Source organism: Canis lupus, chromosome 17, assembly GCF_011100685.1.
Source record: "Canis lupus familiaris isolate Mischka breed German Shepherd chromosome 17, alternate assembly UU_Cfam_GSD_1.0, whole genome shotgun sequence".
NCBI lineage: Eukaryota > Metazoa > Chordata > Mammalia > Carnivora > Canidae > Canis > Canis lupus.
In genome coordinates this window covers 35,434,740-35,879,268 of record NC_049238.1, presented here as the reverse complement: position 1 = coordinate 35,879,268, position 444,529 = coordinate 35,434,740, and the positions used below count along the sequence as shown (strand labels likewise).

The window sequence follows — 444,529 nt, the reverse complement described above, 5'->3', positions numbered from 1 at the left end:
GCTCCAAGAATATCACATATACTTTAGAAGTCATTGCTATTTGGAAGAATGTTATTTATTGTCCATACATGTAATAGGTACCTACTTATTACCTACTTAAGTACCTATTGTGCCAGATAGTCTTTCCAGGCACTGGGGTATAGAGATTCCTAAGATATGCTCTCTGCCCTCAAGGAGTTAACAGTGATGAGGAAGAAAGAGGCGATAATCAGTATTTCCATTGCTTTATTATCTCACTGATCCTGCAACAGCTTGGTACATTGGTTATTGCCATTTTGTCATTTTACCAATAAGGAAACTGAGGCAGGGGGAGGTCAAGATATGCCTCGGATTTTCAGTGACAAAGCCAAGGCTTGACTGTAACATCAAACTCCTACACAGAAATTCCCAAACATGACTGGGAAATGGCCAAGGACCAGGCATCTAAACACAAGGAGGACCACTAATCTGAAATATAGATGCACTTAGGACAAGCTTGATGCTTTCTTTCTTTTTTTTTTTTTTTTAAGCCTGATGCTTTCTTATCCAGACAGAGCAGAATCAGACCAAGTGCCCACTGCCACCCACCCAAAGACTCTTAGATAAAAATGGTTATACCTACACTGACAAAGATACCAAAATAATTCAATGGGGGACAGGAAATTCTTTTCAATAGATGTTTCTAAAGCAACTAGATATCATATGGGGGAAAAGTAATTCTGATGCCTACCTCACACCACACACTAAAATTAACTCAAGATGGTAGATAAACCTAAGTGTAAAAACTAAAACTATATGCTTTTGAAGAAAACAGGGGAGAATGTCTTCGTGATGCTGGGGTGGGCAAAGACTTCTCAGGACACACAAAAAAGCAATAACCATGCAATTTTAAAAAGAGGTGAATGTGGGACGCCTCTGTGGCTCAGCAGTTGAGCATCTGCCTTTGGCTCAGGGCATGATCCTGGAGTCCTGGGATAGTGTCTCGCATCGGGGTCCCTGCATGGGGCCTGCTTCTCCCTCTATCTGTGTCTCTGCCTCTCTCTGTCTCTCATGAATAAATAAATAAAATCTTTTTTTAATAAATAAAATCTTTAAAAAAAAGAGGTAAATCTGATTCTATCGAAATTAAAACTTCAGTTTATTAAAAAGCATCATTACAAGAGAGAAAAGGCCTGCTTTTAGCTGGGAGAATCTCTTCACTACACATATAGCTGGCTGACGACTCAAATCCAGAATGTATAAAGAATTTCTTCACATTAACCACCGATGTTCCCTTAGCCGTGTTGATCTCAAGAAGACGGGGAGCTTAGGAATAAAGAATTTTGAAAAATTAAAACCAGTTCATAGGTTCATTTTTCTTTGCAAGTGGCAGCCAGGAGAAGAACCAGCAGGCTCTGTGGTTCTGGACTCCAGACTTGCCCTGATATTTTTTGCCAGGATTCTCCAGAGACACAGGACTAATAATGTGTATGTGTGTGTGTGTGTGTGTGTGTATGGTGTGAAAAAGACTTTTTTTTAAAAAGATTTTATTTATTCATGAGAGACACAGAGAGAGAGAGAGGCAGAGACACAGGCAGAGGGAGAAGCAGGCTCCATGCAGGGAGCTTAATGGGGGACTTGATCCCAGGACCCTAGGATCATGCCCCGAGCCAAAGGCAGACGTTCAACCAATGAGCAACCCAGGCATCCCATGAAGAGACTTATTTTTGAGGAACTGACTCACATGATTATGGAGGCTGGTAGGAGGGGTTGGCATCTCTTGGCTGGAGATCCAGGAAGAAGCAGGGCTGTAGTTCAACTCGGAAGGCAGTCAATCTGCTGGCAAAATTCCATCTTGCTCCAGGCAGGCCAGTCTTTTGTTCTATTCAGACCTTTAACTGATCAAATAGGTGCCAACTACATTATGAAGGGCAATCTGCTCTAGGTCCACCCATTAAAATGTAAATATTATCTTAAAAAGCACCTTTATAGAAACATCCAGAATAAAGTTTGGCCAGGTATCTAGGTGCTGTGGCCCAACCAAGTTGACACAAAACTAACCACTGCACCAAGCCTACACCTGAACTGTACCCACCTAGGGGAGACATGATCAAAGACTGAAGAATTCTCAGAGTCTGGATGGAGCTATGACAAACCGACAACATTTTTGTCAGGCAGCAGATGTCGGGAGTTGAGGCCGGTAAGTAGGAAAGATGCTTTTCAGCTTTGTGAGATGTGCTCCTGTCAGTGGAAGGCTGTGTGCCTCTGGTGGCTTGAGGGAAAGTTCGACTGATTCAGGTACATAAAATCAAGACAACGGGACAGCCTTGTGAGGTTTTCAGAAGAAGGAATATAAAAGCACAAGGGAGACAAAATTAGGTTTGCCTGATGGCCATTGTGTCTGAGTAGAAACTGGTGTATGAATGAAGACAGCATGTAACAAAGGCAGCCTACACAGGAGGAATCCAAGAATGTGTTAAGTGCTGGTCAGCCATAGATTGACCCAAACCAGGTGCTACTGGAGAAAAGCAAAAATTAGCATCATATAAGATTAAAAATGTCAAGGAAACTGCACAATGGTCTGTCTTTCCTCTCAGGATTATAAAGAGTTTTAGCAGAACACCAGCCAGAAATGGCAAAAGTGAGACAAACTGCAAAGAAAACTCAGGAAGCTCCCTGAAGAGGAAACTTCAGCATCTGATGCATGCTTGGTGAAGTGCCTGTTCCTGGACCTTCTGGTGGGCCCCTCATTTCCCCCCATCTGCACGTATGTACATAATGTAGATTAAATAAGTAAGAGCAGGAGTTGTTTGCCCAAATTCCATTATCTTACGTTGCATCTCAGAATTCTTGTTGGTTTTGTTGGAAATATAACTACTGTCATGATCTAAAAAGGGCACAAATCGTATTCTGTATCTGAAAATTGTTCTAATTAACTTTTGATCTTTTGCCCAGTTATAGACTTAATTTTTTTTTAGACTTAATTTTTAATGTCAGGTCTTGTTTAAACCGTATCTTATTTCCTCTCATCATAATACAAGAAATTTGTCTTTAGTTTTGATACCTAATTGCTTTGAGGATTTTTTTTTTGAGGATTTTTTTAACACCGAATATTTTTTTAAGGGGGGGGGGAGTGGGAGTGGGAGGAAGAGAATCTTTTTTTTTTTATTTTAAAGATTTTATTTATTTATTCATGAGAGACACAGAGAGGTAGAGACATAGGCAGAGGGAGAAGCAGGATCCCTGTGGGGAGCCTGATGTGAGACTCAATCTCAGGACCTCGGGATCAGGACTTGAGCCAAAGGCAGACTCTCAACCACTGAGCCACCCAGGTGCCCCAAGAAAGAGAATCTTAAGCAGACTCCATCCCCAGCACAGAGCCAGATGTGGGACTTGATGCAGGGTTTGATTTCACAACCCTGAGATCATGACCCTGAGATCATGAACTGAGCCTAAACTAAGAGACACTTAACCAACTCAGCCACACAGGTGCTCTGTAGTTTTGTTTTTTACCTTTTGTACCAATTATTTGAAAAATTATAGTTTCAATGCTGATAATCTGGAAGGGACAAAAGTATAAGTGCTAGCAATTTTCTTTCTCTCTCTTTTTTTTTTAAGATTTTATTTATTTATTCATGAGAGAGAGAGAGGCAGAGACACAGGCAGAGGGAGAAGCAGGCTCCATGCGGGAAGCCCGACGCGAGACTCGATCCCGGGTCTCCAGGATCAGGCCCTGGGCTGAAGGCAGGCGCCAAACCGCTCAGTCAGAGTTTCCCCCATGATCCCCGCTACCCAGTTTCATATTGCTGCCAGTAGAATAGTAATAAACCATGCCAGTTTATTTTGGCAAAAACTTTTTTTTTTTTTAATGTACAGGTACCTTACAAATGAGGATATCTAAATAGCAAATAAGCCCATGAAAATGTTCTCAATCCATTATTCATCAGGGAAATGTAAAACCACAAATGAAGTAACACTCACTCAAATGGCTAAAGTTAAGATGACACAATACCAAGTGTTGACAAAGATGTAGAACAAGAGGAATTCACATTGCTGGTTGTAATGCAAAATGGAACAGTAACATTGGAAATGTTTTTGCCATTTTCTAGTGAAATTAAGTATTCATCTTCTGAATCATGCAGCAACCCCACTCCTAGGTGTTTATTAAAGAGAAATGATTGCAAATGTCCACCAAAATGTTTATCGTTTTTTTTTTTGTGATAGCTAAAAACAATACACAACCTACATATCTATCCAAAGTCTACTGAGACACAATCCAGTTGGCTGCCAGACTGCAGAAAACTACTCAGTGTTGAAAAACAACAAACTACTAATCGTATGAACTTGGATGAATCTCAAAAATATGATATTGAGTAAAAAAAGCTGGACACAAAAAGTCTGAATACTGCATGATTCCATTTTTATGAAGTTCGAGAACTAGGACGATAGAAATCAGATAGTGGTCACCTTTGATGGTGGGGTGATGGAAATACTCCAGATCTTGATCTTGATCCTGGTAGTTGTGGAAGGGGGGAATACATAAATAAATTTGTGCATTTTACTGCATGTAATTTATATCTCAAGTTTAGTAAATGTAGAATGAAATTAGTGGGGGACAGGGAGATATGCTTTTTCTACTTTTGACTGTGTGTCAGAAGGCTCTCTGCTGGGGGGGTGGATTGAGGCTCTAGCAGCTTGGTGGTCCAGAGCTGGCCTAGAGCCAAAGTCAGGCAGGTCTTCTCTTCAGCCAAGGGAACAGGGCCTCTCTCCACTTGACAGAGCAGCCCAACCCCAGCAAGTGATGACAGGTTCTCTGTACAAGCGCTGTAAGGCTGCCCCTCCCTGTGGTGTGGCCACCTACTTGGCCAGCCTCTGCAGGTCTTAGAAATCATTGATAGCATTAACCAAAGCCCACAGGACTCTCCACGCTTGGCCACAGTGAGATGACAGCAGCGTGACCTCTCAGGGGAGAGGTAGGCTTGCTTTGAGATTCTGTGAATGGAACCAGAACCACCTGCCCCTGCAGGTCTCCCTGGGCAGAACCAGAACCAGGGGTTAGCAGCAATGGAGACAGTTCTTACTTATTGGGCCACACTGGGCTAGCTAGGCTTTAAACCTAGAGCTTTCTTTCTCACATGCTGGTGCTTTCCACCCTCAGGGTAAGTCAGGATTCTTATTCCAGGTAGCAGATAGCTGAGCAAGACAGGCAATGATTGACTCCCAGCTCTGCTGGAACCCCTGAGCTCTGGGTTTCTGGACAGTGCATGTGTGACACTCAGTCCAGACATGAAGGTAAAAAAGCTATAGCGGAAATCCCAAAGAAGGCAATTAAAATGTGTTAACCAAAACAGGAAACACTGGTGAGGTAAATGAGAGTGTATTTATCTTCAGCTGTGTGATTTTATCAATACTTTTATTGTTTGAAAACTCATATTTTATTTTACTTTATCATTTTTTATTTATTTTTTTATCATTTTTTAAGATAATGTAAGCACTATTTGTTTAAATTGTAAGAATCAACCTCTGAGCGATACTCAGAAGCCTCTTCTTTTACTGAGGTATAGCTGACATATAACACTATGTTAGTTTTAGGTGTATAACATAATGATTTGATATTTGTACACATTATGACATAAATGATCACAAGAATAAAATTTTGTAACTACAGTGTCACAAATTTCTTCCTTCCATCTTTCCTTTCTTTCTTTCTTTCGAGAGAGGGGAAGGGCAAAGTGAAAGGGGAAAGAGAATCTTAAGCAGGTTCCATGTCCAGCAGTGGAGCCTGATGCCAGGCTCAATCTCAGGACTCTAAGATCATGACCTCAGCAGAAATTAAGAGCTGGACACTGAACCAACTGAGCCACCCAGATGCATCAATTTTTTTTTTAAGATTTTATTTATTTATTTATTTATTTATTTATTTATTTATTCTACACAGAAAGAGAGAGAGCAGGGAGGGGTAGAGGTGGATGGAGAGGCAGAGAGAAAGGGAAGTAGAATCTGAAGCAGACTTCCACTGAATGGGGAGCCCAACGCGGGGCTCGATCCCAAGACCACCATGAGATCATGACCTGAGCCAAAACCAAAATTCAGATGCTTAACCAACTGAACCATGCAGGCGCCCACAAATTTTATTTTTCAAAGTTATTTTCAAAATAATGCCCAAACTTCACTTCTCACTTTTTCTAAATTCTTGTGTTCTTTCCTTAGGGGCATTTGGGGCAGGATGGAAACAAAGCACACATATTTTGTAACAACGTTGGAGCATCAGGTTGTTTGCTAGAGGCACTAAAGGATTTTTATGTATAAAAGAGATGTTGTTTCCTGAAGGAAAGAGATCATCAGGCCCTGGCACGGGTTTACTTGAAACGAAGTATGAAGGAATGAATATCCTTTGTCTTTGGTGACAAATCGATCTGCCACATTAGCAAACTCACAGCAGCAGGACCCAGTGTGACAGGTTGTCAAAGCTGGCCCCTTCTCCAGATCTAAGAGGATTTTTGTGCACATACTCGGTGCTTCCATGATGAACTGATGGAACATGAGGATTAGGAACTTGCAAAGAACAAGTATAGTAGCCAGTAATCACCATCATCGTGACCATCTTTTTTTTTTTTTTTTCAGTGCCAAGAAATGTGGGTACAAAATTAAAGGCTTTTGATTTAATTCCACCTGTCTCTTGTGGATAAAGTTTGTGTGTGTCTGTTTTCCATTCTGAGTGTCTTATTTCCTTCTTCTCGTTTATTTTCCAGGTTTTGTATTAGAGATGTATGAATTTTTTTTTTAAGATTTTGTTTACTTGAGAGAAAGCATGTACACACGAGGGAGGGGGCAAAGTGAGAGGGAGAAGCAGACTCCCCACTGAGCAGGGAGCCTTATGTGGGGCTTGATTCCAAGACCCTGAGATCATGACCTGAACCAAAGGCAGCGCATAATCGTCTAAGCCACCCAGGCATCCCTAGAGATGTGTGAATTCTTACAAGGTTTTTTTGTTTTTTAAAAAGCTAGCAAGAGACACTGAAAGACCTGAGAACCCCAGGAGAATATGCTACCATGATTTGAAGACCTAGCCTCTCAGGCACGCAGCCCACAGGGAGACCCACTTGCTCCCCTGACTACCCCAAGTACAGACATAAGAGTGACACCCCTCCTACTGGCTCTAATGATCAACCTCAGTTACTGAGAATATTTGCGATATCTTCCCATCCATATTTTCTCATTTCACTTTCTGGAAAGAAAGCATGACTGAGTATTCAGAACCAGACATCAGCACGGGAAGTCTACTTACGCTAGGAGAATCAGGAAACTCCAGCTTACACCCAGGCAGGAAAGACCTTGAACAGGCTAATCCTTGTGGCCCTGCAGAAGGACATCTTTCCCATCACTACACAGCTTTCATTGGCAGGGGTTGTGACTTTCCACTGTTTTGGGGGTGGTACACATGGTGGCCTTCCAGCGAGTGAGCATTGGACCACAGCAGGCCTGACATGGCACTCCTCGTTACACAGCCCTTGGGCAGTGGCCAGCTCACCTATCCTCATCCCCTCAGCTCTGCTGGCCTTCCATTTACACAGGAAGGGCGGCCAGTGCCAGAAAGAGAAGGGACTGGAGGTCCAGGGAGCTGGGTGGGGTGCAGGGGGCAGAAGGGATGGCAGGCAAGCAAGCCTTCACTGTATCACCTGTGCACAGGGCTATCAGAGAAGCCTCTGCTGTGCTAGGCTGCACCAATTAAAGGTGTGTATGGAAACTGCCCAAATGTCCAGCCCCTACTGTGAAGTGAGTCACACAATTGCCAGAGTACAGACAAACAGGAAAAAGCTCACTAGAAGACGACTTCCTCAGGGGTGGAGATTTGGGTTTGTTTTGTTCACTGCTGTCTCGCCAATGCCTAGAACACTGCCTGGCACAGAATGGGCGTCCAATACATAAATTCATCATTGGGTGCATGAATGAATGAAACTTGCTAGTAATCAAATAAATGTACATCACAGTAGTAAAGTGGCGTTATTTTCTGTATTAAGCTGCTAGAAAATAATGTGTGAAAAATACACAATACTGGTGAAATCTTATGAGGCCTGCCAAGCGTCTAGTATTAATAGCAAAATGTAGTCTTATAACTCTTGTGGAAAACAATCTGGTAATAGAGTCATTTATTATTTTATTTTATTTTTTAAATATTTTATTTATTTATTCATGAGAGACACACACACACAGAGAGAGAGAGAGAGGGAGGCAGAGACATAGGCAGAGGGAGAAGCAGGCTCCCTGCAGGAACCTGATGTGGGACTAGATCTCAGGACCCAGGATCAATGACCTAAGCCAAAAGCAGATGCTCAACCACTGAGCAACCCAGGTGCTCCTTAATAGAGTCATTTAAAAGTTCCTATTCAAAAATAAAATAAAATAAAATAAAAAATAAAAGTTCCTATTCAGTAATTCTAGTTCTATAATTTATGTGAAACAAATAAACCAAAGGAAAACAGTGCATTTGTAAAAGATTCCTTAAAATGTAGTTTATAATAGCAAAGAGATGGAGGCAATTGAGTAAGCTAACAATAGGGATGGTCAAATAATCTGTGGTTATTGAGGCTTGGATTGCAGTGTAGCAAAGTGGTAATTAAAAAAAGCAGGATGTGAAAGTGTCCATATACAATGAGTGCAACCATAAAATATATTTTGGGGAAAAGCCTGGAAGGATGGAAAGTTTATGGATTTTTTTCCCTCTCAATTTTGTCATTTTAACCAAAAAGAGCTTAACCAAATAAGACCTGTTTCCATTACACCATGCACCAGTAAGCTCATATATATATGGCAACTGGCCCAAGGTACTCACCCACTTTCACTGTTCCCGAGAGTGGTCCATCACTACCACACCCTCTCAGCTCAGGTGGGTCCCCAGTCTCTAGGTGTCATGCCACTGGACAGCAGAGCTGCACAGGTTTTAAGGCACAGTTTGCCATGGGGTCATTCATTGTTAAGTATTAAACAAGTGCTGCTGTGGGAACATTATTTAGTACTGTCTGATCACAGATTGGAGAAGGTTTGCCAGAAATAACCACTTTGGATCTTGGAAAAGCAGGCATCGAGTTACACTTTCTCATAGTGGTTAAATAAGCATTACAGTTGCTTTTTTATGGTAAAACCATGCGTGCATCAAGGCACATTTCCTTTCCTACTGCAGGAGGGCAGTATCCAGTTCATCTACGAGGGGTATCAGGTTATTAAAATCTAAGAAGGGGGTACATCCCGTGGAGAACCCCTGATAATTGCTGATCCAGCATGAGATGGTAGTTCTTAATCTCACTGCACACAGGAATCACTTGGAGAGCTTTAAACATCACTGATCCCTGGCTCCCTCTTCCAGGGATTCTGATTAAATTGGTTTGGTGAACAATACAGGGCATTGTAAATTTTAAAAGCTCACAACTCTAGACACAGGCAGGATTGAGATCCACTGCTTTATGGTATTATGGCTGGGATCTATACTGAACACATTTAGATTGAGTTCACAGATGGGTATATGCTCCACGCAAAGATGAGCAAGAATCTGTGTTATGCTTTGCAAAGTTTTGCTGTCCTGCTCTTAGCTTCACAGGAAGCAGAGCAAAGGGTCAGGAGGCCCAAGGGATTACGGCTCACTGAGACCAACAAGCTGGGTGCGAAGTGTCATTCTATCACCTGCTAGCTCTACAAACTTGGGCAAGTTGCTCGCCCCAATAGGCCTCCATTTCCCCATCTGAGAATGGGACGCTGTCACCATGCCAGCCTCACATGGTTAGCTATTCAGGCATGCGACGAGTCAGTGTGAGCAGATGTAGACACCTCAGGAAACAGGAATGCAGCTGTTCTCCGAGATCGTCTGGGCATGTGGAAGGGTACTGTCACCATTTGCATTCCAACAGAGCTGGGCCTACACTCCGACCACCTTTCCCGGATTAGATAGAGAGTCACATACCTGTGGCTTATCCATTAAGTGACTTAGAAACCTAGTGAATTAGTGGGTCTGTAATTTGCAGAATATAGAACATTGAGAAAATGAACATAGGGCAAATGTTGATACGAAACTCTTCGGAGATCTCCACTGTCAGAGTTAATGCAAGTATGCTTCGCAAGACTCACAGCCCATGCTCAGAAGAGAATCTGACCCGTTTAAGAGCAAACAGATAGCTTTCGAGGTGCAGAGGGGCAGAGTTGGTAAGACATCTGCCACCCGTCGGAGGAGAGAGCTCCAGACCCCTCCACACAATGTAGGGATATTGTCAGGGCGCCGGGAAGCTTGGCCTCAAGTATATTCCTGAATCTGCCTGTCTTACTGACGACTTCGATGTTCTTAAATCCTTCTGACATTGAAAAAAAAAAAAAAAAATCACGAACTGACACCGGGAAGCATGGAGCCAGGGCTGCAGTGAGCTTCTTGCTGTCCCTTGGGGCCCTGACATTCACCTCTCCAGGGAGTCATTCCAGGGCAAAGGAATCACTTGTCCTTTGGTCATTTAAACTGAAGAGTAAAGAGGTAAACATGTTGCATTTTAGGAAATGCAGGATGGTCGCTGGCCACATGGATGCTAACTTCTTCCTCTGTCCAAAACTGGGGGCGGGAGTGGGGAACCACACACCTTTTCATAGCTGATCAAATTAACCGGAGAAGCACATCCTTCTCTCTGGTTCGATCTGGCTTCGGCCATTAGAAGCGTGGCTGAAAGCACTAGAGAGGCTTCTGGCTTCCTGGGTCAGCCGTGGAAGTGGCTGTAGGTCAAGGCCATACTGAGGGGACTGTGGTGGCAGCCACACCTTACCTCGGCTTCCAGCCTCCCTGTCTTCACTGTGGCCAGGACACTGCCGGCAATCACTAGGTTGTGTTGGGCTCTGTCTTGTGTTTTAAAATGAAACAGCACAAAACAAAAAAATCTGTTTTTTTGAAAGTTTTATTTTAAAGTGTGTGCGTAGTAACCATAGAAACCTTCTTTTGCATTCACTAGTGTTTTGGAAAAAATCCCTCCCGTGTGTCTATCTGGCTTCTGTTGTCTCCATAGAATTGTGGGCTCCCAGAGGTAGAGATCCATGTCTTAGAAGGGAGTCTGAGAGAGGCCCCAGACTTGCCTATGCAGGTGAGGCCAAGGCTCTAGATTCATGATTCTGGGGAACTCACAGGAGGTAGCCAAAATGAAGACACCCCATCCCCCCAGCCTGCTTTGGAGGATGTCTCGTAAACTGAGGTTCTGGTGTAGTAACTCATTTCATCTTTGTCATAACACTCTGGTCTCTCTACCATCCTTAGCTCCATTCTACAGATATAGGAACTGAAGCACAAGGTGGCTGATAATTTGCCAAGGTGCCACAGCTACTAAAAGTGTGGGAACCAGGATGTTAACCCAGCTGTGGGGCCCATGGGGACAACCACTCTGCTAGGCTGTGCAGGGGGATCCCCAGGGCTTCCCAAGCCTGGCTGGCCCAGGGATCCCCAGGAGATCTGACACATAGATGTCCATCCCCTCCCCTCCACCTACACACACATCTGATGAATCAGGTTCTTAGGGGAATTTGAATTCCAGAAATCTGCATTTTAATTCTCTAAGTGATTCAATGTGATAGGACCACACGGAAAAACCAGATGATGCACCTGCCTGCTCTCACTTCTGGACACAGACAAGCTCCTGACATGCCCTGGGTATAAAGCAATTGTGGGCCGAGACACAGAGTCTAAAGGTTAGTATCTTCACTCCGTCTGTGGAGCTGGTTCTGAAAAGGAGCCCTCCAGCAGCTGGGTGTAAAGCCAGAGCTCCCCAACTTGACATCCTGGTCTCGAGGGACTTCACTCTTCCTTTCAACACACTTGTATTGAGCCTTTCCCACGGGGGCAAGCCAGCCAGCCTGGTCCCTGCTCAACATGTGGAGGAGGCAGCTCTCTGGCTATGTGAGGAGCTCCTTGGCCCTGAGCCCAGCACGTGGGACCAGGCTGAATAGCCACACTCACCGATGCGAGAGCACTTGGGACAAGTCCGTGACCCAGCCGAGCCTGGCTTCACCATGCACAGAGTGCAGATGATGGCAATAATGAGACCTGCCTAATTCACAAGGTGGGAGGGAGATCCCCTCATTTTTTCATCAACATTAGACACTCGCCATGTGCTGAGTGTTTTGTCAACATTCTTTCATTTCAGCCACTCAGTGGTCCTGAAGGCTAGAGATGATCATGCCCATTTTATGGAGAAGGAGGCTAAGGAGTAAATGCAGACCCGGTATCACACCTGAGTCTGCAGCCCGCAGAGCATCATCACCGTGCTGTTCCAGATGGAAGAGTAAAGATGAGGAACACACCAGTTACAGTCCTGGGACCCAAGGCAGGGACACAGGCCTTGAGGACTCTGGGTTCTAACACCCTGAGGCCTGGTGGGAGGGGGAAGTCAGTGCAGGGTGTGTATATTCCTCACTTTTAGTGGTCTTTGCCTTCAATGAATGAGGAAGAGAGAATAAAATGTTAAAAAGACTCTCCCCGCTTGCCACATGCATATGCACTGTTAGTATATGATCTGCATGTGATTTGATAATGGGGTCAAGAGGCTCCCTTGGCCACAGCCTCTGCCTGCCCATTATCTCCTCTGTTCCCCTTTCTCCCAAGGCTGGGGATACCCGCTAGGGCATGAGGCTGCTGACTTAGAGCCCCAGAGCTGCCTTGAACCCTTCTCCTCCTCTGCTCATAAGCTAAGGCCTTATCTCATCTGCCCAAACAGCAAAGCCCATTTGGGAGGGTTCTGGATGCTCTGGCAGGCCTGCTTTCTCCCTTTCCTAGTCTCCTCCTGTCTTGATCTCTCTTTTTTTTCCTTCCTTCCTTTTGCCCCGTCTCTCCTTGTGTCTATTTTTTTTTTTTTTTTTAGGATTTTATTTATTTATTCATGAGAGACACAGAGAGAGGCAGAAACACAGGCAGAAGGAGAAGCAGGCTCCCTGTGGGGAACCTGATGCAGGACTCAATCCCAGGACCCCGGGATCATGACCCGAGACAAAGGCAGACACTCACACTGAGCCACCCAGGTGTCCCTTGTGTCTATTTTGGAAGGAATTCTCAGAATACATACCCACATCCTCATTGTCTTGATTTCTCATCCCCACTGTCCTTTTCCCTGCATGCTTTTCATTAGGTTCTTAGCTGCCTGTGTCTTCGTCCCCTATGTCTGACATGGAGAGGAGAGGGGAGGACAGGTATATTAGAAAGACTAGGCCATGGGTGACCACTTGTTAAATGGAAGTGACAATGATGACCAACATGGGAGAAAAGAGGACTCAGTCTGAGGTGTCTGGGCCTCAGCTTCCTGCAAAGCTTGTCTGGCTGTGTGGGGCGGGGGTGGGGGGGGGCGGGGAATCTAAGCTTGACTGCTACCCTGGTTATATGGTCAGTGGGGAGGGAGCACCCCTGGCTGCAGGGGGAGGTCAAGACAATGTCCCTCTCTAGCTGCTTCTGCTCAAGAGATTGGAGTTGAGGGGTTAGGCTCATGTTTGTGTATTGGGGAGGGGGGGCGGACTTGCTAAATTATTTTCTGGATTTATCTGAAGACTTGTACAAAAAATACCAGCCTGGTTAATCCCTTATCAGCCCCAGGGCTGGAGGCCATGTAGAAGTCCCTCTCAGTGATTAGCATGAGGGCGTTATGGCCAAAGGGCCTGGACTGCTTGGTCTAGGCCTCTGCACCAATCCATACCCCTGACACACAACACACACACACACACATGCTGGGTGGTGTCCAGCTGCACAGGTCCCCAGTGCTGGTCTCACCTGATATCCCAATGAGGAACGACAACCCTTTTAGGGACAAGGGCATCTCTAAGAGGGACCAATCTCCACCAGGCCAAGAGCAGAACCTTCACAGTAGGCTCTTCCCTTTACAAACTCCACAGGGGACAAATCAGGATGAGCAAAGAGGTTCTCCTCAGCATGACAGAGTCCCAGTATTCCTTTGCTACAACCCGAGATGGCTCATTCTCCCCACCCTCTCTCGGCAGGACACCCAGGAAGGACACCCAGGAAGGCTCAGTGGTCCTCAGTGAAGGAGACAGCTTTTGCCAGGCCTTTGCCTTGAACCTAATCCAGGCCTCAGTGGCCACGGAATCATGGGAAGCCCGGCCTGGGGCTTGCAGAACCTTCCTGTGGCCAGGTGGTTGAATTAGCATGCTCCCCTTCAAGTGCAGGGCCAGGGAGAGCCACAGGTGTGGAGGAGGTGTGAGGGGGCCTGTGAGGGCAGGACACATCACTGATGAGAGGTGACTGGAGGGAGGGGTGAGTGTCCACAACGAGCCAGGATTTCACACAGTATCATCGATGATCACATTCCACAGCAGTGTAAACCGAAGCTAGGGGAGGCTACTCACCCAATCACACAATTGAGAAAGGATGGTATTGAACTTGTGTCTGACCCACTCATACTCATCCTTTGCACCATACAGGCCTGGCATGTGGCAGGCGCTTAATGCACACTGTTGGCAAATATGAAAGAATAAGCGTGAATAAATGAATGAAAGAACTGCCCAACTGCCGGTTCTTGAAGTGTGCCTTGAGGGATGACTGAGCTCTGCAGGGGCAGAGAGGGACAAGCAAGCCCTTCCAGGCTGGGCAGGGGAGATGAGCACGTGGAACTGTGCCAGGGTGGAGGAAGAGAGCTGGCCAGAGCCTCGAGTGGGAGATGCCTCATTGGGTCCTGGGATGCATCTTTCCCAGCTAACCTGGGTGTCTCCCAGGCTGTGGCTTCACTGTGTTCCCTGGGGAGGAAATGGGCCTGCACAAGGAGGATGCTTATGTTCATCTAGTTCCTTTCCCCTGCAAGTAAACCCCTGGCTACATGGCCAAGGGAGCTATGGAAGAAGCTAGAACAGGGTAAGGACTCCTTAGCCAAGTGTTTGGGGGCATCGAATTGTCAGTATTGTCCTCACCATTGGCACCACCTTCATCCCTGCCATCACCTCTGGCATTGTGGTCATCACACCACTACAGAGCTTGGTAGTGAAGACTTTGGCCGGGGAAGTTTGCTGGGTCACTATCCCAGTGCTGTTACGCACTAACCATATAAACTTGAGCACATTTTAAAATTTGCCTACGCTAGGGCGCCTGGGTGGCTAAGTCAGTTAAGCATCTGCCTATGGCTCAGGTCATGATCCCAGGGTCCTGGGATTGAGCCCTGAGTCGGGCTTCCGGCTCAGCAGGGAACCTGCTTCCCCTGTCCCACTCTCCCTGCTTGTGTTCTGTCAAATAAATAAAATCGTAAAAAAAAAAAAAATTTTGCCTATGCCTCATGTTCCTCATATATAAAATAAGATGATTTTAAAAGGTCATACATACGAAGTTCTCAGCATCCTGTCTGGAACATGGTGTCAGCATAAGTTAGCTACTGTTGTCACGTTATTATTTTTATCATAATGAGCCTTCCAAGCGGAGATGCTGTGGATCATTACCACAGCACCTGGTTTAAAGGGTGGGCATGTGACTGACTCCTCCCTACTTTTCAGATGAGAAAAAGGTAAGATCTAAGAAGCAAACACCCAGCTCTAGAGCCTGGGTAGTGAGTGGGTGGGAAGCCACGTTCCACCCCTTCCCATGTACCTCCCCATGTGCCTCTTTCATTCTTCTCCTCGGGCAGAGCCCCCAAGCATTCCCCCCGGGTGCAGACTCAACTGAAATATACTCCAAACTGTCCATTAAAACTCGCTGCCATTTTATGGTTTGCCCGTTTGCTCCCAAAGACCTAAAATCCAAGCTTATCAAATGAAAGTCACACTTAGCCATGCCATCCTGAGTGGTAAATTCCATCATTATCTGTGCCTTCCGGCCCCCACAAAGAACACTGAGTTCCTCAAGGAGCTGGTAACGTGCTCCAAAGATTGACCTCTGGCACCACTCACCCCTTCAGCCAAGGGCCCGGTCAGGCGAGAGCGGGGAGCCAGACAGGTAGGGAAGACCCCAGAGATCCCATCTGCCAGCTGGGCACCTTGGTTAAGTTTTTAATCTTTTCTGGGTGTTAATATCCTCATCTGCACAATGAACTTGATGATAGGAACCTCCTCACTGCCTTGTGACAGGAAGTAATCAAATGATAGGTTAGAGCACTTAACCCAGGGCCTGGCTTCTGAGAAGAGTTCAACAGACAGCAGCCAATAGAGAGAAGTTGTTGTCTTGTCGTCTGGAGGTTCAAACCGTACCTCTGCTGGACATGGCCTGGGTTCTAGGGAGACCAGGCAAGAGTCTCGGGATGGGTGGGAGTGGAGGTGGGGTGTGAGCACTAGTTGGGAAAGAAATGGCAGTCTGTGACAAACAGCACAGCTCACACAGAGGTCAGCTCCCCAGAATTTCTGGCCTCTTCCACCAGAGGCCAGAGAGTGAGAGTGACAGAGAGAGCAGAGCTTCTTTCGGCCCAATTGCCTCAGGCAGCAGAAACCTTCTTAGGGGAAAGGGAGATTCTTTGCTGGGTCTAGAAGTGGCCCTTGCTCCTCCTGCAGCTTTGGCCCAGGCTTAGGCTGGGCATTTGGGGAAGAGAATCTAAGGCAGGATACGGCCTCTGACCTTTGAACTTTATTTAGGATGGTGGCCATGAGGGTTGTTCACTATGTTTCCATTACTTCTGCTTCTGAGCACATTACAGGATCACTTTCTTCCCTCCACCTCTCCCTGCCTCCTGGGTCAGGTGTGGCCACGTGTGGGCTTTGGCCTATCAGATGGGAGAAGTGACAGGCAGCACTTCCACACGGATGCTCTGAAGCGCTGACACCGCACCCCCTTCCTCCCACCATAATGACCGTAGGCGGTAGAAGCTCCATTAGCCTGTGTCTTTGAATGGAGATGATGGGGAGCACGGCCTCCCATGAACCATGGGGAGCTTGCTCGTAGGAAATTTCATCCCCTTTGCAGGTTCATGCCCACCACGCAGTGTGAGGTCGCTGAGTGGTGGGGTTTATTTGTTACTGCAGTATGAGCAAGCTCATCCTGAGAAGCTAGTGAGACAAAGCCAGTGCATGGGAGCAAAGCTGAATCCTGAGATGACAGATGGTAGGGCCAGGCTAGAGTAACTAAAGGTGCTCAGAAAGGGCTGGATAGGGGCCTCTGGAGGGGGCTTGGGGCTGGATCTTGAAAGGCTTAGCAGGATCTGAAGGATCCTAAGGAATGGACCAGACATGCTGGAAGGAGCCCTGGAAGTGGCTGCAGGTGGAAGTGGGGAGCAGACTAATGGAACAGTGGGATTGCCAGGCAGTCTACAGGGCAGACGTGCAGATGGAGACCAAGAATTGAAAGCAAGGCAGCCAGCCCTGCTGTGTGACTGTCTCTAAAAGCTGTCAACAACTCTGTTGCAGACATGGAGTAGATGGGCGGGAGGGCTCATCCAGGGCTGGGGTTTTGCCAAGGGGCTATGACAAAAGAAAGAAAGGCAGAGTTGCTGAGGGAATTCACATTGTGGCATTTAGGACAAACCAAGCAGCAGAGGCTGGACAGGGAGGAAAGGAAAAGGCTGGAGGAGGCCCGGGGTAGGGTGTCGGGGCTCCGGGCATTCAAAGTTCTACTGAAACCAAGGAATGGGCAGCAGGGAGCTTGAGTTGCCGGGCTGGGAGGATGGGGAGAGGTGCTGGGAATCCAGATTTGAGGGCGAGAGGGATGAGGGGGCCCAGGTATGACTGTGGTAAGGGGTTCCCTGGCCCCCAGAGGAGGGAGGGGTATGGTGCTACATAGTCCAGTGGACTGGATGCAGATGTCACCAAGGATGATGACAGAAGCGGGGGAAGTGAAGGCTTTGCCAGGAATGGGTGCGGCCCTGCATTAGCTCAGAGCCAGGCAGGGCACCTGCACTTCCCACCACTGCCCAGATTCTGCCCCTTTCTAGATGAGTGATCTGAAGACTTATTCCCCCTCTCAGTGCTTTGGTATCACTTGCAAAAATGGGGATAATAATTCATCTGTGCCTCTTGCAGCTGCTACAAAGATTGAAGATCATTCAGACAAAGCACCTAAAACTGCCTGGCACATACCGATTGCCAGTAAGTGTCAAATATGACCCCTTATAGTAGGCTGAATTATAGCCCCCTCCTGCCCCCACGATAGGTTTACACTCTACACCCCACTGCCCCCCAAAACCTGTAAATGCGACCTTATTTGGGAAGAGGAGTTTTGCAGATGTAGTTAAGTCAAGGATCTGGAGATGACAGGATTCCGGATGAATCATGAAGGCCCTGGTCAGAGACAAAAAGAAGAGGAGAGACACACACTGGAGGAGGCGGCCACCTGAAGACAGGCAGGGATGCGGCCACAAGCCAACGGACGCCTGGAGCACCTGAAGCTGGAAGAGACAAGGAAGCCTTCTCCCCTGGAGCCTTAAGAGGGAGCCTTGAGTTTGGATATCTGGCCTCTAAAATTGAATGAGTACATTTCTGTTGCTTTGTGCCACCAAGTTTGTAGTTAAGTTGTCATGGCGGCCCTTGAAAATGAATATATATTCCTAATGTATCTGGGCCTCTATAAGCCTTACCTTTATTTTATTTTATTTTTTTTTAAGATTTTATTCATTTGTTCATGAGAGACACACACAGAGAGAGAGAGAGAGAGAGAGAGAGAGAGAGAGAGAGAGGCAGAGACATAGGCAGAGGGAGCAGAAGCAGCTCCATGCAGGGAGCCTGATGTGGGACTCGACCCGGGGACTCTCGGATCATGCCCTGACCCAAAGGCAGACGCTCAACCACTGAGCCACACAGGCGCCCCAAGCCTTACCTTTAGAGACTGACACGGGCATAAAGAAGAAAGAGCATGAGAATTTCAGATACAGTGAAGGTGACCAATAAATACCGGCAGTCCCCCACAATCTCCACCACCCTGGTATATGTACACCCGTGTGCACGTGTGCCCGTGGGTGCACACACACACATGCACACTCTGAGCGCATACACACACACAGGGACAAATGTCCGGAGCAGCCCCCCAGCCTCACACGTGGTGATGGCGGGATGGAGAGGGCGGGGTGTCATCAGACGCCTACAGTCCGCCGTGAGGACAATGGGACTGAGGAGCTTTCCTGTCCTCTGCTGAACACAGGCTGGCCCGGGGGCCACGCGGGTCTCAAGGAGCCCGGCCTCTCGGTGGGGACAGAGGCCAGCCTGCTGTGGAGCTTCCTGTCATTCGAGAGCTTTAATCAGAATGAAACTCCGGGACAAGGTGGGGAAGAGGCAGCCCCCAAGGGGAAGAGGAGGCGGCTCCAGGCTGTCTGATTAATCAACACAGGTCAGTGTGCCCTCAGTTTCAGACGCTGACCCCCTGGGAACCTGAGTCTGTGCCCGGCAGATTTGGGGTCACATTCCCCTCCCTCTCTGAGTCATGGGCAACGGGACTCCTCCTTTAACTAAACTCATACATACTGGGCAAGGCTGGCTTCCATTTTGGGTATTTTCAACTGAAAATTGTGCAGGCTTATGGAAAATAACTTTCAGTTACAGAAAACATGAAAAAGAAGGTTCTTGGCATTTGGGAACTCTGGTAAAGAATTCTGTCTCTCTGAAACTGGAGTTTTATTTGATGTTTCTTGGAAAGAAACCATTCGACTTACTTTATAGTCTTTCAGTTCTTCAAAGGGTTCAGAATCAGACACCCACAAAAGCATAAATAATCCAAAAAAATGTTGTACTCGATCTTGTGAATGCTATTTCCTTCCTCCTCATAAGGTATATTTATGAACTCCAAAAAGTAATTTCAGGGGAAAAAAATGCAATCTTAGTCCAGTTTTATAACAATGAAAGTGTTTTGTTCCTGCTTTGTGGATTATTTTTAAGGCAGTGTGGTATTATTTATACAAGTGACATACACGATTCCCTGAGGCCAAAGTCCTTCATCTGCCTTCTTGGGTGTTTATGCTTTTAGAAAAGGAGATTTGCAGTCCGGGAATGTGTTCAGTTAGTCCAAACAGGGCTCCTTCCCACTGTTTCAGACTCCAGGTGTTAGATTTTACCTGTGGGCCCTCCTTCCCTCCCCCTCCCTCCCCGCCTCCCCTCCCCCCTCCCTCAGTCCATGTGTAATCAATTGGTCACACTGGCCACACACTGGATTCTAGCTATGGGGAGAAGCAGGGGGGCAAGTGTGTCTTTTCCATCTCAGCCTGTCTGTCTGTCTGCCTGTCTGTCTTTCTGTCTAAACTTTCATGGCCTCACTAGGCAGGTCAGTCCCATGGGTTGGACCCCAGTAGACGCAACAGTGCTGTGACCCATGAGGGCGGCCAACAGCCCAGTCCCTTTGATGCTCTGAGAATAGCTCCCAGAGGCCTCTCCGCAGACGGCCATCAGATAAAAGGCGCAGTGCCCCAGGGCTGCCCCAGCCATCTGGTGGGCAAGTATTTTAAGCCTGATTTCTTCTAGGAGGAAGTTCTGAGAAACTTCTGCCCTGCTGCCCCACATCTGTGCATAGTAGAAGCCCACACGTGACTGGGTCCCACAGAGGGAAGCTCTCAGGGGCCTGGAGGGAGATGGGGGGAACCTCTCCCATTCCCACTCAATTTAGTACTCTCCCACTTTGTCCAAGGTGCTAGCTAGGGTAGCCACGCGTTTTCCCTGAAAAAAGAACTATATCCTTCCATAGATGTTCCTTGAGCACCCACTGTGTGCTGATGCAAGAATAGGGCCCAGACAGTTCCCAGGGAGCACAGAGCCCAGGGCTTGCCAATCATTGAACCACCAGAGATGAGGGCCTGAGTCCCAACCCACTGTCCTAAAGTACCTCCAAGTTGTTGTTTTTGTTTTTTTTTTTAATATTTTATTTATTTGAGAGAGAGAAAGAGAGCGTGAGAGAGAGAGACAGCACAAGTGAGGAGCAGGCCCCTTTGCTGAGCAGGAAGCCTGAGGTGGGGCTCAATCCCAGGACCCTGGGATCAGGATCATGACCTGAGCCCAAGGCAGATGCTTAACTGACTGAGCCACCCAGGTGCCCCAACCCCTCAAGTTCTAACACACCAGAGTGGGAGCCCCCAAAGCGTGTGCAAAGCCTCACCGTCCAGAGAACAGGACTGAGGGATGTGGCCTTGGGGAGGGCCACACTGGGAAGGGGCCATGTAAGCAGAGACCTGAAGCTGCAGAAGAAGCCAGCCCTGTGGGTATCAGGGAAGAGCACTGCGGAAAGAGGGGACAGCAAGACTGTGATGTAGGAGCGAGCATTCCTGGGGAGATTCTGGGAAACAGCCCATATTGTTGGGATTGATTTCTTCAAATGTCATTTTCTTATGATTACTAAGACTTCTTATGCTACCCACCGAGTTTAGACAGCGACCTAACTGCCCACGCTGCCAGCGTTTCGAGAGGCTGACTTCATCAAGGCATTACCAGGCCTTTGTCCCCCAGGGGACTTCATTTATCAGCACCCTGCCAGTGCCATGGCTCTGGGCAGCAGCTTTGAAGGGAAAGGGTTTGGAGGAAGCTTTGTGGCCCTGGGCCCGAGCAGGCGCAGTGTGGAAGGAGGAAGGGACCCCCATGAAATATAAGAGCACCCCCCGCCCCCAACCAAAGAACCATTTTGCCAAAGTTTGGACCTGCCTCTTAGGAAAGAAGTTTGTAATTTGAACTGGCCACTGTTCCCACAATTGTTTTTTAAAAGGCAAAAAGCGCAAATCATGGTCAAGTAGCCAAGAACAGACTTGGGCTTTCATGAAAGATAATGTACCACAGAATCCTAATCAGATGTTTCATTATCACCCATGCATCCCTGGGTCATGTGGCGAGTGCTTACTGGGCACCAGGCACTATGTTAGATCCTGCTGGATCAGAAGGATGCTGCCTTGACCCTTACAACCCAGAAAGCAGAGGGACCACTTTCAAATGGGATTATTAACACTCCTGGGCGGGGACCAGAGCATCAACCTGCAAGCCAACGGAAGTCCAGCCCCAGAGCTTGGTGACTGGGAGCCTGAGTCGGGCTGAGTCACTTGGGAGCTCTGCTGGCCCAAATCCTCACCAGGCCAGGTGGGTGGCAGGAGTCCTGCCCTGGGAAGGTCTTGGGGGAGTAAAGGCTGGGCCCAGAGGGGCTTACACAGAGGCAGTTTGTGGGTGGGCTGACCCAGCATCCTTGCACAGCATGGAGCAAGGGTAAGGTAAGCTTCCCCTGAAGAGCTTCTTTTCCAATAGGGGCAATGGGGGTTGGGAATCTCTTCCCCAGTATAAGTGACTGTGTGCCCCCTCTAAGTATCCATGCCTGAACGCGTGCTCTCGGGGCCTGTTGTGTGTCTTCCTTGCTTTTCAGGGGGCTGTGACACTGTCTCCCTGATTCTGGGATTCCCTCACATGCTGCACCCACTTGTGCTGTGAGGGCCAGGATCAAGCACTCTATAATACTCACTGCCATTCATTAGCTGTTCTACACGCTGATTCCACTCCACCTCTTCTTCTTCTTCTTTTTTAAAAATATTTTATTTATTCATGAGACGCACAGAGGCAGAGACACAGGCAGAGGGAGAAGCAGGCTCCCCTCCTCCTCCCCAGGACCCGGGCATCATCATGACCTGAGCCAAAGGCAGATGCTCAACCACTGAGGCACCCAAGCGCCCCTCCGCTCCACTTCTTACCCCATCCTCACCATACACATGCACACGCACCCACACAGCCCAGCCGGCGACCCCTTCTCCTGCCTGACCTTGCCAAGCACTTTGGATTTGTCTTACCTGATAACTGGCCTCTCCCCAGGCACGGTGCCCCACCCACACCTTGCGTTGGCCTTGGCCCTGGGAACCTCCAGCCCACTGTGTCTGTCCTCCCGCTCACCCTGGATTTGGCAGGAGGCATGAATGCCAGTGCCAGGGCAAACTGACAGAGGGAAATAGAAATGAGGATTGAACATTTTGCAAATACGACAAAAATGGAAACAAACAGAAGGTACCTCATTGAGTGCTGTCCTTCAGAACATTCTTCCCGCTGGTGAGGCACTTGATCCGTGATGCTGTCACAGGCCACACGGTTTCTGGAGTTATCCATGCAAGTCCTGAGGAAGCTGAGTCAGCAGCTCCCCAGTCCCCCACAGGCTAGAGTAAAGAATCCAACACTCGAATCCCACTGGAGTCGGGGAGAGGCGGACCCTGGCTGCACGTTACTTTGTCTCCAGGGTTGAGCCTCCGCACCCCCCACTTCCGGGGCAGTGTCTGGCCCATGCTCAACAGATGCTCCCCCAGAGGTCTTGAGGATGGTACGGGTCAGCCTGCGTTTCTCAAGATGAAGGACCCCATTTCCTCAGATTGTGTTTTTAAAAGTGTTTCATTAAAGTAAATGCCTAAATATTGACGCTGTGACCTTTCTTCAGTCGGCCAGTGGCTTGCAGTCCAAGTGGCTGGGATTCCTTTCCAAAAAACCCCCAAATTTTTCCCTTTAAAACGGATTGATCACACTTTGTTTCTGGATCAGCCCTGGCTTGAGTTGGCTGCTCAACAAAACAGAACTCTCCATGAGTCCTCCCCTCCCCCAGCTTCCCCCCACCTCTGTTTCCCCCACTCTTGCTCCTCTTCTCAGGAAGTGCTTCCCCCCCCTGCCTCCCAACTCTCTGTCCCTAGTCTCCCTTAGGACCTTCCAGTCCCCTTCTTTTCTGTTCCTCCACACTGGGAGATCCCGTCTCCCTTCCCTCCAGAGTGTCTCTCCCTCTTCCAGGTCCCCGCCCTCCTGGGAGGCCTCCTGTCCCTTGCATCTAACACTTCTCAGTACCACCACCTAGGCACCACAGAGGGATCTTGAATTTTTAACTTCATTTTGATATAAACTCGGGCTTATAAAGAGGTTGCAAAATGGTGTAAATAGTTCCCTTACAGCCCTCACCCAGATTCCCCAAATGTTAACATTTGGCCACATTTGCTTTATCCTTCCTCTTTGACCCCAAGATATAATACCCATATATGCACATTATGCTTTTCTGCATGTTCGAGTGTAGGTTGCAGACATGCGGTGCCCCTCCCCTCAATTACTTCATTGTGTCTCCTAAGAACAAGGACATCCTCTTAAACCACCCTACCTACTAGTTCAAAGATCAAAATCCAGGAAATTGACCTAGATTGTGTGTGCAGGGAGAGGGGCAGAGGGAGAGGATCTCCAGCAGACTCCCTGCTAAACAAGGACCCCAGACGCAGGGCTCCGTCCCAGGACCCTGAGATCATGACCTGAGCCAAAATCAAGAGTCAGATGCTCAGTCAGTTGAGCGCCCCCCCAATCATGTCCTTTATAAATGGAAATCCCAAATGACACATGACAGTCCATCACCATGTCTCTTCAGCCTCCCTTAGGCTAGAGTTCAGAAGAATCTTCCCCAAATTATTTATGCTAGCTTATGTTGCTTCTGCAATGAAAGCCCTCCACTGTCCTATAGAATTGGACGCAGCCCCACCTCTTGGGCCTGGCTCACTGTCACTCACTCACTCACTCACTCACTCACTCACTTACTCACTCATTTCTGGAAGCAGCATCACTGGCCTCCTTACCATGCTGGCCTTCATGTCTCTGGTCTCTCAGTCTGGAACTACTCTGAGCTTTTGGACAGCTGCTCCTTGCTCTAGCCACACCACCTGACCTGCTCTACCACACTCGGCCCTGTTTGTCTCCTCTACCTTTTATTGTCTGTCCATTTGTTCCTCTGTTTTTCTTCCGTCCCCCACCCCCACTGAGGATGATGAGCCCATGAGGGCCAGGGGCTCAGTAGTCTGGTTCTGGCTGAGTCCTGAGCACTTGGTAAAAGGTTGGGCCTGGTATGTAACAGATGTTCAATAAACATTTGGTGAATGAGGGAATGAGTGAATGAAGGAGTGCAAGCGTTTTCAGACTACTTGGATTAAAGACAATAAAATCCATTCATCTATACTCAAATGGGTTAGAGATTTTATAGAAGCTGAATGAAGAAGACAAAAATGTTTTTTCCTTAGATGGCTTTTCAAAATGTCAGCCAATGACCTAGGAAGCTTTGGCGCCACTGCTCTCCTCTTCTAATAGTCCAGACGTCAAGATGATAGAATGGATTTACTTTTTGAGAGAATGTGCCAGATTGTCTACATCCAGGGCTTTCCGTGACAGGCTTCTCAGCAGAAATAAGTGACACATACCGACGTGAAGGTCATGGCTGAGTAACGTGGGGAAGAGTTTCTGACCAAGCCACAGGCTGCCTGGAACCCACTCAAATTGCAATGGGGTCTCCCTTTCCTGTTAGAAGAGCCTTGAGAGGCCCCGAACGCACTTGGAAGACCCCAGCCAGGTCCCCAGCCTCTCCTCATGCCTCTGCAGAGACAGTTCCCAGCCTGGGGCCCACAGAGCAGGTGGACAGGTCAGGTGTGAGCCTGGGCCTTGGGCAGCCAGGACCAAACTGCTCCTGCTCACAACTGGACACGTTCTGCACCCTCCTTGGGGAGCAGACTCCTCAGTTCCAGACACGTCAGTCTTTTTTTTTTTTTTAATTTTTATTTATTTATGATAGTCACACACAGAGAGAGAGAGAGAGAGAGAGAGAGAGAGAGGCAGAAGGAGAGGGAGAAGCAGGCTCCATGCACCAGGAGCCCGACGTGGGATTCGATCCCGGGTCTCCAGGATTGCGCCCTGGGCCAAAGGCAGGAGCCAAACAGCTGCGCCACTCAGGGATCCCCAGACACATCAGTCTAAAGCGAGTTGTACACTTCACTGTATGTACCTGTACCCCTGTAATTTTTTTTTTTTTTTTTTTTAAAGAGGAAAGGAGACAATTGGGGCAGCTTTGGCTCTCTGAAAGAGCAGCAGCTTTTGGAGACAGCCTGCCTGAGCCCCCAGGGAACCCAGCCCTGACAGCTGCCATGCAGCTTTCACTGGAGCATGGGGTAGATGGGGAACCCGGATGACCTGAACCCCAAATTCCACCCTGGCCTGGCACCCAGGGGTAAGCACCAGAGGCAAGCAAAAGGAACATTTGTTACCCGCTGGGGCTCTGGGCTCAGACACAGTGCAGAGTCCCAGTGCTGTGTGGTGGATGAGGCAGGATGTTGAAGGCTGGGGAGGCTCTGGGCTCAGAGCAGCCACTTACATCAGGTCTGGGAAGAAAGGTTCAAGGGCCGGGTGTGAATGGGAGTGAGCAGATTCTGTTCGTAATGGATGCGCAACCGGCCCTCCCTGACTGACCTCACTCTACGCTCCTAGGAGGGAGACCACCTTTGTAGGGCCCATCACCCCAGCACCGGGAGGCCACTACCAAAATGGCCTTGCCTGGGAACAAACTCCTGGAAGCTGCAGTGCTGGCCTGAGCCGGGGCAGCAGGTTGTGGGAGGGGCCCACAGCTTCCTCAGACAGAGGTCACACCTTGCAGAGCCACGGGCAGCAGTCTGGAAGCTCAGACCACACCCAGGGCTCTTGAGACAACCCACATGTCAACAAAAGGCCATCAGGCAAGGTCACCAAGAGTTGCAGGAGGTCTGCCACAAGAAGCATAGGACTGGAGCCTCTAAGGGGTGCCACTGATTAAGCTGAAATGCCCTGGTGCCAGAGATGCAAGTGAGCAATGGGGCTCCCAGTGCCTGCCCCCTCCTGCCCCTTCAAGGTGCTCTGGACCAGGCCATAGTGGCACAAGCCTCCAAAATGCCTGGAACTGTTCTGAGGCAAGGCAGGCCTCCAGGGCATCCCATCTAAGGCAGACCTTGCCTGGCCTCAAGCCTCCTGCTCCTGCTTTGCCGGGACCTGAAAGGAAGAAGGGAGAACTCCTATGTGGTCTGGGAGAGCCACACTGTCTGGCTTCTCATCTTGGCCCTGCCACCGATGAGCTCGGTAGCCCTGGGCAAGTAGCTTAAATGCTTTGTGACTCAGTTTCCCTATCTGGACACATGGGTATAAGAAGGGCAGTTTCTTCAAAGGGCTGTTTGAGATGATGAGCTACTTTGACCAGGACCTCACACATATGTGCCCAGTTGTTATGGGTGTCATTACAGGGGGCTCAGGGTGGGAGGCGGGGAAGACATGGGTGGAGCTGTACATTCCTCCCCACACTTCTCCCAGCTCCTGAAACAGCTGGCTCCCTGGGATTCCACCACAGAATTTCATAGGGGTCTTTCTGCTTACTGTGAGACCAGGAGCAACAGAACTCCCTAGCATGTCCTAGTCTGAAGCATTTTTATATTTTCATTTGTACCTGGGATACAGTAGGGTCTTACTACATACTTGAATTGAATGAGAATGTTTTAGGAAAACTACTACCTAACTTACTAAAAGAAAAATGGGGTTGCATAAAGTCTCTGATGTCCTTCTCGGCCAGAAAGTCAACAATGGAACATGCCATCTTTAGGGTGTTATTTTAAGTGTCCAGGTTCCATCTTATTTATTTAGCAGATAAGGGATTATGGTAGAGCCAGCTCTCCCCAAATCTGCTTTAAGGAGACAAAGGAGAGTGGTTGTGACGATTTTTCCTTGCCGAGTCCCTTTTGCTAACATAGGTATTATATGGCAGCACATTCTAGAACTAGGGCCTGCAGCATTCTAATATATCTTCTTGGTCACGAATTCTTTTAAGGACTCAGCGCTTGTCTCAGGAAGCAGAGTGTTCAGGGAAGTAGATGTCATGGTAGAAATGAGGCAAGCTGGAGAATTTTTGCCTTGTCGTCTTCCATCTTCTCACAGACCCTATCTGGTCTTGCCTAGTGGAGAATTTTAACAATCAGCTTGTCACCTCTCACCTTCTGACTTTGTTTTCTTTAGAGAGAACTCCTTACCACCTTTTTATTCAGTGCTTTCTGACAGATAGGAATGAGTTAGTAACGGAGAGCCACTCTGGTTAACTCAGCTCCTGGAAAACTTACTGGAGGGGTGGGCACTGGGCTCACAGAACACACAGGGAGCTGGGGGATCAGGGACTGGTATGCTGGTTGCTGGGTGGCAGAGCATTGCCGCCAGGGAACGCCAACATGCCCTCCCAACAGCCTCGTTCTGCCTTGCTTGTTCCCGATTCAGAGTGTTGGATTGGCCAAGCTTAGGACATGGGTCTGCCCCCAGCTCTACCAGGGGTAGGAGAGAAAAGGAAATTGTGGTGCAGATGAGAGGATGGGGGTGGTGGTGGATGCTGGACAACCCTCTCCCTCCCACAAAGGAAAGCTAACAAGAAATGTGCAGGATAGGGATGCTTGAGTGGCTCAGCAGTTGAGCATCTGCCTTTGGCTCAGGGTGTGATCCCGGAGTCCCAGGATCGAGTCCCACATCAGGCTCCCTGCATGGAGCCTGCTTCTCTCTCTGCCTCTCTCTCCATCTCTCATGAATAAATAAATAAAATATTAAAAAAAAGAAGTGTGCAGGATATATGGAAGAAAAATCAAGTGTATTAAAAGCATCAAATAGCAAGTCTCATAGATGGATATAAACACTACCCACTTTGAAAAACATCTTGGAAAAATGACTGTGCTCCCCTAAATTAATGTCACCATCATCCCAAACAAGGTCCCCACAGAACTTTTCGAGAAGCTTAAAGTGGTTCTGAAAAGCATTTAAGACAAAACGTAGAATGGCCACAACCTTGAAAACTAAGGATAAGAAATTTAAAACATAAAAACTATAGTAATCAAAGGCGGTGGGGGGGTGGAGGGATCCACAAAATGGGTGTAGGGGACTTAAGAGGCACAAGCTTCCAGTTCTCAAATAGATAAAGTCACATGGATGAACAGTATAGCATAGGGAATACACTCATGGTGCGGTGACTTTGTTTTTATTTTATTTTATTTTTATTTTTTATTTTTATTTTTTTTATTTATCTATTTATGATAGTCACACACACACACACACACACACAGAGAGAGAGAGAGAGAGAGAGAGAGAGAGGCAGAGACACAGGCAGAGGGAGAAGCAGGCTCCATGCACCGGGAGCCCGACATGGGATTCGATCCCGGGTCTCCAGGATCGCGCCCCGGGCCAAAGGCAGGCACCAAACCGCTGCGCCACCCGGGGATCCCGGTGTGGTGACTTTGTATGGTGACAGATGGTGGCCATACTTACTGCAGTGAGCATTTTGTAATGTTTATAATTTCGAACCACTCTTGTTGTACACCTTAAACTAGTATAATGTTGTGTCAACTATGCTTCAATTAAGAGAAACTATAGTAATCAGGATAATGTAGACTAAACAAAATCATCAATGGAAAAGAAAAGAATTGAGAAACAATCACTTACATGAGAATTGGTGGATGTCAAAAGCCATTTCAGGCTGGTGCAGAAAAGAGTCTTAGCTGTCTGGGGGTGGAAAATAAAGTGAAGGTCTTTTAAGATTTTAACTACAGAAGCTTAAGTAAGATGAAATCTGACTTCTAAAGTGGTAACAGATATATCAAGTGCATCACGGGCAGTAAAAAGACACATGATCGAATAAAACACTCACAAAAAGACATAAAGGATATTCACAGCAGCTTTATTCCTCCTAGCCCCAACCTGTAAGAGCTCAGTGTTCGTGAACAAGGCAATGGACCAAGTGTAGTCTGTTCATACAGAAGAATTAATACTTGGCTTAATAAAAAGGAAGTGACTGATTATAACTTGGGTCTCAAAAACATTAAACTGAGCGAAAAAGAAACCAGACACAAAAAACACCTGCATGACTGCAAACTATCCACAAAAACTAATTATGGTGGAAAAAATCTGTCCCAACCTCCAATAATACATTAAACTAACTCCTGGGGGCGGGATAGGAGGGACTGCCTGGGAAGGAGCATGAGAGAACTTTCTAGAATGATGGCAATGTTCCTCATCTTCATAGGGGTTTTGGGGACAGCTTTATCCTTGGCCAAAATGTAGCAGATGCACACTTAAGATGTGTTTTATTGTGTGTGAATTTTGTCACAAAAGCGAAAATTTATTAAAAAAAAAAAAAAAACTCTATGTAATATGTGTGCCGAATTTAGGGATGAGTACCGAGGACTATGGTTTACTCTGGAAGGCACCAAAAAGTAAGGTGGATTCATGGATGGATAGGTGACATTAAAAATAGCATAGCAAATTGCGAAAGGTAGAACCTAGGGGATGGGGTATTGGGGTTCTCTGTAGAATTCTTTCACCTTTTCCGTATATTTAAAGATCCTGATAATACAACGTGGGGGAAAAGTAGCAACAGACTAAAAGGAGAGACATTTCTGACATAAACGAGATTTTTTACTCCTGCTCTATAGAGCTAATCAACAGAAAAAACGAAAACCCCAATTGACCGTAAGCAAAGGCCTTGATCAATAAGGCAAATGCCAGCAATAGCTGAAAAGATCATCCTATTTGTCAACAGAAAAATCTGAATTCAACTAACACTACTCCTCTTCCCCCTCCAGGCTGATAGAACATGCGAACACTTGGCAGCAGTTTGAGGGGAAGCAGGCGTTCTCACGTGCTGCTCGTGGTTGTGAGTGGAGCCAGGTTGGCAGCCTCTCCGAGTCCACTGAAGCTGATGCCCCGCCTCCCGTACCAACAGCACGCAACCCTCCTGCTTCTGGCAAGGAGCAGCTGGGCAGCACCTGGCAGCACCGGGCAGCCCTGAAGATCCAGAAGCGCCAGATGCAGGACACCAGGCGATGAGCAGCGCACAGCTGTGCGCTTCGTTCATGCAGGTTAGAACGAAGTGGAGTCATGAGAGGGAGATCTAAGGCCTACTGCTAAGTCAGAATCCCGTACAAATTACAGCATTTATAGAAAAGGCAAAACCAATGTGGTGTAAGTAAACACAGAGCAACGAAAAGGATCTGGAAAAATTCAAACTTGTGTGTTGGTGAGGAAGTAGGATTGGAGATGGGAGTCAAAACAAGCTGGATTTGAAGTAAATTCGATCTGGAATAAATGGATACACACACATACCTATAGTTACAAGACCATGTATTGCTCGCCTAATTAAAATGAAAAGCATTATCAGATCATCAGTTTAAAACAAAGCTCAGCTAATCTTAAATTTTCCCAGGATTTATTTCAGAGCAAAGGTGGTGAATTATATAATCACGGATTTCGGACTTTATAGCCTATACCCTCCAAACAGAGCTTTTTAAATTTCTCTGTCATCCCTTAAATCAGTTCACGAACCCATCATGTGGCACAGCACCCCCAACACTCAGGGAACACTTAACAAGGCGGCTGTGACCAAGTTCACACAACAGGGCTCCAGACACTTGTGGACCATCGCCTGGCTCTGCAGACAAGTCCTCTCCACCAAACAGACTTCCCATCTTTTGGTTTTTTCTTCCAACTGGGAGACAGGATGGGATGGCAGGGAATCTGCCCTAATCACTAATCAGTGCAGAGCTGGCTCCAGTACCCCACCCTCCACCTCCCCTACCCCCCCAGGTGCTGAGTCATATCTGACTATGTGGGCAGAAAAGTGTGCAGAAGGTCTTGCCAGCCACTTCAAAACTTTTAAGAGTGGTTTGCTTTTAAGTATGCTACACAGAATTGTCTTCAAGCGAGAACTCACAAAGTCTACACACAGGTAATGCATTCTGTGACTGATAAAGGGCAGAGGTGTGGGTGTGTAGATATTCATGAACAGCCAGCTGTGTCTCCACTGCTCTGTGAAACAAACCAAACAGCTCACCAAAATTAGTTGAAAGTTTTATTTATATAAACTTCATTAGGAACATAAAAGATTAAGTTTCTTAAAAAAAATCTGCAGTTATTTACAGCAGTATTGCACAAGTAAAGTGGCAATTACCCTGTCAAAATTCATCAGTGCAAAACACAAGTAAGCCAGGGAAATCGCAATACAAATGCTACATACGCTGGGTCCTAGGAAACAAGTTAGTGACGGGTCAGTATACAGACAGATCAGTGCTATTTATAAATGTGTACCTGATGAGTTCTGATACAGTAACTAGTGGTCACAGAACCTAGACATACAACTTAGGGGAGCTTCTAAAGTCTGATTCCCAAATAAAAGTAGTCAAGTTACCTAGCTGGGAGCTTGAGGATGCTTCTTGAATACAATGCCATTTGGAGAACAGGAGTCACCTCAGCTGGTTTAGCGTCACGTGTGGTCACATCCCTGCACACATGTGAGTGGGGAGTGGACACACACAGGCACCAGGCTAAATCAGCAGGGATGATAGAACCATCTACGGACATGGGACCCACTAGGAAGTCTCTCTACAGCTTCCACATTTTCACATCCAGTATCGTGGGACCCCCAATCTCTCTCCAAGCCAAGAAAGAAGCAGAAGGAAGACCACCTGAAGCAGGCTGATCAAATGTAGGAACCACACGGTTCAGGGCTGGGGGGAAAGGTGTGGGGGGTGGGGGGGGCGGGGTCTGTACAATTACCATTAAGTCCACACCTCAAAGCACAGGACGGTGGTGGGTGGGGGATAATTCAACTACTCACCAGTTGCCATAAAAGGGATTAGTGACATGAAGTGGACCTGGCATCACTCTCGAGGCAGGAGCAACCTGTCTCACCTGTCCCTTCCTCTTGCCCTGAACTCCTGGCAGCACCTCCAGAAGGGGCCTGTTTTTAGTTTTCTGAACACTGAATGGCCAGGGATAAATTTTCAATAGAAAAAAATTTGTCCCAACCTCCAATAATACATTAAACTAATAATAGTAAAAGAGATATGGCCTGGCATTCATACAATTTGCTTCCATGAGAAGCTAGCTAGCGCTTTTGGAATAGAAAGTAACTGGCTATTTCTTGAAGAATTTTGTAGCTGGCCGTATTTACGGTCTCTCATTGGTGGCTAAACACAAACTTCATCATAAGGATAGCAAACCCCAAGAATCTAAATCCGCGTGACCAGAAAGACCAGGAGACAAGGCTGGAGGGCCAGCCTGGGAAGACCGTGTGGTTCAGTCACCACCTCAGGGTTAAAGCAACTAATGGTACAGCAGGGGGGTGGGGTGAGGAGCAGGGAGGTCAACACTTTTCAGAACGTAAGACGTTAAATAAGCAAGAAATAAATATACAACATTTCTACAAGTTACAGCATCATGAAACAGTAGGACACATTACACAGAAAAAAGAATCTACAATATTTACAGTCCTCAATTCTGAAAAAGTTTAGTAAAAACAGTGATCTTTACTCATTTATGCTGTACAAAATTTTACAAGAAAGGTAAAAGAAGCACAATTGCACACAGACATTTGGCTCAGTTGGTAAGTAAAATCCTAATCTAATAAATAGTCAAAATATATACAGTATCAAGAAGGGCAAACAGGAGAAAGCTGTTCTCTACGGTGTATGCTTTTTTTTAATCCAAGGGATGTCTGACCTGGTTCCTCTGAAACCCCAAAGAGAATTCTTCGTGAACTCATTTTGGGGCAGGAGTACAGGTAACTGGAAGAATTACTCATGGGATTCTTTATTATGTGTTTATTGCATTTCTGTGATAGGTCACAGGACACTTTCTACAAACCTCACGGGAGAAGAGGTGGTCAAGGCACAAAACCCGCATTCAGTTTCCAAAAAGGGATCTAGTCTTTTTTTTTTTTCCTATAAAAAGTAAAAGAAATAAAAAATAAAAAGTCAAAGGTCTACCATAGTAGGCACACCTTCTGCAGGGAGGCATCTTGATAAACAGATACGTACAGTACAGAGACGTCCAGTCATCTCTCTTAAGTCCTGGTGCAACATCCTGCTCCTTAATACTACAATTCATAGAATCTCTTATTTCCTCACAAGCTGCTTCCATGGCCAGCTTGGAGGCCACGAGGCCACCGAGCCGGAGGTAAACCTGCCTATGTGGCCAGCACACAGCCCTCGGGCACCGCTCCCAGGGAGCCGCAGTATCGAAGAAACAGAGTAAAGTGCTCCAGTCAGAGAGACTGGCACTGAGTACGGAGATCCTGGGGAGGGGTGGGAGTGGGGCACCCAGAACCAAATACGTCTTTGGTGTGTGTGTCCAGCAGGTCCACCACCGCCTTACAACCGTGTGGACTTTATGACCCTATAAAGGGGTTCAAGACACATCAAGAACACAAGCTGACACTCAACACAGCTTTAAAAATATTCAAGACCCCAAGAAGACTTGGGGGTGGTAAAAGAAAATTCTAAAAAAGGAAGAATATTTGGAATCAAATATCTCTACCTAAAGGAAAATGTGTATATGCTGTAGATATATATAGATATATATTTATATAGAATTATGAAGATACAAATGAAAGGACCCCCTTAATTTAATCACGTGGAAATACTGGTCCTCTATGAGCCAAAAGCAAAACAATAGTTGTTGGCACTGATTCGTTTGGAAAAAAAAAAAAAATCATGTTTTTCTTTTTAAAAGCTGTTTAATGATCTGAGGTTTCAAAATCTGTAAAGAGTTATAGGGTTCACGAAATGATCTCTACCTCTCCTCTTTCACCGCTTCCTGATCTTTTTCTTGGGTCTCTCCAAATTGTTTAATGCCTTTGAAATGACGGGCCAACTCATGGTGACTCCATTCGTTGCATCCCTCCTAGGCAGGTGTGGAGAAAACGAGCACCCCAACAGAGGTGGATACACAAAGGATGGTCCAACAAAACTCAACTGTCCCGAGTTACGGAATAAGCCAGAGAGACATGTCAGAAGGCTGAGAGGTCACTTCAGATTCGAGCTCCGATGCCCAATTTTTATGGATCTGCTAAAAGCAGAATTAAAGCCTTTATTTCAAAGTGGATTTAAGGGGAAGCAAATGTCAGGCATCAAAAGCCAGATGAACCTGGAGTTGGACAAAAAGCCTGGATGCCCAGGGAACCGCTGCCTAAAGCCCCGCCCACAGCGTACACCAATTCCCACGAGGGCGGGAGCTCCAACACTTGCAACCCAAGGAACTCAGCTCCAAGGGGGCACATTCACCATCTGTGGCCTAGTGCTGACAATGCATCTGTGACTATGGGAAAGTTTGCAACCAGAAAAGCCCACAGTGCCGAGGGGTACAGTACCTGTCTGTGCTAGTACTGCTACTCCTTCTCCCAGGACACTGGTGAATGAGGAGCCCATCAAAGGCGAAAACCAACACCAAGCACGTCCCAGTGAGTATACTACCAAAAGACAGACCAACTGGGCTGTGGTTGACACGGGCAGATCCTAATTCACGTTCTGACCCAGTTACCTTTTATCATGAGAATACACTGGACCAAATCTGTGCATCGGCGTCCGGACAGACTAGAGGAGCATCATAAGAGGAAGCAAAGAGGAATGCATAAAACAGAGCTTTAAAATTTTGCCACAGATGCAATCGAATTTAAGGAGGTAAATATTTACAATCCGGAGTGGCATATCAATACAGGCTGACCACAGACCCCCCCCCCCCGCCCCTTTAATCAGTTTCGTTTCATAAGAACTTTTTTGGTATTAATGATAAAAAAAAAAAAAAGCATGTCAAAGAGCCAATGGCAGGGAAGGGAGGGCGCCATCTCATATCTCTCCCGTTTAAAAATTCTGTACAGTAATCTCTAAAAATAAACTAAGGCAGCTTTATCAATTAGCTGGCTCAGTTTCCACTGCAGAGTTTACATAATCCTCTGAGAGTAGGCAATAGGTTCTTAAAATCTTAGTACAAAAATCATTCACAAGTTGGTTAAAAAGTTTCCATTTCCTTTTTGAAAAACCTGTTCTTACTAAAGAAGGTGGAAAAAAACCCACACCGTGTGTAAACACCATTCTTGCATAAAATCCTGCTCCAAAGAACCATGATTTTTACATTAAAAAAAAAAAAAAAAAAAAGAATCCTCCCTCATTTACATTCACAACAAACTTCCATTAGCAATTCTGCCGTGTGGTGAACAGAAAGGGCAAGTCCACATGCAGCGCGGTGTCCTCGGAACGCGTGGGCCGGCCTCCCTGCGCCCTCTGGGGCAAGAACCGCAGGCCGCGCGGCAATCAATGGCACCCCGACACCGGGCGCTGGGGCTCGTTGCTCTGAACAAGCGAAATGTCTGCACGCATCTGGCTCTGCAGGGAGCCCGTCGTCACTGCAATCTCCACACCAGGCGGACGATGTAACGTAACAGTCGTAAGATAATCATTTGGGGGTGGGCTTCGGCTGCTTGGTAATTATTCAAAAAGACCTGAAACAACAATAGGAAAGCTCCTTAGTTTCTCAGTCCTCGCTGTTCTTGGGCGGGAGATGCCTATAATTAAGTGAACAGCCCATCCCACTGTAACAGCTATGGAGGAGGGTACCCCTTTAAGAGGGCTGTGCCCTCCGAGCACTGGTCCTCCCCTGGGCCTGCGAGGTGGGAGTCCCCCCCCACCTCCCCCCACGGAGGGAGTACACTACACCATGTGATGTGCTTCTTTAAAAAGCAACCAAAGAATGCTTGGAACCACCAAGAGAATCCCCAAATCTCTGTATGCCCCTTTAAAAACATGTATTCTTTTCTACAGGCGATGTCATCATTGGCCAGAACTACCTCGACTGGGAAACGCCATCAACCTGTGTGCAGGTGCTGAGAAAAGTCACTGGAGTTGGTGCCCTGGGGAGCGGGAGGGGTGGTGGTGGGGGCAGAAGGAGGTGAAGGAACTGTCTTCACTACCCAGGTTAATAATGTTCAAATATGTGGACTCCCGTAAGGGTGAATTTCTGGTAACTGCAGTCTACTTGAGAAACCAGTGATTTGGGGTAATTTGTCCTAAGAAGCTAAATCAAGCGGTGCACTGATGCGCCGCTGTGCCTCTGGCTGCTGGTGGGTGGCTCTGCTATATAAACACTGGTGGCACAGCTCTGTGTCCACGGTCACAGACACAGGGAGGTCAACCCCCAGCCTCCCAACCCTTGCAGGTAGCAAAGAGCAATTAAAAATCTAAAAAAAGGCCTCTTGGCCAGTGACCACCAGATGTTTATGACAAACTGAGAAACCGTTCAAGAAGGAAATTGCTAGATTAAAGGTCTCAGGGGTCCTCAGGTCTTCTGGACGGCCTGCCTTGGAGTTCTAATCTATTCTGCAGGTAAAGTGCAAGGTATACATTCAGAGCAGCGAAAGGCAGCAAGGGACACATCTGCCTCTGTGCCAGGAGCTACAACCGGTTTCACGATTCATGTCTATCCTGGTCGTTTCCTTCACGAGTCATCTACTCCTGAGACCAGCTCTCTGCTGTTTGGGGCTCTCCACGAGCCCTGGGCAGGTGAAACTTCCCACACACCACCGTGGAACTGCTGGCCACCAGCAGGGCTGGGAATCTGTGTCCCCTGTCACAGGCCAACATTGCCACAGACACCAGCTGCCAGCAAAGCCCCCGTTTGCGACTGTTTACACGAGCTCTCAAGCACTTGTCTGACAGAATGGGATTGTGATAAGGCCCGGGCATTTCCCGTTCTCCTTCCATAACCAGACTGGAGGAAATCAGCTTTCTGTAAGCGATTCCTGTACAGGCGCTCTGTAACCACAGTCTGTGATTTTTATCTGTTTTACACACAAGATTGCTTTGTTTTGATTTAACTTTCAAAATTACTTTGCTTTTTTCTGTGTGAGAATAATTTAGGGGAAGGTTAATTTTAGTTGAGCCTAATATTAATAGGTTGAAAGAGGCTTATTCAAAATAAAACCACGGCTTACTAAAATGAAGAAAGTGCATGCAGAGCTAAGCAATTACTTCAAGGTGGGAAATCGCCTGTCAGCCAGGTGTCACTGCCAGCCTCCGTGAGACCAGAGAATGGGGTCAAAAGGACACCAGCGAGGGGACAGGGTCACATCAGGGACAGATCCCCAACCGCTTACATTTAGCTAATTTTATATTCCAGAACTGGCAGCGCCTGAGAGAAATCCTCCAGCCACCCTCTGAGGATATTGGGTGAATGAGGGTGGCTGTGACAGTAGTAGGTCAGAGTCCCATCGTGATTTTAGAGTTCTGTTTTTGTATCTTCAAAGTGAAGGACATGGGGTGGTGGTGGTGGTGGTGGTGGTGTTTAAAGGAAGCCGGGCAAGGGGCAGGGGCAGGGTCCAGGCTGGAGATTTTGGCAAAAGAAACACCTGATCCTTGACAAGCAAGAAGATGCTACATATAACTCAGGAAGGACAGGCAGACACCTGCCCTCTTGGGAAGCATGCATAACAACATGACACACGCTTTTAAGCCAGCGAAAAACTGCTTTTGGACAACATTCAATGGAGGAAGCCATTACGACTAAATTCAAAGGCCACGCCAGTCCCAAAAACCCTTGACGGCTGGCACAGCTGGCTGAGGCTGGCGCAGCTCAGCGTGTACGGCCCATTGCGCAGCAGCTGGAGGATGGGCAGCTCCTGTTTCCTGCAGACTCGCTGCCCTCTAGCACCTGCAGCCCTACGAATGAGCTTGTTCAGGGGAGCACACAGTATCTGTCCAGTGAAACCAGCGTGGGGCAGGTGGCATGAGGGTGCCAGCAAGTGAGGTGGCCCAGCCAAGCCCCAGCGATCAGCTCTAAGCACACTGCCATCAGCACAACCAGCCCAAGATCTCAGACCTCTGGCCCCCAGGACTATGAATAAACACAGTTCTGTTGTTTAACACACTCCCCAGCCACCACCCTCCCACCCCGCCCCCACGGTACTTTGTTACAGCAGCCCTAGCGAACGAATACACCCTCTCAAGCTTAACGAACATTCTTGGTCCTTCCCCCTTTAGAAAAACAACACTTCTTAGATCAGAGTGGTGTAATGCTATTTTAATCTAACTCAGTAAAGTACTTTAGGAAGATACATTAATAGGATGCATTTGGGTAAAGGAGATTATTAAAAAAACTAAATATAAACAATTTTATACATTACAGTGAACTCTTTTGTGTGTGCACACATACACAGGCACACCACACAATCACAAATGCTTGAAAAGTGTAGGACCCCATCCTGTTGGGTCTTTTTATCACCGTGCTCTAGACCAGGAACTGTATTCTTTGGGGTAATTAACTTTTATGGCCATCCCATGTGTCTAGAAGAGGATTCCTTCAACCTTCAGCTTTGACCCTCCAGAAGCCAATTTTGACAGTCTATGATCCTATCTGGGCCAGGGGCTCCTGGAGCCCCCAACTCTGAAAGCCATGTCTGCATCCATTAGATCTGATAGGCAATACCTGTGTCATGAGCAATGAGAGCAGAACAGCAATGCACAGCCCAGCCTGAGGGTTACCCATGGGTGCTACCAACGGTGACAGCAGTCAGTAAGAAAGCCATTGTCACTGCCCTGCCTCTGGAATCAGGATTCAGGTCATTACTTTACAGGCAAAGGACACCTACACATTCCAGTAAAATGGGAGACCTGTGCCAGAGCAGCGTCAAGATGCTGAGGGTCCTTCCTGTAGCAAGAAAAATGCAACAGCATCTCTTTTTATGAAGCTTACACTCTGATGAGGAGGAGCTGTACAAATAAATAGGTAACAGGACAATAGCAATATACAGTAAATAAAATGGCAGAGAAAGCAGAGGGGTAAGTGGGACCCTGGGAGAGCCTGGGCGGGAAGGTGCAGAGCTGAGACAAGTTTCCCTGGTTGAGACTCAGGTACTCTTCTTGGAAGATCTGAAAAGTGTCCTTGGAGACAGTGTCAGGAACATTCAGCAAGGAATCCCCAAACAGTTCCTTTACATCCCCTTATATTCAGAGAACATGGGTTCAACCTGGGTGGCAGCTGGAGGTGGGGCTGTGCCAAGGGAATGCCCTTGAGCAGGGTCCAGGCAGACTTATTGGGGCCGACGGCATACAGGGCATACAATAGGGTGGGAGTTGGGGCACTCTGAGCCTCTGTGGCCCTGAAACACAGGACTCAGGCTGGGGGTGGGGCTGGGACTACTCTGTCTGTAGCAGCTGAAGAGAGAGGATGACTGGATATACAGTACCAGCTGCCCTGGTGGTGTCTGCACAAGGACCATCTTCAACTTACGCTCAAGACAACCAACGCAGTATCAGAATTTAATTACATTTTAAAGCAAAAATGATTAGGGCAAAACATCCTCTCTTGCCAGTCCAGGGAAGCAGGTATGCAAATACAAAAAAGAACCCAAACTCAGGATGCCTAGAGGACCAGTCAGAGTAACCACCACACACCTGTAGAGTGCAGCTCTGGACTCGTCTTCGCTCCCCCCGCAGGCCGATGTGAGCCCAGCTTCTAAAAAGCCCCCCCAAGATACATCAGGCCTTCAGACTTTGTGCGCCCTAGCCTGGGGTCCAGAGGAATCACTCACCGCCACCACTCAACAAAATGACATGCAGTCTTTGCAATAATGCTGTGGGCCAGTATAGCTCTCCTCCACATTTCACAGATGAGGTGATGGAACACACAAGCTCACCAATCCACGCTCCAAAGGCTGGGCCAAACGACTCAGCGAGTACAACACATATACATTCAACATTACTCAAGGGAGCTGACCCATAAACACACGTGCACGGTGTAAAAAAAACACAAAAGTTAAGAGAGATCAGAAATAACTTCAAGAAAGAGAGACTTAGAGGCTTATCCTGGGAAGCAGGGCTAAGATCTACTGTCAAAGAGCCACAGCTTGGCCAAGAATTTCCTGGCAGTCAAAGTAACAAGAGAAATGTGGAATGATGATCACCATTCTAGCAGAGAGCTCAATAGCAAATTCTAAGAGAGATGAACGAAAAAGCAAGGCATACCTATAGAACTCTTGAGACAGAGCAATTTTTAAACATGTTCAAAAACCCCTTCCTTATAAAATTTCAACACAGAATACCTAAAAGGTCCTAAACTTTTTTTCTCTCTTTTTAAAAGGCTGTACCTTTGAGTGATAACATATTAAAAGAGACTGAATTCTTGACTGTGAGACTCTGACAAACGGGGGAATGTCTGCTCCAGATCAGCAAGGAAGGATGTGTCACGTGAATGTCTGGATGGTGTCTGCTCCCCTAGGGGCTGATAAGGCATCTTTGGGACAGTGCTGCCATAATCAAAAGGTGACAGGGTGGGTGGGGGGCGGAGTATGGCCCCACTGATCATGATGGATGGAAGACCACCTCTGCCCATTCAGAACCTCCATCAATCTAAATAGTATTTTAATTTTTTAAAAGATTTTATTTATTCAAGAGAAACAGAGAGACAGAGAGGTAGAGACACAGGCAGAGGGAGAAGCAGGCTCCACACAGGGAGCCCGACGTGGGACTCGATTCCAGGTCTCCAGGATCATGCCCTGGGCCAAAGGCGGCAATAAACCACTGAGCTACCCAGGTTGCCCTCTAAATAGTTATTTTAAATGACAAGTGATGGAGTCAGAGATCAGAGAAGAAAGGGGACTGCCACGTGGACGACCTTTATGAAGATATGGGGTGGGGGTCTTTCCACTTTGCCCCAGATCTTAGAGAGCAGGTTTGATAGCCTACTGATTTCAGGTGTCAGGCTGCTGCAGTTGCAGGGCTGCCCGGAACACCAAATTCACTTTCTATTCATCACCACGGCAACGGGGGTATTTGCATAGCTTGTGCCTAGCGCTCTATGATGTCAACACAGCTGTGGAAAGGGTGCCGGGAGCCCCTCCCCCGGATGTGGTGCTCCCACTCAACCAGCAGGAGAGTGCGCTCCCACAGTACTCCCGGCTGCCACTGACCTGCTCTGGCAGTGCGGTCACAGAAAACTCCCATTTGCATGAATCCGACTCTCCATTTTTGATGCATCATTTCAAAGAAAGTGTTCTAGCTCAGGCTTTTTGTAGAATAAACAATCGCTTCGCAGGTTAACTTCCATTCAGGCCTGGGGTACATGGGTTTCTTCTAGCAGGGCAGCACATCCCTCAACCAGGTAGATCTCTAACTTATCGGCTCTCAGACCTCAGACCCCAGGCTGGCTGCTGTGAAGGACCCTCTACCCTGTGCCCCAACCATCACCCTGGAGTTGCCCTGTGGCCAACCACTGAGAAGCCAGGGATGGTTCCTACAGCTCATGTGAAGCTCTATCTAATTTCAGGAATTAGATAAAATGCAAGCGTCAGAGCAAGAATACACCACCCTGAAATGGCCCAGCCTCAGTAAAATGCTGATGAGATGTAATGCACTGTAACCACAACCCAAACCTCTCTGCTCTGGTTCAGCTGGGATAAGTCTAGCGAAGGATGGTGAGAGACATCAGGTCAAGCCTTGCCTCGCCTCATGTGCATCTTCATTTCCTCCTCAAGAGTTTAAAAAACCCCAGTCAGACCTCTGAAGTCCCCCTCTGGGCACCTGCACCTCTGAATGGTTATGTGTGAATGGCCTGGGTCCCCCTCCCTGCAAGGCAGCCATGCAGGTGTGCGCACCTGCCACAGACGGATGGAGCACTTGCCGCAGGCAGGGCGAATGAACACCGTCATGCCCAGCGCCATGCCCACCCAGCCATGTGAACACACCCCAGCGACCCAGTCTCGTCTCCTGTTTGTGTACACCCAGACAGACACAGCATGCATCAGTAAGGTCCAATTACAACTTGTGCCCCAGACAGAGAGTACTGAAAGGCGAACACAGTTAGTAGCATCTCTCTGAACTCTGAAGACCAACTGACACATTTCAGTTGTAGTTCAGAGAGACACCAGAACTGCTGGACAAGAGAGGACAGCAATTTTTAGCTCCATCCCTTAATATTTGTGTGACCTTCACCACATCCTTAGGAGATGGAGAGAAAATGGGGGCCCTAGAGGATATGAAGAATGGAGTCAGGATTCAAGGCCTCACTCCAAAGTTCTCACACTTTTCATGAGCCCTGCTTTCCTGTAAGGTCACGCTTTATCCCTAAGTCCTGTCAAACCTTTGCTCAGAAAACCTGCCATCAAAAAAGAAAGAAAGGAAAAAAAAAAAAAAAAAACCCTGCCATCCACAGTCACCATCACGATAATCTGAATCGCGTGCTGTCTCAAAGGTCCCAGGGAAAAACATGAAGGGCTGAAGCCATAGGAAGGGGGACTCTTCGATCATCTTTGATCGAAGGCTCCTGAAACCATAACACTGCACTACATCCTCCAACGGCAAGGAAAACGCTCACTGAACCTGCAAACTGTATCACAGATGAATGACGGGCACTAATTCATTTAAGCTACTCACAACTGTTACTCAGACAGTAACAGAAAGTGGATTATTTTATTAACTTCTATGTTCAATTAATGAGGGCCTCAAAATGTAGTCAGAGAACACACATCCCTGGGTTTATGTTCAGTTTATGCTTTTCCTTGTACCTTATCTACAGAATAATATCATAAATCTGAGAATAAGCACAGAGGATTCATGTCGTAAGAAGGACAGCAGAGGAAGATTTCAAAGTCGCATGTAGTATATGAGAATACTAATGGGTGACACTTCCATTAAACTCTGGTTTCCATCTAGACCAGTCTGCAAGCCACCTCTCTCGCTCTACTTGGTCTGCTTTAGTGCTATACTTCAATAGGCCTGCAGCTCGGTCTATTCATGCCCACACATGCCTGGGACATGGAAGTAGGCAGTGTCAACAAAAGACATACTGTTTTCTTAGGATCCAACAATTCTTAGGTTTTCATTCACTTCTTGGCCAATCTAGAGAGTCTGACGTAGCTTCACATGCTGCTCACTGCAGTCCACAGGCAGGACATCCCCAAGTCATTGTCAACCAAGAGCAGTCTTCCTGTGCACAGAGCAACCTAGGCTGGACCACCTGGCTGCAAGGCACAGGGGAGACAGACATGGGGTAGATGATGGGTCTAATTACCCCAAGAGCACAGGTTCTGATGTTCAGAAGGGTCTGGCCTGTGCTTGGACTTCACCCTTGGCCCATGGCTAAGAATCCAATCCAAGTGGGCACCATTGCCTTGAGAACGGATGGTAAGCACACTGTGCTCCATGCTGCACCACTCGGCTACATGTGAGCCACTCGCCCTCTTCATAAAGCTAGAGATCCAACTTCTCGGAGAAATCTTCTTCCCTATAAGCCCACGGACATCCATGTTCCCAGCATTCACTGTGAGCTGGGGCATGCGGAGCTGGAACAGTAAAGGGCACTATGCAGGTATAGGCATTTCAGCAACATATGCCTTCTAGGAGTTATACTACCTCCAAGGGCTCTTGGGTTTTGCCCTGTAATATGTTCTATGTGTGCCTGCACTACTTTAATGCTTAATGACAGGTAAAAATGCACCAGGGTGCTGACATTGGCCAGATCTCGGCCAATCTGAGGATCAAAATAAGCACTGAGAGTAATGGACAGTAACCTGTAGAATGAAACAGAGACCCGTGAATTTAGGTTGATGAAGGAGATGAACGTATAATGGGGAAAGGAAGTTCTTCTTTACAAACATTTTCCTTCCATGAGAGATAGAAATGTACTGACATTAGCATGGAAGATGTCACCTTTGACCAGAGTCAACATCGCCAGGAATGAGACAGGAGGACTACCCATGCCTCCCAAAGCTAAGGGTGAAAGATACAATGTTGCCCCTGCCGTATTCCTGCCCTAAAGCCAAAACTTGAATGTCACCATGAGGAGACATTGGACAAATCAAATTCAGGGAGAATCTAAAAGAACTGTCCTGACCCTTCAAAAATGTCAGGGTCACCAAGCCAGGGGAATGGCTCCAAATTAATGGCATTGAAGCAATAAGACAACTAAATTCAACATGTGATTCTAAACTGGACCCTGGGCCAGAAAACAACTTTTTTTTCCTCCTACTATCAAGGACATTTTTGGCACAACTGGTAAAGTTTGGATGGAGTCCACAGATTACGTAACAGTACTGTAACATTGCTAATTTCCTGATTTTGAGAATTACACTGTGGTTATGTAAGGGAAATATTCTTATTCTTAGGAAATACACATCGATGTACTTAAGAGGAAAAGAACACCACACCTGTCATTTATTCTTAAAGGGTTCAGAAAATAATACGTATGCAGGTATAAAGGGGGAGAACAGTAAAGCAAATGTGGCAATGTGGTCATAACAGTGGCAGAGATAAGAGGGTTCTTTGTACCATTCTGGCAACTTTTATAGGTAAGTCTGAAATGATTTCAAAACAGAAAGTTACAAAAATACACCAGACCTGGAGCAGTTGAACTTACCAGACCAGAGGGGGACATGGGTCACTCTGCCCTGGCAGGGTCGTTTGGGGGCAATTACATGGAGTCACAAAAGAAAAAGGGGGAACATGCACTGGAACTTTGCGCTCACCTGTGCCTCTCTCACCTCCTCCTTCAAGGATTCAGACTCCAACAGCTCCGTGTCATACGCTTCCCCACTGCCCTTAAGTGGACTGAACACATGACAACTACACGACACCTTCCTCTATTGCTCTAACTGAAAAAACGGGAAAATATCCTGTCAGGCTTCGAAAGGCTCATGGCAGTAAAAGACCAACACTTTAGAAAAGGTACTATAATAGTTTTAAGCAAATAAAGACACTAAATATTTAAAGTGCTAAAAATCCATTATAAAGCAACCATTATAAAGCAAGGTGGGGATGCACGCCACTCACCAAGAAGGAACTCCCCCCATGGAGACAGCAAGTGACATGAATGCATGACTTTCCACTATGGCCTCCCATTTCCTCCCCAGATTTCTATCCCCGGTATTCAACAACAGACCAACCAGTGACACTGCAGACTATGAATTATTTTTAACCAACAATAGTAAGACAGGTTGTCGGTAGTTTTGGGGGTCACTGTGTCACAATTTAGAGTCTGGTGTTCTGAATGGGCAATTAATAAAATCTGGAGAATGTATTTGCCTCCATTAGAGAAAAATCAGGTTATAAGCTAGAGTCTGCCCTTCCACCTCTCCCAACATCCCCAGCCTACTAGGAAAGCTAGAGTCCCTGAAATTATTAGTGACTGCATTTTCCCATTGGCTCATTATTTTTAAAGAGATGCAAAATAAGGTTTATATAACCAGAAAATAGTGTGATACTGCAATGAAATTAACTTACGTTTATTTTACCAGAAGCAGTGAGAACAAAGAGGTCGCATCTCATTTGAATAAATTAGATACGGTCATCACAAATATCCTCTTAAACATTACATTGAAGTAACACTGGGAGAAGACTAGGGGAAGAAGGATGTAATCCACTAGATGCTGTTTTCTCACCTCCCATGGACAGACAAGGTAATGAAAATAATCCCATAGTATGTGTCCCATTTGCATGTGACTAGAACCATCCACCTCCATGGCCTATGCTTTGCACCAACCACCATGCCACACTTGGCCCATGTCTTAATGCTGATCACACAGGCCACCAAGAAGGTGCATCAACCAGGTCCATCTGGACAGGCCCAAGGGGAAACCTTATAAAGTCACTGATACCTCATGTAAGTTTAAAGAGAAACATACACAATATCCTCACAAGACATCTAGCTCTGTGGCCGAGGCCCTGGTCTAATCCCTGAGAATGGAGCTATGTGGGCTCATGTTGGCATCCAGAGTTTCCGGGCTCTGAAGGCATGAGGGTCCACAGCTTCCTCTTTCTTGGGCAGCCCCATCCAGTTCTGGGCTAAGGACATCTATAAACACCTTCAAGATGGAGAAAGAGGCAGGCTCAGCATGCCTGTCAGTTTGCTGCTTAGGCTCACCCTGAGAGGCCACTCTGCCATCTTTTCCTGCTGAATGATGGACATGCCCCCCAGCCTCCCACCCCAGCATGAAGTCATCACGAATGCACTGGGGTCTTGCTTCCGACCAGTCTCTCCTGGTCCACTAAGACGGTCAAGTCCAGTCACACACAGGAACACTGAAATCTCTTCAGGGAAACCAAGGGAAAGGAGCTGAGGGTGGAGGGAGAGTAACTGTGGTGGCAAATTATGAAACAGTCAACTTTGCAAAAACAATTACCATTTCAGAGCCAGGCTGAGAAGGGATTTATACACCAGGAATGTCAGAGGTAGGATGTTAGATATTCTTGCCAGCTCAAGATGGCCACATGAGAAATTCCTAAACCTATTCATAGATGTTACAGTTCTCGTTTAATAACAGAATCACACTATAGCATATTTCCCATCAAATATACATGCATGCACATGTGTGCATACACACATGTGCGCGCACACACACACACATCCCCCATAGGAAGGTCTGAAGAGGATCCAATGTGAATTTTCAGAACATCCCTGGCTCCCTCACAGAGACCCTATACTAAAGGAATAAATGAAAGACCCTCTGCCAATGGGAAGATGTCTCCATGTGTTTCTAAAAAAAAGCCGAGAGGCATCGTATGGACAGTAAAACAAAAAGACTAAAGGCAATTAGCAGGTCTCATTCATTAACAGCGACAGCTAGCTAAAAGACAGACTAATGTTTAAAGCAGGACACTGCTGAGTGGAATAAGTCAATCGGAGAAGGACAAACATTATATGGTCTCATTCATTTGGGGAATATAAATAATAGTGAAAGGGAATAGAGAGGAAGGGAGAAGAAATGGGTAGGAAATATCAGAAAGGAAGACAGAACATGGAAGACTCCTAACTCTGGGAAATGAACTAGGGGTGGTGGAAGGGGAGGTGGGTGGGGGGTGGGGGTGACTGGGTGGCAGGCACTGAGGGGGGCACTTGACGGGATGAGCACTGGGTGTTATTCTCTATGTTGGCAAATTGAACACCAATAAAAAAATAAATTTATTATTAAAAAAAATAAAGCAGGACACTAATACTGGGGTATTCTAAGCATGACTTCTCCTTCCAGAAAAAAAAAAAAAGTGAAAAAAAATCTTAAAGAGATGCTTATATGAAGCTGTTAACATTCAGAAAAAAAAGGAGCCAGCAGACCAGTGACACAGTAAGAAAGAATGATAGTTACAATTATAGCTTTTTCTACAAAAGAAGATGTGTCTTCTTTTTGGATGAGTCAATAGAAAGATCCTCATACTTGATTGTTTGAAAAAGTGTAAAACAAGCCAAAATTACGTTCTATCACACATCTGCTGGTGCATCCTTTACAAGAAATACTCACATACGCTCGTAACAGCCCTGACTTCCAGAGTTCAACCCTATATATTTTGAGATGTTTTCCATGGGCAAAAGGTGTCCAAACGGTAATGTCTACTGCCCCAACAGGCAAAACCAACAAAATATACTGTGTCTACAGAAGACAAAGGGCAGTTTTTTCTTTTTAACCAATAGCACACCTCAAAATTTAAGTGGCAGTCAATTTGGCATATACAATTTTTATACCCCGGATCCCAGACTACCGGTTAATGGCCTCCTGAGAGAACTCAAGGACAGAGCATGGACTAATGGGCAATGGCTCTCCTGCTCTGACTCATCACCTGCCAAGCTCCAGGCTCACCATTACAGGACTATGCGGGCGTTGCCCCCTCTGGCTGAGCGAAAATGGAAGTTTTAATAGGTTTTTAACTTTGACCCCAACTGCCCAACAGGAACGCAGAAACCCTCTATACAGATTGAAAACTATGCTACTATTTATGTGGGAATATGTCAAGGCATGTCATTAACCCCTTTCTTAGCATGAATGCTTTACGGTCTTTGCTCACTGAAATCCCTCTGCAACCTTGTACTATATTCTACTTAATTACCATCATGTAAATTCATCCATAAAACGTTTTCAAATGGAAAATGGACAAGGAGAAACACTGGTAGGTCACATATAGGTAATACCTTGCATTTCCAGAATAAGTATGGAATTTTTACTAGTAACCTTAAAGAAAAAAAATTGTGGGGAGGGGGAGGGTGTGAGGAGAAGTAGTAAATAAAACATCATTACCCTCCTTGGGTAATATGCATTAAATTCGTCTCCAATACGCCGCAACTCTTGTGCAATCCATATCTCCGGGCGCATATCTGCAGGTACAGCCTGAGACTGCCTCATGGAAGCTGCAGCAGAACAAACAGAACAAAAATCATGTTGTTTTTCATAGATCATTTAGCATGTTCAAAAGTAAGTTTCTAGAAGCAAGCTCTTCTCACACATTCTTGTTCTGTTTTTGGAATCTCCCTAACTTCCAGGACTGTGCACTATATTATGGTGGCAGGGTCTGCTACCCCAATTTGCTTAGAAAGTAACAGATAAGAACAACTTACTTTTTCAAAACTGGAGACTCAGAATTGCAAAACTTAAAAATGTCCCAGCCGCTTAATTACATGCTTCCATTTCAAGAAGATAAATCAACACCAAAATGGTACAATAAAAATCACCAAAAAAATAAATAAATAAATAAATAAATAAATAAATAAAAATTCATACTTGAAACACACAGGAGAATATAAAAATTTAGGTTGTCAGTAAAATAACTGCTGATTTTAATACAAGGTAGAATTCCTAGGGAAATTTCAAACATCATATAGAAATAGGAGATGAGGTAGGTGGTTGTCCTATTTAAAGCTATAAAATGGGGACATCTGGGTGGCTCAGCAGTTGAGCATCTGCCTTCAGCTCAGGGTGTGATCCAGGGTCCTGGGATCGAGTCTCACATTGGGCTCCCTGCCGGGAAGCCTGCTTCTCTCTCTGCCTATGTCTCTGCCTCTCTCTCTGTGTCTCTCATGAATAAATACAAATCTTGAAAAAAAATAAAGCTGTAAAATGAGGGAAAATCTGAGAAACAGCATGCTACCTGAAAGATCGTTTCTTTCTTTCTTTTTTTTTTTTAAAGATTTTATTTATTTATCTCGGAACTCCAGGATCATGCCCTGAGCCAAAGGCAGATGCTCAATGGCTGAGCCACACAGGTGTCCCTGAAAGCTTGTTTCTATGGGGATAGGTACAGTGACAGTCTTCAGAAGTGCTACCACGTAGCCAAACGAAGGCATACTTTGTACGATTCATCTCAGTTATTCACGCAGCCAATAAGGGTGGATTCAAGTCTGCAAACCTCACATGGAAAGAAGAAATGCTTTGGGTGAAGGAGTAAAGGCATTTTTGAAAATAGAAAAAAGAGGGATGTTTGGTTTTTCATTGTCACTAGCATTCACGTCCAGTCCACTCATCCGTTTGTTGATGAAACCATTTAAAAGCCATGTGAATGGCCAAAAATGAAGCAAAAAAATGGGAGCTGTCAGAAGATCTCACTAGAGCCAGGAAGACAGCATCCTCCCCATTCAGGACAGAACGGTTCAGCATTGTGGGCTCATGAAAAGAAATGAGGTTCCTGGGCTTGTGATGTGTTAACTTTACTGTTCGAGTGGGCCACACTGCCCAATTAAACACACGTGTTATGTTCTGACCACGGCAAAATGTTTAAAAACCTACAATGATCAGATTTCACAATACCATACATATGGCTGTTTTGTATTTTTGTAGAAATACTTTGTAGGTGGGGTTTCTAAATTTTTATCATTATATGTAAAACTGATGTTGATTCATAGCTCTATGAAAGCACTTAAAAGTGCACTCTAAAAAAAGCCTAATAAACTGAGTTTTTACCAAGTCTTCTCAAAACTCTTTACTCCATCTTCTTTGCCCAACCCCCACCCAAATGAATCCAACAATAATCCCCCCCACAAAGAGTGAGTGCCCGAGAGAGGGTGGGCACTGAGAGTGTGGGTGTACGTGGATGCATGTATGTGTGTGTGCGCAAAGAACGCACATGGATCCTCTTCAGAATTATCTGTGCTCGGTGAGTAAGCCAAGAGAAGATTCCTAAAGGAAGACCTGAGGGGATAACATGAAGGCTGACCACAGAGAAACTTCTAGGATAAGCCAGGTATGTACCCTGAATATACCCATCAAATAAAAAAATTACTTTGGCTGTATCTTTGCCACACAAATATTTTTATCATTACTCTATAAAAGCCTATAAAAATTAAGTTTTAAATGGCTAAAACTGGCAGAACACAAATTTTCAGGGTAGATGTGATGCCAGGTGATGATGTAATAGTTCATTTCCTTCTCAGGAGTTTATAGCACTTTCAAGATTTAGTCTGTCAATACCAGCAATCATTACTATTCTTTTTATACTATCAGCAATCAGGTGGGTTTTTTCCCCCAACTTCAGAAGCATTAAAAAAGTCAACTCACCCTGAGAGAAAAGAAAGCTCTTTTCTTAGAATGCCTACTACACATCAGAGCCTGCAAGGTTTCGTGAGTTATTTCATGCCATCCTCCTAACTTGCCCTGCAGGGAGATGCCAGGTGACCAGCAGGACACCGTGTGGCCACTTCAGAGCTACCACCACATACCTCTTCTGGGCTTCAGAGCTCTACCTGTTTCTCATTATACAAGGCTCTCTTGAGAGTAAACTGCTTTCAGGGAAAGCCTCATTGGCTCAGTCGGTGGAGCATGTAACTTGATCTCGGGAATTGTGAGTTCACACCCCATGCTGTGTGTGTAGAATTTACTTAAAAAATAAAATAAATTAAAAAAAATGCATAATCTATTGGCTTTCAATTCTAGAGTCAGAAATGAAAATCATACCAATTGTCCAAAAAATGTGTGAAATACAGATTATGTGTCTTATAAAAATGGTAGACAAGTTAAAAACTGCAGGCAAGGTATCCAGTATTTAATCAATCAACATATTCACTAATATACCCAATGAATTTGAATGTCCATATGCTAGACACTCTTCTAGGAGATGATCTGGATATGGCAACCAAATAGGCCAAGCCTTGCTCCCGTGGAGTTTACATTCTTGTGGATTAAATTTCAACATTTAAATGGTAAATTTTTCTGGACATGACACTTTGATTTTATTTATTTATTCATGAGAGACACACAGAGAGAGGCAGAGACATAGGCAGAGGGAGAAGCAGGCTCCTGCAGGGAGCCCGATGTGGGACTCGATCCTGGGACTCCGGATCACGACCTGAGTGGAAGGCAGACGCTCAACCCCTGAGCCACCCAGGTGTCCCTGGACACGACATTTCTAAGTGAACTTTATACCTGTTGTAACATGAAACAAGAATAACTCCCCCAGTTAATTTCCCCCAAACCATAGATGAGGTCTACTGCATTCTATTTAACACCCTCACTTTACTTACTGTGTGTGTGGTTTAGAAGGTTCTTCCTGGCTTATGCTTGGGCTGGCAACCATCAAAGGAGCCAGTCTGTGTCAGAAGTCGGCTGATCATCAAACTAGCACCTAGTGAACATGTCAGCCTAGCCAGCAGCTAAGAAGAAAATATGGACTCTTGGTGGCCAAATCCAACTTGTTCATCTTAGAGATAAAGGCTCTGCTATATTTTGGAAAAGGAGGCAAAGGAAGTAAGTAGATGTTTCTTCTCTGGGAAAGAACAGTTCAGTCGCTTAAACAAACATATAGATCCAAATATATCCAAAAGGTGTGTGTGGCAGTGAGACAAAAAGGGTGGGAGAGCCTGTGGGAGGCCCAGGAGGCCGCCCACTCACAGGTTCCCTAGGCAACTCTGGAGATGCTGCACAGACCAGACCCCGAGAACACTGAGCAACAGGCAAGAAAGAGACCTTGGGGACGTCCTGGAATTTTAAGTAACCAAAGAGAACAGATTAGACCAGGCTAAGCATACACAAACTGATGAGAACAACAGATTAGAGATATCTAACTGTACGTAGGTATATATTTTTGTTTGCTGACTTAGAAAAATAACAATACAATATAACCAATAATAAAAATATAAATTAACTTTTGCCTAGGAGATGGATCTGCCTGGACTACTCTAACATAGCATATGTCACCATTTGGCTTTTGAAAAACTGGGGTTTTTTTTTGTTCTTGTTCCTTTAATCTATAAAGCTACAATACATGACCATCATTTATCCTGCAGTAAAACCTACCTAACATGTACACAAAATAGACAGTTATAAAGTAAGATCTAAAACAAAAATTCTATTTGGAATATTTTAAAAGATATCCTATTCCTATATTTTTAAACATATTTTTAATTTATTTATTAACAAGAGACACACAGAGAGAGGCAGAGACATAGGCAGAGGGAGAAGTAGGCTTCCCATGGGGAACCCGATGCAGGACTCAATTGCAGGACTCCAGGATTACAACCTGAGCCAAAGGCAGACAGACGCTCAACCACTGAGCCACTTGTGTACCCCCTATTCCTGTATTTTAAAAAGATAGTCTTAATCCCAGTCCACTGCATGTTTCAACATAAATTTCAAAGATGATTTCTGAAGTGATAAAAATATCTTCTTTTTTGGGGGTAGGAGACACTTTTCTTGACTTCACCACTAGTTTCATCTTAGTGACTCATATCTGGTCTCATGTCACAGGAGAAGCCACCAGAACAGAAAAATGGGTCTGGTTGACCCTAGAGAAACAGTCTGTCAGCCCCACGGTAGTGCTGGTCAAAGCTCAAATTAATTTGCTTAATTCTGTGCCACTGTCACCCAGAGAATGAACCACCAGAATGGTGAATCCACAGTATGGTCTTCCAAAGGTGTACCTGAAGCAGGTGGGGCTCAGAGTCAGGGAATATTCAACATACTGGTCTCCCCTTATCATTCTACCCAGATACTGATCCAACTACTCCCTTTATAACAATTTAGTCCACCTATCAAAAAGATAACTTACATTTACATTTATATTTCTGGCCTATCAATATCAAGCACACATATTTTACTTTCTAACCCATAATATATTCCACAACAATAAACATGGATATTGATCAATAAAATGTGCCTTTATTTGAAACAAAAACTCTTTATGTCTAGTCAGGAAGATAAAGATTTTAACTTATAAGGCAATGAACTTAAAGAATTCTTCAGAGGGAAAATGTTGGTGAGGCATTATTTTTTGTCCACAGAAAATGTAGTTTCTCCATTTAAGAATTCATTTCTCACTCGATAAGCTTGACACTAAGACTCTGGGGTGGGGTGGGGGGAGAATAAAACAGACAGTGATCTAAATGTAAAACCACTCCACGGCAGCAACCTAAAGCCCACGGAAGGCCAGCTCCAGTTCTGCAAGCACCAGACTCAGCTGGGGGAATCTGCTAGGTCCAGATTTTCTAACCAAAGCCATCAATTCTGTCAAAACTGTGAGATGATAAATGAAGTTTCATCGGAACTCTCAGAAACAATGTTTTTGAGATTCAGAATTTACTGATAACAGTATTTCCTATAGAAAAAAAAATACTGAGCTCTAATTAATTCACGTTTCCATACCACTGTGGGGGGAGGGGGGAACGGATGGAAAGGAGGACAATTTTAATGTCAAAGAACTTTGAGTTGTGAAAAGACCGTTCTGGTTCAGCTACAGAACATTTTCCAACCCATATGGTAATTTCAAATCTTAAGCTCAGCAATTGAAAAAATTAATGTCGTGGTTAAGTGGCTGATAGTGAAATCAGGCTGGGGCTTTCAGAAAGGGCTTTCTGTAGCACTGCCAACTAGGGTGGGAAAATGAAAAAAAAAAAAAAAGAGAGAGAGAGAGAAAGGTCGTCAATTCATAATGAACTCAATGTCAGCCAAACCAAACCTCATTTTTCTTGAACACCCAACTGCTTCCACCTCACTGTCACCAACAGCAGGTGTCAAAGAAACAGAGGTTCCATTACAATGCCACTGCCATTGTCTTTACACCCAGCTGTCCTGCTCTGTGAGGGTGCTGAGAAACACCACTGGGTGGGGCATGCATGTGTGCTGGGGGTACCATGTCCTACACATGAGCTCATGTGACTGTGCTCATTCTGAGCGACAGGATTGGTGCAGCTCTCACTTCCGAGGGGCGGCCACTGTTTTCGTTCCCTTGAATGTCCCTAGTGGAGTTTCAAGTGCAGAACCAGAAACCAAATTAAAATTCATGGAAATACGTCATACACTTCTGTTTTCAGATGTGCAGTAATCCACAAATACTTAGGCAGAATGAAGATTAGATTTTAAAACAGTCAGCATGAATTAAGCTTTGAATATGTATGCAACTCAGAGCTGAGAAAGGATTTCTCAGTCCTTGAACAGATATGGAATGTATGACTTTGAAGACACAATCATAATCATTTTTATTTTAAACACACAACAGAGAAAAAAAAACCACAACAGATCTTACTTGGACAAGTGTGCATTTTGCCCAGCACTTATCAGGAACTGTGGGGTCCCTTCCTCTCAACATCTTAGGGTCATCCATGTCTATTCCCCAAGGAGTCTAATTTAGCCAAAAACCATAAGGACCCTCTAAAAGACCATTTCTCTTCAGCTCTGAAACTAGTGCCAAATCAAAAAGAGATATTTCAGAAATGTTCAGAGGAAGCACTGCCTCTGCAGGTGGCCACTCATGAGCTCAATATTCATTTGGGGAAATAAAAATTCTAGGATGTCAATTCAAGCCAATAGTCTCCTTATTTAAGTGAGTATCTTCAGAAATATCTTCGAGTCAGTTATCCACAAGCTAACAAGAGGACAAAGGACATAGCCAGCTGGCCTGCTAAAGGTTCCTTAGGAAACCCACCTGAGTGATCAGGCTCCAGGGTTTCCAGAGCATCTGCTGCTCTCCTAAGTTCTACTGCAGAAAATGCTATCAGAATCACCTTCAGCAACTCCAGCGGTTCTTCGGAAATGAAGTAAGCCAGAACTCAATTTCACTGCTAGCACACACTCCCCCCTCCCCCAACCCCGGGTCTGTTTCTCCTATGCATTGTTTTATTTGTTGATAAATCTTTTATCAATTCCACTGAGCCCCTGGAGGATCATGAGAGTAATTAGAAATAAAACACAAGTGACCGTAGTATCGGTGCTCAGAAAGTTCCTCCATCTGTTTTCCCCTCATACTTGTCGGTGTTGAGCCTGGGCAGTCGCATGAATTCAAGACAGCACTTTACGCACAGCTGCTAGGAGACAGCACTACAAATAATAAAGTTCAGGAGAGGAAGCCACGGTTTTATACTTACTCCTTTTCAGTTGCGTGTTGCCTGTGCTTTTATGTGGCCTTGAGCAAGAAAGTCAAAACAAGCTGCTTTGATCCATTTCCAGGCTGACCATTTGGAAACTGCCAGTAAACCAAGGCTGTGAAGTTGGGTCGGAAGTCTGGAAAGCAGCGTGCATAATCTATGCCCTTCCACCATCATTCTTCCCACAATGAAATTCCAATCTAAGGCGTTAAGTCCAATGTGCTAAATACCTAATTCACCCATTTACGATTCAAGGTCAGAAGACCTGCTTACCCATTTCACCGGAGCCATCTCCCCCGCCCCACCCACCGATTTACATCTTTATGAGAAGCCAGTGACGTGCCCAGCACACCCACACCTGTGGTTAGGTTTCTGTCCAAGGGCATACTTGCTGGCTCTTAGCCATAGCAGGAAGTCCAGTATCATAGGCAGGTGGGAGACCCGGTACAGGGGCCATCTGAAATATGATGCTGGGTCTCCTGGCCTGTGGGCCCACTGCCTGGCATGGGTGGCATGCTGTTTTCCTAAAGCAGAGCAGTCCTCACCGAAGGGCATTAGAGGCTGCAAAGTTCTTTTTCATAGGGAACTGAAATGTCCCCCTGCCAACCCCCAACTCAATCTTGCTTCCATTCCCTGGGCCTATAAAGACAATCTATAATCCCTCTCGGTCATTACCCTTCTTATTTATTTTTTTCTTTTTCTCTTTTAAGTAGGCTCCATGCCTAGTGTGGAGCCCAACTCAGGCCCAAATTCATGATCCTGAGATCAAGATTTGAGCTGAAATCAAGAACTACATGCTTAACTGACTGAGCCACCCACGCACCCCTCACTTCTTTTTCATTAAGTAAGCTGCCACCACATGCTCCAAACCTGGTCCTGAACCAGTTCCTTCCATGTGCCCTTTACGATGAACAGTGGGAAGACCCACCATCACCATCCTAGTCCCCCACCCAGTGTGCTCCTGAAATGTGCTGCCCTGAATAGTGCTTGGCAGGGGTCTTTATTAGGTCTGACAGGATAGGATGCAGGACACAGGATACTACTTCTGCTTTTTGCTTTCCCTACACTGACCCTAGCTGCACCAAGACTCTGAGACAGCTGCAGCTCTATTTCTATAGTAAATTCCTTTTAGAGGATTAGAGGATTTGACTGGCAATCTTATTTTGAAAAACAATTAAAAATAACCCCAAAACTCTATGTATAGTCAAATGAAGAGCAACTCTGAGCTTGCTTTAAGACACAAACATAGACCCTAGGTACCTTCTACTGACAACACAGGAATTTCCTATCTAGACAGTTTATTTCACAATTTACTTCATCACAACTATAAAGAAAAAAGTGCTTTTTAGGGATTTTTAAAAAGTAAATACATAATTCTGTACATTAATTCACTTAAAACCATTCCTTAGGAATAAAGTGTTAAAAATTTTGAAGTTACTACCTTTCAGTAACTTGTATGCTATACCCAACCAAAAATCTGATCTTGGGGAAGAAATGAAAATTTAAACCACAAAAGTAAAAATTCCTGACTACAGAGTAAGCATGGCTTCTATGAAATTTAACACTGCCAGCAGGAAACAGGTGACAAAAATCTCTTCTAATTCACATCAGGGCTTTAGAATTATTGTATTTTATCTCAGTGATAGTGAAGACCAAGACCTGGAGCAAAAACAGAGTCCCAAGAAGCTACACCTTAAAATAGTTTTAATTTTACTTTTATTTTTATGAAGATTTGTATTTATTTGACACAGAGAAAGAAAGCGAGCATGAGGGGAGGAGGGGGCAGAGGCAGGGGGAGAAGCCGACTTCTTGCTGAGCAGGGAGCAAGACTTAGGACTTGATCCCAGGACACTGAGATCAGGACCTGAGCCAAAGACAGATGCTTAACTGAGTCACCCAGGCACCCTTTAAGCAGTATTTATTTATTTAATTTATTTATTCATGAGAGAGAGAGAGGGGCAGAGACACAAGCAGAGGGAGAAGCAGGCTCCATGCAGGGAGCTCGACATGGGACTCGATCCCAGGTCTCCAGGATCAGGCCCTGGGCTGAAGGCGGCGCTAAACCGCTGAGCCACCTGGGCTGCCCCTCTTAAGCAGTTTTTAAATCAAAACATGCAAAAGTCTATCAATTTTATTTCCACAGCTGGAATTTATAATGGCCATACACAAAGTGAGGCACTAACCTGTTAACATAGACATAGATGTAACATAGACAGTGGGGTAACACACCAGAAGTCTGGCACACATTGAAAGCTTCTCACTTAAAACAAATTCAGGAAAGGTAGCTTCCTCTTTTTACTGCACATCGTATGAAGAGAGAGACAAACTTGACACCTCAATTCCAGACACTCTTTTGTGTAATCACAAAGATGTAATCGCTGTGCTTAGACACTTAATGGTTTATCAATCTGTTCTTAAAACCTAAGTCTGTCACACTCTGAGTGCTGTGTGACTCCTCCCTAGAAAACTCACAAAGCTTGTGCATCCTGATTGAGCACAAGCCCATTTATGCTCAAAGTGTGTGTTCCACCTCTAAGGAACAGAGGTGAACACATGGCCCACAGCTTTTTGTAGGAAACACAATAATAAAAAGAAATGTTCTAAGAATTAAATGTTGCATATAAAATAAGGATACTGGAAGGCTCAAGCCAGTGGAAGACTGGAGTGGTATGGTGCATGGCCAATGAGAAACATGGGTCGAGCCTCAAGTTCCTTTATCCACTGACCAGCCTGTACTAATGTTCAAGATACTACATAACCTTTGCATAAGTCAGCAATAATAGAGGAGAATCCCAGGTCTTGCCTGTAGACTACACAAATGTTAGGTATGTAACCTAGGTGCCACACTCTTCCAGATGGAGGAAGCATGGAAACTAGGGTTACCACTGATGCAAATCCAAGTGTAAGTCGTATGAAATTCTGTGCCGAAAGACCATCAGGTCTGGTGGTTTTGAAGGTCTTTTATCTGTTTTGGTTCACACATTCTTCCTCCTCCACCCCAGTACTCATTACCCTCCAGGGTAGAATGGCTGCTCTGGCCCAACTCTGATGCCTATGTGTTCATAAACTGGGCAAAATGGTTTGGCTACCCCTGGACTTAGGAACTCTGTGCAATACAGATTCAACTGGGGTTGTTCTAATTTAGCACAAGCCCCACCCCTCCCCTCCAGCCCCACCCCTCCCGTCTTACCACTACTGAGTCTTACCATTACTGAATTGTTATCACACCTTTCTACATCAGGAAAGGACATTCGTGCTTAACCAGGTTGAGGTATGAGCCCAAAGAGCTATAATGGGTCAATGGAGGGATCAGGGCTGGACTGGGTCACCCTCCCTAACTCTCCACTCCCATCCTTCATGATATACTTCAGTAAAAAGGACTACCAAGAAAACAAAGCTGATGTATACAATCTGCCAGGCTTTCTTTACAGAGAAAACAGCTCTAAGCTTCAAATGAAGGGAAAATTCAAGTGAAAACAGAGGGATGAAGGAATACCTGGGTGGCTCAGTGACTGAGCCTGGGCCTTTGGCCCAGGGCATGATCCTGGTTTCCTGGGATTGAGTCCTACATCAGGTTCCCCATGGGGAGCCTGCTTTTCCCTCTACCTATCTCTCTGTCTCATGAATAAATTTAAAAAATCTTAAAAAAAAAAAAAAAAGGGAGCTGGATATTCATAAGTTACAATAAATACTGCTTGAGTTGTCATTAAATCTACAAATATTTGGGCTCCTGCCATTACGTACCAAACTATTTTCTTAAGTTGGTATGTGTTTTTGACCAGTTTGGTAGAAGTTATGCCCAGGTGTAAATAAGATTGAGGTCTAAATGCAAATATATGTTAAGTAGCATATATCCAGAATCCTTTCTAGACTACTTTGTGTTAAGAAATTCCTCAGGAGGAGCACATGGGTCTGGGTGGCTCAGTCAGTTGAGTGTCTGACTCTTGGTTTCTGCTAAGGTCATGATTTCAGGGTCATGAGATCAAGGGGCATATAGGGTCCCCACTCATTGGGAGTCTGCTTCAGGTTCTCTCTCTCCCCACGCTCTCTCAAATAAACAAGTCTTTTTCTTTTTTTTTTTAAAAGAATTTTATTTATTTATTCATGAGAGATACAGAGAAAGAGAGAGAGAAGCAGAGACACAGGCAGAGGCAGAAGCAGGCTCCATGAAGGGAGCCCGATGTGGGACTCGATCCCAGGACTCCAGGATCATGCCCTGGGCCAAAGGCAGGCACCAAACCGCTGAGCCACCCAGGGATCCCTAAACAAGTCTTTAAAAAAGAGAAATTCCTCAAGAGATGAAAAAACAAACAGAAAACCCCACAAGAAATCTATTAGTCTGTCTGCTAACACACTTATTTCATAGAAAAGTAACCCCCAATAAACTAAGGTTGACGAGCTCAACTCACCTAATATACTGTTCACAGACACACATTTGAAAGAAAAAAAGTAGGTCCTTTCTGCTGAAGGCAGCTTCTTTTACAAAGTCTCAAATTACTCATTAAATCTATTACTTGGTTATATCAAAATATTTCAGTAAATGGATTAGGAAAAATGCTCTGGTCCAGGAATGTGACATATCTGGGAAGGGGGAAGTGCCCAGAGCAACTCATATAGTAGAGAATCATCATGTTGAACCTGTTTCAATTTGAACACATATCCTTTGCAGACTGAAGTGATTGATTCTATGTTTTTAAAAAATTTTACTTTTTTTAAAAGATTTTATATATTTATTTTAGAGAGAGAGAGAGAGAACATGAGCAGAGGAAGAGGGAGAAGCAGATCCTCACTGAGCAGGGAGCCTGCTTCTCCTTCTGCCTGTATCTCGGTTTCTCTCTCTCTGTCTTTCATGAATAAATATATAAAATCTTAAAAACAAACATTTTCATTCCTAAAGAAGGTCAGCAAAGCCCAAATTAAAGCAACTCATCAGTACCAAAGGCCTGTGTTCGCACCTCCAACACCCCAGAGTTCTACTTCTGAAGAGGACATAAGGTCTCAGCTCTCAGGGCTGCAGACTCAATCTATGCAGTCAACTGGCCTGTGTCCTCTTCGAGTGTAGATGCTGGAGAGAAGGAGAGACACGCTCAGGCTGTAACTGGAGCACAGCTCCCAGCCTCACTCAGGCCTGTGGGCTGCAGAAGACCAGATTCAGGGACTGCTTCTCTCCACCATTGTCTGGCTGAGTGATAACTCTACTCATAAACCCCAGGGATCTGCTCCAGGGCAGACAACAGAGGAAATACAAAGTTGAATTTGGGTTTCCCAGAGGACTCTGGGGATCCCCCCAACTAACATTCTAGTAGTATTCTAGTACTCTAGTAGTATTCTAGTATTCTAGACTAGAAGGGGATATACAGGACTCTGGGGATACCAACTAGTATTCTAGTAGTATTCTAATAAATACTCAAAACCATCAAAGCATGGGCTCATACGAACGGAGTTTACACTCATCCACCACCAGGAAAACGCTGTTCTAACTGTTGGCATTGGTCACCTCATAGCAATGTGAAGAAAAAGTTCCCAAGAAGCATTCATGATTCATTCATTCAGAAATAAAACTTGAAATTTAACAGATGGCTAAATAAGCATAAATTCCGTCAAAGGAAAAAGAAAAAAAACTGTTTTAAAAAAATTTTTCATTGTACTCAATGAATATTTCTAATGTTAAACCAAAAAAGCAAAATATCTCATTTCAAAAAAGGTTGCTTAACATCTGGCTGCAGGAAAAAGTAGTTTAGCCTGTGTCTTATGTCTCAAGACCATTCTTTCTCCAAATACATATATTAAACTATAGTCAAGTTTCTGCCAAGTGCAATGGGCCATCGCCCACAGGTGTCCCCAACACAGGCTCACCTTAGACACAGTATGGTTTCCAGATGTCTCTCTATGGTCCAAAGGTTTGCCAATGAAGCCAAGCTTCTTTTCAGGGTGATGTGTGGGGTCATAGGCAGGTTAGGGGTGATTCAGACTTTCCCTCCCCATCCCCAGCAGGCCAGTTTCTAGAAAAAGATCTTTTTTGCTGGTTTGTTCTGGGACCTGGGAGACTTAGAATTATAGTGGCATTTCCAAATTAATTTACTTCCCTGTGAGTTTCCTATATTCCTGAAACAGCTTCTTTCCAGAGAAAGTAGGAGAACCTTCATTACTGTCACACTTCTGGACATGTCATGGCTACAACAGGGTATGGAGGAAGAAGAAAAATTTATAAATTAGCGATGGGGTTCCCATCAGATGCTTTCTATTGGTTTATGTGGAAGCTCCCACAACCCTCTAAGGTAAGCACTTTGGTCTTCATTTGATGGATGAGAAAACAAACTAAAATTAACAGGTCTGCCCAGGTCACTCAGTGGGTCTGAGGGAGCTGGCATTCCACTTAGATCCTGCCCCAGACCTATGCCCAGCCCTGCAGGACACACAGCAGCAGCAGTCCGCCAATGCCAAAACAACCTGTTAACCTCACTGGACAAAGATGTTTCACAAATCACTCACTCTGTTAAATAAAAAGCGAACCCCAGGTTTTTATTAAGGGGCTAATGTCCATCTACAAATACTTCTGGTGACGGGCCATGAGCTTGGCTTTCCAGATTTTTACTTACCAATGCCACAGGGCATGACACTTACTACTGAATCACACAAATAAGATGTACATGTCACAGTGACAAGCTCCTGGGCATGCCAAAAATATGAAGATTCAAATTAAAAGAAAAACTGACATGTGTTATATACTATATTTATTCTCTTATAAATGCTAGTGATGATTTTGGAAACGCAAAAAGGCACACAAATAAGACCACTTGAAACTTGAAAACAAAAATACTTGCTTTTAATGTTTTGAGCTATTTTCCATTTACACTTACAAACTTCTTGGATACCCATGTTTTTGCCTCCCATTAACTCATATGCTGAACCTAACCCCCAGTGTGATGGTATTAGGAGATGGGACCTTTAGGAGGTGGTCAGATCACCAGCATGGAGCCCTCATGAATGCAATCAGTGCCTTTGTAAGAGGTTTCTATCACGTGAGGATACAAGAGGGCCTTCCCCAGAACTGGGATATGCTTAGCATCCTAATCTCAGACTTCCAGCTTCCAGAAGTATGAGATGAAGGTTTCTTGGTTAAGCCACCCAATCTGTGGTATGTTTGCTATCTCAGCAAAAACAGACTTAGACATAGATGTCATCAATAATTTTGTAACCTTTTGTAACGGAACTTTACGCCAGCAGCATTTTCCATGCCATCATTTTTCTTAAAGTCATTAAGAAGACAGCACCACAGTCTGTCAAAAGGATGTGTAATAATTGAGATTTTCCCTGTACGGTTAGGACAGTCCATAATTTTTTTTGGCTGGGATAAATAATGCCTTGATCAACTGTCCGGTGCACATGTTTCTCCTAGCATTTCCAGCAGAATAAAGGAACGGCAGACAGTTCGTTGTGCCTCAGAGCAGGGTCTGAGGATGGGTGGGTGGCATGGTGCTTAGACCCAGAGCACAGCACAGGACCAAGCCCACAAGGTCTTACAGGACAGGCATTTGGTTTGTGTCAACAAGACCTCCACAGAGAAGGAAAGCCAACTTGGGTCACATGCCTCAGCACAGGTCCCAGCTGCAGACCAAGCAGAACCATCAGAGGACACTGACCAGATGAAAAAGAGGCTGAATGTTGTGTCACATAAGAAATATGCTGAGAGACTGAGGCTGCTCCCACAAAGGAGGAATGAAGACGAGTGAATTCTGGTGTGGGAGGTGGTGGTCCATGGGGAGCAACCCCCCAAACAGAGGCAGGGTGACCACAGACCAGGGGCATGAGGGCATCCGAGCACTGAGCAAATGCTCCAGTTCCCTGGTATAAAAGATCAGGAGGCAAGGTCTCAGACCACCTAGCATTCAGTTCTATGCACATCTTCAAATCTAAACCACAAATCAATGCATGATGGGATCTCTTTTTCTTTCTTAGTCCAATCATGTAGGACCACAGGGCTTACTTTCTCCAATAAGAAGTTCCCCTACAGCCCGTGGAATCTGACTGGAATCACCCCTATGGTTTCCAGGCAGGACATGTGAGCAAAGCAGGGTGGACATCCCACAGGCTCACCACCAGGGTCACATACAAGGCAGTTAGGACAAGAAACACTGCAATTATCACAGTAAAATTGTGAAAACAGTGGCTAAGAGTACTGCTAAATCTCTCCCCCAAAGTTAAAAGTCAATTATTATTCCAGAGTGTAAAATCAGAGAGTGAAAGAGGTGGTGGCTAAAATTCCAAGTAGTACTCTGCCATCAGAGCCAATCAACACTCATTATAAATATTTAGTTACAAGATACAGACTTCCAATCCCACCAAGGTGGGGTCAACCAAATCCCCCCAGGCCCCACCCTGTGTTACTAAAAATCCTAGAGAGAGCACAACAAACAAGATGCTGTTGAAAGGGGAAAGAAGAGGTGGGCTGTTTGGGGTCCCTTGGACTTGAGGAATGATGTGGCCGAGAGGTCCCTGGTTTCCTCATTACTTTCCATACATCCTGGGCAGGGTCCCACAGAATTCTCCAACGGTGGGTCTCCAACGTACGGAGAGAAAGAGCTCCCAGGAGAGCCTATTCTTCCCAGTAAAGCCGTGGGGAAAGGGTGGCCTCACAATGGAAAACCGTTTTGGCCGTACCTATTCTATAGACCCCAGCTATAGTTTCAGTATGGCCAGGCAAGGAGTTGATTTTCACCCATCCCCAGCTCGGGGGGCGGTTTCGGTGTTGTGGTTCTACCAGCAGGCTGTATAACCAGGCTAAGGGAGAACAGATCTGCCAGTCTTTCTCCTTGGCAGACGCAGGCAGGGCCAATCCTGCTGCCCTGCCAGAACAGTGCTGGACAAATCACGTGGGGAGCTCTCTCTCATCTTCTGCCCAGGGGTAGCAGATGATGCAGACTCCCCTTCAAAGGTAGCTTTGGTGGGGCCCGGCAGCAAACTGACCCTCCAATCCCTAACAAGCAGCAGGGAGGTGGTACAAAGGGAGATTAGCTGCCACTCCCCCCCACCCCCCAAGCACCAACAAGAAGCTGGGCCTCCACCCCCACCGAGCATCAATGAGCAATGAGACAGAACAAGTCAGAGCAAGTCAGCACACCACTTCCCCCACCCCTGGTTGGGGGAAGGCCCAGTGAGGAGCTGAGCCTGTATTCCCACCTGGCAGCAACAAGACCGAACGAGGTGGTAGGAAACAGGGCTAGTGGCCCATAGGTTTTTTCCTATCTAGCTTCGGGTGCCTGTGGGACCCAGTGGGTCACCAAGCCCCCACTCCCACCTGGCATCAAGGATAATGCCTGGGAACAACCATCCAGTATCATGAGAGGAACAGGGTGGTGGGAGGCAGGGCTGGTAGTCTATCCCTCACCCTTAGTCCAGTGTAAACAAGAAGCCAAGAGGAGCTGAGCTTTAGCCTCCACCCTACAGAAGCAAGACTGTGAGTCAGCCCTCCACCACTTCCCCCTTCCAGGTGTCAGCAGGGGCTATGGGGGAACCAAGCATACATCCCCCAAGAGAATTCAACAAAGCCATGTAATTTGGTGCTGCATTTTTGCTGGAAAGTATTAGCAAGGCTGAGGAGGGATCTGAATTTCTACCTCACCTGGAAGAAGAAAGCAAAAATTTTAGAACAGAAAAATGCAACTAAACAAAGAGGGGAAAAGAACCTCACTGGCTGGACTCAGTAATAGATTGGGGATGACAGATGACAGAACCCATGCACATGATGTGAGATCCACAGAATTTATTCAGTTCAAGCAGACAATACAGAATGAAAACTAAACAGTCTCAAGGACCACAACGAAAAGACATTCTTGTCATCAGAGTCCCAAAAGAAAGGAAAAAATACTCAAAGACATAATGGCTGAAAACTTCCTGAATCTGGCACAAAACATAAAACCACAGATTTAAGAAGTGGAATGAATCTCAAGAAGGAGAAACCCAAAGAAATTCAAAACACATCATAATTACCCTTCTGGAAACTAAAAACCAAAGAAAAAACGTTGGAAGGCACCAGGCAGAAATAACACAATACTTACAGAAGAACAACAGTTGAAAGATAGACTTCTCATCTGAAACGGTGAAAGCCAGATGTCTTTTAAGTTCAGGAAAATACAAAACAAACAAGCAAACAAACAGCTAACCAGCTGTGAATTCTAGATCCACTGAAAATATCCTTTTGGAATTAAGGGAAAAAACAAAGATTCTCAAACACAGGAACCAAACCAAGGCTTGTTGCTAGCAGGCCTATTATTTAGAAATGACTGAAGGAAGTCTTCTGAACACAAAGGAAATAGTAACAGAAGACTGAGAACCTCAGAAAGGAAAGACTATTGAAATGTAGAGAAGAGAGGAGGAAATATACTAGATCAGCCTATTTCTCATGAGCTTCTTAAATTACATTTGACGGATGAAGCACAAAATAGGACATCACTTTGTATATAGATGAAATGTTTAAGACAAATTGTATCTGAAATGTGGGGCAGGTGAAGAGACCTGAAGGGATGTAAGGTTGTTTACACTGCAGCCAAACCAAACAAAAAATGTTGATATCATCGATGTCAATAGATCATAACAAGCTACATTTGTATACTGTAATACTTAAGACAACCACTAAGGAAATTAAAAAAAAAATTTTTTTTATTTACTTATTCATGAGAGACACACAGAGAGGCAGAGACCAGAGACATAGGGCAAAAGGAGAAGCAGGCTCCTCGGAGGGAGCCCAATGCAGGACCCAATCCCTGAACCCCAGAATCATGACCTGAGCCAAAGGTAGATGCTCAGGGATCCCTGGGTGGCGCAGTGGTTTGGCGCCTGCCTTTGGCCCAGGGCGCGATCCTGGAGACCCGGGATCGAATCCCACGTCGGGCTCCCGGTGCGTGGAGCCTGCTTCTCCCTCTGCCTATGTCTCTGCCTCTCTCTCTCACTGTGTGCCTATCATAAATAAATAAAAATAAAAAAATAAATTTGTTTAAAAGTAAAATAAAATAAAATAAAATTTAAAAAACAAAACAAAACAAAACAAAAAAACAAAGGTAGACGCTCAGCTGCTGATCCACCCAGGCGGTCCAGGAAATTCTTCTTAAACAAAGAAACACAGAAACAGAAACACAGTAAAATGGCAGATTTAAGACAATTACCTTTAATGTAAATGATCTAAATACACCATTTAAAAAATTTGATGAGTGGGTAAAAGCAGTATTATTTGAAGATATGTTCTATACAAAAAAACTTACTTCAAATATATGTAGCTTGAAAGTAAATAAATGGAAAAAAATACACCATATAAAGATGTACCATTATTAGTATTTTTTACGAAAAGCAGAAGTGGCTATATTGGTTGGTATCACATAAAGTAGACTTTTTGGCAATGATAAAAGGATCAATCTAACAGGAAGACATTAAAAATTCAAAATGTGTGAACACCAAACAACTGTGCCTCAGAAATACATGAAGCAAAATCTGATAGATCTGAAAGGAGAAAGACAAACTATCCTTCTGGTTGGAGACTTCAACAGCATCTGTCTAAGCAACTGACAGAACTACCACAGAGAAAATCAGCAAAGATATAGGAGAGCTGGACAACACAATTTTTTAAAAATAAGATTTTCTTTATTTGAGATAGAGCTAGCAAGAGAGACAGAAAGAGGGAGAGAGAGCATGAGTGAGGGGAGAGGCTGAGGGAGAAGGAGAAGCAGGCTCTCCACTGAGCAGGGAGCCTGACGTGGGACTTGATCCTAGGACCCAGCGGACCATGACCTGAGCCAAAGGTAGATGCTTAACCAACTGAGCCACCCAGGTGTCCCTGGACAACACAATTAATCAATAAGATCTAATTGGCAAATATATTATGAACACTCCATCCAACAACAGCAGAATATAGATATTCTTCAAGCTCTTGTGGATCATTTACCAAATTTAATATAATTGAAAAAATAACACAGTTATTCTCTGACCATGATGAAATCAAACAAGAAAATGGTAACAGAAAGACCAGATAATTGCCATGCATTTAGAAATGAAACAACACACTTCTAAATGTTTTTGGGTCAGAGAAGCAATCTCAAAGGAAATAAAAACACATGAATGTCAATGAAAATGAAAACAGTCTCCCTAGACATATGGGATGCAGTTAAAGCAGTGGTGAGATTATGGCACTAGATGCTTCAATAGAAGAGAGGAAAGGTCTCAAAACATTCCTCCAAGTTCCCACCCCAAGAAACTAGAAAAGACAAAATAAACATAAAGCAAACCAAAGGAAAGAAATACTAAACAAAAAAACTGTAAATAGGAAAATAGAGAAAATGAAACAAAAAAGCTGATTTTAAAAAATAAAGCTGATAAACCTCCTGAAAGGATAAAAAAAAATAGGAAAACATAAACCACCAATATCTAGAATGAAATGGACTATCACAACAGATCCTGCACACACTTAAGATAATAAAGAACAACATAAATACTTTATGCACTCAATATTCAACAACTTAGAACCAATGGATCAATTCCTTGTAGTTGAAAATCATAAACTACTAAAATTCAACCAAGATGAAACAGACAACCTGAATAGTCCTACAAACACTAAAAAACTGAATTTGTAACTTAAACTCCTCCCCCGCTCCCCAAGAAAGAAACCTTCAGGTCTACGTGGTCTCATTAGAGAGTTCCACCAAACATTTTAAATAATTTTTTTTCCAAACATTTAAAGAATACCAACTTTACACAATCTCTTCTGGAAAAGGGAGGAGAAGGGAACATTTCCCAACCTCTGTTAAGGCCCTGATCAAAACCAGAACAGTTTAAAAAGAAAACAACAGATAAATAACTCTCATGAACTTAGGCACAAAGACCCTCAAGAAAATATTAGCAAATTCAATCCAACAATGTATGAAAAGAACTACACCCTGACCAAGTAGGGCTAGTCCCATGCTTGCAAGATAGAATAAATCAGTGTAGCTCACCATTATCAACAGATTCTAAAATAAGCAAACTCCTACATTCACATTAGTTGATGCAGAGTAAACATTTTATAACTATTTCATTCATGATAAATACTATCAGCAATCTAGGAATAGAGAAATTTCATTTTTTTTAAAAGAGCATCTACAAAACACCTACAGCTAATGTCAGACTCAATGATTAAAGACTGAAAGCATTCCCCCTAGAGGAATGAGGCAAGGAAGGCTGTCTGTTCTCACCTCTCATTCACCCAAAACTAGAAGTTCTAATCAGTGTAATAGGGCAAGAAAAAGAAAGAAAATGCACAGATTATTAGAAAGGAAGAAATAAAACTTCCTATTTACAGATAACATGTCTTCATTGGACTCCCAAGAAATTTACAAAAAATTTTCTCACTACTGAGTTCAGCAAGGCTCCAGAATATAAGAACAAACAAACATGAACTGTATTTCTACATATTAAAAATAAATGAGTTGAAAATAAATTTAAAAATAATACCATTACTAATTGTTCCCAAGTGAATGAAGTCCAACAAAACATCTACAAGATCTGTACACTGAAAATTATAAAACACCTACAAAACTAAATATTTGAAGACATACCTGTTTATGGAATGCAAGACAACACAATCAAGGTACAAGTTCTTGACCCAAACTGATCTGTAAGTTTAATACAATTCCTATGGAAACCCCAGCAGGGTTGTGGAAGACACAGACAAGCCCACTTTAAAAGAGAGATGAAAAGGCATAGGACCCAGGTTAAAACAATTTTGAAGAAAAAGAATAAAGTCTGAGGAATCACTGTGTCCATCCATTATTATGGTCCAATATGTAACCAGAGTAATGAAGGCAGCGTGGTCCTGGCAGAGGGACAGACATATAGTTCAAGAGAACACCGAAGAGAATCCAGAAATAGATCCACAAAAACATGCTGATTTTGAACAAAGGTGCAAAAGCAATTATAGTTGACCCTTGCACAACAGGTTCACTGAATTTTTTCAATAACCTTTTCTCTCCTCCAGCTTACTGTATGAATTCAGTGTACAATACACATAACATACAAAATGTGTGTCTGTCAACAGTTTGTCTTACTGGGAAGGCTTCTGGTCAACAGCAGGCTATTAGTAGTCTACCAGTAGTTAAGTTTTGAGGCAGTCACAAGTTATGCATGGATTTTCCGTGCATGGTGCCCCTCGCCACATGTTGTTCAAGAGCTAATGTAAGTGGAAAAAGGATGACAATTTCCATAAATGGTGCAAGAGCAACTGGGGATCTACAGTTGAAAGGACAGACTTTGATCTATACGTCATACCTTATAAACAAATTAACTCAACATGATGAATCACAAATCCAAATGTAAAATGTGAAACTATAAAACTCTGGGCAAAAACAAACGAGGCAAAAATCTTGGGGCTTAGGCTTGGCAAAGAGTACTTAACTGACACCAAAAACTTGAAACTGGTATCTGAAATTTACCAAAATTTAAAACTTTGCTCTACAGAAAGTATGAAAAGAGAAGCTACAAAATGGGAGAAAATGTTTGCAAATCACATATCTGACTTGAGTCTAGAATGCAAAAAAGCTCTCAAAAAGAGTGAAAGAGTAAAAAACCAAATCAATTGAAAAAATGAGCAAAACACAGAAGCAGTCACTTCCTGGAGGAGCGTATACATATGCAAAATGAGCACATGAAAATATATTCAACACCATTAGCCATGAGGGGCATGTAGATTAAAGCTACAATAAGGCATGTGTCAAAATGGCTAAAAAAAAATAGTGATGACACCAAATGCTGGCTAAGATTTAGAAAAACTGGACCCCTCCTACGTTGCTGATGGGAACATAACCATTGTGGCAAACAACAGTTTCTTAAAAAACTAAACTACCACATGATCCAACAACTGTACTTCTGGGAATGAAAATTCACATAAATGCAAAAACCTGTCCGGGAGTATTTACAGCAGCAGTTTGTTGTCGAGGTGTGGTGTCCTGGCCAGTCACCTGGTGAGGTGGCTTTACCAGGAAGCCTGTGCCCTCATTCAAATGGCAGCTCCCAGAAGACGTACCAGGGGATAACGTACAACCTGCAGCGTGGGCTGGCTAGCCCTCCAGTAAGTGCCTGGGGTGCCAGAACTTGTAAACAACCCGAATGTCTTTCCACGGGTCAATCAACGCTTCACGCTGGGGAATGCTACTCAGCAATAAAAACCAAGCAATTACTGATACGCGCAACATTGTGGGTGGATCTCTGTGGAATTATGCTGAGTGAAAAAGCCCATCTCAAAAGGTCACATATGACAGAAGTGTAGATATGTAGTACAGATCAGTGGGTTGTTGGGGGGTGGAAACAGAAGGGAGGTACAAAAAGGGCTCCTTGTAATGGAACTGTTCTGTATCTTGACTGTTAATGGTGATCACACAAATCTCCACATCTGATTAATTGCATAGGAGTAAATCACACTCACATGCACGCACAAAATGGAGTGCACGGGGAACTGGTGAAACGTGAATAAGGTAGCTAGCTTCTATCAATGTCACTTCCAGGTTGTGAACTGTACTATTATATAATATGTTGCCATTGGGGGAAACTAGGCAAAGGGCATATATGGTATCTGTATTATCAATTATTAAATTTTGTTTGGAATGAGTTAGAAAAAAAAAAAAACTTTCATTTTTCTCACTTTCTATCCCTACTCAGGACCTGTAAAGCAGGTTTGCTTCTCTTAGTTTCCAAATTAGTGACCCTGAGTCTAGAAGCCAGAAGTGGGTCTTCAGCAAAGAAGACTATCATCAGAAGCTCTAGGCAGCCTTGAGATGCCTGAAGAACTAAACCACCCCACCTTCAACTTTTTCAAAAAAGCTGGAGTTTTGAAAAAGTAAACCCAAACTGGTATTTATACTTGCCAGAAGAACACAGCTATCAACAAAGCTTATTTAAGATGCTTACAAGATCAGGCTAAGTACTTTCACTATAAAGTCAACAAAAGCAACCAAAGGAGTAAATTACATGGAAACGATGAGTGGGAAGAGTAAGGTCTGGCTGGCTAAAGTGCCCCTGAACATTTTAGCTCCTCCATCTGCAAAGCAACCTATCCAGATAAACAGAATGCCAGCCATGGATCTAATTTGCTACTTTTCTAGAAGAAACACTTTTAAAAAGTAAAAAGAAACAGGTAAAATGAATATAAAAAATATTTTATTTAATAGACAACAAGCATATAAAAAGATGCTCACTATCACTCATCCAGGAAACTAAAATCAAAACTACAACAAGCACTTCACACAGATTATTAAAAAAAAAAAAAGGAAAATGTTGGTGAGGATATAGAGAAATGAACCCCTGTACACGGCTGGTGGGAATATAAAATTGTGCAGCCACTATGGAAAACAGTATGAAGGTTCCTCAAAAAATTAAAAATACTGGATAGATAGTTCTTTTGGATAGATATCCAAAAGAACTGAAAGTGTGATTCTGAAGAGATGTTTGCATACTTCTGAAAGAACTGAAAGCATCATCTGTGAGATGTCTGCGCACTCATATTTAGGGTGACATTACTCAGAATATAGCCAAGAGATGGAAACAACCCAAATGTCCACTGATGGATGAATGAATTTAAAAAGTGTGTTACATAAATACAATGGATTATTATTCAGCTCTAAAAAGGAAGAGAAGGCTAATGATGATGAATAAGGATGAACCTTGAGGACACAATGCTAAGTGAAATAAACCAGTCACGTAAGATAGATACTTACACAAGCTATCTAGAACAGTCGAAATCATAGACACAGATACAATGTGCTAGTAGCTGGGAGGAGGGGAATTGCAGAGTGGATGTTTAATGGGTATAGTGCTTTAGTTCTATAAGAGGAGAAAGTTTTGGGAGTGGGATGCAAACTATGTGAATATACTTATTAACACTACTGAAATGTACACTTAGAAGTGGTTACGATGGTTAAGTTTTATGAGGTTTATGCAGGTTTTTTTTAACTACAATAAAAAAGTTTTTATTCAACCCAATATATTCAAAATATCTCCATATATCATTAATACGAAGATGAGTGTGATATTTTACTTTCTTCTTTACATACTAAGTCTTCACACTCTAGCGTGGATTGACACTAACAAGCACATCTCAAATTGCACTAGTTGCTTTGCAAGTGCTCAGTACTCACCTGTAGCTTCCCTACTGGGCCTGGGCTGAGCCAAACCTCATATGTCACCCCCACAAAACAAATCTTACAGTTAGATACAAATAGTTAAAAATATTTTTTTTTTTGGGGGGGGGGGTTGCTCAGGGTCTTTTTCTTGCTACCAGACTTTTTCTGAAATCTTATTTGTCCTCAGTTGGCTCTTATGAAAGACTGATGAGCAAGACTCAAAACTCTGAACATCTCCTGAGCATTTCCTTTGTCATGCCCTCATTAGGATTTCCAGGATGTCGTGCCTCTCCTCAGAGGGCTCACAATCTAAAAGGTGGGTCAGACAATTATCAGCTGCAAGAGGAGTATGCACAAGATGCGAAGGAAAATAAAGGACAACACAACTCCTACCTATAAACTCTGATGTTCGAGGGAACCAATGTTTAAGTCATTTGATGCATGAAGTTAATGAACTAGCTCTCACTCTGTTCATAATGTTCACTAGCACATTCTGACCTTTCTCAATTCTTACTTCCAACTGCAACACCTACACCTCCAAAGTATGAATTTGTGCAGAATTTAGCACACAATTTGTATTAAAAACACATTATGGCATAAGCACACACACACACCAGAGAAAGCACTCAGAAACCTAATACCTGTCAATGATTTTAACTAAAGTAATCAGTTAATCACTAAGAAAGAGAGCATTTGTCAAATTAATCAATCCACCCAGGGTATACAGAGACCAAGATTTGGTTGGTACAAGTGGGGGGGTGGGGAAGCTTTCCTTTTCATGGAAAAATATAATATTGTTTGAATGTACCCCAAAAATAGGGGACATGGAGGAAAATATGAAGACACTTCTAGTATTAACATCTACTTGATGTACATCCTAGACAAGAATTCACTTTCTCATTAGAACAAAGATACAAGGTCAGAACTGCAAGATCTACTGCTATCTACCCCAACTTGCTGAGCAGAAACTCTTATGAGTGAAGGAGTTCCTCTTTATAATCTCACATTTGTGGTGTCCCAGCTAAAACCAATCATAAAGACTTCTCCATGAAAAATGTATTTTGCAATAAATTACCAAAAGCTTCACTGAAGATCTTCATGGATATGGTTCAGTAAAAAACACTCTAAACATAATTAGAAACTAGAGAAAAGAACCCAAATGTATCAACTCGGCATATTTCAGGGGTCTTTAGGCATGGAACTGTTAGAAGAATGAGCAGGAAAGAAGTTAGAAACTACAGAGAGGGTCAATTTTATGCTTCAGTTTGATAAAACTCACATCTGACTAAGTCCTCTCCAGTTCCCCATTTGTCCCCCACCCCAACAAACAAATCTCCCCAGAACCTAATTCTGAAAACTTACCTTGGTGCACTAACCCAAACTCCTTATATCTTATCATTTAATCCTCTCCATTCAAGTCTCAGTTATCATGCCAATCTACTAGAATGTAGTTACTACTATAAAATTACACCTTGGGACCCATGACTCGACTTCACAGGTATAAACATAACTTTACTTAATAACTTAGATCGTGATCTCTGAAGAATTACATCTGTCATCTTGAGTAACGGTGCCTACCTTATAATAAGCTCGCTGAAAATAGTATGTCACTGTACATACTTAAAAAAACAAAACAAAACAAAAAACACACTATCTCACCCACTCTTCCTGATTAAGAGAAACTATTTTTGTGCATTAAGCCACCACCTGTAGAGGCAGATTTATAGGTCTGCAGGAAAAATTACAAGGCTTCCAAAGGATCCTTAAAATACACAGGTTTTCAAAAACACATACCATAAAGCCCCGTTCACTCAGAGTGAGCAAGAATGCTGTAGATTCATATACTCGGGAGAACTTTCATGGGCAAACATTTACAAGTACCAACTAGGAAGGTTCAAATGAATTCAGGATGGTCGTAATTATCAAAGCAATAGTAGCAATAAACTTCAAGCTCCTTTCCCTAAGGAGGGATCTTAACAAAGTCTATCTCAACTTTTAGCAGAAGATATCTAGCCAACATGCAGCTACTGGTGTCTTTACCATCTCTCTTTGCTACTTCCCAGGTATCCCCAACCAGATAAGCAACCAATTCTCTGAGGTTCTAACTATAACACAGGGACAGACCTGCAGCTCTCTGAAGGCCGAGACACAGAGCCCAATAGTATCTGCAAATTCAAGATTTGTCATTGTCTTCCAGGACTTGGTTTTAGTTAGACTTTGGCCAAAGTGTGATCTACGTTGTAAGAAAATCTATACTGGATCCTTAAGGAATAATACTGCCAACTTCTATCTCATCGGTGCAGGAAGGAAGGACTTATCTGTCCAAATGGTAAGCAAGATTCTGGTGAATCCTGACCAAGACATTTTCTATTAGTGGGAAAGAGTGATTTGAATCAATATATACTTACTCCCTTACTGAGGCTGCCAGAACTGAACATGCTCAAAGTCACATGCTGGGGGCTCAAGGGTCAAATCTAGCAAACAGATGTTTTTATTTGGCTTGCTCTAAATTGTCAATTGTCAATCTGCACTCCTGGGCTATTTTGCACTATACAATATAGGAAAACCTACCATTCTGAGACCACACGCCCACAGTCGGGGGCAGTTACGATCTCCAATCTGCCACAGTCCTTACCAGTTCAGTTTCCTCACTGATTGTACTGTCAGGTTTTTTTGGTTCAGACCCTAGAGCAGTCTTTAACCCCTGAAATAAAATCCCACAATCTCATCTTCTTAGTACTATATCCAAAACCTCTGAGCAAACAAAAAATCAGCTCAAAGAGAAATCGAGTGGAAAACAAACCATTTTTGTGATGCTATATTGGTACTGCCTTGATGAATTAGATCACTTTTTAAGTGTCATTTTTGAAAATGGGGAACTTGTCTCATCTTTCTTCATGTTTGGTTATGTCGTTAAGCTATTTGCTATATTTGACCGAGTCCCCTTCAAGCATAAGGTCATTAATAGTTAAGTCTTAGTGGTTAGAACAACACACACACACTTTAATGAAGGCAGGCGGCCAGGATCAATAGGTGATACTAGATACGTTTTATCACTGCCACAAAACTTGGTAACATGTATAAAAAAAAAATGTTGGTTTTGAGGTCTTATTTGACATCCCCATCAAAATATGGACTAAATCAATAAAAGGATTCTAAAAGAGAGTTTAATTTAAATGCCACACACAGCCTTTAGACAGATATTCAAGCAACCACACATTAACTACTCTTACCCAGGTATTGCTTACCCATTGCACTGAGATAATGGTTGAAGGCCTGGCAAGGAGGACTTGGGGTTTGTGTTGATTTGTCACAACTCATGGGTGCCGGGCTCCTGTCTGTGTCAAAAGAGAAATACCCACTGGAGGATCGAGACAGCAGGGAGGATCTTCTCACAAAGATGAAAAGCGGGGATCTGGTAGCAAAAGGGCCGGGGCTGGCTGGTGGGGCCAGCGGGCCCTGAGGGCTGCCTTGGGGGCAGCGGTCCCCTTCGCCTTCAGGATTACCTTGCTGTTCTGTCTGTAGAGAGGTAGGGGCCCCAGGCCTGAGCTGAGGAGGCCTCTCAGCAGGCTGCAATTGTCCACCTTCTCTGTCACACTCAGAACTTACATCTGAAGGTTGCTTTGCCATTTGGTCTTTTTTTCTGCAAATAAAGCAAAAACTAAGATTATCTTAAGCAAAATAATAATTACAACAAGTAAATTTAGCTAACTTTTGCGGATTCCTCCAAAGCTTTTAGAACAGCAAATACTTTAAGTTGTTGGTTCATACACTTCTCTGAGGATCTTCCAAATAAGAATAAAAACACACCTAAAATAACAAAGGTACCTCTATCTTTGCGGGGGGAGGGGAGGGGGTGGGACTAAACTTCCTGCCACCAAACAAAACACAATTACAAGGTCAATGTGAAACTGGTGCTGTCTCACACTCACACACTCATACACACACACATGTTTCAGAAGCCGCTTGTGTTAAGTGTATTCACATGCACTCTTTGCTCAGGGCCGACTTGAATAAGTCGGAAACTCCCAGCAGGCTCCGATTTCCCGGGATCAGATACCGCGCTGGAGCACAGGAGCGGGCGCAGATGCAGCGATTGCAGGCGGCTGGCCGCGTTCCCCACTCCGGCCCCATTGTTCTGCCGAAAGTGCTGAGGGCAGCAAGTCTGGGGAAGGTTTGGCAAGGGCCGGCAGTCGTAGTAAGTGCGTCACAATAGAGTTTGTAACTCGGAGCGCGGCTCGGCCGGGGCTCGGGCGCTCCCCGCCCGCGGTCCCTCCCGCTCCCCGCCCGCGCGCCCCTCCTCCCGCAGGGGGCAGCGCGCCGCGCGGAGCCCGACGCAACTTCTCCGGACGAACCCGCACAGTGGGGTGCACACCTCCAAGTGGGGGGCAGTGACCCCCGAAGCCGTCCCCGGGCGCCCCCTGCAAAGTGCCCAAGTAACTCCGCACACTAGGCTCCCCGGGCGCGCGGCCCCTGCGTCCCACCGACCCTGCCCTGTGGAGGTATTCGGGCCGAAACTCACGTCCGCCCCTTCCCTTCCGATCGTCGCGTCCGGGCCCGGGCCCCGCGGCGTCCCGCCCGCGTCCTTCGCCGACCCGGAGCCCCCTGACCGTCAGCACGAAGGGAGCGCGGGAGACAAAGCCCGGGACTCGCGTTCAGAGCCCCCGGGGCCGCGCAGAGCCCACCACCGGCCGCCCGCCCGCCGCCGCCGCGCTCCGCCGGGCAGCCCAGGGCTCCCCGCGCCGCGCCTCTGGCCCGCGCTGCCCCGGCCGCCGCCGCCGGGAACATCCTCCGCCTCCTCCCGCTCCTCCCCTCGCGCACTGCGCCCGCCGCCGCCGGCACCGCCGACCTCCCCGCGCCGCTGGCGCCGGGTGCCCGCGCTCCCAATTGGCCCGCGCGCGCTCGCTCCCCGCCGCAGCCAATAGCCGCCGCCCGCGGGGGCGGCGCCTACGGGCCAGGCCGCCAAAGGCGAGGCGATTGTTGACAAACTCGCCTCCGAAGGCTGCCCCGGCCCCGGCCCCGGCGGCCGCGGCGGGAGTCCCGGCGACCCGAGCTGCCCAGGTGCCCCCCAGCCCGCCCCGCCTGTGCCCGTCCGGGGGCCGCGCGAGCCTCCGGGTTCCCGCCGCGCCAGGCCGGTCACCTGGAGACAAAGCAGGAGCCTCGCGCTCTCCGCACCCGCAGAGCCGACCTCGGACCCCAGTCCTTGCCGCTGGCCGCCGACCCCCGCCCGGGCCGGCTGGCCGAAGACCCCAAAGGCCGCCCCTTCCCCTAGCCGGGGCACCCACCGTCCTCCACAAATTCCTCCCTCTTCTTCCCCGAGCGCGGCGCGTACGCTCCAAATCCAAGCCGCCGCCACTGGCCACGGGCACGCATGTCCGCGCGCACCCGTGAGCGCGGCAGACAACGAACACATCCACGCCCCGGTCTCCCGCGGCCGGCGGGTCTTCCGCCACGAGCTCGGACACCGAGTAACAGGCCCCCGAGGGCACCGCACCGCCCGGCGCACTGCGAGGGAGTGGGGGTGCCCCACGCACGGAGCAGGTCCTGCGGCCCGAGGCTCGCCCATCGCGTGGCGCCGGCGATCGGCGGCCCTCGGCCCCTCGCCGTCGGGATCGTGCGGCTGCTGGTGTCTGCGGCGCAGCCGCGGCCCGGGCAGGGCAGGGCGCCCCCAGGCACGTCCAGAAGAGCGCGAACGCTGCAGCCGCCCTGAAACCTCCGCCTCAACCGGTGCAAGGAAAAAGCCGAGGCTCGCCAGTGAAAGAACCGCCGCAGTTCCGCAAATCCTCCGCAACGGGCCCGAGCACGCGAGGACAGCCAAGCCGCCAGACCAGCTCCGACGGCGCGGCCGCTACCTGGGGAATGGGGGGTGGGGGGTGGGGAGGGAGTCTCGGGACAGGGCGGCGACACTTGCCGGCCGGCCGCGCAGCCTAGTACCCAGGAGCGGGGCCGCAGCTCCCGGGACAGCGCCGAGAGCGCGCGCTGCCTTTCCCCGCCGGCCCCGAGAAGCTTCTCCGCTCCCTGGCGCGCGGAATCCCCGGCCCGAGGCGCACTTCGGCCGAGCGCCCCGAGCTCTGCGCGCACGCCCCCTCCCCGACCTGGACCTGCGTGGGGGAGGGAGCCCGCCCCGCCGGACCGCTGCCTCCCGCCCGGCGACCAGAGTGCGACGGGGACCTGCAGCTGCCTGCACGTGCTCGGGAAGGGGGCGGGGGTGGCGCCCACCTGGCTCCGGCGCCTGTCTTCCGTCCTTACCCCGCCCGCTCCCGGGGGTTCGGAGGTATTTACCTTGCGTTTCTCAGTCCGAGAGTCAGAGTCAGACATTGGGGGGGACGAGGGCCAAGGAAAGGGCGCCAAAGGGGTGGCGGCGGGAGCGGGGCAAAGCGAGCAGCCCGTGGCGATGCTGGCCGCAGTGGGCTGGGGCGCGTAGGGCGACTGTGAGAATCCGGTGGCGGCGGCGGCGGCGGCGGCGACGCGGGACGGAGCCCTCTCGCAAGACCCAGACCTGGAGGCTGCGCGGAGCGAAGTGAAACCTGCACAGCCCTGCAGCTCCGCTCAGACTGGCGGCCCCGCGCCCTCAGCCAATCGCCGCGAGCTCCGCCCCCGCCAGGTCCCGCCCCGCCGCGCGGGCCCGACGCCCCGCCCCGCCCCGCCGCGCCGCAGCGGCTGGCGCGCTCAGGCTCCAACAGGTAAAGGCGGGGGTGGCCCGGACGGGTTCCCCTGCGCGCGCCGCCGGCCCGGCCCCCCGCCGGGCGTGTTTACTGGAGTGACTAAGGCTGCCTGAAGGCCTGAGCGCTCCGGTACCGCCCCCCGCCCCCCGCCCCCCACCCCCACCCCCACCCCTCCCCCGCCAGTGTACCCTGGCCTCGCCCGGATCCAGCGGGGCCAGTGCGTGCGCGTGGAACGGAGGGGGCGCTCCGGGCACACTGAACCGGGCCGGGCCGCTGCAGCCGGCGGAAAGCCTCAGGAGGCGCCGCTGAGCCCTCGATCGGCCGCGGGAATTTCTGAGCCGCTCTGGGGCAGGCGCGGGCACTGGGTTGATCCTCGAGAACGCGAGGGGCCGAGGTTGGGCAGAGGGTCTCTGGGTTCTCCTCTCTCCCAGAGTCCGGGGTACTGGGTGAGTCGAGGCCCCGACGTGCCGGGCTGCTCATCTTGCTCGCCCCAGCCTCACGCGGTAGTCTTAGGCGCCCTCCTTATGCCCCCTGGCAGGGGCACCTCGCTTTCTCCCGGGCCGGCCCTCCTACGGTTAAGGGGCAGAGCCCTTAGTGGGGAGAGTGGAGACCAGGGCAAAGAGCGGATCCCCAGAGGCGTCTGTTCCGCAGCCCCGGTGCGAGGCAGGAAGGCGCTGCGCGAAGAGCAGGTAAAAACAGGGAAATGAAAAAAACTCGACAAAAATCCTTTCAAGAAAAAAAACAGAAGAAGAAGAAGAAGAAAAAAAGTCCAGAGGGATCTCGGCCTTCAGGTGGGAGAGGGTGGTATCACTGCTGGGTCGGGATCCTAAGGATTGGTCCGGCTCTCAGAGACCCGCCCGGAGGCGCGCTGAGGCCAGTGAAGGCGAGCCTGGGGAGTGATGTGGGCACGAAGTACCCCCTACCACTTCTCCCTGCGCGCCCCCACCCCCTCTCTCCTGGGTGCCGACGGCCTCACTCCCACTCCGGGACGTACTCCTCTGGGTCCACACCCTCATCTGTTCTCCTAATGGGGGTCCTGAGTCCCCACCCTTACCTCCTCCTGCGCTCCCGGGGCTAGCGGACAGCCGCGGCCGGGGGGGGGGTGTAGGGGGGCAAGGGCGATGATGGGAGATGGAACATCCTGCCGCGGGGAGACCTGGTTAGTTAGATGGCATAAAGAAACCGAGTTTAAGGATCCCCTAACGTCCCCCCGCCCCGAACCAAGAAGGAAGGGACCTCAGTTCAGAGGAGTAGATCAGCGAGGCGTTGTCCCGCTGCTGGCCACCTCGCTCGGTGTCCTACGCTGCATAAGCAGGTCAGGAACGTCGAGAAGACTGCACAGCCCCTGGTTAAACTCTTCTCAGCGCGTCTCTGAAGAGTCCTGAGCCAAGCGCAGGTGGCCAGGGGTCGTCGGAGGGACTCAAGAACGCACGCCCGGTTCTGCCCCGGAATTTCGTTGCAGGAGGGAAAGGACAAGGGCGTGCACGCGGCGAAGTGGGCGCAGAGCCCAGATGTCCACCCTGACCGTGGTTTGGAGCTGCTGCCCTGGACCTCAGGTGGCGGCCGCCGGCGGACAAACTCTTAAGCCTCAGCCGCCCTGCGTATCGCCCCGGGGCGGGGAGGGGGGAGACAACAGAACTGCACCCGCTGGGAGCCAGAAACCCGCCCGGGTGCTCCGAGCTCTCCGTGGGGTTGGGCGATGCAGACAGGGACAGGAAAAGAACCACGCAGAAGAGAGCCCTTGTGGTTGTCATCTGGTCCTATCAGCTCCGCCGCCCCCGCGTCGTCTGCTTTAGCGACCCTGTGAACACTTTAAAAAACAAAGGCGACAGGGAAAGCAACCCGTTAAACACTCTTATTTTGGGGCGCATGGGAGAGGTCGGCTCGGAGTCTGCTCCTCCCGCAGCCCCGACCGTGCTGGGGAGATTTGGCGGACCTCCCCGCGCCGGGCGACCTCCAGCTCTGCCCGCCCTCTCCTACCCGGTCTGGAGGTCCTCTGGAAACTGGCCACGGTCCAGAGAAGGGACAGTGGGGGAGGGGCAGGTAGGTGGGCGTTAGGTCTCTGCTCCGGTCCTGGCTGTCCCCTCGCGGACACGAGCAGAGCTGTGCTCACGCCTGCCTCTGCCCCACGAGATGTGGAGAGGGAGTGACGAGGACGGCTGGGGCTGAGGAAGGAGCAAGAATCAAGTGGGGCAGGGGGGATCCGAGAGACGGGACAGGGAATCTGCAGCCCTTGCCCGGACTACAGGCTGCCAGTGTGGTCTCCCCTAGTTCCGAAATCACCTTATTGCGGTGTACTGCCCCAGCCCGTCCCCCCATCCTCGGCAAGCAGCTGCAGCGCCTTTCCATCCGTTAATGCCTTTATTAAACTTTGTATCTATGCTCCTCTAAAGAACAGATTACAATTTCACATGGTAAAAGTATTTTCCGCGCGTCGCCTTACGGTCCGGAAGCCGCCTGCCTGGGAGGATGAGCCGGAGTTTGCGCTCTGCCGAGAGCAAACCTCCGGGCGCTCACTCCGCTTTCCCGGTCCGTGCGTCTCCTCTAAGACCCCAAGAGGGTCTGATTCACTGGAAAAGCATCACTTGCTGAACTGAAACTTTGCCCACGAGTGTTTGACTTTTTTTTTTTTTTTTTTTTACGCAGCATCAATCCGTTTCCCAAAATCACTGTAAATCTGAGTCACCGCTGACAGCAGGAGACCTTTGGTGGCACCCGGGTGTAGGCGCGTTCGCAGAGGAGCCAGCGTCTAGGGACTGACACTGGGAGAGGTGACTGCCGCTCCGGCACGGTTATCTGATAAAGCCGCATGTTCCGGGGCTGCCGCTTGGTTTCCTGTCCCAACAGCCCAACGCGCACCTCTCAAGCCTTTGTGGGAACCCTGCTCTGCGACCCAAATCCCCGAGAGCCCCGAGAGCCGGGACCCAGCGCATGCCAGACCAGCCTTGGCCCTAGTTCCAGGCGTCATAAAAGCTAGTGTCGTGGCAGCTGCGAGCGAGCACCACCCTTCGCACCACGCCCGCTATAACTTGGCTTCCAGCTTGCGCCGCTGAGAGCGCGCCCCTTCTCCGGGCTCGGGTTGCAGCGGTGCAGGGTAGAAGGCCCAGGCGGCCTTCGCATTGGTGATGCCTGCGATTGGGGCGTGGAGGGAGGTGTCTGGAATGTTAAAGGCAGAGATCACCCTCAGGGCATCATCCTTCACCGAGTCGCACAGATCCAGCAACTGAAAAACACAACGCAAAGTGACAGGTCAGATGTTGGCTCATTTGCACCGTGGCGTGCGTAGGCTTTGCGCCCACTCCCCACCCACCCTACAGGTACAGGGGAAACTTGTTTCCCTTTGGATTTTCTGGGACCCAGGAGGGTAGAGGCCGTTGGTCATGAATAACCTTCACAATGCCTTATCATAGAAATTCCTAAACCTGTGCCACCTGTCTGGCGGAAGCCGGCTCCCTTCAAACAGGGTTGGGGGCAGGCTCCAAAAATTATATGGGAATCTCAAGACCAAGGTCTGAGAATTTATCACTGGTCCCCTTGTCTGCCCTGCCCACCCCACCGCTCCAGTCCCCATCATAGCCCTCCTCTCCACCTCTGGAGTGCCTGGGGTGCCACCCTCTGGCGTGCAGAGGCAACTGAACAGGAAGAGCATGAGACAGGTGAACTAGTGGAGACATGCCCCAGTTTTCCCCAGACTAGCACCTTTCTCACCCCTGCCTGGCAGCAGGCCATGGTTCCTGAAATGCGCGGGAGGTGGGACTGGGGATACTGACACCAAGCATTGGCATCTCTGCACCTTCCACCTGGCTGATGCAGGAAATCAACCTGCAGTTAAGGAGAACACCAAGGAACCCGGAAGATACCCTCATGTATTCTGGAAGGCATAGATAAGACATCTCAGCAGAAGGGAGGGGAAAACGGAAGCTAGTGATTTGGGGGGAGCTGCATTGGGTGTATTTTAATTTCATTGTCCATGGTTTAAGTGCCAGTGCATTTTTTTTTTTATTCTGGTGTGTGGGGGGAGGGGTGGTGGTAGTGGAAATAAAGCTATCAAAATAATAGATTTTTTTTTTCTAAAACTCAACAAGGAAGGACAAGGCAGAGGGACTGCTTTCCTTTCCCATAACCAGCTGCATACTTTACCCCTCCATTTTCAAGTTTTCAGCCAGCCATAAATTTCTTTCACTCACCAAATCACAGTTAGTCCCCAGTTTTCATGGTTCATTTTTATGGTTTGAAAAACATCACTTAACAACAGCCCCACCTTTGCTGCCCTCACAGTGGTGGTCATCACTAAGCTATACTAACACTTGTAAAGAGCACAGTTCCCTTAAAGGAGCCCCAAATGCCATTTTAGGTGTTTAGAGACAATGAGGGGAGGGGTCCCCAAAACAGAGGTTGGGGTAGGGTAAGGGAAATAGTCTAACAATACAACTTCCTTTAAATGTGCTCTATTACATCAGTCATTTCTAATGAAAACCTTCATTCTTTACACACTGGTTAAGCATCATAAAATCAGTAGTGAAAAGACTTTGATCATATTTGCAAGATGCACTGTGATGAACTTTCACTGACCAAGATTTCAAAGTTTGTAATTAATACTCTTGACAAATCCCTGACTAATCTGTCAACTCTTAAGGTCTTTAACCACATACTTCAAAACCATGAGATGGTGTATAAGTCCTTAAACCTTCTACATATTGTAATTTCATTATTCAAGATAACTTTCCCTTTAGGTTTGCATCATGAGACTCAACCAGTTTTTGTCATACATTCAACAATGGTGGAGATTCAATTATCTGAATGAGTGTTAAGTGGAAGAGAGTATGAGTTTGGTCTGTTCAAACACAGAACAAGTACTCAGAGACAGAAATTGCAGGAGGCAGATTTCTGTTCAACATTTTTACAACTTTAAAAATAAGAATAAAATAGATTTTTAAAAAGGATCCAATGGCTGGAGTCCTATCCTATGGTACAGATTTTGCTGGGCTTGGGAGGTTTAGTAATACACACTGTGGCCCCAGGCCTCCTCTATTAAGGAGATATTGAAGAATTTTTTTTTAAAGATTTTATATATTTATTCATGAGAGAGAGAGAGAGAGAGAGAGGCAGAGTCACAGGCAGAGGGAGAAGCAAGCTCCATGCAGGGAACCTGATGTGGGACTTGATCCCCGGTCTCTAGGATCAGGTCCTGGGCTGAAGGCGGCACTAAACCGCTGAGCCACCTGGGCTGCCGGATATCGAAAAATATTAAAGGCTTTTTATAAATACATCTTAATACAAAGTTAACTTAGGTAGTTACTATAACATTTATTATTATGTATACAATATATATTTTTTTATTATCAGGGAGCCCCATAGGACTAAGCAAAGTACAGGCATACCTCAGAGATACTGCAGGCTCAGTTCCAGACCATGGCTACGAAGCAAATATTGCAGTAAAGCAAGTCAAATGAATTTCTTGGATTCCCAGTGCATACAAAAATTATGTTTACACCATAGTGTAGTATGTTAAGTGTGCAATAGCATTATGTCTCAAAACAACATATATTGATTAAGAAATATTGTTGCTAAAAAATGCTAACCATCATCTGAGCTTCCAGCTAGTCATACTCACTGATCACAGATCACCATAACAAACATTATAATAATAAATAATAAAATAATAAAAAGCTTCAAATATTTCAAGAATTACCCAAATGTGACACAGAGACATAAAGTGAAAAAATGCTGTTGAAACAATGGCGTCGATAGATCTGCTTAGTACTGGGTTGTCACAAATCTTCAATTTGTAAAAACTGCACTATTTATGAAACACAATAAAACAAGGTATGCCTGTAGTATTAAAGTTTAGCTTTATTACCAAACATACACCCCCATAATACAAGCACAAAAATAGCACATGTTGTAACCTCCCCCTTGCTCCCCCACCCACACCCCATTCTGCCAGTATGTGACCCTACTGTGCTAGATGAAGCATCCCAAGCCCACCCATCTCAGTACAAAGAAAACTCACCAGCTTTTGAGGAAACACCAATGAATAGGTGCCCTTAAAAATAAAAGAGCATGAACAAAGTTGTAAATTCTTAAGAAAAATTTTCAAGGATAGACCTAAAGCATTGGCAGTATTGCTCTAAAATAATAAGAACATTGGATCCACTGAACTATCCAGGGAGTGAAATTTGAGAATAATTACTCGGAAGAAAGTGGAAGCATTCAACACTTGAGGGACAGTAGGTGGACAGGGTAACATATGGATTTTCAGGAGGAGATTTATAACATCAATTTGGCTTCCTACCCCCACCTAGTTGCAGTAGGTTCTCTCTTTTTCTTCCCCCTTTGAAAGTCTTAGCAATTTTCTTATTCCAGTTGGGAGACTAGGATGGTTTAGAATGGGCAGTATCTAAGCTTTATGGCACTCTGAACAAAAAAAAACCTGTTTTTTTCTCATGTTGGTATTAATTATAATACAGATGCTCCAGGTGTGAGGTGTCCAGTGAACTTGCCGCCACGCCCCAGCTATTCCTATGACCTTGTGCAGAAGTTTTTCTTGACTCTTCCCACATCTCCCACCTCTGTTCCCAGCACAGGGGACCTTCTGGTATTCTCTGTGTCATATCTTTTACCCCAACTTGAAATGTCCCTCAATTAGCCCTTTTCTTGCTTGGGCATTGTGATGAGTCTTTTTCTCCATCCCTTGAACCTGGGCTGCCTTGTGGCTTGTCTTGACCAATATAATGTAGAGAAAGTGACACTGTGTGAATTCCAGAGATTAGGTCTCAAGAAGCTTCGCAATGCCCACTCTTGCTTCCTAGGACCCTGAGATCACTTGCTGTGCAGGTCTAGCTCACTGGATGTTGCCCAGGGCCATGTGGAGAAGGTAACTAAAACAGGTATCTTCCTTTTAAAATTCAAATGCCATTCACTAGCAGTGGGGTGGGTCATCTTCAGCTATACTTCTACCCTCTTAATTATCTGAGGCCAAATTCTATAATTACACAATTAAAGCAGTTAACAGTGAGGTGTAACTCACTGATTGGCTTAACTGAAGGAGAATTTCAGTTGTAGAAACATAGTTTATAAAGCCAAATGACTGTTTAGTCAGTGAGGTATCTGAGAAAGAATTTTTTTTTTTTTTTTTTCTGAGAAAGAATTTGAATAGCAGGCTGGAAGTCCCACTGTAGACCACCACCCACTCTGCTTTCCTAATCTGGTTTAGAAAGCAAATCACCAGGACTTGCCTTGTAACCATCTGCCATGCCTTTATCATCTCTTCAAGGGGCTTTAGATTCCAACAAAAATACTCAGTAACATCAAAGTGTCAAGGATGGGGGGAAAAGGCAGAAAATATTTGCAACTGGGGATTCCAAGTCTTGTAAATGTTTAGGTTCTCCTGCACCATTAGAAGAGGGGAAACAGGGCAGCCTGGGTGGCTCAGTGGTTTAAGCGCCCAGGGCGTGATCCTGGAGTCCTGGGATTGAGTCCCATGTCAGGCTCCCTGCATGGAGCCTGCTTCTCCCTCCTCCTGTGTCTCTGCCTCCCTCCCTCTCTCTCTGTGTCTATCATGAATAAATAAATAACATCTTAAAAAAAAAGAAAAAGAAGAGGGGAAACAGATGGGGCCCAGCTAGACCTAACCAGAGTCATTTGGTGTGATGGAACGGACTGGCACATTTCTATCACTTTCTTTCATGGGACTGTAGCATTTCCCTGCTCCCAGAGATTTCTTAAACAAGGATGGCCAACAGGGGTTTGTCTCCAAGGCCTGGAGTCTGTCTACTTATAAAGTGTCGGTTAGAGGTCTGACCTCAGAATTGGTTGGGAGGATGGAATGAGGTAGTTATGTGAAGGCTACCCTGTAAGTTGCAAAAGGCAGCAAAAGAAAGTCGTTGATTCTTTATCGCCCAAATACCATCATTAGGGCCTTTAAAGGCTTCCAAGAAACTCATATTCACTAAGTTTCAATGTGCATCTGTCCCTTTACACAGAGACTTGGAGACTGAGTGTGACAGTATATGGAAATCTAGCCACACACATGGACACATGACTTGCCACATCTATCCAAATGGATTTCTCTTTTTATTCTAGGATGCCTATGGTGTTTCTTGTTCAAAATAGATTTAAAGAGATCCTTCTTAGAGAAGGTATACATCAACACATATGCCTTTCATCAGCTAGTAGGTGGGCTCCACTTGTGATGTGATGGCAGCCTGAAAATGACAAACTAGGGAATAGGTACAAAGATGTTTCTTATTGTATGATTTGGTCCCTTTTATAGGTCTGAAACCTTTTATAATGATTGTATAATGATTGTATATGTGTGCACATGTGTGTTCTGTAGCCCCCTGATTCAGACCCTCACCAAGTTCTTTAGAGTCTTACCTCACAAGATTACCTTACTTGAGTATTGTTTTGATCTGATAATTTTCTTCCAAAAAGCCCAGAATCACTTCCACTTACTTCTCAGGTTAAAGTAAAATTATTGATTGTGAACTTGAATCCTTTAACAGTATTTGATTTCTTCTGTTCCGACAACTAGTTTCCTTACCTACAGCCCAAGAACAGTCTGCCCCTTCACCATGGGCCAACCAAATTTATCTTGTTTTCCACCTGACGATCTTTATTATTAACTGAATCACCACATTTGCCATTCTTCTTTACTTGACACACTCTAACTTAATTAGGCCTCTTTCAAGCCTTCTGTTCTTGGATATAGATTACCTACCAAGTATAGCCTTCGTGAAATAGTTCCTGTGTTAGCTGAAAGAACATGGACATGTCATTTAACTTTGCTCCAAATCACATACCTCATAACTGGTACAACCAGGGTTTTAACCCAGAGCCTTCTGCTTTCACAGCCCCATCTACCTATTCTTCCTCCATCTTTCCCCCTTCCTCTAATGTTTCTATCCCTGGAGGGTACAAGGTGTTTCAATGAGGGAATGCTTCTATCCCTGTCCAAATTTTTGACCTCTGATGTTCTTCCTAAGTCAGAATTGATGTTCCATATGTGCTGAGTGTGGTCTGGCCAGCCACACTAGCTCACATTCCCCAAGAGGACTAGGCGCCATGGGCAGCCCTGGGGGCCTCTAGGATCTTGCCACTAGAGGGAGTCGCTGGGGATGTTGGCTTCAGGGCCAGCTGCCATGATGCAAAAGGGCCAGCCTGATGATCTGGATGCTCTTCCTGAGAAAGATAAGACTCCCAGTCTTCAGAAACTAAGCTTAGGCCAGTGAGGCTCAGGTACAAGGGTATTTGAGAAACAACAGATTTTCTGTCTTGCTCTGCAGGTTCTTCTTCAGGAAGTTGGATGAACTCTGCTGGACAAGTCTTCAGGCCTTCCCTCTTCCTCTGTCCATACCTTAAGTCACCAAACACAATTCAAATCCCTTCAGAAGAGCAACTTTTGACTGTCAAATAATGGTCAGTGAAAATTACCACAATCAAGGAATTCAATCTTCAGCTACTATAGACTTTCAAACTCACTGAATTCTCAGAGGCTGTGACCTTACTTCTTTCCCATTTGTTCACCTTTCCTAAAGAGTCACCAACCCCTGAAGACAAAGGGTCAGGATGGTAGGTCTGTATCAGGTAATCTGCCACCTTAGCTCCAAATGCTTGGCTAGTGGTAAAGATAAAGAAAAACATACTTGAAACACTCACATGGGGGCATAAAAGCACACGATGTGTTATGATTTGAGCTGTCTTGATTTACATAACCACTGGAAAGGGGAACTCTACTCTTGTACTGACCACTTGCATCTCAAGGCAGCCAGACCTTATTTGATTTGGCTTTCTGATCCCAAGAACATGTACATTTTCATGGCTTTCTCTACAACCAAGTTCCATTAGCAAGAAATGAAATTCTGTGGTTCTATTAAATAATCAGGACTCTAGCTTCATATTTTCTCTAAATCAATATAAATTATATTTTATTTGATTATTTCTTCAGCTAATAAAAATATTTAGTATAATCTGAAATGTCAGAATAGAAAAACTTGCCTTCCTTACCAACCAAAACCAAAACACCTCATTTTGCCTAACCAAAGAGTTCATTTTGAGGAGAGACAAATTAACCTCCAAAATGTCCTTCCTATTGCAATGTTTTTCAACCAGAGTGTGCACGATCCTATTATTTCCTAAATATTAATGACAATGCCTATTTCAGTAAAGGAGTAGGACTTGGAACCCTGGGGTTCTGACTTCCAAACCACGATACCTTTCTTATCATTAAAATGTAAGGATTAAGTGAGTTTGGCACAAAGTGAGTATTTACAAACATTATTATTATCATGTGTTCTTTAGTTAGTAAGAAGAACAATTTCTTTATAACTCTGGCATTTTCCATTATGAAGTCTGCTTAATCATCATTACCTAAAACACGGATGCTGAGACAGAGACATCAACTTTAACCACTTAATAAGAACTTCTGACATTTATTCATACTGGTACTGATTCATAAGAGGAAAAGTTTTAAAAGAAGAAAAGTACATCTAGCTTTCCCTTTAGAATACAGGAAACCATATAAAAGTATTGGCAATGGAATTAAAGTAACCACAATGCCGCTCTTGGTAGCATTTTCTACAAAGACATTTACATGAAACTAGAAAGAATATTAAATTAGGTGGTTATAAATAAAGCTTCACTATTAGGTTCACACCTTTTCATACAAAAGAATGCGGTTTTTTAATCAACTAATAGTTCAACCTTGTAAATCCAAACCTAAAGAAATGTGAGCATATTCAAGAGGGAATAATTTTCAGTCCAAAATTTTTTTCGAGAAGCAGAAGCCCCACAAACTGCCAGAACTAAATGTACAGTAAGAGTCTAAATTATTATGGAGAAATTCTGTGGCAGTCAGTTCTGGAATTTTGAATTTCATGGACCCAAAGAATTTCAAAAGTAATTTGGAAGGACTTCTAGTTAGGATGTAGAAAGATTTAAGAGAACTTTGCTCCCATAGTAACAACCAGAAGTTGAACTCAGTGAAGATTCAAAGATATCCCAGGCTGTAGTCTAATATCCTCCCAGGTCAACTGCTGACAGGACAAAGGCACTATGGGAGTGGGGGTGGAGCTTGGGCTAGGCACACTGACCTTAGTCTAATTAAAGCAGCTTCTGCTCAACTGGACTCTTGGCGGAATCTTAATAAAAGATACAGATTGAAACAAAGAAGTAAACTTTTTTATTCTTATATGTCATGATCGAGTACTTAGAAAATCTCAGGGAATCTACAAATAAAATACTTGAACTATATGGTGGGTTAGTGAGCTTATGTGTGTGTACTAAACATGGAACATACATATATAAAATTAATTGTGTGTGTACTAAACATGGAACATACATATAGAAAATTAATTGTGTATTATTTGCAATAGCTTTAAAAAATTAAAAAACACTTTGTGCTAAATGTAATGAAACGTTCAAGAACTCTATTACTGAAAATTACAAAACACTGCTAGAAGGAATTAAATAAATGAAGATATATACTATGTTCATGGATTATTAAAATATCAATTCTCCCCAAACTGATAGATTTAATGCAATCACAATCAAAATACCAGCGGCCCCTTTTTTCAACCTATGAAACTCACAAGCAAATTCTAAAATATGTATGGAAATACATAGTTTTCAGAATAATAAAAACAATTTTGAAAAGGGATAAAAGATCAGGAGGCCTTAAATTTTCTGGTATAAAATTTAATATAATAATCAAGATAGAATTAGCAAAATAGGAGACAAATACATTAGTGGAATAGGATAGAGAGCCCAGAAATAGACCCACACCTACATGGTCAAATTTCTTAATACAGAAATAAACTATTTCCATGGATAAAAGATGATCTGTTTAACAAATGATAACTATATAAATGAACCTCAACCCCTACCTCTTACTGTACTCAGAAATTTATTTGAGATAGGATATAGGTCGAAATGTAAAAGTAAAAACCACACAGCTTCTAGAAGAAAGCAAGAGAGAATATCTTTGCAACCTTGGGTTAGGCAAAGATTTCTTAGACAAGGCCCAAAGACACTAACAAAAAAATTTAAGTTGATAATTTTTTTCATCAAACTTTTAAAACCTTCAGCTTCTTGAAAGATGCTATTTAGAAAATGAAGGGGCACTTGGGTGGCTTAGTCAGTTAAGCATCTGCCTTTGGCTCAGGTCATGACCTTGGGGTCCTGGGATCAAGCCCCACCAGGCTCCCTTCTCAGTGGGGAGTCTGCTTCTCCCTCTCCTGCCCCACCCCCAACTCATGCTCTTGCTCTCTATTTCAAATAAATAAATAAAATCTTAAAAAAAAGAAAAGAAAAGGAAAGGAAAGAAAAGAAAAGGAAAGGAAAGGAAAGAAAAGAAAAGAAAAAAAAAAAAGAAAAGAAAGAAAAGAAAAGAAAAGAAAGAAAAGAAAAGAAAAGAAATGTATAGGCAACAGACTGGGTGGGGAAAATCCAAGTACCTGTATATAGGATGTATAAGTCTTATAACTCAATATTTAAAACACCAATAATAGTACACAATTTAAAAATGGGCAAAAGACTAAGACCTAGGAATAACCAGTAAGAAACTTGAAAGAATGCCCAACACCATTAAATATCAGGGAAATGAAAATTAATACACAATGGGATATTATTATGCACCCTCTAGAATAGATAAAATTTTAAAGGCTGAAAACACCAAATGTTGGTGAAGATAGAACAATGGGATCCTCATATATTGCAAGTGGAGATGTAAAATGATACAATTGGGGCATCTGGGTGGCTCAGTCAGTTAAGCATCTGACTCTTGATTTCAGCTCAGGTCTTGATCTCAGGGTTGGAGGTAAGCCCCATTATCAGGCTCCACACTCAGCATGGAGTCACCTTGAGATTCTTTCTCCCTCTGCCCCTCCCCCCACAAGTGCACACAAGCTCTTCTTTCCTAAAATAAATAAATAAATCTTTAAAAAATGATATGACCACTTTAAAAAAAAGATTTTATTTATTTATTTGAGAGAGAGAGCATGAGCGAGAGAGAGAGAGAGAGAGAGAGAACACAAGCAGGAGGAGGGGCAGAAGGAGAGCAGACTCCCCACTGAGCATAGAGCTCTGTGTGGGACTCTATCCCAGGACCCTGGGATCACAACCCAAGTTGAAGACAGACACTTAACTGACTGAGCCATCTAGGCGCCTAATACAACCACTTTTAGAGAACTGTTTATGGTAGTTTCTTAGGCAGTTAAATAAATGTCTACCATACCACCCATTAATCCTACTTCTAAGTATTTACCAAAAGAAATGAAAACATATGTCAAAAAAAAACCTTGTATAAAAATGATCCTGACAATTTTATTTATAGTAACCCTGGTCCATGATATCATAAATGTCCATCAACAGGAGAATAAATAATTTTTTAGCACAAACTTCTGTAATGCAAGAAAAAAATTAAAAGTCTTAAAGTCTTCAGTTATTTTTTTCTTCCCACAATGCATATAAATAAGACAATGTACTGCAATACCCATGGAATGATGCAACTGAGGTCTATTGGAAGTAACAAGGTCAATTCCTCAAGATTGATATAGCAGAGACCTAGAGAGATCAACATTTGGGAAGGAGAAGGGGTTGGGAGAGGTGACTACAATGAAATACCACTTAGGAAAAAAAAAAAAAAGGAAAGAATGAACTACTGAACATATCACAGACATCATAATGACCAAAAGTAGAGTCTATCTGTTTCCATTCCTCTGAAGCTCTAGAGTGGTGACAAAGTCAGAACCCCAGGGATGAAGGAGAGGGATCAAAAGAAACAGGGATGAGGGAAATTTCTTCAGTGATGGGGTATACAGTATAAAACCTACCATGGGAATTGCCAAAACTCACTCAACTCACCAAGATTTGTTTTCTTCAATGTATGTAAAGTAGACCTCAATTTTTTAAAAATTAAGAGAAAAGGAAAGGAAAAAGGCAATATGGGGAGAACCAACATGTAATTGAAACATTTTTGGGTGTGTGTCAAGTAAGGATATCAAAAAAATGGGCCATGATCACTTTTATTTAAATGGTAAAAAGCAGGAAGAACATAATAACATTTTTAATGAAAAGTTATTTTTCATTATGAAAAACTCAGTATCTTTTATTTTCCTCATTTTGCCAGATAGTTTAACTCTTTTCCTAGGGAAAATTCCTTGCTTGGGCTTATAGACATCAGGATTGTTTCTCAATCCAGCAAGGACTGGAAAGGATCCTCTAGATAAAATCAAGCATTGTCACTGGATGGAAGAGTTGCAAGCAGACTCCTCAACATGAGAACAGAAGGACTGGGGAGGGTTCAAGTGAAAAAGGACTCAACAAATGGAAGATCCAGGGAGACCACCAATCTGAGTTCAAATGAACCCAGGAAGCTCTCCAGAAAGCATTCTATCAGATACCATTTTTTCTTCTCAAAAATTAGTGAAAGCTCACTTCCAGGAGGATGGATACACCTTTCCCTATTCTCCCACTAAACACAATGGAAAACCCTGGACATTAGATATATAACAAACATAAGAAGACTCTGAAAGATGAGGAGAAGAAAACAGACTCTTTAGGGACACTGGCAGTTGGGGAATGACACAGTGGTGAATTCCCTGGGTTTTATTTTTACCTCATATATCCCATAGTCAGAGCTAAAGAATCTGGCAATCCAGGAACATGAACAGATGATCTCTCCAATCAAAATGGGCAGCCAAGCAAGACAGAATTTTAAACAATAACCACCCTCCTCCAGCCAAACACCACAGAAAACCCATGGTTCCACACCACCTGTGTCTCTCAGGGCTGACTAGTGAGTTTAGTCTTCCAGTCCTTTTACCAGGTTGTAAATGAAGTGTCTGCCATCATGTCAGTGGAGACCATATGGGGAACCTGGGCTTCCACCATTACCTGGCAGTAGAGATGCAGTCCTTCCCCTTCTGGATGGAGTGCTGCAGAGGAGGTCTAGTAAGAGGAAAGACCTAACCATCACATGGTGATAGCAAAGACACTACCAGTGTTAATGGACCCCACATGGGGAGCAGCAACGAAACTCTCCTACCCCTCACCATCAGGAAGGTATCAGTGGAGGCCGAATTGGCAACTTCTGTCTTCATTCACCAGGAACGAGTAGCATCTCTTGGATCAGCAAAGGTTGAATGGAGAATTGACTTCTGTCTCTATAGGGTAGTAATGAGGTGGTATGCTCCTTTTCCTTTCACTGGAGCATTGGATCAAAAACATAAGGCTTAAACAAAATCCAAAGTTTCATAATTTAATACCCCAAACGTTTAGGTTTCAATCAGAAATCAAACTGAAGAAAAATACAATCAATAGGTGCCAACACCGAGATGACCAAAATGCTAGAATTATCAAACAAAGATTTTAAAGCAGTCCTCATAAAAATGCTTCAACAAGCAGTTATGACTACACTTGAAACAAATGAAAAAAAAAAAGAAAATCTCAGCAAAGAAATAGGAAACATAAAAAAAAAAAAAAAAGAACTGTGAAGACTGAAAAATACAATAACCAACATAAAAGCTCAGTGGATAGCCTCAACAGCAGATTGTGGGAAACAGAGGAAAGAACTGGTAAATTGGAAAATAGAACAATAGAAATTACTAACTCTGAACAATGGAGAGAAAATAGACTGAAAAGAAAAAGAACAGGTTCAGGGACCTGTGTGATTATAACAAAAGATCTAACGAGTATCATCAGAGTTCTAGAAGGAGAAGGAAAAGAGGGCAGGATTAAAAAGAACTTGATGAAATGACCAAAAAACCCTATTTTGGTCAAAAAACACAAACCAACAAATTCAAAATGCTGAGCAAACTTCACCCAGGATAAACCCAAAGGAATCCACACATGGCACATCATAGATAAACTTTTGAAAACTAAAGACTCACCCCTCCAAAAAATCTTGAAAAGAGAGATAAACAGCACACTTTACTTATCAGAGAAAAAAGCAATTTGGATAAAAATGGATTTTCATTATAAACCATGGAAGCCAAAAATGCTTGCAGGTACTGAAAGAAAAGAACCCTCATCTCAGAATCCTATATATAGTAAAATACTGTCCCAATTTTCAGATGCCATGCTTGTCTATGTAGAAAGGTCCAAGGTGGGCACCTGTTGGTTAAGCATCCAACTCTTGGTTTCAGCTAAGGTCATGATCTTAAGATCATGACATCAAAACCCATGCTCAGCACAGAGTCTGCTTGAGATTCTCTTTCTGTCTCTTTCTGCCCCTCCCATTTGTGCTCTCTCCCTCTCTCAAATAAATAAATAAATCTTAAAATGAAGAAATTTGCAAGAACTCCTAGAATTAATAAGTGAATTAAGCAAGATTATAGGATATAAGATTAATATATAAAAAATCAATTGTGTTTCAGTATAATAGTGATGGACACCCTGTGGACACTTAAAATCAAATAATGCAATACCATTTACAAATACACCAAACTTATTCTAGATAAAGATTTTAAAGCAATTCAGTGGAGGAAAGGTAACCTTTCAATAAACTATTCCTGGAGCAATTGGACATTTTTTACCAAAAAAATGGATCTCAACCTCAGTCTTCTACCTTCTACTACCTTCATAGACTGAAATGTAAAGCGTAGAAGTAAAAAAAAAAAAAGAAAAAAAAAAAAAAAGAAAAAAAAACCACCTTTGGAAAAAGCCTATAGAATAAAGTTTCTAGGATCTAGGGATAGGTGAAAAGTTCTGAGACATGGCACCAAAAATACAAAAGGGAAACTGATAAACTAGATTTCACCAAAACTAAGAACGTCTATTCTGGGAAAAGGCCATGTTAATAAGATGGAAGGACAAGCCAACTGGAAATATTTACAAACTATGTATCTGAAAAAGGACCAGTATCTAGAATATATGAAGAACTCTAAAAACTCAACAGTTAAAAAAAATCTCAAACAACCTAATTAGAACATGGGCAAAAGAAAAGATGCCAGAGCAGACATTTCAACAAGGAGGATATACAAATGGCGCAAAAACACATGAAAAGAAGTCATCATCCATTAGGGAAATGCAATTTAAAACCACAATTAAATATTACTGCATACCTTTCAGAGCAGCTAAAATAGAAAATAGTGAACCACCAAATGCTGGTAAGGACATGAAGAAACTGAACCACTCCTATATCGCTGGTGGGAATGTTAAATGTTACAGGCACTTTGAAAAACATTTTTGCCAATTTCTTTTAAGAAAATCAACATGTACCCACCATTATTTGACCCAGCAAACTCAGTCTTGGGTATTTACTCTAGAGAAATTAAATGTAATTAATTTAAAAAATTAAATTAATTTCTAGAGAAATTAAAACCTGTATTCTCATCAAAACCTACACATGAATGTTTATAACAGCTTTATTCCTAATAGACTGGAAGAAAACCAGATATCTTTTAAAAAGTGAATGGCTTAACAAATTGTGCTGCATTCACTCCATGGAGTACTACTTTGCCAATAAAAAGAAACCACTGGCACATGCAACAACTTGGATAGATTTCTAGGAAATTATGCTGGGTGGAAAAATCCAGTCCCAAAACGTAGCATATTATGTGATCCCATTTACACAACATCTCAGAATGACAAAGTTATAGAACTGGAGAACAGATTAATGTTTGCTAAGGATTACAAGGGAGGCAAGGAAGGAAAGAGGGTGGGCCTATAAAATAGCCACAGGAGGAACCTCTGTAGTGATGAAAAAGCTCTGTGTATTTACTGTATCCATGTCAAAATCCTGGTGTGATATTATAATATGGTTCTGCAGCTGATACCATTGGGGGAAACTAGGTAAAAGGGCATTGGATCTCTTCATATTATTTCCTACGAGTGCATGTGGATCTAGGATTCTCTCAAAATAAAAATTACCCTCCCCCCACCATAGTCAGCATAAATTTCAGATTAAGTTTAATAAAATGTTTTACATAAGCATAAGGGAAGATTCTTTCTTCTTTTTATTCTTTTTGGTTGGAGCATAATGTACATGCAGAGATACAAGGAATGAGCATGTTCTAGCTTGCTAAATTATCACAAAATGAACATACTCATGTAATATTATCCAGATTGAGAAATAGCTCACCTGTATCTCAAAAGACCCTGCAAAAAAGTCATATACTTGAGTTGGGTATTTTTCTTACATTGTCTAAGCAATAGCCAGTTTGGTTACAGAATGAATGCCTGGTAGTTCTGTGATGTGAATGACCAGCTATCCAGGGAAGAGGGCATACAAAAGAGTCTTGGTTTCCTACAGACCTATGGGATCTCACAAGTGAGTCCTGTCCATTGTATGTGCTTTAAAATGGGGCCACCCTGACTTGCTGTCTTTGTACAGTTATTAAGTACCAAGTGCTTTAAGTTCCCCAGAAGTAGAGAAGGCCACAGTAGTATCTAGCCTTTAAAATCAAAGGGAAAAGGTGACAGCCTCAGAAAAAAGAAAAGCAACTACAAACACATTTTATTTTGTAAAAAAAATTCATTTCTAGCTGGAATATTAATTTCTACCAAAATGGATATAGTAAGGACCAATCCTGTTTTAAGTTCAGCAATTCATTTAAATTTTATTATTATGGAATCATATAAAACCCACCTTGTCCTCAACTGCAACAGGGTCTGCCCTAGTCTCCTTAGACAGCTAAATTCCATCTCCTGAAAGGTCTTTTTGATGTAACACAGCTACTCTTAGGAACAACTTCACCAGTGGGAAATCGTTGCTGTGCATCCTGAGGTAAGGTGATGAACCCAGAGACTTTTGTGGAGGATGCTCCAGTTACCAAGCATTACAAAGATCACCCCAAGGAACCTAGGATAATGCAGGGTCCAGAAAAACTCAGAGGCTGGAGCTCAGCAAAACAAATTCTCTTTCCTGTGATTCTAACATGTTATCCTTGAATGAAGGAAATGGAATGATCCCAGTGCATACTCCAAATACACAAAGCTTTACTTGTGGGGCAAAGCATGAGGTTGACCAGGTGGTTGCCATACAGAAACCAGGATGGCAGGAGTGGTGACCTCAGGGTCCCTGGCCAAACTGAAGAAATCTAAATCCCACTTATATTTTCTTAACCTTAGTTGAGTGGCTTGCACTCATAGGTTCAACAATATATTTTATGTGGCTGAAAAACAGACTTGGCCAGGGGTTAGAGGGAGGGGGAAGGGAAAAGAGATTTCCCACTTTCTTAGTGGCATTCTGTTGGTATTGCTATTTTTCTTCTCTGAGTTCTCTGGGTTTTGAAAAAGAAGGTGGACCAGGATGCATCCATATTCTAGTTGGTTCCTACTGTCTCCAGAAGGTGAACCAGAGGGTCCTACAGAAGTGAAAGGAAGTTAAAAATAGTTCTGGGGATGTTTTCAAATCTATTGAAGGCTTTAAAATTTGATTCAGTTGCATTCCCTGTATGACCACTCCATTGTACTATAATTTCATAATACCCCAGCTTTCTTTTTTTTTTTAATTTTATTTATTTATTCACGAGAGAGACAGACAGACAGAGAGGGGGTGCAGAGGCACAGGCAGAGGGAGAAGCAGGCTCCATGCAGGGAGCCCCATGTGGGACTCGATCCTGGGACCCTAGGATCATGCCTTGGGCTGAAGGCAGATGCTAAACTTCTGAGCCACCCAGGGATCCCCAGTACCCCAGCTTCTTGACCAAAGCCACCAAATAGGAGAGGTCCCCCTCCACCCTAATAGAATGGGTTCTTGGGGTTACACTCCACATTATCTTCTCCACTCAGCCTAAAGGACACAGCCAAATGTCACAACCTTGTCACTTGCTTATAGCCAAGTCAGATAGGCCTTACTGCATGGGTAGGACAGCGGCGGGTGAAGGAACCACAGATTCCTTCTCAAATTCTTACGAAGAAAAGCAAGAGTCTTTGTAGTAAATGAGGCCAAGCTTGAACTGAGAAACTCAACCTCCCTTTCCCGGTCCAAGTGTGTTTTTAACATCCTGTGCCTAAAAACCCAGTTCACGTTACATTTGACTCTGGCATCTGAGCATCTCTTAAGCTGCCTTGATCCACGTGGTTTGGCTAAAGGGAAGCAAAAGAATAGGAAATCTGAGTGCCCATTAGAAAGGGACCTTTAACAGAGGCAGCATGGAAAGCAGCCCTGCGGTAGCACTTGTAGGAAGTAAAGGGCATGTATTCTGTTTCTAAGCCTCACAGGTACAGGTCTGATGTACATGTTCTGGAATTTGAGATCTGAAGAGAAGGGACAACATCCCAATCCCATCTTTCCAGCTTGGAATTCCTCCCTAAATTTTCTTCCTGTTTTGTTTCTTCTACCTCAAGCCTTTTGACTTAGTTTATACTCTACATTTAGTTCAAAATACCAAATGAGTGTGATCCATCTTCTAAATTTGAAGGAGCCAAGTAGTGTCTTGGCTTTTGGGATCTGGTGTCTGCCACACTTCTGCACATTCTTACTCCAAGCCACTTTTCCTAAGACTAAATCAATGAGTCACTGAAATCAACATGGTACATCTAAACTACTTGAATGACCCATCAATCCACAGGCTTGAATGTTTTTCCCTCTTGATGATTCAACCATTTGATTGGCTAAACTGAAACTAAAACCCAAACCTTAGTGGTTGTTATAGACTTGAGCAGATACAGCCTAAGGGGTCATTTGCTATCAATAGACTCCCCAAGAGCAGTTCTCCCTCAGGGAGAGGAAGGATGGTTCCTCTCAATGCAGCACACCAAGGCTACTAGAGGCTGTGTCTGTTCCTATGTCCATTTGCTGGCAAAGGTATTGGAGGGGACTTGTCCTGGCGCATCTGGGCTTCACCCTAGCACATCTAGTGGACACTCCAAAATGAAAACAGTCTTAAAGGCATGGAAGAACGATTCAGGGGGGACACAGTGCCAGGCATCTGTTGCTCCAGCAGAAGCTGTGCAGTTAAGCAGAAACTGACAGGTTTCTCAATAGGACAGGACTCAAATAGGACATTAAGGCAATGTTTGGGTGTAATATGATCGAATATTGGGGCTGGAGGGGGGGTGTCAAGATTGCTTGGACATGGTCATGATCAGTATTTATTTTCTCTCTTCTTGAATGAATTTTTGATTTTTAACATTGTTACTCTTATAGGCAATCTCCCATAGCCTCTGGAAGGTGCAAAGAGTGGCCTTCCTTACCTCTGGGCTGGGTTATGTGGTCCTCCCTGACCTCCCTGCAGATCCTTTATAATATGCTTTCTCACGTGGTTCCATTATTTGGGTTTGGGGCAGGAAATAGAACCTGATTAAACATTTTGCTAAGTATTATTTTCACCACACTGAATAGGGTCTTTTTTGATCTGCAACCCACAGCTGGGCTGTGGTTCTCTCAACACACATAAACTTTAAAGCTTCCTCCTGTGTTGATTTCTTGGCGTGAGCTGACCACATGTCTACATACTTGCTTCTTCTTTATATGACACCAAGACTCACTGTTCCAGTGCTGGTGGGCACTGACAAAACAGGACAGTTGTGCCCAGGAGTTCAGGGAACAAATACTCCAAGGAGAAAAATGAGGCTACTCTATCTAATATGGAAATTTACTTTAAGGGCTGGCATAAAAAGTAGAGGACTTAAGGCCATTTGCAATAAAATACATAATTTTAAGAAGCTGATTTTTTTTTTTTTTTTTTTTTTTTTAGCAAAATGAAGTTAGTTTTAATGGCGACACACAATTATTAACCGTTAAGACTATTTTGAAAGGCTTGCCTTCTTAAGATGAGACTTGGCTGATTGTTACTCCCTAATGCTGATAATTACCTGAAGCAAAATAAATACAAACGTCTAGATTAATGAAGAATGAAGCAAGACTAATGGCCTGGGCACTACATTTTCCAAGAACAAAGTACACAATTGCCCAAGTGTTCTATGCATACCCTTGCAAAAGTACCTAATGAAAAGGGAAGGGAAATATTTTACTTAGGGGCCTTGTTACAATGGAGGCCTGGGGGCTCTGCCACAGGATGGTCTCTGAGCTACCTACTTTGAGGGGAAAAAGGTAGAGCTGACTCATCCTACAATTCAGGCCTGGGAACATGAGAACATCAAGGTACTAGAGTCCACAAGCCTCACATCTACCATGCCTTAAATCAGCAGCAAGTCAGCCTGAGACTTCCAATCCTAAAGTGGATTAACAGCTATTCACATTAAAGGGTGCTTGTGAGGATTACACAGGATAATGCATGTGGATGAGCTCTGTCAACAGCTAAATTCCAGTCCCCCCCCCCCCCCCCCCCAAAAAAAGGAGCTAGTTATCACACTATGAAGGGCTGGAGGGGATTGGCTTGAGTTTAAAAAGAAAACAAACCTCAGCCCAACCGCCTCTTCTGTGGGCTGCCTGTTGGACAACGGGGCACTTGTGCAGCCTTTGCAATATGTGGATGGATTTAACTCACTCTGGGACATCAGACAGGCCTCTGTGAAGCTTTTGAACTCAGATTTTTGTAGCACTCCATGCAGACAAGTGGGATGATGCTTAATCCACCTCCATTTGGGATTAGGAGTTCTGGTTTCTAAATTCAGCTAGAATCTTGGGCATGGGTACAGCCTGACCTTTTTCCCCCTCAGGATTGGATTGGGGTTATGGATTTGGGGGAAGAGGGAAGTGCTTTTCTCACCATACTATATCACAAGTACATGTCATCAACACAATTTATTATTAGTGATATTCACTCCACACACTTGGTTAAGGTAGGATCTTTACAGATTGCTCCACTGTAAAGTAACTTTTCCTTTCAATGCTCTGTTCTTTAAAATAAAAGAAAATCACTGAGTCCAACCCACACTCAAGGGAAGGGGGAAGAATCTACATACATTAGTAAGAAAGACTGGTCTCTTTTACCCCATGTATGTTTACATTTGTTTATGTTTATTGCTTAATCGTTTATTTATATCATTATGGACTTTTGTTTAATTCTTTTATAACTTTGGTTTACAATCCAATGCTATGTTATTTATTTTGTTGCTCAAATTATTCCAGCATTGGTCATTAGGAGCTCTTTTGGTTATCTCTTTCCAATTGAGCATAACCCAATTGTGGGGTATTTTGTTTTTGTTTCCATTTGAAGCACTTTCTCACTTTCTAGCACTGAAAGATGCTCCAGGCTCATCTTATGTATTCATTGCCCCTGTGCTAGAATCAACCATTTCTCCAAGGACTCTGCTTCCTTTTATTGGAAAATGGTATTAGAAACCAAGAATTGAACACTGGGTGTACTTGTTATTGATAGCTAATGCTGATTTTTATCCAAATAAAATAAATGAAAATGTTTAGAGTCAGAGAAATACAGGTTTTTACTAGCTGTGTTACTTTGGGCAAGTTACTTTGGGTTTCCATTTTCTCATCTATGTGTAAGGATAATGAAAATGATGTAAAGGGCTATTGTGGGGTCAAGTGGTAAAATATTGAAGGAACTTTCTGTTTCTGATACTAGAGAGCTAGATTCCCCCCCGCCCCAATTGTTCTGCTGAAAACAAGCAAAATTCTTAGAGAAAATATAGGAATCCTTTTCAAAGTACCAATGATCTGACAAAATAATAATGGCAAAAATTATGGGAAAGTAGGAACCAAAGGAAATAAACAAGAAAATTGCATTTACCCTGAAGGCATTTGCCATGTCCAGCAATTTTTATTTTTACTTTGACAGCCTTAGAGTGGCTGGGGTGGCAGTAGGGGTGATGATAGTCAAAACCAGGGCCAGCACTAGGCAAGAATTTTAATAGAGACCCTTGCTACAATAAGCTGGATGCCGAACAGTTATAACCTAAGGGAAGAGTGAAGGAATTACTCTTCTTCTTTGAATTATTTGAGTCTTATAGGAAGTCATAAGTCTTGAGTTTGGTTTAAATTGGGTCATAAAGAGAGACCTTCAGATGCCTTAAAAGGGGAAAAAGGTGACTTCAATTTGGCCTTCATATAAATCTCACAAATCATTTTTCAATAACAATGACCAGCACATATTAAAGATAACAATACACATAGCGAAAATTATAGACAAAGAAATAGCCTGGTAAAGTCTTAAGATATTGGGATTATTAGCTATAGACTATAAAATATGCTTCAATGCATAGAGAAATCAAAGACAAAATTGAATATATCTTTAGGGGATAATAAACTAAAAAGTCATATAGATGATATAAAACAGAAAACAAAAAAAAATATTTTTAAAGATGAAAATCCTAACAAACAGAATTAAAAATTTAGGGGATGAATTAACCAGCACATTAGATGCACCTAAAGAAAGAAAGAATCAGTAACTTTGAAGAGTTCTCATGTGAAAGCATCTAGATCAGTTTCAGTAATATCAATCGTCCCTGTCTCTGATCCACCCTTTCACAAGTCCACTCCTGTTAGGCACTGCAAATTGGCCCAGACATTTTAGAGAAAAGAAGCTACTAGTAACATTTCTGAAACCTCGAAATGCCCACAAAGGGGTGTGTCAGAAGTGGGAAGGGAAGTATCTGTGCTAGCTACACTACACTCTTCCCCCTGGGGATACTGGGAAAGCAGAGAGTAGGGGTGAGGTGCTCATGGCTGGTAGCACTGAGATTGGCAAAAGAAGGCCTTGAGAGGTCTTATAGATCTCAGCAACCCACATCTAGCCCCACAGATAGTTTGTTCCAAAATGTCTGGCGGCTCTCTGCTTATCTCCCAGGCTGCTATAAATAACTAGTAAATGAAAAGTGTGGAAAGTATGTTGTACTAATAGAGTGTAAAGCACTTCAATGTTGTATGTGAAAATTGGTTTCTTTTACTCAACATTCTTTTGATGTATTATTTATCTAATCTATATCACTGAAAACCTAATCATGTGGAGTTGAAATCTTCATGTAGCTTTTTTTAAATTAAAAGTATTCTTTTATCCTCTCCCAAAAGTGGATATTTTCTTTGTAGAAGATAGTCAATCTTCAAAGATAGCTGCCATTAATTTTTCCTTCCTTCTAGGTGCATGCTCCTCCACACAATGAGAGGTGAAGTCTTTTCTCTAGCCCAAATCTATACTGGCCTTGGGACTCCCCTGCACAAACAGAATGCAGCTGAAGTAACACTATGTTAGCAGTAGGCCAAGCCTTGACATGACTGGCATCTTCCACTTCCTCTCTGGAAGCCAGTCATCAAGTAAAACAGTCAGTTCTTCTGACACTACCGTGCTGTGAGGAAGCTCACATTGGGCCACAGCAAAGGAGACAACTGCCCATCAGCCTCCACATGATCCTGCTACCCCAGACAAGGTGACTACCATGAGAGTGAAGAAACCACCTTCACAGCCTCGGCAGACACCTCATATAGCAGGAGAACCATGCAGCTGAGCCCCATTCAGATGTAGCATCATGAGAAATAGTAACTGGTTGTTATAAGCCACTAGGTTTTGGGGTCATTTGTTACACAGCAACAGATAACTGAAACATCTTTACAGTTGCTTTTCTTCATGATCATTTTTCTTCCAAAAAGGAAAAAGATTCTCCAAGGTTATTCAGTGTCCACTGCAGCCCAGCTCCTGGAGATTTCTCCTGGCTTTCACTTGAGACATCAGCCAAACTGGTCTTCTTGTCATTTCTTTTTTTTTTTTTTTTAGAAAAATTTTTTTAAAGATTTATTTTTATTTATTTATGATAGACACACACACAGAGAGAGAGAGAGAGGCAGAGGGAGAAGCAGGCTCCATGCCGGGAGCCCGACGTGGGACTTGATCCCGGGACTCCAGGATCGCGCCCTGGGCCAAAGGCAGGCACGAAACCGCTGAGCCACCCAGGAATCCCCTTCTTGTCATTTCTTAACATGTCTGTCCTGAGTATTCCTATTTCTATGATTTTACTCACTTCACCAATCATGTCTGAAAGCCCAACTGCACACCCCCTCAATCATACCACTGCTTGGTTGTAATTATTCACTCTTGAAATCATACAGGAATGAGATCACTCCTTGGGTACTTGGGTGGCTCAGTGGTTGAGTGTCTGCCTTTGGCTCAGGTCATGATCCGGGAGTCCCGAGTTCGAGTCCCACATTGGGCTCTCCATGGGGAGCCTGCTTCTCACTCTGCCTATGTCTCTGCCTCTCTCTATGTGTGTCTCTCATGAATAAATAAATAAAATCTTTAAAAAAATTGCAAATAACATAAGGGAGCAGAGCCTTTCCAGTGAATAAGTCCAGAGTCCAGAGGACAGAGATCACTTAGGAGTCAATGCCATTTTTTTTCTTAAGATTTTATTTATTTATTCATGAGAGACACACAGAGAGAGGCAGAGAGAGAAGCAGGCTCCTTGAGGTAATCTTGATGCGGGACTCGATCCCAGGACCCTGTGATCATCCCCTGAGCCAAAGGCAGATGTTCAACCACTGAGCCAACCAGGCATCCCTGTTATTTGATTTTAAAGTCAGTTTTGTGTCCTCAAATATAATAAGCTCCTTTGAATGCAGACACTGAGCATAGACTTGTTTATGTTACAGCATCTAACGGAGGGTCTGAAAGAGAGGGTCTTCAGGAAATGTGTTTTATAGATGATTATGCACTTTTTTAAAAAAAGATTTTATTTATTTATTCATGAGAGACATGGAGGGAGAGAAGCAGAGGCAGAGGGAGAAGCAGGGTCCATGCAGGGAGTCTGATGTGGGACTCAATCCTGCCACCCCGGGATCACACCCTGAGCTGGAGGCACTCAACTGCTGAGCCACTCAGGTGCCCTAATTATGCTGTTTTATATATTTTTTTCTTTAAAGAAGCATTTTGGTGGTGATTCACTGGTTCTATCTTCATTTTCAGGTGCTCTGTAGCTATAACATTGAATTTCCATTACTACTCCTTACATAAAAATACCACAGGTCTTTTTTTCAGAATATGAAGAATAAGTTAATAGGTTTTGGTAAGAAGTAGGAAAATTAAAATCATTTAATACCTTTTTTTTTTTTTTGCCAAGACAAGGAAAATGCTTTTGATTCCCTTTTCTGCTTTTCATGTCAGAAAGTTCATGCACAGTGAATCATTTCCTTGTCACTTAAACTCTGAAGTGTAATATGATCATGGTAGGCAATGAAAACATGTACGTGAAGTCCCAGAGGCATAAAAATCCATGAGTGGAAACCGATAGAAGATTGACAGGATTGTTTTTTAAGAAAGCAAAGAGCTGACAGTTGATGCACAAAGGGTTTCTTCTGCACACCAGGGACCCTTACCTGACTCCTAATCCTCGTGCTGGCCATGGGAGTCAAATATTTATGTTCTAGATACCAGGCTCGCTCCTGGAACACCAGCTTGGTTGCATATAACAGACAAAACTAAGGTGTGGGGGAAGAGGGAGAAATGAACAAATAGTAATATATTAGAAAATAAAGAATCTAAGGAAGAGAAAGAGAAATAGCATAGTATTACATTTCATTAAATCCTAAAATTTAATGCTGTCTCAATATAAATGGTCACATATTGGATGTGCAGTATATGTTTTATTTTTTAAAACTGTTCTATAGAACATGTAAAGCATATATAAAAGTAGAAAGAATAGCCTAGTGAACTGCCATATGGCCATTCCCCCCAAACAAATATTAATTCATGACCAATCTTGCTTCATCTATAACCTCACCCAGTTCTCCTTAATCCCAGGTTATTTAGAAGCAAAATTCATATATAGTACATTTTAAAACATGAATGTAGTATTTTTATTTGCTTTCCTTCTCAATTAATGAAAGAATATTCCAATATTCTGAACATTCTGAACATCATCTTGATATTTTCTGATGAGCCTGGTGTCATTAAACTTTCATAAAAATAGCATTCCTTATTCACATTTGTTTCAATACATTTTTCCTATTATATTCCTGAAACCTATACACAGAACTCCTTCACAACATCAATCACATCAAGTAATGATGAGTTTTCCTGTATCAAGAAGCAACTTTTTAATTAACTATTCATTTTGTTTTTAATACTCAATCATTTTTAAATTATACAAAAACAGAGAGAGTAGTATAATGTACTTCTGTCTCCATCACCCAGCTTCCACAGCCATTAACTCATGACCAATCTTGTTTTATCTCTTCCCCTCTTTCTGCATTATTGTGAAGCAAAGCTTGGTCATACCATTTCATCCACAGCTTTTCACTGTGTATCTCTAAAAGATAATGACACTTTAGAAGTAAGATTAATAAAGTCCACTCAAGTGACAATAACAAAACCCTCTTATTCAGCGTCAAATGGTAGTGATCTGCGTGCCAGAAGACAATATGTGTTCTATGGCTCATGAGACTCAGAAATCACACTTTGAAGTCACATAGACTCTATAGGCTCTTCCTTCTTTTCCTGAGGTTCTGAGAATTCCTTGAACCAGCATCATTATGGAGAGCCTCAACTATTCAATCTTCCCAGAAAAGGTCACAGTATGGTTTAGTAGCTTGTCTATGAGAGATATTTAAGATTAATTATGGCTCTTTTATGACCCTGCCAATGTTCTGCTTGGCTAGTGTAAGTTCCCTTTGGCCCTTTTATATAACAGCAGTAAAAATGTTAATTGACCCTGCAGACATAGTGAAAGCAACTGAAAAATACTGTTATACATACATTCGTAACATAAATTCTTAAAAAAATAATAACTTGTATAGCTTACATGGCTAACCTGAATCGCAAGTCTCTAGGTGAACTTCATATCCACCACAAAAATACTTATTGAGGATTCCTAGGTATAGAAAGTTAATTCTCATCAGTCCTGGGTCTATAAACATATAAGGTCAGTGAAAAGAAATTCAGAGCCACAGAAATATAACTATTTTTTGAAATAATCTAACTCATCTTCTCATTCAATCCAGAATCCTGTGTCAGCCAAGGTACAGCCAAGAAACGGATGACATATTCACATTGGGATGATTCAAGGAGAGTTTAATGAATTTTTTCCCCCCTAAAGGTGTGGGTAAGTTGTAGGAGAGCCACAAGGGGATAGTGCAGTACCCCAGAGGGAGTATGTCTGGAACTGCTACCAGCTCTAGGTTTCAAGGGAGGAGGGCAGGGAGTGACTACTGGATCCTGGAAGAGAGAGCTGTATAGACAGAGATATCTTAAGAGGAATTATGACCTTCAGCTTAGGAACACAGAAATCCCAAGGTAACCCCAGAGGAAGGCAGGCAGAGGACGGGAATAGCTCGACCTCATTTTCCTCCTCTTTCCAATCTCTAACTAGGGCTTCTTATTTTCAGAAGCTAACTAGATCCAGAGGTCAAGGATTCTACTGAAGCAAGTTATGTAGGAGGTGGAGAAGGGTGGAGTGTAGAGGGGGAGAGACAAATAGAGGGTATCCGACACAAATCCCTTCTCTAACACCCCTGAAAGATGGTGATCCATCCAGCCTCTAGACTAGTCCTATCTGACTCAAGCCCAGGCCCACTTGGTCCCACAGAGTTCCTAACAAAGTCCTGATTGCTAACACCATTGTCAAGCTTTGTTCCAGACTGTTGGCTTTAACTAGTCTCACACTGTGCTTCCTGACTATGTCTGCTCCTCCCTTCTGTTGACTCCTGAGTTGTCCTCCTGTTGTCAGTTCATGGCTCTTGTATATCTGATGCTCAGGGACACTTTATTGGCTTTGAAATTCTGCTTTTCTCCTTGAACACAGTTCAGACTCTCCTTAAGCAACCTTCGTTGCCTGTCTGATAAACATGGGTCTTATTTCTCAGTGGCTACCAGAACACCACATTTAGGTCCAGATACCACCAGACCAGCCTCAGACCCTTAAACAGAACCTGAATGTCTTTCCTTTTGTGTTCCAGAGACAGGAGCTCAGTGCATTAAGAGGCATCTGGCTCTGGAAGGAGTCTCACTGTTGGAAGAGCCATGGCACACTGAGCCACTTCTCTCTGTAGAATATGAATTTATGGATTGTTAACTCTGTAGGAAACTGATCTGGTCCTGCTCATCTCTGTATGCTCAAGGTCTGGTAAAGGAGCTGACATGCTGCAAGAAACTGGCTGAAACTCCACTGCCTATAACTCATAGTTATTAACTCTGTAATTCTGGCTGCCTAAGGACAAAACAGGAATCGATGAAAGCATCCAGATAATAGCCCTTAACAAACTTAATGATCGGTTTCACATCTCTTCTTAGTCTTTCATTCTTCAAGATGATCAACTTCACAGATCCTTATCTTCCTGTTACCACTCCAGCCTTTGCGCCACCTTGGGCCTGGGGGCCTCTTCTAGATGCTAATTCTCTTAAGGTGTCTCACAGAAAAGTGAACAGAGTACCCAATGTTCTCTCATCACTATAGTGTCAGCAGCACCATCATTGTCCTGGATTGAGATTCTATACTTTTATGTGCAAGTTAAGACGGAGTTTGCTTTTATAACAGCCACATAACATTTTTTGGAAAAAATGAAAGCATATCATACATATTTGGTTCAACCTCAAATATTTGTTCAATTGACACTCCCAACTTAGTCTTTTCACCCATGAACTGTTTCAACCAACATGGGTATACATATATATACATTCTTAAAGAGATGATTTAAAATTAGTTCTTTTTATAAAAAATATTTTATTTATTTATGAGAGAAGACAAGCTCTTGCAGGGGGAGTAGTAGAGAGAGAGGGAGAAGCAGGCTCCCCGCTGAGCAGGGACCTCAACACAAGCTCAATCTCAGGACCCCAGAATCATGACCTGAGCTGAAGGCAGATGCTTAACCAACTGAGCCACTCAGGTGCCCTAAAATTTGTTCCTTTAAAAAAGCAAAATTCTTTGATTCCTTATTCTTTTCAAGTATCATCTTGTTGATATGACCTGTCTCAAGTCCCCAAAGTCTCTATGAATCTTGACTCAGTTACCTGACACACTTGTGTCATTTACAAATGTATCAAATCCCATCTATGTCTTTTTTTTTTTTTTTTTTTTTTTTTTTTTTTTTTTTTTTTTTTAAATTTTATTTATTTATGATAGTCACATAGAGAGAGAGAGAGAGGCAGAGACACAGGCAGAGGGAGAAGCAGGCTCCATGCACCGGGAGCCCGATGTGGGATTCGATCCCGGGTCTCCAGGATCGCGCCCTGGGCCAAAGGCAGGCGCCAAACCGCTGCGCCACCCAGGGATCCCCCCATCTATGTCTTTATGCAGTAGAACCCAGGTCTAAGTCTTCTGATTCAAGTTATCTGAGAATCTATTTAATGCAATGTTCTCTAACTCATATTTCTCTGGCTTGTCCATAAGGATATCCCGAGAGTCTGGCAAAGTGTTCACCAAAATCAAGATATACCAATTTCTTCAGATTTTCTCTTCTAGTAACCTGATTAAGAAAGGAAATGAGATTCGTTTAGCAATACTTAGCCATAGTAAACACAGAGAGGCTCCTAGTGACTGTCTCTTCTAATTATTCATAAGCTATCCTGAATAGTCTTTTCTAGAATTTTAACTTGGATTTATATCAATCTTAAATTCTATAGTTTCCCAGATCTACTTTTCCCCAATTAAAAAAAAATGTTCACATTTGCTCATTTCTAATTTTCTGACATCTCTCTCTTGTCCTTTTTGGTCTTCAAAACAACTATAAGATCTCTGCAAATTAAATACTTCTTTAAGGGACGCCTGGGTGGCTTAGCAGTTAAGTGTCTGCCTTTGGCACAGGGCGTGATCCCGGAGACCCAGGATCGAGTCCCATGTCAGGCTTCCTGCATGGAGCCTGCTTCTCCCTCTGCCTGTGTCTCTGCTTCTCTCTCTGTGTGCCTCTCATGAATAAATAAATGAAATCTTTAAAAAAACAAAACAAAACTATAAGTCCTTCCCAATTCAGACAGAAGATGAGAACATTATAGGGAATGAAAAGTTTTGCATTCTTTTCACCATCCCTTAGTACCAGAGCTTTCTTCCCCAAAACAGAAGCCTGTTTCTTCAAACTCCAAATATAGCTACAAATGGTCTTTTAAATCTTCATCAGATTATGTCAAGCCTCATGGTTATGCTGGAATTTAGCCATCCTGACATTTATTAAATATTATCCTTTTGTATTTATCCTTGGACAAGAATCTTCCTCCCATTACCTCTCCCCTCATTGCTTATATACGGCCATCTTGGACCTGTGCATCAAGGAGTACACCCTCGGCCTGTTTTTTTTTAAATGTGTCCCAAATCACAACTTTTTTCCTGTACCTACTATATTGTCAGGATAATATTCTGTAGCTGGCCAATAAAAACCCTAGACATCAAAGTTGGGTTACTCTGGTTAGCAAGACTTTGTGCATGGTTACATTGTTACATTGTTGGGAGAGTTAAGTGCTGTCTACAGGAACTCCAGAAAAAGAAAACAACTGGAAGCCTTGCTGGTTTTCTCCTGGACTATACCCTCTGTGCCTTCTCCCTCTGCTGATTTTAATCTGTATCCTTTTGTGATATATATGTCACAAAATAACATGGGTCCTGTGAATCCTTCTAGCAAATCATCAAACCTGAGGGTGATCTTGAAGACCCCTGTCACAGGCCCCATATGAAGACACAGTGGCTCAAAAAAGTTGAATTACAGAGCCAAGGTTAGAACTAAGGTTTTCAGGATTCAAATATATTTTTTATATCTTCCATAGCACTCCTCTACTTTACAGAATTAAAAAACCAAAACAGACTTTTTCAAAAAATAGAGGCTATAGATTCTATTCTTAGTAAGATGAAGTAAAAGACTCATCCCGTCTCTCCCACTGAATGTAGCCATAACTCCTGGACAGAGTGAATGGAAAAGCTATTTGAGAAATCTGAAAAATAAACCGTGGCCTAAAAACTGGGGAAGAGGACTAACATTCAAAGTACCACCAAACCAATGGTGGCTTTTATTTTTTTCCTAGCCCTCAAGCTGCTTGTTCCTGGAGGTTTATGTAGCAGGCTGGGATAATTAAATCCTAGATTTCTTGCTGGAGGATGAAAAAAGGTAGCTCCAGGGAACCAGAAAGTATCAAGAAGGTTATGGAGAAAAAGGACTTGGCAAAGTAACCTCATAAAGTTGCTTATAAACTGGGCTCAAGTCTCTAGTGTGCATATATGAATCTAATGTCAATTATTTTACATAATACTTTGAGAATCGAACTAGTAGTACATAAGTGAGAATGCAGGTGCCAGACTGGCACTGATGGTGTATATGTGGGATAGAACAGAAGAGGACTGCAAAGGCTATGAAGATGATACTGACACTAGAACCACAATGAACCACAGTGAACAACTAAGTGTGCTGGCTGCTAACACAAAAATATTAACATTCTCCATAGAGAATGGCAAATTATATGCAACATCTAGATAAGGAATAACAGCAATTCTACACAGCCTTTCCAAGAAAATAGAAGAGGAGAAAACCCTTCCCAACTCATTTTTATGAGGCCAGAATTACTGTGATACCAACATCAAAGACAGTACAGACAGATAAAGACAAATACTATACAATCTCACATATATATGTGGAATCAAAAAACAAAAAACAAACCAAGCTCATGAACACAGAGAACAGATTGATGGTTACCGGAGGTGGGGGCTACAGGGTGGTCAAAATGAGTGAACTGAGTCAAAAGGTACAAACTTCCAGTTATAAAACAAATCAGTCATGGGTATATAATGTACAGCTTGACAACTACATTAATAATACTGTAAAGTAAATTTGAAAGATGTTAAGGAATAGATCTTAAAATTTCTCATCACAGGAAAAAATTCTATTAACTATGAATTTTGAGAGATTTAAGTAAACTTAAGTAATCATTCTGCAATATATACAAATATCAAATCATTATATTGTACACCTGAAGCTAATATAATGTTGCATGTCAGTTATGCCTCAATACAAAATTAAAAGTAAAAGGACAAAGAGCCAAAAATGTGATAGAAAAATGAGAAAAAGACATAAACAGAAAATTTTAAAAAGTATTTCTTCAAATATATTAAAATTACTCAGGAAAATTTTGTAATACTTAACAAAACTATATATGTACTTAGCATTCATACACTAAAGATACACCTTCAATAATAAGAATACATATATATAGTTATTCAATGTCATTGTAGCATTATTTCTAATTGAAAAATATTGTAAACAAGTAAATACTTGTATATATGTAGAAAAGTGATTGGATAAAACATGGCACATCCAAACAATGGAGTACTACACAACTGGAAAAAGTAATTTTTAAAAAAGGATTTTATTTATTTATTCATGAGAGACACAGAGAAAGGCAGAGACATAGGCAAAAGGAGAAGCAGGCTCCCTGCAGGGAGCCCGACATGGGATTCGATCACAGGATGTCAGGATCGCAACCTGAGCCGAAGGCAGATGCTCAACCATTGAGCCACCAAGGTGTCCCACAACTGGAAAAGAGTTTAAGGAAGATCTGTGGACCAATATGGTGTGATGTGTAGGACATATTTTTAAATGAAAAAGACAAATTTACAGAAGAAACTATAATATATAAATGAAAAGATAGAAGAAAAAAATGATTCACTATAATTCATATTAATAACCTAAAATTTTTTTAAATCCTCATGATCATGTTGATTGAAGCAGAAAAAGAATTTTGACAAAATTCAATGTCCACTCAAAATAAAAATTTCTTAGGAAACTAGGAACAGAAGTGAACTTTCTTAACTTGATTAAGGATAGCTACACCATACACCACAGAGACACACATGCCAAAAAATCCCAAAACAACAACAAAAACAGCTAATATCTTACTTAATGGCAAAAAAACCCCCACCCCAATTCTTTTTTTTTTACATTTTTATAAATTTAAATTCAGTTTGCCAACATATAGTGTAACACCCAGTGCTCATCCCATCAAGGGCGCTCCTCAGTGTCTGTCACCCAGTTACCCCATTCCTTCACCCACCTCCACTTTGGCAACCCTTTGTTTCTCAATTAGGAGTCTCTTATGGTTTGTCTCCCTCTCTAATTTTTCCCACTCAGTTCCCCTCCTGTCCCTTTATAATCCCTTTCACTATTTCTTATATTCTCCATATGAGTGAAACCATATGATTGTCCTTCTCCAATTAACTTTCTTCACTCAACAGAATACCCTCCAGTTCCATCCACGTTGAAGCAAATGATGGGTATTTGTCTTTTCTGATGGCTGAGTAATATCCCATTGTATATTTATACCACATCTTCTTTATCCATTTATCTGTCAAAGGACATTGTGGCTCCTTCCACAGTTTGGCTGTTGTGGATATTGCTGCTACGAACACTGGGGTGCAGGTGTCTTGGCGTTTCACTACATCTGTATCTTTGGGGTAAATCCCCAGCAGTGCAATTGCTGGGTCATAGGGTAGCTCTATTTTTAACTCTTTGAGGAACCTCCACACTGTTTTCCAGAGTGGCTGTACCAGTTCACATTCCCACCAACAGTGCAAGAGGGCTGCCTTTTCTCCACATCCTCTCCAACATTTGTTGTTTCCTGTCTTGTTAACTTTCCCCATTCTCACTGGTGTGAGGTGGTATCTCATTGTGGTTTTGACTTGTATTTCCCTGATGGCAAGTGATGTGGAGCATTTTCTCATATGTCTGTTGGCCATGTGTATGTCTTCTTTGGAGAAATGTCTGTTCATGTCTTCTGCCCATTTCATGATTGGATTTTTTGTTTCTTAGGTGTTGAGTTTTATAAGTTCTTTATAGGTCTTGGATGCTAGCCCTTTATCTGATAGGTGATTTGCAAATATCTTCTCCCATTCTGTAGGTTGTCTTTTAGTTTTGTTGACTGTTTCTTTTGCTGTGCAGAAGCCTTTTATCTTGATAAAGTCCCAATAGTTCATTTTTGCTTTTGTTTCCCTTGCCTTCAAAGATGTATCTTGCAAGAGGTTGCTGTGGCCAAGTTCAAAAAGGGTGTTGCCTGTGTTCTTCTTTAGGATTTTGATGGATTCTTGTCCCACATTTAGATCTTTCAACCATTTTGAGTTTATCTTTGTGTATGGTGTAAAAGAATGGTCTAGTTTCATTCTTCTGTATGTGGCTGTCCAACTTTCCCAGCACCATTTATTGAATAAATTGTCCTTTTTCCAGTGGGTAGTCTTTCCTGTTTTGTTGAATATTAGTTGACCATAGAGTTGAGTGCTTATTTCTGGGTTCTCTATTCTGTTCTATTGATCTATGTGTCTGTTTTTGTGCCAGTACCATACTGTCTTGATGATCACAGGTTTGTAATACAACTTGAAATCCAGCATTGTGATGCCCCTAGCATTGGTTTTCTTTTTCAATATTCCTCTGGCTATTCAGGGTCTTTTCTGATTCCATACAAATCTTAAGATTATTTGTTCCAACCCTGTGAAGAAAGTCCATGGCATTTTGATAGGGATTGCATTTAATGTGTAAATTGCCCTGGGTAGCATAGACATTTTCACAGTATTTATTCTTCCAATCCATGAGCATGGAATGTTTTTCCATCTCTTTGCATCTTCCTCAATTTCTTTCAGAAGTGTTATGTAGTTTTTAGGGTACAGGTCCTTTACCTCTTTGGTTAGGTTTATTCCAGGTATCTTATGATTATGGGTGCAATTGTAAATGGGATGGATTCCTTAATTTCTCTTTCTTCAGTCTCATTGTTAGTGTATAAAAATGCCATTGATTTCTGTGCATTGATTTTGTATCCTGCAACACTGCTGAATTTCTGTATGAGTTCTAGCAATCTTGGGGTGGGGTCTTTTGGGTTTTCTATATATAGTATCATGTCATCTGTGAAGAGGGAGAGTTTGACTTCTTCTTTGCCAGTTTGAATGACTTTTATTTCTTTTTGTTGTATGATTGCCGAGGCTAGGACTTCTAGTACTATGTTGAATAGCAGTGGTGAGAGTGGGTGTCCTTGTCATGTTTCTGATCTTAGGGGAAAGGTACTCAGTTTCTCCCCATTGAGAATGATATTTGTTGTGGGCTTTTCATAAATGGCTTTTAAGGTATTGAGGACTGTTCCCTCTATTCCTACACTTTGAAGAGTTTTAATTAGGAATGGATGCTGTATTTTGTCAAACGCTTTCTTTGCATCTATTGAGAGGATCATATGGTTCTTGTTTTTTCTCTTGTTGATATGATCAATCACATTGATTGTTTTAGGAGTGTTGAACCATCCTTGCATCCCAATGATAAATCCCACTTGGTCATGGTGAATAATCCTTTTAATGTACTGTTGGATCCGATTGGCTAGTATCTTGGTGATAATTTTTGCATCAATGTTCATCAGGGATATTGGTCTATAATTCTCCTTTTTAGTGGAGTCTTTATCTAGTTGTGGGATCAAGCTGATGCTGGCCTCATAAAACAAGTTTGGAAGTATTCCTTCCCTTTCTATCCTTTGAAACAGCTTTAGTAGAATAGGTCTTATTTCTTTTTTAAATGTTTGATAGAATTCCCATGGGAAGCCATCTGGCCCTGGACTTTTGTGTCTTGAGAGGTTTTTTGATGACTATTTCAATTCCCTCGCTGGTTATTGGTGTGTTCAGGTTTTCTAATTGTTCCTGTTCCAATTTTGGTAATTTGTGGTTTTCCAGAAATGCATCCATTTCTTCTAGATTGCCTGATTTGGTGGCATATAGTTGCTCATAATACATTTTAAAATCATTTTTATTTCCTTGGTATTGGTTGTGATCTCTCCTCTTTCATTTGTGATTTTATTAATTTGAGTCTTTTCTCTTTTCTTTTTAATAATACTGGCTGGCGGTTTATCTATCTTATTAATTCTTTCAAAGAACCAGCTCCTGTTTTTGTTGATCTGTTCTGCAGTTTTTCTGGTCTCTATTTCATTGAGTTCTGCTCAAATCTTTATTAACTCTCTTCTACTACTTGGTATAGGTTTTATTTGCTGTTCTTTCTCCAGTTCCTTTAGGTGTGAGCCTACCTTGTGTATTTGAGTTTTTTCCAATTTTTTGAGGGATGATTGTATTGTGATGTATTTTCCTCTTAAGACTGCCTTTGCTGTATCCCAAAGATTTTAGCAGTTTTATTTTCATTTTCATTAGTTTCCATGAATCTTTTTAATTCTTCTCTAATTTCCTGGTTGACCCATTCATCTTTTAGTAGGATTCTCTTTAACCTCCATGTGTTTGAGTTTCTTCCAAATTTTTTCTTGTGATTGAGTTCTAGTTTCAAAGCATTATGGTCTGAAAAAGTGCAGGGGACAATCCCAATATTTTGGTATAAGGTGAGACCTGATTTGTGACCCAGTATGTGGTCTATTCTGGAGAAAGTTCCATATGCACTTGAGAAGTATGTGTATTCACTTGTGTTCAGATGGAATGTTCTGTATATATCTGTGAAATCTTTTTGGTCCAGTGTATCATTCAAGGCCCTTGTTTCTTTGGTGATGTTCTGCTTAGAATATCTGTCATTTACTGGGAGTGCCATATTGAAGTCTCCTACTATTAGTGTATTATTGCCTAAGTATCTCTTTACTGTGGTTATTAATTGATTGATACACTTGGTGGCTCCAACATTAGGAGCATAAATATTCATGATTGTTAGGTCTTCTTGTTGGATAGACCCTTTAAGTATGATATAGTGTCCCTCTTCATCTCTTACTACAGTCTTTGGTATAAACTCTAATTTATCTGATATGAGGATTACTACCCCAGCTTTCTTTTGAGGGCCATTTGAATGGTAAATGGTTCTCCACCCTGTCATTTTTAGACTGGAGGTGTTCTTAGGTCTAAAATGAGTCTCTTGTAGACAGCATATAGATGGATCTTGCCTTTTTATCCAGTCTGATACCCTGCGTCTTTTGAGGGGATCATTTAGCCCACTCATATTCAGAGTAACTATTGCCAGATATGAATTTAGTGTCATAGTATTACCTATACAATCCCTCTTTTTATGGATTGTTTCTTTGGGCTCCCCCTTTCTTTTACAGGGCCCCCCCTTAATATTTCTTGTAGAGGTGGTTTGGTGGTCACATATTCTTTCAGTTTCTGCCTATCCTGGAAGATCTTTATCTCTCCTTCTATTTTGAATGATAGCTTTGCTGGATAAAATATTCTTGGCTGCATGTTCTTCTCATTTAGGACCTTGTATATATCATGCCAGCCCTTTCTGGCCTGCCAGGTCTCTGTGGAGACATCTGCTGTTAATCCGATATTTCTCTCCATATAAGTTAAGAATCTCTTGTATCAAGCTGCTTTGAGACAAGAGATTTTCTCTCTATCTTTGAAATTTACAAGTTTCACTATTAAATGTCAAGGTGTTGACTTTTTAAAAATTTTTTTGGGGAGGTCCTCCTTATCTCTTGGATCTGAATGCCTGTTTCTTTCCCCAGATTAGGGATGTTTTCAGCTATGATTCATTCAAATATACTTTGTGGTCCTCTCTCTCTCTCAGCCTCTTCTGGAATCCCAATTAAACTTATATTCTTCCTTCTCAAGCTATCATTTATTTCCCTAAGCCTTTCCTTGTGGGCTCTTAATTGTTTTTCTCAGCTTCTTTCCTTTCCATCAACTTGTCTTCTATGTCACTCACTCTCTCTTCCACCTCATTAACCCTAGCAGTTAGAGCATCCAGTTTGGATTGCATCTTAGTTAAGCTATTTTTAATTTTAGTCTGATTAGATCTCAATTCTGTAGTAACAGTCTCTAGAGTCCTTTATGCTTTTTTCCAGAGCCACCAGAAACCTTATAATTGTACTTCTGAATTGAATTTCTGACATCATATTTAAATCCAGATTCTGTAACTCTGTGGCAGAGGGGGTTTTGTTTCTGATTCTTTCTTTTGTGGTAAATTCTTCCTTCTAGTCATTTTGTCCAATGCAGAGTGGCTGTATGAGTGAGCTGAGTCAAAAATAGCAAACATGACCTAAATGAAATACACCCTAGATCATTCTGAAGAGGTCAGAAACCAGAAAATAAAAGAAAAATAAGAACAGAACAAAATAAAATAAAAGGACCACTAAAGTGAGAAACAAATTTTAAAACAAAGTAGTAAAAATAAACCAAAAACCAAAAACAAAGAAGAAGGAAAAAAAAGAAAAGAAAAGAAAAGAAAAGAAAAGAAAAAGAGGGAGGGGGAATGGTCGTGGTAAGGAAGTGGTAGTAGAGAGGGAATATAGTCTCCCTGTGGGGACCTAGAGGGTGATCCTCTTGGCTCTGAGTGTATTTTGTTCTGTATGTTAGAAGATGCTCAATCCCAAATTTATATAAACCAGCAATATTTATATAAAGACCCAACATCAACCATAAAAACATAAACAAGATAAAAGTGGGGGGCAGAATAGGAAGGAAGAGGGGATATAAACTCACAGAATGAACCAACATAGTGTTCCACTTGTTTTTGAGTGTAGTTTGGTTGTGTGTTAGAAGGTACTAAATTCCACCATTATAAAACAAAATGAGACAGAAAAAAAAAACAAAACAAAATCCCATATCTCATATATCTACCAAAATTAAATTGAATACGTTGAAGGGAATCCAGAAATGAAAAATGTATCTAAGACATGTAATTGTAGAAATATGAAAGTCAAAAAGGAAAAAACTTAAAAATGAAGAGTTAGTGAAATATTGTAGTTAAGGTGGGAAAAGAGCAAACTATTGGAGACTTTTAGTCTGATATAAAAAGGAGTCATAATGAAAAAAATAAAAAATAAAAATAAAATAAAGGACCCTCTAGTTCTATATACTATTTTCCCTCAGTGTTGGAGCTTTCCAGTGCTGCTTGTTCAGTAAACTTGCTTTTTCCTTGTTCTTCCAGCAGTTCTTCTGGGTCTGCTGTGCTGATTCTCAGGTGTCTGTGCCTGAGCAGAGATGCTCCACCCCTTGTCAGGTGCTGGGCTCAGAATGAGCTGTTTATCCTGTGAGGTCTTTGTTCCCTAGAGGCCTCACCTCTCCCAGGTGTAAGGTGAAACAAAGAGAAAAAAAATGAAGAGAAAAAAAAATGACCGTGGCCAGATTTCCGTTGAGCTTCCCATGAGAAACTAACTGCAATCTCCCAGTCCACACTGACCTAGATGGTCCTGGGGGCAGGTGCAGGTGCACTGATCTGCACAGCTTGCTGGGCGCCTAGAGGCAGGAGAGTTCTCACTTTGTTGTGCCCTCCCCGCTTCTGCCTGTCTCAGGGGGGAATGGAGGATAGCCAGCTTTGTCCACTTTGGCGCCCTTGGATCCAGGGTGCTTCACTGCTGAACCCATGCTCCTGGGGACCCCCTCTCCCGAAGTGAATGAGACACAGTCACCTGGGTCCCTTGCCGGGCTCTATCTAGGGTAGGGGGAACTCCGGGGCCATCCTGTGTAACTGGCAGGCATCTCCCAAATGCCCCGGAGGACTGCGGTGCTCCAGTCCTTTACCGAGATTGGACCACGGTTTTTGGTGAATTTTCTCGAGGGTGCTCCAGTCTTATAGTGACTCTGGGAATCTTGGTGCTTCACTGCCCCTCCTGCAATTCTGCCCAATTTCCCTACTAAGCACTTATCCATCAGGGAAAACTCAGGAGTGGATTTTTAATGTTTTGCTTGTCCAAGGCTGGGCTTTCATGCCCCAGATGCTTTCACTGCTCTGTTTTAGCCCTGCTAGTTGCGGTTCCCCTCCCCCACTTCATTTTTAAATTTTTTTCATCTTCCTATTTTGTTAGAAGTGAACACCCCTCTCTCTGTAGCATTCCAGCTCTTCTCTCTTTACATCTCAGGTCGAATTTGTAGGTGTTCAGGATGTTTTGAAAGTTATCTAGGTAAGTTTGTGGGACCAGATGAGTTGAGGACCCCTACTTTACTGCCATCTTGCCAGTCTCCAAAAAAACCTAACTTCTTTTTGCCCAAGATCCATAACAAGGCACAGATGTCTGTTTTCATCACTCTTATTCACTGACACACTAGAAGTTTAGTACATGTAATAAGGCAAAACAAAAACAAAAAGCCTCAAAACCAAAAAAAAAAAACAAACAAAAAGGCAAACAAATTAGAAAAGAAAAACTACAAGTTGGAAAGGCAAAAATAAAACTGTCCCTGTTTGCTTGCAATCATAGAAAACCTGTAAGACAGGCGCCTGGGTGGCTCAGTTGGTTAAGCATCTGCTTTTAGCTTAGGTCATCATCTCAGGATCCTGGGATCAAGTCCCCAGTTGGGCTCCCTGCTCAGTAGAGAGTCTGCTTCTCCTTCTATCCCTCCACCTACTCATGTTCTCTCTCTCTCCCTCAAATAAATAAAACTTTAAAAAAAGAAACATTAAGAAATCTACAAAAAAAAAAAATCCAAAATCTCTAGAACTAATAGTGACCTTGCAAGATCACAGGATATAAGGTCAATACAAAAAATATCAATTGTACTTCTAGATATTAGCAATGTACTATTAGAAACCAAAATTTAGAATAATATACTCTTTGGCATGCCTGAGTGGCTCAGTTGGTTAAGTGTCTGACTTGATTTTGGCTCAGGTCATGATCTCAGGGTCTCAGGATCTCATGGGCTCCATGATCAGCAGAAAGCCTTCTAGAGTATTCTCTCCCTCTCCTTCTGTCCTCTTTCTCTCTTTCTCTCTCTCTCATTCTCTCACAAAGAAATACATCTTTTAAAAAAACCCAATATATCCCTTACAATAGCATGCACCACAATTAAATACTTAGGCATAAATCTGCAAAAACATACACGTTATCTTTATGCTACAAACTACAAATGCTTATGGAAGAAAATCAAGGAAGAACTAATAAAATAGATTAGAAGAGTCAAATAGTACATTTATCAATTCTCCCCAAATTAATTCATAGATTTAATGTAACTCTAATAAAAACCACAGATTTTTTTTGTAGATATAGACAAACTAATTCTAAAAATGTATATGAAAAGGCAAAGAAAGTAGAATGATTAAAACAACATGAAAAAGAAGAACCACTCTATTTGACTTTAAGCCTTATAAAGTTACAGTATTCAAGATAGCTTGGTATTGTCAAGGGATAGACACATAGATCAATGTAACAAAATAGAGAATCCAGAAATAGACCCATGCAAATATGCTTTCATCTTTGATAAAGATGTAAAGGAATTTAATGGAATAAAAAAAGTCTCTCAACAAATGGTGCAAAGATAATTGGGTTATCAATGGTCAAAAGATAAACAAATCTGAACTAAGCTTCACACCTGTTCACAAATAAGTTAAAAATGAATCATAGATCTAAATGTAAAATATAAAAATATAAAACTTTTATAAAAAAATACAGGAGACACTTTCCATGACCTGGGGTTAAACATTCTTTGTTAGATAAGACAACAAAAGCACAATCCATAAAAGAGTATTTGATAAAGTTGGGTTTCATCAAAACCAAAACCTTTTCCTTTGCAAAAGGCACTGTTAAGAGGATGAAAATGCATGCTACAGACTTGGAGAAAATATTTGCAAATCACATATCTAAAACAGAACTTGTATCCATAATTTATAAAGAACTCTCAAAACTCAACAGTAGGAAAATAAATTGTCCAGTTTATAAATGGGCAAAAGATTTGAACAGACTTTACTAAAGAGGATATACAGTTGGCAAAAAAAAGTATGTGAAAAAAATTTCAATATCATTAGCTATTAGAGAGATGGAAATTAAAACCATGATGATGAGTTCCTCCTGTATCCCTTTTGGAATGGCAAAAAAAAAAAAAAATACTGATAATATCATGTGCTGGTGAAGATACTGAACAATCAAATCTCTCATACACTAAGGATGTAAAGTTTCTTATAACATTAAACTGACATTTACCACATGACTCAATAAACTCACCCCTAGGTTTTTAACTTAGAGCAGTGGTTCTCAACTGTGGATGATTTGTGTCCTCCAGGCACATTTGGCAATGTGTATAGACATTCTGGTTGTCGTAACTTGGAGAACCCACAATGCACAGGGAAGTCCCCTACCACACAGAAATATTAGGCTCAAAATGTTATAGTAGTGCCAAATTTGAGAAACTGCCCTAGAGAAAGTAAATTTATGTTTACAAAATATAATAATCTGTATGTGAACATTTATGGCAGGCCTATTCACAATCATCAAAACTGGAAACAGCTCAGATAACCCTCACCGGGTAAAGGGATAAACAAACTGTGGTACATCCATACAATGGAAACTACTCAGCAATGAAGAGAAATAACTGTTGATGTGTGCAACAACTTGGTCGAATCTCAAAGATGATGTGCTGAATGAAGGAAGTCAATATCAAAAGATTACATATTGTATGATCCCATTTATATAACATTCTCAAAAGACAAAACTATAGTATGGACAATGTGCATTGGTTGGTAGGGGTTATCAGAAGAAGGAAAGGATGAATATAAAGCCATTCTATTAGGGATTTAGTATGGTCAAATTGTTTTGTATTCCTGATTGTGGCAGTGCTTCCTCAATTCTTCATATGTGTTAAACTGCATAGAGCTACACATCTTTAAACAAGGTCATTTTGCTATATTGAAATATATCATCTTCCTATATATATTTTTTAATAATAAATTTATTTTTTATTGGTGTTCAATTTACCAACATACAGAATAACACCCAGTGCTCATCCCGTCAAGTGCCCCCCTCAGTGTCCGTCACCCATTCACCCCCACCCCCCGCCCTCCTCCCCTTCCACCACCCCTAGTTCGTTTCCCAGAGTTAGGAGTCTTCATGTTCTGTCTCCCTTTCTGATATTTCCTACCCATTTCTTCTCCCTTCCCTTCTATTCCCTTTCACTATTATTTATATTCCCCAAATGAATGAGAACATACAATGTTTGTCCTTCTCCGATGGCGCCTGGGTGGCTCAGCCTATATTGAAATATATCATCTTCCTCTGTCCAGGCTCCTCCTTCTTCACTGTGGCGAACTCCAAGCTGAAACAGCTGTATTTTCTAAGGGTTCCCTGTATTGAAACCTTGTCTGAGTATCCCTCCTTGATTTCCTCTACTGAATGTTACCTCTTCTTCCCTTGGGTTCCCACGGAGGTGTGTTTTGCCCTCTGTTACACATTCTGCTTGTTGGCATAATCATTTGCCTTCGTGACTTTCTCTCTGACCACAAGGTGATCAGGAAGGCAGGAGCTGTGGTTCATGCGTCTTGGAATTTCTGCAGCACCCAGCACAACATCAGGGCTCGGTATGCATTTGTGGAACTGAAGAGTTCATAGTGCCTTGGTTCCCAGGAGCATAAGCCCACTGGGACCAAGAATAGAAAGAAGAAAGGTTGCCTGCAATTTATGACAAGTAGGCAGCCTATATCCATGGCCTGAGCTGCATAATAAGCAAGGAGATGAAGCAAAAGGACTAACTTGGACCTCTAGTGTCAGAGAAGATAAACAAAGCTTATTAATTCATGGTAATACCAGCATGATATCAGAACAGTTTCCCCCAGCAACAACCCAGTTCTCTCACTGTGATGAAGTGCTCTGCCTTCTGCCTCAGACTTTAGCCACTTGGGATCTGCATTATTGCCTTGTAAATTGATGGGCAGTGGCACCATCTCTTGGTGTAAGAAATTTCTGCCAGCATTAGCAAAAAGCATGGGCTTTGCAATTTCTAAGGGCATTCCCTGCAATAGGAAAGTGATTAAAAATTGGACCAGTCTGGAACAATGCCCATCTCTAATCCTTCTGGTGCACCTGCCTAGCCTCCTCCAAGCCATCAGCTCCAGGTGTGAGTTCATCAGCTTCCATAGGAGAGGAAGTCTTATTTATATTTAACTGGAAAAGCAGAGAGAGGCAACTTTAGTGTCTCTTTCTTTGGTCACCCATGGAAGTTGTTCAAGATCAGAGTATCTTTTCCTTCCAAACTGCCTGGAGATGTTAATTTAAATTTAAAAAAATCCAATCTGCTCAATATTTCTTGTGTCTTGTGTCTTAGATGCTCCCCCCCCCCCTTTTTTTTATGCTCCCCTTCTTAAAAAGGTGGCAGGCAGTGGCAGCTAAATCATTCTTGTAGTTCAAAGTGCTCTGGGAGAAGAGGGTTGAGGACGAAGGTGATCTTTTCTTTCTGAATTTTTGAATTTTTGGACACAGAGGAGACTGGGATGGCCTGTTCTTCACCACCACGTTCTGTGGCAGGGGAACAAGTTTTTATTCATGGGAGATGAGTATCACAGTAAAGTGATGGTGGGCCATGTGCTGTTGTCATGGTGGATCAAACACAGAGGGTGTGGTAGAAGGGAGGGATGAGCCACAGACAGCCAGACCCAAGGCACGTCCTATTTTATGCCTCATTAGAAAAGTCTAGACATAGCTATATCCTGGCCTCCTCAAACACTGGGAAACGAAGAGTGCAGAAAATCATCCGCAGGAAACAAAAGCTCGACAAGCTGAAAAGGAGACAGGCGAAAAGCTCTGGAGAAGGTAACCCTGAGACATCTCTTCAGCAGCATGCTGAATACCAGCACTTGGACACAGGGGATACCAGAGCTCTGATGCTTCTGAACCCTGAGGGTAGACTGATAAGAAAATGATTTTTCTTTTATTGGGAGCCCTTATAGCTGGCTGCAGTCTTCACACTATCTTGTGATTACCAGACTTTGGCAAATCCACTCTCTCTCTTGTGGTGTTGCAGTGCACTGGCCTTACCATATTCAGTGGAAGTGGGAAAATTCAGAAAACAAAGCTGTGCAGGCAGAGATGAGGCCTTTCCCTCTGGGGCTCCTTACACACTCCACTATTTAGACAGGCTCAGAAGTGTACCATACCCCTGCTTATGCAGACAGGTTAAGCAACTTGTAGAAAAGTACTTCAGCAATGCTCTTCTCTTCTGACTTATTTTAACCACAATAGATTTTAACTTCCTGCAACTCCCAATTCCTTATCTGCTCTTGGCTTTGCAACCATCACCACCAATCAGCTTCATAATTTTTTCATCTTGCAGAACTGGAACTCCGTACTGGTAAATAGCTCCTCCTTCTTGCCTCCCCATGGTCCCTGGCAACCACCATTCTACTTTCTCTACTGTCTCTACAATTTTGACTACTCTAGGTACCTCAGATAAGTGGACTCAGGCAATACATGGCCTTTTGTGCCTGGCTTATTTCAGCTAGCAAAGTATCTTCAAGTTTCATCCATGTGGCAGCATATGTCAGAATTTCCTTCCCTTTCTAACACTGAAAATATTCCATTGCGTGCATAGACCCCATTTTGTTTATCCATTCATCATGACAGTTAGGTTGCCTCCACCTTTTGGCTCTTGCAAATAGTGCTGCTATGAACATGAATGTATAGATAAACTGAGTGACTTTTTTCAATATTTTTGGGTGTATGCCCAGAAGTGGAATTGCTGGATCACACAGTAATCCCATTTTTAATTTTTAAAGATTTTGTTTATTTATTTCAGAGAGAAAGACAAACAGACAGACAGAGAACAAGCACAAGCAGGCAGAGGGAGAGGGAGAAGCAGACTCCCTGCTGAACAGGACTCCATCCCAGAATCCCAGGATCATGACCTGAGCTGAAGGCAGATGTTTAACAACTGAGCCACCCAGGTGCCTCTATTTTTAATTTTTTGAGGAATTGCCACACTGTTTACCATAATGATTGTATCATTTTACATTCCTACCAACAGTGTACTAGTGTTCCAGTTTCTCCATGTCCTTGCTAACACGCTTTATTTCATTTTTTCTTTTCAAATTTATGTGCGTAGAATTTTCTTAGTTATCTCCTTTTAATCATTTTGATATCTGCAGGGTGTCTACTGATACCATCTGTTTTGTTTATGATACTAGCAATTTCTGTTTTCTCCTTGGTAGTCTTGTTAGGAGATTATCAATTTTATTGCTCTTTTTAAAAGTCTAACTTTTTGCTTCATTATTTCTTCTTATTTTTTCTTGTTTTCAATTTAATTGATTCATGTTCTTGTCTTTATTATTTTCTTCCTTCTGGTTTCTTTGGGTTTCTTCGCTCTTCATTTTGTAGGCTATAAATTCTTCTCTTGGCAATGTTTTATCTGTGTTCCACAAATTCGATATATTGTGTTTTCATTTTCATCCAGATCAATGTATTCTTTTAGTTTCCTTTAAACCTTTAGACATTTCTGAGGTTTGCTTTTGCTCCACGTTATGGTCTATCTTGGTACATGTTCCATGGGCACTTGAAAATATAGTAATCTACTGTTGTTGGGTGGAGTGTCTTGTAACTGTCTACAAGATCCTGTTTGTCAAAGGTATTGAGGTTTTCTCTATGTTCCAATTTTCTGTATAATTGTTCTATCAACTGTTGAAAGAGGGGTGTTGAAATTAACTATAATTGTATATATTTTTTTAGTTTCAGTTCTATCAGTTTTTGCTTCACATATTTTGCAGCTGTGATATTTGCTACGTAAACAACAAACATTATATCTTTTTGGTGGATTGATCCTTTTGCCATTATGTCATGTCTCTATCTCTGATAACTCTTTTTGCTCTGATATCTACTTTAACAGATATTAATATAGGCTCTTTCACTTTCTTTGATTAATGTTAGCATGCTATATTTTTTTCTAGGTGCTGCTAAAACAACTAAAACAGGCTTATTTAGAGAGACACACCCCAAAATGGCATAGATAAATCAAAATAATATTCTAAAAAATGCTCAAGTAATACACAGTAAGGCAAGGAAAAGAAAACAGAAATGACAAATGGAGAAAACAAAGAGGAAGAAAAAAAATAAAATTGCAGTCTTAAGTCCTGTCATATTAATAATTATATTAAGTGTAAATTTTTTTTAAAAGATTTATTTATTTGTTTGAGAGAGAGAGCATTGAGCAGGGGGAGAGGCAGAGGAAGAGAGAGAAGCAGACTCCTCACTGGGCATGGAACACAATGAGGGCCCAACTTAGGGCTTGTTCTCATTACCCTGAGATCACGACCTGAGCCAAAATCAAGAGTCAGATGCTTAACCAACTGAGCCACCCCAGGGTCCCAAATGTAAATAGTTTAAATGTAACAATTAAAGACAGAGGCCAGCAGAGTGGATTAAAAACAGGAACCAACTATATGCTGTCTATGGAATCATATAGATAGAAAATAAAAGATTGGAAATATATAGAGAGAGAGAGAAAGAGAAAGAGAAGGAGGGAGAGAGAGTGAGGGAGGAAGAGATATAAAAAGAGATATCAGTCTCACAGTCTAGTGGTACAACAGTTTGAGTTAAGTGTTTATTTCTGTTTACCCTCCTCTGTTTACAATATAATTGTTTTAGATATTTTTTCTGTATGCATTTACCATCATATGAAACAGTGTTATTATTTTTGCCTCATTTGTTAAGCTTTTGAGAAAACTCAAAAGGAGAAAGTAGTTTGAATTCATAATTTTTGCTTACTGTATGAGTCCCAGTGGCTCAGTGGTTTAGCGCCGCCTACAGCCCGGGGCGTGATCCTGGACACCCAGGATCAAGTCCCACGTCAGGCTCCCTGCATTGAGCCTACTTCTCCCTCCGCCTGTGTCTCTGCCTCTCTCTCTGTGTGTCTCTCATGAATAAATAAATAAAATATTTTTTAAAAAAAGAATATCTTGATTTCCCCTTAATTTCTGAAGAATATTTTTACTGGATATAGGATTTTTGGGTTGATGGGTTTCCCCCCAAACACTTGAAAATGTGTTACTTCCTTCTGGCACCATGGTTTCTGATGAGAAATCTGCTGTCATTTGAATTGATTTTCCCCTATAGAAAGGTGTTATTTCCTTCTTATTACTTTCAAATTTTTTTGTCTTTAGTTTTCAGAATTTTAATTGTGATGTTTCTTGGTGTGGATTTCTTTGGGGCATGCTGTTTGTCATTTGGCTTCTTGAATGTGTAGGTTTCATGTCTTTTGCCAAATTTGGAAAATTTTTCAGACATTACTCCTTTGAGTACTTCTCTAGCCCTGTCATCTTTCTCCTCTCCTTCTGGGACTTCCATGACACAAATGTTAAATCATTTATAGTCCCAAAGGTGCCTGATGCTCTCTTCCCCCTCCTCTTCTTCCACCCCTTCCTCCTCCTCTTCCTCCTTCCTCTATGTTCACTCTGCTGTTTAAATTCACTTAATTAAAAAAATTTTTTTTAAAGATTTTTTTCCCAGTAATCTCTATACCCTATGTGGGGCTCAAACTTAACACCCCAAAACCAGGGGTCACATGCTCCACTGACTGAGCCAGCCAGGTGCCCCTAGATTCAATTAATTTCTATTGTTCTATCTTCCAGGTCAGTTAGTTTTTCCTCTGTCTCCTCTATCCTACTGTTGAGACCATCTATTGAGATATTTATTTCAGTTATTGTATTTTCCAGTTCTAATATTTCCTTTTGGTTGCTTATATTTTCTATTTCCTTGCTGAGACTTATTTGATCAGACACTATTGTTTTATTTATTTGAAGCATGTTTGTAATTACTTATTGAAACATTTTTATGATGTATTTTAAAATCTTTTTCAGATCATTTAAACATTACTATCATTTCAGTGAAATGTCTATTGATTGCCTTTTTTTTCCCATTCAGATTGAAATCCTCCTGGTTCTTGGTATTATAAGTGATTTTTTATTGAAACTTGACCATTTGGGATATTATATTATGAGACTCTGGATCTTATTTAAACATTGTTTTAGCTAACTTTCTGTGATATTGGCCCCTCAGAGGAAGAGAAGCATGCACTGCAGCCACTCTTAATAGCCAAGTAGAGGAGATGTTCCTCAATACTTCTGGGTAGAGGTAGGTAGCTCCCCAGTAGGTCTTCATTGATAACAACCATGGCTGGGAACATAGGAGTCCTTCATTTCTCTCTTTTTTTTTTTTTAAGATTTTATTTATTTATTCATGAGAGACACACAGAGAGAGAGAGGCAGAGATAAAGGCAGAGGGAGAAGCAGGCTCCATGCAGGGAGCCCGACGTGGGACTCTATCCCTGATCTTCAGGATCATGCCCTGGGCTGAAGGCGGTGCTAAACTGCTGAGCTACCGCTGCCCTGAGTCCCTCATTTCTACTTTCCACATGATCTCCATTGCCTCCACTGGTGTCATTACCACTGGGTGGTGGTGAAAGGCCTGAATTTCCATTTGGCTTTCTCTGAAACCACCATAGCACGAAGAGGGAGGGGTGATTTTTTACTACTAGATGAGGAAGGCTAGGCTCCCTATGTTTCCCAAAGACACTGCAGTGGGGTAAGGATGAGGTCTTCTTGCTGCCAAGTGGAGACGGAAACTACTTCCCTACTAGGCCTTGTCTCACATAATCCCATTGGTGAGGTTGCATTTCCTCTTTGTGACTTCATGAGCATGGAAATCTATGCTTCCCATAAGGATTTTCCCAGCATGGATGAAGGTAGTTCCATTGATTTTTCTGTAGTGTTTGGCTGGATTAGAGTAATTATTATCTACAAGTTTTCTGTCTTGCCAGGCTGGCCCTTTTCTGGGTCTTCAACTTTTGGCTAGAATAAGCTTTCTTGGAGGGGGGGTGTCTGTTCTGGTTAGCCCTTTCCAGGTTTCTAGCTTCTTCAGCTCCAAACATAGGATATACGAGGCATAGAGAAAACCCAGAGGGCTCCCACCACATCATTCCTGAGGCCCCTAGCTGTTCTGCTTTCAGTTTTCTTATGCTAGTTTTATAGCTAATGTCCAGTGTTTTTAGCTGAAATTACCAGAAAGAACAGGGATGAGTCTGTCTGCTCTGTCTTCCTGGAAGCAGAAGTCTACACATCTGCACACGTCACACAGTCAAAACTCTCACCCGATTTGAGAGTCTTTCACTTTTTTTTTTGAAGATTTTATTTATTTATTCGAGGGGGGCGGGGAGAGGCAGAGACACAGGCAGAGGGAGAAGCAGGGCCCATGCAGGGAACCTGACGTGGGACTCGATCCCGGGTCTCCATGATCACACCCTGGGCCTAAGGTGGCGCTAAACCACTGAGCCACCCAGGCTGCTCAGAGTCTTTCACTTTTAATAATAGGTTTGTTTACCTCATTTATACAACTGGTCCTAATCCTGACAGTGTCCTGACAGTGTCATGTTTTCTGTCAAAGCAGTTTCATAAATAACATATTCATCAAACCATTATCAATAGGCTATTCCTAGTTGCCCTTCCCATCAGGCAAGGGTTTCAAGAACATATCAAATTGTTTCATCCTGTCCTGTTTACAGTTTACAGTCCTGGAAGAGAAGAAGGTGGAAAGATATTCCTAAAGGTGGACACATTTCCTCTGAGGAACCTGAGAAGAAGCAGTAATTGGTTGGCTGGTGCCTTCATGCTGGCTATTTTCCTGGCATTTATTCCAAGACTAAGTTCCTTTCTCTTTTAGGAGTCGATCTAACCAATCTTGTTCTTTTTTCCTCATCTCCAAGTTGATATCCATGGTGTGTGTGCCCGTGTGTTTGAGTAGACTTAAGAACATCGTAAAATTAATGAAAACCAGAGTGGCTTAAATTTAGAAAGGGCAAGAGAGAGTTGAGAAGGGGCAGGGAACAGAAATCTTCAAGTCTCCTAACATTTCCAGCTTTCAGTCAGGGTGCACACATGGCCAGCTGCAGGCAGGGGAGCTGCCTAAGTGGAAGCGCTGAGCTTTGCCACCTTCCTCAGCCTGCTGTGGAAGGCATGACACCCACATAACTTTTTAGTGCTCATGTCCCCTTCACCGTGTGGTGGGAAATCTGTCATCCCCTGCGGCCACTCTGTAATTCCGTTAATGTACGGTAGCCTAGCTGGCATTCTTATCACTGAAACCGCCTGATGGAATTTCTCCATATTCTGGGTAAGTCACTCAAGAAAGGTCTCAGGACGCCTGGGTGGCTCAGTGGTTGAGTGTCTGCCTTTAGCCCAGGGCATGATCCTGGAGTCCTGGGATCGAGTCCCACATCGGGCTCCCTGCATGGAGCTTGTTTCTCCCTCTGCCTGTGTCTCTGCCTCTCTCTCTCTGTGTCTCTCATGAATAAATGGGTAAAATATTAAAAAAAAAAAAAAAAAAGAAAGAAAGAAAGAAAGGAAAAGTCTCCTAGGCACCTCAGTGTCTTGACCTCTTTATTCAAATGGTAAAATAATAGGTTTGGGTTGGGCCTTGTTCTCTCCTCTCACTTTAGGCCTCGAGGGCCAAATTTTGCTCTCATTTCCCACAGATGGCTTTTACCAAATCCTTCCACTTCTCTTATTTGTCTCAAGTGATTTCATCTTCTGCCCTCTCCTCCATCGTCTAGAACAAAATGAAATCTGTACCCCTCCCAGAGCTGTGCATGGAAGAAATGGAGGGCAGAGTGTTCAGGGAGAAATGCTCTTCTGTATGTCCTGAGCCAGACTTGTGGGGCCAGAAGTTCCCAGATGATTGAGTTCTCCATTCTGGGGGAGAGTCACCGCTTTTCTGAACACTGGGATGTCTGCTTTCCAGCTGCTGCTCCACTTAGATATTTATTTAGATGCTTGACAAAGAACTATCAAGGGGCAGAGCAGGTGTAATGTTCTCACCAACTGCTGCCATCCATTTGATGAATATGTTATTTTTGATCGTATGATCCTCTTAGATGATGATCAGGCACATGTACATGTAACACTCGCACCTGATGACATTAGTCTGGAAAAACATTGGTCCATTTCCCTTAATGGGAGAGCTTTGCATGACTGTGAGTGCTGAGCTTTGCCAAATTCGTCAGACTCTTAGATAGTAGAGCAGATCCTCTTATTAGCAGGACAGGGAATCCCTCCGTCTTTTTCTTCCTAATTTCCCAACACCCATCTCATGCTCTATCCTTGGCCCCTGGCCTTGGAGACCATGCTCTCAGAACTATTCTAGAGCACCTATTAGCTAGCTGAGGATGGCTCTGCTACATTCCCTCTCAGAGATGCCTCACTTTGACATTAACCTTTAGAAGTGAGGGAAATCTTCCAAGCTGAAGGAAGAAACGTTGAATGGTGTAATTCCAAGATAGCTATGGCACAATGAGAAAACACGCACAGCACAACAAGAATAGATGTTTCTGGACACCCCTCCCCTGGAGAGACAGCTGTCTGGGCCCAGAAAGAACAGAACTTTGGCAGCCAGAGCTCAAGGCATGCACCAGTGCACCTGAAACACTCTAAAAATGGAAAGCTCAGAACACAACTCACATTGACCCCAGTAAGCACAGTGGAACCCACACAGTTGGTTAAATTTAATTTCCTGCAGAACCATAGAAACTTAGCTCAAATGCCACCTCCTCTGAAGTCTTCTTGAAACCCATGTTGAGTTGGGCACATCAGCTGAGTGCTCTGTTAGCAACCTGGATTTCCTCCCTTTCAGTGCACCCCGACATGCTTGCTTTCTGGGGTGCACGAAGTACCCGTCAAACCTTATTAGTCAGGGAGCTACCTGAGGTTGAGTGTCAGGTCTTGTTGATATTAGCATCCCCAATCCCTGGCACAAAATAAGCACTCATAAATGTTTATGAAGAGGGATTGTGAGAGGTATCTGCAGTCACCAAAATCACCCTTCTGTTGACTGATGATGAAATCTGAGATTCTCTCATTAGGTATTTGTTCTTTTAAGTTAAAAAGTTAGTCCTATGCACCAAAGAGCCCTTCCCACAATTAAAGTGTCATGGGGTAGGATAATTGTTACTGAGATTGTAGGGGGTGGGTTTGAGATGAGCACTGCAGAATGTTGGGGCAGACTTGGAACTTGTGATGAGAGTACCAGGATTGAAGGGATGAAGGCATTCCAGGGCATCAATGGTACAGAGGTACAGGCATGAGAGAAAACCAGTTACTGCCCAAAGACTAGGTCTGAAACTTGATTCCTATATCAGTAGTAGTTCTGTTCCCTTATTAAATATAAGAAAAAATAGAAATACATATTTTCAGGAGAGCCAGGTACTAGAGAAACATTACCTGCCATACCATAGGCTCTTGTGGAACAAGGAACCTTAGAAACATTGGTAGCCACTTCTTTCCATGAGGCACTGGCTTGCAAGAAACAGAGATGGTGGCAGGAAAAGACAGGGGATATGGACTGAATGTCAACACTGCAGACCCCTGCCACTCGTCACCATCTGTGCTAAAGAATTCAAACAGGGATTGACTCTATTCACCCTGGACTGGGTTCAGAAATGCAGTCAAGCCCCATATGAGAACGCTTCTCCTTCTGTGTGGGAGGCCTGCTCCCATGACCAGCCCCAGATGACTGAGCGGTGGCTGTGGGCATGTGTGGTGCATACACAGGATATTTGCTCCTGCTCATTGCCCAGGGGCCAAGGCCTCTTTCAAAGGCAAGGGGCTGTGATAGGGTCTGTGGGTATTAAAAGGCCTCCTGCAGAAAGGAGGACATCATAGTCCTCCCTGCACTTGATGGGAGGTGCTTACAATTAACTCTTGGCTGCTAGGTCTGGTGCTTAAACTAGCTACCACCTACACATGTTGAGAAAAGGAAGAAAGAGCAGTTAGAATGCAGGAAAAAGGGAAAAACCCCACCTCGCCCACTTGACAGGCTCAAACTGCCACTGCCAGCCGCCTGTGAGGCAGGGACAGTCCCCTACAAACGCCTTTAGATACTGGGGTTGCTGTGGTGAGCACCCCATTAGAGCTGGAGTTGCTGAGGCCTTGCCTACCGTGCAAAAGCACAAAAAGAGGCCCTGCAAGGATGTGTTGGCCATTCCCAAAATGGAATGGCTCAGTGTCTGCCCCTTGGGCCAAGCAACACGGAGGGGAGTGGCTAGGGTAAGCACGGGACTATGGGAGAAGTGAAGCAGAAAGAATCTTCGTGACAATGACAATTTAAGGAACACTAGATAACCAGCCTGCTGGGTGTTTCTAAACCTTCTGAGAGGAGGTGAGTCAGTGGAGCGGTCATGTGGAAAATCCCCTTTCTCTTCAACGCACAGCCATTCCCGCGTTAAGGTAGACCCTCATCCCTACCAGGCTGGGATCCCATCAGGCTAGCAGAAAATGCATGTTTCTGGGAAGAAGCTGCATTTGTGTAAACTGGGAGGATTGACTGGTTGGGTCATGTTGTTCACTTGACAACTTCTGATTTCAAGAAGGACTCAAGTGGGTACAATTTGAGAGAACATCATTAGACAGAGAAAGGGCCTGATCTGGCCAGACCACAGTGGTGAGGGGAACATGTGGAAGAGAGGCTGGGCATGCCTCCTTCCATATCTGCCCATTTCACTTGTGCATTGTGGGGCAGCATTAATACTTGGCAGCTGTTAAGAAATGCTAAGGAAGCTTCTGGCAGCCCTCCAGCCAGCCCAGCATACCTCGGGTCAATGGAGCCTTTCTAGGGAATCATCTCGGCAAGTTTTCTTGACTTTAGCCTGGCAACTGTGCCCACCAACTCTGATGGGCTCCTGCACATGCCAGCTGGGCAGCCCACAGATACTACAGCTGCTCTGCTTGTGTCCTAGACCAACGTATCATCTGCCTTGCTATGGACAGTTCGCCCCCTCCCCACCAGCACTCCATGGAGGTTGGACTGGGGCATCATTGCTGCTGGCACAACAGCCCTGCCAAAGGTTTGCAATTAGGGGAGTCAAGATTCAAGATGTGCTATTTATTTCATGTGGGCAGCTCAGTTCTTGCTGCTGTTTTCTATAGTAGATGTGGTATGATATCGGGTCCCACCTACAGAAAGGGCTACTTTGAACTTCACGTGGCACCTCTAGCTGGAACCTTAGACAGAGAGGCTAGCCAGGCCTGCAGGGTGAGGAATGTTCCAGGCACTCGCTTAGCATCACTGGAGCGGAGAAGGCTTGTTCTACTGCCTTGCTCCAATTATAACCAATCAGCCAGAGCTTCTTCAAGGAGCTCAGTCTCCTGATCTGGGGGAGCAGCATTTACCGGGAAGCATCACTTTCCCCGGAACATCCTTCCTGCTTTTCCAAGGAAAGTGGGGAGGCATAGCAGGTGATTGCCTCAGGGAGCATTTGTCCCAGTGAGGATCTTCGCTGAGGCTGCTGTCTCCTACCCAAATTGGCAATGACTGCTGCCAGGTGTGTAAGAAACTCCCTGGAGGACAGAATGAGGAAGTGTGATCATTTATGTTTGATTTAGAAAATGAAGGTCCAAATGCAGATTGGCAGCAAGAGGTCTGTCTTCCTGCCAATTTCCATCACTGAAACCAGGGCACAATTTTAAGATGTGACAATTGAGGGGAAGTGAGGCAAGGAGCATCTGGACCAATTGTGAGAGTGAATCCTCATAGGCAAGTTTGATCCCTTCAGTTGAGGGAGGGATTTTGGACTTGATTAATAAATAGGCTAACCTAGTGCCCTGGTTTGCCTGGGACAGTCATGGTTTCTGCCAGCCACCCACGTTTAATTTTTGGTGCCCCCTTCACTTTCAGAAAAGTTCAGGTTCGGTTGATAAGTTTTATGACCACTCTATGCCAAAGGGGAGAGAGACTGTGAGAGAGGGCTGGAGATGAATCCAGAAGAGTGACAAGTAGGATGGGGGATTCTGAGAAAGTTAATTTTGCTGAGCCTCAAGGAAAGAGTAGAGGCAGTAGAGGTTGGCCCATTCTCAAACATGTTCAGAGCCACAGGTTTGCTGGCCATGTCCAGGCACAGATTTGCAGAGTGTGGATGCTGGAAGCATCTCTGGGGGTAACCTAATTCATTTCCTCTTTCACCACAAGATGACATGGGGCTAAAAGAGATAGCAGTGAACCTGCCCAAGGTCACACCTGGATCCCAGCATTGTGGGGACCAGGCTCCCCTGGGGGGTCAGGCCCAGGTGCTCTGTTCTGGAAGAGAGGGAAAGAGTGTCTCTGAAAGGTGCCACAGAGGATTAATAGCTGTACTGCCAACATATAGTATAACATCCAGTGCTCATCCCATCAAGTGCCCTCCTCAGTGCCCGTCACCCAGTTACCTATATGTTGGCAAGTTGAACTTCAATTAAAAAAAATAAATGGGAAAAAAGGACCCCCCCCCAAAAGTAGCTGTACTGCATTTGGTGTGGCTGCCCCAGAGCAGAGGGAGTCACAGGCTGTGCCTTGGACCTGAGGCTGAGGAGGGGATGGCAAAGAGGGTGAGGTTCAGACCTGCTGGGAACAAGTGGGGTGTGGGGTTGGAGCACAGGTCTGCAGCCACAAGAGAGTGGGGGATGGAGCTGAGGGGTAACCGGGTCTCCAGGGCAGTGACCACAAAGGACCAAAGACATTAATTGGCCAGTAGAACCAAGAACAGGTGAAGAAACAGGTAGGTATGGACATGAATGGGCTCAAATGAGTAATTTATAGAATTGAAATCTTTTTGGTTCAAGTTGCAGTGCAATTGTACAGAGAGGCAAACCCTATGGACAGCTGTCTTACCCCTTTGGCACATCTTTTCTCACCCCCTTAAGAGGGTTGCAGTGGTGCGAAAATCATAAGTCAGTAACTGTCTTGACCTCACCTTGGTAGATGAGGAAACTGAGTCATGGAGAAGCCAGATTCCTTCTTTCTCATGGTGCTCTCAGCAAATGGGGTGTGATTAATGACAAGCCACAAGAGCGATTCTATGAGACAAGCCACAAGAGTGACTTTGTGGTTTCACTGCAGTATGACCTCCCAGGCGGCTCTGCTGTGGCGGAGGGGTGAGGCAGTAGACTTTTCTGTGAATACACTCATCTGGTTGGAGGATGCCCAGCGTGATGCTCCCGAGACCTGGCTTTCTGGTCCCAGCTCTCTTGCCTGCTAATTAGCCATGTGATGGTAGAGACACTGCTCCTCTCTCTCCTTTACTTTTCTTCTTTGTCAGATGAAGGCTCTGGCTTCTGCCACTGCCAAAGTCTCAAGCCCTGACTGTGTTTTTCCAGAGATATCTGACCTTGGCTCAATCGGTATCTGACTTTGGCTTAGCTACATGTTCACCTCTTGCATCTTCTTTTTTTTTTTTTTAATTTTTATTTATTTATGATAGTCATACAGAGAGAGAGAGAGAGAGAGAGGCAGAGACACAGGCAGAGGGAGAAGCAGGCTCCATGCACTGGGAGCCCGATGTGGGATTCGATCCCGGGTCTCCAGGATCGCGCCCTGGGCCAAAGGCAGGCGCCAAACCGCTGCGCCACCCAGGGATCCCCACCTCTTGCATCTTCTTGTGGTCTTTGTGTAGAGCACACTCACAGGTCTGCATGGAATATTTGTCCCTAGGTCTCAGATATCTCTGTTGTCAGGATACAACAGCATCACATGCAAATATCATAAAAAAATAAAACAACAACCACCCAGTGTATCTGGTTCAGATCTATAGTTTTTGCCTCCAACAACTCTTCCCCCAATGAAGTTGAATTAAATATTGACGTTATTGCGGATCATCTTCAAAGTGAATAGCTCACCCTAGTAAACGTATACTGGATGATATATGGTTGTAATCAAAATGATCTCCTGTGACCCAGAGCAAGTTCTCCCACATAACATCTACAAAAAATCCTGCGCACCATTGTCACACCCACACAGTGCTCTCTGATATGTGACATTAGAAACCTCAATCTCCTGAAAAAAAATCATAAAATAGTTTCAGTTTATATGAACTGAGCACACGTTTTGTTCAGTGAAACTTCTTTGATGATGCCTGTTCAAACACTTATAAATATTGAGAAAACTCCCACAGGCATCATCCTCAGCTGCCACAGGACATTTTGCAGAAACTAACAGGGAAGACATAAGATACTAAATGTCACTGGAGATCATGCACATGCCGGGACACTTTAGGCTGCCTTAACCTTCCTCTGCCACCCGCAACTGCTGGTGTCTGAGCAAATGTTCCAGAGAAGCCAGGCTGGGGAAGTAGAAGAGTCAACAGGAAGGTGAGAAAGTGAGAGGAGACGCAGGATTTTGGTGGCATCTTTTTCCACCCTCTCGCTATGGATGTGAAGAAGCTCAGAGTGACTGGGGCATCCCAAGTCACTAGTACTACCAAGCCGCACACAGGAGTGCGTTCAGCACACAGAGGCACTGCGGAGAGGGAAAATGGGGGGGAGTGGAGGGACAGTAGAAGAATAAGAGAGAAGAGAGAAGGAGCAGATATCAGGAGAAAACACTGCACAGAGTAGGAAGGAAGAGCCCAAAGGCTCTGGGCCCTTGTCCCCTTGCATAGCGTCAGGGGGTAAAGAAGTGAGTGTCTGGGGCCCAAGAGCTGCTTCAAGGCCACAGAAATACAGCCCATACCTGGGAGGACAAGTCTTTGGAAATAAGTGTCAGGTCAGGGGATTGAGTGCTAACTGGAAAACCTCAAAACACTGAGAAAAGCTCACATGCCTGACTTTGTGCGGTTCAGAGTTGGTATATTACACCCGGGACTCTGGTGGAGCAGGTCTCCCAGACACATCCATTATTCCATATCAGTTCTTCTTTATTATAAAATTAACATCACTGAAAGCTCAGAAAAAAAAATAAGACAGACCAAAAATATCACACCTTAGGCAAATGAGTTGGAAATCCCTTATAGTGATGCCCTATTTTTTCCACCCATCTCTAAAGTCGGAGGACACCTGGTATGGTGTTTAGGTAAGAGATGCAGTTCCTGGACCACACAGTTTCCTGATGGTACAGAATTGAAGTGACGTCATGGAAATGCATATGTCTCAAGGTCACTCTAAGTATAGTTTCTAGGTGAAAACATGAGTCTTAGTCATTGGTGGAAAGGTATTTGTGTGCCTTTGTGACTTGCCGGTATCTACTGCTCTCTGCCTTCAAAGACAAAATTTTAATTCAATTCATGCAGGCTGCAGGCCAAGTTTTCCCACACTTTCGGCTCACCTAGATGTACAACCTAAATGTAGGTTATACCACACCTGTGCTCCTTTGTCATTCAAAAGGAAATAAAACAACTGTTACCCAGAAATGGTGAAGTTTTTCTTCCGCTCAAGGGCAAGGAATCTATGACATAAGATGCCCACTCCAGCGGTTAATCTGAACGGTCTCATTTGTGTAGTGTTCCCCATGGTGACGAAAGCGAGGATGTGGCAGGCACAGAACGTATGGAATCCTTTGTCTTAATTAGAAAGTACAGTGAGAGTCATGGAATTTGGCCAAGCCTCATAAATCTGCTAAAAGAATCAAGACTCTGTCAGATAAGCTTAAATAGAACCAACTGAGCCCTCTGGAGAATTAAATAGATTCCCTGCTAGTAGTTGACACCCACTCTCCTGTCACTTTGCTGCACTCCACGGACGGCGGGTGTGCTCATTAACCAGCAACCCTCCTACCCGCCGATGACAAGTTTATCCCCGCGGAGCACAGAACTCAGGGATGATAAATTTACTCCTGCTTGTAAAAATGAAACTCTCCTCAGGGCAATAAAAGTGCTGCAAGCCTTTAAGGAAATCAGTACTTTGTCTGATAACTTACCTTCATTAACAAAGCCTGGTCCTCTTGGTCAGGACAGCTCCTCACTGCCAGGGAGAACTGCTCTAAAGTCACTGGAAGGGAACAAACCGAAAAGGTGAATGACCTCCCTTCAGCTCCCAAGCTCCTCTGGTATGGAGAGGAACACTGCAGTTATAACGGACACAGGGGGCATGCCACCTGCCTTTCCCTGGTGATAGGATAGAGAGAGCTCCCTCTGTCCCCGGACTGGGTCGGGGCCAGCACACAGGGACTTCTGTACCGTTGTGAGCTGGGGTGACTAACATCAGAGCACAGGGCTATGACCATCAATAGAGCTTTATCCTCCTCCAGGAGGTCCTGGGTTCAGCCACCAATGATCAGCTGGTCCCCCAAGGACCACATCATATCCCTGTTTTGTATGATCTCCATTTAGAAAAGCACCTGCCTTTGTAAATTTGGCTATGGTAAATTTTCTGTCTGCCTTCTGTTGTGATTCCCATGGATTTAAGGCCTCTCATGGTGTGAACATGATAACGGCCCCCGGTGTTGACCCTCAGGCAAATCCCCCAAACTCCTCTCTATAAGGAGGAGCAACATAACAAGTCATGTTTTCCAGCTATTCTTGTCCAACAGAACGGCAGAGAGAAACTCAGGAAAGCTTGAAAAAAAAAAATCCAACAACTTTAAGGACCCATTTAAATTGGCCACAAGAGTTCTAGGAATATTAATTTTGATAATTTACACAAATTACATTCCCTTCTCTGTCACGGTGGCTGGGTTCCCATCAAGAGCCCACTTGTGTGGCCACCCCCTTTTTATTTTGGTCTAACTAAACACCAAACCACACGCTGCCTTCCCTGCACACTGTTTTGACTATGTTATTTCACTTTTTAAAATGCTCCCATGAGAAATATCAGAAAGGGAGACAGAACGTAAAGACTGCTAACTCTGGGAAACGAACTAGGGGTGGTAGAAGGGGAGGAGGGCGGGGGGTGGGAGTGAATGGGTGACGGGCACTGGGTGTTATTCTGTATGTTAGTAAATTGAACACCAATAAAAAATAAATTAAAAAATAAAATAAAATGCTCCCATGAGTCCCTACCACCCTCAGATTTAAATCTATTTCTTTTGACAGGCATTAAGGCTTTAACTTAGTCAACCATCTAGATGAGCCTATTATTTCTAGACTCAAAGCAGTGTTCACTCTTCTACCTGCCATAACCTTTCACCACCATCTGCTGGGTACCGTCCTACCACTTGCCTTTGAGCAGAGCAAAGCCCATCCCTCCCCTGGAACCTCGCAGGCCGGCCCATCCAACCATTCAAAGCCCCTGACCACCTCTGGGGCCAGCCCAACTTCCACAGAGCTCACAGAAGTACGCAGAGCTATACCCAGCCTCATGACTAGGGGACAGCCTGACTCCACTGTTCTGACTCCAAGGATGTCTGGATGTTATGTTTACAAATGCAGATATTTTGAAGATAATTGTATCATCAAGAGCGAATTTTCATGAAGAAAGCATTGTCTCGGTAATTATTTTGTGTTGTGTTCAATGTTACCTATAAAGCACAAACTTTTAGTTTTTAATCTATGACTAAGTTATTCTGTGCAGTTGTGACTGTTATCAGTTGTATCTTGTGCTGATGACTTTTTCCAAGTCTAAATTTTTGCTCTGATCCAGTCAAAATGTGCTCAGAACCAATAGAGGGAGTCAGTGTTGCCTGCTTTATATGCTCAACCAGTTTAGCCATATTCAACTGGCTAAAATGAATATTAATTACACAGAATCTTAAATTCTTTTTAAACAGTTAAAACATTTTAAGAGTTGAGAGTTGAAATATAATACTTTCCCTGTAAGAGGAGCTTAACAGAAACTCAGCTTGAGATAAGAGCTCAAGCGAGGCTGAGTTCATATGAATGCATTTGCTCACCCATTCAGAACTCACCAGCCCATGGAAGACCCTGGAAGCAACAACCCCACTCCCAGAACATGGTCATCAGCTCTGTTTTGGACTTTTGCTGTGGCATAGTTTGGTGTGACAAAATATTGAACTCTATTGTCTGAAGATGAGTAAAGAATACAAATTCTTAAGCATCTACAAATTTAGATGCTAGGTTTTCTTTAGACATTTCTGAAGGTAGCTATTTCACTTAGTAAAGGTTTATGCTGTGACTTGGAATCTTCCTGAGCACAGGCCATGGGAATCTAAATGCTTGCTACTTGCCTCCTTGGAGGGCTCCTAGATTCTTGCTCCCACCTCTCCTCCTCTGTAGTGACCCCAGAGACATATGTCCAGCTGCCTGTGGCTGGCCTCCACTGTGACACTTTTAGTTGTTCACAAGACGTGGCAACCAGCCAAGGCAGCTATTTCTTTGAACTGTGAACATACAATCCAAACCAGTTGACTTCCATGCCTAGTCAACCCTTCCCTAAATTTTCCCATTTTTGTGGAACTGTCTTCCACCAGCCAGTAGGCCCAGATCTCTGATTCTTCCTTCTGCCGCCGAGCCTGCCCTTCTTGCACAATGTCTCCCCAGTGCACCCCTTCTCACAGCGCGGGTGCCACTTTGACTCTGCATAATGCTTCTGCCTCATTCCCCAACATGGATGCCCCATCCCCCTCTCAGGCCCTGGGCCCACTGCTGCCACCACAGGAGAACTAGCACTGCCAGATCTCTGCACACACCTCCTTCTCTCTGCATCTCAGCTCCTCTTCTCTGGTGGAAAGCCCCCTTTGCCAGCTCCTTGCTATCATAAATCCATGGCTGGGTTCTTGGCCACATGATCTGCTCAGTCTTCTTTCCATCTGCTCAAACCCTACTCTTCTTCTGGGCCCAACTGGTCAAGGTGGAGTCAGATAGCTCTCACTTGAGGTCTTCACCTCCACTCCCAGCTGTGTCCTTTGACGAGCCACATGCTCTCCCTGGGCCTTAGATTCCTACAGTCACCTGTGGAGACCAGTGCCTGCCTCGTGGAAGTGGTGTGAGGATGAGTGGAGAGGCCATAGGCTATGTCACTGTGTCTAGCACAGCACTGGCTCCCCACTCTGCACCCTTGAGAAGCTTTCTCTTTCCCCATCACATGGATTTCTTCCCCATTTCATGCCTTGGTGGGACACATTACACTCTGGATTCTTCTCTTTTTTTAAACAAATTTTAAATTTCTTAAAAAAGATTTTATTTATTCATCACACACACACACAGAGAAAGAGAGAGAGAAAGACAGAGAGATAGACATAGGAAGAGGGAGAAGCAGGCTCCCCAAGGGGAGCCAGGGATCATGACCTGAGCCAAAGGCAGATGCTCAACCACAGAGCCACACAGGAGTCCCTGGGTTCTTTCCTTTAAATCATTTTTTGGCTTATAGGTGCACACACTGCCTTGTCTGAGGAATGAGCCTGTGTACTCCAGAGACAGACTTGTGTCTTTTCCCAAACTCTGGTCTATACATGTCATGTCCAACATGCCAAAGTCACCACCCAGTTTTGTGGAACTGGACTGGAGCGCCCTGTGGGAATACGGGGCCCACAGATGGAGTTTCCCCATAACTGGTTGGCTCGAGTTCACGAGGCAAGCGCCTCTCATCCCATCCACACAAGCAACAAAAGCCAACCCCGCCAACTGGGCACCAGCAGAAGCAGAGCACAGGGATTTCTCAGCTGTTTCCTCTTGCCTTAGATGTCAGTGTGACCTATGCTTTCATGCCAACAGTGGGCTCACCGCTCACCTCACCCCACTCTGATTTCTACCAAATTGCAAGAGAAGACAGAGGGTATAAACACTGCCAGCTCCTCTCTACCAGGCCTGGTGGCCTCTGTGCCTGGGCTGCCTAACTCATTGACAAGGACTGCTGAGAAGCACCAGAACAAGGTTCATGTTTCATTCCCCCTTCCACTCCCCTCCCCGATTTTTAAATAAGAAAAAAAAAAAAAAAAAAGAGGGACCTCTGGGTGGCTCAGTGGTTGAGCCTCTGCCTTCAGCTCAGGGTGTGATCCCGGTGTCCAGGGATTGAGTCTTGCATTGGGCTCCCTGTAGGAAGCCTGTTTCTCTTTCTGCCTGTGACTCTGCCTCTCTGTCTCTGTCTCTCATGAATTAAAAAAAAAAAAAAATAAATAAAGTCTTTTTTTAAAAAAAGAAAAAAAACCTCTAAAAATGAAAACATCTGTGGTATCTACCTTCCTCTACCCCTGCTGCTGATTCAACGGGCTGACTGCCTGATGAAAATAAGGCAGCCAGGAAAACACAAGGCTCGTGGCAGCAGCGCGAGTCTCCTTCAAGGACTCTGGGTGAAATGTTTTTGATTCTACATTGATTGTTTTAATGCCTCTTAAGGGTCCCCGGGGTGGTTCGTGTCAGCAGGGGGTTGCAAAGGCTTCCACCTGCCTGAGGACAGTTCTCTTGGTTCGATCCACCCACTCTGTGTGACAGAAAGATGGCCTGATGGTAGAGGGAGAACAACAGATTTTGAGATAACAAGTCGGCTTTGGGGTGGTGGGGGGAGCCTAGAAAAAAGTGACCGGGTTGAAGTAGGAAGATGGTAGTTTGGGAGAAAACACTTAGAGGCCAGCGTGAAATACAGATGTCTCCTCTTGTGGCTATGGGCCACCATGGGCTCAGATGTGCAGTACAACAGCCTCACCCCTGCTGCCATTTCTGAAAGGTAGACAGGATTTTTCAATGTGGGAGATCCCTAAAACAAGGAAATGGTTGTACCTAGAATATCTTTCATTATGACATGTTAATGCAAATAAGGGGGGAGAGTAAAACAAACCAAATGTACAAGAGCATTGAACTTGTGTTTCCCTTTGAATTACGGCTCTAAGGTTGAGGAACTAAGGCTAACTTAGCAGGCACAAGTGACCTTAATAGATAACACAGGGCGCTGTGTTGCTCAGGAATGCGGTCTCAGAATGTTCTTTCACCTTCTCTCACAAACCCTGTGACAGTGCCCTGGAGAACTGGGATCCTGCCCCAGGTGCCAAGCTTTAACTCTACCATTTGTCTGGCTTCAGCCTTCTCCATGGGGCAATGGGGGAGTACCCACCTGGAGTCTGCCCCTCACTTCTCCAGGTACCCAGGATCCTGGGGTTATAGCTTGAGTCTCTTCCCTGGGAATGGACTCCATCTGGTGTGTGTATCCCTAGACTCATGAGGGTAGCCAAGGGAAGCCATTGGCAGGGTGGGACACTGACCTTGTATGTCTAGACTAGATGATCCACATGGTGTGGGATGGATCTGGGGGTGGGAATAGTCAGGGATCTGCGATGGGGATTCTTCTCCCCATGCTGCTGAGTGCACAAAACTTCTGAGCCTGAGAACTGTAAATTGGAGTCTGGCCTTCTGGATGAATGAAGCTACATTTGTTCAGGCAGGAGGACAGAGTATATTTTCTTCAACACTTTGTCAGCTTGTTTTACACACTTCCCCTGGGCCCCACACATAGCAGCAGGGCAGACTTGTGATACGGAACAAGACCTGATGCTAAAATACAGGCTCACCCAAACCTCTTCAAAGCCAGGCCCTTCCATCTATCTCTGGAAAGAGGACATAGGTCCCAGCTGCGTCTCCCCTCTGGTAGGAGAAGGAGGCTTTCACCTTTCATACTTACAATGAAGATAAGGAAAACAGAAATAGGGAGGCAGACATCTGCCCCAAAACAGAAGTTTCCACCTGGAGGAATGTGACAGCCGAGCACCCTGGAGGCTGGCACTGTGCTCTGGAAGCAGTGCTCCCTTGCTAATGCTTCCCTGGCACCAGGGGCGGCTTGTCCCACATCTCCAGACCCTTGAGGGTCTGAAGGTCAGGTTCACATGGCACCTACACCCGAGGCTTCTGGTCCGGGGTCCTCCACTTACTCTGTGGCACAACATGGAGTATGCTGGTGGCTGTCCCTCAGCCCACTGCTCTCACCTGTGCGTGACAGCCTGCTGTCAGCTCATTTTGTAGAACTAGCACTCCAGGCTTCTAAAGTCCCCCACACACCTATTCATCAGAACATAACAGGGAAATGTTGAAAGGGAGAGAGAGACAGAGACAGAGACAAAAGGCCTTCAGATAAAACTTCAGGCCTTCAGGTTTTTTTGCAGAAAAAAACCTCTACTTTTGTTTTCAGAATCAACACGGAGGGTGAGCAGGGGATTTTAACTTCTTGTCAATTAGCAGTTTGGGCAGTTCTAGCCTCCTGCCCATTGAGATGTGGTAAAGGGTGTAGAGCTGGCCCACAGGGGACTTGCATGCTCGGCAAGGTGCCACGGCTCGCTGTCTGGTCCCCTAGCCTGGTCTTGGCTCAAGTGGCCCATTCCAGAGAGCAAACAGAACACGCCACATGCCACCCGCCCCCGGCTCCGTGCCCATGTCTGGGAGACGACAGGAGCTCACAGGGCCCAAGTTCTCTTCCGGGCAGACAAGTACTAGTTCTCTGTGACTAAGGCTCTGCCTGAGTACTAGGACCACAGCACCATCAGAGGGACAGCTTTTGGACAGAGAGGGGGACTTCTGCTTCTCTAACACAAATCCTCATTTCAGCCCCCTCTGTTACCTCCTCACTGAAGGTCTTCAGCCTCTTGCTTTCTGGCCACACCCCCATATTTTGTTCTTTACTCTCTGCTCCCACCCACTCTGGGTCTTTTTCCCCAGTATATCATGGCCAGGGAAGTGACCCTCAAGTGACCCTGGGTCTGAGGGTCACTCTCTGGCTGTCCCTTCATTTGCCTCCTACTGTCTACCCAGCAAAGGTCAAGTGCTGTAACACAGCATTCAGCACACCCCACGACCCTGTTCAGCCCACTTTTTCAAAACTCAGTTTTGTTTCCTGGCATTCTCCCCTTCTGGTAGAACAGGGGCCTTGCCATTCCCTGAACAAGGCCTTCACTTTGTCACCTTCACCTTTGTCCACACTGTAGCCTCCTCCCAGAATGCACTGCCATACTTCTAACATTAGGATCCTATTAATACTTCAAGACCCAGTACCGAGGGAACCTCTGGAAGCCATCTCAGAGTACTGTGATGTCTGCAAGCTCCCTGTACCTCTCATGGGCTCATCACATTCCACACGTATGAGGGCACATGTACTCATATCTTATTTTTCTCCTACACTGAGAAGGGTCATATATCATCCTAGCCCAAAGTCTTGCAAGCAGGAGGTCCTGAAAACTGTATAAGCAAATAAACTGCCAAGTATTTCCTGCCCACTCCTTTGAAATCTGTAGGAGCTGTGCCCGAAGAGGGGAGAGCATGGAGAGCATGGTGTAGCAGAGACTACATCTTTCTAGCAGGCAGCATGTCAGTTTGGCCAGGCGCTGGTTGGGGATGGCAGTAGGTCCTCCCTGCCATCTTGGAATCCTTAACCATAGTCTAAGCCATGGGAGTGACATGTGGATGACTGCTGCCAAGGGCTAAATGTGGGCACTTCCTGTAGGGAGCAGGGGCAGGCCGTGGGACAGGGCAAATCCTGTCTGCAGTGTCTAGGCCTTGGGAAGCAAGTGGCTCCCCTTTCTCCATGCCAGTGACATCACATGCCCATCTGATCTTCCTTCTCAGGGCTCTTCCCTGTCTGTGAAGCTGGTTATAAAAGAGAGCCAGCTGTGACCTCTGGCTCAGGTCTGGCACACAGTCACAAGAGGAAGCAGGCACACTTGTCACTGACTTCCCAGAGAGAGTCCTTTCAGCCTGGGCCAAACGTGACCATTCACTCAGCAAAAGATAAAAGCATAGCTCTAAGGAACCCCTCTCTCCGGAACTTGCAATCTTTCCATGGGTGGAGAGGCTGCCTACCCTCAGATAGATGGGGTACTCTCTTGCTAATTCAATGTGGCTCTCACCTCACCATGGCCAATGGGTGCTTACTAAGGTGTACACCAGTGGTGGCCACTATTTCCATATCTTCTCCCTGGCAGACAGCCTTCCCCATGGGACTGCCCCATCCACTGCAGATCCCTTATTGTAAAGATAACTCCAACCATGACACTCAGCTGGAGGTCACACTCAACCCCCTCACTGATCCACAAAGAGAATAGAAGTTGACAAGTTTTGGAAAAGCAAGAGCTGTGGACTCCAGATATAGCATTTCAATCAGGAAGATAATAGACATGATGGCTGTGAGCAATTGCCTGGGGTATGGCATCAACTCCAGTGTTCCATTTTGAGGGGTTTGTCTCTCAATTTAACATAATGCCATGCTCAGAACTTGGGTATCTCTATGTCCTCAGGCCTCTCTGCCATTCCCCATTGTAGGGTCTTACTCACAGGCCCCAGATTCCCCCCACACTGTACATGTCCAGGCTGGATTTGGTCCTATCTGCTCTAACTTGGTGCCAGACAGCCTAGCCCTCTCTGTACAATCCTTATGCTTCCTCCTACCTCACCCTTTGCCTCTCATCACTCTCAAGGTTCTGTAGATTATTTCCCTGTAACATCTCCAGAATGACTCCCCGGCCCCTACCAGTCCTGCCACCAATGCTTCTCAGTTTGTATCCTCATAGCTGTGTGCTGGACACCCTGGCCTGGCCTCCCTTGGTCACAATTCACCTCCAAATCACAGCTGCATACTCTTCCTACAGCCCCAATCTGGTCATGCCTTCCCCTGTTCCACATCTTTCCCAGAGCCCCACTGACTGTGGAGGTTGACAGTGAAACCTCCCAGACTAGGCCTATGAAGGCCCTGTGGGATCCCGACTCTTGTTGCCAAAGTGTACCCTGCACTGCAGACACACCAAATCACAAGTGCTCTCCCAAATCATCTATGAATTTCATGCTTCTCATTCTGCTCTTCCTTCTGCTTATAATGTCCTTTCCACCTTTGTAATATAGGTAAATCTTACCCATCCTTCAAAAGGCAAGGTCTCAAATGCTAACTGCCTTGCCAAGCACTTCATAGGGAGCCATGTGAACCCCATACTTAAGTATCTCCCAAGTTCTCCCAGAGCATCTGGTCTATGGAGACTGTCATTCCAGCTCTGACTAATGCTCCTTGAGAGCAGGGGCCATTCCCTACTGGATATTGCATCTCCAGAACTTAACATAGTTCCTGGGCCACGGTAGGCCTTCAACACATTGGATGAGGAGGGGTGAAAAAGGAGTGAAGGAAGAGGGCTCTACATCCATACTGTTTCTGAATGACAATGGAGTAGATGCTGGACTCAGGTAGGGCAGGACTAGATTTTAAATGCTTGTTCTTCATGGGACTGAGTTTGAGAGACAGAGCAAGGTTCCACTTTCATGGGACATCCCGCCATTTTGTCCCACAGTCTGAAGCAATACCTTCATCCTATTCCTTAGGAACACAGTCTTCATGTTCCTTGCAAGAATGACTAAAGCAAACCAAAGTCAAGTCCTCACAGCTTTAGCTGGTCCTGTGAAGCTGGGACTTGAGGCATCTCTGGTGCATAGATCAGAACCCGAGTGTCTCCTTAATCAACTGCTGACAGAAGCTTTTTGTGTCAATTATCAGAAAAATTCAACCATCTGTCCATAGCCCAGAATGGATTTGCATAAAATTTAATTTGTCTTAAACTTCTCAGGAATGAAGAACTATAAAATGTGCACAAGACAAGGAACTTTAATGTTATTGTATCCAGAAAGTGCATTACATAATAAGAAATAGCTATTTCTAACATTATAAAAAGTCATTTTTTCTTCCATGTTATGTTTTTGTGACTAGCTTACTTTCTGGTTCATGCACTTTGACCCTCGAGATCACAGCAAGAAGTGGTTAGACGCCATCTATCTCTACCACATGAACTTGTTATTCCACTCTTGGGCACAGAATACTTTTCACCTATAATTATAGAAATCTGGGGGGATTTCTTTATTTTCCAGGCTTCCAATTAAGAGAGATTTCCAAGTGCTTTTTCAGTGGAAAAAAAAAAAGTTACAATAAAAAGCTTCCTCCATCTCTACTTACCCTGATGTTAAATAAACTTTCCCTGGTGGGTTTTCAATGTCCACTTTGATAAGCAAATTAGGAATCCTACATGTCAGTAAAGGAAGGTGAATATTCTGATGAAAACCTTGCTGTTAGTTATCTTGTAATCACTTCCCTATCTAACACTCTAGGCCACTTTAAGTATATATTACAACTTGTTACTTGATTATATCTCAGGATCGAATGCTGCATTTTTTCCTCTTCAGTTCTCACATTTCTGAGTAAAAGCCATCATTTTCAAGTTAATAGGGCATTATGTTTTCTCTGCAAATAAAATCCCATAACTCTCAAGCAAAGAGAGAGGTAAATTCATTAAGAGGAGACACAGCACTATTTTTCCTCCTGACATTTGGGATCTACAATAGGTTAAAAATGATATTTTTATCTCTGGTGATTTATCAAACTCCAGATTCCATAAAAGATAAACAGATGCACTAAGAAAAGGATATATCATCTTAATGTTTCATTGTGACACTTTTGGTATCTGAAGAGCATGTATATTAAAGATCTCCCCTCCAAAAACTCAATAGTTCCTATGATTTATACAGTTATTTCTTGTTTTTAAAACACATTGAAGTGAGAACATGCCAAGAGACACCTTAAAAAAATGGTCACATTTGAAACATACAGATTATTTATAGACAAGAAAAAAAAAAAAAAAAAAAAACCCTGAGAGCTGAAAGAAAATCTGGTTGTCAACAGACAGTTGCTTTTTCTATGTTTTTTTCTGAGTTCATTTTGGTTTTTGTGTGGGTGGCTCATGTGAACTCAAAGGTTATTTGCTAAATGTTTTGTGAGATTAGAACATGTTGTCCTTTAAAATCTAAATTTAAATTTATGTTTGTTGCAAATATGTTTCACTTTAGAATATGGGATCATATTTTTAAAATAGAAAATCATACCTAGAACTGCTGTGATCAGACAAGGGTTCCTTGTGTGATGCTCCTATTTTTATTCACAGTTTAGAAGGTATTATTCTTAATCATATTCCTAGCAGGAAAACTCACAGTACAGAGTTCGGCAGTAAAAATGGTTTCTTTTTTACTTTTGTGTTGCTTTCACCTGCCAGTTTGGGTACTAATTAATCTTATTTTGAAACTACTTAGGTGCCAGAAGCTGTAAAGTCAGTGTGTACTGCATATCAGATCTTTGTAGTACAAATATAAAGTACATTTTTTAATTATAGGATGGGGAAAAAAGGAGACCCTCACCACCAGCACGTTTAAGGTGGGGAGGGCTTCTTTTTTGTGCCTCTTTAGCAATGCTGAGTAACCAGATTCAGATCCAAGCAGCATGTATGGGTCTCACAAGGTGGGCAGTCAGCTGGGATTTGAATCCTCCTTCTGCTGTGTGACACTGGGCAACTTACTTCATCTCTCTGTGCTTAGTTTCCTCAGATGGAAATTGGATAGACAGTGGGCCCCTTCCTCACTGCTTCAGTTGAGGGATTAATTAATATTCCCGCCACAACATTTTGCACAGGGCTGGAAACTGAGCCCTCCCTACATGTTAGCTGTCCTCATGATTATAGGACCCTAGTGCTTCCTCACATGATTTTTCATTTAATCCCCACAGAAAATCTGTGAGATAGAAAATATAAGATGCACTACTTGGAGACAAACTTGGTAAGAGTAGTGAAAAAGCAGTACAGGCCAACTTTAACATAGGAAAGTATGTGTTAAATAAATATACAAAGAAAAATCTCCAAACGTTCAAGAAGGCTGTGACTCCCAGCCTCTGGTGTTTATCTGTGGGAAGGAAAGCCCTTGGAGGGTTGGTGGTGGGAGGGTTTCCCTCAATATCTGATGCCTAGAAAGCTCTGACTGAGCAGTGCTTTAGGGTTAGCCAGCCTGAGGGCGAAGTCCTAGCTCCACAGCTTAGCTGGATGTGATCCTAGGCAATTGGTTTCTCCTCTGAGCCAGTTTCTCAATGGCCTCTGTCAGCATGTCTGGAGATGGAAGAAATGACAATGGCTCTGGTACAGGGGAAGGCTTCAACAGATGGAGGCTGCAGTGATCCTTATAGTCGGCCAAGATGCTGGCGCTCCAGGGATAAGTGACATTTTATTAGCATCTGGGTAAGGTACTGCAGCTAAATTCTGTTCATAATAGTCTTCTCCACAGAACAGATATTAGCCAAGAGTTAGATTTTGCTTTTTCCACGTGTCCCCTTCTTCCCAGTGCAACAGAATCCTCAGGTCATTTGTCATAAAACGATTTCATAAGTTGTCACCTCCTTCAAAGAAGGGTTAGCAGAGTCCTCTCAAGATGGCTTTCTTAGTGACACAGTCCCAAGGGGGTGATTCGGGGCCTCAGGGGCTCAGACTTCTAGCAAGGCCAGTGTGACAGCATTTCTTGGGTGAACAGTACTTGGGGTCTCTGGGTTGGGCTTATCCAAACTGCAGATTTACTTATGGGGCCATGTGGAGAAGGCAAGGATGGGTGGGTTGTAGGCGGGGGGCGGGGTGGAAAAACCCCAGCATTTTAATGACAGGAGCAACCTTTATGATGCTGAAGAACTCTTCTGTGGATTCACAGAAGCCTGGGAGCCACGCTTCATCTCCCCCAGCTTCCCAGACGGGAAAGGCTAGGAATGTGGTATGATGCTGGGCAGTCTGCATCGTAGAACTTTCTCTTCCTGTGTCCATTTGCTCATGAAACCAGTGCTGCATGCTCTGCCAAGGGTTGGCATACAGCAACGCTTCAAATTCAGTCGCATTTCTTCTTCTTTTCTTTTTTGTAAGAGCCACCATCTACATTAGCCCAAAGTAGCCCTATGCTCCTACTTAAAATGGTCTCCATTTCATTGGGTGCCTCCCTCAGCAAGAGCCTCCACTCTCATCTCTGTGCCTTGGAGCAATCTTGTGCCGGCTCAGGGAAGGCGAGGTCTCACTTCCTTTTCTCCAGGTTTGTTGCCACTGCCTGGCATTCCAGACAGCCCCTCTCTGCCATCCCAGACTTTGGGCTTTAGAGACCTGGCACCTCCTGCAGAGGAGGTCATGTGCTCTGAAGTGGGGGGGGGGCCCTCAACTCCACTGAAATTTTTGCTCTCAGGAGCTAATGGGTCTAATGTTCAGCCGTGTGATCTGGACAGAGGGAACAAAGCTGGAGATGGTCCTTCTCTTCCCCAGTGTTGGGGTTGCCAAGATGCTGATGCAAATTGTGCCTGCCCATTCTTGGCTCTCTAGATGCCCTCACCTGCTTCTACCACCTACATATTTAAGGGGTGTTAGATATAGAGGAAGGCCAGCATCGGGGGCAGCAGTACCCAAAGCTCCTCCCTCCCATCTCTGACCACCTGTCAGGGTGCACTAGGACTGCTTCTAAAGATCATCCTACTCAGAGGGTCCCTATGGGGAAAAAAAGGCACACAGGTTGTCCCAGCCAACACAATACCTGTGGTACCTCTCCTCCTTCCCCACCTGCCAGACCTCCATCTCCAGCAACAGTAGCAAAACACACTGGAGAATTCTGTATTTGAATAAGATGTGTTGATTTTCAACTTTGGTTCCACCCCAGGGGGGCAGGTTTGCTCTTCAAGTGCAGAGGATTTAGGGTGTTGGGGCACTTCTGTCGTTGAGTGTAAGGCGAGTGACAAGGACCTAAATTCACACGGATTCCTGGATGAAGTTATGGCATTTTATTTTTCTGAGCTGGAATAATGAAATGCACATTCAGTGAGGTGGTAAGTATATTCCCACAGTTCCCTGGAAGATGAATGCCAAAGCTAAAATGAAATCAAGGTGAATGTAGTTTGTTTAAAGACTAGCCCCATTAACAATGGTGACAAAAAGTGCTGATCCCACGAAGAATACTGGAACAAGCACTCGCGGATAAAATACCGAAATAATGCTTTAATAACACATATGATCACATTTTTATTAACAAAGGAAGTCTTGTTTGGAAACAAATCATCCCTGAGAGAAGTCTGAAGTTAACCCTCTGATAGACAGAAAGCCACACTATTTATATATTCTAATCATAATTACAATGTGCTCTTAATGAGAACATTCTAAATTATTAGTCATGTTAGTAAGAACCAGGAAAAGGACTTCTGTAGCATAATGAGAACACTTTACAGGCTTAGAGAAGGGAAAAACCAAGAGACAGTTCTGCATGGAGCTGGAGAGTGGTAGATGTAATTTATGTAATAAAAGTGCTTAGTTTCTCTTTTTTGTTTAGGAATCGGTACACCCTTAGGGGTTCAGACAGCACTGTGCTTCAGAACTGCTCTTTCTAGGGCAAGATAAAAATGTGTATCACAGAAAAATAACAATTTATCATTGTAATGGTTACATCCCACTTCAGAAACCACTAGAGACTGCTTAACATTTTTATTTCAAACATGGCTTTCCCAAGTCTTGAGGTGACAACGGATACTGATGCCAGGAGGCATTTTTTCCATTTGTTCCTAATAAAAATGGCTAGATTCTGAGTTCATTTTCATCTGGGGTGACGTTAAGGTCTGTGCTTTCGCGGACTGATCCTTCCCTTCTCTCCTTTGTGCTCTTTCTTTGAAAGTCTCCAAAGGCAACATCTGGACCGGGTCACCGAAGACAGATGGGCTCCTTCTACTTCTTCTCCCATCCCCTGGGGACCTCTGGCAGAGGCGCAGCACGCTATTTAAATGTAATGATATGCCGACTGCATTGTCCTTGCGCACTGAGCGCTGGCGCATTCCTACCATGAGAGCCCATCCTGTGTCTGTTCAGGTCTCCTCATTACGATGGCTTTCTCTATCTCCAAACATTCCTGGGATTTCTAGATGCTGTCATTGAACTAATTCTTATTATTTTTAATCTGTCACTTTATACAGGCAAAAAGTCTTCCTCTGACACCGAAGGGGGCCAATTTCCTGAAAATGATCACTTTTGCTACTGTGGTTATTAACCGATAAGAGGCAGGGAGTCAATTTAGATTTATTTTGTGCTGCAGCAATATTAAATTTTTGATGTTTCCTGCCAGTGTTAGACTTCCTAGTCTTACAAGTTAGACTGGAACCTAACTTGCCTAATTGTTCTCTTGTTTTCACTCTTAACAAACAAGGATCTAAATGTTCCACTTCAGTAATGGCAATGAAGGTTTTCATAGAGTAGTAATTAACAGTGGTAAAAAATGTTTATTGAACCCTAACTATGGATCCGGTGCTAAGATAAGGGCTTTTGAGTATATTCTCAATAGCCCCATGAGGTAAATATCACCTTATCTCCATTTTATAAATGAAGATGAGACTAAAGCTCAGAGAGGTTGATTAATTCACTCACAGTCACACAGCAGGGTAGAGGTAAATAAAGCCTCTGCATTCAGTTAACCTGACTCTGGAGCCCAAGTTCCCAACCCTCACGCTAAACTTAATTATGCTCTCAACAGATGGGATGAGTGGTTCAAGGTGTAATGGTCAGTGTTTCCAAGGCAAAGGCGTGAGTTCAGTGATTCTTTGATGGCCCCCTTTCGAATTTAATCCCATCTCTTAATGTTTAGAAGTGTTTCACCTGGGGTTCCACATGGTTCCTGTTCATGTCCTGGGAAGGGTAATATCTGCAGCCAGTCCACAGAGGAACAGAGGGAGGAGCCCATGCATCTCTGAGTGCAAAGCCATAAATGTCTATGCAGAGTAAAGAAGGTGGCCTGGGACGTAACTGCCATCAGTAAAGGTGCCTCGTGTGCTGCTCTATATCCCAAGTATGTTTTAGCCCCATCAACAAATCAGAAAAAATAACCCACCAACAGAGAAGTGGTTTCTATAAATTCCTTAGGGAGTGAAGCTGGTGCTGAGCACACCAGGACAGTCCAGGAAGCAGAAAACCTGTGGTCTCCAGGACCCAGCCTCGGTGGCAGGCAGGCCAGCACAGACACTCAGATGCTCCTCCAAGAGTTGTCCGGACAGCCCAACCTTCTGCAACATTATGACTGTAACTAAATTCCACATGGAGATTTCCCCACAGGACGGAGCCTGTATGGATGATTTAGCAAATTGGGGTTTCATTCGTAATGAATAAACTGGCATTCTGGTTTATAGAGCTGTCACCTTTGAGTTTGATTAAGGGGAGGCAATTCCCCTGAGCTTCATATGCTGTGGATGTGCAGACCAATGAAAATTTCTGGATGCACAGATGAGGGAACGAAATCCCATGCCCCAGTGACCTGTGGGGAGGGAATCTTTCGCTCTTCCTCTGCCCCTCTGAGACCCACTCTGTGATCCTCCTTTCACTCCCCGGGGAGAAGGGGCAAATCAATTCAAGTCTGGGGTGCTAATGAGGCTGTGGTTATAAAAGAATGTGGTCGCTGTGTAGAAAGGCTGCTCCTTGGGTGTGATGCCCTCAGACCCCATGAGGAACCTGTGCTCCTGGCACATTCACTCGCATATTCTTATTCCTGTCCATACTCTTGAGCAATGTGTCATGAGGCTCACCAGGTCCCAAGCACTGGACCGTGCCTTGAGGGAGAAGAGAGGCCAGGCTCAGTCTACTCACCCCAATATGGCTCTTGTCAGCTCTCAGGGAGGGGCCTGGGCAGCCCCACAGTGATAAATAACATGGCTCTCTGCTCTCTTGCTACTGCCTGGTTGGGGAAGGAGGGTGGTGGCCAGGCTGTGAGGTGGGGTGGGATGTAGGCACTTCAGGGTGGCTGGCTTGACTCCTAACAGAACCCCTCCAGGAATTCCACCCCATAAGATGGTGCCCTGAGGACACACCAGGATTGGAAGCTGGGCCCCAGAGCTATGATGGGACCAAATCTGACCCTGCCTTCCCAGGGCCAGCAGTAAACTTGGTGTGATGGAAAACCCCACATGGCAAACAAGCACAGCAAAAGCCTTTTTCTTTTAAGACAACCCCCCCACTCCCCGCCATGCAGTAAGAGTATACGATGAATGAACGAATGATTCTTGATGCTACACAAAATGTTCAAGGATAATTTGTCATGTCTTGATAGATCTTACTTTGTTTTCAAAGTTTCATTTTATTTTATGTGATTTGGGTTTGTTGAGGTCAAAATGGACACTCAGGCTTTTCTCAGTGTTGGCACTCCTGACATCTAGGCAGGATAACTCTGTGCTATGGGTGCTGTCCACAGCCTGTGGGGTGTTCAGCAGCATCCCTGGCCTCTATCTTCCAGCAATCTCTGCTGGGTTGTGCCAACAAACAATGTCTCCAAACATCATTAAATGTTCCCAGGAGGGTGCAATCACCTCTGGTTGAGAGCCACAGCTTTAAAAGGCTGAACCAGTTTCTCACTAATTCGAGGATTTGGTTTAAGCAGTTAGCTGCAGTACTTGATATTCTTCGGTCAGCGATCCTATTAAAACACCCTCCCTTTATCTGTGTGTGCACCCTCTGGTTTGTTTGCTTGGGAATGGCAGTTCCTATTGGGCAGAGGGCCTCTGCTGAGAGGGCCACCACTTGCCAGCTGGCTCTTAACAAGCCAGCGCTCTTGGCAGCTGTCGGGTAGTGTTAGATGCCCTTTTCCTGGAGTTTAGCATTGGGTTTTGTGGGTGTCATTTAGTCAGTGTCCTTGGTAAGTTGGGGGTTAAGTTATTTTGGGCCTCTACATTCAACACAGGGCTCTGACTGGTATGGGGACTGTCCTTCGTCTGCAGTCTTATTCCCAGATAACTTGCAGCCCTCCTAGCTGCCCAAGTACAAACATTCAATGAGAGCCAACTGACCTCTGTGAATGTGTGCCAGAGACAAGGAGGCAACATGATGAAGACACGAGTTCCAGGCACTGAAAAAGTCCTCTTTTTTGGTCATCACCTGTCAAATCGACAGAATAAAAATAACTACTGGTGATCTCCTCAGAGAAGAGAACTCAGAAGCAAGGCAGATGACAAATGTGCACATTTTTAGTACAACCGTAAGCCTGGGTATGTTGCAAGGCTGGCCTCTACGCCCCACAGAAGCTATTTGTTAGATGAAGAAATGCCGTAAATGTACTGAGTCCAGTTCACATGTTTATGGCGATTCCCCGCCCATATCAAACACGGCCACTGCCAGCTGCCAATTCTTGAGATGTAACAGGCATTCAGGAAACAATGTGAAGGGGAGAGTGCAGCGACAGATAAAGTGACACTGTGTTAATTGGGCCACTCACCGCCTGAAGATCTGTGAATACCAGAACTAACTCCATAACTCTAATCTGCAGCAAAACTAACCTGCCCTCACTCCCCTCGCCCTTCCATCGTAGGCAGGTACATCATCTTCAAGCTGTTTCTTAAATGCCTGCGAGGTCTTCAGAACTGGCTTCCGGCAGTGGCCACGTCTGATGTGCGTGAGGGGCTCACACCAGCACGCGCAGTTCGCTCACAGCAACGCCACGTTATCCATCCATCTGACGGGTCCCCTTAGCAGGTCTACTCTGTGTAAGATGGTCTTTCAATCACTCTAATGAAGGGAGTTGTTTTGCTGCATTTTTTTTTTTTTTTTTTTTTTTTTGTTAGTTGGCCAGAAGTGAGGCACTATATCTGGGAGAAGATAAGAATGAAGAAAATGCACAAAGAGAAAGACGCCAAATCACGAAGCTGGCAGTTAGTCATTTAGGTGGAGCTAAGGGCAGATTTTTATCTGACCAGAGAGAGTGTTAAATTTGTCACTTCTGACTTTTCTGCTTCTTCTTGCCTTTTTTGTTTTGTTTTGTTTTGTTTCAAAAACCTAACAGTTTGATATTTAAATTTTCAGCACTTTGGCCAAAGAAATAACACTCAGAAAGTTGGATTCTGTGCATCTGCTTCCCATTTGTTTTAAATTCACACACCGGGCTCTATGGTTGGAAAGTAACCTGCCTCCTGCAGCTCCATAGCTCCTGCAGAGCCTGGAGGACTGGCTTTGTCAAAGTCCTCCTACAACAGAGTGCTTTGTGTTGCAGTGGAAAAACAGCACTGCGGAAAGCCTCTACTCATGTATAATTTAGCATGATTACCTGGGGCAGCAGGCACAGTTTGGAGGACCATGTCACACATGTCTTGGAGTCCCCACCTAACTGGGGCATCTCATGACAGTCAAGGGAGAGGATGACATCTGTATTGCTCCCTGAATCAATATCCCTCTGTACTGGTATTGAAATGACAGCTGAAAAGGTGTGGGAGAGAATGCCATTCCCAAGGAACAGGCTATAGAACATCTTTGGCAGAGGTGAGGACAAGACCTGGCCAAACACTCCTGTCTCAAAGCTCTACCCACCACACTGTAGATGGAAACGCTGGGAAATCCATGCTGGAGCCTGGTGGACAGGCTCTCCTAAACATGTGTAGGCTGCCCTCCACAATTGTATGGGAAGGAGAGTGGAAGGGTAAGATATTGTACAGATGTGTCCAAACAGAACTGAGGGGACTCTTAAATTTTTAAAAAACTGAGCATATACAGTGGAGTCTTTTACTGGACAGATCTAGAGAGAACCAGCAACAGACAATTGGCTGGACAAGGTAGACCCTGTATGAGGATGGGACTTCAGATGAGAAAATGCTAGAGGACCCTTTACAAAACTTGCTATAACCCTCAAAAAGTATAAGACAGGGGATCCCTGGGTGGCTCAGTGGTTCAGCACCTGCCTTTGACCCAGGGCGTGATCCTGGAGTCCCGGGATCGAGTCCCACATCGGGCTCCCTGCATGGAGCCTGTTTCTCCCTCTGCCTGTGTCTCTGCCTCTCTCCACCCCCTCCCTCTCTGTGTGTGTGTGTGTGTGTCTATCATGAATAAATAAATAAAATCTTTTTTTTTTTCAAAAAGTATAAGACAAAAAAAAAAAAAAAGGCCATTTCAAGTTTTCAAGTTAAGGAGAAAGGTCCTTGAAGGCCTGCCAACCTGCTCCTAAGTGCTTTTCCTTATATGTCAGCATCACAGTGCTGCAGCAGAACCCACATGGGCAGGTTGTAAGTAACCTTATCCCCGCTGGCAACTGTCCCCTTGCACCCCACTCCAGATAGGAAGGCTGGCATGACTCACCCTCCAGTGAAGGATGGGACCCATGACTTGGAACATGTTGAGAGAAAGGCAGATGCCCAGGAAAGTGACAGACTGACTGAGAATTGGCAAGAAATAATAGACTGAAGTCAATTGGGAGCTGCACAGTGGTCCACACAGCCAGGTGGGGCAGCCCGGAACAGTGTGTGGGCTCACTATAAAGTGATCAAAACAAGCAGATCAGAAGGTCAAACTCTGGTTCAACCTTTAGGTGCAGACTCAATGTGAACTCTGGAGTGTCAATGCCCACAATTGTAACCCAGCTGATAATTGCCTATGCGATGTACAATATTTTTAAATGTTATTATTGCACCAACAATATCCAAAATCAAGTATCTAACTCTCTCTCCTTACAAAACCTTAATAGGAGGTTTTCGGAGATTCTGGATTTCTTTGAAATGGATGGCTGTTCTTTCCTTCAAGAAGTAAACCTGCTACTGAAAAGTTGTGTGACTTAGCCTTATGCAAACTAAAGCCTTCTTAAATGCACCAGACAACAGACACTGTTTTAAGCTCTTAATTGCATTTGCTCATTGAGTCTTCAGAAGCCCTTGAGGTAGGAATTGCTGATATCTTTTGATATCTTCATTTTGCAGGTGGAAAACTGACACAAGTTGAGGAATTTGCCCCAGGTTGCAGAGCTGGATTGGGACCAGGCGCCGAGGCTTCTGAGCCCATGTTTCTAACCACAGGCTACACTGCCTCCCAATGGACTAATGGGGAGTTGGTTCCCTGGCAACACCTGTCCCCCCCAAATGCAGTTTATAAAGATGCATTGTCACACACGGTCATGTGTAACCTGAACCATATTCCGCACTTAAAACCTCTAATGGAAATGAATGCTTATTTCCTAATAAATCATCACACAATTAAAACAGGGCTGAGACCATAAAGAAACCCATTAGCCTCCCTTTTGATGGATGCCCATGTCCATTCTCCCTTCTTTTCTAGAAATACTCCCAATAGCTTTGGGCAGCAATATATCCAATTAAAAATACTTATCTCCCTACAGAGGATCTACCAAAAAACCTCAGCTAACATCACACTTAATAGTAAAGACTGAGTGCTTTCCTCTCTATGATTGGGAGGATGAGGATGTTTGTCATCACTTCTACTTGTTGTTCTGAAGATTCCAGCCAGGACAATAAGGCAAGAAAAATAAATTAAAGGTGTGAGATTGGAAAGGAATAAGTAAAATTGGCTTCATCCAAAAAAACATATGATTTTCTATGTAAAAAATCCTAAGGAATGTATCACAAACCTACTAAACCTAATTAACAAATTAAGCAGCAAACTCACAGGATGCAAGATTTTGAAAAAAAAAATCGATTGAATTTCTATATTCTAGTAATAAACAATTTGGACCTGAAATAAAAATACCATTGTAATAGCATCAAAACTATGAAATACTCACAGATACATTGTACACAGCACACGCAATATCTGTACACAGAAAGGAAAAAACATCACAGAAAGAAATTGAAAAGGAGCACACAAATGAAGAGAGAGCTCTACTGTGCTCATGGGCCAGAAAACTCTACATTGCTAAGATGTCATTTCTCACATTGATCTATAGAGTAACACAATGCCAAGCAAAATCCCAGCAGACTTTTGTGTGTGTAGAACTTGACAAACTGATTGTAAATCTTATATGCAGATGCAGAGGACCTAGGATAATCAAAACCATTTTGAAAAAGAAACAAGTTGGAAGATTCACACTAACTTATTTCAAGACTTGGTATAAAGCTATAGTAAACACAATGGTATGGTATTGGAATAAGAATAGAAATATAGATGAATGGGGAAAAAAGAGAGTCCAGAAAAAGAGCCATGCATGCATGGCCAACTGATTTTCAACAAAGGTACCAATGTAATTGAATGGGGGGAAAAAGTCTTTTCAACAGCACTAGAACATCTGAACATCCACATACAAAAGCAAACAAATAAATAAATGAACCTCAACCCTTACTTCATACCACATTAAAAAGTTAACTTGAAGTGGATCACAAACTTAAATGTAAGAGCTAAATCTAAAATAAAATCCTAGAAGAAACCATGGGAGAACATCTTAATGACAATGAGATAGGCAAAGATTTTGTGAGATAAGACACAAAAAGGTTGAATTTCATCAAAATTAAAATTCTACTCTTTAAAGACATTGTTAAGGAAATGCAAAGACAATGGATTAGGAGAAAATATTTGAAAAATCGTGTATAGTAATAAGTATGTCTAGACAGAATTTACAAAGACAGCTTACAACTCAATAATAGTAAAAAAATAAAATCCACTTTAACAAATAGGCAAAAAGTTTGAACAGACACTTCACTGAAGAAGACAAATGAATGGCAAATAAACACATGAAATAGATTTGAGAAATGCTAATTAACACCACGATGAGAAACCACTACACATCCACTAGCATGGCTGAAATGAGTAAGACTGACAATATGAAATATTGGTGAGGATGTGGGGCGATTAGAACTCATTGTGGGTGGGAATGGTAAAATGGCAAAATGGTTCAGCCACTTTGGAGGGCAGTCTGGTGGTTTCTTATAAATAAACACATCATACCATAGAACCCAGCCATTCCACTCTTAGACATTTACACACGATAAATAAAAATATATGTCTATGCAAAGATTTGTATGAGAATGTTCATAGGAACTTCATTCATAATAGCTCAACGAGAATCAATCCTATATCCACCAATTGGATAAAGCAGTTATAGTACATCCAGGCAAAGGAAAACTCCTATGTAATAAAAAGGAACAAATTAATAATACAACCCAACAACTTGGATAGATCTCAAATGTAAAAGACGATATACTATGCTATTCCATTTATATTAAGTTATTTAAAAGGGCAATCCTATTTGAGAAGAAAAATCTGTGATTTCCAGGAGTCAGAGCAGGGGGAGGGTTTGACTGCAAAGGAGCATAAAGGAACTTTTTGGGGTGATGGAAATGTTCTATATCTAGACTGTGCTGGTGACTATAGGACTATATGCATTTTTCAAAACTCATTAATTCTACACTTAAAATTGGTCAATTTTAATATATATTGATTATATATACATAAAATAAAATTGATTTTAAAAAATGCTCACCTCTCCAGACTCCCTTACAGGTAGAGTTAGATGTGTAGCCCCCATGGCCAAGGAGCATTGGGAGAAATCTACCGGGTAGTGCTTCTATGAAAGCTATTGGGTTTCCCAATTTAAAAAAAAAAAATACAGTCTGAGCTAGCCTTTTCATCTTTGTCGTCCTATTTCTTTGCTTGGAACTTACCTAGCTTGTGAGCATAGGAACAGGTAAAGTCACACTAAGGAGTTACATTAAGGTTGCTGTAATACACGACCACAATCCTGGTGATGTAACACAACAGAAATGTATATTTTCACAGTTATACTTTCACAGTTCTAAAGGCTAGAAGTCAGAATCAAGGTGTCAGCAGGGCGATGCTCCTGCCACAGGCTTCTCTGCCTCTTTAGGGGTGTCCTCACAGAGTTAATGTCCAGGTCAGGAAGGGCCACTCCCCACCTGCTCAGCCTACATCCCTGCCTTCCTGTTGCTCCTCCTACCTGATATTCTGTTTTGTCTTTCAGGAGTGGGCTGGGGGTTTAGAGGGACATTTATATATTTTTCTGCCTTCTTATATTTCTTATGTTGTCCTTTGCTTTCTCTTTTCTTTTTTTTTTTTTTCAGGGGCAGGGAGGGGCAGATGGAGAGAGAGAATCTAAAGCAGACTCCACACCTACCACAGAGCCTGACACGGGGCTCGATCTCACCACCTGAGATTGTGACCTGAGCCAAAACCAAGAGTTGGATGCTCAACCGACTGAGCCATCCAGGTGCTCCTTTATGTCTTTATTTTTATTTTTATATCTTTCTTTTTTTAAAAAAGATTTTATTTATTCATGAGAATACACAGAGAGGAGACAGAGAGATAGAGGCAGAGACAGAGGCAGAGGGAGAAGCAGGCTCCATGCAGGGAGCCCGACGTGGGACTCAATCCTGGGTCTCCAGGATCAGGCCCTGGGCTGAAGGCAGGCGCTAAACCACTGAGCCACCCAGGCTGCCCATATCTTTCTTGTTAAAAATCTTTGTATAGTTCCCCCCTCTCTCTTTCTCTCTCGTTCTTCTTTCTGCCTCTGTTTCAAGCCTTACTCAACCACTTTCACCCTTTAATATTTTAAATTTTTCTGATGTTCCATATTTTCTATTTTTCTAGTGTTTTTATTTTTTTGGGCTTTTCCTGCCCTTTTACAGTTTTCCTTTCTGTTATTTGGTCTCCCTCGCTGCCCCTTCACCCCAGGAAAAAAAGATTGTTCTATCTTTTTTCCTGGGCTAAATGCACTGCTTCCCCTTTCTTACATGTTTGCACACCAAATTCATTCTCCCTTTTCTCTTTAGAACTTTTTCCCAGGTTTAACTTGGTTTCCTCTGATTGGCTTTGGGAAGGAGACCCCTCTCCACCCCACCCTAGCCATTCAAGAAGCTGAATTCTGCCTTCTCCAAAAGCGCCCAGCCTCTTCCTGCATCCATGGCCAGGTGTCGGTCAGTTCCCTACTAGTGCCTCACAGAAAGCAGGGTGTTGAGTCCGGCAGCCCACTGGCAGCTTTCTGAACTGGGAGTAGATTCTTTGCACCTGTCTTTTGAACCTGAGTTGCAATTCCAGGACAGCCAGAGAAACCTATCTTACTAACATCCTCCCACATCCTGGGTAGCAAAGACGTCACCCCACGTGGCCCTCATTGTTCACACAGGGGCTTTCCCTACAGACAGCTGCTCTCTTTCCCCAATGGTGCTGGGTTCAGGTTCTCAATAAACATACATTCGAAGACATATGTATATGCACGCGTGCACACACACCCCACAGCTCCTCTCTACCTTGAACTACATCCAGTCCCAGGACACACTCCCTCTCTTGCTTCATATATTTTCACATGTACTTCTCTCCATCTGCCCTCTGCCCTATCTGACTGCCTCCTCCTGACTCAGGAAGCCTCCTGATAGCACCTCCTCCTGTATGTGGTCTGGGCCCCCGCCAAGCAGCACATCCATCCATGGAAGCCCCTTCCTTCCCACGCTGTGGTGTAAGCGGGGCTCTGACCAGGGCAGGACTGCGACCAGCCCAGCACCCATCACAGTGGTCAGGGCCAATGACCACATCAGGGAGCCCCTTCACACAGATGGGTAGTCAGGGTAGATGTGGACATGGAGGGAGGGAATGGAAAAGAAACTAGATTCAGAGGGCAGAGAAATTGCAAGAATTCAATAGAGTGGGATCTATGCAAAAACAGGATACAAGGCTCCTGGTCAGCACCCTGCTGCTCTGCAGTTACGGTGTCTGTTGGGTTTTCTGGGGCCTGCCAGGGTCTTTGCAACCCCTTCTCTCACCTGCAATGTCCTCCAAGCTCTGGTCTTGGGCCTGGCAATATGAACAAACCCCAAAGAGACTCCAAAGATGGAGCACATTCTTAGTGAAGACCTGTTTTTGTCACACACACAAGAGTTCCAGGAGCAGGAGGCCACACATGTTTGATCTGACCTGTTGCTAAATCTTTTCACTGCTAAGGCTTAACTAAAATTGTCAGAACATGAAATCAATAGGGTCTTGGCAAAGAGCTCCCATAATTGAATATATTACTTCCTAATTTCTCCTCCTTTTTCCTTTTTGGGTTAAATTAAGAGTCTGCTTCTCATTACTTTACTTTTCAGAATAGAAAATGATTGTTGGATGATACCTTCTCTTTGGTCATTCAGCATGCATTTGAACTCTATGCTCCTGAAATCGATCTTGGTAATTTCCAACAACAGATACATAAATAAACAAACGTTTGATACCTTCTTCCTTTCTTAACCACTTCCTTATTTTAAAAGTTCCTTCTAACAGTTCTGGTGGATGGAGGAATAGAAGGGGGAAATCAGGGGGCCTTAAATAGATTTTACAGGCACCAAAGCATGCATTTGGAGTACGATCAGCTAGAAAGATCTTGTTTCAATAATATAATCTTCACATTTAGCCGAAGACTGTGTTATGGAACCTGACTTCCCTTAGTGACTGCTTAAAGCTGACAGAAGGCAGAACAATGTACATTTAATATGTGAAAGACATGAGGCTTCAAGATCTTTGTTTCCTGAATCTCTGCAGCAGCTCACCTGGTGCTTCACCTGTGAGACAGCTGCAGGAAGCATTCTCGGGGCTCCGAGTAGAAGACAAGGGGTACACAGAGCACACAGAAGGCCCACCTCATGGGGGATTTGGAGAGCACAGAACCCACTGCAGTTTGGAACTCCTTGGAGCTCCATGCTTCCTTCTCCAGTAACAGCATCTTATCCTCCTGGTGCACAAGCTGGAGCCCTGGGATGGGGTTTTCTTCCCCATCAACTATCCCAAGTTTCACTGACCACCCTTCATGCTCACTGTCACCACTCCACTGCTCAGGCTGTGTCTTATGTCTTCTGGGATGATGGGTACTGTGGCCTTCTAAAGGGTCACCCTCACAGCACTGACTCCAGAATGATCTTCCTGACACCAATGTGCTCAGGCACAGTCTCGTCACCTGCAGGGAGGGTAGAGGGTTCTCGGGCCTGCAAGCAGGGTACACAAGGATCATTGTAGTGAGGGCCTACTGGCCACCACAGTCACTCTCTGGCTAGCTTTTCTAGCCCAGGACCCAGGATGTAGATTGGCTTGAGGCTCAGCCTGAACATACCAGTTGCTCACTCACATCCCATACATTGCCTGGAAGGTCCTGACCACCTCTGCCTGGGGATGGTGTGATAGGGCAAGCTCTGTTGTTTACCATGCAAGACTCAGCTTAGGGACATTCCATTCTGTGGGCTACCCTTACCTACAGAATGTGGTAGCCCTCCCTCTGCTCCAGACCCCTCTCGGTGCACTTCCCCTTGACCCATACTCCTGCCACCACTCTTCTTCCCAGGCTGAGTCTGTGGAGGACAGCCATCACGCCTCTCATCTCTACGGCCCCAGACTCACAGAGTGATTGGTGTACCAGGTCACCAGGGAGCAACAACTTTTGAACGAAGGAACGAGGGGCACCTAGATGGCTAGGTAGTTGACCAACTGCCTCTGGCTCAGGTCATGATCCCGAAATCCTGGGATTGAGTCCCACATCAGGTTCCCTGCAGAGAGCCTGCTTATCCCTCTGCCTATGTCTCTGCCTGTCTCTGTGTGTCTCTCATGAATAAATTAAAAAATCTAAAAAAAAAAAATAAACAAGTAACTATTCAGTAAAAATAAAAATCTTCACAGGTCATCTCTCTTTTTCTCCAACTGTTTATTTAAATACATATCTGAAGTTCCAAGGAAGTGTTTTTATTTCACTGTCAGTAAGAAGCTTTTATTTTTAGCTAACCTTTTAGGATTCCTGAAACAGCACACTTTTCAGAATGTTGAGACAACATTTGGTGTTTGGGAGGGAGAGGGATTTAAGGTACTTGTGAGAAAGAGGTGAATTAACACTGGAAATTAACAACAACAAAACAGTGTGTTCCAACAGCCTGAGGTGCTGCCCAGCAAGAAAGGAAGGGCAATGGGTCACCAAGAGCTGCCACATGAAATTATAGGTCAATAACTGATGATCAAGCCAAGAAGCTGACACGTGGATGGGCTAGACTTAGCACTGCCTCAGTGGAGAGGCCAGACTGGGAGATGTTTTAGTTCTTTAAAGGACATATCTGACTGCTTCCTTTACATTCTTAGGATACCACATGAAATGGTGTCCTAATGTCACATACCACCTGTGTGCTTGGTCCCTAGTGCCTCAACCTGATGAAGGCCCTTATAGTCTGACAACTTTACCACTTCTTTTTTCTTGCAATTAAGTTGTTGGCTGTATGGCAAAGCACTGGGCCTTAGGCTACCATTCATCACAGTAGGAACTTAACAAATGTCCTTGATCCCAGATAACCATGAGGATCCACCTACTGGCCTTTTGGAAAGGCAGAATGAAATAGAATAATAGGTTCATTCCTATTTACCCCAATTCTATAGTCTCCAGCAGCACTGAGCTTCTGGATAAATCTACTTCTTAATCACAGAGAACCTCAAGAAACTGTTGTTCAAGCCCAAAACTAACATCGTACTCAACAGTGAAATGTTGAAAGTTTTAGGTCAGGAACAAGGCTAGTGCTAACTCTAATCATTTCTATTGAACATAATACTAGTAATCCTAACCAGAACAATTAGGCAAGAAAAAGAAATGAAAAGCATCTAAATTAGAAAACAAGAAGTAAAATTATCTCTATTTGCAGATATTATGATCTCATATATAGAAAATCCTAAAGACTCCACCAAAAAAACCCATTAGAATAATGAATTCAGTAAAATTGAAGGATACAAAATCAAAGTGTTACAGAAATCAGTTGTATTTCTATACACTAACAACATAATATCTGGGAAATAAATCATACAATCCCTTTTACAGTAGCATCAAATAAACAATAAAATACTCGGGAATAAATCTAACCAAAGAGGTGAAGGATCTGTACACCTAAAACTATATGACACTGATGAAAGAAATTGAAGACACAAATAAATGGAAAGAAGGTGATCTCATATATCCATGGATCAGAAGAATTAACATTGTTTACATGTCTATACTACCCAGAGCCATCTAGATTCAATGCAGTGCCTATGAACATTCTAATGGCATTTGCCCCAGAAAATAGAAAAAACAGTCCTAAAATTCATGTGGAACTACAAAGACCCTGAATAATCAGTGATACTGAGAAAGAAACTAAAGATAAGACATTTCCTGATTCCAAACAAAGCCATAGTAATCAAAACAGCATGGTACTGTTATAAAAAAGGACATATAGACCAATGAAACAGAATTAAGAGACTGGATAACGCCCCTCCCACCATCATATACAGTCAACTAATATTTGACCAGGAGCCAAGAATATTTGGTGGGAAAGGGATACTTTTTTCGGTAACTGGTGCTGGGAAAACTGGGTAACCACATGCAGAAGAATGATATCGGGCCCTTATCCTAGACTTCTCACAAAATTAATATGAAATGGATTAAAGAATCAAATATAAGACCTGAAAACATAAAACTACTAGAAGAAGACATAGGTAAAAAGCTCCTTGACATTAGTCTTGGTAATGATTTTTTGGATATGACACCAAAAACACAGGCAACAAAACCAAAAATAAACAAATAGAACTACATTAAATTAAAAGCTTCTGCACAGGAAAAAAAAAACCCACAACAACCAATAAAATGAACAGGCAGTCTATGGAATATTTGCAAACCATCTGTGTGATAAAGGGTTAATATCCAAAACATATAAGGAACACATACAACTTAATAGTAAAAATGTTTGGCTGCAACAAATAAAGCTGCTACCTATGTATATACAAAAAAAATAGTAAAAGAAAAAGAAAGAAGGAAAGAAGGAAAGAAGGAAAGAAGAAAGAAAGAAAGAAAGAAAGAAAGAAAGAAAGAAAGAAAGAAAGAAAGAAAGAAAGAAAGAAAGAAAGAAAGAAAGGAAGGAGAAAATTCTGTCTATTTAAAAATAAGCAGAGGACCTGAATAGACATTTTCCCAAAGAAGACATATCATACTGATGGGCAACAGACACATGAAAAGATATTCAGTATCACTAATCATCAAGGAAATGCAAATCAAAACTACAATGAGCTATCTCCTCACACCTGTCAGAATGGCTATTATCAAAAAGACAAAAGATAACAAGTGTTGGCAAGAAAAGGAAATCATCATGCATTGTTGGTGGGAATGTATATCAGTATAGCTACTATGGAAAACAGTATGGAGGGTTTTTAAAAAACTTAAAATCCAACTACTATATCATTCAGCAATCCCACTTCTGGAATGTATCTTAAAGAAATGAAATTGCTATCTTGAAGAGATCTCTGTACTCCTATGTTCACTGCAGTATTATTCATACTAACCAAGGTATAGAAGCAACCTAAGCATGTATCTATGGAAGAATGGACAAAGATGTGTATATCTAGACAACAGAATATTATTCAGTCATGAAAAAGAAGGAAATCCTGCCATTTGCAACAACATGGGTGAACCTTGTGGGTTAAGTAAAATAAGTCAGACATAGAAAGACAAATACTAGGGATGCCTGGGTGGCTCAGTCAGTTAAATGTCTGCCTTCAGTTCAGGTCATGATTCTGGGATCCTGGGATCAAACCCCACATCAGGCCCTCTGCTCGGTGTGAGTCTGCTTCTCCCTCTTCCTCTCCTGTGATCTCTCTTTCTCTTGATCACTCTCAAATAAATTTAAAAAATCTTTAAGAGAAAAAAAGATAAAAACTGTACAGACTTTATATGTGGACTATAGAAAAGCTGAATTCACAGAAACAGAGTAGATGGTGAATACCGGGGGTTAGGGTGAAGGAAATGGGTGACAATGGTCATAGGGTACCACCACTTTCAGTTATAAGATGAAAAAATTCTGGAGATCTAATATATAGCACAGTGACTATAGTTAACAATACTGTATTACATGCTGAAAAGTTGCTAAAGGACCGGATCTTAAATGTCTCATATCCCCTGCCCCTCACAAAAGTAATAATTTCATGATATATACGTATATCAAATCATCACATTATATATCTTAAACTTACACGATGTCACATAGAGCTAGAAAAAAACCAATATAGACAAAAGTGAAAAACTGCTGTTCAGTATTCAGCCACTTACACCATGTCAAATTCACTATTAATCAACGTGCCATACATTGGAAAAATACCATTTCTATGCTATGCTCTTCAAACATGAGCCTAGAGTTTGGCACATATCTGCATAGATCTGACTTCTCTGAACGCAAGTTCTCTGGGTCACGTGCCCAACTGTCCATGACTGGGCCTTCCACCTTAGCCAGCACCCTGCCTGTGTCTTGTGGCCCAGTCTCCCAGACATCAAGATCTCTGAATAGAAAGTTTAGAACTTTATGATGAATCTGCTTGCCTTCAGAGCCAGCTCTCGACAGCTCACCTTTTGCCAGACCCCTATGATCCTGGCCACTGGCCTAGATCAAAACCCATCATCTGTCACCATCCTCTCCAGATTCCATGCTGGTGGCTAGCCTGGGCACCTACCCCTGTGTTTTGGTATGACACTGAAAGGTGTCTAGCACAAAATGGACACTTGGTAATTGCCGTTGTCAGTAGCCATTTCTTCTTTCCCTCAATTAGTATACCAGGATTCAGCAGCTGAGGCCTCCTGTTAAACTACTAAGTTTCCAGCTTCATATATGAAAAGATGATGAAGTGCCTATAACATAAACAGTCTGTCTAAATGCTGTGAGGCACTATTTAAGTTATATCTTTAAATACTTTAATTGAGGTAGAAAATGCATACAGTCAGATGTACCACATGCATAAATCTTAAGTTTACAGCTTGATGATTTTTAACTTGTGTATACACCCATATAACCACCCGGACAAAGATACAGAAATTTCCCGTATCCCACTTTGTACTCCCTCCCAGTCAATACCATACTCTCCCACTCTGATCCCCATATCACCATCAACTAATTTTGCCCCTTATTAAATGAATATCATATGTATGGAGTCATATATTATGAACTCCTTCATGTCAGGCCTCTTTCACTAAACATAACATCTATAAATTCACTCATGCTGTCGCATGTTAACGATGGTTTATCTCTTTTTTACTGTTGAGTAAGATTCCATTGTATGAATATATCACAACTAGTTTATCCAGTTGTCGTGTTGATGAACATCTGGGTTGTTTCCAGTTTGGGGTTATTACTGATAAAGCTGCTGTAAACATTCTTGCATAAATCTTTTTGTGAGCATTCTTTCATCTCTCTTGGGTAAATACCTAGGGAGGGAATTGCTGGCCATAAGGTAGCAACTTGTGTTTTCTGTCACTGGGCTTTTTACACTACCAACAGCAATGCACTTTCTCTTTGTTCCACACTGTCACCAGGATCGAGTGTCATCAACCGGCTCTAGTTCAACCCATTTCAGTGGGTGCATCGTGGTATTTCACTGTGGTTTTAATTTCTATTTCCCTGATGACTAATATGGTTAAGCAAGGTTTCATGGGCTCATTACCATTCTTTTATCTTCTTTTGTGAAGTGTCTTTTCAAGTCTTCTGTGCAAATTTTTTTTTTTTGGATTGTGTCTTTTTATCATTGAGTTGTAGTTTTTCATATATCTTGGATAAAAGTTTTTTGTCACGTACATGTATTGCGAATAATTTCTCCAATGTTAAGATTTGCCTTTTGTTTTCTTACACATTTTTAATTTAAAATTTTTTTTTATTTATGATAGTCACAGAGAGAGAGAGAGAGAGAGAGAGAGAGGCAGAGACACAGGCAGAGGGAGAAGCAGGCTCCATGCAGGGAGCCCGACGTGGGATTCGATCCCAGGTCTCCAGGATCGCACCCTGGGCCAAAGGCAGGCGCTAAACCGCTGCGCAACCCAGAGATCCCCATATTTTTAATTTTGAAAAAAAGTTCAATCAATCAATATTTAATTTAATGGTCAGCCCTTCTTACCTCCTTTTCAAGAAATGTGGGTTTACTCCAATTCCACAGAAATATCCTCCTATGTTTTTCCCTTTTGCAAGTTTTAGAGTTTGCACTTCCACCTAGAGTCTATCAATCTCTAATTTTTGTGCCTTATATAGGGGGTAAGTCAAGGCTCATTTTTACCCCCATTTTTACTAGATATTTAGTTTCCTTTTAGATGTATAGTTTCCTGTACGATTTGTTCAAAAGATTACATTTTCGTCATTTAATTTTCTTTGTACCCTTGTCAAAATCAATGTCTGGACTCTCCAGTGTTTCATTGATCTGTTTGTTTATCCTGACACCAATCCCATACTGTCTGGATTACAGGAGCATTAGCAGAAACTTTGAAATCAGGTCATGCAAGGCCTCCACATTCTTCAACTTTCTGATAGTCGTTTTGGTTATTTTAGGCCATTTGTATTTCCCTATGAACTGTCACATCAGCTTGTGAATTTCTAGAAAAGTTCCTGTTGAATTTTTGTTTGACTGAAGTGGTGTTGAATCTATAGACCAATATGAGGAGCATGTACAGCATAGCAATACTGAATTTTTCCATGCAGAAAAATGATATACTTCATTTATTTAGGCTTTCTTTCATTACTTTTTGCAATGTTTCTAGTTTTCAAAATACAGGTCTTGCATTGCTTGAATTTTTATTGTTAAATGTATTCCTAAGAATTCATGTTTTTAAAATATCATATATTTCATTTTTACATTTTGTTTTCCAATTGTTCATTGATGGCATATAAAAATAAAATGTATTTTGCATATTAAGTTTCTATCCGGTAACTTCATATTGATTTATTAGTTCTTGTAGTATTTTGGGTTTTTCTCTCTTTTTTGGTAAATTCTCTCATATTTTCTATATAAACAATGATTTCATCTGCAAATTAAGACAGACTTATTTCTTCATTTACAAGCTTTATGTCATTTATTTCTTTTCCTTGTCTTGTTGCACAGCTAGAATATCTGATGTAATGTCAAATAGGAGTGGTAAAAGTGAACATTCTTGCCTTGTTCTCTATCTTAAGGAGGAAAATGTGCAATATTTCTCCATTAGCTATGATGCCAACTATAGGTTTACTATAAATATGCTCTTTCAAAAGAGGAAATCATTTTCTATTCCTAAGACTTTTTAAGCATGAATTTGTGTTGGATATTGCCACAATTCTTTTTTGCACTTATAATCATGTAATTTTTCACCTTTATTTTGTCAATATTGTAATTTTCATCGACAAACATATTGGAATGTTAAATCAACCTTACATTCCTGGAGTAAACACCACTTGCTTATGCATTTTCCTTTTTTATATATTGCTGGATTCAATCATTAATATTTTATTATACCCTTCTATCTATATTCATGAAGAATATTGATTTATAAAGGTTTTTTGTAATGTACTCATTAGTTCTTGGTATCATGAGTTATATGGTTTTTGAAAGAGTTTTGTGTAAGACTGGTACTTTTTTATCTTTAAATTCTGATAGGATTCAACAGAAGAACCATCTGGACCTGGAGCTCTCTTTGTGGAATGTTTCCATTACAAATTAAATTCATTTAATAGATATTTTTAGATCTTCCATTTTTTGCTTGCTTTTGAAAGTTGTATTTTTCCAGGAATTTGTTCTAAGTTCTTGAATTTATTTGCATAAAACTGTTCATAATATTCCCTTTTTTGTATTTTTAACATCTGTCTTGTATGTTGCAATGTCTTCTCTTTCATTCTTAATATTGTTAGTACTTTCTCTTTTTCTCTTGATCAGTCTTGCTAGGGATTAAGTGATTTTATCAACCATTTTAAAGAAGATACTTTCAGATTTCTTGATTTTGCTATATAGTTTGTTTTCTACTTTATTAATTTTTTCCTAATCTTTATTGTTACCTTTATTCTACTTATTTTGCTCTTCTTTTTCTAGCCTCTTAAGGTAGAAGCTTACCTCATTTACTTAGGATCTTTCTTCCTTCCTTTCTTTTTTTTTTTTTTTAAGATTTTATTTATTTATTTGACAGAGAGAGAGAGAGAGCAGGAGCAGAGGGGAGAGGGAGAAGCAGGCTCCCTGCCCAGCAGGGATCCCAATGTGGGGCTCAATCCCAGGACCCTGGGATAATGACCTGAGCTGAAAGTAGATGCTTAACCAACTGAGCCACCAGGTGCTTCTCTTTTCTACTTTCTAAGATACGCAATTCAAGTTATAAATTTCCCTGTAAGGATATTTCACTACACCCTACAAAATTTGATATGTTGTTTTTTCATTATCATTTGGTTTGAAATACTTTCCAATTCCCATTGTGATTCTTTTTTTTTTTGATTCACAGATCATTTAGAAATGTGTTGCTTAATATTCATGTATTTGCAAGATTTTCCAGATATCTTTTTGTTATTGCTCTCTAATTTAATTCTATTGTTGAAAGAAAAAACATGATCATTTCAATCTTTAAAAAAAATTATTGACTGAGCAGTGCCTAGGTTGCTCAGTAGGTTAAGCGACCAACTTTGGTTTGGCTCAGGTCATGATCTCAGGGTCTTGGCATTGGGCGGCATTGGGCTCCTCACTCAGTAGGGAATCTGCTTCCCTTCTCCCTTTTCCTCTTCCCTTCTCCCACTCACGCACTATCCCCTTCTCAAAAAAAAAAATAAATGTTTTTAAAAAATTATTGACTGAAATTACAGAGAATCGTCTATGGATAGCACTGTAGTCTCTGGGTCTAGTTTTCAATAAATGTCTATAAATTCTAAATAGGTCAAGTTGGGTGATAGCATTTTTCACATTTTTAGCTCTACAGAGTTTCTGTTCTTGTTCCATCAATTACTGGATTTGTCTATTCTCCTTTGAGTTCTGTCAATTTCTGCTTCAAGTATTTTATTTTCAAAAGATTTTATTTACTTATTGATTCATGAGAGATGCACATAGAGAGGCAGAGACATAAGCAGAGGGAGAAGTAGGCTCCCTGTGGAAGCCTGCTGCGGGACTTGATCCGAGAACCCCAGGATCACGACCTGAGCCAAAGGCAGATGCTCAATCACTGAGCCACCAGGCTTCTCTGCTTCAAGTATTTTAAATGCCTGTTATGGTGCATATCTATTTCAGGTTATTCTCTCTCTCTCTCTCTCTTTTTAGAGAAGAAGATAAAAGAGAGAGAGAGTGAGAGAGAATGTAAGCTAGGGGCAGGGTGTGGGGGGAGGAAGAAGGGAGAGATAGAGAATCTTAACCAAGCTCCACACCTAGGACAGAGCCTCACACAGGGCTCAATCTCACAGCCCTGAGATCATGACCTGAGCTGAAATCAAGAGTTGGACACTAGACCAACTGAGCCACCCAGGTGCCCCTGTCCTCTCTACTTGATGAAGTGACCTTTAAATTATCATGAAATGACCTTTATCATTAGTAATACTCTTTGTCTCAAAGTTTGCTTTATCTAATATTAATATAGGCTTTCTTATGTTCTAGTTGCAAACTATATCTTTTTCTTGTCTGTCTTTACCTTTACAGCATATTGATGGAGCTTGTTTAGTTTTAATACTCTGTGACTATTTTTGTCCTTTCTTTCTTTCTTTTCTAAAGATTTTATTTATTTATTTGAGACAGAGAAAGAGAGAGAGAGCATGCTCAAGTGGAGAGGAGGGGCACAGGGAGAGGGAAAAGCATACTCTGCTGATCAGGATGCTCAATGTGGGGCTCATTTCAGGACCCTGAAATCATGACCTGAGCTAAAGGTGGAAGCTTAACATACTGAGCCACTCAGGTGCCCCTAATGTTTGCCTTTAATTGGAATGTTCAGTCCATTTATGTGTAATATAATTATTATTATTTTTTGTAATATAATTATTGATAGTGTTGGGTATAAGTCTACTTGTAGACAATCTCCTTAGGTCTTTAATTTTTGTTCTTCCTTCCATGAATTCTTCTGGATTAACTAAAGAGTTTCCTTTTTCTCAGTCTATTTTATCTATTACAATATATATTCTTATAATACTCTGCCTTGAATTAATGACATTTCATGTATAGTATAAGAAGTTTATAATAATATAATTCCATGAACACTACATGCAATCTTTTGTGCTATTGTTGCCATATAAAAATATATGACATATATTATATACTTTATATATATATATATACGCATATATATATTATGTACTTTATATATATATATATGTACTTTATAAACAATTGTTTTTGCTTTAAACAGCCAGTTGAATTATAAAAAGTTTAAGATAAGAAGGAAAAGTGTCATTAATATTTACCTATACTGGAGCACCTGGGTGGCTCACTGGTCGAGCATCTGCCTTTAGCTCAGGGCATGATCCTGGGGTCCTGGAATTAAGTCCCAAATCAGGCTCCCCGCAGGCAGCCTGCTTCTCCTTCTGCCTGTGTCTCTGCCTCTCTGTGTCTCTCATGAATAAATAAATAAAAAATCTAAAAAAAAATTACCTATACCTAAAAAAAAAGATTTATTTGAGAGAGAAAGAGCACACAAACTGGGGGAGGGACAAAGAGAGAGGGAGAAATAGAATCTCAAGCAGGTTCCATGCTGATCATGGAGCCTGACACAGGGCTCCATCTCACAATCCTGAGATCATGATCTGAGCTAAAAGCAAGAGTCAGATGCTTAGCTGACTGAGACACTCAAGCATCCCCAACCTGTCTACTCTTTAATACATTCATTGTATGTTTTCAAAAACCTTTTCTTCTAATTTCAACATCTGGTTATTTTAGGAGTCTTTTTCTATTGACTGGTTTTTCTCCTGATTATGCATAACATGTTCCTATTTCTTCACAAGTCTGATAACATTTTATTTTATATTGGACTCTGTGAATAATACTCATTCTGGATACTGTTATCTTCTTCTAAAGAGCGTTGAGTTTTTTCCCAGTTAAATCACTAGCAGATAAACTTGAATTTGTGGAGGCTGTTTTATGCTTTGTCAAAAAGAATCTTGTTGGTTTTATCTTTAGTTTGTTTTAATTTTACCTTTGGTTCTTGGGTGAATCCTTTTTCTTGGGTCATAGTCATAGTCTTACACATAAGCTATGGCCCTTCTGGGGCTTCAACGGAAAGCCATTGTCTTTACCCTTCTAACTTGGCAGGCAGGATTCAAACTACAAATTCTGCTTCCTATGTAGTAGGCAACAGCTGAATTTTCTGCTCAGTTACTTAAGCCTTACAGATTAAAAATCCCTGGACCTCTTTGTCCATGCATGCATATTTCAGATAAAAGTTACTGATTTGAGTAATGTTCATACACACATTGTGAAGTTTCCCTCTCTGCTGTTCCCTCCTTTATTTTGGATTTTTCTCAAAGATTTTCAATCTTTCTGACAGTCCCAAACTCCATCTGCTGGACTCCTCATGACATTAAGATTGAGGTTTCCATGTGATAACTTCCTTTTAACCCAAATGCAGGGAAAGGCTTTCTGCCTGTTAAAATTCAGAGTCAATAAAAGCAAATACGATTACATTTATAACTACATAAAAATCAAAATTTTTTTTTTGCATGGCAAAAATCACCATGAACAAAGTCAAAAGAACAAGTGACAATCTGGGAGAAAAACTTTGCAATGTGACAAAGGGCTTAAGATCCTTAACATAGAAAGTATTCTTAAAAATGGAGGGACAAAGGCAGCCCCGGTGGCGCAGCAGTTTAGCGCCGCCTGCAGCCCGGGGTGTGATCCTGGGGACCCAGGATCGAGTCCCACATCAGGCTTCCTGCATGGAGCCTGCTTCTCCCTCTGCCTGTGTCTCTGCCTCTCTCTTCGCTCTCTCTGAATGAATAAATAAATAAATCTTTAAAAAAATGGAGGGACAAAATATCAAAAGCCCTATGGATAAATGGGGAAAATGATATAAGTAGACAATACATAAAACATATGTTAAAATGGTCTCTGCCCTGATGAAAAACTGCCCAGACTGACTCACAGTTAGACCAACACAGAGATACCATTTCTCATTCATCAAATTGGGAAGAAAACCCAGGACATGCTCTGTTGATAAGCCTGTGAAAAAACAAACATTTTGGTTGGGGGTGGGGTGGAGGTGGGATGCAAACTGGTACAATTCTTCTGAAGCAGAATTTAATAATATCTAACCACGTTACATATGCACTTACTTTGGATCCAGCAGTCAAATTTTGAGAAATCAGCCTTGAAGATACACATGAAGCAATACTAAAACATCTATGTATAAGGTTATTCACTGTAGCATTATTTTTAGTTGTAAAATATTGAGAGGAAGATTAAATGCCCATGTATTAGAGAGGGGTTAGGACATTACTAACCAATGTAGTAGGACAATTATTATGTATTATTCTGCTGCTATTAAAAAAATGAGATCAATCTCTATGAAGTGATACAGAGTAATTCCCAAGACAGACTACTATTAAGTGGGGGGAAAGTACAGAGGCGTATCTATGGCATGCTATCCTTCACGTAACAGAGAAAGCAATATAAGAATATGTACATGTTGAGAACCACCATCTTTCAGTAATTCGCCAAAATGACCAACACAAAGGGAAAGAGGAGAGGTACCCGCTATATGTTCTCTAGGCCTTTTAGAAAACATGGAGTTGGGGATCCCTGGGTGGCTCAGCAGTTTGGTGCCTGCCTTTGGCCCAGGGTGTGATCCTGGACACCCGGGATCAAGTCCCGCTTCGGGCTCCCGGCATGGAGCCTGCTTCCTCTATCTGCCTCTCTCTCTCTCTCTCTGTGTGTGTGTGTGTGTGTGTGTGTGTGTCTTTCATGAATAAATAAATAAAATCTTTAAAAAAAAAAGAAAAGAAAACATGGAGTTGTTCCTTTGGCCACATACATGCGAATCTATAAGAAAGGTGATATTGTGGACATCAAGGGAATGGGCGTTGTTCAAAAAGGAATGCCCCACAAATGTTACCATGGCAAAAGTGGAAGAGTCTACAATTTTACTCAGCATGCTGTTGGCATTGTTGTAAACAAACAAGTTAAGGGCAAGATTCTTGCCAAGAGAATTAATGTCCACACTAAGCATATTAAACACTCAAAGAGCCAAGATAGCTTCCTGAAGCATGTGAAGGAAAATGATCAGAAAAAGAAGGAAGCCAAAGAGGAAGGTACTTGGGTCCAACTGAAGTGCCAGCCTGCCCCACCCAGAGAAGCACACTTTGTGAGAACTAATGGAAAGGAGCCTGAACTGCTGGAACCCATTCCCTATGGATTCATGCCATGATAAATGTAAAGAAAATAAAAGACCTCAGGATTGTAAACGTGTTTCTCTTAACTGAGTAGGAGTGTGGTTGGTGTCCTTTCACTTATAAAAATATTTAAAGCAAACTTTGTGTTCTAACAAAAGAAGAAGAAGAAGAAGAAGAAGAAGAAGAAGAAGAAGAGAAGAAGAAGAAGAAGAAGAAGAAAAGAAGAAGAAGAAGAAGAAGAAGAAGAAGAAGAAGAAGAAGAAGAAGAAGAAGAAGAAGAAGAAGAAGAAGAAGAAGAAGAAGAAGAAGAAATACATATTCCTGCATATTAGGGTGACAGAAATAAAGGAAAGATAAGCCAAAAGTACATTTTTAAAAAATGACACCTATAGGAGGTGTGTAAAGGGGGGGGGGGGAAGAAAAAAGAGAAAGAAATAGAAATGGTGATAAGTATACCTTTCTAAAAGCCTTAAGTCCGGGCAGCCCAGGTGGCTCAGTGGTTTAGCGCTGCATTCAGCCTAGGGTGTGATCCTGGAGACCAGGGATCGAGTCCCATGTTGGGCTCCCTGCATGGAGCCTGCTTCTCCCTCTGCCTGTGTCTCTGCCTCTTTCTCTGTGTGTCTCTCATGAATAAATAAATAAAATCTTTTAAAAAAATAAATAAAAGCTCTAAGTCCTAGAAACTTAGGGCTGTTTTGCATAGCCAAACCCATGAATGGACAAAATTCAACCAGTATGTGGGGAGATTCCCAAAGTAGAAACAAACAGAAACAAATGAACTCATGTTACAAATAAATGACCTAATCTCACTAAAGGGTGTGGAAAAGGAAACAAAATAAAAGTAACTTTAAATATGCTATTTTAGATAGTATATAAGCTAAAAGAGGAATACTCTGTTCTAGTTAGTAAATGTGTTTCTCACAGAGGTTTGGTTAGCAATTCTGAAACTACTTACTATGTATACTAAGGCAGATCAAATAAGTAAACATATACTAGACAATGAAAGCCAAGTTTCTCACTTTCTTAGAGAAAGAAGTCACAAATAGGAAAGACAGAAGGTTAGAATGCACCTTATAATTTTGGACTGGAATCAGAGCTACTAGTATAAACTCCTGGTTTCTAATCTACACACATACAGGTCTATGTGATGAGAATGTGTGAGTTAGTAAACATACATTTATTTTCTCACTTAGAACAGCTAGAAGTAGTGATACCCCAGCAATAATTAGCACACCCAGCAACCAGATATTGGTTTTTAAACACCATTTTCCAATAAAAGGAAGTAGGGATTCTTGGGAAAACGATGGTAGGTCTGACAGGGAACACACAAGATACAATACATTTTGTGGTACTAGAAAATAAGGAAGTGCTTACCAAAAATAAATAAATAAATAAAATTTAAAAAAAGAAGAGAGACATATCAAAGGGACATAATGGGTAACCTGAAGGAGTTCTCAATGGCCAAAACTGTAACAATTTGAGCAAGAAAATAAATAATGATAGTATTGGATTGTAGCTCAAACACAGAATAAGTATCTGTGAGTCTACACTGATATAAATAATAATTAATTGAACAGTAGCAAGTGAAGAGACAGCTCTTGGTTCTAATTAACTATTGTAATTGAGATGAGGGAAATAGAAAATCCCCACGAGGCAAACACCATAGTATTCATTGTTTCCAGGAAGATTCATAAATGGATACTAAAAATAGTGTAATAAGAGTTTGAGAAAAATTGGATATTTGCAAAATCAAGTATCAGCCTAATCTTTGCTCTTGGTGACTGTGTTACCTTGAAGAAAGCACTAACCTTCTTTATCCTCAGGTTCCTATCTGTAAATGAGTGGGTTTGACTAGTTCATCCTGAGGGACCCTTCCAGCTCTCATACTCCAAAGGAAACTACTGCACCCCCTATGTAGTAATCAGGAATTCTATTTCCTTTCCCTTTCCTTTTTCTTCATTTCCCCTTCCTTCTTTCCTTTCTATTCCCTCTCTATAATAGGTTTCCGTAGGAAGAGAATTTAGGGTGCTCTCTATGAGGGAAAGGTGGAAAAAGTCAGAAGTGAGAGAAAAGAGAAAATATAACTGGGTTGCTACAGGGTGGAGAAGAAAGTGAGAGACAGGAAAACATTACAGGCCAGAAACACTACCTATGACCAGCAGCAACAAAAAGGAAAGTGCCAAGCTAAGGATTGGGAGCACTGTACACCTGGGAAGCAGGCACTGTCAGCCTCGGATCTTCCTGCCTGTCTACTCTTGGGTCCCTCCAGACCAGCATCTACCTCTTCCTCAGCCACCATGTATAGCTTACTGAGAAGTGCAGTCAGTTACCCTTTCTCCTTCTCTGGAGTCACAGAACTTTAAGCCTTATCTCTCACTGAGAAACGGGAACATGTTCCTTACTAATGGAATTTCAAGTACCAGTCAGCAAAGAGCGAGCCACACTTCTATAAAGGTGCCTTTGCATAGGCAGCATCCATACTCTAAAAGATACAAAGGCCCCTCCATCAGATTGCCCTGGTCTTCCGATCATCCCAACTCAACTTGACCACAGGAGTAAGACGATGCAACAATAGCAATGCAAAGTATGAACTCAGGAAATTTGGTTTCTAATCCTGTTTCCTATCTTTGATGATCTGTCTCTGGAACAAAGCTCTTGGCATTTCTGTGCCAGGAGATCTTTAGTAAAACATCTGCTATTCAGGCCACTGTATTGGTTTTTAAAAATGTAACAAACACTACCCAGCTGCTGTTACTCTGTTCCTTGTCTCCACCCTCAAACTCTCAGAGAAATACAAGCAAAGCAGCACCAGAGTTTTTCCTCTCTCTGGATTCGTCAACAATGGTATTTCCAAGACCCTCTCTGGATCTACCCACTACCTGGTGACCAAAGCCCTTGAAGACTCTGACTGATGGAAGATTATGACAGCCCTATCTCCAGCATGTGCCATGTGTGTGTCATCCAATAAGCTCTCATTTTTCATAGGCAAGAACTCAGAGAATATTTTAAACCCCAACCCGGTGACCTGAGCAAAGATGCTATCAGTCTAAAATTGTAACAAACAAAATTGCTGGCATCATTTGTTAGGAATACAGTCCTTACATAAGTATTCTGGCTTTATTATGTTTTAAAGATCTAAATTAAGAGCTTTAAAGACACACACACACACACACACACACACACACACACACACAATAGTCAGGTGGAACATTGACCACAACAATAAAAATTGTAGACAGCATTCTAGACAGAAAGCTCTAGAAAGTTACATCTCTGATAACCTTATTTCCAGCCTCCACCAGTTCTACTCCATCCAAATCTCAAATTCTGATAAGGAAAAATAACTTAGGGTAATTGTTTCCAACTTAGTTTACTGCCTCTGGATTTTGAGGATGATTCATAATGTTCATTTGCAAACCACTTCCCTTTTCCTTTCAACTCAGCCTTGCAGTGTGGTGTAGGGCACCATGAATCAGATTTTTAAAATCACTCTTTTCCAGGTGATTCTTATATACCCTGAAGGGTGGGGAATACTAGTGTGGTGGAAGTAGGTTGTGGGTGCTAAGAGATAGAACATGAATCATCCCCCACTTAACTAGGACTATCATCCCATCTGGATTCTCATCCCTTTGCTTGCCCAATTTTTGTTATGCATATTTGGAAAGAAATAGTCATTTGTTAAACATATTGATTACTGAGAGGGTCTGTCTATATTTTCCTCCATAGATTTTTCTCCATACAATGACAGAAGTCCTTAATAGAATATTCTCAAAGTGACAAGCCAGTGTTTATTGGCTTGTGCTTCCTTCCCACAATGGGAAAATAATGTAGCAGTCTTAATGAGCAAGATATGCAGCATGATTTTGGAAAATTAGAGAAGTGGGGCTTCAAGGGAAACTTTAGGGCTGGGTTCCCTCCATAGCCACCAGCACACTGAAGGAATTTTCTAGCCCCATTTTCAGTTTAATTCTGGGTGCATAAAAGAGGGGAAAGCATTACCAGAGATGATAGTACAATTCTACTCTTTTGCGAGGACTTCCCAGCTCTGAACGTGAACTACTAGTTCCTTAAACTTGTGTTCCAGGGTAGGAGGCCAATGGGCTGTAAAATGTGAGGAGAAGGGTTGGTCAAGTAATTCTAAAATAAAATGTGCAGTTGAAGAAAATTAAAGAGCATTACTGAAAAATTAAGAAGACAAACAGATTTTGAAGCCCCTTTAAGATTCTGAACCAAAACACCTGGTTATTTTTACAAGATGTTGGTATTCTAGATGAAATCACCTACCTTTGGACATTGTCCAAAGACTACTGTCCAGGCTCCATGAGTTCGATGTTCAAATTGAACATATCATTTTATTTCAACTCACACCGAATTAATATAGGTAGACATAAGCCAACATACAGCTAGCTGAATAAACAGCCTACTCAAAAATACAAACTAAGATATAGAAGTCAATATTCCTTCCTCTAAACTTGTAGGTTTTGTTATAATTTAGCACTGATTTCATTTTGCCTTGGGCTAAAACTAGTGGACTTACCCCCAAGGCAGAAGCATATCTTAATAATCTTTTTGGTCTTCCCATGACTAAGACCTAGAACACTGTTTTGCTTAATGAATATTTAAATTGACCATTAAAATGGTTATGTTAATGACAGTAACTAAGATAATTAACATGAGTGCAAAGTTTATCAGTTTTCAAAAATTCTTCTGTTTTTTTAAAAATATATTCTATCTTATTCCATCCTTGCAACAAGTTTATATTATGCCACTCTTATTACCTCAAATATATAAATATAGAAGCAGAGGCTCAGAAGCAGTAAAATACATTTGTTTAATTCTAAAACCCTTGTAATTTTTTTTTTTTTTTTTTTTTTTTTTGCGAGTGCAAAATACTTTATTCACCAATTTGCAGTGTAACAATTTGCACTTAGGAAAATAACAGCTCCCGCCAGGCCCGGAAGGGAGCTTCTTGAACCAAAAGTCTGTGGAAGTCGGTGCAGACAACGGTGGGCAGGCCAAATGGGGGGCTGCCAAGGGCACTGGGAAGGTCTGGGGGCCCAGGACCCCCACTGCGCACCAAGGGATGCAAGGATGCTGCCCCTTCAACCCGGACTCTCTCAAAGTGACAGGAACATATGTATTGAGCCTGCCCGTAGGCGACACACGGGAAACCTTCAGTGGCCTTTCCTGGATGACCCAGGGACTCGGGGAAATGGGGAGGCCTGCGCGAATTCCACGTTTTTACCGTTTCTGTACTCAGATTTAAAACACCAAGCAAACTACGTTCCCCAGCAGAACCTACAGTAATTATTTCCTAATGATTCTTATAAATATTTAAATCTTTTTTGCAGTCTCTTCAGACCTAACAAGAATGTGAATAATTTCACCATACCACATGCCTATTTTTTTTTTTTTTTAATGTTCGGAAAACACACTTGTATGAACAAAGGTTTTCTTTTCTCAAAATTAGAAAGTCAATACTTGTGGACAATTTGTTCTTTTGCAGAGAACAATTCTAAGCAAAAAAAAAAAAACAGTTCTGAAAATTTAGTGAGTACCAGAAAGCATCAAATATTATGCCAAAACAGAATAAAAAGTAGGTATTTTACAGTGAGTCCTATTTTTCTAATGTCAGTAAAATTAAAAAAAAAAAAAAAAAGAAGGAGATGACAGACTCTCAAATCCTGAAGATAAAAATGTTAGCAAGTTGGAGAAGTAATGTGTTAGAAAAATGAGTGTGGAGAAATGTGGGTCTGCGGAAGTACAATCTGGTTCGACATTTGTAGAGAACAATGTGGCAGTATGTAAAGTCTAAAAACTGCATGCTGTTAAGAATGTTCCTTGTGGTACTGTCTATAATAACTGAAAAACAAGAAGCGTTGGAATATTGCACAATCATACTCTTATCAACACTGAAAGAATGCCATCTTCTATTATTAAATGGAGATACTGATTAAAGAGATTATAATCTTTTTATATTTTGTTCCAAAAAATGTGTCTATCAATGCAAAAACTATTAAACACTTTTTGCTTTCAGATGCTATATTAGTTATCTATTGCTGTGCAACAAATTATCTCCAAAGTTAGCATCTTAAAGCAAATAACTTTTGTTATCTGACATGGTTTCTGAGGGTTTAAGAATCTGATCATGTCTTGATTGGGTGTTTCTGGCTCAGGCTCTCAAGTCAAGCTGTTGACTGCCCTAATCCCTGGCATCTCTGAAGGTTTGAAGAGGGCTGCAGGAGACATTGCTCATTTACATAGCTTTGGGCAAGACAGTTTAGTTCTTTGCCACATGGGATGCTCATGACATGGCTTCTCCCAGAGTGAGGGAGAGACAGAGAGAAACTAAGATGGAAGCCACAGTGTCTTTATAACGCAGTCTCAGAAAAGACTCACACCATTACTTCTGCTGCGTTCTATTGGTTACACAAACCAGCCCTGGTACAATGTATGAGGATGTGACTAGCAGGATGCAGGGATCCTTGAAGGCCATCTTGGATTCTATCACAGCCTCATCCCTTTCCATGGTCCACTGAAATCTCATCCCATTATAGCAGTGATTCAAATTCCAGAATCCCATCATCTCATTCTAGTCTGGGTGCAGATCAGGTTCCCCAGATGTCATTCCTTATGTGCAGTTCCTTTTGGATAGACAAGTTATCTATCCCCTTCATGGCCAATGTATAATCATGGGATAGGATTGGATAACCACTATACATATTCTTGCTCAAAAGGGAAGAAAATGGGAGGAATAAAGGGGTCAGTGATCCAAGAAATTCTGAAATCCAACTAAGCAAGTGTCAAATTTTTTTTAATTAAGGTTCAGTCCTACTTATGTCCAGGAGTTTTTATTCTCCATGGCCCTTGGCTTCACCCTCTGGGCTCGTGGTTCTACCCTCTGAGGCATCTTTCCATTATCATGAAATGTCCACATGTTTGTGACTGAGTAGTTTTCTTAGCCTGCTCCCAGCTTGTAGAAGCTTGATGGTTCAAGGCATTTTGTGCTATCCCTGTACTTTTCAGCAGAAACTAAAAAAATGTGACTGATATAATTCTCTTAGAAACTTTATACATCTTCTGTGGATCTTTTTGGGGGTCATCCCATTAGACAAAAAAAAAAAAAAAATCCACATCCACAAATCTCTTTGAGATAGGCCTTTGGAGTATGAAGAAGGCTAGGGTACAATGCCCTTAAGCATCCTAGAGGCCCTATGGTGTGATTGAAAAGATCTGTGAGGCATACTCTTAATCTCTTCAGAGGGCCTTTTGCCCTGCTGAAGACCCATCTTTGATCTTTCTCAGCTCTTAAAGGATTTTACTCATATCTTTAGGCCATGCATTCCTGAGAGTACTCTGGTATCTTTGCTCTGAAGCCATTTTCTATGATTCTTTTGGGGGTAGGATTATGTCTTCCAGAAAGATAGATTGAAACACCAATTCCCAGTATCTGTGAATGCTACCTTATTTGGAAACAGGGTCTTTGCGTGTATAATCAAGTTAAGATGAAGTCATATTGGAGTAGGGTGAGCCTTAGGCCAGAAGGACTGGTTTCCCTCATAGGAAGAAAAGACAACAGACACACAGACAAGACAGACACACAGACTGAAGAATGCCATGTGGTGACAGAAGCAGAGATTGGGGTGATGGGGAGACAAGCCAAGGAACACCAGTTGCCAAGAGCTACCACCGTGTACTTTGTTACAGCAGCCACAAGAAATGAAAATATTTACCACACAGAGAGCTTGGGAATGTTCAAAACCACAGCAAGTCTCCGTTCTTTTGTGTTCAACACTGTTTCCTTCAGCTTCTGTCTTTGACATTTTACTGTAGGCAGCCATAAGCAAGCAGGCACTGTCAACAATTTCAGTTGATGAGGTACATTTTTTACCTTCTCTGTAACTGCAGGCAACAGTGTTGCTGAAGTTCTGCCCCCACCTAGCCAGAATCTCCCTTCCCCTAGCTTCTAATAATACACCCTTTCCTGCAAGTCCTCACTCACAGCATTATCAAAGCCCAAAGGCTTCAACGAACAATTTCTTCAAGGTATTTTTTTTAAAGATTTTATTTATTTATTCATGAGAGGCACTCAGAGAGAGGCAGAGATACAGGCAGAGGGAGAAGCAGGCTCCCTGCAGGGAGCCCAATGCGGGACTTGGTCCTAGGACCCCGGGATCACGACCTGAGCCAAAGGTAGATGCTCAACCACTGAGCCACCCAGGCTTTAGGCTTCTACCAAAAGCCTTCTCAAAGCTCACTGCCTGACTCTGAGGCCACTCCCACATTTTGAGTTTTTGTTACATTATCATCTGGCTTGAGGTGCCCACCTCTGTGTTAGGTATCTATTGCTGTGTAACACATTGCCCCTAGATTTGACAGGTTAAAACAAACACTCATTCACACAGTTTCTGACAGTCAGGAATGCAGAAGTTGCTTAGCAGGACAGTTGTGGCTCAGCGTAGCAAGTCAGCAAGCTACCAGCTGCCCAGGTCTTGCCATCTCTGAAGCTCTGAGCCCAGCTTGAAGGGTACGCACACTTCCAGGCTCATTCCTGTGGTAGTTTGTGGGAGGCTTCAGTTCCTTGCCTCAGGGCCCTCTCTAGAGGGCATGCTCATGACAAGGTTTCCCACAGAGTGGGTAATCCAAGAGAGAGAGAAAGAGTGAGCAAGAGAGTGGCCGACATGGAAGTCATCATGTTTTTAAAATCATCTAATCTCAGAGGGAACATGTTATCGCTTCTGCTGTATTTCACACAGACCAATTCTGGTACAATATGGGAAAGGACTACACAGGGTTTGAATAGCACAAGGTGAAAATTCCTGAGGGCTATGTTGGAAGCTGGCTATCATGGAAATTTGTTATTTGGCACATGAAAGTTCACAGTTACGGTATCATCAGTTTGGCTGTGTATTTTTTCATACTTCTGAATTTTTTTAAAGATCAACATCACTATTATGAGATGAATCGTGTTTTCCCCAAGATTCATACTTGAAATCTCAATCTCCCAAACCTCAGATTGTAATCATATTTGGAGATTAAATCTTTAAAGAGGTGACTGGTATCCTTAGAAGAGGAAGAGACATCAGGCAGGCCATGCACAGAGGGAGAACCATGTGAAAAGTCATCAAGAGGGCAGCCATTTGTAAGCCATGGAGAAGACCTCAGAGGAAACCCCTGCTGACACCTTGGTCTTAGACTTCTCATCCCCAGAACTATGAGAAAATAAATTCCTATTGTTTAGCCAAGCAATCTGTGGTATTTTAGTACGGCAGCCCAAGCAGACTAATACACCAATCTTCTGAAAGATACCTGAAAATATCTTGCTATTGCCCAATCTGTATTTTTTAAAAATCATTTTTGTTCTGATGTAGATAACTACACATTAATATATATAATAAGTTTTTTTCTATATAAAGTGTAAATGATGAGATTTGTTTCTAAACTGAGAATCTATGTTTGCATTAGGAGAACTGAAACTTTCATTTTAAATCTAATGCTCTACATTTTAGAGGGGGAAGCTCGGGGGATTTATGTCTCTCACAATGGAACTGTATCAGAAGATGCTCTCCATGGCCTATTGTGGATTGAATTTTTTTTAATAGATTTATTTTTTATTGGTGTTCAATTTACCAACATACAGAATAACACCCAGTGCTCATCCCGTCAAGTGCCTTGAATTTAGGGATCATATTGTAACAGAAAAGTTGTTTTCAAGGGATTATCAGATTAGTGTAGTTGAAAAGCAAATTTTTAATCTTCTGGGGCCAGGGAGAGGGGACTTGTACTTAGCCAAATTAGCCAAGAGTCCAAGGAGATGTCACAACAAATAGGAAGCAGATTTTGAGAAGCAATCCTGGGGAAATTCTCAAACCAAAGAGCCTTCTCAAAACAGATCTCCAGGTATACCTGGGTGGCTCAGTGGTTGAGCATCTGCCTTTGGCTCAGGTTGTGATCCTGGGGTTCTGGGATCGAGTCCTGCATCACCCTCCCAACAGGGAGCCTGCTTCTCCCTCTGCCTATGTCTCTGCTTCTCTCTGAGTGTCTCTCATAAATAAATATATAAAATCTTTAAAAAACAAAACAAAACAAAACTCAGCCCTCCACCCTCATATGATGTAGGCATATATAAAGAAGCAGCACTGGAGAATCTTTGAGGCTACTAAGAACATACTCCCTGGTTTGTTCCTTGCTCTATCTCTGATTATACACACTTCTGGTAACTTACTTACCTTTGCTGTGTCTTCCCTAGTGATTTGGGTAACAGGCATCCTGAGTTTGGTGCTCATGTTAACTTTCAATGTAATGAAATGTATTTTAACCTAAGTTTCTTTAAGGATCAAGGTTAGAACAAAACAATGTCTTTTGCCTACTCTGCAATTAAAGTAAGAAATTGAAAATGTTTTTACTCTAGCTTTTATCTTTCCTTAAAATGTATTATAAACCCAATCTATTATAGAAACAATGAATCAAGTTTTTGGTGATTTTTTAAAGATTTTATTTATTTATTTGAGAGAGAAAGAGAGAGAGAGAGCATATAAGCAGGGATAGTGGCAGAGAGGGAGGGATTAGCAGACTTCTTACTGAGCAGGGATTCCCCACTTTGAACTCCATCCCAGGATCCCAGGATCATGACCTCAGCCAAAGGCAGGTGCTTAACCAACTGAGTCACTCAGGTACTCCAGAATCAAGTTTTTTATTTTTTTTTTTTATTTTTTTTTAAAATTTTTATTTGTTTTATGATAGTCACAGAGAGAGAGAGAGAGGCAGAGACACAGGAGGAGGGAGAAGCAGGCTCCATGCACCGGGAGCCCGACGTGGGATTCGATCCCAGGTCTCCAGGATCGCGCCCTGGGCCAAAGGCAGGCACCAAACCGCTGCGCCACCCAGGGATCCCCAGAATCAAGTTTTTTAAAACTCATGTTCCCCACCCCCCAAAAAAAATATTTTTAGATTCTGAACTTTTTAACCATTTAAAATTTTTATTAAAAGATTTATTTATTTGACAAAGAGAGAGAGCATGAGTAGGGGGAAGGGCAGAGGGAGAGGGAGAGAGAATCTCAAGTAGACTTCCTGCTGAGTGTGGAGCTCTATGATGGGCTGGATCTCACAACCGAGATCATGACCTGAGTTGAAATCAAGAGTTGGATGCTTAACTGACTGAGCCACCCAGGTGTCCATTTGAATTTTGAATCCACTGAATTTTGTAACCATTTTTTAAAAATACACACCTACTGGTTGGATTTAGGGGGACCATAAATCCTTTTATATCTTGACTTCCTTATGTTTGAATTATTAATTTTGATTTCTTAATGTCTTATATATTTTTTTTAAGATTTTATTTATTTATTTGAGAGACAGAGTGAGCAAGAAGGAGAAAAATCACACAAGCAGGGGCAGAGAGAGAGAGAGAGAGAGGGAGAAGCAGAGTCCCTGCTGAGCAGGGAGCCCAATGAGGGGCTTGATTCCAGGACTCTGAGATCATAACCTGAGCCAAAGGCAGACTCTTAACCAACTGTGCCATCCAAACGCTCCAAGTGTCTTATATTTTTGAATTCTGAATAATGTTTAAGAAAGGCCAAATGAGTAAAATTGCTTCTGAGTTTTTGTATCTGTACCCAGAATTAAATTTGGCTTGGAATAGTATGTTTTGATCATGAAGTTCCCTCTGTAGAGAAGGAAGGAGACATCACTCCATTCGGAATTGGTGAATAAAAGCAGGAGCTAATTTTTTCCCCTTTATTGGTAAACTATTATTTTCTGTCTGGGGGCTTATATGATAATCTCTTTATGCTAGATTTGCAGACTATGTCCAAGTATGGATATTTTTTCTATCAATAGTTTGATTTTTTTATGCTAAGGAAAATATTTTTCTATTATGTCTGTGATTATTATTTCTGCTCCTCTTTTTCCAGCATTTCCAGGAATTTGTTAAACACAGGTTGGATTTTTACTTATATTCACTCTTTGTCTCTCATCATCTCTTGCCATTGCATCTTTATCCTTTTCTTCCACAGTTTTGGAAAGCTAGTTCATAGACTACATTTTATCCATTGTTAATTCTGCTCACTAGTGCGTCTCTAGCATTTTTGCCTGTGATTACATCCTTTGCTTATTTCACCTGTTTCCATGTTTGACAAGGGCAGATAATTCAGGGTGACTAAAGCCACTCCGATGTGACCCTGGTGTCTGACAGGGTCACCTCATACTTATACCTGGAGGATGGACTGATTGGTACAACCCTGACCCAGCTTCCAGGTACTCAATCAGCCTGGCTATGTAGCACCAGGGTGGATCTTTGTGTGTGTGTGTGTGTGTGTGTGTGTGTGTGTGTGTGTGTATTTTTATTGGAGTTCAATTTGCCAACATATAGCATAACATCCAGTGCTCATCCCGTCAAGTGCCCCCCTCAGTGCCCGTCACCCAGTCACCTCATCACCCTGCCCACCTTCCCTTCCACTACTCCTTGCTCATTTCCCAGTTAGGAGTCTCTCATGTTCTGTTACCCTCTCTGATATTCCCCACTCATTTTCTCTCCTTTCCCCTTTAATCCCTTTCACTATTTTTTAAATTCCCCGAATGAATGAGATCATATAATGTCTGTTCTTCTCCAATTGACTTACTTCACTCAGCATAATACCCTCCAGTTCCATCCACATTGAAGCAAATGGTGGGTATTCGTCATTTCTAATGGCTGAGTAATATTCCATTGTATTCATAGACCACATCTTCTTTATCCATTCATCTTTCTTTTTTTAATTTAATTTAATTTAATTTATTTCTTATTTAAAAAAATTTTTTTTCCATTCATCTTTCGATGGACACCGAGGCTCCTTCTGCAGTTTGGCTCTTGTGGACATTGCTGCTATAAACATTGGGGTGCAGGAGACTTGGTGTTTCACTGCATCTGTATCTTTGGGGTAAATCCCCAGCAGTGCAATTACTGGGTCGTAGGGTAGCTCTATTTTTAACTCTTTGAGGAACCTCCACACAGTTCTCCAGAGTGGCTGTACCAGTTCACATTCCCACCAACAGTGCAAGAGGGTTCTCCTTTCTCCACATCCTCTCCAATATTTGTTGTTTCCTGTCTTGTTAATTTTCACCATTCTCACTGGTGTGAGGTGTTATCTTATCATGGTTTTGATTTGTATTTCACCAGGGTGGATCTTGACCACATTCTGCTCCCAGGGTTCTTCTGCCTCCAGAGAATTTCCTAAGAGAATACCCATCCTCATGTGCTATTCATCTTATTCCCTTCTACTCTCTCTGTGGTTATACTAGGAGGTGTGATCTTAGAATCATTATGAAAGAGAGGAGTTAAAGGAGGGGAGTTGCATGGGGCCCAATTCTGACCTCCTTGGAGCCTAATTCTCATGCAAAAGGGGAGCAGTGGTCTGTTTTCAGATTATAAGAGCCCTGAATCTGTGAGCTTAGGCACAGAATGGGATAAGTAAAACTTTCTCTCAGAGTCTTTTTGTTTACTGTGCTGGGATTAGAAGATGCAACATATTGCAGAGGTGGGGGGTGTTTGCCCAAACCAATCCCATTGGCACTTGGTGAACTTCCCTCTATATTTCTATCAATGCTAATATAAAGTTTTATATTTTACAGGGTGTAATGGGTGTTTTAATAGAAAAGAAAGTGCAAAAAAAATCTACTAAAAAAGAAAAAAGAAAAGAGAGTGCATCTCAGGCTAATTCGATGGTTATTTTTTATATATGCCTGATGTACCTTTTCCCCCCAGAGAACAATGTATTCATTGTATATAGAGACAATGATTTTCCAATTCCAATAAGTGCTAAAAAGTTCTCTACTTATCAACTCCCATGGCAGCCCAATGATGGCTTGTGGGCAGAACTCTAAAAGACAACACAAAAGGGTTAAACAGTAGCATTAGGGCCTCCAGAGCAGGCAGGGCTGTCATGTCATACAAATGCCCTGTAGGAACTCTAGCCCTTTCCAGAAGCTTTAATTACCCTGACTCATCCTCTACTACATTTAGCAGATAATCCACCAGCAAGAATATACCTTAAACACGTGTCAAAAAGAAAAAAAATGCAATATATCTTTACCTTATGATAAATTCTGGCCACCAAACTCCGCTGAAGAACCCTTTCACGAAAATTCACTGCTTTCAACAGAAAGGCGAGATTATCGACTATGTCCACATTAAATGCCAGGAAGCTGAAGGAAAAACACAGTGACCATTATTATTATTTTGTCCTCACCAAAGAATTCCATGGGAAAAAAACAGACAGGGTCTGTTCTGTCAAAAAAGAATTTTCTTCCAATAAAAAAGCAGTGTAAATACAATTCAGCCCCTCATATCTCTCACTTGTTGTATTCATGCTTCTTGCAGGATTTTTCTGATAAATGCTTGGCTTGAGTTGATCCAATGTGATTGTCCTTGTGGTATAAAGAAAATTTAGTTTCCTGCTTTTTTTCACTTACTATTGTATTATAGGTAGTTATTCAAGATTTTACATACTCTTTCTTCATTAAGAGCTATATAATTTCCATCCATTGGGTTTATAATAATTTTCTCAACCATTGTTAGGCATTTGTTATAATAATGATTACAAATGAGTATTAGCAACCAAATACATCAGTCGCAAAGTATTTGTCAATGAATAATATTTCTTAAATACATAATGTATCAGGATCTGTGCTAATTACTGCTGTGCATTATTCAACAATCTCAGTAATTCTAGGATGCAGATACCATAATAATTTAATGTATAGTTTGGGATACTGGGGCTCAGCAAGTTTCAGCAACCTGCTTAAGGTCACATGGGCAGAACATGCTCAGATAGGGTTTTGTCTTAGGGACCCCTGTATTTAAGGGAAGAGGAGCCCCAGAGCGCAGTGAGAGGGCTGTAGGCAAGTGCAGGGTAGAGTCTTCTACAGAGATAATGACTTTCTTCAGGGGTAGTAATCTTCATATTCCTGTCTGGCAATGAGGAAATTGAGGCACAGAAGAGTTAAGAGACTTAGACGCAAAGAGACTCAAAACACCCAAGTCTCCCTAAAAACCCCATTGGCTTTTCAATCTGTGGCTCTGCCTTTTGTGCTAATTTTGAATCCCTTCCTCCGCCCCCCATGAAACTTCTGTTTAGACAGACAGCAAAGGGGTTAATTCACACTTAGGGTTTCCCTACTTTTCTGCCATCTTGCCCCTCCCTCCCACTTAGGGTTTCCCATACCTTAACCACCCTTTGCCTTCCCCTCACCCCATATCCTTGGGAAGTAAGTTATCATAAGACTCAAATAACTGTGATTCTCATTAATTAAAATTAAACCCACAAGTAGTAGTTGCTATTGTTCAGTCAGATGCCACAAAGCAATTGATGCAGTGGTTTTGAGAATGCCAAGCACCGAATTAAAAATTGCCCTTCAAGAGGACAGGAAAGATGGGAAGTCATTTATATGTCAAGCACCAGGAAATTTAAATTATATCAGTATTTACTCTGAATCTGGTCTTTAGAAGGTTGAGCTTCTCTCCTAGTCTATTTAACAAAAAGTGTAAAGAACTGTCATATTGTATTGAAAAGTATGTTTCAGTCATTCCGGAGACTGTTACTAGGAAGCCTGGAGATTGTGAATTTTGTTATTAGATATTATCTTTTTTGGAATGTTAACTATAGAATACTGTGCACCTGAGGTTGGCAATTTCATGGGCTACACAAAGTGGATCTCATCCAGCCACTGTATCATGAATCACATGCCAAGCATGACCACATCATGTAGTTTTAGGAACTCACCCAGCATCGAAGACTGGGCAAACTCTCTTAAAAGTAGGAATATTGCTAATGGCAACCTCCTTGTATTTTACAAGATCAAAATGGACTCTAAATTCAAATGCATGTCATTAGTCATCAAGGAAATGTGAATGAAAACCACAGTGAGGTAGCATCATATATCCACTAGAATAACTAAAAGTAAATATACTGACATCATCAAATGTTGACAAGGATACAGAGCAACCAGAATTCTTATACTTGTTGATGACGTGTAGAATGGCAAAACCACTTTGGAAAAAGTTCTCATAGTTTCTCATAAAACTAAACAAATACATACCCTATGACCCAATAATTCCACCCTTACTATTCACCTTAGAGAAATAAAAACATATATTCATAAAAAACTTATATATGAATATTCACAGTAGAACTACTCAGAAGAGTGAAAAATTTAAAACATCTCAGGTATCTCTCCATCAACAAAATGGAAAGGAAATCCTAGTATATCCATAAAATAGAATACTACTCAGTAATAAAAAGGAAGACGCTAATATACATAGTAACATGAATGAATCTCAGAAAGCATTATGGCTTGTTAACAAGCCAACTACAAAAGAGCACATACTGTATGGTTCCACTTATATGAAATTCTAACACAGGAAAAACTAATCTGTGGTAAAATAGTATCAGATTAGTGACTGCATCTGGGTGGTCACAGGAACTGACTGAAAAGGGACATAAGAGAGCTTTCTGGAGTGATACTGATGACCTATAATTTAACAAGAGTTTTGATTATATAGGTGTATACATTTGTCAAAATTCAGTGAATGCACACTTAAGAGTTGTCTATTTCATTGTATGTAAATTCTACAAAAGAAGAAAAAAACTATAGCCAAATTTTGAACTCTAGTTAATGATGTTCATGCTGAAATACTTAGAGAAGTATGCTGATGTCTGCTGTTTATTTTGAAATGCATCAGAGAATAAATATGAATTGATAGGTGGGTTGAGGATTTGATACATGGATATATATGGGATGTAACAAGCACAGTAGCATGTTGATAGTAGAATCTAGATGGTGGATGAATAAATGTTCACTAAGATTTTTAAAAATTTTGCTTGATATGTGAAAGTGTTCATAATATAATATGGCAAAACATTCCAGTATAATGCAGAATCTTTCCTCAACTTCCACAATCTCCTAAAGATCCATGGGGTGATGAGAGCATCTAGAGCTCCAGTGGCAGCCCTGTGGAGAAGGTGAAGTGCCCTGTACACTGGGACCATGTTGGATGAAAAGGCTTTCCCTAATATACATAAAAATCAGAGCAAGGTTTTGAGACTTAAGTAGATAAACACAGACAGACTGAATCAGTAAAACCTGGATGTGTGGGAGAGAGATGTGTCCTGTTTTGGAGGTTAATAACTGAGACAAAAATAAATGGACTGGAACTTTCCAAATATTTACAATTGGAATGCTGCCTTTGGCACATCTAAAGTCTATCCCGGAAAATTTGCTAGGAATATAGATTTGCATATGGGTGAGGGTCTGTTTTGCTTTCAAAATGATGGAAACAAGCCCTGCTCTGCTATCTGGAAAAGAAATGAAAGGGCAGATGATTTGCTGCCAGTTTGGGAACAAGTTTCCTGAATGGATAGAACTGATACTGATGGGAATTGTACTGTTCTTTCAACTCCTTATATGTTGGAAAAATTTCAAACTAATAAATTGGGGGGAAAGCTAACAGGACTACGTAATGCCTATTTAGGGCTAGAAATATTAAAAGGATGCACTGATTTTGTCCAGTGTGCAAGGACAAATTGAGACACTATAACTAATAGAGACAAGTGAAACAGTCCTAGAGTATGGGAGCTGATGTTTTCATGCTTCAAGATACACTACAGTTTGGGGCACCAGGGTGGCTCAGTCGATTAAGCATCTGACTCTTGATTTCAGCTCAGGTTGTGATCTCAAGGTTGTAAGATTGAGCCCCATGACGGGCTCAGCACTGGGCATGGAGCCTGCTTAAGACTCTTTCTCTCCCTCTCCCTCTGCCCCTCACTGCCTCTTAAAAAAAAAAAAAAAAAAAAAAAAGAGAGACTACAATTTGAATAAACAGGAACCTGGGCAGGAAAAAAGAAAAGAAAAGAAAAGAAAAAAGGACAGACTACAGATTTCCTAATTTACTTCATGCCAACAGATATGAAAAGTCCCACACACTATTATTTATTTAGTGTTTCCTATGTTTTTAATCAAGATTGTAAGATGACATATTCTAATAAATACTGCCCTTGGAAATCAGTTCAACACATTTTGGTTACAATTTAAAAATTACACAAAATTTAAAAAGCCACAATAAACTCCTTAAAAATAGAATAAAGGAAACAACATATTTATGAGCATAAATCAATGAAGTAGAAAACAAAGGTACCATGGAGAGGATCAACAAAGAGGAAAGCTGATTATTTGAAAAAGCAAACAAAAAACCAGACAAACATCTGGTAATATTAAGCAATAATAAAGAAGAGAGAAAGCACGAAAAATAAATTTAGGAATGACAAGTGGGACCTAACTACAGATCTAGCAGAAGTTTAAAAGATAATCAGAGAACAGTATGAAAAACGTTATGCCAATAAATTCAAATCCAAATGGGTAAATTCCTAGAAAATATTATTTATGAAAACCAACACAAGAAGAGAAAACCTAAATGGTCTTAAGACAATTAACCTACAGTTGACCCCGGAACAGCATGGCCCTGACTCCTGTGCAATCAAAAATCTGTATATAACTTAGGACTTCCCCAAAACTTAACTACAAATAGCCTACTGTTGACTGGAAGCTTTACCAACAACGAAAACAGTCAACACATATTTTGTATGTTTACACACTATATACTGTATTCTTACAGTAGGGTAAGCTAAAGAACATGTTATTTTTTTATTTTTTTAAGAACATGTTATTAAGAAAATCATAAGGGAAAGAAAATACATTTATAGTATTGTACTCTATTTATCAAAGAAAGTACACATGTAAGTGGCCCTGTGCTGTTCAAACCCATGCTGTTCAAGGGTCAACTGTAAATGAATCAGTAGTTTAAATATTTCCCCAGGCCCAGATAGTTTTTAGATAACTCATCAAATTCTCCCACAAAATAAGAAGCTACTCCCAAAATAGCTTTATGAAACCAGTAAAACTTGATATAAATTCAAATCAGGGAACTACAAGAAAGGAAAACAGTAAGCTAATAAGTAAACAAAAACCCTAAAAACAACACTAGCAAGTCAAACTCAGGGAAATATAAAAATGACAATGCAGCATAACATAATTGAACATTTCTCAAGCGTGCAAGAGTAGCTTAACAGTAAAAGATTTATGAGGTGGAGCACTTGGGTGGCTCAGTGGTTGAGCGTCTGCCTTTGGCTCAAGTTGCGATCCCAGGGTCCTGGGATCCAGTCCCGCATCAGGCTCCCTGTGGGAAGCCTAATGCTCCCTCTCTTATGTCTTGCCTCTCTCTGTGTGTCTCATGAATAAATAAATAAAATCTTAAAAAAATATATTTATGAGGGTTATTTATCACATTAAGAAACTAAAGAAAAAATATTTCAGTAGATGCAAAAAATCATTTGCAGAAAAATTCAACACCTCGTAATGACAAAAATATGTTTAAAATAACAGTAAGTGGAGCTTCTTTAGGAAGTAAGGTGATTCAGAAACTTCAGTAAAGGTCACTTTTTTTTTTTTTCAAACATCATTCTTAATAGTGAAATGTTAAGCTAATTCTTTTTAAAACCAGGAATAAGACAAAAGAACACCTTCTACATAAAAAAGAATAAAAGGAATAGCAAGTGGAAAGAAACAAAAAATCATCATTTGCAGATGGTATGATTGTCTATGGAAAAACACTCAAGGAATCTACAGACACAGAAGAAATTATTTTTTATAGTCAGGTTTATATGCAAAAGTCAACTGCATTTATAATAAATGAGCAATGACAAAAACATAATTTTTAAAAAGTATTTCTTTTACAACAACAAAATCATAAAGTACCTAGTAGTAAATCTATCAAAGGATATACTATGTATGGAGAAAATTATAAATTTCTAGAAAACACTTAGAAGATTAAAATCTTTGAGGCAAGGATCAGTTTTGTAAATATGTCAATTTCTCTGCAAATCTATAGATTTAATACACTTTCAAAGAAAATTACAGATTTTTAAAAATTGTGGTAAAATATACATAACATAAAATCCACCATTTTAAACATTTTAAAAAATTGTGCTTAAATTCAATTTGCCAGCATATACTATAACACCTAGTGCTCATCTCACCACTTGCCCTCCTTAATGCTCCATCATCCAGTTACCCCATCCCCCCACGTAGCTCCCCTTCTGTAACCCTTTGTTTCCCAGAGTTAGGAGTCTCTCATGGTTTGTCTTCCTCTCTAATTTTTCACCACTCAGATTCCCCCTTTCCTTTATGGTCTCTTTCACTATTTCTTATAGTCCACATATGAGTGAGACCATATAATGATTGTCTTTCTCCGACTGACTTATTTCACTCAGCATAATACCCTCCAGTTCCATTTTAACCATTTTTAAGAGTGCAGTTCAATGGCATTAAGTACATTCATACTGTTGTACAACCATCACCACCATCCATCTCCAGAACTTTTTCATTTTCCCAAGCTGAAATGCTGTCCCCACTAAATAATAACACCCTGTTCTCTCCTCCTTCTAGGCCCCCCATTTTCTACTTCCTGTCTCCATGAATCTGACTACCCTAGATACCTCATAAAACCACGGTCATGGAATATTTTCCTTGTGTGCATGCAGGCTTTGTTTGTTCTTCTTCTTCTTCTTCTTTTTTTTTTTTTTTTTGTTTTTGGAGAAAACAAACAAACAAACAAACAAACAAACAAAAGAAACTTAACAAACTGATTCCAAAACTTATATGGAAGAATTGCAAAAGACCCAGAATACCCAACACAACTCTGAATTATATTTCAGACATAATAATATAATAATTATAAATCTAGTGTAATTGCAATAGTATATTGTTGGATTAGGATACACAAATAGTCTAGGAACAAAGTGACCCTGAAATAGACTCCCACATACATAGAAATATATATGAGTGCCAGAGCTGGCACTGCAGATCACTAGTAAAGGACAGTCATTTCAGTAAATGGTGCTGGGTCAACTGACAACCACTAAAAGAGGAAAAAATGAAATTAGATCCCTTTCTCACACTATAGACAAAAACTTCTAATGGATTCAAGAATTAAATGTGAAAGATGAAACTCTCAAGCTTTAAAAAATATATATTTCATGGTCTGAAAGTAGACAAGATGCAGCAAGTGTGGAGTATAAAAGATTGATACATTCCACTGAAAGTTAAGAACTTATGTTAAAAGACACCATAAAGACAATATAAGACAAGGCACAGACTTGTAGAAAAGAGGTGTAACATCTACAACAACAAAGGATAAAAAAAAACCACCCTAAAAATCGGTAAGAATAAAAAAAGAAAAAAAAAGAAAAAAGTGGCACAACACATGGACAGGCATTTCACATGAGAGGAAATATAAGTGGCAAATTAACTTGTGAAAGCATGTTCAGCTTTAACAGTAATAAGGAAAACGCAATTTAAAGCACGGCAAGAGACCTTTATGTATATATATATATACATACATACACAGTATTGACAAAATTAAGACTGATAAAAACCACGTGTTGGTGAGGACACAGTTCCACAGGACACATGCTGCTGGGGAAGGTATACATTTGTTTTTTTTTAATAATAATAAATTTATTTTTTATTGGTGTTCAATTTGCCAACATACAGAATAACACCCAGTGCTCATCCCGTCAAGTGCCCCCCTCAGTGCCCGTCACCCAGTCACCCCCACCCCCCTCCCTCCTCCCCTTCCACCACCCCTAGTTCGTTTCCCAGATTTAGGAGTCTTTATGTTCTGTCTCCCTTTCTGATATTTCCTACCCATTTAAATTTGTACAATGATTTTGAAACATAATTTGTTACTATCTAGTGAAGTTGAACATACTCCATAACACAGCAGTCTCACTCCTAGGTAATATGTACCTTTGAGGAGTGTTTTTCAAACAACATACCACAAATCACTAATGAGTCATGAAATCAGTTTAAAGCACTGAGATCAGTATTTTTAAAAAACAAAATTGAAGACTATCAGACACCATTTCAAATAGTAGGCTCAGCATTGTTTTGTGAGAGGTTTGCTTCAGTGGTGTCTGTTGGGTGTGTGTGTGTAGCGGGGGCTCTATGAATGTGTGGGCGTCAGTGGTTGGTGTAAAATTTATTTCTTATTCTGAGTCACAGCAACTAAATTTGAAGGTCCTGTAGAAACTCTTATACATATTCCCCAGAGAAAGCACAAGGTTTTTCAAAAGAGCTTTGTGCCAAGTATCAAAAACACAATTCAAATGTCCACTGATTTTGGAGATTAGAATGGATAAGTAAATTGGAGCATATACACATGATGAAATATTATAAACAAAGAGAACAGTTCTTTATCTACACATATCACAACTTTGATGAATCTTAGAAACAAAATAGAGTGAAAACAGGAAGCTACAGAATACCACATACATTACCCCTTATTTATCAAGCGTAAAGACGATACTAAAAAAAATCAATAAAAACAAGCTAAGACATGGATCTTGATGCCAAACTGCCTGGGATCAAATCCTAGCTCTTGTCACTCATTAGCATATGACCTCAGGTGAAATACTTAACTTCTATGCCTCAGTTTCCTCATTTGTGAAATGGAAATAATAATCTGCCTCATGGGGTCTTTAGGACTAAAATCTCTCAAGTGCTTGGAATAGTGAACACATAATAAAGAAAGAACAGGAGAAGAATGAGAACAGAATTAGCAATGTTCTGGTTCTTTGGTTAGGGAGTGGGTACATGAGCACTGATGCTACATATTCATGTATCTTTTGCATATTTGGAATATTTAAAATGTCAACAAGAGTGAGTTGTGCCACGAGAAGTTTCCATGCACTCAGGCTCAGTAATAAGACACTGCGGGCCAAGGATAGTGACAGCCGAAGCAGTTACATACCTGGTTCTCAGCTTGTCACTCCCAGACTCAGCCCAGTTTTGGAGGCAGCTGAAGAGTGGTTTCTCTTTATGCTGTTTGGTGTATTGAGCCAGCAGTTCCCGCACTACAACCTGTACAGACAGTTCATTTGTCAGTCATTTGTCAATATAAAAAAGTGCTAGAGTATCTTTAAATGCTATAGCCAGATAAGGTCTAGTTGCTTTTAGCAAACTCCTTGGAAGGAATCAAATATAAACCCCATCCTCTGGAGGCCTCTGTTTCCCATGGCAAATGTGTGGTGCTCACCCTACCACTATCAATCCCTCCCCTATTGCCAACTTGACCAACTAGCTACCTACTTACTGCTCTCTCTCTTGCCCAAGACATCAGCCTCTCATGTCAGTCCTGGGACCAAGTATTTCAGATGACACTTCAAATCAAACCTACTTGCCTTCCCTGAGCCAGACAGATGGATGGTCTGTTTTCTTTTTTGCCTCTAATATTCTCTGGTTGATTAGGCCTTTGGGAAACAGTATTAAAATGTATATATAAAACAAGCGCCATCAATCTTCTCCCTCAGCAGCTTTAAAGTTACAATTTGGCCCTAAAATACTGCGTGCTTTTCCAGTTTTGTTTAAAAAAGATGTCCATGTCTAGCCTGCTACAGATAGAGGCCCAGCTGACAGCAGCGACTGTTAGACATTTCTGTGAGACTACCTTGGGCCAGTCTGCCTACAAGCCTCTAGTTGATTGCCATGGTCGAGTGAGCCCAGCTAGGCAAGAAGAAGAATGACACCATGTGAGTCCAACCCAAATTGCTGACCCACACAACCATAATATAACAATTGTGTGTTGTTTTAAGTTACCCCATTTTGGAGTGGTTCATTACATAGTTAAATAGCTGATTCAATAAACACAAAACTAACCCTAGAATGTTTCCTTCTTTGTTTCAGATACGTTTATATTTTTATAGAGATTATATAAAATGTTATATACTTTCAATCAACAGTATATCTTCAATGATATTTTTGGTTTACATTGCTGTCTCTGATTCTAGTTATCTGTTTAATGGGTACATAATATTTTTGTTTGGAACCATCATAGCTAATTAAACATTCCCATTCACGTAAACATTTAGTTCATTTTCAGTTTTATACTGTCATTAACTACTTTGATATCAATATTTTCAGGCAAAAGGAAGTTATTGTTCCCCCATTTTTTTTTTTGGTTATTACCTGAAAATAAATCTGATGAACCCAACTGATGCAAAGTTCCTTATAAAGGGCCACCTCACATATAAGAGAGATGCTGGGAACTTGTCAAGGCATATTTACCTAAGGGAGCTTTATTAGCAGTGCAGAGTAGAGCTAGTCATGCAATTCATGGGACAGTCTCAACTAGCAGAGGACTACATGGCACCCAGTGTCCTTCTCAAAGTCATGTAGTCAAACCCATGCAGCCAACCGATAGCCCAGAGCCTAACTCAATTACCAAAGCTTTCAGGTTCTTCCCATCCCGGCCAATGGAAGGACTAAGCTCCCTGCCCCCAAAAGTTAGAGATGGCTGTAGGACTGGCTTTAAACCTGTGACATGCAAGGCTGGTGTGATGTTCCCAGTTGTGACAGGTCCCTAACCTGGGGCTTCAGTCTCTGCTGGAGGCTGCCACAATAATCCTAGGTATAGATGCATGCATTGTCCTCTATATTGTTATGCTTATTATAAATTGCTTTTGTTTCTTTGCAGTAGTGTGTTGAATTCTTGAAATTATATCTCTAGATAAGTTACATTATTCATGACTTTGTTTCAGGATAGTAAAGGGGGTGTTACAAAATATTTTTTATAAAAAAGAGGGCATTATGTCCAGTATGTTTAAGAATCACAGTAGAGGGGTGTCTGGGTGGCTCAGTCAGTTAAGCATCTGACTCTTGATTTCTGCTCACATAGTGATTTCAGGGTTGTGGAACTGAGCCCTGCATTGGGCTCTGTGCTAAGCATGGAGTCTGCTTGTCCCTCTCCCTCTGCTCCTCCCCCTGATCCTCTCTCTCAAATAAATAAAATCTTTTTTAAAAAAGGATCACAGGGGATCCCTGGGTGGTGCAGCGGTTTAGCGCCTGCCTTTGGCCCAGGGCGCAATCCTGGAGACCCGGGATCGAATCCCACATCGGGCTCCTGGTGTATGGAGCCTGCTTCTCCCTCTGCCTGTGTCTCTGCCTCTCTCTCTCTTTCTGTGACTATCATAAAATTAAAAAAAAAAAAAAGGATCACAGTACAGTACTATGGGTCAGAGGATGTGAACACTTTTATGGCTGCTGCTATAGAAAATAAGTATAAAAATCAAAACACTCCCAGCAAATAGTGGAAAATTAACTAACTTTAACTAGAATTAAAATTAAAATTATATAGCAATCGAGTTTCACTGACACATTAGGATTAAGATTTAAACGGTTTGGTTTTGCTAATCTATTACATTTATGATGGCTTTCACTCCATCTTTCTCTTGTTACAAGAGCAACATAATTCCAACCATTAAAAAATCCTTTCTCTGATTTCCACCTTTCCATATCTTTACCTTTGTCTATATTTCTTGATAGCATTTATTGCTGCCTGATGATATGGAGCAAAGCAACTTGTCTCTTGTCTTTCTACTGCCTGGGAGGTAAGTGCCAGGAGGTCACAGTTTGTTCATTCTTAGGCCGTCAGACAACGGACGACACAGAGTTGAGAGCAGAGGAATCTTTCTTGAATGAATGAATGAATGAATGAATGAATACATACATAAATAAATCCCCTTCCTGTTTTCAATATATTATCCAATCTGTTCAATTCCTTAACAATTTCTTTTAGCTACTGTCACTACTCCTACCTTTCCGATTTAAGCAACTTAAATCCGAAAAAAATTCACTCTAGCTAGAATTAAAATTAGAATGATATAATAATCCAGTTCAGATGCAACACTTTAGGGAAAAGATAGACAAATTGGGCTCCAGCAGATTAGTCATTTTAGATCTTTGCTCCCTTTTCTTTCCTTTTTGTTCCTTGCTCTTGGCATCTTTCCTCCTTTTCTAGGTCATAAGACAAAATATGATTTTAAAAATGAGTTTATTTCCTGCTGTTGATACTCCCTTAGTGAAAGATTAAATGATTGAAGCTATCAGCTACCATGGAGTTTGGGCATTACAGTCTCTAAATCCAATACTTTATTTGATAAATGACCTAGAGAGAGGAAAAGAGATCAGTCACCATCTTGACTGGGCATGCAACAAAAATGTGCTTGTTTTCACTCATATATATACATTTTTAATACACACATATACATATATACATTTTTAACTTCCTATTTTAAAACAATTATAGACCCACAAAAAGTTGAAAACCTGATATAGTACAGAGAGGTTTTATCTAGTCATCACTCAGTTTCCCTTCAGAGTGATATCTTACACAGCAATAGTGATTACCAAAATCAGGAAATTCAATACAATTTTCTTATAGTAGAAATTTCATTATTTGAGAGTGAACCCAGTAGTAGATCATTTTGTAAAGTGAAATATTATCTTTTTGCAATATAAGTGATTACATCCGTATCCAAGTCTGGTGTTTTGAATATTCACACCATATTTTCTTATGACAACTTGTGATGTTATTTCTTTCTAGGTGACTGTTTTTGTGGTCATGTTGTTTCTGTGGTTATTTACAGTTCTCTGGTTCTAAATATGAATACTCTATTTTATTCTATATACTTTATTAATCTCCAGTGCACCTGCTCAGGAGCCCCTTTCTTTTTTTTTTTTTTATAAATTTTATTTATTTATTCATGAGAGACACAGAGAGAGAGAGGCAGAGACACAGGCAGAGGGAGAAGCAGGCTCCATGCAGGGAGCCCAACATGGGACTCGATCCCAGGTCTCCACGATCATGCCCTGGGCTGAAGGCGGCGCTAAACCGCTGAGCCACTGGGGCTGCCCTCAGGAGCCCCTTTCTTAAGGGAACACTAAGAGACTGGGTAGTCAGAACAGCCATGGGCTTGCCTTTTTAAAAAGATCCCATCTGTAGGAGGAATCAAGCTAATCTACAGCCAACATTTGGAAACTATGAGTCTAAGCAATTGTGCAGAATAATGACATCATAAACATACATTTATAATGAATATCATATGCATCAGGCAACACTGATTATATAACATCAATAAAAGTTATTTTTTTATATCAAATGGCTTTTCAAGGCACCTATGAAGCAACTAGCATTTCTACATACTAAATATTTCACTGATTTATGCCAGGTACAGTGAAACTTGGATGAAAGTCTTAACAAGTGGTATCTCCTGCCAAGAGAGAAATATTGAGAGCCAATTAGAATAGAAAACACGGTGTCTAAGGAAAAGCCACCAGACATCATCCATTATGTAACAAGGAGGAGCCAGGAATTGGGGCTGCACTTAGGCTTGAACCACATAGGGTGATGGAGCCATTCAAAGTGGCAGTACTTATGATGGCACTGGGGTCCCCAATCATGCCCTAGGAAGAACTGGCTATGTAATTCAAAGCCCAGTGCAAAAGGAAAATGCAGGACCCCTTGCTCAAAAATAATGAAGCATTTTAAGATGGTGAGAACAGAGTGTTAAATCCAGCACAAGCCATTCTGAGTGCGAGATCACATATGACTGTCCAGGTTTCACCCCATGAGGCTGGATCCAGCCCTCAGGATCTCAGTAGGGCTGCCGGTCCCATATTTCTATTGCATCACCATCTGGCAACCGTAGGTTCCTGAGGGCAGTTCAGGTGTCACTCAGGGTATGAGACTGAAGAAAAAGCCAAGTGGACATGACTCTCCAAGCCCTTAACTTTTTCCTCTTTTAGGTGCTAGACATCCCATCATGGTGAAATTTCTTTGAGGAGAATCTTTAAAAGTTCTCTGGCTAGAAGAGAAGGAAGAGAGGAAGGGAGGGAGGAGAAGGGGAGGGAAGAGGGGGGAAGGGAGGGAGGAAGGGAGGGACAGGAGAGGTGAGAAGAGGAAGAGCTGTTTTAACACAGAAACCCACAAGTACAATGCTCTGAGTAATTGTTGGGCCTTAAACATGGATTTGAACTTTATACTTTAGGAGAATGGATAGATCCAAAGCAGTGATGTAAGCCCAGCAAAAATTGATGCACTGTTCAGTAAAACTTGAGGAGAGATCAGTTTTTTGGTTTGGGTTTTTTGTTTTGTTTTTGTTTTTGGTTTTGGTTGTTGTTGTTAAATCTGGGTCAAATTTAACTTATTTTCCCAAGGTTTCCTCCCAGTAGGAAATAAAGTACATCCCTGTGGCTTCCTTCCCTCATGCCACCCACATTTATGGAGCATGCACTGTGTGCAAGGCACCTACCATCTATATTGAGTAAAGTGAGGATTACAAAGATGAATAAGAAACATCTATCCCTCAAGTGGCACAGATAAGCTTCATTCATTTGTTCATTCATGTGTTTGATACCTAATAGTAACAGCTGCCTATTTTTTTTTAAAGCACTTACGAAGGCTAAGATCTGTTCCAAACTCTTTATGTGAAATGATTAATTTAATCCTCCTGACAAGTTTGAGTAGTTAACAGAATCATCCCATTGCTCAGATAAGACAACTGAGGCCTAGGGAGGTTAGGCAAGTTGCCAGGCTACCACAGCTAGGAAGCAGTGGAGCTAGAGTTTACACCCAGAGTCCATGCTTTTAATACTTCCACACCTACACTGCACTTCCTGTGTGCCAGGCGCTGTGGTGGGCATTGAGGGTACTGAGGGAATGCAAGAGCCCAGTGTGCTGGGGAGACAGTCAATAAGATAGAATAATGTGATGAGGGTGACAGAGGTAAACCTAAAGTTCACCAAGTACAGTGTCAGGTAGTGCACGGAGGGTCACTAGGAACCAAACCCCCCACGGAGGGTCATTAGGAACTAAACCCCTCAGACGTGACGTGATGCGAAAGTTCCACCACTGAGAAGGAACTGGGGAGCAGAGATGAGGGCTTTCACACTGTAGAAGGAGCACCTTTAAAGGGACAAGCTTGGAGAAGCATGGCCAGCCAAGGCATGCAGCCGGCAAGGGCTGGATGCCAAGAGCCTCGGCCGCCGGCCTAAGGAGCCAGTTCCATGCAGAGGGTGGTGCATGGTGAGCCCAGTGACCAGAGCGGTGGACCTGGAGGCTGAAGTGAAGGAGCAGGAGGCTGCCCGATGAGCCATCCTTGCTGTCGGAATTGCTGACCCTCAGAACCTACGGGTGCAATGAAGTGCTTGGGGTTATATGCCCCTGAGGTTGGAAGTTTGGCTAGTTTGTTAAGCAGCAACAAACAACAGGACAGGAAGTTCTTCTGGTCCCCATTCACTTTTTATCCTCTTCTTCCATTCTCTACCTCTCTTTTTCCCCTTCCCTCTTCTGGCTTCCCCTTCCCCTCCCTGACTTCCTCCTCTTCCTCCCCCTCCTTCTCCCCCTCTCTACCCCCCACTCCTTCCCTCCTTCTATACCTGCTTACTGACTTGCCTTTATTTTATTTTATTTTATTTTATTTTTTTACTTATTTATGATAGTCACAGAGAGAGAGAGAGAGAGAGGCAGAGACATAGGCAGAGGGAGAAGCAGGCTCCATGCACCGGGAGCCTGATATGGGATTCGATCCTGGGTCTCCAGGACCGCGCCCGGGGCCAAAGGCAGGCGCCAAACCGCTGCGCCACCCAGGGATCCCCTGACTTGCCTTTAAAAGCATCTTTAACCACCAGGCCTGACGCCGCTCCATGCACCTGGACCACATTAAATCAGGCTCTTCCTGCCATGTACTGTGGCTCTCACCCAGGACTGCCATAGCCCCAGGCCACACAAGGCTCTCCTTCCACAGATTTGACTCAGTCTTCTGCTTTGGTGCTGGACAGAGCCTTCTTGCTTCCTGCCTCCACCTTGATTTAGACTCTGCTTCTGGAAACACTGCCCATAGCTACATGGAAAGCCCCTTGCCTGGTGCAACCCAGGTCAGGCCCTTTGCATCACATGTACCCACTTTTGCATCACATGTAAATAGATGCATTTACTGAGCATCTATTACATGCCCTGTACTATACTGGCAACAAGTTAACATTACTGAGCTTTTCGGTATATGTGCCAAAACCACAGTTAACGCTTTGCCTGTGCTTTCTCATTTAATCCTCATAACACCCCTATTATAGAGCCTCGTTATCACCCCCACTTTTAAAATGTGGAAAGGGGGCCTCAAAGAAACAAGGAACTTGTGTCTCTATTTCATGTTATATACATAAACCTCTATATAAATATGGATTATATTAAATAAACTATAAATAAATTGATGAATACATTGACCGTGGAATTTGTAATCAAATGGAGAATAAGCAACAATAGGACACAGCCTTGAGTGAGCCCCTACTGTGTGCTGAGCATGTGATGGGAGTAATTACAATGTCCTACAAGGTGTGGATGATGCCCAGGGTGCAGGTGGGGGCTCAAAGAGGTTAGGTCAAGGGTTTCACAATCTGTCAGTGTGGGGAGGCCTCCCTCCCTGGTCCCCAAGGAGGCTTTCCTCCAGAGCCCCTCCTTTGCAGGTTTTGTAGTGACAGATCCTATGTGAGGACTTTGTGTAGCCAGAGGTCAGTCCCAAACCCTCAAGCCTAGCAGGCAAACTTTCAGTGTGCTGGACTGCAAGAAGGGAACTCTTAAATCTTACCCCCTCCCTCTCCTCACTCCTCCCCAGGGATGGCCATAGCCTCATCCATCAGCTTCTGGGGCCATGTTTGCTAAAGCAGAAGCTTTCAAAGGAGGTAAGCAAGCTAGGATTAAGAGGTCTGCACTTACTGAGTGCCGGGCCCTGTGGCTCAATGGCTTAGTGCACCCCACAGACTTATTTTCTTTGACCTCCCTCTGCCCACCCTTCCACAGTAAAAACAAATGATATGTTTTCTCTTTCCTTGAAAAATTGGAATTTCTGGGAAGCCTGAACTCATGTTTCCTTGAGGCAGCAGTCAGTGGGAAGAAAGCAACAGCATCTCCCCAGAGATGGCAGGGCTCCCCATCTGTCCCAGTCTCCACTGAGCTCTGAGATTTAAGGGGCCTGCTTCAGTTACTTGAGTCTTTGCCCTGATCTGATCTGATCTGATGATCCTGGTGTGGGTTCATCCAAGGATCCCAAGGATCCCCATGCAGCCAGTGTAAGGAACCTGGGAGTGGACCCCTGACCCCCTACCTCTGCCCTTTCCTATTTCCTGTCCTCGTAAATCAGCCATCTGTGGCAAGCCCAGTTCTCTTTGAATGGTGGAGCCCAGCTCAGGAGGATACCTACTTTGTAGTACAGATGCTACCTGTTAGCTGTCTGTGACTAGTTGCCATTGGCCCGCACAAAAGCTTTGCTTTCTGGCCCACACTTTCTGCCACAAAAGAGGTGAAAAATGCTCAGTGCTCATCCCCAGCTCCCATGCAGCCAAGTCCTGGCCAGTGGGATCTCAGAGGAATTTAGCTGAGGGCTTCTGGGCAAGGTTTCCCAAATGCCCCCTAAGATGCAGATGAGACCTCTCAGGAACCACTCCAATGTTGTTGGAGTGGAATGCTGGAAATAGGCTCAGGCCTTGAAGGGCAGAGAGGCCACTGAGCCAGCTCTGGGTTTTACCAAGGAGGATGATACATGTTCCTAGAGTTTAGGCCATATTGGTGGGAGTTGTGTTACACGCAGCCAACTGTGTCCTGACTGGTAACCCCATTGGTCGTTGGGTCCAAGTTGAACTCTCTGACTCTAGTTTGTCCACTTTCTTTTTTAAAAAACATTTGTTTATTTTATTTATTTATTTTGAGAGAGAACATGAGCTAGAGAGAGAGAGAGAGAGAGTGCCAAGTGTGAGCACAAGCCGCAGGAGAAGCAGAGAGAGGCAGACTCCTGGCTGAGCAGGGAGCCTGAGATGTGGGACTTGATCCCAGGAGCCCTGGATCATGACCTGACCTGAAGACAGACACTTAACCAACTAAACCACCCAGGACCCTAGTTAGTCCACTTTCCTCAGTGCAGGGGCTGCTGCCGCTGTCTCAAGTTTTCTCAGCCCTATCCCCCTTGCCTTCCCTCCTGCTCCATGCACACCTTTCTGCCTCTAGCAGCAAATTTCCCTGTATTGCATACACATGTCTGGCCTCTCCTGAAGCCCACCCCCTAGCAAAAATGTAATGTCTACTGTAGTTGGAGTAGATATTACTGGTATACTTATTTTCCTTTATTCAAATGGAAAAGTAACTGAAGTTTTAAATCTGTGACTACATAAATAAATGGTGATGTCAAAAAAAGAAATCCTATGAAGTTTTCTATGTCTTGAGTAATGCACAAACCCTTTCTGAAGGAAAACAAAAATTCTCCTTAATCCTCAATGTTGACTTAAGTTGTTTCAAATCATAATGTTACTTAAACATGTTAAAACATTTAACTAGATATAAACACCTTATGTTTGTGGCTCTTGTTCAATTATAAACTATGAAATTAAATACAAGCAAAACTATAAAACTAATGAGATTCACATTAACAGCCCTCATAACATGTGGCAGACTGTTCTGCAGCATAACTTGGCCCTCCCGGACTGTGCAGGTTCCCTGGATGGGTTATGCTCACGCCTCTGACGGCTGGGGGGAAAGAGGCCCTACTCGTTCTAGTCTCTGACTACGAAATCCTCCTTCAGCAGCACATCATAGCACCCCTCAGCCTTCATTATTTTAGTCATAGGAAACTTACATCTGTTCTTTCTTTGTTGGTTTCTAGTGACCAAGGTGATATTATCTGTTGCCAAAGGGCTTGTAAATATGAAGATGGAGGCCAGAATCCCATGGCAGTCCCTGGTTGTAGTTGTCATCCAGACAATCTACATAACTCACTTAGACTATTTCTGTTTAGATTATCATCAAAACAAATAATTAACACATTCTCATACAGAACTCATAGATATCAACTTGAAAAATAGTGCCAAAACCAATCTCACCGTACAGAAAATGAAGTCACTTTGGGGAGTGGAGAAGTAAAGTTAAACAAGTGGGCCATATTCAGAAGGCTCCCTTTCTCCAAAATCTCACACATGGGGCCCTTGGGGAGAGCTTTCAATATCTAGATGCTAAAACATCTGGTTTTGAAAAAAACTGGTGCCAGCTTTGTGTATTGGTCATTGGATTTAGAAATAGAAAAATAGAATGCCTGTTTGAGTTAGTTTGGTTAGCTTTCCTAAGAGTGCATCACCCCAAAGTCTTTCCAAATTCCCCCCAAATGATCACATTTTGTAAATGCTTCATGTCAGTTCTATCCCCTAAGCAGATCTTCAAGCTGTCCTCCTCACTCCATTTCAATGACACCATCCTGGCCTTGGACACCACCATCTTCCTCAAGGGTGAAACTCAGTTCCAAGCATACTCTTGGCTGCTCCACCCATGGCCTTCACAGTCTTCACTAGGCCAGCCCCTGCCTGCCTCTTTGGTCTTATTTCACACACCTCTCCTTAGTTTTTGCTGCCATCATTGGAGATGATTCTAGGTGTAACTTCCCATCTGTAGGTCTTAGGGAAGTCCCTTGAATCATCTGCTGCTGATTCTGTGAGGTCAAGCAGGTCTTCAGCTTACCTCATTGTTCTCTCTCTCCAAGAGCCTTCAGATTGGGAAGGCAGCTGATCCTTCAGGTAAATAGACATGTCATCCATAGCCCCATCAACTCTGTACCAGTGGCTCCTCTTGCCATTCAGATCTCAGGCACTTTAGAACTGATGCTCTATGGCCCTGTGATTGGCCTTGACCCAAACTTCACCTCTGATTTTAGGGGTATCTGCACTTTTCTCCTTTTGCCATCTCAACCTCTACCTAATGCTCAGCTACAACCAGAAGGTTGAGACCCCAGAAAGGATGTTATTTCTGGTTTACTGTGGTTTACTGTTTTCAGTCCAGGTTCAGCAGCCTGAGGTCCTGTCCTCACTTCACATCATATTGGTCCCAAGGCCCCATTCTAGCACCCGAGATCCTGATTGTCTGGGAGAAGAATGTGGAACTCTCTCCAGTGGTGGGGTTGGGGAGAACACCAAGGCTAGAGGGTGAGGGGTGTGCATGTGTGTGCATGTGTGTGCATGCATGTGCGTGCATGTGCATGTGTGTTTGAGAGAAAGAGAGAGACACTGGCCTTTGTTCTCTCTCTCAGAGAGGACTTCCTTTCTGTGTTATTTCTTCATTCCTTCTCTTTCTTCATTTTCATATTTAAAGGAGAGATTTTAAAGAAAATAGTTTTTAAATATACTTGATTTTTAAAATTCAAGCCATACTAAACAGTCTTAAATAAAAAGTAAAGGTCTCTTGCTCAATCCCTTTCTTCTAGAACCTCACTCCAGAAATAGCTGTTTTTTTTTTCTTAAAGATTTTATTTATTTATTCATGAGAGACAGAGAGAGAGAGAGAGAGGCCAAGACACAGGCAGAGGGAGAAACAGGCTCCACGCAGGAAGCCTGACTTGGGACTCCATCCCAGGACTCCAAGATCACACCCTGGACTGAAGGTGGCGCTAAACTTCTGAACCACCTGGGATGCCCCAGAAATAACTGTTTTTAAGTGAGGTTTGTTCTGTTAGAAGAAGAAGCTTCTAAGCGTCAAGTTGAAACAGATTCTCATGTCATGTTTTAGTCTGCTTCATATCTGGAGCATGCTTTTCTTGAGTGGTTTTGTTTTTCCTGAATTCTTAATGGACTTGCTCCCTCCACCGCCGCCTTGTTTCAAGAAGAAACATGTGCCTTTTCCATCACATCACTAAGCTCTTCCTGCTTTTTAATCATTCTATTTGTGGAAACAAAACCATTACCTTCTGAAGACATTCTTTTTGATCCCTCTGACTTCCTGTTCTAATTGGGATTAATTGTGTCCAAGGCTCACCACACCACTATTATCCAGGTATTTATACATACTCCTCCTGGATCAGCTCCAGAAAGTATACATGTCTTTATAATTCTTAATTCCCTTTATGCCTTTATGCAGTTCATCTACAAGTAATGTTTTTCAGAAAGTGTATAGAGGGTAAACTTATTGAGCTATTGAATATCTGCAAGTCTTAATTTGTCTCATATTTGATAGTTTGGCTAGCTATGAAATTTTACATTCAGGATAACTTTCTTCTGAATTCTAAAGGCGTTCTTCCATTTTATTCTAGACCCTTTCCATTCAAAATGAGTTCCGCAGACCAGCAGCCTCAGCATCACTTAGGAGCTTTTTGGAAACACAGAACCCCAGAGCCACCCCAGAATCTGAACGTGAACAGGATCTCCAGGGATGTGTGGGTACATTAGACTGGAGATGTGCTGTTCCAGCCTTCAGCACTGCTACTAAAAGGGCTAAGTCAATATGATCTCTTTTCTTGGCAAATAATATAAAGTGTTTTTTTTTTTTTTCAGGCTAAGTTTTGGGTGCCCTCTCTTTGTCCTTACCCAGCTATCTGAAATTCTCCAGGCTGTTTTTAGGCTATGACCCTTTCCAGTGGGTCCTGCCAATTTAAAGACTTATGCATTTCTTCAGATCTGGGAAATTCTCTTCTTTTATTTCTCTAATTTTGTCTGCCTCTTTGTATTCTCTATGTACTCTTCCAGGAATGTCTTGATTTCCTAAATTGATCATCCATATATTTTATTTCCTTTTTATTTCCTTTCACTTGTTTTTTTTCAGATCTTCATTCTGAAAAGTTGTTTTCTCACATTTATCCTTTAGTGAAATTGTAAAATTTTATAAACATCTAACTTTACTATGTTTCTTTACACTATGGTTACTATGGTTTAGTGTAATGCTCATTTTTCATAGCAGACTGTTCTTGTTTTATGGATGTAATGTTGTCACAATCTCTAAGGATACTAATTAGTTTTCATTTCTCTATTTTGTTCCTTCCAGTGCCAGCAGTTCTGTTTGTTCATCTTGATCCTTCATTTTCATTTGTTGATTTTCCTTAAATGTCTAATCATCCTTATTAGAAAATATTATGGAATTATTGTTCATTTGCTTAGGTATGATGATAGTAAGACAGTAAGAAATTGTCTTTATTTTAGAAAATGAATGAACTTTTTACAGATGTCTGCAATTTACTTTCACATGGCTAGACATGCACACACAGAGAGAATAAGAAAGAGGATATTTAGGGGCGCCTGGGTGGCTCAGTCAGTTAAGCATCCAACTCTTGATTTCTACGTAGGTGATGATCTCAGGGCCTTGAGATTGAGCCCTGTGTTGGGCTCCACACTGGGCATGAAGCCTGCTTATGATTCTCTCCTTTTCCTTCTGCCTCTCCACCTTTCCCCTCCCCCCTCACATGCACATAGACTCTCTCTCTCTTAAAAAAGAAAGAAGAAAAGAAAGAGGACATTTAAATATAGCAAAGTATTAACACTTGGAAGTGGAGAATTTACCCAAGTGGAGAGTATAATCCAAGTGTTATTGTACTAGTCTTTCCATTTTTCTCTTGAAGTTTCTGCTTGAAAACTTTCCAAGTAAAAGTTGGAAATAAGAAAAACAAAATAAAAATATCTGAATATCCTTGGGGGCCTAAAATCTCTAAGGAATCAGCTTTCTTATAGGAAACCAGACACAAAGTCTTTAATCAAGTTAGACTATAGTCATTTGCATTTTTGCATATTTGCTGTGCTTGCAGAGTAATGAACAAAGTATGCAAAGCCTCTAACTGATAATCTTTAGGATATCTGCCAGAGTAGATTAGGAAGGCACCTGTTCTGCTGTATCTCTAGTGAAGCAAAGAAAATTATAATGGGATTTCATGGGTGTGGGTAGTAATTGGATTTGGTGGAGGATATAATTAAATTTCGCCAAGGGTCTACAACCTCTGCCCCAGGAAAATAATGAAAGGGTCAGAGGACCTTCCATCTTGCTTAAAGGGAAATATGTAAAGCCTATAGAAACTCTATAGTGCATGCCTACTCTATCTCCATCTCCTCAATCATTGAACAGCAGCCCCACCAATTTCAAGACCACTAGAGTCTTACCTTCATGCAGAAGGTTGAAAGCACTATAGATAACACTGGAATACTGTGAAACTCACTGACCAGGTTCTGCTATCCCCTAGTCTCCTGAATTTTCTATATCTACTTCAGGAAGTAGAATCAAAGCAAAATCCAGCCCACAGAAAGGTAGTCTCCTCAATATGGGCAGATTCCAACACTCGAGTAGAAGGCCAGGTTGACTAGTGCCAGCAGCCAGAGCCTCCTTCCCCACCATTGTGTGATGCCAGGTAGCCTGAAGTACAAAATAGGACATGTCAACTGGTTGACATGTAGGTTTCCTATAGGGTATGTCAACTGGTGGCAAGCAAGCAGGCTGACCTCCCCAGCATAAAGCTCATGTGCTTAGAGGTCTTGGTCTCTCACCCAAGGAGACCAATCACTCCCTGGGAAGGCTATCAAATGTCCTTTCCAGAGCAGTTTCCAGAGTCGTAGCAGATGCTACTAGTGTAGTCAAGTGTTCTGATGTGGGAGCCCAGCCATCTTGCGGCTAGGCAGGGTTTTACAGAAAGCCCTGGCTCTCTGCCCCAATCCCTCGCCAGGTCTCAATCCCTGTGACTCAGCATCTCTCCAGAGATACACAAAAGTAACAACGCTCACCTTTAGCCCTGTCCACTTGGGTTGACCCATCATTTCTTTTTTTCTTTCTTTTTTTTTTTTTTTTGACCCATCATTTCTATCCCATCTGCTTTCCATTCTCCAGAAAACAGGTCAAGTTACTTGGTCCTCTGATGGCCTCTTTCCCGCTGCCAGTGAGCCTGCAGATCTGTTCCCTTCTATTCTTTCTTCCAGTTATTTCAATAGGATTTGAAGAGGGAGGAGTAGTAATGCATGTGTTCATGTCATCAGTAGTTCTATTTACGCTGCAATGTCTAAGCATCTTATTCTTTCTTCCTAATTCTGGATGCCTTGGGATTTCTTCCCCACCCACCACACCTTTAATCTTCCTTCTTCCTAGCAAGGAAATTAGGAAGGGCATTTGCCTTATCTATGGCATCACTGCAGAAAAGAGCACAGCAAGCCAGAGACTGCTATTCTTGGAAAGGCCTGCTTACAAGGATGGCCCTTGGCTGGCATCTGGGAACTTGGATTTGGGGAGAGTTCCCACGATTTCCTGACTGATAGGTGGTTCACTGTGCCTAAACTGTGGTTTATGCTAATCACTGTTTTCCTTCTGAAAGTCTGGAGTTTTGATGTGCACTAAGCAGAGGATACCTACATGACTAGCCCCCAATAAAAACCTTGCATGCTGAGTGTCCAATGAACTTCCCTGGTAAACAATATTTCACATATACTGTCACAATTATTGCTGGAAAAATTAAGTATGTCTTGGGTAAATCTAGTGGGAGAGGAATCTCAGAAACTCATGTCTGGTTTCCTTCAGACTTTGCCCCAAGTGCCTTTTACCTTCACTGATTTTGTGTTTTATCCTTTTGCTACAATAAATCCCAACCATGAGTATGACTATATGCTGAGTCCTGTGAATTCTCCTAGAGAACTGTCAAACCTGAAGGTGATCTGGGGACTCCGACACATACTACTTATAAAATAAGTGTTTCTGCCTAAGAATAAAATTCAATCATGGCTTGAGGTAGTATTTTTCTGGCATCTAAAAGATGTCTGTCTGGAAAATTGGCCAAAGAAGGTCATTATCATCTGGTTTTCAAGTCATTGGTTATCTCCTTTCTAGTACACTGAACATTCCTGGCTTCCTTTCTCAGCCTGAACCTTAAAATCTTTCTATGGGTTCTTACTGCAAGGCTTCTCTGCCTCTTTGTGCTGGCACATGTCCTCCTGGGCATGCAGCTCAGCCTCCCTGATGCCCAGCATCCATGCATTACTGCACACTGTGGTCCATAATCTCCCACTCTCATTGCCTCTTCTCCCATTCACATGACAAATAGCAAGTAGTCCCTATTTCTCCCTATGCTTCCATTTTAATTCATAGTTAGAAACTGTGACCATCCCGTAAGTAAATTAAACAATCTGTCCATGGTGCAAGCTAGAGCCTGCAATTAAAGCACTAAATCATAATTTCAGACTCAGGTAATGCTGAACTACATGCTAAAGTTTAAAACATACTCCTAGAAAAGAAAGTTCCTGAAAAACCTCACACACTTAAATCACCCACTGAGATAGAGAATGTGAATTAGTGCAATGTCTGATTACTGAATATTCTTTTTTTAAAATAAAAGATTTATTTATTTTAGAGAAAGAGAGGGAGCACGAATGGGAGGGGAAGAGGGAAAAGGAGAATCTCAAATGGACTCCATGCTGAAGGCAAAGTCCAACTCGGGGCTCAGTCTTAGGAGCCCAAAATCATGATCTGAGCTGAAACCAAGAGTCAGATGCTTAATGGACTGCGCTACCCAAGATGCCCCTCTGATTATTGAATATTTTTAAGGAGAGATTTTTTAAAAACAATATTTAGGTAGGAAGGAGACAAAAGAGCAGACCTAAATTAAAGGGCAATTCTTAAATAATTCCCCCTAAATTATTTACTTAACTATAGATATCTCTAAAAGCTAAAATAATAAGGGGTCAGGGGAGAGCTGCCACTAAGTACCACTGAACATTTTAGTTTTCAGTGGACTAAACTTACGACTGAATTCCAAAAATGTCTGCCTTTATCTTTAAGTTAGTCAATTTTTCATGATAAAATTTTTTTCATTATAAATTTTTTTAATCATCCAGAGCCTTTACAACATAAAGATTACTATCTCCAATATTTTGATATATTTCTTTTTTAATTTATCCATGCAAAGGTTTCTGTTTTCTTTTTTACTTTTTATTTTTATGTGCTTATAAGAATGCAACTCTAAGAAATGATTCAGAGAGACCCCAGGTACCCTCTACCATAACATTTTACAAAACACTGCATTGTTTACAGTTCCATGTCACAACCAGGAAAAATGATGCTGGTACAATCCATAGAGCTCATTCAGTTTTTGCTAGTTTTACGTGTAGTTGTGGTGTGTGTGTGTGTGTGTGTGTGTGTGTGTGTGTATTTAGTTCTATGCAGTTTTATGACGTGACCACCACCATAAGCAAGACAGAACGGTTGCATTCCAAGGATCCCTCATGCTACTTTTGTAAAATCACAGCCACTTCTCTTTCTTTTCCCTTTCTCACTCCTGACAATGCTGACCTGATCTCCATCACCATAATTTTGTCATTTCTAGAATGTTATATAAACATGATCACACGGTATGGGACCTTTTAAGATTGGTTTCTCTCACTCAGCATCCAAGTTGTGGAAAGTATCAACAGTTGTTTGTTTTTTACTGCCTGGTAGTACCCCATGATATGGACACATCAGTCAGGCCAACCAGTCACCTGTGGAAGGACATTTAACTTGTTTCTAGTTCGGGGTTATTACAAATACACTGGCTATGAAGATTCATGTGCAGGTTTTTCATTTCTCTGAGAGTAAATGCCCAAGAGTAAAATTGCTGGGTTTTATGGTTAGCATGTGTTTAGTTTTTTAAGAAACTGCATGCTTTTTTCTAGAGGCACTGTAACATTTTATAAACCTACTAGTAATGTATATGTTATCCAGTGTCTCTGCTTCCTTTGGCATAATAAAAATATTATTTTTTAAATTTTAGCATTTTGATAGGTTTGCAGGTGGCATCTCAATGTGCTTTAAATTTGCAGTTCCCTACTGGCTAAGGATGTTGCATATCTTTTCATGTTCACATTTGTCATTGGCATATCCTCTTCAGTGAAATGTCTGTTCATGTCTTTTGCCTATTTCATAATTGGATTGTTTTTTACTGTTACATTTTTTTAAACCTATTTATTTATTCATTTAGAGAGAGAGAGAGAGAGAGAGAGAGGCAGAGACACAGGCAGAGGGAGAAGCAGGCTCCATGCAGAGAGTCTGACGTGCGACTCGATCCAGGGTCTCCAGGATCACACCCTGGGCTGCAAGCGGCGCTAAACCACTGCACTACCGGGGCTGCCCTACTGTTGCATTTTTGAAGCTTCTTTATATCTTCTGGACCCAAGTACTTCATCAGATATGTGGTTTGGAATTATTTTCTCCCAGTCTTTAGTTTGTCTTTTCATCCCCTTCATAGTCTTTCACAAAGAAAAAGGTTTTAATTTTGATAAGGTTAGCTTTTTAATTTTTCCTTTTATGAATTACGCTTTTTTTTTTTTTTTTTTGAATTACGCTTTTGATGTCAAATCTAAGATTTTTTTCTGGTCCAAGCTCTCAAATATTTTCTCTTAAAATTTTTTAGGAAATTTTTTTAATAATTTTATGTTTTATATTTAAGTAGTTAATTTTGAGTTAAAACTTTTATAAGGTATGAAACTTAGGTTGAGGTTCATTTTTTAAGATCCTCCATACCATTTTCTATGTTAGCTGTACCAATTTACAATCCCACCAACAGTGCATGAGGGTTCCCTTTTCTCTGAATCCTTGCCAATATTTCTCATCTTTTGGTTTTGTTTTGTTTTTATAAAAGCCATACTAACAGGTATGAGGAGAGATCTCGTTGTGGTTTTCTCTTACATTTCCTTGGTGATTAGTGATGTTTTTTTTTTTTAATTTATTTTTTATTGGTGTTCAATTTACCAACATACAGAATAACCCCCAGTGCCCGTCACCCATTCACCCCCACCCCCCGCCCTCCTCCCCTTCCACCACCCCTAGTTCGTTTCCCAGAGTTGGGAGTCTTTACGTTCTGTCTCCCTTTCTGATACTTCCCACACATTTCTTCTCCCTTCCCTTATATTCCCTTTCACTATTATTTATATTCCCCAAATGAATGAGAACATACACTGTTTGTCCTTCTCCGATTGACTTACTTCACTCAGCATAATACCCTCCAGTTCCATCCACGTTGAGCAAATGGTGGGTATTTGTCGTTTCTAATGGCTGAGTAATATTCCATTGTATACATAGACCACAGCTTCTTTAACCATTCGTCTTTCAATGGACACCGAGGCTCCTTCCACAGTTTGGCTATCGTGGCCATTGCTGCTATAAACATCGGGGTGCAGGTGTCCCTACGTTTCACTGCATCTGTATCTTTGGGGTAAATCCCCAGCAGTGCAATTGCTGGGTCGTAGGGCAGGTCTATTTTTAACTGTTTGAGGAACCTCCACACAGTTTTCCAGAGTGGCTGCACCAGTTCACATTCCCACCAACAGTGTAAGAGGGTTCCCTTTTCTCCGCATCCTCTCCAACATTTGTGGTTTCCTGCCTTGTTAATTTGCCCCATTCTCACTGCTGTGAGGTGGTATCTCATTGTGGTTTTGATTTGTATTTCCCTGATGGCAAGTGATGCAGAGCATTTTCTCATGTGCATGTTGGCCATGTCTTTGTCTTTCTCTGTGAGATTTCTCTTCATGTCTTTTGCCCATTTCATGATTGGATTGTTTGTTTCTTTGGTGTTGAGTTTAATAGGTTCTTTATAGATCTTGGAAACTAGCCCTTTATCTGATACGTCATTTGCAAATATCTTCTCCCATTCTGTAGGTTGTCTTTGAGTTTTGTTGACTGTATCCTTTGCTGTGCAAAAGCTTCTATCTTGATGAAGTCCCAATAGTTCATTTTTGCTTTTGTTTCTTTTGCCTTCGTGGATGTATCTTGCAAGAAGTTACTGTGGCCGAGTTCAAAAAGGGTGTTGCCTGTGTTCTTCTCTAGGATTTTGATGGAATCTTGTCTCACATTTAGATCTTTCATCAATTTTGAGTTTATCTTTGTGTATGGTGAAAGAGAGTGATTAGTGATGTTAAGCACCTTTTCATTTACCTGTTGGCCATTTTTAGACCTTCTTTAGAAAAATATCTATTCAGGTCTTTTGTTCTTTTTTAAATTGGGTTATTTTCTTTTTTGCCACTGAGTTGTATAATTTCCTTATATATTTTGTACATCAACCTCTTATCAGATATATGGTTTGCAAATATTCCTTCCTATTTCATACACTGCCTTTTCATTTTGTTCATTGTTTCTTTCTGGACAGAAGCTTTTTCGTTTGGTGCAGTCCCACTTCTTTACTTTCAGTTTTGTTGCTTGTGTTTTGGTATCATATCCAAAAAAATTGTTGCCAAGACCAATGTGTAGAGAGGTTTTTCTTTTCTTGGAAGTTTTACAGTTTCAGGTCTTATGTTTAGGTATTAATGCATTTCAAGTTAATTCTGTGAATGGTGTAAGGTAGGGGTCCAATTTCAGTTTTTTTGCATGTCAACATCCCGTTTTCCCAGCACCACATCTCAAAGAGATTATCTTTTCTCCATTGAATATTCTCAGCTCCTTTGTCCAATATTAATTGACTACACATGAATGGATTTATTTCTGGGCTCTTGATTCTGTTCCATTGGTCCAAATGTCCTTCTTTATGCCAGTACCACATTGTTTGGATTATTATAATTTTGTAATATACCTTGAAATCAGAAAGTGTGATGCCTCCAGGCTTATCCTTCCTAAGGACTTGCTTTGGTTGTTCAGAGTCCGTGGTGGTTCCATACAAATTTTAGGATTGTTTTTTCTATGTGTGAAAAATGCCATTGGAATTGTGGTAGGAATTGCAGTGAATCTATAGATGGCTTTGGGTAGGATGAACATTTTAACAATATTAATTCTTCCAATCTGTGAACGTGGACTATTTTTTTATTTGTTGTACCTTCTTCAATTTCTTTCATCAAAGTCTTACAGTTATCAGTGTTCAGATCTTCCACTTCTGTGGTTATATTTATTTCTAGCTATTTTATTGTCTTTAGTGGTGTTATCAGTAGGATAGCTTCATTTCTTTTTCAGATTTTGCTGTTAGTGTACAGAAATGCACATGGATTTTGCATCCTGTAAATATACTAAATTCCTTTATTGGTTCTAGCAAATTTTGCTGGATTCTATAGGATTTCTGTATACAAGATCACATTATCTGTAACCTGCAATGATGTTATTTCTTCCTTTCCAATTTAGATGCCTTTTCTTTTTCTTGCCTGATTTCTTTGGCAAGTATTTCCAGCACTATGTAGAGTATGTTATTGGTTTTTAGTCTCATACAATTGCGGTTAGAAAAGATAGATGGTAAGATTTCAATCTTCTGAAATGTGCAAACATTTGTTTTGCTACCTAACATGACCTATCCCAGAGACTGTTCCATGTGCATATGAAGAGAATGCACATTCTGCTGTTATTGGATGGAATGTTCTGTATATGTTGGTTTCATCCATTTAGTCTAAAGTGTAGTTCAAGTCTAAAGTTTCCCTATACCTTTTCTTGTCTAGGTGATCTATCCACTATTTAAAGTGAGATATTAAAGTTGTCCACAGGGACTCATGGGCGGCTTAGTGGTTGAACATCTGCCTTCAGCTCAGGGTGTGATCCCAGGATCCAGGATCGAGTCCCACATTGGGCTCCTTGCAGGGAGCCTGCTTCTCTCTCTGCCTGTGTCTCTGCCTCTCTGTGTGTGTGTCTCTCATGAATAAATAAATAAAACCTTTAAAAAATAATAAAAAATAAAGTTCCCTGCAATTATTGCATTGTCTATTTCTCCCTTCAGGTCTATTAGTATTTACTTAATATACTTAGATACTCCAATGTTGGGTGCATTATATTTACAGTTGCTACAACCTCTTAATGAATTGATTTATTTATCACTATATAATGACCTTCTTTGTCTCTTGTTGGATTTTCTGACTTAAATTCTATTTTGTCTGATATAAGTGTAGCTACCCCTACTCTCTTGGTTTCCATTTGCATGGAATATCTTTTCCATCCCTTCATTTTGTGCGTATATATGTCTTTAAAGTTGAAGCAAGTCTCATATACAGGATATAGTTGGGTATTATTTTTTTTTATTCCACTCGCCACTTTATGCCTTTTGACTGAAGAATTTAATCCATTTACATTTAAATAATTATTTATTTGTAAAAGACTTATTTACACCCACCATCTTATTGTTCTCTGGCTGTTTTGTAGCTCCCTTGTTCCTATTTCCCTCTCTTGCCATTGTCCTTTGTGATTTGATGATTTTCCACAGAGATACACTTTGATTCTCTTTTCCTTATCTTTTGTGCCTGCTATGGCTTTTTGCTTTGTAATTATCATGAGGCTTACATAAAATATTACATAGATACAGCAGTCTATTTTGAGCTTAAAACAACTTCCATCACATACAAAAATTCTACCTTTTTACTCCTCTCATTTTGTTTTTGATATCATAGTTTGCATTTTTTTATATTGTGTGTCCCTTAATAAATTATTGTGGTTACAGTAGGGTTTTTAAATTTTTATTTATTTAAATTTTTTAAAAGATTTTATTTATTTATTCTTGAGAGACACACAGAGAGAGGCACAGACACAGGCAGAGGGAGAAGCAGGCTCCATTCCATGTAGGGAGCCTGACGTAGGACTCCATCCCAGGTCTCCAGGACCACACCCTAGGCTGAAGGTGGTGCTAAACCGCTGAGCCACCTGGGCTGCCTGTTACAGTAGTTTTTAAAAATTTGCCCTTTATAGTAGGGTTGAATGTTTAACATACCACCATATTACAGTATTAGAATATTCTGAATTGGCTATATGCTTACTTTTACCATTTGTGTTTTATATTTCATATGTTTTCATTTTATTAATTAGTGTCCTTTCATTTCAGCTTGAACTACTCCTTTTGTCATTTCTTGCAAGGTAGGTCTAGTGGTGATGAACTCCCTTAAGCTTTTGTTGCATGAGAAAGTCTATAACTCTCCTTCATTTTTGGAGGAAACTTTGCCAGGTTAAATATTTGTTTAGCAGGGTGGTTTTTTGTTTTTTTTTTGTTTTTTTTTTTCTTTCAGCATCTGAATATATCATCTCACTCTCTCCTGGCCTGTAATGTTTCTGCTGACAAATCCACCGACAGCCTTATGGAGGTTCTCTTGTTTTTGAGGAATGTTTTTCTCTCGCTGCTTTTAAAGTTCTTTGTCTTTTATTTTAGACAGTTTTATTATAATATACATTGAATAAGATCTTCTTGAGTTGAAAAGGAGGACTTACAAGCTTCATGAATTTGGATATACAAATCCAGAGTTGGGACATTCTCAACCATTATTTCTTTAATAAACTTTCTATCCCTTTCTCTCTCTCTTCTCCTTCTGAGATTCCAGAGTGCATAGATTGCTTCTCTTAATGGTGTCCCACAGTTCATGTAGGCTTTCTTCCTTCTTTTTCTTTTTTTCCTTTGTTCTCCTCTGAGTAGATAATTCCAAATGACCTTTATTCTCCTTCACAAATTCATTTCCTGCTCAAGCAGGTGTGTTGTTGATGTTTTTTTTTTTTTTTTTAAATTTTTTTAATTTATTTATGATAGGCACACAGTGAGAGAGAGAGAGGCAGAGACACAGGCAGAGGGAGAAGCAGGCTCCATGCACCGGGAGCCCGATGTGGGTTTCGATCCCGGGTCTCCAGGATCACGCCCTGGGCCAAAGGCAGGCGCCAAACCGCTGCACCACCCAGGGATCCCTTGTTGATGTTTTCTATTGCATCTTTCATTTCATTCATTGTATTCCCCAACTCTGTAATCCTATTTGATTCTTTTTGATGATTTTCATTTCTTTGTGAAATGTGAAATTTCTCATTTTTTTTCATGTCTTGCTTTCCTGATTTTATTGAATTATCTTTTTGTGTTTTCTTGTAGCTCACTGAGCTTCCTTAAAACAACTATTTTGAATTGCTTTTGGGAAAATTGCAGATCTCCACTTCTTTGGGATCAGTTACCTTCTCAGACCTTCTATGGATACACATGTTCCATACTTTTTACTCCCTTTTAGGGAATAGATCTTAAGATTGTATGACTTCTTTTGATCCTGCAAAACCAGGATTAGTGCTTGCAGCTTCTTGTTTACTTTTCCTAGGGTGGCACTGAATGCTCAAGTTGGTATGCTTTCTTCTAATCCCACAGAGTTGGGTTGGCTTTCTATATGTGCTCAATAGCTGTCTGCAAAGGCTGGCTCTTGCTGCCCCTGGGAGTGTACATTGACAACTAGCCATGGAATAGTGACATGTGTGACTGAGGCAAAAAGAGTATTGTGGGTGCCTGTGGACCAACATGGAGGATCTGTCGGTGAGGTGTCCCCAGTGGCTCATAAGTGGGTTTCCTGAAGGAGTCTGCAAAGCAGTTAGGAGGATCCATGTTCAATCACTGTCCTCTGAGAGCCCTAGCTGCTATTCTCCCAGTTGCTCTTTGCACTCCATGTCATGCAACATACCTCAGAAATCTGAGTGAGAGGAGAAAGATATAGGCCTTTTGGGCAGCATCCCTCACAGCTGGGGAATCTGGGTGCTCACTCACATGTTCTCACTTTACCCCATGGGAGAAATCACATGCCGTAAGATTTCTCGTCACTGAGCTGTGCTGTGTTGAGGGAGGGCTGACATGGGCAAAGTGAAGCTCTTCTTTTTACCCTCTTCAATGCATCCAATTTCACTATTTTTTGCTCCAACAGTGTGTTGGAACTTCACTGGACTCTTGGACTTACACAAAAGCACTATCATCATTGGATGATTATCAGAATTGGTGCTCTTTGGGCATAAGATGGTAGAAAACTCCTACTTCACCATTTTGATGATGTCTTAGAATAAGCTTTTCTGTGTCTACAAAAAATTTTGTTGTGATTTTTATGGGAATTTTATTAAATCTATAGATCAATTTGCACAGACTCAACATTTTCCTACACAGTTATCCAACTGATAAATATAGTATGTCTCTCCATTTACCCAGGACTTTAAAAAATTTCTTTCAAGCATTTTGTAATTTTCAGCATATAGATACTATATCTGTCTATTGGATTTACACCTAAGTACGTCATTTTCTCTGGAACAATTTTAAATGTTATTGTGTGTTTAATTTCAGTTTTTACATATGTTATTCGTATATAGAAATGAGACTGATTTTTGTGTATTGATCTTATATCCTTCAGTCTTGTTAAACTCAGTTCTAGGACTTTTGGGGTAGATTCCACAGATTTTTTATGTAGACAATCAGATAATGTGCAAACAGGGAAAGTTTTTATTTCTTCCCTTATAATATCTATGTCTTTTATTTCTGTTTCTTGCCTTATTGTCTGATTAAAATTCTAGCTTTATGATGAATAATAGTAGTGCAAGTGGACATCCTTGACTTGATCCTGATCTTAGAAGGAAAGCATTCAGCATTTCACCAGTAAGCATGAGGTTAGATATATTTTTTGTAGCACTTTTTATCAAGTTGAATAAACTCCCTACTATTCCCAGTTTAATAAGATTTTACATCATCATTTTGCCAAAAGCTTTAACTGTGTAAACCAATATGATCATATGATTTCTTTCTCCTGTAGTCTGATGATACAATGGACTACATCAACTGATTTTTTCTTGCATATCAGGAATAAATACCATTTGATTATGGTGTATAATTCATATTATACACTGTCAGATTCAATTTGTTAATATTTTGTTGAATATTATTATATCTATATTTATGAGAGTTATTGATATGTAGTTTTCCCTTTTTTGCAGTGTCTACTTTTTGTATCAGAATAATACAAACTATATAAAATGAGCTGGGGATAGCTGGGTGGCTCAGTTGGTTAAGCATCCAACTCTTGATTTCACTCAGGTCATGATCTTAGGGTCATAAGATTGAGCCCCCTATTGGGCTCCATGCTGGGCATGGAGCCTGCTTAAGATTCTCTCTCTTGGTATTATGCTGAGTGAAGTAAGTCAATCAGAGAAGGACACATTATATGGTCTCATTCATTTGGGGAATATAAAAAATAGTGAAAGGGAATAAAGGGGAAAGGAGAGAAAATGAGTGGGAAATATCAGTGAGGATGACAGAACATGAGAGACACCTAACTCTGGGAAACGAACAAGGGGTAGTGGGAGGTGGACAGGGGGATGGGGTGACTGGGTGATGGACACTGAGGGGGGCACTTGGCGGGATGAGCACTGGGTGTTATGCTATATGTTGGCAAATCAAACTCCAATAAAAAAAATACAAAAAAAAAAAGATTCTCTCTTTCTCCCTTTCCCTCTGTCCCTCCCCTCACTCATGCACTGTCTCTCTCTAAAATAAAAATAAAAATTTTAAAAATGAGTTAGGTAGTGTTCCTGTCTCTCCTATTTTCTGGAAGAGATTCCAAAAACTTCTTCCTTAAGTGTTTTATAGAATTCTCCAATGAAACCTCAGCTCAGAAATTTCTTTGGGAGAAGCATTTTATAATTATCAAAAATTCAATTTCTGTGAGATTATAGGACTATTCAGATTGTCTATCCAAGCTGGTTAGGATAGGGTGTTTGCGGTTTTTGAGGAAGTGATTAATTTGACTAAGTCATCAAATTTATTAATGTAAAGTTATTTTCTAGTGTTCCTTCATCGTTCTCTTAGTTTCTACAAGATATCTAAACTGATGATATACCCATTTTCATGCCTATTATTGGTTATTTGAGTCTTCTTGTTTTTTATCATACCTCCTGTATTGGTCTAGTTGATGAACTCCCTTCTAGTTGTGGAGGTAGGGGCTCAACTCTCCATTGGATCCTGCTGACACTGGGTATAGGGTTAAAGGATACTGGTGATTTGTTTCACCTTACATGACCCCAAAGGGTCTTGTTGCTGCTGAGTAGAGGTGGGGAATTAGCTCACCAGTGGGCCCTGCTGACATTACTCTGATGTAAAAATCTAAGCTCCATTTGCTTCCACTAGGCAGAGGATAGAAGATTAATTCCCTGCTCAGCCCCACCAACAACACCAGGTTGAGTAATGGGAGTGTTACCACCTGCTTCTGGCTACTTCCATGGATCAGAAGTCAGGTGAAAGATCAGTTCCTGCTAGGCCCTGCTGAAATTGGTGTGTGTGTTTGTTCAGTTTTTCCATTTTGTTTGACTAATGTAGAAAGAGTATTGCTAGAAAAGGTTTTTGTTGTTGTTGTTATTAGGCCATCATCTTCCCTGTCCTTTGGCTAGGGGGAACAGGCTTTTCTGGAGTTTGTCTGTGCCTCCTGGAAATTCAAGGCATATGTATATGCCCCTATCCAGGTTTATGGGAAGCAATAAGGAAACCCAGACATGTTACTGCCTTTTCCTTCTTCCAGTTCCAAGATCCCTAGGCAGCCTGCCTCTTTCTTTCTCCCTTTAAGGGTCTTCCTATGCTTGTTTGTTGTGTTGCATCCAGAAGGTTCAGTTATTAAGGGGGAGAACCTGGGAGGAGTAGGGTCATTCCATCTTAGCAGAACCATAAGTCCTTGTTTTTCTTTTGTAAAAACATCAAACTGTGACCACATTGTATATATAACTTTATGTCATTTTTACTTACCATATCATAAGTTTTTAATTTCTGTAATAAACTCTGTGTAAGTACAATTTTAAAAGCTATATAATTCCCCACTGAATGGCCAGAATATGATTTACATAATCATTTTCCTATTGTTGAAAATTTAGATTCCAACATTATTGCTATAATAAATAATGTACTAATGAAAATGTTTGTGCCCTAAAGTTTTCTGTATTTAGGATTATTACCTTAGATACTCCCAAAAGTGGAATCACACACAGCCTAACAGCAATATGGAAGAGTGCCTCTTTTGTTCTCACCAACACTGGGGCTTCAATATGCTCTTAAACATGAACCAATTTGATGGAAAAAACAGTAGTGTAGTTTGCCCTCATGTCCAGGTCTCTGATTGCGAGGGAGATTGATCAATTGCCCCCCTTTTATAAGTTGCCTTTTCATGTCTTTTGTCTATTCCTCTTCTGTGTCCTCACGTATTCTTTTGGAATAGCCTTCCCAATAGAAGACTCTAACTAAATACGTACAAGAAGCTTTCTAAAACCAAAAAGGATATAGTTCAATGTCAAAGATCAGCTAGGAGAGAAATAATTTAATCCCTTGTTCAACTACTGCAAAAATCAAGAGCTTAACAGGAAAACACCTGCCAATTAAATAAAGACATCAGATGAAGATAAAACATATGAAATACTTCAGATTTTTGGATAACTCTTGATTTTGAAAAGCAAGCCGTTTAAGAAAGAATAACATTTCCTGAATCTTACCTGCAGCATAACAACATTGTCACCTTCAAAAGTTACAAACACATCTGTGTCACATTTTAGGCCCGAGATTCGGTTTTCCATCATGTAACCCTATTGCAGAAAAAAGAAAAGAAACATTTCCAATTTTCAATTCCATTGTTATAAAAGACTAACATTTTCTTTGAAATTAAACAAAAATACATAAAATGGAAAAGAATAAAATAACTATAGTTCTCCCTCCCAGAATAACCATTCTAAGAATTCTGAACCATCACATTTGCTTTTGATCCATAAATGTTATTTTGGATTTGCCTTCACTATTAGTAAAAACATTTGAAAATAGTCATATTACATTCTTCCAAAATATTTCAACAAACTGTGCTGATTTTTTCTCTCTTCCAAATCTTATGAATTCTAATAAATGTCAAGAAATTAGTGATTATACCCTACAATATGCAGGAGAATGATGCCTCCCCCATCCCAACCCTTTCAAAATTAACAAATATACCTGATTCTTGGGACACAACATACAAATCCTAAATTGCCACTCTGCATGTTAATATCATTAAATACTGTGCATCATAAATTCACACTCCAGGTTCCAACTAGTTTTTTCTCTTTTTTTAACTTCCTGAAATCCTTATTTAAATGGCAGTAGCCTGCTGCTCATTTTCAAAGTGTTGACAGTATTTCTGCACACAAACTAGGAGAAGCAGCTGCTCAAGAGAAAGTGGATCAGCCCCAGGCAAAACGTGAAGCAGCAAAGTTTGCCTTTGTTTGCCTTCCCCTTCTGAAGGCCCCCGTGCTGTATTTCTTCCAGTTCATCGCTCTCCCCATTAAATCCCCAGAATCTTTCCCACTCTCAAAATCTGCTTCCACAAATCAATCCTGCCTAAGTAAGTTATATCAGAGGTAACTGTCATGTTACTTCTCCCAGGAGTATATGCATTTAGCTTTTCAGCTCTGACAAGGGAATGACAAGATATAGCCCCTGCTGAAATGTTCAGGTCATGCAGAGCGTCACAGAGGGGTACTCCCATGGGCAGCCATACACTCCGGTCTCAAGGTACCTTAATGCCTTGGGGAGCCTCCTTTATTTCTGAAAATAGCCACTTGAGTCACAGAAGCCAGAACTCCTGGGGGCCTCTGCCTGCAGAACCCTGAAGTCCCAAAGCATCAGTGCTTCCTGGCCCAAGAGCCTTCTTCCTTGGATGCCCCTACTTTCCCTCCCCACCACCCAGGTCAGCAACATGGCAGTCTGGGCAGGCCAAATTGCACAGTGTTCTCATCTGCAGGAACGCTTAATTACTTTCATAACTGTAAACAGGTTGTATTTATGGAAAAACAAATTAGTAATGTTTTCAACCTCCCCCGACCCTACCCCATAACCACAGGGTTAAACCTGTCCCACAGGCAGACCACGTGAAATTAGGTTCTGACTGAATGTGACCAGGCCTCAGAGTGTTTCCCTGTCACAAGGCCATAGCTGACTCATTTTCATCATTGTTGTGCTATCATTGATCAAGTACCCACCACAAGCCAGATTCTTGACTGGGTACTATACTCAAACTTCACTTGTTAATCCACATAATCCTCTTCATTCTTAAAACCCTGTGAGGTAGGCATCAACTCATCTTACAGAAGAAAGGGAGGCTTGAGAACTGTGTTGGAATGTTCTTAAATAATCTATCAATTTCTGGTGTGGAAGAAATTAACACAATGGATACCACCTCAGTTATGGGAAGAAGCATTCATACTTAAAAGGCATAGCTGCTTAAGTGATCAAAATAATGATTTTGAAGAAAAAAAATAGTTTTTCTTCCATAATTTTACTCTGGTCTCCCCAGTAGTGGTGGTAGTGTCAGGTTTTCTGCTGTTCTCTGATGTTTTCAAATTTGTTCACACTCTGCCTAGGGAAACCAGGGCTCTAAAATGACCTGAGAGGGGTGCCTATGTGGCTCAGTCGGTTAAACATCTGACTCTTGGTTTCTACTCAGGTCATGATCTCGCGGTCATAGTATTGAGCCCTGCATAGGGCTCCAGGCTCAGCACGGAGTCTGCTTCAGATTCTCTCTCCCCCTCTCTCTGCTCTCTCTCTCTCAAATAAATAAAAAAAATCTTCTTAAAAAAATGACCTGAGAGATAATCTGATCAAAATGTAGCAGAATCAGCAAATGAACATCAACAGTCTCTTAGAGAAGGGGCAATAGACTCCTGTGAGCATACAGATGCTCTATCTTATGTTAGTTCTTCCAATGCAATATAATTTATTTCTCTTCTAGATGGCAAAACTCAACTTTGAAGCCCTCTTCATGTTTGAAAATCGAGTAAAACCACATGACTGCTTTCCCAAAGATTCCAGACTCTCCAGGGCCCAGACTGAGCCGAGGCTCATAGCCCTCACAGAGCTTGCAGACAGCAGAAAATGAAACAGCCAAGAGAAAACCCAAAGCCAACCACGTGCAAGGCATGGCTGTGGCCAGCACATTGCTTCCAATCTTCTGAAACTACCAAGGGCATAGTTATGATCTCATTTCCTTAGAATAGGCCAGAGAGGCCAATCCTCATAAAAATCTGAATCTTTGAAATATCTGAGGTGACCTGTTGAGAAACTAACAAGATTCAAGAAGTCCTACGTATCTGTGTTCTGTGTGAAGGTGTATACAAGTCTAGAGAAAGACACACAACATAGGGCTACTGAATGCAGACCTGCAGCCATCTTCTTGGGGGCCTTAAATTCTAAATTTGGATCCCTGAATTTGTTGGGGGACAAATGATTATAAACACTGTGTGTGATTTTCTAATTAAAAATGAACTTGGGCTTTAAAATTAGTTACTAAAAGCAAAACATAGGCATTATTTAAAAAAACTAGAACAAAAAGAAAAACCAACAGAAGAAAAATAAAGTCATCTGTAATCTCATGATGTGGGAGATAAAAGGGTGCCTGGGCAAAGAAGACCCCAAGAAAAAGATTTGGAATAAGAACTAAGACTTTTAAGACAGAGGTAAGTGTTAGGAAGAGGAAAGTGGGGGAGGGACTAGGAAGCCAAAAGGGCAGATGGAGTGTTCTAGAGAGAGGAGGAACATGACTGAGCATGTTACAGTTAGAGAAGACTGAGGAGTGAGTTGGATGTGAGGAAAGCCAGTACTGGGTGAACAAGACAGGAAAATAAGAGTGCTGGATTTGGGGAAAGAGGAAATAGTCATCCACAGCACCCATGGGTGGCAAGCTGATGGGCAGTCCTGGGCTCTGCAGCCTGAGACACTTTCCATACCAGGTCACAACCAAGCACTTATCTTCACAAGGCTTTATAAGCCAGCACCAGCTGAGGAATGGGACAGACATGATCATTACAGAAGACCAATTCTATGTTCTGTGTTACATCCAATATTTCATTTCCACCCTTCACAATGACATCTCAGCACCCCTGTTTGGGGATAAGGAAGTTGAGGGTCAGTGAGGTTTTCCTACTCTGCACCTGACACAATGGCCTTGCCTACTCCTCTGGGGCTTTGCAATGCTATTGCCCCTGTCTGGAACAATCCCCTCAGATTTCCATGGGGCTCTCCTTCCTCTCATTTCTGTCTCTGTTCTGAAGGTCCCACTGCAGGGAGGCCACCCCTGGTCCTTCTGACTAAAACAGCTGCCTCACCCTCTACCCTCTTTCCCTATCTCTTTACTTCAATTTATTTTTTATAGCATTTCCAGGTATATTTCTAAACAGAGGAGAGACACACAAAAAGGGAAGACCATATAAAGACACAGGGAGGAGAAGAAGATCATCTACAAGCCAGAGATGCCTCAGAAGAAACCAGCCCTGCCAACACCCTGATATTCCACTTTTAGCCTCCAGAACTGTGAGAAAATAAATTTCTGTTTTTTAAGGCATTCAGTCTGGCATGCCTGGGTGGCTCAGTGGGTTAAGCATGTGCCTTCAACTAAGGTCATGATCTCAGGGTCCTGGGATTGAGCCCCATGTTGGGCTCCCTGCTCAGTGAGGAATCTGCTTCTCCTTCTCCCTCTGTCGCCTACTCCTGGCTCAATCTCTGTCTCTCTCTTATTAAATAAATAAATAAATAAATAGTTTAAAAATTTTTATAAAAAGGTACTCAGTCTGAGGTACTTTGTTATGGCAGTTTGAGCAGACTAACACAGAGCGTGTATGCGTGCGCACATACAGAGATAAATCAACGTGAACCGCTTCTCCAACACAAATAAATCCTCTGGAGTCTAAGGAAATCCTTCTCTAAGCCATTATCTCAAGGTGTACCTTGGGAGATGAAATAGTAGTACCATAAGTTTTCTTTTTTTCCCACATTGGACTCCTAAGGAGGGGCATTTACTTATATATTTCTGGTTAGGGTAAGGGGACAGATGAGAAAAAAGAAGGAAGTAAGGGAAGAAACAGGTTTCATCCCCCAAAACGTGAATAATATTTTCCATTAGCTTATTTCACTCTTAATTAAAAAAAGAAACATAGAATAGACAGAGGGAACGTTAAACTCCACGCTCCCAAAGCCAACAGAATCCTCAGGGGGTGATGCAGCCCAGAATCTGGTCTCCGTGAAGAAAGAGCACACTGGGTAGATGTGTTACTCTATCTCTGCCTTCTGGGTTACATCGAGCCTCTTAACAAGTAATTGTGAATGTCATTAAGGTTGTGTCCCATTTCACTAAGAGCCCCATGAAACATATTTTATGATTCAAGCTTTGTACACTGAAAGTTTAATATTTTCCTGCTGTTTTTAACATCTCTGAATTTTTTTACTGTATGATTACATTTAATAAACGGATCAGAAGAAATTAGAAACAGGCTTTCTTTCCTCCTTTTAAACAAATTGAGGGTAAACTTTGTTAATTTGAAGAAGAAGAAACAGACAAAATCAATCTTATCTTAAATTTGTTAGGGGAGAGTCAATTGGAAATAGACACTGACCCACCATATAGGAGGGACTGTGTCTTAGGGGGGTGTTAATTTATACCTATGCACCTCCACCACCTTCAAATGGGGCAAAGCCTGTACATGTGGGCAGCTGATGTGTGTGAGATTTCCTGCACTCTTTCCTGAGACAGCCACGGTCTGAGCAGAGTCTTCTGACAGCTAAAGTTCAAGGCTCAGCAGATGATGGATGTTCCTATGGAAGTGATGACAAGTTGTCCTGCCCTGCCCTGTTTGCTTTGAAGTGACCCTACATTGTCAGTGCATATGAACTGGGGAGAGTGGGTGGGAAGGAGTTCATTTGTGGGTTGTCACCATATGTATAATGAGAGTCTCATGTCGCGGGCACTACGCAGCTACACACTGCAACCATAGACACGGTCCTGTCCTTAGGAGAGAGATAGGTGTTGGTCAGGTAGACAAATAAAATAGGTAATTAAAAAATCTGTAGTAAGTGCCAGAAAGGAGAAGATCTGGGTTCCATGGGAAAAAACGAACAAGAAAGACCTCTTCTAACCTAGATGCCAAAGAATGTTTTCAGAGAGTTTGTTTAACTTGGAACCTTAAAGAAGAGAAGTCAGCCAAGCCAGAAATGGGAGAAAGCTTGCTCCTGGTGAGAGAACAGCATGTGCAAATACCCTGAGGCCACGAAGGAGCACAGACTGTTCAGGGACTGGGAAGAAGACTGAGCTGGAGGTGCTAAGCTGGGGGAGAGTGGCCCAAAGATAAGTAAATAGGGATCAAGTGACTCCGAGGAGCATTTGGGGATTCACTTTAGGTTGGTTTAGGTACAAAGCCATAAAAGAATTTTAAGCTTTGGAGTAAGATGACCTGTGATTTGAAAATGTGGCTGTAGCTGCTGAGTGAGCACAGCCCATAGCAGACAAGAGAAAATTTGGACAAAGCGGTAGTGGAGACACAGCAGCATGGAGGTAGAGGGAGAAGGGCATGAGTACGTGCATGAGAAGGAGGAAGTCCGGGCCACATGAACAGGTGTATGGTGTGATGTCTACTGAGTTGGGGAATCCTGGAGCAGGAGGATGTTTGAGGGAAAGCTCAAACCTTCATATGTGTCAATATTAGGTGTGAGAGAGAGTCTGTGAGCTATCCAAGAGAACTGGTCAAAATGAAAGTTAGATATGAGACTCTGGACATGTGAAAAGATGTCTGGGATGGAGATGTAAATTAGAGAGTCCTCACCATACTGGTAGTATTGAAAACCTCAGGAAAAGAAAGAATCATCAAGAGTGTGAATACACAGAGAAGAGAGGACTTATGCTCACGTTCTGGAGAATGCCAACAGGTCATGTAGAAGACACTGGCACAAGAGACTAAGAAGACAGAGAATCAGGAAGAAAGCCAGAGAGTATAGTGTCCTGAAGTTGAGAGAGAGTGTGTCCAGAAGGGAGAGGTCTGCTGTGAGGAATACTGCTGAGCCCTTAAGCAGGTGAGGACGGAGAAGGGTTCCTTGGACTGAGCCACAGGGAATCAACAGCAACTGGACTAAAACTGTTTAGGTAGCACAGAGGAGGGGAACCCAGATTTGTTTTTGGTAATAGGGCAGACTAGATATTCTTTTAAAAAACTCTCCAGTAGAAAGGTGCCTGGGTGGCTCAGTCAGTTGTATCCAACTCTTGGTTTCAGCTCAGGTCATGACCTCAGGGTTGTGAGACTGAGCCCCGCATGAGTGTCCATGCTCAGTGCAGAGTTGGCTTGTCCCTTTCCCTCTGTCCATCCCCCATTATCTCTCAACTAAATAAATAAAATCTTTTAAAAAAACCCAAACCTCTCCAGTAGGAAATAAAAAAATACGTTCACCAAATATTTTTTAAAAATTATTGTCAAGGCAAAGTTAAGCTAATAAAGAGAAGTACTCACAGGCTGAACACAATGAAAGAGCATGGACTCCAAAAGAGGTAACAGGTATTGAGGCCAGATAAGAGGTTATATAAAGATGCCTACAGAAACATGGTCTCTTGGAAAACAGCACCTACCATGGAAGAAGGAAAAAAATACCACTCCTCACCCAAGGACATAATGAGGAAGTTGGTTAGGCTCAGCTCTGGCTGTGGGTGGAGGAGGGAAAACATCTCTCTTTAGAGTTTTCAACTATGGCCTGCATTTATGTGGCTCTGAGGTCAGAATCCATACTTCCTATGAGGCCATCAGAGCCTCAAACAGAGGAACCAGATTAAAGTAGGATCTTCAGGCAGCTGGCAGAGGTAAATGTGGATCCCTGCTGGCCTGAAAGAACTTCCAAAATAAAGTTCCAAATACCATGGGCTTGATTTAAATAAAGAACAATCAAAAGAAGAGACAGACAACAATGGAATTGGACCTACAAAGGTAGCACATACCGATATTAGCCTAAAATACCTAGAAGTAGATAAAAACAAGAACATAGACACACAGTATTCAAAATAACAAATATTCCATGCTCATGGATTGGAAGAATTAATGTAGTGAAAATGTCAATGCTACCCAGGGCAATTTACCCGTTTAATGCAATCCCTATCAAAATACCATGGACTTTCTTCAGAGAGTTGGAACAAATTATTTTAAGATTTGTGTGGAATCAGAAAAGACCCTGAATAGCCAGGGGAATTTTAAAAAAGAAAACCATAGCTGGGGGCATCACAATGCCAGATTTCAGGTTGTACTACAAAGCTGTGGTCATCAAGACAGTGTGGTACTGGCACAAAAACAGACACATAGATCAATGGAACAGAATAGAGAATCCAGAAGTGGACCCTCAACTTTATGGTCAACTAATATTCGACAAAGGAGGAAAGACCGTCCACTGGAAAAAAGACAGTCTCTTCAATAAATGGTGCTGGGAAAATTGGACATCCACATGCAGAAGAATGAAACTAGACCACTCTCTTGCACCATACACAAAGATAAACTCAAAATGGATGAAAGATCTTAATGTGAGGGTACTATGCTGAGTGAAATAAGTCAATCGGAGAAGGACAAACATTATATGGTCTCATTCATTTGGGGAATATAAAAAATAGTGAAAGAGAATAAAGGGGAAAGGAGAAAACATGAGTGGGAAATATCAGAAAGGGAGACAGAACATGAAAGACTCCTAACTCTGGGAAACGAACTAGGGGTGGTGGAAGGGGAGGTGGGCAGGTGGTGGGGGTAACTGGGTGATGGGCACTGAGGTGGGCACTTGAGGGGAGGAGCACTGGGTGTTATTCTATATGTTGGAAAATTGAACACCAATAAAAAATAAATTCATAATAAATAAATAATAAATAAATAAATAATAAATAAATAAATAATAAATAAATAAAACAAAATAACAATGGCCTCAAATTTTCCAAAATGATCAATTGACACAAATCCACATATCTGGCAAACTCAAATAACTGTAAATAGGAAAACCTTAAAAATAAATTAATATTTAAGCACATTATAGTAAAACCATATATCACCAAAAAATAAAATATCTTAAAAGAAGCAGAGACTCCTCCACAATACAGTGTCATAAAAAATTATAATTAGACAGTTGATTCCTCAGGAACAAGGGAATCCAGAATAACAGTAAAAACTTCAAAGTACTGAGAGAAATAGCTGTCAAACATGAGTTCCATACTTAACACCACTTAATCTTTTAAGATTGGACATAAAATAAAGACATATTCAGACAAATAAAACTTAGCTTTACTACCACAGACCCACACTAAATGGTATTCTGACAAAGGCACTCCAGGAATAAGGATAATAGCTAAAGAGATGCCAGGAGGAATTGTAAACAAAGATGTGGGTAGAAAGCAGTAATTCTAAGAAACCCTGGTTCCATATAATAATAAATACAAGGGCTAATTGGTGGAATTAAAAAATGTAGTACTAAAGTAATGGACATGATAGCACAGAGGGTGGGGAGCTGGTAGTTTGGGAAAGCAATCTAAGTCTTTGTTGTTTGAAGAAAGGAAAGATGATAATTAACTTTAGACTTTCTTTGTATGTTGATTTTTTAAAAAAAACTTTATTTATTTATTCATGAGAGACACAGAGAAAGAGGCAGAGACATAGGCAGAGGGAGAAACAGGCTCCCTGCAGGGAGCCCAATGTGGGACTTGATCTCAGGATCCCAGGATCACACCCTGAGCTGAAGGCAAATGCTCAACCACCAAGCCACCAAGGCGTCCCTAGACTTTGTATGTTAAATGTGTATATTAAAACTGCCAGAGTGGGAGCACCTGAGTGGCTCAGTTGGTTAAGCATCTGACTATTGATTCCAGCTCAGGTCATGATCTCAGGGCCATGAGATGGAGCCCCATTTAGGACTCCACATTGAGAATGGAGTCTGCTTAAGATTTTGTCTCTCCTCCTTCTGCTCCTCTTCACCGCTCCCTCTTTCTCCCTCTCTCTCTCGAAAAACAAAAACAAAAACAAAAAACCTTAGAGTGACCACAAAATGAACAGAAATAAAATGAAAACCAGATGAGGGAAGAATGAAAGGAGGGAATAATAAATCTGAAAGAAAGTAAGAAGTCCAAACAGGCAGAGATAAGACACAACAAATAGAAAGCAAAGAGTAAGGTGGAAGAAATAAATTCAGATATATCAGTGATGACAATAAATATTTAGACTAAAAGGGTAAAAAAAGTTGGTATAGCAAATTAAATTTAAAAACCAGATAAATGTTGTTTATAAGAAACAAAGATGCAACACAATAACACATAAAAGTATAAAGTAAAAGGATATAACAGATAAATACCAACTAAATAGAACTTCTGTCCATATATTAATATTGGACAAAATATATTTTAAGGCATTGCTAGAGTTTAAAGAGTCACTGCAGAAGGACCAAATATTCAATTTACAAGGAAGATAGAGCAATTACAAATTTGTAAACATCAAATAACACAAATTCAAACTAATGAGACCAAAGTTAACAGAATTATAAAGAGATACTGACAAACCTACCAATAACAGAGGGAGATTTTAGCCTGCTCAATAAATGATAGATCAGATATGCCAAAACCTCAGTAAGAATAGGGAATATTTGAATAATGCCAATAATAAGCTTGATCTTTTGGTTGTATTTAAAATCCTGCATCCTGGGCAGCCCGGGTGGCGCAGCGGTTTAGCGCTGACTTCAGCCCAGGGCCTGATCCTGGAGACCCCGGATGGAGTCCCACGTCAGGCTCCCTGCATGGAGTCTGCTTTTCCTTCTGCCTGTGTCTGCGCCTCTCTTTCTCTCTGTGTCTCTCATGAGTAAATAAATAATCTTTTAAAAAATAAAAAGAAAAAAAGAAAAAGAAATGTTACTTTAAATGTTTATAATAAAAAGGAGAAACTGCAGAAATTAACAAGATAATATTCAAGCTGAGGTGCTATAAGAATAGCAGGAAAATAAACTCAAGGAAAGTAGAATAAAATGAATAATAAAGATAAAAATAAATTAAATAGAAAAACTAGATAATATCTGGACAGGATCGACAGAACCAAAAGTTTATTATTTAAAAAAACCACAAAAATAGAGCACAAGATAAGGGGATGGGAAAAATAAACAGTATTAGGAATGGCAAAGGGAGCAAAACTATAGATACAGCAGGGATTGAAAGGGCATTATGAACTTATGCCAATAAATTTTAAAACTAAGAATAAATGGAAAAATTACTGGAAAAATATAAATGATGAAAACAGACTCAAGAGGAATAGAAAACCTAAATAGCTATAACTACTAAAGAAAGAGAATCAATCATTTAAAATGTTCGTAGAGGGGTACCTGGGGGGCTTAGTGGTTGAGTGTCTGCCTTTGGCTCAGGTCATGATTCTGGGGTCCTAGGATCAAGTCCCACATAAGGCTCCCTGCAGGGAGCCTGCTTCTTCCTCTGCCTGTGTCTCTGCCTCTCTCTGTGTCTCTCATGGATAAATAAATAAATTATTTAAGAATAAAATAAAATAAAATATTCCTAGAAATAAACCATGAACCCTATATAGCTTTACATGTATTTGCACCATTCAAGGAACAGATAATTTAATTTTATACAAACTCTTTGAGAAAATAGGAAAAGATATGGAACACCCCTGCCCAAGATATTTTATGAAAGTGGTATAAATGGACAGGAGCAGTGCTAGAAAGGAAAAATACAGGTCAACCTCACTTGTTATTGTGGCTGGAAAAGTCCTAAATGAATCTTAGCAGACAGAATCAACAGTATATTGAACACACGCACACACACACACACACACACACACACGATTAAGTTTATATCCTCAAACTCAAGGTTTATTAAACATTAGAAAAGCTATTAATGTAAATCAATTACATTAACAGATTAAAAGAAGGAAAAGGTACAATTATCTCAATAAAATAAATGCACATAATTCCCGAAAAGTCTAATCTATTTATATTGCTAAAAAACAGTCAAAAAAAGTACTTATGCAGACAAAAGTATCTTCCGAAACTAAGGGCAAAACGGACTTTTCTTTGACATGACAAAGAATATCTGTAACTATAAACAACTATATGCCAACAAATTGGACATATAAAAGAAATGGAAAAATTCTTGGAAATCGATAAGTTACTAGACTGAATCAGGAAGAAATAGAAATTCCTAATAGATCAATTACTAGTAAGGAGATCAAGTCAGTAATAAAAAACTTCCCATTGAAGAAAAACTCAGGAATAGATGGTTTCTGTTGGGCTGGCGAGACTGGGGACCTCAAAATGGCCAACTGGAGGCCAGCAACCTCCCAATAACGCTGCCCTACCCCCATCTTCCCGCCAATGCCACCTTGCCGCCCTACCCTAACTTAGCTTATGAAACCAGTAACCCCTGCCCTAACCGGAAGAAAAAAAAAAAAAAAAAAACCGACCCGGAAAAGACCGAAAACCTGAAAAACACCACCAAATAAGGAAACCTCACCCCATATTTCCCTACCAACTCTCCCGCCAAAAACTCCTTATAAACCCTCCTGCGACCTGCCTGGGGGTGACTTCCCTGGCCCACGACTTCCCTGCTCTCTCTCTCCCTTGCGGGCTGCGGAACCTCGCCCGAGAGCCTGTCCCATTAAAAGCCTGATTTGACCAACTTTTGCCTGGCCTCGCTATCTCATTTCACTACTGATTGGATTAAACTTGACAGTTTCACTGGTGAATTTTGCCAAACATCTGCAGAATTAACACCAATCCTTCTTACATTCTTCCAGACATACCAAAGAGAAAGGAACCCTCTCAAACTCATTTTATGAGGCCAGTATTATCCTGATATTAAAATCAGAAAAGAATACTACTACTAGAAAAGAAACACTACTAGAAAAGAAAACTGCAGGCCAATATCTTGATGAATATGGATCCAAAAATTCTCAATAAAATACTAGCAAAATGAATTCAGCAGCACATTAAAAGGATCATTCACCATGATCAAGTGGAGATTTATCCTTGAGATGCAGGGATGGTTCAACATATGCAAATCAATTAGTGTAATACATCACACATTAATAGAATAAGAGAAAAGAATCATATGATCATCTTAATAGATGCAGAAAAATCATTTAACAAAATTCAACATTCGTCCACAATAAAACTCTTAACAAATTAGGCATAAAAGGAACATATCTTAAAATAATAAAGGCTGTATATGACAAGCCCATAGTTACTTACTTAATGTATGATAAAAGGATGAAAGCCTTTTCTCTAAGGCCAGGAACAAGACAAGGGTCCTTTGTCTCATCATTCCTATACAACATTATACTAGAAGTCTTAGAGAAGTCAGACAAGAAAAAGAAGTAAAAAGTTTCAGAATTGGAACAGAAGTAAAATTTAGTCTCTATTTGCAGAAACAGGATTTTATATATAGAAAATCTAAATATTCAACAAAAAACTGTTAGATCTAATCAATGGATTCATAAAGTTGCAAGATACAAAATTAACATACAAAAATCAATAGCATTTCTGTATACTGACAACCAAATTTCTAAAAAAGAAATAAAAAATCAACCACATTTACAACAGCATCAAAAACAATAAAATTCTTAGGAATAAATTTAACTAAGGGGATAGAAGCTCTCTATACTGAAAACTATAAAATATTCTGAAAGAAATCAAAGAAGACACAAATAAATAAAATGGTATCCATGTTCATGGATTGGAAGAATATTGTTTAAATGTTAATACTACTAAAAGCCATCTATAGATTCAGTGCAATCTCTACCAAGCTTCCAATAGTATTTTTTTTACAAGAGTAGAAAAAAAAAACAACACTCCTTCTATATAGAACAACAAAAGACCCCAAATAACCAAAGAAACCCTGAGGCAGAAAAACAAAGCGAGAGGTATCACACTTCCTGATTTCAAGCTATGCCATAAAGTTACAGTCATCAAAACAGTATAGTAATGGCATAAAAACATACAAATAGACCAATGGAACAGAATAGAACACCCAGGAAAGAACTCCAAACATATACAATCAACTAATATCTGACAAGGGACCAAAGAATACTCAATGGAGAAAAAAATAACCTTTTCAATAAATGATGCTGAGATAGTTGGATATTCACATGTAAAGAACAAAACTGGGCCCACCACTCTTACATCACTCACAAAAATTAACCCAAAATGGATTAAAAACATAAATAGAAGATGAGAGACCATGATAGAAGAAAATATAGGAACAAAACTCCTTGACATGGGTCTTGGTAAAGATTTTTTGGATAGATACCAAAGCACAAGCAACAAAATAAAAAATAAATAAGGGAGATTTTGTCAAATCAAAAGGATTCTGAGCCATAAAAGAAACCATCAACAAAATGAAATGATAATTTATAGGATGGGAAAAAATATTTGCAAATCATATATCTGATAAGAAGCTAATATCTCACATATAAAACATAAAGAATTCATATAACTCAACAGCAAAAACAAAAACAAAAACAAAAACAAAAACCCAAACAACAAATAAACCAATTAAAAATGGGCAAAGACTTGAATAGGCATTTTACCAAAGAAGATATACAAAAGTCCAACAAGTACATGAAAAGTGCTCAACAGGGGCAGCCCCGGTGGCGCAGCGGTTTAGCGCTGCCTGCAGCCCAGGGTGTGATCCTGGAGACCCGGGATCGTGTCCCACATCAGGCTCCTTGCATGGAGCCTGCTTCTCCCTCTGCCTGTGTCTCTGCCTCTCTCTCTCTCTCTCATAAATAAATAAATAAATCTTAAAAAAAAAAAAAGAAAAGAAAAGAGAAGTGCTCAACATCAGTAGTCATTAATGAAATGTGAATTAAAATCACAGTGAGACATCACCTTATGCCAGTTGGAGTGGCCATCACCAAAAAGACAATTATAAAATAAATTAGTACTGGGATGAGATATAAATCATGATGACTATAGCCAAAACTGTTATATGATATACAGGGAAGAAGTTAAGAAAGAGTTCTCATCACAAGGAGAAAATCTTTTTCTTTATAATTTTCTTATTTCGTTTCTTTTTCTTGTATCTACATGAGAAGATGGATGTTTGTGGTACTCATTTCACAAATCAAACTACATCATGCTATATGCCTTAAATGTATACAATATGTATGGCAATTATTTCTCAATAAAACTGGGGGAAAAGGAATATCTGCGACATACCCACACCAAATAACATCCTTCATGGTGAAACCATGAGCACATGCTCTTTAAAGTCAAGAATAAAATTCAGGTGCTTGTTATCAATCACCTCTTTCAATCATTGCACTGGAGGTCCTTGCCACTTGAATAATATAACAAATACATAAATGTAAATAATGATAAAAGAAGAAACAAGCCATCATTTGTCACCTGTGATATGATTATCTACACAGGAAATGCAAAAAAAAAAAACTACAAACAGATTATTAGAATTATTAAGGCAGTTCAACAAAGTTGCTGGATATAAGATCAACATTAAAGTTGAGATCCATATCTATATACAAGCCTGAAAGGATTAGTTAGAAAATATTTTAAAATATTTTATATTTTAAAATGCTGTGCTGTATAATAGATATGTGCTCAATGTCTCACCACCTATACTAGTGAAGCATCAGTAGGCATGTTCATGATATGCAACCACATTCCTGAACCAAAAATGACAGAGTTGGGAAGTACTACAATTCAAACTGAGCATAGCTGGATTGGAGATGCTATAAACTTTATAGCTAAAGGGTGGCCACAAATGAAGAAGAACAGGAGAATGAGCAGACACCCAGCAAAGGCTGAGACAATGAGACCCAAGAGAGGGAGATGCCTCCACTTCACACCCCTTCCCAGTTCCTGGTCCTTGTGAGATCTGGATTCTAGAACACATCTCTTGGCTCCCTCTTCTCTCTCTCTCTCTCTCTCTTATCTCTCTCTCTCTCTCTCTCTCTCTCTCTCTCTCACACACACACACACACACACACACACACACACATCTCTTGGCTCCCTCTTCTCTCTCTCTCTCTCTGTCTCTTCTCCTTCCCTGATTGAGCAAGTCGGTAATGAGTCTCTCTAACTTGCATCCAGAAGGATTTTAACTAAGATGATCACAAAATCAGAAGTCAACCTGTGAAGCTTCATTTTTTCCCCCTCCTTATTTTCTTGATGTGATGGGTGAATCCATCTGGAGAGTTAAGAACAATCTTAAGGGAGGGTAAAACAAGAATACAGTAGATTCAAAATTTGGCATATTGGCCTAGAATTGATGCCAGCTTTATCCATTATCCTCTCATATGTCTGAATGCTATCCATTTCACATAAAATTTACAATTGCCTTCTTTATGCCCTTAAGAAGTTTGGGCTGAGATCTTCAAAGGAATGTTGCCAATAAAATGGATTGTTCTTGGGTCATTTTAGTAATCTCTCTTTTCTTTATCAGTGATGAGGGTCAGTTTTATTGCCTGCTACTCTCCCACTCTAATTTACCTGACAAGATAAGACCTGCTAGCATAAGACACTCACAAATATGACATGTGGATTTTCTCACTGGGAGATTATTCTTTCCAGTGACCACAGCAAAACACAGAGGTTTGTTTTAAAATTGTGGATTATGTTAAATGAAGGGGCTAAGTATGGAACATTGATTAACATGGAACCCAGGATCCAGAAACAAAGTTATCATCCCCCACCCCCAACAAAGTAAGATCATGAATTAAGGACAAAAGCCTTGGATTTGGGAGATTTGAATCAGAACCTGCCTCCACCTTCTACTAGATCTGGAGAAATAGCATCTCCCCTCTGGCCTTGGTTCTTCAATCCATGTGAAAACCATAAGGATAATAATTCTTACTCATAGGACTGTTGGAGGAATACAGGTGGCAACGCCTATATAGGGTCTGGCACTTTACCTAGCAGGGACTCAGAGAATGTCAAGAAGTCAAAAACAGAAACCTTTCTTGAGGGAAAAAAAAAAAAAAAAAAAAAAAGAGCTGAGTCCTCTAATCTTGGAGTAAGGTTTTTTTTTCAAAGTTGAGAAATAATTTATCATTATGCAGTGTTTTTATTGTTATTTTTCTAAATCCCTACAATCAAACTGATTGTTGTCTGCATAATGATCAGAAAGTGACAGCAGAAATGAAGAGAAGCCTAGGATTTAATCCAGAGTCCCAAAATGTTGAGGTTCTTCTTGAAGGCCCTAACTCTGTCCAGAGAAAGGATTCTCTAATCAATGAAATGGAAAGGGAAGAAGTTGATCAGAGATCCACTGGTGTTCTAGAAAAACTGGGGTTGAGCAAAGAGTCTAGATGAAGAAACTGTCATAGTAGCCACAGAGAGGACCTTTCTACAAGGATCAACACTTGGATCCCAGCCAGTCCTTTCTCAGGCCTGCCAGATCCTGGGACTGTTTCTGAGTATGGGCTATACCCGAACCCTTTCCAGGTACTTGGCATTACCCAGTAATGTTTCCCAGTTACTTGGCATTAGGGTGAAGTCCAATTTACCCCTACCCTGCTCACACATGCAATACTAGCCAGCTGGATCCATGACCTCCATACCTAGAAACCTCCACCAGCATTGCTAGCTCCACATGACCCAGGCACCAGCCAGGATTTTTCTTGGCTCTGTTTCTTCTTAAGAAATTGGATGGGGAGCAAAATGGTCTCTGCCATATTAGATCCAAGTCAGGCTGACCTACTTATCTGTTCTGAGAGATACGTATCCAGGGGATTACTATGAAAAGTTGAGCAGTTAAAGAAATACTATCTATCTTATTCCAGGGAATAGTAAACCTATAGCACCCAGGATAGAGGGGTGACCTTCAAATGACTATCCTCCTTGCACCAGCCACCAGCCTGCCTGGCTGCACAGAACCCACTCTGCCGAGAGGATTTCATGTTCCGTAAGAGTTTTGATTCTTTCTTGGGCCTGAAGTAGGGTCCACTGTGCTCTTGGATTTTTGAGTCTGTTTTTTTCTAGTTCTTCTGGCTATTTTTTGGTCACCAGCACTCTTAGCTGCTTGTATTCAGAGTCCCTTCTATCCTTACTACTCTGCAGCAGCACCTCAGGAAATCAGGAACCATGTGTGAGAGTCAACAAGCATGACCAGGCTCCAGAGGAAGCTGGCCAGGCTCCTTTAGGAATGACTAAGGGTTTGAGCTTCAGCACGCAGACTTCATGTCATCTCACTGGGATTCCCAGAGTTCTGTTTTGCTTATTTCAGGCCTTTGGCTTTGTTCCAAGAAATGGTCAATGCCAGATAAATGAGGTGGTGTTGAATGTCCCTGTGGAATTAGTCTTGGGATTAAGTCTACTAAATAACGGAGGGGCTCCGCATCACACCACTTTTTTTTTTTTTAAATTTACAAACACTTATAATTGTTTTAATGTTCTCTTATGCAATCTTTAAAATATAATGACTCAGTCATGGCCCAGCTGGATGACATCTCCAAACAGCAAACAGCAGCTCTGTGTCCAACATGAAAGAAATGGTCAATGCATGTTTGCTGATAACCTTATCATCATGCTGGGTCATAGATCTCCTCTGAGACTTTTCCTTGCTCCAATTTTGTACAGAAATTTCTTTATTCTGCTTCAGCCAGGTCTGCTTTTCCATGTAGGATTCTGAAACACAATGAGGACAAATGGAGCAGGGGCGGAGATGAGAAGGTTCTCACAGGCCCCGATGGAGGGAACCCTAAAATTCTGCTGTGGAGAGTGACCTTCAGGGCTCAGTGAGCCTAGAAGTGGTATCTTCCAGTGTTGATATCAAAGGGGACAACATAGAGAGCACAGCTTCTGGCCACAGGCGTCCAGGTACAGGAAACATGCAAAGGCCAGGGATACTGTAATAAGTCCCTGTGAAGAATGTGGTTGTCAGGGCCACGGTCAAAAGCTAGGGCTCCTGTTAAGTTCACTCCAGTGGAGGGAGCAGCAGGAACCATGCAGCCAGTCTAGGCCCCAAGCCTGTTTTTGCAGACCCTGATGATCTGGAGTCAGATATGCTGAGAATGTGACTTGCTTGTACTCTCCAAGGCTGCCCCTCAAGGAACCCTAACCAGGAAGCTTCCACATGTGTCTAATGGGTCATTGGGAAAGGGAAGGGCAAGAGAGCTGGGATTCTTCAATGTGATCACATCCAGGAAAAAAGAAGAGGAGATTCTAGTATTTACTGACTGCCTATCACGTGCTAGGCTTTAAAAGATGAGGAAACCAAGGCTCCCAGCGGTAAGATCCAGGGTCACGTTGCCCTGACCAGGAGATCCCACCCCTTCTGTGATGAGTGCTCCTCCCTACCTCTTACACTGCTCCTCTTGACCATTCAGCCTCATAAGAGGTTTCTATAATCCAGGTCCTGTTTCCCTATTCCTTTCTCAGACAATTGTAGGAAATTCAATCTGAGTTTGCTTGGGTATGGAGAAAAGAGACAATGTACAAGTATAGTTAAATAGCAATGGTCCTAAGAACTTGGTTGACCCCATTAATCCTTAAAGAAAGAAGGTGGAAGCAGAGAGGAGCAGCTGAGGCCTGAGTCATGTGACTACCCAGAACCCGCAGAATTGACACCGGGTATTCCCACATGGGCAGGTGAAGGGTTTTCATCATGTTCAAATGAGGCCAGTTGGATTCTCCACTTACATACTGAGATTAGAAGCCAAAATGCAGAACATGTGTGAGCACAAAGCCCCGGCCTTTGGGAATGGTGCCCGGCTGCATGCCAGGAGCAGGAGCATACCAGCTCCTGTTCCAACCCCTCCCTGACTTACTGAAGAGGTTTGGGGTGAGTAATTTAGCCACATCCCACCTTCCTTCCCTCAGCCGTACAACAGAGGGCAAGAGCCAGGAATCACCTCAGAGAGTCTAAGAAGAATAGAATCTGGCCATGCCAGTCAACCTCCCCCATTACGGGAGGATCCAGTTTAATGCCAACTTCTGGGTAGCTCAGCAACATGAGTCTATAGGCTCAGGAATGACATAGACCTGACCAAGGTCACACAGGTGCAAAGTGGCATGCTAGATTCAAACTTTGCTCATCCCATTAACATGAACTCAGCTATTTTCTGGAGCATAGGGCACACTTCATTTGCATATGACCCAATGGTTTGGTGCATGGCCTCTGGAGATAGATTTTCAGGGCTTAAAGCTTGGCTCTGCCACTTTTTAGTTGCTTAACCTTGGCCAGTTACTTAATCTCTTTCTGGCCTCAGTTTCTGCCTTTGGAAAGTAAGTCTGATAATAGTATTCATCTAATAGGAGAGTTAGCTAAGTTCCTATATGCAGAGCACTTATAAAGTTGCCTACATCTATAGAAAGTGCTTAATGACTGTTAACTAAAACAAGTAAAAAGCAAAGAGACTCCAGCCCCTGGATCCTGGGTCCCTGCATATACTGTGTCTGATATGGGAAGAGGCTGCCTTTCATCAGCATAAAGAATCAGTTGGAAGGGCAGATCTGCAGTACCAGAGACACTAAGCCCCAAGAAGTTCAGACCTCATCTTTGGTTAAGTGTGGGCCTCAAAAGATTAGGAGGCTCATTAAACTGAAGCAGGACCTGTGTGCAAATGCAGTGTGCAATGGGGTCCCATTTACCCAGGGGTATCTGTCCATTCCACACAACAAAGGTGAGCCTTCCTCCTTGGAGAGCCTCCCAGACACCTCAGTATGATTTCCCACTCCTCCCTGGGGCACAGCTTCACAATATCAATATGGGCTCTGGGGTCAGGCGAATCGGGCTTTAAATCCCCTAGCCACCTGTGGGAGCTCAGACAAGTCCAACTGCTCTAAGCCCCCATTTTTTCATCTGCAAAGTGGGAATAACCAAAGTAGGTAAGGCTGTTATTAACCCGATTATTGTTAACCTGCTAAGTTTGTTATTAGGTTTAGGATTATTATATCCTCTCGAAGTGGTCCCTTTGTCATTATGAAATGGACTTATTTATTATCCCTGGCAACATTCTTGGCTCTGAAATCTGCTTTGTCTGATATTAACAGTCACTCTGGCTTTCTTTGGATGAGTTGTGAGCATGGCATATCTTTCTTCATCCTTTTACTTTTAATCTCTTTGTGTCTTTATATTCGAAGTGTGTTTCTTATAGGCATTATAGTTGGGTCTTGGTTTTTTTAATCCAATCTGGCAATCTCTGCCTTTTAATTGGGGTATTTGCATGTAAAGCGTTTATGAACATGGTTCGGTTTACATCTACCATATGGCTATTTGTGTTTTATTTGAACAATCTCTTCATTCTCCCCTGCTTCTTTTCCTGCCTTCTTTTGGATTAACTTAGTATTGCTGAATTCCATTTAACTCCTTTGTTGGCTTAGTAGCTATAACTCTTTTTTTTTTTTTATTTCAGTGGTAGCTTTAGGGTTTATAGGTCTTCAACTTCCCACAGTCTACTTTCAGGAGATACAGACATCAGGTGTAGCATAAGAACCTTACAATGGTATACTTCCTTTTCTCCCCTTCTGGCCTTTATGTGATTATTGTCATACATTTTACTTTTACATATGTTATAAAAACTGACTCTACACTGAAATTACTTTTGTTAAGAGAGTCAATTATCTAATTTTTAAAAAGATTTATTTATTTTAGAGAGTGTGTGTGTGTTCAAGCAAGGGGAAGGACGGGAAGAGAGAGAGGAAGACTCTCAAGCAGACTACCCTTTGAGCCCCATCCCATAATGCTGAGATTAGAAGGACCTGAGCCAAAACTAGGAGTCAGATACTTAACTGACAGAGCCACCCAGGTGCCCCTCAATTCCCTTTTAAAGAGATGTAAATACTAAGAAAAAAATCTTATATATTAAGAAAGCAATCTGCTGTCATCCTTAACTTTGTTTTTTTACACACTTCTTTTTTTCCTCAGGTTGAGTTTTGAGGTATTCCAGCCTGGCTTGTGGGAAAAGGCACTATTCCCAGCCCCGTGTGAAGACCAGATATTGTTCCCTCCAAATCTTCCAGGTGATTCTTTCCCTCACTCACATGCAATAATCGGTGCTCATCTGAATGTCTGAAGGGGACCACCGCAGATGCCTGAGTTCTCTCTCTAAGTTCTCTTCCGTCTCCTACTCTAGCCAGTGAATTCCAGGTACTTTGGTCTCCCTTGACTCTCAGCTTTGTGTCTTCAAATCAGCAAGTTCACTGGGCTCTGCCTTGGTTGCCCCTCCTAAGGCATGGTGTGGAAACTCTCAAGGTAGTAAACTGGGAAAAATGTAAAGCTCATCTGGTTTTATTTTATTTCCTCATTCTCGCTGCCTGATGTTCAGGGTCCTGCTGTTTTAGTCAGGAGAGTGACTTCATGTAACTTCAACCTGGTCAGACTGGCAGTCCCTGAACACTCATTTGACTGAATTCTAGGGTCACTCAGTTCCACGCACCATGTATACTGTCCACTCTCACGTTACCTGGCCCTCAGGACGGGGAATGTGTACCTCGTACACTGCTCTGCACACAGACAGAATTTAGAAAGAGGGAACAATGACTCTTAATCAGCAGTCATTAAGACCATGACGTGCTTGCGTGAACACCAATTATGAAAAGTTCCAACCAGTATTGTTTACTTGACGATCTAATTTTGGAGAAAGAGTTTGTACGAGATCTCATTTAGCCCAGGCTTTATGCACAAAAAGTGATAGACTATGTTTCTACTTGTACTCTGCATTTATCTACTTCACTGCTAAGAATGTTCTTTTAGCAACTACATGTCACTCTGGCAACATTCAAGCTATCACCCAAAGAAAGCAACAGTTGCTGAGGCTTCTGTAGAAAGAGCCAACCTAAGACTTCCCCATGGCTTCCTGAGGCACAGTGATGATACTATTAAATAGACCACCAAGCAGTGTGGAGGTCGTTGGTGTCACCTGCCAGCCGCCGGCTCCTGCGCCGCTCTCCGCCGCAGCTTCAGCACCTCGGCCCAGAACAAGGCTAAAGGAGCTGTGCTTGGGGCTTCCGGAGGAATGGGGCAGCCCCTTGCGCGGCTTCTCAAGAACAGCCCCTTAGGGAGCCGCCTGACCCTCTACGATGTTGCTCATACACCGGAGTGGCCGCAGATCTGAGCCACATCGACACCAGAGCAACCGTGAAAGGCCACCTCGGACCCGAGCAGCTGCCGGATTGCCTCAAAGGCTGCGATGTGGTGGTTATTCCAGCCGGAGTCCCAAGAAAACCAGGCGTGACACGGGATGACCTGGTCAGCACCAATGCCTCAATCGTGGCCACCCTGACTGCGGCCTGCGCCCAGCATTGCCCCGAGGCCATGATCTGCGTCATTTCAAATCTGGTCAACTCCACCATCCCAATTGCAACGGAGGTTTTCAAGAAACACGGAGCTTATGACCCTGATAAAATCTTCGGGGTGACGACCCTGGACATTGTCAGGGCCAACACTTTCATTGCAGAACTAAAGGGTTTGGATCCCGGGCGAGTCAATGTGCCTGTCATTGGCGGTCATGCCGGGAAGACCATCATCCCCCTGATCTCTCAGCGCACTCCCAAGGTGGACCTTCCCCAGGACCAGCTGGCAGCCGTCGCTGGGCGGATCCAGGAGGCCGGCACGGAGGTGGTGAAGGCCAAAGCTGGAGCAGGCTCCGCCACCCTGTCCATGGCATACGCTGGAGCCCGGTTTGTCTTCTCCCTTGTGGATGCAATGAATGGGAAGGAAGGAGTTGTCGAATGTTCCTTTGTTAAATCCCAGGAAGCAGACTGTGCCTATTTCTCCACACCATTACTGCTGGGGAAAAAGGGCATCGAGAAAAATCTAGGCATTGGCAAGATCTCCCCTTTTGAAGAGAAGATGATAGCAGAAGCCATCCCCGAGCTGAAGGCCTCCATCAAAAAGGGAGAGGAGTTTGTGAAGAACATGAAATGAAAGGGCAGCCAGCTAGCAGTCCGTTTCCCTAACTTATGAAGGCATCGTGTCCCTGCAAAGCCATCTCCTGCCCTCATGTTTCCGTTGCGTTAACCACCAGTGTCATGTTAACGTCACCGCCCCTTCCAATCGCAGATCCGTCAATGTGTGCATCAATAAAATCAGGCTTCCATTTTCTTAAAAAAAAAAAAAATAGACCACCAAGTGCTATGGAAACAATAAACGTGGAGAGAAAGAACCTCTGAATCCAAAGGTTTGCACAGAATAGCTTAAGAGTAACAATGCTGGGATGGTGAGCTCTCACCTAGACCAAATGCTAGAGGCTGCTGCGTCTTGAATATTCCCCTTGGGACTGAGATAAGCCAAGCAGACAGGAAGAACTGATCATTTTTGTCAGTGTCGATGCTTGCAAGACATCTAACAGCCTTTTTTCCCTTTCCCATTTTCAAATACATAATCATAAATCCCAAAGAGCCAAATTAGTAACATTCCAGTGAAACTAAATTATCAGAGGTAATGAATACACAGAGCAACAATTTAATGAATCCATCTATCCATCATCTTATTTGCCATCAGTCCACCTGTCTACCATCCTGTCTATCAGGTCATCTGGGAGGGTATGAAGGCCCAGGGGCAGGAGACCACTGGGCAAATCAGCCCAAGAAATGCATCAAAGGGAATGAGCCAAAGGAGGAAGACGAAAAGACCACAGGTGGTTTTGAGCACACTCTTGGGTTGAGTCACCTATCAGAAGCCACAGTATCTGCATCTGCTCAGCACTGCTAGCAGAGCCCCAACTCTCCCCTATGTGGGCTGCCTCTGCTGGAGGAGTCACTTTTGGTCTTACCTCCTACCTGCTAACTTAAACTTTCTTGCTCTACCACAGAATCTCTGAGTTCTGTTTCTAACTGCTGCCAGCAAACTCCGATTCCAAGAGATAGCCACTTCCCTGGAGTTATAGGTGGAAACCAGCCATGTGGCAGGAGTCTCCCACCTTGTCAGGTCACTAAGAAAAGTCACATTGAGCCATTGTAACTGGCTGCCTCAGAGGACCTCAGCAACTGGCTCAGCTGTGCTCCAGTGCCAGCTGTTACTTTGTTCTGCATTCTCCTTCCTTCCATGTGGACTCCCACACAACATCCACAGGAGGAAAGCAGGCATGTTCACCACCATCATCCCCACCATCATCATAGATACAGAGTGCACACCTAACTAACTGAACCCTCCCTACATCATTGGCACATCTTTCCTTAGCCACTTTAAGAGAAATGATCACACTGGCTTTCAAATGAGAACACAGGAGGTCCTCATTCCCATCCATATTGTTCATGTGGAAGAAACTCTTGGGCTGGGCCTGCCATGAAGGGCCAGCCCTTCCTCACTCCTTGCCCTTCATCCCTCACTCCTCACCCTTCCAAATGCCCCAGCTCTGATACAGAGCAGCAGGACCGCAGAGTTTCTGAAAACTTATCCTTCCCTCTTTATTTTCTACCACTGCCCTTAACTTGCTCTTGACCCCTTCTCACTGAGGGTAAAACTCGTAATCCTCCCCTGCAGGTTCAGAACTGCTGTTTACAGGCCAATATTCAGCCAAGTTCAGGATCAAACTCGGGTCAAAAACCCAACAGGGGGTCCTTCTTGCCCCCTTTCTCCAGAGAATGTCTTTTGGAGGCTCCAGCAGTGCCTGCATCCAGCCTACATGCCAGTGAAGAAGTGCAGTCTCTGGGGGTCACCAATGCAGGGCTGTCATTTGGGGATAAAACTTAGCTGCCACCATAGCTGATCCCTACAGCCCTGCCATGGCACCATGGCACAGGTCCGCAGCCCCATACCCCACCTGCCATCCCTCACAGACCCCATGTGGATTCTGCTTTTCATCAGCTCGAAGCCCCCACAAGGGTGCAGAAACTCCCCATATCCTGTTTCCTACATCTTGAAAGTGCCTCTGCTCTCAGGGTTGTAGGAGAATCGAGCACAGATTCCAGCTGTCCTCAGAGTCCCCCTCAATTCTCCAAAGATTCATACTGAGATTTCTCACACCTCGTGCCCCTCACTGCACAATCCAGCTAGAGCCCCAGGGTTGGGGACCCCCTAAGCAGTCTCCAAATGCTTGGCACATCCCTGTCTACCTTCTTCCTGAGGCCGGACACCTCTGAGGTCATTTCCTGCATTCTTCCCAAGGGATTCAAACTTTGGAGCAGTGCTGTCATCATCTGACCCTCATTGGCCCTTTCCCATACTGCCAACAATGGCCACCACCAAGTTTAATGACATTTATTGTAGGCCTGTGTGGGCCAGACCCTCTGGGCTACATTTTACAAATGTAGTCATCCCCATCAGTCCTTGCAGCATGGTAGGAGGCAGACCGCACGGATGGCAAGGCTAGCTGATGCACCCAGGGTCACAAAGGTAACAGGTTTCTGCCTAAAGGTGGTGGCCTGCTGGTGAGCACACAGCGGTGGCCTCGCGCATGCTGCAGCAGGGAGGCCTGGGGGGCTCTGGGGCCCGCAGGGCTCACCATGCCTCCTGTGCACTCCCGGCAGTCCTGCAGGCAGCGGACGTTCTCCCAGGTACTGTAGGCCTTCAGCCCCGCCACCAGCGCCTGCAACGGCCGACTGTCCGCCAGCTCCTTCCCGTGGAAGATGTCCTCGTCCAGGAGGATCCCGGCATACCTGCGAGAGGAGCGAGAGGAGCAAGGGAAGCACAGACGTGAGAGGGACGCAGCAGCACCCCTACCCCCGCTCCAGGAACCAGGGCACAGGCGCATCTGAGGCAAGCACAGGGTGACCTCTGCACCTTCCTCAGATGCTACCAAAGTCTCCATGTGCCCTGCAGAACTGTCACTCTGTGCTCTGCCTCCATGAGGATCCCCCATGCCATCTTCCCCTTGGAAAACTTCACCCTTGCTTTTTGTCCAGGCGTCAAAGGCCCCATTGCTCACATTGGCATCTGTCTCCACACCCCTTGACCCCATAAAAAGCAGGCACTCAATGTAACTCTCTCCCTGCTGCAGTCTAGTGTATAAGATCATAATCCAAACTATATCCCTCTTCCTTTCACACAGAAATGTTTTATGAGTCTCTCATGTTTTTAATTTTTCTAATTCTACTTCCGTTGAAAGTGTGTTACGCAGAATAATAGCCCCCAAAGTGACCAGGTCCTCGTCCATGAAACCTGAGAATATGTTACCCCATGTGGCAGAAGGGATTTTTCAGATGCAATTAAATCAAAGATCTTAAGGGGCACCTGGGTGGCTCAGTTGGTTAAGCATCTACCTTCGGCTCAGGTCATGATCTCAGGGTCCTGTGATCCATCCCCATGTCAGGCTCTCTGCTCAGTGGAGAGTCTTTTTCTCTCTCTCCCTCTCTCTTAATTCCACTCTTGCTATCACTCTGTCTCTCTCTCTCTCTCAAATAAATAAATCTTTTTTAAAAAATTATTTTTCAAGATGTTATTTATTCATGAGAGACACAGAGATACAGAGACACAGGCAGAAGGAGATGCAGGCTCCCCACGGTGAGCCCAATGCAGGACTTGATCCCAAGACTCCAGTATCACACCCTGAGCTGAAGGCAGATGCTCAACCACTGAGCCACTTAGGCATCCCTCAAATAAATAAAGCTTTAAAAAAAAATCAAGGATCTTGAAATTGAGAGATTATCCTGGATTATCCAGGAGCCCAAATGTAATGATGAGGGTCCTTATAAGAGAGCGAGGCAGGAGAAGGAGATGTGACAACAAAGCAGTCAGAGAGATGCAACATGGGACTCAACTAGCCATTGCTGGCTTTGAAATGGAGGAAGGGGCCACAAAGCCAAGTAATGAGGTAGTTTCCAGAAGCTAGAAAAGGCAAGGAAGTCAATTCTTTCCTAGAGCTTCCAAGAGGAATACAGCTCTGCTGACAGATTTTTATCATTGAGACCCATTTCAGACTTCTGATCTCCAGAACTATAAGACAACAAGTTTGTGTTGTTGTTTTTTTTTAAAGTTTTTATTTATTTATTCATGAGAGACAGAGACAGAGGCGCAGAGACACAGGCAGAGGGAGAAGCAGGCTCCATGCAGGGAGCCCGACATGGGACTCAATCCCGGGTCTCCAGGATCAGGCCCTGGGCTGAAGGCGGTGCTAAACTGCTGAGCCACCTGGGCTGCCCAAGTTTGTGTTATTTTAAGCCACCAAGTTTATGGCAATTAGTTATAGCACCAATAGAAATGTATACAGATATGAATAATATCTTCCTTCAACGTGGTAAAAGTCACTGTTTTCCTTCATCTCTCAGCCACCTGTGGTCATGACTACTGTGCAGACAATATCTATTGGCCTTCCTGCATCTGCACACCTCCCCCCTCAGTTCTGGTTTTTTCTTCACCATGTTTCAGAATACTATAATGGAAAATACAGGTTTCCTTCTCTCTCCCTTCTTCTGAACACCTTCTTATTGACTTTGTTTTTAAAATCTCTTAAAATGAGTTATTGTTTTTAACAACTGCTGGGAATAAAATCTTTAGTGAACTCTTTCTCTCTATGTTCAACCAAACTCCAGGATCAGGCTCTAAACTCAAGGGTGGTAAACACACTGAGCTGGGTACTTTCCTTGAAGCCCCTCAAACTCATGAGAAATACCATGAAGTATAGCCTTTCTGGTCTTCTCAACTGATCCTTCAGACTCTGGAGATCGCGAAGAGTGATGGCAGTTGGAGGTGTTGATTCACTGACTGTTCTCTATCAATTGAGTGTCATCTATTGAGATGATTATATGATGTTTCTCGTTTATAATGTTAATATGGCAAATTGTATAGATTGATTTTCAAATGTTAAACAAGCCTAACATTCCTAGATAAATCCCTCTTGATCATTGTATATTATTTTACAGTAAAATATACTGTATGTGATCTATAACATTTTGTTCACAAGGAATATTGGTCTCATAATATCTTTGTCTGTTTTTGGTGTCAGGGTAATTTTTTTTTTATTTTTTATTGGTGTTCAATTTACTAACATACAGAATAACCCCCAGTGCCCGTCACCCATTCACTCCCACCCCCTGCCCTCCTCCCCTTCTACTACCCCTAGTTCGTTTCCCAGAGTTAGCAATCTTTACGTTCTGTCTCCCTTTCTGATATTTGGTGTCAGGGTAATTAATGCTCTTAAAATGAGTTACAAAGTCTTCCCTTCATTTTCCAAAAGAATTTGTGTAAAGTTAATATGTTTTCTTTTCTTAAGTATTTGGTAGATTTTACCAGCAATGCCAGATGAAGCTATTCAAATTTTCCAATTCTTTTTGAGTCACTTTTGGTAATATGTGTCTTTCATGAAATTTTCTATTTCATATATATTGTCACACATATTGGCATTACATTGACGTTACATCAATAATAATAACAATAATATTTAATTTTATCCTTTCTTTTTAAAAAATATTTTATTTATTTATTCATGAGAGACACAGAGAGAGAGAGGGAGAGACATAGGCAGAGGGAGAAGCAGGCTTTCCACGGGGAGCCTGATGTGGGACTCAATCCCAGGACACTAGGATCATGCCCTGAGTCAAAGGCAGACACTCAACCACTGAACCACCCAGGTGTCCCTCATTTTATCCTTTCAATATCTATAGGATCTGTAGTGATGTCTTCTCATTTATTTCAGATATCGATCATTTGTGTCTCTTCTTTTTTTAATTAATCTAGCTGAAGGTTTATAAATTTTATCTATCTTTTAAAGAAAAAATTATTTTTGCATTAATTATGCTTATTTTTTGGCTATTTCTTATTTCAGTGATTTCTGCTTTCATTTATATTATTATTTCTGCTTGCTTCGAATTTGTTCTTTTTTTCTAGCTTCTTAAAATGAGAATTTACACCACTGATTCTCTACCTTTATCCTTTTCTTTTTTTTTCCTTTATCCTTTTCTAATGTATTTTAATTATAAGTATGCCTCTAAGCACTGCTTTAGCTATACATTACAAATTCTGATATGTTCTGTTTCATTTTCATTTTATTCAAAATATTTTCTAATTTCCCTTGTGATTTCTCCTTTGACCTATAAATTATGTGTGTTGTCTAATTTCCTAATACATGGTATTATTCCAGATGTTTTTGTTATTCGTTTCTAATTTAATTCTAATCAGAAGACATACTTTGTATGATTTCAATCCTTTAAATTTACATGGTCTGTCTTGATAAATGTGTTATGTGCACTTGAAAAAAATAGACATTTTTCCAAAGAAGACATACAGATGGCTAACAAACATATGAGAAGGCACTCAACATTACAAATCATTAGGGAAATGCAAATCATAGCCACAGATATCACATTATGGCTAAAACCCAAAACACAAGAAATAGAAGTGTTGGCAAGGATAGGGGGAGAAAGGAACCCCTGTGCAGTGTTGGTGAGAATGCAAATTGGTGCAGCCACTGTGGAAAACAGTATGGCAGTTCCTCAAAAAATAAAAATAGAAATACCATATGGTGCAGTAATTCCACTATTGGGCATTTACCCAAAGAAAATGAAAACATTAATTCCAAAAGATATATGCACCTCTGTGTTTCTGCAGCATTATTTACAATAGCCAAGATACAGAAGCAACAAAGGCATCCATCAATAGATGAATGGATATAGAAGATGTGATATATATACATATAATGGAATATTATTCTGCCATAAAAAGAATGAGATCTTGCCATTTGCAACAACTTGGATGGACCCAGAGGGTATAATGCTTAGTAAAATAAGTCAGTCAGAGAAAGATGTATTCCATATGATTTCACTCATATGTGGAATTTAAGAAATGAAACAAGTGAACAAAGAAGAAAAAGAGACAAGCTAGAGTCTCAACTATAAAGAACGAATTTGTGGTTATCAAAGGGCAGGTGGCTGGGGGATATGAGTGAAATAGGTGAAGGGGATGAAGAGTATGCTTATCTTCATGAGCACTGAGAAATGTATAGAATTGAAGAATCATACATATATTATACACCTAAAACTAATAAACACTGTATATTAATTATACTTAAATAAAATTTAAAAATAAGTAAAAAATGTACATTCTGTGTTGTTGGATAGAGTATTTATTCTATAAATATCATTTAAGTCAAGTTAATTAGTAATGTTCATATTGCTGTTTATTATATCAATTTTTATATCAATTACTATTTATTATATCAGTTACTCAGAGAGAATGACTAATGTCTGCAATTATAATTTTGGATTTGTTAATTTCTCCTTTCAATACTTTCCATTTTTGCTTCAAGTATTTTAAGGCTATTTTGTGAGTCCATACACATTCAGATTGTTATGCCTTTTTGATGAGTAGACTGCTTTATCATTACAAAGAGTTCCTCTTTATCTCTGGTAATATTCTTTTTTCTGAAGTCTACTTTATCTAATATTAATATATCCACTCTAGTTTTCTTATGGTTAATGTTTGCAGGTGTAAATGTTTTATTCTTTCACTTTTAATCAATTTGTCTTTATATTTTAAGTGCATTTCTTATAGAAAGCATCTAGTTCAGTCTTGATTTTTTTATTATGTCTGACAATCTGTAAATTAAGTAGGAGTGTTTAAACCATTTACATCTAATGTAATTATTAACACGATTGAGTTTGAAACTATTATCTTGCAATCTTTCCTCTATTTATCCCATGTGTTCTTTGTTCTCTTTTCCCTCTGCTTCTGTCTTCTTTTGATTAATTGCATAGGTTTTAGTATCCCACTGTTAGAGTTTTAACTATGTTACTTGTATACTTTTTAGTGATTTTTATAGTATAAAATATGCATCTTTAACCTAACACATTCTTCCCTCATATAATGTTATAACACTTTTCAGATAATTGAAGAACCTTACAATAATACAATATGCTACCATTTCATTCACCCATCTATTGTGCTACTGTTTGAGATTATTTAATATCTATCTGTCTACCTATCTATTTATATCTTCTACATATGTTATAAAATTCATTGCTATTTTTGCTTTAAATAAATAATTTCTCTTTTTTCCTTATCAACATTATTGAGGGTAATTTATTTTACAACAGACTGCATTCATTCAAAGCATGCCATTTAACAAATTTTGACAACTGTACATACCCATGAGAATAACACCACAATCAAGCTACAGAACATTTCCAACACCTTCCAAAAAACGCCTCATGCTTTTTTACAGTCTATCCCTTCCTTGATTGATCCTCATTTCCAGTCATCCACTAACCTGCTGTTTGTCACTAGAAAGTAGTTTACATTTTATGTAAATAAAATTATACAGCATGTTATGTCTTCCTTCTTTCAATCAGCATATTGTTTTTTTTTTTTTAATTTTTATTTATTTATGATAGTCACACAGAGAGAGAGAGAGAGAGGCAGAGACACAGGCAGAGGGAGAAGCAGGCTCCATGCACCGGGAGCCCGATGTGGGATTCGATCCCGGGTCTCCAGGATCGCGCCCTAGGCCGAAGGCAGGCGCCAAACCGCTGCGCCACCTAGGGATCCCCAGCATATTGTTTTGAGATTCATCCATACTGTAGCATGTATTAGTAGCTGCTCTTTTTTATTGCTGACTAGAATTCCATCTATGCAATGCATATATCACACTTTATTTTTGCATTCACTGTTGATGAACATTTTGGTTGTTTCCAGTTTAGGGCTATTACAAAGAAAACACTATGGAAATTCATGTAAAATCTTAGGGGAGACATATGTCTTTATTTCTCTTCAGTAAATATGTAGGAGGGAAGTGACTGGGTCATATGGTAGATATATTTTTAACTTTTTAAGAAACTGCCAAACAGTTTTCCAAAGTGGTTGTGCAATTTTACATTCCTACCCACAGTGTAGGAGAGTTCTGGTTGTTCCATGTCTGCCAATAATTGGTCTTTTTGGTCTTTTTAAATTTGTCTATCCAGTGGATACATAATAGTGTATCCTCATGGTTTGAATTTGCATTTCCCTGATAACTAGCATCTTTTCATGTATATATTATATATTGGCTGATCATTATATATATTCTTTTGTCAAGTGTCTATTTGAATCTTTTAAATCTATTGGCTTGCTCATCTAATTTTTAGTTGAATTATATTTTCAGTGTTAGCATATATTCTATATAACATCCCATTTTCAGATATATATATTGCAAACATTTCCTCCCATTCTGTGGCTTGCCTTTTCATTTCCTTAATGACAAAATCAATTTTGGCTCAAGGTATTTATTTACCTGTTTCCATCCATAGAATAATCTCACAATGTCTGAATATCCTTGTTTCCTCAGTGAAACCTGAATATGCAAAAAATGTTGCATTGGGGCCTCATTCTACAGCAAATAGGCAAGTCTGCTATCAAACTTCATAACTGAAACCATTGAGCTGGGACAAATGGAAAAACAGGGAAACCATCATTTGTTTAATTGGCACTTAGATGAAGAAAACCTAACTGTATTGAGCAACTACTATAAGCAATGAGCTTCTACATTTATTATCTAACTTCATCTTTACAACAACCCCATGAAATAGGAAATCATATCCCCACTTGATAGATGGGGAAACAGAGGGCCAACTGAGGTCACATACCTAAGTCAAGGTCTCCCAGACAGGACAGAGCTAGGAGTCAAACCTAGGACTTCCTAGTCCTAAAATCATGCTCTTTTCATGATAAATAATGTGCATATCAGTGCCCTGAGAAAGTTTACAGCATTCTCAGTCTATGCTATAGTACTATCACCCAACTCCCGGGCTGTGACTGCCCTACAATGATTCTCAGAGAGTCTCAGAGCTGAGCATTTTTTAAAAATGTACATATGACTCCCTGCTGATCTCCCTAACACACACACACACACACACACACACACACACACACACACACACAGCCCTAATCATTCTCTAGGGTAGAAATGGGTGAGAAATAAGAAACAAAATAGGCTTTAAGAAAAGAAGGACTTGGGGGATCCCTGGGTAGTTCAGCAGTTTAGCACCTGCCTTCAGCCCCAGGGAGTGATTCTGGAGTCCTGGGATCGAGTCCCACATCGGGCTCCCTGCATGGATCCTGCTTCTCCCTCTGCCTGTGTCTATGCCTCTCTCTCTGTGTCTCTCATGAATAAATAAATAAAATCTTTAAAAAAAAGAAAGAAAGAAAGAAAGAAAGAAAGAAAGAAAGAAAGAAAGAAAGAAAGAAAGAAAGACTCATGAAACTCTCTCCTAGCAAAGAGCTGGTGAAATCTCTTTGCAATACTGGCTTCCCACTTTACTTAAAATTCATAGGACATGGGCCCTGATGAGAGCCTCCATCTGCCAGACGAGAGGTGCATCCAGTGACTCTTATTCTTTATCATATCCCATGTCTGCTTGCAAAGGGGAACTGAGAAGCCTTCTGTGTGCAGAGTATGTTGGAGTCCAGAAGGTACATATCTTATGAAAATTTGATATAAGAAATTCAGAGTGACCCAGAAGATAAATTAAGATGTAGGGATTATGTAGAAAAATTATTCCTCAATATGATAGGAAGTATATAGGAAAACATATTCCTATATTAGGAATAATAGGAAAATATATTCCCATTTCTAAATATGTTTACTTTATAGGCAATGCCTCTAGAAATGCGAAGTATTTGTTTACAAGTTACAGCCGCTTGAATTATTAGAACCTACCCTCAGGGTAAGATTCAGGAGAAATGCAGAGTATCTCTAAAACCATTAAGTCAGTGAGAGGGCAGGATTCAATTTACAAAAGTGTGCTTTACATAAAAACAGCAAAGTAAGACTTTTGGGCAATAAGATTTCAGGATTGTATTAAAAACACAATTCAATGCACAAATGGTGGCATTCATTTGCTAAGGAATATCTTAAGTCCTTAACTATCCTGAACTCCATTTTTTGACAGGGACAGGTCTTTGGTAAATTTCTGAAACCATGAAATATCATTCTGCCCACTCAGCGATTCCACACGAAAATGAATGAAACCTTACTTTGTGCCAGGCACAGTTCTAGGTGCTACGGAAACATCAGTTAAAAAAAAAAAGAGAGAGACAGAGGGGATCCCTGGGTGGCTTAGTAGTTTAGCGCCTGACTTCGGCCCGGGGTGTGATCATGGAGACCCGGGATCAAGTCCCACATCGGGCTCCCTGCATAGAGCCTGCTTCTCCCTCTGCCTGTGTTTCTCCTCTCTCTCTCAATCTCTCTCTCTCTCTGTCTCTCATGAATAAATAAATAAAACCTTTAAAAAAAAAGAGAGAGAAACTTGGTGAGTTGTCTTGTGGTGTTCAAGAAGTTACTGAAGACAGTGTGTGATACATGATAAGCAATTGAATATGTGTTAGTTATCATCATAATTTTATTCTTAGAGATTTTGGATAAAAACAGATTGCCAGAGATAATGACTGAATCCAACTGAAAGCTAACAGCAATGGTGCTGTGGCCCCTCCTGGCCGGAACCCGGCCTGGACTCCCTAAGCTACCCATTTGGCCTGGAAGAAATAAGAGGTGAGGCAGACCCCAAATACTCCCATTGGCTGGTACACTTAAGATGGTGATGTTAAAAGCTAGAAAATGCATTTTTGCAGCAAGTCCCACCAAATGATTCCCAGGAGAGGTATCAGCTGCCAACTACCCTGGCCAGCTAGCTCTTGGACTAACTCCTTCACATCATGGAACTTATGCTTTAGGGACCAACAGAAAGTGTGGAAGCAAAGCTCCACATAACCTCATGGCCAAGTGTGATGTGATTACACAAGGCAATTTCATTCAGGTCAGTTGAAGCAACCTGTGCAGAGAGTCAGGCACTCTTTGATGTGGAGATGCCAAATTAAGAATCCACAAATTCTATGCATGAAGAATTCACAACCACAAATCAAGAGTAATGGTACAATGATAAGAGGGGTCCAGCCGCTCGAAGGAGCTTATCAGGGGGCTCCTCATTCCAGGAGAGGCTCAGAGAAGGTGTCTTGGAAGACATGATAGCCTGAACTAGATCTCAAAAGATGACAATGAACTGCCCAGTAAAGGAAAATAAAGATGTGAGAGATGAATGTGGAGGCAAGGTGCGGATGCTGTTTGTGAGGAAGGCCAAAGCAGGGCAAGGGCTGAGTACAGAGCCTCAATGTGGAAGAGAAAAGATATGGAGGTGGGGTGGAGGCTGGCAGGGGCCAGGCAGAGGAAGGTACTCCAAGGCTGTAGGAGGGAGCTTAAGTTTATCCAGTAAGGAGGGGGCTGGAAGGCCCTGGGAGGGTTCCAGCAGTCAAGTGAGAGTTCAGATTCTATTTAGGTGTGGTTGCTTGTGGAGAATGTATTTGATGAGGACCAGGCTGCATGTGGGGGGCAGGGCACAGGAAGGGGAGCTGGGGAGGGCCCCGGTGAGGTAATAAGGAGGGAGGGCCTTGAATAATTCCCACGAGGGAGGCAAACTCACTAGAATGTGGTAATTGGTGGGGTGGGGGCAGGACACTTGAGTCTCAGAGGTGATGGCAGGCAACAACAACTGGCACTGTGAGCATTAATGGCCAGCAGTCAGTGGATAAGAACAGAGGGCATCAGCCAGGGTGCGGTTCACATGTCCAGGAAGACCCCACATGCCATGTATCCACCAGTGTACCCCCAGACCAGGAAGCATGCAGGGCAACATTGGCACTCGACAGTGAGAAGCAGGCCTTGGATGCCCTAGGCCCCATGGGAAGAGGTTAATTAAGAAACCTAAGGATGGTTCCCATGCCCAAAGGCAGAAAACAAGGAAACCTACCTGGCCATGTGAGCCACCTAGACAGAACTGTTGGCTGCTGAGTCCTCAGGGCCTGGAAAGGTGCCTGACACACAGGTCATGTAATAAAGGGAGGAAGGGACATGTCTGCCATCTCTGGACAGGTGGGAGGAGAAAAGCCCTGGCAGGCTCCTCAGGAGCCCATCATCTCTTCTCAGAGGCCCCCACCATGCCAGCCCTCGCTTCATCAAGTCAGTCCCGATATCCAGCAGCTGAGCAGTCAGTGGGAAGAAAGGTCCCGTCTCTTCTTGGACTGAACAAGCTCCAAAAGACATTGAGTTTCCATCTCCTCCTTGTTAAAGGCAAGAGAATGTGAGTGATGAAGGGTGGGGATGGTTGGGCTCCCTAAGGGCTAGATGAGTCCTCCCTCTCTCCAGGCCTATGGAGGCAATGAGGAGGAAAGGGGATAAGGATGGTTGGGCTCCCTAAGGGCTAGAGGAGTCCTCCCTCTCTCCAGGCCTGTGGAGACAATGGGAAAAAAAGGGGATAAGGACGAGGGTAAGTAGCTTGCTGACCTTCTACTGTCAAGCTCCAGATAAGGCACTATATGCTCCATGTGACAGGGACTGTGTCTGACTCAAGCACTAGCATGTGTCCAGGGCCTACCAGGTAGGACCACCAGATTTAATAAACAGAAATAGAGGAGACTGGTTTAAATGTGAATTTCAGACAATGCGTAATTTTTAGTTTAAGTATTTTAGTTTAAGTATTAAGATATACTTAGACTAAAAAATTATGCATTGGATAAAAATGCATAAAAATTATGCATTTGAGGACTGTATTTTACCTGGTAAACCTATTAGCAAGGTATCATGTAATTACTGAATATATAAACACATGTGCACTGGAAAAAGACATCCCACCTCATTTCTATTACTTGCCTTTTAACCACGAAGTGACCTCTAACTCCTCATGTCTTGTCACATTAGAAAGGAGGAGAGGCAAGGCCAGCTGACCTAGCTGGTGGTCTGTTTTTCCTGCTCTCCTAACTCTAGACTCATACACTTAAGTTAGACTACTCTCATGAGTGTTTCTCTGTACTTGAGGAGGATTCAGCACATTGAATAAACATGTAACTCAACAAACTTGAGGTTACCCAGACCCTAAAACTTGAAGCCAGTTGATTGGCAGCATCATATCCATGGGAATTTGGAAATGGGTCCTAGAAGCAAGGTTTCATAACCTTTTACAAAATGTGTGTGAAGTGGGCAGAGGTACTTAGCATAAGATTTCGTCAAGTTGCAATCAGCTTCATTGAACTTTTTATGTACAAGTCAGAGAAGGCGCACCAGGGGCTATCAACTAGAGAGAAACAGGAAAGCCAGAGTATGTTGCAGAAAACACCGGCTTCTCCCCGGGCTTGTTTTAAAACACAGACAACTTTCCAATAACCAAATTTTCAGTGAGTCAACCCCCTGCTACAATGGGGGATAGGGAGAAAGAAATAAAGAGGAAGAAGAAATAGAACCACAATGGGGACCCTGAGCAAGGCCAGAAACCACAGTGGGTGCAAGGAGTGAAGGCCAGGAAAATGGAAGGTCCTGGGGCCAATTAGATTGACAGTTTGATGAGGCATGGACCTGACCCTGTCCTGTTCAGTACTGTGTTACTTTTGCATGGTACATGAAAAGGATTTCGTGACTTTTTTTTTTTTAGGATTCCATGATTTTTTATTAATTAATTTCCATTAATAACCTTTCATTTCTCCCCTTGAAACCTTAAGCTAGAATTGTGATCTCTCTATTTCTTTGATGTTGGCATTTGGAAGGTATCTCCCTAAAATCAAGAGAAAATAATGTTTACTAATAGCAGCAATACAGCACTTAGAAAAATCAAGGTAAATTAAGTTTAAATCAAGCTAAAAAAGAAATAGAGCTGAAGAAAAAGGAAACATGCTGTACATATCACACTTCTGTTATACTTAAAGATGCAAGTACATATGTGTGTATATAGAAACTTATAAATGTGGAATATATGGCAACTCTTTGTTATGTGGTCTATTAACTTCCTGTGTCATGGATTATGAATAGTGAACAAAGAGGTAAATATGTAGATACTCTAGCCTCTTTGTAATAGTTAATAGCTTGTAGTTTTTGACTACTGGGCAAAAAATTCAAAGAAGAATTGTATTTTCCATTGCCATGCATGTGAAAAATTACCAGGTTTTATATCAAGCTATTTTGATCCAATTTAAATTTTCGTGAAATTTAATACTGCCGTCTTTTATCTGTTAGTGAAGTTTATTTCCAGGTTACACTAGGAAGCTTCCTAAAAAGCTGCTGCAGTCCTTAACTCTGTCCATTAACTAGAATCACCCAAGTAGTTGAAATACACACACTCCAGATTTTTTGGGAAAAAGAAAAAGAAAAGAAGTACAGGTAAAATCTGAGTGGAGATAAAATGAAATACTAAAAACAACCTCAATAGCTCCCCCCAAAAAGAAAGAATTACAGTCTTACAAGTTTACATTATATATAAAGTGGTATAATACCAATTCAAGGTGGGTACTGGCAAGATAAGGATGCATAATATGATACTTAAAGTGTTCACTAGGAAAAAGAAAGAGAATGAAGAAATGGAGACAGAACAAAGCAAGTAGCAAAATGGTAGACTTACTAGGAATTATAGCAAATAAAAATGACCTTAACATTTTAAGTTAAAGATTATCAAATTGGATAAAAAGCACGACCTCGCCATAGGCTATTTATAAAAATCTCATAATGGCACATGTAGGTTGATTCAATGACAGGTTAAAATATAACGGTGGGAAGAGATATAACATGAAAACACTAGGCATTAGAAAACTGGTATGGTTATAACAATAGCAGAGAAAGTAAACTTCAAGACAAAAAAAAAAATTGCCAGATACAAAGAGAAACAGTTAATATAATAGGCTAAATTCCTCTAGAAGATATTACCCAAAATCTGTATGTTCTAAATAACAAAGCTTAAAAATACACAAAACAAAATGAGCAGAAAATTTTTTTAATAATACATTTTTATTTTATAAAGAAAGGTTTTAGACCAATGAGCTAGGAAAAACTAGAAAAAGAAAGCTGATTAATTCCCAGCTAAATAGAAGTGAGAAAATAATAAAGACAAGAAATTAAATCAATAACAGAAAAGGGACAAAAATGTAAGAAAAGCACTCAAGACAAAAGTATATTATTTGAAAAGATTAACAAAACTGATAAACATCTTGCAAAATTGACCCTTAAACAAAGCCCAAAACTATATTAGAAATAAGAAGGGTCATTACTACAGATCCTATAGACATTAGTATTATAATAAGGAAATATTAATAACAACTTAGATATATTTTACAAATTAGAGGAAAAGGACAAATTCCTTGAAAAACGCAAATTAACAAAAACTGACAGAGAAGAACTTGGTGATCTTAAGAATCCTATTTGTTAAGGAAATTAACAGAGTATCAAAAATCTTCCTATTAAAAACAAAACCATGCCCAGATGGCTTCTTAGTAAATACTATCAAATTTAAGGAAGAAATAATATCAATCTTATAAAAACTCCTTGAGAAAATATAGGGGAAGGGACCACTTTCCTATTCATGCTCTGAGGACAGCATAACCCTTATACCAAAACCTAACAAGGACATCTCAAAGGAAAGAAAATGATATTCTTTACAAGCATACACAAAATTCCTTATACAAACATTACCAATTTATATCCAATAATATAAAGGTATTATAATACATTATGGCCAAGGATTTCAAAGAATGTAAATCAGGCTCAACATTTGAAAAGTAATCAGTGTAACTCATTCCATTAATATAATGAAGAAATCTCATATAATCAGCTAAATAGAGGCAAAAATTAAGTCAAAATCCAACATCCATGTTAAAAACATTCAGCTAACTAAGAGTATAGGGGAACTTCCCTAGTCTAATAAGTCATCCACAAAAATCCTACAGTGAATGTTCACACTTAATGGGAAATACTGAATGCTTTTCCTCTAAAATCAGGAACAAAATAAGAATGTTCACTCTCACAATTGCTATTCAATATTGTAATGGAGATTTTAGCCAGTCTAACAAGACAAGAAAAAGGATTTTTAAAAGGTACAAGTATTGGCAAGGAAGAAGTAAGACTCTCCTCATGTACATGTGATATGATTATATATATAGAAAATATATTAGATCTAATAAGTGAATTTAGTGAGAATATAGAGGTCAATATAAAAAATTCAATTACATCTCCATATAACATTAAGAAACAGTAATTAAATTTTAAAAGCAATTCCATTTGAATAAATTTAGTTAAAAAATGTGAAAGATCTCTATACTGTAAATTATAAAACATGCTAAGAAAAATTAAATTCCTATATAAATAGAGAGATAAACCATCTTCTTGGATTTGAAAGACCCAGTACTGCCTGAATTGCTTAAGAGATTCCATGCAATCACAGATAAATACAATCAGACTTTTTGTTTAAACACACACACACACACACACACACACACACACACACACACAACCTGAAAAGCAAGTCCAAAATTGTATATGGAAATGCAAAGTGCCCAGACAAGTCAAAACAGCCAAGACAATTTTGAAAAAGAACAGACTTAGATGACTCATACAACTTGATTTTTTTTGGTAACACTTTTGAGATACTAAACATATCTCAGGATAGAGTAACCAGAACTCTCATGCATTGCTCAAATGAGTATAAAATGGTACTACCTCTCTGAAAAATGGCAGTTTCTATAAAGTTGGACATACACATATCTAATTACCCAGCAAATCCTCTCTAGGTATTTACCCTAAGAAAAATGAAAGACTTGTACAAGAGTATTCATTGTGTCTTATTCCTAGCAGCTAAAAAACTAGACATAACCCAAATGTTCAGCCCTGGGAAAATGGACTTAAAAATTGTGGTTTATTCATTTAATGTTACAACTCAGCACTAAAAATTAACAAACTACCAACAACACTGAGGAACATGAGGACATTAATGATGCTGAACAAAATAAACTGGACATACATACTCATACTATATGTTGCCATTTATATGAAGTTCAAGACCTGACAAAACTAAGCTTTGGGGATAAAGTTCAGAAAGGTGGTTGTGAGTGGTGGGGCTGTGGTGGTGAGGTGAGGGGCAACTGCAAAGAGGGAAATGTTTTCTATTTGGTTGGAGCGTTCATTACACAAGGGTATATGTTTGTCATTGAACTATACCCTAAAATCTGTACATTGTTTCATATGCTAATTAAATCTCAAAAAGCATTCAAAAATATTTTAAGTAAGATATTGGATGTGAGGGATTCACATTTTCTTCTGGGTGGCTGGGATTGACTGATGTTAGCGTTACCAGAAGTTCAGTCTGTAGGACTTGCTGTTTGAGAAGCCTGGAATCCCAGTGCAGAAGTGTGGCCAGGCCAGCAGTAGCCAGGCAGCCACACAAGCCAGCAGCACACCAGACTGGCAGGGCTTCTCGATTACCTTACTTTTAGAAATCCCGGCACCAGTCTAGCCGTTTGTGCAGTAAATTTCAAACACACACCGATTCTAAATTACTCAGAAGTGAATACTCTAAGAAGCAGGATTGCATAAGGACGAGAGAACACAGGATAAAGGTCCAAAATCTGGAGTTATATTCCCAGTACGTCTACTCCCAGACCCTGTGATCTTAGGCAAATCCCCCAATTTTCTGACCTTTAGAAGGTGGTGATGACACACAGCTGCCTAGACAACCTCCCGGGGCTTTGAGGAGGAATAGCTGAGAGGCATAGATGGAAGCCTGCTATAAAATGCAAAGCTCCATGTAAATTTATAGTATGATTACTGTGTTGTTCAATAGCCTGACTCTTACCTCCCTACCTGCATATGCATACACCTTGACCTATTTTTGAAAACTTTAAATTAGAACCTTTATCAGAGGTAGAGCACTCTTAACAGCCAAGGGTGTTGTTCTGTTTCTTTCAGAAACTGTGGAGAAATGTTGGTTTGAGGCTTCTCTCACCTGGATATACAGATAATCAAGAGTGAGACATCACTCTTAACCTGAGCATTAGACTTCAAACACAGACTCTTTCCTACTCGCAGCTAGAAGATGAAGCCCCTGCTTGCCTCTCCCCTCTCACTCCTTACTGATGCCAGGCAGGAGCTCACACTCGTCTTCAGGGAGAAAACCCTGAGAGCCATCTCACCTGCTGACGAAGGTCAAGGCCAAGGCTGTGGCCAGGTGAGGCATCAGCCGAAGGGTCTGTGTTTGGTGCTCAATGATCTTGACTTCTTCCTTGGCTTTAGGACCAAACTGCCTCCGGCTAGAGAGAACCAAGCAGACACAATTTTTACCAAAATTCAATAGGCAACTTCATTTCCTGAGCTAAACATGTCAAGCAGCCATTTTGCCTTTCAAATGCTTCAGAATAAGGAATGCCCAAGTCTCCTAAAATGTGATTAAGATAATTAGATATCAAAAGTTTCTTAGGACAATCCAACAAAAAAGCTTTTCAGCTCTTCTGGAAATTTATTTCCCCACCATGGAATATTTTTAAAGCATCCTATCTATTTAATTAATACACAGAATAATTTTTATGCCTTAACATTTACATGGCATTTTATAGTTCCAAGTGCCCTGTGATCATTAATTATTCAGCTTTACGAAGTTTGTGACATAATTAATAGGACAAGCGCAATATCCTAGAACATATTTCAAAAGGACATTCTCAACAAGGAGGCAAAGCTAACCCCGGTGCTCCTGTCAGATTCATGGGCAGGCCATTACTTTCAGCCCACCTAAATCTCCCCTGCAGTTCCACACAGAAGGGTGTTCACATCCTGCCGTAAATCCTGTGCTCTGTGAGCAGCTGTTGCATTTCGCAGTGGCATCAGTGGCATCGGGGCGGATGGTAACCTTCCTCAGTGTGGTTCCTGAAGTGGCCTGGGATTATCCCTATAGGCAACACCCGGGGACTAATCTTACAGAATCCCTCGGCAGCAGATTGCAAAGAGCCTGGCCTTTTGGAAGTCACCTCCTCCCGAGCCCTGTGGTGCTCCCCAGCCCTGGGCCTGGCAGATCCTATTTTTGAACACCTGTGACCTTCATATTGATTTCTGAAAGACCATCTCACACACACACACATGCATGCACACACACGTGCACACAGGTGCATGTGCATATTGGGATGCACACACATGCACACAGGGTACTATATTATCTAACAGGCAGAGCAGCCTCCTGCTTCAGACACCAGTGAAGGGAGGATATCTATCCATCACAAGGAGAGAAGGAAAACAGAAATTTAAAAACTTTTTTATATTTGATAGACCTTCTTAAACATAATTTGATGCTTTAATATGGTCTTTATTTGTTCTTAAAAGAAGGACACCATGATATTCTTCGTGCATACTATGTCTAGAATTCATAACCTGTCCCTGTTGTGAATTGTGGGTGGGAGGTGGTAAGGACACACATGACCAGAGGGACACACAGGGGGTGGCTTTTGAGCTTCCCCAGGCACAGTCTAACCATCCTACCGTTGGTTGTCTGAGGATCACTACCCAAGTCTGCCCTCTGTCTGCCCCAGTGTACACTGACAACAGTGGGGCATGGCATCAAATGAGGCCTGACAGCCTGTAGCGAAACTTCTCAGCTTTTGCTGGAACACTGCGAAACCAGTAAGAAAAAATCACAGATCCAATAGTGGCATCATCATAATGTCAGGTCAATTTAAATTCCATTTGTCCTTGTTCTCTTAACTTCCATTTTTCAGTGCTATGATTATACTGTAGCTTTTTCTATGGTCGCTGTGGCTGAAATTTTGTGTACCAAAGGCATTCACTGACACATGAGATCCACTCCTCTGGGGGACATCTTTGCACCTGCTCTGTGTCAGCACCACTTTAGGTGCTGGGTGTCCACCAGGGTCAAGAAGGCTGAGGCCCAGCTGTTGAGCTCACAGCTCTAGACACAGAGAGAACTAGACCAGGTGATGTGGGTAGGAGAGCCTTGCATGTAACCCCACCCCCATCTCACTCTGTCAATCACCAGTATTTCCTTTTTCTTTTTTTAAGATTTATTTATTTATTTATTTATTTATTTATTTATTCATTCATTCATTCAGAGAGAGTGAGAGAGAGGCAGAGACACAGGCAGAGGGAGAAGCAGGCCCCATGCAGGGAGCCTGACGTGAGACTCGATCCCGTATCTCCAGGATCACACCCCGGGCTGCAGGCGGCGCTAAACCGCTGCGCCACCAGGGCTGCCCACCAGTATTTCCTAATGTGCTGCTAGAGGGAACTTTATCCACACAGCACCAGGAAAAGAAGCCCCTGATCATTACACCTTTTAGCTTTTGTTTTGCTAAAAAATAATTATAATAGCAATGCCATTTTAGAAAGCATCCCATCAAATTATGTTTTTGTGTGTGAAGTGTTTGTCTTGGCCCCACACACAGTATGAATGAATGCATGGATGGATGGATGGATGGATGGATTTTGCCAATGAGGAAATGGAGATGAAGCACAATGCAATAGCTCTCTCAAGACCTCAGAGAAGGTCTTCGGATGGGATGCCAGGTCTGACCCCTGACCTGGTATGGCTTACTTTCCTAATTCAGGTACACCTTATAACCGTCCCATTTCCCCTTTGATTCTCACAATTCAATTAGGAGGCCAGGTGCAGAGCAGAAAGAGACCACCAGGAGCCCATGTGGCAGGGCTCAGACCTTTTTTTGTGTTGTTAGGGAGGAAAGAGTTTCGCTGGTGAGCTGCCGCAGACTTACCAGGCAATTTCACAAAACTCAGGAGATTACACAAGACTCTGACTTCCCAGGTTTTCTCAAAAACTAGGAAGATCTGGTAAATCTGGACTCCATTCCCTTGATCTGATCCACTGGAGCTCAGAGCCTGCTGACTCCTCCGTTTAGGACATGGCTGTTCCCCAGGGTCCCCTGAGCCCTTTCTGCTCGCTGACATTACCGGCAGGCCTGGGAGGCACTGAGTCTTCAAGCCCTGCCACAGGGGATTTCTCTTTTTCACCCACAATACATTTACATCAGCATCCTAACCTGTTAATTAAGTTCTGGGATTATGATATACGGCCAGGCGTAGGCATTCTCTATGAGTCTATGAATTCATTAACAGAACCAGGGGGCAAAACAGAACAGCTCTGGCCAGCTCATACAGCATGAAATCCAAATGTTTCAGCTTGGCATTCAAAAGCCTACTTTGGCCTTACTTGAGTGTCCCAACTGTTTTTTCTGCTAAGCCCCTTCAGACACTTCCCATCCTGGGCCTCTGTCCAGGCAAGGCTCTCAGCCAACCTCACTCGGCTGCCACACATTGTATTTTTGGTGGCTTAGCCAAATACCCTCCCCTCCCACTGACACTTTCTCCCATTCGTGCCATGCCTCTTCAAAACCCAAACCAAGCCAATCAAAGGAGGGAGCTACTTCTCCTCGGAATGCCCTGAGCATTTCACCCGTTATTCCTCCCCCGTGGAAGCACTTCTATCTTTCATGCCAGCACAGGGTGCACCTGTACTGACCACATGTTTTGATGCATTGCCACCTGGAGCCCTCTTTCCTGACCCTTGAGGGATTGGCCTTACCAGGGCTAGCCAATGCCTACAGAGAGCAAAGAACTACTCTGTCTGTCAATCTTTCACATGCAAGCTAACCAGTCCAGAGCCCACAACCCCAACCTTTACCAGACTTTTTAAAAGTGGGTACTGTCCCCTAGGGCCAGGTACCAGACAACAGAGTCCCAATGCCCCATAACCCTCTGTAATTATTCATACCAGACAATCCTAAACCTGTTTAGCCAGCTGGTCCTTCCTCCCCCATTCCTTCTCACAGAGACCACAATAAACCATGTTTCCCCCTTGTTCCCATTGCCTCTTGACCATCCCTGGTACTTCCCATATAGCTTTGAATGCCACGGAATACCCCCTCCTCCTGGGAACTGCAACAAGCTATCTTTTCAATGGCGGTTGTCCCCTGATCTGTTGGTCTCACCATACCTGAACAAAACCTATGAGGCCAGCCTGTTCTGTGTTGATGTACCCCAGGCTGGCTGGGTAGGAGTACTCAGGAAAAAGAAAGCAAGGTGACAGATAGAATGTCCCACCATCTCAGCAGTTCCATACCCAATTCCTCCACCCACCCACCCCTCCATGTCTCCTTGGAATATTTACTTGTTACTAGATGTCCCAAGAAAAGGTCAATGGTCAACACTGAAGTGCTGAGTGGGAGCTAGCAGGCAGTTAGCACAGGGCTGGAAGAAGAATTTCAGATGAGGAATCCACCTTGCCTTTATGCTCAGCAGCCCATCCCACCCCTGGTTTGTCTTGTTTTGTTGTGTTTTTTTGTTTGTTTTTGTTTTTTTGCCAGGGATTAGAAGAAATAAGTGGGCAAAAAGCACACAGCACCCGCCCGCCTTCCCTCCCTCCCTCTGGCCCCAGACAGTGACAGTCCCCAAAGGTTTGAGCTGAGGGTTCCTGCTGGCTTCTCACCCATCAGATGCGTTCTTTGGCTTCCCCAGGACAAAAGTGGTACTAAAGTCTAGTGACCCTTCTGTCCAGACGTGCAGCCAGAGGTCATCCCTATGACTGCCACTATCAGCCTCCAAACTGGCAGCCTGGCTCCAACACAGGCAGCAGAGACAGGGGGCCCCAAGTCTCTGTGTCTGAGAGGGTGTGACCAGTGCAGGCACCCTGCCCTGCCACTGTGTGGTCACCCTCCTATTTACACTCCTGGACTCAGCAACTGCACTGCGGGTCGTGATGGTCCAGGCCCAACTTCTGGTTGCCAGCGTCCTGGCAGGCTGCCCTGAACACAGCTCACAGGGCTGTAATCCCTGCAGCTGGCCAGCAATTACTGGTTGCCAGACCTTTTTACTGCTCCAGTTTATGATCTATATGGGCACAATATTCTTCCTGTCTTTCCTCTGCTGGGTTACTATTTTTCTTTAAAAACACATGTAAAGGCTATATTTTTCTCTGTGATCATGATTTTTATTTCAGTGCCGAAAAAACCTCAAAGTCACCAAGCTCAAATTTTTCATGCTCTTTAAAAACAAGAAGTGATGCATGTGCACACAGCAACATCCATGTGAAAATAAAGCCACGGCTCTGAGAATGCTGTGAATGATGCCATTTAAAATTATAGATTTGAAAAGCTATTTCTGGATTCCAGCAACTCATAAGGAATAGAGGAAACATCTATTTTAAGTTGTTTTATTTCATTCCCACTCAATTTTGAACACGGCTGCTTAAAGCAACGTTCATGGAAAGTGACACGGCTATTAATCACCAATGCAGCTACTGCGCACGCAGCCTCTGGGGGAGGCCGAGCTGCCCGCCTTCCCATCTCCCCCTGGTCTCTTCTCCCAAAGGAGGCCAGTGACCTACTAAAAAGATAATTGCTTTGCATGTTTCCTGCTCTGCAGCATCATTGCATCAGTCTATTCTGAATGACATCCAGTCAAATTGGAAGAAGGAGAAGAGCTTTGTGGCTGGGCCTCGCCCTTGACCCTGAGACTTCTTGGCGTAAGCTGGTTCACAGGCATCCCTGCTGCCAGAGAGAGGAAGGACAAAACCTTCCTCCTTCACTGTCAAAGTGCTGACCTCTGCAGACAAAAGCTGAGCAAAATCTGGGCCCAGGCCACACTCCCTGTGGCCACCTTCCCTCATTAATCTCGGCCACAGGCAGGCTTCAAAGGAGCTTGTGCATGCCCCACAGGTGGACCACTACACCCCATTTCCACTGGCCCCCAACAGAGACCCTCCAACCACTCAGAGAGCCCACAGACCATCTATCCCTTTCCCAGGAGAACCCTTTCCTGGGATGCTCCTAGACATAGACATAGAAACCCACAGGGAAACTATGTTACAAAGCAGGATATTTTAATGTCACAGGTCAGACCCAGCAGATTTGGTTCAGCTATCCAACCAGGATGTAAAAATCTGGCTTCTTATTATCAAGTAATGTCAGCAGACACCCTGACCCCCAACCCCAAGCCAATCTCAACCAACCCCACCCTGGGGTCAAGCTTGGGATCATGGAAGGGTCCCAGCTCCACATAACTCTTGTTATTTATTTATTTATTTATTTATTTATTTATTTATTTATTTATTTGAAAGCTGAGAACTTAGTTTGTCCTTGGATTCCGACAAAGCAATCCTGCATTAAAACATCAGGCTCAAGATGCTACATTACCATGTTTTAGCTAGAATTCTTCAAATGGGCATTTTCAAATCTGTCTATAGGCAAGATAGAAGGTGTGTATGTGTAGCATATATGTAAATTTTTTTTTTAACAGTAGCCTTGCTTGTAATTAAATGTGCAAAATTGGCTCAAGGAAGAATTCTCAAAATACCCTTCTGATCCTGTGGCAATCTCAAATAACTTTTGCACCTTCAAAACACCTTTCTTTCTCCCAACTCTGAACGGTCTCTCAATCCAACCACCACAGAATAGAATAGGTGATCATTAATGGTTTGATGGAGTCCATGACAATGGCAATTTATAAAAATGAGGGTGTTTTTTTTGTCAGTGTCAAAAAGTCTATAGAGAGTGCAGAGACAGCCACCCCAAATCCACAAATAGACACTAGAGCCCACAGTTTCTCAGCCAGAGAGTGCAGAAAGAGCTTTTGCTTTTTTCTTTTTTTCCTTTCTCAAAGGTTACACTAAATCAAAACCCCAGAATTATAAAGGCCCTCCTCAACAGGAAACCTGTAGGTCTAAAGTCATGGCCACTGCCAGGTAGGGACTGACATTCTGCTACCCAGGCTACAAAGACTGTCCACCTTGTAAATTAGCACTGGAATAGTAGTGCCAAATGGAGCAGGCTGCAGAACCATAAGGGATTAGGATCAGGCCATTCCCCCCACCAGTGGATGGATGACCCCAGGGGAGACGCCAGAAACCCTTTAGATAAGAGACAACACAAGGCAGACTAAACCTGCAGTGCCATCCCCATTTTTCCATTGAGTGGGCCACTTCTGGCTAACTTTATAATCCAGGATTATAACCATTATACCCTGACCATCCAGTGGAGACCAGGCTTGGGTCACTCTAAATCTGAAGATTGGCCAATTCCAGGATCTTCTGTGACAGTTCAATGACATAAACAAGAGTAGATCTGACCCAACACACAAAGGTTCAATCTCCTTCAGAATAAACATCAGTGAGCCTGGCTGCCTCTCACTGAATTTGTTCTTATCCACTTCTTGTGCTTCATGCTGCCTATAGGAGAGCATCCTGGGACCAAGTCAACATCACATCACCCCAGGCATCACAGAAGGGGAGGCAGGAGATAGTGGTTAAAACAGGGTTTGGATCAGACAAAGCTGGTTTGCATACAGACTCTGACAACTGCTATGTTAACCTGAGCAAGTTACACAAATTCGTTGAGCCCATAAAATAGGCTGACAATGATGGTAAGAACTAAGTGAGATGTTGCCCATATGTATTTAGGTCTTCAAGGCATAGCAGGTGTCATCATCACAATCACTACCATTTTCCCAAGTCCCTAAAATTATCTTCTCTTCTAGTCATCCTTGTTCTAGAAAACACATTTTAATATTTCCCCCCAAAAAAGCACTCTTTGTTAACCCAAACAAAGCGCCAATGTATTTTGCATCACTTAAATTGTTGTAAAAAAAAGTTATGGGTGAAGGGGAAAGTCTCTTCCGCTCAACCTTAAATTAAAAATAATGAAATTGCTGACATAAAAGAAAATAAGCTGTTTACTGATGTTTTGGAAAATTATGTGTGTGTGTGCATATTTGTGTGTGTCTGTGCATTGGAAAGCATATGATGCTTCCTAAAAGCACCTGACACTTTTATGTACCCCAAAACACCAGCCAATTTTCTTCTTCCCTAATTCCAGGGAAGGACAATAAGATGGACAAAATAGAGTCAGAGAAGTTGGGGTGGGCAGAGCCTTTCAGCACATTATGTTGCCATAGAAGCAGCAGGTTCTTTCTAGAGTCAATCAGCCTACCCTAGAGAGGAATGTGAATGTTATTCAGATGGTTCTCACACAAGGGAAATTAATTTACTTTTCAGAATAACAGCCTCAGTAATATCTATGAGTGACATGGTGGTTAATGTTAGTCGTCAGAACTGTGATTCCTTGAGATTGTTCTTTTAAAAAAATCATATACTAATGAATGCAAAACAAAATTATAATGGCGGGAGACACGGAGCCATAAATTATAGCTGAGACTGCCTGGGGTGGGCTAATAATTTCACTGTTGAATTATTTTCATATTTTAAAAATTTATACATACAGAGAGCAAAAGATAAATCTTCCATCATCAGCACCACTGCAGAGATATGCAGAACCCCCAGCACTTCAGCTATTAGAGGTGAGGAAGCAAGAGGGCCAACCACTTTGGGAGCCAGCCTTCCTTTCCATTGTATGGCAGTGGCAGGATATATGTGCATCCTGCCTTCATCAACAGCCATCCAGAGCCTACTGTCATCCTGGAGATAGCAAACCAGACCACCAAGTATGTGCAGTGAGAGAAAGAAGACAAATACTGAGCATTAACACTTTCTAGGTAACCCCTTCACGAGGTTGATCATCAGGAGAGGAAAACTAAGTAATGAAATACTCTTTAGGGGCTGGCATCCATTTTGTAATGCTTTAGTCTGGCTTTAGGCTGTTCTTGGCAATGGGACATACCCAAGTAGCTTAAGGGCTGGCTGCTGCCCCTGCTTTCCCTCTCAATCCATAGCCTTAAAGTTAAAGGGTACCCATAGACTCTTAAAACAACAGCAATCTTTCAATTTACAAACATGGTTTGTCTTTCCATTTATTTAGATCTTAGATTTTTTTCCTCAGCATTTTGCAGTTTTCAGCATATAAGTTCTACATCTGTTTAAGTTTGCATCTAAGTATTTCAGTTTTTAAATATTTTATTTATTTATTTGGAGAGAGAGAGAGAGCGTGCATGAGCAGGGGGTGGGGCAGAGGGAGAGAGAGAAGCAGACTCCCTGCTGACCAGGGAGCTTGATGCAGGACTCAATCCTAGGACCCTGGGATCATGACCTGAGCCAAAGGCAGACACTTAACCAACTGAGCCACCCAGGCACCTGGTATTTCAATATTTATAAACAATTGTAAATGATATCATATTTCAAATTCTGGTACCCTTGCGTTCATTGCTAGTATATAAAAATACAATTGATTTTTGCATCCTGTAACCTTATTTTGTATCCTGTAACCTTATTGCTCAATTCTTAGTTCTAGGACTTTTTGTAAATACTTCGAGATTTTCTATATAAACAATCATATCATCATATACAAACAACTGTATTAGTTACTTCCCAATCTATATGGTTTTTATTTTCTTTTCCCGCCTTATTGCACTGGCTACAACTTCCATTGCTATATTGAATGAGAGTAGTGAGAGTAAATATTCTTGCCTTATTCCCAACATTAGGGGGAAAGCATTCAGCCTTTCACCATTAAGTATGTAGACTATAAATTATTTTGTAGATGGTCTTTATCAGGTTTAGCACATTTCTTGGTATTTCTATTTGAAAATTTTTGTCAAGAATGTATGTTGAATTTTTCAAACGCTTTTTCTTTACCAATTGATAATGATTATGTGAGTTTTCTAGTTTTACTTAACATTTTGTGTCACATGGATTATTAAATATTAAGTCAGCATCCTATTCCTGGAATATGGTTAATGTTAGCCATCAGAACTGTGATTCTTTGAGATCATTCTTTTAAAGAAATCATATACTAATGAATGCAAAACAAAATTACAATGGTAGGAGACGTGAAGCCATAAATTATAGCTGAGACTGCCTGGTGTGGGCAGTCTGATTTTCCCTCTCCTTCTGCCCCTCCTCCCTGCTTATGCTGTCTCTCTCCCTCTCTCAAAATAAATAAATGCAATCTTTAAAAAATTGAAATATTTAGGTGCAAACTTAACAAAACACATGTAGAACTTATATGCTTAGGTGCAAACTGCAAAACACTGATGAAAGAAATAAAAGATCTAAATAAATGAAATATTTGGGGGACTCCTCCTGGGTTGACTTAGTGGTTGAGCATCTGCCTTTGGCTCAAATCATGATCCTGGGGCCCTGTGATCGAGTCCTGCATAAGGCCCCCCTGCAGGGAGCTTTCTTCTTGCTCTACCTATATCTCTGCTTCTCTCTCTCTGTGTCTCTCATGAATAAATAAACAAATATCTTTAAAAAAGGAATATTTGGTCATGGTATATAGTTCTCTTTATATATTACTAAATTCTATTTCCTAATATTTTGCTAAGGACTCTTGTGTCTATATTCTGAGGAATATTGTTCTATAGTTTCCTTTTTTATATCCTCTTAATTTGGTTTTGGGATCAGGATATGACTGCTTTTGTAAAATGACTTGGAAAGTGTTTCTTCCTCTTCCATTTTCTAGAAGAGTGGAAAGAAATATTGTTAATTCTTCTTTAAATGTTTGGCAGAATTCAATAAAATCAGCTGGCCCAGAGATTTTTTTTTTAGGAGTTTTAAAATTACTAATTCAATTTCCTTAAAAATTATAGGGTTATTCAAAATGTCTTACATATTGGGTAAAATTTCATGTTTTCTGAAGCATTAATCCCTTTCATCAAAGTTTTCACATTTATGTTTACAGAATGGTTCCTAGTATTCCCTTATTACCCTTTTGATGTTTTCACTGTGTATAGTAATATCCCATCTCATTCCTAATATTAGTAATTTGTGCTTTCTCTCTTATTCTTTGCTAGAGTTCGATTTTATTGATCTTTTCAAAGAACCAGCTCTTTGCTTCATTGATATTCTCTATTTTTCTGTCTTCGATTTCATTGATTTCTTCTCTTAACTTTATTATTTCATTCCCTCAGCTTCCTTTCAGTTTATTTTGTTCTTTTTCTAGGCTAAAAGGGGTACTTAGATATTAATTTGAGGTGGAACCTTAGATGTTGATTTGAGACTTTTCCCCTTTTCTAATGTATGCATTTAGTGCTATAACTTTCCCTCTCAGAACTACTTTAAGCTGTGTCATACAAATTTTGATATATTGTATTTTCATTTTTCTCTGGTTCAGTGTATTTTTAAAAATTGGGCTTAAAATTTACTCTTTTTACTATAGAGAAGTGTGTTGTTTAGTTTGCAAGTTTTTAGAGGTCTTTCCTGTTATCTTTTTGTTATAGATTTCTATTTTGAATACACTGTAGTCAGAAAACACACTCTGCATGACTTCAACATTTAAAAATTGGTTGCAGTTTCTTTTATGGCCACATTTTATATAATCTATCTTGGTAATGTTAGGCACTTGAAGAGAATATGAGCTCTGCTTCTGTTTGGCAAAGTGTTTTATAAATGTTGATTAGATCCTATTGGTTGATAGCACTGTTGAGTTTTTCTACATCTTTGCTGATGTTATGTCTAGTTGTCACATGAATTGTTGAAAGGAGAATTTTGAAATCTCCCACTATAATTGTGGATTAGTTTATTTCTCTTTTCAGTTCCATCAGTTTTTACTTCAGGTATTTTTCAGCCTGTTGCGTTTAACAAACACATTTAGGATTGCTATATATATTTGATGAATTGACTCTTTTTATCATTATTAAATATCCTTCCATGTCTTTGACATTATTAAATGTCCTTTCTTGTCTTTGACAACTTTCTTTGCTCTCTGAAGTCTACTTTATATGAAATTAATAGAGCCACTCCTGCTTTTCTTTGGTTAATCTTTGCATCATGTATCTTTTTTCATTCTTTTGCACTCAATGTGCATATCTGATTATATTTGAAGTGAGTTTCTTACAGATGACATAGAGTTTGGTCATGTTTTTGAATCTACTTTGCCAAGTTCTGTTTTTTTAACCGAATTATTTAAATCATTTACATTTATTTTGATTATTAGTATGTTAAGGCTTAAGTTTGACTTTCTTATTGTTGTTCCCTCTTTTTCATTTCTGTTTCATTTTTCTTACTTTTCTTTAGATTACTTAAACATTTCTAAAGATTCATTCTTGAGTTATCTATTTGTACAGGGTTTTTTTTTTATTTTTCCAGATTGGGTAATTTACATTGCTTTATCTCCCAGTTCACCAATTCTTTGTCTCTTCCACTTGCTGTTAAGATTATCTACTGAGTTTTTTACTTAAGTTATTATTTTTTCTGTTCTAAAATTTCCACTTGGTTCTTCTTTATATCTCCTGTTTCTTTGCTTAGACTCTCTCTTTGTCAATACTTTCTTTTTTTCGTGTTTCAAATGTGCTTATAATTGCTGTTTGAAACATTTTTATGATGGCTACTTTAAAATGTTTTTCAGATTATTCTAACACTTTTGTCATCTTAGTACTGGCATCTATTTGTTACCTTCTGTCATTTGGTTGGAGATCTTCATGATTCTTGGTATGACAAGCAATTTTCACATTATATTGCAAGACTCTGGGTCTTATTTAAACCCTCTGAATTTCTCTGAAATTACTGTGGCAGGGAAGAGTCATTACTTACAAGTGGAGGTAGTAGTACAGATTCTCCACCTGGCCTCCACTGACACCCAAGTAATGGAGTGAGCTTTTCTTGTTGTGTAGGGGTGGGAGTTATAGCTTCCCAAGTAGTCTCCACTGACATGACAGTGGGTGGGGTGTCATTATTGCTGAGTAGTAGTGAAAGTTCTAACTTTCCACTCAGCCTCCTCTAACATCAGTACAGTGAGAGGTGGAAAGATGGGTAGAGGTAGATGTCCAGGCTCTCCACATGTTCTCTACTGACAACACAGGGATAGGACCTGTTTTCCCCAGGCAAGAATGAAATTCCCAGCTCTCTGTTTAGCTTTCTCATACCTCCATGGTGGCAGAGTTGGTACAACTCTACGCCCCCTATTTAGCCTTTTTGGCATTTGTGGGGTGGGACCACAGTTCTTTCAGTTGTGTTTGACTAAAGTAGAACAATATTGCCTAAAAGTTTTATCTTGTTAAATGTCCTTTCCTAGTCCTTTGACTCAAGAAAGTAGACTTAGCTGGGTCTTTTATTTTTCTTTTGTTTGTTTGTTCTCGTTCGTGTTACTGGGTTGTAGGTTTTATCAGTATGCAGTCTGGGATATACGAAGCAAAAAGAAATGAGGGAACTCCCCGCTGTGTCATTCCTTGGGTTTCAAGGTCCTAATTGGTCTGCTTTCTTGTCTCCACTTTTCAAGTCTTCGTATATTTGTTTTATATGAAATGTCCAGGCTTTTCAGTTGTCCTTAGTAGGAATGTTAAAGAAAACTATATCTACTCTATCTACCAAGAAATGTAAAATCCTATTGCAAGTTTCTAAACATGAAATATTTAGATTTGAGTTCCAGTAAGTTTGTCTGTGAAAAGTGTAATAATTGACTGATAGCATTAGATTTATTTAGCTTCCATATACATAAAAAAGACAGAGACAGAGAAAAAAAAGATCATGCATAGATGTTAATAAATAATATAAATGTTATATTTCCTCCAATAAAAAAATCTCTTAAAGATATACTAATTTAATAATAATATATCCATAAATAAGGAAATATGACATGGTTAATGTGTGCCAAATTACAGATATATCAATGTCAGAAAAAATAAAATGAAACTATCCCAATCAAGGAATAATTTACATTTTAAATGTGTATTAATATATTTTATTAGTAATATATATGGAGAGTTCTAGATCCTGATTTCTGCTTACCTAGTATTTCACTGTATGCAACTTCTCATGTTATTAAATACCCTTGAAGTTACAATCTTAATGATTATTTCCCTAGGGTAACTAATAGTACTGGATTGAAAAATGTGAACCTTTTTTAAAACTCCTGTCACATATCATCAACTCATTATCCAGAAGAATTGTACCAATTTTTATTCTTTCTCCCAACGTATAAGCTTGCCCATCTTATACATTTCTTTCAGATCTGAGTATTGCCCTTTCAAAGTCTGCTAAATTATCAAAATAAAAAATTATCTCATTTTAACTTGACTTTCTTTGATTACTAACAATTTAATTAGTTTGTTTACATATTTCCGGCCTATAGTTAGGTGTTCTTCAAATAGTTATAGATCAGGTACCCATTTATATATTTTGATATTAGTGTTTTTCTTATTTATTTACAGAGGCTTTTTATATATTAAGGAAATTAAACCACTGCCAGTCATATTTGTTTATCCATTTTTCTACTGTGCCATGTTTTTAACTTTGTTTTTGAAACACTCACATCTTTAAATTTTTATATAAGCAACTTAATTTGGCAATTTGCTTTGGGTCTTTTTTCTATTTGGAACTTTCTTTTTAACTACACAAATAAATGAATCACCTTTTCCCTTCATTTATGTTATTTTGTAGTTTATTTCAACATTAGAAATAAGCAGAGGTGAGAGATGCAGGTCTACCCCAGTGGGATACAGGAATAAATCTACCAACATAGTTAACTGTAGCAAGTGCCACTAGGCTGACCCAAGAAGGATCTATGAAGGTGAACTGTTCTTGTTCTTATATGCTTAAAATAGCCATTCCCTGATCCCAGACAATTCCCTTGATCTTCCTCCTTCCAACTGACTTGGCAGACAAGTCCTTGCTTTAACCTCTCTCCCACTTTATTTTCTAATCTTCCAGGAAATTAATGCAAGGCCTTAGCTTCTCTAAACACAGTCCTTTCCAGGCACCCTTTTTCATCTTTGATTTTAAAATTGAAATAATAGTAAAAACAAACCTTGCTCTTCTGTTGGCAACAAGATATGTGCCTTCAAGGAATATTTATTTAAGGGCAAAAAAATCTCTTTGAGTAGGACTATGTTGTAATAACCACTCTCTCCCCCAGCATAACCTAAATTATTCATCCTCCACCTAATAGTTTCTACCTCCCCAGTTATTGGGCCTCATTTATGTCCAGAAGCTGGATTTCAGGTGTAGGATGAACAAATCTGTCATCAATGCCTAGAACATAGCAATGTCCCCTCAGATGGGGTTTTCCAAAGAACCATTGGTTTGTTGCCTGTAACCACAGACAGACCTGCATGGTGCCAATTATATATGCAGGTTCCCCAAGACCTCACTTCAGGACACTCTTCCTTCATCACCCAGGTGTCTCTTCTACACTTTGCCCAGAAATGTCTGCCTAATGTGTTACCTGGCTCTAATCCTCTCCTGGGCATTCCCAAAGGACAGTGCCATCATCCAGGTTCTGACAAGCTTATCTCATTTCTTTGTACTGATGTATCCTTGCACATAATTGAAATTAAAAAGAAAATAACGTGACAGTTGTTTTCTTTATAAAGAAAGATTTCCAAAATTAACAATTTATTATACCTGTGAAAAAAATAATTCATCTGCTTTGCAGGGAAACTGCCTAGAAATAAACTTCCACAAAGTCATTTGAATTTTTATGTATGATCTTAAGATACTGGAAATTATCCAAATCATGTGATGCCAAAGAATGCAATACAAGGAGATGGTTGGGGTGAATATGTTTCAAAGAGCTTCAGGGAGGCTAGTGGAGGCTGGACAACAGAGATCCTGCCAGAAGTCAAGAGGTCAGGGTTCTTGTACCACTTCTGTCAGGACTGAACCTGAGATAACAGCACACTTATAAACTTTGCTCAAAAAAGGAAACTCAATTTTCATCCCTAGCTTTCACTCCACTACTTTTGCTGACCTGCCTACAATGGTACTGATATCCAAATGCTTTTCATTTAGTCAATAAAAATTAATAAAACAACATTTCAATAGTCTCTGGAAATTATCCTAATGGTATTAAGCAAATGGAGAAACATCTATTCAAGAAAATCTAAACTTAAATCTCATTTGAGCCACAACCCACCCACATCTACCTCATCTCTCACCCCCCAATAGTGATGGAAGCTGTACTCTGGGCAGGTGCAGCCAAGAAGATGGGGAATCCTCTCTCCTTAGCTTTCAGTTTAGGGCTATGACTTCATACAGGCAGTGGCATCTCTTATTCACTTCACCTTTTTACCTTCCAGCTTCATATTTGGAAGCTCTATTCCAGAAGGTACAGCTAAGAGGACTGAGGTTCCCTCCCCCCACCTTGGCCCCCATTCACGGGACAGAAGCTCTACTCCAGAAACAGCACGTCAAAATACTGGATTTTGAACATCTCTGTCCCAGCTTACTTCTTAAGGGAAGATCTCATGCCAAGAAGGATAAACTGAGAAGATGAGGGGCTACCATCTTTGTACAGAGTGCTGCTTGCAGGGGTGTCACTTTGGGAAAAGCAAGTCATTGTCCCACCTCCAGCTCTGATGCAATGGTACAGAGCTTCTGACCAGAAAGAGAAGCAGGTCATAAGAACAGAGAGCTCTTCAGATTTGCCTGAGGAGTCTAACTTTATTTGGAACAAAGCATGGAGAAGATCATGCCTGTAAGTGTTATTTTAAACAATGAAGATCTTAGAAGTGAGAAACTAAGAGTTGCTATTAGTTCTTAATTCTGTTAGCAACAAACTAAAAGATGATAAGCTCAGCAAGATGGCAGATCAGCAGAAGGTTAACAGAAAGAATCAGGGAAATGGATAGCTAAGAAGAATGCCCTATGTAGAACAGCCTCAAAACTGGTGACACTCTGTCTCTACAAAGGAGCCCAACTTTAACTAGAACAGACTGTGATATGAAATATGTCCCAGGACATTACTGAAAACAGTATAGCAATCAGCTGGTGATTAGTTGGGGCTAATAATTGTTGATCATTATTAGTAGATCATCCAAAAGCTGATGGGGGAGATGAGGAGAGGATACAGTTAAATAGAGCTCAGCTAAAGCCACAGTCATCCAAGGCATTCAGGGAGACAGTCACATGCTCAAGGCTGCACCCTCTCAGGAGTGACATCAGAGACCACACACTGCAGGAAAATAGATTTCGCTTAAATAGTCCAGCTTAGTCACTAAACAAATGAATAAACAAGCAACAACAAACCTAGAAGGGGGATCAATATTCAGAGTTGCTACAATATTTATCTAAAATGTCCAATTTTCAAAAAAAAGTTACAAAACATGCAAAGAAACAAGTGTGACTCATACACAGGAAAGAAGTAGGCAATAAAAATTGCCTTTGAGGCAACCCAGATATTGAACATAGTAAACAAAGAATTCAAAGCAGTTATTATGTTTTAAAAAAAACCCAAAGGAAATGTTTAAAGAGTTAAAGAGTAGGATGAGAATGTTTAATCAAATAGACAATATCAGTAAAAAAGAAGCAAATGGAAATTCTGTGGTTGAAAAATAAATAACTAAAATGAAAGTGTTCACCAGAGAAGCTCAACAGTAGATGTGAGCTGGTGGAAAAATAATTAGTTTTTTTGAACATAAATCAATTGAGATTATGCAATCAGAAAAACAGAAAAAATGAAGAAAAGTAAACAGAGCATGGAGTAATGAGAGAGGCCATTAAGCACACCAGCATACACATAATGGGAGTACCAAAAGGAAAGGAAGGAGGAAGGAGTAGAAAAAACATTTGAAGAAATAATGGCAAAAAACTTAACCAAATCTGATAAAAGAAAATAATCTGCACACCCAAGAAGCTTAATGAACTTCATTAAGTAGGATAGATCAAAGAGATCCACACCCAGACACATAGTAAACATGTTGAAGCCAAAGACAAAAAAAATCTTAACAAAGCAGAAGAAAAATGCCTCATCACACACAAGGGAATACCACTGAGATTAACAGCTGACCTCTCATCAGAAACAATGGAGGCCCAGAGGCAGTTTGTAGGCTGGGGGGAAAAAAATCAAACAAAACTCTTATATCCTGCAAAACTATCTTTCAGAAATTAAAGTGAAATACATATAAACCCCACTGAAAGGGGTTCAGGAGGTTTTAGTTCTACTGGGAAGAATTAACATTTATGCTAAGAATAGAAAATGAGAAAACATACTTTCTTCTTAAAAATAAAGAGTTTTTGCTTAAAGTGTTTTGATGTTTTGCACATCTGTAAACTTAGTAGCTTTAGCTTCCAAAACTGTTTGGTTTTCTCAGGATTAAGGAAAAGATACCTCTGTTGGGGTCCCATAAAACCTTACTTGCTTATGTTTTTCACATTTGATTATTGTATAAATAAATCTATGTGGTGACCTAATACAAACTGTTGGGTTTTTTAAATCAAATGTATATCAATTACAGATCCAAAAAACCCTGTATTATTTAATTCACTAAATCTACCTCCTAAACTTATTTCATTGCTTTGTAAATCATAAGAAGTGCCTTTCATTCAATAAATTTTTAATTCTCTTACAGATACAAATTATTGTATGAAGTGAACTAAAAAGGTAATAAGAAGTTGAAGTTAAAGAAATATATCCATATATATAATGGAATATTACTCAGCCATCAGAAAGAATGGATACTTACCATTTACATCAACATGGATGGAACTGGAGGGTATTATGCAGAGCAAAATAAATCGATTCAAGAAAAAAATTATCATAAGGTTTCAATCATATGTGGAATATAAGAAACAGTGCATAGGATCATAGGGGAACGGAGGGAAAACTGGATGGGAAATCATCAGAGAGGGAGAGAAAAACAGTGAGAGACTCTTAACCATAGGAATCAAACCTGAGGGTTCCTGGAGGGGAGGTGGGTGAGGTTATGGGGTATTTGGGTGATGGGCATTAAGGAAGACAGATGATGTGATGAGCACTGGGTGTTATATGCAGCTGATGAATTACTGAACTCTACATCTGAAACTAATGATGTACTATTTGTTAGCTAATTGAATTGAAAAGAAAAAAAAACCAAAGACATAAATAAATTTAAAATAAAAAGACAGAAAAAGATATACCTTGCAAACAGCAATCATAAGAGATTAAGTGTATATACTAATATCAGAAAATAGACCCAAAAACAAAAATGTTACTAGCGATAAAGAGGAACATTTTACAATTGTACTTTAGGTACCCAAATAGCAAAGGAAGATGTAACAGTATTTCTGTTTGCAGATGTCATTATTTTGTATCTAGAAAATCCTACGTAATCTACTAAAAACCTGTTAGAACTAATAAGTTCATTAATGTTGTAGGATAAAAGATAAATATATAAAAATTAATTCTATTTCTGTACATTAAGAATGAATAATCCAAAATGAAATTTAAAAAACAATTGCACTTACAGTAGCACCAAAGAGAATAAAAACTTAGGAAAAAATTTAACAAAAGAAGTGTAAGACTCATAAACTGAAAAATATTATGGAAAGAAATTAAAGAACTAAATAAGTGAGGGGGGCACTTGATGGGATGAGCACTGGGCGTTATTCTATATGTTGGCAAATTGAACACCAATAAAAAAATTTTTTAAATGCTTTCATTCAAAAAAAAAAAAAGAAAAGAACTAAATAAATGAAAGACATCCCATGTTTGTGGGCTGGAATATTTAATATCATTAAGGTAGAAGTAGTCCCTACTTGATCTAAAGATTCAGTGAAATCCCTATCAGAATCCAAGCTGCCTTCCACCTCCCCGCCGCACGAATTGACATTATGCTCCTAAAATTCATATGGAAATAGAAGGGACTCAGAAGAGCCAAAACAATGCTGAAAAAGAAGAATAATGTTATGGGACTCACATTTCCCATTTGAAAACTACTGCATAGCTACGGTAATCAAGACAGTGGGATCCTGGCATAGGATAGACATATAGATCAATGGAATAGAATTAAGAGTCAATAACAATTTATTTTATGTTAAAAAAGAATAGAAGGCCAAAAAATAAAGCCTTACATTTGTGTCCATTGAATTTTTGACAAGCATGCCAAGACAAATCAACAGCAAAACAGTGGTCTTTCAACAAATAGTATCGGGACAATTGGATACCCACATGCAAAAGAATGCAGTAGAAATCCTACTGGATACCATACAGAAAATTTAATTTAAAATGAGTCATAGTGGGGCACCTGGGTGGCTCAGTGGTTGAGCCTCTGCCTTTGGCTCAGGTCGTGATCCGGGTCCTGGGATTGAGTCTCGCATCAGGCTCCCCTCAGGGAGCCTGCTTCTCCCTCTGCATGTGTGTCTGCTTCTCTCTGTGTGTCTCTCATGAATAAATAAAATCTTTTTAAAAAAATGAATCATAGTCCTAAATCTAGGAGCTAAAATAATAACAGTCTTGGAAGAAAGCACAGAAGTGACTCTGTGTGACCTTGGTTAAGACAAAAGTTTCTTAGATATGATACTAAAAGCAAAAGCAACAAAAGAAAATACAGATAAGCTAGACTTCATCAAAAAACTTTCTGCTGCCAGCATCACCTTAATTCCAAAGCCAGACAAAGACCCCACCAAAAAGGAGAATTACAGACCAATATCCCTGATGAACATGGATGCAAAAATTCTCAACAAGATACTGGCCAATAGGATCCAACAGTACATTAAGAAAATTATTCACCATGACCAAGTAGGATTTATCCCTGGGACACAAGGCTGGTTCAACACCCGTAAAACAATCAATGTGATTCATCATATCAGCAAGAGAAAAACCAAGAACCATATGATCCTCTCATTGGATGCAGAGAAAGCATTTGACAAAATATAGCATCCATTCCTGATCAAAACTCTTCAGAGTGTAGGGATAGAGGGAACATTCCTCGACATCTTAAAAGCCATCTATGAAAAGCCCACAGCAAATATCATTCTCAATGGGGAAGCACTAGGAGCCTTTCCCCTAAGATCAGGAACAAGACAGGGATGTCCACTCTCACCACTGCTGTTCAACATAGTACTGGAAGTCCTAGCCTCAGCAATCAGACAACAAAAAGACATTAAAGGCATTCAAATTGGCAAAGAAGAAGTCAAACTCTCCCTCTTCGCCGATGACATGATACTCTACATAGAAAACCCAAAAGTCTCCACCCCAAGATTGCTAGAACTCATGCAGCAATTCGGTAGCGTGGCAGGATACAAAATCAATGCCCAGAAGTCAGTGGCATTTCTATACACTAACAATGAGACTGAAGAAAGAGAAATTAAGGAGTCAATCCCATTTACAATTGCACCCAAAAGCATAAGATACCTAGGAATAAACCTAACCAAAGATGTAAAGGATCTATACCCTCAAAACTATAGAACACTTCTGAAAGAAATTGAGGAAGACACAAAGAGATGGAAAAATATTCCATGCTCATGGATTGGCAGAATTAATATTGTGAAAATGTCAATGTTACCCAGGGCAATATACACGTTTAATGCAATCCCTATCAAAATACCATGGACTTTCTTCAGAGAGTTAGAACAAATTATTTTAAGATTTGTGTGGAATCAGAAAAGACCCCGAATAGCCAGGGGAATTTTAAAAAAGAAAACCATATCTGGGGACATCACAATGCCAGATTTCAGGTTGTACTACAAAGCTGTGGTCATCAAGACAGTGTGGTACTGGCACAAAAACAGACACATAGATCAGTGGAACAGAATAGAGAATCCAGAAGTGGACCCTGAACTTTATGGGCAACTAATATTCGATAAAGGAGGAAAGACTATCCATTGGAAGAAAGACAGTCTCTTCAATAAATGGTGCTGGGAAAACTGGACATCCACATGCAGAAGAATGAAACTAGACCACTCTCTTTCACCATACACAAAGATAAACTCAAAATGGATGAAAGATCTAAATGTGAGACAAGATTCCATCAAAATCCTAGAGAAGAACACAGGCAACACCCTTTTTGAACTCGGCCATAGTAACTTCTTGCAAGATACATCCACGAAGGCAAAAGAAACAAAAGCAAAAATGAACTATTGGGACTTCATCAAGATAAGAAGCTTTTGCACAGCAAAGGATACAGTCAACAAAACTCAAAGACAACCTACAGAATGGGAGAAGATATTTGCAAATGACATATCAGATAAAGGGCTAGTTTCCAAGATCTATAAAGAACTTATTAAACTCAACACCAAAGAAACAAACAACCCAATCATGAAATGGGCAAAAGACATGAACAGAAATCTCACAGAGGAAGACATAGACATGGCCAACATGCATATGAGAAAATGCTCTGCATCACTTGCCATCAGGGAAATACAAATCAAAACTACAATGAGATACCACCTCACACCAGTGAGAATGGGGAAAATTAACAAGGCAGGAAACAACAAATGTTGGAGAGGATGCGGAGAAAAGGGAACCCTCTTACACTGTTGGTGGGAATGTGAACTGGTGCAGCCACTCTGGAAAACTGTGTGGAGGTTCCTCAAAGAGTTAAAAATATACCTGCCCTATGACCCAGCAATTGCACTGTTGGGGATTTACCCCAAAGATACAAATGCAATGAAACGCCGGGACACCTGCACCCCGATGTTTATAGCAGCAATGGCCACGATAGCCAAACTGTGGAAGGAGCCTCGGTGTCCAACGAAAGATGAATGGATAAAGAAGATGTGGTTTATGTATACAATGGAATATTACTCAGCTATTAGAAATGACAAATACCCACCATTTGCTTCAACGTGGATGGAACTGGAGGGTATTATGCTGAGTGAAGTAAGTCAGTCGGAGAAGGACAAACATTATATGTTCTCATTCATTTGGGGAATATAAATAATAGTGAAAGGGAAAATAAGGGAAGGGAGAAGAAATGTGTGGGAAATATCAGAAAGGGAGACAGAACGTAAAGACTGCTAACTCTGGGAAACGAACTAGGGGTGGTAGAAGGGGAGGAGGGCGGGGGGTGGGAGTGAATGGGTGACGGGCACTGGGGGTTATTCTGTATGTTAGTAAATTGAACACCAATAAAAAAATAAATTAAAAAAAATAAAAACAAAAACAAAGAAAAAACTTTCTGCTTTAAAGGATATCATCAAGAAAGTGAAAAGACAATCCACAGAATGGGAGAAAATATTTTCAAATCATGTATCTGATGTAGGAATTCATCTAGCATCCATAAATAACTCTTGAAATTCACTAGCAAAAATATCAGTAATCCAATTTTTAAAATGGGTAAAGGATCCGAATAGACATTTCCCCAATAAGATACCTAAATGGCCAATAACCACATAGAAAGGTGCTCAATATTATTAATCATTAGAGAAGCAAATCAAAACCCAGATCAGATACCACTTTGCATCCACTAAATGGCTATAATAGGGGCACCTTAGTGGCTCAGTGGTTGAGCATCTGCCTTTGGCTCAGGTTGTGATCCCAGGGTCCTGGGATAGAGTTCCACATCAGGCTCCTTGCAGGGAGCCTGTTTCTCCCTCTGCCTATGTGTCTGCCTCTCTCGGTCTCTCTCATGAATAAATAAATAAAATCTTTTTAAAAAAATAGACAAGTGGCTATAATAAAAAAGACAGACAATAACACGTATTGATGAAGATGTGGAGAACCTGGAACCCTTATATACTGCTAGTAGGAATGTATAATTGTCTGGTCACTTTGGGAAACAGTCTGACAGTCCCTCAAAATGTTAAACATATAGTTACCATATGATCCAGTAATTCCACTCCTAGGTAGATAAATGAAAACATACATCCATGCAAAAATTTGTGTGTGACTCTTGACAGAAGCATTATTCATAACAGTCAAGAAGTAGAAGCAGCTCAATGTCCATAAATTGCTGAACAGATAAATAAAATATTGTATATCCACACAAGGGAATATTTTTGGATATAAAAAGGAATGAAGTTCTGATATGTACCGTGACACACATAAATCTGAAAAACATTATGCTAGGGGAGTGACATCACTCACAAAAGACCATGTATTGTATTATTTGTTTAGTATTAAATGGCCAAAACAGGCAAATATGTAAGAGACAGAACGTAGACTAGTTTTTGTCTAAGGTTAAGAGTAAGGGTAACTAGAAATGACTGATGATGGGCACAGGGTTTCTTTAGACAAAAATTTTGTAAAATTAGATTGCAGTGAGGAATGCACAACTCTGTGAATTGAATTGTATACTACAAATGGGCAACTTCATTTAAAAATAATTGAATTGTATACTTTAAGTGGGAAAATTTTATAATATGTGAATTATATCTCAATAAAGCTATTTTTTAAAAAAGATTTTATTTATTTATTCATGAAAGACACACAGAAAGAGAAAGAGAGAGAGAGAGAGAGAGAGAGAGAGAGGCAGAGAAACAGGCAGAGGGAGAAGCAGGCTCCATGCAGGGAGCCTGAGGTGGGACTCGATCTCAGGACTCCAGGACCACACCCTGGGCCGTAGGCAGGCGCTAAACTGCTGAGCCACCCAGGGATTCCCCAGTAAAACTGTTTAATGGGGTGCCTGGCTGATTCAGTTGGAAGACCTGAGACTCTGGATCTTTAGATCCTACACCAAATTGGGAGTAGAGATTACTAAAAAAATAAAAATAAAAATAATTAAAATAAAATAAAATAAAATAAAAAAATAAAATAAAATAAAATAAAATAAAATAAAATAAAATAAAATAAAATAAAATAAAATAAAATAAAATAATGAAGCTGTTTTAAAAAATAACAGAGGTTCCTGGGGGGTCCAGTTGGTTAAGTGTCTGACTCTTGGTTTTGGCGTAGGTCATGATTTCAGAATTGTGAGACTGAGCCCCACAATGAGCTCCATGCTCAGCGCAGAGTCTGTTAAGACTCTCTCCCTTTCCTGGGAGAGAGTCTTGCTCTTTCTCTCTTGCTTGCTCTTTCTCTCTTTAGAATAAATAATTAAATCTTTAAAAATAAACAGTTGGAGCAGTTCATTTTACTTCATCATGAGCTCTTAATTTCTAATCCTACACAATCAGAAACTTGCTGCTACTGACGAGGCACTATCTGCATCTCATTGTACACAGGTAGACACCCATGAGGCAGTTTGCACAGCCATGTGGTAATGCCCAAGTTACTTAGAGATCCTATAGAATTGAGTGCAAAGGAGCATTTAAAATGTTCCCAGGTGTTCATTGTGATGATAAAACGGAAGGCTTCTGAAATGTAAGACAAACCACCCCCTCCCAGGAACACTCCATTGCAGAACTATTCTAAATTTAGCTGTCATATTAAGCTAATTTGTTGAACAAAAGCTACTGGGCTGGCGTCTTTGGCTTTTACTTCAATTCTCTTTAGACAGACAGGTTTGGTCTCCTAACTATGAATTTCCTTGTGCTCGTACATTATTCATAAGTTTTAAATGGCACCTTCTGTCACAGTTTTCCCCCAGACACTGAAAGCTTCCTTCAAGTTCTATTATAATTTGAATCTGCAATTTCCTCCTCCTAAGCAAGCCACTAAAATAACTTAAGTTGCAATGAGATTGTTCCTCTTCCTCCCTGTCCTGCAGGTGCAGACATGTCTTTAGACAATCAGCAGCCCAGGTAATGGGGAAGTAGAAGGATTTAAGGCTGGCACAAATCAGAGTCTTCAAGAATAACTTTTAACACTGTGGTCATGAGTGAGGATCCTGACCCCATTAGTCTGTGATCCACTGAATTTCTCTTGGGGGCTAGGAAGGGAGGCAGTGGAGAGGGTTCTGGCTGTTACTGGGTCATTATGTGTAAGCCTACTGGGGATAAAGAAATGAGAATTTACAGAGCAAGTACTCTTACTGCCACATGTGCATTCGCATGGGTTAGAGCAGTTAATCCAGGCAGGTAACGGTAAACTCAAATTTCTAGAAGAACCAAATCCCAGCAAAGCTAAGTCATTTGCCTGAGGCCCCAGGGCACACACGGGTCATGTTGGAACTTGATCTTCCCATCCTTCTAGCCCTGTGCTGGCATGGTTTTGTGGAAGCACTGGACCTGATGGCTGCTGACCAGGATGTTGGGTTTGGGTCAGCCATGAGGCCACCATGTCTGAGGGGAAATAAATGTCTGAGACTTCATTGACTAAAAACTCTGGCTGGAAATGAGACAAAACAGATGCAGCACATCTGATTACTGTAAGTACACTACATACTTATCAGTAGGTAAAGGATTTTGGGAATAATTTAAAATATTTCTTCATTCAAATTATTCAAATAATTATCTGTCTCTTCAAATCAATGTTGGGAATTTTGTGTGCCTATAAGCAGAGTATTGTAGATAGATGCCCTCCATCGTCATCAAGCAGGTAAACAGAACTTCCCATTATGAAAAAGAGAAAAAGAGGAAAACCTGGATATCATCCAAAAGGAGAATGGTGAACTTTTTGCCCAAACTAGAATGCAACACATAATTTTAAAGTAATGGCAAATTAACTTCCCATGTTGAAATACCAAAAACGACCCCTGGTAATTGGCCAACATGGACCAACCGTGTGTCACAGCGCCCACTTGTAGGATCTGCTGGAGGTGCATACAAGGCTGGGGCCCGGAGCTCGGTTTTTTGCTCTCCATTCTCATCGAAAGGGGGGAACATGATCAAAGGATGCAGAGCAACTGAGTCAGTGCCCTGTCCTTTCTATCAGTTGTCTGGTCCTGTACAAAAGCATTTTGATGTATTTTTGTAAAAGAGGCCAAATTTCCACTCCTCACAACAAGATCTGAAAATTCAGAACATGCTAACATATTCAACAATTTCACTTTCAGATCAAGGTCACTCATTTCAGATCATTTTTAATACAGGGATGCAGGCCATCTTCCTGGAGAAGCATAAATGGCAGGACCTGTTCACACCATGCCAGAATTTCCTGAATTGCATTCTGCAGACCTCTCGCAAAACAACAATATTCTCAGGATCATGGTCAGGAAACATGGAAGAAAGTTTTTGGGGTAATGCAATGGCAAGCCTGAATGAATATATCCTGGAAAAAGCCAGCACAGTGACTGGAAGATTTCCTGAGCAGGTGAAAGAAATGTTAACCAAAAACCAGTTTTCAGGAAACAGGCCTGGCCTACAGTAGGGGCTCAATAAAAACCAGCTGAAAGGCAAAGAGCAGATCTGGGAGATGAGTCTGGGCCTAGAAAAATGATTTCTGGGACAGAAATCTGAAATAACAATGCATTCTGTTCTTCTGCAAGGGTAAATCCAGTTGAATGGTAAAACATGGTGTGCAGAAGGGTCTTGGGGGAAAGTTCAGGCTGGTGGAGAAGAATACTAAGATACACAGGTCATGGCCAACAGGCCACACCTGCTCAATACTGACAATCAATTGTTAACAATGCTAAACTCTAGTTTAATATTAAAGTAATATATGCACTTGGTTTTCAAACTAGTATAAAAAATGCCCCTTCCTTCTCCATCCTTGCTCATACCCTACAACTACTAGTGACAATCTCTGATATATCTGATCAGATTGTGTGTGTGTGTGTGTGTGTGTGTCCATGCATCCTTTTCACAAATAGGATCACATAGTACCTCCTATTCTGTACCTTGCTTTCTTCACTTAATATTGTATCTTTGAGCTCTTTTCATATCAGTGCCTATTACCATGCCACCTCATCTTTCATTCTTTGTAACATAGTGTCTCATTACATGGATTAACACTTTTTATTTATCAATTTCCCCTGATAGGTATTTAACTGTTTACAATATATGATAAGCAACGTTATCCATTAATATACAATTTTGCTCTTCTATAAAGGATATGGAATCTTCAAGTACATTTCTAGAGGAGAAATTTCTGCTACAGAAATTAACATCCAACTTCCCAAGAGAGTCCTGGTATATATTTAATAGCACATTATGCTGAGAATGGCTCTGAGAAGTACTACAGTAAGGAAACCTGCTTACCCCAGAGTTTTCTTAAGTTACTTGAGCATCTACACCAATTTTGCAGAGCACATTTTTAGCATTGTGGGGCATACCTTTCAGAAATGCCAGATCGGATGATGCCTAAGGTCACTTTTATTCCAATCCTACATGTACAGCCTGTGGGACTCCAAGGAGCTGTCTTGAACCAGGCCTTACATTTATGGCAGATGCAAACATAGATTGTTAACCTGCTTAAAAGTGGTTCCAGACTGTGAGTGATCTACATCATTCCCTCAGAAGAACCAATATTGGGCAATTCTCCTACCTTTTCTTGAATGCAAGGGAAGAGGCTTTAATGGACTGAGGTAGTCTCTGAGAATTTGGACACTAAATGAATATTACTGAAGTTGGAGGTTTTAACAGCAAGGGGTTCATGGGAATCTTGACCTGTCCAACACCATACCAGGATGCTGTTAAGGATAAGGCAGGCCAGAGTTAATGTGCAACCTCACTCCTCTATCTGATAGAACACCACCACCAAGCTCCAGCTACACAGAGTGGGGATGGGAGAAGGGTCCTGAAGAGGTGGGAAGTGCTGCTCCCAAAGAAATAAACATGCAGACATCCATTAGCAGAGAAACTTTTTGACTGAATTGAGACCCAAAACTTTTATGTACATCTTTCCATCTTCTGTCTCCCTGAAGAAAAGAAGTAGATTTACCATTTCATCATTTATTCCACCAATAAGTTTTTATTGAGAAGCTTCCATCTGCCAGGTACTTCCTGGAGCTGAGGATATAGCAGTAAGCAATCAGTCTCTGCCCTCAAGAAGCTTATAGTCTGTGGGAGGGAGAAAGAATATGCATGGAACAAATAAATAAAAAAATAAGTACTTGGGGGTATTCTTCTGCTTGAACTATTGCTAAGAAGGCTCTTCCAATCCATTTGGAATATCCATCACCTCTCCAGCAACCTGTTCTTCAGATCAATACAGTAGGATTGGATGCAGATTTTTTTTTATTCATTCTCTTTGGGTTTGGTTGGGCTTCTGACTCAGAATTTGTGTCTTTCACCAATTCTGGCACATTCTTTCTTTTTGTTTTTTAAGATTTTATTTATTTATTCATGACAGATGCAGAGAGAGAGGCAGAGACACAGGCAGAGGGAGAAGCAGGATCCATGCAGGAAGCCTGATGTAGGACTTGATCCTGCAACTCCAGGATCGTACCCTGAGCCAAAGACAGATGCTCAACCGCTGAGCCACCCAGGAGTCCCAATTCTGGCACATTCTTAATCAATATTGCTTTTAATATCTCCTCCCCTCATTCTCTACTGTTTCTGGAATATCAATGAAATATATGTGAAAATTCCTCATGCTTTCCTAACCCCTCTTGTATATATACCATTTCTTTGTCTCCTTATAAAGTATGATGCGTAATTTCTTCAGGTAAAACTTCTCATTACTAATTTTCTCTTTGGTTGCATCTAATTTATTTAACCAATCTTTTGGGTTTCCATTTTCAATTATTATGTATTTCATTTCTAAAAGTTCTATTTGTTTATTTTTAATGTTCTTAGTCATTTCTGATAGCTTCTTAGTCCTTGGTCATTGTTTTTGATATCTTTTTTTGTTTATTGTAAATAAACACAATGAAATTAAACACATTGAAATTAACACATTTAATTTATTGAAATTAAACACATTTCATTTTCCACATCAGTAAAATCTGCAGTCTTTGCAGGTCTGATACTATTATTTATTATTTCTGCTGACCTGTTCATTTTAGCTCATTTCCTTGTGTGCTATGTGACTTTAGACTGTGAGCCCATGTGTCTTTGAATGTTATCTCCGGAAATTTAGGTTTAATGTGCTTTTTCCACAGAAGATTTTATATTTGTTTCCAGGGCCTGGGGGTATTCTCAAACCAGGGTGACCTTAAACTAAATAAGGAGTACTCTCCCCAGGTTCCATTTGGGTTTTTGGCTCCTCCATCAGATTTAAGGTCAAGACAGGAAATTTCTCTATCATTTCCATCTTTTATTCTGGTTCTACTTTTCGTTGACAACATCAGTCTGCCAGATCTCAGCTTTATGCACAATTCTCAGCCTGCCTCCTAATCTTGTGTTGGCCCTTGGTTTTGTATCCCATTCCCCAGGCACATGACCTGGTAAAGCTGGGATTAGTAAATATTCACAGGGCACTATCAGCTTCAGTTTACAGCTCCTTACCTGGAGTGATATTTCTATACTACTTCACCTCACTTTATCTGGCACCTTAGTAAAGCATTAAAAAATGCTTTTTACATTTATCCAGCATTTTTAGCATTTTCTAGAAGGGCTGTTTGAAGTTATCTTGTCTGCCATTCACCCAAATGAAATCTGTTTTCAAAGGATAATGCACAACCCATAGAGAGAGTATTTAACTCTTGGGATACATAGAGTCTGATATTCTCCTTTGGCCATCAACTAGGGTAGAACTGGCAAGGCCGGTTATCTGTTTATATAAATATTACTTTATTGAAGTCAGTCATGCTCACTTATTGATGTATTTATTATCTGTGACTAATCTTGAGCTATAACAGCAGGTTTGAGCAGTTGTGACAGAGACCACATAGCCTTCAAAACCTAAAGTATTTACCACCCAGCCCTTTCCAGAAAAAGTCTACCAACCCCTGAACTAGAAAGTTCTTGGAAAGAAAACATTTCCTCTGTTGTATATTTATTTTCCCAACCTGTGAACCTGGTATGTCAATCCTTTCTGCTGCTCTTCGCTCTCTTAGCCATGAAAGATAATCATGAAGAAGGCATTAGTGTAAGTTTTTTTCTAAATACAAGCTGAAACTATGTAAAAACTAGGTTTTTAAACCTTGGGTAAAGCAAAAACTCAGAAAAAAAACTCATGATTTTCATAAGAGGAAAATTGTTTTAAATTTTGACATAAGAGATTAATGATATACTTGAAAAGTGCTTTTGCTTAACACTTTGCCTGAGAAATAATCCAAATAAGCCAAAAAGTTATCCTGCCTGGCTAGCTTCCTGGTTTTCCTATACCAAAACTTTTAGTACCTAGGAGAGATCTTGGAATATGTGCCCCTCAGATCAAGAACCTGGAACACATGCTTTAAAAGAAGGATCACTTCACATCTGTGGAATGCAGGTTTCTCTCCAGAAGAGCATCACAGTGCACAAGAGCAAAGTGATCATCACCAGTGTGGAAGACACCAGCTGGCACCCCTCCCATTCTGTCTTCATCTCAATGGCCAATCTTGTACCAGGGGGACTTTCTGGCCTCCAGTCTCTTATCAAAAGAATGTGTAGCATCAATGTCAGTAGAGGGCCTGACCTTTGAAAAGACAAGATAACCTGGTAACATTTACTCTCTGTGGTGACCCAAGTGGTGTGGGAGTGTGTAGGAAAAGGAAATCCTGTGTACTTGTGAGCTGTATCTACTTAGTGGTTATGTTCAAAGGGTTAAGTTCTGTTTTCAGCTAGATATACAGTGTTTAAAAAGACAACAAACAAAAACCCATTTGTGCAGATCCTATAGAAGTGTGATTTCTTATTAGACAAAGATAAAAATGGGTAGAAGTTATAGATCCTTCTACAAATATCTAGAAAGCCAGCATGTGGACCCCAGTAGAAGCCTGAGCTGATACTAGTGATTCCAGAGTTGCTGAAAAGTCAAGGGCAGCTTGCATCCAGATGATCCATTAATTGCACTACTGGGTATTTACCCAAAGAATACAAGAACACTAATTCAGCTGTGGAATGCAGGTTTCTCTCCAGAATTGGAGGACCCCAATGTTTATAGCAACATTATTTATAATAGCCAAATTACAGAAGCAGCCCAAGTATCCATCTATAGAGACATGGATAAAGAACATGTGATATATATATGATGGAATATTATTCAGCCATAAAAAAGAATGAATTCTTGCCATTTGCAATGACATGGGTGGATCTAGAGAGTATCATGCTAAGCACAATAAGTCAGTCAGAGAAAGACAAATACCATATGATCTTACTCATATGTGGAATTTAAAATATACAACAAATGAGCAAAGGAAAAAAATAAGACGAGAGTGAGAGAGAGAGAAACCAAGAAACAGACTCTTAATATAGAAAACAAACTGGTGGTTACCAGAAGGGAGGGGGGTGGGGGATGGGTGAACTAGGTGATGGGGATTAGGGAGTGCACTTGTGATGACCACTGAGTGATGTATGGAAGTGTTGAATCACTGTATTGTACACCTGAAATTAATATAACATGTATGTTAACTAACTGGAATTAAAATAAAATCTTAAAAAATCTTTTAAGTAAAAAAAAAAAATGTGGAGATGCCCTGCTCCCTGTAAAACAGAGGGCAGGCAAAAGCCAGCTCTGGACTGACCATGAGGTGGAGACCTAGAAGTTCCTATGCAGCCAGCTTCATCCTTTGTGTGCTTGACCACTAGATCTCCTTGGAGAGCCAGGACCAGTGAGACAGACACATCTGTGGGTGCTGGCCACTTAGGGCAGGAGGGTCCCTCTGCAGCAAACAACTAAACTTCACTTGATCATTCTTTCTTTCCTTCACTTAACTGTCATCTCTAGAGCACCTTTCAAGGTTCTGTGATGTGGGAGACCACAGAGTCACTGAAAGGCACAGCCTGAGGTGGTCATTGCCATCAGGGGGAGTGCAAGTGAGATGCCGTAGGAGCACCAGGAAGGGAGCACTGCAGAGAACCAGGTGGAGAGCTTCCAAATTACTCCTGCCTCCCATTGGCAGTTGAAATATCACTATATACAATTCATATTTTACTGATTTCTGCTTTTGTTTTCTCTACTGGAATCACAGCTCCAAAGGCAGGCATATTCATCTGTGTTTGTTCACCACTGAATCCCCAGTGCCTAGAATAAGGCCTGGCACACAGTGGGCCCTCAACGAAAATTTCTGAAAGAATAAGTGAATGGACTGGAAAATACTTTTAGAGTCTTGTCCTTCACTCTGACTTCTTGTACCACTATGTTAAATGTGTCAGCATGCCGCCACACTGTGAGGCTAGACATCCAACCACCAGGACTGAGGGCCCCATCATGCTCAGCCTGAACACCTAGGTGCAGACGCTCCCACGGTCTGCTGGAAAGCCCCCAGCAGCCCACAAACAACAGAGTGTGGGGGATCCACACCATGCAACCTCCCCTGAATCTGACACAGGCAGGCTCCTGGCCCGAGCCTGACCACCACAGCCCAGCTGACTCTTGCCCTCCCAGAGGATCCTCTGCCTTGACAGGAAGCAGTCCTGTCCTTTCTGCCCCAAGCTGGAGGCCCGGTACCTCAGCTTCACAAATTCACAAATGCTCCTCTCAGAGGTGGCCTCTCTCCACCCCCATAGGATGTGTCCAGCGCTTAGGACTTTGCAAGGGACGTTTTTTAAAGCACCTCAAACCCAAAGAAAGAAGCATGGATACGATGAAGATGCCAGTATCCTTGAAAGCAGTCTTGATGCACCTACTTTTTCCTAAGGATGTGAGCTAACTCTTTTTTTTTTTTTAATTTATTTATGATAGTCACACAGAGAGAGAGAGAGAGGCAGAGACACAGGCAGAGGGAGAAGCAGGCTCCATGCACCGGGAGCCCGACGTGGGATTCGATCCCGGGTCTCCAGGATCGCACCCTGGGCCAAAGGCAGGTGCCAAACGGCTGCGCCACCCAGGGATCCCTGTGAGCTAACTCTTTACAAAATACAGAGGAATGGGTTTATGTGGGCTCTGAGGCCAGAAGGCCCAGAAACAGTTCTACTATTTCTTCCAGGTGTGTCCTCAAGCCAGCAACTTACCTGCTCTGTGCCCTAATCTCCTCATCTTTTGTACAGAATAAGAATACCGTTTGCAGGCCTTATTTAGGTATGAAATAGGTGGAGTTTACTATTCACATTTCACAAACAGAGGAACCTGAGGCTCAGAGAGCCCTAAATCACACAGCACCAGGATCACGGGGAACACTGCCCACCCCAAGGCCAGGCTGAAAGTGGCCATGAGGGTTCATGGGGGTGGGTACACTGCAGGCTCCAATTCTGCCTTGGAAGGAAAAGGGTGAGATGGGAATGAAGGGGGTCCCAGGGAGAGAAGCTACAAGATGCAGCCAGAAAGCACGCTGACACAACAATGCACGGGGACCATACACACACACACACACACACACACATCCCACATCCACACCACCTGCCAGGTCAGTGACTCCAGGCCCCAGCCCCGCCCTTCTCCTGCATCTGTGTCTTGCGTGTCAGAGGTGTAAAGAGGAGGATTGTCATAATCTTGTGGCTTGTGGTGACCCGGTTTTCAAAGTTACATTCTTCTCTCCCCAAAACTATATTTAATAAAAAAAAGAGTTGAAGTGTGTCTTGGCTCGCAGAAACCTGAAATCATGCTCACTATGGGCCTTCCCATGTAGGGAGTCAAGGAAAATACTCTAAAGGGTGACATTGTCAACTCATTCACTTCTGCATGGTGAGCCATCCTCTGTCCCTACAAAGCCAAGCTTACATCCCAGCCCTAAGTGCCCATGTGGGAAGCAGAACTGCTTTCTAACTCCCCTGCCTTGTCAGGTGGGGTGCAGACACGACCCAACTTGGGCCATTCGGGCAGGCTGGTAGCTGAACTTGAGCTTAGAGCCATGATTACATCGTGTATGAAATAATGAGGGGTGTGCTTTTCCCTGGAAAGGGCAGGACAAGAGAGGGAAGCCCACGAGAGAACACAGAAGAGACTGCAGCCATCTCCCAGCTCAGGGCTCTGGGACTGGAAGCACCTGTTTCATAAAAGGCAGATTCCTAGCTCCCACCCCCAACGAGGTTGATTCCCAGGAGGGGAGGGGCCCACTAATGCAAATTACAAAACCAATAATTCGGGGGGGGGGGAGGGGAGTGCCTGAGCGGTCCAGTCCATTAAGCATCTGCCTTCAGCTCAGGTCATGATCCCGTGGTCCTGGGATGCAGGATCCTGGGTCCTGCATCGGGTTCCCTGCTCAGTGGCGAGTCTGCTTCTCCTTCTCCCTTTGCCTCTCCCCCTCACTTGGGTTCTCACTTGCTCTGCTCTCTTTCTCTTTCTCTCTCTCTCTCTCTCTCTCTCTCCAATAAGTAATGAATAATCTCTAAAAAAAAAAAATAAATAACTGCACTTGGGGCCTTCACCATGCGCTGAGCCCTGCTTACAACATCCCTGTGATGTGGGAATTGTAATTTATTAGCACATGCCTTCTCATTATTTTAATGACCTCTCCCCACCCCATGTGGCCCAAGGTGATCCACAGAGGCTCTTTCAGAAATGCCCACCAAGTCTGCCCCTTCACTTTGTAATGAGGACAATGACAGATCTTCCAAAGGTCATAGTCTCTGAGTGGCAGAGATGGGCTCTTGAGGCCTTCCCACTCCAATTTCTTTGCTCACTCTGCCTCCCAGAGACATCATCATCTCTGTCTTCCTGCCTGGTTGCGCCCTCCAGCGTTTGAGCCCAGCGCTGCCTGCAGGGAAACCAGGGACTGGGGCTGGGCTGCGGGTGGCTGGGGTCGGAGAGATGCATTTTGCAGCCAGTATGAAACCAACCACAGAACAAAACGATCTCTTGTCTTGTCGATGCACACCAATGTGCAGCATGCAAATGTCATGCCCATGTCCCCTGCCCCCTCGCCCCCTCGCCCCCTCAGAGCTTTCCGCCACTTCCACCGCCTCCTGCTGGCCTTCAGTCCTGCAGGTGGTCTTGGGGGAATTCTCCTCCTTGCAACCCTCTTTCCCAAGGTAAGCAGCACCCACCTGCTCACATGGGCATCCCCTAACCCTCCTGCTCTGGAGTGGGTTTTTTTTTTTTCCCCTCCCAGGCTTAGAGCCTCTCTCCCACCCAGAAACGCAGTACTCCGGATATAAGGCTGCTTACTCAGCACAGTGAGGGCACAGATAGGGCCCTGGGGATGACTGGAGCCCGTATGGTAGATGCCAAGACCATAGAGCTGCTACCCTGTGTCCTGCCCTCAGCCTCAAACGGGGGTGAGGGAAAGGCTGCATGACCTTTCCAGGGACATTACAGAAACTGGGGGGAGGGTCTGTCTCATGTATATAGATTTGACCTCTTGGCCAGATGCAGACAATACTGTGAGGCCAGAGTTCCTCCCCTCCTGCCCACCCCCTCTAACAGAGGCCCCCTCACTCCTTCCCACTGCAGGAGCTAGGGCCATTTGTAGGCTGAGCAGGGGAACTCAGAGCCTGCTCTGGGCCTGCTGGCCTGCTCTGGAGAGAGGCAGTGGGATCTGGTTGAGGCGGCACCTGGGTTAAATCCTGTCCTCCCCTTCACCCATAATGTGCCTTAAAAAGAGATGGGGATGATTCCAGGATTTCTGTCATAGGTTGTTGAGAGGTGTAAATAAGATAATACTTGGAGAAGCTTGTAAAAACAGGTTCCATAAATGCCCTGCTACCTGGGACTCATGGCATCCTATGGACCCCAATCTATGACACTGTTCCCCAGAGCCATGTTTGAGCCCATACTCAGGCCTCCAGCTGTGGCCAGACTTGGCACCAGCTGCCACTGAGCCTGCCCCAGGCTTGCCACTGGACTCCCTGGCAACAAACTGGGTGCCCACAACCCCTCACCATCTGAGGGATGTCCTACAAGCCACAGACAGGGCCCTGAGAGAATGCCACCTCCAGTGGGCCTGATGTGGACAAAACAGTTTCATAACAAGGACTTCCCAAGCTTTGTCACTCTTCACAGTGACATGAGGCCCCAGTGAGGTGGGTGGGGCAGTGACTGAGAAACAGCACTTCCACCTAGAGTACCCATGTGACTCAATGGCAAGCAATTTAAAACATTGGTTTTATATTTGAACAAATGCAGACAGAAAGAGCAAAACAAAAATGCTACATAAGTTCTTACCACGAAAGCAAAATATATTTTGACCATGATTTGGGCAACTGAGTGCTATCCCCCCGAGCTCTGTGAGCATCCCTCCATCCTTTCCTTGGAGACATGTCCTGAAATGGAGCAAGGAACAAATTCTCACTGTCCAGAAGCTTAGAGGTTCCCCAACAAGCTGTCCCCTCATCCCATTCCCCTCTACAACATCCACATGCCAAGGGTTTCTAAAAGTCAGGGTAAAAGAAATGTCATGACACCACTCATTGTTCCAAAGAACTCAAACTTGGGCTTCTGACTAGGTCTTAAGGCGGACAGGACTAGGGCAGCCTCCAGCCTCCTAGAATCCAGGGCAGGTGGCCAATGACACACAGCTCTCCTAGAAGCCTGCCAATCTGTGGAGGCCACTCTCCCTTCATCTGCCCATGAGACCAGGAGCTAGGTACCTCTCCCCGTCCACTCTAATCTGGGGCAGGCCCGAACTGCACCTAGATGGCAAATTAAAGATACACACATTCTTGGCTCTCCACCCATCAAGAGATGGCCTCTATTTTCCCTCCTCTTGATCTGAGCAGGCCACAGGCTTGCTTTGACCCAAAGAACACAGAGTATGTGATGCAGTACCCATTCCAGGTTAAGTGGTTGTTATCTGAAAACCCATAGAAGTGAGATTCCTTCAGGGAGTCACTGGGTGGATCCAGTAGAGCATTCATATCAAAGGAAACCAATCCCTTATTTTTATTGCCGATGGTTGGCTTCTTTCCCCCAGAGAGAGAAGGGGCATCAGCCAATCTTGAACCATGATTCAGAGGCCCAGCTCCAGAGAAAAAGCTCCAGTCCCACAGAAGGCAGACCCCGGAAGAATTAGGGAAAATGACAAAGCCAGATAAAGCAACTGCAAATTCAAGCTTTAGAACAAGTTCAATTCAGAAACTATCTTTATGGTGCTACTGTCACTTCAGGCTTAAAACAATCCTGCAGCTTAACTACCTTCTCTCCACTGCCTACATGGAATTCTTCACAAACATATTAGGGAGCAGAAGATATGTACAAGTGTAGATAAATCACTTCCGTGGCATTTATATGGGGAATAGAACTTTTTAGTTACTTTTTTATGTTGGCTTTTTGCTACATATAAAAAAGTACTTATTATTTCTCCTCCAGTTTCTAAATCACAAAGATTCTTTTGACCCTGGAATCCAGAAGAAATCCTTATGAGGTCCCTCAACCCCTACCCAAAACTGCTCACCTTCCCATTTCCTGTCTACTTCTCATGGTAAGGCAGGTCCTCCCTCCCTCTCTCCTTTCTCTCTTAGTTCCAAATTCTTTCAGTCCTCCTCCAGCTGTGGCCCTGTTGTCTGGCCTCATGCCTCTTTTACCTGACACAGTTTAGAGCCTCATTTCCTTCCAGGCCACTGATGGATGGGTATCCATTTAGCGCAAGATGCCATTCCACAGCCTATAGATCCCTATGGATCAGGGGGCCACATCTTATTAGTCACTGAATTCCCAGAATCTGGAGTAGAGCAAGTCCTCTGGAAATGCTAAGGATGGACAGATGGACATACAGAGAGATGAACAGAGAAGCACACTCCAATCAGTCTCCCAGCATCCACTGCTCCTGCTCTGGCACATCTACTACCATGCCCAGCACCTCTTCCTTCAGGGGTTAATCAGGTGCTAGCACCCCGTACCCCCCCAACCTTCCCCTACCTCAGTCACTGACATCTGCTGAAGGGAGAATCTCAGCTCTGTGTTCTTAAGGTCCTCTCTACTTTGCCTCCTGCCCACCTCCCTTGTCTCCCTTGTCTGCCCATCTGGGCCTTATTATTCTTCAACCACACTAGCTTCTCATCATCCCAGGACACTACTGCCATGTCGTACAGCAGTACTGTCCCTTCCTTTCTCCACTCAGCAAAGCCCTGTTCATCCTTCAAGGCCAGACAAATGACGAGTAGCCATCCTCACGGACACTGTAGACAGCCATTCATGTAACACCCATGTGTTCATCTTCACACATCTTTCTCCCCGTCCAGTTGGGAGGCTGTGAAGGATAGAATTCTAATCTGTGGTAGCACAGGCTCCCCAGTGCCTTGCCTGTGCTTTTGATAGTTTATGTTGAGTGAGTGAGGGAATAAAAAGACCGGCAAACAGACAATGGCCACCTCAAGTTTCTCCCTCCTCAACTCAAAGACTTTCACCTGTTTGAGGTGAAACAGAAGTAGCAAGCCCCAACTCACTCTGCCTGCCAGGGCTAACCTAGTCCTCCTTGCTGCCCCTCCGTGCTTGGCTCGGCCCTCCACCACTGTGTTGACGCTGCTGCCATGAGGCCCCATGTCTTACTGACCACAACTCCTGGATCCCGGGGCATGGACACCTCAGCCCTGGACCTTCTCGGACAGGAGACAAGCCTGGCTGCTTCTCCTTACCTGCAGAATCAATCTTTCTTTAGTTTTTCCTTTGTTTAAAAAAAAAAAAAAAAGGGTATCTACCACTCTGGGGAAGACAAAAGAAAGTTGATTTTATTTTGTCATTGAAACAGAGCTTCACTTAGATACAGTTGAGAAATACAATCGTTTTCTATCTATCAAGAGGGGACAGATTAAATAAATCTACCATAGAATATTTGTTACCAGTTAAAAATAAGGCAGATCTTTTTTTAATGATATGGAATGCTGTCTAACATACATTGTTCTGTGGAAAAAACAAGTTGCAGAATAATGTATTGATGACGCTATCACTTATATGTAAAAATAACACACACATAAATAAAACTATATATTTCTTTCCACACACAAACAAATAAATGCATACAAATCACCTAGAAAGATATACATTAAATTGTCAATATGGTGACCTCAGGGAAGGGGTCCAGAATGCGAGGGCGGGGGGCGGGGGCACGCACAAGGAAGACTCTGAATTTTATAGTAGGAATGTGTTCCAAGAATAATATTAAAATCAAAATTTCAAAATAGATACCATCATTGTGAAATATAACAAATGCTCATTCTGTTAATGCCTCTTAGATTGGATTCTTCTCAATGGGCTCAAAATAAAAGGTGAGTCATCACTCCTCTGAAACAGCCTTTTCTTCACAGAACTGAGACACATGCTTAGTTTCAGAATGTGAAATCAGGCCATAATTCAACAATCTAGAAATGCAAAGTTATGGTAAAGTAAAAATGAAAAGGTTTGGAGGTAGATCTGAAAAGGCAGCCCCACCCTGCACATGATGCTGCCCTGCTCTGACCCCATGCCAGTCACAGCGCAGGGACCCGAGGCAAAGGTACCCCTTCCTTCCTTCACCGTATACAACTGGAAATTACATTTTTCAACAAAGAAATTTAATTTTGGGCTATTAATTCCCATAGTTCTACTTTGTACTCATTTCCCCAGGAACCAGAAATTCTCCTGAAGGCCCCAATATTAGGAGACCTTTCAGAAGCACAGAAAAATAGAAATCACCCGCCATGCAGAAGTATGTAAGAAACAGAACCATCAGTCAGCAGAGTAGGGAGGCAGCTGCCTGCCTCCACACCTCACATGCCCGACTGCTCCTAAGTCTGCATCTGCACATCCATCCATTTGCTAGAAAAACCGACCATCAGGTGCCTGATCAGAGCAAGATTTGTTGATCACGAGGCCACAGTGAGACACTAGCCTCAACAATCTGGATCAAAGCTGCTTAGGATGAAACTGGCAATTTCTACCCAACCCTGGAGCTCCAATCAGATGAGTCGGCTTGTTCTCCAGGTGCAGAGCTAAGAATGACACTGTATTATAGTCAGTGAAAACTTGATTAACTCTACAGAGATGCATTGCAAAGGAAAGATATTCAGCCTGGAAAACAAGCAGGTGCTGAATCATTGAGGCAAGCAGCAGCACTCTCTCCTTGGGAGAGATAGTCACTGCTAAGGCAAGCAAGCATTTGATCTCCTTGAAAAGACTATTCCCATGTGTGTAGGAAAACTTCTCATGCTTTCTCCTCAGTGGAGAGGCACTTCTGAATATCCAGTAACCCAATCAGCCTGAAAGAGAATTTGACCTTCCAAGGACATATCTGCAGGGATGGAATGTTCTGGTGGGTCTGCCTGAGGCTTTCTGGATCACCAGAATAATGAATTTTTTGCTGACAAGAATGAAAAGCTTTGGGTCCCTGTGACCTCAACTTTGTGAGGTAGAGATCCTCTAGTGTTCAGATCTGGGGACTCTTCCTTGAAACCATGAAAACCTTTATTGAGTGTCCCATCAGACGATCTCCCCCACACCTTAGAAAAAGTCCTTCAACAGAAAATATTCTCCTTCCCATTTTATTTTGTGGGAGATGTTCTGAGAAAGGACAAATTTGCCCAGGCTCACCAAAGCAGTTAGTGACAAGAATCAGGAAGGGGACTCAGGTCTTTGGATCTCAAGGTGCTTGCTGAAACTGCTACCATTTTGGTGCAAAGTCAATGGATATACTCGAGTGCTTTTCACAGCATCACTTCCCTGCCTCAAAGAAGGGGTCTGAATTGCTTTGACTTGTCCTCCCTAATGGAGAGAAAGCAAAGAGGGAGAAATAACAGAAATTGGAGAAGATCTAGCCTCAGTGCAGCCCCAAGGAAATTCACCCACAGGTCACATAGTTGTGAAGCTTGTCCAGCGTGGAGTTACACCTAAATGAGGTCTAATATCTAGTGTAGGGGCACAGCTGTCTGGTTCTTAAAGATTGTTCAGTACAGTGTAATTGAAGGCAAACGAAAAGACCTACAATTATACATGGTTCCCATACAGACCAGCACATCCAAATAAAGTGCTTGGGTCCTGGGTGAGATCTCTGGGGTTCTAAATGTCAGGTGCACAGCTATAGGTAGCCTGATCCTTGGGAATGGGGCAAGTCTCTATCCATGTCAGAATCGGAAAATGGGTTAGGGTCCTGACTTTACCCTGCACCCCCACCCCCAACTGGAGCCTCAGAGAAAATCCCCTAATCTTCTAGGGTTTTTTTTTTTCTGTAATTGTTTATGGGTTATTTCCCCCTGAATATAAAAACTATGCACATTCCTGTAAAAAATGTGGGAAGCCTGGAATAAAATAAAGAGGAAATAATTTTGATAATTTCATTGCTAAGAAGCAACCACTGTTAATATTTTGACAAATTTCCTCTTGGTCTTAGTATATGCACATGGAAAACTGCTCTCACATATTGGGAGATAAGCAGAGTGTGTACTACAAAAACAATTTGATGTTGGCTTTCTTTTTAACCCAACATCACATCATGAGCATCCTCTCGTGTTATTAAGAACTCTGAGTTAAATATCACTTTCACAGTCCTATAATATTCCATTATAGGAATGCATCATAATTTGGTTAACCACTCCCATTGTTATGTTGCTTCCCATTTTGTATATCATGAAAAATGGAGAGGGACATCTTTGTAGCATGAAATGTTTTCTGCATTTGGAGTATTTTATCAGGATGGATTCTAAAGGTTCTTGTTATATATTTACATTTCAGTTTCTCTGAAAAGATTATAACAAATGAGAGGTTGGCAAACTCAAATGCTTCCTGGGGTTAGTTGGGGAAATGATGTTGACTGGATGTAAGAAGAAGAAACAAAAAACTAGTGAGTGTGAGCCATTGGAGGTGGCAGCTGCCACAGGGCTCCAGTTGGTGGCTGCCATGTGGGATGGGGCCAGGGTGCTGCTGGACTGTCCAGAATTTCTGCTAATGTGTAAATATTGGCGACAGATGTCTACTTGCACCTTCAGGCTGGCCAGAAGCTGGCCACAACCTTTTCACAGTGGGTTACTCTTTTCTGAGAGCCTATGGGATTTCCCTGGGCCGTGAGTGGTATCTCATCCCCATCGGGGTCCTGGTGTGAGGCTCCAATGCAGCCTGGGGGGTGATCCACTTGGACCACACATAGGGTTTTACAGCTTGCATCAGTTTTAAAACTCTATTGTTCCTTCTTTTGTGCCCCTCTGGGCTTCTCCCTACACATGGAAACCTCCTTAGCGCTAACCTCCAAGTCTCAGCCAGAGCCTGGAAAAGAGCTAGTTACAGATGCCTGTTTCACAAGCAGAATCACAGAGGCCTCCTTTTCACTCTCCTTCTTGTTAACTCTGGCCCTCTAATCTTCAGAAATCAGGTGAAATTCCTGTCAAATGAAAGCCCCATGTTCCAGGGTGCAAAGCTTTCTGGGAAGAACCTGCTTTTCCAATCGGGCAAGTGGCCGAGACCTTTAGATTTGCTGAGGCTTTCTTGCGAGAGACACGTGTGTTTGGGAGCAGGTGTGCGTGTGGACACGCGAGGGTTCTCAGTCTCCAAGGCCTCGTGATTCTAAATGGGCCACATCGCAGCTCTGACAGCAATCACCGTGGTGCCTCCAGAACTGAGAGAGAAAAAAAGATTCTGAGAACCCAAATCCCCTTTCACAAAGCCCATAGAGGTGCCTTTTATGCCTCTGCCATCTGTCATCACAAAATTCACAACAGCTCCCGAGTCTCACGACACGGACATTTCTGCAGGGGTCACCCGGAGCAGTTCAGACGCCCTGACAGCAAAACAATGTGCAGCAAGGTGAAGACCGGTGAGAAAATCCTGCTAAACAAACAAGAGGGGTCAACGGCTCAGAGAGCAAGATCCACTTAAACCCACTAATTGGAAATAATTCCAAGTTTTTCAGACATTACGTAGTGACAATAAGGTGCAAACACCGGATTAGTGACCTCCGAAAGACAGAGGGCTTTTGTTCCGTCTTTGTAAGAGCAGAATTTCACCCTGGGTTTTGAAATTCCCATCAACTGCTCTGTGCGAATTTAAAAGTTTACAATTTAATAACATAGCCAGGGTTACATTTTGAGTTTCCCGTTCCAGGTCAAGAAGCAGAACATATGCGAGGAAGGATGTGGGGGGAAGGGGATCAACGAAGCACCAGAAACAGCCAGGGAGCCCTTTTCATTCTGGTCCTTCTCAGAGGTCAGCTAACCAAACGGACACCTCGAACTGCCATCCCAATGGGAAAAGCCGTGTGTATTTTTGGTGGTTTGGGCTTTGGTTGTTCTTATTTTTCAAGTAGTCTTGTCCAGATATTTGTCAAGGACCTTCCTGAGTCCTAGACCAACTTTTTTTGTTGTTTTGTTATTGTTTTAATATGCTGTAAAACTTCATTGAGCTTTATACGCAACCTAAAGAAAAGGTTTCTGAAAATGCCTTATGAGTCCGGAGCCTAGTTTCGCTTGAGAATCATGAACATTTTGCAAAATTTAAACACAGCCATTAAAAAAGAAACATCTTGTTACTTGTAGAATTTACTATGGGCTCTGCTTCAATAGAGTTACACTCACTTCTAGCATCACCCCCACCTCGGAGAAGATGGGAGCCACTGGGTAAAGGGAGGATATTTTAATCAACCAGCTCCATGTGTAGCCCCCAAGATGGTGATGGGGCCAGCTGCTACTTCCTGGGTGGTCTTTGCCACAGTCTCTGCAAAATGCTTGACTTGCACAGAATTACCCACCCACAGAGTGGAGGGGCCAGACTTGTACCCGTTTGTCTGTCTGTGTCTCTCTAAAGCTCCTGGTCTCTGCAGTGCAGACCTGTGTGGAATTCTGGCCCAAGAGGAAGGCTCTCAGGCACCCTCAGCATTCCATCTTTGCACCAAGATCCATGGTCTTGAGTTAATGAGACAGTGATGTTCTCCAAACACCTGTGAGCAAGCCAGGGATAGCAAGTCATCTCAGCTCAGGCCAGGCTCAGGGTGGCCACCCTGATAAGGCCTGAGCAACTAAGGTGATACAGAGACATGCCAGCTGCTAAGAGGATGCAGCTGAGGTGGCGAGGCACCTTCCCCTAGGAAAGCCTTTAGACAAAAATACAAAATGGCTGTTCTGGTGACCACAAAAAGGAAACCTGGCTACACTGGACAAAAGAGCAAAGTGTAAAACCAATGCTGCAAAATCACAAATAGGAAGTAGGAAGAGGAAGATGGAGTTGGAGGCCAGGAGGGTTGTATGAACTGGGCTGAGGTCACTGGAACGTCCCATGGCCAAAGAAAGGCTTCCCATGGATTTCAGAAGCTGCCTCCTCTCTTCCTTCCTTGGGGAGGCCGAGGGGTGCCTGGGGAGACCTAGCATGGTCTGACAGGTCAGGGACCTCGGAAACCACCCTCAGATGCAAGGTGAGCTTCACACATGCCTTTGCCTCGGTTGCCACTGAGTGCCAAGTGCCCGGCAAGCATATACCCGTTGATGAATAAGATCAGTCCAGCCCTCTGTTTGCAGAGCACCCTAAAATTAGATTCCACAAGTTGGAAATGGAATCAGGTTTCACCTTTGGCCAAGCCCCCAGCCACATGCAGCATCAGAGGTCAACAGCAGCTGTGTTTCCTCCTCCCTGCTCCCTGGGCGCCCAGTTGGTTTTCCTCCTTCTCCTTCCTCCAGGTGCGTTCCTGCCACAGCCTGCCCAGAAAGTCTTCCTTTCACAGCCTTCTGATGAATAGATTGTCTGTGTTTTCTTTTGCATTCTTTTAATGGCCTGGACTATGCTCCAGCGACCCAGCTGTGCATGTCAAATAAAATGTATTGGGGTCGGAGAGATTCTCACATAGTGCCGAAATGCACAGTGCATGAAACAAAGGGCACCCAACCACAACATGCACATTCTAGAAAGCTCTGCTAAGAACTGTAACTGCTACAAAAGCCACCAGGGCTACATAAGTACCAAGTCAAATGGCATCATTTCATGTCATGACTCCATTCTCTTTCTCTTTTTTTAAAGATTTTTTGCAAATATAGTCATGCAAAAGACTTCTGTTTTTAATCACTGTACAAATACTAACATTTTACAAAGCCCAGGCAGATAAAATCAGCTCAGGTTGAGTATACACTGCACACAAAGCTATAACTGATTCAGCTTTGCAATCTGACCTTTAGTTGTTGGGTAGAAATGGAGAAGCGTATTTACAGAAATGGTGAATTTATTTTTGTTATATACAAAGATACCGCCCCTCGTGAAGCATGTGAACTCTCGTCAAAGGAGCAAATGTTTAAAAACTGAAGGAAAATAAGAAGGCAGGCTTCCTGTTTCATACACACAGAGGAAGAGGGGTCTTTTAAGCCTGTCATAAAACAGGTGGGCTCAAGAAATTCAGAAAAGGGTGCATGGAAATATACTCTTATTGCCACTGTGATATTTTAAAGAAATAACATTTGTCTTTTGTTCCATAACTAAATGAAATAAGCTAAAGCCATAGGGAAAGTACATGTGTTTACACCTCAGCCCAGAGACAGCTTGTTGCATCTGACTTTCTGTTCTGGTTAAAAACATCTCTTTCTTCAGCCTGCTGTTGAATATACCCCTCACAGCTGAGGACAGATGTGGCTAGCAATGCCTTGTGAAACAAATGCCAAGCAGCAGACCGCTACCACAGGCTCACACACCTGCAGGTGACATCACCAGACTCTATCTTACCCCAGAAATCTATTAACATGCAGAAACAGGTGTCATCAAACCAAAACCCACTCTTAGAAAGCATTCACCTCATCCGCCTGAGAGTGGAAATGACAAACGAGATGCCGAACTTCCACTCACCTTCCATGTGTGACTAAGAGGGCGGGGAGCACCTCCCTATGCCCCCACCCAAACCTCACAGGACACCTGTTCCCTGACATCCCAAGGATGCCAGATGCAGCCGAAACAAAAGCACTGGAGAAAATTCTGCTCCCTGGATGTTGCATTTTCCTTTGTTTCAGGGAGTTTAACATCTTTTTTCTTTAGCAAAAAAGTAGTTAATACCAGCTCAGGTCTTTACTGATGTGTTATCCTTGATATGGCATTTCTTTTTGGATTTGTAACAGGCATATAGAAGGTACTCAATATATGTATGGAGACATAAAAAAAATGAAATATCTGGGATTTATTTTAAAATACTTCAACAGGGATCCCTGGGTGGCACAGCGGTTTGGCGCCTGCCTTTGGCCCGGGGCGTGATCCTGGAGATCCAGGATCAAATCCCACGTCAGGCTCCCGGTGCATGGAGCCTGCTTCTCTCTCTGCCTATGTCTCTGCCTCTCTCTCTCTCTCTCTCTCTCTGTGTGACTATCATAAATAAATAAAAAATAAAATAATAAAATAAAATAAAATAAAATAAAATACTTCAACAGGAGATGAAGGGCACTATAAAAATAAACTAAAATTGTCAAAATGTTGATAACTGTAGAAACCAGGAGATGAATAATTGGGAATCCACTATGCTATTTCTCCTTGTGTTTGAAATTTTCCATAATCAATATAATTTTTAAATATGTAGTAGCATTTCCAGTTGTTGGACCAACTCCTCCTCCCCTCTCCTTAGTAATAGAATCTCAATTTTGTTCATGTATTTCACCCTTCTCTCTGGAGCCACTGTGCTTCACTGAGCCAGTCACAGTCATCCCATTCCTCCTTGCTAGTGCTAACCCTAGGGATGGACAGATGTTTTATGTGGCCAATGAAAGAAGAGGGGAATTCTCTTGAAGAGTTTCTGGGGGAAAAGTTCCCATGCTGCTACAAAGTGGCACATAGGAGGAGATAGGTCTTCCTCTTTTGCTAAAATTTGTTGCATCTGCATGTGACAGCAAGAACCTCAGCAGCCATTTTGTGACCAGGAGGGAGTCAGCCAAAGACAAAACCAATTTGCTGAGGGTTGCAGAGAAGAAAGATCAAAGCAACCCTGGTCTTTGAGGATGTCACTAAGTTACTGAAATAACCACCCTGAAACTGCCTCACTTCAGGAATCATTAAGTGAGAAAACAACCCACTTACTGTTTAAAACAGTTGAGCCAGGGTTTCCTGTTACTCATAGCTAAAGGCATCCTACTTGATACAAAATAACTGTTCAATGAATGAAGGAAAGAATGGATGAAGACAGAGGTACGGGGAGAATTACTAGTCTTAGTTGAGTCATTTGAGTCTTAGTAAAATCACTGTTGTTGTAATCCCAAATAGGAGTTGAGATTAACATTCCATTTCCCCTTAGTTCATAGGATCTTCTCTCTTATTTCACAGCACACATTGTATATTTTATTTCTTTGCCAACCAATCAGATACTTCCAGGTATCTTCTCCTGTAAAGTTGCTCTTCCATTTGTTTGGAGCATTTCCTCAAATGGCACCTCATATTCATAGCTATGCCCAGGTCAGCAAGGGCTCCCTGTATACTGGAAAGAGCATGGACTTCATTAAGTGGCTCTGTGGTCTTGGAAAAATCCCTCGACCTCCTGAGAATTAATGTATTTATCTGTAAGACAGAATTAATAATGCCCATTTTAAGAGCTGAGAGATTTAAATGGGGAAGAATGGAGTGAAGCATCTAAAGCATGGCACAGTGCCATTTCATCCACATCAAGACTGGTTTTAAGGTCAGGGGTAACCGCTGGCAACTGACAGAATCACTGTTTTATTCTTCTACCCTTGCTTTCATGAATACCAAAAAAAAGTAACAAATTTCTCTCTATTAGTTTCACTTCCAACACCTCACATATCTTTTTTTTTTTTTTTTTTTACCTATCTGCTTTCATCACAAAGTATATGTGATTAAAAAGAAGATTGAGGAGTGCATAGGTGGTTCAGTCAATTGAGCCTCTAACTCTTGATTTCGGTTCAGGTCATGATCTCAGGGCCCTGGGATCGAGCCCCCGGTGGGGCTCCACACTCAGCAGGGAGTCTGCTTGAGATTCTCTCTCTCCCTTTGCCCCTCCCCCCCAAAAAACGAATAAATAAAGCTTTAAGAATAAATAAATAAATAAATAAATAATCAATTCACTATGATGTATACCTGAAATTAATAAGATTATTGTATGTCAATTATACTTCAATGAAAAAAATTGTTCTGGAAATAGATAGTGGTGACGGTGGCACAACACTGTGAATATACTAAATGACACTGAATTGTACACTTTAAAATAGTTAAAATAGTAAATTTTATGTGCTTTAATCACAATAAAAAATAATTAAAAATTTTATTACAGAAAATATCCCAAATGGTTTCCTTTCAAATAATATAGGCCCTTCAGTCAACTATTTCAAATGGGAAAGAATTTCTTGGAATACAGGTGGGTAGCTGCCTTCCCCACCCTACCAGTGCCTGCCCAACAGGTGTGAAGGACTGGGGGTGGGGGCAGGCTGAGCAGAGAGCAGTGGTATCTGAATCCTTTACCCTACACTAGTGGGACAGAGACCACTGCCTCCCTCCCCTTTCTCAAGTAGGAATATGAAAATGGAGAAAATTCTAGTCCCTCCTGGATGACCTCTCCCCTGGGGTTGAGTGGGCACTTTCCAGACTACCACTACATGGATGGCCCTTGTTTCGTCACATCATCACAGCACCTGAAGTCTTCTTTATGCTCTTCTATCCATGTACTCAGCTTTTACTTAAGTAAATGTATTTTATTTTTTTATTTTAACGGTTTTATTTATTTACTCATGAGAGACACAGAGAAAGGCAGAGACATAGGCAGAGGGAGAAGCAGGCTCCCTGCGGGGAGCCTGATGTGGAATTCAATCCCAAGACCCCAGAATCATGCCCTGAGCCAAAGGCGGACGCTCAACCTATTAGCCACCCAGGCGTCCCAGTTGGTTTTCCTCCTTCTCCTTCCTCCAGGTGCGTTCTGCCACAGCCTGCCCAGAAAGTCTTTTTCCATCAGCATTAACTGTCCCTTCCAGCCCAAACATCATCTAATTGCTCTCCCACCAGACCAAAACCCCTTGTGAGTGACCAGAAAACAAGGAGTCCTCTCTGGGGTTGAGTCTGAAATAGAGCTAGAGGTCACATGAAATCATCCTTGGGACTTTTAGTGGTGTTGGTGACACACTTTGGGAAACATGTCTTCTGCTGGGAGAGGCATGAGTTCGAATCCCCACAACTACTTAGTATAAAACCATCATATCCTACCTCCTTTGTGAGGAAATAGTCTTTGCATGGACAATCACAAACAGCTACAGATAGGAGGGGGTCTAGAATTTGGCAATGCTAATCATATCCTCCAGCTGCCATCTGCCTGCCAATCTCCCCTTCCTCCTTCAGAAGTTGCCTCCAGCCCATTCTATAGAACCTGGCACAGCTGACTACACACACCCCCAAATACACACGCATACATACATTCATGCCTTATTACATCAAACGCTTCCTTTAGCACCCTTACCATACAGTGTTCCCACCAGAGTCACCAGAGGCAGACATGGTATGCTTTCACCTTTAGCTACACACGGTAGATACTCAGTAAATATTAGATGAATGAACAAACAAATGAATTTACATTCAATTGGAATTTTTTTAGTGTCCTGGATTTTTTTTTCATTTTAGATTTTATAAAGGGGAAGAAGTGAGAAGACTGGAAATAGGACAGTCAAGGTAAAATAATCAATTGCCTCCTGATTACCTGTCACACCTTGTGGATTATCAACAGGGCAGAGCCCTCCCATGTGTCTCCAATGACAGCCAAACTAAGGTGGAAGGGGGCTGGCTCCAGAGAGTGACAAATGAGTCTGATTGTTGATTTGTACTTCTATACCGTTGCAGAGACAACCATAAATGCATTCTGGGTGATAGCCATGTAAGAGAGGCTACCATTCTCTCCTGCCCATTAGCATGATTAATTGAAAGCTGATTTGATTTCCATGTTTAAACAAACAGGCAAACAAAAGAGGACAAAGAGGTTTTCAGGAGAGCATTTTGTCAACACAAAAGCCAACATAGCATGTGAGCCTCTTAATAATGGATTTGAATCAATCTCTGCTGACTGAACACATGCCAGACCCTGAAGATCGAAAGAGGAATAAACACTGCGTTGACCTTGAGAAGCTCTCGGTTAGAGCAGAGTTTCTCCACCTTGGGATTATTCACATTTTAGGAAAGATCATTCTCTGTGGTGAGGAGTTATCCTGTGTGTATTATAGGATGCTTAGCAGCATCTCTGGGCCTCTCCCCACTGAATGGTAGTAGTACCCGTCCCCAAGTTGGGACAACCAAACATATCACCAAATGTCCCTGGGGCACAAAATCCCCTGATTTAGAACTACCGTCTAGAAGGAGTATAAATAAATAACCACAAGATGTACCACCATGTAAGAGGCCAACACAGTTGGGAATGTGGACAAAGGAGCAATTAGTTCTCTGGAGGAGGAATGCTGTGGACATCTGTGGATGCCTACACATGAGGATATAAATGTGGCTCTGTCTGTACCGCTAACACCCCATCACCATCTCCACCCACCACAAACTCAAAGGAGGTAGAATCTGTCTTGTATAACAGAAAAAGCCACTGTGATAAGCAGTCACATCTACAAGACTCAGGAGTGTAAATTTACATATTTCCTTCTCTGTATGGCACTTGAGGCTCTACCAACCTCAGCAGGAAGCAAAATCTAAGTGATAAGATACATCAGAAAAAAGAGCTACCTCACATGATTCCTTCCCCCTTGGGCCCACAGCGGATGGCATACATGCCACCCCCTTCCGGAGACTCCTCAGGTCTTCCACAGGCCCAGTCCTCTGTGTATAGAATGTTCCAGATGCATAGATAGTTTGAGTCACATAAGAGGCCAAAGCATCTTTCATACAGGAAAAACTACCTATAAATGAGTCACCCTGGTGACTAAAGGGAAGTAAATCTAGAATTTCCTATGGCTAGCTTAACAGAGCCTCAGGATTATGTCTTGCCAACTTAATTGTACATTAAAACTTGAGAAACAGTCTTCAGGAAGAGGGGGGTGTAGAACCTTAAGCCAAGCTTGCCATAGAAAATCAGCCTGTGAAAGAGGCTCCCCAACACATCAGGCTGATCAGAAAACCCCTCTGTCCTCTCCCACTTAACAGAAACATGACCAGGGCCTTAGTAAACTCTCCTCCCATAAAATGGGTGATGACCAATTGCTTGTTCACTATAGATGGTCCGCTGGACCAGGGCATTATGTTCCCAGTCAAGGGAATATAGAGAAGGACCCTGCACTTCCCCCCACCCGGCTTGGCTGTCATAAACACTAGCCTAGACAGTGTACTGTGAGCTGTCTCCCCGGCCCTCGGTGAGTGGAAGCTCCTCTCAGCACAAAGAGGAGTGTGCTGGTGATCTTCACCCAGGCTGGTTTCCCTGTCTGCCCTTAGCCCCGGTGCATTGCACAGCCCGTTCACTGGGTGCCTGGGGCCCTGCCCCCTGCCCAGTGCTCAGCGGAAATCAACCAAGTGGGACTTGGGGTGACACCTGCCACATTGGCCTCAGCAGCCAGAGGGGGGCGGGGCGCAGAGCTGTTTTCTCACTATTCTTTCATTGGTGAGATCTGGAAACAGCTGCACCCCATTCCCTGAGTCTCCAGGGAGAGACCAGCCAGCCGATGAGTTTTCCAGATGGATGAGATGAGCAGTGCCTCCTGGAACGTGACCTCAGGCACCTGCGCTGGGGACCGCCATTCCACAGAGGGGCGCAGGCTAAGCCCAACATGTCATCCCAGCGCCCCCTGTGGGCTCAGTGAACCACAGCATGGAGGGCGGGCTCTGGCAGCCCCCTACCACCCCTCCTGGGCACCCCCTTCCTGGCAGCAACCAAGTGAGTGAAGAATAAGGTCAAACCCAACCACCTCAGGCTGAACTGCCCCCACTACGAGGGCCTCGGTCGAGCAGCTTTCTCTCTGAAAAGTCCACGGTTGACAAAATTCTAACTGCACCTGTGAACTGGTTTACATGGAAAACCTTAGAAAGACCAGCAAGTTAGACTGCATACAGTTACACCCTAACAGCTCATGTTCATTGAAAACCATCAAGTGAGAAAAACGATGAAATTGACTCCTCACCCTGGACATACCAAACACAATTCCATACTCAGAAGCATTTGGACACAGGACTATTAACGTGGCCTCAGAAAAAGTGGTCTTGCACAAGAATGGCTCAAGCTTCCCTCTATCTTAGCTCTCTTTAATTCAAGTTCACTGAGGTTTAATTCACTTACAGTAAAATTCAATTCTTTCAGGTGTTGTTATAGTTCTATGCATTTAGAAAAAACATACAGTCATGTAACCCTCATAATCAAGATTTAGAATATGTCTATCACTCCCCACACAAATTCCTCATGCTACTTTCTAGTTAACCCTCCCCTTCCCCACTTTCTTCCCAGAGTTTGCCCTTTTCTAGAATGTCATGCAAATGGAATCATACAGCATGTGCTATATGATTGGAGCATACAGGAGTCTGGCTTCTTTGGAGTCTGGCTTCTTCCACTCAACATGATGCCTTTTTATTGCCAAGTATTATTTCACTGTGTAGATGGGCCACAGTTGGTTTATCCACTTCCCAGGTGGAGGGTATTTGAGATCGTTTTCACTTTCAGGCAACTGTGAACAGAGCCACTATAGATATTTGCATAAAGTCTTTGTATGGGCTAATGTTTTCATTTCTCTTGTGTAAGTACTACCTGGAAGTGGAGTCATTGGGTCATATGGTAAGGTGACGTTTAACATTACAAAAAACTACCAAAGTATCTCCCAAAGCGGCCACACCATTTTGCTTTCCCACCAACCAGTGTAGGAGAGCTACCATTACTCCATATTTTCATCAGCACCTTCATACTATATTGTCAGGATTTTGTGGTTTTGTGTTTTTGTTGTTTTGAGGGGATTTGTGTGTGTGTGTGTTTGTGTTTAAGCCATTCTGATATATGTGTAATGGTATCTCATTGTGGTCTTAATTTGCATTTCCTTAATGATTAACGATGTTGAGTGTCTCTTCATGTGTTTATTTGCCATCTCTTTTGCCATCTCACTTGTGTCTCTTCTTTGGTAAAGTATCAGCTCAAGAGTTTATGCCCATGTATTAAATTGCTTTCTTGTTTAAAGACCTGTAAGTTCTACACATATTCTGGATACAAGTCCTTTATCAGATATGTTTTGAAAATATTTTCTCCTGGTTTGTGGCTTGTAGTTTCTAGGCAGTGGTTTTCACAGAGCAGATGTTTTTAATTTTGATAAAATCCATTTTACCAACTTTTCTTTCATAGTTTATGCTCTTTGTGTCCAAAGCAATCTTTGCCTTGCCCAAGGTCACAAAGATCTGCGGCTATGTTTTCTTCTATAAGGTTTTCAGTTTTAGGTTTTATTTTGTGTGCATGACCTATTTTTGTTCGTTATTATACATTTTGTAAGGTAAGGGTTGAGGGCCTTGGGTTTTTTTTTCTTTAAAGGATGTTCAGTTGTTTGGTACCATTTATATTCTTTCTCCATTGAGTTATCTTAGGGCTTCCCTTGAAAATCAATTGATCATTTATGTGTGTGTCTTCTTCTAGGATCTTCATTCTGTTTGACTGGTCTATCTATCCTTTTATCAGCACCACACTGTCTTGATTCCTATAGCTTTATAGTAAATCTTGAAGTTGGGTAGTGTAAGTCTTTCAATTCTTTCAAAGTTGTTTTTGCCTTTACATATAAATTTTTTAATTAGATTGTCATTCTTTGAATTAGCTTATCATTATGCAAAATATTTACATTTATGTTTCTATGTTTGAATTGGAGTTTTGTCAAATCTCTGGGTCAATTTAAGTTAGGTGCCTTATCCTTTTGAAAATAAGGGAGTGGTCATTCTTAAAAGAAAGACTGACCAATTCCTTCCAAACTCATCCATACAAAATGGCTTTGCCAAATGGCTCTGGCTCTAAGTGCAGGGTTGTTGAGTCCATGTGTTCTGATGTGTGAGGGAGACAAGAATGCAGTCTGCCTCTTCACCCTGCTCCCTGATATAGAAAGGAAAAGACACAAAGTTGAGGTCAGCCCTGAGCCCTAACAATAGAAAGGAGCATGGTTCTTTGACAAATTTTTAAAAATGAGGTGACATATTTTCCATCCAAGGGGCCACTAGAGGAGGAGTTCATGAATGCATAAGAGAAAAGAGAAGTTAATTCTTCAAAGGAAACAGCAAGAGCCAGAGGTGGAACAGGCAGGACGCTCAGGGCTCCAAAATTTGAGGAGACAGGTTGGAGATGAAGTCTGGGGTCAGAATTCTGCTTGGTGGCCTATGGAAGCTTTTGACTGGAGGGGCATAATTAGATATGTACTTGAGAAAGATCCTCTTACTGGCAGGCAAAATATCCTCCCAGAGATCATCCTATGGGTGTGGCAACAGACATATGATAAGCAGGTTTGACTGGGGAAATGGCTGAGAGCCTGGACCAAAATGCCTTTGGAGAACAAGGCCACCAAATTAAAACCAGACAAAAGATTAAAGGAGATGGGAGAGGCACAGGAAGGCACATCTGCCTATCCCTTATTCCCCTGGACCTTAAAGATATCTACCACTCTCCAGGCACATCCACATGCCCAGGCCAAGCTCAGCCATAAAATGCCAACAACATATCTGCAGTGTTGGGGGATCTCACTGAGTAAGATCATATAATTCAGACACCCTGCGAGTATGCATATTCTGCTCTTCAGGGGCCATATTTTGTGTTAAGGTTATCTTAAAAATGCCACCTTCCAAAAGACGGCTTTGCTTTTAAGATTATGCCATTCGGGTTGAATAAATTTCTTGGCAACCCTGTGTATAAATCTGGCTGGGGCCTCACTGTGAAGTCTAAAAAAGAGACAGATGGAACAGTCAGCCAGAAAGCCACAGTGACAGAAACAACTATTCCCTGGAAGGGAGAAAAAGGGCAGAAAGGCATCTTTGTTTATTTTTACAAAATTTGGAGAACAACAGTGTCCCCCAGCTGTCTCCACAAGATCAAACCAGCTCCAAATGGGAGTTGCTAAGTATTTGCCAACACTTGAAATCAAAGTCCAATAGGCCTGATGGCCCTGTTTCTTGTCTCTCCCTCCCTTTGTATTTCAAGATGACAATTTCATTTGTTCATTGAGGCAGCCTGTCCATTCAATAAGCATTCTGATTCATCTATGAACTTCAAACTCCACTTCTAATCTAAATCAGAACACAAAAGTACATGACCCCTTCACTTCTTGCTAGGCCCTCTGGCTCATTCAAAGCAAACACCCTAAGGCAGTCTCAGAATGACATTTAATCATGGGGTCTGCATTTTCGTTGTAAGGCCATGCCCTCCAAAGTCCAGCTCAGGGATCGTCAAACTGTCAACTTGCCCACTTCTCTGGGACTGATGATCACACACAAGCTCCCCAATCCTTCCTCCTTCTCATCAGCCCTCTGAGAACACCAAAGCCTGTTAGGGGGGTTGGCACCTGTAACTCCAAAATTAGGGTTAGGTCAAAGGCCTGTGACAGGGTACCAAATTTGACCCTGTTAGGACCTATAAGAGACTGACAGAAAAAGTCAGTTGTGGGAAAGAAACATCTTTAGGCTTGATCTAAAAGACAAACCTCTGTGAACTTCCATTCAATTTTAACAGAGCCAAGTGGAAAATTTGCTTCCTTCCTTGTTTATTAAAGAAACAACCAACAGAAACAAATAACAAACTAATTCTGTCAAGGGCTAGTTCACTGCTTTCCTACCCTGCTTCCGTGGGCTATTCTTAGAAACATGGACACAAGTGCCATGTGCAAAAATGCCATGCTGTGGGTTTACAGAGCCTCTCCATTGTATCAGAGAAGTGAGAGTCAAAAGTAAGATGATCAGTTCTTTTTTTTATGATTTTATTTATTTATTCATGAGAGACAGAGAGAGAGAGAGAGAGAGACAGGCAGAGGGAGAAGCAGGCTCCATGCAGGGAGCCCGATGTGGGACTTGATGCCAGGACTCCAGGATCACACCCTAGGCTGAAGACAGGTGCTAAACCCTAAGCCACATAGGGATCCCCAGGATGATCACTTCTGAGCCACTTCATCTTTGCCCAGGAGCTCCCACCAGGAGGGAGCAGGTTTCTCCTGGCTAGTGCACAGTGACAGACAGGAAGAACTTCTAAACTCTCTTTCAAACTTATAGAAAAAGAAAAAAACAAAACACCCACACAGTGGGAACAATTTCCCCACCGTGTGGGTGGTGGGGCCCCGAGAGCTGTTATCTGCAAAGGGCACTTCTGGGGGTTACCCAGCTGTCACCACTGTGTGGATTCCACTCAAAAACCTCAAGCCAAGCAGTGGGGAATGAACATCAAGAGACAATTTTTCCACTCTGTGAAAATGACTTGACTTCACAAAAATAAATTAAAACACCATGACAATAAATGAAATGTGTCCAGGACCTGTTGTCAAATGCATAGTCGATGACAGTCAATGCTCTTCCTTGCTCGGTTCATCTATACCATCAGAATATGACTATGTCATTCTCCACCTCCTGACCCCTTAGCACCTGACCCTACATGATGTCTCTCTCTCTCTCTCTCTCTCTCTCTCACACACACACACACACACACACACACACGCACTCCTACATCACACAACCAGGTCTAGTGTTACTGGTCTAGAAGGAGTTAAAGGCTGAACCAGCATGTCTGAGGGCAGGGGTAGGAGTGGTTGAGGTGTGCAAGTGTTAGTATGGGAATCGGAGGAAAGGATATTCTAACTATGTTCATCATAACAAGGGAGATTTGATGGTTATAGCAAAAATGCAGATGTATAAAAACAAAACCAGATATCCTTTGGGCCTTAAGCCCCTCTTTTGCTACACAAGGGCCCCCTGTTCCTGGCTGCTCTGCCCCAGTTGTCCATGGGAGCCTGAGAGGCACTGCCTGCCCACCAAGTTTATAGGATTTAGTAATTCCTCCCCTCCTCTGCACACTCATGTCCTTTAAGTCCCTCCCTTCAACCCACTCCTAAGTGAACCCATCTCCAATGATGTCTTTGGGAGCCACGTTCACCTACTACCTTCCTTTCATCGCACCCTCATCTACTACAGGAGGGTCACACCATGGCTCTTTGCCCTAGCACTCCTATTAGAATTTGGGAAACAGACCTGGTGATTAGAACCTCAAGCCCCAAACCTTGCTTCCAAAAGTATCCTTACCCACTTTCCTATGAGGACATAGGAAGCCCTCAATTTCAGCATCGGGATTCTGGGTAGACATGACAATAAAAATGAAAACCATTTCTCAATAGCAAGTGTGAGCTTTTGAAGTGAACAAAACAACATACACGTAGGATACAACTCCACTTTAAAAACTAATCAACAGAAGAACAGTGTGGCGATTCCTCAAAAACCTAAAAATATAATTACCATATGATCCTGCAATTCCACTTCCGGGTATATACTTAAAAGAATGGAAAGCAAAGTTTCAAAGAGATTTATGCATATTCATGTTATTAGCAACATCATTAACAATAGCCAAAAGGCAGAAACAACCCAAATGTCTATTGACAGATGAATGGATAAGCAAAAAGTGGAATATTATTCAGCCTTAAAAGATATATAGACATATAGACACACACACACACACACACACACACACACACAATATATATACAATGGAATATTATTCACCCTTATAAAGGAAGGAAATTTGACACATGCTACAACATGAATTAACCCTAAGGATATTCCGCTAAGTGAAAGAAGCCAGACACAAAAATACAAATATTTTATGAGGTTCCTACAGTAGTCAAATTCAGAAACAGAAGGTAGAATGAGGTTACCAAGGGCTGAAGGTAGTAGGGGATGGGGAAAACACTAATGTTTATTGAGTCTCACTTTTGGAAGATGAAAAAGTTCTAGAGATGGATGTGGTGACAGTTGTACAAGAATGTGAATGTACTTGATACCACTGAACTGTATACTTTTTAACCTATTTTAAGGGTTATAATAATAAATTTTATGTTAGGTATATTTTACCAGAAAAAAAAAGTGATCAACAAAAATATTGAAGCTTCAATTAATCTAATAAGCTCAGAATCCTGAGGAGCAGGATCCTCCCTGCAGGAGCAGGATTTTTTTAAAGAAGAGACACAATCAAAAACCCACACACTTCACATTCTTCCTTCTCTCTGAGGACAGAAGTGGGTGACAGGGCCAGGCAGCAAGAGGGCCAGAAGAGCCACCACCAGGTGACCTGATGATCTACAGGCTTCTGAGAGGGAAGGCCAATTCCTCCTGTGGCCGCTGATTCCAGAGACAAGACAAAGAACATGGGGTGAGGGCCAGATGGTATAGCCTGACCTGCCAATGGCTCTTCATGATACCTAATTAAGAGTCATTGGTTCCTGCAAACTGGGGGTTTCCAGAAGATGGTTTCCTCACCATCACAGATCTACAGATACTGTTGTGCTTCCTGGAACTTTAACATAAGAATTCCTTATATTTCAGAAATCATTTCTGGAAAATACAACCTCTGCTAATGCCTTCTGCATTTCCACTGTGTCTAAGATGTTGGTACATGGACAGGTCAGATGCTCCTCAATAACCTCCTCCATGTTTAGGTGAATAGGATGTGTGAAAAGGATATTTACACTTTGCCAGAGGCTCACCCAAGCCAAAAAAGTCTCCACATTGTCCGAGTTACTGCAATCACTTCCAGTTATTTTTTTCTGCTCCTAAAGTCTTTAGACTTCTGCTCAGGGGACACTCACCTGCTGTGGGGAGCCTTTTGTGAATACTGGCTTTGCTGGGCTGCCACTGTCTCCAGGGTCCTCAGGCCCCAGGGTAAATGATGAAGGAACTTGGGGCCTGCAAGAGAGTCTCAGCAGATGTCTTCTTTTCTCCTCCTCAACTCATTACTTTCCATTGTAACTCGTAGATTTTTGTTTGTCTGCTGCATTTATATAAATTTCCATGTCTCCCTGCTCTGAACTGAACACCTCAGAATCAAGATGGGGGATAGGAGAGCTGAAGGCAAACCTCCCTGGAAACACAGTAAGGGGACATCTCCTGAGAGCATAGTAGGTGGCCTGCCAGAAGACAATAGAAGCACATTGTCCTGCCGTCAGGTGGATCCCTGGACCCCAAAGAGGTATGCCCAGGTGCTACAGGCAGTGGCCAAATCTGCCCCGTACATTCCATCCACTTTAGTGCAGGGCTTTTGTTTTGAGGGGTAGCTCCTAAGTTTGGGTTTGGGGCTGAACTACTGGAGACAAGCTAAGGCGGCCAGGATCTATTCCATCTCTCCACACCTCTCCTCACACACTCTGTTTCCCCTCCAAATAAGTGTCAGTCATTTAAAGAGTATGTGTGCCTCCAGGACCAGTATTACCAGCCTGCAGGAGCACCTGCCTGAGCCCACTGAGCCTGCCTTCCATGAGGATGGTTTAGGATTCGCTTCCTCTAAGAAGCCTCCTTTGGTTGATTTGCCTTCTCTCATAAGATTTGTGTCTATCCTTAAGTCTTCTTCACACATACTCATTGTGCATCCCCAGCTCATAAGCACCATGTAGCCAGCACAGTGTCTTAACTTTCCCTTCATGGGTGACGGGCACTAAGGAGGGCACATGATGAGGTGAGCATTGGGTTTTATACTATATGTTGGCAAATTGAATTTAAATAAAATGTTTTAAAAACTTCCTTTCACAAGGGCTTTAAATAAGTACTCCATCAGTCAGCTGGGCTCTGTGGCAGATAGTATTTTCCCAAAATGACCACATGATTTCCCCCCCACCCCCCATCTCATGTTCTTGTTACAATGTGACCAACACTCCTTCCACTGAGAAGTGGGGTCTCTGCTTCCTCCCTCTGAATGCCAATGGGCCATTGTGACTGCTCCAAAAGAATAAGGTGGAAGTGATGCTATGTGACTTCCTGGGCTGGATCACAGAAAGGAAACAGCTTCCACCAGGCTCTCCCTTTCCAGGACACTCACTCAGAGAAAGCCAGCCACCATGCTGTGGGGAAACCCAAATTAACTCATGTAGAGACGACATGGAGAGCTGTGTGGAGAGGAACAGAGACTTCCGGCCATCAGCCAGCATCACCCACCAGATACACAAGTGAATGAGCCTTTGGAAGTCTCTGTCCCTAGCCCTGAGCCTTTCAACATAGGCCCTAGACCCTGCAAAGCAGAGACAAGCCATCTTCACTGCCTTTCCAAACCCCTATCCCACAGAACATGCAAGCATGATTAATGGTAGCTCAGTGATATCAGGCAGCCATAGGAACTGGGTTTCCATAAATGTGGTCACAGGATGAATAATTCCAAAGTTCTTTCCTTTCTTTTTTTTTTTTTTTTTTTTTTTTTTTTAGTTCTTTCCTTTCTAAAACAGACTTTTGTTAACTGCCCCAACATCATTCTTTCTCTTCTTGGCAATGGAGCTCCTATCCTTAGCTCCTGAAGGGCCATGGCTCAGAGTGTCCATCTTTCTACTCATAACCACTGTCTACTAACTGCACTTCTTCAGCAAGACTGGGCCACTTTGGGGAAGGTAGAACCAAAGGAAGATGCCGTTCATAATCCTAGCAAAGGGCTTCCTTCCAGAGACCACCCACTGCCGCAATCCCACAGTAAGGCAGGTATAACTAAATCACTACCCAATCAGGGAAAGAATACATTTCCCTTCCCAAATGAAGAACATGTTCAGCCCAGAGAATAGTCCCCACCAATGAAGTGAGGTGTTGATAACCATACAGAACAATGCCAGGCACCTGCTGTGGCCGAGAGCAAGGTGAGCAGGAATCTTTTCCACAACACAGACCCCATATAAGCACGGGGGCAAAAGCACCATTCTGCCCGGACCTGCTATCTTATTGTCAGGTCTACCCTGCTCTGCTACCTTACCTGATTCGAAAAGGTCAATGTTTGGCAAAAGTCCCCTCAGCCTCACCAAGTATTAAAAACAAAGCTTTTTTTCTCAAGCTCCATATATACTCTAAGTTTCTGCCCGAGTTAGAACTTTCCACAGAGCCACAGAGTAACCCTCACCATTGCAGATACGAGCACACGTTTGTTCTCCGAACTAGAGCAAGACCTTAGGTTTCTTAGGGAAGAGACACCTTTAGCTCTCAAGCAGAAACAGGCAGCTACCGTTCATGATAAGAGGGACGCAGATATGAGGAAAGTTCTGCCAAAGGAAAAGAATGGAAAGGGTAATATCTGCCCCCGCCAAACACACACCCACCCAGTACCCAGCCCACAGCAGTTCAGGATCCACTGTCCACACCATGCTTCCTCAGTGCAGAGCAGTAGTACATCTTGTCACTGGGAGCAGCCTGGCTGTGCTAGCCAGAGAACAGGTGCTTCTGCAGGATGCTCTGCCTGGCCATGTGCAAGCACCAGGCACACCTATGATCCCAAAGCATAAAAGAAATCTTGAGCTTCCCTGGAGCAGCTTTCTCCCAAGAGTATCCAGAAATGTCCAGCACGAACACGTTTCTTCCCACACACTCATTCCCGGTTCTGAGTGGTTCTTTCCCAGTCCTGCCTTCTTCCCGCTTTACCCCACACAGGGCACCAGCAACTTTTCGAGGCTTCTATGATTGCCCACTTTATGGCTTGAGTCACAGTTAAATGTAAACAAGTACATACAACCTGTTACAGGCAATCTCATTTGAAGTAACTATGGTTTGTTTGTGGAGAGCTGGCCAGATGACACTGATCAGCGGGTGGCACTTTTCACTCAGGCATGAGCAGTTTGTTGTAAGGGCAGGAGGGACATTGTTTGTTGCCCCTCCATTGAGACGGAATATTAAGCAAGTTCAACATCTTAATACATTTTTATGAATATTAGTACAAGAAATCAGCGTTTTTCATAAACATGATTGATGCACTTGAGAAAAAGGCAGAAATCATAAAGACAAAAAATGGAGCTATTAGCCATTCTAAGGTGTACCTAAGACAAGACGGGGGCCCCCATTGGAGCTCAGAGGCTTCACTAACAAGGCTTCACCCAGCTTTCTGTTTGCCTGGCCTCCATCTCTCATGCAGGACATCTCCGATCTCTGTTCTTACTCCTACACGGAATACGTTACCCAAAAATCACTGGTGTCCCTCCCCTACAGCAGTACATTTTTTGTTTTATTTTTATTTTTTTAAGATTTTATTTATCTATTCGTGATAGACAGAGAGAGAGAGAGGCAGAGACACAGGCAGAGGGAGAAGCAGGCTCCACACCAGGAGCCCGACGTGGGACTTGATCCTGGGACTCCAGGATCATGCACTGGGCCAAAGGCAGGCGCCGAACCACTGAGCCACCCAGGGATCTCCACATTTTTGTTTTAAAAGAAATATACTACCTACCACCACTTTTACGTAAAAACCCTATTCCTCCAAATTACCAGTAACCCTCACCAATCAAGCAACTAGAACAATTCTAATTGCTGTGAACTGATACCATGGGTAGAGTAGCCATCAAAATGAAGCTCAAAAACCCACAGACTTGAGCAAATCAAAAGCTATAAACCAGTAAGTTTATCCCTTAAGAGAGAAAGAAAAAATTTAACTTTACCTGTGACTATAGCGAATGGCTATCGTCAACCCAAGCTGTAATTAAAAAGAGAGGGAAAATACATATTAAACAATATTAAAAGTATGATGAATTCACAGGAAAATTAACTTATTATGGTCCGTTATTTTTAAAACATTTCCTAAAATTTCCTACTGTTTATGCTTCATAAATAACACCTTTTAATGATAGATCTTTCATTTCAACATAGATCTTAAAAGATAGTCATATTTTGAAATGGTCTTAGAGACACCTAAAATATTTCATGTGTCTCTCATCTGGAAAGACTTCCCTGTTATAAGAGATTTTTTTTTTTTGCCTTTTTCCCCTTTTTTCTTTACATTTTTTAAATTTAATTTTAAAAAATTTTTATTGAAATATAATTGGCAAATAAATTGTATATATTCAATGTATACAATATAGTGATTTGATATACATATACAGTGTGAAATTATTACTGTATGTTATCACATTAATTAACACATCCATCACTTCACATAGTTACTTTTTCTCTTCCTTTTTTTTTTTGGTAAGACCACTTAAGATCTACTCTCTTAGCAAATTTCAAGTATACAATACAGTATTGTTAACTATAGTCACAATGCTATGCCTTAAATCTCCAGAACTTATTCATCTTACAACTAAAAGTTTATACACTCTGACCAACATCTCCCTGCTTCCCCCACCCCCAGCCCCCAGCAACCACCATTCTACTCCCTGTTTGTATGAGCAAAACAGGGCTCTTTCAGCTCTGAGACAAAGCCGTGAAAGGATGGGATTCAGTGTGTGGCTGATTCTGAAGTTTGCCATACCCGGGTCCCAGGAGTAGCTCTTTCCCTACCCTGTTGCCCTAGGAGTGCTGAGTAGAGACCAGGCCATGAGGGGGACTGATTACCCAGGCCAGAGTCTTGCCAGGCGATCTGTACAACTTTCACACGGATTCCATAAGCTCAAGGCCAGCAAACTGCACCTCTGAGGACAGCAAAGAGATTGAGCCCACACTACATATATGGCATCTAAAGAAAGTGCACAGGATCGCTGGACATAGCAACAAGCAGAGACCAAGGTGACACTGTGATTTGCTTTTTACTCTGTGAGAGTGTCATGGGAACCTCTCCAGCATAAGTGGGGATCCAATCATATGGCATGGACCTCAGCTAGTTCATGCAAGATCAGTAGCAGATTCCAGAAGAGTCAGGCCACAGGAGTTCAACTGCTGACTGCATGGGCATCAAGTTATTTAAACTCTCAGAGCCACAGTGTCTGCAACTATATAATGGGCAAATAATTATTTTCTCATGTAAGGATTAAGCAGTTTTTCTATTTTTGTGTGCATGCACATGCACGTGCACACTGCTTATAGATATAGATAGGAAAAACTCTGTAAATAGTAACTACCACTACTACCATTATATATAGGCAATACCCCATTTACGAAAATGTTTTCATTTTCCAAATTTTTTTAAAAGATTTTATTTATTTACTTACTTTAAGAGACAGAGAGAAAGAGAGTGCAGAGCAGAGGAACAGAAGACAGAGGAAGAGATTCCCAGCCGCCTCCCTGCTGAGCACAGAGTCCAACTCAGGGCTTGATCCCACGACCCTGAGATCATGACCTGAGCCAAAATCAAGAGTTGGATGCTCAATTGACTGAGCCACTCTTCATTTTCCAAAATTTAATTTCTAAATTAATTTTTGGAACTTAGAAAGTATCATGTAAAAATGATCAGCCTCAATCATGCCTATATATGTCTCATCAACTCACTGTGGCTGAACTATGGCACTACTAGTTTAAGGAACTGAGAGCAGTTAAAAATCCAAGCATCATCTCGGCAAAAGTCTACCTAAGGTGAACTCTTACATCCCCAACACATCACTGGCAGTTTCCTGATGTCGGCCCCACTGGCAGTGGGGTGGGGAGATTATTTCCATGGGGTTTTCCTGGACCCTGGATGACACAAGGGTCATTGGGATGAATATAATATTATATGTCAACTATACTTCAATTAAATTAAAAAAAAAAGAAAGGAAGCCCAACACCTCTGTCTAGCTAGACACACTGCAGAATCCCTCAACTATTGTCGGAATAGCTCAGCTCCCAAATGATTCAGCTGTATGTTATCACTATGCATACCCCAAATGCAGAACCGACGTCAGTGAACCATCAGGACTCAGAGAGGATAGGCTTAATTTTACAAAAAGATTATCTAGAAGTGAAGGCGTGAAATATAGGACATCAAGTTGATTTCACATCACATTCACCTGAATATATACAATTGTCTATCAACTAAATCAGGAGTATAGCTTTTTGAGATTTAAGCAAACGAAAAAGGAAGATGCCTCAGGGATAATCAAGAATTTAAAGAACAAGGAGGAAATTATTTAGGAAGGAAATAAAAACAGAAACCGCAGCCAAAAGGTCAGGATGAGTAATTTACGATTTCACATGCCACGTAATTTTACATTTCCTGGAGTTAAAAAGTTCTGGCTTACAGTTAGGCTAATTATAAGATAATTTTACTAACTGAATATTTTGATAAGCTTTAGAGTACTCCTTAATTTGTGGCTTTTCCACAGTTGAAAGATATGACTTTGCTGGAGCAGGGAGAGAAAATGGGCATGGGAGAGACAAAAATAAAAAAGCAGAGGAAGTTTTTGGTGATGGCCGTGTTGGTTAAAAGGAGCTGGGTGATAAATCCTTCAGAGAGATAAATTTCAATTAAGCACTTTTACTCATATTTTCCTGGCTTCAGAATCAAATATGTTCTGTTGTCATTTTTAAAAGGACATCTTTGTGAAGAAAGAAAGTACAAATCATGGAGTCACCAGACCAGCCACGGCGTCCCGCACGGCTCTGTGTGAACAGGCCAGGTAAAGACATGCTAGGGAACAAGATGATCCGAACCCCAAGCAAAGGGATTGGATCCAATTAGGCAGTCCTGACAAGATGCTGGAACAGTGTAGAGAAGTCCTAATAGGCCTTGCCATGACATCTCAGGTTGGAACATGAGTCAGGAGACTCTTTATGTCTGCTCTTTTTCACTCCTACATATTATCTGGCCCTAGAGAAAGCAGGGGAGGTAGACAATTCTCTGAGGTTTCTATACCATAGCAAATACAAGATAAAGGCAACTGTGTAATCTGCTCAGAGTTGGGCCAGAGATAATCGTCTTCCCTGGCATTAGGAACCTAGCTAGATAGGCCTCTCTGAGCCCCCGCCCTGCTAAGAAGCATCAGCAACTCGTAAATGCTTTAAACAAGTCTCACTACTGCCTGTGTCTGCACAGACATGCATGCAACCTGCGCATGTGCACACTTTATGACTGATTTACACACGCATAGGCATGCAGATATACACACGTGTGCACACTTAGACCCAATACACACATGTGTGCTCGCACACTTTTGCATGCATATGCATTTCCACTTGCACATATGCATGCACACGTACAGCACTCATGTGTGCACATATCCCAACAAGCATGTGTTATGTGCACACATCCATGCACACATGCTTACACAGTACTCAGATGCAAACATATGTATGCACTGGCACATATGCACATACACACATTCATGCAGAGGTGCACACATGCACTTACCCACGTGCACAGAGATGCTTTGGCATTCAGAGAGGCCCAGAGAGCCCCCTGAGACAAAGGGAGGCCTCAAACAATTGACCCTTTTGTTGCTGGTCTCAGCAGGAACCCAGAAGAGAGAGAGGAGAGAGGCCTAGGGGTTGGCCCCCTGACCCCAGGCCAGCCAGGGCTGAGGCCCAGGGACATGGAGGTCAGCTGGAATTTTGTGCTGGTGCCCTCCCTGGAGAACAACCCCTTCAGAACATACTGTAAGTATTGCCAGAATGCATTTAACAAACTCCCACTCAGAGTACTTCTTTTCAGATTTACACAATTTGTTAATAACAAAATTAAATCACATTTTAATGGCAAGGAAAGAGTAATTTAACATTTTTCAAAATGTCCACCAGTTACAAAAACCTTTTTCCTGCTGCTTTGACCTAAAAATGCTCCTTTTTTGGAACAGCTGACTAAGGCAGCTGTTTTGTATCAAGTCTGAGGGTTTTCTATATGACCCAGGGAGCTCAGACAACAGGCAGACCTTGCTGCATTAAAGAGTAATCCGAGAATAATTTGCCATAAAACCCCCCGAAGTGCGCCAGCTGTAGCTGGATACACCCTATAAAGCACCATGTAGACTGCATGGATCTTGTAAAATAATCATAATAATTTTAGAAAACAGATTTTTAAAACACCTTTAAAAAATTTTTTTAAGGAAATAAATGGGTGGCACTGTCTTAGCAGGGCACTTCCCTTATGTGGGTTCTGTTCCCTGTCCACAGGTTGTCACTAAGCATCTCTTCCTAATGCCCACTTGACCAAGAGTGCCTTGTTGTTGCGAATCCCCCTTACAGGTCCACTATGCTTCGTGTTTATTTTTTTTTTTTAATTTTTTTTTTTATTTATTTATGATAGTCACACACAGAGAGAGAGAGAGGCAGAGACATAGGCAGAGGGAGAAGCAGGCTCCATGCACCGGGAGCCCGACGTGGGACTCGATCCTGGGTCTCCAGGATCGCGCCCTGGGCCAAAGGCAGGCGCCAAACCTCTGCGCCACCCAGGGATCCCTGCTTCGTGTTTATGATGTGCTGTCACACACACAAGGCAGCTGGGGGCAGGTAAGGAGGAAGAGTCCATCAAATGCCGACCCCAAAGTGACCCAGCTGGTGAGTGGTGATGCTCCAAGTCTGGGTCGAGAACTTTCTAGACTGGGTTGATATGCTGGCCAGGGCTGGGACCAAGAACCATATCCTTTCACAGGATCAGCTACCAACCTGCCACAACCCTGATACTAGCACTCCCTATTCCTCATGAAAAGGTGTAAACCAAAGGCTTTCGTATGAAAACTCCCACATTGTAAACTGATTTGAATATTTTTCAAAATATGTGAGCCAAACAAAACATATCAGTAGAATCTGGCCAGGGGGCCACCAGTCTGCAACCTCACTTTTCATATTGCCAAGCCTCTCCTTGGGTTCTCAAATCTTCCAATCTGAATTAATTAGTTTGTGACAAATCTAGAAAAAGCTTTCATGTTATTCATGAGTCTTCTTTCCTTTCCTATAATTATGTGAAACTTTTTCTTTAGTTTATTTCTTTTTAAATTTCATGTGTCCAAAGGGTCTATCACAAAATCAAAAAGAAAAACTTGTTGTTGCTTTCTTCCTGCACTTTTCAACTATCCCTTCCCCTTTTATGGGAAATACGGAAGAGGAGCCTAAAGGGGTGAAGAAGGGGCATGGTGTGGACAGAATCCCACACAGAGCCATGGTGTGCTGACGCCAGGAAGCCAGCAAAGGGAGAAAGTAATCCACCAAATGGGTCCTTAACTCCTTCCCTGGCTGTCTTTCCAGCACTGTTCTCTCCTGATAATAGCAGGACCCCATACTCCCCATAAAAGCACCCTCCAAGGCTGCTCTTTTCACAGGCATCACCCCAGATCTTCCTGGCCTCCCATGCCTGATTCTCAAACCTATGCCATACATGCCACAACTCACTAGTCCTTAGCCTTGGGGTCTGTCTAGGGCTTTCTTAGACACTTACTACATCCTCCAAAAAATTAACTGCGCTGAACAGATGCTAACAGTCAGTCACCATGAGCTCTGTGGTCAAGTTCCCTGGTTTTTCTTGCCTTTTCCTCAATGTAAAATGGGGTTGTGTTAGACAGATTAATTTAGACTTAAGAGATGAGGACTAGCAAGGATCCTTGTCTCATAGGAACCTGTGAGAAATGCGAATTCTTCAGCCCTAATCCTACTGAATCAGAAACTCTGGGGGTGTTTTAGCCATTCCTCCAGGGGTAGGTTTAGAAGCACTGAATGAGATGATACATGGAAAGAATGTAGCAATATGCTTGGCATGATGACTATTACTAACTGCCATGATGATGATGATGATAATGATGATGATAACACATGGTAAAGCTATTTTCATTTTACATGCTTTTGATGTCCTTTCAGTGTCTACACTCAACTTCAGGGACTGTCATCTCTGGGAGTTCAGGCAGGCTCATGGGCAGGCCTGAGGTTATGTTTTGGGAAATGAGGCCTCCTGGAGCTCCCAGGTGAGCACCCACTCAGCAAGGAGAGGTGTGTGCACTTTGCTGAGACCCACTGTTTGCTGTGGGCCAGTATCCTGGAGGTCAAGGGTGAGCCTTACAGGCTGCAGCCCTTCCCTTCCATATTCCATTCCCCTTGAAAGAGGGAACAGCAAGAAAGGCAGGAGGAAGAAAAACAGCAACATATTTTTCATTACTGAGCTTATTTTGTGATGTTATCCTTCCGTGGTCCCTTAAAATTAAAAAAAAAAAAAAACACTTCAAAAAAAATCACAAAAAGAGACACTAAAGTTTAGGAAAAGAAAGAGACATGCATAATGTGTAGGATCTTTTCAGATTTGCCAGAAACCTAACAATTCAGATCTGAAACTCTCAAAACCTGATGTAAGAGATAAGTTGCTATATCAATGGAAATTAACATACAACGAACATTGACATGTAGGCAGTGGTTGTTTAACCAACCTAAGAAAACAGGTTGTTTTTAAGACTCTAAGCCCCAAATGACTGAAAAGGTAAAAGCAATGATGGTGCTGTTCCTCATCGCTGTCCGCAAGAACCTTAGCCAGACGCTATCTTTTTGGACTAAACATTACAACACTGCTTAAAAAACAAGTAGATGGGTTTTCACGAGGACTTACATTGGTCCTCATTTCATCCAAAATGAAAACATGTATTAGTCTCGAGTTGCTGCCCCACAGTTATAGCACTGTGGACCCATTCTGCTAGGCATTTTCCAGGGACCGAGCCCCGTAAGCTATGGGGCTCTGGCAGGTGGAGGAACCCCCTGCCCTCTATCTCAGTGCCCTCCTCTGCAGAGGTGACAGGAACTGTAGTCCCCAGGGGCCACAGGGGAGGAAGCTCTCAGGGTCTGGCAATGGTAAGGGCTTCAGGAGGCTGGCTGTTGTCTTTGTCGTTGTCATTAAGTGGCCACGGTCTATGTCACAGCACAGTGAATGTGCCACAGGGCCTGGTTCCTCTCTGTGTGCCTGGGACCCAGAGCTGGACAAACAGGGCTGCCAAACAGTCAGCTTCGTGAACAACTGAATTCACTCTAGGCAGTTCCTCTGATGCTTACAGTGTGTTCATGAATGTATTTTTTAGGTTATAGGTTTCAAACAAAATCATTGTGGATTTTGGTTTCTTTGCTTCTCTTGATATGAATGGTTGAGTATTCGATAATATCATAAACCACACCCTCTTTTCCTAGAAAGCCTAACTTCAATTTAAATCAGCATGACAGTGGACTTGGATTTTTGTGTGCAGTCTACATCACAGAATACCTAACCCAGGAAAGCTCTGGAACTTTCCATGGCAAATACTACTTAAGTGAAAACTTGATTATTAAGTCAAAGAGTTAGAGAGGCGAGGAGGAGGAGGCTGAAGAAAAGAAAAGGAAATGTACAAGAGGGAAAAAAATAGGTGATGCCCTCAAACTCAGACAATAACAAAAATATTTGAGGGCATTTCTAGGGTGGATTTGGTGCTGTCAAATACAAGAAAATGAAAGACTGTTCATAGCCTGTCACAGGAGCTTAGAGACCCCCACCATAGCTTGCTGACCCCCAGAGTCCCATCAGGATCAAGAGTAAAACTCCCAGGAAAGGATATTTCTTTTTAACATAAAATACAAAAACAGTTTTAAGGATTAGTTTGTTTCAAAGAAAGAAAACACTTCTCGTTTTTACCTACTTTCCCTAATTTTTACCAAAAAAAAAACAAAACAAAACACAAAACAAATAAATAGACAAACAAAAATCCCTCCACCCAGGCTTATAGGATATAGGCTAAAATAAGGCATTCTATACAAAATGTCAGCAGCTATTAAAAATAGTATGATAGATCCATTATTGAAGAAACAATATATTTTTAAATTAAACTTTTTAGTAAAAGATAATTGTAGACTATATTTAGGTATTAGAAGTTGCATAAAGAAATAATATAGAGTTCCCAATTATCCTTTACCCAGTTTTCTCCAATAGTAACATCTCATATAACTGCACTACAATATCACAATGAGAATATTGACATCAATACAGTCAAGTTACAGAACATTTCTGTCACCTTATGGTGTCACCTTATGTATCTCTTGTATTATTCTTATAAATGCACCTACTTCCCTCCCACACTCACTCACTGTTTACCCCCTGGCAATCATCAATCTGTTCTCCATTCCTGCCATTTGTAATTTCAAGAATGGAATCATACAATGTGCAACCCTTTGGGATTAGATCTTTTCTTTCAGCATAATGCTGTGAAGATTCATCCAGGTGGTTACATGCACCAATATCTCATTCCTTTTGATTGCTGAGTAGTATTCCATGGTATGGATATATCACAGTCTGTAGATCTGCTGAAGGACATATGGGTTATTTTCAGTCTGGAGCTTTAGAATAAAGCTGCTATGGACACTCGTGTGCAGGAATTTGCATGAATGTAAGTTTTCATTTCTGTAAGATAAATGGCATATAATTCCTATATATATTTCATTAGATTTACTCCTGAGCATTTCTTTTTTCTAAAAGCAATTGTAAATGGTATTGTTTTTTCAAGTGTTCACATATTTATTGTTAATATATAGAAATGCAATTGATTTTTGTATGTTTATCTTGTATTCTGCAACATTGTTAGATTCACTTATTAGTTCCAGGAGTTTTTTTTTTTTTATAGCCTTCATGGACTTTCTATGTAGACAATCATGTCATTTGCAAGTAGAGTCAGTTTTACTTCTTCTATTCTTATCTATACACCCTTTTCTCTTTGTAGTGAGAGCAGACATCCTTGCCTTGTTCCCAAGTTTAGTGAGGAAACATTTAGCCTTTGTCATCAGGTATAATGGTATCTACAGTTTCTTTTGTAGATGGTTTTTCAAGTTGAAGTTCCCTTCTATTCTTATTTTTCTGAGAGTTCTTATCATGAATGGAGGTTGAATTTTGCCAAATACTCACTTAAAAACACCTATATTCCTTCTAAGTACCCCATACCATCTCCTTTAATTTTTACCAAAAAATATTACACAAAACAAATGTAAAAAAAACAGGTCCTCTGTCCACATATATAGAGAGAGCATAGGCTATATAGAGATGAAGCTTTTCATAAAACATGATCACAACTGTTAAAAAGAGTGTAGTAGACTCACTGTAAAAAGAAACACAACATATTTTAAGTGAAAAACAAAAAAAACCAAATCAACTTTAGATACAATGTAAATATATATAATATGTGTTGAGACGATAGTTGATATTAGATGATTGTTTATATAATTATAAGGAAAGAAGTCTGGAAGATTAACTACCAAATTATTGGGTGGGAAGGGATGGTATAGAAAAGGAGCTTCACTTTTTTATCCTATTGTTCAGTGTATAAGTTGAATGTTTCAACATAAGCTGGTAGTGAATGGTGAGTTTCAAAAAATATCTAATAAAGAAAAACTATGGGGAAAAATAACACTGCAATATGCTATAAACCATGTACATTTTTGTATGCCTGGATGTGATTTCTATCTTAAGATGCCATCTTTGTCAGCCTAAAACATGAATGCCTTGGCAGAGAGGTATTATTAAACTATGTTCCAACTTTACTCATATTCACACTGGATAAAAAGGACAAAAATTCAAAACAAAGACTCAAGAAAGTAGGTAAAAGAGGCTGGTGGCTCAGTCTGTTAAGCATCCAACTCTATTTCAGCTCAGGTCAAGATCTCAGGGTCATGAGATTGAGCCCTGCATTGGGATCCATGCTAGACATGGAATCTGCTTGAGATTCTCTCTCTGTCCTTCCCTATTCTCACCTCCTCTCTGAAAAGGAAGGAAGGAAGGTAAGTAAAAGACCATGGCTATAATCTCTTGCAAATAAGCTTGTCATCCCACCCCAAATTCTCACAAAGGTTCCATGTTATGATTTGAATTTTTAGATCAGTATAATCTAAAGGGGGTAACCTCAGACTTTGATGTCAGAGAAGTAAATTTGTCTAAAATGATGGATGTGAGAGAAGCAGTGAATAATATGTCTGCACACACACACACACCCAGCAGAGAAGGATAAAGACATCTTTCTTCTTTTCCCCTGCCTCAGACCAGGTTAATGGAAGGACACAACTAGACAAAGAGAGTCCTTCTGAAGTGTGATCATGTGGTTACAGAGAAGAAATGGAGCAGAAGACACAAGAGTAAAAACACCTTCACTGGTTTATAGACCCATCATTGCTTCATTGGGAGACAGAAGAAACATTCTGAGTTTTCTCAGTATTTCTAGGAACAATACTCCAGAGTGTCTTTTCTTTCTCTGAAGAGAAAGAACAAACTTCCCAAAGAATAACCAATTCAAATGACACAGCTAAGGGGAGACCAGCACATACAATGGCTATCAGTGAGGTGCGAGACCAATGCGAAGTGCCACCTTGACCCAACAAAGACCCAAACACAAACCCAGCACTTGAAGTGGGTGCTACTTAGACTGTAATGCACTGGCACTCCAAATTGGGATGGAAGTAGAGTGTGAAAAGCTTAGTAAATAAAAAACTCTGAAAGATATAAAAGGGAAAGTTACAAAATAATATTAGAAATACCGAACTTACAGAAAAATATTAAACCTCATCAGAAACCTCTCAAATGGAAATTTAAACAGTGAGACAGTACAAGTTGGGATTACCCATGGTAAGGTCTCCCCAAAGACTCCACCTGAATTCCAATCACAGCTTCAGCATTTCTGAACCATATGACCTTAGGCAAATGACTCAATCTTTCTGTGCCTCAGTTTCCCTGCTCTAACCTGAGAATATCAATTGTTACTGTCTCAGGTGATGCACTCAAAGCACTCTACAAAGTTAGCACAAAATGAGCATTCAGTATCTGTTAGTCATTGTTGATAGTAATAGGAATTATCTAGAAAAAAAACAGTCTGGTAATAACAAATGCCAGTAGTGGAAGGAGCACATTCACACCTGTTGGCATAGCCCATTTGGAAGACAATTTGACAAAATGGATCAAGGAGTCATGACACTATTAATACCTTCAGCTTGTCCCTAAGGAAATAATATAAAAGAGAAAAACCCAAAGATGAACACTAAAGTCCTATGTACAAAGATAAAAAATTTTTTGAAATAATGTAAATACTAAAATTACAAAAATAATTAAGTCAATACAACACTTTAACTCAATATTTTGTTGCCACTAAAACTTAAAATTAAAAAAAAAACACGTAGCAACAAAGGATACAAGCTCAGGATGTAGTATTAAAAAGGCAGAACATAAGCAATAAGCATTTCAACACTGAGGTTACAACCACATAAAAAAGTAAAGCATCCTCATCCTCAGTTCACCCACCTAACCACTCTTTAGCCCCAGTCAATATCTTCAGATTTAAAAAAAAAAAACAAAACTCCAAATGAGTTGCTCTAAGCCCTGCTCCTGCCCATTAGCCCCTTGCCACCTCCTTGAGAATATCACTTTTCCTCACAGAAAGTACAGCAAGAGCTTTTCAAGGGGTTGCCTTACTTCAGATGAAAAATTAGAAATGATCACACCAGGGAATCTTGTGGAAGTCCCATGTGGGACTCCCAATGGACATGTGATAAAACCAAGATTCTAAGGTTACCTCACCTGCCTCTTTGCCCCTTTTTTCAACCATTCTATCTCTTTCATTCCTATCCAGGATATAAAATCACCATAGACTCCCAAACAGTGTACTGTTTCACTTCCTTTCATATTCCATCCCATCTCCCTCAATTCTCTTCTCTCCTCATTCACTTTTGAAAACTCCCACTCATCCTATACACTCCTTGAGATATCACAATGCCTAGGTGGCTTCTATATCCCACTCTGGCTTTTATCAGTTCATCATCTGGCTACTTCTGCATGGTATATGCAAGGCCTACTGCCTTTACACCGATCTCTCCCCACCATCCTGCAAGCTCTTGGAGGATGGGATATTTATCTTCCATCTCATGCCTAGTCTAGTATCAGATGCACAGGAGGTCAGTGAGCATTTGCTTAAAGTATGGGTTTTATATTTGTATTTCATTTTTTCTTTAATGTGTTTATGCAGCTGTCTATGTTTCTAACTCACATCAAATCTGTATTTCCCCCCCAGACTTGGACAGCCAACAGAACAGCCAACCCAGTGGCCTCTATGTTCTGGTACAGCCACATACCAGCCAAGAACATTCTGTATCCTCACCGTGGTGAGGGAGACATGTCTGTATAAGCACCCAACTGGGTTATTTTTCCAAGAACCTAAGAAAAGATTACAGGATGAAATGTACACCAAAGATCCTAATTGCTATTTTAAAAAAGTCAAGAGAGAAAAGAGCAAAACAATATCCTCAAAACTCAGAAGACTGTTTGGATGTCTTCAAACTTTAATCTGACATGTTTGTTTCACCAGCATGACCATTGTATTGCTTTGGTTCAATGGCCACTGATGACAAAGTTGTATTATGTTTTTCTACGTTGAAAACAGTCCATTTAATGCATGTGAAATGCAGGTTTTCAAATCCATGATCAATGTTTATAAAAAGCCCATTGTGTACAAGACACTGAGGAGGGCATAAAGAGGTACATGGCATTGTCCCTGAGCTCAGAAAGCACAGCATAAACCAAGAAAATAGTTTCACTACCCACTGTGTGAAGTGCCAGGTTCTAGGAGTTCATGGGAGGGTGATCTTGCTGTGAGAGAGACTGATCAAGAAACCTTCACAAAGGAGCTGGGGCTTGATATGGGTCTCAAGGAAGTGGCAGGATTCACATAGCTATGGAGAATAGGGGAGGGCATCATGTGAGGACCTCAGCATCAGCAATAGCTTAGCAGTAAGGAATTTGAGTGAGTCAGGAAGTTTGGGCAATACTACTACACCCCTGGGCAGCATCCACTGAGAACTTTCCATAAGTCAAATATGGTGCCAAGAGCTGCAGAAACATCACTTCATCTAAGCCTATCAACAACTCTGAGAAGAAAGCATGACTGCTCCCATTTTTGGTTGGGGAGAGGAATATTCAGAAAGTATGCTACTTTGCTTAAGGTCACTTGGCTATCAGGTGATTGCCTGGGTATATCTGGGACTGGAGTATGGTTGGTCTTGAGTACAATGTTAGACATTGCGAACGTGATCCTGGTGACAATCAAGAGATACTAAATGAGGTAGGGACAAACTCTGTGATGTTTCTGAAAAATTCATCTTGGCCTTTGCATAAGAAGAATTGGAAGAGAAAGAAGCAAAGAGAGAAAGCTTTGTTTTAATGTGCTATATTTTTGTCCAAAGATTCCTTTTATCCTTTGTTGATGAATAACCAATTCAGAAATAGTAAATTAAATAAAACACCCATTTTTGGGGGAGTGGGTTAAGGTTGTCACTGTCCTTTTCCATCAGGCCTAACTCCTCTCAGCTGAGTGCTGTGGAGCAACCTCTAAGACTTCTGGAATACTTGGCATTCATTATCTCTCCTTTCCTCCACATCTTCCTGTCACTGGAAATGCCCAGAAACATGACCCAGGATTCAGTCAACCATAGGAGGAAACAGAAATCATGCTGCTACCAAGGAAATTAATGTTCTTCAAGATTCCAAGAAAATCCTTAAGAAGGGCCCAAGACATTTCTCCACTAGGACCTCAGAGCAATGTATAAGGGTACAAGGACATTTGATGCAGCATTATCTCTAAAAGTGAAACTTTGAAAATAACATAAATATCTATGAGGAGGGGTCTGGTTATAGTGGACTACTAGGCACTATTAAAAAGTTTGATGAAGTTGTCTATATGTTCACTTGGAAAGATCTCCAAGAAGTAATGTTGGGTGAAAAAAAGAGGCAGAAATTCACTTCTGGTATGGTAATGTAAGCTCTCTCCAAATCCACCCTCCCACAGATCACAGCTATAAACTTTAGGCAAAATACACAAAACAACTACTGAGAATTTTGGAGAGTAAAAACAAACAGATTATAGAGTAGCAACTGGCACAGGGTGAATTTCCCAAATTTTTTTCCTGTTTTTTTTTTTTTTCCCTGAAAGCCAGCCAAGGGTGAGGAGTAGTGCAGTATAGGTGGCTAAAATTGAGAGAAAACCTGTTGTCTTTCTGCCTAAAGAACCTAGAGAAATAAATAAAGGCAACTGTTGTCACAAGAGTATGAGGAGGAATCTTTTTGAGAAGCAAGAGTAGAAGAGGATACCCTAAGTCTGTGCATGAACTCTGGATGAATCTCAGGCTGACCACTAAACCAGCATGCACTGGAGGAACAAAGCAGTGCAGGAAAGGCTTAAAGTATGAAACTGAGACAAACCCATGGAAGATAAGACAAAGCTCAAGGTTAGGCCTTGAGTCTAACCAGTTTAATTCAAACCACCAACTTTCTCCAGAAGAATATATAGAGTCCCCAAAATATAATACCCACAATGTCCAGGATATAATCCAAAGTTACTCATTTTATGAAGAACCAGGAAAATGTGACTATAATAAATGTCTACCCTAAAATGATCCAGATATTGAAATTATAAGATAATATTTCAAGAAAATATTACAGCTGATCCTTAACAATGCAGGTGTTAAGGACATCAATCCCCTGCACAGTTGAAAATCCACATAAAACTTTTGATTCCCCAAGACTTAATTACTAATAGGTTACTGTTGACTGAAAGCTTTACCAATAACATAAACAGTCAATTAATATATATTTTGTATATGTACTATATATTGTATTTTTACAATAAAGCAAGCTAGAGAAAAGAAAATGTTAAAAAAATCATAAGGAAGAGAAAATACATTTACAGTACTGTACTGTACTTTTTTATACCTATATATAATTAGATCTATACCATTCAAATCCATGTTGTTCAAGGGTCAACTCTATAACCATACCCCATGAGGTCAAGAAACATATGCTCTGATTAATGAAAATATAGGAAATTTCAGCAGAGAAATAGAAGATAGAAACAGAAACAAATGAATAAAAATTTTAGTATGGAATCACACAATATCTGAAAATAAAACAGGCTTATGAATGGGTTTAACAGCACAAAGGAAATGCCCAAAGAGTCAGTGAGCTTGAAGATAGATTAATATAAATTATCCAAAAGAAAAAGAAAAAAAGATTTTAAAAAACAAACATCAAAGAAGATATAAAATAGAGATGCTCTATGTTCTTTTTTTTTTTTTTTGATGCTCTATGTTCTTGTATCAGAAGACTCACTATTGTTAATACGTTAGTTCTTAAGATCCCCATACAAGCACAATTAAGTTCCCAAGAAGTTATTTTATACATGTTGACAACTTGATTCTAAAAAATATATCAAAAGGCACAGGACCTAGAAGAGCCAAAAAACAATGAAGAACAACAAACCTGAAGAACTCCTACTATTCAATTTCAAGATTACAATAATTAAGATAGAATAATATTGGAGAAGTAGACACATAGGTCAATGAAACTGAATAGAGAGCTCATAAATAGTTCCCCATAAATATAGTCAACTGAATTTTGATAAAGCTGCAAAAGCAATTCAGCTAAGAAAAGGATCATCTTTTTGATAAATGGGGCTGGAACAGTTAGGCATCTATATGCAAAAACAAAACAAAAAAGTAAGATACTGACGTTACATGCTAAACAAAATTAACTTAAAATGGGTCACAAACCTAATGTAAAATGCAAAACCATGGGAGCACCTGGATGGCTCAGTCGGTAAATCATCTGGTTTCAGCCCAGGTCATGATCCCGGCGTCCTGGGATTGAGTCCCGTATCAGGCTCCCTGCTCAGTGGGGAGCCTGCTTCTCCCTCTCCCACTCCCCCTGCTTGTGCTCTCTGTCAAGTAAATAAATAAAATCTTTTTAAAAATAAAATAAAATCCAAAGCCATGAAACTATTGGAAGAAAACATAGGACTAAATCTACATAACCTTGGTTTGTGATGAGTTTTAGACACACCAACAAAAACATAATCCATAAAAGAAAAATAAATCAATTGAACTTTATTAAAATTTAAAACTTCTGTTCTGTCAAAGACACTTTGTTAAGAGAATAAAAACCATAAATTAGGAGAAAATTTTTGCAAAACTTCTCTGATAATGGACTGATATCCAAAGAACTCTAAAACTCAATAATAAAACAATTCAACTTAAAAATGGGCAAAACAGAAATCAGTGGCATTTCTATATACTAACAATGAGACTGAAGAAAAAGAAACAAGGAGTCAATCCCATTTACAATTGCACCCAAAAGCATAATATATAAAAAAAAAATAGGAATAAACCTAACCAAAGAGGTAAAGGATCTATACCCTAAAAACTACAGAACACTTCTGAAAGAAATTGAGGAAGACACAAAGAGATGGAAAAATATTCCATGCTCATGGATTGGCAGAATTAATATTGTGAAAATGTCAATGTTACCCAGGACAATTTACACATTCAATGCAATCCCTATCAAAATACCATGGACTTTCTTCAGAGAGTTGGAACAAATCATCTTAAGATTTGTGTTGAATCAGAAAAGACCCCGAATAGCCAGGGGAATTTTAAAAAAGAAAACCATAGCTGGGGGCATCACAATGCCAGATTTCAGGTTGTACTACAAAGCTGTGGTCATCAAGACAGTGTGGTACTGGCACAAAACAGACACATAGATCAATGGAACAGAAAAGAGAATCCAGAAGTGGACCCTCAACTCTATGGTCAGCTAATATTCGACAAAGCAAGAAAGACTGTCCACTGGACAGTCTCTTCAATAAATGGTGCTGGGAAAATTGGACATCCACATGCAGAAGAATGAAACTAGACACTCTCTTGCACCATACACAAAGATAAACTCAAAATGGATGAAAGATCTAAATGGGAGACAAGATTCCATCAAAATCCTAGAGAAGAACACAGGCAACACCCTTTTTGAACTCGGCCATAGTAACTTCTTGCAAGATACATCCACGAAGGCAAGAGAAACAAAAGCAAAAATGAACTATTGGGACTTCATCAAGATAAGAAGCTTCTGCACAGCAAAAGAAACAGTCAACAAAACTAAAAGACAACCTACAGAATGGGAGAAGATATTTGCAAATGACCTATCAGATAAAGGGCTAGTATCCAAGATCTATAAAGAACTTATTAAACTCAACAGCAAAGAAACAGGGGATCCCTGGGTGACACAGCGGTCACCTGCCTTTGGCGCCTGCCTTTGGCGCCTGCCTTTGGCCCAGGGCGCGATCCTGGAGACCCGGGATTGAATCCCACGTCGGGCTCCCGGTACATGGAGCCTGCTTCTCCCTCTACCTATGTCTCTGCCTCTCTCTCTCTCTCTGTGTGACTATCATAAATAAATAAAAATTTAAAAAAAACAGCAAAGAAACAAACAATCCAATCATGAAATGGGCAAAAGACATGAACAGAAATCTCACAGAGGAAGACATAGACATGGCCAACAAGCACATGAGAAAATGCTCCGCATCACTGGCCATCAGGGAAATACAAATCAAAACCACAATGAGATCCCACCTCACACCAGTGAGAATGGGGAAAATTAACAAGACAGGAAACAACAAATGTTGGAGAGGATATGGAGAAAAGGGAACCCTCTTGCACTGTTGGTGGGAATGTGAACTGTGCAGCCACTCTGGAAAACTGTGTGGAGGTTCCTCAAAGAGTTAAAAATAGACCTGCCCTACGTCCCAGCAATTGCACTGCTGGGGATTTAGCTCCAAAGATACAGATGCAGTGAAACACCAGGACACCTGCACCCCCATGTTTATAGCAGCAATGTCCACAATAGCCAAACTGTGGAAGGAGCCTCGGTGTCCATCGAAAGATGAATGGATAAAGAAGATGTGGTCTATGTATACAACGGAATATTACTCAGCCATTAGAAAGGACAAATACCCACCATTTGCTTCAATGTGGAGGGACCTGGAGGGTATTATGCTGAGTGAAATAAGTCAATCAGAAAAGGACAAACATTATATGTTCTCATTCATTTGGGGAATATAAAAATTAGTGAAAGGGAATAAAGGGAAAGGAGAGAAAATGAGTGAAAATATCAGCGAGGGTGACAAAACATGAGAGACACCTAACTCTGGGAAATGAACAAGGGGTAGTGGAAGGGGATGTGGGCAGAGGTTTGGGGTAACTGGGTGATGGACACTGAAGTTTGGGGTAACTGGGGCACTTGGCAGGATGAGCACTGGGTGTTATGCTATATGTTGGCAAATTGAACTCCAATAAAAAAATTTTTAAAAAAATAAAATAAAAATGGGCAAAAGATCTAAAGAGACACTTCACCAAATATATATATGTGTGTATATATATTCAGAGAGCAAATAAGCATATAAAAAGATACTCAACTTCATATGTCATCAGGGAAATGCAAATTAAAACAATTAGATACAACTACACACCTATTAGAATGGCTAAAATCTAAAACACTGACAATAACTGTCAAAAATCCAGAGCAACAAGAACTTTCTCATGCATTGCCAGTGGGAATACAAACTGATAGAACCACTTTGGAAGACAGCTTGGCAGTCTCTTACAAAGTTAAACATAGTTCTGCCATATAATTCGGCAATAGCACTCCTAGGTATTTGCCCAAATGATTCGAAGATTTGCATCCACACAAAAATCTGCGTGTAGCTGTTTACAGCAGCTTTCTTTATAATTACCAAAAACTAGGGATCCCTGGGTGGCGCAGTGGTTTAGCGCCTGCCTTTGGCCCAGGGCGCGATCCTGGAGACCCAGGATCGAATCCCACGTCGGGCTCCCGGTGCATGGAGCCTGCTTCTCCCTCTGCCTGTGTCTCTGCCTCTCTCTTTCTCTCTGTGTGACTATCATAAATAAATAAAAATTAAAAAAAAATAATTACCAAAAACTAGAGACAACCAAGATGCCCTTCATTTGGTGAATGGACAAACTGGTACATTTTTACAGTAGAGTAGTATTCAGCAATAAAAGCAATGCAAAAACACAGATAAATCTTAAATGCATATTGTTAAGTGAGAGAAGCCAGTCCGAAAAAAGCTATACCCTATGTGATTACATTTACATGATATTCTGGAAAAGGTAAAACTATAATTGGTAGTCAGATTAGTGATTGCCAGATTTGGGGAGGGAAGAGAACTAATAGGTGAAGCATAGGGTATTATTTGGGGGTAGTGAAACTATTCTTATATATTCTGTAATGGTACATGAAACTATACATTTGTCAAAGCCCATAGAACTTACAACACAAAGAATAAAACTTAATGTATGTAATTTTTTCAACCATGTAAAAGTTAAGGGGATTACAGAATGGAATTCAGACTGTGATCATAAAACCTATCAAAAACGTATAAAATGATAAAATGACCTCACTGAAGGAGGTGGGAGGTAAAGGTATTGAAGTAAGTACTTTGGAATTAAGTGTAGACTGTAAAACCAAATGCAAAATAAATTGAACATAAGCACTGTACTCTGGATGATAAAATTGTTTCCCATAGGGGCATGAGTTAGCAGTTCTCAAACCACTATACACGTATACTGGAATTGAACAATTAAGTAAAGGGATGTCAAATGACTGAAGCTAGGTTTCTCACTATTGGAGCAGGAGGTTACAGATAAGGTAGGGGAAAAGTTTAGAATGATCTATGTGGTAATGGATTAGAGTCGAGACATCAGTATGAACTCTATTTTAGCTTAATATAGATCTGTATACACACACCTTAGTATAAAAACATACATTTCCTTGCTCTGCCAACTGAGAAGACAAAGAAGTAACAACACTCTAGTAGCAACAAAAGTACTTAGCACTCAAATCTTGGTTTCTAAAACCATTCTCTAACAAAAAGAACCAGGAATCCTTGAAAAATGACTGATCCTAAAACTAGGGTACATGACCATGGGAGCAGGGGTTTTGAGAGCCCAGCTTTAATGGATTGTACTTGAGGCAACAATCTGAGTAAAATCAAGCTTAGAAGGGATAAAATTCTTGACATAAAATTTTGCATACAGATGCCTTATATTTTTTGGAACACAAGATCTGAAAGTGACTCATATATATTATTCATCAGAGGTTCCTAATCATACTCTGGGTATTCAACAACAATAGAAGAAAGAAAATTTTCCCTCAGACCCCAGTGTCCCTTTGTCCCATTCCCTTTCACTCTCATCTCCTAGACTCCCTTAATTCACACCTTCCCAGCAGCCATCATCTCACTCTGACATGAGTCATGACATGACAGCCGTCATGACACTCTGTCCTTCTACAACCCAATTTCCAAATCTGGGCCAGCCCAATCATCCATTCCTCTACCAATGCCCCAAGTACTAACTCCATCATCACACTGCCTGGTCATAAATGTGCATTACACCACAGCAAGCCACTCAAGATGAGGTTTTCAACAATCTTTACAAGCCCTCCTCTTCCTTACCTCTCTTTTTCCCACACTATCACCTTCTATGGCTGTAAACATTGAACATCCTCTTCCAAAGTTTCCACCCCACCCCTGCTTCCTTTCCTCATACCTTGACCTAACTCTGCATTTCTGAGAGAATAGAAATCATCTGTTAGGATGTTCCCAGTTTTCTTACCCCTACTTGAAAATTCTTTGTTTCCTCCTCTCTTCAGATTTTTCATTCCTTCCTATCTCTGAAGAAGAAACATCTGCTTTGGTTTCAGGGTCATTACTTTGTGTTTTAATGCCTTGTCATCTGTCTCCCCATGACCCTCCCACCAGGCAATTCCCCTCTTTCTGGCAGCATTAATATCTCTCTTCATACTTCCTCTTTCCCTTCTGAGATCAGACAACCTCAAGTTATTCCTACGTCTAAAACATCATTCCTCCACCCCACAGGCATTTAAAGTCTGGTCCCACATCACTTCCCTTGGTTAAAGGCATGGCACAGGATATGGTCCCATACAGACCTGAGTTCAAATTCAGATCCACCACTCACCAGCTAGGTAGCCCTGGGGAATAACCAAGACCAGGCTAAAATCTATGGAAGGACTCCTGTATATTGGGCACATGTGAAGGGCTTCACTTACAAAAAGACAATAGCTCATAGAATCCCATCAACATCCTTAGGAAACTGGGTCACTGCACTTCATTTAGAAAAGAAAAACTAAGTAATCTGTATGAATATGTACACCTAATTAAAGCAGAGGTGGAACTCAAACTCAGTTTGTTTCATACTAAAGTTCACATTTTGTCTTCCAAGACTGGTCCTCAGTCCCTTACCTACAGAATATCAACATTAGTGTTTCCTTTATGGAACTCCTATAAGAATTAAAGGAAATGATGTATGGAGAGCATGTAGCAAAATAACTGGCACTCAGTGAATGAGCTCAACAAATGGTGATGATTACTGTAGAATCACTAACTACACATTCCTTCTTGAAATTCTCTCCTCCTGGCTTCAGTGAAGCTTTAATCTTCTGGTTTTCCTCCTACTTCCCTGACCAATCTCTTGCATTCTCCTATCACGTCCTTTAGCTACTTTAAATGTAGGCTTTTCCCAGAATTCCTCATGCACGATGTGACCTACTCCCCCCAGCTTTACCCAATGCATCCCAGAGCCTCCACACTTCTGCCTGAAGCTTCTGTAAACTCATGCTTTCCTTCCTAAACTTGTTTCACCTCTGTGTTCTCCATTCCAAACCAAGGTGTTCCCTGAACCACAAGCTATTTCTCACTGCTTCCTTCCTTACGAATCATCAATAGAGCTTCATTGCCAAGAGAATAAAATGAAAAATATTTAACAAAGCAAGAAAACCCCTCCATCATCCAAGCCAAACCAGTGTCCCAGCTGCCTCCAATATCCCCAGTTTATTATATGATTGCTGTCATGCCTCTCCATCCCAAGATCATCTCTTTCTCAGCTAAGCATCCCCAGATGTTCCAGTAGTTCCTAGAATGGTATTTTGTTAAATCCCTCTACTATTCTGGGTATCATCTCCAGACTGGCTCCATTTATGTGGGTCTCTATTTACAAATAAAACCCAGAACTCAACAATAATCCAGTCACTGAGTGGAACTATCCCCTCTAGTGTTCTGAAAAATATGCTTCTTATAACAGTGTGTTCTCTTCATTCCTTCTCAGTATGCCAAGTCAGGCGGGCTTCTAACTACAGCATTGAAGCCAAGTGATCCTGTGCTTGTTACAGCTTCATCATGCTCCCAGGACACCAATGTTAATGTAGGATCCTTTCAAGTCTACATTCTGTTTTTTCAAACAGGACTGAAACCCTTTACATGCAGGGACTTATATCTATATTCTATCCTCTGAAATTTAAAATACTGTCATGCCTTTAGTCTATGTAGTGGACTAAAGTGAATAAACCAGAGGATTTGGAAGGTCATATATAAATGTGGGGTTATGTCAGAGGAAAGGCCATATTTAACCTACCCCCACACACACACTTTTTAAATTCCACTTACTCTAAAAATGGACTATAGGCATAGAGTATACTTTTGATTAAGCATCTCCTGTGAGCTGATGCTTAGAGTCATGCTGCAACAATGACAAAAGTGTCCTCTAAATTTAGGAAATATCTCATGGCAGTAGAAGGTATTATTTGGCTGACAAGATTAGTTTTTTTAAAAGAAATGTTTGGAATGTGCATTGAAACAAAGCTTAGATGAGATGCCAAACACTAGAAAGGGAAAGTGCTGCAGTGAACCAGCCCCTTAGAGCCTTATACCATGACAGTTATTTATTCAAGCATGAAAACTGGGACATTGTTCTTACAATGCTAATTAGACAGAGAAATGAGATATGCAAATATTTTTTAAAAGTCTACTCACTACAACATTCTCATCAGATGAAAATTAATAAAGAAAACACAGCCCAAAAGGGTCACTTTGGTGCTAATGCTCATCACCCTAACTACCTGATCTATGATGTCCAGTGAACAAAACTCAATTTGAGTCTAAGGTTGCCCTAAACACACAGAGACAGACAGAATCTAATCCTTAGAATATCACATTCTAGGATGGGTTCAAAGGTTCAAACAGTTTACCCAAGCAAGAGGCATGAAAGTTCCCAGAAATCTAAGATACTACACTTTAGGGGCCCATGTCCAATACTCCTTCTCCAGTGCAGCCTCAAAATAGTCTTTCAAGTAGTGACTGAATGGATAGAAAAACAAGACCCATCTATATGCTGCCAACTTCAGGCCTAAAGAAACATACAGACTGAAGTTAAAGGGGTAGAAAAAGATATTCTATGCAAATACAAGCAAAAAAAAAAAAAAAAAAAGAAAGGAAAGCTAGGGTAGCAACACATATTAGACAAAACAGACTTTAAAACAAAGACTATAGAAAGAGGCAGAGAAGAGTATTACTAATGATAAAGGGATCAGCCCTAAAAAAGGATATAACAATTGTAAATATCTATGCACCCAAATAGAAGCACCTAAATATACAAAGCAAATATTAACAGATATCAAGGGAGAAATTGACAGTAATACAATAATAGTGAGGACTTTAACATCCTACTTAAATCAATGGGTAGATAATCCAGACAGAAAATCAATAAAGAAACAGTGGCTTTGAGTAACACATTAGATTAGATGGATTTAGCAGATATACAGAGAATATTCCATCCAAAAACAGCAGAATACACATTCTTTTCAAATGCACATGTAACATTCTCCAGGATGGATCACATGTCAGGCCACAAAACAAGTCCCAATGAATTTAAGAAGATTTAAATCATATCAAGTATCTTTTCTGACCAAAACAGTATAGAACTAGAAAGCAACTACAAGAAATAAACTAGAAAAGAAAAAACACATGCAGATGAAATACTATGCTACTAAACAAGTAAGAGGTCAATGAAGAAATCAAAGAGGAAGCTTTTTTTTAAACTTTGAAACAAATGAAAATGAAAACACAGTGGTTCAAAATCTCTGGGATGCAACAAAAGTAGCTCTAAGAGAAAAGTTTATAGCAATACAGGCCTACCTTAAGAAAAAAAAATCAAATAAATAATCTAACCTTATACCTAGAAGAACTAGAAAAAGAAGAACAAAGCTCACAGTTAGTAAAAGGAAGGAAATAACAAAGATTAGAGTGAAAAATGAATTAAATAGAGGCTGAAAAAGCCTCTAGAAAAGATCAGTAAAAATTAAAGGTAGTTCTTTGAAAAGATAAACAAATTGGTCAGATTCATCAGTATAAAAAGAGAGACAATGCAAATAAATAAAAGAAGAGGAAAAAAAATAAATAAAAGAAGAGGTTACAACTGACACTACAGAAATACAAAGGATTATAAGAGACAACTATTAAAAAATTTTGTACCAACACACTGGGCAACCTAGAAGAAATGGGTAAATTTCTAAAAACATAAACCTTCTATGGTGGAATAAAGAAGAAATAGAAAATCTGAATAGACCAATTACTAGTAATGAAATTGAACCAGTAATTTTAAAACTCCCAACAAACAAAAGTCCAGGACTAGATGGCTTCACAAGTAAATTCTACCAAATATTTAAAGAAGATTTAATAAATTGAAGAGGAAGGAGGGGTGTCTCAGTCAATTAAGCACCCAACTCTTGGTTTTGGCTTAGGTCATGATCTCAAGGTCACAAGATCAAGTCTCGCATTGGGCCTCATCCTGGGTATGAAGTCTGCCTAAGATTCTCTCTCTTCCTCTCTCTCTGCCCCTCCCCCCTGCACTCATGCTCTTTCTCTCTCTCTCTAAAAAAGAGAGAGAAAGAGAGAGAGAGAGTAAGGAATGCTTCCAAATTCATTCTACAAAATTAGCATTACCTGATACCAAAATCACACAGAGGCACTACAAAAAAAAAAGAAAGAAAAATTATAGCCTAATATCCCTGATGAGCATAGCCTAATATTATAGCCTAATATCTATGATGAGCACAGATGCAAAAAATCATCAACAAAACATTAGCAAACTTAATTCAACAATACATTCAAAGAAGCATTTACCACAATCAAGTGAGAATTATTCAGAGGAGGGAAGGATGATTCAATATCCACAAATCAATCAATGTGATATACCATATTAACAAAATGAAGAATAAAACTCGCATCATCTCAATGTACACAGAAAAGAAAACTTGACAAGATTGAACATCCATTCATGATAAAAACTCCCAATAAAGTGGGCAGAGGGGCACCTGGCTGGCTCAATTGGTGGAGCATGAAACTCTTGATCTCAGGGTCATGGGTTCAAGCCCCACATTGGGTGTAGAAGTTACTTTAAAAAATTAAAAATCTGGGGCAGCCCGGGTGGCTCAGCGGTTTAGCTCCGCCTTCAGCCCAGGGTGTGATCCTGGAGACCCGGGATCGAGTCCCACATGGGGCTCCCTGTGTGGAGCCTGCTTCTCCTTCTGCCTGTGTCTCTGCCTCTCCCTGTGTCTCTCATGAATAAATAAACAAAATATTTGAAAAAATTTAAAAAAAAAAACAAATAAAAAACAGAAATCTTTTTTTTTTTTTTTTTTTTTTTTAATGGGCATAGGGCAGCCCAGGTGGCTCAGCGGTTTAGTGCCACCATCAGCCCAGGGCCTGATCCTGGAGTCCTGGGATCGAGTCCCACATCGGGCTCCCTGCATGGAGCCTGCTTCTCCCTCTGCCTGTGTCTCTGCCTGTGTGTGTGTGTGTGTGTGTGTGTGTGTGTGTGTCTGTGTGTATTTATTAAATAAATAAAATCTTTTTTAAAAAATGGGCAAAGAAGAAATATACTTCAATATACTAAAGGCCATATATGACAAAACCACAGCTAATATCATGCTTAATGGTAAAAAGCTAAAAGCTTTTTCCTCTAAGACCAGGAACAAGACAAGGTTTTCCACTCTCATTATTTTTATTCAATGTAGTACTGGAAGTCCTAGACATAGCAGTAAGACAAGAAAAAGAAATTAAAAGGTATCCATATCGGTAAGGAAGAAGTAAAATTGTCACTATTTGCAGATGACATGATACCACATATGGAAAACCCTAAAGACGCCACCAAAAAATTTATGTATTAGTACTAATACATGAATTCAGTAAAGTTAAAAGATACACAATTAATATACAGATATTTCTACACTACTAACTAGCAGAAAGAGAAATTAAGAAAATAATCCCATTCTCAATTGCATCAAAAAGAATAAAATATCTAGGAATAAATTGAATTTAAAAAATAAATTTAAGGAAATGAAAGACCTATACTCTGAAAACAATAAGACATTGATAAAAGAAATTGAAGGTGACACAAATAAATGGAATATACCATACTCATAGATTGAAAGAATTGATACTGTTAAATTGTCCAAAGTATCCAAAGTAATCTACAGATTCAGTGTAATCCCTATCAAAATAGTATTTTTTATGGAACTAGAACCAATAATCCTAAAATTCATATGGAATCATGAAAGACCCCAAATAGCCAAAGCAATCTTGAAAAAGAACAAAGCTGTAGATATCACAATCCCAGATTTCAAACAATACTGCAAAGCTATAGTAATCAAAATAATATGGTACTGGCATAAAAATAAAATAGATACATTGAAACAGAATACAGAGCCCAGAAATAAATCCACGATTTAATGGTGAATTAATCTACAACAAAGGAGGCAAGAATATACAGTGAGAAAGAGACAGTCTCTTCAATAAATGGTGTTAGGAAAACTGGACAGCTACATGAAAAAGAATGAGATTTTATTACATAAAAATAAACTCAAAGTGGACTGGAGACCTAAATGTGAGACCTAAACTATAAATTTCCCCAAAGGAAATATAGTTAGTAAGCTTCTGGACATTGGTCTTAGCAATATATTTTTTGGATCTATCTTCTCAGAAAAGGGCAACAAAAACAAAAATAAACAATTGTGACTACATTAAACTAAAAAGCTTTTGCACAGCATCAACAAAAAAAGACAACCTACTGAAAGGGAGAGGACAAATACTAACGATATTTATGACAAGGGGTTAATATCCAAAATATATAGAGAACTCATCCAACTCAACACCAAAGAAAACGAACAATCTGACTTTAAAATGGTCAGAAGACCTGAGTAGATATTTCTCCAATGTAGACAGTATACCAATGGCCAAAAAACATATGAACAGATGCTCAAAATCACTCAACATCAGGGAAATGCAAATCAAAATCACCATGAGATATCATTTCACAACAGTCAGAATGGCTAATATCAAAAAACCAAAAAATAACAACTATTGAAGAGGATTGGAGAAAAGGGAATCCTTGTGCACTGTTGGTGGGAATACAAATTGATACAGCCACTATGGACAAGAGTACAGAGGTTGCTTCAAAAAAATTAAAAATAAAAATACTTAAAACCTAGTAATTTCACTTCTGAGTATTTGCCAAAAAAAACCAAAAATACTAATTCAAAAAGATATATGCTAAAAAATGATATATTCCATTATTACAGCATTATTTACAATAGATATGGAAGCATCCTGAGATATGGAAGCAACCTAAGTATCCATTGATAGATGAATGGATAAAGAAGATGTGAGATATATATATATATATATATATATATATATATATATATACCATAATGAACAATTACTCAGCCACAAAAAGAATGTAATCTTGCTATTCATGATGTGGGTCTAGATGGCAATATGCTAAGTGAAATAAGTCAGACAGACAAAGACAAACACCATATTATTTCACTTACATGTGAAATCTAAAAAAACAAAACAAATGAACAAACAAAAAGACTCATAAATACAGAGAACAAATTGATAGTTGCCAGAGGGGAGGAGTGCAGGAGATGAGTGAGTGAGTGAGACAGGTGAAGGGGATTAAGAGATAGAAAATTCCAGTTATAATTAAGTCTCAGGGATGAAAATACAGCACAGGGAATATAGTCAATGATAGTAGCCACACTTACCGTGGTGGCACTGAGTAATGTATATAAATGTCAAATCACTATGTTGTACATCTGAAACTAATATAATAATGTATCAACTATATTTCAGTTAAAAAGAAAAAGATTAAAAAGAGGCATTTGACAAGAGTTATTCTGGGGGGACTCTCAAGTCATTCTGGCAAGTTGGGCACAACACTGCATTGCCCCACATGAGCTGTTTGCCCTTGCCAGGCTACCTTACCTCACAGAGCCTCTGTCTTCTCTCTGTAAAATGAGAATCACAGTAAAGCTGTTGTGAGCCCTTGGTGAGCAAATGCACATAGAGCATCACATGTCTGGCCCATCAGTGAACAGTCAGTACATGGCAGCTCCCTTTCCCTTCTCCTGGATTTCCTGAGAACAAACATGCTGGTAATGGGCTGGGGAGTCCCCAGGGCTGAATCAGTTCACAATATTTATTGAGGGCATCCTCTGTACCTGGTGCTGTGTGACACCCCTGTTCTCTCCTAGATGCCAGTCTAACAGTCTGATGGAGAAGCAGGCAACTATTCACACCTGGGGCCAGACAAGCAAGGTGCCATGAGAGTGCCATGCAGGAAGAGTGGGGAAGCTTCCCAAGGAAAGAACAGCTACTCTTAGACAGAATGGTGAACAGGAAAGAAAAGCAGGAGGTCATGGGCAGAGCCCAGAAGTGACAAGATGTGACCTGTTTGAGGATCTGCAATCCGATCTATATTGCTGAGTATGAGATCATTTCTGTTGCCAGAAAGAATCTCCCTTAACCCAGCTCCTCCACAGCCGGGGACCAGAGCTGCTCTCCGAAGCTTTAATCCTGTTACACCGCCATCTCCAGAGAAGGAGAGACCATCCCCAGACCTGTGCGTCATCTGCCCAGAATAGCACTCCAGTCACACTGACAATGTCGTCAGACCCATGAGGCTCACCCGTGAGCAATCTGCAAGGGGTGAGCCAGCGAGCAAGTCAGTTCTGCAGGAGATAAAAAACAAAATAGTCTCTGCCTGTATAGACCCCTGCATGGATGGAAAATACCTGGATGTAGGCAACTCCCAAGTTATAAAATGAAGGTCTAGACATACACAGAAGAAATGGAGAATGCTTGCTTTTAATTTTTTAAAGATTCAGATCAGGGTTCAGTGTCCTTAATTCATTTAAAATGCCACCAAATGACATACATCTGATCTCCATGGAGCTGTGATTTGGACTGATTTACTTATTCTCTTCCTTTTATCGCTATAGGCATTCATGTATTCATCTACCCATTCATTAACTCACTACATGCTCACTAAGTGTCAGGCCCTGTTCTAAGTCCAGAGGGGACAACAGAGACCAAGAAGACACAAATCTTGCTCTCTTGAAGCTGACATTCCCAATGATTGACCTCACAGGTCAGGTACCCCAGGCAAGACCTGCTTGCTTCTGAGTCTGAGCAGCAACTAAAGATGATTCGACAGAAGCCCTCAGGCAGGCACTCCACCCAGGGCCAACCTTGTAGGCAGGGAGTGCCCATCCCTCAGTTTACCTCTCCTGCTCCAGCTACAACCTCTCCAAACTCTGGTCAAGTCTGATCCAGAGGGTAGTGATTGCCTACAACATAGACAACATCCCCCTTCAACCCCAAACTGTGTCATAATGTAGTCGGGCCACATATCCTCAAGGAAGTGGGGCACTGTGCTTCTCATCAGGCATATACGTTTTAAATATGAACATGTAGGCATATAAACTCCCTACATTGGGGTTTATAAGGCACCCCCACCTGGCTTTTATACAAATTGAGGAATAAACCAAGGAACAGAAGACACAGGCCAAAATATCATCTTTCATATTGATTCAAACTAGGCTAGAGGAAGTGGCTGAAGGAAGGACTTGCTAATACCACAGTCCAGCCTTAGACACACTTGCCATGCAGTCCTGGTAGTGCTGCACAGCGTGGCCTCCCCATGAGAAGGCACCTAGGGCTAGCTAGGGCTAGCTCTCAACACCTGCTCCTTAAAGTAGGGGGAAAGTGGAGAGCAGGTTTCCAAAAGCCCCAAGGTCTTGATCTGTAGCTTCCCAGTGAGGTAAGTCACCTCACAGCCCCTGCAGTAGTGTAAGTTAAAGGTAGAGTCAAGCCAGTTGTATATTTAAGGGAAAATTTCTATTGGTGAAAGCATAGGAAGGGACCCCTTCTTAACTACCTAAATGAGTTGAAGGTCACACAGTCACCAAAGCCAAACCTGCTGTCATCCTTGGTCTCTCACATCCAATCAGGCCCCAATATCCTCTCCTCTTTTCCCCACCCCTTCCACACATTGTGTCTCATGTGGACCATTATCATAGTCCCAATTGCCAACACTTCACCCCGCATCTTCCACCCATCTGCCATGACACTCTATCTAAAATGCAATTCTGGTCATGTCCTTATCCTGCATGTAATTCTTCCTTCACAGGTTCTCCATAGCTCCTGAGTCCTTTTCCATTATGGGTCTCACTCACCTGCCAGCTTGGTCAGTGTGGTGTATAACCACCACAACTTCACAAGCAAACCATGGAAGCTCTGGCCATGATAAGCCTTCTGTTTATCCATAATGGGCTTCATTGGTTTTCACCCCTCCCCCCATGCCTTCATGCATGGTCTCCCCCTGCATGGAATGTTCTTCCCTCACTCTATTTCCCAACCAATTTCTACTTACTCTTCAAAAATCAGTGTGAAGTCTTTGGAGGAACTCTCCTCTGAATAGCTTAAGTTATTCCTGGTGTCCCTTGGCCTGGTCCTGCTAAAAACACCCTTATAGCACAGACCCCACATTGATTGTAATGATGGTTTCCAGTCTCTCTCCCCCTCAACCCTCTCTCTCTCTAATTGACCCCAACCGAGCCTATAGGGGGGAAAAAAAAGATAATTTAGAGAATAGAACTCTGAAAAAAAATCTCCAGTTGATCTAGATTACAGAAGCAACTGCATCTAAAAAACAATGTAGAAAAGAAATAGGTAAGAGAGCTCTTGAAAATTAAAAGTAATTGTACAAATAAAAAATGTGTAATAGGTAAAGTTCTAGAACATAGAGCAAATCCTATTGAGAACTCTAAGGGGAAAAGAGAGAGGCAATCAAGACAAAAACTCCAAACAGGGCAGCCCTGGTGGCTCAGCAGTTTAGCGCGGCCTTCAGCCCAGGGCATGATCCTGGAGACCCGGGATCAAGTCCCACGTCAGGCTCCCTGCGTGGAGCCTGCTTCTCCCTCTGCCTGTGTCTCTGCCTCTCTCTCTCTCTCTCATGAATGAATAAATAAAATCTTAAAAAAAAAAAAAACCTCCAAACAATTCAAGTTCTGAGAAAACAGAGAAAAATGGAAAAATGGGTAAAAAAGAACTACCAGAGAACTAGTAGAAGAAAGTTCCCCAGAATGAAAAGTTTTCAAATTGAAAGAGGATACCAAGTGACACACAGGATAAAATGAAAGACCAGATCTAGACACATTATTGAGAAATTTCCATATACCTAAGCCAAACCACTTCCAGAGCTCAAGTAGAGGTCTCAAACAAGGGAATATCTGACTTTTCACTAGCAAATCTTATGTGAGTACGCAGAGGTATTCAAAAATCATCCCACTGGACTGAGCTCAAAGTTGTACACACTCAACATATGTTCATTATAAACAGACTTTTTCCCCATAAAAATACATTCTATATAAAGGCTGGACCAGCCTGTCTTCCCTCACCCTACATGTTCCCCACACATAGATGCTCAGGACCACGATGACACATGGCAGTCATATAAAGTCTGTGGTGCCACTAAGAAACAAATCAAGTCCTAAGCCACAGTGGAGAAGGAAGCTGGGATTCTGGCCCAGCCGCTAAGCAACTGGCATCTGCCAAATCCCAGTTTGAGTGGAATCGCCACATTTTTAAATGTAGACAATTTTTTTTTAATTTTTGGTTTCACTTGGTTAACCAAAGCAAACACAATTGTGCATCAAAGTGGTCCAGGAACGCCAGTGAGTAGGGTCTGTGATGGACTCACAGAACTCCTTGCTTGAGGATTACAAAAGCCATCCCATTGTGGGTAAGGCAGGGTCCCAGCACCAGGCTGCCACATTGTAAGGCTTGGGAAATTTGGGGCAAGCTGTTACATTTTTCTATGTCTCAGTTTTCTCATATAGAAAACGGGGATCATGACAGCATCCATCTCACAGGGCCACTGTGATGACTAAAGGAGTGATTATCCCTAAAATGCTCCAGGAAGCACTCAGAACAAGGAGTTCTTATTTGGTGATAGCCTGAACTACGGTCGCCTTTCTCAGAGAAACTCCCAACAGATGGATTCATGGCAGCGGAAGAATGGAGTTCATGAAATGTGGAGTATGGAAAAGGGACAGTGACCTGTACAAGCACTTGTGCTACATGGAGTATCAAGTTTCAGGTGGAAAAACTCCTAAGGACAGCAAGTCGGCCATTAATTTTCCATACTTGACCTTTCGAGTGGTGCAAATGATGCTCCCTAGAGGCAGGCAAGAGGGCAGATGAAGCTCCTCACAGCTGCAGGCTGGGCACCATTTCTAGAAGTCCTAGGTGAGCAGACTGCTACAGGCAAGCCCCCTTCTTAAGCAGGACTCAGGCTCAGAGCAACTTGGAAGCAGTCTCCACTGGCAACAGCTTCACCACCACTCTCACAGCTGCCATGGCCACAATGCAGGGCTTGAAGAGAATGGGGTTTCCTACAGGGCTTGCCCAGCCTCTGATGACTTAGTTCAAGGGAGCCCTGTTCCTTGAAATGTTATCATCACCACAAACATCTCATATCCCTAGGCCACACCAAAGGGGGAGGGATGCCTCTCCTATAGTACAGAAAACTCCAAACACCACCACATGCTCTTGGCTTGTCCATCTGAAGATGTGACTAGAGACTGCCCAGGGTGGAAGGACTGGAGGTCAACTTCTAGATCTTTGTGCCTGAGAGACCCAGGGCCTCATTTAGAAATGTCTCCATAAAAGATGTGCAATGGACTCTTATCTCTGAGGTCGCTTCCAACCACAGAAATCTCAAGACCCTCTCTTTATAAAGTGTTATTCTCAATACTACCATCACCACCTTCCCCTTCCTGCCAGTATAACCCCTGGAGGACGCCTCACAGTGGAGTCCCTCGCAGCGCTGTAGTGTCTCAGTTACCTGGATGCTCCATGAGCTCCTGGAAGGTGCACACCTGTTCCAGGTTATCTTTGCTCACTGCCCACGGCGACTCATCCAACATGTGTTCACAGAATTGAAGTAAATTCAAAATGGCAATTCTTTAAAATAAGCATTTCAAAAATTCATGTCATGTGCTACTTATCTAGAGTTGTACTGGATCTTTAGCTATTTGCTCTTTGGGGAAAAAGGCAGCAGATGTACCTTTTAAAAAATAAATGTTTAAATTTCAGTTGTTAAAAATGTAAACTGCCATGGAAACATACACAAAAAAAATTTAACTATTTTCACACCCACCCAAAATGCTGCAAACTTATTTTTTAAGACATTTGTGAGTCAAATTATATCCTGAAGAGTCATCCAGATAACTCTATATCCTATGTACAGTCTTGGTCTTCAGCCAGACAATTAATTACTCAGCTGATACACCCCCACTGTCCTTATATTGACCACTTTGTAACAATCAACACTCAGAGCTGACAAGATGCTAAACTGATGAGAACAACAAAATTCCAGCCTTTTCTTATATACAACAGCAAATAAATATAAAGGAAAAAATAATCTGCAAGTCATTATTGGTATTTGCTACCCTCTGGTGGTCAATATTGGGAATTTTCTACACGGGAAAACAAAACCGCACATATTTCACAGATGGCCCCTCTGAGGATCATCCAGACCAAATCCTTTATCCCTTCGGACTTCCCCAGCATCTGAGCAAGTCCTGCTGCTCTGCTCCTTACACTTGTGTATGCGTGTGTGAAGATACTAAAGTAAGAATAATGTCAACCTGAGTAGAACAAGACGAGCAATGTGAACCTGCTTCCTCAAAGCATACACAATGCATCTAAAAAGAAGCAGACAGGGATCCCTGGGTGGCGCAGCGGTTTGGCGCCTGCCTTTGGCCCAGGGCGCGATCCCGGAGATCCGGGATCGAATCCCACGTCGGGCTCTCGGTGCATGGAGCCTGCTTCTCCCTCTGCCTATGTCCCTGCCTCTCTCTCTCTCTGTGACTGTCATAAATAAATAAAAATGTTTAAAAAATTAAAAAAAATAAAAAAAATAATAAAATAAAAAATAAAAAGAAGCAGACAACTGACACAAGATGAGCCCCATTTTCAACTCTACAACTCCCTGTGATAACAGAAGACTGGCCACATACAAAAGTGTCAATAGAATAAACATCAACCAATTTGGCCTCATCAATTTCAATGATACACACACACTTGTGAGTACCATACATTTTCAAGACATTGCTCTAGGGACCCCACACCCTACCTCACTCTGCCCTCCCTTACACCACACTATTTGATGAAGCAGAGGTCTCCCTGTGCTCATTGTCAGAGTGCTTCCATTTCCATCCAATCCCATTCAGTTCAGTTCCCACACCAAGCCCTCATGCATACAAGGCCCTATAGAGATGCTTCTTATTCAATCCTTAATGCTGGGCAAGGACCAGGCTCTGGAGGACCAGACTCTGGAGGACCAGGATCTGACCTCTCCTTATGCACTCCTGCTTAGGGAGTTTTCTAAAATATGTGTCCATTGAAAAGGTGACTGCTTTTCTTTAGAACATTACATAGCTCCCCGTTAACTACTAAATCATATATGAATGGATCCCCCTTGTGTTCAGAGTCTTTGTAATGGGATGGGTGGGAAGGTGGGTGGGTGGATGGATAGATGGGTAAGTGAGTGGATCAGTGGATGAATGGATGGATGAATGGATGGAAGGGGATGGGTGGATAGATGGACAGACAGAAGGATGAATAGACAGGTTGGTATATGAGTGTATAGATTGATAGGAAGATGGATGGATGGATAGAAGGAAGGAAGAAACGGAAGAAGGAAGGAAGGAAGGAAGGAAGGAAGGAAGGAAGGAAGGAAGGAAGGAAGGAAGGAAGGAAGGGAAGAGTATACTTTGTGACATTTAGTGCTCTATTAGGCCCTACACTGAGACTAAATAAAATCACATGATCTGTGCCCACTAAACATTCTATTAATAATGATAAAAATGAGATCAAAATAAGTCACAAGAAGGAGAGATAAACATAAAATGCTTCCAGAAGAAAACTAAAGTACGTGACCTTATAGCAAGAATTAAACAAAAACTTGATAGTTTTATAATGATAGCTACAGGAATTAAGGTTATTAATTTAAAGGGACTGAGTGAGCTTCAACTCAGAGAAAGGTGTCACAGCATCTGGTTCATGGTTTTCAGGGTAGGCAGGCTGTCATACTCCAACACCAGCTGCTCAGCCCCAGCCCCAATTCCACCCAGTGACAGGCCTGGCCCTGTAGAGTCAGAGGCAGGAGTCAAACACCAGGCTGAGAACACACATCTGGGACATCTCTGGGGATGTGCCAAAGTCTGGGTGAAGCAGAAGACTCAAGGTAAGACCTTGAGAACAGCAGGAACACACAGCTAGCTCTGCTCTATGTTCACCCGACACAGCGTGGCACAAAATATTTTGCACCATCATGGCCCCTATGGTTTGAAGAGCCATCTTTGATTCCTCTTCGCTGTTGTTCTACTGCTCCATGAAACTTTACAGTCAGAAGGTCCTGAAAAGGTCATTCAAGGCCACGATATCCCGAAACCCCTATCAATAGGGAGACTCTCTTGAAAAAGTGGACTCTACCACCTTCCTCAGGCCTTTTCTTCATGTCCAACAATGCTCACCGTCAGAAAAGGTCATGTTCCCATCACAAGTTCTGAGTGTCCCACGTGAAACCAATTTCTGCCTTTTGCTCTCCCTTCAGCCCCAGGAAATAGGAAAAGCTATCTACCATCATACATACCACAACCTTTTATGACTCAAAGATGGTCATTCACTCCCTCCACTCTTCTCTCAAGACCATGTGTCCTTCACTGAACCCCAGGAAGACAGCCAGATGGCACAGACCTCACTGTTCCCCATCCCATATCCACAGCCAACCGTGACCACAGACATTTTTCAGCCACATCCAGGCTCAGCTTCATGAGTCTCCACTGTCAGCTTAAGCACCACTACCACAGATGGCTGAGTACATGTTATAAACCCAGTTTGGTATCCTCACAGCTTCACAGATGTTGTTTTCATGATCAATAATCCTAAACTTAATTATATAAGCTCCCCTATCCCTTATAATCATAAGGGATCCAGTCTCCATGTATTGATGATTTAGTGCATGCAGGCACTGTAGAAGCCTCTTCCAGGTACTGACCCACTCAGGCCTTACAACAGCTCTATGAGGGAGTGCTGTCATTATTTTTAGAGGTGTGGAGAGGCTCAGTAACTTGCTGAGGTCATACAGAGGCAGGCTGCAAATCCAAGAGGCCAGTTTCAGAGTCCATGCTATTAATGGTCTTGCTGTGGTCTAGAGTAAGCACAACATTCCAGCTGTTTCCATGTCAATCCCACACATCTCAACCAAACAACTTTATGTGGGGCATCATCCCTTGCCTGCTTTAGCAATGGCACTAGGATAAAGTGATGCTCGCACCAGATGCAGTCCTGATTAGGGGCAGTGGTGAGGGTCTGCCTAACCTAATGATTCACAGGCCAGCTCGTGGCCTTCTGAGACTCAAGTTGTAACTCAGCTAATTCAGCAACTCATGAACATGCCCAAGCATCTCCAGCTTCTTAGTATTCATGTACTTCATTGCCCTGTCCCTATTCCCATTGAATACAACCATATTTTTCAATACCATCTACATGTCAGTCTTATCTACACAACATGCTATGACCATCCTTCCATATATGGAGCCATCTCCCTTAACAAGGACCAGAAGAATCAACCTATGTATATTCACTTGGGCACCTTGGGCAATTTCTTTAACATCCTCCTGCTTCAGTTTCCCCACATACCAATGGAACCCTCTCAGAGCTGTTATGAGGAGAAATGGGTTAACACTTGTAAAGTACATATTACATGTAGAGTCAGAAGGAGGAGGTAGCAACATCTTTCTTTCCCATCACCCTGGAATAGGCTGAGGGTTTGGGGTGTGGGGCACAAGACAGACATGTATTAAACACTTACCTCTACCAAGAACTATGTCAGGTGTTCAATTTGTGAATTTTGATTCATTCTTTTTTAAAAAGACTTTATTTATTTGAGAGAGAGACAAGAACAAAAGGAGAAGCAGACTCCCCACTGAGCAGGGAGCCCAACTCGGCTCAAACCCAGGATCCTGAGATCATGACCCGAGCTGAAGGCAGATGCTTAACTGGCTGAGCCATCCAGGCAACCCTGATTCATTCTTCATTCATTCCATCAGCTCCTATTTTCTCTGTTCCTACTCCATGTGGGAAGCTGAATACCCAGCAGTAAATGCGGCCAGCAGGACTCTGGTTACATGGATCTTTTAGGGTAGCAAGGACACAGAAATGGCTCAATCACACCATTAGCTAGTCAAAACCGGCTAATGAAGTGAAGAAACACTTCAAGGGGAAGTGCAGTGCCTTGAAAACATGACAGAGGGATGCCATGTAGGCTGTGACCTTTCTGAAGAAGGGACACTTGCCTGAGCTCTGACGGGGACATGAACACTATATGAAAAGCGAGAGTGGGCTGGCTAGGCAGCACGATGGCATGTGAACAGAAGGCTGGGTGAGAGGTCATGCAAGGTGCTGGAGATGGGAAAAGAACTTGGGCCATGACCATGGAGGAACTAGGAGGCCAGAACAGTGACAAGGTGGCTGGGATGGGGCCAGAAATCTGTGACTGTATCCATCTGCTCTGTGCAGTGGTTCTCCAAATGTGATGCCCAACCAGTAATGTCAGCATCACCGGGGAACTTGCTGGAAATGCAGACTCACTGGTGCCAGCATCACCCAGAGCTGCTCAGAACTCTGGGAGAGGGACCCAGCTACTTTGTAGCACCTACTTTAAAAGACTACAGAGACTCTTTTGAAAATGGGGAACCAGCTTGTCTTAGGCTGAAATATTTACTTACATGCAACATCAACCCAACACGATGGCCTAGACCTCCTTCACATTTCACACTCCTTCTACTTCTGCCTCCGAAATCACCAGTGACTTCCCCAACTTCCTTCCTCTTTTTTTTTTTAATTTAAATTCAATTAGCCAACATATAGTACATCATTAGTTTCAGATGTCATTTTCAATAATTCATCAGTTGTGTATAATACCCAGTGCTCATCACATCGCGTGCCCTCCTTTATGCCCATCACCCAATTACCCCATCCCCCACCCACCTCCCATCCAGCAACCCTTTTTGTTTCCCAGGGTTAGGAGCTTCTCATGGTTTGTCTGCCTCTCTGATTTTTTTCTCATTCAGTTTTCTCTCCCTTCCCTTCCTTCCCCCTTCTAAAAAGGCTTCCCAGCCTCCCCACTTCGGCTACAGAGCTCTACTAAGCCCCCACCTCCCACCCCGGCCAAAAGTCTTGGTTTCCGTTTCCTTTTCCTTTTGTTCCTGCTAATCATTTAACCTGGCAGGACACTTGGAACACAAATTGGAGGAAGGCTTATTAAGGCAAGCCTTTAAGAAAAAATCAGAAAGTACTGAGGAACTATGAAAATGAGAGATAACCATGAAAAATAAGGCATCTGGGCAAAATTTAAAAGGACGGGGCATGCTCAGCCTTGAGCAAATGTCACCATGGGGAGCCACGGTGACAGTTTTCTAATACATAAGGAATGCACGTAGGAGAAAAGGATCCATTTTTCCACTCATCAGCGAGAACAGAACAAGTGGGACCATCTTAGGTTTCAGCTGAGAAAACATCTGTCATGTGTTTGAGCCATAGGAGAGGAGGAGCTGCCAAGAGGACTGGTGAGATCATCCTCGCCCGAGAAGCTTGCGATGAGATCACGGTGGCCAGGGTCGCTGTCCATCACGGCTGGACCACATCGGCAGTGCCCAAACTATGCAGCCTTCGGGGCTCACAGGCTCTGAGAGGGGATCTCCCTGTTACAGGGCAAATCTACTTCCTGGCAGGGCAGGTGCTGACTCATGGCCACTCTATTTTGCTTCAGATACATAAGAATCAGAAGGGAACTATGCAAAACCTTTCAGACTACCTTGGTACCTGGAGTCCACGATGACATCTGTTTCAACAAAAGCACATTTATTCCTTTTTTTAGAGCTAACTCCTATCTTCCCAGTAACAGCAGCATGGCAATGGGCACCACATCAGTGACAGCTCTGAGCTACTAAACATTTGCTCTGTGCCAGCACTGCACACACCTCTACTCACTCATGCCTTACCTCACAATGTCCACTTTACAGATGAAGAAACTGAGGCTTAAGGAGGCCTCCTGATTCACTGAGACCCCACTGCCAGTCATGTCCAGGATGAGATTTGAAGCCTCAGGTCTCTGTTCTATGATCAAGATAAGGCCTCTATGTTGCCAATGTTCAGTAGAATGGAGAACGAGTGCCTTTTAGAAATCAGCCCCCCTGTCTCCTCTCTCCCACCCTTCCAGCTCCAGATCTGGAGATACTTAAAAACAAGTCTCTTCCAAAAGGCCCTGCCACTTCCCTGCCTCTGCTATCCTGTGCCTGCTCCCTCAGGACTCTGCTACTAGCCTGGATGAGCTAATGGGACTGATGGAAATGTGGGCATCCTTCACACACCAGCACCCACTCAGAAACATAAAGCACAGGCTTTCTGCATTGTCTTAGAGCCAGGAGCAGGTGCTTTCATGTTCACTGAGAGCTCTCCTCAGAGAGACCCCAAGGCCACTACCAGCAGAGGAGCTAATGTGCAGATACTGCCATCGAGGCACCAGATAATCCCAGATCTGATTTTTGTCCCAGCTTCTCTACAATGTCATTCTCAGCTCAATGACTTCTCCCCCTTTGCCTCTTTCGGAAGTCCTGAAATGGCTGAAATAGTTTCTCTACAGACTTGAAGAAGAAGTCTTCATTAGCACTCTGATGCTGTGCGAGAGCCTTGGCCTCATCTCTCTGCCTTCATCACAAGGCTTCCCTGGGGATCTTGTTCCTTTGCCAGACAATTCAGCTAAGGGGACCAACCAGCTGAGCCGTTCCTGATGTAAGACTTCAGAACTCAAAACCCCTTAAGAACCACCAGAAAACAAGTACAGGAAGCAGTGCCTTGGGCATGAGGACATTGGCTTAATACTACCCAGGGTGGGTGTCTATAGTGTCACAATTGTACCAATTGGTAGGAAAGCAAAACACAGGGAAATTCCTATCAGGCAGGCTTCCTAGACAGCAGGATCAACTTGGTGGAAAAGAGTAAAAAAGAATTTTCCTTCTAGTCAGAAAACTGTGTGCTGAGGCCAGGCCTGGAATCAGGTGAATGAAATTTATTCCTTCTTGATGGAAAATTTGGATTCAAGTTACAATGTATATTCATGGGTTTCTTAATTTTTCTTCCAACTTCACCAAGCTCAGTGAAGCTTAAAGCAGGCTTTTCCTTCATGCAAAGGGATGGAAAAGGCCCAGAGAACAGACAATGCTGAGCCTTGAGGAGGAGGAGGAGGAGGAGATGGGGAAAGAGAAGGAAGAGGAAGAAGAGAAGGGCTTTCCAGAACTTTCCTCTCCTGGCCTCTCTTTCCAAATCAGTATTTGGGAAGGTGTGGGAAGAGGGGAGGTTAGAGATGTCTTCTGGGGGTCTGGTTTCATGGACTCTAAGCTGTGAGGCTGAATGCCACACTCCAAACAGCCACATGACCATCAAATCTCCCCAGTGAACTCAGCTGAGACATGCTGGCCTTCCCTCATGTGTCAGCTCTTAGCTGCTTTTCCAGCAGATGCATTTGTTCTGAATGACCCAGTCCCTCCAGGGTCATCTTTTGTGGCTCTTTCACCATAATGCCTATGTTCTATCCCCCATAATCAGCAGCACATCTGAGATACAGATGGATAGGATCCCATGATAAGAAGGGTGCAGAAATGTTCTCTGTGTGTGGCCAACTGGTACCTCTTCATATCTAACCATTAGCCCTAGCTACATTATACCAACTGTGGCTCAAGAAGCTCAGCTTCTGAAATTGCTACCCATCCCTGGAACATGCAGAGAACAAACTGCGATGTAAATTAAAATCAGAGTCAACTACCTTCATGGCACCCATAGCTTGGAAAGTCACAGCTAATCTCGAAGGAGTCAGCGCTGCCAGCATCGCATTGAATCTTGCACTCTTGTTCTTAATAGGTGAATGGTATTGCCCATCTGGAGCCACAGAACCAAACCTATGGTAGGGAAGAGGTAGGTGGAAAAGGGGGGTAGAGTTAACACAGAAGAAGAACATGGCCCCACTAGAAATAGTGCCGTATGCATACACAGGGTTTCCAGATGCAGGAACCGCCCTGAGACATCAGAGTTGGGGTAGGGCAAGAGCCTCCCCAGAATATTCTGACCAAGGCTTGACTCAGGGAAAGTAGAAGCAGGTTTCATGCCACCACCATCCCGTGACTAAGCAGTGGCCCTTGGCACAAAAAAAGCATGAGGACCACCATCATTAAACCAACACTAGAATGTGAAGACCACACATCAATCCACTCTTTTGTTGTTGATATATAATTCACATTCCATAAAATTCCCCCCTTTAAAGTGTGCAATTCAGTGGTTTTTAGTACATTCATAAACTCATACAATATTACCACTGTCCAATTCCAAAACATTTCATCATCTCAAAAAGAAAACTCATACTATTAGCAGTCACTCCCCATACTCATCATACTCCAGGCCCTGGCAACCATTACTCCACTTTCTATCTCTACGGATTGTCTATTCTGGATGTTTCACATCAGTGGAATTGTACAATATGTGGCTTTCATATCTGTCTTCTTTTACTCAGCTCATTGTTTTCAAGGTTCATGCATGTTGTAACTGTGTGTCAGTACTTTATTTCTTTTTATGGCCCAGTGATATTCCATTGTATTGAAACACCATATTTTGTTTCTCCATTCATCAGTTGACAGATATCTGGGTCATTTCCCCCTTTATGGCTATTATGAGTAATTATGCTGTGAACAATTGTGTACATGTTTTTGTGTGGACATGTTTTCAATCCTCTTCTGAACAATGTTTTCACAAATACCTAGGAGCAGAATTGCTACTGGCTCATATGAAAAATTTAAACTTTTGAAGAAGTGCCAAACTCTTTTCCAAATTAGCAACACCATTTATATCCCCAACACCATTTACATCCCCACCAACAATGTAAGAGGGTTTCAATTTCTACACATCCTCACCAACCCTTATCATGGCCTCTTTTATTATAGTCATCTGACCAGGTGCAAAATGGTATCTCATTGTGGTTTTGATTGGCATTTCCCTAATGACAATGATGTTGAGCATCTTTCCATGTGCTCATTAGCCATTTGCTTATCTTCTTCGGAGAAATATCTATTCAGATTTTTGGCCATTTTTCAACTGGGTCATTTGTCTTTTAATTGTTGAGCTATAATAGTTCCTTTTATATTCTGGATAATATGTGTGTGTGTGTGTGTGTGTGTGTATATATATTGCAAATTATATAGATAATATATGTATCATATACATTACAATATATACAATTTCCAAATATTTTCTTCTATTCTGTGCATTCTCTTTTCACTTCCTTCATAGTGTCCTTTGAGGTGCAAAGGTTTTAAAATTTTGATGAAGTCCAATTTTTCTCTTTTTTCTTTGGTTCTTGTACTTTTGGTGCTTAAATCAAGGTCACAGAGATTTACACATATGCTTTCTTCTAAGAGCTTTACAGTTCTGGCCCTTACATTTATATCTGTGATCTATTTTGAGAAAATTTTTGTATACGGGATGAAAAAAGAGTCCAACTTCATGCTTTTGCATGTGGATGTCCAGTTGTCCTAGCACCATTTGTTCAAAAGACTATTCTTTCCCTCAATAAATTGTCTTACTATCCTTGTTGAGTATTAATTTACCATAAATGTAAGACTTTATTCCTAGACTCTCCATTCTCTTTCATTGTCCACCTATTATCCTTATGCCAATACTACAGTGGGTTTTTTCCTTTGTTCTTTCTTTTTTGTTTCCCACCTGCTTTCAGGGGGATCCACTATAATATGACACCATCTCAATTACTGTAGATTTGTAGTAAATTTTCAGATCAGAAGAGTGAGTCTCCTATTTTGTTCTTCTTTAGCAAAACTGTTTTGGTTATTCTGACCCTCTTGTGCTGCCATATGAATTTTAGGATCAGTTTCTCAATTTCTGCCAAAAAAAAAAAAAAAGGCAACTGGGATTTTGACAAGGATTGCAATGAATCTGAACATCTATTTACTGGTCCATTTTTTATCAATATCCAAAAATGGGGCGCCTCCTTCAAAATACCTGTGTTGCCACTACTGCTCTCTGACATATTGGGCAGCTTAATATGCCAATAGAATGGCTTAAAATCAAATCCTGCTTATCAAAAAAAATCTATATATTCTCATGTCTTCTATGGACCATGTAGCTCACTATCATTTTTCTTTCTGGCTGGATCTGACTTTCTAATCTATAGTATATTGGATGAATGCTAAGCCAATGAATCTAGCTTCTGGCAGACTGGTCAGGCCCCTGAGATCTCATGAGGGTGGGTCACATATGAGGAGCTCTACATCTGTGGTTTTCCTTCCATCTTCTCCATCTCCCAGAGTGGAGAGCTGTTGCTAAGTGATCAGAAAATGTGCAGATGCCTCTGAGGAAGGCTGGTGGTGCTCAGACCTGCTCTTGTGGGTGCTGGTGACTCCTGAGGGGCCCTAAGGGCTTCCCCACACACCAGGATAACTGCAAAGATGCTTTCTTTATTTCCATTTTATTTCCTACCAATTCCCAGGGCCAGGAGGGGGGCAGAATTTACCAGAATGGTCCTTTTAAAGTTTGTTTCCCACACGTTTTTCCTAAACTTTTGGCATTTATGACATCTATCTGCTGGCAAGAGCTTTCAGGCAATAAAAAAGAGTGAAATGTTAAAGGAATATCTATAGTAAAGCTGACTATGCAGAGCTTGCTTGTTTGCTTGCTTTTTCACAGATTTCAGTTTGACTATAGGTCAGGATTTTTATTGGATAAATGAAATGCTGTTGAGAAAAGTAAGGCAATTGGAGTTTCTTGGCCTCCACAAAGTGTAATGTGAACCCCTAGAGCTTCACTCCTAAAATGCACCTTGAAGAAGTAGCCTTCACCTCACGGTTTAACCCACCCTGACATCAGTGGAATACTGGGAAATGACACTGAGCACCTCTCACATTATCCATCCAAGCAGCACTGGTTACAAGAGCCTCCTAAGCTAAAAGGTGGTACCTTACCTCCTTACCCACAAAGGAGGCAATAACACTACCTGGTCTGTAATAGTAAAAAAAAAAAAAAAAAAAAAGTTTTCAGGAAACAGCCTAAATGTCCAACAAGGAGGATGGATTGCATAAATTATAGATCATTTATTTAACAGCCTATTATGGCAATATTGAAAATGATAATGTATATATGTATTTCCTGTTGCATAAAAACATTTGACATGGGCAGCCCTGATGGTCCAGCGGTTTGACACCACCTTTGGCCCAGGGTATGATCCTGGAGACCCGGGATTGAGTCCTGTGTCGGGCTTCCTGCATGGAGCCTGCTTCTTCCTCTGCCTGTGTCTCTGCCTCTTTCTCTGTGTGTGTGTGTGTGTGTGTGTGTGTCATGAATAAATAAATAAAATCTTAAAAAAACCACATTTGACATAATGTTAAACAGAAATTACAAGTTATAAGAAATAGAACTTATAAGTGGATCTCATTCAGTAAAAAGCAAACACACCTCTCTGTTGATACACCAGCTTGGAAGAAAGTCTAGGTAGTTACACATTAAAGTATGCATAACAATCATTATGTCTGGGTAATAGCATTTTGGGTAACCTTAATTTTTTTCTGTTTTCTTATGTACATTTTCCAACGGATGATCAATAAATTTATAGTAGTGGCTGGAAGACAGCCTGGATATGCAGCCCATGAGACCCAGGTGCCAGGCCTAGCTTGGGAAAGTAATGAGATCATAGGTACAGCCAATCCAAGTTAAAGTGAAAACTACTCACTTATCCAGCAAGTTCTCCCTTGGTATCCGAACCTTGTGAAATATTAAAATCCCATTATCCACACCATGAAGACCTAGAGAGAGCAGAAAACAGCTGCAGGAGGCAAATCCATGCTAGTATCAGAACTATGATTCCTGTTACTTCCCAGGCCTGTCTCGACTAAAACCCAAAACACTTTCTTTTACTCCCAGGATGGCTGATGCTTCTCTAATTGGGATAAGGATGGGAACGCTCTGTATTTGTTTTCTTAAAGAACTGTGCCTTCTGTGCTCCTGGGCTCAGGTGGAAGATCTGGGTGCTGCGACTTGGAAAGGAAGAGCTCTAAGCAATAGAAGGAATGTCAGGCTGAATGCAGTGAAGGCAGCAAAGCTACTTACTCCCCCAGTAATACAGAAGTCAAATTTCTCCTCCCTCCCAACACTTCCTTTCCAGAACAAGGGGTAAATTTGTGAAGTCAAATGCCTAGAAAGACTCAAGAGAAAATGGCCACAAGGACAGCAGTGAGTGACTAGGGTGACCCAACTCCTCAGAAGGTTTTTGAAAGCCACTTGATTTACTTCCTAATGACACCTGTCAGAGTCTGGGGTCTACTTTTTGTTCATCTCACACTTAGGAAGATTTAATCTAAGGGGGAAACAATCTTTAGTAAATGTCCTTATTTAGAACAATACCCCTTGACAAGGACACAGTTGCACTTAGGAGCTTACAAGGAAACCAAAGCAGACTTTCTGAAGTTGCTGGTGTTTTAAATGTCTGGCACCACTTCACAAGAGCTGGGCCCTTTGCTCTCAGCAGCACTTGACTCAAGAGGCCTTCCTGGCCTCAGTCAATCCTGAGAGATACAGTTAGAGCACTCACAACCCCACTTGTAGCCCATTCCTGCAACTGTGACAGTGGTCAATAAACACTGAGGGGCTGAACAAGATGAGACTGTCCCCTCCACCACCAAAGAATCATCTTATGCCCCCTCTTCTCTTTCTTCTTTCTTTTTTCCTTCTCCCACCTGTTTCTTTGGCTTGGTTTGGCCTTGGCTGGGGACAACCAGCAGAGCCCACAGGTACAGTCTGCTCTCACAATGTTATTGGTTGAACTGTGTCTCCCACTCCAAATTCACATGTTCAAGTTCTAACCCCTAGTACTTATGAATATGACCTTATTTGCAGACAGGGTCTTTACAGAGATAATCAAGTTAGAGAGAGGTCATTAGGGTTGCCCTAATCCAAGGGACTGGCATCCTTACAAAAAGGAAATTTGCACACAGACATGCATACAAGGAGGAAGAAGACCATGTAAGCATGAAGACAGCCATCTACAGAGAGAGGCCTGGCACAGATTCTCCCTCACAACCCTCAGAAAGAACCAACCCTGTCAGCACCTTGACCTTGGATGTGTAGCCTCCAGAACTGTGAGCCAATACATTTCTGTTGTTTAAGCCACTCAGTCTGGGGTACAAGAGCTGCAGCAAACTCATCCACAAAGTCAGTCCTAGGGATTCATCAGGGCCTCCTAGGCACCAAAACCAGACCGTGGCTCAGGAACAAGAAAGAGAGAACCTCAATCTGTGTTCTGAGAGCCCACTGGTCCAAGAAGAGGAGAGGATGCAAAATTACTCAGGGCAAAGCTGCCTTATGACTAGATAACACTAGAGGCTGGGAGAAAATAAGACCAATGTATATTCATAAATGGCAATCTTCAACATTCCCCAACAGTTCTGACATAAAAGACTCATCAGTCTTCAAAATCAGAGAGTCTTTGCTGCCTTCACTGTTTTGGTGAGTTAGGTTAGACTCTCCTTGGGTGGGGCTGAGAGCAGGCAGGAAGTGCAAATGAGGATAGAAGGAGTGTCATCTGGGGACTCACCTTCCTTGTACATCATATCAATAGCGGTCACTCCCGGGTACAAGCTTCCTTTTTCATCACGGATAGGAACGATAAAACAGTGGGGGCCTGAGGAAGGCAAAGAGACAGTTGCCAAACTCTCTTTTCTAAAGATACAATTAAAGCTTTATTCATTTCCTGGAGTAGTATACAGTTTTGTTGATTCTGCAATTCAGTCAGTTCTAGGACTGTGCACTGTGCATAATAGTGTATACAGTGATACCCCCTTGTCCACAAGGGATATGTTCCAAGACCCTGGTAGATGCCTGAAACCATAGATAGTCCTGAACCCTAGGTATGCCAAGTGTTTTCCTTTATCTGCATACCTACAATCATGTTTAATCTATAAATCAAGCACAGTAAGAAATGGACAACAATAGTTCATAATAAAATAGAACAATTAGGGACACCTGAGTGGCTCAGTGGTTGAGCATCTGCCTTCAGCTCAGGTCATGGTCCCGGGGTCCCAGGATCAAGTTCTGCATAAGGCTCCCAGAGGGAGCCTACTTCTCCCTCTCCTTCTCTGCCTCTCTGTGTGTCTCTCATGAATAAATAAATAAAATCTTTTAAAAAATAGAATAATTACATCTATATGCTATAAGCGTTATGTGACTGTGGTCTCTGTCTCTCAAAATACCTTATTGCATTGCACTCACCCTTCTTGTTGACACTGTGGGATGATAAAATGCCTATGTGATGAGATGACATGCAGGGAATGAGGTAGGCAATGTGACAGTGTTACACTACTATTGACCCTTTGACCATACATCAGAAGGAGGATCATCTGCTTCCAGACTACAGCTGATAGCAGGCAACTGAAATTGTGGAGAGCAAAACCGTCAATAAGGGGACAAGGAGGAGGACTACTGTAATGCCAAAATGTAATAATAAATTCAGGCATTGTGTAGATTTAAGAAATAAAGTTGATACTGAGTTTATACAAAATAAAACCAGTGCAGTTCACTTTCAAGGTAAAGTACTTACTGGAAAATCATAAAAGTAAAGAAAATTATTCTAGCTTTCTGTGCCAGCACAAACCTTGTGATCTTCCATTTATGATGAGCTGAGCAAAGACTGCTGCATAATTCCCATACATCGCATTTCCGATGTACATCTTCTCAGCATTTTCACATGGTGTGTCAATCACAAACTCCTACGCAAAAAAAGAATGACAGAGTTTTCCTTTCCGGTGGCTCATCTCAATTCCTTGGCTCACTGCAATGAATACTGTGAAACAGATCCACATCGTGTAGCAGGACACACTCAGAAGATTTCAAAGCAGAAGAGCAGACTAAACCCCCAAGCCCCTAGTATATATACTCAGCCTCTCCCATATAAGCCACCAGCAAGGTTCACAAGAAAGGATGGCTCATCTAATGATCTGGGGCCCCTAGTTGGATGAGTCCATGTCTGTGTGTTTTATCTTATCTGCTGGGCACTGCCTCTTCTGGACAAATCACTTGGTTCCTCATGCCCTTCACTCTTGTATAGGCCTTGAAAATCTCTACCTCATTGATATGGCTCTGTTGTTTAAGTAGCAAGTAAACGAAGGCCAAAACTGCATGCCAGGATGCAAGCAAGATTAGTAAGCAACCATGACCTATTCCCACCATTCCTTAGAATCTCAGCCCACACAATTCTGACTTTTATAAAGGGAAAAACCCTCATTTGAGCCTTTGGATCATTGTTTCAGATCCTGCCTCTCCATTTTCTTGATCAATGAATAGAATAACTAAAAGTTCCCCTAAAATGTATAAGACCTTAAACTGAAGCATTCGTAAATAATTCTCTACCTTATAAGGGAAAGAATCTTAGAATATGCCACCCAGTTTGTCTCCATAATATGACCAAGGATTCCAGCTCCAAACAGTCTGAAATTAACATTGGTTAAGAAGATGCAGGGTTTAAAAAAAAAAAAAAAAAGGAAGATGCAGGGTTTTTGTTTTCAGGCTCTGCTCAACCTCGGTCTTCTTTCTTTTCCTCTCGGGAAACCAGTATAGAATCACAATGTAAATGTTCCCCCTTTTACTTCTAATTCTTTTTTTTTTTTAACATTTTATTCATTTATTCATGACAGACAGAGAGGCAGAGACATAGGCAGAGGGAGAAGCAGGCTCCCTGCGGGGAACCCAATTCAGGACTTGACTCCAGGACCCCAGGATCATGCCCTGACCCAAAGGCAGACATTCAACCACTGAGCCACCCAGGCATCTCCTTTACTTCTAATTTTGCTCATTACCCAGGTTACCCTGAAACCTCATGTCAAGGAGAACTGACAATAACTGCCAGCTCTGAATACAGAGTACCTGGGACAGGTTGGGGAACCTAGGGGAAATGGCAAAAGAGCAGAAGTGCACGTTTAACTGGAGCTGACTATATCGAAGATGTGGCTGAACTAAACCAACGAGCGATTGATCATGTAAAAATTATCTCAGAGTTCAGATTTTAAAGTATATAGACTACATTTTTCCTGCTGGCCAAGAAATACATTCTTGAAGCCTAAGAAAACATTCTCTGACATATGTTTGCACAAGGAAACTTTTAACATGTGCAAGCGCTTTTCAGAAACATAAATGGACAAACTGAATCTTTTTAAGAGAAGTCTCTGGAGACTGCCCTTGTCTTATCAGGCCAGTCAGGATTTCTCAAAGAAAGGAATTATTTGACACTGGGTGCAGTAACAACAACAACAAAAATACTACAAAACAAAAACAAAAACAAACATGTGGTAAAGGCACCCTTACCCTCGAGGGTAGGAAGGGGAGTAGTAACCTTGACCTGGCAGAAAAGATCTGGTGGGGTGGGGAGAGAGACAAGAGGCCATCCATCCCTTTTAACATGTGATACACTCTGGGAAAGGAGGTTTGTCACTTCTGGCAAAAATACTGCTTTGGGAAAGTCTGCATAAGCCAAAATGCTGGCATTGAAGCAGGATCTAAATAATGCACACCATGTGTGTTGGTTCTTACCATAATTAGTGGTTGAAGGCCAACAAAATGGTCAGCAGCGTAAAGCACTTTAAAAAAAAAAAAAGAAAAAAGAAAAGCTGTGACCAGAGAGCTCATAGTTCCATTTATTTTTGCTATTTAACATAAAATGTAAAAATAAAACTCTCTCTTACCTCTTAATTATCCTTAACACTATCAGCACCACTGTCCAAAAATAAAAAATAAAACAGCCAACCCACAGCAGTGAATAACCAAAAAATGTAAGAGATTGAAACAGTTCTCAAGGGAGAGAAGCTCATTTGATATGCTCTCACATTTTAAAAGGGAAATGAAGGGGAAAACACAGAATGCAATGAAGGAGAATTCATTGCTATGAATGCTATGTCAATTCTCAGTGGCTCAAGTTTATGATGGGCTTATTCTCTCTCTCACTCCCACCAGAGGCAGAGTGTTCACCAGAGTCTCCTCATCATTATGATTTCAACTTTGCAACTCCCCTGCAGAAGGCAACAGCTGCCGAAATACACCAAGTAGCTAAATCATTTATGTTGTTTGGGGAAAATGGGACCCACCCAGGGAAATGATTTTTGTGGGGGGAAAAAAAACTGTAATAAGAAAGAAATAAGAATTCTGGGGTGGAGTTTCTTTTTTCCCCCATTAACGACAGCAAGGCAACCTCAGTATCATGGTTTAGGGAAAGAAAAAACTGACCAAGCAAAAACTCAAAAGATGGCCGGTCAGCATACCACCACTAGCAGGAAAGCCAAGCTCTTAGGGGCAGTCCCACTTGAAGCAACCTGGCTCATGAGCTGCATATTCGTAGCCCATTTCCTAACTTCTGTGAGCCAGTTTATCCACCTGTAAAATAGGGACAACAGTATCTTCCTAGAAAACTATAGGATATTTAAAACAATGTTATATATAGAGTGCTTACCCTGATGTCTAGCACACACGTGCTAAATTACCAGACGTGGCTTACCGTCACCTTATGGGATAGTTATTGCGAGGGAATACGGTAAACTATACAGAAGGTACTTGACACAGAGCCTGGCCCATAGTGAGCATTCAATACATGTCAGTCATTATTCTTGCTATGACCTTGGACATCAATGACTATTGTAGAGAACTAGCATATGGGCAGGAGGAAAGGATGAACATATTCCAATACAACCCTTACTTGAATCTGTTATTCTAGACCCCAATCACCTCTAAGTAGCATTTGTGGGTCAGGAAAACCTCCTAGGAAAAATTCAGATTCTAAAAAACAAACTCAGAAAATGGAAAGAATAGACTGAGTAGCCACACTTACACTCATGCCCCATGCTTGCACACGTATATTGACCCAAACTCATGCCAAGAAATAACTTCAAAATGTATTTATTCCTTTGTAGTTCTTAGAAAAACCCAATATCAAATGAGAAACTGCAAAGGAGAGTGAAATAAGTAAATAGTTTCTTTATTCAGGGGGAGTAGAAGCTAAAGATATGGGGACTTTGGCCCCAGGAAGGAGGAGAGTCTGGTTCTGAACAGATTTCCCACAGCCCGGAACTGCGGAATGATGGGCAGCATCCTCACCTGCGCAGAGAGGTCAAAGGTGGCTTCAGTCTGGATCCCTCTCACATTGCTCCCATGGCCCCTCTCAGTCATGGCAAACATCCCGGTGTATTTCTGCTCCTGGAGTTCACCAGATATTAGAAGGGAATTAGCTAGTCAGATGGTTGCTCTAGCTGCAGACCTCTGATAGTCAAGAATGTGAGTGAGAAAGAGGGGAGGGGAGCTGGAGATATAAACTAGGAGTTCAGCCTAGTGACAGCTAATATGATAAAAAACACAAGTTTTTATAAGGCAGTCTTGAAATTCTCATTCTGAACAAGATTCTTGCTGACACTAATTCTCTTATTTTTTTTTCTGCAAACATGCACACGTGCGCGCGCGCACACACACACACACACACACACACACATCTTGTTTCTTTGAATTTTAAAGGCTCTCCATAGAAGAAGACATCTACTGAGGTACATGCCATACCTGGAGTGGCTGAAGCCACTTAGTTACATGTCCTGGGCTTCCAAGATTCCTGACTGCACCGCCAAATAGCCAATAAATTATTCCACACTGAAAACAAGGACAATATAGACCAATGTTAGCAACAGTCAAGAGGTTAATGACAACTAAACCCCTGGCCAAACTCCATTCGAGGAGCATTTGTTCAGCTCATCAAGTTTTACAAAAGTCCCACAAATGGTAAGGCATCCATGCCCTTCCCCTCCATTGCCTGAGATGCTCCAGTTCCTCTCCGCAGACATAACTCATGGTTGTCTCTCTTGGAGGGGCCACCCTAACACTGAAAAATGTCAGTTCTCCATCCTCAGGGCTGCCCAGTTCAGCTCACCAAATGACTCTTTTTTTTCCATCTTATTTTATTTCATCATAAGTGCACCCCTTAAGCCTCATCCCCTATTTTCTTCATCTCCCCACCCACCTCCCCTCTGGTAACCAGCAGTTTATTCTCTATAATTAAGAATCTGGTTCTTGGTTTGTCTCTCTCCCTTTTAATTCCTTTGCTCATTTTTTTTGTTTGTTTCTTAAATTCCACCTATGAGTGAGATCATATGGTATTTGTCTTTCTCTGACTGACCTGTTTTGCTTAGGATTGTACTCTCTAGCTCTAGCCATGTTGTTGCAAGATTTCATTCTTTTTATAGCTGAGTACTATTCCATTATATCCATTTTACATATACGTGTGTGTGTGTGTGTGTGTGTGTGTGTGTGTATCCCCCACATCTTCTTTATCCATTCATCATCTGTCAATGGACACTTGAGCCGTTTCCATAGTTTGGCTATTATAGGTAACGCTGCTATAAATATAGAGGTGTAAGTATCCCTTCCAATTAGTGTTTTTGTACTTTGGGGGTAAATACTCAGTAGTGCAATTACTGGATTGTAGGGCGTTACATTTTTAACTTTTTGAGAAATCTCCATACCATTTTTCACAGTGACTGCACCAATTTGCATTCACACTAACAGTGCAAGAAGGTTCCTTTTTCTCCACATCCTTGCCAACACCTGTTTCTTGTGTTTTTGATTTTAGCCATTCTGACAGGTGTGAGGTGATATCTCACTGTAGTTTTGATTTGCATTTCCCTGATTATGAGTGAGGTTGAGCATCTTTTCACGTGTCTGTTGGCCATTTGTATGTCATCTTTGGAAATGTCTATTTATGTCTTTTGTTCATTTTTTAACTGGATTATTTGTTTTGGGGGTACTGAGTTGTATTAGTTCTTCATATATTTTGGATTTTAATCCCTTATTGAATATGTCACTTACAAATATATTTTCCCATTCAGTAGGCTGACTATAGTTTTGTTGTTTCCTTCACTGTGGAGAAACATTTTGTTTTGATGTAGTCCTAATAATTTATTTTTGCTTATATGTGCCTTGCTTCAAGAGGTATGTCTAGAAAAATGTTGCCACAGCTGAGGTCAGGAAGATTACTGCCTGTGCCCTTTTCTAGGATTTTTATGGTTTCATGTCTCAAGTTTATGTGTTTAATCCATTTGGAGTTTATTTTTGTGTAAGATGAAAGAAAGTGGTCCAGTTTCCTTCTTCTGCATGTGGCTGTCTAGTTTTCTCAACAGCATTTGTTGAAGAGACTTTTTCCCATTGGATATTCATTCTTCCTTTTTCAGAGATTAATTGACCATATAATTGTAGGTTTATTTCTGGATTTTCTGTTCTATTCCATTGATCCATGTCTCTATTTTTATGCCAGCACCATACAGTTTGAATCACTGGAGCTTTGCAACATAACTTGAAATCTGGAATTCTGATACCTCCAGTTTTGTTTTGCTTTCAAATGACACTTTTGAATGTGCAGTCTGCCTTGTCTGCTCAGGGGTTAGCTCAGTGCCTGGTATATAGAAGATGTGTCACAAAGTATTTGTGCACTGCTTCCAAGCACTGGCCCAGTCTGCAAAGTGAGCTCGACCATGAGAAACAGTCAACAAACAGGAAAGCTGATGGAAAATGCAATGCTGCACAATGCGCAGGCCCTCAGCCTGGGATGAGATGGCCTCAGCTCAAAGCCCAGCTCAGTTACACACTGGCTGTAGGACCTGGGACAAATAGCAATCCTCAGTCTCCACATGTGACAAATGCAGTGAGGGATGAGTGCTCCCACTTACTGAGCACTCACCATTCTAAGCATTGAGCTTCATATACACAAGCCCACTGATGCTCACAACCACCCTGGGAAAAACACATCATCACCCTTTCTTGACAGATAAGGACACTGAGGTTCAGAGGGGAGAGTGACATGCCCAAGGCTGCACCCTAGGATGGTAAGCAGGGCTAGGATCCAAACCCAAGCTGTCTAATGCCTAATAGCACTTCATAAGGTTGTTGTGAGAATTCAGTGACAGTCAAGTGCCAAGTACTTTGGTCTTTTATAAACCCTGGAAGAGTGTTGCTGGCAAGGAGGAAGTAGAGGAGGAGAAAGATGAGGAGAAAGACAAGAAGGAAGGGTAGCTGGAACGGGGCCATTTGAAGGGAGTAGGGGACTAATGACAAAGACAGAAGAGCTCAAGTGTATAGACACTGACTGTGTCTGCAGGTTAGAATGCCTTCCTCTCCCCCAGACACACAACCCTGGCTTTCCTCTGGGGAGCCTTCCTCTTCCACAGTCAGTGGTTTGTGGCTGATGTTGACCCTCATCCCCAGCTCTATGAGCCTGGGACCCAGAAGTGGTTGATCTACATGATACATATAATATCACGGCCGCAGGGGATGGCTTCTGCATAGACACACGACCTGGGTAAGTCCAACCAGAGCATCCTCTGGGACACATGGGTAAGCTGGTAGGCAAAAGGAGCTCTCTTTTCATTGCAATGGAATCTGGAAGCATGGAGGCCTAGTGCTGCTGGCTGCTCTTGCGATCACGAGAGCTGGTACATGAAAACAACACATGGGGTCAATGTGGTAAGAAGGAGACAAAGCAGAAACATGAGAGAGACCAGGTCCCACAGGTCCACGCCGGAAGCCTGCTGCACTCTCACCTCTTCAGTTACAACCAATAGGTATCTTTTTTTCCTGGGGTCACTACAATTGAATGAGCTTTAGTGGACACAGCAACCCCAAGGAAGACCCTGCAGGAAGGGTAATGGCGGGAATGGAAGCTTCAGATGCTCCCATCCGAGAGCTGTCACCAGCCTCTAGCAAGAACTAATCTCTGCACTCCACATGTGTGACCAGTCTGGTGCTGTCTGAAAGGGTGCTTCACCAACTCTAACAGCTCTGATATGACAGATGAATTTCACTAGTCACATCTGACATATGAAGTGCTTTCATTCGAAGAACCATAAAGCATCCTTGGAATCATCCTGACACACTGCAAATCACATTGCTAATTCCAGCCCAGAAAGATGCAATCAATCCAAATAGTAATTTTTGCCCATACACCATCTTGGAAATCAAGTTAAAGAAAAGTGTTTTTCTAAAACAGGTTGAATTTTCCACCCCTAAATCTCTCTGGCTGGTGGCTAATGCATTCTTTACAAATATATTCCTTTTCCAGATTTTAAATCCTTTCCTCCTCTTTAGAAAGGGGGAATGGAGAGAATATTTCATCTACACTTTAAAAACCTCCATTCATTAAATGTCATTAGTAGGAGCACTGGGCTGGTGAATGAAATCTCTAGGTTTGCAGAAACCACAGCAGTTAACATAGGTGGTATATGCATGATCCCAATCCACATGGTCACTTAAAATGTGGTGCTCATAAGTGTATTGCCAAATCCACATTCTCTGAAAGGCAGATAATCTGACCCACTGGGGCTGAAGCAGGGGGAGCACCTGAGGGTTCCAGGAAGATGACTCCCTGGCCTGACACAAGCTTTCCCCAGGTGCACCCTGGGAGGAGCATGGACCTCAGCCCAGTCAGCAGAGAGGAATGCCCACCGAGTGGCCAGTGAGGTAAGCCGGTGAGCAGTGGTCAGACCATGGTGGTGAAGGGGGAGAGAAGCAGGGGCATTCAAAGTAGATTCTGGAGACAGAGCTGATGGATTGGAATTGTGAAAAGAAGCCAAGAGAGGACTCCAGGTGACACTTGAGTTTTTGGCCTGAGCCTCTAAATGGACGGAGGCCCATTAACTGCTTGGTGGGGACTGGGTGAGGGGTTGCTTGCAGGAGGAGCCAGGGAGGAGGGGATGAATTCACTAAGACATAGATGCAGATACTGAATGAAGAATGGCACTAATCCATCACAAGGGAGCAGGGTAAAGTGTCCTCCCCAGGAGCACCGTGTCTACTGCTGTCATCATTGCCCAGTGGGCACCCTGACCTCCAGGCCTCCTCAGCAGACAAGACCCAGATAAGCCCATTTGTTCTGAGAAAGACCAAAGAAAGCAGAGGCAAGGAAATAAGACAAAGGAGAGGACACCTAACAAAATCTCCAAATGTATGTGTACCTGTGTTGCTTGTTTGGGAAAGCTCCCTCTCTCCTTCTCACTTATCTGGAAGATGTGAAAGGACAGCTACATCAGGTACATGAGGTCATGAGCACCACATGCCCAGTGATGGCTGGCAGTAGGCTCTGTAGGCCACAGTCAGAGCTACCTGGGGGCTGGGAACTGTGGTCAGGACAGGCTGAAGGGGTTCAAGGCCCCAAGGATGGGGCCTCGTAACTTCCAAATGATAACTAGCAAGAAAGATGTACCACCATGGCAGGGAAAGTTAGTGGGCTGGAGCTGGAATGCTGATTGATTTCACCTCAATCCAGTAACTGAGCCACTACCTAGAAGACCGCCAGGAATGGCTCCAGGCCACATCTTGGGGGATACCATCCCGGCCACTTATCAAGCTCCTACTACATGCCAGCCATGGCAGGCAGCTCCTCATAGGCATCATTAATCTAAATCTGAACACAGCCCATGAATGATCATTAGCTGCACCACCTAAACAAAAGAGAAAATAAAGATCACCCATCGTGAGCTTAGACGTAGAGGGAACATGAGTGAACTTTGCGAAGTCCTAGAGACAGGACATAAACCCACATCATTCTGTCTCTCAGGCCCTTCCAGCCCCCCCCCCCCACTTTTTTTTTTTTTTTAGATTTTATTTATTTATTCATGAGAGACAGAAAAAGAGAGAGAGAGAGAGAAGCAGAGACGCAGGCAGAGGGAGAAGCAGGCTCCATGCAGGGAGCCCGATACAGGACTCAATCCCAGGTCTCTAGGATCACTCCCTGGGCTGAAGGCGAACTAAACCACTTAGCCACCCAGGGATCCCCCCTTCCAGTCCCTTTCTACACAATAGTCCAACAGTGGGTCCCCTAAAGAACCTTCGAGTGCATTCAGATTCTTTTCATTCCAAGAGCAAATGGAACACACTGAGGCATTGCAGGTGTTTTTTGAGACAATGGTGACCCCAGAAAGGATAGTGTTAAGGACTACATTGGATTCCCTCCAAAATGTATATGCTAAAGTCTTAACCCACAGTGTGATGGTGTTAGTATATGGGATCTTGGGGAGCTAATTAAGTTTAAATGAGGTCACGAGAGTAGAGCCTTCATGATGGGATTAGTGCCCTTATAAGGGAAGTGCTCTCTCTTTCTATCTCTCTATGCCCAATCCCAATGTGAGAACACAGTGAGAAGGTAGCCATCTATAGGAAGAGTCCTCATCAGGAATTGAATCAACTGGAGCCTGATCTTACCAGCCTCCAGAACTCTGAGAAAATAAATTTCTGTTGTTTAAGCCACATGAGCTATAATATTTTATCATGGCAGCCCAAGCAATTTGGACAGATAGTAGGGTGGTTCAAATAAAGAAAAAGGGGAACAGTCATGGGGAAGAAGAAAAGGAAGCATGTCCATCTCTTTGGACCCTAGAGTCCTTTCAAACTGCATCAGCGTGCCTGGTAGAAGACCTGGGCTGGCTCCCAAACTAAAGCAGGGATACAAAGCCCTCAGTAAAGGAAACCTTTTCCTGGCACCTCTCACTTTTCCACCCCCCTCAACCTCACTGTGAGTCACTTTCAGAGCCAGCCCCTGGCCCTGCCACCACTTGGCTGTGTTAGTCCAACTATGTTTGTCTGAAGCTCTCAGGGACACCCAGAGCCTTTGGATAACACAGATGTGGAGGAAGAGAGAAAAGGGGCCCAGGCCTGTGGAGCACAGATGACTTAGATGAACTGCTGCTGACACTCCCTCATTGAGTCAATAGCCAGCTTATGCGCAGGTGTAAAGGAAAGCAGGCAGAGCCACCAGCTGCTCTTGGGCTAGAAGTGAGATCTGGGGCTGCCATGACCACCCCAGGGTTCCCAGGGACTGTTCTGAGCACACCACATCTCCCTCCCCTGCTCACAGGAAAGACAGGCTAGACTCAGGAGCAAAATCTACCCCTTCCTCCAAATTTCTAGGATATCCATGCACAAGAAAAATTAGTCCTCTGCAACAAATGATATATGTGAAAGCAAACAGGATTAACGTAACTTTTGTTCAATTTTAAAAGGTTTTTTTAAACCTTTTAGCACAATGCATTTAACATAAAGTTTGCATTTTAGCCATTTTTAAGTATACTCAGTGGTATTATTTAGATTCACACTATTGCATAACCATCACCACTACCTATCTCCAAAACTTTTTCATCACCCCACACAGAAACTCTGTGCCCTGCCACTACTCCCCATTCTCCTGTTCCTCTGGCCTCTGGTAACCCACAATCTACTTTCTATCTCTATGAGTTTGCCTATTCCAGAAATTTCATGTAAGTGGAATCATACAATATTTGCTGTGTTGTGTGTGGCTTATTTCACTTAGCATCGTGTTTTCAAAGTTCATCCATGTTGTAACATGTACCAGAACTTCGTTCTTTTTTATGGCTGAGCAATACTCCATCATATGTGTGTACCACATTTTGTTTATCCATTCTTCTGTGACAGACACTTGGTTTGTTTCCACCCTTTAGCTATTGTGAATAATGCTGCAATGAACACTGGCATACAAGTATCTATCTGAGTAAATATCTATCTCTTTTCAATTCTTGGGGTATATACAGAGGAATGGATTTCCTGGTCATACCCTAATTCTACTCTTAACCTTTCCAGTAAGGCCTATGTATTCATTTAATTCTCATGTAGTGATACCACAGAACAAAAATGTAGGGCATGATTGTCTTCAAGAAGTTTGCCCTCTAGTGGTGCTAAGAGACATACATCAATCAAACACATGAATTCGGAAGATCAAAATAGCACATACTGTGACAAACAACTGTAAGGTACAAAGGTTCAAAGACAGATGACGAGTAGATAGGATTTAAATTGCAGACTTGAGGGAGGCTTCCCTGAGGGGAGGACAGTTGGGCTGGGACTTGAAGAATGAGCAGGTATCAGACAGGTGAAGGAGAGGGAAAAATCCATTCTAGGGTGATGGCAAGAGTGGTCCAAAGGTGGATGCGAGAAACGAAAGAAGGCCAACATGTCAGGCCCCCTAAGGAGGAGACAAAGTGAGACAATAGGTATCTGGAGAAGTGAGTAGGGCCAAACCACACAAGGACCCATGGACCATATCAAAAATAGGAGGGCTTCTATAAGCATAAGGGAAAGAAGTTTTAAGCAAAGGAGGGACATGATCACAGTAGCATTTTTAAAGACCTATTTCTTTCTTTATTTTTTTAAAGATTTATTTATTTATTTGGGCAGGAGGGGAAAATGGGGAGGGAGAGAGAGAGAGAGAATCTCAAGCAAACTTCCTGCTGAGCACAGAGCCTGATGCAGGGCTCGATCCCACAACCCTGAGATCATGACCTGAGCCAAAATCAAGAGTCAGACAGTTAACCCACTGAGCCACCCAGGTGTCCCAAGACCTATGTCTTAAGATCTATTCATATTTTCTTCTAGGATACTACAGAGCAAAACTTTTTTACAAGTTTTTTTATTTTGGAACATTTCAACCAAAATACAAGAGTATAATGAATGCAACAATGACCAGCTTATGGTCCATTTTGCTTCATCTTTCCCCCAATCCACTTTCCCCTTCTATACCCCACATAATCTTGAAGTTTATCCTAGACATCCTGCCATTTCATCCCTAACTATGTCCCATACATCTGTAAAAGATAAAGACTCTTTCTAAAAATATAACCCTAAAATCATTACCCCACATAAAAATATAATAATCCTTTAATATCACCAAATATCCAATGTTTATATTTCCCCAACTAGTACATAGTTTTTCTTTACAGTTTGTTTGAACCAGAATTTAAATACTATCCACACATTGCAAGTGGTTGAAATGTTTAAGTCTGCTTTAAACCACAGGCTGACCCTCCCTTATTCATTCAAACATTCCCGGTGCAGTTCTATGCACTAGGGTCAGTGTAAGACCCAAAGATGCCAAGGAGACAGCTCCCCATCTAGAATGCTGGAACACCCAATGGTGATTTCTGCATGGACATCCTACCACAAGCTTGCTGAAAAGGAAGTAGAGAGCAATATGGAAACAACACAAACTGAGGATCATGAGTTTAGACCAGGAACCTCTAGTATTTCTAAGGGAATCTATTTGTTGCATCTAAGCTGAATTTCTTCTGTCTGGAAGCCACAGCCAACCCAAGTAGGAGGGAAGAGACCCTGCCTGGCTGAAATCACATGGAAGCCAGTCTCCCCCAAAGGACCTACTGGTGGGTGCCTTCACCACAGATGAACTAACAATTTTCTTTGTTTTTAATTCCTACCCATTTTTAAACATCTACACTGCAAAACAAATAATAACTGCCATTTTGGACTCACCAACAGTTGACCTGGCTTCCTGTCTGTTCATTCTCTCTTCGTATTCTACTTATTTCTCCCCTTTGGGGACATCAGGACTGAATGTTTGGATGCAGGGACCTATTTTGAGGCACAGTTGCCAAGGAAGGAAAAGAGAGCATATGCAGGGCAATGCAAATGACCCTCCATTGGAGACTTAGGGTACCATGATGAGCCATGGCCATCACACCAGCTGAACTATTCTGTTCACCATTCTTGGTGAGGTGGGACACGCAAAGCAAGCCCACAGTGCAATACCACATTATACCCATATGAACAACAAAAATGGAGAAGTCTAAGAATTCCATGTGTTGTAGCAAATTCACATAAAGGAATATGAAAAACAAATGAATTTCCATCCATATATCATTCTTAAAATGGTGAAACTATAGAGACAGAATAGGTTAGTGGTAGCCAAAGGACAGGAACGGGGTGGGGACTGGGTGCCAATGGGTAGCACTAAAACTTCCTTTGTGCTGATGAAACAACTCTAGATCTTGATTGTGGTGGTGGTCATATGAATCCATATATGGGACCAAACTGCATAGAATTACACACACACACACACACACACACACACACTGAAGTGCATGTAAAAGCTAGTGAAATCTGAAGAAGGTCTGTAGTATAGTTCTGTAGTCTAGCACCATACTAGAACAGTACTGTAGCAGGGGTGGTTTCCTGGTTTACCTTGCATTACAGCTATATAAGACGTCACCACAGAGGAAAACTCGGTGAAGAGTTCATAAAACCCTATGTACTATTTTGGTAGCTTTCTGTGAGCATTATTATTTCAAAATAAAAAGATCAAAAAAATATATGAATGCAGTGGCATGCCACAGTACAGATCTACCTTAGTGATAACATTTCAGTGAAGAAACTAAATCATGAATGACTATGAAACCGCTTTTATAAAATGAGAACAAGTGAAAATAATTGTCTGACACAGTGCAATAAAACTAAACAAAAAGAAAAGCAAAGAACAAATGAGCAAGAGGTTGAATATAATGGCTAAAGAGGAAGTCGGGGTGGGGGGGGTTGTACACTGTACCATTTTACAGACATCTATTCCAGTAAACACCTGATACTTACAGGGTTCTACTTTGTACTCCTGGTTATTTAAAACTAAGTATCAGCTCATGAAGGGCGCGGTGCCCACAGCCTCTCACCTTCACTCCTGTGGCCATGTCCGCTGTGGAGAGGACTTCTCCTATGACCAGGCTTCGATTGACAAAATTCTTTGTTTTCTCTGCCTGAAAACATGACAGACCCAATGTCAAGGTTTCCTTATGGTTTTAAAATTAATGAAGCGTTTTAATGTAACAACATCTTTTATAATAAACTTATGTTACTTTTATAATAAAAATTCAACACAATAAAAACAATTTTTAATTAGAAATACTCTGATGACCTTATTGAAATAAATGTTTTCATCCAGTTTTGTTGGTTTTTTTTTTTTTTTTTTTTAACGTGGCCTTGCGGTCTCTGACCACATGCATACAAGGAGAGCCGGCTGCATCCCCACGGAAGGCAGGGTCCTGACAGGCTCCCTTAGTGCCTTGTGCTGCCTCAACCAAGTTTGTCCGTGAGCTCCCCGGAGTCTGACACCCTCCCCCACGCTTCTGCCTAGCAACACGGGTCCTGCCTAGCAACAGAGGCTTGCTGGCGCATAACCAATGCTCCCACCAACAGGGGAGGCCTGTACACAACAGCCAAAACCAATCCCAAGGCTACGAGAGCATACTCTTCACCAGCTAGAAATGAGACAGGGCAAAAAACCCGAGGCTGTCTTATGTTTAAAATTCAGAGGCAGGCGGCATTTCCTTAGAAGATGGTAGGCCCCTGAGTGCGCAAATTGCAATTATCCACTGTTGGAATTAATGCTAGGCGGCCTTGTTCTCCAGTCTTCTGAGACCCAGCCAACAAAGTTGGTACCTGTTGCCCTTGTGTACGTGTGTGTATACGTGTGTGGTGCATGCACACCTGTGTGCGTGCCTGTGTGGACATGTGCCTGAAAACTGCCCCACCAGCAACAGGATGGTCACCCAGTCTTCCTAGAGTGACTCAGTTTCCACAATGGCTTAAGCTCTTTCCCCCAGAACGCACTAGGTTTTCCCCTCCTGCAGGTTTTTACAATGTTTCTTTCAAACAGTATTAATTTTATCAAATAGAAGACTGTCAAGATTTATGACTCTTACAGTGGCTCCAACCCAATGCATCTTGTATTGATTATTTCTTAAAATAACTCCAGCTTGAGCATGAACCATTGCCTGGCTCCAGTTTCAGCTCACACTGGAGAGTTAGTTACCAGCAAATAAAAAAACCAAAAACAAAAAACCAACTGTAGCAGATACGTGCAGACTTTTTCAGATGGCCCATGTATCCTCTGTCCTGTGGATCCTCACAACTCTCTTTGAGACGCTAAGCAAGAAAGGAAGTACAGATCCCATGTAACAGAAAAGTCTAGACTCGGGAGGTCAACAGACTCATCCAACCAGGATCACCTAGTAAATAGAAAAGCAAGGACCTGGAACAAGATCTTTGGGCTCCTCATATGGACATCTTGCCCCCACGCCTCACAATTAAGCTTACAGAAGCCCCAGGTGACTCTCGGTGGTCCAGACTTTACTGCCACCGCACCCCTTTTTTGTACCATCAGCCTCATCCCCATAGGGCACCTGACATCAACACATTCCAATGAGCAAGTGATCTTCCTGAGAGTCATTCCATACTACATCATTACAACAAACCCTTCCTTATCCTAAACCACCTGCTCTGTTGTGGCCAAACGTAAACCATCAGGAGTAAGTAAATCCCTCAGAATCCCCAACTGTTCACAGTTTTCTTCATATTGTATTCCTTCCATTTATACTGTTGATGCAAGAACATGCCTTTGTCATTAATGTTGTCCAACTGTGGTCATTTTTACTCACCAGTTTGAAATAAATTCAATCACATTTGCTAAAGAATCAACCCCAAACTTAGCCATCTTGTCCATTATGAATTATTTATGATGATTATTTTCCTTCCCCAGTCTCTGCACGAGACAGCAATCTTTGCTATTAGATCTGATGGGCAATGCCAATATGAGTTTGCCATGAGTTCTCTGATGGTGATTTAAGCATTCATTTGGACTGGTCTATTTTAAGAAGTCCAGCAAAAGTTCCAGAACTAAAACTAGGCTTAATTGGATTTGACTGCCTTACTGGCATATATTTTTAACATCTTCCCCACACTTAAATTCTCTTTTATTCAATTATTTCATTTCTGATTCATTAATTGTTCTTAATTAAAGAATGTCTATTATTGACAAGTTTCCCCTGTCATTCAGTTGATAACCTAATAAATTGTCTGTACTGATAATGATCAATAAATAATCAACATGTATTTTTATATACTTTTTTGCAGTATTTCTACGTATCAATAGCTGCCTTTATTTAGACTTGATATATTCAAACCAAATCCAATTCCCATGTCAGAATGACAGTTTGTATTAACTTTAAATGATAATTCCATAAATTATGGAGAATATGCTCAAGCTTGTATTTTATCCTAAATTATACCCATGCTATTTATATTTCTGCATAATAGATTGTCCCAGACAGACAGAAGGTAGTTTTCCCTAAAATATCCCCTATTTCTTTGGAGAGCACTTGATGTATCAGGCTTTTTGTGATGCAATATTCTGTTATAAATCAAGTTCTAGGAGCACCTGGGTGGCTCAGCGGTTGAGCATCTGCCTTTGGCTCAGGTAGTGATTCAGGGTCCTGGGATCCAGTCCCGCATTAGGCTCCCTGCGAGGAACCTGCTTCTTCCTCTGCCTGCCTTTGCCTCTCTCTACAAAAATATACAATTTTGGTTTTATAAGCCCAGAGAGTCTCCAAAAGTCATATATTCTTCTTCAACTAAAATCATCTTGACTCAGCACTGCTTGAGCCATCTATTTCTCTGATATAAAAGACCCTCACCACCCTCTTTGTAATCCGTTTGCAGCCCCAGCCAAGGGTACTGGACAGAGTTTCCTGATCTTTAGTTTTCTATTATCAGTCCCCAAACTGACTTATTTGCTTCTTCTACCTTCTGGTTTCAATTTTCTATTTTAGTTATGTTTTCTCAGTCTTATCAAATACATATCCTTTGTTATAATTAGCCTTAAATTATTTTAGAAAGAGAAGGGGTCAGAGTAAAATACATAAATAAAATAAATGGGCTTCAGGTATTCAGTCATCTAGGGCCTTAGCTCTAAAGGCCCTAGATGGACTAACTAGACTAACCAGTCCTTGACCCTCCCTTGTAAAGAGATCCCAAATCTACTTCATACATCCACCACTATCTTGTGCCTGGACTATCATAACAGCCTCCCAGATGGCCTCCCTGTTTCTATTCTGCCCCAAACATCAGACATCATGATCTTTTTTTATAACTATTAAGGTAAAATTTACATATAGTGAAATGCACAGAGCCTAAGCACATGAATTCTGATCAATTATCTACCCGTAACCTTTACACCAATTAAGATTATAAAATGTTCCCATCTCCCCTAGAAAGTGCCCTCATGCACCTTTTCAGAGTCCCCACTCCCCACAGGCAACCACTGTTCTCATTTTATCATCATCCATTGCCTTTGCCTGTTCTTTAATTTACATAAATTGAATCACACAAAATGTACCTTTTTGTGGCTGCCTCCTTTCATGCAAATAAAGTGTCTATGGTGTTATGTATGTCAGTAGTTCTTTCTCATGACTCAGTAGTCTTCCATCTATGAATATTCCACAGTTTGCCCAATCTCATACTGATGAACATTTATGTTCTTTCCAGTCTAGGGTTATTATGAGAAAAGCTGATACACACACTCATGTAAAAATCTTTTTGTGGACATATGTTCCCATTTCTTTTTTGTAAATTCCCAGGAATGCAATTTCTGGCTTAAAGGGTAGGTCTGTATTTAATATTGTAAGGAACTGGCAAACAGTTTTTCAAAATGGTTATACAATTTCACACTGCTACCAACAATATCGAAGCCTTCTGGTTTCTCTGCATTTTCATCAGTAGTGTGCATCTTTTCATTTTTAGCTATTCTGGAGGGAGTGTAATGTCATCACATTATGGGCTTAAATATGCATCTCTTAGATGACTAAAGATCCTGAACACATCTGTATATGCTTATCGGCCATTTATATACTTCTATAAATTGTCTGTTCGGGTCCTTTGCCCATTTTTTAGATTGGGTTGCTTGTCTTTTATCATTGAGCTCTAGGAATTCTTTATATATTCTGGGTACAAATCCTTTGTATCTGGACATAACTTTTTTCAGATAAATGCATTGCAGATATTTCTTCCTAGTTTTTGGATTGCCCTTTTATTCTCTTAATGATGTCTTTTGATGAAAAACAGTTTCTGAAAAGACCAATTTATCAGTTTTTTCTTTGACATGTTTAGCATTTTGGGGGTCCTCTCTAAGAAACCTCTGCCCATCCTAGAGTCAGGACATTCTCCTTTGTTCTTCTACTAACTTTGTAATTTTAGAATTTACGTTTAGGTATATAATACATCTCAAATTATTTTTGTGTGTAGTATGAGATAGGGATCAAGATTAGCTTTTTTATGTATATTTAACTACTTGTTTCAGAACTATTCATTGAAAAGATTTTTCTTTTCCCATTGAGTTGCCTTGGCAACATTGTTAAAAAAATTAATTGATTGTATATGTATGGGTTTATTTCAGGACTCTCCATAATGTCCCATTAATCGATCTGTCTCTCCTTATGCTAATACCACATAATCTTGAGTAGCTTTATAATAAGTCTTGAAATCAAGTTGTGAAGTCCTCCAAATGTGTCCTTTTTCAGAACTGCTTTAACAATTTCAGGTCTTTTGCATTTCCATATATGTTTTCTGAACCAATTTATAAACTGTGATCAAGGCACTATAATATTTTAAAAATAAGCATCATGCTAGGCTCCCTGCTTCCCCACAAGCCACCAGTGTGAAAACTCTCCAATGACTCCAGTTACTTTTGCAAGAAAATCCAAACATCTAACGATGGCCTCCACATCAGTCTTTTTTTACTCTCTGCTTTTCCTCTGCTGGGGCCACATAGTAGGGCACTGGGAGAAGTCTATAACAAAGGCTAGATGGAGCCATTATACTTCTGCTCTCCCCAGGGTCCTTGACCACTCCAGGAAAGCCCAATACCAGGAACAATGAAAGGTGACATTCCCATGGCTCTGCCTAAGGATATTTTTTCTCCCTTTACAACATCAGTGAAGTAGCCTGACAGTTTAGGATTTTCCAAATTCTTGCCTTAAATTTAATACCTCTTCTCTTGGCAGCTGATGCTTCCTACTAAATTCCTGCCTGCTTTGGAAATTTTTTTTATTATTAGTGTAATCATATAATTTATCAATATTGACAGCATGTAATGATGAATGTATCATATTGATGATCACCTTAATGCATGAGCTTACTTATAGGTTAATGGCAAGTGCATTGTTTTACATTAATTTTAACATAAAAAGGTTTTCTACATCTAAGACCATGTTGTCTGTGAAGAGAGATAATATCACTTCTTTTCCAGTTTATCATGTTTGATTTTTTTAAGTGTTTCCAATAATTTTATTATTCACCATGTTTGATTTTTTTCTGCAGCATTGACAACCATCTGATGTCCCACAAATTTACTTATTATTTTATTGTCTGCTTTCTCCCAGACTAAAATATAAGCTCCATAAATACAGATATTTTTTTGTCTGCTTGGATCACTGCCTCTTGAACAATGCCTGACTCATAGTAGGTGTTCAATAAATGGTTGTAAAATGAGTGAATGGCCTCACCTGGCACATAGAAGGGACTTAGGAAATTATAGTCAGTAATAATTACTGTTATTTTACACATTTCACTGCAAGAATAATGATTAACCCTGAAGGGCAGCCCCAGTGGCGCAGCGGTTTAGCACTGCCTGCAGACCAGGGTGTGATCCTGGAGACCCTGGATCGAGTCCCACGTCAGGCTCTCTGTATGATGCCTGCTTCTTCCTCTGCCTGTGTCTCTGCCTCTCCCTCTCTCTGTCTCTATGAATAAATAAATAAAATCTTTAAAAATTTTTAAAAAAATAATTAACCCTGAAAATAAGAAGTTTTCATTAAGCCAAATTGTTTACAGTACAGTAAATAAAGAACACCAGGATTCTGGCTACCCTAGAGTCTCTGAGTGGATCCCAACTCACTCCCTGTCATGCTCTTTCAAGTAATTCCTGTGGCCATGATAGATGACAACTCAGTTCAGCTGCCAATCTACACAGAGGAACTTCTGTAAACAGGCCACTCTGTCCTGTCATCTCTGCTCACATCCTCCACGGCATCCCTTGTGGCCAGGGCTGGCCTGGCTAGAGTGCTGGCCAAGTGGCCAGAGTCCAAGTCTGCAGAGCTGGAGCTGGGACAGGGACTCCTGCCAAAGGCAGCATACAAGACCAAGAGCCAGGGGCAGCCTGTCGCAGCCCACTAGGAAAAGCCTGGGTTCCAGTACAAACAGAAGCCAGAGGGCCAAGGGCAGAGCCAAGGCTAGGGTGTTAGAGCCAAGAGCTCAAAATAGGTCAGGAACCAGTACTGGGATGGGGTGGGGGAAGTGTACTTGGTCATGGTCTGCAGGACCAATCAGGACTGGCACTAGTTCTTGTGGGCAGCAAAGCAGGCCTTGGTGGGATGGGCTGGTGTAAAGGGCTAGTGGCAAAGAAGACATACGCACCTGCTTGGCATATTCTCTACTAAGCTCCTTTTCCACAACACACCCATGGCTTCAGTGTAACTTCCTGGGAAAGGCTGCTCCTTTTTTTTAGGGGTTAATTAGGAATGCAACCATTCTGCCCATTTCCAAATGCCTTCTAAGGTGAGCTGACTTCAGAGTCTTATTCCATTTTAGATATGATCACTCACCTGGTAGTTCTTTAAATAGAAAAACAAAAACCATCCCAAACTGAGACTAAAATTCTGGTTGAAATAATAATTATACCATAATAAACATTATATAAATATAAGGCCATGTAAAGTTATAGTATGATAAATATAAATCTCCTGCCAGTTCCCCTTTAAGCTAATTTGAGAAAACAGTGGATGATTTAGATCAGTGGTTCTCAAATTTTATGGTCTCTGGACCCCTTTACATTCTTAAAAATTATTGAGGATTCCAAAGAGCTTTTGTTTATGTGGGCTATGTCTATCAATTTGCCATACTTGTAATTAAAACTAAGAATTCTAAAAATTTTTATTCACTTAAAAATAACACTATACCCATGACATAATTTTCATAATTCTTATGAAAAATAACCATAATTTCCAAACCAAAAAATCAATAAGAAGAATGGCATTGTTTTACTTTTTTTTTATTGTTTTACTGTTTTACAAATTATTTTAGCATCTGGCTTAATGAAAGACAGCTAGACTCTCTGTTTCTACACTCAGTCTGTTGCCATATGTTGTTTTGGTTGAAGTTTATGATGAAAAATCTGGTGTTGTTCATATATAGTTGTAAATACACTTTTCAGATAGTACCTGAAAGGGTCTTAGGTACCCCAGGGGTCCTTAGACCATACTTTGAGAACCACTGGTTTAGATAATAATGATATGCCATGCCCAACACTCCTGTGGATCATGGGGATGAGGACAAGCAGAACTCAGAGTGAGAGAGAGGATGATGGGGAGGGGGTAAGTGGGTGTCAGTCATGGAATGGGTACTTCATTATTCAAATATCTTCCTCCCACTCCTCACTCCTGTTGGCCAGGAATAGCCTGATCCCAACTGTCTTCCTCCTGGAAAGGAAGTGCTGGGATGGTCAGCCCTGAACCATGATTGGCAGAGACCAAATGCTGAATGGGAAAAATTCGAGGTAGATGGTAGAGTACCAGGAAAGAAGGAGAGTGGAGAGTAGTACTCAAGCCAGGACACACACGGAATCACCTGAGAAATTTAAATGCTGATTTGATCGGCCTGAGGGAAAGCCCGGACAGCAGAGGTTGGAAAGTTCCCCAGGCAATGCTAGTGTGCAGCCAGAGGGCAAGAACCACCAGCTTGAAGCAGGCTCAGAAAGCAGGACCAGCTGGGCTTAAATCTGTGTTCCACTAGTTATATATACAATTTACTAGTTGTATAACCTCAGACCAATTACTGGTTTTCAACTTATTCACCTGTAAAATGGGAATACCATTCTGGATGTTGTGGATATTAAATGAGATCATCCACTTAAAGTTCTTAGCACTGTGACTGGCATAAGAGATGTACTCAGGAAGTCTGAGCTGTTATATTGGTTATGGTGATTTTGGTGCAGGCGGGCAGCCTCTGTAAGCTCCAATAGATCTCCTACCTGGCTCCTCTGTCTCCCCATCTCTGGAAATACAGGGAGGCAGTGACTTCCCCACCCACCCACCCAGGATTTTCGCAGAGGAAGAAGACAGTTGGCTGAAGGGCACAAATGTGATATCACTGGAAACAGGTGTGGGAAAAAACCAGCGAGATGCAATGATGTTTACACTATGTGTGTGCACACACATGTGTATATACTCTGTAGTCACACTCAGATATTGTTTTTCCTTTTGAAATTATTAGAACATCTCAAATCTATTGCAGATGGCAGAGGGGAAAACGCAGAGTGGAAATATTTTAATGGCTTATTCTTGGCCCATGGACTGTCCATAGAGATCTGGGACGAATGAGACTCACTCCTCATTTGTCCTTGAGAACATCATCATTACACATTACACACAGCATTCTGCCTTGGAGTTCATCAGATCATCCACAAAAAGCTAACAGCAACACGAAATGGGGGCCAGGGAAGGGTAGAAAGAACCTGGAACGCTCTCTGAACAGGCAGTACAGCCATGACTCAATATTTTTATTAAGAGGCAGAATGAATCATGTAACACTTCTTCTAGAATTACTGGATGTGGACGGCTCCTCCAGCTGTTTACAGGGTGGAATTTGAGAGCCTTCAAACACAGATGTGCTGCTGAGTTTCATGACATCCACCCAAAGAGATGAGCCTGCCACACTGATGACCGACTAGTTTAATTTCCTTCAGGTTCATTGGCTTTTGCGAATTCACACGGAGAGGAAGCGCCAGATAGGCTGAAGTAATTCACAGAAATAGACTGGGGGGATTGTCTAGGGCCAATCCTGTGGCTCCTGCAGGAACTACACCTAATCATCCAGGACAGAGTTGTCTGGGCTGCCTCAGACCACGAAGGGAACCACAAAAATAGGAAGATAATTGGATCCAGGGATCAACAGCTTCATAAGGAGCAAGACTACACAGGCTAATCCTTCAGACTCAGTGGGATAAGCAGCAATTAGTAAACTTCATTAAAGGATCAACCTTCATCTTGAATATTGACACTAAGTTAAGCCATGGACATATTGAACTGATTAAAAGTCCAGGAGACTGACCACATGTCAAGATTTTACCTTCCAATCAGCCTCATGCCAGATGTCCTGGAGGCCAGACTCTCATAAAGTGGCTGAACAAAAAGGGTTGAGGTCTTTTGTGGTTTTTATTATTATTATTATTATTGGTTGTATTCACAGCTCTAAATGTATGTTCTATCAAGAGACAATTTACTAGCTTGAAAACCACTTTGCCAAACTGCTTGGTATGAAATGATTTTTCAGGCTTTGCAGGCACATTATGTGGGTGTTTTCCTCTCTTCCTCTCCATTTAAGTATGCCCTAGGCACCTTGGAGGGGTCTACACTACTTCAACAGGGGGTGCCAGAGCTCTGCCTTTTGACAAGAAAATGCTGAGTTCTGTCCTTGCCTCATTCAGGACAGCCAACCAAAGCGGGGACACAGGGTAGTGATCTACTCTCAAACATGGACCTCACCCCCACCACACTCTCACTGGCTCTGATCTATATTCCACAGAGAACTAAGCCTTCAGTGGCCTCCTGAATAGGGAAGACTCCCACTACCTCAGTCCTCAGACTCTCTCCTCACAGACTGTGCTGGGAAGGAAGAGAGCCGGGCTCCCTGCTGGATAGTTGCCACTCCTCAGCTATCTACAAACTGAAGCTTATCCTTGGATCAAGATCCTCTCCTAGGGGTCTAACCAGGAATTTTGTTTTGTTTCATTGTAGGTTTTTTCAATTTTTTTTTTAAGATTTTATTTATTTGAGAGAGAGAGAACAAGCAAAGGGGAGGGGCAGAGGAAGAGGAAGAAGCAGACACCCCACTGAGCAGAGAGCACTATGTGGCTGGATCCCGGACCCTAGGATCATGACCTGAGCTGAAGGCAGACACTTAACCGACTGAGCCACACAGGAGCCCCTGTTTCGTTGTGTTTAAAGTGTTAGGATTAAGGAAGCCACGAAGCTGAATGAAATGGAAATCAATTTAAACTTGGTTAAAAACATAGCTCCTAATGTTTGCATCATGGAAGAGTTCTCTAATCACGTATTCTTTCTTCTTTCCTTTTAAAGAGGCTAAGTTGACTAAAATAATTTAACTGAGTTTAGAATGGCAATGTGTAGACAAACAAGCTCATACATTTTGGACAAGTCTAAATGCTTTAAAAGCCTATAAAATTAGTTCATTACATTTCTCAGATATTTAAATTTTGTGCCCCCAATAATATTTGTTTTGTGAACATATATTTCATTACTTCTGCTAATTCCCCTACCCCCTAGCCTGTGATCTGGGGAGACGTGAATATGCAGGGCAAGGGAAGAAGATCAATTAAGTTATTGGGGAATGGGGCAGAAAAAAGGGGGCTGAAGAAGGCATTCCCCCATACTGATGACAGTTTTCCCTGGGACTAAATAAACATGTTTCCACAAGTCACAAAAGCAAACAAAACAACAATAAAATCTTTTTCTCTCTCTCTCTTACTCAATACACATCACAGCAAAGTAATAATGAAGCTTACCTGTTCCTGAATTGCACGTTTTAACAGAGGGAGACCCATGATAAACTTCACTCTCTGAAATGTCAAAGCTCTCATTTCATCCAGACTTAAATCATACCTGTGAAGAACAGATACACAGTTGGTGTTAAGACATCGACATGGTAACTCCGAGTAGAGCCTTTGGACCAAGGTATATGATAGAACAGACAACTTTGTTACATCTCCTGTGCAATACTGCAATATTGCATGTCAAAGAAGACCTGCTGTGTGGGACACACAGGCCATGTGTTCAATACAGTGGGGTCAACGTGGAAGGAAGGAAGGAAGGAAGGAAGGAAGGAAGGAAGGAAGGAAGGAAGGAAGGAAGGAAAGAAGGAAGGGAGTTCCTGACAGGGTTACCTTAAAACAAAACTTCAACATCCCTTCTGCAGGGGCAAAAGATTTTCATGTTTCTGAGATGACTCAAGAGCAGCATTTGGGGAGATGGGAGAGGAGGGAGTGATCTGTGTGGCACAAGGGGTGGACTGTAGCAGCCATAAGAAATGTCACCTAGAGTATCCTTCAAGAGCACCCACAGTAGGGAGCAGAGTTTTCCAACAACCTCCAGCTGCCAAAGCTCGGAATTAATTGTGGCATTCACACCAGGCGATTTTCCTCTCAGGCTGTTCCCAGCTGGTGGTGACTGAGTAGGGCAAGCTTCTAGATTAGGTCAATTACTGCCCAATAGGCAACTTATACCAGGAGACACCCCCACCCCCACACTGACCCACTGAGACTTTATCACAGCATTGTGCCCTCTCTGCTTTCTCATTTCATGGTGTCAGGCCTGCCTACACACATTCTGAAGCTTTTCCCCCTGACCTTCCTCTAGCTCCCTCCCATCATCCTTCACAGATTTGAGTGTTCCCCCACTCCCCACCCCATAAATCATTTGCTCATCTAGTCCCATCTTGGTGTCTGCTTCTCAATGAACTTAAACTGACACAGGAGGGGGAAGTTCCACTCTGTCACTTAAAATGTTTAAACGCAAAGTATAGCCTGAGCCTGGAAGAAATCTCACTCAGGTTTGATTCCTGGCTCTGTCACCAATGTGCAACCAACATCAAGAGACCTGGCCTCCCAGTACCTCTGTTCTCTCACCTTTAAGATGAGAATAATAATTATATATAACTCAAAGAATTATCACCTCAAATGCTTTTTCCAGTGCTTGCATATATATAGCAGATGCTCAATAATATAAAACTCTATTCATACCCATACCCCTCCTTCTCCTCCTCAAGGGCAGGAACTGTGTTAGATCTGTATTTACAGTATCAGCACAAATCCACAGCCTAGAGACAGTATACCCCATTAAATGGTGTTTGAACTTAAATTTCTTTGATTCCTATAGTTTCATGACTAGATCCTGGAGACAGTGTTCTCATGTATGTCCCAAAAAAGCATGCCACACATATTATCCCTATATAAAGTTCATTTCCAACAGGAAATACAAACTGTATGGGTATAGGGTCCCAAGTCTTGAACTGTGTAGCCCCTCAGGACCAGTGCAGTGTCTCACATTTAAACATTTTTCCTAAATACCTGTTGGCCAATTGCCCCAGACCAAGAAAGAACCAATTCAACCATCCTAGTTTTCTCTCAACCATTCAGTTGGCAGATAACAAAAAAATCCAAGGGAACTTACCATTCATCCTGGAATGTGAAAAAATACCCACCCACTCTCCCAAAAATAAGAAAGGACACAGAAATCACCCAACCGAACAATCTTTTTTTTTTTTTTTTTTTTTTTGAGTCAGCTAATAGACCTGATCTCAGAACAACTAGTTGGGATTTCAGTATAAGCCTTACTGCGTAAAATCAGCATTTTCCCTAAGGGGAACAGAAAATAAACATTCCATTGTCAATGAAACTAGGAGTCAGGAAAACTCTCCAGATACTAACGTAGAAGCAAAACATGTGTGAGTTGATGCAGGATTGGGGCAAGATGAAGTGGCAAGAGGAACCACAGAAAGAGATCTCACAGCACAAGGGCCAAATGGTGGCAACTCTCAAAAATGCATGTAAAAATTCACTTTCTAAACGTAAGATGTAAACACATTGAGATGTAAAACTTGTAGCTCTGATCTGGAACAGCAAGACAGGAATGGTAAACCAAACTGGCAAGTAAGAAGGCTCGCTGGTCCCTGAGCTAGGTTTAGGGTCAGTGCAACATGCAGAATCACATGGACAGCCCATGTTTGAAAGAAGCAGCCTATCTCTGTGGCAGCAGGGAAGGGAAAAGGCTCTACGTTGTGTAAAGGAACTATCCCAGACCACTATCTCAGCTTCTCTGGCTCCCCAACCCTGAAACCTCTTAAAAAAGCCAAGCCAGAAATCATCCAATTATATTCAAATCATCCAATTATAAGTAATAAAGAGATACTAGCATAGACGATTCTATAAGAAAAATAGAGAAAAAGAGCAAGCCACTGGCAACTGGCAACGTAGGTGTCCAGTAGGGTTCTGGGCATCAGTGAGGACAGGAGGCCTTCAGAGCACACAGGGTGTCAGGGAGCTTGTAAAATATGGGCTCAGCTAAAGTCTAGCCTTAGCCTGATTCAGTGGGACATTCTGGAGTATAAATGGCACCATGGCATTGACCCATCTTGTCCTTCAGTCATGGGCAGAAAGTATAACCTCAGCCATTTCCTGGGAAGGTAACTCTCATAAGTCAAGGACAATTCCATGGAAGTTCATCTATGAGTTGATACCAGTCAACATTGACAGCAGCTAGTAGATGAGTGTACAGGTTTGGTAGAGTGTCAGGGTAGGGTATTACCTGCTAAGCTAATGACTAAGTAAGTCAGAAAAATAATTAAAAGAAAGGAAAAAATAGATTATTAAAAGAAAAGTAGAAAATTAGTCAGTTAGGAAACAGAAAAATTATAAATAAATCCAAAATCTTGCTCTGCAAAAAAAAAGCACAAGAGGTGGTTGTTAAACATTGCTCTGATAGTATTAGCCAATACAATTTGACAAGGGAAAGAGATTAGAGAAAATGAAATTGGAATGAAACAGAACTATGTACAGATGATCCATATGTTTCATTGATTGTGTTAATGGCCCCTATGCTAGACCTCCTCTGATCCCTGCCCTTTGACACTGTAGTTCCCATAAAGAGGCAGAGTATACTTGCCTACCCCTTCAGTCTGGGCTTGGCCACATGATTTGTTTTCATCATTAAAATACTGGTAGTGGAGATCCCTGGGTGGCTCAGCAGTTTAGCACCTGCCTTCAGCCCAGGGCGTGATCCTGGAGTCCTGGAAAAGAGTCCCACATCAGGCTCCCTGCATGGAGCCTGCTCCTCCCTCTGCCTGTGTCTCTGCCTGCCTCTCTCTCTCTCTCATGAATAAATAAAAATCTTTAAAAAAATAAAATAAAATACTGGTAGATTTGAGAAAAGCAAAAGCTTGGAAAATAATCTAGAAAAATGCCTAGGCTAGTTTGCCATGTGGACAAGAGATATAAAGAGACATGTGAGGAGAGCCCAGTTATCTCAACCAAGGCCATTCTAGATCAGCGTACCTCCAGGCAAGGCCCAAATTGGAGGAGCCTGGTCAAGATCAAAAGAGCTGCCTATCCACAGCTGACTTCATCAATGAGCCCAGCCAAGATCAGAAGAACCTCTCAGCCACCTACAAACTCATTATCAATAATAAATGCTTATTGTTTTGAAGCACCACATTTTGCATCATAGCTAACTGATACAATATGACTGTATACCTAGAACCCTCAAGACAACTAACTAAAATTACTGAAAACAAGAAGAGTTTGACAGGAAACATAATTAATGAAAGTCAGTAGCTTTTATATGGATATGTAAACAATCAGTTTGAAAATACATGGAAGAAAAGATTCCACTTGCAAAAGTTATAAAATAAAAGAAAAATATACTTAAGAATAAACCTTTTAGATGCACTTATATGAATAAAACTGTAAAACACTCCTAAAGAACACAAGAAAAGACTTGAACAAACAGAAATATGTACCATGTGGGTTTTTTAAAAGATTTTATTTATTTATTTGAGAGAGAGAGAGATAGCATGAGTTGGGGGAAGGAGCAGAGGGAAAGGGAGAAGCAGACTCCTCGCTGAGCAGAGAGCCTGAATCTGACTTGGGGCTCCATCCCAGAATCCTGGGATCATGATCTGAGCCAAAATCAGTTGCTTAACTAACTGAGCCACCCAGGCCCACTCCACTGTATGTTTTAATAGGAAGACAATACCGTAAAGAAATAACTTCTTCCTAAGTTAATTTATACATCCAATATGATCTAAATTTTAAAAATGCTAATAAAGGATTTGAAGTTTGTACTTAAAAGAAAGTAAAAATACCCAGAAAAAAACTCTAAAAATGCAGAGCTATGATCTCTATCAGATAAGATGAGTAATTAAATTAATGCAAAATAGGCAGACAGGCCAATGAACAAACTAGAAAATTAAGAGGAGTGCCTGAGTGGTTCAGCTGGTTGAGCAGTGGACTCTTCATTTTGGCTCAGGTTATGATCTCAGGGTCCTGAGTTCAAGCCCCACATCAGGCTCTGCGCTCAGTAGGGAGTTTGCTTCAGGATTCTCTCTCTGTCCCTGCTCTCTCTCTCTCTCTCTCTCTCTCTGATAGATAGATAGATAAATAAATTAATAAATAAACAAACAAACAAACCTTTTTTTAAAAAAATAGAATGTCAAGAAACAGAAGTAAATGCTTATTATGGAAATTTAATATATGTAAAGACAAAGGAAGGACATCAAATTATTAGAAAAAACAAGACATTGAGATGTTCCAGTGGGGTAGCCAACAGGGAGAAAAAAAATAGTTAGATTCCTATTTCACACCACATCTAGAATAAATTCCAAGTAGATCAATGATTTGCATATGTGGGAGAAATAAAACCACAAAGTATTAAAATAAAACATGAACTGCTTTATAATCATATTGCAAAAAACTGTTTATAATATTTAGAAGCCATAAAGAAAATCATGATAAATGTAACTTCATAATAGCAAAAACTTTTGCATGACAAAACAATAAGACTAGCCAAAAGACAAATGACAAAATGGAACAAAATATTTATTACTGATGTCGTTGCAAAGAAGCCAATTTCCCTAATTAGAGAGCTCCTATAATTTATTAAAAACAGACCAACAAGTAGGCAAGTGATTTGAACAGATGGTCCACATAATAAGAGATACAAATATCACAAATACATTTTTATTTATTTATTTTCACAAATATATTTTAAATTTCTGCTGTCATATGCGATAAAAGAAGCACAAAGTAAAGATACACTGAAATATCAATTTTTACCTATTACATGAACAAATCCAGATAGTATGATGACACACCATGTTGGCAAAGTTTTGAAGAGTAGATACTTTTATGCACTAGCCTGGTGGGGGGAGATGGGAATGGAGTATATAAATTGTACCAATTTATACATACAGCAATTAGACAGTATCTACCAAAATTACAAATGAACCAACCTTTTGACTTAGCAATTCCACTTCTAGAAACTTATTCTTTGGATGTCCTCACACATGTAAGGAGCATATATAGGTTATAGAGTAATACAAACTATATATCCTCTTTTTTAATAAGCTAGTATTTATTAATTACCGAATTCTGTAGTCAAAAAAGAAAAATGTGGATCAAGAGACATTTCACACTATGAAGAGTAGGTAGTAGAGCCTATGGGAATGCCATGAAGTGTGTTATACAGACAAGATTCTAAAACATAAGTTATTAGCTATTTTCTTCATGTTTCCATTCCAGCAACTTTTCGATAAAATGGTTGTTATTAATCTACTTTAAAATTTTAATTCACATCTATCTCACATTAAATTAAGCTTCGTGCTCATACTGATACAAAGCATCACATAGGACTCAAGTCTGAATAATTATTTTACATTAATTTATGCAGAAAAATAAGACCTACTTACTGCAAGATGAGGTGAGGACAGTGAATGCACAATGATACACACACTGGCCAAAGGAACTGAGAAAGTATTAGAAAACTATAAAATAGAACTCAAGAAAAACTGGGTTACTGATAAATACCCAAGTTAAAGAAATTCTGTATTCAAAGTGAGGGAGGGATGGGGAAGAAGACTATATATTTGCTTGCGTATATGTTGTTGCTATTTTTTTATTCTCTTCTGGGACACACCATAAACTACTAACAGTGTTTACTTTTTGCATATGAGGGGCAGACGTGGGGGAAATGTGGCAAATGGAAAATAGTACTTTACCTTTTTATGTGTTCCAACTTCTGAAACATATTAAAATACCTTTTAAAAAGACTTTTTAAAAATATTATCGTTTTTAGATATTTTAAATTGTACATTTAAAGTGACCACTAGATGGCAATTGTTCTTCATTGATCTGCCACCATAAAGTATTCATGCAACAAAAAAATTAAAGCTAGGTGAAGAAGTCTTAGAAACTTCCTGAAAGCTTGAGCACCTGATTAGCTTAATAAGGATAAGTAAATTCTTAACACTTTTCAATAAAAAAGGTAACAATCTCTACAATGGGGAAAAAAAATCAGGATTTTAGGAACACTCCCCACTTCCCCGAGTTCTCTAAACCCTTACACAACATGAATATCTGCGTGTTTTCTATCTTTAAATATCAACCTCCACATTTAACAATTTTAATAGGCCATCTCAGATGCTATTTGTATAACAATGGGGTAGAAATCATAAACAATGTTTTTTTGGTATTTTAACATATATAATTTTTCTCTCTTCTCAAATCTATCTCCAATCTATAAGATTCGAGATATGAGGTGTAGACATCCAGCATGAGTAAAACACCTCTCTGAGAAGTCTCACATGTGTAATCAAGACCAAACTACAAGGTACTAACTACAAAATAAAAATAAATAAAAAATAAAAATCTAATCATAACACCTACTAGAATAGCTAAAGGAAATAATACTGACAATATCAAGTGTTTAGGAGGATGCTGAGCAATTGGACTGCTCCTTTGTTGGTGGTGGGAATAAAAAATGGTATGGACACTCTGGAGGAGTTTGACAGCATCTTTTGAAATTAAAGATAGATTTATATAACTCAGCAATCCCCCTCCCAGGTATTTACCCAAGAGAAATTAAATTCTCTGCTTACATGAACACTTATACATGAATGTTTATAGCAACTTTATTTGCAGTTGCCAAAAACTAGAAAGAATCCAAATGTCCCTCAACTAGGGACAAAGTGTGGTATAGCCATACAATGTGCTACTGAGTAATAAAAAGGAGTGAACTACTGGTACACACAACCACTTGAAGAGATCTCAAAGATTTTGTGTTGAGTAGGAAAAAAGTGAATTTCAAAAAATCACATATGGTGCCAACTTTATGACATTCTCAAAATGACAAATTATAGCAATGAAGAATACATCGGTGGTCACCAGTGGGTAGAGTAATGGGGAGAATCTGACTCTAATGGAGAAACCTAGGAAGTTTCCGTGGTGATGGAAGAGTTCCATGTCCTGATTGTGTTGGTGGCTACACAAAACTATATGCGTGAATGACACACACACATATGCACACACACACACACACACACATACACACAAATAGATGTCCTCTCAAAAGATGTGAACAAACATTTCACAAAAGAAGATATACAAATGGCCAATAAGCACACACAAAAAAAGTGCTCAGTGACACTAGTCACCATGGAGATGGAAATGAAAACCACAATGAGATACCACCATATACCCACCTGAATGGCTAAAAAAAAAATTTTAATAGCAAAATAATATGTTAACAAGAATGTAGAGCAACCAAAACTCCCATAATTTGTTGCGAACATATATAATGATCAATCATTTTGGGGAAAGGTCTGTCAGTCAATTTCTCATAAATTAAACATATACCTAACTTTATGATTTAACAATTATACTCCTAGATATTTACCGAAGAGAAACCAAATGCTCACAAAATTCTTATAGTAGAAGGTTCATATCACCTTTATTCATTATAGTCCCAAACTGGAAACAGCCCAAGTATCCATCACTAAGAGAACAGAGAAAGAAACCTGTTTAGTCATGGAAAAGAATACTGCTTAGCAATAATAATGAATGTACTAGTGATACACATACATGACATCTATTAAACCTAGAAAACATTATGCTGAGCTCTCTTGAATCACTTGCTCTTCAGGAAACCAGCAGCCATGATATGAGGACACCCAAGTAACTTTATCAAGAGGTCCACACAGGGAGAAACTGAGGCCTCCTGCCAACAGCCATGTGGGTGGACCATGTTGAGAGTGAATCTTTCAGCCACAGTTAAGCCTTTATATGACTTCAGACCTGACCAACAACATCCTACCTGCAACCTCATGACAGACCCAGAGCCACCTATCTAAGATGCTCTGAAATTCCTGACCCACAGAAACCAGGTGAGATAATACACATTACCGTTTATGATGCTAAATTTTGAGGTAATCTGTTACTTATCAATAGATAATACACATTGTATTATCAATAGATTATTGATTATCTATTATCAATAGATATCAAAATCAATAGATATAGATTATCAATAGATAATACAATATTGTATGACAATACCTTGTGTAGTCATGCCTACACACACACAACTGATGGGCATGAACTAGTATCTTACTTTTACACACTTTAATAAAAATGTAATATACCAAGAACAAGGCACAATTCATAAAATTATAGCCTAATGAATTCTCACAAGGAAAACACACCTGTACAATCCCTACCCAAGTCAAGGAGAATCACATTACATCTCCAGCACACAGAGTCACCCTTCTCCAGAATCTCAGCACACAGAGTCTCCCTATCAATCATTACTCCCTCTCTCCTGCCCACTGCTAGCTGCTCTCATGACTTGGAACTCTGTAAATTATTTTTGACTGCTTTTGAATATTTAAGAACTGGGATTAGACCTTATGTATTCTTTTGTGTCCCACTTCTTTTGCTCAACACGGCTAATAAGATTCATCTTTGGTGTCTACCGTAGCTGTAAATCATTCATTTTCACTGCTATAGAAGATTAAATTGAATTAGCATACCACCAAAAATATGCTGAGTGAACATACTGTGTGATTTCACATACATTAAATTCTAAAAGTGACAAAATTAAAACATAGTAGGAAAAAAACCAGAACAGTGGTTCCTCTGGGAGAGTTCCCATATACCCCTAAGCAAGTTTCCCCATATTGTTAACTTCTTACATAACCCTGGCGCGTTTGTCAAAACTAAGAAAGCAGCATTGGTTCATTACTATTCCCTAAAATCTAGACTTCATTCGAATTTTTGTACTTCTTCCACCAGTGTCCTGTTTCCATTCCAGAATCCCATCCAAGATGCCACACTGCGTTTTTTTGACATGATTTTTTTTAAAGATTTATTTATTTATTTATCATAGACAGAGAGAGAGAGAGACAGAGATACAGGAGGAGGGAGAAGCAAGCTCTATGCCGGGAGCCTGACATGGGACTCGATCCCAGGACTCCAGGATCGTGCCCTGGGCCAAAGGCAGGTGCTAAACCACTGAGCCACCCAGGGATCCCCCTGTTGATATGATTTTTTAGCATCCTCTGATTTGTGACAGTTCCTCAATCTTCCCATGTTTTTCATCACCTCAACACTTTTGAAAAGCATTGGTCATGTATTCTGTTGAATATCCCTCAGTTTGGCTTATCTGGTATTTCTCTCATGTCCAGACAGAGGTTATGGGTTTTTGGGAACTCTCTGTGTTATCTTCACAGTTTTTTTTTGTAAATTGAAAATTATTCCAAAATTAAAAGTCCATTTTGAAAAGAGATAAGAAAGAAGGCAACAGTATCAACAACAAAAAAGTTCTTTTGCATTTTTTGAAAAACCTTTTAAAAACCCAACCAATAAAAAACCACTTTAAAGAAGTGGTTTGTGTATTTTTTTTTCTCAAAATCAGTTTGGGTGTAATAGAAAGTGCATCTTCATACACCAAATTTGAATGCCTTCCTGATAAGAAATATCCATGGTGCCCAGTCTTGGACCATCATGTGATTCTAGGCAGCAACCATGTTGCTTGAATGAATTCGGACAAGAACTTGAAAATCAACTCTGGTTTCCCAGCATGGCTCTGCTTCAGTAACCTGTATCATCATCCTGGTCCCTTTTATAATTTTGCTTTAGGAGACATCTCCAGCTAGGCCCAGGATAAACTCCCCCTATCATATCAATCTCTTCTTGTTGAAAATGGCAAAAATCAAAATGCTCATCTTCATTAGAAAGTGAGGTACAACCTGGCTGCCAAGCACTCACACAAATGAAAGGAGGTGGTGAAGAACAGATCCCCTGAGGCAGTGAGCAGAGAAACCCTCGTCTTCTAGCAAATACCACAGCTACCTCACAACCTGACCTCCCACCTCCAGAGCCTCCGCCCACCCCTGTGAGCCCCTGCACAGCCTGGATGACCTAACCCTGAGTGGAAACAGAAACCATTGAATCATCCTGTGGTAACTGTCAAAGACTATGGGCTCTGAACCTACAAGGGTGACACAAAATACTAAGGGAGGGTTTTCTAAGCACTGCGGTTTTAATTGTAGCTGCGAAGTTCACTCAACCACAGAGATGTACACTTACTTCTGATTGGCAAAGTCTAGGCAAGTAGCTTGAGGAAGGCATGAAGATCGAGAGAAAGGAAGGAAGAGGAAGAAAAGATCCTCTCAGTCAGAGACAAAAGCCATCAGGAATCCCTGACAGGAGGAACTTCTAATCCACACACCACATCCTTGGCTTGCCAGGCAGTGACTGAACCTCTCAGTCCTCTCTTTCTGCCTTCCTTCCCCAGCTTGCATCAATCATCCCCGCCACCCTAAACACAAGGAACTCAAAACAAGTCAGGCCTGTTCCTACCCCACAGGAGCTCAGACTCTAGCCTAGAAGACACAAGGGTAGATGGAGGGTCCCCAAACAATGTGATACAATAAAATGCCACACATTATCATTAGCCCTCAGGAGGCCAGAGCCTGTTGTTGCCTCCCCAGGGATGGCATAGTTGTTTTCTGGAATAGAAAGCTTCCAGTTTCTATTTTACTATTCTGGTTTACTATTTTACTATTCAAGTAAGGGTGTTTACCCTTACTTGGTGCTGCAGGGGTTATGAGAAGGCAGAGGAGCAAGCACTTGGTCTCTCTGCACAATCCACTGAGAAGTGGGGTGTCTGTGGCAGGGAGAAGTCCTCAGGAGGGATGGAGCAGGGAGGGGATGTAAGGAGAAAGGGTGGAAGAGACTAGGAAGCAGAGGGAGAAATGTGGCCAGATGAGCAGAGGACAGAAACAGATAAAATCTCCCAAGACAAAAATACAAACTTTCAACAAATTCAGACAGGCTTCCTCACTAGGTAAAGGTATGTGTGGCAGACACTGCTGCTGACTCTTCCTCCCCACCCACCACCCTGACCCAACCCCAGGATTCTGAGGGTTCTAACATCCACTCAGCCAAAGGGGTGATTCCTGAAAGACCCAGGCTATCGTGGTGATCCCAACCTCCAGGACAGCATCTGGCGTAGAAATGAGACTTGATACTTCAAACATAGAGGGTTATATTTTTAGCATGCATGAAGCTGAAATAGCACAAGAGAGGTTAGCTGAGAAACAGAAATTAGTGTGCGGTGCCACTTAACTCAGTTTAACTGGAGGAGCCTAGAACTGTGGTCTACAGATATAACCAGGCCTTGGCTCTCTCCTAAGGCCATGCATTGCCCATGGAATGGTGGATTCTGCAATCAAGCCAGGCCTCGTGTTTCCTGTTGGTCAACCAAAGGGTGTTTTTGATAGAACACCAGTACACACAGGTTGCAGGGATCTAGAGTGGAAATCTCTCATCTTCAACAAGCACCCATTCAACTATGTAGGATGCACCCTCAGTGGGTCAAGCAATATGCACAGGAGCCAGGGGCCCCTGCTAGACCCTGAAAGCCTCCTGGCCACTCCTGTCCATTTACAAGTAAATGGGAACTGGGAAGGTAGACACCGAGATTCCCTCAGGGGCTAATTACAACTGAGACATCAAGGCCTGAGATTCATGAAGGGTTAAGAAGAGGTTAAGTCAGTACTCACCCATGGCAGCCAGGGAGCAGTGGGGGGAGCACGTGGGAAGGCGGGGACGCTGGGAGTCCACAGCCCTCTCAGTAAGCCCACAGATAGTGTCTAAATAACCAGAGGTTTCCACATGGTCCATAAAGTCATCGTTAAGAACAGAGAGACAAGGGCAGCCCGGGTGGCTCAGCGGTTTAGCGCCGCCTTCAGCCCAGGGTGTGATCCTGGGTGACCCAGGATCGAGTCCCATGTCCGGCTCCCTGCATGGAGCCTGCTTCTCCCTCTGCCTCATGTCTCTGCCTCTCTCTGTGTCTCTTATGAATAAATAAATAAAATCTTTTTTAAAAAAATGAACAGAAAGACAAGTAATCAGAGGCCGTTGCTTGGCTCAAATGTCATCACTTGTCCACAGTCATAATCATGTAAGACCTTTTCTCATCTCCTGGATTCAATTCACTGGCAAAGTGTTATTTATGGAGAGAGGACAGAGAATAAATGCTGTCAACTTTGACATTTTAAGTTAGTGATGGAGAGAAGTGAACTTAAAAAGACCAGAGATACTATCATAACTCGGCACAACACAAGGTGAATAAAAAATAAAAAATAAATATGCACCCTATTAGGAGGTTGCAGGAGAATCTCAACAGCTTTGCAGAGAGAGAAGGGGACAGAGGCTGGACAGACCAAAGTGGTGGGCAGCCATAGTCCATTATCCTCTTAGGCTCGGGGTCATTGCTGGGATTGAACTGCTCCCCGGACTATGGGAAGGTGCTCTGAGAGCAGCTCGCAGTTCAGAGATCTCACAACACAGTAAGAATGGGTTCAGTTAGAAACTGGGCTCAGGAATCCTCAGAAATTTCGACAGTTCCTCCTGAAGCAGTGAGGAATAAATGCCCATATGCCCTAATATCTTTACACAAACATTGGTCCCATGCACGTATAACATTTGCTTTTGCAATCAGTCAGCAAGTTCCTACCCAGAAAAGCCAAGATACTGCTCATCTTCAGATCAAAATCATGCCAACAAGGAGAGGGAAGCTCAACTTCTCATTTAAGGCAGAGTCGTGGCTTCCCAGGGCCTCTTCCATGACATTCTTCAATCCCTACAACCATCCAGAGACTAAGGGAAAAGCCAACAATGGGTGCCTAGCACCTTAGTCTGGCTGGCATGCATTTCCCCTTCTCTGAGCCCTATCACCCCACTTTTTCTTTAGCAGTCTCCCATTTGCTCCACCAACCACATGGTTCTCATTGATGGTCCCATGCCCCGGTGCCTACTTCAAGGAAAGCCAATGGCAGCAACCAGCTGGCTGGTGAGGGTGGCCTGGGCCAGGCTGGATGCCAAGTGAGACCCTCTCTTCCCACTTGGCTGCTGAGCCCAAAGCTCTGATGGCCACAAGGGGGACAGGACCTGTCTGGATGTGAAGAGAGCAGAGCCTGGGATTCCTGGCAGCATCTCCCATGAGCCTGAATTCCAGCCTCCATGCCTAGAGCCAATGCAAGCTGCATATTCCTCTCTACAACTAAAACAAGAGTGACTATCCATATGGGCCAGTCAAGAACTGGAGAGAAACTAACAGCAGACAAGCAATAGTAGTAACATATTGGCAGGTAGAAAGTGAACATGCAAGTGCACAGGTAGCTGACTTAGCAGAACAGATAATGGTAGGTTTATAAGGCTGAGAAGCCAACCAGCTAGTGCAACAGAACTCCACTAAGACTTGGGAATTGGAGGCTCTAGGCACCTCTGATGGCTCCAAGTCCCTGCCCAAGCCCATCAAAGCCTGGGGGTTCACTGTCAGGAGAATGAGGGCAACAGAGAGGCCCCACACCAAAAACAGAGAGGCCAGAGGGAGACCCCTCAGCCTCAGGCCCCACTTACCAATACACAGGGCTTAACCAAACCTCACAGATGGCCTGCATATCATGGGCAGCTTTGACAACTTCCCAGCAGATGACCATAAAGTGACTTGTTGTAACAAAATCAGAGTTAGCAAGTATTTTCCAGCAAATGGAAGTCAAACGTCTTGGGAGAGGAGTGTTTTCTAATCAGCCTAAAGTCACATAGGGAGGAGCACTGCTCACGATCACTTCTGGCAGCCAGGATTAGGACCTGCCTGTCCTTCATTCACCACCCACCATTCCTCGGGAAACCCAAAGAGTCATCTCTGGAGAAATTAACTCAGTCTAAAAACAGTTAAACTGATCTGCCACTGAAAAGACTATCCTTAGGATGAGGGAAGCTTGTGGCTGACACCCCTGCCTGTTTATAATCAGCATTTTACTTATTTACTTTGCTCCTATTATGAGCAAATGCCCAAGGTGAATTAGACATTTAAGGAAAGCCTCTAACACAAAAGAGAGAAGTCAAAAGTACAAATCCAAAAAAAAAAAAAAGGGGGGAGGGGAGAGGCAAAGGAAACAAAGCAGAGAACAGAAAAGAACATCTCAAAAAATAAGAGATTTTACAACAGAAAACAACAGGCGCTATTAAAAAAAGGAACAGGGGCACCTGGGTGGCTCAGTGGTTGAGTGTCTGCCTTCGGTTTAGAGTGTGATCCCAGGGCCCTGGGATCGAGTCCCGCATGGAGCTCCCCACAGACAGGGAGCCTGCTTCTCCCTCTGCCTGTGTCTCTGCCTTTCCCTCTGTGTCTCTCACGAGTAAATAAAATCTTTTTTTTTTAATCCCAAAAATATAATTCTCTCGTATTCTTTCTCAGGAAGCTATTAAATCTAAGACTATTCTGGTTATCCATAGTTGTGTAACAATGTACCCCAAAACCTAGCGGCTTAAAATAGCAATGCATTAATATTCTCATTATGCTTTATATCAGGAATTTGGACACACAGGAACAAGTAGGGATGGCTTGTCTCTCCCTCACAATGTCTGGGATCCCAGCTCAGATGACTTCACAGCTGGGAGCTAGAGCAGTTGGGAATGGGTTGGCAATTCTTTATCTCTCTCTCTGCAGCCTCTCTCCATGGACTAGTTTGGGTATCCTCACAACCTGGCAGCTACAGGCTAGTAGACCTTTTTACGTGGTAGCTCCAGATGTCAGGAGACAGGAAATGAAAGGTACCAGTCTCTTCAGAGCTGAGTCCTGAAACTGGCACACTGTAACTACAGCCATATCCTGTTGGCCAAAGCAGTCACAAAGCCACCCAGATTCAAGGAGAGAGAACACAATCACACCTCTCAGCAAGAGTAGCATTAAGGAATTTGTGGCCACCTCCATTCCCCCAGAAAGGGTAACCGAGAAAGAAAGCCTGGGAAAAGTGACTTGACTACAGAGGAGATGCAGAGAAAATTCTCAACACTGAAGAGAGGTGTAGAAAGCCAGTCCAGGGACGCCTGGGTGACTCAGCGGTTGAGCGTCTGCCTTCAGCTCAGGTCATGATCCCGGGGTCCTGGGATTGAGTCCTGCATTGGGCTCCCCATAGGGAGCCCACTTCTCCCTCTCTCTGTGGGTCTCTCATGAATAAATAAATAAAATCAAAGAAAGAAAGAAAGAAAGAAAGAAAGAAAGAAAGAAAGAAAGAAAGAAAGAGAAAGAAAGAAAGCTAGTCCACATGGAAGCCCCAATAGGAGGTCTCCAGGATAATTGTGCTCTTTGTGGGGTTTGGGGGGTGGGAGGGGGCATGGAAGGGGAACTGCCAATTACCTGACTGGTTTGACCAGGTTGAGAGGAGTGTAATAGTTCTATCCCAAAGTGTGGGGTCAGTGAGTGATAAGTTTATAGAAAACAGCAATTGAGTAAAGGGGGAAACTGCTATCTCCAAGGAAAATAAAAAGTTGTAAAAGAAAGGTAATGAAATGGGATATGTCAAGGGGCATGGCTGGTAATAATATTTATAGAGTCATAACAATGTGAACACTGGATACTGATTTAAATAAAAATGGTGACATGCTAATATTCAGAGACTAGGGAAAGAAAGTGGTGCAATAGTGAGAATCTTCCCTTTCTATTATAGTGAGTCAAGAAGTGGCCGTTTGAGCATGTTTATTTAGGAATATGGAGGTCGATAACATAAGAATCTGGTGAAACAATCTGGTTCTCTGCTTTATTGTGATTACTGGGACACACACCTCACCCATGAGTCTCCATCCATGAGAAAGACACACTGCAGTGGTGGGAAACGTGAAGAGAATGTGTAAGATTACTACCAGAAATAGATGGAAGAGTAGGCTCAGAGCCTGATCGACAAAACAACCACTGCATTTTGAGAAGGAAAGATACCTCCTACTCCATTCTCTGTGCCTTCTCCTGCAGGGGCAATGATTCCATCTCCCCCTAGTCTCCAGGTCCTCCTTGCCATGTATGATGCCAGCACCTCCTATGGGGGTCCCTGCCATGATGCCAAAGATGGGCCCTCCTCCTCCTGGAATGATGCCAGTGATGGGACCTGCTCCTGAAATGAGGCTGCCAATGGGAGGCCACATGCCAATGATGCCAGGGCCCCCTGTAATGAGATTTCCCACCTGCCTGCCTGCCCTGTGATGGTGCCCACTCAGTCAATAATGACTCGACCAGACAGATTAGGAGAGATGGGAATCATTTATGCCCATTTTATATTACTTGTTCTATTTCACCAGATCGCAGTGCTATGACTCTGGGTGTTTTCTAACTACATGAAAAAGGAAGACTTGCTCCCTCTTCCTATTCAAAGAGGGAATAATTTTGGCAGGGGAGTAGTGGGACTTAAAAAAAAAAGCAATTTTCATTTGTATTATGAAATGTGAAAGTAAAATTGTGAACTGTTTAAGTTTTTTAAAAAAGAATGTTCATACATCACACCAACGAAAATAAGAATCAAATTGTAAAAGAATAAGCAGTAGAATAAAATAAACAGCACGATCCTCTTTATAGAAAGACATAACGTTCACGTCTATATGAACTCATAGAAAAATAGAAAAAGAAGCAGGAAAAAACCCTACAACACACTGAAGTATGAAAAGTGGTTGGGGGATCAAATGTCCATCTATGGATGAATGGAAAAACAAAATGTGGTATACCCTCACAATGCAGCATTATTCAGCCTTAAAAAGAAATGAGATTCTGACATGTACTATGACATGGATGGACCTTGAGAACATTACCCTAAGTGAAATGAGCCAAATGCCAATGCCAATACCCTAAGTGAAATGAGTCAAATGCCAACAACAAATATTGTATGATTCCACTTATATGAGTTTCCCTGAACAGTCAAGAGAGAGAAAATAGAAATAGGTGGTTGCCAGGGGCTGGCAGGGAGGGAGGATTGGGGCACTGTTGTTTAATGGGTACAGAATTTCTATCTGGGAAAATGAAGAAGTTCTGGAGATGATAGTGGTGGTTGCACAGGAAATGAGTGTACTTCATGCCACAGAGCTGTATACTTAACAATTATTAAAGTGGTAAATTTGATCATATGTACATTTTACTACAGTGAACAAAGTAGTTGGGGAGGGGATGATGTAGGAAAGCTTAAGGTTTTCTATATTATTTGGCTTTTTACAATAAGAACGTCTTCATGAATACTTGCATATGTGAATAAGATTTAGGGGAAAAACCATCAACCATCAGGAGGAGAAAATGTGCATTGTTCTAATAAAGGAAAGCCAAAGAAGTAGAGAGAAAGCAGGGGTGATGGGAGCCAGCACAGCAAAACCAGGGAGGGGAGCCTCATAGCAGGGCAGGGAGAAGGTCTTAGGATACCAACCATATCAAATGGGCTTTGTAGATTGTTTTCTTGAGGATGTGTGCCATGCCTTTACATGTGCACACCAATCCACCAGCCTGGCCCTTAGGAAAGGGCTCTAGTTTGCCAAGAAAAAAACTCAAAAATATTTTAAAAGCTTGTCTCATTTCAGATGTTGCTTTTAAGCATTCCCTGCAAACCCCAGTGGGGAACCCTGAGTCTCCCCAAATCCTCCTGCTGTCACATCAAACAGGGTGCTGTCACATGGCCCTCAATAACCAGGGCAAAATCCCCAGGACCTGGGGGACTCTTTAACAGAATGGAAGTGTGGAATCACTCTGGTAAGCCAGACTTTAGGAGAGAAGGCAAGCCATTCCTTAGGAGGGGAACCTGGACTGTGCTCACACCATACCTGGGAGCAGAGTGTCCACAGTAAACCCGAGCTGAGGAGGTAGCCATTATGTGTGCGGAAATTACACAATCTTTGTTCTTTTGGCAGAAAACTATTTCGTGGCCTCTCATGTCGTGGGAGTGCCTGACCCTGTGCAAACTTCCCACTGTACACACACAGCACTCACAGAACCTTGTGGCCACAAACCCCACCCCACCCCACAACACCCACTTTAACTTCAAAGGCCTGGGGAGGAAGACTAGTCACAGGAGATGCAACATTGCCTCAGTGAACCAGTGAATGGAGAAATTTTATTTCTGGTCTCCTATGGAGCGTTCTATTCCAGCAGAATGTTAAAACACCAAGAAATCAGGATCAGTGTCTTCTAACACATGATAAGATCAAATCTGAGAGTACAGTGTGACCTATCAAATAGGTATCAGAATCTTGAATCACTTGGGGAAAACGATATGAAATTTAGTCTAGCCTCTTGTTACAACTCCAAATTTATGAAATCAATAAACAAGCACTGGAAAGAATGGAAAAGTGTTAAGATAATGGAGGTTTTTTTTTTTTTTCTTTTTTGGTGCTTTTTTGGTGAGTTTTTTTGTGGGGGGTGGGCAGGGCAGGGGGATTGGTGTCACAGCACAGCCAGCATCACTGAACACCTATTCATCAGTTTCTCATCTCAGCTGTTTAACCTAGCAGCACAGATACTATCCCCATCCTGTGGGTGAGCAAACGTCAGCTCAGTAAGGTAGAATGACTTGATGGTGAGCATAGGGGAAATAAGCTACCCGCTGGCTTTCCGACGTGCTGGTGTGCCTCTCCCTCGATGCCTATGCAAGTTGTGCAATTCACAAGGAAGTACCTTTTGCTTGGCCCAGGTCATCAGTTAGAATATTAGAATTCTGTTCCCTATTTTAAACTGCAGTTCCCTAAATTGCAAAGGGCAAAGAGATGACAGCCCAGGAACTACACTCAGAAGACGGAGAAATACAGGAACAGATTTGTGTTAAGATGTGATACAGGGCTATGGCAGAAAGAAGTATAACTCAAAGGACCTCTTTGCACTCTTAAGAACTACTAAGGCCTCCACACAAAAACCGGCACACAGATGTTTCTAGTAGCTTTATTCATAACTGCCAAAACTCGGAAGCAGCCAAGATGCCCTTCAGTAGGTGAACGTAGAAATAAACTGTGGCTCATCCAGACGATGAAATATTATTCGGCACTAAAAAGAAAGGAGCTATCAGGCCGCAAAAAGGCATAGAGGAAGCTTCAACGCATATTACTAAGTGAAAGAAGCTAATCTGAAAAGACTATATACTGTATGACTCCAGCCATGTGATATTCTGGAAAAGGCAAAACCGTAGAGGAAAAAGTTCAATGGTTGCCAGGGGTGAATTGTGGGAAAAGATGAATAAGCAAAGCACAGATCTTTAGGGCAGTGAAAATGCTCTGTATAATACACCATAATGATGTATGCATGTCACTGTATATTTGTCCAAAACCATAGAATGGACAGTGCCAAGAGTGAGCCCTAATGTAACTAGGGACTTGGGGTGATCATGATGTTCAATCTTGGTAAAAGAAAAATGTATCATTCTGGTGGGTGATGTTGATAATGAGGGAGACTATGCATGTGTGGGGGTAGGCAGTATATGGAAAATCTCTATACTTTTAATTTTGCTGTAAACCTAAATTGGCTCTAGAAAAAAAATAAACCCAAAAAAATTATTGAGGCCCCCAAATATTTATTGATATACCATATTAGAAATTATGACAAAATATTTGAATATATATTATCATTTGAAAATAACTAATAAACTCATTATTTTCAATGAGAAAACTATATTTTCCAACCCTTCCCCCAAAAAAATTAGTGATAAGAGTGGGCATTATTCTGCATTTTTACAAATCCCTTTAATTGGAGGAATTAATAGAAGAAGGCTGACTTTTCATGTCTGATTCTGCATTTAATCTATTGGGATATCATATAGGGGAATGGGAATGAAAAGGCCAATAACATGTTAGTATCATTATAAAATTGGTTTTAACTTTGAATCTCCTGAAACGGTCTTGGGTGCCCCTGGACCATACTTTGAGAACCACGACATAAATGAATTATGTATGAAGCAGAGGGAAAGAGAAGCAGGGAAGACATTCCAGGACACAGCTTGGTCTTACACATTTCACTTTTCACCTCCCCTAAATCCACCCCCTTCCAGGGCACGAACCCTGACTTCTGCAAGGGCAAGGCATCTCTCAGCCTCAGCCCAGCTCATTCTTGAGCGATAAGCTAAACGTGGGCTGACTGGGCACGGGCTAACAAGTTAATCCTCCTTTGCAACACACTGGCGTTTAATTAATTAAGTCTTAAGCCAAAAATAAGGGTGGGCTCTCCAGACTGCCCGCGAAGGGGTCAGCTGCCCAGCAGAGCACAGGAGAAAGAGCCCCAGGGGGACACACATGCTGAGTTCTGGTCCTGACGGCTGGTCACTGAGTACTCCTCTCCATGTGTAAACTTGAGAAGCACCAGCCCCTCTGCCCACTTCTCAGGGCTGTCGTGGCCTCAAATGACCTAGACTTGAGCCCCCCTTACAACCAAAGTCCCCCCACTGCATTGCAGCTGTGCACTCGGCACCCCGCGCCCCCGCCCCCGTGCTCTTCGGTGGCCTCTGCGAGCCTGCCCCACCCCGGACATCCAGATATGTCCTGTGCAGGGCCAGTCCATCCCCGTGCCGGGAGAATGTGCGCTCTTCCGGGCAGGCACCACGGGGCCGACGCTGTCCTGCGGGCTCCCGCGCACCTGCTCGGGCGCACCTGCTCGTGGTCCGCCGTCCACGCCCACCGCATCCCAGTCTGTCTGCCCCTTCTCCCACCACCCGGTGTGGGACGCGAGAGGCGGGCGCTCCAGCAACTGAGGTCCAGGAGCAGAGCCCCACCCTCCAGCCGCGAGTCCCGGGGGAGCACCTCGCCTGCCGCTGCGGGGCCCAGCCCTGCGCCCCGACTCTGGGCGGAGGGAGCTGGGCGGGCGGAGGCCACCCTCCCTGCGGGCGCGTTAAGTGGGCGGCCGTGGGCGGGCCCGCACCTCTGGGGAGGAGAGTCCTCATCTGCACGGGGGAGGGGGCGCTGCCTCGCCCTGGCCGGGAGCGCCCGGAGCGCGCGGTGACCGAGGGGACACGGCCAGCCGGCCCGGCGGCGACACGGTACCTGTGGCGGAAGAGCGGGCTGCAGCCCAGGAGCGTGCTGAGCTCGTTCTTGAGGCTCCAGAACTCGCCGTCCAGGTAGCGGTGCAGGGACGAGTCCCCGAGCCCCGGGACGGGGGTCGGCTCCATCGCGCAGCAGTGCCTGTGGCTTTGCTTGGGGGCCCCGGAGCCACTTCCCTCCGCGCCTCCGCCCCGCTGCCCGCACGTGGGCCCCGGGCGAGCGCGCTCTCTTATCCGCGAGCGCTGCGGAGCCTGTCTCCTCCCTCCTCATCTTCTTGTCCCCTCCCCCGCCCCCGACACTGCTTCCTGGGCACAAGGGACAAGCTGTCCAGGAAGTCGGGGCTCCTATCGTGGTCTCCTCTCGCCCTCCCCAGGAAGCTCAGTCTACTGCCTTGCCCTGGAACTTTAGTTTCTACCACTCATGTCCTATACTCCATGGTGCCTCCAGTCTGTGGGCGCACAAGAAGCAAGTGTTAGAACCCTAGAGAGAGAGTTGGTCAGGTGGATGTGGGCACGGGAAGTCCTGGCTGCTCAGAGCCAAGACATTTTACTCAGCAGATCTTGCATGCCAGCCTCTTAGCCGATTCCCGGGATGCAAGACGGTTTGGTCCCACTCAGGCTCCGGCTCAGCTGCAGCTCAGCTCGATTCCCTGCTGCCCCCAAACTGGGCATTACAGTGAACTTTAATACGATTTGTAATCTGGGGGTAGCCCAGGCCTGCAGCCACTGCAGGGCAGAGTAGTTGGGAGATGCAGACAGGACACTGAACATGAACACTAAACTCATCTCCCAGGCCCCCTCCTTTTGTTGTGGGGAGTAGGAAACTTAGTGGTGATTCCTTATCCCTTTCCTCTGCAGAACTCTCACATATTGTATTGATTCTCCTTTTAAATACAAAGGAAATGTTAGCTCTTCCCTTACAAGGAGGTGACCTGTTGGGGGGGTGGGGGTGAAGCAGTCGGTATTGATTCTGTCCGCTGTCATTAGGTGAGTGGAGAACTTGTCTATCAGTCTTCTGTGGCTGTGTGACAAATGACCACAAACTGAGTGGCTGAAGACAACACAGATGTATTCTCTTATAGTTCTGGAGGTCAGAAGTCAAACATGGATCTTGCAGGACTGAAAGCAAGGTGTTAGTGGACCTAGACTCCTTGGAGGCTCCAAGTGGGAGGAGAGAGTGTTGGGGGAGAGGGAGTCTCTTTCCTTATCTTTTCCAGCTTCTAGAAGCTACTTGAATTGGTTGGGTCTTGGCTCCTTCCTTCTTCCATTTTCAGTGTTTTCTATTGCTCATTCCCTCCTTCTGACTTGATCTTATAAGGACTCTTGTGATTACATTTAGGCCGCCCAGATAATCTAGGGTAATCTCTATCTTAAAATCAGTAGTTTAATCACACCGGCAACATCCCTTTTCCCACGTCAGACAGCATACAGCTTCTGGGGATTAGGACATGAACATCTTTGGTGGGCCTTTATTCTGTCTACCATGCCATCTGTACAGCCACAAGTAACAATACCCAACCAAATGTGATGGATAAAAGTGTTTTCTCCTATAACAGGGGAAGCCTGGAGGTAGGAGAGTGCCAAAGTCTAGTTCAGTAGCTCTACCCAGGGACCATGTTTTCTTTCTATCCTTCTGTTCTATCCTTTCTTGGTGTGCTATCTTTATTTATTTATTTTTAACTTGTCTCCTCAGTCATAAGATGGATACTCAAGCTCTAAGCAACACATGATGCCAGGCAGAAGGAGAGTCAAGATAGCATAGTAGCAAGAAACAACCCCCAAACTATTCCAGGTGTGCTGTGGCCACAACCACCCCCAAACCTTAGAGTTTTTAAAGATAAGAATTTATTTCTCATTCATGGCACATGAGTGTTCTCTTCCATGTTCCTTCACTCCAGATCCCAGCAGACAGGACAGCCACCATCGTGTGGCCACAAAGGCTCTTAGAGCAGCCAGCTGGTAAATGACACGTGTAATCTCCACTCACAATCCTTTGGCCAGTGCAGTTCACTCTTGACTCTATGGGAGAAGGGAAGTACCATTCTGGACATGCCCAGATACCCAACACCCAAAATAATCTGTGAGCAGCAGTAGTGATGACTAAATTTGCCCTTTGTGCCCACGAGTGACTACTAAATCTAGCCAAATATTTGTCTCACTCTCCCTTCTATGGACAAATACACTATCCACTCCTCAATGGAGGCAACCAAATTCCCATAGTGTCACAAAATCAAATCTCAGGCCAGTGGGGGATGCACAGTGGTCTCTCCATCAAGTCAGGGTGTGGTTCCTTTTGACTCAGAGATCTATAAGCTAACAACATGTTACTAAATGCATGCAGCTTGAGTGAGGGAAAAAAATCTTTATTGTTATAAGCCACTAAGATTTTTTTTGGAGCATTGTTTGTTACCCACCTGCAACCTAGTCTATCCTAGAAGCTACTGGAAAAATGTTGCTTTGAAATTAAAAAAAAAAAATGTGCTTAGGGATTAGGAGGGGCAGTGAGGATGCTATTAACCCAAACCAGACAGAAGAAGGTTCATGTTAGGAAGTGTCAAACATTTGGTAAAACTGTACCCAACAGACACATAGCTAATGAATTCCCTGCTCCAGGAGAGGATGTGGGGAAGACAGTGTCATCATTGTCTGTTCTGGCTGCTGGCTGCTATTGGCTGTGTTTGACAAACTACTATAAGAAAGAGATGAACTTAGAAATAGCTGAGAAGTTTGCAATCAGGGGTGAAAGGGAATAGAGAGAGTCCATTAATCCAGGGAATTTCAGAGTCAGAAGAGGCAACTGCTCCCCAAATCCTTTCAGTAAAAGATGAAACAGAAGTGTTTTGACCAACAAAGGCCAATTAAAACTTAGAAAACTCTAACCTCTACCCTTTGCCCCTTATGACAAGAGTCTGCTCTACACCCCTGTTAAGACCTCTGGATGGATTTTTGGGGTTCTCAGCAAGTTCTCAGTCTGGGGCCTGACAGACCCGGCAACATCCATCTGAAGCATCACTGGCCCAGCATCAGAGTATGAAATTAGGTCAAATTGACCACCGGCTTGAAAAGGTACCCCAGAAGTGACAAGCACCACCCTGTTCACATGGCACACCTACTCCAAGTGACAGAAAAGTGTAGCCCTCCCAGGTGCCCAGAGGAGGGAAAATCAACAGTACTTGCCAACCTGCTCTAAGGTGATTCTAGAACCTGTGAATCGTTGAAGGAATTTCTCAGGGAAAGTTGTCAAATTAATGCCCACTGTATTGTTTTCCAGAGCTGCCTTAACAAATTTCCACAAACTGTGTAGCTTAAAACAGCAGATACTTATTCTTTCATGGTCCTTGAAAGCCAGAAGTGGTCAGAAATCAAGGTGTCAGCAATGTGGGCCCTGTTCCTTCTGAAGATTCAGCGAAAGAATTCTTCCTTGTCTCTTGCTAGATTCTGGTGGCTCCTGGCAATCCGTGATATGCCTTGGCTTATAGTTGCACCACTTGAATTTCTGCCTCCATGGTCACATGACCTACCCTGTGTATCTCTCTGTGTTTTCCAATCTCCTTTTCCTTATGAAGACACGAGTTACTGAAGTTAGGCCCACCCTAATCCAGTATGACCCCCATCTTAACTTGATTACATCTGCAAAGACCCTATTTCCAAATAAAGTCACATTCTGAGGTTCCAGGTAGACATGAACTTTTGAGGAACACTATTCAACCCAGCATACCTATCCAAAACCAATCGCCAAAAACATGAGAAAGGAATGGAAGAAAATGACCACTAACAGCTTAAATAACTGGTTTTCACATTGGCTGCACATTTAGAGTAACCTTGGGTTTTTTAAAAAGGCTTGGTAGTGGACACACACGCTAAATAAATGAAACCAATTTCTAGAGATAGACACTAGGCATCTGTATTTTTTAACCCCTGCCCCTAAGGTGATTCTAACGTACAGCCGGTGGCTTAGACTGGTGGTTCACAGCCTTGCTGCACAGTAGATGGTGACATGATTAGGACAATTGATAAAATTTAAACGAGGTGAATTAAATTATATTCTATCATTATTAGTTTCCTGATTTGGCTAATTGTACTGTGTAAATATATACATGAATGTTCCTGTTTTTAAGTATGCAAATTGAAGTATTAAGGGGTAGAAGGGTAACTTTCTCCAAATAAGTCAGGAAAAAGCTGTGTGTGTGTATGTATATAAACACATTATTTGGGGGCACCTGAGTGGCTCAGTGTTTGAGCATCCCCCTTTACCTCAGGCCATGATACCGGTGTCCTGGGATCCAGTCCCTCATCAGGCTCCCTGCAAGGAAACTATTTCTCCCTCTGCCTGTGTCTCTGCCTCTCTCTGTGTCTCTCATGGATAAATAAATAAAATCTTAAAAAAAAAAAACCCCACACATTTGTGTAAATCTAGGTAATGCATGTATGTGTGTACACACATGTACATATATATATATATGTTATACACACACACAAAGAGAGAGAGAGATGATGGAAGGCAGGGAGGGAGAAGACATAAAATGTGGCTCCTCTAGATTATAATGCTAAGTGAAAAAAAAGAAAGATAAATACCATATGATTTCACTCACGTGTGGAATTTAATGAACAAAACAGAGGAACAAAGGAAAAAAGAGAGAGCGGCAAACCAAAAAACAGACTGTTAACTCTAGAGAACAAACTAGTGGTTACCAAAGGGGAAGTGGGTGGGGGGATAGGAGGTACAGGTGATGGAGATCAAAGAGTATATCATGATGAGAAAAAAAAAACAAAAAAAAAAACGCCCCCTCCCCTTGGACTGTCTGGGTGAGCCAGGACTTTCTCAGTTGTAAGAAATAAAAAACAATTTGAACTCTTCAGCAAAAGGGAAGTGTACTGGTTCCCAAAATATAAGTCAGGCTTGGGCATCACAACTGGGGAAGGGCAGAGGTAGGGCTGGTATCAGAGACAACTGGGACCAGCTGCTCCAAGTCCACCAGTGCTCTCTCCTCCCCCTCTCCCTCCTTCTCTACCTTTCCCTCTCCACAGCAGCCTACTCTTCAGGGTAGCTTTAAGTCCTTTACCAAGGAGAAAAAAGCTGAGGCAAGAGCTAGGGTCCCCGCAGCTGGGCCTCAGAGGGAAATGAAGGAACCCAGTGGTCACAGGCCTCTGACAAAGATGCACTGATCCACCACGGACTGGGGATGGCATTTAGATTTGTGCCCGGGGGGCTACCCTATAGCCCTAGATCCTCCATACAAGAGGGAGGCCATAAACCATGACCTGCTTTACTTTGTGCTGCTCTCAGACCCTTGGCCCTTTTTTGAGAGGTTGGCCCTCAGCTAGAACATTTGAAGAGCATTTCCCACATGGGATGGTTCTTTGGATCTTGACACAGCCAGGTTTCTTTAGCTCCTTCTACAGATGAGTGACTGTAATGTTAACTGACTTGCCCAAGGGCACACTGCTCTCCAGGGCAGAGGATCCAGGGCTTTTATGACTCTAAGTCACCCCCTACATCCCACTCTACCCAGACAGGACTGACTGACCCATTGGCCTCGGTGAATTTTATGGATGCTTTTTTTTTATGGAGGCTTGGGGACAAGAACATTACAATCCAAGGCTCAGGGTTCTGAGTAAGACACAGACTGTTCTCAGGGGACTTCAGCTTGTTTTGTCAAAATCATGGAACCATATAATGTCTGTGCTGGGAGGGAGCACCCTGGAACTTGTCCAGACAGTCCTTTCTTTTTGGATGAGGACACTGCAGGGCATGACCTCTAATGGAGTAGTCTGGCCACCATGCTAAAGTTTGAGGATGGAAATGGGCAGTTTGGGAAGCTGATTTATAGCGTCCCAGATGCTGCCCAGTTCTTCCCAATCTGAGTACTTCAGAAGACCCAGTACCGGTACTAGCTCAGAACTACCTGACCCTTACATCACCTGCTGATGCAGAACCTTGACCCCCTGATAAGCCCCTCCTTCCTATCTTGCCAAGGGTTCTGGGGGCCCTGTGGAGTCTCTCCCATGTGACCAGGAGCAGGTCTGCTGCCTCCCACATTGGACAGTCTGACCCTGGATGGTATGTGGAGAAGGGAGCCAGGAGACACGATTTCCCTTTATGTTGTTACCTTGTAAACAGGGCTCTCCAAAAAAAAAAAACAAACAAACAAACCAGGGCCCTCCAGCATAGCTTGCAATGGGGAAAGCAGATTTTCCTTACTGCCTCTCTTACCTCAGGAGCTAGACATGTGTCTAGGGGAAGGGAAGGGATCCCAGAAAGATCCCAGAAACAACCACCACACTGTCCTCAGGAGTGTCCTTCCCTCCAAAGACCCATGGCTTCATTACAGGGTCACCTCTGATGAATCTGCCTCCTTTTCCCCCAGGACAAAGTCTGCAAAGAGACTTGGTGGGCTCCCTGGAGCCTTTGCCACTGCACAGGGAGCAGTGGCACATGCTGGGAAGGCCCATAGCAGACAATCTAACATCAGGGGCTCCTGGCTTGATTCCCATGGATCCCCATTTTTGTTTTGTTGTTGTTGTTGTTGTTTTGTTTTTTTTTAATAAATTAATTTTTTATTGGTGTTCAATTTACCAACATACAGAATAACACCCAGTGCTCATCCCGTCAAGTGTCCCCCTCAGTGCCCGTCACCCACTCACCCCCAACCCCCGCCCTCCTCCCCTTCCACCACCCCTAGTTCGTTTCCCAGAGTTAAGAGTCTTTATGTTCTGTCTCCCTTTCTGATATTTCCCACACATTTCTTCTCCCTTCCCTTATATTCCCTTTCACTATTATTTATATTCCCCAAATGAATGAGAACATACACTGTTTGTCCTTCTCCGATTGACTTACTTCACTCAGCATAATACACTCCAGTTCCATCCACGTTGAGCAAATGGTGGGTATTTGTCGTTTCTAATGGCTGAGTAATATTCCATTGTATACATAGACCACATCTTCTTTATCCATTCATCTTTCGATGGACACCGAGGCTCCTTACACAGTTTGGCTATTGTGGACATTGCTGCTAGAAACATCGGGGTGCAGGTGTCCCGGCGTTTCATTGCATCTGCATCTTTGGGGTAAATCCCCAACAGTGCAATTGCTGGGTCTATTTTTAGCTCTTTGAGGAACCTCCACACAGTTTTCCAGAGTGGCTGTACCAGTTCACATTCCCACCAACAGTGTAGGAGGGTTCCCTTTTCTCCGCATCCTCTCCAACATTTGTGGTTTCCTGCCTTGTTAATTTTCCCCATTCTCACTGGTGTGAGGTGGTATCTCATTGTGGTTTTGATTTGTATTTCCCTGATGGCAAGTGATGCGGAGCATTTTCTCATGTGCATGTTGGCCATGTCTATGTCTTCCTCTGTGAGATTTCTCTTCATGTCTTTTGCCCATTTCATGATTGGATTGTTTGTTTCTTTGGTGTTGAGTTTAAGAAGTTCTTTATAGATCTTGGAAACTAGCCCTTTATCTGATACGTCATTTGCAAATATCTTCTCCCATTCTGTAGGTTGTCTTTTAGTTTTGTTGACTGTATCCTTTGCTGTGCAAAAGCTTCTTATCTTGATGAAGTCCCAATAGTTCATTTTTGCTTTTGTTTCTTTTGCCTTCGTGGATGTATCTTGCAAGAAGTTACTGTGGCTGAGTTCAAAAAGGGTGTTGCCTGTGTTCTCCTCTAGGATTTTGATGGAATCTTGCCTCACATTTAGATCTTTCATCCATTTTGAGTTCATCTTTGTGTATGGTGCAAGAGAGTGGTCTAGTTTCATTCTTCTGCATGTGGATGTCCAATTTTCCCAGCACCATTTATTGAAGAGACTGTCTTTCTTCCAGAGGATAGTCTTTCCTCCTTTATCGAATATTAGTTGACCATAAAGTTCAGGGTCCACTTCTGGGTTCTCTATTCTGTTCCATTGATCTATGTGTCTGTGTTTGTGCCAGTACCACACTGTCTTGATGACCACAGCTTTGTAGTACAACCTGAAATCTGGCATTGTGATGCCCCCAGATATGGTTTTCTTTTTTAAAATTCCCCTGGCTATTTGGGGTCTTTTCTGATTCCATACAAATCTTAAAATAATTTGTTCTAACTCTCAAATAATTTGTTCTAACTCTCAGGATCCCCATTTTTGGAAACAATCAAGCTGTGACCTGTGATGGTGTCTTTCCCTGGCTCCCCAGAGCAAGACTGGTCAGTTCTGAGGCCAGCTCGATTTTCCACATCCCTCCTCCAAGAGACAAATTCCTGGTCCAAGGCTAAGCTTCCCTCTGTGAATTCCACGGTTCCTCCCATGGAGTATTTTCTCAGTGTGTTGCCATGCAGGGACTGTCAGATGTACCACTGTGAAAAAAGCAAGTGAGCGCAGCTCCTGGGTGGCTCAGTCGGTTAAGCCTCCAACTCTTGTTTTCCACTCAGGTTGTGGTCTCAGGGTCATGATATCGAGGCCAAGGCCAGAATCTGTGCTCAGCCAGGACTCTGTGCTCAGCGGGGATACTGCTGGAGATTCTCTCTCCCTTTCCCACTGCCCACCAATATGTCCACCCCTACTCGCACAAGTAAGGACCAATGTGTAAAATCTGACATCTTTTGTGTAATAGGAGGAATGTGTATATTGTACTCTTATTTATATTTTCAAAAAGAATCAAGGATAAACCAAAAGGTAATAAAATTGTTACCTATAGAAGGAGGGAGAGTATGGGGATGGAAGGTAAGCCTTTCTGAATATACCTTTTTTTTATAAATTTGATTTTGAAACTTGGTAAATGTTATATAACTTTAAAACATTAAATCTGGGCAGCCCTGGTGGCTCAGCAGTTTAGCACTGCCTACAGCCCAGGGCGTGATCCTGGAGACCTGGGATCGAGTCCCATGTCAGGCTCCCTGCATGGAGCCTGCATCTCCCTCTGCCTGTGTCTCTGCCTCTCTCTCTCTCCTTTCTGTGTATTCTCATGAATAAATAAATAAAATCTTTAAAAAATAATAATAAAAATAAAAATAAAACATTAAATCTAACAGGAAAAAAATGCAGTCCCTAAAAACCAAAAGCAAACTGAAAGAAACATACTTGACTCCATTTCAAGTTAGTGGCATAACCACAAGAGAAAATTATTTTAATTAATCTTAAATTCATTACTTTGACTATATAGCCCACTAGAAATACAGCCCAATAAAGGCAAAAGAACTTCAGTTGACCCTTGAATATCACAAGGCCTAGGGGTACCGACCCTACCTTGCACTTGAAAATCTATGTACAACTTTTTCACTCTCCCAAAACTTAACTACTAATAACTCCCTTTTGACCAGAAGCATTACTGATAACTTTATAAAGAGTTGATTAACACGTATCTTGTATATGTATTATATACTGTATTCTTACAATAAATTAACCATAAAATGTTATTAAGAAAATCATAAGGAAACGAAAGTAAACTTAGAATACTGTATACATGCTTATTTTATTAAATTTTATTATTATTTACCAATACTGATGTTATTATTTATTATTATATATGAAATCCAAGATCTGATAATCTTGTTAATGCCTTTTGGTCAAAGACAACTAGGAACAAGATTAGGCTTGCTGGCTCACTGCCACAAGAGTGACAGCGTACTATGGGGGATTGGGAGGCATCTCCCCAAGAAATGTTAGGAAGAACTTATTACAGGATTTGGGCTTGTGTTAGGTAATCGGGAGGGAAGGGGATCAAGGAAGCAGGCATTTGCTCTGGATTGGGTGCTGTTAAGGAAGCACGTGTAATTCCATCTGTGGCTTTGTTTGGTATGAACATTCTCTAAAATGGTTCCTAGAACACTATAGCTTGGTTATTAGTGCCAACTCTTGGCTATCATGAGCTGCTTTTTTCTTTCTCCCATTGAAGAAACTAAGTTAATAAGGGAAAGATGATGTGACTAGCTGACCTGCATTCCACCAAAGGCTGGGTAACTTTCCTCAGATGTCCTGACCTGTCAGAACTTCATTTACCTGCCTTGAAAAACTGGTGTTTGGAAAACAAATAACATTTAGAAGTTAATACTAATACTAATACTAATACATTTCTCTTGGGGTAAGAGAAATGTGGCCAAACTGGGGAGTATTTTGGAGTTTGTATTAGTTTTCTAGAACCAATTAGTTTTGGGGATAATAGAGTATCCCAGCCTGGGTGGCTTAAGCAACAGAAATGTTATTTTTTCACAGTTCTGGAGGTATCATCAGATCGGTTCCTTCTAAAGGCCATGAAGGAAGGACCTGTCCCAGGTCTCTCTCCTTGGCTTATAGATGGCAATCTTCTCCCACCTCCTCACACTGTCTTCCCTCTGCACATGTCTGTGTCCAAATTTCTTCTTCTCAAGACATCAGTCATACTGGACTGGGGCCCACCCCAATCACCTCATTTTAACTCAACTGCCTCCCTAAAGACCTATCTCTAGTATGGCCAGATTCTAAAGTCCTGGGGGTTAGGATTTCAATATCTGAATTGGCAAAGGGTGAAGCACAATTCAGCCCAGAACAGTCTCTTTGACTTCTGCGGAGATGGAGGCTTCTCTCTGCACAGGAGCTAACCTACCAGAAAAGCTAACACAAATAGAAGAGGTTATTCTGTTTTCTGAAACTATTTTTTTTTTCAGTTTCCAAATGCCATGAAGGCACAATGACCACACAATAGGCATGGTGGTATCCATGACTGGTATATCTAATAGCCATTCCAGCCTCTTTTCTGTGGGGCTTCTGGACAGACTTGTTATTTTCATCATTCCTCTAAGAATGAGTCACAAGGAGGTTATATTCAGAAGATGCCAAAGAGAATCACCACTTAGTGATTGGGTCACTAGTTGCAGCTCTGGGTCAGCAGTTTGCAGTGTGCAGCTCAAGTGACCCCATTCACTTCCAGCAGTTTTCCAATTTCCTTTTCGAAGTGACAGAGAGCACAGAGTGACAGAGTGACAGAGAGCTCTGCTTGCTAGGAACTGACTGTCCAGACATTTGTTGGTTGTCTTCTCAGCCATTTAACTTCCCAAACCCCTGACTTTCTCTGGGTATATATCCATGTGATTCAGAGGAGGCTTCAGGGGAAGGCATGTGACCTAACCAATGCAGAGTGACACAGGACATTTGGTAGATTATTTGGCCCTATGGAGTAAGCACATGAGACCAGGAACTCCTGCAATAGTTTTGCTACCATAAAGGAACTCAGCCCAAGGCAAAGTCAAAGAAGAGGTGGTGGAGCGGAGAGCACAGCAGAGGAAAAATGTAAGAATCCTGATCAAATTGCACCTAAAACCCACATACTTATGGATTCTTCAGTTACATGAGCCACTAAGTTCTTACTGTTAAGTGAGCTTGATTTGGGTTTTCTGGGTTTTTAAAAAAGATTTTATTTATTTATTTGTTTGTTTGTTTGATGGGGAGAGAAGGGGGAGGGACAGAAGGAGAGAGAGAAAACTTCAAGCAGACTGTGTCCTGAGCAGGGAGCCTGACAAAGGGCTCAATCTCACGACTCTGAAATCCTGACCTGAGCTGAAAACAAAAGTCGGACACTTAACTGACTGAGCCATCCAGGCACCCATAGGTTTTCTATTAATTGTGACTCAAAGTATCTGGATAGATTTATAAGCTTCTCTATAAAGTCACTGATGTTTACTATTGTCACTGCCAAGTATGCATCAATTACCATACTGTGACAAATTCATTAATGTCCAAGAGAAGGGATACTGTCCAAGATGCACTTACAGAAAAATTAAAGAGGCTATCAAGTGGGAATAAGGATAACAAAATAGATTTCTATGGAGTTTGAATAGATCTCAAATTTTCAGTGTCATTAAAATCCTTGCCAAGCCAAGTGGGCCTAAGCAGGATATGTATATAATATATATCCAGGCATATAGAAACGGCTAAAGAATGAGAAAATACTGACAAGGCTGAAACCATGAGAATGCAAGTCTGGGAACTTTTAAGTGGCTACTATAGGAAATATTTAATATGAATACAGGTAATGATTGTAAAAGGGTTCATTGTTTCCTATTGGGGTTAATTTTACTTCAATTATCCTCATTTTTCACCTCCTAAGTATGTGAACCAAATAAAAAGCTTCTCTCAGAATGCTAGTGCAAAGCCCAAGAGGACACCGAAATCCAAAGGTCAGAGATAATCAGGAAAATGGATTGGAGGAGATGTTAATGGTTCAAGATAGTCAGGAAGCCAAAATGGAATAGTTAAAAAAAAAAAAAAAAAGTGGGGTCATCATTTAAGTATCTTTTTAGACAGAAGGCCCAAGACCTCTCTAAGAGGGAAGCAGAAAAAAAAGCAGCATTACCCAGTCTTTCAAACATTTAGCCTATGGAAAGGGCCTAGGCAATCTAATACAGCACCGAAATTGCAAAGTGCAACAGATGGAAAGGCGACTCAGTTGTATTAATGAAATGAAAGAAGTGTCTCATAGTCAAAAGTGTAATGTAGTACATCAGTATGCAAAAGCAAAGAGACTACAAAGATACAAGGATATGAGATGACAATGTAAGAGTGACAATAGAAACAGTGACTACAGCAGTAGCAGGCAAGGCAGAGAGCCTTATATGATAGAAATACAACTTAGGTAAATGCTAACAGAGGCTGAGCAGCCACTTTAAGTTAATGTGTACCTAAGAACATTACTTTCCTCAGTAGACCAGGCATTATCAATTCAGGGAGATTAGATCCGCAAACCCAAACCTAACATTCAAAATTTCACATGCTTGTAAGGATTCCATCTGCCCAGAAGCCACATTTATCCAGGAGACTGATCCCCGAACACCAAGTAACTCCAGTGTTTTCCTTGTCCCTTTTAAAATTTTCTCTTCCTTGTTCATTTTGCACAAAAACTTGCCTCACACGCCTCACAGTTCTCTGGACTCTTGAGGATGGAGACTGCATGCTTCCTGAAGTCTTAAAGTCTGGATCACCTAAATTGTTTTCATCATGTTAATACTGTATGTGTGTGTAAATTAAGCATCTGGTAAACCAGGCTACCAATAACTCATGGTATCACTTCAGTTTCCTTGTGCCATTCCCTTGTTTAAGAAAGGATAGGCTGGGATCCCTGGGTGGTGCAGTGGTTTAGTGCCTGCCTTTGGCCCAGAGCGTGACCCTGGAGATCCGGGATTGAATCCCACGTCGGGCTCCTGTCGGGCTCCCGGAGCATGGAGCCTGCTTCTCCCTCTGCCTATGTCTCTGCCTCTCTCTCTCTCTCTCTCTGTGTGACTATCATATTTAAAATAAAAAAATTAAAAAAAAAGAAAGGATAGGCTGAAGGACCTAATTCAGACAAGAATTTTACCAGTGCTTAGCTATATAAACATCTGTCAGGACTGTCTCCAAAACTGATGCTTTTAAATCACTAAATCTGAGCCTTGATTTAACTCTTTTCTCTAGCTTGGGAAGTGTCCAGCTCTTTGAAGAGTTGGAAGCAAATCCAATCTGAGCAAGAACACCAACTGGTTACCAATTTCATAAGAGGACAGAATTGCTGTCCTGAAAGTACTGATATTATAAAGTACAGAAGCTATTAACACTAATGAAATTCTGAGCTTATGCTCAAACATGCACATCACTTTATGGTATAATAAAAATTTGTCTGGTCTTTGACCTGGATTCCTGGAAGATCTTCAAAAGCCCTTGGAATTCTCTAAGTAATAGGATGTTTTGTCTTGTTTTGCCAATGAGGTGACTCATGGTGGGTCTCCAGACAGCTTTAGGATGGGGGTCGAATGTGTAATGTAGTACACTTTGGTCAGCACACAGATGAACCAACTGATTAGAAGATTGAGGCTTGGAGCCACAGGATATTAGCCAGTCCTTGCAACCTCGAGAGAAGAGGGTAGGTTGGAGATGGAGTTCACTTACACACACAAATACACACACAGTCGATGATTTAATCAACCATTCTTACGTAATGAAATTCTAGTAAAAACTCAGGACACTGAAGCCCAATGGAGATTCCTGGTTGGTTAACACATTAATGTAAAAAAAAAGAAACACATTAATGTTCCAGGAACATAATGTATCTGGACTCCACAGAGGGAGGACATGGAAAGGCCAAATCCAGGACTCTCCCAGACTTCACCCTATGTGAATTTTTTTTTTTTAAGATTTTATTTATTTAGTTGAGACAGAGAGCACAAGCAGGAAGGAAGATCAGAGGGAGGGGGAGAAGCAGGCTCCTTACTGAGCAGAGTGCCCAACATAGGGCTCAATCCCAGGACCCTGAGATCATGAATCACGACCTGAGCCAAAGGCAGACGCTTAACTAACTGTGCCTTCCAGGCACCCTCTATGTGAATATTTAATATTAAAACTGTAATGGTAAGCTTCCTGAGTTCTGTAAATCATTCTTGTGAGTTATCAAACCTGTTGAAGGCTGTGGGAACCCCTGAATTTGAAGCCAATTGGCCAGAAGTGTGGGTAACAGAGAACCCCTAAAACTTGTGGCTGGCATCTGAAGTAAAGATAATTTTATGCAAGATTCTTAAGGTTTCTGGATCCAATTCCAACATGGCAAGGGAAGACCCCACACACATACTTCCACCACAACACCAAGCAATTCCAGACACTAGCAGGGTGTCTAGCAGGGCATCCTAAAATTCAACTTAACTCTGATCCTATCTACCCAGATATGGTATCAGATTCCACAAGTTAAAGTTTTAGTCCTACAAAACTGTCCCCCAGCCCCACTTCAGATACCAGTCACAAGCCCCAGGCTGCCACCTGTGCTTCTAACCAACGAGCTACAGATTGGAGGTTCCAACCACCTCCTCCTTGGGTTTGATTAATTTGCTAGAGTAGTAGCTCACAGAACTCAGGGAAACACTTACTTACGTTTACCAGTTTACTAAAGGATATGATAAAGGATAAAAATCTAACAGCCAGATGACCAGATACAGAGGGTAAGGTCCTGAACAAAGGAGCTTCTGTCTCCATGGGACTTGGTGGTGTTTGGTGACACATGGAAGCATTCTGGTTCCCCAAGTGTGGAGGTTCTCTGAAAATAAAAAGACCAAAAAATGAACTCTTGGGTTTATATAGATGCTTCATTAC

The 444,529-nt window shown here is 42.1% G+C and overlaps 2 protein-coding genes, 1 long non-coding RNA gene and 1 pseudogene across 19 annotated transcripts; 2 read left to right on the top strand and 2 right to left on the bottom strand.

Annotated features, from left to right (window-relative positions):
* Window positions 1-29,021: 29,021 nt before the first annotated feature.
* BCL2L11 (BCL2 like 11) lies at window positions 29,022-79,180 on the bottom strand. 13 transcript variants are annotated; one of them, XR_005372402.1, is made up of 7 exons: window positions 77,164-77,429; window positions 76,148-76,284; window positions 75,890-75,979; window positions 51,673-51,867; window positions 48,461-48,570; window positions 44,924-45,049; window positions 29,028-29,142 (listed from the first exon to the last, which is right to left on the bottom strand). XR_005372402.1 is itself a non-coding variant. In XM_038561428.1 (5 exons), the coding sequence occupies exons 1-5, from the start codon at window positions 77,427-77,429 to the stop codon at window positions 35,813-35,815; spliced, it is 702 nt and encodes a 233-aa protein (XP_038417356.1). In that variant the 3' UTR covers window positions 31,474-35,812. The 13 variants fall into 13 exon arrangements, 7 of the variants coding, with proteins under 7 accessions (XP_038417356.1, XP_038417359.1, XP_038417360.1 ...); XR_005372399.1 differs by lacking the exon at window positions 77,164-77,429 and adding an exon at window positions 76,627-76,902 and having other exon boundaries at window positions 29,022-29,142; window positions 75,890-76,284; XR_005372398.1 differs by lacking the exons at window positions 29,028-29,142; window positions 51,673-51,867; window positions 77,164-77,429 and adding exons at window positions 31,474-35,911; window positions 76,627-76,883 and having other exon boundaries at window positions 75,890-76,284.
* LOC111090605 lies at window positions 76,987-89,199 on the top strand. 2 transcript variants are annotated; one of them, XR_005372405.1, is made up of 3 exons: window positions 76,987-77,143; window positions 81,953-82,555; window positions 88,594-89,199. It is a non-coding gene; the product is annotated as an uncharacterized LOC111090605 (long non-coding RNA). The 2 variants fall into 2 exon arrangements; XR_005372404.1 differs by lacking the exon at window positions 76,987-77,143 and adding an exon at window positions 79,642-80,862.
* ACOXL (acyl-CoA oxidase like) lies at window positions 81,649-429,727 on the bottom strand. 4 transcript variants are annotated; one of them, XM_038561423.1, is made up of 19 exons: window positions 429,477-429,725; window positions 408,105-408,201; window positions 397,366-397,449; window positions 387,422-387,508; window positions 386,969-387,067; window positions 383,484-383,598; window positions 382,428-382,514; window positions 380,568-380,640; window positions 376,605-376,737; window positions 335,468-335,502; window positions 272,934-273,050; window positions 256,540-256,693; window positions 230,839-230,928; window positions 202,828-202,937; window positions 194,057-194,168; window positions 157,980-158,067; window positions 140,413-140,483; window positions 106,479-106,580; window positions 81,649-82,529 (listed from the first exon to the last, which is right to left on the bottom strand). In XM_038561423.1, the coding sequence occupies exons 1-19, from the start codon at window positions 429,599-429,601 to the stop codon at window positions 82,329-82,331; spliced, it is 1,980 nt and encodes a 659-aa protein (XP_038417351.1). In that variant the 5' UTR covers window positions 429,602-429,725; the 3' UTR covers window positions 81,649-82,328. The 4 variants fall into 4 exon arrangements, with proteins under 4 accessions (XP_038417351.1, XP_038417353.1, XP_038417352.1 ...); XM_038561426.1 differs by lacking the exon at window positions 81,649-82,529 and adding an exon at window positions 105,583-105,770; XM_038561425.1 differs by lacking the exon at window positions 272,934-273,050 and having other exon boundaries at window positions 429,477-429,727.
* On the top strand, window positions 249,870-254,157 carry LOC102157188 (annotated as a pseudogene).
* Window positions 429,728-444,529: the final 14,802 nt, after the last annotated feature.

Excerpts from the sequence above, each read along its gene's own strand:
- ACOXL (XM_038561423.1), bottom strand. The coding sequence starts at position 429,601 with ATGGAGCCGACCCCCGTCCCGGGGCTCGGGGACTCGTCCCTGCACCGC. Across the intron at positions 382,515-383,483 it reads CATAAATGGAAGATCACAAG|GCCCCCACTGTTTTATCGTT; the intron begins GTTTGTGCTGGC and ends TGCCTTCCTCAG. Across the intron at positions 256,694-272,933 it reads GCCTTGACCTTCGTCAGCAG|GTATGCCGGGATCCTCCTGG; the intron begins GTGAGATGGCTC and ends CTCCTCTCGCAG.
- BCL2L11 (XM_038561427.1), bottom strand. The coding sequence starts at position 76,775 with ATGGGGCCGGAGTGGGGAACGCGGCCAGCCGCCTGCAATCGCTGCATC. Across the intron at positions 76,285-76,626 it reads GCCCTGAGCAAAGAGTGCAT|AAAAAAAGACCAAATGGCAA; the intron begins GTGAATACACTT and ends CTTTATTTGCAG. Across the intron at positions 48,571-75,889 it reads CCATTATCTCAGTGCAATGG|CTTCCATGAGGCAGTCTCAG; the intron begins GTAAGCAATACC and ends GTTCTGCTGCAG.